Genomic DNA, 573,007 nt, shown 5'->3' on the forward strand with positions numbered 1-573,007 from the left:
TGATAAGGACCCAATAAATGTTAAGTGTTGTTATCATTATGATTCAACATTGAGTATATGTTTCATTTAGCCTTGGTAGATAAAACAACCAAACCATGAGGTTCGGACATAGATGAAAAGCTTAATTGAAAAAAAAAAAGCAAAATAAACTCACTCTTTTACAACGTATCATGTGTGGTCCAAATAATGAAAACCGCCTCACTCTCCATCACAGAACAATAAAGTTATATCAAACCACAGCGATGAAGAAAATTTGGCTAAATTGAGTTTTCCAGACTAGTAATTTTTAATAAAATTGCCCCAGACTTCCATGGTCAAATATCACCTTCAAAATTTTCCATAGCTATGAGCCAAAACCTTGTCAGGACATAATCTGCCTTTCTCACCACTAAGAAGTTAGCATCTTGACATTTTTCTACTCTTACGTTTTTATCAGTAGTTTCAATTAATGAAATCACAGTTCACTTCTTCCCTCCTGAGTTAAAAAAAAAACAACTCAACAAACTGAAGGATGATCTCAGTCTGAGAAGAACAGTTCATCTCTGCAATGATGCAATGTCTATAAATATTGTCCTATTAGACAAGGGCTCAGTGGCTTAAGTGGCCTAGTTAAACGATTAAAGCTAACCTGCTTGGTCCTTTGGGCTCACAAAACCAAGAACTTAGGGACTCAATACAATCCCAGGGGACTCAACTTTAAAGGCTCCTTATTTAACTTGCTTTTAAAAATAGTGCACTGTCTGTTGGTGTGTTTTACTTAGCAGACACACTGATGGCGGGTTTGGGGGGGGTTGGTCTGTCTGCCTGGTTTAACATCAACGCAACACCCTTCGTAAATGGATGTGGGACATAAGGGAGCTAAAACAAGGCATTGATGCATGTGCGAAAGCTTGTCACTTGTTCACAGAGTACTGAGACAATTCTAAGAGAAAGGAGAGGTCAAAAGCAGGCTTTCTGCTAAAGAGGGAAAAAGGACCATGTCTTCAGGGCTGAATTCACACCATATTTAGAACAAGTGTCAATGTTGGAACATATGACTCCTCTTTCTTTGGGAGCTGGATAGGAGCCCTGGCATGCTAGGACTTCAAGGACGCAGTGAAAGTTTTGTAGATTCACCTTTCACACAGCCAGCATGGTTATCTGTTCGCGATTGCTCGGGTCTTCAAGGTGAACTCCATTGAAGGGTAGGGATATTTATATGGGAGAACTGAAGAGCTCTCCCCGTCCTGCTGTGAGTGCAGGAGGACTGTGCTGGGTGCCTTGGTAAGTGGCAGACTGGAATTATCCGCTTTCTTGTCTTGTTATTGCCAAGGAAGAACGTGAAGAGAAAAAGAGAGACTTGGAATATTTTTTCAAATACCTTTTGGCATTTATATGTTGTTTTTGGAGAAATGTCTATCCAAGTCCTGGTCCCATTAAAAAAAAGTCAAGTTACTAGTTGTTCTTGCTACCTAACGACAGGAGCTTTTTAAAAAAATTTATTTTATTATTGTGGTTAGTTAGCCAGAATGTAGTACATCATTAGTTTTTGATGTAGTGTTCCAGTGATTCATTAGTTGCATATAACACCCAGTGCTCATCACATCACATTCCCTCCTTAATGCCCATCACCCAGTTACCACATCCCCCCACCACCTCCCTTCTGCAGCCCTCCATTTGTTTCCTAGAGTCAAGAGTCTCTTGTGGTTTGTCTCCCTCTCTGATTTCTTCCCAATTTTCCCTCCCTTCCCCTATGTTCCTCTGTGCTCTCTTATATTCCATATATGAGTGAAACCATATGATAATTGTCTTTCTCTGATTGACTTATTTCATTTTTCATAATCCCCTTCAGTTCCATCCATGCTGATGTAAATTGTAGGTATTCATCCTTTCTAATGGCTGAGTAATATTCCATTATATATATGAACCACGTCTTCTTTATCCATTTGTCTGTTGAAGGACATCTTGGCTCCTTCCATGGTTTGGCTATTTTAGACATTGCTGCTATGAACATTGGGGTACAGGTACCCCTTGTTTTCACTGCATCTGTATCTTTGGGGTAAATACCCAGTAGTGCAATTGTTGGGTTGTAGGGTAACTCTATTTTTAACTTCTTGAGGAACCTCCATACTATTTTCCAGAGTGGCTATACCAGCTTGCATTCCCACCAACAGTGTAAGAGGGTTCCCTTTTCTCCACATCCTCACTAATTGTAGGAGTTCTTTATATATTTTGGAAATTAACCCCTTATTGGATATGATTTTCAAATATTTTCTCTTGTTCTGTAGGTTACCTCTTCATGCTGCTGATTATTTCTTTTAGGAAAAAAATGCACATCACTAATCACCAGGGAAATCAAAACCACAACGAGATATCCCCTCACACGTGTCAGAATGGCTATTGTATTAGAAAAAGACAACAAGTGGTTGTCTTGGTGAGGATGTTGAGAAACTGGTCCCCTTGTGTCCTACTGGTGGGATTGTAAGACGGTGCAGCCGCTTTGGAAAACGGTATGCAAATTCCTCAAAGAATTAAACATAGAACCATTATATGATCCAGCAATACTGCTTCTGGATATTTATCCAAACAAATCAGAATCTCAGTGATATTAGCACTCCCAAGGCCATTGCCGCACTCTTCACAATAGCCAAGATGTGGAAAGAACCTGAAAGTGCAGTGACAGATGAATGGTTAAAGAAAATGTGTTACCTATGTATCTATGCATACACACATGCATTCAGTGAAATACCATCCAGCCTTAAAAAAGCAGGAAATTCTGCGCTATGTAACAACATGGACAAAACTTGAGGATGGCGTGCCAAGTGAAATAAACTAGTCACAGAAAGACAACTGCTGCATGATTCCACTTCCATGACGCATCTAAAATAGTCAGATTCATTCTGTCATAGAATCAAAGAGTGGAGTGGGGTTGCCAGGGTTTGGGGAGGGGGATATAAGGAGTTATTTATCAGTGATCGTAAAGTTTCAGTTAAGCAAGTCGAATCAGCCCTAGAGACCTACTACACAACATTGTGCTATAGTCAGCAGTTCTGATCGTGCACGTAAAAACTTGTTAGGAGGGTAGATCTCATGTTAAATGTTCCTAACATACTACATTAAAATGAAAGGAAAGAAAATTGAGGAGACAGCCAAGCAAAGAACCTCAGAGAATAACAGAAGTTTATAAATGTGCAAACTGAATCTTTCGATGGTCTGGCATTCCTAATTTTGATGTCTTTGCCCAGACTCCTACCTTATGTTTGGATTCCCTTCCACCATCTGGGTCTGAACTCTTCCAATGCCTCAAATGGAAGTAATCCCTCTCAATGTGATGTCTGCTCCTCTTCATTGGCATCGATCACTCTCTCCTTCATGTCATAGCGATTTGTACAGACGGGTATGTACATTTCAGGATCTGTGTGTTCTGGGGACCGAGAATCTCAGCCTCCTGATCTCCTGGTCCAGATCCTCGCTGAACTTCTTAAAGATGATAATGATGTTGATGCCGCTGCTGATGATCGTGAGGAGGAAGATGGAGAAGATCATCACAGCACACTAGAGTGGAACGAATATAAGTTTGCAAGCCGACTGTCCTTGGTTTGAACTTAACCCTGCCATTTGCTAATTGGGTAGCACTTGGCAAGTTCCTCAACATAGCCCAGCAAAGTTATTTTGAGATTAAATAAATTAACCTACATTTATATGTGCTCTATTCTAGAGCACACAACAGATGCTCCAGAAATAGTAAATTCTTTTTTCTTCTCTGTCTGCCCCCTACCCAGTGCACGACAGTTCCTAGTTTATAAAGAGCTTCCTTCTTCAGGGCACTACTCGAGATCTTTTCAGTACCAAGTGGCAGAAACCCAGTGTAAGTAAATGTCAGAAATGAACATTTGCTCATGTGACTGCAAAGGCAAAGCAAGGCTTGATCTGGGGCTCAAGTGATATGATGGGAACCCAGGTTGTCTCCCTTCACTTCTTAGCATGCCTCCTTCTGTGATTGCTTACTTCTTAGGCAGGCTCTGTACCTCAAGGCAGATGGCCACCAAAGCTCCCGTTTCTGTCCTCAGCAACATCAGAGGAAGGAAAGCACCTTTTCCCTACCTGTCCAGCCCAAGTCTGAAAGTTTCATCCAAGTGGTTTTTATCGGCCTGGCCATCTCTGAGCCAACACTGTAGTTGGGGGATGTGGTGCCCTGAGGGACAGCGTTGGGTCTCACATGTCCTCACAGCTGAGGGAGAGAATAGCCCTCCCTCATCCACAAGCACCAAGAGAAGGGAAGAGTTGTCTGCTCAAGGAGAATCAGGGGACCATGACCAGAAGAAGGTGACTAAGTGACAGGCAAGCAAATGTCTACATGACTTCCATGAGATTAAACATACCTAGGGAAAACACTTCTCTTGTTTGGTGGAATTTCTAAAAACTCTGTCTGGGCATATAGACTCCTCTATACTTCTGTGGCTTGGGGATTTCCTTATTCCTTCCCCAGTGTGATGGAACGTGTGTGTGCACATGCGCGCATGTGTGTGTGTGAATTTCTAGTGTGCTAAGTGACATCCTGGGAATATGGTGGTTTTCTCGGTGTGTTGGAAGGAAGGGACATACTCAAAGGGCTTGAACATAAAGGACTATTTAGATAGATATGGGCAGGATTAGCCCGCAGCAGGTAGTGAAGCTTGCAGGGTCTAGCCTGGAGTAGCAAAAAGAAGGAAGGGGATTCCCAGAATCCAGTGGGAGCTGGAGTTGCAGAAGAAGGTGACCACAGAGGAGCCATGGCCTAGGATCAGCACAGCTACTCTCAGAGCCATGGCAAACCGGGAGGGAGCAGAGAATTCAGTACCCCAGCCCCCTTTCACCTCCATTTTCACACCACTGCCTCCTGTTGGCCAAATCCAAGCAGAGGCCGGAGAGCAAGGGAGCCCAGGTGAGAGTGCATAGAACAGGGCAGAGAAGGTGAAAGAATAGAGAATAGCCAGCAAGGTCCTACTGTTCTGCAAGGGCTGTTCTCTGGGAGGAAAGCACAGTTGTGTTAGCCACTTGGCCCGTGATCAGGGCAATTGGGGGAAGGGGGTGTTTAGTCAGCGTCTGGCTAAATTCTGATTTATTCTCTTTGCTTTTGGAAATGTAATAATCTCTCCATCAAAGCTCCATCTATCTGCCAAAATAATGCATGTCCTTTTGTACAAATGAAAGAATTACTGCTATTATGCAAACACAGAAAGGGGAGCACATTTGCATGCAAAGGGGAAGAAAGAAAAATCCTATTTGCAATAAAATTAATTATACCAGTGTGGCAAAGAGACACATGAGTATCCATTTAACACTTGGATGGGAGCAGAACCAACTTTCCTTGCCAACCCTGATGAAATAATGGAAGCCAAAAAGAAAAGGCCTCAATAGAATAAAATAGGAATCGGGAATTTCTGGCCATTTTAAGACTCCCCCTCAACAGAAACAAAAGATTGAAATGAAGGTTTTTTTTTTTTTTTACAAATATTAACCATGAATATTAATGTTCTATGGCTGATGCCTGAACCAAGTTCTTCATTAGAACAGCTTTTTGGTAGAGGAGTGTTAGCACGTAGGGCCTGGGACTGGTGTCCGGTCCCATGAAGAGTGTGCTTTGCTTCTGAAACCAGCAGGACGGTAGATGCCTTGGGTTTGGAACTTGCCAGGTGTTTCTTATATGGCAGTATTTGATCATTAGGAAGTAGGAACTTAAAAAAAAAAAAAAAGCAAAGGAATCACTTTTTTTCCTGGAGAAGAGAAGGTTGAACTGTCACCAAGGGACATTCAGTTTTATAAAATGCTCCCTGGCATCCCAGGTCCTTCATGTTAATATAGATACTGGGGGTTTGCTTGTTGGTCGGCCCCAAGCTGATTGAGAGCTCCTAGGGGGCTGGAACTGTCTACCTAAGTCTTATTCACCCTGGATCTCCAGTGCCTGGCACAGAGTAGGCATTTAATAAATGTCAAATTGAGAAATATCTTAGTGAATGAACCACAGAATTAAAAAAAAAGATTTTATTTATTTATTTGACAGAGTGAGAGAGCACAAGTAGGGGAGAGCAGCAGACAGAGGGAGAAGAAGGCTCTCCGCTGAGCAGAGAGCCCCGTGTTGGACTCCATCCCAGGACCCTGGGATCATGACCTGAGCCGAAGGCAAATGCTTACCTGACTGAGCCACCCAGGCACCCTGAACCACAGGTTAATTTGAACTCAAAGGATTCCTAGAAATCACCAGTTCAATGGCTCTGAAAGACTACGTGCTCTTGGGATGAGGGGTCGTGCAGTGGCGGGTGGGAGGTGAGATTAAGGAAGATGAATATATATGGGAGTGACTTTTTTGAAGCATGCGTCTGCCCAGATCCACCTGCCACTCCCGCCTCCACATGGATATCAAGATCCAGTGGACATGAGCTTTGTTTTGAAAAGCTCCATTAGGTGACCCCTCACCCAACCAGACTGAGAACCACCGACCAACACCTACTCACCCAACCACCCCAGCCCTCCCTGTTTCCAGGACTCAGCTCTGTGCTTCCCAGAGAACAGATGTCGCCAGTAGTTTCTGAGCAAATGATTATCATGGGGGGGACTACTCAGGGGCACTAATAATTTGCCCAAGGCCACATATAGTCAAGTCTTAGCGGTCCAGGCGCTCAACACAAGGCATCATCACAGAAGAAATGTTGACTGTATTTTTTCAACATCTTCCCCACTGCCCCCCAAATTTGGCCTGAAGTTGAAAGAGGACTGAAAGAGAACGTATGTCAGGACTTTCTGGAGAAATGGGAGGCCCTTAAACAGTGGGGCCAGCCCTCATGGGAAGACGGGGATTCCCTTTCTAGATCCTCCTTTGAAGTGTTAAAATGTGATAGGCCCTCACCTTTCTAGATTGAGAAAGATTAAAGGCAGCCTTTGTGGAGGCAAAGACTAGAGGCTATTTAATAGCACGAATCACACCACAGCTCCACCATCTTCGCTGGGAAGTTCCATTGCTACTGTGTGACTTGAGTGAAAAGGGGGGAGATATGAGGGCTCCATTAAATACTGGCTCTGGCACCTTCTAGCTGTGTGACCTTAGGTAAGTTACCCAACCTCTCTGTTGCTTCTGCTTTGTCATCTGTCAAAGGGGATAATAATAGCACTTACTTCATGGGGTTATTTGTTGGGATTAAATGAGCTGATACATGTAAAACTCTTAGAACAGTGTCTGGAATGCAGTAAGTGTTATCCAAGTGTGAGCTTTCATTAGTATTATTGCAGATGGCATCCCCACGGGGAGATGAGGCTGATATTAACTTTTGTTGTTTGTCTACAAGGCTGTGCATTATTTAATAGATGGAGTAAAAACTGACAATCGAAGTTGTCTTAGTTGTATCACAGTGAATCCGATGGAGCCTCATTGTGAGGGAGAATAGTTTGTTTTCCTAAGCACAGTGCTAATATAAATGATTTCCTTTGCATTTCCCGAATCCCAGAATCTTAAGTAGTGGGAAAGGGCTCACAGTTCATCTCATCTTGAATAGAGAGGAAACTGACTTGCCCAAGGTTGCACAACCAGCGTGGCCTGTCTTCTAATTGCTAGGCGAGCGCTCTTTCTGCCCATCACCATAGTTACAATAACCCTGTCCATGGAAATGCAGTTTATTTTCACATCTGTAATTTTTAAAGTGAAACACACACACACGAATCAAGGGTTTTGCAAGGAGCCATCAGTTGAATTGGAATGCGCCATGCTCTCTGTTTTGAAGGGAGGGGAGAAGGCTGCAGCAATGTACCAGGGTCCCTAGTTATAAGTAACAGAAATAAGCTCTGGCTAACTTGGACACTCAAGGAATTTATTGGAAGGATATCAGGTAGCTTGCGAATTGAAGGGAGGCGGGCAAATCAGGCTTAGAAGATAACCAGAACTGGAGGCCAGGCAGTGGCTACCCCAGCCAAGGTCACCCCTCGGAGTCAATGTGGTGAAGATGCTACCAGGTGTAGTGGCTCCTGGACCCCAAGGTCAAGGCCCCACACTCCACCCTCTGCTGCCGCCAGTGGACACTCCTCCTCGGGCTCGACTGGCATAAGCAGTCTCTCCCTTCCTCTGTCTTTGCCTCTCACTGTCTGTGATTCGAAGTCCCAGAAGGAGTACCCTCCTAGCTGAGCCAGATGTTGGAGATCTGGCGTGGTTGCCGGGTGGAGGTGGGGAGCCAGAGGGGGAGTCTCTAGCCTTCTCACTGTGGGCACTGGGAAGAATGGTCCCTCTCCATAACCAACATTTACAAAGGAGGACACCTTCCTCTTTGGAGTTCTCCCTAATAAGAAGGTGATAGAAGGCTGAATAATCACAAAGAAATGAACAAAACAATAGAAAATACATGACATCAAAAAAAAAAAAAAAAGATCCAGGAAATAAAGGTGTATGGTCCAGACGCTTGCCCTTCTCCCTTTCCGGAGCCAGCATCCTTCACTTAGCCTGTTCTCCGCCTGCTCTTCCTCATCCCCATCACTTTCCCATGCTGAACGAGACAGATGCTCCAAGAAGGAGTTCAAGGTCAAACGATTCTCCTACAGCTCCGTTTATTTCAGTCACTGCCAGATTCATGTTGGAAAACTTGAGCATCTTCAGCCTCCCATTAACATAAAATCCAACTGCCTGACTAATTTTTTTATTGTAATAAAATTCTCATAACATAAAAGTCACCATTTTAGCCACTTTTGAACTACACAATGCAGTCGCATTGGGTACATTCCCAGTGTGTGCAACAATTGCCACTGTCTAGTTCCAGGACATTTTCATCACCCCAAAAGGAAGCCCCATACTCATCAAGCAGTCATTCCTCATCCTGCTTCCCCTGAGCCCCTGGAAACCATGAATCTGTGTTCTGTCTTTACAGACTGGCTTATTCTGGAAATGTCATATAAATGGAACCCTATGCTAGGTAACCACTTTCCTATTAATCCTTCACCCCTCCTGCTACTGGTTCTCTAAGACTTGTCTCCTCCCGACCTCTGAAACCACATCCCAGCGCAGGACAGGGAACCAGCACCAGCCACTCAACCCTTTCCTGACAAAGCCACAGACAGGAGAGGGACATCGATGCATCTGAGGAACCATTACAAAGACGATGAGAACCCCTTGGGGAAACAGACCATAGTTGGGGGTCTCCATATGATGAGCAAGGACACAGAACAGACCGCGGCTGGGTAAGAGGTGGGTGGGGTTTGGCCAGGTGAAAGCCGCTTAGTTGAGTCGAATTCTCTCTCTTTCCCTAGGCGGGTTACTGCCCATTCCTTCATCTCCTCAAGGCAGAGAAACAGCAGGGCCACATTAGCGCTGGCTGGGATGGTGACTTATGGCAGGGCGGCAATGCACCCCATGGGGCAAGCAGCCCTACCAGACTCCGAGTGTTCCTTCTTTCCCCACGCTCCGCTCCACCGCTGAGGGCGAACCTCTGAGCAAGAGCTGAAAGACAGGGTGGGTTTCGGAGGCACAGCGCTGTCCGGTGGGGAATGTGCAGTCCATAGGTATCTTTGAGCCCAAGTTATAGGGCTGAGGCTCTCCTCTCTCCATTCTCCACCCGACTCCCCTCGCAGTAACCGAGCCTGAAAGAGCACCACCTATGGTCTACAAGCAGCAATTGCAGCCTTAGGGTAATGTTACAATCCTGTTAGAATCGTGTAACAGAGACCCTGGGAGGGAATGGCTTAAAGAAGCCACATGTGCATTTCTCTCCTATATGACAATTCTGAAACCCTCTGGCACCTCTGCTCTGTGTTGTCATCCAGGGCTAAAGACTGACAACGTCTCTGTCATCTTCAACAAGGGGCTTCTGAGATGTCTACTAGGGGGGTTCTGTAGGCCAGCGGGGTTACACCACCACACAAGGCTTGAGCACACATGGGTAGGAACCACTCAGGAGCGGTCCTTGTAATTATTGCAATTAATACTCTGCTTCCTGCAGTTTTGTTTCCATCTCTGGGATCTTGGGCTTGACAGACTTGGGGTGTTGATTCCCGAGGGAAGAATGTTCCCACCAGGAAACACAGTGATGGTGCTGAGGAACGGGAAGCCGAGCCTGTCCCTGGCCATTTGGGGACTTCTCATGCCACTGGCTCCCAGGAAGAGAAGGGGTGGGGGTCACTGTCCTGGGTGTCGGAGAGAAATGGGGTTATTGCGATGCAATAGAGCCGAGAAGACTGTGTTCAGAACCAGGGGATTCATGGAACCATTTAGAACCTCCATTCCAATCATAAAGTTCAGTGGACGCTGCAACCCAACCCAGAGAGGATGAGGAAAGACTCAGTTATTTTTAGATGGAGATTTGGGGCTCCCCACCTGCTGAGATGTTGTAGAGGGTAAGGTAAACATGAAAGGGATCATGAAAGAAGGAAGCTGTGGTTATCAGCTCTGGCCTCATGGCAGGCTACGGAAGGGGAAGATAGCAGCTGTACTTATTCTTTTTCCCCCCAATTCATTCCCCTCTCCCACCCTGCCCCCTTTTCCTACTACTTTGTGTGAAGAATACTGGGGTAGCTAACCTCCCACCAGGGAGGGCACTTGCAATGACATCACCAGGAATACTACAGTGCCTGATGACAACTTGTTTCCTCCTGTGTTTGAGATGAGACTTTCGTCACTCAAATGAAGAGCAAACCTAGGGGCCGGATGGCCAGTGGGGTGGACTGATTCTGCTTTGTTAATGCTGTCAGCTCTATTCTCCACCCTTCTCTGCTTTATTCTTTCCCTGGGAGGCTGAGCCCTATGGACTACATCATCCGGACTCCCTTGCCTGGCGGGTTTTCTGTTCAGGTCAGCCGATGATAGGCACTTGCAGATTAGAGAATGGGAGGAAGGCAAGAGTTCAAGGTGCCTTTTCCCTTCTGGCTCTGCTTTGAAGCCATTCCTCTGGCAGGATCTCTCCCTGACTATAGCTCCTGCTAGATATCCTCTCCTCCACATCCCCCCCCTCCTGTTTCCTATGCTGCTTCTTCATTCTCAGGGGGTGGTAATGGTTTCCTGCTGTTGTTGGAATGTGGGTGCCTTTTCCCACCCCACAAATGGTCCTTTCATTGAAGTCTTCGCTTGAGCCATATGGGGCGAGTTCTGTTTCCTGCTGCGACCTGACTGATCTAGTGTCCGTTTCCTCCCCCAGCTCCTGAGCCCTTGAAGAATAGAACATTGTCTTAGTCATCTCTGTATGCAAAGGTTATCTGGTCATAAAATGTTAAATGAATCAATCAAAGCTGTGCTGGAGATCTGTCTTTTCCCATGAATTTTGCAAAGCCAGAACAAAGAACAAACTTAATCAGCAGCGGGTTCTTAATTTCTATTTCCAGGAAAGCAACCCCTGTTCTTTCCACATCACCTCTTCCTGATGTTCCCGGTGCCCGCGCGGGTGTCTCAGTGCAGTACTGGGCAGGGACCCAGGCAATGGCTTTCCAAATCAGGATGTTGATTACAATTGTACGTCCAGATACATTATTCTAAATAGGCCACGTATCCCTGTGTGAAGCTTTTGCACGTAATTGCTAGTGCAGTGTATCAGTTTTTTCGACCCTTCAGGCTTCTGAAGGTGCTTAATCTCTTTTATTAAGTGACTCTCCTCCACTAAATAACCATCCTGGTCTCCTTCCTCTAGGCCTTGTTGCTACAGATAAACCAATCTGTGCTCTGGAGTTGTTGGCTAATACATCATCTCTTTCAACTGATTGAAGGTGGTCAGTGCTGAGAATGCAGACATTGAGGGCGGCGGGGGTGGGGGGATGCTGGTAAGTTAAATGTAGGATTCAGAGATCGTATCTGAGGAGATAGAGAAGGCACAGGGGCATGCTCAGGTCAAAGAGTTCAGGTGGAAGAGGTCAGTACCCGAACAAATCATCTTAAGTGTGGGTACCATCATAAGAATCCAGCCTCCTCCTCCTCCTTCTTCTTTAAAGATTTTATTTATTTATTTATTAGAGAGAGAGAGAGAGAGCATGAGAGGGGAATAGTCAGAGGGAGAAGCAGACTCCCCACTGAGCAGGGAGCCCGATGCGGGACTTGATCTTGGGACTCTAGGATCATGACCTAAGCTGAAGTCACTTAACCAACTGAGCCACCCAGGCACCCAAGAATCCAGTTTTCTAAAGCAGGCCTACTATATATGCTTCCTCCCCAGACCACCCCTCCCTACCTATTTTCATAGTGTAGAAACAAGTGGCTGATGTATGGGGGGACGGTAGAGATCTGGGTAACTCCAGGTATAGGCAAAGGTTAAGGATTTCTGTTTATATTTCTAGTTTCAGTTATCTATTGTTGGGATATATTGGAGAGTCTTATTTTCCTTAGTACTTACTAGTAAATGATACTGCACATACATTTTTAAAAAAAAAAGATTTTATTTATTTGATACAGAGAGAGAGACAGTGAGAGAGGGAACACAAGCAGGGGGAGTGGGAAGGGAGAAACAGGCCTCCCACGGAGCAGGGAGCCCAATGTGGGGCTTGATCCCAGGACCCTAGGATCATGACCTGAGCTGAAGGCAGACGCTTAATGACTGAGCCCCCCAGGCACCCCATTGCACTTACATTTTTATGAGTCTATTTACCCTTCAGAGAGTTATAGGATGTGAAAGCTGGCAGAATTCTTTTTTTTTTTAATATTTTATTTATTTATTAGAGAGAGAGAGCAAGCACAGGCAGAGGCAGAGGGCAAAGCAGGCTCCCTGCCAAACAAGGAGCCCGATGTGGGACTCGATCCCAGGATGCTGGGATCATGACCTGAGCCGAAGGCAGCCGCTCAACCAACTGAGCCACCCAGGCGTCCCGAAGCTGGCAGAATTCTTAAAGATTATTCATATTATCTTTATTTCATTTATGAGAAAATAGAAGCCTAGAGAGATTGTTAAGAGCTGTTACTAGAATTACATGAGTAGTCCTAATATAACTGGAAAATATGGAATAACCGTTTCAGGTGTGGCTTGATGTGGCTGCTCACTGCTCAACAATGTAACTGAGGTTCTTTCTTTTTTTTTTTTTTTTGTCCTTCCCATTCAGCCTTCTTCAGGATTCACGTACTCTCTGGCAATCTAGTCTCTATCCCTGTGATCACATGTGGTTGTATTAATTCTAGACCTTATATCATTGACAGGAGCTACAGCAGGGACAGCAATCTTTTTTTTGTCAGAAGTCCTAGAAAATGTCTTTTCAAGTCTCATTGTCTTGACTGGGCTTCATGTCTTCCATGGAACTGATTTCCGTAACCAAAGAGATGGGATAGAATGATTGCTTTAAGCCAACTAGGCTTAACTCCTGGAGTTTGGAGTCAGGTTAAGCAGGACTATTTGGGTTAGAGTGCAGAAAAACTGCGTTTCCAAAGAAATGTGGTGCTGATGGTGGTATAATAAAGGAGTGGGTACTGGGGAGGCTGACTGCAAGTATCCAAGGGCAGGGACTCCCCCAAGGTCAAACACTTGGTCAAGCCCAAAGTGGGACTAGAACCCAGCTCTCCTCCTCAGCATTTGCACATGGATGGCTATGTAATCCCACTCGAGTTAGTACATTTTACACAACAGACATCTAAATGAAACTATGGGTTTGCTTGTTATATTCAGTTTATTCTTTAAATATGATTTAGTTAGTCACAGTAATGAGTACAATTGTCTGAGTTACTTAATTTTGCATCTCATTAAGCCATGAAGGTTTCCAGGAGAAATTGAGTAGATTTCAGAGATGAGAGCCGTATCATTTAAAAAGTGTCTTTTAGTCTTACTCAGGCTCTAACCATCTTCTGGAACATGTTTTTGGTATTGGAATACAGTTTTTGGACAACCTGTATGAGATGGCTTAGGCCTGAATTTTTGCTTCTCCTCCTTCTGGGAAAAAAATGCTTGTTAATGTCCCGCAATGAGATCTCTTTCTCTTATTCAGGGATTATATAAGCAAAGAAGAAGAAGGGAAGAGTTCTGAGCACCCACCATGGGCCAGGCACTGTGTTAAGTTCTAATGACACAGAAAGGAAGACTACAGACCCCAAGGAACTCCAAGTTTAGTGGGAGAGGCAGATAATTAAATGGGTAAGTAAGATACCACAGCAGGAAGTGCAATAATCGGTGGAAGAATAAGGTGCTTTAAGAACACAGGGGAGGACAGAATGTTGGGAGTAGGGAGAGCCAGGAAAAGTTTTCTGGAGGAGAACTCCTTAAGGAATGGTTGAAGTTAGCTGGGGAGAACAGGGAAGGTATTCTACACAGAGGGGACTCATGAACACGGAGGCATGAAATCTTACAGGGTATTGCCATGAATGTCCCAGGAATTCAGAAGGGCAGAAGTACAAGGGCAAGGTAGAGAGTGGGGAGAAAATGTGCATGAGGGCAGGCAGGTAGGAGGTGGGACACAGACCTTGGAGGCTCTCCAGTGTGTGTGTGATGGGATGATTCTAAACAGCTGTAGGTAGGTAAAGACAAGGTCTGTGTCTTAGACATATTTCTGTATTGATTAGATTCTACGGTTGCAGGCAACTATGGTTAATTTCCAAAGAAGGAATACTCTGGAAAGAGATAGGATCATTCAGAAAACTGAAGAAAAAGCTGCAACACCCAGGTTCTGAATGGAGCTCTGAGGGCAGAGATAGAAGGAATTACCTGGGAGTCTCCTTAGTTGGGAACGATCAGGTCCAACCACTTTCAGTTTTTATGTGGCTCTGCCTGGGATTCAAATTCCAGATGAAGACAGCCATGTTGCCTCAGCTTGAGGGCACACCTAGCCTGGGTCAGATTAGGTCAGCATCTTGATTGACAGTCTCATCAAGTCTGTATTTAATTGGGGGACAGTGGGTTCCTAAAGTAAGATCAGGTGTTGCTAACACGAGAAAGGGGAATGCCGGCTGTATCAGCTAAAGCCAAGGGTGTCCACATCCACAGCTATTTGGAAGTTAGATTTGAAGGGAACAAAAGATGAAGGGAATCAGAAGGCAAAAGATGATCGGGGTGTGAATTAGGGCTGTGGTAGTACTAATGGAGAAGGACTGTGGGATTTAAGAACAGTTACGGGATAAAAATTGGTGGTTGACTCTAGAAGAAGGAGAAAGAAGGAAGAATCAAAGATAGCTCCCAGGTCCTAGCAGGCAGCAGTAGATGTCACTACTGGAGAGAAGGTAGAGAGCAGGGGGATGGAAGATGACAAATTGCTTAGGATGCACTGAGTGTGAGAAACCTGTGGGGGCATCAGGTGAATGTTAGAATCTGAACCAGTAACTGAACTCATAGACATGGACAATAGAACCTAGGAAGGAATTTGGGAGAAGTCACAGAAAACACCAATATTTAAAAATAGGCTTGCCAAGGGAAAGGTCAAAAGACAGAAAGATTGGAGAAGAAGAGGAGAACCAGGAAAGTTCAGGGTCATAGAAAGCTTCAGGATTCAAGGAGAGAGGAGATTTCAGCTCTAGTACCAGCAGAAGTCACATTCTAAGGAACTAATATATAAATGGGAGATGAGGAAGGAAGGGTAAAAACATGTAGGCCGCCACTTCAAAAAGCTTGGATGAGAAAGGGTAGCAAAATGCAAAGTAGCTGGAAAGGGTACAGCCTCAAAGGAGTTAGCTGATTTTTGTTTTCATTTGTTTGTAGGTTGATTTTTTAAAAAATGAGATGGAATTCACATACCACACAATTTACTCTTTTGAACTATATTATTCAGTGGTTTTTAGTGTGTTCATAAAAGTTGTACAGTCATTACTTCCATCTAGTTTCAGAACATTTTCATCACACCCCAAGAAACCCCATGCCCATTAGCAGTCACTCCCTATTTTCTCTCACTCCCAGTCCCTGGTGGCCATTAATCTACTTTCTGTAGATTTGCCTATTCTAGACATTTCATAAAAATGGATTCATATGCTGTGTGGTTATTCATGTCTGGCTTTCTTAGTTTTCAATGTTCATCCATATTACTTCATTCCCTTTTATGGTCTGGTCATGTTCCATTGTATGGATAAATCACAATTCACCCTTTCATCGAATGATGGGCCTTCTAACTGTTCCAAGTTTTGGCCATTATGAATAGGCTGTGAACATCTGTGTACAAGTTTTTGCATAGGTATGCTTTCAATTTCCCTGAGTACATACTTAGGAGTGAAATTGCTGGGTCTCAGTTTATCCATGCTGGGAGAGACTGGATCTTTGTTTACAGGCTGAGAGTACTGGCACCAGCGCAGAAGGAAAGGTGGGAGATACAGAGAGGGGGTGTGGAGAGGTAAAGTGCTGGAGGAGAAGGGCCACTTAGTTCAGCATCCCTCATTTTCTCTGTTGGAACAATCCTAACGCCCTAACCTCGCTTCTCAACTACTAGACACTCTGCACACACATCACTCTTCCTGACCAGGGAGCGAATCCAGCGCGTGGATAAAGCACCCTGGGATCCGTCGCAGATGCATCCGGGTTGGTGGCTCGTTTTCTGTTGCAGATCACAATTTTGGGGTCTCCTCTGATTACACAGAGCCTGGCCCATTCTGGTTTGGTTTTCTCCCATAGATGTGTCCACGGCTGAATAAGGACAATCCACCATGTAGTCTGAGTCTGATTCCTGGTTCCTCAGGCCATAGAGGGCTCCCAGCCATCCCGGATTAGGAAGGACGCGAGGTACGCACCCCTGGGGACCTAGAACGGCAGCGCTCAGACTTGTGCATTGCCCGTCGCCGCCATCGCGCATGCACCGCTCCCTGCCAAGGAGGAGGTGGGGAGTGGGCGGGGCGGGCATCTCTCAGGCCAATCGGAAGCGAGCGCCCCCGCCCTCCCGGCTGGTGGACCGAGCTTGACCCCGGCGGTGGGCGGAGGAGGCGGGGCCAGCCGCGAGGCCGCGGAGGGGGCGGGGCCCGGGACCTGGAGGCGGGGCCTGGGGCTGTCAGTCCCGCGGCCGCCGCCGCCGCCGCAGCCGCCGCCGCGGTTCCTTACATGCTTTGGCCGGGTGGCTGTCAGCGCTGCTGCTCGCCGCCCGCAGTCCCGGCATCCCGAGCCGCCTCCCGCCGTGCCGGCCCGGTGCGCAGGTAAGGCCCGCCACGCTGCCGAGCTCTCGCGCCCCCTCCTCGGCTTCGGTCCGCCGCGCGGGCGCCCCCTCCGGGCTGTATCAGCGCCGCTGCTCCCCTGGCCGCCCGGGGGCGGTCCCGGGGGGCGGGACGACAGATCTCCCCAACCCCCCACAGCCCCGGGCGCCGCGCCTGCAGCGGGGTCCCCGGGCCGCGCCTCCGCGGCCAGGCGTGGGGCGGGAGCCGAGCACCCCCTCCCGGGCCGATTACACAATCGCAGGGGCTGGGGGCGGGGGTCCCCTCCCGAGGCCCGGCTCCACACCTGTGCTCGCGACGCGCTCCCGGGCCGAGGGCAGAGACCCAGCGCGACAGCGGGGGCCCGGAAAGTTTCACTTTGTGGTCGGCGTTTGTTGACATCCCGGAGATGCGGGGAGATGGAGGCTGAGCCGCGAGGATGCGCCTGGCGCGCCGCGTTCCCTTTGCCCCGGGGTGGCTCCAGTCCAGGTTTCCCTTCCAGAAGTCCTGCCGAGAGCCCTGCCCCGGGGCCAGAGCCTGCTGCAGGGCACACGGGTCCGTCAGCCTTGCGTTAGCGAGCCCTGGCCCCAGGATTGCAGCAACTGGGGACAGCTCAGCCCCCCGCTCAGCTCTTCTCCCTTTCCTAATTTAGTATTGACATTTTAGACCAGGTAGGCGAATTTACCTAGCGTTTCCCTGACAGTTTATATTTGTGAGGTGCTTTGCCATCCTTGATTAGTTAATTAACAAGGTGGGAAAGCAAAATAGATCTGAAACGCATGGCTAATGTCTTTAGTCTAGCAACTCTTTAAGAGCCACTGAGAGCTTTAGGCTGTTTGCGGTGAGATGCTTTGGGCCAAGGTGCTGCCGGGAGAGCTAGCTAGCTTGTGTCTTCTGGTTGCCTGGGAAGGTTTTGGTGAGAATGGCAAGGCTTTCTCTGCCTCTCCTTGCTTATGCTGTTTATTGAGGGTCGCCCACCTGTGGTGAGTTATTTGATCTTCTCAAGCAAAGGAGGTTTTGGTATTACTGAGGAGGTAGCTAAGGAACACCAACCAACCAACCTGAGATCCAGATTAAGTTTGGATACTTGTCTGCTATACCAGGTCACCCGCCCGGTGCAGAAAACCTTGGCTCTTCCTGTGCTTTCCCCATCTTCCTGGTAGGACTGTGTGCAGCTGGGTTGGTAATACGGCTCCTCCTTTAGTACGCAGACCTCTTGCTACCTGTGGTTTGCAGACCTGCCTAGGGACATCCTTTACGAGTGGGCTTAATTAGCACTTTTTCTGCCCATTAAGCACTACAGCCTGAGATCTCTTGTAATCAGGCACTGTTGTAGTGTTGAATCTTTAATAATATCTAATTCATGTTAATAGTGTTCCTATAATAATCTTTCTATTAGTATGCCAGTTCTGCAACACCAGTACGTTTAGTATAGAAGCAGCAATTTACTAGAAATATTATCATGGCAAAAACAATTCTCCAATAGATTTGCAGCCCACTTTACTTAGGTAATGACTGCCAGAGGCTGTTAAGGTTTTTTAGTCTTGGATGCAGTAGGTGTTACTGATCTATGAGGTCATTCCTCCCTGGAATAATGGTTTCAGTCACTGGGTCACTTAGCTATTTTTTCCCGTTATATCCTCTGAGTTTCTCCCCCATGCTGATTTTTTGGGGGACAAGGTGTGGAGCTAACAAGATGGGGTTGTGATTTGCCAGCCTCTTTTTTTTTTAAGATTTTATTTATTTATTTGACAGAGAGAGATCACAAGTAGGCAGAGAGGCAGGCAGAGAGAGAGAGAGAGGGGGAAGCAGGCTTCCCGCTGAGCAGGGAGCCCGATGTGGGACTCCATTCCAGGACCCTGGGATCATGACCTGAGCTGAAGGCAGAGGCTTTAACCCACTGAGCCACCCAGGCACCCCGCCAGCCTCCATTTTAAGAAGAATTTAAGAATATTTATTGTGTTCGGGGGCTTCTATTAGAGATGCGATGGTGATTTTATTAGCACACGTACTGGATACTGGTTTGGATGTTTTATAGATACTAAGTTATCTCATTCTCACAATGACCTTGTAAGGGAGGTACGGTCATCCCCCCCGTGTTTCAGACGAGGAAATCAAGGCCCAGGTGGCTGACTCAGGCCGTACGGTTAGGTTAGCCAGATTCTAACCCAGGGAACCAGAGTTCAGAGTTCAAGTACTTAACCAGTTACTGTGCTGTCCTGCTTCCACAGGTTATTCTTTCAACAGGTAATTATTTCTGCCTTCTCTCTGTACAGCATTGCATTCTGTAGTGTGGGTGAAGAGTACTTTACAGTGGAATAACAAACACTGGGGTTGGGGTCCTTGTTGTGGTTTTCACTCTGCCGCCTGCTAACGTGTGATGTTTGGGCAAGACAGGCCCTCTCCCTGCCTGGCGTTCCCTCCTTGGGGGAGCAGCAGCAGCTGAAGCAGATGAACTAACTCCACTTCACCTGGTGGGGTGCTGGAGAGATGGCAGGTTGAGAGGCTGCCTCTTAAATACCTTGATATTGTTTTATGCTGTTGTCACCAGCGTCGTCCCTTTTGTAATTAAAAAAATGAAAGAGGACCAGGAGAGAAGTCATCCTGTAGGATATGTGAGGGATATTGGTGGGAGGACAGTTTGGCGTGACTCTGCAGGAGGCTTGGGGTCGGATGATGGCAGGCTCAGAGTGCAGACCCCGGAGTTCTCAGAATCACAAGAAGTCAGGGTTGAAAGGAAGCTCTGTCATGGAGTTTAACACCCTCCTGCCCTTTCTCCCTCCATCTCTCCAGGGGATAAGCCTTCACGTGTGTGCCCCTTCCTACTCACTGTTCGTCCCGCTTCTTGTGGGATGCCTCTTGGGTCAAACGTTGGGTGAGCTTCACAATTGCACCAAAGAAGCTGGGGCGGTGTCCAGTGATAGGGAGTGGGAAACCGCAGAAGGATTCTGGGCCCTTCTGGCTTGTGCTCTTGAAAGACCATCATTGGCATAAAACCTGGACGAGAGGGGGAATGTGAAACCTGGAGGACAGTTAGGAGGCCTTGGCCAGAATCTAAGATTGGGGTGATCCAGACTGAGACAGGCAGTGGCATGGGGTAACAGAGGGAGGAATGGACCCCCAGAGTCACACCCCACTCCCCTATGCTTGCCAGTCCACAAGCATCAGAGGGGAAGAACAAGTCAGTTTCTCCCTGGGGTGAGGGGGTCATTGGAGAACCCCCGCATGGAGCTGGGAAGTCTGATGGGGTGGGGATGAGAGACAGCTGTGTATGTCTGTCCTAAAGCTTGATGATAGACTGTGGCCAATACAAGTCCCCTGCAGACTGAGAACAGATTTTCTTTCTTCTCAAGAAGGGAGTGTCCCATTTAAATACAGCGGGAAACTCCCTGTGCTTACTGAGACTTGTAATGCTATTTATTTCCCTGTGGGGGTTGCAAGTTCTTACTCCGGGTCCTTTAGCTCCTTGTGGTGCTTCCTGGTCACGTTGGGAATCTGGTGTCATCTGAAGTTGTATCAGACACGTTGGCCCTGCTTTTCTGTGCTTTCGTCAGGAAGTCTTCTTTTGGGGGATGCTGTTTTCCAGGGACACCTGTTAGATAAGTGCTGGAAAGCCAGCACACCTTGGGGAGTGCTCACAATCATTGCGAGTTTTTCCTTCAATGAATCTTGGAACACTGCATCAGAAACTAATGATGTATTTCACAGTGATTAACGTAACACAATAAAAAAAATAAATAAAATTAAAAAAAAAAAGAGCTTTTCCTTCTAATGCAGATTATGGGGCACTTCAAAGAAGGCCAGGGTGAGAAGATTGCCACATTGACAGGCAAACAAGATCCTCTGGAAGAACCAAGTAAGAGTTACACAGGAAACCGCAAAGACAGGAAAAATAGTTGGGAGTATTATAAGTTTATTTTTCTCTTGTTAATTTATGTGTTTCTGGCTGCGGATGCAGCATGTCTTGAATATTCATACTCACAAATTTATATGCTGAAATATGTCGTCTAATAGTGGATGTGGAAATAAACTGTATAATCTCAATAATTTTTTTTTGACCAGGAGAATATTGGTCTAGGTTTTTCAATATCTTTTAGACCAACGATTCTTAAGTTTTTGCCTCCTAGGGAGTGTGTGGCAACGTCTGGGACATTTGGCGTTGTCACGAATGGTGTATGTTCCCTGTCATTTAGTGGGTGGAGACTGGGGAGGCTGCTGGACATCCTACAATGCACAGGACAGTCCCCACAACCAGGAATTGTTCAGCCCCAAATGTCAACAGTGTTGAGATTGATGAAATCCACTTTAGATTAAAAAAAAAAAAAAAAGACCAAAGCATTTTTTATTTCTTATGAGGACCAAGTTGAAGCTAAGGGGAAGAGGAAGAAGAAGGTCATATAAGGGGTTCCTTGACTCCCTGAAAGTGATCATCGTCTCCTCGCTTTGGACCCCCAGGAGGGAGAACCAGCTGCACAAGCCGCTGGAGTACAGGCATCCGTCTGCCACCCAGGAGCTATTTCAATAGCCGGATTGCTCAACACGCTCATTTGGAACAGGAAGTAGAGGCCCTTGTAGTGGGATGAGGCTGGAGGGGTGATTTCTGGAGGCAGAAGCTTTGCAGGCCAAGAAGGGAAGCTGGGTCATGCCACAATAATTTTGAAAAGTTCTAGGGAGTTTTTCAAAGGTGATTTTGTTGAGGACAGCGAGTGTGGGGCTGTAGAAGATGCTGTCTCTTCTCTAGGAGTGCATGACCCCCTGGGTTGTGGATCTGAGAATCTGAGGACTTCCCAGATGTTGCTGGGTTCAAACACAGGGCGGAGAGGGAAGGACTCTTGGTTGTGTGTTCAGGTTGTAACTGTGTCCTCTCCCCACACCCCTTTAAAAGCTTTCTTTCTTTCTTTCTTTATTTATTTATTTTTTAAAATTTATTATGGTACATTTTAAGTAGACGCACATGGAGAAAAGTGTATGACAGACCCCTGTTCACTGGATGCCAGGCTTCAAGGATTGTCAGCTCCTGGCCAATCTTGAATTTTACTCCACCCCTTGTAGACTCCCTCCCCCCTCTTTTTTCTTCTTCTTTTTTTTTAATCTAGAAAACAGCTTACATAATTCCTGATCACCTGCCTCCTAGGAGAGGCTTGGGAGGGAAGGAGGGAAGTGATTTTTCGGTGCTTGGTTCTCCCCGGAGGAAAGCTGGTAATGGACATGGATGATTCGGAGAGCCCCGAGAGCCCAGGAGATAGGACTAGGGCCCAGGCACATCTGGGCTGGGGGCGCTGCGCTCTTCTTTCGGGGAGGAGAAAGTGCAACCGATGGGACAAGTTTTGTTCCTTTGAAGTCTCCTGGTGGACAAGTGCACCTTGAGTCTCTGCTGGTAGAAATGTGTTCCTGGGTTCTGCAGCTGAGGGTCCTCTTGGTTCCTGGAGGGAGCATCATCTGCCTGTTTCCTTGTAGGAAGACCCCCTTCCTGTTGCATGACTCATGAGATGTACACTGTATGGTATGAAGCCAAGCGTTCTGTGTGGTCCTCTGGCCCTGGCTTGAGGGGTCTTCACTGCCTGACGCCTCCCTGGAGAGCACAGGGCAGGCTAGGGGTGGGCGAGGGAGGCATTATTTCCAGGGGTTTTATTTTTTAATTTAATTTAAATTAATTAATTAATTAATTTATTTTTAAAGATTTTATTTTTTTATTTGACAGAGATCACAAGTAGGCAGAGAGGCAGGCGGGAGCCGGGCGGGGGGGGGGGGGTGTGTGAGCAGGCTCCCTGCTGAGCAGAAAGTTTGACACAGGGCTGGACTCCAGGACCCTGAGATCATGACCTGAACTGAAGGCAGAGGCTCAACCCACTGAGCCACCCAGGCGCCCCTCCAGGGGTTTTATTTATTTATTTATTTTTCCTCCAGGAGTTTTAGATCCTTGTTTGCAGCTGTGGCTCCCCTGTATTTGTTGGTGGACGTAGGGCTGTCCTGTTGTTGCCACTGGCAGTGCACGCCAGACGGGAACGCCATCAAGGTTTGCACTTGGCAAATAGGCCTTTCTTTTTAAAGTCATGTCTCTGAGAGCTACAAGATTAATTTTTTTTTTTTTTTTTTTTTTGGTAAGCCATTGGAGAATTAGCGTGCATTGACTTGACTTCGGTGTTGTGTTGAAATATGCATACAAAAAATGACTTTAGAAGTTGAGAGAGTTCTTGAATAATCAGATAATTGATGTCTGCGAATTTTAATTAGTGCTGGTTTCTGTACATGTAGACGTTCTAGACTCAGTTCACAAGCAGCTCCTTTAGTGTGCAGTTCTGGAGCCCTGAAGGGCTGGATTTCCCATCCTTATTTTACTTACTAAATATGTATTTTAGCCTTTCTTTATTCCGCATCAAGGCTTAGGTGGCATCAGCCGATTCTGAACATCCTGTACGTTCCATTGTGGGTTTTCAGGTGTCACACCTTCCTACAGGGACAGCAGCTCCTAATCGGTGAACCGTAGTTATTTTCTCTCGGCCTCTATTGGGGGCCAGGTACTTTGCTCACATTTCCTCTATTCCTGAGGATCCTTCTAGGTAGGATTTAGTATTCCCATTTTGCAGATAAAGAAACTGAGGCTTAGAGAGGTTAAGGAATGCTAGGAGGTAACCCTGGGTTTATAACCCAGGTTTGTTTGATTCTAAAGCCTGAATGCTTTCCACCTTGTCTCTTGTGGTGAAAACTCGGCAGGAGTCTGTAGGAGGGTTGGTAGAGAGGATGGGGCAGGTGCTGTGAACGGGGCTGAGAGGCCTGGTTACTCCAGCTAATGAAATCCTCACCCGGAACCCCCTGGGACACATTGCTTTTGAGCGTGATAAATTACTTGTGTCCTATTTTTGAGCTGACTGTGTAAAACAGAACCAAGCCCTGGTAGCCCTGAGCCAAATTTGGTCACCAGATATGTTTTATTTGGTTTGCACGGTGTTTTATTTTTTAAAAATTGGATTAGTTGTCAGCATTTAAACAGTGGGAGATTTCACCCTGAAATTTCCAATTTCTTGGCTCCTCTTGAGCCCTCAGAAGATCTGGCAACACCAGGCCCGCGTTCCTCCTTGGCAGTAGTTAGTAAGAGCGGCTGCTTCTAGTTTGCCGTCTTGCCACGCTGCCCTCTTCATTTGTTTGTATTACTCGCCGGGACTCGGAAGGCGCTTGAGTTAGAGGCACCCTTATGGAAGTTAGGCACATTCTCTCTGCCAGCGGCAGGGATGCATTGCGGGCTTGTGCTGAATTTAAATGAACGGTCCCCAGCAGTTTTTCTCATTGCAGAGCACATAGGGAGGGTGACTGTACTGAGCATATGAACAGATACAGCCACACCCTCCTTCTGCACCCCCAGCAATGGCTAATTGGACTCTGGATGGGTTCTTGGACGAAGGTGGACCAGTTAGATATTTGGGATTCGGACACTGAAATGGTTGAGCTGGGGAGCCTCAGGCAGGAAGGACTTCTGGATTCAGGCTGACAGTAGTGACATTAGAAAGGTAGATGAGTGAGCAAAAAACCTGGATGGTAGGGAGATGGCAGGGAGGTGAGAGAGTGCTTGGTGGTGGAGAGGGTGGAGCTGTCTGGTCTCTGCTTTCACTGGACTTCTGCAGTGGGGTTACTCTGTAGCCATTGCCTTCACTCTGTGGTATTTATTGTACCGTCCTAGATTCTTGTGATAGATCAGGGAATAAAAACAGACAAAGTTCTTATTCTCGTAGAGCTTATATTTGGGTTGGGGAGGCGAACAAACAACTCTGAACACAAAAGCAAATAAACATAAAATGTGTAAGGTGGTGATAAGGGCAAGGAAGAAATAGAAACTAAGTAAGGAAACAGGATGCTGGGGGTTATGCTATTATGTTAGAGAGGTTGTTCAAAGAAGGCCTCTTGATATAGTGCTATTTGAGCAGAGATGTGAGTGAAGTGAGGAGTGAGCCATGAGGAAACCTAGGGGTGCTGCATTCTCTGCAGAGGGTTCAGCAAGTGCAAAGGCCCTGAGGTAGGAGTATGCTTGACTTATTTGAAGAATAGCAAGGAGGGTATTGTGGCTGGAATGCAATGAATAAGGGGAGAGGGGAAGTTGAAGGGAACATAGGGCTTCATATCTATATTAAAGACTGATTTTATTCTACTGAGATAGGAAGCCATTGGAAGATTTTGAGCACAGGTTGCATGATCTGGCTTCTGTCTTGAAAAATGTAAATGCTGTATGGAGAATAAATAGTAATGCAGCTAAGGTGAATCCAGGACGAGTAATTAGGAGGCACTGTGATAGTCCAGATAAAATACAATGGTGGCTTAGATTAGGGTGGAGGCAGAGGTGGTGAGAAGTAGACAAGTTCTGAATATATTTTGAAGGTAGAATTGACAGGACTTGAGGACATATTTGGTATTAAATGTGAGAGAAAGAGGAATCGAGACAATTCCAACCTTTGAATAAAAACATTGTTGTGTTTGTTGGCATTTCCCCCTTCTTTTCCTGAAAAACATTCAAAAGCAACAAGGGAGGTGAAAAAATAATAATGAAAACCTTGCAAACTTCTATTTTTTCACAGAATTAGGAGAGAAATGTAATCTATAAGCTTCAAAATGTGTGTGAAGAGAGATAGTCCTGAATAGATGAGATCAGGTAGAAGGCTTGTGGGAGGAAATGAAGAGAAGCAACATGGAGATGGTGAGAGAGCCCAGGAGCTACAGATCTTAGGACGTTCTAGAAAATCATGCTCTTTGAGGTAAAAAGTGCAACCTGGTGTGAAAAAGCTCTGTCCCTTGCTTGTAGTAAGTGTTATAGGAACTGGGTGTGTGGCTCCTGGATGTAGGTAGGTTGGCTCAAAGAAGCAAAAGAAGTGGGGTTACCTGAAAAGCCACACCGGCAAGCTGCCATGTTTATGGGAGGTGTTCTGTCGCTGTGGGAGCAGGGAGAAGAGGGCCTTTGGATTGCGAAAAAATAGCTCATCTGAAAGAGTATCATGGCTGTCCTCCCCTCTCCTGGCCAGAGGAACCTCATGCAAATACTGTAACTGCCAAGGAAAACTAACTTATCCAATGGCAATGAAGAAGGAAATGGTAGCCTTCTGTTTCTGATAATGGTAGGCAACATTAAGTTCCTACTGAAAAATATTTAAATGTTTAGTATATTTTTTTAAGTTAAAAAAATTAAATTTCCTTAAAAGCACTAAAGAACTGAGAAGAGAGACAAAGGCACTGGAAGGTGGAAAACTAAGGTCTAGTGGGAATCTAGAGGGATGGGTCGATCACTGGAAGGGTTAAGTTGCTTCTGCCCTGAGAACATTTGTTGATTCTAGTAAAACAGGGCTTTGGTTTTGGCACCCTCGCAGGACAAGGAGGTTAGAAGTCAAAGTCTGTAGCTTGCCCAAGGTAGGGAGTCTCATAGGAGACTCTTTCCACATAAACTGGCACTACTCAGGGTAAAGGTGAACCAGAAGTAAAACCATCTCTCCGTCCCCCAATAGAGACAGCAGAGAAGGTTGCCCAGGTACTGAGAGGAGCAAGATGAAAAGGAAAACATAGTGTAATCACTGGCCAGCCTTTTCACAGATTTTGAGGATTGTCTTATATCACCTTGATTTTATGGAACTGCTGCCATGAATTTGGTTTGACTATAAGCTTCTTATGGTCACGAGTGCTGTCCCCCTCCTTTTTGTGGGACCCCAGCCTTATCCTTATTACATGAAACCAGCACTGAAGCCACCATGTTGGAAAGCACAGGAGAGAAACTGCATCCAAGTGACGTTGTTAGACAGGCAGGGATACTCTCCACAATGCTAATGAGGACGGCAAGTGACATTGTTAGAGCCATACCTGGTTTTTCTCTCATTGCTTAAGCTTATTTGAGTCAGATTGTTTCTTATTTGGAGTTGAAGGAATCCAAACTGACCCAAGAATTGATAGAAAGATCAGGAAAGAAGAGAATTGAATTCAGAAACACACATGTATGGGAATTTCACCGCATTGGATTAGATACTCCTCAGTCATCTTTGTTACGGATTCTCTCTTCCCAATTTTTAAGTTGGAGATGGAAGGGCTCAGGTCTTGGACCTCTTCTCCATTCCTAGATGATTTTTTCCTGTTTGATGGTATTAAATATCTATTTGTACATGACCCCTAAGTTTATATCTCCAGTTTTCATCGTTCTTCTGACCCCTATATTCATTTGCTCACTTTCATTCTATGCTGTACTGTCTAATAAGATCTGAAACTTAACATGTCTTATACCAAACTTAGGATTTTCAACTTCCCCACCCTAAACCTGCTCCTTTCCCTTTATTCTCAGGCTCATAAAAGAGTACTACCATCTATCCTGTTGTTCAGACCAAAATCTGAGAAATTATCCTTGAGTCTTCTCTTTTTAGTAACTCCCACATTTAGGTCAACAAGTTGTTGACTTTAGGTCAACAAGTTGTCCTGTTGACTCTGCCTTCACAACATACACTGGATCTGAGCACTTACCCTGGCCTCCACTGTTCCCACCATCATCCAAGCCATAACCATCCTTTGCTTGGATTATTGCAATAGCCTCCCCCAGTCTATTCTATACACATAGAGGAGTCCCCCGCTCTTTTTTTTTTTTGAGAGGGAGAGGGGGAAGAGGGGCAGAGGGAGAGGGAGAGAGAGAGAATCTTAAGCAAGCTCCAGCCCAGCACCAGAGGCCAATGTGGGGCTCCATCTCACAACTCTGAGATCATGACCTGAGCTGAAATTTAAGAGTTGAGCACTTAACCAACTATGCCGCCCAGGCTCCCCTAGAGGATCTTTTAAAACATAAATGATATCATGTTACTTGCCTGGTCCAAACAAGTGTTTTTCCATTTAGAATATCCCCAATCATTATCACATTCTATAGGACTGTGTACAATCTGGCTCCCCGCTAGGTTTCTAAATTTATCTTCTGTTTCTTTCTCTCTTACTTACTATGCTACAGTTGCACTGGCCTCTTTGCTCTTTCTAGACTGCCCCAAGTACTATTACTACCTCAGGGCCTTTGCAGTTCTTCTTTCTGATCTTGTTATGGCTTATTCTGTCACATCATTCCAGTCTGTGATCAGATATAACCTCTTCAAAGTGATCTTCTCTGATTCTTACATGTAAAATAGCCCTTGCCTTCCCCCTCTTCACACCCTTACCCTGCTACATCCCTCAGAATACTTGTCACAATTTCGTTTATTGTCTGTATTCTTCACTAAGTTTAAGCTTTGAAAAGAGGAATGTTGCCTAATTTAATGCTTATTCCTAGCACTGGAATGATGTCTGGGTCATGGTTTGAGCCAACACATATTTTTGAATGGCTTATTAAATGAAATTAGAATGATAGAGATAGCATATCACAGTTTCTAAGAGACATATTATTTAACAAGTGGTTCTGAGAAAGTGGTTAGGCATTTAAGTATAAAACAGATTGCTATTATTATTTTTTTAAGTAGGCTCTATGCCCAGCATGGGGTTGGAACTCACGACCTCAAGATCGAGAGTGGCATGCTCTACCAACTGAGTCAGGCAGATACCCCTAAAATAGATTTTTTTTTTAAAGATTTTATTTATTTATTTGACAGAGAGAGAGATCACAAGTAGGCAGAGAGGCAGGCAGAGAGAGAGGAGGAAGCAGGCTCCCTGCAGAGCAGAGAGCCCGATGTGGGGCTCCATCCCAGAACCCTGAGATCATGACCTGAGCCGAAGGCAGCGGCTTAATCCACTGAGCCACCCAGGCACCCCTAAAATAGATTATTAATAAGCGGGTGTTATGAACAATTTTATTTCAACATATTTGACAATTTAGACAAAATAAACAAATTTCTTTAAAGCCTGACATAGTAAAACTAACACAAGAAGAAATAAAAAAATCTGAATGGATTAAAGAATTAAAGAATTGAATTCATTATTAAAGACCTTCCTACCAGACAGATAAACAAACAAACAAACAAAGAGGCTCTGTAGGCCATACAGTCTTTCTGATAAACTCTTCTCAATGTTTAAAATGAAGTAATAACATCAATCTTACACATTTTCCCAGAGAACAGAAAAAGATGTAACAGTCCTTGCTCATTCTTAAGAAAAACCTTTATACCAAAACCTGATGAGGACATCATAAGAAAAAAAAAATAAAGACTGAACCCTCTCATGGACATTGATACAGAAATCCTAAACAAAATATAGTCAAAGTGAATTCAATAATGTATTAAAAGGTTAATATGCTGTAACCAATGGAACAGGTTTCAGGAATTCACAGGTAGCTTAACATTTGAAAATAAGTCAAAGTGATCCCCCAAAATAACAGAATAAAGAGAAAATATATACAATCATTTCAATAGATGTAGAAAAAAGATTTGATAAAATTCAACATTGATTCATCATAAAAAAGAATAAGTCTTAGCAAAAGAAATTTCTTAATCTGATAGTAAGTACCTACAAATAAAGCAAACATCATACTTGATAGTGGAGTTGAAAGCCCTCTGTCTGGGATGGCTGCTCTCACAACTTCTATTTAATATTGCATTAGAACTTCTAGCCATTGCAGAAAGGGCAGAGAAAGTAATAAAACCGTCACTCTTAGAAGGCAAAATGGTTGTGTATTCAGAAAATCCAAAAGAGTCTTTAGATAAGCTCTTGGAATTAATAGGAAAATTCAGCAGGCTGTTGGATACAAGGTAAATACATAAAAATCAACGGTACTTCTGTATATTAGTAACAAAGAATAGAAAATGAAATCTAAAAAATGATAGCATTTACAATAGCCTCAAAAACACTAAATTCATAGGAATAAATAGAGATGTATAAGAGCTCTACATTGAAAGCAAGAATATGTATTGAGAGAAATTAAAAAAGACTTCAGTAGATGGAGAGATACACTATGTTCATAGACTGGATGACTGAATGTTGTAAAGATGTTAATTACCCCAAATTTATCTGTAAATTATGCAAACCATTCAGAATTTCAACAGGTTTTTTAAATGGACATTAACTGACTATGAAATTGGTATGGGAAGGAAAAGGGCCAAAATTAGCTTAGACAATTATGAAGAATAAGAACAAATCTGAGAGAACTTCCACTACCAGACATATAGACTTATTATAAAGCTATAGTAATTGACATTGTGGTATTTGTGCCAGAATATACAAAGGGTCCAATGGAAAAATTTTTTTAGGAAATTTATGAGGAGACCTTTTTAAGTTCACCTGATTTACAATGAAGGTGACCCTGAAATGTAGAAGAGAAAGGATGTCTTTTCAATAAACAGTGCTGGTTCAATTTAATGTCCATGTAGAAAAAATGAATCTCGACCTCTTCCTCAAATCATTTCACAAAAATTAACTCCAGGAGCATTGTAGATCTATGAGAGCTAAGACAATAGAGGTGTTAGGAGGAAACATAAGAGAATATCTGTGTAATCCTGGGATAGCAAACATCTCTTAAAGAAGACACAAAAGCACTTAACTATAGAGGAAAATATTGATAAAGTAGATTAAATTGAAATCAAGAACTTCAGATCATCAAAAGACACCATAAAGTTCAAGCTAGGGGCACCTGGGTGGCTCAGTGGGTTAAGCCTCTGCCTTGGGCTCAGGTCATGATCTCAGGGTCCTGGGATGGAGCCCCACATCGGGCTCTCTGCTCAGAGGGGAACCTGCTTCCCCCCCTCTCTCTGTCTGCTTCTCTGTCTACTTGTGATCTATCTCTCTGTCAAATAAACAAAATCTTAAAAAAAAAAAAGAAAGGTCAAACCATAGAGTAGAAAATATTGTAAAGAACTAAAAACCAGTAAGAGAAAAGCAAGTAGACCAGTAGGAAAAGAGACAAAAAAGGACAAAAACAAAAGTAAATAGTACACACAGAGGATGTTTGAATCGTCAATAAATATACTAAAAAGTCCTCAACTTCATTTGTTCTTAGGTAAATGCAAATTAAAGCTACAGTTAGTGTCTCTATATATTCACTAGAATGGACAAAATTAAAAAGTCAGATAATAGCAGGTGTTGGCAAGAACATGAACAATTGGATTCTTCTATATTATTGGTGGGAGTGTACAACTATGTTGGAAAACTGATAGTCTATTAAAGCTGAACACACTTACTCCATACTCCAAATTCCACACCTAGGTAGATACCCAGCTGATGTGTATGTATGGTTATAAACAGTTATGTTAGAATGTTCATGGGACTCATATTATTAAGAGCCTCAAACCAGAAGTCACCCAAATGTCCAAAGGCAGTAGAATGGATAAATAAATCATAGTATATTCATACAATGGAATGTATACAGGAGTAAGAATAAGTAATATATGACTAACATACAGAGACATGGGTGAGTTTCACAAGCACGATGCAGAGGAAAAGAAGCCAGATACCAAAATAGGTAGAACTAATCTTCGGTGATGTAAATCAGGAGAGTGGTTGCCTAGGGAAGGTAACGACTGGAAGGGGAAATTAAGGAGGCTCCTTGGGTGTGGGTCGTGTTCTGTTTTCTGCACCAGAAGGTATGGCTCATGATGTGGCAAATGGGGGTGTGGCATGTGGGGTGCATGAAATTTACTTCGTGAAAATTCATTAACCTGTGCACTTACGCTTTGTGTACTTCTCTGTACGTAATTTATGCTTCATTAAATTTTTTATTTAAAAAAAACCCTGGATCTTCACTTTGGTTCTTAAGCCAAAGCTACAGCTAGATTCAATATTTAAATATCAGATGAAAATTCCACTATTAAATATGGGTCCACATTTTGAAAATCTTGGTACCATAAATTGGACTCCATAAAATTAAACATTTCTTCAAAAAGCACAATTAAAATTGTAACTAAATATAAGGTAAATGTCAAGCTAAGGAAAATATTTGTAAAATAGTAATAATAGAGTATGTGTTGCCATTCATGTCATCAAATATTAAAAGATCGATAATACCAAGTGTTGCTAAGGTTTTTCAGAAGAGTACTGTCATACACTGTTGTTGGAACTGTTTCTACAGCATTTGTATTTTTTGGCGTTTTTTTTTTGTATTTTTTATTTTTATTCTAATTTTTAATTTTTTTAAAAGATTTTATTTATTTATTTGAGAGGGTGAGAAGGAGAGAGAGAGTGAAGGGTGGAAAGGAAGAGGGAGAAGCAGGCTGCCTGTCCCAATGTGGGACTCGATCCCAGGACCCTGAGGTCATGACCTGAGCTGAAGGCAGACACTTAATTGACTGAGCTACCCAGGTGCCTCTTTACAGCATTTTTAGAGGTGTTTGGCAACATGCTTTAAAATTGAAAATGTGCACCCTACTTGACCTAACAATCAATTTCCAGGAATTTTATCTAGAAAATGTTTGTGTAAGTGTGTGAAATTATACATATCAGGATCAAATATTCAATACAGCATTTTTTGGCTATAGTTAAATTGGAAATATTTTTTTTTAATTATTTATTTATTTATTTATTTGACAGGAGAGAGAGAGATCACAAGTAGACAGAGAGGCAGGCAGAGAGAGAGAGAGGGAAGCAGGCTCCCTGCTGAGCAGAGAGCCCGATGCGGGACTCGATCCCAGGACCCTGAGATCATGACCTGAGCCGAAGGCAGCGGCTTAACCCACTGAGCCACCCAGGTGCCCCTAAATTGGAAATATTTAAGTGTTATTTATTTAATATTTATTTATTTATTTATTATTTATTTAATATTTAAGTATTAATATAGCACTGGGTAAACAAGGTAAACTTTGTATAATAAAATATACTATGTCTGGTAGAAAGAATGATATTGTTCTGTATCAACTGAAAAAATCAGATGGCCAGGAGAGACTGATGGCTGATGAGAAGAGTAAGTTCATGAACATTCATTATCTCATTTAAAGAAATATGTGTTTTATTGGAAAATACTGGGAAAATATTACCAAGCTATTATTCATGGAGATTATGAGAAATATCCCTTCATAAGTTGTCTGAATTTTTTTTACAATAATGAACATATTACTTTTGTAGGTAGAAAAACAGTGACAAAAGTTATAAAAAAGCAAAATGAAGTTTCTTACAGAGAATGATCCCACATAAGTAAAAATATTCATGAGACCTGTATTAAGATTGGTAGAAAGTAGACCAAAGTGTCAACACTGACTATCTTTTGGGGGTAGGATTACTGATGATTTTCATTTTTATTTTATTTCATTTTATTTCTTTGCATTTTCCAAATTTCCTACATGTTTGTGTTGCTTTACCAATTGAAAGATAGTAATCAGGATGATTAAATTCTATCTGTATTTTACCAGCTTCATGACAAGGATGGAACTCCTAACAGAGACATTCTTTCTCCATCCTTCTTGCCTATCTACCTATCTTTATCTGCTGCTTCTGTTCCACGGGGCATCCTACCTTCCATTTTTCTACAGAACACAGATATGTTCTCCTTGGAAAGAATTCAAATGATACACAGCCTATAGGGAAAAATGTGGAAGTCCCCTTCCCAATTTCACTGCTCTCCCATGATTCTTTTCTGTACATTCGCTCATGTATGTACATCCAGAAATGAAGTCTTTTTTAAAACATTAACTGGGATACTTGCCCTCTACTTCTTAATCACATGCTGCTCATGAATGTGGACTTTCATGCTGTTTCACCCCGATGTGACTTGCCAAAAGCCCCCTTTGCCCTTTCCTCCCATCCCTGCATAACCAGCAATTACAGCATGTAATTATTTGATGTTTTTGCTAAGGACTTTGGAAGGGGGGAGCTCAAAAGGGACAAGGCATGACAGGGAGGCAGACACTGCCATAGCCATGCAGGCAGCTGAAGGACGAGGGGGCAGTGCGGCAACACACCAGTTGTCATTACTCACTGAGGTTTCTGTCCCTGTGGTTCCTCGTACTTACAGCACATCCTCCTGCCTGGGCAGCTAGGACATTCCATGTTCATTGCCCTGGGGTGGGGTGGTGTGGGGGGCAAGTGACAGAGCGGAATCCCGAAATCAATGCTTGGTTTTTGATTTTGCAAAGCCTGGTCCTCATGGGAGCACCAAAGGACTCAGCGCATAGATGGTAGATTTAGAAGGGTGCCTGATGGACAAGAGAAGGCTTTGCTAGCACCCCTCCTCCTCCTCCCACCCATTCCTACTGTGGTAATGGTGCCCTTGGTGAGGGGAGGGGGAAGTTAGAGGGGAAGGAGGAGAGGCCTATGTGTGTGTCCCCCAGGAGACTGGCTGCCTGTCTAGGCTGATTCCTGAAGGGCAGCGACTACATGAGTCCCCCGCAAGTCTGTGGATCCAGGTGTGGGAGAAAGCCTGTGCTCCTGTATTTAGTAAAGCCCAGGACAGTGGTGTGACTCTGATTCCCAATGCCTGGAGTGTCCAAGCAGCAGAGGTGGCTTCTTGTCCTCTAGAGGCAGAGAAGTCCTGCCCAAGAATTCCCCAGAGTCCTTGCACAGCACAGGGCAAGGAAAGTGCTTTGGAGAGGGGCAGAGGGGCTCAGAGGTTGGCTTAGAGAAGGCTGAAGAGGTCTGTGCTTGGGAGGTCTCTGTGGGACTCTGACCAGTGATCCAAGGCTGAAGGGGAGAGAGGAGGTGTGGGCAGAAGCTGGGGGATGGGGTCATCTCGGAGGACCAGGAGACTCTTTGCCTCTGGCACCGTGGCACTCCCTGAGTAAGGCCCGGGAACTTAGATGTAACTCCATGGAGGTGAGGCTGGGGAAGAGACTTTGAATTTTGTGCAATTACCAGATGGAGGACTTAAATATAAATTAGATGATTAGAGAACAGTAAAGTTGCATTCCTTGCACACCTGAGTTTGAAAACTGAGAGTTGTGTCTATTATAATCAGAAGAGAAGAGCTTCGCTTTGATTTCTTTGCCTGATTGTGGTGCCATTGGGCTTTGGTATGACTGGCCAGGAGCCCAGGGATTTCCTGAAGAATGATCTGTAGGAACCGTCTCACTTTCTCCCTTGCTTGGCTGCTCCTGGGGGGGTGGGGGGGGAGTGGGGGGGTGGGATGGGCCTTTGGAGAGCAACGCGGGTCTGGCAGCCACAGGTGTGGGAGTCCCTGCACCTGTATGGGAGCGGAGTGGGGAAGGATGAAACCCGCAGAGTGGGACCTTTGTGGACGAGCCTATCCATGTACCCATAACATACTCAGAGTTGATACCGAACAATCCAAGAGATATAACTGAAAACCAACAAGGAAATGTGGGTTGTTTTTTTTTTTTCTTCCTAAAGTAATCTCCATGTCCATCGTGGGGCTCGAACGCATAACCTGGAGATCAAGAGCTGTCTGCTCTACTGACTCAGCTAGCCAGGCGCCCCCAGGATTTGTTTTTCAGCTCATTAAATTTGGGAGAAGTTGCTTGTCACTGACTTGCATTAATTCAAGGGTTGATTAAGTGATTTTCAGGCCTATGTTTATCTGTGGTTCATAGAATTTAGAGTTAATTCTGGAAACCACCTGGCAACGTTAGTTTTGTGGATGCCCAGAAACTTCACTTCTGTGGACATCACAACACAACACAATGGGCTAACGGCGATGAGAGGACAGAGCGGCGGCACTGAGCTATTTGAGAGGAAGTTTCTTTGGAGCACTAGGGACTCTAGGAAGCTGGGGATGTAGGTCCTTTTGCTGGCCCAGGTTTATCTGTGCTCTGCTGTCCCCCCATTATTTCAGACTTTGCTGATTTGCACAAACCCTGTTGCAGTCCTCTCCTCTGACCCCTTTCTCTTCCCGCCTTCCTGCTGGTGCTTTGCAACCTCTGCTCACCTCTTTGCATTGGTTTTTCTTCTTCTCCCCAAACTGACCCCACTTGCCCCTGGCCTCTTTCTTTCCTTGTGATGGCTGCACCGTTGCTCGCCTACAGCTCCGTTCACTCTGTGGCAGGCCTTTTTCTTTTCACCTCACGGACTCTCCACCAGCTGGAAAGGAACATGTATCTGCTCTTCAGGAAATGCTGTCCTTTGGGTGGAAAAGGACTGGTTTCCTGGCAGTGCCAGAATGAAGATCCTTCTCTGCTGGAAACAGACAAAACCCCTTTATCTGGGGAACTTCCTGTTTCCTCCAGTGAAAGCCGTGCTTCTCAAACATGGGGCGTCATGCCAGGGGCACATGAAATCATAGGATAAACTGGGCACCTCTTCCTGGATGTTACTTGGAACTTTGGGGGAAAATCATTTTGAATTTTTCTTCCTCATTAAAAATACTGCCACATGGTTGAAGAATAAAATTCACATGGCATTTAAAGATTAAACAGATATAAAAATTTCATGCTTCCACTAAGCTGCTTTGGGTTATGTCTCAGAATTCCTGGGGTGTCTTTCTACTGCTGTGCTGTCAGGAAGTACTTCAGGGGAGAATTTTGAGAAGCACATAAAGCATTCTGTGGCAGAGGCAGTCGCTACAGGGTTGACCCAGTGAATTCAGCACCGTGGGCTGATTTAATGAAGTTGGAAAAAAACTTTGAAATGTTCATAGAGATTTCTTTCCTCTCCATCCCTGAAAGTTAGCTGACACCCCTCCTTGTTCTGTTATTAATTCATTGCCTAGGGAGCATTTGGATTGTTATAGCAGAAACGTAAAGATAATGAAATAGGTTTTCTATCGATATTTTATATTCTACCAAGATTGTGTAGGTATAATATATATATTGAGATTATATACATATAATCGAAAGTCTTGGTGTTTCTAGCAGAAAAGGCAAAAGCAAGCCTTTTGATTTGGGAAAGTTGGATAATGAACATCAAAAGTGAATTTCTTTGAAGGAATCAAGGTGTCTGCATTGAAGTGTGTTTCCCACACACGTACAATTTATATGTTGAAACACTAACTCCCATAATTTATATGTTGAAACATTAACTCCCAGTACCTGAGAATGTGACCTCATTTGGAGATAGGGGGTTACAGAGGTAATCGACTTAAAATGAGGTCTTTAGGAAGGGCTCCAGTCCAGCATGACTGGTGTCCTTATAAAAGAGGAGAAGAAATCTGGACACAGAGATATGCATAAAGGGAAGATTGTGTGAAGATACATAGGGAGAAGATGGTCATCTATAAACCAAGGAGAGAGGCCTGGAACAGACCCTTCACTAAGCCCTTGGAAGGAACTAATATCTTGTCAACACTTTGATCTTGAATTTCAGCCTCTGGAGCTATAGACTGTAAATTTCTGGTTTTTTGTTTTTTTTTTAAAGCTCTGCAGTTTATGGCAGTCCTAGTAAACTAATACACAAGGGATAAAGTTGTGCCATAATTGATTGGGAATGTCATGTTTCTTTAAATCTAAGATGTTATGAGTTGTAAGATATACCCTAATTTAAGAGATGTCTATGTGTAAAGAAACGTACATCTTAGAATCAATAAATATGGCAGTGTAGACAAGGAACAAAAGTACCTTGTTCTATAAACTAATTAAACGTGGCCTAAAATAGGTTGGGGAAGAGCCAGAGGAGATGTGCTTCCGCTTATATTGCCGTGGGTTCATGGAAAGAGATCCAGTGTCCTATCTTTATGTGATGGGCTGATTCCTGAAGGGGGGAGGGAGGTGAATCCAAGGGAAGGGACATCGTTACCTCAGTGTCATTCCTGCTGTTTCCCGGGATGAAGCCTTACAGAGAAGTTCTTTGTCAGCATGGTACTGCACCAACAAAAGTGCAGAAGGGCAGGGTGACATGTCTAAGATTGAGATTAGAGAGTAGCACAGAATAGTGTCCAAAACTTCTGGTCTTTAAGATAGTTTTGAGGTAGCAAAGAGAAAAGTGGGGGAAGACATTGAGAGTGAGTGAGCCAGTGAACCCAAAGGAGCATGTGCTTGAGATGAAAAGGATGCAAATGACATTTCCAGATTTGATGTTTGAAGGTCAACATGAGAACAAAGGACATCAGTGAAGGATTTGGTGGGGATGGAGACCAATGACTAAAGATTGGGTGGGAGGAAGGCAGTGCAATAGAAGCCAGGGTAGGCACCAGGTGCCCAGATGCCTGAGCCATGTTTGATAGAACCTTGGCAAGAAGGATGATAGTGGTGTGATATTTTCAATTCACCAAGTTTTACCTTGAAATGATTGCTGTTACCCAGAAGTGAATGGGTTTACCTGGGAATAACCTAGATTGAATTTCTGACTTTGGAGGGAATGGGGGGTCAGGACAGAAATTAATTATGGTTAAAATTTGACAAAATGTATATGACTTTATACACTTGTTTAGATTTAAATCTTTAAAACTCGGTACACCAATCTTTACTTCTAAGCCGTTGTCCACTACCCTCCTCCCAGATGATATGGATTTCACTTGAAATGAATGAAGAACATTCAATTGTTTGTCTTATCCATTTCCCCTTAGTTTCCTAACCTGCTTTGGGTTACAGACCACTTGAGCATGTGATGAAAACTATGACTGTTTCTGTAGAAATATGCATGGGTATGCACATACATATTGAATTTGGCATGCAATTTCAGGAAATTCCCAGACATTCCAAAACCCCTCACACTGTAAAAAAAAAAAAAAAAAAGGGAAATAAACCATTGATTTGTGTTAATAGAAATGTATGAGGAATCCTGGTTCAAGATAATAGCCTTGGGTAAATTCATTCGCCTCCCCTGCCTTCCTAGAAACCGTGAAATGACAGTTAAATATGTAGAAAGAAATGAATCCATGACAGCTCTGAAAAGAGGAAGGAGTGTTATGGGTAGACAAGAGATTTCACCAAGTTTCTGGAAGATGGAAGAAACTAGATGAGCTTGCATCTTCTTATTTCTAAGGTTCAATATATAATAGGAAACCATGGTCTAGAAAATTTAAGGGGGAGACTTTCTTCAGAGAGGCTCTAAGCTTGCGATTGGTACATATAGAAAGTCAAAGTGAACTCTGAGGTAGCAAGATGTCCTCAGGACATTTTGGCTTAAGTAACTCCTTCCTTTCTTAGATGTGTATAGAGTGGTTTGAATTCTAAGAATTGTTTTTATGAACTTCTGAAAGGCTTGCTAAAGGAAAGCTCAAGGTATGAGTTTGGAGCAAGGGAGCAAGGCAGAATAATATTTGAAGCAGACTTGGGGGGTAAAATGGAAATACTGGGAGTTGAGCCAGAGGGTAAAAAGGAAAGTCATCTCAGCTAGGAGGAAAACACTTTTAAGTGCCTACTTTTGCTTGACAGTGGTGAAAGTTCCAAATCCACCCGCCTGCTCTCCACCAGGTAATTCAAAGAGAAGGATCTCTCCACACAAAACCTATAGCCTGCCTTCATATTCAGAGCAAACAGACCTTCATAAACACAAGGGAAACTTGCAATGAATCCTATCTATAAAGTGTTTCACCAATAAATATAAATGGTCCATTAAGGACAACCTGAATTCTGAGGGAAATCAATACCATAAAAAACAAAGACCAAGGTAAACAAGCAAGAAGTTACCTGAGAGGTTAGGGAAATAGTAGAAGGAATTCAAAGATATTTATACATACAAAATAATAACACATTGCTATGAAAGAGATGTAATTAGAAGAAAAGAATTTTCAGAAATTAAAAATATGATGGTTGACATTTAAAAATGTAAAATATCTGAAGATCAGAGAGGACACTGATAAATTACAAATGAGTAAATGGGAAGATGGGTGAAAAAAAATTTTCTGGACTGAGTACAAAAAAATAGCAAGTATATAAGATAAGAGATATGTAAAAAGACAATAAATATGGTTTGAGAAGGTCCAATATCTGTATAATAGATATAAAGGAAATCATCAAAGAAATAGTGGAATAAACTTTGAGCTAAAGAATCACATTCTTGGATTAAAAGGAGCCCACTGAGTGCTAAGCAGAATAAATGAGAAAAGACCCAAAGTAAGACACACTCTGATGGAATTTCAGTGCTCTGGAAATGCAGACAAATGCTATGAAACCTCTCAGCAAGAGGAAAAATCAGATTACCCACAAGACATTGGGGCATAGATTCACGTATCACTTCAGTAGTCAACATTAGATGCTGGTAGACAATGGAATAATGCTTTTAATTTTTGAAAGGGAAGTAAACTAAGAATTCTACACCCCACTGTATTAATTAGGGTGCTTTTGACTATAAGGAACAGAAAGCCAACCTCAAATGGCTTAATAAGAAGGAAGTGTATTATCTTACACTATGTGAATCAGAGGTAGGACATCAGAAAGCCTGGTAAATCCATCAGCTTAATAATGATAAATGACAAAAGCTTTCCTGATTCTTCTGCCATTCTGCTGTGTCATCCTCAACTTTTTGGGTTTGTTCTCAGGCTGGTTCTTCTCTAGTGGCAAGATGTCCCCAGTAGTTCCAGGCACCACACCCAGAAACCACAGACTCCAGAAGAAGACAAGAATGTCTCTTATTCAGATGCTCTGATGTGCTTTTCTTCATGTTTTGCTCACTAAAATTTGATCACATGCTTATTCCTCAGCCAGGCATCGGAAGATAATAGGATAACCGTATTGACCTGCACAGGTCAGGAATTAGCCTGCATGGACACATGAAGAGGAGAATACCTGTACCAAAGTAGATCCTGTAATGAGAAGCACAAAGGGGGGGCCAGACGACCGTTGTGACACATAGTAGTGTCTGCTCTACCAGCTACATGAATAATTAAACGTGGGAGTAAAAGAAACATTTTCAGACATGTAAGGACTCAGGAAATTTGCTTTCCACTTAGCCTTTCCAAAAGAGAACAATCCCTGGAGTGTATTTTCTAGCCAAACATTAAGTGATCAAGAAATGATGACAATATTGACCCCCAGAAACCATGGTAATAACTCAGTAGGGCAATAGGAATAAATCCCAGTATAACAACCAGAAGCAGATCTAGAAAGTAACTGGTAACTGGTAATGATCGAAGTCAAGAATGTCTTCAAGAAGAAAGTGGATTCCATTGCATACACTGTAGTTAAGAACCTCTAATGGCTCATGCTAACATGTGGTTTTCCCTTTCTTCTTAGAAACTTTGGGCTGCAATGGAGGCTGGAATGGGAAAAATACTTTTCTGCTTTGCATTTTTTACACTTCTGTGCTACCTTTTTTTTAGGTGCATGTATTACTTTTACAATAAAAGTTTTAGTACAGTACAGATGTTGGCATAACATGGAGTAGACTGCTTTCCAGTAGGCATCATCAGTAGAAAAGCTGAGAACCCTGAAATGTCTGGAAGTGCTGTGTTGTGTCCGGTAAGCAATGCCCACTGGCTGCCGCATCACCCCTTGCTCTCCTGGCACCTCCTGGACCTCTGCTGTCAGAGGATGCATCTTGGTCACTACGATGTGGCTTCCTAAGCCAGACGCTTCTCTGTAAGGAGACTTGCCACTAGGTGAGCGTGAAGTTTCAGTGATGGTGGAAGGTCAGTATTACCTAGAAAGTCTTCAAATTGCCCATCAAATATTGTGTTTACCTGCAGTGTTGGACACTGTGCTTTCTCTCAATAAACTCAGTGACGCTGGTTTTTCTCCACTCGGCTGCTGTTCTTTGACTAAGCACTCAGTGACACTCTTGGATTGTATTTACAAGCCACACTCTACCACACCACACCTTAAGCCACTCATCATACCATATCACACCACACATTATACCACACCACACCACAAATTACACTATACCACACACCATACGTCACACATATCACACCATACCACATCTTACCACACACAATATCACATACACATGACACCATACCACACCACACCACACCGCACACCAACTCTTCTCCCACACCACACCATACCACACATCACATCATACCTCACCATACACTATACCACACTACACTCCATGCCGTGCCATACCATACCACACACATACCACACCACACACCACCTTTCCATGCACAATACCACATCACACCACACCACACATCACATTTCCCTACATATCATACCATATACACCTCACCCCACCCCAACCCTACACCATACCACACACCACACCTTACCACACTATATACCATACCATGCATCACACCACACTGTATACCACACCACATACCGCCTCTCCACATGACACCTCACCACACACAACACCGTGTACGACCTCTCCACACACAATGCCACACCATACCACACATCACATCACACTTCACACACTATACCACACCACACTACATGCCATACCATACTATACCACACACCATGCACCACATTACACACCACCTCTCCATGCACAGTACCACACCACACCACATATCACATCATACCCTGCAACATACCATACCTCACCACACCACACTGACTACACCACACCACACATTACACCATACCACAGTATACATCACACCATGCCTCACACCACACACCACACCGTACACCACACCACATACCACCTCTCCACATATGACACCTTCCCCACACACCATACCACACCACACCACACCACACACCACACCACACCTCACCACACTCTGTACCATCTATACCACGCTACACCAAAGCAAAGTCTCTTAATCTCCAGAATCCCATTCATTGTGACAAAATACTTATACTTGGAGAGAACGGCACTACCTAAACTGGGAGAAGGAATAGGGATTCATAGTCCTACCTCATGATCCCTTGAGGGCATGCGTTTTTGGAATGAAATGAAGAATGCCTTGGCTCAGGCTCTAAAAATCTGTCGTCTTGGGGGCACCAGGGTGGCTCAGTTGTTAAACGTCTGCCTTCGGCTCTAAAAATCTGTCTTCTCTCTGTGCTGTGGTAGGGGTGGTGAGGGGCAGGGTGCCTGAACTTATGTCCATGTAAGTTGGATACTTGATTGACTCAACTCCACTCTATTTTATAACCGTGCTTCTTACTCAGAAAAACTCAGATTAGGCAGAAACTACTGTGCCCATGATCTTTTCTAGTGATGAGGTTTCACACACGTTGTGGTGACCTTAAAGCTCTCTGTGTAGAACCATTTTATAGAAAAAAAATATTTAGAACTGGAAATTCCCAGGATTATCATAAAACAAACCTAGTTATGACGACTGGACATCTTACTCCCAAATCACTCATGTTGAACCAGCCAGGGAGAGATCATAGGCATTTGGCACAGTTTTACATTTCCCACTAAGCTAGAAGCAGAAGTCTTGAATTTGAGTTGACTCAGATGGTTGTGCAATTTAATTACTAGTCTTAACTTTTAAACACTGGGGAAGGCTTTATTTGAGAGAAAGTATTGTCAGATGAGTGGTGGATTCATTTGGTGGCTAAGATTTCTAAACCCAACGCTTTCACTACTGGTTCATAGCGTGGTTCTAGCAACTTTCTCTTTCCTTAGTGTTGGCTCCAAAACAAGATTATCAGCCATTCAGGTATCTTCAGAAGCATGTGCTGTGGGCCCCAGCACTGGGCCTTGAGGTGAGGTGCTTGAACACCAGTTCTCTAGCCTTCCATGGGAGAAGGAAGCTTCTTGAGTTCATAAAGATAGGCCCTCACTGGAGTCTTTACAAAGTAAAGGAAGGCTGTTCGCTCCACTCCCAAACATTTGTGCTGATTCCTTTATCCATTCACCAAATATATATGAGTCCTTACTCTGTGCTGGGCACTATTCCAGGCTCACTGAACAGTTAAAACAGATTACTGTCCTCCAACTTCCTTCCTACTGGCGGGAGACACACAGAGAACCCTATATATTAATAAGGAAATTGTATGTTCTTTAGAAGGAGATAGAACTTTAGGAAAAATAGAGCAGGGTATGAGGAATCATGGGTGAAGGGTAGGCCCCCTTCAGAAGGTGACATGGAGCTAAGTCCTAAATGGGATGGGAATGGAAGGGGCAGTGTTCCAGACAGAGGAATGGCCAGGGCACAGAGCCTAAAGTGGGAGTGTCCAGGACAGCAAGGAGACCTGTCTCTGTGTGTGGAGTTTTCCCTTTGTCTCTGATACAGATACTGACTTTGTCTCTGATACGGACACTGACCATTTGAAGTCAAGGCTCTAGAACCACGTGACAGACATGCCTGCAGAGACATCTAATATTTGGAATGAATACATTAGGAGTTCTTTTGTTTATGAAATGAGTCACTGTAGCAGCGCATCAAGAAACCCACATCGCTGGTGCCCACCCCCAGAGTTTCTGAGTCACTCGATCTGGGTTGGGGCTTGAGAATTTTGCCTTTTTAACAAGTTCCCAGGTGATGTTGTTGCCGCTTCTTTGATTCCGTTTTTCGGAGAACCGCGGCTCTGTAGACAATGGGATTTCTCTAATGGGAAGTCAGGGGTATGTTTTAGGTATAACTTAGTGGCAACATGTTTAGGACTCTATCTTTTACATAAATAACTTCTGTTTCTCAGAAGTTTATATAGTCATGTTGTGAGGCTCCAGTGGCCATTGGGCAAATCCTTAGCCTTTTGGGCAATAATTTTTACCATTTTAGCTCCCTTTTTACTAATAAGGAATGGACACCCAAAGCAGTTGTGGCATGCCCAAGTCACATACGTAAGTTTTCGAAAAGATGCTGGTATGCAAAAGTAAGGAAATCAAAGCTTCCCCTTCCTTGTTTCCAAACCACTGGTTGTGCAAATGTACTTAAAATTTTGCTTTTTAATCGGAGAGGGTTACATTTTGGTTTTAAAGGAGAATCAGAACTCCCAAGACTTTGCTATATCTTTGCCACATTTTTTTTTCCATTTTATTTATTTTTTCAGCGTAACAGTATTCATTCTTTTTGCACAACACCCAGTGCTCCATGCAAAACGTGCCCTCCCCATTACCCACCACCTGTTCCCCCAACCTCCCACCCTTGACCCTTCAAAACCCTCAGGTTGTTTTTCAGAGTCCATAGTCTCTTATGGTTCGCCTCCCCTTCCAAATTTTTTTTTTTTTAATAAACATATAATGTATTTTTATCCCCAGGGGTACAGGTCTGTGAATCGCCAGGTTTACACACTCACAGCACTCACGATAGCACTTACCCTCCCCAATGTCCATAGCCCCCTCCCCCTCTCCCAATCCCACCTCCCCCCAGCAACCCCCAGTTTGTATTGTGAGATTAAGAGTCATTTATGGTTTGTCTCCCTCCCAATCCCATCTTGTTTCATTTATTCTTCTCCTATCCCCCTAACCCCCCATGTTGCTTCTCCATGTCCTCATATCAGGGAGATCATATGATAGTTGTCTTTCTCCGATTGACTTATTTCACTAAGCATGATACGCTCTAGTTCCATCCACGTCGTCGCAAATGGCATGATTTCATTTCTTTTGATGGCTGCATAGTATTCCATTGTGTATATATACCACATCTTCTTTATCCATTCATCTGTTGATGGACATCTAGGTTCTTTCCATAGTTTGGCTATTGTAGACATTGCTGCTATAAACATTCGGGTACATGTGCCCCTTCGGATCACTATGTTTGTATCTTTAGGGTAAATACCCAGTAGTGCAATTGCTGGGTCATAGGGTAGTTCTATTTTCAACATTTTGAGGAACCTCCATGCTGTTTTCCAGAGTGGTTGCACCAGCTTGCATTCCCACCAACAGTGGAGGAGGGTTCCCCTTTCTCCACATCCTCTCCAGCATCTGTCATTTCCTGACTTGTTAATTTTAGCCATTCTGACTGGTGTGAGGTGATATCTCATTGTGGTTTTGATTTGTATTTCCCTGATGCCGAGTGACGTGGAGCACTTTTTCATGTGTCTGTTGGCCATCTGGATGTCTTCTTTGCAGAAATGTCTGTTCATGTCCTCTGCCCATTTCTTGATTGGATTGTTTGTTCTTTGGGTGTTGAGTTTGCTAAGTTCCTTATAGATTTTGGATACTAGCCCTTTATCTGATATGTCGTTTGCAAATATCTTCTCCCATTCTGTCAGCTGTCTTTTGGTTTTGTTAACTGTTTCCTTTGCTGTGCAAAAGCTTTTGATCTTGATGAAATCCCAATAGTTCATTTTTGCCCTTGCTTCCCTTGCCTTTGCCGTTGTTCCTAGGAAGATGTTGCTGCGGCTGAGGTCGAAGAGGTTGCTGCCTGCATTCTCCTCGAGGATTTTGATGGATTCCTTTCTCACATTGAGGTCCTTCATCCATTTGGAGTCTATTTTCGTGTGTGGTGTAAGGAAGTGGTCCAATTTCATTTTTCTGCATGTGGCTGTCCAATTTTCCCAGCACCATTTATTGAAGATCTTTGCCACATTTTTAGGCCTGGAATGCACGTGGGGCTCTGCCTGTTTTGAACTAGCGTCCTTCTGATTTCTTCCTCACACCTCTGATGCGTTTTCTTTCCTCCCCTCCTTCCTTCTGGGTTATGCCAGATCCTGCCCCTCACCCGGTGGCCCTCTTCTCTGTGAGGGTGAGGGTAGCTTGTAGGATGTTGGGGGGGGGCAAGGCAGTGTGCAGGGACCTCCAACACTAGATGTCTCATCATTCCACCCGGGGTTAGTACCCAGCCTGGGACATTTGTATTGACTTGATCCCTTTTTTGGTGGCAAGATGTGTGAGATGAAAAGAGCCACACATTTAACAGCAGGCAGCTTAATTTCACTGAAATCTCAAGTTTATGTCTCCCCAAAGGCAGGTCTGAGGTTTTTTTCTTTACTGTACCCTTGAGATGATGAAAGTGACATTTTTGCCCTAAAAAGACATTTGCCCATTGAATTGGTCCCTTCACCTCCCTGAACCTTAGTTTCCTTGTCAGCAAAGCAGGAAATGTGATCCTTCTTTAGAAAGGGGGCCTTTAGAGGTTCTGGGGCTTGAAGGCTTGGTTCCCTGCCAGTCTGCGCAGCCACCTGGGAGGTACAAGATTTCAGGATCTTTGCCAGGAAGGAGTGCCTGAAGGACTTGCTTCCTAAAGCAATTTGTCTTTGGTCATCCCTGCCCTCCCTATGGCTCCACTGACATTACAAAGCATGGACAAGGAGCCCTTTGCTGAATTAAGGACAGGGTACTTTGCAGAGGGGCCCAGAAGTCAACAAGGGTTCATTTTTATTATGTTTTTTTTCTTTTGTGTATTATCTTTGAAAAGCCAGCTTTGACATCTTCATTTCTAGATAGGTCACAAATATTTTTTAAAAAATTAGTTAGCAGTGAGAAAATACCCCAGAAATCCCTGGAAAGCAATAATGAATGATACTAGTACAATTTGTAACCTCATAGTAGGATTTGAATAAATGTCCTAAATGTCTTTCTTGCTCTCACTGTACAGCCACCATGTGTGGGCAAAAGGCTAGCACAGTTTACCGTTTAGACCTTGCCCCAGGTCTAGCACCAGCAAGGCACCACTCAGGGCTCAGTCTGCTGAAAGAGCACACAGCAGGGTGGGTGGGGGAGCCCGGAGACAGAATGACATCCGGACATTGTCCTTCTGGGCTGCAGACTAGACACAGGAAGTTGGAACCCTCCAGTCGGACTGGTCTGTGGAGGCCACTCCGCCATGTGGGCTCCCCCAGATCAGTGGTCAGTGCTGGCGGCGCCTGGCTAGGGCCCGGCCTCTGTATCGAAAAGCACCCCTGGGTGATTCTAAGGGGTCGAGAACACAGAACACAGGTTCACAGGGAACCCGGCTGCTTCTGAGCCTGGGTCTGAGTCAGTCGCAGTCTTTCCTGGCACCTGGGCAGGTCGAGGAATTACCCACTGAGCGAGGCTGTCCCGTGCATGGGCGGGTTAAACTCTGCTGCGCGTTCTTCCCCACTCCTTCCTGAGTGACACCGCCAGCGGGTGTCTGGGCCTACAGCAGGTCCCTCTGGTTCCCGTGGCTGCTGGGCCATCTGGGTCTGTCTCACTGAGACCTTGGTTCTGAAGGTGTCTGTGGATAGGCACTGCAGTGGGTGGTGGGGGAGGAGAAGGTAATTTGGTCCCGTCTTGGCAAGATGTCCTCTGCGTCAACGGTTAGTGCTCAGACAGTGGCTGATTGTCACATTGGGTGTCTGATGCTTTCCCTTTTTTTATAAAATAAAGACCCGCTGTTTCTAAAGAGAACTGGCAATCATCCAGAAAAGTGTGAGTTTAAAGCTGGTTTAGAGAGGGAAGACACCTTCTGTAATTTGGCTACTTTTAGAGCGTAAGAACAAGGGCGCAGGCACCCACTGATCAGAACAGACGTAGGCCATGTGTGGGAGTGGAGTCCTGGAAACCCCTACTGGGCCCAGGGTTATCCCTTCAGTTGATGGATGTGGGGATGTTCCAGGGGTCCTGGGAGAGGGGGTAGAGCAAGGAGGGGCGTGGTGGGTCAGTCAAGAGACTGAGGCAGGGGCTATTTACCAAACACGTTTTCTCAACCAGTACGCCTGTAGGACTGCATACTGTCTAGACATCAGACCTGCTGGTAAAAGCTGCTAAAAATTCAGATTGGCTTCAGCTAGAGTATGGGAGAAGCCAGGGCTAGGTGGAAAATACCATGAGAGCATAGTTGTGTCTGTCTGGTCATTGCTGTGTATGTCCTCAGGGCCAAGCCCAGGACTGAGCACATAGAAGGTGCTCAATAAATGCTCGATCACTGAACCTAGTCTTTCAACCCTTGTGACTCTCCTAAGAACAGGGAGCCAAAGTTGCCTGAAAATTGAAGAAACACCTTTGAGCAGGGCAACGTGCTGACGCTGCGTGAGGTCCTAGCTAGAAGGGTCATCCTCAGACACAGGCCGCCTGTGGGCGCAGCATCTACAGGAGAGAGAGAAGGTTTCACTACTCCTAGCATGGGAGGAGCCCTTCACTGGGATTAGTGAAACCAGATCACCCACAGCTTCATCAGCCAGTGTGCTCTGGTGTCCCATCAGGTGCTGGGGCCGCACTGACAGGTGCATGCTTCTGAGCTGATAAATTATGGCATCACATCTGCTTTTTTGGTTGTTCTGTTGTCGATTACTTTGTTTCAGTGTGGTGTTCATCATTGTCACTTTTTTTTTCTGTTTATTTGTTCTCCATTTTTACTATGATCTATCTTGAGTGGAGGCTCTGAGACTGACTTTAGAGCTTGGAGCATGGCTCTGGAGCTGGAACACCTGGGTTCAGGTCCAGCTGGGTGCGATGTGACCCCTTTATGCTTTGGCTTTCTCATCCATAAAAGAAATAATAATAGGTCTTGCCGCATGGGTCGTTTCAAGTAGTACTGTATGTAACACACTTAGAACAGTCTCTGGCGAACCCTACCTGCTGTGTGAATGCTTGCTCTATATATGATTTGATTGAAATGATCAGATTTCAAATATGCTAACATAAGATCCAAGAGCTGAACGGGGTGGCTTTTATACTGTGGGTGGGGTGGGGTTGGGGAGTGATCGGATTTTCTGGTTCTTTTTTTTTGGAATTCAAAATAGAATTTGGTGAAAATCAAGGGAGTCTTTTAGGTGCTGACTTAAATGTGTTGTTAGGATACTTCTCATCAGTGCGTATTGTAGGAGAATTGTAATCTGCTTGCAGTCCTTCCCAGGTGACTGGAGGTGATGATGTATTCCCATTGTTAGGATGGAAGAAATGCCCCCAAATATCTGAAGAGTACTCAGTGATGGTTAAAACTGTTAGGTGCCAAGTATATTCTTTCATCCCCCTCTTCTTCCTCCAGGAAGCTGTTTCCTACCTCATGTGGTCCTGGTGGTGCTGTCCATCTAATATGGTGACTTGTACCACCTTGTGTCCTCATGGGAGCATGTGACCAGTGCTAGGCCAATCCTAGTGCTACATCCTTCCAGTCACATTGATTGGTTTGAAGATGGGCATTTGCCCCATCTACACCGCAAAATGCCCTCCTGAGGGTTTTCTATTAGATCTCGTGGGGACGACTGCATTCTTCATTTTTGTTGGCAAGCTGTAAGGATGTTGACCTGGGACTGCCAGAAGATGTCTTCTTGTGATATGAAAAGAATCTGTCTACAGTAGGAAAGAATGAAGTTAACATTTGAGAAGAAGTAGATACAAGCAGACTGGAGAAAGAGAAGCAGACAGAAACAAGCACATCATTCTAGCACCCAGATCCAGCTTTACCTGAATTGGTCTATAGACACTAAGCTTCTCAGTTATGTGAGTTCATAAATTCTCATGCTTTGCTAGTTTTTGTTGAGTTTTTATCAACTGCAGTTAAAACAGTCCTGACTGGTAGAGTCTGGAAATGCTTTATGATACTCAGTTTTCTAGAATTCCCTGATATGGCCTCATAAGAAAAAGCTGAGGAAAAAAAAATGGATCAGTTTGACTCTTGATTTAAGAGTGGGTCATGAAGATGCTTCTTCATCACTATCCTTGTTGGACTTCCCAACTAACTCTTTGCTTTCCTTTGTGTTCTTTCTCTTTGGAATGTGGATCCCTTGACTTGGTAGCTTCTTTTTTTAAAAAATTTTTTATTATTTTTATTTATGTATTTATTTTAGCTTTTATTTATTTTTTAAAATTTTTAATTTATTTTTTAAATTTCTTTTCAGTGTTCCAGAATTCAGACTTGGTAGCTTCTTGATAGCTTATTCATCATTCCAACTTCCACTCAAACATTTCTCTTCTGAGGCCATCTCTGATCCTGCTGGCCAGAGCCTGTCTCTTCCTTCTTTGCATTCCCTCAGCACTTCCTTTTTTCTCTATTTATCTCAACCTGCATTACATTATAATTAATGGTCCACATGACCCATCTGTCCTTTGGGGTCATCCTGGCTTGGAGTTTCTAATGGTGCTCGCATGAGTGCCCGCTGATGTAGGTGCAAACCTGGCCTTCTCCTGATTACATCTTGATAGTGGAATTGTGGGGAGGTGCTTATAAAAAATTCACCTGTATTTCCCCCAACACTTGTATGTGTTAATTTTTATTTTTACCTCTTTGTACCGATTTGAATTTCTTTTGATTTAAGGAGTGAGAATGGGACCCAGTTCAGGTGGTTTAAAGTAAATTGGTATGGAGGACTTTGATTTTTTTATTCAGTTGGTCCATATTTTGTAAATTTTCCACAATGAGCTTGTGTTCTTTTTGTAATTAGAAGAAAAAGTATTAAAAACAACAAAATGATTCCCAAGTGTGTGGGTGGGGTCAAAATGGGAGTGGCAAGACAACAGGAGGGAAGTGATAAGGCCATCTAGTTTTATCTCCCAGCACTCTTCTACTATCCAAGACACAAACCATTTGGTAATTAATGCTTGACCATTTCGCATGGTTCCAGATGGTAAGTTTGGAACGCTCAGACCTCAACTAAGCTTTCATGATCAGATTTTCACCAATTTACTTGGGCACCCACCACTGTCTAATATACATGTTTAATTTTACATTTGACAGGACTAAGCCATACCCAAACTATTTATTCTGAGGATATTTAAATATATGCTGGATGGTATACAAACATTCATTTAAGAGAGAAGGCAGAGGCCTGTCTGAAATGCTCTGTATTCTCCAAGAATATGTAAAATTGAGCAAAAATCATGAAATCATGAGGGTATACTTTTGTTTAAGCCCCCCACCGCTCTTCCCCACTTACTAATGTATTCCAGATACCCAGGATCTAAGGTGGATGGAAACAAATAGTGAGAGTTATTTTGACTGGGCAAAATTCAATGTCCAGTTGCCTGAATGCACAATAGTAAGACAAAAACTGTTGGATGTAAATCTTAGTTCAGAGCAAATCAAGACGAAATACAAACCTTTTTTTTTTTTTAAGATTTTCTTTATTTATTTGAGAGAGAGAGAGACAGAGAGAGCATGAGAGGGGAGAAGGTCAGAGGGAGAAGCAGACTCCCCATGAAGCTGGGAGCCCAAGGAGGGACTCGATCCTGGGACTCCGAGATCATGACCTGAGCCGAAGGCAGTCATCCAACCAACTGAGCCACCCAGGCGCCCCTACAAACTTTTACTAAGTATATTGTGTTCATTTTTACAATAGTTGGCTTTACTTTTCAATATTCATCTTATATTTACCCCGTTGCTAATCCTTATTTTTAACAGGCTTTTAATGCTCCAGGGCTGTTCTGTTCATTGACGTGAAGCCAGAGGACCTCAGGATATTTTACAAACACATTCACTGAAATTGCTGACTTCTCCAGTTTTGACAACTTACTAAACTGATCTAACAGGTAGTTCAATTACCCGCCGTATGGAGACCGATTGTTTAGCACAGTTTGATATTTAACACTGCAGCTTAACCATAAAAAATACAATTTATGCTAATATGTTCCATTCAGGCCTGTTTCCAACAAAGCCTACAATTTAGCCACTTCGAGGTCTTACAACTGCTGTTTACTAATAATGCTTGATTTCAACAGAAGAAACATTCCTTCAATGCCAACAGCATGGGAAACTCGTATTTTGAAGGAAGTTAATCATCTGGTGACTCTTTCATCCTTATGTTAAAAGTTGGATGTGATTTTCCCATCTCCCCTGCTCTCTTTGCTCATGTTGTAATATGTCGGGTCCTTAGTGAGTTCAAACAAGTACACGGTGGTCGCGGGTTAGGCAAGGGCCGCGTTCCCGAAATACTCACATGGTTCAAAACTTAGACAATTCACAGCTCATTTTCACTGAGGAATAAATGTGAGATAGGATTGGCCTTACTCAGCTGTGCATTTGGGAGGATGTATTAATTGTTTGATATGACTTTATTTATTTATTGTAGAGAGTCGGGGAGGGGTGAGGGAGAGGGAGACTGTTAAACAGACTCCATGCTAAGTGGGGAGCCCAAGGCAGGGCTCCATCTCATGACCTTGAGATCATGACCTGAGCTAACATCAAGAGTCAGATGCTTAACTGACTGAGCCCCCGGGGCACCCTATATGATGTTATTTAAAATCGGCAGGAAATGGGACTGCGCTGTTTATCTTTTGCCTTCAGTCATGCTCATGGCATCATTAGGCTGTCTCTTTGTGTGTTCGTGCTGCTGAGTCAAGAGTGGGAGTGGAGCCCCTTCCTGAGTGGTAGGCATGGCGCAGCCGCAGCCACAATGGTGGTGGGACGGTTTTCACAACATGGCCGTGGATTCGTGGGCACTCCTTCCATGGAGAGGTTAGTCTGTGCCCCTTCCTCTGGACACAGGGCTGGCTGTCATGGTTTTGACCAACGGTGTGCAGGGGAAGTGAGGTATGACTTTCATAGTGTAGCAGGGCGGATAACGTCCTCCCCCTGCCCGTCTGTGCTCACATCCTCAGCTCCAGAACCTGGAAATATGTGACCTTCCTGGGCAAAATGGACTTTGCTGCTGTGATAAAGTCAAAGATCTTATGGTGGAAAGATTTATCCTGTGGGCCCCATGTAACCACAAGAGTCCCCATAGGAGGTGGACAAGAACGTTAGAGGCCAGGAGAGATTTGGAGATGCTGTGTGGCTGGCTTTGAGGATGGAGGAAGGGGCCGTAGGCCAAGAAATGTGAGTGGCTTCTAGAAATTGGACGAGGTAAAGGAACAATTTCTCTCCCCGAGTCTCCAGAAGAAATGTGACCCTGCCAATACCTCGTTTTAACCTAGAGAAACCCATCTGGGGCTCTGACCTCCAAACTGTGAAATAATAAGTTTGTATGGCTTGAAAGCACTACGTTGGTGGTAACTTGTTACAGCAGCAAGGGGAATCTAATCCACAAGGCTAGGAGGGCCTGGTTCTCCTGGCACGTCCCCTGCCCTGCTGCTCCCCCAGGACCTGGCAGTCTGGGCAACCGAAGGCACACGGAGAAGTGTGTGCTCTGGTCAGTAGCTGAGAGGGGCCGCTCCTCGGGTCATCGCAGCCTGGGTGTCCGATTTTAAGTGAAGATATCTCCGTGTGGTCCTCGTCTCCAGCCATTCGGGCTCCCCCCAGTGGTTTGAGTCTTTCCAGCTGTCTCTGCTGCCCTCTGTCCAAGTTCCTGAGCCAGAGAATCCACGAGTTTAGTAAAACAGCTGTCACTGATACCAGGAAGTTTGGGGTGACTTGTTGGGGGTGAAGGAGGAGGTCCAGGCATGGGGACCAAGGTGAAATATCTCCGTTATCACGCGGACGCCTGCCTGGGTTGTCCTGTGCTCAGAGGTGACTGTTACGTGCTGGCTGGCCCCAAGGCTGCGATGGGGCCAGAGGGAAAAGAGACGGATCCAAGAAGTCTGAATTGTTGCGTGGTTTGATGTGGACCTTGTGTCCTGGAGAACCAAACGGATGCAAGCCCCATTTGTTGAGACCTTCAGGAGTGGGACAGTCACACATCGGTTAGGATGAGCCTGGCAGCAAGCAGCACACACCCTGGACAGCAGTGGATGAAAATGGGTTTTACCATTCATGCACAAGAAGCCAAGAGGGAGAGGAAGCCAAGGTGGGGAGGGGGGTTGTTCTGTGACTTAACAAGATTCTTCTACTCTGTCCTCCTCAGCTTGTTGGTTTGTCCCCAGGCTTGTCTCTGTGTGGCCATAAGCCCCAAAGGACAAGGCTAGAGAAAAACATGCAGTCACTTTAAATGTATGACCGACCACGCAGCCCAGGTGGACCCTTGCACTGCCTGAGGCTTCTGCGCTGTGTACTTGCCATTCACTCATTCACGGGACAGGTGGTGACGGTGCTCCCGTCAGGTGCTCACTTCTCGCGTTCTCTCTCTCCAGACGCTTCCAGCAGAACCCTTCTGCCGTCATTCTTGATGATGACCTTGGTTCCTATTTTTCTGAGAGCACTCAGGCAATCAGAAGAGAAACTCCTCCCCTTAAGAAACGTCTTACAGCACCTGCTCCTGTAGCGCCCAGCCACACCTTCCTGCCCGACTGCAGACAGCTCCTGGCCGGGATTTTGTTCACGGGCAGCCCCTTTGCTCATGCACCAGATCCTAGCCCTGCTCGCCCGCTCAGAACACCAGGTCCTTTCCTCTTGTGTCTCCCATTGTGCCTCTTCTGCTGGGTTATTCTTCTGGGCTGGCAAACATGCCCTACTCTCTCCCACTCTAGCCTCTCTCCATCTTTCTTTAAGCCTACGTCCGGTCTTCCTTTTGCTCAGGATGGTGCCTTAATGAGAATGAAAATATTGTGTATGCATATATAATATATATATTATATATTTGTGTATATATCGGATATCTGTATCAACTTTCTTTTGGTATTTGCTTTACGTACAATTATGTATCATTTCCATCTTCCTATAGTTTTATACTTTACATGGGTCTTTTGCAAATGGCATGCATACAGCTGGACCATGTTTTCTATTCAGCCTGACGGTCAGACTTTTAGCTGGAATATTTACTTCATGGTTCATGAAGCTATTTGGGTTTACATCTCCTGTTAGGGCTTGCTATTGGTTCTGATTATGTCTATGTTTTTTTTTTCTTCCTTTTTTGCCTTGTTTCAGTTATATCATTTCATCATTTCTCCTTTCCTGGTTCTGAATGTGTGTACTCTTTTTATATTCTTTTAGTCGTTACTCTGGAAGTGACAACATGCATAGTTTACTTCTCAAAGTCTAAAATTAATATTTTTACCCTCCTTCTGAATGGCACAGTGACCTCAGAACACTTTCACTCTGTTTACTTCTCTCCTGATGATAAATTTTTGTTGTCCTGCATTTTATTGCTTCTTAAGGCATTTTTGCTGTTTTGTAGAAAGAGTGTTAATTTAGTTCTATCTGCCTCTTGGTTACTTTCTCTGCTTTTATTTCCTTCTTGTATCTCAGGTCTTTCATCTGGGATTACCTTTCTTCCACCTGAAGAACATTCTTTAGAATTTCTTTTTTTTTTTTAAGATTTTATTTATTTATATGACAGAGAGATCACAAATAGGCAGAGAGGCAGGCAGAGAGAGGGGGAGGCAGGCTTCCCACTGAGCAGAGAGCCCGATGTGGGGCTCCATCCCAGGACCTGGGGATCATGACGTGAGCTGAAAGCAGAGGCTTTAACCCACTGAGCCACCCAGGTGCCCCTTGAATTTCTTTTAATGAGTATCTCCTGATAGCAAATTCTCTGTTTTGGTTTGAAAGCGATTTTATTTTGCTTCCGTTTAAAAAAGATGTTTTCACAGAGACTATAATTCTAGATTGGCAATTGTTTTCTCTTAATGCAGTAAGGATACATTCCATTGTTTTTGGCCTCCACTGTTGTTATTGGGAAGACAGCTGCCAGTCTCTGAAGGTAATCCATATCCCACCCCCCCACCTCTCCCCCCCACCCCAATGCCCTGCCAAATCTCCCCCACTGGCTGCTTTTAAGATATTTTCTTTGTCTTAATTTTATGAAGTTTTACTGCACAATGTGTTGGGAGGTGGGTTTCTTTTCTCATGTGATTGGGTTTCATTGGGCTTTTTGAATCTGTGATTGGCATCTGGAAAGCTCTCAGTGATGGGGAGTAAGGGATGTACTTGTCGTGATGATCACCGGGTGATGTGTGGAATTGTTGAATCACTATATTGTACACCTGAAACTAAAGTAACACTGTGTTAATTACTGGAATTAGAATAAAAGCTTAAAAAATTATCACACACAGGGATACCTGGGTGGCTCAGTTGGTTAAGCCACTGCCTTCGGCTTGGGTCATGATCTTGGGGTCATGGGGTCAAGTCCCACATTGGTCTCCTTGCTCAGCCAGGAGTGTGCTTCTCTCTCTGCCTCTGCCTGCCACTCTGCCTCTCCCCCTGCTTATGCTCTCTCTCTCTCTGACAAATAAATAAAATATTTAAAAAAAATTATTCACAGACACACACACGTACACACAAAATATCACTTCCATCCCATTCTCTTTCTTCTTGTTCTGGGACTCTGAATAAATAAATATTTTATCCCCTCTGTATCTTAATTTCTCTTTCGTATTTTGTTTTTTTCCTGGTATTATCTCTTTGCCATATTTTGGGTAATGTCTTTGGACCTTTTCACTAATTCTCTCTTCAATGGTGTCTAATCTATTGTTAAACTTAGCCATTGATCTTTTGTGCTTTTTAAAAAAATTCTGGAGTTTTCCTTTGGTTATTTTTCAGAACTTTGATGTCATTTTCAGATTCTTGTTCCTGGCAAATGTTTATTTTATTTCTTTAAGCAAAATCAGCATGATTGTTTTATTATTTGCATTTTGTAATTTTAATGTTGCAAATCTTGTCTTATCTGCTTCTGCTCATGTTGTTTCCTAGGGCATGTGGGTATTTTTTTCTCATAATTTGTGGGAATTCTTTGAGGCCCAAGATAAACATGCTGTGCTCCAGAGAGGACTTTTTTTTCTTCTTCCAGGAGCATAGGATCTCTGTTACCCTGAACTCTGTGTCCTGTGGCTAGCTTGGACCTTCTCCCTACTATCTACCTATTAGCAAAACTGGGTCTTTCTGTTAGAAGTCAATGTGCTTGTTTGCATTAAATAAAGCTTCTCTGCGCTCAGTCCTCCATGATTTCTCTTTTTCCTTCTCCTTCTCCTCTGCCTTCTGATGATTTTTCCCCTCCTCTTGAGCCAGGGCTCCTCACCATAGTTTATGTTTTCTGGAATGTTAATTCTGCTTCGAGAAATTTCTCAGGTAGTTTCAAGTGTTGAGTCGGTGTTGCTTTTCTCCTCATTTCTTGCTTGGCTCTGCCGTATGGACTATAATCACACAGCTTTGATCTCTTTCTTTTCCATACAGGTGATATTCTTTTTAAGTTTCCTTAAGAGAACCGAACTGTTTGAATCTTCCCTGCTTTTTTTTTCCTTCTTGTTGTTGAAGAGTCCTTATTTGTTGTCTGTTTGCTTTCTTTCTTTCTTTCTTTTTTTTTTTTTAAGATTTTATTTATTTATTTGTCAGAGAGAGAGAGAGAGGGAGAGAGGGAGCACAGGCAGACAGAGTGGCAGGCAGAGTCAGAGGGAGAAGCAGGCTCCCTGCTGAGTAAGGAGCCCGATGTGGGACTCGATCCTAGGACGCTGGGATCATGACCTGAGCCGAAGGCAGCTGCTTAATCAACTGAGCCACCCAGGCGTCCCTCTTTCTTTCTTTTTTAACCAAGGACAGTTCTAATCCAGGACTATTATTTGGTAAAAAGAGCATTAGAAAATATTTCTTGATTCCTCTACTTCTTTATCTGGCTACCCTTGAATCCTCCCCTTTATGCATAAGAGTCTATTTTTTTTTCTTTTTGAGATTGTGTACTTTTGTTAAGTCCTTCTAGAAGGTGGGCCATGGGCTGAGACTTTCAGTAGAACAGCCATCAGCGGGAAAACTTTTTTTTTCTTTTGAATTAAAAATGCAGCCAAACAAAAAACAAAACCTGCAGGAGCCACTCAGCTGCTCAGAGGGAGTGGGGTCTGGGGTTCTAGTGAGTCCTTGTGGCTTTGGTGTCCTGTCCCTTCCTGCTTGGGGGCAAGCCAGTCACTTTCGAGTATAGAACTAGTGGTTCCAGGGGTTGGCTTAGGTGTGACTATCTTTTTCTCCACCCCGCTGTACCTTTGTTTGCTGTTGCTGTTTTCTGCTAAGACTGCTGCTGTTTGGTGGTCATTCTCTTATACTTTTCCTGCCTTCTCATTCACAACTTGGGTGTGTGTGGGGGGGATATTCACCAATAACCTCTCTCTCTCTCTGTACTTACGGAAAAGGATAATAAAGTGTGCACTATGCTTTGAACTATTGTGCATGTTCTCTATAATATTGGCTCTTATCAGATTGATGCGCATTCTTGATATGTTGATCTTGCTTTTTGGTGAGTTATGGTTACATTGTTATAAGGAATTTTAGTTTGGGTTTAAAATGCTTAATAGGTACAAGTGCAAACCTGCGAATGGATATCTTTTCCTTCTTCAGGGAATCACGTATGCTCGTCTTCTGTTTTGTTGTCATTTTTTGGTCTAGCCAACATTTTTTGAGCTCCTGTTTTGATCCAAGCAGAGCCCTGAGAATACCAAGTGGTTTCTCTCTGTCTTCCAGCTTGCCAAGACTTGTATGTATTTTAACCATTTTTTTTTTCTAAATTGGCAGTTTTAATGATACACTTCTAATTCTCTCACCTATTCTGTCAGCAAGTAATTAATGACAATGTTAAATAGTACTGGGCAAAAACTGACCCCTGTGGAACTACATTTATCGAACCTCCCAAACTGAAACTGACATTTACACTGACCTATTAATAAATGTTGCATTTACTGGATACAAAAATGATAGTTTCCCCAGGATCATGATGGGGAGGTCATGCGAGATAAAACCTGCAGTGTTAAATACATTGCTCTCCTTAAAGGAGGAGAATCATTTATTTATTTTCAAAACCATGTTGATTTTTACCCTGGCTGAAGCTATTTATTAAAATAAGCTAGGGGTGGCTTTCATGTTTTCTGGAGACTTTGAGTGCTACAGTGGGTGAAGGACTTCTTCCCATCAATGCCTTTAGCTGTTTTGTGTGTAAGGTAGAAGGAAAGCAAAGTGTAAGAAGAATGTTGTTATTTTGGAGTTCCTTTTTGTATTTACATTGCTGAAACTTTAGCAGTAGTTGTCATTCAAGTAGATCCTGATCTTTCCAGTCCCTTTGCCATGAATGACAGATAGGGCAGCGGTTTCAATGCTGTATGTTTGTGGTTAATGAAGAACAGGCAAACCAGGGAAGCCAACGAAATGCCACCATAAAGAAATCCTCTTTGACAGTAGCATGTCCTTCAACGTACGTATGGGGTGCTTCTAAGTGGGTCAGTATCCCCATCCCTTCATCCCTTCTTGCCCTCTCATTTTTAAGAAGAAAGTATTTCTTTATTTTTGATGACTCATGTCAGAAATCCCTGCAGGTCCCTTCTGTTTTAGGCAGCAGACCGTTTTCAGGGTCCTTCTGGGGCAGCCTCATAAGAGCCCACCCACACCTTGTGAATCCCCCACGCCTGTCTCTTGAGGGACAGTGGCCCCTGAGTGTGCTTTTCCCCAGGTGTCCCTCAGACTCACTCATCCACGCACCCCCTACCCTCGCCCTGGTGCATCCACGCCTCACCCTGGTGCGTCAAGTTCTCTGCCCCTGGCTGGGCCACCGTGGGCCTCCCTCTGCCTTGCATTCTTTGGGGAGTATTTGCTCAGCAGAAGAACTTCTCCAGAGGAATTGTCCCCCAGGGTTGTCTTTTAGGGCATTCATCCAGGAAGAAAATGATGCAGGCATTCGCTCTTCTCCCTGGGGCCCACCTGTGTGTTGGGGTCAGTAAGACTTCGTTGCACCAAATCAAGCTGCTCAGTCCTGCGCACCCAAGTGCTTTCCCTCGCAGCACCCCCATGCTGAAACACAGATTCACTGAAGTGTAATTGACATATCATACAAGTCACCAAGTTTAAATGTGCACCATAAGGACCTCAGAGCTGTGCAGCTATCCCTGCAACCAGTTGTAGAATCTTCCCATCCCCCAGAAAGATCTCTGGTGCTCCCAGCCCCAGGTAACCATGCATCTACTTTCTGTCTCTACAGAACTGGGTTTTCTTGGTGTTCATGTACACGCACTACCATGCATCGGGCTTCTTTTGCCCAGCATCATGTTTTCGAAATCCGTCCGTATCATGTAGCGGGTGATCGATCAGTGGTTGGTTCCTGTTCATTGCTGAATAGTGTTCCAGGGTGTGGAACATTCATATGTTTATCCATTGTTTTATCCATTCACACGTTGATGGACATTTGGGCTGTGTCTACCTTCGGGCGCTTACGGATAATGCTGCTGTGGACATTCATGTATAAGTCTTTGTGTGGACAAATGTTTTCATTCCTCTTGAGTAGATACTTAGGAGGGAGAATTGCAGGATAAGGTTGTATTTCGCTCTTTAATAAACCACCCAGTTGTTTTCCCCATTGACATTCATTTGTTTTCCTGGACCCTCTCGCCAGGTGGTGGCTTCATGTGACGTTACTGGAGTAACGTGGTGTATGAGGTTCCTGTTTCTTCATGTCCTCACCAGTACGTCCCCTTGTTTGTTAACGGTGGGCTTAGAGCAGGCGCTTTCCAGAAGCCCACCCCGCTGCCTGCTCCTCTCCCAGACATTGTGCCTTCGCTGGCCGAAAGCTCCGTTCATTCAGGTGTTTCTGCTTCCAGATGCAAGTCTAAAATGACTATAGAAAATATCATTTGACAACACTCGGACTCCTGCTTCCCTAACTAATAGTAGATTTTTTTTTAAGATTTTTTTTTTTCTTTCCAGTAGATACTTTCTCCCTATAAAGAAGGGAAGAATACCCCATTTCCCCCAGAGGTATATAGTGCATTTGGTGGTATACTGTGCCCTGGGGAGGAGGTAATTGTGTTACATTCTGAATGGGCATCCTGTAGGAACCAGTAAGTGTTACTGTCAAAATGCAGATATTGCTAAGCCGTGGAGAGGCGAGCTGAGCCCTGTTAGGCCAGGTGGGATCTGACTGTTGTGCATTGGAAAGGCCTTAAAAAAAAAAAAAAAAGGAAAGGAAAACAAAAAGAGAGTGAGGGTGACTGGAAGAGAGAACGAGATGCTGAGGGGCCTGAGGAAGAAGCATGCTGCTTGGCCTTCAGCGTCCGGATCCTGTGACTGGCCGCTGTGTGTCTCTGGGAAGGGAGGAGCTGCCTTGAATCTCAGTTTCCTCCTCAGGAACTTGGGGTTACTGTGTCGACCTGGTGGGTGCTGAGCGCCTGGAGCCAGTGGGTGGAGCGAGCGCCTGGCACAGCTCAGAAGCGGGGTGCGGGGAGGGTGATGGGGACAGACAGGGAGGAGGCCGTGCAAGCTGCTTCTGGGTCAGGGAGGATGCTGGATGGTAGCCTGGGGGTTGTCACACTTTCCTTGGCCTGAGACTCCCTTGCAGGCTCGGCTGTCTCCGCTCCAGAGCCCATGAGCCGGGAGGTCGGGGTGGGGCCTGAGAATGTGCATTTCTAAAAGTTCCCAGTGCCACTTCGAGAGCCGCAGTGTGGGAGGGAGGAAGTGCTGGAGAGCCAGGGCACAGAAAGCAGTGTCCCATGCTTCTCAAATTTTGTGAGGCCAACCCCGCCCCCCACCCCCTGCCCGTGGTTCTGTGGCTTTTGTTTACTGCTCTATCCTGGGTAAGCAGCAGAGTGCATAGAGGAGATGCTCAATAAATATTTGCTGATGGCCTGACCGAAAGCTGAGACTTTACCATCTATATTTGTTTGCTAGGGCTGCCACAGCACAGGGTTATGGACTAAGTGGCGTAAACAACAAATGTATTTTCTTACAGCTTTGGTGGCTGGAGGGCAAAATCGAGGCGCTAGGAAGTTCGGTTTCTCTTGAGGGCTCTCTCATTGGCTTGCAGACAGCCCCCTTCTACGCTGTGTCCTCACCCAGCCTTCCCTCTGCACATGTGTCTCCCTGGGATCTGTTCTTCTTCTTCTAGGGGCACTGCTCCTCTGGGATTGAGACCCCATTTCCTACAAGTTCATTTAATCTAAGTTCTCTCTTTCCAGGCCCTATCTTCAAATACAGTCACGTTACAGGTGAGGACGTCAGCATGTGAGTTTTGGAGGGGATACCCTTTAGTCTATAACACCACTGGGGTGAACTCCAGCTGCTGGCTGGGGGGTTCCTATTTCTCAGTTTGGGGCCCCATAAAGGTTGAGAACCCCATGAATCTAGTAGACTCCTTTGTGCCTTACTGCAAGGCTGAGTTAAGACATAGACTTGGGTCTTAATGGAAAAAAAGAGGGAATTAAAATATGGACAGACACGGTTTTGAGAAGGAGCTGTTTATCTCCTTTATACCAGAGCCATTCCTATGGATGATACGTGAGGTTTTCCCCGTGAGTCTATGGCATGAAACTGTGCAATTATTCCTCAGTCACATGTTGTTCATAACCCCAAATCTTCCCATGCTTCTAAAATTGACTTTAGAGCCTAAGCATCCACACGGGGTGTACTGCCCCAAACAGGGTCAGGGTCGGGGAAAGCCGGATTGCTGGAGGATCCGACAATGGGACCGACACAGCCGGGAATCTGCGATTGTGCTGCGGGCGGTGGGAGGATTGATGGAATCTGTCACTTATGCTTTGAGACTTACAGGCTCGTCTGTCGCCCCACGACGCGGTCTCTCCGCAGTGTAGGTTCTCAACAAATAACAACCCCAGAGACCCGTGTTTCATTTGCAAATGTTATGATTAATGGGCTTGATGTCACTCGTGTTTCCAGAATTGCCTGGTCTCCCTCCTGTGTTCCTGCTCAGGCAAGAGCATCAGTGAGCCTGGGAGCTGCAGGAGGGATGGGCTCACCTCCTTGCCTGCACCTGCTTCCTCCCCCTGCTGGCAGGCCGGGACCACCTGAGGCTGAGAGAGGAAGGAAGGATGGCAGCTGGGTGATGGGCGAATGCGGGGGTCACATCCCTCTCCTGGGGTGGCTGTGTTCCCTCACTTGGTGGTGACAGCAGGTGGAAACTTGCACAAAGGAAGACCCAGCTGTGGCCTCTGGGCTGTGGATCGCAGGAGCCATAGAAGGTCATTATTCTCATCCTGTCCCTGCCGGGTCCCGTTCCAAGCTCCCTGTCTGAGTTTTCGTGTTCTCTCCCTCTCTCTTCTCTCTCCCCGCTCAGCCTACTTTAACACACTCCATATGCCCAACTTCTTCTTCTTCTTCCCATTACTCAGCTCACCTCTTCCCTTGCCCCTGTAGTTGTAAACAGGTAGGCTGTGAGCGCTGTAAGGGTTTCGAAGCCATAGGCTTTGGGGTTATGCTGAGTACTATGGTCGTGTTGGTTTGCTAGGGCTGCTGTAACAAAGTGCCCCAAAATGGGTGGCTTCGCTTAGAACGATGAGACTTTCTTATCTCTCAGTTCTGGAGGTTGAAGTCCAAAACCGAGGTGTTGGTAGGGTCACACTCCCTCTAAAAGCACCAGGGAAGGATCAGTTCCAGGCCTCCTTCCTACTTCTGGCAGTTCCTTGGCCTGTGGCAACAAAGCCCCTGTCTTCACCTGGCATTCTCCCTGTGTGCACATCTGTGCTCAAATTTCCCCCTTTTGTAAGGAAGGACACCAGTCGTGTTGGATCCGGGGCCCACTCTAGGCCAGGATAATCTCATCTTAATTTCACTAATTACATCCTCAATAACCCTCTGTCCAGAACAGTAGTTTTGAATTACTATGAGAAATAACTTTAGATATAGCCTGAATTGGTGTTCCTAAGAAATGCTTGTAAATAAATACTGTACTGTGCATTTCGATAACTTGCCTACTTTCAAGAGAGCAAGAGGTGGAAATGACATCTTACTTATAGAGGAAGCAAAGAAAGGGGCCGTAACATGCCCAGGTATGGATTCTTGGAAACAGAATGAGAACAATCCAGAGCTTTAATGGGCCTTTAGCTGCCTGTTTTGGGGTTAGTGTAGCATCCCCGCGAGGCAGGCTAAGAGTTGGGATTTCCGAGTTGGGTTTCTGGCATTCAGTGGCTTCTCTGAAGCCAATGACTTGCCTTCTCTGGGCCTTAGGTCACTACATCTCTGGAGGGTGAACAATAGTGTCTTAGAGGAGCGTGGGGGTAGTGAGTGACTTACGTGTGTAGGAGATCCTCAGGTGAAACGTACCCTTTCTTTTTTTTTTTTAAGTAGGCCGAGAGGCGGGCAAAGAGAGAGAGAGAGAGAGAGAGAGGAGGAAGCAGGCTCCCAGCTAAGCAGAGAGCCCAACGCGGGGCTCGATCCCAGGACCCTAGGATCATGACCTGAGCTGAAGGCAGAGGCTTTAACCCGCTGAGCCACGCAGGCGCCCTGAAAAGTACCCTTTCAATCACTGCTTGGTCTTCCTTTTCCATTTATCTCTGTGAGTCAAAGCTTCAATCACCTGGGTAGAGGTGAGAGCCTTGTTGACACAGAGGTGAACATGGTTGACCTAGAAGGCAGATCAAAGAGAAAATCAACCAGGTGGCTGAATTCACTGGTCTTGACATGAAATTCTGAGTGAGGTACCTGGAGTTCACATTCCAGCAGGAGGAACGTTCACCCTTTTGTGAGAGCTTGCCAAGTGTGCCTCGGCGGGTCAACTGTCCTCTGTACCCTTTGCCACTTTGTAAGCCCGCAATAGGGCCCTTAATCTCTGAACACAGCCTTGTGGGCTCATCGGCTTCCAACGGATCAGCTCTTTCAGAAGCATGATTCTCACAGGACATCTGCCATCACAGAGGCTGTGTGTGCTTTCCAGCAAGATGCGTGGCACCGGGCTCCTTGTCGGCACGGTTACTGCTTGGAGAATCTCGGTCTAAAGACACATACTCTGAAAACAGACTCTGGCAATCTGCTTTCCTTTCTAGCAATAGCTAGCAGCGGAATTCACTTATGCTCTGCTTGGATGTGTTCTAACAGACCAGCTAAAGGAACTATGAAAATTCTTTAAATCAATTTTTCTGACTTCCAAAGAAATATAGTCATTTCGATCACTCAGCAAGTGTGGGGGTGAGGGTCACAGAAGAATTCAAGGAACAAATGACTACACTGATCCGTTCAACCAGTGTCTCCCTGTGGCCCATAGGTGCCACCGTTCTGAAGGTTGACCTAGAAATATTGTAGTGGGCATCCTTGTGTTGGGCAATGATTTGAGCAAAATTCATTTCTGTTTATCTACTTGTCTCAGGGAGATTTGTGGCAGGAGGCTTATTTTGGAATGTTCTCTGGATCAACAGCCATGGGGGGATGTGGGGGGCAGGATTGGGTTGAGGGGGAATCTGAGCTGTGATGTAGTCATAATGAAGGCTTCAGCTGATCCCAGGGGAGGCCTGGGAACTGGGATGGCCTCTTAGAATAGAGACAAGGGACCTGTCTTTATAACCCTGTATCCAGAAGTCACCGGGCATAAGGACTGCCCCATGGAAAGTGGTGGAGGCAGTCCATGCCATCCAGAACAGTGCCTAGAAGTGGAGTCAGCTGAGAGCCATCAGCAGGGGTGGCAATGTGGGCCTCAGTCCTGAAGGGCAGGTCAGTGCAGATAATGACAAATGGTCTAGAGAGTCCATTCTCCCTTCAGTAACGTAACGCTGAGTATTTAGTCCTGAGGCTGTGGTAAATAATATAGGCATGGCCTCTCCTCTCATAGAGCTTCTGGTCCCTTAGAACGCCAGTGAGTAAATAGGCAATCACAATACAGAGTTTGCTGTCCTCTGGGATTATATGGGCACCAGGAAGGCTTCCTTCCTGGAGGAAACTGCATCTTAGCTGACTGAAGAATAGGGGGCTGGTCATGTTTAGAGGGGTGTGAGAAGAGTATTCCAAGGAGAGAACACAACATGCCAGACACCCCAAGGGCCAGAGGGGAGCATCACATGTTGGAAGAACGAACAAGGTTCAGAATGGCCAGAAGATACAGTATGTGTGGAAGTGGGGTGGGGCAGGGTAGGGTTATGGCTGGAGGGATGAGCTGGGGTGGGGTGTGACAGCATCCTGAAACCTTCAAGTGGACAATCTGGCTGAGAGGGAGTTCAGACTAGGAAGGGAAAGGAAGGAAAGGGAAGGAAAAAGGAAAGGGAAGGGAAGAGAAGAGAAGAAGAGGGAAGGGGAGGAGAGAAGAGGGGAAGAGAAGAGGGGGGGGGAAGGAAGGGAAGGGAGGGGAAACGAGTGCTCATGGGTTGGATATCTAAGAGCAGGTGGCAGTAATTGAGGAGTCAAGAATAGGAGGAGATCCCGATGACTTCTCTCCTAGTTCGAAATCCCGTCATTATGTTTATGTTTGCCTGAGCCTGTGGGAAATCTCACACAACAGGCATTATGCTTTCTTTTCTCTTGCACTTGGGCTTTCTTCCAATTCCCTACATCCCCCGCTGTTCAGTTCTCTTCTTGCCCTCTGTCCCCTTCTCATTTACTCTAGGCCACTCTTGCCTTTTGCCCTTGAAGATACTCATTTTTGGTGTATCCCCATGCCTCACATGACCTCATTTCTACATAATCTAGTTTCTACCCCCTTCCATGGAAATACCTTCAGGTGGCATGGATAACCTTTTTCAGTGACTTTCTCTGTCGTTGTCTTCTAGACTGGCCACAGCATTTGGTTCTGGTGTTCCCATTTTCTCTTGGAGTGTTCTTTTTTCAGGATTTCCTGAAACTGGGACCTCTTGATTCTCTTCTTAATTTCCCCACTTTTGCCTCCTGTCCTTCCTACTCTGACTTCTCTAGAAGTGGCAGGTCCCATGATTTTGACCCTTGCCCTCTCTTCCTTCTCTCTTTTCTAGAAATTCTGTGCATTCCCATGGCTTCAAATGACTTCCCCATGTGGACATTCCCCGAATCCCCTGCCTCCCCAACTGCAGATTGGCATTTCCATGGGATGTTGATTTGTCTACCTGGTAGTTTCCTCAGTGTCACAACTTCCAAGTTCCACTATCCTTTGCCCTACATCCATACCGATGCTTCTTCCTGCCTCTTGATTTTTGTGAACAACATTCTTCATATTCATCCTTGTTGGAAAACTTGAAACTTTGACAATTCCTTCTTTTTCTTCCCCTTGTACACCTCCAACCCTGCTTGAGAGTTTCCAAGTATTATCAGACTCTTCCTTTGCATTCTGGCCTTCTTTTCAATATTGGTTGATAAGTTGTTTAACTTCTAACCCTTAATTTCCTTACCTATGAAATGGGGACAGTAGTTGACTTGATTATCTCATGAGGTTCTTGTATTTGTAATATATGATATATGATATATGTTAAAATTAGGTAGTGCTTTAGGCCTTCACTATGTAGAGTATTGGCCTCCTAATTGATTTCCCCAACTCCAGTCACACTCTGCCTCCAATCTATCCTACGCAGCATTGTATCATCTATGGAAGTGATCTTCCTGTGAAGAATCTCTGATCATGTCACTTCTATGTCCCCAAACTTTCACTGACATCCTACTACCTAGTATAATACGAATTCCCTTCACTGGCATTTAAGACTCTACATGGTATGGTGCAGTGTTAGACTTACTTATACAATGACCCCCGCCCCCCCCGCGACACACATTCAATGACCTTCATCTCCTCTTACTTCTTATGTGTGGGCTGGACCTAGTCACTTGCTTCCAATGAATAGAATGGGGCAAAAATGATGGGATATTCCTTCCATTATTACGTTACAGAATGACTGTAGCTTCTGTCTTGTCAGCAAATTCTCTCTCTCTCTCTCTCTTTCGTGGCCTTCAGTGAAGTCAGCCGCCATGCTGCGGAGGCCCACATGGCAAGAAACTGAGTATGGCCTCTGGCCAACAGCCAGCAGGGGACTGAGTCTTTCAGTCCAACAGGGGACTGAATTGCGTGAATGCCGACAACCGACAGGTGTTCTTGGAAGCAGGTCCTGCTTCATTTGAGCCTTGAGATGACTATGGCTCCTGCAGATATCTTGATCGCAGTCTGTGAGAGACCCTGAAATGAGTAAAGAAGACTCAGTTAAGTCTTGCCTAGTTTCCTGACCCACAGAAACTGTGCCATAATAGATGTGTGCTGTTGTAACCTCTCAGCTTTGGGGGTAATTTCTTATTCAGCAATTAATAACAAATACCCCAATCTCTTTATCCCTTACTAAGGCCTCATATTTCTTTTGAACTAAATTCCACACTCTTTCCAGACCACACTTGCCTCTATGATTTTCCTGTGGTCTCTGCTTTGCTTAAAACACTTTCTTCTGTCTCCTTCACCTGCAAAAGTCTTATTTGTCTTTTTGCCTTGAGTGCTTAGACACTTGCCTGTAATGATGTGTCAATAAATATTTGTACACTTGAATTATTGAAAGGGATTTCTAAGATAATAATAGTTATTTAGAGGAACTCATTTAGGCAAAAGTGGTTAGAAGGTACTCAAAAAATTGTTTTTAAGATTTTATTTATTTATTTGACAGAGAGAGAGAGAGAGATCACAAGTAGGCAGAGAGGCAGGCGGGGTGGGGGGCAAACAGGCTCCCAGAAATAGGGCAAGCAGGATCCCAGAACCCTGAGATCATGACCTGAACTGAAGGCAGAGGCTTAACCCACTGAATCATCCAGACTCCCCTCAAAAATTTTAAAAAATTTAATTCAGTAAATATTTACTTAAGATCTCCCTGGGTCCCATCCTATGGATGTGATGTCAAACCAGAGTGCTTGGTTTGGAACACAGAATGTTCCTTTCACACACATTTTCAACACTTCACCTTGTTGATTCCTATTTATCTTTCAGAGCTTATCTGTTACATGCCATCCCTTGAAGGCAGCTTTCCCTGACTCTCAAAATAGATCAGGTTCACTTGCTATATGCATTAATGCCTGTACTTTCCTTTGAGACGTGCCCCACCACTGTAATTAAATAATGAACTGGATGGTGGTTTCATGTCTGTCAATCCCACCAGCCAGTGAGCTCCAGGAGGCCAGACACTCTCTCTGTCCTTGCTCCCCCTTGAATCCTTACAACTGGTCCAATGCTTTGTCTCTAATAGGAGGCCAACCAACATCTGTTGAGTCAGTGTAGAGTTATTTTGTCCCCAGTAGTCTCTGGACCCCCTAGAAGATCACATTCTAGGTGGGGCTGATGTAATGGCAATCTAATATGACAACAAGGGCCATGACACGGGTCTTGGTACTGGCTGCATTGCGAGTATGGCAGAGGAGAGGTGGGGACAACGTGGCGGACAACATGGTAAGTGAGCTGGGCTTGGAAGGACACATAGCACCTTGGGAGGTGGAGGAGTGGTGAACTTGAGAAGGGCTTTCTCGTGTGAAAACAAAGGCAAGAAGGATCATGGTGAATTAGGGCAGAACTTCCCAATAGTGTGGGGTGCTGCAGTATTCTGGGGTGCCTTGAATAGGTGCAGGTTTGCCGATTTGTTGATCTTTGTCTCTTTAGCCTGACATGCCCTCAAACATGATCATTTCCTGTGTACGCCTGGATGAGAAAAAGTCTGGGAGGCATTGGATCAGCTCCACATGGAACAGGACAGGTGTGATAGGACTGAGCAAAGAGGAGTCTGGGAGAAGGACTGGGACCAGGTTGTAAAGGGCTTCCATGCTCTGCTTAAGGAGTTTGGATGTTGTCCCATAGGAAGTGATGAGCCCTTTGATATTGGACTACCTGGCATACATTTTTATTGATTCCAAACTAATGTGGTCCAAATGAGTAACTTTTATAAGTTCTACCTCTAATTTTTCGGAGGCACAATACAGACCACCTGTGCGGTGGCAGTTCTCACTGTTGTGTTATGACACACTGGTGCGATCAGTTGTGATTACATTGCAAGTAATTTACTACAGTCAGTAAAATGCGGATGCTTCAGATTACTAATTTTTTTAAAGAATTTTTTTTTAAGAACAGTTTTAAGTTTACATCAAAATTGAAAGGAAGGTACAGGATTTTCCCATATTTCCCTACCCCCCTTGTCAATATCCCTCACCGAAGTGGTACATTTGTTACCAAGGATGAACCTACATTCACACATTATAATCGCCTGAATTACAGTAGTTACCTTAGCGTTCGCTCCTGGGGTTGTACATTCTGTGGGTTTGCACAAATGTACAATGACATGTATCCATCGTTATAATACCAAAGAGTATTTTCACTGCCCTGAAAATCCAGTGGGCTCTGCCTATTCACCTTCCCTCCCTCCACTCCAGGTGACCACTGATATTCCCACTGTGTCCATAGTTTTGCCTTTCCCAGAATGTTGGAATCATCCAGTATACGGCCTTTATAGATTGGCTTCTTTTCCTTAGTAATATGCATTTCATATTCTTCCATGTCTTTTTGTAACATTTCTTTTTTATTTCATTTCTTTTTAATATTGCATAGGATTCTGTGGTCTGGATGTCCCATAGTTTATCCATTTACTTACTGAAGGACATGTCAATTATTTCTAGGTTTTGGCCGTTATGAATAAAGCTGCTATAAACCTCTGTATGCAGGTTTTGATATGGAACTCACTAGTTTGGTGGGTTTTTTGTTGTTGTTTGTTTTTCTGAGAGAGAGTGTGAGTGGGGAAGTGGGAGGAGAGGCAGAAGGAGGGGAGAGGGAGAATCTTAAGCAGGTGCAGGTGCCTATGCAGGGCTCCATCTCACGACCCTGAGATCATGACCTGAGCCAAAACCAAGAGTTAGACGCTTAACTGACTGAGCCACACAGGCAGCTCGGAACTCACTGGTTGTAAATAAAGAATAAATTTAATAATTTTTCCTAGATCAAATCTATACTAGTTTCCTAGAGCTGCTGTAGTAAAGTACCACAGATCAGGTGACCTAGAGCAGAAATTTATTGTCTCATAGTTCTGGAGGCTAAGAGCCCCAAATCAAAGGGTCCAGAGGGCTGCGGTCCCTCTAAAGTCTGTAGAAGAGGACACTTCCTTGCCTTTTCCAGCTTCTGGTAGCTCCGGATGTTACTTGCCTGGTGGCAACATTGTCCTACTCTTCACACAGCCCTCCCTCTGTGCATGTCTGTGTCTGTGTTCAAGTGTTTCTTTCTTTTTTTTTTTTTTTTTAAAAGAGAGAGCAAGTGAGTGGGGGAGGGAGGAGCTCTGTGCCCAGTGTGGAGCCTGACATAGGGCTCTATTTCAGGACTCTGAGACCGTGACCTAAACTGAAATCAAGAGTCAGACACTTACCTGACTGAGTCACCCAGGTGCCCCCAAATGTTTCCTTTTTATAAAGATGTCAGCCATATTGGATTGGGCTCTATCCTGATGACCTTATCTTAACTTGACTACACTCCCAAAGACTTTATTTCCAAATAAGGTCGCATTATGAGGTAACAGAGGTCAGGCCTTCACCATGTCTTTCTTTTTTTGGAGTGGGGGGGACCACCATTCAGTCCATAACAATAATCCATCATTTTCACTCACATGCACTTTAATATTCTTTCTTGGGTCAGAATACTCTGGGTGGAGTTTTGCATTTAACCTATAGTCCTATTATGTCAGAATTCGAATATGTCCATGGCAGTGCTGTGCCTGTGAACTTGAACCTATCAGGTAGAAAGAGAAAGTCTGAGAACCACTGATGTAATATAACCTTGTCATATTGGCTTTTGTTTCTCAAAGAGTTTGTTTTGTTTGCTTCTCTTTCATCCTTTAGGATCCGGCCCTTTAAGACTAGACCACATGAATGCGTTGGTTGTCAACTGAGAGTGACTTTGCCCCCAGGGATCTTGGCAATGTCTTTGGAGATGTTTTTGGTTGTGACGGAGGTGGTAGTGGCAGGGTGCTCCTGGCATCTCGATGGCACCAGCCAGGGATGCTGCTACATAAATATCTTTCAGTGCTGGGGACAGGTCCCTACGATGGAGAGTTGTCTGGTTCAGCATGTCAGCTGTGTTGTTGTTGAGAAACCCCGCAACACTGGGTTTTGTGTGCTTCAGTGCCTGGAGTGGTAGTAATAAAATGCCTGGTTTGAGTTAGGCCAGACTCAAGTGCATCTTTATCATAGAAGATTTTTTTTTTTTTATTTGACAGACAGAAATCACAAGTAGGGAGAGAGGCAGGCATAGAGAGAGAGCGAGGAGGAAGAATGCTCCCTGCCAAGCAGAGAGCCCAATGTGGGGCTCGATCCCAGGACCCTAGGATCATGACCTGAGTGAAAGGCAGAGGCTTTAACCCACTGAGCCACCCAGGTGCCCCTATCATAGAAGATTTTTGAGGCTGTCTCTCTTAAGAGGCTTTGATATTCTTAATACCTTTGCCACTCTGGTTAGCATGATGAAATAAGTTTGAATATGGACTCATCAGTCTCCCTAACGCCATTCGAGGACAAGTAAGAATTCCAGGATCCCATTTAGTCCTACTTATGGCCCTGTGAAAGATGTATAACTTTCATATACTCGGTATCTAGTGAAGCCCAGGGGGTACTTAGTAAATACAGTTTTCATAAAGCAACAAATGTTTTGTGAGATTAACATTAAAATCAAAATATGATTTATTGAGTAATTTGGCATGAAATTTCCTTTCCCCAATCAATTTAAAAAAGGCAGGAGGTAATAATTATTCCTTGTATACTATCAATTATTTTCAAACATGCATTTGGATCTCTGGACCCAGGGAAGCCCAGCCTTCTCAGCCAAGACCAACCCTGAATAAGGCCTGGCTTGAGGTTTGGTTGGATCTGGAGAACTGGGCCCTGGCTCCTTCTGTCTTTTTCATGACTTCTTGCTGTGGTCATAGTCTGTGGGTAAATACCTATTGTCTTTATTCTTTTTGATTGAAGTTTATTTTCTATATTCCTGGTTTAAATGAATCTCTTGATGCCTTTTTTACTTTTAACCTTAATACACTGCTTGGATGGATTACTACCCATTTCCTTTTTGATGTGATTCTTCGTCTCTTATCTCAAGCGACTTATAAACTAATTCTTGGCTTCTGGTGCTTCTCATTCTAGCTGATGGTTGCTGGGAAGATTTTCTATCTATTCATTGTCTTTTTTTTTTTTTTTTTTTTAATCATGCAAAGCACGTGACAACATTTCATTCTGTAGAGGCTGATTAATTAAAGCCCATGAGGTCATTTGTCATATGTCTTTAGGGCCTCAGAAAAAGGAACAGTATCACTAATTGGGCTTAAGAAAGAAAGGAGAAGAATATTAAAATTTCAGGATAAAGATGTTATTGGATAATGCGGCTGTTTCATTATTTTTATTGATAATAATCATAAAGCCTCCTTAATTACAAATTATGAAGTATTCTATCCTTGGGAACAGGGAATGCTTTCATCTTTCCTCTTGGGTCAGTTATTGCCATAATGCTACATAACAACGACAACAGAAATCCTACAAAATCTCGGTGGCATGCAGCTATAAGGATTTATTTCTCATTCATGTATCTTGCTAGTCAGCTTGGTGAAGGTTTGCTGATATGGCCTGGTTGCAGGTTTTCTTACTAAACACTTTTCCTGCATGAGTGGCATGCTCGTACCCAAGACATGCTCTTCTTGTGGTGGTGGCAAAGGTACAAGATACAAATTCCATTGGGAGAGCTCAGCATCACAGTAGACGTCCTGGTTACCCCTGGTATGGAAAAAAGTTTCCCTGAAACTTCGTGGCTTAAAACAGTAATAGTTATTCTATTGTCGCTCATGGTGTCTCTGGGTCAGGTGTTCAGGAAGGGCTCAGATGGGCAGGCTTGCCTCAGAGTCTCTTGTGAAGTTGCGGTCGGGTGATGACTGGAGTTGGTGTAGCAGGAGGTTGACCGGTGTTTCCAGGGGCTTCTCTGCTCTTCTCTCACTTCTCCAGTGGTCGCTCCGTGTGGGTTGGTTTGGGCTTTCGCTCAGCACGCTGGCTGTAGGGTTGTCAGACTGCATACAAGGTGGTTTAGAACTCTAGCATAGTCCTTTCAGAGAACCCAGTGTCTTTTAGGATCAGCTTTGGAAATCACATGGCGTCACTTCTGCCATTCTTTTGGTTGAAACAAATGCAAAAGCCACTTCCAAGGGAAGGAGACGCAGATCCCAACATTCTATAAGAGGGGTGTTCAGGTCACATTGTGAGAAGTGCCGGAGGGATCGGAGATGGTGTGGCGACCATCTTTGAAAAATGCAATCCATGGCCCAGGGGCATGGGAGGATTTTCTGCCCACAGTGGAAAGGGAGGAGAGCGGTATTTGCTAGACAAAACTCAAGCTCTCATGCCTTGATCATGCTGTGTGGGGTTGTCAACACAGTAGATGCATAAAAATGTATTCTGGATAAGTGGATTAAGTTGGGTACTTAGAAATGTGGCCCAGATGGGAGAAGGTGCAAAATATTCATTGATCGAGGCATTGCTTTTATGGAAAACCCCAATGGAGTAAGAGGAACAGTACAAGCTTGGGAGAAACTAGGTAAAGATGTGGTCTTAGAAGCCTGGCTTCAGCCAGTGTTATGCACTGAATGTCTGTGTCCCCCTTAAAATCCATATGTTGAAATTCTCACCCTTCCTGTGATTCTATTAGGAGGTGGGGCCTTTGGGAGGTAATTAAATCATCAGGGCGGGGCCCTCATGAATGAGAATGGGCTTATAAAAGAGGCCCAGGAGAGATCCCGCAAGGATCCAAGAAGAAGGCAGCAGTCTGTGACTCTGAAGAGGCCTCTCATCAGACCTCAACTGTGTGGGCACCCTCATCTCAGACTTCCAGAACCGGGAGAAACACACTTCTGTTATTTATAGGCTACGCAGTCTAGGAGGTGTTGTTACAGCAGCCCGAGCAAATGAAGACCACTTAATCCCATAAGGATCTCAAGAGTGTGAGTTGTACCACCAAGGTTTTCCTGCCTTGACGCGGTGGGGGGGAGTGAACTTTTATTCCCCTGCATCAGCAGGTTACAGGTATCCCTGGGGTGGGGCGGGGGAGAGGCATCCCTAGATAAGGCAGCTCCCATAAGCCAAGAGAAAGCCTCCAGAGAGGAGAGCAGGTGTGAACCACAGCAGCCAACACCCACAGCAGCAGCAGGAGGGAGGAGGATGGGGACACCTGCCTGGTAGGAAAATGGGGATCTGATTGGGATGCCAGTAGCATCTGCTACAGCACCCCCCCACCGGCACTGTGCCACTCACATCCACTGATTTCTCCTTACACTTACTTCATCCTCCTACAACTTCTCTAGGATTCTTCTTGGTCAGAATGTTGGGGTTAAAGGGACAAACTACAGTGCCATTGTTGCAACTGCTCCTGAGGCCATAACTGATACTCATCCTCTCCCTTGTCGGCTGCTCTTTCTAGAATCTCCTTCCTTGGCTCGCACCTCTGCTCATCCAGATGGCTCGTCTGTTGGAGTGAACCAGACTTGCGTGCATGAGGGGTCTAGGTCCTCTGGTTCCCATGTCCTTATCAGGCTGTGGTTGCTGCATTTGCCAATTTATGGTTAAAACTGGCCGTTGAAATACCAAGACACACCCCAGAGGATCACTTGTCATGTCCATCACATGTCATCCATATTCTTCCCTGCCCCACTATATGGCAGTAACCCTACTTCCTCATGATGATCATGGTCAAACCCACTCACCAGTAAGACAGCTCTACTTTTCCGCCTGCTATGGGGGTGCGGAGCTTATGGTAACTAGGCAAGCAGTAGCTCTAGCTTTAATTTTAGAAAAAAATTGTGTCCTACGATGGAAGCATGTCTAGCTCTGCAGAGCCTAAAGTATCAGGTGTAGGAAACACAAATTTCTCCAGTGACACTGGGAGAAATAGGGAGTGAGGCCACTCCCAGGCCCCCAGTCCACTTTGGTCCCAGACCTATGTATTCTATTTATTGGGAGTGAGCCTCGAATAAAGGCTCTTGATTTTATATCAGGGCATATGCCACTTCCCAGAGGACAGCAGGGTATTCTGTCTATATTCACACCTTAGCTGTGCTTTCAAGAGATCCTTCCAGTGTTCTGTCAGGCCAGCGGCGTCTGAGTGGTATGCCAAGTCGTAGGGCCAGTGGCTTGCAAGATCATGTGCCCATGGGCTCCTTCTTTGCTGCAAAATGGATTTCTTTGTCCAAAGTGAATTAATGCAGAATTAGAATTTCAGCAGGTACAGTCAAGTGAAGACTTTGTGAGTCCCTGGGGGCTGAGGCCCATGGGCAAGAAAGATCCTTCCACATCCCAAATATTTGTCACTCCTAATCAGGATGAAATATTGCTCTTTATAGGGTAGAAGGGGGTCAGCTCAACGCCAGCTAGCCCACTGCTCTCCTCTACGGCTTTACCATATTGGGGGCTCTGTAGTGGCCTTTGCGGCTGGCAGCTGGACTGGCCAGCACCATAGAAACTGGAGAAGCCATGGAGTGTGAGAGCCTGCGGGGTTGGGCCCGGGTGTGGCTCTGTCCCGCCCTTTTGACTGCTCCATTTATGAATCAGCAGCAGTCCATTCTTGCTCTGGGCCCCCCTCAAAACTGGCAGTTGTCTCTGCCACCCATTCTACAGATGAGAAACGGTAAGTTCAGAGGGGTTAACATATTTTTCAAGGACTCAGACTAATTCATGGTGGTTCTGGAGTTTCTGCGTGCCATTCCTGCGACACCACGGTACCTCTTCTGTGTTTTCAGACCTATTTCTAGAATATCTATGAATAGAATAAGAACTCACCTGTGGTCAGTTGCATGTGGGTGACTTGGCTTGTCCTTGAAATGCCAGATGTGGATCCGTTTTAGCTTTTCAGAATAGGCTCTGACTCAGGTAACCGTACTGTTCGAGGGCAGGAACCGGTGCCCTGTCCTGTCCTGACTCAGGGAGTGATTCACACTGAGCTGGCAAAAACCTGGGAGCCTTTTGCATTGCATTATAACCTTTTAGGTATTCATCTTATTCCTTAGTTAAGAATAGATCTGGACCATGAACAAACCCTTCCGAAATCCTTCTCCTCCGCTGGAGTTCTGAGTTTTCTTTCTGTGTCCAATCTGGACAATAGGGATCATTGTATTTTGAACTTTTTCTCTCTTCTGCCCAGTGTGTCCTTGGATGATGGAGTTCTCCCAGGTGCCCTTGCATGGAGTGGAACATTAAGGACATCATTAGCTCAGAGAAGTTAATTCAATTGCCTAAGCTATACCTGGGGGAGCCAGGACCTGACCCTAAGTGGCTTGGCTTCAGAGCCCTCAGTCTGTTCGACTGTCTCAGCCTAAGGCTGGGCTGAATTTCTTTATATTTATTGACAACGGTTGATGAGTCATACCTACATGTTTAGCAGTGTCTTAGGGAATCAAAAGCTGTTTGGGGATTGGAGCAGGATTAATATAATAATTTCAGATTGATTGCACTTTATTTGACAAAATGTGTTTCTACTTATTTGCATAAAAATTAATTTGGCAAAAGTTTAAGTTTTCTTAGGACGCAGGGCAGTTAACTTTTGTTTATAGTGGCTTACAGATTAATGGGAGGTAGATTTTTAGAAAGTGTGGTCAGAACATCAACAATTCTTTTTTTATTGAGCAAAGATGAAAAATAAGTCACTGAATCCCTTTTATGCTACTAGAATTAATTTCACATATTAATTTTCCTTTTAAATTTTGCCTGTATGTATTTCTGTTATAAAATATACCATTTTGGGGGTGCCTGGGTGGCTCAGTGGGTTAAAGCCTCTGCCTTTGGCTCAGGTCATGATCCCAGGGTCCTGGGATCGAGCCCCTGCTTCCCTTCCTCTCTCTCTGCCTGCCTCTCTGCCTGCTTGTGATCTCTGTCAAATAAATAAATAAAATCTTAAAAAAATGTGCATATATATATATATCATTTTGACTAAAAGAAAATTTTAGGGCCCTTCTCCACTACTTGTAAAGCTTTTTAGACCACCCAGGTGATTCACTCCTCATCAGCCTGGAGTGCAGAGAAAGGAGTTTGGAGAATTTATGTATATGAATAAGACCCAAAGCAGAAGCACCTTCCAGTTCCCTCTCCTTCATGGTTCATAGTGTTGCTTCCATAATTTATTTCTAGGGCTGTTCAAAACCTGCAAATGCTTATATTCAACAAAAATTAAAAATGAGTTTCAAACTCCATCCGTAGCATTTGGGCCCATCCCTCTTTCTGTTTCCATTAGCAGAAATACCCTGGAGTTGTTCATGTCCCTCCATGTTGCCAAAGCAATTGCCTCTGTATGCTAGGGGGAGAGATACGATAGCCTTGGCCCTCTTCGAGCAGGAAACACACTTGTATGGAAACAAGACAGTGGATATTTGGCATGAATTTGTACTGCTGGTCCATTAGCACGGCTGACCTGGAGTGGCTATGGTTATGGAAACTCCCAGAATGGATTTCCTGGCAGAGTGTCTTTTCTTTGGCTGTTGTTTTACAGAGATCCTGACCCAGGGAATGTTGTATTTCTTGATTAGGATCAGCCTGCATTTCTCCTAAGAACTCACAGCCGCCCGAACTGTTTCATTTCTAATTCTGACCATACACAAATGGGTAATCGGCTGCAGGTTGGCGTGTGGACTTCTCTGAACCCTGACAGCCCAGCCTCCCTCCCCTGAAGGCAGTACACGCTTGTCCTCCTCACTCTCTCTCGCCCACCAAGCAGAATATTTCTGGGTTTGGGCTAAAGAGTGAAAATCCAATGTGAAGCTGCCTTTGCTTTTGCATTAGCAAAATTTCCTGCGGGAAACTTATCTACACCAGGGAAGTCATTGACATTAAAGCCTGGTGGTGTTAGCACCAAAAGGGTAATGAGTCCCTTGATGAATTCAGCCATAGCTGTCATTCAGCTTCTGCTGGAAGTGAGTGCTGGCTTCCAGTCTAGGTCATTCAGGGGAGGGAGAAGAGGCAGCCTATCACTTCTGACTGCGGAAGGGTTCCAGAATTTTCCTTCAATTTCCAGATCATCTCCAGAAATAATTTAAGTCCCAGAGGTCCTTTTCTAAGCACCTAACCCCCAAGTCATCCCCGTGTGCTCCCATCTCCTGCAATGATGGTATTCCTCTGTCCATTCACAGTTTTAATTATGTGTTTACTCAATGGGCTTCCCTTCTGGTTAACTTTCCTGGTAACTCATTCAACCTCTGAGTCACACGTTCATTATTAAAGAGAGGGGGAAAGAAGGGAGAGAACAGAAAAGGAGCTGCGCCCCGGGAGGAACCTGGGGGTGGATCATTGCGGTTAAGTGTAGTGGGATCTCTGGAGGCCTCCGTGAGCTCCTCTCCCGGACTAGGCACCTACCCTGCGGTGCAGACCGTCACACTTACTACAGTGAGGTCATTCGCTGGGGCGGGTTTTAATAGGAGTCTCTGCTCTTGGAGGAGACGGGCTTGCAATTCTGGTGAATACGCTTCCCGCCTCCTTAACTGTGCCCTGTGAACTTCGGTGGTCTCCTGACAACAGTGGAGCTGCTAATTAAAAAGGAATTCCAACCGTAAATGTTGTCTGGGAAAGAACATTAAAGGGAACCAATGCATAACCCACAGAGACCCCTACTATTTCCTTTTCTTTCTTACGCCATTCTTCCAAAACCACCTCCTCCCCGCCCCAGCCCCAGCCCCGTGCTCCCCTGCTCCCCAGCCCGCCAAGCTATTTCATTCCTTCCTCACCCCCTCCCCAAGGCAAATTATTTTATGTCTTTGGGCCTTGTACACCCCTCTCTAAAATGAGGTTCCCGGGAGCACAAGGCCCATATGTTTTAAGGATTAACCGGATAAAATACGCAAATACCACCTATACCATGCCTGGAACACTGTAAATGCTCCTAAAGGTTAGCTTTTGGTATCATTCTCAGTTCAGCATCCCCAGCCCCCGCTTTGACTTTCTGTCTCAGCGGAAATGCTACGGAACAAAATCTGGAAGCTGAGAAAGTGATCCCTAAATGACGGTAATAATAGCTATCATATACTGAGCATGACTTGTGTACCAAGTACTATCCTGATTCCTTTTTGGGCATTATCTGCATATTTTCTTTTTTTCCCCCCTTTTTGCATATTTAATCCTCAACACAGCCTGGAGCGGGTAGATGCTATTATTATCCCCATTTCACAGAGAAGGAAAGTCAGAGTTAGGGGGTGGTGCAACTTGCCCTAGGCCACGCACGCACGTAGCTAGGAAGTGTGGCAGCTGGAATTCAGACTCAGGTCTGACTGATTTCCAAGTTCGCGGTTTAATCGCCTTGCAAAAATCTGGGAGCCCATGGTGCTGCCAGCCACTAGGAAGGCATGTGTTCTCTGTGTGGGATTTGACTCATGAGGGCCACGACCCCCCACTCAGAGACTTGGGGCCTCTGCTGATGAGTGAACTGCCCTTGGAAACAGCTGTGGGGGTGGAGCCGGCCCCACGGCTGGGGTGAAACTGCCAGGCCTGTCCCGAGGTGAAGGCCCCAAAGGCCTCCTTGGTATTCAGAGACAGAGAAAAATGTGTTTTTCTCTGAAGGTTGGCATTTATTTCTTAATAATCAGTTAAAAATGTATGTAGCTCCCCTAATCAGCAAAACAAAGGCTTTCTGTACTTTTTATGTGTGCTAGAAACCACTAATGATTTCTTGGGGATTTATCACTGACTCTAGAATAGACGTAGAAGCCAATGTATCTGGAGTCGGTAGAAATAAGTTTTGCCAAGAGGCATGGGCTACAAGGGAGACTTTAAATATTCTACACACCCAGTGCTAAATCTGTTCTGAGGAACTACCTCGGACAACCCTGAAACGTCCTGGGTAGGCCTGTACAGTCCTTGTCTCCTAGGGTCATCTGCAGGGGCCAACCTGAGGGTCCTTTCTCAGGTCGGGGACTGTCTCTGGGCAGTGACTCTGTCACACAACTCATTTATCCCAGGGGCCAGAATGTAATGTTGAGCTTTGCATCAAGTGTAAGGACCAACATTTTCCTGGACTCCAAAGAGTTAGCAGCAGGAGAGGTCATTGCAGTCTGGGGTACTGTGACTGATGCCTGTTTTCTGGGCACACGAGTGTCAGATGCTGTTATCAATAATGGCAATTCATTACTCTTCTCTTCTTCCCCCTCCTCTGCTTCCCCTGCCTTCCTTCTCCTTCTCTCATAGCTATCTCTTTTATTCTTTTATTCTTCCTCTCTTTCCCCATCTTCCTTCTCCTTGTTTTGATTTCTCACTATGAAGGTGTGTATAGCAAGAGACCATGTCAAGACTTGGCAGATCATTCATTCATCCCTCAAACATTTATAAAACTGAACATGGGACTCCTGGGTGGTTCAGTTGGTCAAGCGTCTGCCTTCCACTCAGGTCGTGATCCTGGGGTCCTGGGATCAAGTTCTGCATCGGCCTCCCCACTCAGTGGGGAGTCTGCTTCTCTCTCTCTCTCTCCCTCTATTGCGTGCATGCTCTCTCTTTGTCAAATAAATAAATAAATAAATAAAATCTTAAAAAACAAAACAAACCAGTGAGCATGGGATAAGGGGTACAGAAATAAAGAAGAAATCTGTCCTGGGGATAGGCAAAGTCCAGGGGAAGGAGATAGACATCTGACAAGTATAATAAGCAACATTTCCCAGAACTTACTACATGCCTAGCATTGTGCTAAGTTACCATTTGACAGGGTCATCTTATTTAATCCTTACAGAAATACTACATGGAGCATTCTAGCATTTTTTCCTATTATGGAGCATTCTAGCATTTTTTCCTATTATGAGACGGAGGCAAAGACAGTTTACATCAGTGGCCCACGTCACACCGCTAGGAAGTCACAGATCTGACTCGAACCCAGGCAGTTGACTTCCAGGATCAGCATGATTGAGAGTTCCTCTGCCTTCCCTGCAATCACAGCACCTTGTGACAGGTGTCACAGCAGGTCTAGCAGAAGTGAAGTTTGAAGCTGGCTGTGGCAGGTGAGTGAGAGTTTTTAAGGCTGGAGAGGTGAGGGAAGAGCACTGTAGGCACAGGGCGTGGTATAAGCAGAGACAGGGTGGTACAGAACACCTGGTGTCCACAGCCCTGACCACTGTCCCACAGGCAGTAGACTAATTCGATCCCTTCTAGGAAGAAAGGGCAGTGATCAGACTTGTATACTAAAAAGACAGCCATCATTTAAAAATGACAAGATAGTCATGTTATGAAAAATCTTTTGAGTGTTAAGAATATGAGTGAAAGGGGGCGCCTGGGTGGCTCAGTGGGTTAAAGCTTCTGCCTTCAGCACAGGTCATAATCCCAGGGTCCTGGGATCGAGCCCCACATCGGGCTCTCTGCTCCACGGGGAACCTGCTTTCTCCTCTCTCTCTGCCTGCTTGTGATCTCTGTCTGTCAAATAAATAAAAAAAAATCTTTAAAAAAAAAGAATATGAGTGAGAGGATCTTTTTCCTTTTTATTGTTTTACATATTTTCCAAAATTTCCTTTAATGAGCTTGATTTGCTTACTTAAATAAAATGTAAAGGGCCTGTGTGTAGGAGAAGAGAGTTGTGAGGTGGTGGCAGGGCAGAGTGGGGAGCAAAGTGGGGAAGGAAACTTCTTGTTGGTGAGACTGTGTAGAAAGTCTCATCTGTGTAGGAAGCACTTGAGGTGAAAGTCAAAAGCTTTGGTTGTCAGAGGCCATCTCTGACTTGCCTCCACAATCCTCAGCTCCTCTTATAGCAACTAGCAGGCACGACACACTGCACAAATACACGGTACGTCAATGCAAGAATGAATGAATGAATAAATAAAAGAGGACAAATAAAAGCAACATGGGTGGAGAAGAGGGCATGGATTTCAGGAAGAGTTCTGAGAGGGAACCTCCAGAAATTAATTACACGGTGGTGACATGGGGGTGAGGTCTCTACCTTCTGCAGCAGGAAGTCAAGTAAAACAAATTTAACCACTTGCTATAAAATCCAAATTGGTTATGGCAGATAGATGGGCTAGAGAGAGAGAGAGTGGGAAGATAGCCTTGAAGGAGAGCTGCTGCTCTCTGAAAGGGCCTGTGGATCACAGGCGAAAGCTGTCTTCAGAGCCTTCCAGTTTAAGTTCCCTCTGCCTCCATTGTTAGGGAACGTTTAGTTGCCTAAATAATTTATTTCTAACTACATGTTTTGGTTACTTTTTATTTTAGTGTATCACATATGCACCAAAGTGCACAAATCTTGAATATATAGTTTGTAGAATTTTCACAAGACGAACACACTTTTCTAATCTCCACTCAGAATTAGAACTCTGGAAGTCTGATTTGTGCCTCTCAGTCATTATATGCTCCCATTAAATATAACTACTATTCTGGCTTATATCACCATAGGTTAATTTTATTTGGTTTTAATATTTACATAAGCAGAACTGTGCAGCACGCTCCCATTTTTCTTCCTTTTTTTTTCAATGTTATGATTATGAACTTTATCATCATGGATCACACGGATGAAGTTTGTTTCTTTTTCATTGTCTCATATTACTGGATGAATATGCTACTTTGGAATATACCACTGTTGATGGACATTTGGGCTTCTTGTAATTTGGACTATTATAAATAAGACTTCTATGAATATTTCTGGTTACTATCTTATGGCTGATATAAATGCTCGTTTTGTAATGTATATGCCCTGGAGTGGAACTATGGAGTCATAAGGTATATGTATGTTTGGTTTTTTTAATTTATGCAAAATGATTTTCCACACCAACTTACATTTATACCAGCAATTTATACAGTACAGATTGTTTCATGTCTTCACCAACATTTAGTATTTTTATTTTTTTAACCATTCTGGAATATTTATAGTATTATCTTATTGTGGCTTTCATTTGTATTCCTGATGATTAGTGACTTTTAGTTTCTTTTCAGATATTTATTGGCCAGTTAGTTATTCTTCTTTTCTTGTGAGGTGTTAGTTTAAATATTTTGTCAGTAGTTGAGTTGAAAGTCCTTGTCTGTTAATTCCAGATCATCTGTGGATCTTTGTCTACTGTCTGTTTTTGTTCTTGGTTTTCTACCATTTGGTTCTGTTTTCTGGAATGTTTGGTATTTTTCATTGAATGCTGAAAATTATGTATGAAAAATTGTAGAGCCTCTGGATGATATATCTTTTCAGAACATTTAATTTTTCCGGATAGAGCAAGGGGAGATCACTTTGATCTGGTGTCATAAGCCCTTTCTCCTCAGTGGTCCATGAATCTCAGTTTTTGTATCTCTAACCCACTGAGCCTGCTGATTACTATTTGGCCCTACATTGTATATAAATAAATGTCCCCAGGGGAAAATGTGGTTGTGTCAGAGGGCTCTCTTCAGGAGACACGTATGCTCTTTGGGATCTTAGTTCCCCAAGTGTTGGCTGTTTGGTTGTTCTTCAATGTCTCCAAGCAATGAGCTCTCTCTCTCTCTCTGTGTGTGTGTGTGTGTGTGTGTGTGTGTTATTTTGGTCAGCTTTCATAGGTGTTTTTAGCAGGAGAATTAGTCTGATATCAGCTACTTCATCATAGCTGGAAGTATAAGCTTATTATTTCCATTTTAAATAATGTTTAAAAGGGCATTTTGACAAATCTCCTCTTTCTTCCAGTGTTTTTTTTTTTTTTTTTCTTCCAGTGTTTAATTGCCTTTATGGTCAAGGACCTCAGTGTATCTATCCGTATCCTCTAAGTGGCACAAGAGAAGCACAGCCATGTGTTAGTAATTTGGGGTTTCCAATGAAGTCAGGAGCAGAAACTAGGCAATTATAATTTGTGGCTTATATCTAATGATGTTGCGTTTTTTCCTCCCCCAGTATTCAAGTATGGTTAGAATGGTGACTGGCTAGCAAAATATCCTTCAATTTCTAGCCAGATTTATTGCATGTTTAAGTAAGACTGTATTTTCTCATTAAGAAAGCATCATTTATACTTATCATTTATACTTATACTTATCATTTATACTTATAATAAATCAATACAAATGGTAGAGTGATTGCTCTACCAACAACTCAAAGAATTTAAGCTGCAGAATTTTATTTTTTTAATTGGTAGACTTTATATATTTATTTATCTTTAGCAGTTTTAGGTTTACAACAGATCAATTGGGAGTACAGAGAATTCCTATATTCTCCCTTTCCTCTCCTTCCTGCATAGGTTTCCCTATTATTTATATCTTGTATTAATGTTGTACAAGAGGCAGAGTTTTACCTTGGGATGGCCAATTTTTCCCAGGTGTTTTCTCAACCCAGGAGTAGCTCACAGTGCAGCAATTTTTCCTGTGGGAATGGAGGGGAAGGATAGAGCTTTCCACTCAGGAGCATTTTGGTCAGAGGAGTAAAAGGAGATATTATGGGTCAATGCCAAACCTGATTAGGAACAACCATCAGAATCTTGGAAAAATCTTTTAAATTAATCTGCTCTGTGTAACTCCTGGTTATGCAAACCCCAGGGGACAAAGTAGTCTCAGGGTAGACTCTTCCTGTTGGATACTCTTTTGGGGAGAGTGTGGTACCATATTTTAAGCAAAAAGTCAAATCTCTCTTTCTTAAGTGATCCCTAATGGCTCTAGAGAGGATAGCCTTGATTAAAACTGAGTTCATATTAATAAAAGGTATTAAAAGGTCCAGTATTAAAAGATAATCCCAGGGTGCCTGGGTGGCTCAGTGGTTAAGCCTCTGCCTTCGGCTCAGGTCATGATCTCAGGGTCCTGGGATCCTCAGGGTCCCCGCATCGGGCTCTCTGCTCTGTGGAGCCTGCTTCCTCCTCTCTCTCTCTCTCTCTGCCTGCCTTTCTGCCTACTTGTGATCTCTGTCTGTCAAATAAATAAATAAAATATTTAAAAAATAATTAAAAAAATAAAATAAAAGATAATCCCATGGCTGATTTTTTTTGCTTTAATTTATTTTTAAAAAATTGTAGTAAAATAGACATAAAATTTTACCATTTTAACCATTTTTAAAAGATTTCTTTGAGAGAGAAGGAGGGAGGGAGGGAGGTGGGGGAGGACCAGAGAGAGAGAATCTTCAAGCAGACTCTGCTGAGTGTACAGCCCAATATGGGGCTCGATCCTATAACCCATGAGATCATGACCTGAGCTGAAACCAAGAGTTGGATGCTTAATTGACTGAGCCACCCAGGTGCCCCACTTTAACTACTTTTAAGACTACTTTTCAGTGACATTAAGTTCATTCACATTGTTATACAACCATCATTACCATTCCTCTCCAGACTTTTTTCATCTTGGAAAACTGTAACCCTGTACCTATTAAACAATAAATCCCTACTCCTCCCTACCCTTGACCACTGGCAACTACCATTTTGGGAACCTGATTTAAGTAGAATCATATGGTATTTTTCCTTTTTAGACTGACGTATTTCATCTAATGTCTTCCAGTTTATATCTATGTTTTAGCATGTGTTAGAATTTCCTTCCTCTTTAAGATTGAATAATATTCCATTCTATGTCTATGCCACATTGTTTATCTATTTTTCCTTGGATGGACACTTAGGTTGCTTCCTTTATTGTCTTTGTTTTGTAACTGGAATGTTATTCTTTAGCCAGATATTTTATAGGTGATCAAGAGCTCAGCCTTTGAATTCTTCAGAATAAATGGAAAATTTCCAGCCAATAACTTTCAGGTGCCAGAATTGTTACCAGTATAGGTTATGGTAACTAGAGATTGAGCATTGTATGTCTCCAAAATGGATCCAAGGTGGGTTTCATTTTTGAGTTGTGTGGTCTAGCTGGTAAAATTAACTGGGAACTTAAAGAATGTTAATAGTTTGTATGTGAATACAGTCGGTGTTGGGGGGAGGACATTGGAGAGTAAGATGGGAATGTCTAGCTAGGGCAGGCTTAAGAAAGCATTAATGCCAGACTGAGGAGTTTGGACTCAGTGGCTAGTAATGGGAAGTCACTGAAGATTTCATATTGTTTTTGATTCTTTTTTTGTGTGTGTCCTTTCTATTTAGTTTAATTTTCTAATTATTTACAATATTTATGTGCTTTCAAAGTTAAAACCATAAAGGATGGTACCTGCAGGGAGTTCTAGCTCTTATTCCCATCCCATCCCCACTGTTCTTTCCTTTATCTTACAGGTAACAGATTTTTGTTAGGTTTTGATTTGTTTTTCCTTTTCTTCTTTTTGAAAACATAAGCAAATATGTATATATATTAATCTTTTTCCTTTTTATTAAAAAAGTAGAATATTGTATACACTCTTCTGAATCTGGCATTTTCACTTAAATTCCTTTATATCAGTACGTAGAGATTTTTATCACTCCTTTTTATGTCTGCATAATATTCCATTTTTTGAATGTATCATAATTTATTCAACCAGTCTCCTCTTGATGGGTATTTGGTAGCTGTTTTCAGTCATTTGCTATTATAAATTGTGCTTCAGTGAATAGGTATGGACAGATATCATTTTATATGTTGCCAGTGTGTCTTTGTGATAGATTCTTAGGTCAAAAGGTCAAGGCATGGATAATTTGCTATATATTGCAAAAGCCAAAACAGAACGAACATCACTCCAGAGGGGCTATACCATCTTGCATTTTCACTAGCAATGTATGTGAATCTCTGTTTCTTTACAGTCATGCCAGCAGAGTATGTTGTCAACCTTTTGAATTCTGGTGTCTGGTATCTTGGTTTAGTTCTAATTTGCATTCATGGGAGTTACTAATATTTTAGGGATAAATCAATTAACCTTAATGGCTTATCAAATGTGGAGATCAGTCAGAAAGTAAAAGGAGTCAAAGGATTGGAAGACCAAGGAGAAGCAAATATAGGAGGTAATTTATTTTTGGATTTGTTCATGGGACATCCATTTGGATGTGTCCATCAGGCCATTGGAGCCACGATAGGGGTCATGATATCTACATAAAGACGGTGATTGAAGCTCTGAGATTGTATGGGGTTGCTAAGGCAAGATATGTAGATGAGAAGAGGGGCAAAAAAAAATGTATTTCCAATACAGCCACAATTGGATAAACCACATCATCTGCCTTCTCCATGCTCCCCTACTTCTTAAATTATTATTGAGGTTTTGATTTTTATTACTAATATTATTACTACTTTTAGACTTAGAGATGATAGATCCATTATCTCACCTTGAAAAGAGAATGTATAGCCCCTTGTCACTCAAAGTGTGGCCTAGCAATCCCATAGCATGGGCATCACCTGTGAGCTGGGTAGAGACACAGAAGCTAAGGCTCCACCCCAGATCTTTTTTTTTTTTTAAGATTTATTTATTTATTTATTTGAGAGAGAGCGAACATATACAGAGGGAGAGGAAGACGCAGGAGCAGACTCCCCACTGAGCTGGGAGCCTGATACAGAGCTCGATCCGAGGACCCTGAGATCATGAGCTGAGCTGAAGGGAAACGCTTAACCCACTGAGTCACCCAGGCACCCCCACCCCAGATCTTTGACCCTGAATCTGAAGATGTACAGGTGATTCATGGTTTCTCCGTAGCCCCTTGAGCTGCTGATCTTGCTAGGAAAATAATAAAAACAGAGTTGACTTTTTATGCTTTAAATTTATGATCCCAAATTATAATAGAATACTACCACACTTCTTACAATGTTTCTCTAGTAGGGTTGTTTTCATACTCCCGAAGGGTTTGTTTTATACCTTCTTTCTTCTCTGCAAATCTCTCACCCTCCCTGCTTATTCTCAGGTGATGTCCTCCCCTATACTATATGTAGAAAATAGAAGCCGGCTGATGAGAATTCCCTCATACTTTCATCACCAAATTTATCACCATGCTGGTATCTACATCCTTTTCCTTCTTCTCTGTAGTGTGATAGAAGTGTCCCTCTTTCATTCAGAGAATACTCTTCTTGTGTGTGCCTGGATTCCATTCCCCTTCTCTAGTATTTGGCTCCTTTGGCCATCTTCCTTTAACACCATCAGTGTTTCTGTCTTTCCTGCATCATTCCCCTTAGTAGGCAAATCTGATCTGATATCAATGGTATTTCCCCCCCCCCAACTTTTAAGTTGGAGATAAAATATACATGATATATACATAACATGAAATTTATCATCTTAACTACTTTTAAGTAGACAGCTCAGTGGTATTGAAAACATTTGTAATCTTGTACAACCATCACCACTGTCCATCTCCATAAGTCTTTTCATTTGGTAAAACTGAAACTCCATACCCATTAAACAATAACTCACATTCCCCCCTCCCTCCAGTCCCTGGCAACCACCATTCTACTTTATATCTCTATGTGTTAATACTTTAAGTATCTCATGTAAATGGAATCATACAGTATTTGTATTTTGTCACTGTCTTATTTCACTTACCACAAAGTGTTCAAGGTTCATCCGTGTTATGGCAGATGTCAGTATCTTTCCTTCTTTTTTAAGGATGAATGGTATTTTATTGTATGTCTACACCACATTTTGTTTATTCATTCATCAGTGGGCACTTGAGTTGTTTCTATGTTTTCACTATTGTGAATAATGCTGCAATGAATGTGAATGTACAGATAGCTCTTTGAGACCCTGCTTTCAATTTTTTGGGTATATCCCCAGAAGTATACTTGCTAGATCAGATGATAATTATATTTTTAATTTTTTGAGCAATGACCATACTGTTTTCTACAATTGCTACACCATTTTATATTCCCACTAACAGTGCACAGGAGTTTCAGTTTGTCCACATATTTGCCAAAACTTGCTTTTCTGTTTTTTTTGTTTTTTTTTTTTTTAGTGGCTATCCTCCAGGTGATATCTCAATGTAGTTTTGATTTGAATTTCCCTTACTAATAGTGATGTGGAACATCTTTTTATGTGCTTATTGGCATTTGTTGACAATCAACTGTCTTTTAAAAAAACCACCTCTTCCATGAGTGCTTGTCCCACTCTAACCTCTGCCCAATTTCTATGTTTCCTTCCGAGTAAAACTTATTGAAAGAGTTGTCTTCACGCAATGTCTCTTTCTCTGTCTTCCATCTATTTTTCGATATACTCCAACCCAGCCTCCAACTCCCAACACTGCTGAAACTGCTCTTGTCAAGGGTACCAGTGACATCAATTTTGACAAATTCAATAGATAGTTTCAGCACAATTTGACACCATTGACCATATTTTCTGTCTTGAAACATTTACTCCCTGTGGGTTTCGGGACACATGCTCTCCAGGGTTTTCTCTTATCACCTGGTCTCTATCGATCTACATCCTCTACCTGACCTCTCAGTTTGAAGTTCTGGAGTTCCTCAAGGTTCAGTCCTGGTATTTTCCCCTTCTCTTCCCTACCTTCCTCTTCCTCTTCTTCCTCTTCCCTCCCTTTGTACTCTCCCCATCCTCATCTTTCTCCTTCACTCCCCCTCCCACCGTTCTCCCTCTTTCTCCTCCTCTCTCATTTTCCTCTCTCTCCAGCCTTCTCTTTTACCTTCATTTCTCTTTCCCCTCTCTTTCTTTTTCATCCCCGCTTATTCCCTTTCTCTCTACTCTGTCTTTATCCCTTCTCTCTTCCCTGTCTTCATGTTCTCCTCCCTTGTGTTCTTTCTTTCTTACTTTTTTCTTCCCCCTTTTCTCACATCCTTTAACTTCTCATTCTCCATTATTTTCCTTAAACAAAGAATAAAATTCTTTTAGAGGGACCATTTGTTTTATAGCTCTGCATTCCCTGTTGCTTTACACTTACCTTGTCTTATGCATGATATCATCTGCTTGGATTCTGTGGGCATTTGAGTTTGTGTTCATTCTCTTAGGTCATATATTGTAGTTGTTTATACAAACATTTTCCTCTGTTTCTTCATTGCGTATTCTGTAAGAGTTGGTTCTGCATCTGCTTTATTCCCAAAAGTGCCTAGTGAAGTGCCTTGAGAATAATAGAAATATAATCAATTGAATAAAATAAACAAATAAATACAAAGTATTTCTTGAAAATCTAAAATTGAAAACATTTTGTCTTGAATAAGACACATTTCTGGAACAGTACGGGTCACCTAATGGGCATTCAGGGTTTTTGGTTAACCAGCTGCATAGTAGCAACCTGGGGGTTCCTGATATGACAGAGAACTTAGTGCTTATCATTTCCACCGTTTATAAGTATGCTGAAGGGGTGCCTGGGTGGCTTAATCAGTTAAGCGTCTGCTTTCCACTGGCATCATGATCCTAGGGTCCTGGGATCAAGCTGCATATTGGGGCTCCCTGCTCAGCAGGGAGACTGTTTCTCCCTCTGCCTGCTGCTCCCCTTACTTGTACTCTCTGTCAAACAAATAAATGAAATCTTAAAAAAATATAAAAGTATGCTTAAGTATTTATATTTTTAAAGATTCTGTTCAATTATATTTATTAGAAGTAGAAATAAGAGGCAAAGAATGTCAGGATATCAGGAATCTGAATATTTAATGACTTGATTAAAAGCAAAAATTCTGTTATGAATAAAATTGTGTTTTGCGTTGAGATGAATATATAGTCTCTTTTTACATGTGGCTCAAAAATCAGTTTTGTTAATATTGCTAAATAAAAATACTAATTAATACTGTAGGTCAGGCCAGGTGCCTCAGACTAAAGTAAAATATGATCACTAATGTGATTTAATTATCAAAGTGAAAATCTATCAATAATGAGAATTGAATAATTAGAAACAAAAATAATGATGTGGAGACTGAAGACATGTATTTAGGTGAATGACCTTGGGTAAGTCCTATGCCTTGGTTTTCTCAGCTCTAAGACAAGAAGATTAGATTTACTTATCTCTGAGGAACTTTCCAGCTATCATATTTCTGTATTTCTATAATACATCAGTGATTGCCAGTTCTATGGTCCCAATGTTTGCTTTTCGAGTGCATGCCCAATTCTGTTAAGGAAAAATACGTGGTAAGCCCTAATAGAAACCATCTGTTAGAAAAGGAAGGAGACAGCATTGCAGGGTTCTGTACCTGCTTCCTCTATATATTCCTCTATATATAATATTCTCTAGTCCGTCTAAGAGAAAGAGAGGAAGTTTGTGTGTGTGTGTGTGTCCCCAAAGAGGGGGAAAAAAAAAGAAAAAGAAAGAGCCAAGCACTGAGAGAGGGGCCTTCCTACCTTTCTGAAGGCTTGTCAGCACCTGCCCGGTGGACAGCACCACATTTCCTCTAAGCCCAGGTTGCTGGAATTCAATAATCCGGTGGTTTGCATTCTTTAAAAACAAACCGTGAAACCAGAGAGGGCCACACAGAGGGTTTCCAGGATAATATTCTAGATCTTAAATTGAATGCTTAGTTTAAGGATGTCATCTTTTTTTAAAAAAAAATATTTCATTTATTGGACAGCGAGAAATCACAACTAGGCAAAGAGGCAGGCAGAGAGAGAGAGAGAGAGGAGGAAGCAGGCTCCCTGCGGAGCAGAGAGCCCGATGCGGGGCTCAATCCCAGGACTCTGGGATCATGACCTGACCTGAAGGCAGAGGCTTTAACCCACTGAGCCACCCAGGCGCCCCTAAGGATGTCATCTTAATTTTGTTCTTTATATCATAACAAACATGAATTCTTTTATATCAACTTTTCCATGACACAATTGAGTTAAAAATGTGTACCACATTTATTTTTTTTTTAAGATTTTATTTATTTGAGAGAGAGAGTGAGCGAGAGAGTACAAGCATGGGGAACAGCAGAGGGAGAGGGACAAGCAGACTCCCCTGCTGAACAGGCAGCCTGACATGGGGCTCCATCCCAGGACCCTGGGACGTGACCTGAGCTAAAGTCAGACACAGCCAGCTGAACCACCCAGGTGTCCCATACATGTCACATTTAAACAAAACAAAGAGACATTCTCATTTAAAGTGAGGCTTTATGTCCAGAGGAATAATTAAGAAACTATTATATATCAATCCTAAAGAGTTTCAGTCATAAAATTTCCATCTTTCTCAAGGTATAATATAAAATGAGTAAAGCCAGCAAGGTAGATCCCATATGAGAACAATATAAACAAGAAAATAGCAAATATTCTTCACTTTTGAGGAGTCTGGAAATGCTGGTTGGGATATGACCAGGGCAGCATTCCAGCCAGGTTCATAAGAAGTTCTACAAAGCTGAGGTCAAGAGTGTGATCTTCTCTTAGAGCAGTCAGGTAAGAATTCTGAGTAGAGCCCAGATCCTCCCATACTTTTTATTAAGGTTACAAGAATGATTCTAAGAATCATGTTGTTACTAACAGAAAACAAAGCCTTAGGCAGAATTTTTATTGTGTGAAGTTCAGGAATGCTTGGACTGCAGACTTCACCATTCGTGTCTCTGATTATTTTTGTACCTGGGGGAAAGACCAGGGAGCCACTGATGTTCAAGTCCTTTCAGACCTCCTGTTCATTTGTCAGTTCTCAGCCTTAGTTTCTTTACAGTTCTGATAAACAGCATTAACCAACCCCTTTCTGTGGCTTGGTTACATTGGGTTATCTGGGTTTCCCTCCCACACTACACTTTCCCTTGGTCTTCCTCTTTCTCCTGTTTCTCCTATAACATTCATTCCTGGCTTACAGCAGATGTTTATTGAGCACTTACTATGTGTTGGATACTATGCCACGTGCTGGGAATGAAAGGCTGAACCACATATCCATGATTTACACTAATGTTGTTTATGGTATAGTGGGGAGGAGTAAGACAGACATTAAACAGACACCTAAGAAATTGAGATACTGTTGACCCTTGAAAAACATGGATTTGAACTGTATAGGTATACTTACATATGGATTTTTTTTGTGTGCATGTGGATTTTTTTTGGATAAATACAGCATAGTACTGTGAATTTATTTTCTGTTTCTTATGATTTTCTTTTCTTTAGCTTACTTTATTATAAGAATGCAGTATGTAAAACATACATGAAATATGTGCAAATCAACTATTTATGTTATTGGTAAGGCTTCCAGGCAACAGTGGGCTATTAGTAGTTAAGTTTCTGGGGAGTCAAAAGTTATACATGGATTTTCAGCTGCTCAGAGGGTTGGTGCCCATAGCCTCATGTTGTTTGAGGAGCAATGGTACATTTTGGTTTACACATATAGCAAAGATGAGGTGCTCTGAGAGGCAATAACAGCTTCGAAGACCTACTGTAAATTGAGTAGTAAAGGAATTCAGCTTTGAGGATGTGGCATTTAAGTTGTGACCTGATGGAGCAGACAAGTGCAAAGAGAGGACAAAAAAGAATTCCATTGCTGTGCAGAAGCTTTTGATCTTGATGAAGTCCCAAAAGTTCATTTTCGCTTTTGTTTCCTTTGCCTTTGGAGACATCTTGAAAGAAGTTGCTGTGACTGATATCAAAGAGGTTACTGCCTATGTTCTCCTCTAGGATTCTGATGGATTCCTGTCTCACGTTGAGGTCTTTTATCCATTTCGAGTTTATCTTTGTGTATGATGTAAGAGAACGGTAGAGTTTCATTCTTCTACATATCACTGTCTAATTTTCCCAGCACCATTTATTGAAGAGACTGTCTTTTTTCCCACTGTATATTTTTTCCGGCTTTGTCGAAGATTATTTGACCATAGAGTTGAGGGTCCATATCTGGGCTCTCTACTCTGTTCCATTGGTCTATGTGTCTGTTTTTATGCCAGTACCATACCAGTACAAGTACCATCACAGCTTTGTAGTAAAGCTTGAAATCAAGTAACATGATGCTGCCAGTTTTATTTTTGTTTTTCAACATTTCCTTAGCAATTCGGGGTCTCTTCTGAGTCCATACAAATTTTAGGATTATTTGCTCCAGCTCTTTGAAAAATACTGGTGGAATTTTGATCGGAATGGCATTAAAAGTATAGATTGCTCTAGGCAGTATAGATATTTTAACAATGTTTATTCTTCCTATCCAAGAGCATGGAATAGTCTTCCATCTTTTTGTGTCTTCTTCAATTTCCTTCATGAGTGTTCTGTAGTTCCTCGAGTACAGATCCTTTACCTCTTTGGTTAGGTTTCTTCCCAGGTATCTTATGGTTCTTGGTGCTACAGTAAATGGAATCGATTCTCTAATTTTCCTTTCTGTATTTTCACTGTTAGTGTATAAGAAAGCCACTGATTTCTGTACATTGACTTTGTATCCTGCCACGTTACTGAATTGCTGTATGAGTTCTAGTAGTTTGGGGGTGAAGTCTTTTGGGTTTTCCATATAAAGAATCATGTCATCTGCGAAGAGAGAGAGTTTGACTTCTTCCTTGCCAATTTGGATACCTTTTATTTCTCTTCGTTTTCTGATTGCTGTTGCTAGGACTTCTAATACTATGTTGAACAAGAGTGGTGAGAGTGGGCATCCTTGTCGTGTTCCTGAACTCAGTGGAAAGGCTGTGAGCTTTTTCCCACTGAAGATGATATTTGCTATGGGTCTTTCATAGATAGATTTTATGAAGTTCAGGAATGTTCCCTCTATCCATATACTTTGAAGCATTTTAATCAGCAATGGATGCTGGATTTTGTCAAATGCTTTTTCTGCATCAATTGAGAGGACCATGTGGTTCTTCTCTCTTCTCTTATTGATTTGTTTTATCACATTGATTGATGTGCGAATGTTGAACCATCCTTGTAACCCAGGGATGAATCCCACCTGATCCTGGTGGATAATCTTTTTAATGTGTTGTTGGATCCTGTTTACTAGGATCTTGTTGAGAATCTTAGCATCCATATGGAAATAGTCAACAAAACAAAGAGGCAACCCACGGAATGGGAGAAGATATTTGCAAATGACAGTACAGACAAAAGGTTGATATCCAGGATCTATAAAGAACTTCTCAAACTCAACACACACAAAACAGATAATCACATCAAAAAATGGGCAGAAGATATGAACAGACACTTCTCCAATGAAGACATACAAATGGCTATCAGACATATGAAAAAATGTTCATCATCACTAGCCATCAGGGAGATTCAAAGTAAAACCACATTGAGATACCACCTTACACCAGTTAGAATGGCCAAAATTATCAAGACAGGAAACAACATGTGTTGGAGAGGATGTGGAAAAAGGAGAATCCTCTTACACTGTTGGTGGGAATGCAAGTTGGAGCAGCCACTTTGGAAGACAATGTGGAGATTCTTCAAGAAATTAAAAATAAAGCTTCCCTATGACCCTGCAATTGCACTACTGGGTATTTACCCCAAAGATACAGATGTAGTGAAAAGAAGGGCCATCTGTACCCCAATGTTTATAGCAGCAATGGCCATGGTCACCAAACTGTGGAAACAACCAAGATGCCCTTCAACGGACAAATGGATAAGGACGATGTTGTCCATATACACAATGGAGTATTATGCCTCCATCAGAAAGGATGAATACCCAACTTTCGTAGCAACATAGACAGGACTGGAAGAGATTATGCTAAGTGAAATCAGTCAAGCAGAGAGAGTCAAGTATCATATGGTTTCACTTATTTGTGGAGCATAACAAATAACATGGAGGACATAGGGAGATGGAGAGGAGATGGGAGTTGAGGGAAATTGGAAGGGGAGGTGAACCATGAGAGACTATGGACTCTGAAAAACGATCTGAGGGTTTTGAAAGGGCGGGGGGTGGGGAGGTTGGGGGAGCCAGGTGGTGGGTATTAAGGAGGGCACGTATTGCATGGAGCACTGGGTGTGGTGCAAAAACAATGAATTCTGTTATGCTGAAAAGAAATAAAAAAAAAAAGAATTCCATATGTGGACAAATCACCTATTTCTTTTTTTCTTTATACTACTGTGTTCAGTATACGGCACGAGCTTTTTTTCAGGTCCTCTGGTGTCAACACTATTTTTGTCTCAGGCCTTTATGTACACTTGGTTTCTGCTGGAATTTTGTCCTCTCTTTGCACCTGTCTGCTCCCTCAGGTCACAACTTAAATGGCACATCCTCAAAGCTGAGTTCCCTTACTACTCAGTTTATAGTAGGTCTTCCTGTTATTGCCTCTCATAGAAGCTCATCTTCGCTATATTAGTTCATGTATCTGAAAAGTCCATGGGTAGGGCTACTATCAGGTCTGGCTTTATCAAGGGTCCAAATGTTCTAGACCAGTACTGTCTAACAGAGATAGAATATGTGTCCCATGCATCATCGCTCCAACATGAAATCAACACAAAAATCATGAGTGAGATATTTTACTTTTTCTTTTTCTTATTTTTTCTTACTAAGTTTTGGAATCCAGTGTGTCTTTTACTTTACATTATGTCTCAATTTGTACTAGTCACATTTCTTTTTTTTTTTTTTTAAGACTCTATGTATTTGACAGAGAGTGTGAGAGAGAGATCATGAGTAGGCAGAGCAGCAGGCAGAGGGAAAGGGAGAAACAAACTCCCTACTGAGCAGGGAGCCCAATGTGGGGCTTGATCCCAGAACTCTGGGATCATGACCTGAGCTAAAGGCAGCTGCTTAACCAACTGAGCCACCCAGGTCCCCCTCAATTTGTACTAGTCACATTTCAAATACTCAATAGCTATGTGTGGTTAGTGGCTCCCATCTGGGACAATGCAGTTCAAGGCCTTTGGCCCTCTCAATTTCAGTACATGTGAGAATGAACTAATTTGTCTTCTGGAATACTGAGAAAAGCTTCTTTGCATCTCATTGGTGCTAAAAAAAAAAAAAAAGTCATGTGATGATGTTGAACTAACACTGTGACCAGAAAGAATGTGATTGACCCTATGATTTAGGCCCAAATCGTATGCTCTACCTAAGGAGTGCAGAAAAGGGGTAGACCCCACCTGACATCCATGTATGGGATAGGCATTTGTTATTTTGTTCACTTGGTATTCAGTTATCTGGCTTTGGGTAGTAGTGTTTGGGAAGTCTGTCCTCCCCATGTGGAGGACTGGAAAGCAGACTGTTAATGGAGATTATCTCTAGGAATGAGGTTCCTGCGGTTGTAAATAGTACCACTTTTTTGTTTGTTTTATATATTTCATGTTTTAGTTTCTTGATATTAGCATGTACTGTTTTATTTTTATTTTTGTCTTTAAAGAATAGGATAGGTAAACAAGGTTTCCTTGTTCTAAAATGGTCAGGGCTAGGGTACCTGAGTTGCTCAGTTGGTTAAGCATCTGCCTTTGGCTCAGGTCATGATCTTGGGACCCTGGGATCAAGCCCTGTTTCTGGCACCCTGCTCAACATGGAGTCTGCTCCCACTGCCTCTCCTCCCCTCCCCACTTGTGCTTTCTCTCTCAAATAAATAAACAAAAATCTTTTAAAAAGTGGTTAGGACCAAATGGGAGAATAGTATAATACTAGGGTGACCAAATATTTTGGTTTGGACTAGGACTAGTCCTGGACTTAAAGAATAATGGGTCTTGATAACTTTAATTCAGAGTTTAAAACAGTTTCTCGAGATGATTTGATAGAAATAACATGAAGCCCAATAAATTGCAGAGCATTCACATTTTGTATTTCTGTATCCTTAGGAAGCAAGGCATTCCAAGAGTTAATTTTTCTAATAACTGAAGCTTGTCCTTTAAGCATCAAGTATTTTAACCTTAATCACTTCTGATGAAAATATTGCTCTGATGTATTACATATTTTCCCAACTTCTTAAGTAGAGTAAATCAAACATAATTGAACTACTTTTTGACACAAGTTACTGCAGAGTTTTCCACTTGGTGGGCAGCCACTCACTGGTGTGTTATGAATGAATTTCAGGCGTGTGGAAATCTGATCTACTCTTATGGAAGCCAGGTGGGGCTTGGGGGGATGGAGGCCCCTAGAACAGTTGCCTCTGGCTCTCTTCTCCAGCATGTCATCTGAATGGATTAATTTTCTGTGTGCATCTTGACTTGGAAAAGGTAGTGAAGCACTAGTTACTGCTTTGTGTTAAATTCAAAGATCCTGGCAGGCCCACCTCATGTGGTCTTCCATCTTGGGGTGATAGAGGGTGTTTTACATAAAAAAAAAAAATACATTTACCCTTGAACTGAATCGCTCCAGAGGATTATTGCCCTTTGCTCTTTGTAGCACTCTTCCTCTTTACTTGCTAGCAATTGCCATTGCTTCATCTTGACTGGGCTATCTTATCTTACACAGCTTGATTAGGTAAGGTGAACTATGCTTGAGTGTAGCTTGTCTCTCCCATGGGTAGATTTAGTAGGGTCTATGCACCCTGTAGTTAAGATAAGCTTAGAAAGGTCCTGTTATGTCTCTTTATTAGTGATAGTAGGTGTGTTATAGAGCTCTTTATTCTTTATTTTTATTTTTTAAGTAATTCTAATTTGAAAAAAATTTTACATCTTTTATTTGTATTTGAATTTGAGCTCCCTATTCTTAAGAGTTAGTGTGGTTTATGGATATATTATATATATTATACCATATATATAATTTCAAGGAGACTACAAATCAATTACTGGATGATAGCATCATAGTGTAGTGTTATAAGGAAGAAAAGAATAGTTGGTATACATGCACATATGTATACAGAGAAAGAAGGAGAAATTCAGAAAATATGGAGGACAGTTATAGCCTTTTTTCAAACTAACCTCATAAAGGTCAGTTGTCATGCTCTCTCAACAAATGGTCTCTTGTTACCACTCTGAAACCAAATGTCCTTCTGGTCAGACAACTGGTGTTAGCCAGTAAGGCATTTCTGATGCTTTTGTGTTCTTATGCAAGAGTGGACCTCTTCCAGCATTGTAAATGACAGAGGGAAATAGTGAATGGGCCACATAAAATCTTAATTAACATTATTCTGGGGCAGTCTAGGTCAGAAGTTAAAAGCAAGATCTTAGGAGTCTAACCTGGGATTGAATTCTGGTTCTAGCACATACTAGCTCTGTGTATTGGACAAGTTTCATAATCCCTCTGAATCCCAGTTTTCTCACTGACTTTTTATGTGATGAAATGAGAAAATATTTGTATTGTCTCTGGCTTGTAGTAGGTGATCACTAAATGGTATCGTTGCATTGTCATTATTGATAAATAATAATAATATATGGAGTAGTTAATGGTTAATGACAAGACTTACCTTTGGGCAAATTATCATAAATATTAAAACATAAGTATGATATTTTTGTCGTTGGACTAATTTTGAGTAATCAGTCACCTGTCATATTTCTCACTAAATAGTGACATGTATGACAATTCTGAAATTGACTTAAATGAAATGAAATGAAATGAAATTCTCTAGAATTAATTTATTCTTAGCTAACCATACTGTTTGCTCTGTAGCATCATATTCTTTGCCAGGCAATTGCAGACTGGTAGGTGCTTTCAGCCAGACAATTGTCCTGGATTACAGCTGACTGATATCCAATTTATATAGGTTCCACCTTCCACTTTGTGAAAATTGGTGTACATCATGTATATTTTACTTAAACTCCTATGGGATGTTCCTGCATATCTTATATTTCTCAAAAATACAACAGATAGAGGTGTTTCTGGGACATCTGTCATTGCTAAGTCCCCTTAGGGAAGTTTCCAAGAAGGCAATGATTATTCTGACCACCTGCCATACCTTCTCCTGATTGCTATGGCAAAAGATGCTTAAGTGCTACATTAAAAGAAGTAGGGTTCTGGTTTCTACTCACAGATGTAGAGAGATCAAAAGGGAATTACTCCCAAACTTACAGTGAAAAAAGTCTTGACAAGCAGAAAATTCACAGCTTTTCTTGAGTGTACTGGAGTACTGAGCTTTCTGGGAAACCAGCAGTGTCAGAATTTAGGAAGAGACAGGATCTGCAGGGAGAAATGAGACATAAACACTTAATTACCTGGGCAGGAGGCAGCCACACTCTTGTAAGAATTCATCGAGGGTGATTGATAAATAGGTGGAGTCTGGCTGAATGCACACTAGCAAAAGAGGGTGAAGGTAGGGGCCATGAATAAAGGAGATCCATGCCCTTTGGCAGGCATTTCTGCATAAACCCACCATGAACTCACAGAAATGGTTGGGAGAGGCTGCAGAAAGTCTCCTTTGTAGTACATTGCTGGAGAAGAGGAATAGAAGTTGCTGTGGGAGGGATAAGAAACTCCACCAGGATTTTTTTTCTTTTCTTTTCTTTCTTTTTTTTTTTTTTAGGAATAAAAGCCTTAATTTGTGTGGTATGTGTGTAAGGATGAGCACTATCATCCTTAGGGTACTGGTGAAATCCTACTATATCTGGTTAAAGGGAATAGGAAAAAACTCTTAACTCCTGGGGAAAATGAAGGTACACATACTAGATTCAGAAGTAACCCAGAGGAGGGTAAGATCACTGAGAAGGCTACATCTCCAAGACTCAATGATACAGTGTTTATCTAAGACTGAAATGTAATCAGAACAACAGAGAACACTTCCTTCTTCTCTCCATTCCCAAATCAGGTTAACGACAACAAAAAGGTAGAAAAATAAAATTAAAAAAGAAAAAAACATGGAACAAATAAAAAAGCAGCAAGCAGGGGCGCCTGGGTGGCTCAGTGCGTTAAAGCCTCTGCCTTCGGCTCAGGTCATGATCCCAGGGTCCTGGGATCGAGCCCCGCATCGGGCTCTCTGCTCAGCAGGGAGACTGCTTCCTCCTCTCTCTCTGCCTGCCTCTCTGCCTAGTTGTGATTTCTCTCTGTCAAATAAATAAAATATTTTTTTAAAAAGCAGCTAGTAAAATAGTAGATTTTAATTCAGTCATCTCAATAATCACATTAAATGTGAATGGTCTAAATATACCAGTTAAAAGATAGAGATTGTCAGATTGGATTAAAAAAAGCAAGACCAAATTATACAAAACCCATTTCAAATATAAAGACAGGTGGGTTAAAAGTAAAAGGATAAAAAAAGATATACCATGCAAACACTAACCAAAATAAAGCTGGAGTCTTTATATTAATATCAGACAAAATTGATTTTAGAGCAAAGTGTGTTCTCAAGTCAAGGATAAAGAGTGATTAAATAAGTATAAAAGGCTCAATTCCCCAAGAAGTAACAATCCTAAGTAGGTATGTACTTAACAACAAAGTTCTGGAATACATAATGCAAAAGCTGATAGAATTGAAAAATGAAATAGACAACTTCATAATTAGAACTGAAAACATCGATGTTCTTTTCTCTGTAAATGATAGAAGTTGGAGGAATGTTAGGAATATAATGACCTGGAACACTGTTGTCAACCAACTTTATCTAATTGATATTTACAGAATACTCCTCTTTACAACACATCCTTCTGTAGTGCACAGGGAACATCACAACAAGATACGATATTTTGGGCCATAAAACAAACCTTAACAACTTTAAAAGAATGAAATTATATAAAGTATGTTTATGATCTATAATGGAAGTAAACCAGAAGTCAGTAACAGAAATATACCCAGAAAACTCCAAAATACATGGAAAATATACCACATACATCTAAATAACCGATATATCAAAGAGGAAGAATTTGAAAATATTTTTAACTGAATAAAAAGGAAACACACATGTCAAATTTGTGAGGTGCAGGCACAGCAGTGCTTAGGGGGGAAATTATAGGCTAAATGATTTATATTAGGAAAGAAGAAAGGTTTCCAGCCACTAATAGAAGGATCCATCTTAAAAACAGAGAAAGAAGAGCAAATTAAAACTAAAGCAAACAGAAGGACAGTAATAATAAAGATAAGAGCAAATGAATTAGAAATAGAAAAACAATTCAGAAGTATCAATCAAACCAAAAGTTGGTTCTTTGAAAAGATCAATGAAATTAATAAACCTCCAGATAACCAGACTGACAAACCACTGAGATGGCCTAGAAACTGCATCTCTGTAGTAATGAGCACACTCAGTGCCCCGATATGAGTTTCTAAATGCCAATTATGAGCACTCCTTGGAAAAGTAGACTTTGAGACTGAGGAAGGAAAATATAAGATGATCCTGGAGCATCTGTGGTACCATGAAATAAAGAAGTGCTAATCAGCAGCAACAACAAAACAGCAGGGTTTTGCTGAAATTGTGAAATACAAGAGCTATCATGTTGGATGTCTCAATGGCCCAAGCTGGAACAATTTCAGACCTCCCCCAAAGGATATAATAGGTCATAACCAAAAATAAATAAATAAATAAATATCCATGAGTTCATATTGATAAAAAGAAAAGTAGAATAATATGGTTATTTAATGGGGAGAAAGGACAACTCTTCTTGAGAAGAATTCCAATTAATATATATAGAGGAATTGTGGGAGATATAAAATCACCATTGGAACACCACAGTCGTAATTGCTGACAGTTGCATGAGGAATCCTAAAATTAGTGAGTGAAAGTCTAAAGAGAAACAGACATTTGCATGGGTTTAAAGTACCCTCCCCAAATATTTGTCAACTACCAAGGGAAAAATGGTAACTTTTTAGTGGAGAAACCTGGATGCCACTTCCTTAACCAAGGGATCAAGGTTAACATTACCAGATACCAGACATACTGACATTGTGACCCTTCCCTGATTTGATGTACTGAAAAGGCACATCACTTCGGTGGTATTCTTGCTGAAAACCGTAACTCCAATCTCATCATGAGAAAACATCAGATAAACTCAAATTGAGGGACAGTCTACAAAATACCTGACCAGTGCTCTGTAAAAGTGTCAAGGGCAGAAAAGTCAAGAAAAGCCTGTGGAATAGCCACAGATCATAGGAGACCCAGGAGAAAGAACCAAATGCAACGTGCAATCCTGGATTGAAACCTGGAACAGAAAAAGAACATTAGTGGAAAAACTGGCAGAATTAGAGGAAAATGTGTAGTTAACAGCATGGTACCAATATCAGTTATCTGGTTTTGATCATTGTACTGTGGTTACGTGAGATGTTAATTAACATCAGGGAAAGCTGGGTGAAGGGTATGTGGGAATTCTTTGTACAGTCTTTACTATTCTTCTATAAGTCTGAAAGTATTTCAAAATAAGAAGAAAAAAATTTGGGAGAGCTTTTGATGAAATATCTCCAAGGAAAGAAACAGAAGCTCTTTTGTACTATTAGGGAGTAGCATGGACACCTTTAGCCTGTAAATGAGACTTGTTTAGAAAAATGTCTTGCATTCTCCCTCGCCCCCCATGTGATTCACTGCACTCTTGGGACTCCAACCTGAGAATTACTGACGGGACCATCCATCTGACCAACTTATTTGAAGACATTCTGTTTTTTAGAGACATTCTTTAACTCTTTCTAGATCTTACTCTGGTTTTGTATCCTGTCTCAACTAGGTCTTGGAAGTGATGATGACTTTAAAATTCTTTTTTATTTTATTTTTTTAAAAGATTTTATTTATTTATTTGACAGACAGAGATAACAAGTAGGCAGAGAGGCAGGCAGAGAGAGAGAGGAGGAAGCAGCCTCCTGCCGAGCAGAGAGCCAGATACGGGGATCAATCCCAGGACTCTGGGATCATGACCTGAGCTGAAGACAGAGGCTTAACCCACTGAGCCACCCAAGGCGCCCCTAAAATTCTTTTTAAAAAAACAACCAATTATCTTTATCTTTCTAAGAACGGATAAATTTTTTTTTCCTCTTCTCTTCTTTTACTGACTGTGATCACTGGGGCCAAGGGGTACAAATTGGCAGTTCCTCTTCTAATTCAAACACTTTCTAGCCAACACAGCTTTTGTCTGGTTGTTTGTTTATTAGATTTGCAGGGAAGCATGATTGCTATAGCTCTCCTTTGCTTACACTACACTGTTTTAGACTCTTATGTTATTTGTATGGCCCCCAAAGGCATGTGAGTTTTGGATCCCAGGTGAATGTAATAAGTTATATGTAATTTGTGGTAGTTGTTCATGATCTTTTCTAGTCAGAGCTCTTTTCCCATCTGACTGCAATTTCTAATCCTGTTCCTATGGATTATTTAGATTCCTCTTTGCAGTTGTGGCCTCATATCTGCATTTTATGATTTCCCTATGTTTGTTCTTGCAGCATTTTTGGGTGGGCTGTGGGCTGCCAGAAAAGGAACTTCCCCCTTCCTGTACCTCATACACACATAGATAGACTTTATTTAGCCAAGATATGCAAATTGCTCAGAAGCCATGTGGTCACATGGAAAAGGGAGTCAGGTGGCCTGTCTCAGTGCAGGACTGGTAGGTACCTGGAGTATCCATCTGGGGCACATGACTGCCATGTCACTGGCTGCCCCATGTAGAATTTTACGAGGTCTGAGGAGCTTGTTTTTTGCTATATCATATTCTTTTTGCACTAGAAGCTTCCAACATTGGAGCGACTTCTCTAATAACTTGGCTTGATGCTTCCTTAGAAGACAATTCTTACCAACATTGGGCTTTCCCAGCTCTTGAACTCAAACTCAGTCTGGTAAGGCCATATCATCATCTGGGAGAAAAAGTAGAGTCAGACAGACTCCAGGAATTGGTTAGCTGAGCAGTCTCTACCTCCAACTTTCTGGCATATTAGAAAGCCCCTGTTCCTGTACCTTCCAATTCCATTTCTTGTTCTGACTTTAGCCAATCGTATTTATGTTATACTGTTAATAGACTGAATCTATGGACGTAATTTTTAGACTCCTTCATCTGTTAGAATATCTCTATATCACATTTGTTCTGTTGGTATCTGGACCTGGCAAAATTTGATGAGACCACAGTTTTCTCCAGCTGAAACCAGCAGTAATTTTTCACTAGGATTTTCAGAAGTACCTATGGAAATTTAAAGAGGTACATATACCAAGGTCCTCCTGTGGAAACTTGGGAGAACCTATATTTTTCTAAAACTCTGTAGGAATTTTGATATGCAATCTTAAACAGGATCCTCAGGCTGCCAAGGACTTTAACTCATATATTTTCCTAATTTATCTTAATATACCTTTTTTTCTTGTTCGTAAGTTGATGACTATTCCATTAGGGCATTGACTCTAAACAGGGTCAGAGATTTTTTCCTGTTGTAGAAACACTTCTCCTGGAGAGTCTGTGAACTTCCTGGTGACATTCAGCATCTGCCATAGATCCATGAAGTCCCTGATGGGTCTCCTCACATCTTGAGGCTTACATACTCTAAGGTTTTGTTGTTGTGTGTGTGCGTGCATGCATGAATGCACACTTGTGTGTAATGTACATATGTGTGTGGATGTGTGACTTTAGATCCCAAATTATTTACTTTTAGGTAAGCAGAAGCAAGAAGGGGGACACACCTTGGCCTTGGCTGGGTTTTTTTCTCTTTTGGAAACCATCCCATGAAGGCCCCCAGACAAGCTGAATGATTTAAAAAGAAGAAGGACTTGAGCCATCCTAGGATATTGTTCAACTCTAACCAGTGACATCTTCTTTAAGGGATTTGGAAGAAAACCACCATTAACTTCATTTCATTGTTTTCTTAGGCATCACAAAAAGCCATATGACCATACCTCTGGTGGGCAGTTCACCCTTTTTGGCGTGATTTGGTAACTTATTTTCTGCCTTTATCATATCTTCCTTCTTTATTTTTGGAAGAGGAAAAACCATGAGATGGGAATCAAATGAACCTAGAGTTTAATCCTCATCTGATGATTATTTCATCTGCCTTTGGACAAAGAACAGAAGCCTCACCTTCATTATCTGCAAGCTAGGGCAGAAATCTGACTTTGATGGTTGTAGTAAGGATCCAAAGTTTACAAATGAGGCAATCAAGGCAAGAAAGGATTAAGCAATTAACTCAAGGTCTACAGAGTTTGAACCCAGATGGTCTGACCCCACTCAGAACCTATCTGCTCAGTCCTCTGCCATGCAGCTCTACAGAGAGCCAATATGAACTTCTTATCTGTCTCAAGATGACCCAGTGTAGAGGTTTATAAAAATACTGTCTAGCGTCCTACATTGGAACAATTCTTGAGTTAGGTGCTTGGGATATTTTCACTTTGGGACATGCACATGGACATAGGCAAAGAGGGATTTGGATGGGCTGTGGTTTTCTGGCCCAATAGGAGGTGTTTATAGTTACTGCTTCAAAAAATTAAAATTACTACTTTAAAAATGAATGAATGAATGAATGAATGAATGAAATATTTACTAAATGCCATAACAGTGGGGGAATTCCTGGAACATAGTAAACTCTTCATAATTGCTCATCTCCATCCTCTCCTCCTCCTCCTCTATTTGAATTTAGCTTAATCTGTTATTTCCTTCCCCATAAACTGAGGTCACTGTCCTTTCCATTACATTGTTCTTAATCTCGATCAGGTATTGGTGAATACTGGTTTTAGGGTGCTATGACTAAAGTGCCTTTTGAAGAGTGATGTGAGACTAGAAAGGATGGAAGATACTTTGGATGGCAGAATTGGGTCCCAGATGTCAGGGTAAAATGATGGACTGATTCTCACACTATGAAATATAATGGAGCTAAATGTAAGGTCTTGTGATGGGGCCCAAAAAATTAATTGCATGAGGTCAGAATGGGGGAGATGTGTGGCTTAGCAGCCACAAGCGTGAAAGATGCTTGGGAGATGAAATTGATATTTGTATTGGTTAGGGCACAGATTCAGTTTCTGTCCTAGACCTAAAATTATAATGGTGTAAGTAATTGAAAAGTGTCTGTCTCTTTCACAAACTGCAAATAAGCAGTACAGGGTGTAACAACAGCACCAGAAACCCAGGATCCTTCTATCTTGTTGCTCTACTACCCTTCATACACAAGGCTGTCAGGTTCCCATTTCCAGTCACTGAGAAAGGCAAGAGGGAAGGGAGGGCATGATCCTTCCCTTTAAGAGCAGGAGTAGGAAATGCTACAATTCTCATCTGCTTATATGCCATTGGCTAGAACCTAGCCGCCTGGCCACACCTTCCTACAAGGCAGGCTGGGAAATGTAGTCTTTAACTGGTAGCCTTGTTCCTAGCCTTAAAAAAATACTGTTAGATAAGGAGAGGAGAATGGATACTGATTGAATCAGCCAGAGTCTTACAATTAAGTCAATATTTTATATATATATCTCCACAATATTATATATATATTTTTACAATATTGTGGATATATATATATATGTGTGTGTGTGTGTGTGTGTGTATATATATATATATATATATATATATATATATATGATAGCACAATTTGTTTGCAAAAAAAAAAAGGTTTTGGGCAATATTATATTGTGTTGATAAAAGTGTAGTATCTTGTAGAAATGGGGTTAGCAAACTTTTTCTGAAAAGAGCCAAATAGTAAATATTTTAGAATTTGCAGACCATGTATGGTTGCAAATTATTTTCTGCTTTTTTTTTTTTTAAGATTTTATTTATTTGAGAGAGAGAGAGAGAAAGCAAGCATGAGTAGGGGGAGGGTCAGAGGGAAAAGGAGAAGCAGACTCCCCACTGAGCAGGGAGCCCATTCCCCAGTGATGCCAGGACCTTGGGATCATGACCTGAGCTGAAGGCTGACACTTAACTGACTGAGCCAACCAGACACCCTGCTTTTGTTTTTTACAATCCATTAAACATGCAAAAACCATTCTTAGCTCATGGATTATTTAAAACAAAAATAGCCTGCACCAAAGGAGTTTGCCAACTTCTATTCCAAAGCAATGATGGTGATAAGTCTGGGACCAAACCCTAAGCTGTGTAAGAATGTGTTCAGAGTTAGTGTGAGGTTGGAAAAGGACTCTGGATGAATTTGTAAGAGCAATTATTGAAGGTGTTGGTTATTTTTATTTTGGAGAAGCCAAGATTCCTGATGGCATTGAACTTTGGAGAATAGTATGTATCCAAAGGGTGGAACTAGAATCACCAAGAGGACCCACGAGAGACTAACTGCAGCCCAGCATAAAGAAGGACTTTCTCATTTATGGAGCCCTTATCACTGGGCACTGTTCTAAGCACTTTACATAGATGGTCTTGCTTTGTTCTTAATAATCCCATCAGATAGGTGCCCTTATTACCTCTACTTTCCAGGTGAGGTAAAGCATTAGAAGTTTATCTAACATGCCCAGGCATACATACTACTAAGTACTAGAGTTATACTAATCACAACTCTCTACTTCCTACTCCCATGCAAATTAAATGAAAGTAGATATGAATGTAGTTTAGCAGCACCAGGCACAGAGCAAGTGTTGTTGCAGGCGATAATCATTATTATACCCTCTAGGAAGTACTCTCTCTCATCATGGTGCCTGTATTGGTTTCTAATGGCTACTGTAGCAGATGACCACAAACTTGGTGGCTTAAAACCAGGTATTTGATTGCTTAGAGTTCTGGAGGCCAGAAATCTGAAATCAGTTTCACTGGGCTGAAATCAAGGGGTCATCAGGGCTGTGCTCCTTCCAGAGCCTCTAGGGAATGATTCTGGCCCTTGTCTCTTCCAAGGTTATGGTGGCTTCCCAGTTTGTGGCCATATCACTCCAGTCTCAGCATCTATGGTCACACTGCCTCCTCCTCCCTCTTAAAAGGATACTTTGATTACATTTAGGGCCCTCCCAGATAATTCAGGATAATCTCCCCATCTTAAGATCCTTCAATTAGTCATACTTTTTGCCATATAAGGTAATAGTCAGTGTTTCCAGAGACTAGGAAGTGGATATCTCTGGGGGCTTAGCACAATGGAGTTTAAGCAGAGATGGGGTAACCACATTATCTTCTTAACACTATTAGGGGAAAAAAATTACAACTTTATAACATTCTGTGATTTACTAATCAAAATCATAACATCTACTTTTTCTTGTGTTTTTTTGGTCCATGAAGATAGAATATATTTTGTATAAGATATGATTTAGAAGTAATATTTTTAAAAAATAGTCTCAGTCTGACATTATACATTCTTTGCCCTATTGACTGAAAATTCAGTTTTCAGCAAATGCTGCACTTGAATCTGTTTGACTTTATTTCCATTAATCCATTTTGTAGGTTTCTATATCTATGCTATATACTGTTTTATTTATGATAGTATTAAAGTATATAGTTGATAAATTCAGTACCCCCCAACCTTCTTTTTCAATTTTCTTGGCTAATGGCTCTTCTACTGTTTTCTTTGTCATTCTGTATTTCAACTTTAAAAACTTCCTTATTATCATTTTAATGTGGCTGTGGGAAGAGAGGAGATAGATGGAATTCTAATTGTCTGCCTTCCATAATGATCCTCTCATCCAATTTTTTATTCTAGTGATTTTACTTACTCATTCTATTGAGATTTTCATTTTTCTGTTGTTGAAATCATAAGAAACTTTAATTCCTGATATCTCTGTCTAATATTTCAAAACTTCTCACAATTAAGCTTTACAACCACATTATCAATTGTTTTTATACTTAGCCATACATTTTATTGGCTTTATTCCACGTTATATTTTCTTATATAGTATATCTTCTCCTTTCTTGAGTTCATTATCCTGGCTTATTTTTTTTAAAAAATTCAAGTAATTTTTAAAAAAAATGTAATAAAGGGGTGTTGGGGTGATACAGTTTCTGTCTTTGAACATGACTTTCTTTTGTCATCACATATGAGAGAAATTATAGTTTGGCAGCTGGTAGAATTCTTGAGTTACAATAATATTCTCTTCGAATTCTGTAAAAATTGTGCCACTGCCTATGCAGAGCATTGAAGATGAGAAGTATGATATCCAGTCTGATTTTCTTTTCTTTTAAGCAGCCTGATTTTTCTCCCCTATCAGGAAGCTTGTAGTTATTTTTCTTTGTTCTTAGAGTACCAGCTACATCTAGAATTGTAAATTCTTTCAGTCACACTGCTGCCTAGCACTTAGACTTTCATGATCTAGGCCTAAAGTCTTTCTTCAACTCAAGGAAATGATCTTTTTTTTCTTCTTTGATTATTGCATTCATGAACTATGTTGTCTCTTTCTGGAACTCCTGTCAGGCTAATTTTGGATATTCTGGATCTCTCTGTTATATCTTGTGTCTCCTCTGATTTTAAACAATCTTTTCCTCTTCCATCTCCTCCTCCTTCTCCTCATTCCCAAATGAGCTGGAGGCTTGCCCCAATTCAGCCTTTGACTTCTACCCATATTAGGGACAAATTTTCCACTTTCCATAGGTGCTGTGGAATGACTTTCATTCCATATAGAGACAACCAGCTTGTTTCTGATGTCCTTTAATTTGCTTCTGAACTGATGCCCATGACCTTTTGTTCACTCTCTGATCCTCTGAGCTTGGGATTTTCCAGGACCCTTTTCTGGAAACCTATGCACTTTCTTCTTAGGAAGTCTGTGCAGGACCATGACTTTTTCAGCACGTCCTCACCCACATCCCATCTACTTCTCATCTTCTTCATATTTTCAAAATGTTGGCTTTATTGATGGCATCTTTCTCTGGTTTCCAGGACTGCCACTCGGATTTTGGTTGTATAAATTTTTCCTTTGGAGAAGTGGAAGTAAATGTATGTGTCCTATGTATGTGACCTAACCATCCCAGAGACCCAAAGCTCCAAAGTGGAAATAGAGGACAATGAAGCATCCTATGGATTCTGGACCAAATGACCTTTCAGCCTCCTCTGGCTCTGGGAGGCTTTTCTCCCATGTCTAAAGAATAAAGCAGCATAATTAAAGGTTTGAGAATCAGCTTTCACAAAAATGTTCCCAGAGATAGGGTTTAATTTGGTCAGGGGAACAGAATGAGGTGAGACAAACGGCAGGTCACATTAAACATGATGAAGAGAGGGCAAAAGGGGCGAAACTTAAATCAGAACCACGGTGGCTCTGGTTGGTCACTGCAAAGACCACCCAACTCTTAAAAAGTTGTGTGATATCATGAGGCATTGCAATGCCAAGTGAAGAAGCTTCCTTCCTGCTCTGGTAGTTTTCTGGTGGGTCAGGGCTGCTCTGTTTAAGGGAAGAGGATGGACTGAGCCACCTTCTGGGTTCCCTGACAGCCTTGGGATATTATGATTATGACACCTCGGTTCAGGGGACGTTGAATGGGCAGTAAAGAATGGCAGCGGATAAACTTCCAAGGGTGAAAAAATCTCGTCTTCACCCAGCCTTACTGACAATTTTATTTTTTTAACGTGAGAGACTGTTTTTGTCAGGAACACTTTCTCCAAATCTTTAAAACCCAACGGAAATATCTTTAGTTTCTTTCCCAACATGCTGGGAAGAAGAGGAATTTCAGCAGCTCCCTCTCTCCCTGCTGCTGGAGGCAGCTCTGGCTCCCAGCCTGGCTAGAGACTCTGTCCACATCCCTTGGCAGTCCCCTCCCCCAGGGCTGGGTACAGAGAGAAGCTGGGAGAGGGCATGGGGCCAGACCAGGAAAAGGAGTGCAGGGCTCCCTGTGGTAGGTCTGAGCCTTGTCACTTTGCCTCCTGGGCTCAGGTCCCTGGTGGCCTCCGGCACGGGAGAGCCAGTTCCAACCTGTGTGGCTGGTGACATTTCCGGCTGCCGGTGTCTAGCCAATCGGGGCCGGCCCAGCTAGCTTGGGCGATGACACATGAAATATGATAATTTTCTGCTAAAGAGCCCTGGAAGAGAGGAGAGAAGAGAGTGTGTGTGTGGCTGGGAGGGCTCAGCACAGGCAGTGCTGAGGGGGACAGCGCATTGGTTTTAGTGGCTTGCCAAGGGAAGGAATGGGCTCTGATGCTAGGGGGACATGCTAGAGGGACATGCCCTAGGGAGTGGCTGTAGGAACACGAGGGTTGCTCTTCAGGTAAGCTGCTGCTGCTGCTGCTGGGTGGGACCAGAGGAGAAGCAGCCAGTGCCATTCTGGAACTCAGGGGCTCCTGGGTGAAAAATAAACTATAAAGGGCATTTTCTCTCCTTTCAGACTTAAGTGAGGTTAGGAGTTTTGGTTCCTTCTTGGTGCTACCTCTTTAAAAACCAAAACAAAATTGGAATAAATACCATCTGGGTGGCTGAAATACCTAATGAATAATTTAAAAAAAAATGGGCGTTGGGGATTATCTTCCCCTTCCCCCACTGCATGTTTCTACCTCTGTGCTCAACCTAGCCCTGGGGAAACAAAGTGTTGTTAACAAAATCTCAAAGAAAGGCCCAAGTCTGAATCTTAGAGACTCTAAAGGTTGGGGCAGTAGTTTTGATTCTAGATTCTGGTTGGAGAAAAAAAAAAGTCTTGGAATAAGATCTGGTCCTAGATTACATTATACTTTAAAAATTGTGCCAGAATGATTCTTCAGTTTGAGGACAGGGCATCTGAAGCCATAGGGCAAGATAGGACGAGAGAACCCTGTGGTTAACTCTTGAGGGGGCACAGGTCCCCGCTTCCTTCAGCCTCTTTGGCAAGCTCCCTGATCCTCCGACAGCAGTTAGGGGCTTGCGAGTGGTGACAGGCTTCCCCCGCATTGTCTCACCCCATCAATGTGTGTTCAGAAGTGAAGGATCATGGTGTTTACATAACACGCTGATCAGTCACTGAGAAGCTCATCACTGCAATAAATGTGTCTCCAGTTTTATACCTTGCATTTGTCTTCTCCCTCTCTCTTTCTCTGTATTTTGTTAAAAAGGCACAGATAAATGAAATCATCATCACTTCGTGCAAGCCTGCCCTGTGGCTGTAGGCATGGGACTAGTCGCCTGTACTTGGAGGAAGAGCTATTCAGAAGTGGTAATTGGTGTACTGTATCTTTAAAAGGTTAAAACCCCTTTCAAAAAAAAAAAAAAAAGGTCTGGACTCATAGTGGAAAAGACAAGCAAAGCATGGGTTGGCTCTGGATTCAGCAAACAGCTGCTGATTAGATTCTGTGTCTGCGGGCTGAATTTATTCCGTGTTTTTCAGCAGCAGGAATTCAAGAGGGATGCTACTGTTTGGGTTTCTCATCGTGATTTATATTTATTCCGAGGAATAACAGAGGGTGGATCTGTTCCCGGCGCGAGCATGCTCACAACCAGCCGACTCTCCCATTATCCAACTGCCTAGTTTGGTGCTTCAATGTACATGTACATGCCGTGTGCACATGTGTGTATACAAACACGCGTGCATGCCTGGATGGACATATGCATGCACACGTTATTTTTTAAGGACAATTCTTCCAATAAGGTCTTTACCCCTTACTTGAAACAGGTGTTCATGAAAAAAATGCACAAAATCCCGACTGACCGGAATAATTCATGAAGAAGGGTACTGGATCCGTGGGTCAGAGAACACAGGACCAGTTTGCCATCCCAAGGCCGAAGGTAGGGGACTCTGGATTTTTATTCGGCGGATGGATTCCTTGCGCTGGATTTTATTTATTGTGCTTTTGCCTGCGGCCGCCACGGGGAACTGTAATAGCGGGCTGCGATTCCGTCTTGTCGTTGCCTTTCTTGGGCAAGGTGGCCAGTGGGCGGCCCGGGCGGCATGCGGTGCCCTCGGTGGGCTGAGCGGCTGCTCGGCCTGGTGCCGGGGGAGCGGTGCGAGCCTCAGGTGACCCCCGCGCGTCAATCCGGGCGGCCGCGGCTGTAACCCTGTGCGCGCCGCGCGCTTCCTGCTCGCCCGCCGCCGCCCCGCACCCGCACCCGGCCACCGGCTCGCTCGGGAGCCTCCGCGGCCCGGCGATCGCCTCGCCGCCGCCGCGGCACCTGCGCTGCTTGCTGCTGCCCTGGCTGCCGCTCCGGGAGGGTGCAGGGCGACCCAAGTGGTATCTGCTGCCTAAAAGGAGATTGGTGGTGTGGGGTGGGGGATGCTGGGTGCCAAGGCAGTGGAAGAGCTTCCCCTTAACCCCCCTCCCCACCATGTTCCTAAAGCAGAATCACCAGCTGCCTCCCCTGCCAAACAGAAACCAAACTCCTGCTCTGTTGGGGATTCTTGCCATACCACTAGCAAAGCGGGTGCCCCCCTCTCCAAGCTGTGCCCCACATTTTACCATCTTTCAAAATTAGAAACACGGGTGGTGCTGAATGGCCCCGGCTGAGATTGCAGGGGCTGCCTAGGGACTGCTGAACGTGGCAGACAGCCTGAACCCGCATAGGCTGGGACCCAAGTGGTGTAGAGGAGCTGGGAGGCCGGTCGTTGGTTTCCGTGAACGCGGCTGCATCGGTTTACGTTGCAAGTCAGGACAACTTCTGTGGCTCTGCTCTCCCTTGAACTTTGGGGACAGTGGTTTGCAGGCAGGAGGGAATGTTTCTGGCAGCCCTTGGCATTTTCACAGCAGTAGCCAGGTGCCCCCGCCCCCCAAACCCCCAAGCCACATCGTGTGCTTCGGTTGTGTTAAAACTGGTTTGCTTTCTGGGCTCTGGGTGTGGGTGGTGGTAGAGAATGGGGTGTGCGCTGAACTGAGCTCCACAGAACCTTCTCCAGCCCTTGTCTGTATGATTATGTAACCCCAACTAATGATCAGACCTTGCGCCCAAGCAGCTCCCTATCGTTTCCCGGTCCTCCCCCGGACTGAAGGATTTGGGTCCCACGTTTAAGATGTTTTTATATAACTATGTGTACGCCGGTGGTGGGGGGGGGCGGTGAGGAGCAGGGAGAATGTGGGGAAAGGTGGAACGGTTTGAGCAACTTCTGTGAAACACACAGGGGCAAACACCACGTGTTTATTGGGGACAGGGTGGCATTGGCTTGGGGTTGGTATTGATCTGAAGACCCTCCCACAACCCTTTCAGCTAGTTATTGCTTGTCTGAATTTTCCTTTGGTCATCCCCTCCGGCCCCACTGCCGGGTTGGAATCGCCCCTGCAAGGCCCCTAGCTTCCTCACTGAACGAACACAATCCTGAATCCAGGGCAACTGGCCCAGGCTTCTTGCTTTAGGTCCCAGCTCTTCTTTATGCCTCCCAGAAGGCAAGAGTTTCAGTTTTGCTCTGGGGTTGGGCCACCCTGTGGGGCTCGAGAAAACCCCAGGCCTGCTGAGCTGCTTGGCCTTTGCTCTTTAAAACTGAGATGACTTTGGCAGAGGCCAGAGACCCTTTGTATTCTTGCACTAAAATGTTGCGGGGTTTTGGGGGGAGATAGGAGAACAGGTGTCCACCGAGATATGGCGATCTGCAGGCAGGAGGGGAAGGTGTGTATGACACTTTGCTCTCTGTTCTCTCCCATTCTATTTAGTGAAGGCACCCAGAAGACACAGGATTGTCACATGGGGCTCCTTTATCACACCCCTTAGCACCTCAGCCTAGGGCTGTTGGGTAGACTTGTTAATTTGATGGGAAATTCTGGCCTCTTCAGGTTAACCTTGTTTATTTCCCCCCAGCACCCCGGAGTGTCTGCTGTAAGAGGCAGCTACTAATGTGTACACATGGCAGCCGATCAAGCTGTGTTTAGCTGGCACTGTGCTTGGCTTGTCTCCGCCCATTGTGTTGCTGAGGCTGCCACCCTCCTTGTAGTGGAGAAGGGTGTGCTGCCTTCGGGGGCCCCGGCCAAGTGAGCTTTTGAGGCGTTGAGTGTGTGAGAGGTCCCAGCAAGAAGAAGAAGATGCATTTAGTCTGAAATCCTGGCCGATTCCAGGCCTCAGCTTGATGGGAGATAGCCTGGAGAAAGCCATGCAACAGCTGAATAGCTTCAAACTTGTCTCCCACTTCCTGCTCTGTGAGTTCCTGGTGACTTTCGGGTTCTTTTCTGTCTCCGTACTGTCCACCAGGGAGGCCCTGACATGCTGTCCTTCCTCCCATTTCTGGGGGAATCGGACTGTGCTTGCAAATCCTCAGAAGCCCAGAAAAGGTGGGGCAGGGAACACTGGTTTCATGAACAGGGAGGGCTGGTGTTTCTGGTCAGGCTCCGCTGCATGTTACTGTGTTTCATCTGTAACGAGGGTATCCTCATCATAGCCTTACCAAGCCCACTGAGGTATCTCTAGCAGAAAATGACATGGGTTAAAAAGTAACATGTGGTCTGAGGCTAGCCAGGGTCAGGATAATACTGCAGCAATCTGAAATTCACATTTACACAATTTCACTTACCCAGTTGGGATCCTCGCGGTAAACCAAAAGAGATGTCATAAGGTCCATGAGCTGCAGTTCATAGATTTTGACCACTGCAGATCGTTTCATACTTTCTTTCCAGAGTCTTCGTTTGTGTAAAGTTCTGAGGGGCTTGGTTTTAATTTGCCAAGTACCCCTAACAAATTGAAAGAGATTGACACAGGATGGTACATGGGTTGTTAATGTTCTTTTGGATAAATGCCAGTAAGAAGTACTAGTGATGTAAGAAAAAGAAAAAATTTTTAAAAAAGGAAATAAAATTTAAAAATCACAGGAATTAAAAACAGAATTTTAGGGCTATCTAATCTAAGTATTTCATGTAAGCAATACAGTGAAATTTTATGTATTTTGATAGGTCTTCCAGACGCTGAGTTGTAGCCCAGTAACTAATGCTCATCATGACCTTTAGGCATCAAGAACAGTGTGAATGTGTGTCCAGTTGAAGGAGGCATGAGATTTTATAGTATACCCCAAATGCTTTTTTTTCTTCCCAATAATGCTTAAAGGAAAAAGTGCATTTATTTGAAGGATAATAGAACCCTTGAGGTTTCTGGATAGCCATGGGCTTTCTAATCAAAATTATAACTATGCAGCACTCCTGTTGAAATTAATTGAGAACTTTATGACCTTTTGGTGAAATTTAGGAGGGAACCATTATGCTGGTATTAGCAGCACTTACATTGTAACATTTGATCTACAGAAAATACTGAGAGGGAAACATGGGAGCCCCAATGCGTCTTCTTGTGACTGCAGACACGCTTAGAGCCTTCCCACTTGGGGACTTTAGTGTTGAAATTGATTGGAAGAGACCCGATGATAGAAAAGACAGAGCAGGAGAGATCACCCCTAGTGGCATGTGTCTCTTACAGCAGGGTAGGCACTGTGCACTCCCCACTACTAGTGTGCTGTTGAAAAACTAGACAGAAAAGTGAGTTCAGGATGTCACAGCAACTCTCTCATGCTATACTGCGGTGTTTATGCCATTCAGACACTGTGCTCAAAATCGGAAGGATATCTGAGTTACACCAGCAGGGCTAAGCTTTGCCTGACCCAATGCCCATTTCTCCAAAAACAAATTCAGGAGGAAAAACAAAGGCAGAGGACAGTGAATTGAAGGCTTTTTAAGAATATTTCTGAATCTGATGCATATGTTAAAAATGTGAAGACACTAAAAGTAGCAGAAGAGTAGCGGTTCAGTTTCTAGGTGCATATAAATTCATCATTTTGGGAAATCATTTGAAGACATTTTGAACTTGCCAAAAAAAACCCAAAACAAACAAACAAAACCCCACAAAACCCATTGACCACAGGCCATTGAATAGATCAGAAATGCTCAGAACTATCCAGAAGTTCCATCTATCTAAGCAAAGGGTTACTGATGTACTAAGGTAGAGAAAAGGGTCTTCTCCAATATCAGGGGGTTTGGAAGACAGAGGAGGTCATGGTAGGAGGTGACTGAATCCCATTCCCCAGAGGGCTGCCCATTTGGGAGCTCCCACTTGGGAATATGTGCTTGGGCCGTGGATCCAGCTTGTTGATGAAAATCATACACACCGATGTGATTCTTCCCCTCATTACTAAGTGTTACAAAGTACCAGGCGTGGCCGGAGAAAAAGGACAAGAGTAGGGCTTTCCATCTACAAAGATGTGCAGTGGAGGTGAACTGAGAACGCCCTTTATTTTTTATTTCTTTAATGATTTTATTTATTTACTTGACAGACAGAGATCACAATTAGGCAGAAAAGCAGGCAGAAAGAGAGGAGGAAGTAGGCTTCCCTCTGAGCAGAGAGCCCGATGCGGGGTTCGATCCCAGGATCCTGGGATCATGACCTGAGCCAAAGGCAGAGGTTTAACCCACTGAGCCACCCAGGTGCCCCGAGAATGCCCTTTAGATTAGGACAGTGATGCCAGGCAGAAGCACAGGGAAGTTAGTCTCAGGAATCTTGGAAACTCTCCGAACACACATGGGTCCTTGAATTGGGGCTCAGGACCAACTTTTTGAAAAAAAACGAGTAACGCGTGCATGACCAATAAGAAAATAATAGCGATGAAGAAAAATAAAAGTAGTGTTATAAGTAAGGTCATGCTTTGCTGACCCTGTCACCAAGGTGAATCTCTTCATTCATTCACGGGACTCCCAGGCTTGGCGGTGAGAGGCTGAAGCTATCTTAAGATTGGAGGAGCCCTGATAAAGAGAAACTGAATTTTGAAAGGAGAAGAATTCTGAAAACCTCCTCAATCAAGAGTCAATACAGCAGATCCTTGACGTTTCGGATGGCTCCATCTCAACCTTTCCGCAGATCCCCAAGTTTGCAAACAGCAGAATATTTGCATAGGCCCTCAGCTTCCTTCTGAATCACCTTTCTGGCCGGAGAGGAGAGAGTCCCAGGATTCTTCCCAGGTCGCCGGATTCCTTGCCTTTTCTTTTCTTTCTTTCTTTGTTTTTTTTTTTTTTTAAGATTTTATTTATTTATTTGTCAGAGAGAGAAAGAGAGAACAAGCAGGGGGAGTGTCGGGCAGAGGGAGAAGCAGGCTCCCCACCAAGCAAGGAGCCTGATGTGGGACTCGATCCCAGGACCCTGGGATCATGACCTGAGCTGAAGGCAGAGGCTTAACGGACTGAGCCACCTGGGTGTCCCTTCCTTGCCTTTTTAACATGTACTCAAGGAGATAAAGTTTCTCTCACTTTCAGAGAGTTTCTGTTTTCCTGGTGGGAGCTTTGACGGGGCTCCCTCTCTAACTGAGAGGCACGCTCTCGCCCTGTGGCTTTGCGAAGCAGCCTTAACGCTTTGGCTTCAAAAGGATGATTGCTCTGAGGGGTTGTTCACAAGTCGCTGAAAAATTGGACATTGAAGCTACAAACTCCAGCCATGGCGGAAGTTGCTAAAAAAAAACCCCCACATGGGCGACCTCCCAAACTCCTTGCGTTCCCTGGCCCTCAAGGTGTATTTAATATACTCTTAGCAACTTCCCCTGACTGTCAGCAAATCTTGAAGCAAAGAATTGGGGCACCACACAGCTGAGGCATGTGGTAAAGGACTTAAAATGAGAGCATCACCCCTGAAATCTAGGCAAGAGAGACAGGACGGAGCCCTTTGCTCCATGTCCTCATTTGAAAGATTTCAGAATTTGAGAAGACTCCAGGAGATTGAAAACAAAACCCAAAACCCAGCATTGTGATTATGATTACGTTAAATAGAAGAGTCAGAGCTAATGTTCTCTGGAGGCTGGGCCTCGCTGCACCTTCCTGGAGAGTTCCTGCGAGGATCTTTCTGGAGTGATTTGGGTGGAAGCTCTTAGAATTTGAAGTGAGTTTAAGAGCTCCATGAGTTATCACTGAGGAGAACATCTTCGCCAAGCAACTAGGAAAGATGGGGCGGGAACCACAGCCGTTTGTTACAGGAGTGTCTTACTCAATTTTTCTCTATGAACTTCTTTTTAAAAAGTGCTGATCAAAGAGCTACTAGATTCAAAAGAACACTTACAAACTATATAAAGGTGGAAAGGGACTTACCAGTCAACTTAGAAGAAATGTTACTGTCCTACCACTCCTTGAAGAGTGGTACCCCCATCCACCCTGTCCCATCTCTTTCCTTTTGGGATAACCATTTTCTGGAAATTTCTGTTTCTTTTCCCCATGCTTTTTCTTTATTGTCTTACCCTCTTCTGTTTTGTGTCTCTAAACAGTATCTCCAGTGGTGTGTGTCTGTGAATTTTATATAAATGGAATTATGCTGTTGGTATCCCTGTGTTCTTATGTTCACAGCCTGTACAGACCACCTCTGCTACACTGGTTGGGACACAAGTGAAATATTTCTGTATCTGTTGGTGGTAAATTGCTGATTACCTGACTACCCGTTTGCAACCTGCCCTCCATCCCAAGTGCCCTCGTGAGACCTCAAGTCCCTTCCCCTTCCTGAAGGAAATCACACCTGGCCCAGCAGGGGGTCTTGGGACCCCAGCTCCCACACTGCTTCTGGGATCCCCTCTGACTGACTGGTGACCAGTGGCTAAAGGTTTCATTCCTGGATTTGTTCATGTTGTTGAGTGTAGCGGGATTTTTTTTCGCTTTGCTAAACTGTAATAGTCCACTGGATGAATATATTGTGGTTCACATATCCTATTATGAATAAACGCTGAAGTTACCTCCACTTTTTTTTTATTTTAAATAAAGCTGCTGTGAATATTCTTGTTCAAGCCCCTCCCCCCCCCCAGGAGAACGTGTATGTGAGTTTACTTGGGGAAGATACAGAGGAGTGACCTGAGCCGAAGGCAGAGGCTTTAACCCGCTGGGCCACCCAGGCGTCAGAAATTTTTGCCAGTCTTGTGCTTGTATAATAGTATCATATCTGCTTTTAATTGTATACATTTGATTACTCAAGGATTTCAGCATTTCTTCATATGCTTGTTGATCTTTTTGGTTGTGTGTGGTGTGTGTGTGTGTGTGTGTGTGTGAGAGAGAGAGAGAGAGAGAGAGAGAAGTGCCTTTTCAAGTCTCTTGTCCATTTATTTAAAAATTCGGTAGTTCATCTTTTTCTCATTTATTTGTGGAAGTTATTTATGTATGTTGGAAACTATTAGTGTTGGAAATACCTTCTCCTCATTTGTGGGCTATTTCTGGATCTTTTTTTTTTTTAGTATTTTTAAATATTTTTATTTTTAGTATTTACTATTTTAGTATTTTTAGAGTGGCAGAAATTCTGATTTTTAATGCAATAAAATTTTATCTTTCTTTTATCACTGAACTTTTTGTGTCTTTTAAATGATATCTTCCTCAATGGCAAAGTCACAAAATAGTCTCTTGTATTGTCTTTTAAAACTTTTAGTTTTGTCTTTCATGGTTACTATTTTCCCTTGAGAATGATGTTCTCTATGGATTTGATATCCTTTATCAGGATAAGGAACTACCATTCTTCAGTAGTTTGCAAAGTGTTTTTTTTTAAATCATAAATAGATCTTTATAAGATACTTTCCCTGTATGTTTGGGGAGAATTTATTTAATTTTATTTTTCCTTTAATTTGTTAATATCTGGTCAACTATTTTTCATTGTAAAATTAATCTTGTTTTATTAGAATAAACCTGACTTGGTCATGGTGGATTCATTTTGTTATATGTTGCTAGATTTGTTTTACTGTTATTTTGTTGAGAAGCTGTGTATCTGTGTTCATTCATGAGTGGGTTGGACTGTGATTTTCATTTCTCGTATTATCCTTGTCAAGCTTTTTTATCCAGTTATGCTAGACTTGTGAAGTGAGCTGTAGAATGTTTTCTCTTGATCTCTTCTCTAAAAGAGTTATGTAGGGCTGGGATACTTTCTTCCTTGGAGATTTTTAATCTCTGATTCAGTTTCTTCAATAGTTATTGATTTATTTTCAGGTTTTAACTTTTTTTTTCTGGAATTGAGTTTTTTTTTTTTTTTTAGGAGTGTATCCATTTGTCTGAGTTTTCAAAATTTTTTCCATAAAGTCATTTATAATATGCTTTTTATCCTTTTAAGCTCTGTAGCGTCAATGGTGGTATATCCCCTTTTCATTTATATTACTGTTGGGCCATCTGTATTTTTCGGTTGAATACCTTTTTCAGAATTTTGTCTATCTTATTAATCTTTTAAATAATCAGTTTTTGACTCTGCGATCCTTTCTATCATTTATTTTGTTTTCTAGTTCATTAATTTCTACACTTTTATTAATTTCTCCATTCTAACTTCTTTAGGTTGGATCTGTTGTTCTTTCTGAACTTAAGTTGAATGTTTGACTTTTTTCCTGTTATGAACATTATAGGTTATGTATTTCCATTTATTTATTTGAGAGAGAGAGAGAGAGCACGAGTGTAGTGTGAGGGTCAGAGGGAGAAGCAGACTTCCTGCTGAGCAGGGAGCCTGATATGGGCCTTCATCCTGGGACCCTGGGATCATGACCTGAGGTGAAGGCAGACGCCTAACTGACTGAGCCACCCAGGCGCCCTGCTTTTACTCTTTTGATACTGATTTCTAACTTAATTGTTTCATGGTTGGTAAATGTTGTTTGTAAATTTTATTCCACCTTTTGTATTTACATTCGTTGAATCTTATTGTGTGAGACTTAGTACGTGGTCAGTTTTCATACTGTTGCGTGGATTCTGTCATTATTAGGTATAGTGTTCTGTATAACTGTATTGGATAAAACATCTTAATTATGTTGTTCAAATCTTTTCTGTCAATATCTAGTTTTCTTCTGCCTGATCAATTAGTCACTGAGAGAAGTGCATTACAATCTCCCACTATGATTGTGGATCTTTCTTTCTCCTTACGGTTCTGCCAGTTTTTTGTTTTACATATTTTATGCCTTTGTTAATATGTACCTACATATTTGGAATTGTTTTATCTGTCTGGTGAATTGGATCTTTAATAATGGAGTAGTGTCTGTTTCTCTAGTGATTCCTTAAGACTTTAAAGTCTATTCTAACTGATATTAATAAAGTACTATTAATTTTGCTTTGTTTACTATTATCTGAGGAAGTCTGAAGTACATTTTTTAGAATTTTCTTATTTCAGTGTCTGCTGGTGACAAGTTCTCTGTTTTTCTTCGCTTGAAAATATAGTAACTTTTCCCTTGTTTTTGAGAGCTAGCTTCTTGGGGTAGAATTCTAGGTTGACAGTTATTTTCTCTCCAATACAATGAAATTATTACTCAAAAATCTTCTGGGGCGCCTGGGTGGCTCAGTGGGTTAAGCCGCTGCCTTCGGCTCAGGTCATGATCTCAGGGTCCTGGGATCGAGTCCCGCATCGGACTCTCTGCTTGGCGGGGAGCCTGCTTCCCTCTCTCTCTCTCTCTGCCTGCCTCTCTATCTACTTGTGATTTCTCTCTGTCAAATAAATAAATAAAATCTTAAAAAAAAACCTTCTGTTTTCCACCCAAATCTTTGAAATCTACTGTCAGTATTATGTTTCCTTGGAGAATAATCTTTCTTTTTTCTCTGACTACCTTTGAATGTTTGTTTTTTTGTCTTTGGTGTTCTACATCTTCTCAAAGATGCACCTGAGTGCATATTTCTTTTAATTTCTTAAACCTGGTACTCATTAGACTTCCAGGATCCATGGGAGAGAATCATTTATTAGTTATGGGAAATTCTCAGCCTATCTCCTCAGACCACAAAAGATGAACGTCAAGGTTACTTTGTTTGGCAGAGATCCTCAAACTGGCTTCAGGGCTTGGCTTCTGTTCTGGGTTTCGGCTTTTACTTACTCTTCATTTGCTGAATACATTTTACAAACTTTGTAGCTCATTAGTCATTCAAAAAGGTATTTCTCTATACTCTCCAGTTTTCTTTGTTGTTTTCAGTAGAGTTGTGTACATATCTGGTCCACAGGGTTTATAAGTCAAAGTCTACAGTTTTCTTTAACACCATAATAAACCTTAACACTTGTTAAACATGAAAGACCATGCTGAGTCTATTAACAGGATGTATGTATTTATATGTATTTATTTCAATGGTTAATTTATTCTATGATTCATTCATTGGATATGCTGGTTTGTTCTTGTAATGTACCTTGCACAGGTTCCTTCTGGGCTAAGACAGACGACTTACCGGTGCTAATGGATGGAGTATGGATGTTTTAAACCTGTCAAGAAGAGTCTTACTGGAATGGAAATGAGTGACACTGAATAGTTAACAGTTTAGCCTTTAAATGGAGGCGTTCATCCACAGCTAGGGGATTAGTTCTTCTTTCTTGGTAACTTGGGAGAACTGATGGATTTTTAGCTGATTTTCGGTTCCACACATGAACTGTCCTGTTTTCACAGGGCATTTCTTCTGGATGCAGCTTCTCTTCCAAGCCTGGAATAAGTTAATTGGGCTTAGAGAGGATCTCCTTGCTTTCCAAGGGCTAAATGCTCAGAACTGCTACCTTTTCTCTTCTGGATCACTGGGGGTTTGTTGTTGATGTTGTTGATTTTTCCCCAAGTTGAGCCGAAGTCCCACCTTCATGCTACCCTTACCTCCTCATTCTTAGTTTGTTACTGAATGATAGGCCTTCCCACCTCAGGACCAACTCTTTTTTGGGGGAAAAAAAGTGCAAGCCTCCAGTTCTGTAAGAGTGGTTTTCTCAACTTCCAGCAAGCAGGATTTGGAGACAGCTGGCATCCCTAGACCCTCCCACTGCCCATGTGGCTGGGTTGCGCTTGGCTGAACTGAACTTGCATTCTTTTTGGCTGAGGGACTTTATAACTCTCTGTTGCTAGGAGGAGTTTGTCCAGGAGAGCGCTGACTGGTTACTCCCATGCGGTTTACTCCTGGGCAGGTGGGCCCAGCTGCTCACTTCCTGGTGTATTTCTGAGCGAGGGGCTGTTGGATTGTCATTGTCCCCTTCCCTTCCTACGAGCCTACTAATAGTGGGGCATAGCAGATGGACGTTCCGGCTGCCACGGGCCCCCTGCAGGCCCACTGGAGGGAACCATGCCAGTCTCTTCTTCTGTCCCCATTCCTGCTGCCTGCCTTGCCCTGTTAACTTCTATGTTCACCTCTCGTCCCGCTGAGGTCAGGCCGCCCCTGACATTAGGGAGCCCAGCTCCCTAATGAAACTAGCTGGGTGAAGGCTTTCTTCTCTCCCTCCATCCTTTCCAGGGTTTAAGATGGTAGGGGCTCCTCTTGCCGCTTCCCCAGAGCAGTGGTAGCATTTGCTTTCCCTGTTCTCTCTACCTCCTTTTCTCCCCTGCTGCAGCCCCTCACCCCAACCCCATTGCCAAAGGTTTTGGAGAGAACAATTCAAGGGTGAATGATATTTTTCTTGGACAGAGACACATGACCACCCTTCCTCCCAAGGCCAAGTAATTCTTGGAAAGGTGTTTCCTCTTTTTCATCTAATATATGCATACTTTCTATCTGGGAGGCACAAGCCACAGAAGAGCCCAATGAGAGAGCGTTGTGGGCTTGCCAGCCTTCTCTGTGGGGCACTGGCCAGTTTTGCTGAACAGCTGCCCCTCTGAAGTAGGCTGAGAATCAGTCTCCCTGGATGTCTGATCATTTCCACTAATTTGTAATGGCAGTGCTGGAAATGCTTGGGGCTCAGGGGCCTGCCACTAGCTTGGCATGGACAGGGAGAGAGTAGGCTTTCAGGAGAGAGAGAGGAAAGGAGGGAGGGAGAAAGGAAAGTAGGAGGGACGGAAGAAGGGAGGGAGGGAGGGAGGAAGGAAAGGAGAAGACAAGCAAAGAAGGAGGGAAAGAGGAGAGGGAAGAAGAAAGGGAGGAAAGAAAGAGAGAGAAAGAAAAGAAAAAAAAAAAGAAATAAGCAAAAGAAGCAGAACATGTATAACTCTCGTTCTGGAACCCACAACATCTCAGGTGGGACTGGATGACATCAAGTCTCTTTTTGAAATTGAGCATAATATACATATAACAAAAGCCACCCTTTCGCGTATACAATTCAAAGAGTTTTGACAAACATCTCCAGCCATGCAGCCACACCACAGATGATGATTCCATCATCCCCTACAAGTTCCCTGGTGCCTATTTCCTGTCCGTTCTTTCTTCCCACCCCCTTCCTTTTGCAACCACCACTTGGGGTTCTGAAACTAGAGTTCTGCCTTTTCTAGAACTCGGTATAGATGGAATCTCACAACAGGTGCTTTTATGGCTCCTGACTTCTTTCACTCGGGACAATGTTTCTGAGACTCGTGCCTGTCGTGCACACCATCAGCTCGATCTCACACAGCCCTGTGATACTCCCGCACAGGGAGGTCCCCATTTCTCCACTCACTCGCCCGCTGATAGACATTTGGGCTGTTTTCTGCTTTGAGGAGCCTGTAAATAAAACTCCGTAATATTCACAGACAGGCTTCAGTGTGTACATATCTTTTCATTTCTCTTGGGTAAATACTTATTCAAGTTTCTTACTTGTCTCTCCAGCAATTGGAATGACTGTTCTATCCATCCATGGGCCTATCAGCCTGTCACCAGGTGGCCACTTCTATTTCCCTTTTAATGAACGAGCAGGAAATAAAAAAGAGATGTGGACACCACCCCCGGTGCCAGCCCCTCGTGTATCCCTCAGACATTGTGTTCTGATTGTCTACCTGTCTGATACCCTTACTAGATTAGAAACAATATGGCACAGGATGGAGAGCACAAGCCTTGGAGCCAGACTGCCAGAGTTCACATTCTAACTCCATCACATTCTATCTGTGGGACTATGGACCAGCTCCTTAACTCAGTTTTTATCTGCAAAATGGGTATATTAAGAATACCTCCTGGGCTGCCTGGGTCTTTCAGTGGGTTAAGCCTCTGCCTTCAACTCAGGTCCTGATCTCAGGGTTCTGGGATTGAGCCCCACATCAAGCTCTCTGCTCAGCAGGGAGCCTACTTACCCCTCTCTCTCTGGCTTCCTCTCTGCCTACTTGTGGTCTCTCTCTCTGTCAAAAAAAAAAAAAAAAAAAAAGAATACCTCCTGAATGACATGTGAAATATAGATAGATAGAGAAAGAGATATGCATGAGCCATAATAAATACTATACTATTGAATAACTCGACAGATATGAATATCAGGGTCTGGAACACACATGGTGGGATCTTGTCTTAGCAGCTCATGATGGGACTGGAGCAGTTCCATCAGCCGCTCTGTTGCCTGGCATCCCAGCATCTGAGTTCCCACTGGATGACAAGCACTGCCTTCACACTGGGTGGACAGCACTCTTTTCCCCCTTGTTATCTATCAGCTCTTCTTCAAGCTGGGGCTCTAGCTGCTTCCTTTCAATTCTTGAATTAAAGTTCTGTTTTGGTTCTCTTGAGTGTTTATTATTCTTTGAGAATCGTAACTGCAAGTTGCAAGGGAATCCCACTTGTTTGCTTTGTCCCCGCTACCGCCCTCAGTTCTGGGTCTGTGCCCATCAACCACCTGGGAAGCAAGGCCTGGAAAGGCCCTTCCCACACTCCGAGAACCTCATACCCTGCCTTGCGTGAATCCTCATGTATCAAAGGCCTGAAGGCTTTATATTGATTAGAGATACGGCAAGGGGGGAACAGGCCCAGATATATTTTCCTACAGTTCTATCAAGGATGTAACTGTTAGGACCTTGATAATAGCCCAGGTTATAGGTCACCCTCCTTGACCCTGTCACCTCTACAAACCAGGAACCGAAGCTGTCTTTGAGTGGTGACTCTCTCCTTGGGCTGAGGGCTATGAAGCCCACTGAGTACATGATTGGAAATGAGGACTCAGCCTAACAGCCCTGCTTTCCAGGAAATACTTCGTAGGTCTGTCCTTTTTCTCTCAAAGAATAAGATAAGTATGGGCCAGGGTGATCATCAGAACTAGAGAAATCAGAATGTGGGATTGATTTTTGATATTTTCCAAGGTGAGAATAATGCTTCCAAAGCACAGTCTTCTGTGGGTCTGTGGGGAGTGTGTCTGGAGTCTGGGAGCTTTGAGCAATGCATTGTGGTAAGCACCTTTTACGGGGTGCTCAGGGTCAAGCATGGTGTGAATCTCAGTCAGCGCTGTTGAGTTGGAAGATGGCAGCCATCTGCTCTTGGAGCAGTGGTTCCCATCTTGGGTTATTCTGATTTTATTGGTCTGGGGTGAGTCCTGGTCTTTTGAACACTCCCCCAGTGGTCTTAATGGATAGCCAAGGCTAGGAATTGTTTTAGAGATAAGGGCATTGACCTTCGGAGGTCAAAGTCACTGGCTCAGGGTCATACATCTGTGAGGGGAGGTGCAGGATAGGAGCGCGAGCCTGTGTGACTGCATTGCTTGGGACTGGGAGCCCCGTTCTGTGCGTTGATCAGAAAGGTGTCAGCACCTGCTCCTGGTGGCAGGCAGGAAATAGTCAGTAGGGACACAAAGATGCTGATGGCTTTCTTAAAGTATTTCAGTGCTGACCCAACACTCTTTAGAGACTCAGCACATGTGTGCTCTGAGGCTGAAAGGCTTCCAGGACAGAAAGTCGCTGGCCTTGGCTCCTGGCCCACCCGGAAGAGGAGTATGCCATCCGCCCGCTACTCTTGGTCCGTGCCTAGGTTGGTCACATCTGGGTCCAAGAAAACAAGGTGGATTTTCTTGATCTTCTTTTCTAGTGTGACCCCATGGCCAGGCATAGGGTTCTTGGTCCTTCCTGAGCCCAGCAGGGTGGGAGACAAGTCAAGTAAGTAGTGATCTTTCTCATCTCTTGCCTCCAATAACTGTGGCAATGGGACTCCCAGGAACTGAGAGCTTTATGCATGAGGCCCTGCTCTAAGGGCCTGACGCAAGTGATCTTCTTTCATCCTCACAGGACTCCTGGGCAGTATGTGCTACAGTTACTCCATTTGCCAGACAGGGAAAGTGAAGCCCAGAGAGTCCAGTGGCAGAAATAGGCGCCATCCCATGTGGTCGGAGTCTGGGGCTCACTCCTCACCCATCAAACCAAACTGCCTCCCAGGGACCCTGTTTGGCCTTGGGTTTTAATTATTTCAGGACTGTCGTCTGGTGATAGATTCACTTCGAGCGCACAGGCATCTCTCCATCTCACCGTTTCTGGCCCAGAGCTGGATTCGTAGCAGGTCTTCAATAAGTATGAGCAGGTTGATGGATTCTATTTTATTTCCATGGATTTTATTTCTCGGGAGTCTGCCGTATCACAAGGCTGTGATCATCGTAAGTGTGTTCCAGGAACGTGACTGTTCCTGCAAGCTGGAAAGGCCCCTCCCACACTCTGAGAACCTCCTACCCTGCTTTGCATGAATCCTCATGTATCAAAACTGTAAGCTCTTGGGCGCCTGGGTGGCTCAGTGGTTAAGCCGCTGCCTTCGGCTCAGGTCATGATCTCAGGGTCCTGGGATCGAGCCCCGCATCGGGCTCTCTGCTCAGCAGGGAGCCTGCTTCCTTCCCCTCTCTCTGCCTGCCTCTCTGCCTACTTGTGATCTCTCTCTCTGTCAAATAAATAAATAAATCAATCTTTAAAAAAAAAAAACAAAACTGTAAGCTCTTACAGGTTACTCCATTTTCTACTTCTTGACTTGAAGTATTTCTGAATATGCTCAAAGCCCTTTTCCAGAGCTGCACGTCACACTTGGCATTGGCAGCTGCACAAAATTGGCACCCGCGCCCAGACTTTTCCAGGAGGAGCGCTTCTTCTCTGCACTTCAGAGCCGATCTGCCTTTGAAGGATTCTTTTCCAGAACCAAAAGGATTCTAAATGGTGACCATCCCTATACCATCCTGGCCTGGGAATGGAGCTGTTTGTATGGTGGTTTCCTCCAGGGTAATCCACACAAAACTCTGTCCCAACTGAGTGGCACACGTTGTCGGAGCTCTGCCCAGACACCCTTGGCTGGCTGTGACAGGTTCTGCACATCTTGCCGTCCCCTGTGGCTTCTGTGGCTTTTGCCCCTGTCCCCTGCTTCACAGTATTGTCCTCTTGCCGAGTGAGCCGGAGTATCGGTGGCCGCTATTCACGAACTGGTGCAGGAAGACGAAAGCTCGGCTGGTTTGCCGTGGGGTTGGGGAGATGCCCAAAGGGATTACAGCTGAGACTCCAGATGTCTCCTGGGGTCAGGCTGAGGCTGGCACATCCCCTGAGGTGAGACCCCAGCCTGGCTCCTCCCCTTCTCTGGGGGCTCTCCCCGCTCCCTTACCCACTTCCTGGGGACATTTCTTTGATGAAGGGTGACAAGGGAACCTTGCCTCAGGCCTTGCTTTGGGGGCGCATGCCCTAAGTCCTGGATGGGTTGGATGTCACTGAAACCAGAAAATACCCCCCAAGCTCTCTCTTAAGCTTTCATGTCAGTGTCCCGCACCTGCCCTACTCTCCGCCTTCTCGGGGCCCCACGCGCCTCTGTTCCTCTCACCACTGTGACATCTCTGTCAATGGCTTCTGCTGGCTGCCCACCCACTTTCCAGCCCCTCTCCCCCTGCTTATTAACCAAACTAGCGTCTATGCTCTGATTCTGTTTCATCTGTTCAGTATCCAACACGTATTTCTTGAGTCTCTACTCTGTGCCAAGCATTCTGCTAAGTATGGGCTGTACAGTGCGCCGGCTCTGGCAGACCTTACCTTTCCAGGGAGGGAAGAAGACAGGAAATAAGTAAACAAAGGAATAAGCAGGGTGATCCCACTTGAGCTGCAGGCAGTGCAGGAGACATGCTAGGTGACAGGACAGAGGATGGGCTTGGGGACAGCCGGTGGGCTCTAAGGGCATGCCCTGCCTCCTGCTCGCTCTCCAGGCCTCGTATGCTGGTCCCCAACTGCACCTGCTCCTAGCGAGAACCCCTGTGACCTGTGTATCTGTCATCGACGACGTCGTTCCGACTGCTTTTTTCTTGCCCTCCGAGCAGCGTTTTATTAAGTTTAATTAAAACTCTAGATCCCCTTTTCTTCCGTGGCCTCAGAGGTACCACCCTCTGCTGACCTTCTTCTTCTTCGGCTCTCCTGCCTGGCCACCTTTGCCGCTTCCCCCACCCCCCTGCTTGGCTGGTGAGAGTAGGAGTGCCCCAGAACTCTCTTCCTCCTGTGGCGGCTCTCCCCCAGGGAACACTTCACCTACTCGCTTTCTGTTTCCACGCCTCCTGTCTGGCCCACCCTTCGGAACACCTGACTTTCCGTAAAGTCATCTTCTCAGCATCTCCACTGGGGTGACTCAGCAAGCACACAGCTTGCCTCAGTATCTGCTCACCCGCACCCATCACCCAGCCTCTGGCCTTTTGCCTTTGAGTCTCTACCTCTTCAGGCATCCCCTGTCTTAGTAAGGGGTACGTCTGTCCCTCCAGACAGGGAGGGAATAAGCCAGGAAATAGTCTTTACCCTCTCTCCTTCCCACCACCTGTCTCACCTAAGCTGTCAACCAAGGGCCGTCAATTCCTCTTCTGAAGCCAATGGTTTGGGCGCTCCCACTTGTCCATTCTGATTTCCACTCCTCTGGTCCAGGTGCTGCTCCCTTACACCTGCTTTGACCCTTCCAGGCTGTTCTTTGCACGGGCCCCAATCATGTTGGAGGCTTCTTGCTGAATGAAGATCCTGTCGGAGACTTCTTGCTGAATGAACTGAAGCTTCTTAACAGGGCCAGCTCACTTCCCCACCTTCTTCTCTGCCCTCCCTCCCCAGGCCTACACCCGCCCCGTCCAGCCTTCCCCAACAGCTCAGACTTTCCAAACTGTTATGAGCTTTGCACTTGCGTCTCCTTTGCCCCGGAAAGCACTTCAGCGAGGCCCTCTATGGATAGGCCCACCTTGTTTGTGAAGCAGCTGTTTTCTTTTTCCTTGAAGTGTTGTGATTGCCTTGGGACAGGGATGGGGGTGGGGTGGCCTGGTGTGAGAGACCCCTGCTGTGTCTCTATTTCCCCCTCTTTTGAGAAATTTGGAAGAGATCTAGGCTGTGGCATGCAGGGGGTGGGGAAGGGACACAGAGTGCGGAGGAGGGAGTGGGTGATGTCTAACACGGGTGCAGGCAAGGAGGCGTCCATCGTCTGTAGTTAATCTAAAAACAGTAATAAAACCAATGAAGTCTGTCTGCTTTTTATTCTCATCATGCATGAGAAATTTAAAAAAATACTGATGATGAGATACTTTTTCCCACAGGAGCGGACTGTTCCCTTCCTCTTCCCTGGGCCTAGTACTCCTGGAGTCCACCGAGAAGTAGTAGCAGGACTGTGGCTTACAGACCCCCATGGGCCAGGTGCTTGCTAGATTTGCTAGGATTCTTAGCATGTGAATTCCTCATAGCAGCCCTGAAGGACAGGCATTATTGTACCCATTTTAAAGGTTAGGAAATTTAGAGGAGACTGGAGGAGGGAAGTCGGCCCAGGCACATCTCGTGCTGCTGGGGGGGAAGCCTTGCACACGGACGGCTGGTCCAGAAGCAGGTGGCTGGCTTGGGCCTGGTGCAAAGCAGGCTTCCTGATCTGATTCTGTTTTTCCTCGTGGCCCTCACGAGGCCTGTGTGTCCAAAAAATTTGCTTTAGGAAAGGGCTCTGGAATTCATACCAAACCCCCAAATGTTCCTAACAAGAATGGCAAGGCCCTGCTGATAGGGGAGAAGACCGGGGCCTGCAAACATTCAGTACAGGGACAAGGACAGAGATTTGGAGAAAAATGGGGCTGGATTTGAATCCTAGACCCACCGCTGATGTGACCTTGGGAAGCTTATTGTCAGAGCCGTCCCCTCATTGTAAAAATGGGATGATAGTAGAAACAGACTTGAGAATGCCTTCGGGAGCGCTCACTGATTCCAGGGCTGCGACGCTGTCATCTCCAATCTCCTTTGCATTGGCATCAGACTCTACAGTGTGTGTGGAGCTCGTGGCAGAGGAAATGATGTGTAATAGGCATGTGACAAACGTTTCCTTCCACAGGAAGGTCCTTGGGAGTGGTGTCACCATTGATTCTTTTAGGGGAACACCCCCACTCTTCACTGGGGTCCACGAAACAGACAAGAGGGAGCTAAATACTCCTGACCCATATGGAAACCACATCAGATGGGAAACCAGCTTTCTGGTGGAAGCAGTTTCCTGGTGGAGAGAGGGCCGGTTTTTTGTGGTTTTTTTGAACAATCAGTAAATGGTTATTTTCCCTGGACATAACGCCTTGTTAAAAAAGGACCGTATTGATATAATTGGAGACATCACAGCAGATGTCTGATTTTTAACGGTTTTCGTAGCAGTGCCTCTTTGAAGGGAACACCCACGGTGGCGGCAGCCGTGTGTTGGCCTCCAGCACCGGGTCGGAGCCTCCGTGGCAAGGACGCCAGCCCCTGGGAACGCGTGCACCGAGCTCGCTCTTTGCAAAGAGCTGGTGGAGTGGTTGGTGTATTAATTAAGCAGTGGGTTTTTAATGCCTGCGGAATGAATAGATCTGCTCTGTCTTCTAGCCTGGGAACCAGCGCTCTTAGATTTTATGTTATTTCCCCCCAAACAATCGATTCTTACAACACTCCAGTGAGAAAATCAAGCCTCTGTTTGCTCCAGCTGGAAGAAAGCTGCGTTTGTCTCTCTTCCTACCTGTAGAGACGTCGTGGCTGTCAAAGTCCCACCTGGCTGTGGCTCTGGGCTCCCCTGCCATCATGAGCTCTTAGAGAGGAAGCCTTTCTGTCTCCCGTGTCTCTCCAGCTTGCAGGGGTGTGTGTGCATGTATTTGCACACATGTGCTTGTGTGGCCTTATCACCTGCGGGCAGGCTGACCTGAAGACACAGCTCAACCCTGAGACTGGACGGGGATGGAGGGGAGAACAGCAGAAACCCTGCAGATGGGACTTCTGAGCCTTTCTTCCAGGGCTGTGGGAAAGTGCGAAGTCAAGACAACTATCTCACAGTGCTTTTTCACTCTGTGGGCACTTCTTCTGGGGTTAGACTCCAGATGACTCCCTTCCTCTCCCTCACCCCACCCCACCTCAGAGAAAGAATGTCTGGGAAAGGGGTGCCTGGGTGGCTCAATCATTAAGCATCTGCCTTTGGCTCAGGTCATGATCCCAGGGTCCCTGGATCGAGTCCCGCATCGGGCTCCCTGCTCAGCGGGAAGCCTGCTTTTCCCTCTTCCGCTCCCCCTGCTTGTGTTTCTTCTTTCACTGTATGTCTCTCCCTGTCAAATAAATGAATAAAATCTTAAAAATAAAAGAAAAAAAGTGTCTGGGAAGGAAAGGCCTTTCCTTCTGTCTTGGTGGCTTTGTGCCCATCAATAGTTATTTACTGGAAGTGAAGTTTTTCTTTCTTAGGTGGATAGAAAGAGCCTAAGTTTTCTATTGATAAGGTGAGAACATTGATCCCAAGTTTTAAGCCCATACGTTGAGAAACAAATAAACAGAACAGATGGAACCCATGTTTCCTGCCCCCTAGGAATGACTACATGGCCGCTTTATCACATGGAGGGGCCAGGGCTCTGAGACAAAGATGTCATTGGTGATGGTAAGCACTTTGGCTTCTGTCCTTCTCCCTGTACCTCCCTCCCCCTCTCTCTGCCCCGTTTGAGCCCCCGTGTCCTCCCCTGGCACAGAAGTAGGTCATTCAGGGGTCACCTCTCCTGAAGAGTTTGGGCCTCACCCACAAACGTGCTGTCCTAGAGTTTGGGCCTGACAAAGAGTCTCTCTAAGACCAAACTCCAGTGAGGCTCTTCCAAGCTCTTTTTCTATGAGGCCTCAAATTTTAAGCCTCTGTGTTCTTTTCTGCTCTGTCCAGTTTTGGCAAGAACCCTGCTAAGTTGGTTTAGCCCGAATCCCCTGTGCTCTGTGTCTCTGTAACCCTTGATATCTTGTTGGGTTCCTCACCTTCCACCTTTCCCAGGGGAGGGCTGCTCACCCTGGCCTGCCTTCAGCAAGAGGACTGCTAGCTCTGGTTAGCCTGAATCTTCCCCTGCCCCCGAGGTTTCCTCCCAGTAATCTCCCATCCACTGACCCACACCTGGCTCCTAGTCCCCCTCTTCCTTGTTGTCTTCAGCATTGGGCCCAATCTCTCTCCCCCACTGCAGACCCCAAACGTCATGGTCCCTATGTCTATCATGTGGTCTTCCTGAGTAAAGGTATGGAGTTTTCTAATTTTCTGAAGTTTGGCTTGGTAATTACTTACGGTGCTTCCAGACCTGACCTCGCTAAAGTCTGTTGTGGGTTTTCCTTTTTGTACTGAGTTGCTGGTGCTGTGTTGGTTTCTGGAAATTCTGCAATTCTGGAAATTCTGGAAATTCTGGAAATTTCTGCAAAATGGCCAGCCAGGATGCTTTTACAGTGTGCTTTCTGAGAGCATTTTTCAGATGGCTTAGGAAGGTCTGCTGATCTATTAAATATAGGCAACATTTACCACTTATTCCAAACAGACACACCTCAGACCTTCCAGAGGACCAGGGGGGTGGGGGCGGGGGGCTGGAGTGGAGCTACGACAAAGACCAATGTCAGATCTAGGAGGTTGCTCTCAGTGACCCTGTGGTGGCCATCCTCGCTGAGCCATGACATTGAGGAGCACTGTGTTGGTGTGGATTAATGCCAGCCTCTCCAGGGCTCATATTAGATTTCTGAACATTTTGGCACTGTTGTGTGTTTTGAGAATGGATGTGTTTGATTGTTTGCCATTTCCTGTGTGTCAGAAGAGAAAGAGAAAAATCAAGTGACCTGATCCTTCTCCTCGATGTTCAAGGTTAATGCAAACGACAAAGGGTTAATACCAAAGGAAGGATGAGAAGCCACATTTGCTGCACACCTTTATATCAGGAACTAAGGTATTTAATAAACGCACATTTTAACTTACAAGGCAACCCTAGGAATGGGGTAATGTCAGAGGGCTGGTGTGTCTCCAGCTCACTGGGTATGAATCCTGGTTCTTCTGCTTACTAGCCGGGTGATCTTGGGCAATTTACTTAGCTTTTCCGCACCTCAGTCTCCTCATCTATAAAATGGGGATGGGGAAAGTACTAGGGCAGAGCGTGGTTAGGAAGATTAAGTGAGTTCATAGGTGCACAGTGCTTTGAATAGTGCCTGGCACTTAGAAGCTGCTGTGTGAGTTTTGTGGCTCTGAGAAGCGAAATCACTTGTATGAGGCCCCTGAGCTAGTAGGTAGTGGGCTAGGATTTGAACCGTGTTCCACGGAGCAAGGTTTCTCAGCCTCGGCGCTCTTAACATTTTGGGTCAGATAATTCTTTGTTGTGGGGGCTGTCCTGTGCTTTGTAGGGTGTGTGGCAGTGTCTCAGGCCTGTGCCCACTAGGTGCCGGTAACAACAGCCCAGCTCCGGGGTGACAACCCAAAGTTCTCTAGATATTACCACATGTCCCCCAGAGGCAGAGCTGCTCCTGGGCCACAAGGGCTACTATTTATTTGGAGGGTGTGACAACAGGTTCATTTCTCAGTTCTAATGTGAAAAACCAGTTTCTAGATATCACCTTTTTTCTTACAGACCAGTGGTCATAGAAAGCTGGGCCCCCGGTGGCCGGTGTCTCCGCACATAGCAGCCGAGAAGCCTCTGCATCTGGGCCCAGGCCAGCGGCCTCTCAGCCGCCGCTGTGAGATGTTTTCCTTTCTTCCTATGGCGAGGCAGGATTTCAGCAGTGCGGAACGGAGCCCAGAAGAGAGGCCCAGCCTGGGGCTGGTTTGAGTTCTGTCCGTGGCCGCCAGCGCTGGTGTCTGTCCCTTGGAAGCACGGCTGGTGGGTTTCACTGGAGACAGAATGTGAAGGGTCCCAGAGCAGAAGCGTCAGCTGACGTGAGGGGGACTAACACCCACAGCGGCTGCGTCATGATGCCACCCCACTAAGCACCTACCTTCATTTGACTATTTCCTGGTCTTGTGTTCACTTTGTGGCCCTTTCCATGCTTTCAGTTGCACAGAGTCTAGCTTGTGGCAGTGATGGGCTGTGGTTCGGTGTCAGGCCGGACGTGGGATGTGAGCAGATCACCCAGTGGAGCTAAGCTAAGCTCCCTTTGCAAGATATATGCGCGCTGGCCACTTGGTGTCTGACCAGGTTATCGGAAAACTGAGTTAGCAGCACCTGTTGCCCTGGGTGGGGTTTGGGGAGAAGTAGGGGGTAAGGTGGGAGGGGGGGCAGGGACAGTTTTGTTTTGTTTTGTTTAGGTAAAGCTCTAGTGTTTGGTCCAATGTAAAGAGTTATGTTCGGTCCTATTCAAATGATCGTTTTTGTAGATTAACGGTTTTATATCAGTACTCATAGGTTGGGTGTCCCAAATATTTGGTTCTGGTCCAGATCTCGCTCTTCCTTTGTTTTGGCGCAACCTCTTTTCCCAACATGCTCTATTCCTGCCGAGCGGAAAGTTGATATTTGCCCTTGTGTCGAGTCGAGGCTGGGAAGCAGGCAAGTCTCCAGCGCTGACAGGTCAGGATGTACCATTCATGTCACAGTCCCGCACAGACACTTCTCTTTGGTGAGTTCAACTCTCCCCCTTTCCACTGGAAAGCGTGGCTTTTTACAAGCCATAAAATCGGGACTCGGGAAGACAGGTTGATAGGGTATGTTGTGGAACACGGGTCCTCAGTAAACACAGTTAACCCCTGATCTTCTCTGGAGGGCGGCCTCCTAGCTGAACTTCTGCTCTAAAACAGCCCAAATGGATGCTGAGAACAGAGAGAAGACGGGGATTGCCAAGGACTTCTGGAGAGTGCAGTGAGCGGGAGTCTCCCCCACAACCCCAACAGGGGTGTGCCTCATTTGTTCAGCTAATACGTGTGGATCCAGGCACCGTGCCGGGGACTCAGCAACAGCGGCCTCCAGGAGCTCCTGGTCCAGGCGACCCAAGTAGAATTGTTACCCAGAACTGGAGAGGGCAACCCCTCTGTGAGCTTGGCCTTCAGCGCAATAATGCACGCCATCATCCCTCCCGTTCCCCCGATGCTACCGCTTTCTGGTTGGGAAGCACAGTGAGGGGAAATGAGTGTGTGTTTTGGCAAAGTTAGATTAAATCTCTGAATCCCTCCATGCGGATACAAACTGTCTTTTGAGAGTAAAAATAAATGTGAAACCCAAGGTTGGGAGATATGTTTGGGGCTTTGAGTCTGCAGTTTGCCTGCTGTTTCCTTGGCTTTCTCTGTGGTCCTGCACCTTTGCTGGAATGATTGTCCCTGTCAGCCCCGGGCTGAAGTTAAGGAAAACCAGTGAGTTTGGACACACAGATCAGACAGCAGACGATTCTCTGGCAAAGGACCGGGTTGTGTTGAAAGCCGAGGTGGTCCTTCCAGCTGAGGGCTACAGTGTAATCAGATGGCAGTGGTAGTCTGGAGACCCTGGAACCCCTGGGTCAAGGAAGTGTACAGGTCAGTCCATGTCTCTGGCTGGCCTGCTCATTCCAGGGCTGCCCGGTGGGGAGAGTGGGACCGTGGGGAAACAGTAGGCCTCCCAGACAGGCTAATGATTCAGACCTCTTCTTTGTAGATTATCTGATAATTATATAGTGAGGAATGTGATGGCGCCTGAGCCACGTATTTATTTCCAGATGAGGGCACTATCTTCTCAGGCCCAGCCCTGTTGATGTTTTGTAGGCTATGGAAAGAACCATGTACAGAGACCAGAGTTAACTACTCCACAATTCTCATGAGCCCGAGCTGCCCTAGAGCCTCATAGGGGATTATCCCCCCTAGTTGCCTGGCCATCCCATACCTTCCTCAGAGTTGGAGTCAGAATTCTGGAATCAGGCACATGAGGGCCTGAATCCTGGTTGTCACTTACAGTCAGGTGATGGGTATGGGGTGGGGGGCGTTCCTTCAATTCTCTGAGCCTCAAGCTCCCCGTTTGTGAAATCACCAAGGACTAAATGAGAAATTCTAGTAAAAAGGCCCATAATGGGGCACCTGGTTGGCTTAGTTAAGCATTTGACTCTTGATTTCGCCTCAGGTCATGATCTCAGGGTCATGATCTCAGGGTCATGAGATCGAGTCCTGTGTCGGGCTCTGCGCTTAGCAGGGAGTCTGCTGGAGATTCTTTCCCTCTGCCCCTCCATCTGCTCTCTCTCTCTCTCTCTAAATATAAATACATCTTAAAACAACAACAACAACAACCCACCAAAAAATGGGGCAGGGCCCAGAATAGTGCCTGTCCTGTGGTTCTTCAAAACTTAAGAAAGTTGTCCCTTTGTCCCAGAGGGAGGCCATTTCTGGCTTTGGGGTCCCTCCTGTGTACCCCAGACACCCTCTCTACCCTACAACTTGTTTACTTGTCTCTTCTCCCATTAGCTGGAGGGTTCTTGAGGGCAGGGACTGTATTTAGCTTTCCTTATGGACCTGGTGCCTGGAACAAGGCAGCTAACATGGAATGCTTGCCACATGCCCCCCCTCATTTCTGAGTACTTCACGCGTATAAATTTACTTAATGCACACGGGGACCCGTGGGTCGGTGTACTAGGATTATCCCCATTTTACAGACAAGGAGACTGAAGCAGCCCACAGCTAGTAATGGACAGAGCCAGGATTCAGAGCCAGGAAGGCTGCCCTAGAATCTGGGCTCTTACCCGCCTTATAGGCTGTCTCCTAGGCGTTGTTCGAGGGGTGGTAAATGGATAGGGCAATGTTATTATTAGCATTTAACTCTGGGCAAGTCACTTATCTCTTCTGGGATGGTTACTTCGTTAGTGAGTGCAGGTCAGGGTTCTTAGGAGGGTGACATGGGGGTGACGAGCATGGTGGGAGCTGCTGGGTCAGGGTCCCCATAGTCACAAGTCCTTTCTTCCTCCTGGGAGCTCCATGCTGGAGCTGCTGCAAGCTGGGTACTTTGTTGCCCTCCTTTCTCTAGGGCTTCCCCCCCTTCCCACTCCCAGGTACCAGGATGTAGGAGAAATGTGGGTCCCTCATTCTGCCAGGCCTTCTTGCTCTAGAATTCACCGAATTGGCGCTCTTGGCAGTCCCTGGAAGGAGCTAGAGGTGTCCCCTCTGCCCTTGAGTATCAGAACACGGGAGGCTGGGTGCATGAGTTATTCCCGAAGTTAGGCCTAGCAGAGGTGGTGAAGCAGGTTGTCCCTTCAGCCCCAGGAGACGGGGGTGCTGCCCTTGGCATCTCTGCAGGGTTTGGACTTGGCAATGGCACTTTGGGGAGTGGGGTGGCAGTGGAGGGAGAGGCAGGATGCAGCCAGGGACTCTGTACCTGGTGTCTGGAGATATTCCTGCTGGGCACAGCTGGGACTGAGGCTCCCCAGCAAAGTGCTCTTCAGTGTGTGTGTGCGTGTGTGTGTGTGCGTGTGCGTGCACATGTGTGTGTTTGAGTGTATGTGTATAAAGAGACAATCGTGGTTCTGGAGCTAATATTTCTACTCCTTATTCTTTCTCAGATGTGATTTTAAAAAAAGATTTATTTGTTTATTTGAGGGGGGCCAGAGGGAGGGAGAACCTTCAAGCAGACTCCAGGCTGAGTGCAGAGCCTGATGTGGGGCTCGATTCCGGGACCCTGAGATCATGACCTGAGCTGAAATCAAGAGTTGGACACCTAACCACCTGAGACACCCAGGCGCCCCATGCGGGTGTGATTTGAATCATTTCCTTGGCTCATGTGTCTTACAACGCCCTTTTCCCCTGTAAGGCTCCCCACGCCAGCCAGCCTAGGTTGTCCTTCCTCTCTGGCGTTCCCTCGGCCCTTCTCTGTAACCAGGATGCTCCACTTTGCTTTTCTTTCCGGACAGGCCTTCCTTTCTGATGGTTCTCCCCTCTCATATGTCTGTCATACTCACTTGAAAATGCCCTCTGCTTGAGAAGAAGAGCTTAGAGATGTCTTAATGGTGAATATTTAAACCAGTGGAATTGAACAACGAAACTAATGGAATGAATGATGGAAACATTCTAGATTTGGCCGTCCAGTATCATAACCATCAGCCACACGAGGCTGTTGCATACTTGAAATGTCGCTAGTGCAAATAAGGAAACGCATTTTTAATTCTCTTTCATTTAAATTAAATACAAATAGTCACGTGGGGTGAGCACCTGCCATTTTAGACAGGGCAAGTCTAGGGAATGTGGTACCTGGAAGGATCAAATCAGGCTCAGTTATGTTGTGTGCCAATGTGGGAATATCTGTCCTTAATCTGGGCACTTTGTTGTCACAGAGTCAAGGTCTTCAGAATGCCTCCTACCTGCCAACCCCGGTGAGATAGAAGTCAAACGCTTTGGCTGTCGTGATAGAACCTGGGGTTGATTTACCGTCCTTCACCCTTCTCCACTCCAACCTGGAGTGCCCAGTGTCCAGGTGCACAATGGACTGAGTTGCAGAGAATCCCAGACTCAGGGTACCAAGTTCTCCAGGCTGGGGTCTGCTACTTCCAGGCTGGACAGTTATTTCACCTTCAGGGACAGAGGGTGATTTTTGTAGGGCTTGAAGCTTATGCAGATTTTGGGCACCTCTTTAAGAGAAAAAATATATATAAAATCACAAATACGAAATGAAGTCCAATTGTGAAAATTTACTTAGAATGAGAAAAGAAATTCCATCCAACCTACGTTTGAAAAGCCTGACATGTATCACAAACTTTATAAAATCCAAAAAAAACACCCAAATGTTTTTAAGAATGATTTGTCTACCAAACCCCTGTACTTCTTTCCCTTAACATCTTTTGGCTGAATACTCTTTGATCACCTCTTCATATGATAATGACTTTGTAATTTTTGTAAAGGGAGACTGAAAAGATCATTTCGTTTTGCTCTTAGCGTGGTTGACGGAATTTGTTTTTTATTATTGATGGTCCCGATGCATAAAACATGACTTCAGAAACAGTCATCCACTTTTTGCTGTATGGCCACAGGTTTGGGTCCTGCCGTGCAGGAATGTTGTAAAAACCTATTTTGCATAATTCCCATCACAAAGGGGAAAAGTGTTTGTGTGACTATGTTCAATGTTTCATCAGATGTATTTCCGACAGGAGAAAACTTCCCTTTTTCAGTAGGTGAACTAAATGCTCTTCCTGCATTCCACATCTCATGACTGGAAGAAATGTTCATAGACTAGCTTCTGGCTCTGGGTATTTCTTTTTCTCTTTCTTTCTTTCTTTTTTTAAAAGATTTTATTGATTTATTTGAGAGTGAGCAAAAGCAAGAGGGAGAGAGAGAGTGTGTGCACTAGTAGGGGGAGGGGCAGAAAGATATGGAGAAGCAGGATCCCTACTGAGCAAGGAGCCTGACACAGGACCAGGGTTGGATCCTAGGACCCCGGAATCATGACCTGAGCTGAAGGCAAATGCTTAACTGACTGAGCCACCCAGGTGCCCCATGGCTCTGGGTATTTTAGTCCTTGTTTTTCCTCCCCTGCCCACATATCTGAGGGTCCAGGTGTTACACTTTTGAGTCTCAATGACAGTGAGTTGGCCCAGTGAGTGATCGGCGTGTTCCTGGAAGCCGTGGGGATAGCTGGGGGTGGGGTGGGGTGCAGCCAGCAATATGTCTGGTGAGTGTGAGCCCCATGCAGAGATGCCATTACACCTAAACTAAATTTATCTGCAAGTCAGCTTCCTCTTAGCTGGCTCCCAAAATGCCTGTAGCCACTGTAAGTCCATTCAACCTGAAGGCAGATACAACAAGAGGAGATGTCAGAGTGGAAGGAGACGGCGCTCCTAACCCATTGCAACTAAAATAGCTTGATTTTGTACTTTTCAAAAAAAAAAAGTTATATGATTCTGTAAATACATTGCTAGGGCCTTGAAAGGGACTGATGGAAAAGGCTTGAAACGTTCTTCATTCCTTTCATGGTCAGTGTGCATCCGTTCATCACTCTGAACATCCGGATCTTCATCTTTAAAAATGGGAATAATAAGGGACGCCTGAGTGGCTCAGTCGGTTAAGCGTCTGACTCGGTTTCAGCTCAGGTCATGATCCCAGAGTCCTGGGATCGAGCTCGAGTCGGGGTCCACACTTAGCATGGAGTTTGGTGGAGATTCTCTCTCCTCTCCCTTTGCCCCTCCCCCTGCTTTCTCTCTCTCTAAGATAAATAAATCTTCTTCTTCTTTTTTTTAAGAACAGATGAATGAATGAACAAATCAGTGTCACAGAATTCCTGTTTGCTAGCCATCTGCTCAAATCCAGTGACCCACTTTGAACTTGCAGTGTGTCCCAGACTGCTGAGGAGCCCCAGGGGAGGTCCCCTCCCCAGGCCAGAAAGGGGAGGTGAGAGCCAGGAACTGAAACCCAGCTCACAGGAGTGGGAACATGCCAGGGAATTTTGAAGGGGGCAGAATTCATAAGCTTTCTTCAGCCAAGGTGCTGCTCACGACTTTCCGCCAAGCTATGATTCAGGGAAGGCTGTGTCTGAACGATGTGAAGGCCAGAGTAGATTCTTGAGTGGTATGAGACTGGAATAAGGTTCTCAGCTGCTTCAAAGCCTCCCCCATAAAAGGGACTGCTTTGTGGCGAGTTTAGGGGGGGTGATGCCTTTATAACTGGATGGCTGGGACCAGGACACTCCCCAGCAAAATCCCACAGCCAGACTGAAACACCCTGGATCTGAAAACTGTTTGTTGTGCTGGGAGCTGGGGTGATGATGATAGTGAGAGATCCCTGGAATTTGGAGTTTGTGTCCTGAGCCCCCGGACCCCTCCTGGGCTTGCCCGATGTGGCTGCTGCCTTCTGTCGAACATGGCACATCGCTTGGGGACTGGCTGGTGAGCAGAGTCTGGGCACAGACCGCAAACACGGAGGGCCCTGGGCCTGGCGTGGAAATACCACGAGACTCCAGCAGAGGCTAAATCTGTCTCCACGCTGGTTTCCTCATTTACAAGTAAGGACATTGGTCCTGATGGCTTTTACAGTTTCTTCCGTTCCTAACCTTTTAGGATTTAAAAAAATTTGACCAGGTTGGAATTGACCACCTCTAGGGAGTAAACTTTGGAGAATGTGGAGATGGGTAGTATCAGCAGAGACACCAGATTTCCAATGCTTGGTGTCCTGATTTCAGTTTCCCACCCTTCCACATCAGCACCCCTTGCCCGTGGTCGTGCAGCGGTCCGTATGGCTGTGGAGAGCGGGCCGTCGATGGTGCTGCAGGCACACCCGTGCGTCCTTCCAGATGGCAGGGTGGCATGTGCTCATGCTCAGCGGAGCGAGAGAAGCAGGCCTCTGAACAGTCTGGTATAATGCCATTTTTTAAAACCAAAAATCATGTCTATGTTCCCAGAAAAACACCAGAAGGAATGAAGCCAAACTGTGAACATTGTTTCTCTCTACTTGGTAAAATCATAGGTCACTTAATTTTTTTCTTAATTCTTTAAAGGACCCCGCCTTCCAAATTTTCTATCTTTAGTATGGACTATTGCAATTTTGGAGCTGGGGGAGGGATGACAGGTGTTCATGGGGAGGGCTTTGGGAGCCCCTGTCTCCCTGGGAGATCCCACACTAGCTGCCAATAATGATCACGGAGGGGACTTGTTTCAACTGCAGGCTTCTGGGCCCCACTCCAGAGATTCTGACCTTGTGGAGCTGAGGAGGGGCCCAGAATGTGCCAGTGGCACAGACCTCTCAGGGACTACCCTCTGGGCAACACCAGTCTGGGGACCCTTAGTTTGGAGCTCAGCTAACAGAAGTGTCAGGCGAGATCTAGCAGGCAGGAAAGATGAACATCCGGCAGGGCAAGGTGAGACTCTGACATGGAGGGTGCTCCGGGACAGAGGTTGGGGACAGGCAGGGTGAAGCCAGCAGGTGGTGAGTGTGGGAAATAACCCGCAAAGCTCTCAGAAGGTCGAGCTGTGCCAATGGCAATTTGCTGTCAGACTCTCTGCCCCACCAGGCTGCCTCGGACAGGCCCAGGAGGGCAGGCTGGGTCATGTGGGCTGGAGTTCTGGGTCTTCTGGCCCCAGTACAAGTTCTGGTTCTACTTCTTCCCAGTTGTGTGATTGTAGGTGAGTTCCAGCTGCAGTTTTTTTTTTTTTTTTTTTAAGATTTTTATTTATTTATTTGACAGAGGGAGAGAGGTGAGCACAAGCACAGGGAGCGTCAGGCAAAGGGAGACGGAGAAGCAGGCTCCTCACTGAGCAGGGAGCCCGATGCAGGACTTGATCCCAGGACTCCAGGATCATGACCTGAGCTGAAGGCAGACGCTTAACTGACTGAGCCACCCAGGTGCCCCTCAGTTGAGGTTTTGTGTCACCAACCTCGTACACGTTTTGTGGCAGAATGAAGTGGTCCATAGCAGGAGGTCGTGAACACTCGTTGCCCGTTTTTTATCACTCTTTGGCCACTGGGGAGAAAGGTGGCATGAGAGACCCCTTAGCTGGTTGCGGGGGGAGGGCAGTCTGGCTCCCAGCGCTGTGGTCTGATTGCTGCCTCAGTCACTTTCACAAGAGCTCCTTCTCTGCAAGGCACATTTTCCCTGGAGGATATTTACTGCCCAGACCTCCAAGGACCTGGCCCCGCCTGACCCACTGCTTCCATCCAGCCCCACTGTAGCCAGTCTATGTCTGTGCGCCCTCAGATCTCCAGTGACCCCTTAGATGGTATCCCTCAGACTCTGTCCATTAGGACTTTGCTTTAACCTTTATGCTTCCTAAGCAGCCAGCTGGCTCTCTTCTCCTAGATGGTCCCTCATTTTAATCTGGAACGTCCAGTAGGCAATTTCAGTCTTGCTCCTCTCTGATATTTTTAAAATATTTGCCTTTTTAACCCGGCTTACAACACAACAAACCAAAGCTGTACCATACTGAGTGGGTCCTATCCCAGCCACCGAACTCCAGTGCCAAGCATTTAGCAAGAGACTTGCTAAGTGAAAGTCATATTCTTTCATTCCTTCACTACGCTATTCATTCAACAGATATTTCTTGAGCACACACCGTAGCAACAATAACGCTCCCATGTTGGGTGCTCATTATGTGTCCAGGCTGGCTAGTCCTTGACTTCAGGGGCTCCTGGTCCCCTGGGGATACAGACAGGCAGGCTGCTATTTATTGTGCGAGGAGTGGTGTGAGAGGGAAGGCATGGGCCCCCTTGGGAACCAGTAAAGATGGACACCCCACCCCCCACTCCCTAGCCAGCTGTTGCATAATACAGCCAGTTGCATAATGATCTCTTTTTCATGTGAAATCTGCTTCTCCTGCAGCTCTCGGTTCAGCCATCCTTTCCCATGCCTACCCAGAAGACAGAAGACTGGCCGAGGCCTCTGTCCAGAGCTGGGGTTTCAAAATCTCCAGCCCACGTAAGGGCCTAGGGTTGGCCAGGCTGCAGAGTAGTGTCTGTATAGGTGTGGGCTGCCATCTTCCTTTTCAAATGAACCAGAAAAACAGAGGTGCCAGCCAAGCAGAGGGACAGTCCTTGGGTTCCTTTTTCCTCTTTAATGCAGCAGGCAGCTGTTTATCTGAGAGAAACAGGTTTGCCCAGTGGGACGTTTATTTGGTTTCTTTGGCTGATCGTGGGAACACACCTGCCACTTTGCCACTTCCTGCAAGTCAAGCGGTTTCTTAGAAAAGGGACATATTCCTTAAAATATATTGTGTGGTTTGGGGGGGAAATATGGTTTCTTGGATTTTATGATTTAATGTGTCTGCAAAAACATTGAGCCACAAGGTAAAAATATATTGACTGCCTCTTATGGGAAATTGGACTTTCCTTAGGGTTAGGGTGCTAGTCATTTTAGTGTCTGTGCTCAGTTTTATTGCTTTTTAAGTTTCCATTTGCCCTTCTTCCTGTTTCTTAGCACATCTCTTATACATCTCTGTACATACATCGTGGGCGGGCCATCTCTGGTATAGTGTGCCTATAGTAAAATGTTTATCTGTCAACCAAAATAATTTAACTGAAGCTCTGGAAGGAAAAGACAGATAATAAATTTTCTTAGCTCTTTTTTTTTAAAGAATTTATTTATTTATTTGACAGAGATTACAAGTAGGCAGAGAGAGAGAGAGAGAGAGAGAGAGAGGAGGAAGCTGGCTCCCCACTGAGCAGAGAGCCCTAGGCGGAACTCGATCCCAGGACCCTGAGATTGTGACCTGAGCCGAAGGCAGAGGCTTAACACACTGAGCACCCAGGTGCCCAAATTTTCTTAGCTCTTATTTTTAGATACCCCACTTATTTTTAAATACCCCTAACAAGGATGGGTTCTGAAAGTAGGGTATTAAAAAATAAAATATGTTACAAAAAATAAATGTAAAAGATATAAATATAATATAAATTCTAAATTATAAAAATATGTAAAATATGTAAATTGTAATATCAATTATGAAAGGACATGTATTATGTATCTTATATATGTTATATATAATATATTACATATATCTTATGTATGATATGTATTCAGACACACACACAGTGGGCACGTATATTAATATGGTCATCTTCAATTCCTGTACGTATACCTGAAATACTGTACAATCAGATCTCATGGTCATGGGAAATAGCTAGGAGATAGTTCTGAATGTATTAAAAAAAACTGAATTCGATTTAGATTTAGCTTACTGTACTTACTAGGATGGGAAAGAGGATTGTGAACATTTTGGAAAATTTTCAAGTGAGGATTTGGAAATGACTGCTTATGTATTTACCAGAAAAATTCTGAGTAATCAGCACACCCTGTTTCCAGAACTTTCTGTGAGATTTGTAGGAAGGGACTGTCAAGCACTGGATAAGAATGTGAAATCGTGGAATCAGACTGGCCAGGTTCATATCGGTGATCCCAACCAAGATGCCTCGGCCAGGGTACTTGGCTTCTCTCACCGGATTCCTCTTCACTGAAGTGGGTGTTGAGATGGCCGCCACCTCTCACTGCAGTTGTGGGGTTCAATAAGAGGAGTGTGCTGAGCACTCCACTTGGGCCCTGACCTGTAGTAGACGTTGCACGAGCTGCCATTGCCCTCTCCATCAGCTCAGGCATCGCCACCGTAGGGACCAGCCTCTCCCTGTCAGGGGGGCCCCTTCCTGCAAAGGGGCTTGAGTTTGAGGAACTGAAATCGTGGGGCGTGGTGATTCGGTGTTTCCAGGAAGTTAGGCTAGGATAACAAAGTGAGTTCTTGTGTTTTAGGTTAGAACTTCTGGAAATAATGACCCTTTATGCTTGAGTTTGGTTGTCAATAAAACAAGATTAATGGCACTGTATTAGGACTAGAGAATGTGGCATCTGCTCTCACATCCCGCTAAAGCCTGTTGGCGCTGCTACCTGATCCAAGATGGGGAAGATTTGGGCTCCTGTTGGCTCTCGAGCCTGAGAGCAGCAGCGCCAGGAGAGTGGGAAGGCCGCGCAGAGGTCAGACTCCTGTCATGCCTCCCCATTCAGATGACTTCCTCATGTCTGGAGACCTTGAAAGCTGATCTTGAAATCCAGGGCTTGGTCTCTTCCTTGTTTTCTTTTTTTTTAGAAATTAAAATAGAATCTCTCAAGGGCAGAAGTCTCCTCTCTCCCTCCTTCTCCTCGTCCCTGCAAGCCTTGCTCTTCCTGAAGGTGACAGGTAAATGTGGGCTCAGTCAGTGTGTATACACACGTGGGCTATTGGCAGGGCCTGCCAGGGGTCCACAGAGTGATGCGTGGACAGGGGCGCGGAAGAGCCTCTCTGGTCATGCTTAGAGCGTTCCCTTCCTAGGGAGCAGCTCCACTGAGTCTGAGCACTGAGGTCCTACCCCAGCCCTACCACTTAGTCATGAAATCACCCCGGGCAAGTTTAACCAGGCTCTCTGGGCCTCACTATTCTTATCCATAAAATGGGCGTAATAATCATACCTACTTCGTAGAGCTTTGGTGGGGTTTGATGTAAAGCATTTGAAACCCTACCTGGCGCAAAATCAGGGCCACGTGACAGTTTACCACTGGAGTTTGCTTTGCCTTTTACCTTGACCGAGTAACTGCTTGTTTGGGCCACGAAGGTCCCGAATTTTTCTGGAAAATGAATAAAAAGTTCAGATGTTCTTAAAATATAAGCTGTAGAAAAAGAAATAGAAGCAGAGGGGGGCACCTGGGTGGCTCAGTGGGTTAAGCCTCTGCCTTCAGCTCAGGTCATGATCTCAGGGTCCTGGGATCGAGCCCCGTATCGGGCTCTCTGCTCAGCGGGGAGGCTGCTTCCCCCTCTCTCTCTGCCTGCCTCTCTGCCAACTTGTGATCTCTCTCTCTGTCAGATAAATAGATAAAATCTTTAAGAAAGAAAGAAAAAGAAGCCCATGGTATTTTCAGGAAGAGGGGAGGAGAAAGTAGTGTGAAGCCAGCAGCCCAGGGTGACCCACACAGTGGGAAGTTGGCATCTGTGTGTGAGATGCACGGAGGGGAAACCAAGCCTTGAAGGACTTGAGTATCTTCCTTGAGATCTTCCCCAGTGATCCAAAGGGATGCCCAGGATTCCTGTGGCCAGTCGCACATCCTGTCCTCTTAGGAGAGACAGCCCTTCACATAGGGGTAACTGTGCTAGAAGGGAGACCTCCTGCAGATGACTCCAGACACGTGGCACAAGTCGCCAGGGCCAGCTCCATTTCCACACGAGTCCGGGAACGCCTTCTCTCCCACTGGACTGCCCTTTCCTTGAGGACTTGAGGGCAGAGAGAGAGGCTGGGCCTTTTGCATCTCTGGATTTCCTGGACTGACTCAAATAATGCTTAGGTGCCTGTGTTATGCATGGATTACAGATCTGGGGCCACCTAGGAAGTAAAATTTTAAAATTGGGCAGGTGCTGATAGAGACGTTCCCAAGCTTAGGAGGGCCATGTCCTTGCTTTCTCTCACAAAGTACCCCTTGGTCTTTGAGGCAAGGTGAGTGTGAGGTGTTCCTGCTGGCACTTGGCTTTGTTGATGGAATAGGAAAGGTAGGGCAAGGAGGAAGGAGGGAAGGATGGAGGTAGAAGGAAAGGAGGAAGGAAAAGAGGGAGGAAGGGAGGAAGGACGGGAGGGAGGGAGTCTTTCTGCATCCAGCTTAGCCCAGTTTTGCTTTTACCTCTGCTTGGTGAATTTGGATCCTGTGGTGGGTGTGTGTGTTGGGGGGGCGGTGGTGTTCGCCTTTCCTACCCTCTCCCCAACATCAATTTAAATTTTATCACTTGCGAAAGTGGTTGTAAACTAAAATAAAATGACCAAAGATCACACATCCAGAATTATGCTAATGAAGCGATTGTTCAGAGATAATCTCTCCTCTTTTTTCCGGTGAAATTATTTCTTTCTGAGCCTTAGGGGTTTGGTTCCATTGAAACACAGCAGGACCCTGACATACTTTTGGAGAGATTGAAGATGAACCCCTGCAGAATAGAATGTCCTTAAAATCGGTAGGTGGGGTCATCGTCTTCATGTGTCTTAGAGGAAGTTTTACAAATTGTCTGCGGTGTGGGTGCAGAGACCCAAGTCCTGCACAGTACCGGCCGACTCATGGTGCATAGTTCATAGCTGTGGGTTGTTAGATGTGCCATTAATTAAAAACACTCTTAGCTGGATGGTTCCACAGAAACTTGCTAGGATTCCCTGGTGCATTTTACAAATGAAATTAGGCTTTGTGGGAATTGTAAAATCATATATGTATACATATTTCTTTAAATCCCAAATGCAAGAGTATTTCTGAATCCAATTTTGTTTCCTGTCTTTAATTTATGCCTCCTCTATAGCAGGGACTATTTATTTGTAAATATACTCCAGGACTAGTTCAGGCATCAGATAATTTTCTTGACTCTGGTCAGAAAATGCATTGATTGGGTTTCTAGGTTCTAGAGAATGAACAACATCAGAAAGATAAAAGGAATTTCTTCGAACGTGTCGCCATCTTTTATTCTTAGCCTTATTAACATCTACTTAATACTGTTATTTAATATGCATCCCCTTTCACGTGGGCCATGTGCTGTAGGACCCCTATCCTTGGGTGCTTCTGGGGTGAGGGTGTATGATATTGCTGGTGTGGGGGAGAATGGGTCTAGCCTCAGAATGGCCACACACGCTTGGGATAGAGCACAGAACTGGTGGAATCGGCTTTGCAAATAAAACGCTAGAATTTGGGGCACCTGGGTGGCTCAGTGGGTTAAAGCCTCTGCCTTCAGCTCAGGTCATGATCCCAGGGTTCTGGGATAGAGCCCCACATCTGGATCTCTGCTCGGCAGGGAGCCTGCTTCCTCCTCTCTCTCTGCCTGCCTCTCTGCCTACTTGTGATCTGTCTGTCAAATAAATAAAATCTTTAAAAACAAAATACAAAACAAAACCGCTAGAATTTGTTCACAAATACAACTTCTCATCTTCAGACAACCTTCTGTTGAAGGAAAAGGGTTCAGTTAAAATGGCTTGAAGCAGGGTGTGAACTGCTGTGAGGATGAATGGTGTCTTTGTCCAAGGCCCCACAGAAATATCCCAACTTCAAAAGCCCATCCTGCTTCAGGAGCAGCCCGAGGGGTGACCTGCCCTTGGGTCCCCTGACTGCCCTCAGGAAGGCGTTCCCTCCCACAGAGTCCCTGAGGCGTTAACCCCCACCCTCTTCAGGTCAGGGACTTGGGTGTTTGGCAGGCTTGGGGAAGGGGGAATTCTGCATGGAAACCTAAGTGAGACTCCTGAGTGAATTATAATATTATTAACCAGGAAAGAAAGGAAAGCTTCAGGGCTAGTTCTGCACTAGGCTCATTAGGACCATATCAACCCCTTTGTGCATCAGACCATCCCATTTTGCAGATGAGGAAAACAAAGGTGAGGTTGGGGTGTTAAGTGCCTCAGGCGGCAGAGCCTTAGATCTGCAGAATTTTGCGGGTTCTGCAGCACCGCCTGACAATGACCCCGCTGTCATCAGAGCTGGTTAAGAAGTAGGAAAGAACATATTTTCAAAACATTTTTATTGAGAATGTGTCCATTTTAGCAGGGGTGGTGCCTCATTATGACAAAATGGGGCTGGCTGGAGGAGGATGGTTTTCAGAAAGTTGAATTTCAGCCTGATGTGCAGGGTAACATGGAGATGATGTTGGGAGATCCCATTTTGTTTTTTATTTATTTATTTATTTATTTTAAAAAGATTTTTCTTATTTATTTGACAGAGAGAGACACAGCGAGGGAGGGAACACAAGCAGGGGGAGTTGGAGAGGGGGTAGCAGACTCCCCGCTGAGCAGGGAGCCGATGCAATGCTGGGCTTGATCCCAGGACCCTGGGGTCAGGACCTGAGTCAAAGGCAGATGCCCAGCCACTGAGCCACACAGGTGCCCTGGGAGATCCCTAATTTTAAAGAGGAAAGGGTCCTAGGTGGGGATTTAGGAGACCTGGGTTTGGGTAGGACTAGCAGTAGTAAGAACACTAACATTTGCTTAGCGTTAGACACATGCCAGACACTGTTCTAAGAACTTCACAAGGCTTGATCCATTTAGTTCTCCCCCAAATCCCCTGAGGTAGAATCTCTGATTATCCTTATTTTATAGACAAGGAAATGGAGGCACAAGGGTTGAGTCACTTGCTCAGAGTTTTCCAGCTACCAAGCCACAGAACTAGGACTTGAACTTGGTCCGGCCAGAGCCCGCCCCTGCTCTGTTACTCAGTTCCCTCTTCCCGGCTCCACACTGGGACTCCTGAAACATTGCTTCATCAAGGGATAGCTGTCATGGACTCAACATTTCAGCAATATTTTGGAGAGCTACCGAAGGTAGCCATTCAAAAATTTTGACAACTACCATTTGCTCTTAGCACAGTCTCATAAAAGAAAGGAGGACATGAATATCCCCTCCAACAAAGGAAGGAGGACACAATTTCAGGTTGAAGGACAGTCCTTCCTGAGAAAGGAAGTTGTCTGCTTGGTCTGAACAAACACCTAGTCACTCATTCGGCAGGTGTGCCTTGAGTCCCTACGGTGGTTAGGGACGGGTTTACAAAGTAGACAGAGTTGCTACTTATGTGGAAGCAGCATTCCAGCAGGGGAGACAGTGATTTCAAAAAGTAAACAAAAAAATTGTCTAATTACAAATTTGTTAAGTGTTCCCGAAGGATATGAGCTCACCTCAGGGATAGAGACTAAAAATGGGAGGGAGCAGGTGTGCTGCTGAGGCAGGCCTCTCCCAGGGGCTGAGGAGACAGCAGTGTGCAGGGGGGATCAAAGGGACCAGCACGTGTGAGGTCAGTACAGAACTGGGAAGGAGGGGAGGGGGGCACAGGAGGACGGCAGAGGGGACCATGGGGCTGCCATCGCTAGCTCAGGGCCCGAGAGGAGGTTACAAACAGCAGCCTGGGTCTGGAGCCCTCTCAAGAGCCAAGTTAGGAGCTTATTTTTTTTTTTTTAAGTTTTTATTTAAATTCCAGTTAGTTTATATACAGTGTAATATCAGTTTCAGGTGTATAATGTAGTGATTCAACACTTGGGAAAACTAGACAGCAACGTGCAAAACAATGAAATTGGACCCCTCTCTTACCCCACTCATAGATATAAATTCAAAATGGATTAAAGACCTAAATGTGAGACCCGAAACCCTAAAAATCCTAGAAGAGGACACAGACGGTCATTTCTTGACACTGGCTGTAGCAACTTCTTTCTAGATCTGTCTTCTGCGGTAAGGGGAGCAAAAGCAAAAATAAACTATTGGGATTTCATCAAAATTAAAAGCTTCTGCACTGCGAAAGCAACAATCAGCAAAACTAAAAGGTAGCCTAGGGAATGGGAGAAGATACTTGCAGATGACATGGCTGATAAAGGGTGAGTTTCCAAAATATATAAAGAACTTAAAAAAATCAACACCCTTCAACATCTTAAAAAACCTCAATGTTCCGATGAGGAACCAGGGCCTGGTCAGGATGCTTTTGCCCCTGTCCGGGCCAGAGAGGCTGTGGGTAGGATGTGGGGACACAGAGATGTGGAGTCGCGGTGGTGGCTCGAGTCAGTGCTTACCCCATCAGGGGCAGAACAGGAAAGAGCCGTGGCATGTTAGGAGAACTCGGGAGGGACCCTTTACACAGGTGGGGGTGGGGCTGTTGCTGGAGGCCTGAAGGGCTGAGGTGAGGGGGATGTTGCTGAAACCCTTGAAGGGAGCAGGAACTTTCAGTGAGGGTCAAGCCAGGCTGGTATTTGGTCTCTCTCTCTCCTCTGCAGGCAGGGAGCTGGGGCATGAATTCACTAACCTCTCCACCTCTCTCCTCGCTCTTGTGATCTCGTGCCTGCTGCCCTGTTGGCTGGGAACCAGCACACAGGGTGCCCATTGTTGGGGTCCTTCTGGGTCAGCCCGTGCACAGAGAGCAGAGCAGAGAAGGTGGGGGGCAGATGTGGCGGGACACAGGGCACAGTCGGCCGCACCAAGACGATCCACTGATCTGGGTGTGAGTGGCCCGGTGGAGGTGGAAAAGCCGGGAGAGGAAAAGATGGCTGGGAGGGAAGTCAGGAGTCTCCTGTCCCTGCGGACCCACATTTGGGAACCACTGACTGAATCCCTTGGGGCTTGGAGTTTTCATCTGTGAAATCAGCAGTGCTACTGAATGGCCTCTGCAATTCCTTGCAGCTGTTTTCCTGGAGGATCCTCTGGAGGGCTGTCTCTGAGTCTTCTAGAATCCTGTCCTCCTCACTGCTGCCCGCACGCTGAGGCAGAAAGGCCATGGTGGGCGGCGATGGGGAGTCTCGGCTGGCCCTCGGAAGGAGCGAGAGTGTGTGTGTATTGCTGTGTGTGTGGTCATGGCCCCGGGAGACAGAGGCCCCAGCTGGCAGGTCCACCCGGGGAGGGAGAGGAACATTCCTCTCTTTACAGATGGGTGTTCTAGCCGGCCAAGCCCCAAACCGGCAGAATCCTCTAAGTGAAAGGGAATCAGTGGGCAATTTTCAGGCTTTTATTCTGCCTTTCAGATGAATATCCCAAGTAAAATCCCAGCAAGTAAATGTGTTCCGTCTTCCCTCTCTTGGCTCCCCTTAAAAAACCCAGTGAGTAAGAATAAAAAATGCAAATGGGCTTCTGTGATCTGCTCATATCTGTGATAAGGGAAATTTAAGGCATATTAACTATATTCTTGATCACTTCTTAAGGAAAGAAAGGTTTCAGTGAAGCCAAGGAAAGTCTGCCATACCCCAAGTCATCATAAGCTCAGGCCGGCGACGCTGGGGTCCTATCATGACAGCTGTCTGGGGCAGAGTCAGGGGCAGGAGTAGAGGGGGCAGAGAGGAGGGGAAGGATGTTCCTGACTCCAGAGTGAGACCTATCAGAGGCTTGGGGCCAGAAGGTCTGGGGAGCTTCCCCATGTTCCAAGGATTCCTTGTTTCCCGTGGATCTTATTGTTTGATCTCTCGTCGCTCAGTTTCCGACTCCCAAACTTCCGTTAAGGCTTCAAAGTCCTGAGATTCCCTGCTTTTGAGAAATCACAATCCCCCTTCTTCCCTTCATCCTCTCCTCCTCCCTTTTTCCTTTCTGAGGGTGATGGGGAGTTCTGGAAGGATTTTAAGAGGAGCTTATTACCTTTCAGAAAAGGAGATAAGGCCCATGTGAAAAATATGTCTGTGAGAACGCAGAAACCCCAAATTTATAAAATTTCAGTTTGGTGTCTTGGGAAGTTGCCTTGAATAAAAGAATGAACAGCCCTGAAATAATGTAGGTATGGGGTTGTCAACATACCGGTTTTTGTCCTTCTATTAATATTTCTGTAACACGACATCTCATGAGATGTTTCCTGGCCTGGCTGAGGACAGGATGTGAAGATACCTGTGTTCTGAAGAGAGGTGCTGGGTTCTGGGCAGGGCTGGCTAACACATGGCCCGCCCTTGTTCCTGACAGGCAGAGGGGTGTGCTGGAGTTCCCACGATGAGCTTGGCCTGGAACCTCTAAAGGGGGAAAGATCTAGATGCCCCCTCCTTAGGCCTTATACCAAGCAAGGGGCTCTGTGGCCTCATGCTCCCACAGCACTGGAGCCTGGTAACCAGAGTTCCTAGGCAGCTGGGAACATGTCCCCTGGATCTGACAACCCCTCCAAGTCCAGACTCTCCTGGGGAAGTCTGCTGGTGATGGGCCTGTCAGGACTGCCCCTGAAGACAGAGGGAGCAGAGGGCCACTGATGGGGGGGGGGGGGGGCACATGGCCTCTGAGGAGGGACAAAGGTGACTTTTCCTGGGGCGAAGTGAGCACAGGGGAGGTGGCTGGCGGGAGCTGTCCTGACAGAACCCTGGGCCAGGGAGCACCTGCGGGCTCCTTCAGCAAAGCAGCCCCGACAGGTTTCCGGATGCCCTTGCCGCTCTCCCAACTCTGGTTTCCTCTCTTATTTTAAAAATCTCTCTACTAAGCACTTCAAGAGTGAGTCTATTGGTGGTTTCTAGTAGGATGAGTTTGGCATTTTCTTACAAAGTTAAACAGATATGCACACGTCCCAGCAGATTTACTCCTCAATATTTACCAAGAGAAATGAACATTTACATTGGTAAAAGACTGGTATGTGGATATTCCTAACAGCTTAATTCGAAACAGTCACAAACTGGAATTAATGCAAACCCAAACACCCTTTGACTGGGGAATGGGTCAACAACTTGCAGTCCACTTGTACTCTGGAGCGCAACTCAGTAATAAAAAGGAACACACTGTTGATACCTGCCGTGGTGGGTGTGAATGTTCTAGGTGTTACGTTGAAACCAGTTATAAAAGAGTATATATTGTATGCTTATAAAAAACCCTAGAGTAGTCAGAACTCCTTCACTGTCCTGTGATGGGGTTGAGGGAGGCGGGACCAGGGGCTCACCAGGAAGGAGTTTCAGGGCGTGTTCTGATGTTATGGAAATTTCTATGTCTTGCTTCAAGGGTAATGATTACATGGGTATATACATCGATCTGAAATGTGTGCATGTTAGTATATAGACGTGATACCCTAGGAAAGCTGGTTTTTATGAAAGAACCTAATAAATGTAATATAAAAGTTTTCTTTAAAAAGTTACTGTTGAGGGAGTTGCTTGTCGACAGTCTGATCTCCTGGAGTTTCCAGAGTTTTCCCCTTTCTAGCAGTGGAGGATTCTGAGCTTCTCAAAGCAGTCGCCTTGTCTGTGACGGGGCGTTCTACTCGTGGACTCCCTGAAGGCTCTCTGTGAAATTGTTGCTAAGACCGTGATTTTATTGATTTCACTGTCAAATGCAGCCCAGATTCTGGAACAATGTTTCACAGAGATAGTGAGATCATCCCGCCCTCTGAGTATTTCAGCAGATCAGCCTGACCCTGGCCTCCGTGGAAGCGTGTTCATCCTCTGATTCATTATCGGGAGGATTCTGCGTCCACTTTTTCATTGTCCACTTAATGTGAGAAGGTCTCGGAGATAATCGTTACAGTTAATTTCAGTGTCAGCAGGCGGCCCGTCCTCACTTTTGCAATCTGTTCTCCTGGGGCTCGGGACGTAGACTAGACAGTAAGATGTATGGACTTTGGAATGTACACCGTTAGCTCAGCCTTAAATAGTATCTGTTAGAGAGGCATCCAGTGAGCATTTTCTAAGCGTTCAGTGCGTGCTTGTCACTGCGCTGGGCACTGTGGGATGTGTGAAATCAGATCTTAGACTCCGGTCCTGGGGAAGCCTCGCGGGGTTCTCTGGTCCGGCTCTTCATTTCAAATGGGCAAGGTGACTGTCCCCCCTCCATGGGTAGACATCCCTGTCCCCGCTCCACTCCCAGTGTGTATGTCGGTGCCCTCCTCCAGCGCAGCTGAATGTAGAGACGGGGCCTTGAAAGATGTATGTGGCAGCCGATGAGGTCACGGAGGTGGAACCCTCGTCCCAGAGGGCTGGTGTCCTTGTGAGAAAGGGAAGTGACAAGAGGGATGCCTGCTCAGGAGAAGGGCTGCGTGAGGACAGACATGGTAAGAGGTGGCTATCTGCAAGCCAAGGAGAGAGGTCTTAGGAGAAAGCACAGGCGCCTGCACCTCGATTCCAGGCTGCCCGCTTCCAGGACCAGGGGAAAGTCAGTGTGTGTTGTTCAAGCCCCCCGGTCTGTGGTATTTGGTTACGGCGGCGCTGGCACGCACGCACGGCACCCAAGGCTGGATGGTTGATGTGGGCGAATCATCTACCCGCCTTTGAGTTATAGGAAACCTTGAAGATTCGGTCTGGGTGGTTTGTGAACTTAGTGAAAGCACATCCAGCTCCTTGGTTTGGGCCTAGCTGTGTTCTCCTTCTTCCAGAAAATAAAAGTCGTATTTGGTGAGCCCTTAGCAGGTGCAAGGCACTGTTCTGAGTAGTTCATATGTACTAACTCATTTAATTATTAATGCGATCATCTGAAGTTAATATTCTTTTTTCTTTAAGTTTTTATTTCAATTCCACTTGGTTAACATGCAGTGTAATATTAGTTTCAGGTGTACAAGATAGCGATTCAACACTTCCATGCGACACCCAGTGCTCATTACAAGTGCACTCCTTAATTCCCATCACTATTTCCCCTATCCCCCCACCTCCCCTAGTTAATATTCTTATCATTCCCAGTTTGCAGATTTGAGAACTGGAGGACAGAGAGTTTAAGTATGTCACCCAGAGTCGCACAGCGAGTCCTGACTCTTGGTGCGATCAGGACCCTGAGCCGGGCAGCCTGTCTTCATCTACCTTGCTCTTAACTAGTTCTCTCCACCACCTCTGGCGACCCCAGGATAACACCCACAGGCCTGTCCTCTGATCTATACCATAGATTTCCACCTCTGGGGAAAGGAACTGTGGGCCTTTTGCTGGACGTCTTATTGTTTTCCATTATTAATAAATTTATAAATGAATTAATCTGTCTCTTTTGTTAAATTTAGAAGTCCTGTTGATTGTGTCATCAATTATAGCCATGTGGGGTAGACTGCAGAGTACATTTTGGAATCTGGGAATATGAGTGGAGCTTTTGAATGCTTTGGCTGACGCATTGTTCAGCAGATACTTACAGAATACCTACTGTGTTCCGGGGACGGTGTCAGGTGCTGGCGATGAAATAACGCATGAATCAGATGTGATCTCTGTGTTTATGGAACTCAGGAGGGAGATGGAAAGTAACTCAGAGTATTGCACATGTAAATATTTAGTTATAAAGTGAAAATAGACAGTAATGAGGAGACTTTGACCCATTGTGGGAGCTCACTAATCATTGTTGAGTGAATGAGTCAAGGAAGGGAGGGAGGGAGAGAGGAAGGAGGGAAGGAGGGAAGGAAGGAAGGAAGGAAGGAGGGAAGGAAGGAAGGAAGGAAGGGAGGAAGGAAGGAAGGAGGAAGTCAGTCCCGCCAGTCATTCTTTGAAGAAGGGACATTTCAGCTGAGGTCTGAGGTGAAAGTAGGGTCACCCAGGTGAGGGTGGCGGGATGGCCAGTGACCGTCAGGACTGCAGCACCTCCTTCTCAGGGTAACAGGGGCCCTGACTTTGCACCATCAGCGACCTCACGTCCTTGACTCCGGACTCACATCCTGAGAAAAGCTTTCTTGTCTTGTAGCCACACACATTTGCGTTGTTTCTTTTCCAGTCTGCTTAGACATTGGGCTGTCTCCTCATTGTTTGTCCTCCAAATGTGTCACCTAAAAGGTTTGCTCCTTAAAAATTTACATTTTTATGATGTCTGAAGTCTATTTTTTTTTCTCCAGGAGGAACACATTTTCAACGTCATGGTAAAAGCTAATGGAGAAAGCACTTCGATTGTACAAAAAAGTTACTTTATAGATAGGATTACTGAATACATGGGCTCCGTAAAGAAAATTACTTGTGCCTGGAAAGACTGATCTCTTCTGTGGAAGCTTTCTGGTTGACTGTGGCTTTTGTGCTTTGGCATTGGATCTCGGGAGTGGCTAGGTCAGGGTCTGCTGTCTGCCTGGGGAGTGCTGGTGTGGGGGGTCCCTAGTGCACCCTGCTTATTATACTGAGTGTGGTGTCTGTCCATCTGTTGGTGAAAGGGAAGCCGTCCTCTTCCATGTACATATCCTAGGGACAGTTAGCAACTGGGCAGCTGAATTCTTTTAGCTTTTTGAACCCTTACTTGTGACCGTCAGATTTCTCAATGTTAAGACGTGACCCCTGCCATGTGGTGTCAGGTAGTGAAGCCGGAAGGCTCTGTTCCACAGTCTTCCACAAACAGGGTGATGGAGAGCCAACTCTTGCTTTTGTCCTACTGACACAAGCAGCATGGAGCGTGTGGAACGTAAACAGATGGGAGGCTGGATGCTAGGAAAGATGGACACGGTTGGCTTGAGCCCCAGCCTTGCTGCAGAACAAGCTCTCTGACCTCAGGCAAGTCATCCGACATTCTGAATTTTAGTTTCCTCACTTACAAAAGGGGAGATATTGGTGTTTATTGAGTCATTGTGCTGAGAGCTGTCTGATTTTTTTTAATTATTTATATCAGCCTTTCATCAGTCTTATAAGATAAGTATTAGAATGTCCATTTAGCTGATGAGGAAGGCAAGTCGTAGAGCACTTGGTACCGTGCCCAGAGTCAGTCTGCTTGTCAAGGTAGCACTAGGATTTGAAACCCAGACCTGCTGCCGAAGACCATGCTCTCCCTTTCCTCCTCCCTTTCCTCCTTCTGCTGCTTCCGGTGGTGTGGTGAGCACCAAAGGGCCGTGAGCAGGAATGCTCCAAGCCTTAGAGCAATCGCTTGTTGTTTTTTTCCCTGTAGATAATTGGTTAGTTTGGCTGAAATCTGAGGTTGCTTTAGGATTGAATATAAACAACTGGAGACTGTTGGCTCCAGGGCTGTATCTGTTTTCAGTGTTTGTTTGTCCCTCTGGCCGCCCAAGGGGGCTTAGGAGCAAGACGTTTATTTGCATAAAGGTATCACAGTGCAAATGGATACCCTATCCCCACCATGCTGCCATCTCTCACCCGTCGGCAGGGGACCCTGTCCCTGTGCATTCTAGATATCCGTGCATTTGCCAGACACTTACTCGCTGCTGAACATTGAAGAGATCGAACCTCTATCTGATACAGCTCATATTCTAGTGAGAAAAACAAAAACCAAGACCAAAAAAACCCCAAAAAACAAAAAACACCTGTAAAAAATTACATAAACTATTGGTGATTGGGGCTAAGAAGACAAAGAGATCTGGGTAAGGAAGGAGGGAAGGAGGACACTGTGGCTGGGGTTAGCATCAGCAGGACAGAGAAGTGGGAGGTGAGGCCTGGTATGTGGCCTGTGCAGACCGAGGGGGCTTTTTTAGTGGGCCACTGGAGGATCTTGATGCTGGATTTGTTTTACTGTTTAGAGACATTGGCTTTTACTTGGCATGGGCTGGGAAGCCTCTGGGGCCTTTGAGTACTGGAGAGGGAGATGGGAGGCAGGGCGCCTTGAGGAGAGGCTGTGACAGTCATCCACAGAGAAGCATGGCCTGCAGGACAGCAGTGGAGGGGTGGGAAGTGCCTGGGTCCTGGCTGTGCTTCGAGATGGAACTGATGGGGTTTGCCATGCCCTTGGTCTGCCTGCCCTGTACTGCAAGGTAACCGAATAAGAAGAACCCAAGTCAGGCCTTTCAGCAATTGGTACCTCCGTGGCAGGGAGATGGTTGGGTTTGGCTCATGAGTGCGGTCCGATGAGACCTAACTGTGAAGGGTGGGGCCATCTGGACCTTGGGCATCCCAGGTTGAGCACAAGGAAGACAGAAAGGCTCCCCATGTGCCCAATGTGCTGAATGAAGTGAAATGCATGGTATAGACAGACCATCCTTGGGCCTGAGCAGGGGTCTGCCTTGGGCCAAGTGCGGCTAGAACATGTCAGGGGCAGTCCGTGGGCCAGCTGGAGTCAGGGCAGGGAAGGAGGGTGGCAAGGGGCTGCTTGGTGGGGGCCACTAAGAAATGTTGCAGTTTCTTTCTTTATGCCAGGGGTCTGAAACTGTGACCTGTGTGGGAGCCAGATCTGCCTGCCACCTGCTTTTATCGAGGCCCTCAAGTTAAGAATGGTTCTTACGTTTCCAAATATGTTTGTTAAAAAAAAAAAAAGTCAAAGAAAAATAGAATATACAACTGAGGCATATGTGACCCTCCAAAGCCTAAACTATTTCTTATCTGGCCCTTCACAGAGAAAGCTCGCCGTAGGCAGAGAGTGGCTTAGAGAAACTGGGACTGAGACAAGGCCGCCCCAACCACCCCACTTTGCGCCACCCCCTGGAAGATGGTGCTCAGGTGGACCCCTGGTCCTAGAACGCAGACCAGCACACTCCCCGCAGTCCCTGCCAAGTACTCCTTTCTAGGAGGGAAGGTCCTCCTCAGCCAGTTAAAGTCTGAATGATCAGAAGGGCCTGCCCTGGCTCCCCATCGTGGTGGCGGTGAGGATCCTGGGGGACGACAGAGTCTTAGATTTTATGAACTTTAAAGATGACAGTTTTGCCTGATGGGTCTGATATACTCCGAGCGTTGCCCTTTCCGCTACGGGTACCTTGGCATCGAGCACCCCTGAGACAGAGTCTGGGTTTAAGGCAGGATGTGTATGGTGAGTTGGGACATTGAGAGTCTTGTCTGGCTCTTCGGGTGCCCTGTGAATTGCTGTGAGCCCCGCAGGGACTGTGCTCTGACACTGCCGATCGGACGGGGTGGTGTGCATTGGGGGAACCGACCAGCCTCATTCTTCTGAGCACCTGATGGGCCAGCTGTGCTCCTTGGAAAAACACCCAGTATGCCAGAGATCAGCCAAGGTCAGGGAGAAACTGATCCAAGACAAGACCGATTTGGAGAAGGGCAGGTAGCCAGGGAGGAGGGAGAAAAGAGGTAGCGGGTAGGAGTCACCTTGTCAAACATAGTTGACCTTCTGTGCCTGGCAGGCCAGGCCGGTTCTGGGTCCAGACCCAGTAAATCCCACAGGGAGCAGCCAAGTTCACTGTGGATCCTTGGCAAGTAGCCTGCCATGGACAGCAAGCGGCGCTACCGACAGAGGCCAGGAGGCAGGCCGGGCAGTGGCCAGCCTGGGGTTGCCTCTGAGCTGCAGGTCGGCCTGACCTCTCTGGCTTCCAGCTCTGGCTAAGGGAGAAAGGGCCTAGGTGCCTAGTTGTGCTGATGCGACGGCACGGCTGTTTTTCACCATCGCTGGGGCTAAGTGAAGACCCTGGCTCTGGGAGCAGTGGCCTGGGCAGGGGGGTTGGGGCCCGGCCCACACCCTGCAGACATGTCCTTCCCCATGCTTTCAGCCCACAGGCCCCATCTGCTCCCCATACTTCGAGAACTGGCTGTGTCAAGGGGGACTGATGGGTCCTAGAAATGTTGGCCTGGATCAGTCTCCAGCAGTGAACTTCACCTTCGGCTGGGGGGTTAGCCATCTCTATTCCCAGGCAGCAGGGCTGGGACACCAGTAGGGGAGGGAAGACACACAGGGGCTCAGATTTTGGCATTCTTTTCCGTCCTAAAACCCTTGTCAGTTGACTTGTCAACTCCTTTGGGCCTGTTTGTGAACTCAAAGCTCTGTGTTATGTTTTTCCATTTTTAGCTTGTTTTTCATTTTGTCTTTTGTTTTTTGTTTTTTGTTTTTCTCCAATCCTGAACTACCTGTAAGAGACAAACGGTGTTAACTTGGGTGCTAGTCATGGTTGACATTGCTGCCCCTGCTCATCCTCCTTCTTCCTCCCACAGCTGTAAATTTCAGTTTTTGTCACTTTTTCTTACAGCAAATGTAAGGGTCCCACAAACTAATTAAACCCAATTTTACTCATAACACATAATTTATAAACTGAATTCAAATCAAAGTTCCCTGGTCGCGTCTTATTTTGCTTGAAGGCAATTCCCATCTCTCCAGAGTATCATGCAGACAATTTCCCCAGGTCATTTCTTTTTTTTTTTTTAAGATTTTATTTATTTATTTGACAGAGATCACAAGTAGGCAGAGAGGGAGGCAGAGAGAGAGAGAGGAGGGGAAGAAGGCTCCCTGCTGAGCAGAAAGCCCGATGCGGGGCTCGATCCCAGGACCCCGGGATCATGACCTGAGCTGAAGGCAGAGGCTTCAACCCACTGAGCCACCCAGACGCCCCTCCCCAGCTCATTTCTAATAGGAGACACAGCCCGCGAAGCTGCCCTTCTTTAACGACAGTTGGAAGAGATGACAAGGCGGACACCAGAGCTCGTCCCTGCCTTTAGGGATGTGACAACTCTTGGAGCAACTTCTGAGGGCATGGGCCAGACTGCGAGTTGTGCCTCTGGGAGCCTCAGGATTTGGGGTCCCAGCCCTAGCTCCCCCTCCCACCACCACCACCTAAGGGCTTATAGGCAGATGGCATGTAGCCAGAGGGCTACACACGAGGCCAGCTTGCTGGTGGTGCCCCTCGGTAGCTGCAGGTCTCCTGCCTGTGCCTGTCACTCCTCCCCACCCCTGCCGCCCCCGCCCCTAATCTCTGTTTAGCCCCAGATGCTGTTCAGGCTCTGACTAAAACCTGGCATCAAGGAGGATATAAGCAAGGGCTTTAAATTTCCTGGATACCAAGGAGAAAGTGGATTTATAAAAAAATAGATCCAAGTATCAAAATTGAAAAGATGCCTGAGTTAACCCCTAGTGGGGTCAAGTCCAATGATGGGGATGTTTGTACACCTTATGACAAGTCCCTTCATGTTTTGCACTTGAAACGCCCCAGCCTCTGAAACTGGCAGGAAACACTCATTCATCGCTGGGAGACTTCTCTGGAAACCCAGATTAAGTAGCTCTGGGAAGGGAATCTGCTTATCAAAATACTGATGAATAGGCTGGGTCAAGGGTGAGAGTCCGGGGCAGCCAGGGCTGGGGCATAAACCCCTTGGATTAGAGCGAGTGGTTCCATCTTTCTGCCTGTGTTAGCTGCTAAAGCAATTCACAATCTGGATCTGATGCTCTTTTGATGGTCTTCCTTACCCGCAGTTTTCCCCCTGGGCATGCCACCCCTCTGCTGTGTCACTGGGTAGCTGCCGTCAAGACGTCTTCTGTGAATTCCTTTTTATCCTAGGAGCTGTAGTCACTCTTTTCTTTTTTTCATTTATTTATTTATTTACTTGACAGACAGAGATCACAAGTAGGCACAGAGAGGCAGGCAGAGAGAGAGGAAGGGAAGCAGGTTCCCTGCTGAGCAGAGAGCCTGATGCGGGGCTCGATCCCAGGACCCTGGGATCATGACCTGAGCCGAAGGCAGAGGCTTTAGCCCACTGAGCCACCCAGGCGCTCCTGCAGTCGCTCTATTCTGCGTATCCAGAGGTCCTCCCATGTCCCAGAGCCCCTCTGGGAGGAATGGCAGGTGAGACAGACCATTATACGCTTCCATGCCTGTTTAGGGTAGTGCCTGTCCCAAAGTCACCCACCAGAGACCTGTTTGGGGAACAAACAGGCACGCTTCCATGTGAGAGGACCAGCCTAAAGATAACCACGGGCCACTTCGTTGTTCTTTAGGGGGCTGGGAGGGGCCTTAAGGAATGGTGAGAATTTCCGCCGCTTTTCTGGATCTTTACTTTCCTATCTGTAAGAGATGGACTGGGGGTGATGCCTGGCTGACTCACATAGCCTCGGAGTCTTTGCGGCCATCCAGCTCTCTCTGCAAATGGCCTGCCCTCTGTGTGAACCCTTTCTTCCTGTACCCTCCCTTCCATGAAGGGTCCTGCTCCTGCTACCTGACCACGGTGCCAAAGATGCAAAGGGAGTTTGGAAAGAAGGGAAGAAGTCTGCATGCCCCGATCTTGAGGCCACTGGGGGATCTCCAGCAGAAGAGCTTGGAGGCCCTGCAGGGCCGGAAGTACACAAAGCAAACAGCCAATGGCCACTTTGATGTAGAGAAAGGCATCTTCACTTCTCTTCCCAGTTTTTGTTTTTTGTTTTTTTTTCCCCCCGGATGGATGATTTGGGGAGAATTTTTTGCAGACAGCTAATCCCATTCAGAAATTCTTTGCTTTGATTATGGCCCTTCTTCACCTGCACGTACGGCCCATTTCCAGCCCCAGCCAGCTCTTATGATTGTAAATTTTAGTTTCAACTTGGCAGGCAGGGGACCCTGGACCGCAGAATGTCTGGTGATGCGTCCAAGATCCCACAATCAGTGGCTTGGGAGAGCCAGAATTACTGGGGTCTAATTTATATACAGGGAAATGCCCAGATCAGTTCTGACGAATTCATGCACCTGTAGAGCCCACATCCCCATCTAGTGAACCAGAATTAGAGTCATTCTTTTGGCCACAAATGCAAGATTATGGAACGTGTAAAACCTGATGGGATTTCAGGTCCCACGAAGAAGACTTTCGTGTCCTCTGCTGTCCCCATTCCCTGAACTGGCACACAGCCTTGACTGCTTGCCTTTCCTCTTTTGTCCCATTCCCAGGGCCTGTGCCGTTCTTTGAGATGGACTTCAGATTTCTACCTGGTGTAGACAGGGTTGTCTAGGAAACCAGAAATAACTGCCGCTTAATCCTGACCTTCTAGGCTTTTCCACCACACCCTCCTGCCCTCCCTGGAAGCATCCCTGCAGGGCCCAGTTTGCTCTCAGCTCCCCAGCAGAAGCAGATCTGGCCTTCCAGCTTCACTTACAAGGAGGCGGTGGCTGGTAGCTGCAGATGCTGGGTGACACGGGGACAGATGATTCTGTGTCTGGGAATGTGTGTGTCAAGCGGAGGAGGAACGCCTCTGAAATGAAGCTTGTTTGACTCATCTTTGTCTTCCAGGAACTGGAGGAGGTGTGCATTTCACACTGCTCACGTCCATTCCACCTTAAGCATTTGCCTTTTTTTTGCACTCATTGTTTCCTTCCCTCCCACTGTCATTCAGAGTAACTGCAGCTGCCAGCATGCACTTGGGGTTACCTCTCTGAAAGGGAACTGCTTATCGGCCATCTGCATCTATGCAGTGAGAACACTTGTGTCTATGTCAGCAAAGCTGGGGAAATCATGAGACCCCTTGTCTCTAAGGATCTCTATCTGATTCCCTTGCCTGACTCTGAAAATCCAAGACTCCTGACCTGCCTTCAATGCTCCTTTCACAACTAGCTGCCTGTCTTTGTTGACATCTGTGGTCCTCTGTCCCCGTGCATCTGTGGCTCACCTCCCGGACTCCCAGCGTTTCTAAAGAGGTAGGAGGCAGGCTTGGAGGGAAGAGGAAATGTGGAGAGTCACGCAGTAATGTGATGGAGAAAACGCGTGCCAGGCTGTTGGCAGAGGTTGGGGGGTGGGGGGTGGAGGAGCTGATAGGAGGGGACGAGGGACGAGGGAGGGGAAGGGGAAAGAAATGACTCAATACTTAGGCGCTGAGCTGTGAGCATGTGCTTCAGTGGGAGAATCACTGAGTCCGACTGTGCTTGCAGAAGCAGGGATTACAAATCTGGGCTTCTCAGTGTCCCTCTTCCTGTTCTCTGTGGCTGATCTCATTCTGGGGTCTGACAAACTGGGAGGGGAGAATCAAGAGCGGAAGAGGCGGTAGGGGTGTGGGGAACCCGTACTAACTGGCTGTTCGGACAGACAGCTGTCTCCGTGGCGCTGGCTAGAACTTCAGCTGCGTTTTCATTCCCTTTAGCGGAATTACAAAGCATCAGCGGCAGCCTCCTGTTTCTAGTGGCTGCCTGCCTTCGGGATGTTTGGGCCTTTTCAAGTTCTCTCAGAACTGCCCTTCCTGTCCCAGTCTGAACCCGTCACATCTTGCCTCCTCAGCTCCAGCCTGTTTCTTTACCGTTGATGATGTCTCCCCGACCTCATGGCCCAAGCTGTGGATTGCCGGACTCATCCCTAAGCCCCCTTACCGAATCCTTCCCCAAGCCCCTTAGATGTTTGCTTCACGGTATCTCCCGGATGTCTTTCTTCCCCTCCCGTGGCCAACACCATGGTCCAGCCCTGGCAGCCTGGGCCGTTGTCAAAGCTGTCTGACATTTCTCATCACCCCTAGCTTACTCCAGTGTCCCCACAGAAAGCCCAGGTCTTTAAGATTCTCCTTTAATTATGCTAATCTGCTGTTCACACGTCTCCAAGGGCTCCCTACCGCTTACTGGATAAAGCCCAGACTTCTCTGTGTGGGACTCAGACCTCTCTGAAATCCGGCCTCCCTCCTCCCTGTCACATTCTCTTCGTCTCTGCCTCCCTTACGCAGACCCCACTCTGGGGCCAAGAGTGCAGGCCACGTGGGCCACCCGCAGGGCCTCCCAGGCTCTCCTCATGGTCTCTCCTCTCCCCTAGATGCCCCCTCCTCATCCACCTGCCCAAACTTCCCCCACCCTCCAGCATGGAACACAACCCCTTCTCCCATCAGGCCGGCTGGCCTGCCCCTGACTATGCTGGCTGCCCTCTGGGGCCTCTAGTAGGGGCCTGTAGGGGCCTCTTTTTGGCTCCAGATGGACCCTGCTGCCAGCTGCGCCCGGGACCCTCCGTTCCTCGGCCAAACCCCAAGCCCTCGCGGAGAGCCCCAAGGTTTGGCATTTATCTGCCCCAGCTCTTGGCCCAGTGCAGCACGCTCACGGACCTGCACAAATCCTTTTGGAGGGATTGACTTGGTACGCTCAGCTGTCACATGACCCCCAGACGGGGGATGGAGTAAGAGTTTTATTGGGGGTCATTAGCCAACCTGCCTGTGACCAGGGGCGGCATGCCGAGCTCAGCTCTCCCCTCACTCACCACCCATCTGAGGGGCGTGCTAAGGGGCTGGCAGTACAGACGCCCTTCTCTCTTAGTGTGGAGTTTCACTCATGTTGCCAAGAACCAGAGTCCTGGCTTTGCCTCCGTCTGATTCCACCTCCCTGCTGGAGGCTGCTCTCCTTTTCGCTGGATTCCGGCTGCCAGTTTTACTGTGCTGCTGCTTCAGGTCTGTGTGCTGAAGGTGTGCCCGCGGGAAGACCTGCCGGGTTCTCACCCTGCCCGTGACTTCCTCCTCAGAGTAGTCCCTGAAGAGATGGGAGAGTTCGGTTTTCAACAGCCGTGATGCCTGTGGGGCCAAACCCAGCCAGAAATTTCAACTGCGACAGCCAAGATGGGGGAGATTTTAGGGAGGGGGAAAAACCCCTTAGTGAAAATGTAGAAGGTCCTCTGAAAACGCTGTAAGATTCCGGCTAAAGGATTCCAATACATTCAGACCCACTTCTAGTCCAAGCATAGCTCGGCAAGGGTGGACAACTAGTAAATCTGAGTCTGGGTGTGCACTTACTACAAATACAATGGCATTTTCCAAGTCTGCACAGGCTTTTGGCTCAGGAGAAAACTGCAGTGTAAACACTTGTTGGGGAGTGGAGTAAGGAGGGTGTTCTAAGACCAACGATAGTACCTAAGCCAAATGCCAAGCAAGAAAGAGGATTCTACAGATACGGCTGAGGTCAACAGGTTGCTGGCCACGCCTTGGAAGCCTTCATGCTACATTGACCTTGAGTGTGAAGGTGACCATAACAGAATTTGCTCTGTGCGCCATCCCCCCCCCTCCGCCCCTCCCCCCCCCTCCGCCCCTCCCCCCCTGAGGTTTTTCATCTTGTCAAGGGGGAAACTTAAAGAATTCTCTGCTCTCATGCACTAGAATGATCTACTAGAGGCCTAGCCATGTCAGTTTGACTTCTCTTTCTACTGGAACTCAGGTGCCTTCATGCAGAGGCTCATGGGGAATATTGAGAGAATCAATTTCATCTTGGGAAAACATAGGGCACCGATATTGGTGGGTCCCCAGAGTCCAGCTGTTGATTTTCAGGCTTTCTTTTCTTTTCTTTTCTTTTTTTTTTTTTTTTAAGATTTATTTGTTTGTTGGAGAGAGAGAGTACAAGCAGGGGGAGTGGCAGGCAAAGGGAGAAGTAGACTCCCCATTAAGCAGGGAGCCCGACGTGGGACTCGGTCCCAGGACCCTGGGATCATGACCTGAGCCAAAGGCAGATGCTTAACTGACTGAGCCACCAAGGCGTCCCTAAATAATCCCAGTGTTAGAAAGGACTTCAGAACTCAGGTAGTTCAGCTTTCCACAAGGTAAAGAGATGCCCGGTTCCATAACGTGTGACTGTCTAGCCCTGTTTGGCCCCCCCGCAGCAGTGGGGGTTTCATTTCGAGCTGCCTATTCTGCTGCCTCTAATTATTAAAACGGACTTCCTTTTTTAAACATGAACGGGCAGTTCACAAGAGAGGCAATACAAATGAAAAACGGTTCAATATCCCTGGTAATTAAAGAAAGGCAAATTAAAACAATGAGAAGTTCTTTCCCCTAACAGATTGGTGAAGATTTTCTCCAAGGTTTGTACTCAGTGGAGATGAAGATTTGAGGAAATGGGCCAACACTCGTAATGTGCTAAAAACCCTTAAAATCCATATATCCTGCAATTTGGCAATGCTGTTTCTGGTGCTTTCTCTTAAGGAAATGATCCCGTTTATGTGGCGGGGGTTAAGTGTAAGGATACTCCTAGCAGTGATGCTTCTAATAAAACCTGAGAAGTAGCCAAGTCTAAAACTGGAGCTTGGTTATGTCGGAAGCGCCACATCCTCAGCTTTTCTTAGACATTTTGTGTTCATTGGCTCACTTAAGCGTCACAATACTACTCCGAAGTAGGCCTGGTGTTTTGGCAATTTTGAAGATCAAATAACCGAGTCCTGAAGAAGACAGGTAACTCTAGCGAGATGGTCTAGATGGCTAGTAGTGGAGGTGGGATGTCCACCTGCCTGGTGGATCTCTCCAGAGGCCACACATTCTTTTTTTTTTTTTTTAAAGATTTTATTTATTTATTTGACAGAGAGAGATCACAAGTAGGCAGAGAGGCAGGCAGAGAGAGTGAGAGGGAAGCAGGCTTCCTGCTGAGCAGAGAGCCCAATGTGGGACTCGATCCCAGGACCCTGGGATCATGACCTCAGCCGAAGGCAGATGCTTAACCGACTGAGCCACCCAGGTGCCCTAAGTGGGTAACTTGGAACCTGTTTATAGCCATTCTTTTTTTTTTTTTTTTAAGATTTTATTTATTTATTTGACAGACATAGAGATCACAAGTAGGCAGAGAGGCAGGCAGAGAGAGTGAGAGGGAAGCAGGCTTCCTGCTGAGCAGAGAGCCCAATGTGGGACTCGATCCCAGGACCCTGAGATCATGACCTGAGCCGAAGGCAGCAGCTTAAACCACTGAGCCACCCAGGCGCCCCGAGCCCACACATTCTTAACCTATACGCTCCTCTGCCTCTCGTAACAGACGTGTGCAGTTGAAAATATGTATTAAGGGGAATGTGGAATGCTGATTTCTGTTTAAAATATCAAAGACTTCCTGAATGTACATGACATGACTTCTATAACTGGAAAACGTTTACTTTAAAAAAAATCCGTATTTTTTATATTCAGCCGAACTCTGATTTTCTATAGCTTTTACCGATTTTAAAACTCATTCATTTGCCAAATTTCCATTGAGCTCTTCCAATAAGTCAGGCATGGTGACAGCTATTCTAGATCCGCGGGGTTGAAAACTGGCCAGGCCTAGGTGGTATAGAACTTCTGTGTCCCGTGGGGGGAGTCCAGTGAGAAACAAGTTAACAGATGTCAAGGGCTGCCATTTATTGACACCAGCTGTGTGCACGTGGCATCCATCCTCCAGGTCACCCAGTCAGTAGGCAGTGGGGCTAGGATTCCTCTCTGGCAGGGGCTCCCCAGCCTAAGCTTCTTACTTCTCCAGCTTCTCCTACTAACTATAGTCCAGCCACATTGGTCTTTCTTGCCTCAGGACCTTTGCATTTGACATCCTATCTGCCCAGAACACGCACTCTCCCCTTAGATCTTTGCATGGTGCCCTCCTCATCATGCAGCTCACAGAGGCCTTCACTAAGTCCCAGTCTAGAGTGACCTGTCCCGTCACGTCCACAGTCATTCTTCATCACTTCTGTCACATCACCTTGTTTGATTTCCTTTGTGGCCATGAGCACCATCTGACTTTATCCGACCTTGTTTCACCTGCTGGATTGTAAGCTCCGTGGAAAATGTATACCTTGACCTTTCATTCATTCGGTTATCCCCAATACCTAACACGGTCCCCAGGACATAATGGGTGCTGCTGCAGATGGGGGGAAATGAGTCAATGAAGGTCTGATGAGCACATCGCCTAGAACAGTGGTATCCAAAGTGAAACACGCATGTGGGAGGCCGTGGAAGGTGAGAGGATGCATGGAGGGTGGAGGGGCGAAAGTAAGACAGATGGACATGTAGATACACAGGTGGGCACACATGCCTATTTCATCCTTTCTGTTTTTATGAATAACAGAGTAAAAATACAATTTATAGAGAAATATACCCATATGCAGGTGTACTCAAATGTTTGATGCTAGGGCACATTACCAAAAAACCTTGGGGAATCACTGGCCTAGAAGGAGAGACAGCTGAGAAAACAGGCCATTCCAGTGTGGTGTCACAAATGCTCTTGACAGAGTGAGCCCAGAAGGCCATCAAAGCGTGTAGTGGGTCACCTAACCTGCTTTGGGGGTTGAATAATTGTGAAAACTTACATTTGTTTCTTACTGTGTTGTTAATATGAGTAATTATTGTTTTTTAAACCATCCAAAAATACACAAGCTTTTATTTTTAGATCATTAAAGCAACGTAAGTGACCATAGCCCTTATGGTAATTTTCCTAATAAATGGTGAAAAAGAGGACACTTTAGATTTCACAGTTGAGTAGTTAGAGAGGTTAATTTCTGAAGAGTTCAAATATGGCTGTTAATGACCTGTGGTTAAATATCCAACTTGTCCTTGCTTTCTGAGCTGCAAAATTAATCTGAGAAATAGAAAAATAAACATGTCTTTAACCTTGGTCTTCCAGCTAGGGAGGCCCTGGGGTGTAGCAGTGGAAGAACTTGGGCTTGGGAGTCTGGTGAACTTAGACTTGAAGCTCACTCTTGCGTCTTTCTTTCTGCCGGAATTTGAGCAAGCCCCTTTCCTTGGATCTGTCCTCTACAAAATGGACAAAGGAACACCTGCCTCGGGGCCATCATGTTGGAAAGATGAAACAGAACAGGGAGCATGAAAGGCCCAGCTCTCAGTGCCTGGTGGGTCTTGCCGAACATCAGTCCCTCCCGAGGTCCTCTGTTTAGAGAGAAAACCCCATGTGGTTAGAAAGCACGTAAGCATCCATCCTTCAGAATACCATCAAGAACACGCTGCTTCTTTTTTGTACTTGATTAAACGGAGTCATGCTCGAACAGATCCTTCTTTAAGTCGTTTCCATTGATTTCCCGTAGACCGCAGCCATCCTTTCTGGGGCTGTATTGATGCTTGACATTTTGCTGGCGATACTCTCAGGCTCGAACCCTCCTTTCCTTTCTGGGCTCAGGCTCGAACGATGCTGCAGCTGGATTTCTGGAGTCCGAGTAACTCTTGGCTTGGGAGCACCGAGGCTCGCAGTTGGGTAGAAGCACAGCAAACAGAGAGAAGCCAGGACCTTGGCCTGGGAACCTCTTGCGTCCCAGGAGTGAGGCCTCTTGCAGAGTCGGGGAGGAGGGGCGGGTGGCCTGTCTGGGGGAAGGGAGGGGGGAGGAATTGGACGGGGAAGGCGGAACGCAGCAGACTCCTTGGCATGCTCTGCAGAAGGATTCCCTGAAGGGCTGCACAGAAAAGAAATGTGCTGTGTGCTTGGCAGGCCAGAAACCGCAGAGAACCTGGCAATGCTTTTGGAGGATTTGGGAGCAGAAAAGCAGACTCCCTAGGTGGTTATTTATAGAGCCGGCAGCAGTAATGATCAGTTAGGAAAAATAAATTATAATTCAGTTGAACCTGAAATAACTTTTCTTTTGCAACCCCAGGCATTCCACACGGGTTGCTCGCACACCACTCCCGCCTCATAGTGTTCCTGGAGGCCGAGGGTCCACTCCAGGCTTGCCTGTGCCCTCCCCGAAGATTCAGAGCACTCCACAAGGCAGCAGGGAGAGAGAGAGTGAGTGAGTTAGTTTCTGGCTGGAAACAAAGAATTCAGGCTGGAAGACTCCTTTCTCCCCCCCCCCCCCCGCACCCCCTCACTGCAAAAGCATCCCTTCTTTCCTCCCTGTCTGTAACATGCAGCAGAAGGTGGGCCTTGCCGGGACTGTGGACTCGGAGGCACGCGGAGCCTCCACTCCGGCATGCCGTGGTCACGTGAGTGTATACACACCAGCTTGTGTTCGGCGTCTGTGTTTTGGCTGCAGCCAGAGCTTCTTAGTGTGGTGCCTTCCGAGGAGCTGGTTGGCGACTCCGAGTTCACAAGGCCCCCGGAGTTTCATCCCCCCTCAGGCGGCAAGCAAGACCACCATGCTGTTCGCGCTGACAGCTTGGCAGCGGGGTCACTGTGAGCTGCCCGACCCGCCACTTGGCATCTTGACGCGTGGGCATCCATCCTGGTTTCCCCTCTCCCGCCCATCTGTTCCTTCTTCTCTCTTCATTCATTCGTTCTTTTGGTTGCTTTTCAACCAGCAAGCGTTTACCGAGTATCGACGAGGCAGAAATAAACCCAGAGACTGGGATCGGGTGGTACTTGGGCCAGTCTGGCCTGCAGACGCATTTTATTTGGCTTACGGCGTGGTGTCTTAAATTTGAATTTGCTGCTGACACATAAAGATGGGGCGATTTCACAAGAGAATGCTGATACCAGGCTTCTCCCCCAGAATCTGAAGTCCTGGCAGAGTAGGCTCAGGTCTCCATGTGGTAGTATTTTCCGTAAGGGCAGCTGCCTCTTTTAGGTCAGATCAGTCCCTCTGATTCAGGTCCTGAGACTCCCAAGTGTCTAGTCGCCACCAACAGAGCCACCATCGAGGGCCCAGACACGAGCTGTTTCACTCACTACGTGACGTGCATGGGCCTGTGTGCATTTGAATCTATGACCCCCGGTGCAGACCCTAATCTGAAGATCTTATGGTCCAGTGGAAGAGACAGACGGGTGATTTTTGTCCATGAAGAGTGCCATGAGAGCATGGCAAGGAAGAGACTGATATTGACGAAAGGAGTCAGATCTTTCTTCAGGGAGAAGGTGAATTTGGAAGCAGGTGTTGGAAAGGCAGCCAGAACAGGCCAAGATGAAGCTGTGAAGGGCAGCCTGGATGAAGAGCTCAGTCTGTATAGACGCTCAGAGCAGGGAGCAAGCAGGGAAATCCAGTGTGACGGGGTGAGCGACCCTGAGCAGAGGTGGGAGAGAGGCTGTTCTCTCTTTGGTGGGATGCCCAGTGCTCGGCTCTGCCCCCCCCCCCCAAACCAGAGACCCTGGGGCCCTTCACACCCACATCCAGCTAGCGGAGCCCCCCTCTGGTACCAGACAGCAGGGTGGGCCCGTGAGCAAGTCCCAGACCCAGCTTGTACCTTGACTAGCAGAGTCCTGCTGTCCTCCCCACCCTAGCTCAGAGCCCAGAGAACACAGGAGGACAGAGGAGAGGGAGAAGATAAAGCAGTTGTGTCTTCACCCTCAGAGGGCAATGGGTGACTCTGAGCACCAGCCCAATGAGTGAACAGGCTGAGTAAGTCTCCACGGTCTCCTCCCTCCCTAGCATCTTCCTCTCTGCATCCCTTGAAAGCCAGCAGTCCTCAACACGTGAATTCCCCTGGTCCTCTCCCTGGCACGCTCACCCTTTCATTACCATTTATAGGCTGGTATCTCCCCAGCTGGCATCGTCAACCAACCTAGAGCTGGGGAGGGGGAGCAGGGGAGACCTGTAGCTTCTGGACAAATCCCCTTGGAGAGGCCTAAGTCCCTCAAACACCTTTCATCCTTTTCATACCAGAACCCCCTTTCCTGCCCTTCCTCCACATTGAAATCCTTCCATTCATTAATCTCCTTGATAGGTGATGATGTGTCCCTGAAGCTTTTCAGATTCAAACAACGACCAGCACCCATCATCTCACACCATTGCCAGAAATGAAAGAACTTGCCCGTGATCCAGACGTCCTGATCAGGGCAGCATTTATGAGCCGGAAGAGAAATTAGCTACTGAAGATGACCTAATGCAGCCCCTCACCTTGGTCCCCATGTGCCCCAGCCTGTGTCCCGCTTTTTCTGGCAGTGAACAGAGCCATTCATGGCGGCTGTGATGAATTCTGTGTCCCCAGACAGAGTGGATACTGCTCAAGGGCAGGGACTGTCTTGCTGGGCTTGTCTTCCCCCAAATGTGGGGCGCTGCTGTGTAAACTCTGTGCCTAGTGTGTGTGTGGTTAGTAGCCAGTCACCCGGCTGAATCGAACTCTCAGTAGAAGGGATGAGAAGTGACTCTTTGCAGACCCGTCATAAGGGTATCACTTAACCAAGAGTGGAGACAGGGTGCAGTGGAGCCCCGAGTGACTGGTCAGAGGAGGGGACATCTGTAATGTCAAGACAGCTTTGGGTCAAGAGCCTCTTTGCCTGGAGCGTTAAACATTTGAATGGGAACCTGGTGAATGCAGGGTTGGTCAGGAGACCTGCTGGGGAAAGGAAGGAGTGTAGCCCCACACCCACCTCCTGTGGGGACGTTCAGAAGCCAGAGCCTGGTGACAAGACAGAACTGTGGCTTCTCTGAAGTCCCCATCTCTGGGACTCTGGGTTACCCAGAGAATTTTGGCGAAGTGGAGGCACTTGGGCCAGTTTTCTACCACTTGCCCTGGTTGAATTCCACTGACGGTTTTCCCCATGCTCTTCTGTGGCTTCCCACAGTGGTCTTCTCCTGGTCTTCCTTCTGCCCACACCATCTGTGGCTGTTGCTCTGGCCGTGACACTGGGGGTGGCCCTGGGGCTGCTGTCACTGGCCTGGGGGCTTCCACACAGTAGTCTGGGAGCTGGGTAGAGTGGGTAGGACTGAGGGGCAGCAGAGCAGGACTGGGAGGAGACACACTTCCTAGAAAATTTCACCGATCTGGAAACAACATGGTCTTATTACCATTAATCCAGTAACAAGTTATAGTCTTTTACTCTTTTTAGAGAGTTTTCATAGTGCTGACTTCCTTGATCCTCACAAATACCCTAAGCCTTGAGTATTTCACCATACCCATTTTACAGATAAAAAAACTGAGGCAGAGATTTAAATGACTTGTCTAGGGTTTGAAACCAATCTCTTGACTCTAAAACATCTCATCATTCCACTGTAGAATTTACTTCCTGCATCCTATAACCAGGTGGACATGACCCACCAGCACCCTCTCTGTGTGAAAGGGCACAGAGCTGGGGAGACATTCAGCACCATCCCCAATCCCTGGAACTTCCTGTCTGCTCTCTTCTGTCATTGAGATTGCCAACCTAAGGGTTCATTTTCTCTTTGCGTATCGCTTTGAAGCACAAGGAATCCAACTCCTACTGTTGAAAGGGTGAGAAATTGGAAGGAAAGTCTCGAATTCCAACTTTGGAAGCCATCTTCGAAGAAGATACTTGATTTCATCCCTTGGTGCATTCATTTATTTACCCACCAGATGTGTGTAGAGAGTCTGCTACATGCCAGATATTGTTCTAGATGCTGGAGTTATAGTGGTGAACAAGACAGGCTAAGTCCTGTCCTCTTGGAGCTCACGTCCTGATGCCAGGTGGTTATAAGCAAGTAAATGATGAACAAAATATTTCTGGTAGTACTAAGGGCTGTACAGAAAATGCAGAAGGGTGATGGGATGGGCAGTAACTGGCAGACAGAGGGAGTGAGATATGTTTGGGTTGGTGCTCACAAGAGACTCTTGAGGGGGGCGCACACGATAAGGTATGGGTGACAGAAGGAGCCTGACATGAGAAAACCGGGGGCAACAGCTTTCCAGGAAGAGTGACCAGGAAGGGCAAAGGGGCAAAGATTTTAAGAACATATTCATGATGGTGTTTGATGATGTACACTGTCCTCACTGTAGTTCAGCAACCCTGTGCTTGGTGGGAGGACTTATCCTGGAAAACTACATGCGTGTAATGGGATTTCTGGGAGAAAACCAGTTCCGAGTTCTAGGCAGTGGATTCACAGTTGAACTTGGAGAATCAGGAACTACTTCCATCACGGGCTTACCAAGAACTAACGGGCCTCAAGTGAGTGTTTTGGCATGATGGATGGGCAAGAAGAAAAAGCCTACATTCGCAGATTGCAGAAACTCTTGAGCCTTGAGACTGTTGTAATGGCAAACATCAGGAGGTTTTCTGAGATTCCATGGGCATGATTTTAAATACCGCTGTTGGGATTCCTAGTCTGGGTTCTTCTATTTGTTATCTGTCTTTCATTTTTTTCTTGGAACAAGTCACCTAACCTCCCTCAGCTTGCTACTGTTGCACTAAGTGTATGAGTTAGAGCAAATGGATTCTAAGGAACTTTCTTATTCTTTTGCTGTTCATGCCTTCAAATGCCTGCATCCATCAACAGTGAGTTTTCTTTGTGTTGTAGTCTTTCCTGTGCCTCTGCTTTGGGTGAGGTTTGAGTGCTAAGTGAAAGTGAGGCATTTGGCATGGTAGCGGCTCCTTAACGTGGTAGGCGCTACTAAGAACCTCTCTTGGCATAGACCAGTGTTCCCGAAGTATAGTCTCCAGACTGACACCAACAGCAGCCCCTGGGAACTTGCTAGAAATGCAAATTCTCAGCCTCTCCCCCAGAAACCTTGGGAATGTCACCAAAAAATCCACATTTCGGCAAGGCCTCCAGGAGACTCTTGGCACACTGAAGTTTGCAAACCACTTGGGTCGAGGATGTGCTTTAAGATCTGGGGACTACCAGTGATGGCTTCTTGTATTTCAGTCATGCTTGTCATAAGAAATGGTTGTATTTGTAAGATGTTTATCCTACATGGCTTGGTGAGCAGTCCCGTGGCCGTAGAGCACAAGGAAATCTCCTGGGCCATGCCGGGACCGGGTCCCAGCTCATCATGTCCCTGTTCACTACCCCAGGGGAGCAGCTCGGAGGAGAGCATTAGCGCATTAGCAAGGGGGAGCGTTCATCCTAGAGGAAGCCTCAAGGGAGGGCACCCTGGGTGTGCTTCTGTGGAGACTGGTTTATGTAGAGCAGGTTCTTCATTGTGGTTAGCGTTCACATTTTTTTTTTTTTAAAGTATGGAATTGTCCTGGCTTTGTACATGTTTGGCAGAAAGATCTGCTTGCACACTGTGTTGTGAAGATCGATGGTGTCGGAAGGTCTTGGGTCCCAAGTAAAAAGTAAATCTGGTGACCGAGCTGTACAGCGAATTTGGACTTCTGACCCTGTTTGGTCTCTTGCCTAAATGTCCCCTTATAAATCTGGAATGAGGTGACCAGATGGTCCAAATCACCCAGGACTGTCCCGTGTTTCCCCTTCCTGTCCCTCTCAGTCTGGTGTCTCGGATTTGGCCCTGCGTTGCCCACTCCTGCTGGATCTTGTCCAGGCGAGGGACAAAAACGTCTTGGTACCTTCCTGAAGAATGGGAAGAAAGGAGATTCTGGAAGCACAGACTGAACCGCCGTGACAGAGGCCGAGGAAGCGGACGCCGGAAGGGAGTGCTCCCACACCCACAGGAGCCCCGAGGACAGCTGGCGCCGAAGGCGTGCGGGCCCAAGAAGGGGAGAAGTAAGTCCGTTTCTCTGGTAGGGCTTAGAGGAGGGTTAGTGCTAAGTAGGGGTCGGGAGGCGGGGCTGGGATGGCCCCTCCTGGGCCAGAAGGCAAAGGCTGGGAGGCAGAAGGGCCACGCAGGAGATGACAAGGGCACGGGCGAGGAACATGAGTGCTTCAGCCCAAGCTGGCCTGGCCTCTCTGCTCATGCCTTCTGCCCCCTTTCTGAATTCTTTCATCTCTGTGCATCCCTGGCTCTTCCTGTCCTTCTCTTGGCCCCGCCTCCCTGGTTAGCCCCTAGAGTGTCTTTCCACTCTAGGCTCCTGCTGTGTCCTGCCCACTGTCTGCTCCAGTCTGCTCACTTGCCTTGTTCCTGTCCATTGCTGACATGATGATGACAGGAGAATGGTAGAGTCCAATCGTGATAAGTGCTCTCCCTGTTCACAGATGCCAGCAATGACCTCGAGCCACCCACAGCCATCCCCGAGCCGTCTGCCCAGGACCACGGAACGGACGCACAGCAGATCTCACTGGCTTGGCAACTGCAAAAGCAGGAACAAAGGCCACAGAGGCTGAAGAAGCGGCAGGGGTCCGGAAGCTTTCAGAATAACCCTGAGAAAATCGCCTACTGAATTACAACCAGTTTTGCCAACAGATGTTGTGAGAAGAGGCCCCTGCTGGCTCCCATCACACCTGGATGCCATTCCTCGTGGACTTTGAAGATCTCACCTCTGCCTTTCTGAGCAGGTCGTTCCCGTTTTGGCTCTGGTAGTTCTGCTTAACCTTCTCGATGAGAAAATGTTAACTTTTTTCATCTCTGAGTCCTGGATGAAACTGTCTTACCTGAAACTGGGTCATTTTAGGCTAGAAGCACTTCAAAACGTTGTTGTTTCTCAGGAGTTGGCAAGTTCATGGCCCACTTGTTTCCTGTGTGAACGGGGGTCCACTTCTGACAGCTGCTACCTGGCCTGGTCAGTGTGGCTCCTGGTAGGCTCCTCGGTGCTTTCCTTCCCCTCCCCACCCCCATTGCCCTGCCCCAGGTGAGACTCATGCAATGGTGAGGACCCTGGCTTATGTAGAGCAGGTTCTTGGTTAGCACCCTCCTGGTGAGGACCATAGTGGATGCGCTGTGGCTGGGCGTGTGAGAGAAAGTCTGGTCTGGTGGAACCAGGGTCTTTGTAAGATGGGGGGTGATGGAAACATGGCTGCATCCCAGGTAGCTTTCTCGGAAGCCCGCCCCCACGTCAGCCATTCCCCTGGTTCCCCTGTCACCCCTCTTCCTCTCACCTGCTCCAGGATAGTGTTCTTTTCTTGATTCAGTTAAAAGTAACATTGGTTGTTTTTTTCCTTGTTGAAAAGTGGCACGTGCTTATTATAAAAACATTAGACATACAGACCAAAAAAAAAAAAAAAAGAAAGAGAAGAAAAAGAAAAAAACCAGCCCCAAATCCTACTTACCACAAAGACAACCATTGATTTTCTGTTAAAGAGACTTTCGTATATATGTGATGCTATACATACCAACCGGCTTGCACACATATATATACACACATACGTACAATCATAAGTATAAATGTATCCACAGTGTCACAGTACCATTACATTCTTTGATAACACACCTTATCATTTAATGCCTTATCATGAGCATTAGCTTTCTATATCAGCTTTTTTTAATGATTAAGTAATGCCTTTAATTACAGAAGAGACAACCGAGACCAGAAATATAAAGCAATTTTCAAAAAATGAGGGCACTAAGTGATTTAGTATGAGGGAACAAAGCCAAGTGACTACAACTCAAAGAATACACATCCTCCCCTCCTTTTTTTTTTTTTTTTTTTTTTTTGCCATGAGTTTCATGGGTCTATAGCAATTGTAGTGTAAGAGTACTCAATTATGGAGCTCGACCATCCTTTATTTACCTAATTTCATGTGCCTTGATGTTTAGGTTGTTTCCAATTTTTCTCTGTTTTAGGCAGCATTGGTAATAATGAACATGGTTCTAGTTAATCTTCATATGATTATTTCCTTAAGGTAAATCTCCAGAAGGAGATCAAAGGACAATTAGTGAAGGTTGCAAAGACCTTGGAGTTTGGAGCCTGTACTAATTGCTTGGCACCCAAGTGCATTAGAGCCTGGGCCACTGGGAAAGCTGCATGTGCCCTTTCTTTGATGACTTTATATATCCACACTTGGGGAGCTCTGGCCTCCTTTCCCTTGCCCAGAACAGAGCATACCCATGAATGACAGCTAAGTAAAGCAGATGGCGAAGGAGCAAGTGGTGTCTCTCTGGGTTTGGTACTGGGGTCTTTCTCGTGGTTCCTCATTGGATGCTGTGAAATAGTCATTCATTCATTACCCATTTATGGAGCAGTCCCTGTTGCAAGGCAATGAGCTGGAGGCTGAAAAGGCATGGATGAATTAAACAGGGGCTTGAGCATCCTTGGGAAGATCCACAGCCTAGAGAAGGCCAGTGACTGATAACACACACACACACACACACACACACACACACACACACATATGCCATAGCACAGCAAGAAGAAAGGTGTAAGGTTTGCTTGTACACCACACAGGAGACAATTTGGAACAATCCAAAAGTCTCAAAGGAAAAACAGGAAACCATGCATAATCCACTGGCCCGTTCATGACACCTGTCATTTTTGAGTGTGCTCTTTAGGCTGGGACACGTGCTTGTGGTCACCCTCACTGGATAGCACCTCCTCAAAGGCATTGTCTCTGTGCCTCCAAAGACCCTGGCACCAGCTTGTCCAATGTATTCTGAAATCTGTTAAGTCTGAAATCCAAATGGGAGGAAACAAAATGAAAGGTAAAGGGATTCATGACTTAAACAAAGTCTCCATGTTTTATGTATGTAGGGAAACTTGCATTAATTCATGTCCTTCTGCTTGATGGAAACGTTTTCAAATATTTCATTATGAAAGTAACGATCTCATTTAAGAAAATATGGGAACTAGAGGAAAGGAAACCTGTCCTCCTTTTTTCAGCATCCTACCCCAGGGCTGGTAGCATTTTTGGTCTTCGCCCAGAAAAATTTGTATTAAGATGGTGTTGAGGACAAGAACAGAGGCATATGGGAGTTTTGTGAGTTTTTTTTCCAATTTTTATTTTTAATTAAACATGTTTAATCATTGATTATATTCACTTTGTTCAAAATATAAATAGTACAAAAACAGAGAGACCGAAAGTCTTTATGGTTCAGCCATCTAGATTCCTGGATATACCCAGTGCTATCAGTTTCTTGTGACTCCTCCTAGAGTTTTTCATGCATATAAAACAATGTATGTATATAAAATATGAGTTTTTAATGGAGGGCTTGGCAATATTAGTACTGAATGTTCTAGGTTTAGCCTAAACTATCCTTGATGTTAGTGGCAGGCCTGGGACACAGGTGGAGAAGAAGAAAGAAAAGGGCAAAAGGGTGTGTGTGTGTGTGAGAGAGAGAGAGAGAGAGAGAGAGAGAGCGAGAGCACACATGCGTGAATGAGAGTAGGTGGTTGTTGCTAAGGGAGATAGTGTGCAGGGAGGATGAGAAGCAAAGGGAAAGAGCAACCATCGGGTTACTCATTTATCCAACCAGTATTTATTGAGCAGCTGTTATGTGCCAGAATACTATTCTAGACCCTGGAGAATCAGGAGGGAACCAAGTATTCCTTGTCCCTGTAGATATTGTTTGAAAATGGATGGTAGTAGATCATAAACATAATAACTAAGTAAATTATAGTCTGTTAGAATAGGGTAAGTATATAGAAAAAAATAAGTAGGATGTAGGAGATAGGGAGTTTCAGAAAATAATTTTGAAGTGAGTGGTCAGGGTAGGCTTCATTGAGGAGGAGGCATATGAGTGAAGACTTGAAGGAGGTAAGAGAGTGAGCCCTGTGGATATTTGGGGAAGGAGCACCCACAGCAAAGTAGGCAGTGCAAAGGCCCTGTGGCAGAAGTGTGAGGCTTGGAGGCAGTCAGCAGCCACGCTTCTGCCCCTCACCCCTGCCAAGTCTATTCTTGGTGGCCTCTTCACTAAGGCTGGCTTTCCTCAGGTCCTGAAGAAGCCAGGGTCAGGCTGGTGTGGTCTATCTACAGAGCTGAGATTACACTAACATTAGTTTTTCCTTCCTCTGAATTTTGATCCAAATGTTTTATTTTACTCTTTCTAAAGATAATTCTGTGGTCTGGACATTAATTTAGTCCAACTAAGGAAAAGTTGGGAGTGCGGAGAAGTTGTATTGTTGTAATAGGAAAAGCAAGATTGAGATGCTCAGGGGTCCTCCTCCTGAAACTGATCCTGCCCCTTGTTTTCTAGCCTTTTGTATTGGGCACATTATCCATCCTCTCTGGTCCTCGGTTTCCTTGTTTGAAGTTGAAGGGGGTGTACTTTAGGGCTGTTCTCAGACTGTGTCAGCCACTGAGATAAGAAGTGGTGTCGGATGGTGTCTAGCAGCTCTGCAAAGGGAGGCAGGGACGATGCTGCCCGCAGAGGACTCTGTGCGCATGCTAATACGTGCCGCCACCCGATTTCCCTCTTGGGCTAGCCGAGCTCAGCTTCGCCCTTAAAATAGAATATTCCATCTGAGTCAGTCCCCAATCCCTGATGGTAACAGAGGAGACAGGGCCACACTGCTAATTGCATTCGTCTCCCTGTCTCCTTTAAGCCTGGAAAGGGTTGATTTCCTCCATGCTCCGGAGCCACGCTGATACTCTGCTGGCGTGGACAGGGCCGTGGTGGGATCTGGGGCTCCTCCTTTTGTTCTCTTTTGGCTTCAGAGCTTCCCTCCCCTCTTTGCTATCTTCAGTTCAAGTGGCTGGAGGCTTTCAGCTGCCCTGGTGAGTTAAGCAACGGGGAGGAGAGGGAGTGTGCCATTGGCATCGCCGTTGCTCCATGTGGAGCAAGACTGCTGTGAATTTAAAAATCGGGATGCACATGAGAGGCTGTGGGGGCAGAGCTGGAGTCGTTAGCGAGTTCCTGTAGGAGGACAACGCTAAACACAATAAAAGACTTTTCTCTTTCACTCTTAAAGTGTGAGGCACCTTGGTTGTAGTTACTCGCTCGCCCCTTTCTCTGTTGCCCCTGGTTTTCCTTCCACTGCCCGTCTTCTGCGTCCTTGGCTCCTGTCCAACAGGGCAACTGAAGAGCTGCTTCTTCCCTTCCTGGAGTTCTCTTGTTTTGTTCTTCTGATGGGGGCATCATGTTCCCTCAGCACGGTGGGGGGCGGGGGGGTAGGGTGGGAGAGGACATGCATGCTCGCGCACCTGCAGCTGAAAATGGATTCTGAGAGGCTTAATTTACTGAAATCCACCTCCGAGTTACGTGATTTTCCCAATCCCTTTTAAAATACGTACCGTATACAAAAATCCCTCTATTACTTTTTACATTTCATGTGATGCCCTTTGTCTCCATCAACTGTTGTGGAGAGAAATTTTATTTGGAATATTCATAACAAGTCTATCGCTAATTATCACTTTAACAATGTGTTATGGAGTGTATCCATGCAGTCATCTGGAAAGGCACATATGCCACGAAATTTGGGATTTGCTGTGTACTGTGTGTGCCCACTCTTAGTGTTTCACCAGATCTTTGCTCCGGGAGGAAGTGGAGGTACTCTGTAAGGGAGAATGGAGGACTGACCTTGTAGCCGAACGCAGGCATCCCTCAGTCCTGTCCTTGTAGCAACAATTTCCAGGCTCAACCGCTTTTGAGTGTAAGAAAACCCTTCATGTGAAACAAAATCGGTCCGCACAGCGAAGCCCCATTCTGGAAAGCTACAGAGATGGGATCTGAGGTCACCCCCAGCCTGTGCCAGGTGGAAAGATTCCAGACAGAGATCTAATCACAGGCGAAGAAGAGGCCACTGGCCTTAGTGCCTTCCTGATGCATGCAAGAAGGGTGCGGCTCAAGTTGCCCTGGGATTGGCAGCCCTGAGAAGCAAATGCAAAAGATCTTCAGCGTCTCCTGTCTCCCGAGGGGACAAGAAAGAATGCCCATTTCTTTTTTCCAGCTCTCTTTTCTCCTGGGAAGGAGAATGAACTCATGATGAGTTCCCTCTTCGGGATGCTCAGTGGGTCTGAGCCTGGGGAGTGTGGGATTACATCATCACAGCCTCCCTGGGAATTCTTCCGCCTGGGGCTTCTGGATGGAAGTGGGCGGAGCCTAGAGGCCGCCAACCAATGAGGGCAAGAGAAATGGAGCAGTGATGGAGCCCAGCTCCTGGTCCAACAGCTTAGTACTGGTGCAGTAATAAACCACGTGGCCTGTAGGCGGGGCTAGCAACGGCTCAGCTGGGAAGGACCTGCCAACCCTGGCTCTATGGAACCTTGTGGATGTCTGTGGGTCCTACCATTAATGCTGGCGGGGGATTTGGGCTCAGTCTTTTCTGAGTATCCTTGGAGTGTTCTGAGGGAGGTACTTTGGGCTGCTGCAGAGTTGACTGTGTTATAATGAGCTTTTTATAAGGAGTTCTTACTGCATCTGGAGCCTGGTTGACTGGATGTCCTTCTAGAATGATAACAGTAATTATTATTTATTGAGTACTTACTATATGTTAGGTGCCTCATTCATCAACAGGTTACATTAACAAGGAGCATTAATGGGGAGTTTACGATGCATCAAAGTCTCAAGCACTTTAGAGACTCACGCCACAGGTGGAGGAGGAAGCTCCCACTGGAGTCCTCATTTACGTGGAAAGAAACTGAGGCTCAGAGTGTTAGCTAAGCTGTTGTAAGTGGCCCTGCTGGGAAGCCGCATGAGGGAAGGCAGCAGTTTTAGGCCTGTCTTTCCACAGTGGTGTTCCTCTTTCCCACTGTAAAGCAGCAGGAGAAACAGTACCCCAAGGAACAAGTGGGGTGAATGTCAAAAAGATAGGGTGTTTCCTGGCTCTGTGGGGTCGGAGGATGATGCTGGCTCTGGTCCAGGCTCATCCATGCTGTGCATCGATCAGCTCTGGGGCTTTGCCCCTGTTTAGGGTCCATTGTGAAAAGTCGGTGCCGGCTGCTTCCTTAAAGACTTGATTTAATAAACCTTGGCTTTCTGACTGGTTTGGTTTCTTTGTTTTTGTCTGAGCTTTTGGCGGGATCCTGGAGTTGAGTGGGAATGTATGGAGAGGGATCATTCTGGGTGTATGTAAAAAGCAAGCCGCCACTAACAGATTCTGATGCTGTCCTCATCCACAGGCAGTGGCCATGGGCAGGGGCACTGTGTGGAGCAGGATGGGCGGAAGAGGTGGTAGGGTTTGTAGGTGAAGATGCCGGCTGGCTTTGTTGTGGTCCAGCCTGGTCCTGTATAACCATCAACTGCACCAACGCCACACTAATAGGTGGGTGATTCAGCTCCTTCCTGCATTTTATTACCGGACAGAGACTGTAACAGCCCTTTGATTTAGCTAGTTAATAAAGTAAGCTATCAGGCCACTGTTTAACTACTGACTGGATCGCCTGGGGCTTGTTGCTTTCTGGGAAGCTTCTGATATTGTTTTAGAATTGAAAAGGGAAAGTGTGATTTGCAAGCTCTCTGTAGGCCTTCCACTCCTTCCTGGGCAGTCCCCCTGCCCCCGCTCCCTGCAAGCACCCCTCCCCTGCCAGGCCTCCTCACCGCTACCTCGTCCGCTGACTGGCTGGCTGGCATGGCTGGGGATCTGATTGGCTCTTCGGTATCATGTCTAGAGGTTACTATCTGAGATGTGTCGGAGGGAGGGAGGGCATTGTATGAAAATGGGGGGAGCGGATTTCCAGGTAGGACCCTATATTTGTCTCTGAAGATGGCTGGAACAAATTGCCACAAACTGGGTGGTTTAATATGACAAATTTATTCTGCCCCAATTTTGGAGGCCAAAAGCCCAAGGTTTCAGGGTGTCAGTCGGGCCATCCTACCACCAAAGGCACTAGGGAAGAACCCAGCCTTGCCTCTTCCTAGCTTCTGGTGGTTGCTGGTACTGCCTAGTATTCCCATAGGTGTGTCACTCCAGTCTCTGGCTCTGTCATTATATGGCCTTCTCCTTAAGTGAGTATTTATGTCTTATCTTTCAAGAATACCAGTCATGTGGGATTTGGGGCCCAACCTAATCCAGGATGACCCCATCTTAACTAATTACATGTGCAATGACCCTGTTTCCAAATAAGGTCATCGTCTGAGGTCTGGATGGACACAGACTTGGCGGGGGTCATGATTCACCCCAGTCCGGGCCCTTTAGGAACAAGTGAAGAAGGTATGGGGAGCATGGTGAACTGATTGTCAGAAGGAGGCGTGGAGAGGGCTGGGCTCAGGTGTTCCAGACAGTTCTAGTTGGCACGGTCCAGTGAACTTCCTGTGATGCTAGAAATGTCCTATAGCTATGCTGCTTAAAGTGTGGCTCTAATAGCCACTTGAAATGCAGCTAGTCCAACTGTGGAACTAGATTTGAAGTTGGATCGCATTTAAATTAATTTGAATAGTCACGCATGACAAGTGACTGCCATATTGGCCAATGAAGTTCTAGACTCTCCGGAGACTGAGTTAGGAGAAGGAAAGTGTGAGTGTTTTCAAAGTTTGGGCCCTTTCATTTGCATCCAGGTGGTTACCAGGTGTTTGCAGAGCTGAGCAAGGTCGACCGTGGCTCATTGCCCTCCTTGACCAGGAGAAGGATGTCACATGACGCCCTTTGCTGTGACTGCATGTCACAGAGTAAGCCAAGCTGCAACTCACTTGGGGTCCTCGCACCCTGAGGTGGTGCCCATTAGTTTGGGCTGAGTCGGCACTCTCACTCACAGTATCTGCACAAACAGAACATCCTCACTGCCCACGGTCGGGGACAGGGTGCTGGTGCTCACACTCTGGGCCCTGTGAGTCTTTGGTGTCATCCACTAGAATGTTCCTCTGGGCAAGTTAGGAAGGGGGTGCCAAGCAGATGCCCACAGGTGGCCCTACCTTCATCTCCAGGGTCGGAGAAGGCTTCCTGGAGGAGGCATTGATGAAACCAAGATCTGTTTCTGCTGCAGAGAGCCCCGTGAGTCAGGAGGGCTTGCAGAGTCAGAGGAATCTCAGCAATTATCAGCACAGTGGCCTCAAAAGTTCTTAAACCGGGCGCCTGGGTGGCTCAGTGGGTTAAGCCGCTGCCTTCGGCTCAGGTCATGATCCCGGGGTGCTGGGATCGAGTCCCGCATCAGGCTCTCTGCTCAGCAGGGAACCTGCTTCCCTCTCTCTCTCTCTCTGTCTGCCTCTCTGCCTACTTGTGATCTCTCTCTCTGTCAAATAAATAAATAAAATCTTTAAAAAAAAAAAAAAAAAAAAGTTCTTAAACCACCAGAGCCTCATCAAGGGAAAAACCATTTGGACTCTAACAGGGGGCTGCTTTGGATTGGCGGGGGAGGGGTAGAAGGCCAGAGACCTTGTAGGGCTCTACCTTGTCTTCCCTGTGGACCCTGAAGCCCAGAAGGAGGAAACCACAGGTCGAGGCTGTCTCCCTACTGACAGACCAAGAAGTAGAGGTCCAGAAAAGTAGAGAAATTTGACGAGGGCACACAGGAAGTTGTGTGATGAATGTTATTGATTGACAGATTTCTGATGGTATGTTCTTGAGCCCTCCCAAAATCCTTGACCCCTTTTTTGACAGACAAAAACTTAGTTCAATTATCAGCTCTTATGAGCAAGTGGTGGGAGATCTGTTCCAGGATCAGATGCCCTTTCTGACTTTAATCCCATTAGGAAATGGTGTTTTCTTTCATTGCTATTTTTATTTTGCAGACTGGCTGAGATTTATAGGTGGCCCTAAGTTATGCATGGTTACCCCTCCTCGCTGCCGTGAATACCCCCAACATGCCAGGTAACAGGCAAAGTCACCTCCCTGTGTCACTTAATCTCCTCGACTTGGCTAAGTATTACTGACCCATTGTATAAATGAGAAAACTGAGGCTCAGAAAAGTGGAGACAGGATTCCAAGCCTGTGCTCTTTGCATTGGAAGATTCCACCCCCTTAGGAAGTAGGGGATCAATGTTAATACCCTGCCTGAATTAGAAGGTCCTAAAAGCATCACAGTGTCACTTTTTTTTTTTTAAGATTTTGACAGACAGAAATCACCAGTAGGCAGAGAGGCAGGTGCAGAAAGAGGGGGAGGCAGGCTCCCTGGCGAGCAGAGTGCCCGATGCAGGGCTTGATCCCAGGACTCTGAGATCATGACCTAAGCCTAAGGCAGAGGCTTTAACCCACTGAGCCACCCAGGCAGCCCCAAGAGTGTCACTTCTGGGCGAAGATCAGATGATGCAATATCCCGCAGGGAAGGGGAGGCCAGAACTGAGGCTGAGCACAAGCAGATGGGAAGGAACCCAGCACCCAACAACCATGTTGTGCTGTCTGAAAGTGTGGGAAGAAAGCAAGGAGCAAGCCGACAGAATTTGGAAAAGGAGAAGAGCTTATGGTGGTTAGTGTTAGGGATGGCAGGGGTGGCCAATCAAGGACAGCGTGAGGGATCCTTAAACTGATGGAAGTGTTCTGCATCCTTCCTGTATCGATGCCAATGTCTGGGTTTGACACTGTGGCATTATAATATAGTTTCATGGCATGTTATCACTGGGGAAGACAGAGTGAAAGGCATATGGAATCTTATATATAATTTCTTATAACTCCATGTCAATCTATAATGATCTCAACACAATTAATTAAAAATATATATAGGGTCATGATCCCAGGGTCCTGAGATTGAGCCGCATCAGGCTCTCTGCTCAGTGGGGAGCCTGCTTCCCCCTCTCCTTCTGGTTGCCTCTCTGCCTACTTGTGATCTCTCTTTCTCTGTCAAATAAATAAATAAAAATCTCTCTCCCTCTCTCTCTCTCTCTCTCTCTTTCTCTCTCTCTCTCTCTATATATATATATAAACCATGGGGAGAAAAAGAAGAAAGGAGGAGTTTGGGATCATTTGAGTCAATGGGACAGAATTTGATTCCTTTCACACCCTGAAAGCAGTGCTCAAACATCCTTCTGCAACTCAGGTGTACCACGTGTCTGCTTCAAGGGCATCTAGGCAGAGGCAACAAGGCTACGCCCTCCTGGGAGCCACTGTGGTGTAAGGCAGTAGGAGAGAGAGGGACAGAGGCCAGTCAGAATCCCCAGAGGGACAGATGCTGGTCAGGCAGGCCATAATCTCTGAATACTAGCTGGGTACCAGGCATTCTCCTAGGGCTGGGGACTCAGGGGTCAGAATCCAGCATGCCTGCTATAATTCTTGTGTTGTAGAGGGTGGGCCAGACAATACACATGGAACAAGAAAGGGAAGACAGAGTGTCAGAGGCTGATAGGAGCTATGGAGAAGACAGAAGCACAAACCATGACAGAGAGACCGAGGCGGGGCTGCTTTTGCTAGAGTGGTCAGGGAGGGCTTCTCTGAGGAGGTGACATTTGAGGAAGCCCTGAATGACGAGAAGGAGACAGCTGTCTAGGAGGAGCAGATACAAAGTCCTGGAGACAGAATATGCTTCTTGTGTTTGAGGTGAAATGAAAGCCATTGTGTGTGAGGGGTGGGGTGGATGGGAGGAGGGGAGACGGGAGAGACAGACAAGGGCCAGATCCTATAGACTCTTGGAGGCTTTGCTAAGGAGCTGGTATTGAGAAGCCCCTGGAAAATTCTAAGTAGGGGAGGGACAGAATCTTCTGTGTGGGGAATGGATTTTAGAGGGACAAGGGTGGAAAAGTAGAGGGACATGCCGTGCTATTGCAGCAGTCCAGGCAACGTGGTGGCATGGCTAGGGTTTGGCGGTGGAAACGGAAATGGTGCGCTTGGGGAGACTCTGGAGGTAGAGCCAGTGCTAGTTAGAACACAGGTTGGTGGGAAGAAGAAAAGCCAGGACGACCCTTACGTATGTCAGTCACATCTTACCGCAGCTAAGTCCAAGGGACAGGTCATATTGTTTTGGGCCCTTGTGCATTTCCTTCGGGGCTAGCTCTAGCAATACATGAGGACTGGCTACGACCTAGTGTCTGGGGCGGTGTGGGAATCTCTCCTGCCAGATTTGCTGATCTGGGTTCTGACGCTCCTTCTGGCTTTGGGAAACAGAGGACATACTGACATTGTCCTGTTGGTATCAGCATATCAGGATGGGGTGGAAGTTCCAGAAACCATCCTGGCAGCTGCCTCTTATGCCCCCAGGAGAACTGCCGTGTGTCTCTCACTGTCTGGGGCCATTGGCTACCCCCGAGGCCAGGGCATCTCTGGACACCGGTGACTTGTCCGTTGGCCTGACCCAGCTCTCTTTGTTCACCTGGAGCCACACTGGCCTCGAGTTTCACTCTGTGGATCTCCCACGCCCAGCTCCCAGCAAGGACACTTGGCTCAGACTGGCTGGTTCCCCACAGGGCGTGTCTGCAGGGCCAAGCGCGCAGGCCAGGACCAGGATCAGGCAGTGGAAGTCCTTGACATCTGTCCCGAAGGTCATTGTCTTTGGCTTGTGCATATATTCTTGACCTTGTCAGGGCTAGAAGATTGTGGAAACTGAGGTACCAAGGGCTGGCTGTGGCCCCCGTGGACATGGCAGGTACCAGCGTTTGTGGACTCGCTGGTTTTAGGGTCTGTCCTGCATATAAAAGTCATGTCCTCCAGAAAGACAAGTGTCAGATGGACAGGAAGCTGTCTCCTCAGAGCAGGGCAGTGGGGGTGTCAGCGAAGGGGTCCTTGTCTCTGCAGAGAACGGATCAGGGAGAAATTGGCTCTGGGCGGAATGAGAGGTTCTGATAGTATCTAAAAGTCTGATGGGGGTGCCTGCATAGCCACCACCCAGCCTGTTCCCAGTGGCTTTGTGCTTCTCCAGTCTGTCTGTGAGGAGGGTTCGAGGGTGTGTGACACAGGGTCCAGCCATAGGTCCAGAGGGAGCAGCTGGTGTCAGGAGGCCCTTCTAGCATCTTGGCTGTTCTTGTTCTTGTTCTTGTTCTTGTTCTGTGATGGTTCCAGGGCTTCCTGGCTATGCTCTGACAGACAGGAAAGCGGACCCTGGGAGGGGGCTCCTTCCTGGGGCCACAGCACCGCTCCCTTCTCCTGTTGGGGCTTCTTCACCAGGAACCGTAGTCTGGCTGGTCCACAAGCTGGAGGCTCCCAGACTGGGTGGGCTGGGCAGTGTCCTCTCGGGAGAAGCTTCCTCTGAGGGTCTATCAGGCTTGGATTTCCCTGCATGGCCGGCTTGTGTTCAGTCAGTGTCTGGATGAGCTGGGCGCCCCCAGCTGAAGGGCTTGCGAAGGGGAAGTCCCCTTTCCCTGTGGCCTCCGGTGAGGTGCTGTGTCCGCCCGGATATCAGGCGAGGCTCTGGGGCACTGCTGTGCTTTTTCCTGGGCCGCGGAGTCCTGGCGCTCTGGCCATTCCTGGTGATTACCAATCACCAGGGGGCAGAGAGAGGTGCACAGACTTTGGAGTCAGGTGGCCCCAAGTTCCCGCCTCACCTCTGCCATTCGCACCTTAGTGCCCCTCTGGGCTGCGTCTCCAGGTCTCAGCTACATGCTCTCCATTCAGTCTCTGTCCTTCCTCTTCTTTTCTTGAACCCACTGGACCTCAAACAGAGTTGGTCTGTGGACAAAAGGCTCCCACGCCAGCCTCCCCATGAGGGACAGCCTCGTGTGGGAAGCCAGCCGCTGGAGCTGTAGAGCAGGGTCAAGAACAAGACATCAGGGTCCGCAGGGCCCTCTGGAAATCCCGATGGACCCCACCTGGAGAACCGTCGTTCTGTTTTAATGTCTTTCTTCCCCTTCTTTTTGGAGAAAATCGACTAACTTTATTTATTTATTTATTTAAAAAAGATTTCATTTATTTGACAGAGAGATAGAGCACAAGTAGACAGAGCAGCAGGCAGAGGGAGAGGAAGAAGCAGGCTCTCCGCTGAGCAGGGAGCCCAATGTGGGGCTCGATCCCAGGACCCTGGGATCATGACCCGAGCTGAAGGCAGCTGCTTAACTGACTGAGCCACCCAGTTGCCCCAAACTTTATTTATTTTTTATGTATTATTTTTTTTCATTTTAATTCCAGTGTAGTTAAATATAGTGTTCTGTTACTTTCAAGTGTTCTAAGCATCGGCTCCTCCTAACACAGTCTAGACATGGATTTTGGGGGCCCTGAAAGTAGGACACCCTTGACTTTGGCTCTCATTGCAGAATACTGGAAGAGTTTATTTGAACTGGGTTATTGTTCCTGCGCTTTCTCCTGCCCTTGAGATGACAAGCCTCAACTTGCACTCATAGGATCCATCCTTAGACTGGAGCCCACAGTTCAGGGCCCCCCTTTATTCAAAGGAGGGGTTGGACTCCCAGTATCCATGTGACAGGTGCAGAAGCAAAGTCTGGGCCCAGGCCTCTCAGCTGGAGAAATACCAGGAATAAAGGGTACAAACCAGACAGATCATGGTTTGAATCCAGGCCCCAGACTTTATGGCTTGGGGGGTTTGGGGTGTGGTAGGTAATGCCTCAGTTTCCTTACCTGTAAAATGGGAAGCACAGATTGTTTTGAAGATGAAAGTAAATAGTATTTGAAATGCATGGCACTTGGAGTGAACACTTAACTAATTCCCTACTATGGGCTAGACAATGCACAAGAGAACCCTTGGAGAACCTGACCGCTATCCTCAAAGACCACAGAGCAGTGGACAGGCAAATTCCTGCCCCCTCCCTATGAGTTTTCTGGTTTAGGACGGGCTTCCACACATACCCTGTGATTTCATCACAATAACCATCCTAGGCGGTAGGTATAAAGGTGGGGTCATCTCCACATTATGAACAAAGACACCAAGTCCTGGAGAAGGGAGAAGGAACTTGTCATTGGTTTCATCACCAGAGTTTGCCAGGGCTGGACCAGAGGCTGGTCTCTGACTTTTAGGAGGAGGTCCTTCCTCTGTACCTTTGCCTCCCAAAGCCTGATCCACAGACCAGCAACATCAGCGCACTTGAACCCATTAGAAATGCAGATCTCAGGCCTGACCCTGGATCTTCTGAATCAGAATTGCATTTTAAGAAGACTGCTCAGGTGTGCACACAAGCAATTTCGAGAAACTTGGTTGTAAACCAGGCATATCACTTCTAGCTGAGGGTCAAAGGATGACTTGTCGGCAAGCTGGGATTACTATCTTTAAACAAAAGACTGTAACTCGGTTGGGTGGCAGCATAGTGTGGGTAGCTACATGGCGCAGCTTTGGACTTGGACTTTCAAATTCTGGCTCTACCACTTCTCAGGTCTTTGTCTCCACGGTGCATTATGTGATCTCTCCAAGCTCCGTCTCTACCGCCCCAAGGTGCATCATAAGAGTACCTACCTCAAGATGACTTTTGTTTGCTTTGGAAGTAGTAGCTGGTAAGAGGCAACATTCCTTGAGGGCTTGCTTGGGTCAGGCACTGCGGTCAATGCTTCATAGGAGCAGAGTCCTACTGGCCACTTGGGCAGCCTCAACCAGTGTTTGCTTTCATCATGACCTCCTAGGACTGGAGAGTGGGACTTAACACATTTCATAGTATTTATGGAAAGAGGAGAATGGTTATCTCATAGTGCCCTAAGGCTGTGATGATGTCCCACATTAAACATATCCCTAGATACATAGTGTTTCTAGCACTCACATAGTCATAACTTGGCCTCTGAATGCTCAGACTCATCAGATATTGCAAAATGCTCTGAGAAGCTCCTTTCCAGCTCAAAAATTCTGTGATATCCATGTGCTTGATGGGTAATTCTGAGCTGCCTAACCATTTAAAATGATAAGCATCCCAGAGATGTCAGAACCCTATTGGTCACCACACTTGGCCACCTCATTCTGCAATTGTGAAAATTGAGACTCAGAAAGGTCCAGGGGCTTGCCTGAGGTCACACAGATGGTTAATAGCAGAAACAGAGCAAGAGGAGAGCTCCCCACCCGTAGTCCTGGGCTTTTGCCTTAAGAATATTTCTTAAGGGCTATAGGGTGATGCTTAGAAGCTGGGCATATAGGAAGTGAGCAATATAGCACGTATCTATTCCCTGGAGCTTACATCCTGGTGGGAGAGGGAAGAAAGAGCAAGGAAGCAAAGAATGAGACCATTTCAGATGTTGATATCTGCATAGAAGGTCCAATGGCATAACATGCTAGCAATTGATTTGGACAGGGAGGCACTAGGACTGTCAGAGAAGTCCTCTCTGAGATGCATTTGAGATGAGCTATGAATAAAGTGAGTGAGTTGTGCAGGAGTGGGGATAAGAAACTTCCAGGAAGAGCCAACCTGTTCCCACTTGGTGGTTCTTAATCCTGATATGAACAGTCATAGGTCAGGTTCCTCTAGGTGACCCCTGGAGTGGAGGCCTGTATGCAAGGGGTTTACTGGGAGTGAGAGGATTGGGTTGGGCAGAGGGGAAGTTGGACTGTGGTGCATTTGCAACAAGGCTCAATTCTGTAGGGTTTTGGGGCTGAGATGGTTCTTCAGAGTTGTCCCACATGGAGTCAAATGGGCCAGGCCTTTGTCCCCATGGGGACATTGGTACAGGCTGCTTTTAGGGAGCATGTGTGGCTCCTTTTGGTGATACAGTTTGGGTAACGCTGTGCCCTTTGTTGAAAGCAGTGCTAGGGGGGATTCAACTGTGAGCCAGCAACGTTCCCAGCAGCTGGGACAATGACGGCCTCATTCTGGGCAGCACGTTAGCATCGTGTCACTAGGACACGAAAGAATTTTTGCTGTTAAGACTGTACCACTGAAGGAAATAGGACAACTTTTTCTTGATTTAGTTTTGCATTGTCTGAATATTTGTTTATTTCTCACATTAATTGTTGATGTTTTACTGCCTTCCAACTATTGGGCCAATGGGGCAGTAATGAGCTGGGTACATTTCTCATCCTGGACTTTACAGGCCTCTCGGTAGAGAGAGAAAAGTCAACAAGGGAGACAGTTAAATATCGCCATGTAGCTCTTCTAATCAGTGGATTGAACAAAAATATTTCTTCTGTAATAGACACTGCAGTCAGTTAAACATTCATATCCATCAGTGAAAGCTTTACGTGATGTATCACATCTGAACAAATTCATCCTTATTTAATGGGCAGAGGTCATGGGGATCTCATAAACCCATTTGGTTAGCTTCTTTTGGGAAGAGGAAGGAAGGAAGGGAGAGATAAATTGCCCTGTACAACTGAATAATAATAAATAGAGCAAATATTTGCTAAGTCCCTTACACTGTGTCTGGTGTTGTTCCGAGCCCTACGTAATGAATTGGCTCTTTTGGTCCTCCCAACTTCTCTGTAAGACAAATTATTGTCATTTCATTTTACAAATGAGGAAATCGCAAGGAATTTAAGAATTCTTTTTTTTAAAGATTTTATTTATTTATTTGACAGACAGAGATCACAAGTGGCAGAGAGGCAGGCAGAGAGAGAGAGAGGAGGAAGCAGGCTCCCTGCGGAGCAGAGAGCCCAATGCAGGGCTCAATCCCAGGACCCTGAGACCATGACCTGAGCTGAAGGCAGAGGCTGAACCCACCAAGCCAGCCAGGTGCCCTGAAATTTAAGAATTCTTGAGTCATTTTTACAAAACGGTATATAAAGGCAGCATTTTAAAAAAGAAGCTAATTAATAAATCTGAAATTATGTGGGCCCCCAGATTTCATTCTGACCTTTGTTGAATGTGTATGAATATATTTCATAGTTTCTATCAATCCAAATGTGTGAGATTGCATTGTCCCTTTGTAGATTTATGACATGTCGGGATCATATTTTTCCCTTTAAAGCTCATCTATGAGGATCATTTTGGAAAGCAATAGGCAAAAATGGCTTCCTGTGCTCAAAGGTTTCTGTTTGGATTGGCCTGTGGCCACTAATCTGGACTTCAATCCAGGCCATTTTCAGGACCTGGGACAAGCATCAGGGTCAGAGTAGGAACAGAGAAGAAAGCCTTTGGATGAATGTCCATGAAAACATTTGAGAATGAGAAAACACTATCAATGCGATATTTTTGCTCCATCATTATCATTTGGATTTCTGTAATTATGTATCAGGTCTGACTCCAATTTCTTTAGATAAAAGCCAAGACTGGTATTTCCAGTAAGCATGATCTGTTTGAGTGGATGATGTTCTCGTTTAATAAAGCTTCATCTTTATTCACGGTGTAATGCGGAGATCACAAAAATGGACAGGATGTGGTCAGGCAGGTGAAATGAACAGCCCATGCAAGATTGGGAAGGGGTGGCCCATGGAGAGCCTGGGGGTCCAAGGGCGGGCATGGGCCACGCCAACTCCAGGGGAGCCCTGCCCATGGGAGTGTTGTACAGTGTTAGTGAGAAATACACGTCTTTCATGTAAAATCTTCTGATGCTTAGCCAACTAATTCAGAATTTTACCAAAGACCGTGTGTTGTGTATGCCCCCGAAAACATGTCCGCAGACCAGATTGAGGCGCTACACTAGAAGCGGGATCTGAGACAGTGGGAGAGATTCTGGGTGGGTAATTAGGAGCCCGGCTAGGCCACAGGATGCTTGATAAATCTCACTGAAGGAACTTGAGTTGGTGCTTTGAGCTCTAAGATTTTGGGCAAGCCATATATTCTTTTTTTTTTTTTTTTTAAAGATTTGATCTATTTATTTGTCAGAGAGAGTGAGAGAGAGAACACAAGCAGGGAGTGTGGCAGGCAGAGAAGAAGGTTCCCCACTGAGCAGGGAGCCTGATGCGGGACTGGATTCCAGAATCCTGGGATCATGACCTGAGCCAAAGGCAGACGCTTAACCGGCTGAACCACTCCAGGGTCCCAAGCCATGTGTTCTTGATCAGCTTCAAGTTCTCCAACTATACAATGAAGTTTTGCAAATTTACAAAATTCACCATGTTCATGTAGGCACCTACCACTGCCAGAGTAGGGGGCCTACTCCATGCAATGTTGGCCCCGGTGACTCCCCCAATGTTTAGCAGGGGTTCTCCATGTTGGTGGTACATTCAGGTCCCCCGGGAAGCAGAAATATCCCCACCAGGCTGCATATCAGACTTCTCACACCAGAGGCTCTGAGAGTGAGATCTGAGCCTGTATTTTGTTTTCAGTCTTCCCAGTTGGTTCCAGTGCTGGCCAAGGTGGAGAGACATGGCCTTAACGTATCCCTCAGAAATGCCTTCAGAGAGACATTTCGTCCATTCCTGGAGTACCCCAGGGAAGGTCATTCTTCATCATTTAAGGAGGGGGTCACACTTTGGAAACAGTTGAAAAACAAAAGTCCATCAGATCAAATCAACAATGCCTTTTGGACTATTTCAAAAAATGAGTTAGGGTCTCTTCTAAATAAGGAGATTAAATCCATGGTATGGTAAGGAGTTGGCTTGGACAAAGGCAACTCCTTTCGAAGGCTGTCATGAGCATGGGTGACAGTGCATTAGGCAGGGGCATCAGGGAGTCTCGAGGTCCCATGGAGGCTGCCGATGACCACCCAGTGTCATGACCTTCAGTGGACGCTCTGAGCTCCAAAACATGCCAGCTGCCTTTACCAGAGTCCAGAGTGCATTTGAAAGAATTAAAATCATTATTTCCTATAATGCACAGCTGGCTGTGAGGTCTGCATATGGATAAATTCTGTGATGTGGAAAGAACTTTATCACTAGTCCTTGCTCAATGGTGGTATCAGTAGAAATGTGAAAAAGATTTCCATTCCCTGGTTAGCTTTCTGTAAAAGACCAACCCTAAAGGCCCTCCTTGGCAACCCTGTTATGACCCCTCTCTTGAGAGTTTTTTCTAGATCTTCACTTAATAAGCTTCTATTGCTTTACTCTCTCACTTTCTCTCTCTCTCTCTCTCTCTCTCTCTCACACACACACACACACACACACACAGAACTTTATGAAAAGGGGATCTGTGATCTCAAGAAGTACATTGTGTGGACAGCATGAGTTTTGGGTAGGTGTTGCCCCCTCTGCATTCACCCACCCCCTTCACCAGCTTTATAGCCCTGGACTTTTGTCTCTCCACGCCTGAGCGGTCTGGCCAGGTGCTTGGGATATGCCAGACCCACCTGTTGGTAAGGGCTGCCCATCTTTCCCTTCTCCTCCAGTTAGCACAACTGCCATGAGGGCACAAAGAGCCCAATAGTGCTTCCGAGACACAGGGATGGGCCAGGTGATGGTGGTTGAGGAAATTGTGAGTCTGGAAAATGCTACTCATGAGGGTGACTTCTTATTTTATTTTATTTTGTTTTAATTTAGTAAGAACATGACATGAGATTGGCCCTTTTAAAAAAAATTACTTATTTTAGAGAGAGAGAGAGAGAGAGAGAGCATGAGCAGGGGGGGCAGAGGGAGAGAGAATGTCAAGCAGACTCCACACTTAGCACAGAGCTGTATGGAGCTCTGTCTCACAACCCTGAGATCACAACCTGAGCCGAAACCAGGAGTTGGATGCTGAACAAAGGCACCCTGAGATCTATCCTTTTAATAAAATTTTCAGTAATCAACATGTATCGTTAACTATAGGCAGGATGTATAGTACATCTCTGGGCTTATTCGTCTTCCTGAACGGAAGATTTATGCCCATTGAACAGCAGCTCCCCATCTCCCCTCCTCCCACTCAGCACCTGGAAACCACCATTCTTTGATGGTGAATCTCTGACTCTGCGACTTTGACTACTTTTGACTACTTTGACTACTACTTTCATGTGGTGGGATCCTGCAATAATTGCCCTTCTGTGACTATTTATTTCCCTTAGCAGAATCTTCTCAAGTGTTCATCCATGTTGTCACGTTTGGCAAGATTTCCCTTTTTTACAGTCGAATAATCGTCCATTGTCTGTATATTCCGGATTGTTTTTATCCGTTCATCTAGTGATAGATGCTTAATTGGTTTCTACCTCTTGGCTACTGGGAATGATACTGTAGTAAGCACAGAGTGCTAATGTCTCTTCAAAGTCCTTTTTCTTTTCAATTCTTTTAGGCATATATCCAGAGGTGGGATTACTGGATCAGACGGTAGTTGTATTTTTAATTTTGGAGGGACTTGCCTGCACGGAGGTTGTACCAATTTACAACCCTACCAACGGTGTGCAAGGGTTCCAGTTTCATGTGGGTCAATTTTAAGTGTTCTGCTGATGTCCTCCTCAGTCTTCTGATGACAGTCTCTGTGTGGGGAGACCCAGAGACCCTGGCTAGAAGTCTCTGTCCTTTGTGAATGCAGCCGCTTGGGTCAGGGAGTTCATTCATGCCACCATGTTTATGGAAAAATTACCAGGTGCCCGTCCTTGTCCCATGACTTCTTGTGTTGCGGGAGCTTACTTTCTTGGGAGCGAAGACAGACAATAAAGAAACAAGTTAATGTATGATTTTTCAGATGGTGGTGAGTCCTGTGGAGATGAAGGTGAGGAGGGAGAATGGTGGGTTTCCTCAACCGCCCTTGGAGGGGTGGTATCATACCCATTTCATGTGATGGAACTGAGGCTCTTGGGGAAGTTAAGTACCTTTCCAAGGTCCTGAAACTCTTAAGTGTTGGAGTCCAGGCTCAAACTCAGGGCTGCCTGACTCCGTGCGCAGGACCTGCAGCCAGGACGGGGACTGGAGTGTAGAGGTGACAAGGTGGTCTCATGTCCTCAGGTTGCGTTCAGCCTGGCACGGGAAAGGACAAGTGGAGAGGCTTCCAGCTAACTCAGGACTGTTTCCTCGGGGAGCTGGGCATCATCCCTGGAACCCCTGAATGGCCTGGGGCTCCCAGAGGGGTTCCCAATGACCTTGGGGGAGTTTCCTGGTTGAGCAAGTGCAGGGAGGGTTTTTAAAGCTGAGGAAAGAGCCCTTGCAAAGGCGAGGAGACCAGAGTCATGGCTTGTTGGGAAACTGGAAATGAAATCACAGATGCTTCTCAAAGGTGTTCTTTGATGCCAGTGTTTGAAGAAGCCAAAGAGCTGTCATAGTGGTCCCGGGCCTGCGCCTCCCCTGCCCACCTTCTCCCTTCCTTTCCTCTCCTCTTTCACACCTGTCCCTCCCCCTCTAGCACTTCTGTCTCCCTAGCTGTCCCCCTCCACTCTCTCCCAATAAGCCTTAAGAAAAGGCAGGCCCTGCTGAAATGGCCCAGTGAATTAGCATCAATAGGGTACATGCGTAGCCTTGAAAAGAGCCATCCTCCTGTTCGGCACTGTGACTCAGGTCTACAGGACTAATGTAATTACTAGAGTGTCTTGCGTATTTATTAATGATCCAGATCTGGGGCCTCCAATCGCTCAGGTCTCTTCTTGAAACAGAGCCCAGAGTTAACCCAAAGATAGAAAGAGCTACTCTGGTTGGAATGAGCGAGGGGCCGGTGGGGAGCAGGCCTGGCTGGCCTGTGGCTCACTGTCCCCAGCCTGCCTATCACTGGCACTGCCTTGGGTGTCTTTCCTGCAGCCGCTGTGGTACCCCGAAATGATGTAAAAATCAGCTTATCTAGAAGGAGGCATAAGAGGGGTGGTAGTTGGCAGGTGACGGTGACTGGGCAAAGCTGGCAAGTGGCAGCGGGGAGGGGGTGGGGTGGGTCACGAAGTCAGCCAGTAGGGCGAGGGGTGGAAACTGATGCAGGAACAAAAAATGAGGTGTTTTGAGGTATTAGGGGTTGCCAGTGGGGACATTGAGCAGCACACTCCTGGTGGCCAGTGGAAGAAGCCAACGCAGTATGGGTTTGTGGCGCGACCAGCAGGTACCTCTCCCTCCGTCCGGGTTCAGGTCCCTTGACTATTTTGGAATAATGCCCTGATCTTTATGTCAGTGGTACCTGGAGCTTGGGAGGAAGTCTGATCACTGCCTTCTCTGGGCAGCTGTTTCTCCGGGCCAGGGCATTGCTTTGGGGAGAGGAAAGGGCGGGGACCGTGGAGACAGACAGATGTGGATTCGGGAGACCTGGGGAAGAAACCACACCTCTCTGAGCTTCACTTTCTCCAGCTGGGGTACAGAGGTCCCAGGTTCTCCACCGAAGAAGAAACAGGGTGATGTGGCCTGCTGGTGCTAAGGGCATGGAGGCCCAGGGTCACCGGTAGTCAAGACTACCACCCGAGCAGATTTCAAAGTCATTGCCGCTTCTTCCCATTACAGTAATATGCGTTTGTTGTAGAATATTTGCAAAAGACACATACGTATCTAGAGGAAAAGGAAATCACCCATTATCCCACCACCTGGTGACTTTAATGCTTTCATGTATCTAAGGTAACATATATTAAATTAACATCCTGGTAATGTTTTGATGTATTTCCTTTGTCTTTTTTCTATGTGTTTATACACATATTCTTAGAAATGACTTTTACTTATATGTAATTTTGTATTTTTTTTAACTTTTCTCTTAGCCTCTCACAAACATTTTCCTATTGAATAATTGACAATTATTTTGAAAACTGGCTTATCAGTGCCTGCATGATATTCTATCATTTGGATCCACCATAACTTACATATTCTGCCCCTGTCCCCAGTGATCATTTAAGATGTTCCTAGTGTTTGCTAGTCTTAATTATAGCGAGTAATATCGATTAGCAGTGTTGCAGTGAATATCCCTCTCCATATTCTTTGGGATCATCCCTGATTATTTGATTGAATTAAATTCCTGGGAATGTGTTACTGGATCCAAGGGAATATGAGGCTCTTTATTGCTAAACGGTAAGGCTGTATCAGTTTACACCCCTGCACTGGGTTTGGAAGGGGGGTTGCTGACTGAGGTTACAGTTCCTCTCCTGTAAAATGTAGATAGTAGTTTGAACTTGACAGTTTTCTTAGTGCTGAATGGGGTTGTGCAGGGAAAGAGTAAAGCCCCTGACCTCGGTGTCTGGTGCCCTTCTTCCTTTATTTTCTCTCTTGTTCAGCCTAGTTGTTTTAGGAGATAAACCACATCGTCACTGCCTTGGGCACCTCACACCCGTACGCTTGTATTGAAAACCCTGAGTTAACTGCCACTGCCAGTCCCAGCCCACGCACCCTGTTTAGAATCTCCAGGCTCTCCTAGAATGCCTCCATCCTTCACACAGCCTCTCCCAGCGGCAGGACAGTGCTCAGCCCCTTGCCTCTGTGACAGTGACCTGGGGAAGCCATGTGGAAAAGAGGAATAAACCTTTTTACAAAATGTGGATTAATGAGTGATAAAATATGCAGAGAGCTCACAGATTCTGGAAAAGAAAGGGGCGGCCCCACTTGTGAGAGAGAAGACTTCAAGTAAGTCCCATACTGGCAAAATAAGGTAATGTTGGCACAGCCCAGCAGGGTAGCCATGTCTGACTGTACAAGTCACACACTGCACAATTTTGGGTGCCTCGTTCACAGGATGGCTCGTCACTCAGGGTTGCAGGAAGGTGGAGCTGCTTATGGGGCCAAGGGTCTCTGGAGGTTAAGGTCAAAAGTAATGAGGAGTCAATGAGTTACTGCATATAAAGAACATTTAGAGCCCGGCTTGGAATCGGGCTCTGATCATGATCACGGATAAATGTTAACTCTCGTTCTTATTCATGTGAGTTAATGCTCCTAGTGTTCGTGGGAAGGACTAGCTTGTCACAAACAACATAGGCCAGACACCAAAAATATCTTTCTAGTTGCTTAGGCCTGACATGAAGATAAAGCTACGTTGTATAAACGTGCTCTGAACACTGAAAAGCCCTGTGCAGATTAAATCTGTTACTTGAGTCCACAAACCAGCTTCTTTGCTTCTGTTGCCTCCTTTGAAATAAATAGCAAGTAACCAGACTTTTCTGTGCCAAGAGAGAGCTAGTGGCAGGAGTTTGCTTGTGTCCTAGCGCCCTCGTTTAATGACCAAGGCCTAGAGACAGAGCTGTGTGTACTCCCAGGACACCAGAAGACAGACAAAAGGCGCTCTCTCCCCACCCACCTACACACTGGGTGTTAATTGCGTTTCTTTGTTGCCCTCCCCAAAGGCTGGGAAGGAATGTGCAGCTGAGGCAGAATTCCTCTTCTGTCCGTACCCCCCCCCCCCCCCCCGCAAGGTCACCGCTCTGGGGTGGCTGGTGCCTAAGGAGAGTGTAGAATGAGGTCGAGGGCAGAGCCAGGAGCAACGAGCCACCAGCTGGGAGGAAGTCCGGGCTGCTGCATCCTCTCTGGAACTGCAAGTCAAAAGGGAAAGTACCAGAGGCCTCCCAGCATGAAACACAGAGCGCGGGCCTTGCAGCCAGGCTGACTGAGTTCCAATCTGTCACTCATTCTGTGACCTTGGTCAAGTAACTCAGACCAAGACCAGTTAGGGTTTCAACAGATGAATTTTAGGAGACACAATTCAGTCTTTAGGATTGGGGAGAGTGGGACTGTACCAAATCATCAAAAGGAAGTGAAAATAGCAAAGCATAGGACATGAATGCTTAAGCTAGGGATAGGTCTCAGCCACATCCTACAAACATTAACAGGTTTCTTCCAGATTCAGAGCAACGTAAACCCAGGAAGATGTTTGGGATGGATGGAGAGCTCCCTTTTCTGGTTAAAGATGCATTATGTGAGGAAAAGAGAGTGTAGTACATTTTGAGAAACCACACTGATACCCCCCCACCCCCAGTCTGGAGACTTTAGGGGTATGGTTGGACTGGGAAAAACACAGAACAGCCTTCTTGGAACTCCTCTCCTCTCTCTCCTGGTAAGTACTAGTGTCCAAAGATGGAGGCCAGACGAACTCCTAACCACTCAGCGATTCTTTCTTTGTCCCTCGAAAAGGATGGGGCATAGTCTCTCCGAAATTAACATAGAATATGAGCAGGACAAAGAAGGATGGTGCTAGTTCTTCTAGGAGGCTGTCAACAATTCCTCCCATCCCTCTATACATCCACTGGTCTGCCCACCCGGGAGCGGGTCCCTTGAATCTGACTGGTCTTGGGACTTGTGACTTGCTTTGCTCAAAAAGAGGTGGTGAAAGTGACACCCATCAACTCTACCCCTAGACCTTTGGAGACCGGGCAGCTTCCACTTTTATTCCCTCAGAACCCAACTGCAATGTAAAGAAATCTAGACAATCTTTCCGGAGAGAGAAGCCATGGAGGACAAAAGACCTCATGAGGAGAGAGAGAGGCCACATGGAGGAGAGCCTAGGTGCCCAACCAACAGACTGAGTGAGGCCATCTCAGGCCCTTCATCCCCAGTCGAGCTGCCCAGTCACTGATCCCTGCACAGAACCCTGACCAACAGAACTGGGAGCAGTAATTCTGGGTATTTGAAGGCACTGCATTTTGGAGTCACTTATTAGGTAGCAATAGGTAGAGGAAGGTGGACTTTTCCATCAAAATGGCGTGTGTACTTGTAGCCTCCTCTTCACAGAGGCCAGATGTATACCAGACCCAAGGAAATGCCCTGGTCTGGAACTGAGAAAAAGTTAGAGTGAGTGAGTACCCGGACAGTGTGTGGCCTGAGACTGCCCAAAGCCCAGCCTCACCCTCCTCTCTGTCTTGTTCAGGCAACGAAAGGACTGAGCAAATCATGGACACTCATCTCTCCAGTTCTAAGGAGAGTAATCAAACTGTGCCCAGGACGTTGGGAACTGGAGCCTAATGAAAATCTACCCATATCATTTGGGGACTATCAGGACCCCCAATAGAACTGAGATGAACCAAAGATAAGGAACAAGGGGGAAAAAACGAGACCTAGGCAAAAATTTTGCTTCCTCTTCTTTGCCTTCTCTAAAAAGAAGAAATGGAACATGGCAGGGAAGAAAAAAAAAAGATGAAGGAAGAGCTCATTTTGGAGGAACATTTACTCCAAGATACAGAAAGTGATTGTCTAACCCAATTGTTTTTGTAGTATGAAGGAAATCACGAGAAAATGGACTTTATGAAACAAGAGGAAAAATAAGAGACAGTAAACAGTGACATGAATAAGGAACTGGCCCAATTAAGGCAGGAAATTGATGATAATAGTACATTGCAGAACTCGGAGTGCTTTGGAAATAGCAGGGAGGTAGAACCATCACGGCAAAAAATTAGTGACATGGCATGGCGGAATTACATAAAATACAGAGGAAAGAGCAAAGGGCAAAATGTGTGAACAAAAGTAATAGTTATAGAGAAGAGACAAAACACGAAGCACTGTAGTTTATGATTTCCATGTAGACAATGGAACAAATGAAAGACAAAAATTACTAAAACACGTTATAGGAAAATGTATCTGAAATGAAAGAATCATCACTTTGCAGAAAGGGCTCACCAACAGGGAATGAGAAGTTCAAATGCATTCAACAGACTTGAATTGAGCCCTAATCTCATTTTCAGGCCCTGTGCTGGGGGATTAGGGATACCAAGAGGAACAATTTGGAAATAGAGCCTGTCTTCATGAAGTTCACAATTCCTGGAGAAGGCTGATAGTAAGCACATAATTATCATAACCACTGACTGTTACTATGAGGGATGAAAAGTGTGCTCTGGGAACCTGTTGTAGGGAGGGATCTGGGGGCCACTAGCCACATCTCCATGGCAGGGGACATTTCATCTCCATACCTTCGTAACAACCCCCTTGTCCCTTTGCAGTTTATCTCTGTTCTTGCCCGGAGCCCCAGGCAACCACTAATCTACTTTCAGCCTCCATAAACTTACCTTTTCTGGATATTTTATTTTAAAGATTTTATTTATTTATTTGAAAGACGGAGATCACAAGTAGGCAGAGAGGCAGACAGAGAGAGAGGAGGAAGCAGGCTCCCTGCTGAGCAGAGAGCCCGATGAGGGGCTCAATCCCAGGATCCTGGGATCATGACCTGAACCGAAGGCAGAGGCTTTAACCCACTGAGCCACCCAGGCGCCCCTGGATATTTTATTTAAATGCGCCCATACAATATGTGGTTTCATGTCTGAATTCTTCTACTAAGCACAATGTTTTTGGGTCATCTTCATTCTTGATGAATATTTTCACTCAATATAGAGTTCTGGATTTATTTATGTATTTGTTTCTTTCAGCACTTTAAGGATGTTGTTCCCCTGTCCTCTGGCTGCCATTACATTTTTTCTAATGAGCAGTTACTTGAAATCTGATGCTCTGTATGGGATGTGTCATTGTCCTTGGGCTATTTTCAAGATTTTCTCTCTATCTTTGGTTTCCTGCAGTTGTTCTGTGAGGGATCTAGGCATAGTTTTCCACATATCTTACCTGCCTGAAGTTCACTGAGATTCCTGAATCTATAATTTATGTTTTTTGGTTTTTGTTTTTTTACAAAATTTGGGGAAATTTCAGCCATGATTTCTTCAAATCTTTTTTCTACCCCCCATTTTCTCTCTCCTCTCCTTCTTGGACTCCAACTGTGTATGCTAAATCTTTTTGTATTGTCCTTCAATTCTTGAGTCTCTGTTCATTCTTAAAAATATTTTTCACTAGGACACCTGGGGTAGCTCAGTCGATTGAGAATCTGGCTCTTTTCGGTTGAATGTTTCAGCTAAGGTCATGATCTCAGGGTCCTAGAATCGAGCCCCTTGTTGGACTCCCTGGTCAGTGCATTGTCTGCTTGAGATTTTCTCTCTCTCCCTTTGCCCCCCCCTTTGCCCCTCTTTTTTCTCTCTGATCTTGAGACTGGATAATTTCTGTTGCTCTGCCTTGAGTTCTCTGTCTCTTACTTCTGTCATCTCCATTATGCTTTCAAACTTGTTTAGTGAATTTTTATTACCAACATTGTATTTTATAATTTTAGAATTTCCTCTTGGTTTTTCTTTTATAATTCATGTTTCTCTGGTGATGTTTCCTATCTTTACATTCACTGTAAGTGAATCGTTAAGTGTAGTTATGATAGCTGCTTTAAAATTCTTGTCTGCTAAGTTTAGTATCTGGGTTATCTTGATGTTGATCTCTGTTGATTATCTTTTTTCTTGAAAATAGATCATGTTTACCTTTCTTCATGTATCAAGCAATTCTGGACAACAATGTGAACAATCCTAGACATGGCTAATGTTTTGTTGTGAAGGCTCTGGATTCTTATATATTCTTCCAAAGAGCCTGTTGATTTTGTTTGTTTGTCTGTTCAATTATTTTGGCAGGCAATTAACTTGGTTGGATCCAAGCTGAAAACTCACTCTCTTGGGCAACAATTTAAAAGTCAATCTATTTGTTTGCCCTTACCAATGCTTCTCAGAGTCTAATATGCACATGCATGGCTAGTGGATCCAGAGGTTTGGTCAGAAATTTTAATTTGAGAGCACATTTCTGGATCTCTCTTTCCTGGGATTCCCCACTCACTTCCTATTATTGCCAGTGTAGGAGTTTAAGCCACCCCCAAGGCCGTATGGACTGCCATTAGTCTAAAAGCTGCAAAAGTGTGAACCTTACCCCATGCCAGTGTTGACTTCCCTCCAGACCCTCCTTGTTTTTTGGGTTTTCACTCTCCAACACCTTTGGGTCATTGCTTATTGTTGTTTTGAATATATAATTGCTATTTGAAGGAGGGTCGGTCCAATAGGGTCTTACTCAGCTATACCAGAATCTCAGTGAGTGCTTTTACATCTGGATATAGTTGATTTTAAAAATCAGTAGATGGGTTAGACATCTGGTAGGACACAAAAGAAGAATGTATTAGGAAACTAGAAGGTAGAAACCAGGAAATGACAACATTATCAAATGGTAAGAGGGAGAGATGAAAGTATAAAAAAATAGGAAAGAGAGAAGAAAGTTCTATGTAGGTCTAAGAAGAACTCCAAATGGAGAGATGAGCGAGAATGGAGAAGAAGCAATAAACGAATGAATGATGTCGAGAGCTTTTAGTAATTGAAGACGCAAGTCTGTAGCTAAAGGAAGCACAAGGATCTCCAAGCAGGATAAATGAAACTAACACTATGCTTTGCAATTGTAGGGGAACTGCAGAATACCAGTGACATAAAGAGATTGCAAAATAACTGGAGAAGAACACATCATCTACAAAAGAGAAGTGATTTGATGTAGATACCACAACAATGGGAGCCCCTTGCCACCACTGCCATGGAATTACACTTCAATTTCTGAGAGAAAAGAACGAGTGTAGAGTATTATACCTTGCTAATCTATCATTTGAGAATAGGCTGAAATAAGACCCACTACAGAATAAACTTTGGGGAGATAGAAGTTGAACTCGGGTGGGAGGAAGAGAGAATAATGTCGGGCACAGAAACAGGAAACATGAATACATAGAAATGAGCATTCACTTTTTAAAACAACAATAATCACAAATTTGAGGGTGTAAAAGCCAGCTAGAACTAAAATACTGAACAATAATAATTTTAAGGTGAAAAGCTTTTTGAGGACATTTAAATATCCTAAAGTTCTGTGAGATTCAGCAGAAGAATAGAGCTAACTTGAGACTTTGTGTGCCTTTAAAAATTTTAAGTGTAAACTATAAAGGGAAGCATTAGGATGTACAACTAAAACAGAATGTTAAATGGAAGTTTTGACGGGGCACCAAGAGGTAATTATATGCTGCTTTCAAAATGAGGTGGGAGATCAAAATGCAGAATTTCCAAAGGAAATATTTGACCATGACTCTGTTTTCTTCCATAGTTCTGGGACCCGTCAGCAATATACAGTATGTTAGAAGGGATCCGTGTGAGGACTTTAAAGAAAGGTTTTTGTGGGGAGGACTTTGGAAGAGTCGTTGAAGTCTGGTTTCGTCGGAATGGAGACACGAGGGTGCCTAACCTCTCAATTCATTCTAAGCATGAACAGTGCTGGGGCGTGTGAGGGAAACTCTAAAGCTGAACTGTTCGGAGAGCCTGGTTTTGTCTCCAGCATCTGCCCTGATGTTTGACCTACAATCGAGATGCTAAAGTGGCCTGTAGCCGGGAAGAGAGAGGACAGGATTGCATTTGGGAAATGCCCAACTTCCCCCTGCAGCAGGGCAAAGAATGCATGACTGTTTTCTGTGGACAAGATGCGGCTCATGCAGGCAGAGTCACATGGGAGCCTTAATATTTTAGACTTGCCTGGGGAGGCGGGGTGATTCTCTGTTATATGGACCTCTGGAGGACTGGTGCTAAAGAGTGGGGCAGCTAGGATAGGATGCTGTCTTCACCTTAGGGGACTTGCAGCCAGAGGAGTCCGCTAGGGAACTCTCTGAGGCTAGAATCAACTGTAACATCTGCTTAGCCCGGAGAATGCAAAGCTGGTAAGGATTAGCCAGTAGCCTAGTAAGAACTTTACTGCCCTTGCTTCTCCTCCCCTCTGCACTCCAACCTCTCAGAAGAGCCTGAAGCCCTGCCAAATAAACTAGGGACAAAAGGGTGGAAAGGAAAAAGCAGCTCACCATACCTCCCTTCCCTCACCCCAATTTCCACCTGCTACAGGCTCTAGCTAAGGAGGGGAGACACCACCAGCAGCCAGCCTCTTTAGGAACAGAAGATGTCTTACCTTGAAATGAAGAGTCCAATGTTCATTCATGTAATAAAGATGTATTGAGTACATGTTTTATGTTAGGCAATTTGCCACACTGGGGACTTAGCAGTGAACAAAATGCCTAAGACTATCTTCCTTTGTAGAGCTAACATTTTAATGGATTAATCTCTAGAACTAGATGTTTTTAAATTGATATCTTATGGTATGTTGTAAGTGACCACAGGACTGTCTGTTACTCAAAAAAGAGTAGAAAATTGAGGGGATACATAAATATAAAATAAATACTTAAAACACTTGAATTTTAATAGATGGCTATTTGCCAGGCAAATACTAACAAAAGAAAGTTGACATAACTATATTATCATCAGGGAACAGCCTGTTAACAAGGAACATTAAGTATTTTAAAAAGGATTTATGAAGCTGTAACACTTTGGAACTAGTTTTTACCTAATAACATAACTCCAAAATACATAAAGCAAAAACTGGCAAAATGACAAGGAGAAATGGACAGACCTAGTATCATAAAGGGCGAAACAAAACTCTCTCAACAACTGGTAAACAAAAAAGTATTAAAGATACAGAATATTTATACAGAATATTTTAAAAGCACATTTAACAAGCTTAATTATGAATCTGAAGCATAAATTGGCATATTATGAGCCATAGGCTATTTCTAGCCTGCAGCCTCTTCCTGTAAATAAAGTTTTGTTGGAACACAGACATATTAATTCATTTAGTAGAGTCTATGGCTGCGTTTGTGCTACAAAGACAGCATTAAATAGCTGTGAGAGACAGTATCTGTGAAGGTGCAAAAATTTATCATCTGGCCTTAATACACCCTTTGTTGGCCGTTGATCTAAAGCATTTATGCAAAGCCCTGCCTCTAACAATCACATGAACATTTGTAAAAATTGATAATGCAGGAAATCTCAAGTAATAAAAGTAACTAATATCATATCTCTAACCACAGAAAGAAAAACAATATCTTGTATATTTCTGACCACAAAGCAACTAAATCAGAAATCAGTAATTGAAAGATAACCTACCAATCCAGCCATAAGACAGATATAAGAAAAAAAATCTGCCTAATTACTGACTCAAAGAAATCTTAATGACTAGAACAACTCCGAGAAGAAAATATAGAGCTGCAAATACTTATACTGGAAAAGAAGAATGCAGGTCAGAAGTAAGAAGAAGAACTAAAATGTAAACTCAAAGAAAGTAGAAGAAAGGAAATGCTAACGACTGACTTACTTAATGTAATAGGAAATAAACAACCAATAGAAAAGACCAACTAATCTGGAAAACAGAAGATACAGAGAATCATTTGGCAAGACAGATCAAGGAAAAGAAAAAAAGACAAAGGGAACAAGTAAACATTATTGACAATGGAACTGCTTTGTGGTTAAATGGCAAAGGGCTGCATAGAGCTGGGTGATGGGCACAATGTATTCTTTTTATTAGTCTGTGTACATATCTGTATGTTTGAAAGATTGCGTCATACACATACACGTGCACATGCAATAAAATGTGCAAACAAACAAAAACGGAAGAGCGTGGGCTCTGGATTCAAACTGCCTGAGCTTTAAAACCAGTTTAATAATTGATTAGTGAGTGCCTCGGGACAAGTGACTTAGATTGTCTCTGTGATTGTGGTCCCTGTCGGTAAAATAGAAATAATAAGAGCATCCGGCTGGTTGGCTCCACACTCACTCCTTCACTAGACACTGGGATTTCAGGCCAAGGTTTCATTTACACTGATATTTAAAACTTTTTCTCTAGGGGCGCCTGGGTGGCTCAGCGGGTTAAGCCTCTGCCTTTGGCTCAGGTCATGATCTCAGGGACCTGGGATCGAGCCCCACATTGGGCTCTCTGCTCAGCGGAGAGCCTGCTTCCTCCTCTCTCTCTGCCTACTTGTGATCTCTGTCTGTCAAATAAAAAAAAAGCAAAAAACAAAAAAACTTTCTCCAGACTTAAGCTTGCCCCAGAACCATGTAACACATCTCCATCACCTTTAGACAGGAATATTTAAACTACCCTGGAGACCTTGGGAAACACGTTGGGTGCTCTAAATGCCACCGTGGGTTAGTTAGGGAAAGGTAGGGGGTGGGGGGTTGGAAATGTACAAGAAAAATAACCAATTTGTTTCTTAGCTTCCCATAGTACACCACCTAGTGCCCTAGATGTGAACACCTATTTCCTCCTAGGAAAGGTAATAAGCATGTTATCTACCACAGACTGTTTTCATTCAGTGTTACTTCAAGATATCTCCATGCTGTGGGTATATCTTGTTCGTGACCTATGGTATTCGGTGGTGTACCAAATCTGGCCATAACTTGCCCTCAGTCTCAGGCACTAACATTGGCTTCAATCCCTTGTCACAAGAAATAAAACTCAAGAATTTATTCATAAGTTATACCTTACAGGACCCGGTGAACATCTCTGTGAAGATTTATAGCTGGGAATAAACTTTCTGGGTCACAAGGAAGATAAACATTTGTTTAAACTAAGTCCTGCCAGGTTGTTTTCCTGCATGGCTGCACCTGTTTGCACTCCTTCCAATAAGGCATGAAGATGCCCATTTCCCTATACACTTACCAACACAGGTATTATCAATATTTACAACAGAAGAGTTCAATAGCCTCTCACTGCATTTCTTTTGACATTTTTCTTATTAATAAGCTTGGAGGTCTCTTAAAACACTGTTATCCATTTGGATTTCCGTCTCCATGCATTTCCCTTTGGGTCTTGTATGCTTGGCCATTTTTCTGTTCTATTTCCTGTCCTTTTTCTAGCTGGTTCTCAGGAGTTCCTGTATATTCTAGGAATTTACCTTGTGTAGAGTTAGACCTCATAGGTATTGTTTCCTGGGCTCCACGTGTGTAACTTTGCCATGGAACTCTTCCTTGGACCGTAGAGCTAGCCTACAGCCTTTCAGCTGGAGAGGGCAGAGTCAGGTTTGGAACCCAGGTCAGTCTCCCTCCAGAGCTCATGCTTTCCGGAGCCCTCTCCCCTGCACTGCTTTCTTCAAAGAGGGCAGTTCTACACTTGGCCACCAAAGCAGCATTTGGATATTTAGAAAAGAAGGTGTTAGTGCATCCCAGAAAGCCACAGCAACCCTGTTGATGTTTAAAAGATGAGGTTGCATGGTTTTAAAAATGTCCTTCAGCAGTTGCTGGGAGTTCTTCATTTTCTTTGCCTGCCTTGGCATAACCATCACCTTCCTGGTTGTAATTATCAAGTACTAAGCATATGTCTAAATGTAGCCTCAGACCACAGGTCCTCTCAGTGATCTGGGATCGCACTGACAAGCCAAGCTGAATGTGCAAAGCTTTCCCTGACTCCTCGTGTCCCCTGCTCAGCCTCACATCCCAGCAGGCCGTGCACATCCCAGCAGGCCGTGCACACCCCAGCAGGCCGTGTCCTCCTTTCCCCAGCATCCCACATGTGGAACCTTCGGTAATTCACCTCTGACTCGCTTCCGCCCTGTTTTCTTCAAATCCTGCCCATCCTTGCCTCCCCGTGGTGCCGAGCTTCTTTACTCCTCTGACCCAGCCTCCTCTCCCCAGCATCCCTTCCTCTGTGGTCCCTTTCATGTCTCCATCGCCTCTGTCCTGACCTCCTAGTACATGGGTATTCCTCATGGCTCTAATGCGGTTTGCGACCTGAACGTGAGTCTCAGCTTTGCCATTCATCAGCACTGGCAAGAAATCCTTTCCCAGCCAGCCGCGGGTTCATCAACAAGCATTCAACAAATGTCTGCTCTGTGTTTAGGGCTGTGATGGGCACCAGCCGTTTGACAGCAGATGACATAATCCTTGGCCTCGGTTTGCTCACAGTTTGGAGGGGGTGGACATATAAGCCATCGGATACATATGGTGTGATGAGTGTGATGATTAATTTGGCCTGAAAGGAGCTGGAGACGATCAGGGCAGACCTGTTGGAGGAGCTGGCATGTGAGCCAAAGCCTGGGATGAACATTCCAGGTGGGCAGGGCTGGAGGAGGGCAAAAGCACCTCAAAGTGAGGCAAACTGGCATTTTGAGGAATTCAACTTTTGGGCACCTGGGGGGCTCAGTCGGTGGTGTGTCTGCCTTCTGGTCAGGTCATGATCCCAGGGTCCTGGGATCAGGTCCCTCATCTGACTCATTGCTCAGCAGGGAGTCTGCTTCTCTGGCTCCTTCTGCCCCTCCCCTCTGCTCATGTTGTCTCTCTCTCTTATAAATAAAGAAATGAAATCGTTTAAAAAGGAATTCAGCTTTCTATCCCATCTTTCTCATGGGGCCGTGAGAATGCCATGTGAAAGCCCATGGAGAATTGCCAACAGGTGCTACATAGATGGGTGCTTGGAGTGGATTAAAAGTTGCCTTCTGGAATTGTCCTGAAATGAGAGAAATGCCGGACTTCCTGTCTCACTAGGTTTGAGCTGTCTACTCCTGGGACTGCCTTCCATGTACCCATTCCATTGGCACATGAGGAAAGGGCTGCATCAGACTATGCTTTTTGTTAAATGTTGGGATTTATCTTTCCTCCTTGTTATCTTTACCCGAGCTTTATGTGGGAGCTCCTGGGAGGCTGGGGTGGAGAAAGACTCAGGATTGTAGAATCAGGCTGACCTTGGTTCAAATGCTGACTCTGCCACTTTCTACTCACGAATTCTGGCGCTGCCTCCAAGACCACCTTGGTTAGTCTGGCGTGCTTCATGGCTCTTGAGTACCCCCCTCCAGGAACCGATAGGTGCTGAGTTGTATCAACAGAGTATGGGTTTTAGTGCCTTAATTCTGGAGGCAGTTTGAGTCCTAAGTCCTGGGGGCACATTCTCCATGTAACTTGAATAAAACCCAAATCTCTCTTCTTGGCTTCGGAGGTCTTGTGTGAATCAGCCTATCTCAGCTTCCGCTGTTTTCATGGAGCTCTCAAAGTCTCGTTAACACTGGCCAAGATCATTGCCACCTCAGGGCCTTTGCATCTGCTGTTTTTTTGGTCTCATTCTCACATGGCTGGCTTTTTTCTCACTGATCAGGTGTCAATTCACATGTTGTCTCTTGGTGCTCCCAAAAGGTAGTCACCTATTCTATTTTCTTTATAACGCTTATCATCTGAAATTATCTTATTTATTTACTTGTTTGCCATCTGTCTCCTCTGCTAAAATGTAAGTTCTGTCTTAGCAGGGGCCTGATCTGTTGTGATCACTGTTGTATCTCCAGACCCCACAACAGTGCTGTGTAACAATATACACTCAATAAATGTGTTAGGTGGTGAGCCATTGAATAAATGGATTTACTGAAAGAAGAAGCAATTGTCCATTTAAAGGAGGAAACTAACTTTTTGGGTTCCTATAAATCCCTGTGGAATTGAAACATAAATATTTGTGGGACTAAAACATATTAATGCATAATAAAGCTTTTGGTTGAGAGCACCATGGAGAGTGATCACAAGTGACTAATAATTACAAGATTAGCATGCTGTGGGAGGCACCGGGGATTGAGCCTAGCGTATTTTAGGCCAACTCTTGCTTCTGAAATAGAGTTTGAAAAAGTCCCTACCCAGGTTATATAAGCTCCATGGCTTTAATACAGAGTGGAAGGGAGGCATAGGCCTTGGAGGAGCAAGGCCTGCGTTCAAGTTCTGGTTCTGCATCTTCTCGGCTGTATGACTTTGGGCATCTCTCTTGACTTTTTTGGGCCTATGTTTCTTCATCTGTGAAATAGAAGAGTGCCAACTGCCCTCATAGCTAGGAGAACTAACTGAGGTGTTGGCTGTGGTACACATGAAGCAAACACTGGCTTGACCCCCAGGATGGGGGGGGAACGGGAATGGCCATCCCGTGACCCCGCTGCTCTCTAGGCGGCTCCAGCCCTGACAGTGCGAGCTCAGAGGTCATGCCAGATAAATGTCTGCTGAGTGCTGGCTGAGAGACGCACACTCTTCTCCAACCTCTGTGGTCAGAAGCCAGCTTTCCACAAGCCTCACAGATATGACGTACTGGGGCTTGAATTTCATCCATGGCCAAAAAAAGGCCTCATCTTCTTGGCTCTTACTATCCAGTGTCTTCTGGTGATTTCCTTCAGACAGCAGAGCTAACAGCGCCCAAGGTCAAGAATGTCAAGCTTCTTTCTTAGAGGATGGGCTGTGCAGGGGTCAGCCGGGAGCTGCTGTGGGGAGCTGCAGGAAGGCATCCCTGAAGTGGGGAGGCCCAGGCCACCATGCTGAATGGTTGGGGAAGAATGGACGGCCTCTGTTACAAAGTGTGCTGAGCCTGTGAGACACAGACTGTAAATGGTCTTTCCATATGTGCTTTTTGTGGGAGGGATTGTCTAGGAAGGGCCCAGCACTCAGGCCCCCGCTGCTCTGACCTGGAATTAAAGGAAAGGTGTTATGTGCCTGACGTGGAGTTCCTCAGCTCTCCTATTTTAACAATCCCTTGTGTGTTAGAATTACTTATTGACAAATTCAACATCATACACAGCGTCAGAGGGCACGTCATGACTTCTGGTAGCCCTTCCTATTTGCTGGCTCTGTGACTCCAAGACTTCTCCTTTTAGGCTAAAATATATATTCCCTATGGCCAGTGACAGAGAAATTTCCACAGTCATTTCTACTCACTGTGGTCCCGGGGAGCGAAAGAGCTAGGAAGAGACAACCGGAAGACAACACGTGGTCTCACAGTCTCTCAGGCTCCCTTATGTCGCTGGGTCTTACCCAGTGTGTCTGGGAGGAAGAACAGCTGGTGATAATTGCTTGGCAGACGTGTGTGTGTCACTGTTTGTGGGCTGTCAGGCCTGTGCTGCCTCTGGGTCACCAAAAAGACATGACGTGTTTGACAGTAGTGGTGCCGTCTGCTGGCGGAAGTCGCAGGACAAACAGAAAGAGGGCTAGATGGGGGTCTGGAGGACGGGTGAGCTCCCCTTCTATTACAGCCACGGGAAATGAGAGTGCAGCATCCTCATGTCTGCAACAAAGGCATCGCACCAGGACCTGGAGACCGACTCTTGCTTGCTCTACGCACCTCTGAGGCCCAACGAGCACAGGCTCATGGGACATGGCTGGGTTTACCGAGGCCCAAAAGACTGCTGTGCTCTGAGCAAGGTGTCATCCTAAGAGGCAGTGTCTGTAGAGCAGAGAACCTGCGCTGCTCTGTCCCATCTGTCCTCTAGAGGGGACGCTTCTCATTGTACAGATGGAGAAACTGAGTCGTGGGGTTCTCAGCCTGGGGGTCTGCCTTCTCTGGGCCCTGGAGCCTCAGGTCCTCCCAGAAGTCCTAGTATTTGCTTGGTGTCCCTTCCCTGGACAAACTTGTTGCTGTCTCTTGTAAAATGGTGTCTGCTTTGGGGAGCACAATACAGATGGGACCCAGCTTATTGCAGAGGGGGGGTGCTTGAAAGCTGCTGAGCAGTCTCCAGAATTCAGACATTTCCCCAGCTGGCCTTATCCTCCATTTATTCCAAATCTATGGCATCCTGTTAGACATCTGTGCATTTCAAGCCGAGATAGAGTTGTACGCGCGTGTCTTATGTCTGTGCCTGTGAAGATAGCCACGGACTGACTCTGGCTCCCCCTTGAGGACGGCTCGTTGCAATCAGGCAGGTGGCTGGGTGCCACTGCGTCTGTCTCCAGGCAGCAGATAGTTTAATGACCGGGATTGTTTCATTTATTGAAATATCATCTTGGGGGTTCTTTATACCCTTGTAAAAAGAGATTTGACCGAGTACCTATCTGTCTTTTTAAGCAGATGCCTCTGGGCTCCTTCCTCATAACTTGGGCACTTGGGGGCCTCTCTGGGCCTCTGCTGTCTCATCCTTTAAAATAAGTCCATTTTTCTAGCTCTAATGATACGACTCTTAGGGAGGCAGGACCTGTCTTTACAACAACAGGTGGAATAGCTGCTATGTTTGTGATATTGCCCCTCTTTGTTGAATCTTTTGTGACCCTAAATGAAAGAACTCACCCTTTTCCTAGTTTTATGCCTCACCTTCCTGTTTCTTACCTTTTCCTGATTTTGTGCTGTTCTTCACCCCTTGAAGACACTGTGAATTCAGTGGGAAGCAGTGACATCTAACAGTTAAGGGCAGTGTCTCTGGAGGGTCCCAGCCTGGATGTGTGGTCTGGGGTTATCGCTGATGACCCCAGACAGGTGACCTTGAGTGAGTCACATAACCGCTTCTTGTCTGCTCCATTGTCTGTCAAAAGGGGAGAATGCCAGCCCCTGTGTTACAGACAAATGCACGTAAAGTGCTTAGAATAGTGCAAACTGGTGTCTGAAAGAACCATTCATTGTCACTGTTGCATTTTGACAGGGTGAGGTGGCAGATGCAACCCAGAGTCACCAGCAGACTCTTTTCCACTAGGAAATGCAGCAAACAAGTGAGCAAATGAGCAGGAGACATGGATCCTGACATTACAGGACATCAGAACAGTGACGTCTGTTCTGAGACCAGTATAGGCCACCAGTCCCTGCCTCCCACCCCAAGATCAGAAGGAAACCCCAGCTTGCTGGCCAGCAGAATGAGCCACAGAGAGCAGGTCAGGCTAAGGGTTTAAGAGATGGGATTACCTCCAGGAGGTTATTCAATATGCAGTAAACACTAAGGACCGTGAGGGCCAGACACTGCAGCAGGTACGAAAAGGATCCAGTCTTTAGAAGACACAGCTAAGTGGGAGAGATAGACAGGTCAATAAACAGTCATAGTTCCCTATAGAAACTGAAGGGGAGCATCCTAGGGGTCTGGAGCTGCTGAGGAGGGGTTGGGAAGTACCCAAGGTCAAGATACAGCACAGGCGAGATCCAAGCAAGTGAGAGCCTGGTGAAATCAAGTTTCAGGGCTGTTGTAGGCAAACCCATTGCCCAGGTGCCACCTGGGTCTCCTGACTTCTCAAAAGCATCCACATTATAGATGGGGGGGGGGTGGTAAAAAATTAGAAAGCGACTTCTTTAAGGGATAACAATATACATATAGATACATTTCTATGAGATACAAATAGTACAACAATGAAGATACATTCATTCTGACTTGATCCCTTTTTTAAGGAATGTAATCATATATATAAACTCTGAATAACCACAGTTCACCACAACATTGTTTTTAGGGGCCCAGCCTGGAATGAGGGTCAGTACCTTGGAGAGCTCCAAGGGGGTTCCAAGTAGCTGAGGCAGGCAACTTTGCTCAGGGTGGGACAGAAGCCTCCTGCCGGACCAGCAAGGGGCCAGCCCCCATCTACTGCTGGCCTCCTTGCTAGGGCTGGTGCAGCTTTGAGCTGGAGGCCCCAGGGAGGGGGTGATGGCACATGGGGAGCCAGAGCCAGGGATGGAAATGGGGAGTCTGCCCTCTACCTGGACGCAGTCTCCCCAGTGCTCAGGAAAGGTCACTGTGCTGTTCCTGGATCAGCTAGGCCCCGCAATTAGGGAGTTGCGGAGTTTTGTTGTCTTTTTTTTTTCCCCATTTTATTTATTTTTTTCAGCATAACAGTATTCATTGTTTTTGCACAACACCCAGTGCTCCATGCAAAACGTGCCCTCCCCATTACCCACCACCTGTTCCCCCAACCTCCCACCCCTGACCCTTCAAAACCCTCAGGTTGTTTTTCAGAGTCCATAGTCTCTTATGGTTCACCTCCCCTCCCCAATGTCCATAGCCCCCTCCCCCTCTCCCAATCCCACCTCCCCCCAGCAACCCCCAGTTTGTTTTGTGAGATTAAGAGTCATTTATGGTTTGTCTCCCTCCCAATCCCATCTTGTTTCATTTACTCTTCTCCTATCCCCCTAATCCCCCATGTTGCTTCTCCATGTCCTCATATCAGGGAGATCATATGATAGTTGTCTTTCTCCGATTGACTTATTTCACTAAGCATGATACGCTCTAGTTCCATCCACATCGTCGCAAATGGCAAGATATCATTTCTTTTGATGGCTGCATAGTATTCCATTGTGTATATATACTACATCTTCTTTATCCATTCATCTGTTGATGGACATCTAGGTTCTTTCCATAGTTTGGCTATTGTAGACATTGCTGCTATAAACATTCGGGTACACGTGCCCCTTCGGATCACTACGTCTGTATCTTTAGGGTAAATACCCAGTAGTGCAATTGCTGGGTCATAGGGTAGTTCTATTTTCAACATTTTGAGGAACATCCATGCTGTTTTCCAGAGTGGTTGCACCAGCTTGCATTCCCACCAACAGTGGAGGAGGGTTCCCCTTTCTCCGCATCCTCGCCAGCATCTGTCATTTCCTGACTTGTTGATTTTAGCCATTCTGACTGGTGTGAGGTGATATCTCATTGTGGTTTTGATTTGTATTTCCCTGATGCCGAGTGACGTGGAGCACTTTTTCATGTGTCTGTTGGCCATCTGGATGTCTTCTTTGCAGAAATGTCTGTTCATGTCCTCTGCCCATTTCTTGATTGGATTGTTTGTTCTTTGGGTGTTGAGTTTGCTAAGTTCCTTATAGATTTTGGATACTAGCCCTTTATCTGATATGTCGTTTGCAAATATCTTCTCCCATTCTGTCAGTTGTCTTTTGGTTTTGTTAACTGTTTCCTTTGCTGTGCAAAAGCTTTTGATCTTGATGAAATCCCAATAGTTCATTTTTGCCCTTGCTTCCCTTGCCTTTGCCGTTGTTCCTAGGAAGATGTTGCTACGGCTGAGGTCAAAGAGGTTGCTGCCTGCATTCTCCTCGAGGATTTTGATGGATTCCTTTCTCACATTGAGGTCCTTCATCCATTTGGAGTCTATTTTCGTGTGTGGTGTAAGGAAGTGGTCCAATTTCATTTTTCTGCATGTGGCTGTCCAATTTTCCCAGCACCATTTATTGAAGAGGCTGTCTTTTTTCCATTGGACATTCTTTCCTGCTTTGTCGAAGATTAGTTGACCATAGAGTTGAGGGTCCATTTCTGGGCTCTCTATTCTGTTCCACTGATCTATGTGTCTGTTTTTGTGCCAGTACCATGTTGTCTTGATAATGACAGCTTTGTAATAGAGCTTGAAGTCCGGAATTGTGATGCCACCAACTTTGGCTTTCTTTTTCAATATTCCTTTGGCTATTCGAGGTTTTTTCTGGTTCCATATAAATTTGAGGATTATTTGTTCCATTTCTTTGAAAAAAATGGATGTTTTTTTTTTAATTTTTTTTCCATTTTATTTATTTTTTCAGCGTAACAGTATTCATTCTTTTTGCACAACACCCAATGCTCCATGCAAAACGTGCCCTCCCCATTACCCACCACCTGTTCCCCCAACCTCCCACCCCTGACCCTTCAAAACCCTCAGGTTGAAAAAATGGATGGTATTTTGATAGGGATTGCATTAAATGTGTAGATTGCTTTAGGTAGCATGGACATTTTCACAATATTTATTCTTCCAATCCAGGAGCATGGAACATTTTTCCATTTCTTTGTGTCTTCCTCAATTTCTTTCATGAGTACTTTATAATTTTCTGTGTATAGATTCTTAGCCTCTTTGGTTAGGTTTATTCCTAGGTATCTTATAGTTTTGGGTGCAATTGTAAATGGGATTGACTCCTTAATTTCTCTTTCTTCTGTCTTGTTGTTGGTGTACAGAAATGCAACTGATTTCTGTGCATTGATTTTATATCCTGACACTTTACTGAATTCCTGTACAAGTTCTAGCAGTTTTGGAGTGGAGTCTTTTGGGTTTTCCACATATAGTATCATATCATCTGCGAAGAGTGATAGTTTGACTTCTTCTTTACCAATTTGGATGCCTTTAATTTCTTTTTGTTGTCTGATTGCTGAGGCTAGGACTTCTAGTACTATGTTGAATAGCAGTGGTGATAATGGACATCCCTGCCGTGTTCCTGACCTTAACGGAAAAGCTTTCAGTTTTTCTCCATTGAGAATGATATTTGCGGTGGGTTTTTCATAGATGGCTTTGATAATATTGAGGTATGTGCCCTCTATCCCTACACTTTGAAGAGTTTTGATCAGGAAGGGATGCTGTACTTTGTCAAATGCTTTTTCAGCATCTATTGAGAGTATCATATGGTTCTTGTTCTTTCTTTTATTAATGTGTTCTATCACATTGATTGATTTGCAGATGTTGAACCAACCCTGCAGCCCTGGAATAAATCCCACTTGATCGTGGTGAATAATCCTTTTAATGTACTGTTGAATCCTATTGGCTAGTATTTTGGCGAGAATTTTTGCGTCTGTGTTCATCAAGGATATTGGTCTGTAGTTCTCTTTTTTGGTGGGATCCTTGTCTGGTTTTGGGATCAAGGTGATGCTGGCCTCATAGAATGAGTTTGGAAGTTTTCCTTCCATTTCTATTTTTTGGAACAGTTTCAGGAGAATAGGAATGAGTTCTTCTTTAAATGTTTGGTAGAATTCCCCTGGGAAGCCGTCTGGCCCTGGGCTTTTGTTTGTTTGGAGATTTTTGATGACTCTTTCAATCTCCTTACTGGTTATGGGCCTGTTCAGGTTTTCTATTTCTTCCTGGTTCAGTTGTGGTAGTTTATATGTCTCTAGGAATGCATCCATTTCTTCCAGATTGTCAAATTTGTTGGTGTAGAGTTGCTCATAGTATGTTCTTATAATTGTCTGTATTTCTTTGGTGTTAGTTGTGATCTCTCCTCTTTCATTCATGATTTTATTTATTTGGGTCCTTTCTCTTTTCTTTTTGATGAGTCTGGCCAGGGGTTTATCAATCTTACTGATTCTTTCAAAGAACCAGCTCCTAGTTTCATTGATTTTTTCTATTGTTTTTTTGGTTTCTATTTCATTGATTTCTGCTCTGATCTTTATGATTTCTCTTCTCCTGCTGGGTTTAGGGTTTCTTTCTTGTTCTTTCTCCAGCTCCTTTACGTGTAGGGTTAGGTTGTGTACTTGAGACCTTTCTTGTTTCTTGAGAAAGGCTTGTACCGCTATATATTTTCCTCTCAGGACTGCCTTTGCAGTTTTGTTGTCTTTAAGGTAATTGGTACCATTTCTCTTCTAGCAGAGGTGACTTAGTGACTTGAGACAAGAAACTGAAAGTGTTGTTGCTGCGCGAAGGCAGAACCTAAGAACTGGGACAAGCTCAGTGGTAGTCGTGCTGTTTGGGCCCCATGAATGTGTGGATTTCTCCAGTTACCCAACCTGTCCTGTGCTTGTGGGATGCCAGGGGACTGTCTAGGAGACATAGGGTGAGACCAGGCTTTAAAATGGTTGCGGTAGGCTTTTGGCCCTGAAAAGCAGAGCCTGATTAAGTTTGGTATAAAACCTGACTGACTGCAGTTCGGGGAAATGCACCCATATGCATCTGGTGTGTGCACGGACACTGTTCTTTCCCATCCCATGGGCATATGGTTTGGCTATTTCTCTTCTGGGAAAAGGCATTTAAAAAAAATAATAATTGATAGGTTTGGGAAAGTCCCCAGCCAGGTATGGACTCTGGTGTGATTTGATTTGCAGGTAGGAAATATTGATTTGCATGTAGGAAATATACTGTATGTCAAAGACTGAGAGAGGAAATAATTTCCAACTCCTGGGCCAGTTCAATCCATTGAGGGAATCAGCTGTGTTGAGGAGCGTGAGGCTGTGCTGGGTTCCAGAGGAGAGAAGGTCCTAGTTGATTAGTTATGCCTGCCATGAGCATCATATGGCCAGTGGTGGCATGTGGTATTCCTTTGGCACCAGCCATTGCTGTTCCTGCTGTCCTCAAGCTGTTCCATGTCTCACCTGTCAATATAAAAATCTGCTTCAGTCATCAAAGATTATTACTCTATCGTGGTGATCATCCCAGAGACCAGCAGAGACTCATGCCTCTACTAGGCCTTCAGGGACAGGCCAGGAAAAAGGAATATTTGGGACTTTTCAGCACTCCTTTCACAGTACCTACAAGCCCTGTTCTAAATATCAAACTAGGTGTCTTAGCTTGAGACCACCTAGTTAGATGCAAGAAACCAGGGTTCAGAGGCAGACGGAGGGGGCAATAAATCCTGAATGCTCTAGGTACACTGTGTGACCCTGGGAAGATTACTTAACTACTCTGGTTCTCAGTTTCTTCTTTTCTAAAATGGAAATAACAATACCTATTTCTCACATTTATTATTGTAAGGATCAAATTGTATAACACGTTGAAAGCGCCCATATTGCTGCCTGGCACATAGGTAGGTGTTTCATAAACGGGGACCCTTCTAACAACTTCTAAGGACTGAGGATGGTGGTGTTTGCTTTGAATTGGCTATTTGAACAAACCTAAACCCATTTTAAATGGTGGATGTCACTTGTACTTCGGGCAATAGTCCACCCCACTTCTACTCCCAAATCCGAAAAATAAATAAAGGAAGTGACCTTTACTAAGTGATTTGGAATTTCAGTGGAAGGTTCTGTAATTGCTGGTTAACAGGCCCGGGAAACCAGCTCTTGGGCAGTAATTGGAGGCGTGCAGGTGAGGACATTTAATTATAGCCTGGCCGCCTGGAATAGAAACCTCACCGCCATGACAACACCTTTCTGCACTGGCCTGATTAAGTCAACAAATTGTTGGTTCCCAGCCCAAATTGGGTAGCGCCGCGGACTTTTCCCCTTCAGGTCTTCATGCATCAGTCAGGTTCTTTTCCTTGGTGAGGCGTGGCAGGGGACACCCAGGGGGAGGACAAGGCACAGCGCCTGCTTAGAGGTGTGTGGCAGTCTGGTTGGGGGAGACCAGCCGAAGTGGGAGTGTTTAGGGGGAGGAAGGCAGGTTGGCAGAGATGGCAGAGCGGAGTGGTGGGTGGATCCTGTCTGCCAGGTGCGGATCCAGCCCCTGCCCTTACACTGGTGTGGGCCTTGGACAAGTTACTTAGCCTCTTTGGGCCAGTTTCCTTATATATAAAATGGGGATAATCAAAGTACTGACCTCCTAGAGTTGCTGTTAGGATTCAACAGGTTAATGTTTATTGAAAGCTTAGGACAGTCTGTAGGTGTTTGATGTTACTTTGGGGTTTATGACTCTAATTTTCTGGAAACACAATGACTTCTAAGGTCTAAGTTATCGGGAAAGACAGCGGGAACCATTAGGTGCCTCCCCCACAATTCTAGTCTTGGATGGAGCCTCCTGACTCTTCACCTCTGTGCCCCCTACTAGTAGACACCTCTGAGCCTTTCCTCCTGCTCTTTGCCCTCGACCTCCTCACCTAGTCCCACACACTTAGCATCAGAGATACAGGCCAAACGTCACGACTGTCATGAAATCCTTCCTGGTCCTCAGCTCCCCAAGGTTAGCCTGTCTCTTGACCTCCCAGACCATCTTTGTCCTGGCACTACTGGCCCTTTTCACACTGTGCCCCATTGACTTGGTTTCTTGTGTGTGTCCTCAAATGCTGTGATGGAAACAGGCAGATCCGAATGTGCGTTCTGGCTCCCAGCTCTCTAGAGGGGAAACACGGGGGTAATCACTTCTCCTTACTTCTTGATCTCACAAAGGGTCACAACCCTCTGGCAGGGTTGTGTAGAGACTGTATATCTGGAGCCCTCATTGGGTCCCCAAGCAGGTCACCCTGTTCCCTTCCTCCCTCTCTTCTCTCCTCCATCTCCCTGGCCTGGCATGAGACCTGGCACTCCAGAGAGGCCACCCATGCTAGGTTCTGAGTGCCCTTCCTCTCCTGTCCTTTGGGGTCTTTGGATCGACCACAAGGGCTGAGGCATGATGGGAGTCAATGTCTGTTTGCATCTCCCTTCCTCCAATCGCCCCTCCTCATTCCAGTCTCTGTGCTCCAGCACGGTGCTGACTAATCATGGGGAGGGGCCCTTCTCATGAGGGTGCGGAGTGGGAGTGAACTGGGCTTGAAGCCGCATGGGAGAAGTTTCTGAGGCTGGGCCCAGGGTCCGCTGCTTGGCTCAGCCTTGTTCTACCACAGGAGAAACTAAATGCGCTCTACTTTTCATTTGGAAACATATCAATGGCACTCTCCCTCCCACATCAGAGCACAGGAAAGGGGCAGGGGTAAAGAGTGGGAGGGGAGCTGGGGATGGGATATGTCTAGAGGAAGAGAGGAAATTAGCCCCCCCCCCCCCCCGCCCTGGCAGTCCCCGCTGCTGGCTCAGTGACTGAATGACCTGGGGATGAGTCACTCCACCCTCTGGAGGGCTGCAGGGTGTGTGTGGGCATGTGGGGGTGGTGTGCACGTCACATCTGGGTCCTACTGGGTTGACCTTTCTTTGGAAAAGCGGGAAGGCATTGAGCTGGGAGTCCCCCAGCCCACTGAAGTCCTCCCGAGATGCCCTCTCCATGCCTGGGGGTCTCAGTGAGTCTCTTCCCCTACCAAGCCACCACCTCCACTCAAGTGTTCCAGAACAAGGGCCCAAAGGTGGCCCTTCCAGCTTAGCACTTGATCATATGGTGCTGTGGCAGAAGCCACTCTCGCTGGCCCCTGGCTCTGGGCAGGTGCGGGATGGACACTTCACCTTCTCACCGTGACCCTCATGGGCACGCACTGCTCTTACCCCATTTCACATACAAGGAACGAGGTTCACAGAGGTGGGCTTATTTGCCCATGGTCTGAAAGAATGTGAGTGGCAGAGGAGGGACTCCCTCCCAGGTGTGTGTGGGGGGGTGTCCTCTAAAACAGTCAGTCACCATGACATTCTCCCGGGGAGTGACGGGGGATGTGAGGAACAGAGCAAAAGAAAATGGCAGGATCTTTGGATCATCTGTCCCCTCTGCATGGTCCCCTTGGTCACCTTGGCTGGGTTTCCTGAGGTTATGGAACCCAACACTGTCAACATGGAGAGGGGAGACGTGAAGGGGCCACTCGGAGGGATGGCAGCTGGTCTAGGCTGAGATGAGCCCTGGTGGGACAGTAAAGGTATTGGCCCAGAGAGCAGAGGCCCTAGAACCTTCAGGAATAGAGGCAGAGGGCAGTTTCCAGAGGCCTTATCAGGCAGGAAGGACAGAGAGGACTGGTGTCTTAGGAATATCTCACGTATGCCAAGCCTTATGCTAGGAACTAGGGGACCCAGATGAGAGTAAGTCAGAACGTCTGCCTGGAAGAAGCCCAGGGCAGTGGGGGAGGCAGGAGAAAGGATCCGCATTGGCCATATAATGCAGTCTTGCTCCTGGAGGTAGATGTGCGTGCGATGCTCTGGTGGACCCCGGGTGGCTATGGATTCACGAGGACATGGGGCTGGTTAGGAGAAGGATGCCCATTTGAGCTGTATCTTGAGTGGGGAGCAGTTGTTCACCAGGCAGCTGGAGGAAGGCGGTGTGGAGAAACAAGCCAGGGAGGGAGGTCAGCTCCAGGCGCAAAAGCCTGGAGCTGGAGGACAGATGGGCGGGGCTCTGAAGGAGCAGCTGGAGGGGTAGGCAGGGTCCAGGAGAGAAACTCTATGGGGTTTACTCCGGCTCCTGGGGCACTGGGAGGAGTATTCAGAGAAGTGACTCTTGCAGCCAGCGTGGAAAATGGACAAGGTAGGGAGGGGGTGAGGCCGATAGGGAAGCTGGGAGCTTGAGTCAGCAGGGAGAGAGATGGAGAATCCTGTTAATGGCTGTACCTGAAGCCCAGCTGCCACATCAATTCTGGGGATCTAGAACACAGCAGGTGGCCCCAGCCACCCCGGATTCTCCCTCCCTGGGTGGTGACCAGAGGAAAGGTGAAGCAACATGGCCCAGGGTCCTGCCCAGGGACCATGAGACACAGGGGAGACTGAACTCCTCGAGTGACAGATTTGTGACAGACACTCGGCGGGGTGCTGTGCCTTCCAGGCACGTGTCTTATGCTCAGAATTTAAGGTGGGAAAATGGGAGCTCAGAGACCATAAGCAAGGGACCTGGGTCACGTGGCTGGGGCACGGCTGAGCTGGTATTCCACCATGGGTCTCCCCACGGCCGGGGGTGGTGTGGTGTGGCAGAGTCTTTGGGCTCCCACCGGCTCGCTGTTTTCACCAGCTCTGGGATAGCTGCTGCCTCTGCTGTCCTTGATTCACTCAACAAACACTAATCTCCACCACACATCCCAGACCCTGGGAGAACTCTGGGGTAAATTAGGCATAGGGCTGGGGTGCAGGGAACTCACAGCCCTCCAGGGAAAGAGCACACACATGCAGAACACAGCCAGGGAGAAGCAAACCAGATGATCTCTGTTGGAACACTGGAGATGCTCTATGGAAAAGATGGCTCAGAAACCCTTTTCCTTAGCTTCTACTTAGATCTTACGCCCTGTTTCCTTATCTTCCCAGCTCTTGCTCTCATTTTAAAGAGAGGGAACACAAGGTCTGGAAAGGGGATCCTGGCTCTTGCTTGCATACCCTCTTGTTTGGAATGCAGTGATTTAATGGGCGTTCTCCCTGGACCAGCTTATCCTCATTACAATCCTATAGTCATCCCCCAGTTACACAAGGTGTAAACTGAGGCTTAGCAGGAGGGCCCAGACTTGCCCAAGATCATTTGGGTCCAAGAAGCCCTCTGTCCTTCTGCCTCCCTCATTGAATAGAGGGTATTTTAATTTAAAGGCATCAGACCAATTAGGTTCCCAATTGGAACATTATATATTTAAAATCCTTTCATGTAGTTTAATTGTCTGGACACTATAGGGCTTGGGAACGAATGGCCTCATGGTTCATGTGCACTTGCTCACCAGGAAATTGGAAAGTTGGGCTCACTTTGTTCTGGAAGTTTCTCACAGAATGAGCTCTCGTCTTCTGTAGCATTTTATGCTGTAACCACTTCCTGGGATTTAAAAATGTGTGTGTATGGAGGGGGGGAGGTAAGAATGGGATTGATCTCAAACAGTCAAGTGATTAAATTCTCCAAGGGGAGGGTAAGCATGAGAGAACCACAGTTAAATGCATGTAAACTTTTTTAGACCAAAGTAGAGAATGGATTTTTACAAATCAAACCATATTTTAAGTGCTTCAAGTGGTGTGGATGAGTTTGACGTCCATGGTAAATTACTTAATAATCTAAGGAAATCTAATTTTCTTTCCTTTTTCTCCTTTTCTCCCTGTCTCTGTTTCTTTCCCATAAAGGCTCCTTTTCCTATGTTGGGTCATCTTAAAGAAATGAGCCCGAGACTAGGGTAGGACCCCAGAGTTTGGCTACTTAATGGTACGTGACCTTGTATCAGCATCTACTGTTGCTGATCCTTGGTTTCTTCAGCTGTAAAATGGGTAGAGTTGTCCTTATCTGGCAGGCTTGTCTGTCTTGAGGGTCAAACAAGCTGATGTGTGTGGAGCGTTGGATACAAATCTTGGCTTAGGTTTTGCCTGGAAGCCTTCTCATCTGATGGGGGAGAGAGTCATGGAAACACAGGAAGTCCCGCTTACTGTGGGTTAGTGCTCATCCAGGAGGTACGCACCCGGGCTGTGGGAACACCAGCGAGGGGAACCTCACCTTCGTGGAGGCATAGGGAGAGATGAGCGTGGGATGTTGAGAGTGGCAATCCTTTGCTCTACTATTTACGCATCCCCTACTTTATTCCAAATCAAGATTTGAAACAGTTTACAAATTCTGCAAGTAAAATAAAGTAAATGAAGAAATCCAGCATAAGGAGAGTAAGGGGAAGAAACTGAAATAAAGCCACAGGACAGGTTAGGGCGTACAACTGATGGAGGCGATTAACGTGTTTGCCGTGAAGCTTCTTAGCAATGAAAACAGAAAGGGAAAACATGATCAGGTTGGCTGTTCTTACTCATCGTGCTCATAGGATAAAAACAAACCTGGTGCCCAAGATAGGTACAACTTTCCCCGGTGATAAGAACTGAGACACATTCTCTCCATGACCCCTCAAACAAGGGGGGCTCTGTGTGACGTAGTCCCTAGTGACCTCACTGAAATAACCCTGTCATTCCAGTGTGAATGCCTCTGAGAGGGAGTGTGTCAGACAGGGAACAGTGTTCTTGGCAGAGGGAACAGCATGAGGCCAGCTCCCAGTCTTTATCAGGGGTTCAGTACAGGAAATGTCTACAGCGAGGTTCTTGGATTAGGATGACCCTGGGAGGTTTCTGGGTGTCTGTGGAAGCAGTCGGGGCAGGGGGCCGGGATGGTGCTGCCTGAGGTGGGGATCATAAGAAGGGCAATGCTGGCGGGGGGGTGGGAGACCTTTTTAGAGTTGAGGCGAGACAGAGGTCAGGGCTTCTGGGGCGCTTGTGGTTGGAGCATTTGCAGCTGGGTTGGAGACTGAGAAGGCAGGTCGGCAGGAGTGCCAGAAGCTTCATTGGCCATGCTGCCTCCCGGCCCTGGCCCCCAGAGGCCAATCACCTAGGTAAACACATGGCAAGACGTTTTCTCGGATGAACTTGAGAAAAAACAAAAACAAACCCCCCCACCCCCACCCCCACTCCGCAGGCTGTCAGGAAGCAATGTGAAGAAACCCGAGCTGCCCCACTGGCAGAGCCTCGTATTTTGGGGTTTTTGTCTGTTCTATTTTTGAGGCTGGTAAACTGGTTTCCTGTTTGTTGCAAAATGGGTGGTTGTCGCTGTCTGTGCCTGGCCCGAAGGGAGGTGGCCTCCCCAGCGGAGGCCTGTCATTCTGCTTCAGGCCGGTTCTCTTGTGTGCAGGGGCCAAAGAGGAACCCAGCAGTGCCGGGCAAGGCACGGGGCCCCCTGCCAGCCGCCTCCCAGGGTGCCCTGCGCGTTCGAGGTCGCCACACTCAGTTCTGCCGCGGCGGGAAGTCCAGCTCGCTGTCACCGAGAGGGGACACTTCATACCCAAGGGTCAAATTAGAGGCTCAGGGAAGAAGGCGGGGCTTGGAAGGAAAGAGCCACCTGTCATTGCAAGGGTGAGAAGGGAGAAAAGCTGAGGGTAATTGGTACTTGCTACATGGTGGCCTTTCCACAAGTCTCCCCTCATTTGTTACATGGTGCTCCCATTTCACAGAGGGGGAGCCTGAGGCTCAGAAAAGTTCAGTTGACTACAGTCGCTGACCCGGGACCTTGGTGCTTAGATGACGCCTCCCAGAGCAAGTTGGCAAGGTCACCATCACTCTCCTCTCCCCCCATCTGGCACCTTCCTCCCCACCCCCCAGCCACTAGCTCTCTGTTGAAGCTTCTAGAGGCAAAACAGCTGGCAGAAACACAACTAGTTAGTAGCTGAACCAGAAAGGTAGTTCGTGGTTTCTAGTCTCCTGGTTTCCCTGCCTTGAGTGCTTTCTAAACGGGCAGGAACTGACATCTGTGCAGGACAGAGGTGGAGCCCCTGGACGGACAAAGCCAGCCCAGTCTGCCGTGGGGGTCAGCACTGACGAACACTGCCGCTCTCAGACAGCTGCCCAGTAATGACCTCCCACTCACAGCATTCTGCCTCTCTCAACCCCTTCCCCGCACCCCTCCCCGACACTCCTTCGCATACCAATCTAGGCCTTGCAACTCCCCACATCCACCATCTCCCGATGTCTTTCAGGGTCAAGAGAGTGAAGGCGTGCAGGTCTGGTTTATTGGGGGGGTTATTCCCTTCCAACCTGCTCCAGGACACCTGGGGGCGTTATTGTAAGGAGGACGGAAATCTATTTCTCACACGTGTATTTTCTCAGTCAACAGATATGAAAAGTTTTTGCTGTCTTACAGGAGTCCGTCAATTCCCAAGGCCAGAACCACGACCTGGGGGCACCCTCGGGTCTTAGTAGTAGGTCTTCTCAAATGATTAATTTTTCGGATTAACCCGACCCAGGGCTGGGCATAGGGTGGGGAGAGGGATACGAAAACCCATGAGCCTAGACGGCATGACTTGAGGGACCTCGAGAGGAGAGAAAGGGTGGCGGGTTGGAGGGAGGGGAAGGATGACCTGAGTGGGAGGGAAGAGGGTGTGGGATTTTGTTCTCTGAGGGTCTTGAACTCTGCTGCCTCCTTCCCATTTCTTCTCCCCACCTCTTCCTGCTAAGGCCTCCCTCCCTTAGGCCAGATGGCCCTCTGCCAAGACCTTTCTCCTCCCTCCAATCTCGACTAAGCCTTTGCTCATACTGCTTCTCTTCTGACCTGCCTTCATCTTACCACTTGTGACTTTATTTTACTCGACTTGGCCCTTGTAGCTCCTTGTGTGTGAAGATAGCAATCCTTCCAGTCCGTTCCCCCCACTTCTGGGACCAGGGCTTGAAGGAAGTTTAGGTAGGTGGCTGATGCCTTCCTTTGTCTCCAAATGGGTCCTGGCTAGAAGATGGCAGGAGGGACAGGGAAGGCTTGTCCCCGCTCAGGCCCACCCGTTCTCACCCCTGGGCCCGTCAGCTCTCTGGATAGGAGGCTTCTTGTCCCTTGGGTTCCTGATTCCTCAATACTTTTGCAGATTTTGTGAAGGGAGCTCCTGCCCTGCTTTTGCATCTTCTCCCCCATCACTGGCCATGTTTGAGCTCCCTCTTATTTTTGCTACCTATTGCTACATAATAAACTAACCCAAAAGTTAGTAGCTTAAATCAATGATTTTTTTCTTGAAAAAATTTTTAAACAATTTATTTATTTATTTGAGAGGGAAAGCAGAAGTAGGGTAGCAGAGGGGCACAGGAAGAGGGAGACGCAGACTCCCTGCTCTAGCCCGATGTGGGACTCGATCCCAGAACCCTGGGATCATAACCTGAGCCAAAGGCTGATACTTAACAGACAGAGCTATCCAGGCACTGCTATTTCTCACAATTCTGTATGGGCAGTTCTCTGCTGGGTGTGGCTGGGCTCACTCCCATAGCTATTTCAGCTCTGCCTGCACTGAGCCAAGGGGTCCAGCAGAGCCTCAGGGCCTCAGGTCTTGGTTGGTTCTCCTCCACGTGGCCTTTCCAACCTCCAGCAGGGCAGGACCCAGCTTCTTCGCAACATAGTGTTCTCTGGGTTCTAAGAGTGTGAAAGTGAAGCTGCTAGGTCTCTTAAAGCCTGGGCCACAATGGGCCCAGCCTCACTTTTGCTGCATTCTTTGGGCTAAAGCACAAATCAGAGCCAGCCAGGTTCTAGGGGAGGGGAGATAGACCCCACTGCTTGATAAAAGGAACGACAAAGTCATACTTGCCAAGGCCTTAGGACTATTTAGAAGTGACCCACTACACCCTTCTTTATTGGCTTTGAAAGATAAAATACTCCTTTTGGAGGCCTTGGTGAAGCGGTTTCTAAGGAAGCATTCTGAACTTGGTTCACATGGTAAACATGAACATAGGAATTGATGCTCCGGTCCTTACCAGGTCCAGAGCTCTGGAAGAGGCCATTTGTGGAGCGGGGCTGGTGATGGCAGCTTCCAAGGCATGGGGACACCCACCTTCTGGATTCACATGAATAACATCTTATGGGCACACTGTCCCTGAATGTCACAGAGGTCTTTCTTAGCAACCAAGTCACGATGTGCGTGCAGTGTCTTGGACACCACTCAGATCTTGCTGAATTTTTTTCCTGGAGTTTCCTGAGCATTCATCCTAGCTCTGTGAAAACAGAGCTGAATTTCTTCTTCATTTTGAGCCTGTGTTTCTTGAATTAAAAATGTTTTAAAACTCCTCTTCATGGGTATAGAAATTAGGATTTTTTTGATCATAAGCCATAGCAATTAATCCTTGTGCTTTTTTTTTTTTTTAAGAAATGTATTAAAGGGGAAATAAAACAGTTTTGTTTAGGAGCCTGCAGGAAGTTCAAATGTGAGTGGCAGGAGAAGAAAGGAAGGAAGCAGAAAGTGAGCCTAGAAAGGGAGCTGTATACCAGACGAAGGAAGGCCTTGAGTGCATTTGAGGAACTGGAATAGTAGTTTATAGATCTGTGTTTTCCAAATTGGGTTCCTGGAATCTTGTGCCCTGGGAGACGTTAATAGATGTCTCTTGAATAAAGAATCCCATGACTCACAAGTTTGGGAAATATATATATATATATATATACATACATACATATATATATATATATATACACACACACATATATATTTATTTCCCATTATATATAAGATATATACACATATAATTATTAACATACATGTTTATATGTAAGATATACACACATATATGTACATATAACACACATATATGCACATACATATATACACATATGTGTACATGTATACATATTTATTTCCCATTATATATACACATATAATTATTAACATACATATTTATATGTAAGATGTATATATACACATACATATATGTACATATATATATAATTATTATATATTTCTCTCTTGGAAGATTATCAAGATATTGAAGGTTCTGAGAAGTCCCGCAGTAGAGAAAACAAGGGAGTAGACCAGTTAGGAAGTTGAAGTGATGCTCTAGATGAGAGATTCCCAGTGCTCTCTGTCCATGGGCTAGAAAGGGAGGACTTTTCTCCATACCAACCCCAGAGCAGACCTAACCCAGCCAGCCCTACAAGATATTACTAGAGTAAAGCACTTTAATACTTTTGAAAAGGGCATACTCAGAAGAGGGGCTTGGTTGTAAACCCACTAGAAAGGAATTCAGTTCATGTAGAAAGTAAACTCTCTGACAAAATACTAATTTTTAAAAAATAAACTCAGGATTTCTAGAGCCCTTAGTTCCCGTTGGTTTTTGCTGAAAATAATCAGTTTTCCCAGACTGCGACTTTTACTGCCATGGTTGAACATCTCTGCGTTCTTGGTTCTAGAAGTGCAAAATATTTCCCCTCCTCCTAACTGGCTCTCTTTAATTCTTTAAAGTGAAATGAGGTATTTAAATAAAAACTTCTCTTTCTTTCTGCCTCCGAGAAGAAGGGAAGGGGGACGTCTCCCAGAGGAATTCATCTTGGGTAGAAACACAGAATTAAAGCTAGGACTGCCGAGATGGAGACTTGGGACTAGAGAGTGGGTGCGTGGCTTCGGTGGCCAAGCTGTGAAGCCCGTCATCTGTGGGTTTCCAGTGCCAGTCACAAAAGTTCCGGGAGTGATTGCAGCTAGGCCCTGATTAGAAATGAGCAGAGGAGGCTGGAGCCTCAGCTGGGGCCTCCTGCTGACAGGGAGACCCTTCCCCAGATATGGGCTTTGGTAGTGGATGCTCCGTGTTTCTCAAGAATGTTCCAGCAAAGACACTTTCACTATGGGAGGAGCCTGTGGAAGGAGGACTCTGGGTGACAAAGAAAGGGCTCATTTGATGATGACTTTTTTTTTTTTTTTTTGCCATGGCCATCCTGGTTCACACTGGGGGAGAAAGGAAGTACAAGACCTTTTTTCTCATCAGTTCCGTAACATAGCTTCTGGAAGGATCAGAGAGAGAGAGACAAGAAGGAGGATGGAAGTCAACACCTATTAAGTACTGACTTTATGCTAGGAACTTGCAGCTTGCATGGGTTTTGATCCACACTGGGCCTTAGTGCAAGCTTAGGAAGTCCTTATTCATTTTAGGCAAAAGTGTCTATAGTATATACTGTTGTTGTTTCAAAAACCCATTGTTTTATTTTGTTAATTATAAAATAACATGTTGATTTTAGAAAATTTAGAAGATATAGAAAAGTATTAAGGGGGAAAATTTAAAGACCTGGTAAGGGCCCAAGCTAGTAGGTTTTGGTGTGTCTATTTGAGCTGGAGAGGGGCCCCAGCATGGGCTGCCCCTCACCCTCAGCCGCACTCGTTCCCTCGCCCAGTGCTGAGGGAGACCTTTCTGCACATCATAGAACACGGCAGCTGATCTGATTTTCCAGGAAAAGAATCTGTCAGAGGCAAGGTTGGTGGCCGGACCGGGATGGATTTCTGGTGTACGTGTAGACAGGCAAGGTTGGTGGCCGGACCGGGATGGATTTCCGGTGTACGTGTAGACAGGTGCGGAAGTAGCTATAGCTGTGTGTTTACACGTGGGTTGGGATACACACACGTGCATTTCCTAGCTGTATCCACTAGCAATGACGCTCCAGTAGAAATGAGCACACCCAGGGCCAGATCTTCATTTTCAAACACCATTTTCCCGTAAAAGAAACCAGAACTCCTTGGAGAAATGGCTGGTTCTGGGGCTGGGCAATATGCAAAACATACCAAATGAGCCTGACACACCTCGTGGTTCCAGAAAGCAAGCAAGTGCTGAAGAACAGAAACAAAACAAAAACAAAAGATAAAGCGTTGCCTAAAGGACTCCAGACCGCAGGGCCGAATCATTGGCTAAAGCTTGGAACCATGAAAGAAAAAAAATAAATAATGATTGCTTTGAATTATAATCCAGAGAATCCATGAGGACATTTATGATGAGTACATAATTGAATGAATGAATGAATATGGAAGAAGGCACACATCTCCTTCCTTTACAGGATACCATCTCATACGTGCTCCTCCCAGCAGATGGAGCTTAATTCCCCTTCCCTTGAGGGGAAGGCTGGACTCAGTGAATCATTTCAAATTTTTTTTTTTAAAGATTTTATTTATTTATTTATTTATTTGACAGCTGGAGATCACAAGTAGGTGGAGAGGCAGACAGAGAGAGAGGGGGAAGCAGGCTCCCTGCTGAGCAGAGAGCCCGATGCGGGCTCTGAGACCCTGAGATCATGACCCGAGCTGAAGGCAGAGGCTTTAACCCACTGAGCCACCCAGGCGCCCCTCAGTGACTCATTTCAAAAGAAGAGAGGATGGCAGGGAGAATAGAAAGCTCATAGTTGATCAACTTGGCAGAAATCACCTTAACGAAGTGATCCGGGTTAACACCACCAGTTCTGACTCCTGGTGCTTGCAGGTTATCCCAAAAATAGTGCAAGGAGAGGAGCACTTCACCCCTGTGGTGTTCTTGCCAAAAACCTATCACCCAAGGGGCACCTGGGTGGCTCAGTGGTTTAAGCCTCTGCCTTCGGCTCAGGTCATGATATCAGGGTCCTGGGATCGAGCCCCACATCGGGCTCTCTGCTCAGTGGGGAGCCTGTTTCTCCCTCTCTCTCTGCCTACTTGTGACCTCTCTCTCTGTCAAATAAATTAAAACAAAAACAAAAACAAAAACAAAACCTATCACCCAAGACTAATCATGAGAAAACAGCCGACAAACCCAAATGCAGAGACACCTTACAACAGATGGGACCCGTACTCTCCAAAGATATCATGGGCATGAGAAACAAGGGGTGCCTGGGAACTGTCCCACATGAGACATTAGTAGGGAGACGTGACAACCCCGTGCAACGTAGGATCCTGGATTGGATCCTGGAACAGGAAAAGGACTTAAGTGGAAAAACCAGTGAGAGCCAAATGAAGCCTAGAGGTTAGTGAAGAGTATCGTATTCGTGTTGATTGTTTTCATTTTGACAAACACACCGTGGTTAGGGGAGATGTTAACCTGAGAAGAAGCTAGGTGAGGGGTCTATGGGAACTCTCTGGGCTCTCTTTGCAATTTTCCTGTGAATGTACAATTATTCCCAAGTAAGAGTTTGTAAAGAGATAATGCACCAAAGAAATACAAATGCCCAATGAACACGGAAAAAGTTCAGCTTGCCTAATTTAAAAAAAAAGGGGTGGGGGGCAAGTTACAACAATGAGTTACCATTTTTACCCAAGACCTTGGCAAGCTTTGGGTTATAAATCCTAACACTCATAGTGTTGTGCAGGGTATGGGGTCCCGAACATACTATAAACAAGCACTTATAACAGTAAAAATTGCTACAAATATCCTGGAGGCAGTGTGGTGGTTTATAGATCATGATTGTGCATTTTTACCTGTTAGGCTCCCCTCTCAGGAAGGCATACTAAAAAAATAATCACTGATCTGGATAGAAGTGCCTAGCCATATGCCTTTCACACCATGGTTTGAAATAGTGGAACAATCCAAACATAAAATAATGTGGGAATTGGTCCCCTGAGTTCTGGTGCATACACACAGCGACCTGCCAAGGTAGCAAATAAAAATGGTATCCTAGAACACTGTTTAACAAATAGAAAGATAGTTACAATGTCCTAAGTGAGAAAGAAGGCATACACAGAATGATAGAAATTTAGGGGAGAAGTATGTTACATGTATGCACAAATATTTAAAGGACAAATACCAATTTCTGAGTGTTGGGACTGCCAGTGGTTTCTATTTTCTCCTTTGTGATTTTCCATATTTTCAGTTTCCTGCACTCTTGTTTTTTGCTCACGGGGCCTAGAGGCTGAGCCCCCTCTGGGGGGGCGTCACAGTGCCTGTTAACACAGGAAGGGTTCAGAGTCCTGCAGGACAGGAATCTTTCTACTTGTCAACTCAATCTTCCGTGGATTTATTGGATTACATTAATTTTCCCATGTCTTTATTTCCAGAATTGTGCCTAGCAGCTAAATGGTGTTCATTATGAATGACTGACTACATGGTTATCGCTGGTGGGAGATGTGCAGTCCCGGTGCTCCCCCGGCAGCTCGATGTGCTCCCGCCTGTAACTATGGCCTCTCCAGGGGGCAGCTTCTCTGTCTCTCTGTGCCTGACCCACAGAGACCAGACATGGGACACCGAAACCACGCAGTGGGCAGAGAAGTGAAAGGTCAGGGGAGTGATCAGGTTAAGAAAAGGACCTTTAGAAAAGTCAGAGCACCAGGCTCAAGCCATTAGTGAGGTTACTGTGCAAATAGGGAGCCTCCCAGATAAGGCAGAGGGATCTAGAAAACTGACCAAGGTGTCAGGAGAGATTAGCATCGCTGGGAAGAGACTGTACGGATGTCCTAAGAAGTCCTGGAGGGTAACAGGTCCCAAGTTCCCAGAACCCGGGCTCCCCTTGGTGGCCCGTGATTCTGGATATGCCTGCTGGCTTCGTGGCACACAGGGGCCGCCCACTCCTGTGTGGGCCAGTACTAACGCTTAGGAAGTTCTTCCTTCTGTGGAACCAAAATTCTCCTCCCTCTAATTCCCGTTGATCATCAGCCTTCCAGGGAGGTAGTCCAACCATCCTGCCATATACGGGGGCCCTCCACATCTGCAAGAACAGAATGCAGTTTCCCTGGACCTTCTCCTCTCCTGCTTGGTCATCTCCCTGTCCTTCAAGGATGTGCTTCTGTCTCTGCCAGGTGCTGGGTGTGACAATAAATGCATCCAAACACAGCTACTCTCAGCTGCTCCACGTTTCCTGCTATGGCTCTGTGAGTCCCCGCCCCCCTTGCCCTTCTCTGCTTTCTGTCCAACTGTCTTCAGCACATGGACAGAGCTTGAGTTGAACTGTCGTGGTGTAGAGTTGAATCGCATGGCAGTTGTCCCTTTCTCTACATCAGAGTTACGGTAGGGAAGACTCAGCTGGGATGGTTTCAGCCAGCCTGCCCACCTCCCCTTGCTCCGTGATCTCCTGGTGATAGCTGTTTCTGGGCTTGCGGCCCTTGGTGGCCATCAGGAGGACAGGTCTCAGGACCTCGGTGGCTGCTTGTGTTCCCCATCACTTCATGAGCTTCCTGCCCTGGAACAGGAGCACCTGCTACTTGAACTGGGAAGGGAACTGGGGAGGGGCAGGTGGCCACAGGCAGGGCCATGGTGGGTGGAAGTCAGAGCCCCAGAGGAGGTTTCCGAGAGCACTAGGGAAGCTGCAAGGGAGGTTAAATTGCAAATTCATTCATGCTCTCAGCAGACATTCCTTGGGGCCTTTAGGGGATAGCGTGCCCAAGAGCAGGCCCTGTGGCTCTGTGAGAGCCCCCATCCTCTCCCAAGGACCTGGGAAAGGAAGCTGTCTCAGGGGAGGTTCCCTGAACAACTTCTTTATGCCTGGATGCCAGAGACAGAGGTGAATGACGTGGCCCTTCCTCAAGCAACACAGGACCTGGGAGGTACAGGTGGACAAGAGAAAGACGACATGATTGAAGTGTCACAGTAGGCAGTTGGGAGCACATAGGACAGAAGAGTGGTCGCTGCCTCCTGGTGAGGGCATGGGGAGTGTGTCTGGGAGGGCTTCATAGAGGAGGATCTGGAAAACTGAGAGGAATTCCCAGACAGTCTGAGGAGTTGAGGAAGGGGAAAAGGCTGTGATGCCTGAGAAAAGCATGATGCTTGAGGAAATTAAAAATAAATAAGTAGATTTGGAAGTAGGGTTTGGGAGTGGGGAAGGGACGTGTGTGTGGAGAAATGAGCAGGAGGCAAATCAGGAAATGGCTTGTATGTGTGCTGTATTGGACGGGATTAGATTTTCTGCATGTAACAACAAACTAAAATAACAGTGGCTTAAAAATAAATAAAATAAAATAACAGTGCCTTAGACAAATAAGGATTTATTTTCTTTCCTCATAGACAACCAAAGTTAGCCAGCCTAGACTTGGTATATGGTGATTCCCACCATATAAGCAATATCCCAAACTCCTCTCTTTCAGTGCCTCCATCCACAGAGCATGGCTTCTATCCTCGAAGTCACCTCATGTTCCAAGGTGGCTGCTAGGGTGCCAGCCATCGCATCCATTTTACATAAAGGAACAAGAGAAAGATGGAAGGGCATGCGGCCATCTGTGCTCCTTTCAAACGCCTTCTTGGCAGTTCCACCCAGTGATATGTACCTGCATCTTATTGGTCAAGGCATAGTCAGCTAGCTGCAAGAAATGAGGAGAGGTGAGAGTTCACAACACAAAATGCTTCATTTCACCAAGATGTTATAAGGTCAGAAGGAATTATCCTATCACAGAAAGGGAATAGGGTGTTCCAGGGAAAAGCAGCAGGTGCAAAGGTGAGCAGGTACAAAGGACTATGGGCTACTGGAAGAATAGTGAGTGGATCTGATGGCTCAAGTGTAGACTCTGTGTGTGTGTGCTTGTGTGTGTGTATGTGTGTGCACATATGGGGACTGGATTAAGATGAGCTCTGAGAGGGAGAATAGGGCTAGACTCCGAGGGACTGTGAACACAAGGAGTTTGGACTTGATTCTACAAGGAAGAGTGGGTCATGCAGACTTTCAGGGAGTAAGTGAATCAGGTATGGGTTTTGGAAGCCGAGTCTGAATGCTGATGTTGGAGAGAGAATGTGGGATGGGAGCACTGGTGTCGGAATGGGTGCATCTTGTTCATGGGGTTGTATGGGAGCACCAGACACTCTGGGAGGGGTGTCGGGATCAGGAAAATGAAGCTGGCTTGTTGGGAAGGGGCCACATGGTTGGGGTCTGGAGATCACTGTGTAAGAAACAGGGAATTAGAAAGGTTTTGTAGAAGGGTTTCCTAAGTATGGCTTCCTCCATTGCCTGTGGGTGCCTGTCTTTGGCAAGGGTACTTGGTCTTGTTTGTTGAGGAGGAAGAAAAAGGAAATTCGCTTTTACCAAGGACTTCCATGTACTGCATTAGTGCCTCTTATCTCCTTTTGCAGATCTGAAAACAGAAGCACAGAGAGGTTAAGCAACAAGTCTATAGTCACACAGCTAGGAAATGGCAGAACCAGAGAAGCCAGTTCCACCAGTCACCTCTGACACAGGAGTCTGAAAAACAACACCTGACCCTGTTGCACAGACTGGTGGTTTTTATTCCAAAGGATTATTGTGTTTTACATTACGTGGGATTAGACCTGGGTGTCATGTGTCAAAGTGACAAGCCAAGTATTCCTAAGAGCTTTAAAATGCACTTATTCAAATGAGCCTCTTGTGAGGCTTCAGGACTGGAGGAGAGAATGTGAGCCGGAGGCTGGAGGAGAAGCTGGTGGCCCAGGTCCCAGCCCTTCACTTCCTGTTTAAGGTTTCCTCCTCAGTGAGCCAGAGGGTTCAGGCTGATGTGTTTCCAAATAGCCTTCACAGAGCCGGCCTCACAAGCCTATTTACATTCCTTTTTAAATATATTCATATGGATTTTTTTTTTTTTTAACTCAGCTTCGACAGAAACAATAATGTCTCAAGCTTTCATTCCACCTTCCCAGTAACTCGGTGCCGTAGGTATGTTATTGCCCCCATTTTGCAGTTGACGAAACCGAAGCAGAGAGGTTCGGTCACGGGCCCCACATCACACAGCTCGATCCTCCGGAAGTAATCTTACCATCCGCCAGCTTTGAGAAGCACAGGGCGAGTCCCCGCTCCATCAGCGGTGCTGCAGGTCCATGACTGGTTTCCCAGCTGCAGGTGTGACAGCCTGGGCCGTGAAAGTGGGCTGGCCCGCCACCACCTCAGGGCCAGGGAAGTCAGGGGTGCCCTGGGAAAGGGCGCTCACAGGGACCAGCTGGAGCAGGCGAGGCCTGGGGCTGACCCACTGGTCCCACTCCGGGGATGGCGAGCAAGGACTTGGGGGTTGGGAGGAGATGTGGGGTTCTGCTTTGGTGGGAAAAAGGCTGGGTTCGGCTGGGCTCAGCCGCTGGCTGGTGTGCCCTCCTTTCCACAGGCAAGTTTAGAGACAGTGATGGGGAGTTTTCCTTACTCCATTAGGTGTTCATTTCTAGCGGGATGATTGACACTATTCCTGGCTTTCTGCTAATTTCACTCCTGTAGACAGATACGATATCGAGAAACACTTGTGCCCGGGGCGCTAAGGACCTGGAGCGCATCCCAGGACGCCGGTTCTAGTAGGATGCCAGCTGACTCACCTTTGCTTCCCTGTAACAGATGTACTTGGCAGGGCCTGGAGCACATCAGGACAGCAGGATCCACTGTGCTGTGTTCCTCTCTCTCCTCCTCCCCCGTAGGGCCCAGGCTCCCGACCTTCTGTTAGGACCTACTGGCTAGGCCACCTCAGCTCGGGGCCACTTTGCCCATCTGGGTCCCTGTCCGGGTCTGGGCTCATCTGGTTGCAGCCCAAACTGTCTCCTAGTGATTTTGAAGAGTCCTCCAAGAAGTCCCTCATAGACCTGCACCCCCATACACCAGCCATGGTCACCTTCCTCCCTTCCTGCTGTGGCTCTGCTCACACACCTCTGCTGTCCTACAAGCTGCTTGGAGAAGCTTTGTTCCTGCCTCCCGCACTCAGGTGGTGGCCACACCTGTCCCGGGGACTGAATCTGGATGGTCCCAGGCCTCTCCAGGGCTCACATACAGCACAGTCCGGACTCGGAACAGAGATAGGTGGCCCTTTGTTGCTGGGGCCCCAGATCAGCTTTGCTTGGGCCCAAAAGTCACAGGGAACCCTTTTTGAGTAGTCCCCTCAGCTTCTGTGTCTGATCTCTCTCTTCGCAGGGGCTCAGAACCAGTCAGTGCTCCTAAGAACATCTACCCCCCACTCTCTTTCCTTATTTCTTTCACGATCTCTGCCCTACTCCTCACCAAAACTTCTCTCCCAGCTTGAAAATCACCTTGCATGTCACAGGAGCCGCGTACAAAGCACTGTGCTCTGTGTGTGGGGAAGGGAGTAGTACAGGCAGGGAGGGGGAGATGGCCCAGGTCTGCACGGGCCAACACGGAGGTCACTTGAGATGTAACCAGTGCCGTTGAGAAACTGGATTTGTAATTTTCATTTATTTATTTATTTTTAAAGATTTTATTTACTTATTTGACAGACAGAGATCACAATTAGGCAGAGAGGCAGGCAGAGAGAGAGGAAGGGAAGCAGGCTCCCTGCTGAGCAGAGAGCCCTACTCGGGACTTGATCCCAGGACCCCTAGATCACGACCTGAACCGAAGGCAGAGGCTTAACCCACTGAGCCACCAAGGCGCCCCTGTAATTTTCATTTAAATGTGAATTTAAAAATGAAAGCACTGTAGAACCTTGTCCCCTTTCCCCATAAACTTCCCATTTTATTGTTTAGGAAATATTGCAGTTCACGTTCACCTCTGTGCCCTGAAGAAACCCCTGTATCATCAGAGCACATGTGACAGTCGCCAGCACTGTGTCTATTTTTTTAATATTTGCGACTCAGTGAAATGGTATTTTGGATATATTGAGTTGAATGAGATACTTTACGAAAATTAACTTCACTGTGTTTTCCTTTTTTTTTTTTTGTAACGGGGCGACTAGAAAATTACAAATAACACTCATATGCTGCTTTATGGGACCATGTTGGTCTAGGGCAGAAGTCAGAGACCCTTTCCTGTAAGAGGCCAGATAGTAGATATTTTAAGGCTGTGGGGCTCAGACGGATCTCCGTCCCAGCTACTCAGCCCTGAAATGCTGAAGCAGCCACAAATGGCGCAGAAATGGAGTGGCTCCGGGGTCCAATAAAACTTTATTTATAAAAGCAGGTGGCATCTGAGATTTGACCTGTGCGCTCTGGTGCAGACTCCTGGTCTAGAAGGGCAGCAGGCAACCGGAAGTGTGATGCAGGGACAGATGAGGGTGAAGTGAGCATCCCCGAGGCTAGGGCAGGCCCTCAGAAGATGAGGGAGTGAGAAAGGTTCTCCAGAAAGGTAGCTGGGAGAGAGGAGATTCCCATTTCCTGAGCGCCTTGGTTGTGCCGGGCATTCTCCACATATTGACTTGTACTGACTCCTTGAACCCTCTCAGAAGCTTGTAGAACAGAGACAAGTGCCGTTATTCACCCTGGTTTCTAGATGAGGAGCCAGGATTCACACCCAGGCAGGGTGCCCCAGAGCCTGCACGCTCTGCTGCTTCTCCCTGCTGCCTGCTTTTCTCACAGCCTCTCCCCCGCTCGAATGAGGTAGGTGTTAGTAACCTAATTTCCCAGAGGGACACCTGGGGCTTAGCAGGGACAGGAGCTTGCCTGAGCCCACATCCTCTGCCCGAGCCTGCCCTTCAGCCCAGGTCACCTGCCTCCCAGGCAAGCTCTCTTTTCTACCAGTGGACTTACTTGGTCAAAGGACGTGAAATTCTGGGTGTGGACCCTTGGTCCCCCCCCCCCCCCGCCCCATTCCAGTCAGTTTTAGGGCCTCTTGGGCTGATCAGATGGGCAGGTAGACAGGAGAACTGAAGGCAGAGAGAGAAGCTGAACCGGTCTAATCAGAAGGTTCTGGAAGGCTGGCAGGAAGGGAAAGCTGCCAGAGGGAGATGGGCGGAGGAAATCATAGCCCAGGTGGCGAGGGGTGTGAAGAAGGAGGGCAGGGAGGTTTGAGGAAGGGGAAAGGAGAGATGGGAACAGCTGCTAGGAGTGACACTTGTAGGAGAGAGAGTCATGGCCAGGGTGACGAAGGAAGCTTACCTGACGTGTGTCAGATAATTCCCTTTGCTACCTTCTTGGGAGACCTCAATCAAGAATTCATAGCGTTTCTCAAAACTCAGGGGAAACTCAATTTGTGTTTCTTTTGGCTGTAACACAGCACTGGGAAAGGTATTAATGTCCAGTTTTGTTTGGGCTACAGGATTTTGATAAAGATTATTAAATTACCTGCTAGAAAAAGAAATTGTAAAAAAAACTTTCACTCTAACCAGGACCCTGTTTTGTGGCTCCCTCACTAAAATAGCTAGTAGTTTCAAAAGAGTGTTTTCTCTATAAACTGGGATGTGATGCTGGGAAGATTAGTCTTGAATTTATGAGGCTTGATCTCAAGCCAAGATCTTGTTCATTTGCTTGAGCAAGTCATGGAAACACTCCGGTCTCTGTCCCATTGCTTGTGTAACCAGCTGCCCCTCCCCCGCCCTATCCTTGCTCGGTTTGGGGTGTGTTGCTGCCATATCTCGGAACATCCTGGAGTGCAGAGTGGAAGCCTCCCTCCAGCCCCCAGAGACGTGAGGACTCATAAGTCAGGAGCAAAGGCTTTCCCTGTTCTGAGTCCAGGGGCTCCCCCCCGCAGCGTTGCCTCTGATAGAAATATAATACGAACCACAAATGTGAATCACATGTATCTTCTAAATTTTCTGGGAGTCACATTTGAAAAAGGTAAGAGACAGATGAGATGAATAGTAATGATACGTCTTCTTTAATACAACATATCCAAAATGTTATATTTTCAACATGTAATCAATATAAAAAAATTAATAACGGATGTGACCTTTTTTTTTTTTTTTTCATGTTATGTCTTCAAAATCCAGGGTGAATTTTACCCTTACAGCACGTCTCAAGGGGCTCAAGGTGGACTAGCCACATTTCAATGGCCGCAGGTGGCTGGTGCCTTCCATCTCCGGGGGCACAGCCCAGGAGCCCCCCTGCCCGCATAGCCTCCCCAGGGGTGGGAGGGCAGGGGAAGCAGGGCCGGGGCTTCCCCAGGGAAAGACGCTCTCCGCAAGCACAGCGGCCTCTAGAGGCGGCAGTTTGCCTGCAGTAACTCAGCAGGATTTGGTCACTTGTCTCTGCCCCTCTGCGGACCCAGGATCCCCCTCCTCCTTCCGCATTGTCCCTGCAGAGCCAGGCAGCTTTCCTTTGAAGCCTTGGAAGCCCAAAGGATCAGGTTCTATATCCTTCCCCAGATCCTGGGCAACTTGCCCAGCCCCATACCTCTTCCGGGAAGGACTTGCTTTCATGATTCTGGCCATGGTCCCTTGCCTGGACTTAGCATTGTGAGGATAGTGACTTTCATCAATTCTGGGTGGCCTTATCTTTTCCCTTTCTGAGGGACTCTGCCCTCTGTGGGCTCTGGGTGATTTTCTGGCCCCTTTATTCTGAAAACGATGCATGTCATTTCCCCCAAGGCAGCCTACTACTCCTATCAAAGCAGGGTTGGGGGTGAACCCGGTGGATGACCTTGAAGCCCTTCTGCATCTCTCACTGTCCTCATGCTGTTATTCTCATGACTCAGCGCTTTCGGGAGGTGGGAGGGGGGAATGATTTGTTTTTCTTTTTTTTTGCATTGAGGAAGAGAGTACCCCAGTGACAGGAGAGTGTCAGCGTCCCGTCACAAATGGCTCTTCGAGCCCCTCCGGCCTGTATCACCCAGCTTCCCTCCTTCCCACTCTCCTATTGTTAAGTGGCACACGGAGATATTATTTATTGTAGCATTCTGACAAATAAAAACCATTCCAATGATTTACAACCCTGCAACCTCCTCTCTTGGAGTCAGTGTGTGATTCATCTCTTTAATGTGATGCTTCCGAAGTGTGGTTCACTCAGGGAATGGGCATGGAATGTGAGTCCTTTCTGCCAGCCTGTTCCCCTGCCCCCCCCACCCCGCCCAGTGCCCCCTCCCCTGGCTGCTCTTCGCTCTTCCTGACCCCAACATCCACGCCTGATGGAAGCCTGGCCCACGGCAGCCTCCTTGGCCAGAGGGCTTCACTTTTATCCCCAGAAGGCTTCACCTTTATCCCTGTGATTCTGTCCAGGGCCTGATTCTTCACCTGGTTCCCAGGGAAACAGGACAGGACGCCTGAGGGCAAACACTGGTTCAGAGCCAGCTGCAGCCCCAAAGATTCAGTATGGAGTGGAAGGTCTAGGCGTGAAAACTGTGGCGCAGCAAGAGTCCACCATACAGGTTGCCGCGGACCAGAGCTGGTGCTTCGCTCTACCCTGAGATGCTAGAGCAGGAAGGCAGGAAACAGCCGGAAGCGAAAACAGACCTGAGACGTGAGGGATGACAAGTGACAGAAGGACGTTGCAGCAAAAGGAACAGAACGTGCAATACTCAGAGGCAAGAAGCCTTGGTTCCCTCCAGACCTGCCAGGGGTGGGGCTTGGCTTCAGGCGAGGAGGCATGTTGGGGGACAGTGGAGATGAGGAGGGAATGGAAACGGGGGTCCATCATTAGGGCCCACATGCCTTTCTCTGTCTCACTGACCCTGAGAAACCATGGAAGGGTTTTAAAGAGCCCTTGCAAGGTGGAAGAACTCACCCCGGGGCTGTGTGGGGGATGGTCTCAGGGTGAGAAGGACACCAGCAAGCTGGAGGCAAGACAGTGGAAACTGTCACCGTGGTCCTAGTGGACACAGGGTTGAATGGAGGCAATTATGTGGAAAAGAGGCAGCAGCTTCCAGAGCTCTTTAGGAGGGTAGAGTAGACGGAACAAGGAACCATTTGGATTTGGCTGGTTTCTTTCATTTTAATGACCATTTATTGAGCTAGGTAAGGAGATTATGAAGAAATGGCATTTATTTTTAAAAAAAAAAGGGGGGGGGAGGGGTGTCTGGGCCAGACAGTTAAGTGGCTGACTCTTGATTTCACTCTTGATTTCGGCTCACGTTGTGATTTTGGGGTCCTGGGATTGAGCCCTGGGCTCTGTGTTCTGTGGGGAGTCAGGCAAAGGTCCCTCTCCCTCTGCCCTCCCCCGACCACCACTCCTGTGTGTGTGTGTGTGTGTGTGTGTGTGTGTGTGTGTGTGTGTGTGTGTACGCTCTCTTTAAAGTAAACAAATAAGTCTTTTAAAAAAGGACATTTAAGGTTTCTTGTGGTGAGCAGGAGGAAGGACTTAGAAGTGACCTTGAGGTTTCCAACTTGGACAGCATCACACAGTAACTTCCCTGACAATAATTTTTTTTTTAAGATTTATTTATTTGACAGATAGAGATTACAAGTAGGCAAGTAGGCAGAGAGGCAGGCTGAGAGGCAGGCAGAGAGAGAGAGAGGAGGAAGCAGGCTCCCAGCCAAGCAGAGAGCCCGATGCAGGGCTCGATCCCAGGACCCTGAGATCATGACCTGAGCCGAAGGCAGAGGCTTTAACCCGCTGAGCCACCCAGGCGCCCCCCTGACAATAATTTTTCCCTACCCAATGGTGTAGACTCATCAGATATCAGGGCCCTTACATGGTTTGTTCCAAGCTCTGATTTTAACAGAAAAGGGAAGAGAAGCTCAGAGAGGTGCCTGATCTCCCCAAAGGCACACAGCCGGCTCCTGCCCTCCCTTAGATTGGCTGTAAAGCCAAAGGAAATTTCTCTACCCACTACATAACCTTGCATTTTAGGAGATTTTTATTCTCAGTCACCACTGGGAGATCCAGAGACAATAACAAAACTACGAACAATGGGGAAGCAAGAACTTGTAATTAAAATTCTCAGTTTTTGTTCTTCTCGCCCTTCATTCAGGTGTTGGTGGAGCCACGCCAGCCAGCAGACTTTCCTTTCTCAGACACTTGTCTTGGGCGTCTCTGGGGAGAGCGCGGCTGCTTCTGCCTCATGAATCTGCCCTTTTTTTTTTTTTTTTAAGATTTTATTTATTTATTTGACAGCGAGAGAGAGAGATCACACATAGGCAGAGAGGCAGGCAGAGAGAGAGAGAGGGAAGCAGGCTCCCCGCCGAGCAGAGAGCCGGATGTGGGACTCGATCCCAGGACCCTGAGATCATGACCCGAGCCGAAGGCAGCGGCCCAACCCACTGAGCCACCCAGGCGCCCATGAATCTGCCCTTTGCTGCCTTCCTTGCCTGGCTCCCTGCAGAGCTCCTTCCCGCTCACGAGAGAGCCCTCCAGGCGTGTTTCTGGAACTGACCTGGTTGCTGATCTGGGCTGCTCAGACTCTCAGGCCCCAGACACAATCAGGTCAAGCTCCCTGGGGTCAGGCGGAACCTCCGGTCCCTTTCTGTGCCTGCTTGGCCTCTCTGCTCTGGTTTTTACCTGGCTCAGGTCCAGCTTTGTCGGGATTCCGCCATAGGTGCCCTGACTCTCCTTCCTGGCATTTTCAGTGGCCAGCCCTTCCCTCTTGGTGCTGGCACCTGGTGCCCTCTTTGTCACATGCCCCTACTTAGCAGCTGGTGACCTGGCCAGGCCCCATCCACCCTAGTGCCTCTTCTGGTCCTGGGACAGCCCCAGCTCTCTCTGTGGTGTGGTGGGTCTCTCCCCACAGGGCAGGCTGCCTGCCACCCACAGGCCCCTTGTCCAACACTCCAGGTCTTTTTTCTCTCCAGTGTGCTCCTTTGGTCCTGGTCCCCCACCTCAAACCCCCTCCCTGGCTCCATGGAAGGGCTGGCTGCTCCCACCCATCAGGGCAGCTGCTGATCCCGCGCCCATTCTGGGCCCCATTAGGTCATTTCCCCGACTCTTTCCCCTACCCTGTGAGAGACAGACACCATCCCCATATTCAAGTGAGGAGAATGAGGTTTAGAAAGGTTAAGTCATTTGTGCGAGAGCATGTGGCTGAGGCTCAATTCCACATCTGTCTGACCCCGAAGCCTGTGCCTCTTTTCTTCCTCCCCATGGGGCACGCACCCCTCACTGACCACCTGTGCCTGGTGAGAAGGATAAGAGAACGGACTTCTGTTGCCTTCATATGTCCCCACTAATATTTGCTGAGCGCGGCTCCCAAGGCACGTCATATGCGTCATGTCACGCCTCTGCTCTTACCACAGCCCCTGAATTTCCATTTTCCTGTTGAAGATACTGAGTCACAAAGGGCAGTCTGCCCAGGGTCCCCAAGTAGAGAATGGCAGGCTGAGATTGAAATCCAGGCCATCAGACCCCGCTATGCAGCCACCCCCTTCTGTTGGTGCTAGGAGAGCACGGGGACGTGCACAACACAGAGATGTCCCTGGGCAGCCTGAGCCCTTCAGGCAGGTGGCCATCGTCTGGGGCTGGAGCGTCTGAAGCAGGGGGCAGAGGCCCAGGCAGCACAAATGCCTGATAGTGATGTCCTCCTCACTATCCCTCGTACACTGTCCAGCATACTCCTGCTGCATGGCTGTATGCCTGTGCTGTTCCCTCTCCCTGTGATGCTCTTCCCCCAGATGTACGCCTGGCTTGCTCTCTCTCACCCTTCCCACGTCTGCTCAGGTGTCTCCTTCTCCGAGAGCGCTTCCTTACCACCCTATTTGTCATGTCGCATGTTCCCCTTGCCCTGTTTTACTTCTCTTCTGACCACTTACCACCAGCTGACATGTGTAGTAATAGGTCTCCTCTGCTAGAATATAAGCTCTGTAAGATCAGGGACTCGGCCTGTTTTACTCTCCGGGGTGAAACGGTGCCAGGACAGTGCCTGCCTCATAGTCCTGTCCGATCAACCTTGCTGTACAAGTGAATGAATGAATGAATGAATGACGGAAGAGTCCATTCCCTAGAGTAGGGATCCAGTGTCAGAACAGGCCCAGCATCACACTGCCCTGCCCCACACCACCAATGTGATTAGATCCCTGCCCGAGGCAAGGCCAGGCCTCTAGCTGGGAACCACAGGGTCCCAATGCACTTGTCATTTCACTGTCCCTCATCAGGGACCCCCATAGCCACAGGATGGTGCTGTGCCAGCTCAGGGTGGTCTGATGGGGTGGGGTGGCAGATGACTGGGACTCCGTGTCTGGGGCCTGTTGGTCCCCTGCCCCACACTGAGTACGGGGAGGGGCAGGACAGAGCAGACCCAGGCCACACTTGAACCCCAGGGAATGACAAGCACCTCCCTTGGCGTGTCTCCTCCACTTGCCCTAGTTACTGACTAGGGGAAAGTCAACTTTGTTTCAGTGCAGGACTGAAAGCATGATCTGCTCTCTTTTCACCTTTGCGGAATGTGCTAGAATGTAAGCTCCGGGCAGACAGAATTTTGTCAGCTGTGCACAGTGACTGGCACATGTGGCAGCTCCAGAGTCACTCATGGGATGACGGGCTTGTTGAAGGTGTGTGCCCACTGCTGTCGTGGGGCACATTATATCCTTCCCGGTGATCCCACGCCCGTCATCCCCCGGGGTCTTCACAGAGGGCAGGGGCTGGCCCCATGGGGGTCTGTTGTGAGGATGACACCAGCCTTGTGTGCCTGACCCAGAGCAGCCCACAGCAGATGTTAGCTCTTCCAATGTCTTGCTCCTGGTCCTCTTTGGCACATGACGATACCGAGCCATGGCGAGGTCTAGCAAAGGACCTACCTTGCCCTTTAGCCTGCAGTCGTTTCCTCCACACACCTAGTAAGCGCCTGCATTTGAACTGTAATCTGTCGCTCGAACTCATTTAATCCGATTGAGGAAGGCAGCGACCGTCCCCAGCGGGGTGTTGGGCCACATCATGGTTAAATATCGGGGACCATGGATTTGGCTTCCCTGGTTGATGGGTTAGGAGATCTGCAGGAGGCCCTATGGCTCTGTGGGCCCTCCCCACTGGGCCTGGAGCCCTCGGCACACAGCCGCGATTCTGAAAGCTGACAGATGCCCAGTGTTCCCGCAGACAGGCCAGGGAGATGGGGCCACGCGGCCAGAACAGCTGGGTGGAGGCTGGTGGCAGGAGGTAGCATGAGGCCCTGCTTTGTTCCTGGATGGTCATGGGGTCAGTCAGAAACACAGAGAAGCCCCTTTCCTTTCCCTTTGGGCCACAGCCCAGGATTCAGAGCTTCCTGCTTGCTGGCTAAGGAGAGCCACGGGGAGAGCCCTGGATGGGGCTAGGCACTGACGCTGGCAGGCCACCAGCATCCAGAGCTGCCGGCCCGCGCTGGGGCCTCTCCGCTCCCGCAGCCCTCCTGCCCACTCCAGAAGTGCCCTGGGTTAACCGAACCCGAACCAGGAGCCCGAGCCCCTGGCTGGACCCCATGCTGCTGCTCAATGGCCGTGTGGCCTTGGGCATGTCACCTACCTCCTGCCCTCTCTGTCCCCTCACAAAACTGCCACGGAGCTCAGAGGAAGAACTTAGTTCTCTGTCTGCCACCTAGTGTATTTGTCACATATGGTGAAGACGGTGCCAGAAAGGTGGGGGGTGGGAAGCAGCAGGTATCCCCTACCTTTTTTCCTGGAAGCATATGGTAGCCACAACCCCATGACCCAACCCTGAAGACTGTCAGGAAACAATGAGGTGTGGGTAATGGGAAGGGCATACCTGAAAGCCAAGCACCCCTCGAAGGGCATCACAGACTCATCTGTGAGCTCGTCTTCACGGGCTTAAGAACAGGGCTCCCTTTTATCAGCAGACAGGCCGACTGAGCCACAAACAGTCCCAGGTTCTCCAGGGCCAGCAGTGGAAGGAGGCTCCCTCAGGTGCCAGGTCCGCCTGACTCTGTCCCCCAGAGCGCGCTCACACTCCCACACCTGCATGCCACTGATCTAAACACTGGCTCAGGGGCAGACGTGACCCAGTGGCCTCTGGTACAAAAATCATGCTCAGGAGATGTCTTTGTTGCTGAGCTCACCACCTCCTTCAAGAAAAGCCTCTCTCAGTTTTCTCCATAGATATGTAGCAGGTGTTTAAGTTCTGGGCCCCCAGCCTCAATGACAAGAACAGGTTTCTTGCCTTTGTAAAACTCTGGAGTCCATTAGATTTTCTTTTGTGGACTACGTGGGCAGGGCCCGATTAGGCAGCCTCTTTCCTTGTGTCCACAATCTGACTGAGGGCTTTGTTTAAATGCCAAGGAGCTCATTCTTTGATCATTATTGTTATTTCAGTGGCAGGAAGCCCAAACATTTGTAGATTTCCCCTTGCGCTAGATCTTCTGTGATCTATTCATCACTGACAGTGAAGACATAGAAATTGGGTACAGGGGCATATGACTGTGTCCACATTTAACTTCTGGAACAGTTCCAGGAACTGTCCATAGCTGAGCAAGCAGAACCGTGGGGCATCAGATGATCCACAGAGTAACCTGCTGATCCTTCTGGTGGTTTGATGTCAGGAGCAATATGGCTTATTTTGCCACACTGTGAATCCATAAAAATCATGAAATCTCCATGTTGGAAGCTCAAGTATTTAAAACCACTCTTGCCACCCTCCTAGAGCCTTGAGGTGATCTGAAAGAATACCATACTTGTTTGAATAACTTGAGGCTTTCATTTTAGATTATGAAGACAACAACTACCAGAAACAGTATAAGGTCTGAAGCTTCTCTTAAAGGAATCTATTTTGATTCAAAATTTGTATGCTCCACAGAAATTTCCTCTCCCATAATGACTACTAAAAGGGAGGCCTTTGATGTTTGTCTTATATCAAGAACATGAAGGATGGATGGATGGCTGGATGGATGGATATTTGGTTGGATGAGTGGATGGATGGATAGATGGATGGATGTTTAGTTGGATGAATGGTGGATGGATGGATGGATGGATGGATGGATGGATGGTTGGTTGGATAGGTAGATGGATGGATGGATGGATAGATGGATGGATGGAGGGTTGGTTGGATGAGTAGATGGATGGATGGATAGATGAGTGGTTGGCTCGGTAGATGGTTGGAAGGGTGGATGGATAGAAAGAGGGAAACGGAATGAGTGAATGAATGAGTTTGTTTCAAATATTTCATGCTTCAACCCCCAAACAGATTTTAATTTAGATATTTTATTACCAAAAATAGTAGTTGTGAAACTTAAGTGAAAACCCACGCATGGGCTAAGTTGAATATGATGATGCTCCTAAGAGTCCATGCTCTAAATGTATTATTTAATCATCTTCTGAGTCAGTTCCTTGTATTGGGCAAGATGTGATTTTTTTCTGTTTCTGAATAATCTATCTAGAAACCCTGGGAGTTCCATAATACATACCATCCATTGTTTGTTGATTATAAGCCCTTTTGAAAAGGTCGTGTAAAATTATTTTTGGAAAATCCAAATACCTACTAAGCACATGCTCATTAGCTACCTGGGTTCTGTCACAAAAAAGATAACTTATTTAGAAGGAGCAGACTTTTAAAATCTAACGCTCAATTCATTTTCATTCTTAAAATTTTCAAAGCATCCTTTGCTCCCAGTCTCTCAGTCCACTTATGCTGCAGGGCCAAACAACCCAATATATTAATGACTTACGAGAATAAACATTTATTTCATGCTCACTTTACATGAGAATGGTGGCATCCCTGGGCCTTGAAGGCTTTCATGTTTCTTCTATTCTGGAACCCAAGCTGAAGGAGCAGTGCAACCGGAGACACGCTGTTTTCTTCCTGAGGGGGCTAGGCTCAAGAGAGGCCAAGGTGAACTTGACAATCAACTAAAGAGCTTCTGCTCAGACCTGGCAAACATGATCCCCAAGCATCTCATTGAGAAAGCATGTCACAGGACCAAGCCTAAAGCCAGCGGGGCAGAAACCTATGATCCCAGGACACTCAGGCAGGTGACATACCAGGGAGTAGGGATGTCGAACCCAACCGCAAAGAGGGAGTAAATAGCAAACAATATTAATTCAATCCACCACACGTTTAATACATTCTTGGTGTTTTGGTTAAATCTCAGGCCTACTGAATCTTTGTGAATAGCACTGAATTTGTTTCTATCTAGCAGTCGTCTTTCATAAAGACTCATCCCTGCTCTGCAGTATTCTCAAATTTGATCTGTTTCAAAGCTCTTCGTGCTACATAGTATAACATTTTCTATTTGAGTGATGAAAGGCATATAAAGCAAAAAGAACATGACTGTAAGTCCGAGGACTTAGGCTCAGGCTTGGCCCAGATCTTAACTAGCCATGCAGTCTTCTCAGGGCCTCAGTGTTCTCATCTATGTGCGTCAGAGGTAATGGGCACACGATTATTTAGGAAAGAGGAGGCACCAAAGACATATATGTTGGTTAGAGACTGCGTGGCAAGTGTTGAACAATTGACCAAGGCTGATGGAGGTTGTGGCTCCAGAGCCGCATCCTGGAGGCCCGGGTCGCTCTTTAGATGCTGGCTTGCTGCAGGTGTCTGGACAGGATGAGGCCAAGTGGCATTTGAGGGTGCTTTGGGCCGTGGCTGGGTACCGACTGGTACGGGGTTGGGAGTCAGCGGTTTACTGACCTATGCAACATTTCAGTGTTCTCAGCTACGCCTTGGCCCTGTGTGTTGTTGGTTTTTTATTTTTTGTCTTTTTTTTTTTTTTTAATTCCTGCAGATGAAAAAAGGCAGAGTTGCCAAGCAGGAAGATTATTTAGCTAGAAATCCCAAGAAATGAGTTCTAGGCTCAGTGCTACTGGTCACTTGGCTAGTCACTTCACCCTTCTGTGCCCCATTTTTCTCCCCATGGGAGGCAGGAAGCCACCTCTGCCTTACAGAGCTGGCATCGGGAGAAAACGGGGTGATGGGAGGAAAGCCCCCTGCACAGCGTCTGGCTCGCCAGTAGCTATTTCCTGAATCTGCGTCTGAACCTGATTGTATCTTGGCCTGAATTCGGGTCCTCTATTCTATCACATTCTAATTCCATGAACATGTTTCCTAGAAACATCGTAAGATGGGTTGCTCTCCGGGACAAGTACGTGATGCGTATGAGGTGGTCAGAGTGGTGCCCGTATGTGGTGAGGACACAGGGACAATTTCTCTGGACCCTTTGTTGCCACTCATCTCTGCACTGCTTTGCTGAGACCAGCCCACTGATGCCTCTGCCCTCCTTCTCTGTCACTTCCGACGGCCGTCATCTTCTTGGCTCTTCTTTTTTTTCCCTTCGTTTTCTGTTCTTCATTTGCTTCCTTCCCTTCAACCTCTCCTGTACTTCAGGGGATCGGCTTGGAGAGCCAGGACAAGCCAGGATGCATTTGACTGCAAGTAGCAGAGGACCCCCCCACCCCCACCACTGAGCCACCTTAGCCACTGGCCCAGACACAAGGACCGCCACCCAGAAGGAGGCGGGGAGCAGTTCCATCCCCCCACCCCTCCTGTTGGCACGGTTGCCCTTGTAATTAGAAGTGAGAGGATGCCCTTTAGTCACTGGGGCTAAATGTTTTCTTGCTCATGCCGAGGCATGGATAGATACTGGCAGAGAGAGAAAGCACACTCCCGAGTCGGTTTTAATAGCTTCCCCCAAGAGCGCAGTCTGGAGGCGCAGGCCCTGACGACAGTGAGGTCACACTTGGCCTGCCTTGAGATGGCATCACTCATTCAGGGGGGCATCAGGAAGGGTCCCTAGTGACTGGTGGGAGTCTCTGAAGAACCCACACTGGCCCAAGACAGGAAGAGTCAGCTTGAAGAGCTTCCAAACCCAGAGAAAGACACCGTCCGATCCCAAGAGCATCAGACAGACACCACCTTTCCTGCCCATTCCCTCATCCAGTCACCCCCACCAGAACCATGAAGGAGCCAGGGGCAGCCCCGAAGGACAGGTAGACACACGGCCAGCGCGGAGACAAGATGACAGCCACCCTGCTCTCCCAGGGCCTGGGCCAGCCCGAGTGGCCAAGGAGAGAAGCTCTAATTTGGTTAAAGTTTCACTTTTTTTCCCCCCTATTATTATTATTCCAGGTTGGCCTTATTCATGACGTCAGTGGAACTATTTTATGAGAAGTGGCAGGAGCATTTTATTTATTTATTTGCGTACTCTTACCTTCACAGAAGAGCCACACAGGGCTGCTCTCCCTCTAGAGCCGCAGGTCTCGACCTCCTTTCTCCTTATTGCCCCATCCCCACCTCAGGAGCCTTTTCAATGCTCATTTCTATAACTGATCCTCTGTGAAATTTTGATACCACAGATATGCCTTATATGTAATTATGTCCTGTGGCTGTGAACCATTGTCATAACTAAGATTTTTTTTTTCCACCCAACTACCAACATTTGCCCCTTGGGGGTAAGTTAACACCTCGTCGACAGTGCATGCTCTAGAGAGTTGTGGAACACCCTGGCCCAGCCTCCCCTGACAGTAGCATCTCACGTGACTGTGGCATGTTTGTCAAACCGGAGACATGAACATCGGCATGAAACCACGAGCTAAACTACAGACCATGTGTTCTGACGTCTCCAGTTTTCCCACCAGTGTCCTTTTCTGGTGCCAGGGTCCCACCAGTGTCCCCCATGGCATTTACTTGTCACACCTTCTTAGGTGCCTTCTTTCTGTGACAGTTTCTCAGGCTTTTCTTGTCCTTCATGACCCTGATGCTTTTGAAGAATGCCAGTCTGGTCTGTTGTAGAATGTTTCTCATTTGGGGGTTGTCCAAAGCCTTCTTGTGACTAGACTGAGAATCTGAATTTTAGTAGAAAATACCATAGAGGTGCTGTTCCCTTCTGATTATGTCATCTCAATTACTGCTTTGATCCCTTGGTCAGGTGGTATCTACCAGCTGTCCCCATGGTGCAGTTATGCTGTTCCCCTTTCCATATTCTTGTGAGTTAGAAGCCAGTCACATCCGGCCCATGCACAAGGTAGGGGACACTAAACCCCACCTCTGGGAGAGAGAAATAGCAAGGAATTTGTGGACTCCTGTTAAAGTCACTACAGTAGGGGCACCTGGGTGGCTCAGTTGGTTGAGCATCTGCCTTCAGCTCAGGTCATGATCCCAGGGTCTTGGGATCAAGTCCCACACTGGGCTCCCTGCTCCACAGAGAGCCTGCTTCTCCCTCTGCCCCTGCTCCTGTGCTCCTTCTCTCTCTTTCTCACTCTCTCTCTCAAATAGATAATAAATACACTCTTTAAAAAAAAAAAAACACCTCATCACAGTAATTACAAAGAATTTGGGGAGAGATACTTTGAGGCTATGCAAATATACTGTTTCTCCTTTAAGTTTTACCCCCTCCCCCAAATTCAGCATGCATCCGTGGATATTGCTTATAGCCATTGTAACTGTGGTGTCTCATAGTAATTTTGTATTTTCAGTTGCCTAGGTACTATTTGGAATTCTTCTGTAAAAAAGAGTTATCCCCACTCTCCATTTATTTCTTTATTCAGTAAGCTATTTATATTAATATAGACTTGTGGATATTTATTTTATTCTTTGCATTATAATACTACTGTTATTTGTTTTGTTCCCCAAATTGTTCCACATTTGGTCATGGGAAGCTTTTTCTGGTTGGCTCCTGTGTCCTTCTGACATGCCTCCATTTTGTTCTTCCTTCCTCCCTCCCTCGCTCCCTCCCTCCCTTCTTTTTTAAACACTTTCTTACTTTCTGACACCACAAGATGCTCCAAGCTCAACTTGTAATTCTCTGTGCCTCAGTGTTAGAATCAGCCATTTCTCCAAGGTTCTTAGAAACTTTTAATTACCCAAGAGTGACCAGGAAAGTCATGGGATGTGCACTAGACTTCTTCCAAAGGGCAGAGGAGAACCAACTCTTCAGCACGGGCTTACTGGGCCAGGGGCAGGCAAAAATGAAGTTGCTTTTTAATTGTCTGTGGTGTGGCTCCTTGTTCAACTTGATGGTAGCTTCAAGTCCCTGCCCCCTCAGAGGGTTGGCCAGATGGGCTGAGGCACGTGAAAGGCTTTAGAAAGTGGACATGCTTTCATGCAAGGGCTGATCCCTGTGACCCGCTTTGGATACTCTGTTGTTTCAGGGCCTGAGGTCCCTGAAAGTTAAAAAGTGGAAGAAATCGTTCTTGCTGCAAAAAAGAACCATTTAGTAGGTTATTTTCAGCCTCCTGGGGGCTGTGATGGTGAGAGACTGGTCAGAAAGGACTTGCATTGCGACACCTTGGCCAAGTGCTTCTGCAGCAGAATGGACGTGAGGTCAAAGGGACTTCCTACCATCACAAGGCTGTTCTTTCCTGTAACGGCTGCAATGGGGAGTCTGTGGGGAGACCAGCTGGATGCCTGAGCACAACGCTGGCCCAGGGCCCTGAGGCAAACCCCTGAGTTCAGAGATCAGATTTCACTGGAACCTTTCTAGTTGGCCTCAGAAAAGCCAACAGGGTAGGTTTCAGACTTCTAGTGAACTATTGAAATTACATTTGGAATAGCCTAGGTCAAATCCCCTCAGTTTCCCCTCTGCCAACTCCCAGAAGCAGCAGCTCTCAGTGTAGATGAGACAAAGACAATTCATTTTTCTGGGCTGGTGGGTTTCCTCCTGGCTCACAAAAGGAGTTCCTCTCATCCCCAAGAAGGCAGCTTTTGCTTTGCAAGAAGGAAGCTGATTAGCATGGGTCTGTACATCCAAGGAGCTGGCTGCCTTGCCTGTTAAGATCAATTCCAGGACCAGTGTTTTCTAATTCTGCAAATTTGCAGATTGATAGAAGTGCCCGACTGGTTTCCATGGGAAGTTTACATGAGAGTTTACAAGTTCACCTGAGGGAACGGAGAGCAGCATGGCTCAGAGCCAGGCCTCGGAGGCAAGTATTTTAGTCTTTCAACTTCAGTTTCTCCATCTGTAAAGTGACAGTGGATGATGTTTACTATTTTCTTCTCCAAATACCTTCATGAGATGAAAGGATAAACAGAGCTAAGAAGAATAAGGTAATCATGAATCCTGAGCAAACTCAGCCTGAAGCTTCCTGTTCATCTCCTGACTAATGTAATCTAATGGAAGGAGATGCCACCAAGGATGGAAAAGTTGAGGCCAGATGACCAAAAGTGCTTCCAGCTCTGAGAGTCCATACTCCTGGTTATTTTTGGGTTCCTAAAACACACCAGACCAAGCCCAGTGAGAGGTGAGGGCAGGAGCAAACTGTCACCAGTCCAGGAGGAGTATCTCAGCCAGCATGGGTCTGGGCAGGCTCAGAGGGACACTTGGGAAGAAAGAAGGAGCAGGCATTGTCTAGGCAAGGGCGCTTCCCCAAAGGAGATGCCAGTGCCTGAAGTCCTTACAGCCAAATAGGGGTACAAAAGCAAAGGGATGGGAAGGTGGAAGGGGATTGGCATTATTGAATACCCACTGGGTGCCAGGCTTTGTACCAGGCACTTTACAAGCCCCATGATGGTCGTTCATTTAGTCAGTCACCAGTAAATGCTCTGTGAATGTCTGTAATGCGTGAAGAACTGTCCAAGGTTCTGAGAATATAGCAGGGAACAAAACAGAAGAATCCCTGCCCTTGTGGAGCTTACATTCTAGGAGTATAGACTGACGGTACGTGGGAGACAATGAAATTGATGTATAGCTTGTCATACATGGTAAGTGCCATGGGGATGTTGGAAAAGGGGACTGGGAAGGTGTGGGATCATGATTGTACACAGGGTGTCCAGCAAGAGCTTTGCTTAGTTAGGTCTAGAGCTAAAAGTCTAATTTCAGTTTGCTTCTTGCCTTAATTTTACCAACACATTATTTGTGACATAGATTATAAAATGAATCAACTATAAAGGTTAACTTGTAAACAATATGGTGGCAAACCATATTGGTCTTAAGGGTACAAGGCTCAGAGATCTTCCCAAAAATACCCAGCTAGTGGATGTAGGAGCCAAGTGCTGACTGACATCTGGTTGACTGGAAAGCGTGTGCCATTTTCACTGAACTCAGTTTCCGAATATGTCATGGTTAAGCAATAGGAGATGAGTCTGGGGCTGGATGGTGGGGACCTCCCTCCCTGGGGAGACCTTACAAAGAAGAACTCAAAGAGTGAGAAAGGAACAGGGTTGTAGACTGAGGGAAGAGGGTTTATAAATAGTTGGGGGGATGAGAAAGATGGAAAAAGGAACAAGGCTGATGGGAACAGGGAGGGGGAAAATCAATTAAAATAAGTCAGACTGCTCAGTTAGGCTTTTCCAGCTCTCAGAAGGCTGGATCCCTTCTCTCCACAAATTTCTAGGAGTGCCCCAAATCCTTCTGGGGTAACTGTCCTCATGGAAGGACATGCAAGAAGCCTGAGAGACAAGAGTGGGAGCGGTTGCCACAATCTGAGGTTGGCTTGCTTGGCAGAGGGTGACAGAGTTGGTGCCCTGGTTTTCCTGAAAATGTGAGGCCACAGACACCCAGCACCCATGCCAGTTTGGTCACTGTTCCATGCCACCCACACTGTGATGATGGCCTAAGAGCTGATTATTACCATGACCTTGAGTCATGAAGAAAGGCTGGCTTTGCCCTCGGGACACAGCTCTGTTGACTGAGCCAGGGATAAGTGTAAATTGTCACCTCTGTGAAGCCCTTTCTGGACTCTGGACTGTTGGAGCCATTAGCTGGCATTGTCAGAATCTTGTCCATGGGGCCATCTCTCTATTAGATGTGGGACCCGTGAGGACAGAGGCAGAATTTCTGCTCCCTCCCTAGGTCTCCAGGGTCTGGTGTGATGTTTTTTCCATTGAATGGATGCAAAAATATTTGTAGGATGAAGATGGAGACCTATTTTCATCAAAAAGGTTCTGACCAAAAGCTTTAGCCCTTGGAAAATTCATCTTTTTTTTTTTTTAAAATACAAACCACCAACCCAGCAACCCAGACCCTCTAACCTTCAGATTGTTGTTCTAGACAACAGTATTCCCTTTCCCAGACCCCACTTGCTACTGTCCTTCAGGTGGCTGGGCATTGAAGGGTGATCCTGCCTTGCCCCTCCTGTCCTCAGCTTACTCCTGCCTATCCAGAAGTTATATTGTTCTCTGGTGTTCCCCACACCTGCCTCCTCCTTTCCTTTTTCCCTCCTTCTGTTCAAAGTTCGGGGCCTCTGTGCTGGGTGTGATCATCACCTTCCATCTTCCAGCTGGCCATGTCATCCCCTCAGCCAGTCCTATACTTCCCTCCCACATTCAGATTCCCAAACCCAGCTGGGCTGAATCTTCTCCCCACTCAGAGCTGTCAAGCCCTTGTTTTCCCTTTCTCCTGTGCATTCCCTGAACACCCTTTGCATATTCAGAGCTCCTTCTGAAATTCTGCATATTCATCTGCTCCCGACTTGCCCTTCCTATCCCATCCCTTCCTGCTTTTCCTGCAGGCACGTAAGCCTGACACTGAGGACCCCAGGCCTGGTGCCCGCCCTGTGCTTCCCATTCCCAGCCCCGGCGCCTTTGCTTCTGTAGGATCTTCCGCCGGGGGGCAAGCCCTTCCCTCCCATGGACACAGGCCACATCCTGTCCTTCAGCGCCCCTAAGCCACCCCTTCTGGGAAGGCGTCTCTGATTCTCCTCCCACCTTCTGTTGGTGACAGTCACATGCTTTCTGGACTCACGCCTCACTGAACCTTCACCCTTATCCTGGCGTTTGTCACCAGACGATTTGTAGTTATCACTAAATGTGTCTTACCTCCCCTAGAATGGTCTACAAACTTTATTGATTGCATACTCCTCCAGAAAAGTATTTTTGAGACCACACACCAGCATTTTATTTATAAAATGAACTACTGCGCTAATACATTTTATCCCTACTGAAACATGTAAAAACTAGGAATTGCAGAAGGATGTGATGAAAACAATGGGAACGGCAGCCTTGGCGTTTTCTTCCTGTGCCCACTTGGAGACCATGGGTCTAATGAGTGAAGGATGCTCAGGCTGAAGGGCCCACAGAGCTGGGGCTGCTTGTGGGGGGTGGGGCATCCAGATGGAAATGGAAGCAGGTAGCAGGGCCAAGCAGGTGTGGGAGAGGAGGAGTGCTCCCTGGGAGGGGCCCAGCAAGGTGGACTGAGTGTGGCGGTTAGAGGAAAGATTCCCAGGACCCCCAAACAGAAGGGGAGCCGCAGCTGGGCAGGACGGCTGCCTCAGGGTTCCAGGCCATGTCCTTGGGGAACAGAGGCATCGCTATGGGTCAGGCTGTCAGCAGTGTGTCTCCTGAGCGTGCGTCTCAGCAGACAGTGGCAACTCAGAGCAGAGATGAGAAAGCAGTGTGAAAGAGGAGGCCCCTGACTCCCAGGAGGCTGACAGACAGGAAACTAAAGCCCAAGGGAAGGTGCCCGTGGTGATTGCGGCACTGTTGATGTGTGAGCTGTCCTTGAACTTGACCTCCAGTTAGTGTGTTTGAGTTTAGTTCTCCGGCATACTGTCACCACTGGCGGGCGTGTAGCCCCCACTGCCCAGACTCGGATGTTCTGTAAGACTGAGCTGGCTGGGCTCTGGGAAGGAGAGGGAGCTTCCACTAAGCACACACACACACACACACACACACACACACACACACACGTGCACATACACATACACCTCTCTCTGTTAGGATGCCTTTACCAGCAATGTTTTCTCCAAGTGTCCCCGTCACCTGCCCGGCCAGAATAGCCAACTCAGTGCCTCCATGTCTGGCCACACATACTTTCTCCCGGAGAATCTTTGATTTTCAACAAAGAGCATGGCCTGCCCTTGAGATGAGTGAGATGAGTGGGGAACAGATGGGTTAGGGTTGAAGGCCAGGGCAGGAGGGTCTGTGTCTGCTCTTTACCACCTTTTGGAACACAAGAGAGTGGAGGAAGGTTGGAGGTACGAGCTCGCTGGGCCTTGTCACAGTTCTGCTCTGCTGTCTCCTGGATCCTGGCATGACCTCTGACTGTACTTCTTACTAGATGGCTGGACTGCAGAGAGGCATTGTGGGAGGATTCCAGCACTTTCTTGCTCCAGTGATGGGAGAGAACCCCAAAGGCCCAGGTCCCTATGCCATGACCAGCTCCAGGCCTAATGCCCCAGTGGAAAAGAAATTCCTTCTCTCATTGACTCGGTCAATGAGCATTTATTGAGTACCTACTGTATAAATAGGCCCTGAAGAAGATGCACACAAGAAAGAACAAGCTAGAGTCTACCCTCAAGTCGAAGGTAATAAAGTTTGTACAAGGCGGCATGGAGCACAGAGGGAGGAGTAACCCAGAGGTCAGTCATGTATCAACCTGTCCACATGAGAGAGAAGGGTCCTATCAGAGAAGCCTAGAGAGAGAAGCAGAGAAAGTGAGGTGGGGTGGCATGAATAGGGTGGAAACTGAGAAAGTAAGCATGTGCCCCTTGCCACCAGGACTGCTAATAGGTGGCGACATTTCAGAGCAGTAGCTAAGTTGGGATGGCTTATAGCTACTGTTTTATATGCATTGACTAATGCAATATGGTGCTCCCAGGTGTCAGGCCCTCTTATTCACCCCATTGCATAGATGATAAGATTGAGGCTACAAGGGGCTTTGCAACTGCCCAGGGATTGTGATCACTGAGTGATGGGGCCAGGCAGAACCCTTGCCCCTCTATTCTGCTGTTCTCATCCTTAATCTCGGTTGATGTCTAGCTCAAGAGTCAGGACATCCCATGAGATCCTTATAGGGAAACCAAGGCACAAAGCTGTGAATGGCCAGCACATGGCTTCACAGCTTGTAGGAATCATGGTCACAGCTGTAACCTGGTCTCTTGACCCCCCAGATCATCTCCCAAGATGCCAGCGCACAGGCTGGGATGCTGGGTGCCTTGTAAGAGTAAGAGAGGGTGGCAAACAGTTTGGAGGTTCCTGAGTAAGTTAAACCTACCATGTGACCTGGCAAGTTGCTTCCTGGGTATGTACCCCAAAGATTGGAAAACAGGTGTTCACGACAAAACGTGTGCATTGATGTTCATAGCAGAGCTATTTACAGTAGCTGAAAGGTGGGAAAACCCCAAATATCCATCAACAGATGAGCAGATAAACAAAATATGGTGTATTCATGCAAGGGAAGAGTATTCAGCCATAAAAGGGGTGAGATTCTTCACAAGCTACCACACAGATGAACCTTGAAGACACGCGAAGCGGAAGAAGCCAGACACGAGATCCCATGTTGTATGACTCCCGTTACCCAGAATACCCAGGATGGGCCAATCCTTAGAGACAGAAGGCAGACTGGTGGTTGCCAGGGGCAGGGGGAAGAGGGAAGGTAGAGAGTTACTGTTAACGATTACAACATTTCCATTTGGGGCGATGAAGAAGTTCTGGAACCACGTCATAGGGATGGTTGCATGACTCTGTGCGTGTACGTAATAGCACTGAGTCTTCCCCTTAAATGGTTAAAACTTGTATGTCATGTGTATTGTACCACAGTAGACACAGAGGGAGTGAGGGGTCCTTGGGTAAGTGACTTCTTTTGGGGAAAGCAGAGGGTCACAGTACTCTAATGGGAAGCACTGGGGGACCGTACCCCTGGTTCTTTTAAGGGGGAGGTATCTAAGAGTCCAGGAATGTCCTTAAAATGCCATGAACTCTTCGGAGAAGAGGCTTCCTACAAAACAATAATCATCAGGTCTATGTCACTTCGGCAAAAGCAGCAAAGCAACAACTAGTCTTTCCGTCTAGAATGATACTGTTTTGGATTTCTGCCTCCAGCCTGGAGTCTCCCCACTCTTCCGTACGTCACAGCTCCTCAGGAAGTTTTGTAAAATGACACATTCCTGGGCCTCGTTGCCAGAGACTCGGGTTCAGCGGGCTGAGGTTGCAAAGTTTCCTGGAAGTTGTGATGTGGCCTCTCTTCAGATGAGTCTTTGGGAACCACAGCCTGGCCCACTGCAGTGTTGAAGGCCATGCATGAGACTCTGGTGGACAGACGCATTTGCAGGTTTCCATCCTGTACCTGACCTCAGCTTGTGCCTAGAGCAGATCTGCCCCATGGCTGACACTTTACCACCCATTCCCATGGACCGCACACCCAGCACTGCTCCTGCTCTAAATGTCAACCCGTCAACTCTCTGGCTCTTGGAGGTTCCTCACTGTTGTCCAAATCTCTTACAAGACTTCTCACTTCCAACATGTTGTCTTTCCAACCAAAGTCCTAGAAACCAAGTCCTTGTGGATGGGCTGGGGGGCCCCACAAAACCTGTTCATTCTGGGGTAGGTAGATTTGGTCAAGTGTGGCCCAACCATATGGACCCCAGATTTGTCCAGTTCAGACTGGAGGGTGTCACAGAACATTCTACACTTTGTGATCGTTGGCTTTTAAAAAATACATTCTATGGGGCACCTGGGTGGCTCAGTGGGTTAAAGCCTCTGCCTTCCGCTCAGGTTATGATCTCAGGGTCTGGGGATCGAGCCCCACATCAGGCTCTTAGCTCAGCAGGGAGCCTGCTTCCCCCTCTCTCTCTGCCTGCCTCTCTGCCTACTTGTGATCTTGGTCTGTCAAATAAGTAAAATCTTTAAAAAAAATATATATATATATATTCTATGTATAATATCATACTTATCATCACTAAAGAGTGGAAAATAGGAATCAGCTGGAGGGAATGTAACTAATTAACCCAAGTCCCTCTCCTCTGAGGTAACTGTTACTAACAACATGTTGTAGAACTTTCTAGACTTTTTCCTGTGCAAATATGTGTGTCTTATGTGTTTATTTGACAAGTATTTATTGAGTGCCTACTCTGTGTCATGCGCTTTCCTGGGAGTTAGGAATCCTGGAGTTAATAGTGCAGGCAAAAGCCCCTGCCCTTATGGGATTGCAACTGATGTATTTGCATAAACTTTGGGAAAAGAAACCCTTAAAAACTGTGTACTTTTTTCAAGCAGTCTTTTCCCCTTAATAGTATATTGTGAATGTCTCTCCATATCAATGAATGTAGATCTACATCATCATTTTAAAAGCTGTGTACTTTTCCACTGGATATGTTTAAGTAATCTGTTTAGCCAACTCTGGCATAAAGTGATTTAGTGTAATTTTTCACTGTTATAAACAAGGTTGACATGATCAGCTTTATCCACTGGTCTTTGATGCCTTTTTGGTATTGGCTTAGGATAAATCCATAGAAGTGGAGTTTGAGGTCAAAAGGCATATGCTTCCTTTCCTGTTTTGGGGATAGTTCCTGTTTCTTTTTTTCAAGAACCCTTTTTTTTTTGAAATGTAAATATGGATTCACAAGAAGTTGCAAAGATGGGACCCAGAGGTCCCACATACCTTGCATCCAGTTTTCCCCCATAGTTGCAACTTGTATGATTATAGTACAATAGCGAAACCAGGAATTGACATTATTGTAATGTGTGTCTATGGCTCTGCATCATTTTATCACACATTTATCACACATGCAGATTCATGGAATTGCCGCCCAAATCAAGATACAGAACTATTCCACCACCCCAAAGTTCTCCCCCGTGCTAACTCTTCCTAGTCATAGCCACCCTTCTCCCTCCAATCATTTCCAGCTGCTGGCAACCACTAATCTGTTCTCCATCTCTACAATTCAGTCATTTTGAGAATGTTATGTAAACTGAATCATACATTATCTGACCTTTGTGAGTCTTTTTTTTTTTTTTAACTCAGCATATTGTCCTTGAGATTTATCTGGATGGTTGCATATACCAATAGTCTATTCCTTTTTTTAAAATTGCTGAATAGTATTTTATGTAACCACAGTTTAACTATTCACCTTCGAAGTGCAGAGTTGGCTTTTTTTTTTTTTTTTAATTTTTAACTTTGAACATTTATGGCTGGGTCCATTTCTGATAAAAAGCCAGGGCTGGCTTTTTATCAGTTAGGCTGCTGTGAATACTTGTGTACAGGTTGTGTGGGTAAAAGTTTGTATCTATTGTTGGATCGTATGCTAAGTGTACATTCAGTTTTTTAAGAGAATACCAAACTCTCTTTCAGAGTGGGTGACCCATTTCACATTCCCACCAGCAATGTATGAAAGACCAGTTTCTCTACATCCTTGCCAGCATTTGGTATTGTCACTACTTTTAACCTTAACTGTTTTAATGCCGGTGTCATGATTTTTGTGTGTGTGGTTTTCCTTTGCATTTGGCTAATGACTAACGATGTTGCATATTTGTTCATGTGCTCATTTGTCTTCTGCATATCCTCTTTGGGGAAGTGTTTGTTCATGTCTTTTGCCCATTTTCTAATTGGATTATTATTTTCTCCATTGGGTTTTGAGAGTTCTTTATATGTTCTTTCTACTAGTTGTTTGTCAGATAATGTAGTTTGCAAATATTTCCTCCCCGTCTGTAGCTAGTCTTTTCATCCCCTTCCTAGGGTCTTTTGCAGATCAAAAGGGTTTTTGTTGTGATGAGGTCCACTTTACTGTTGTTGTTTTTTTTTTTCTTTTCTAGGTGACACTTTTGATGTCATGTCTGGAACTTTTCACTGAGCTCTGGGTCTGGAATATTTTCTTCTGTTATGTCTAAATTTTGTAGTTTTGCATTTTATGTTTCAATCTCTGACCCATTTTGAGTTAAATCCTGTATGAAGGACTATATATGATATGGGTTGAGCCTCGCTGGTTTTGCCTGTGGCTAATCAAGTTGTTCCAGCACCGCTTGTTGAAAAGACTGGCTTTCCTTCTCCTTTGTCAAATCTGTTCTTGTGCAGTCACTTCTGGATTGGCTGTTCAGTCTACTGTATGGGTACATCGTTCAGCCAATACTCCGAGCCTTGATTAATTATACAATCAGCCTCCAAATCAGGTAGCGTGACTCCTCTCACTTTATTTTCCTTTTTCAAAATCATCTTGGCCATTCTAGTTCCTTTGGCATGAACTTTTGAGAGACCTTTGATGCTATGGTACCCATGTATCCCCCAAGGGAGGCACTAATGTCAGCTTCCGCTAGCAGGGAAGGGGGGGTGCTGTTTCCACACACCCACACCAGCCCCAGCTCTTATCATTCTTGTTCTATCTTTGCCTATCTGATAACTGAAGAATTATATCATATCCTGATTGTAAATTGCATTTCTTTGGCTGCCTTTAAAAATCTAAGCAGGCAGCCAGGGCTCTCAGATGTTGGTATAAAAGTTTGGTAGCCTCATGGCCTGAAGCTTTGCATCTCAGGTTTCAGAAATGCCCAGCAGAGACAGCAGACAGGCTTGTGTGTATCCAGTGATGACTCCTGTTCATCGCTTGTTCTCGTTCTTGGCTCCTGGAGATGAAATCATCTGTTCAGCCCACCACACGTCATCTCCAGGCAACAGACATCCCTCCACAGAAAAGCCCAGATGGACCTTCAAAACATATTCAGAAGTTGACCACGTGTCACCATTATCACTAACGCTCATTGGGGATACTGTCTCCTGTGTGGATTATCTCAATAGCCTTCTAACAGTGTCCCAGCTTCTCTGCTGGTTCCCTGGGATCTGTTCTCAAGCCAGAAGCCACAGTGTTGTCTGATGCACAAGTCAGAGTCTCTTTTATGCTCCAAATCCTCCCTTCTCACCCAGAGTCAAAGCCACAGTTCCTGAGTGGCTTGCATGGTCCTCATCATACCCACATCCCCATAGTGTCTGCTCAGTCTCTGCCTTAGCCCTGAGGCATCCCTGCCCTTCCTCAAACACACCCAGAAAGCACCATGACCTTGGTCTCTTTTGCTGTTTTCATCTGTTTGAAAGACAATTCCCTCTGCCTGCCGTGGGTCCCCAGACATCCACCCAGCTCGTTCCCTCACCTCCACATGTTCCAAATTGGAACACCCACCCCAGCATTGCCTTCACCGCCCTGTTTCCTCGTGGTACCCATAGCCAGAGACACGGTGTGTGTTGTACTTGCTTTTTTGTTAATTGTTAACTTCCCTCCTAGAAGAAATTAACAAAGAAGAAGAAATTAACAAGGTTCATTTGTTAACTTCCCTCCTAGAAGAACAAAGATTTTGTTCCTTTACTTACCTACTGCTCTATCACTAGGATTAATACACTGCCTGGCGTATAATGAGTGCTCAGCAAATATCTGATGAGTGAATAAGTGAATGAGTGAATGAATGAATGAATGAATGGCCACCTCACAATCAACTCTTTATTTTAAACATTTAGGTTATTTCCAGTTTTCATAACAAACAATACTAACATGAATATCCTTGAAGCGAAACGCTTAAGCACAGGTATGATTGTCTCCGTAGGATTAATTTCTACAATTGAGTGGCTGGGTCAGGGGGACGTACATCTTTCAAAGTTTCTGGCAGTTAGCCCTCCAGAAAGGCAGTATCAATTTCCATGCTTACCAGAAGCATGTGCGTGTGTCTTTTCCCCACACACTCACCAACAGCAGGTGTTGCCATTTTTAGAAAGTCTTTGCCAAATTGTTACTTGCCACTATCTTCTCACTGTGAGTTTTATGTAAGGAGCTTGATGTAACTATATCAAAACCAACCCTTCTATAGCAGTCCAGACATGGCCTTCCTATGCGTGTTTCTTGTCACCAACCTCGATCAGAGCCCAGGGCAGAGGCCAGATATGTAAGCACCAGTGAGGAGGCTAGATGTTCAGACACAGAGCTTTCCAGAAGTCTAATACAGCCCCCCCCCCCCATAAAGGGGGCATTTAGGTTGTCTAGTGGAGAGAAGGGAGGATGTATGTTTTAGATCACTTCCCGGAACTGATACTTTTCCAAGCCAAGCTCTGAATAGGACCTAGAGAGCCAACAGTTCAAGCTTTTGTTATCTTCCAAACCCCCTTGTGCCCCCCAGACCGATGGCTCTCAAACTCAGAGAGTCTCCCGAGCACCCGCAGGGCCTGTTAACATGTATACACCTGCGCACCAGTAGGTCTGGGATGGTGGGGACCCCAGGTGTGCATTTTTAACAAGTTCTCAGATGATGCTGAGGAGGGAACCACACTTTGAGAACTGCTGGCTTAGACAATGGGTGTTTATTTTGTCTTCTTCCCATTGGTTCTTTTCCCCAACCCCTTTAGGCTGGGTTAGGCCCCAGCCTCCGTGCCCCGCGTGGGCTCCATGATGGCACCGGCCCACACTGTGACACTGAGATCTTTTCCTGCGGCTTCCACCCCGATTTGGAGGTGGACTCCAGTGTGGGGACTGCATTTCATCTCAGTCCCTTTAGGGTGTGTTGGACTGCTCGGCATAGAGGACTTCCATGAAAGTTCCCCAGAAGGAAGAGGAGAGGTGAGTGGCCTCCCCCAGGTCCTGTGTCAGACTCATGTGTACTGACTAGCACATAGCAAAGGGCAGAGGTCACCCCATGGCTTGAAAGTCAGAGGCTTATCCCAGGACTAACCGTCACTTCCTCTGACCATCAGAGTCTGAGGTCATTAAGAAGACATTCAGTAATGAGACAGGCCAGGAGGTTTGTTTTACAGTCAAGGAATTGAGACCCCAAGAAGAGGAGTGACTAACTCGAGATCACTCCCCTGACCGATGATGAGGGTGAGACTTGAACCCTGGACCCCGACAGCCTCCTGTACGGGAGACAGAGGGACAAGATGGGTGTCATGTGGACTCAAGACAGGCACCTGGCAAGTAGCCTGGGTGCTCCACTCTCTCAGGCTTCCAGCACCTCCCTTTGCCCATAGCCTGTGTATGAAGTCGTGGAGCCATGCTGCAGTGTGAGTGGAACTAGGTCCCCCATGGGAATGGGCCTAGCACCGTGCCTGGTGCGTGAAGGGCGTCTGACATCCCCTGCCTTTTGTGACTCCTGCTGGGCTTCCGAGCGGTCCCCTGACCCCCTACTCAGTGCTGTTGTTCCAAAGGGCAGGGTGGTCTCTGGCCACCCTTTGGCTGGATGAGTCTTACACTCCCAGAGGGAGGAAGGCGGAGAAGCTGAAGAACCTCTCTGGTTCTTCCAGGAAGGACACACACCTGAAGGTGCAGATGGTACTTCACGTGATGTCAGCCCCTGATCACATTTTGTGAACTTCCTTTCCCTCCTCACCACATCCTCCTGGGGTTTTCAGAGTCAGAGCTCAAGTGGAAGGTGCAGGCTGAAGTTAAATATAGAAAGGCACCTACTCATGGTGAAATGCGTGGGCTGAGCCTTGGGTGAGGGGGCGTAAGCACCTGCTAAATTTAGCGACCTTACTTCCTCTCCTGGCCCCTTATGGACCATTATGCAAACAACAGTGCTTGTCAGTTTCCCTCTGAGAAAGACTTGGGAGGGGGAGAGGAGAACTTGGATTTGAAGCCCCCCAGTTCATCACAGTCCCTCACCCCGGCAAGGTCCCATTGGTTGTCACTTTTTATCCCTGCAGCTGTTCTGAGAGCTGGCATGGAGGGTGTTGCTGAACTCACTTTACAAATGAAGGCGCTGAGCCCCAGAGAGGGACTTGCCCAGCATCATCTTGGGCTAGAGCCCAGACATAAGGTCAGGGTTTCACACTGACTCCCGTATCAGTTCCTGAGAACCCAGCACAACAGTGCTCAGGGCTTGGTAGCCCCGTGGCCAATAAATAGCAGTCAGACTACCCAGAGTCCTGAGCAGATCCTGAACCGAAGATAGAAATCCTGCACCCAAAAGACTGACCCATGAGGAACCCAAAGCTTGCAACTCAAAGGGTGGCCGCAGCCTAGTAGCCCCTGGCCTCATCTGGGAACCTAGGAATGAGGAGACCCAGCATCGTCTGAGACCCACTGAATCAGATTCCGTATTTTAATAAGGTTCCCTGGTGACTCGTGTGCAAATTTAAGCTTGCAAAGCACTGGACTAATATGGAGAGCGGTGCTCACTTAGTCAATTCATGGAATTTTGGACTCCAGACATTTGTTCTTTTACTCCCTCATTTACTCAATTGGCATTTATGGATTGACTTCCACCATTGAGGCCTTGTGCTCAAATCTGAGACGGAAAATGGCTCTCACATTGATAAGCACTTGTGTGTCTAGCAAGATGGCTGAGATTTCTTGGTTTGTTATTAATTGAGATACAAGTGGCCTATAGCATTATATTAGTTACAGGTGTACAACATCATGATTCAATACTGGTGTGTATTGTGAAACGATCGCACAGTAAGTCTAGTTAGCTTTCATCACCGCATATGGCTACCACGTTTTTTTCTTGTGATGAGATCTGTTGAGATCTATGTGATCTTAAGATCTATCCTCTTAGCAACTTTCTTTTTTTTTCTCTTTTTTAAAGATTTTATTTATTTCCAACATGCAGAGATCACAAGTAGGCAGAGAGGAAGGCAGAGAGAGAGAGGGAAGCAGGCTCCCTACTGAGCAGAGAGCCCAGTTCGGGGCTCGATCCCAGGACTCTGAGATCATGACCTGAGCAGAAGGCAGAGGCTTTAACCCACTGAGCCACCCAGGTACCACGCCCCCCCCCCCCCCCTTAGCAACTTTCAAATACGTAACACAGTATTATTAACTATTTTCACTATGCTGTACATTACATACCTAGGACTTATTTGTATTATAACTAGTACCTTTTGACCACCTTCACCCAGTTTGTCCAACCCCTGCCTCTGGTAACCCCCGGTCTGTTCTCTGTTATCCATGACTTCAGTGTTTGTGTTTTATTTTGTGTAGATTCCACATATAAGTGAGATTGTACGGTATTTGTCTTTCTCTCTCTGACTTATTTCACTTCCCACAATGCCCTCAAGGTCCAACCGTATCATTGAATAGCAACATTTCCTTCTTTTAAAATGGCTAAATAATATTTCACCATATAAACATAGCCCACATCTTTATCCATTCATCCACCGAGGGACGGCGGCTCCCATGTCTTGGTTATTGTAAATAAGACTGCACCAAGCATCAGGGTGCATAGATCTTTTTGAGTTGCTGTTTTCACTTTTTGCAGATAAATACCCAAGAGTAGAATCGCTAGATCATAAGATAGTTTCATTTTTAATTTTTTGAGGGACCGCCATACTATTTTCCATAGTGGTTGCTCCAGCTTACATTCCCACCAACAGTGCAGGAGGGTTCCCTTTTTTCTACATCCTCACCAGCACTTGTTATGTCTTGTGTTAGTTGGTCTAATGATTGCAGTGGTCTCATGGGGTAGGTGTGTGTAGTTTATAGATGGGGGAGCAGGAGGCTTTAGGCAACGTACTTAAGGTTATGGTGCTTTGTAAGTGGCAGAGCCAGTATCCGCCTAGACACTGGTTCTCAACCAGAAGGCTCGGCCGCCTCCAAGGATTAAAGACAAACCAGAGCACCTTGGTGAGGGCCAGAGCCTAGACTCTACACTAGAAAGGACTTGAACAATCAGCTGTGCCAGGGCTTTGCTTTAATTTTGGCACTAAGCTGCAGAGACATTGACTCAAAGAAGACCTCTTGTAGGTTCTACGAGAGCTAGAGCTGCTCTGGTTGGATGGAAATGTCACTCTCGCCCCATCCCCAGTCACCACACTTCTCTGTGCCCTCTGGAGCCCCATAGGCACAGGCTGAAAGCCACTCACAACTTCTTCATTTTGTAGCTGGGGAACAGGAGCCAGAGAGATGAGATGCCTTGTCCAAGATCATGTAGCTAATGAAGACAAAGTGGGTTAGGGCTGTGTAGGCCAAAGGTGAGCTCTGTTCCCTTCCTGGGGCCATTCCATCCCTGAGAGCATGTGACTAACTTCTATCTATCAATTTTTTTTCAAGATTTAAAAAAAATTTATTTATCTGAGAGAGAGAGAGAGAAAAATCACGAGCAGGGCAGAGGGATAGAGGTAGAAGCAGGCTTCCCACTGAGCAGGCAGCCCAATGTGTGACTTGATCCCAGGGCCCTGGGATCATGACCCGAGCTGAAGGCAGATGCCTAACTGACTGAACCACCCAGGCGCCCTGCTACTGACTTCTGTAATGACATTCCATGGGGAAATCATTGCATCATTGCTTTGCATTGACAGCTACAGGCATTCTCTCCAAAATCATTCTTATTTGTCTCTGTCTCTGTGTCTCTGTCTCTCTCTCACACACACACAGACACACACGCTGTGTCACATGGTTGCATAGTGTTCAAAAAGGCACCGGAGCCCAGAAGAAACCTGAAACCTTTGGGTCAGGATCCTGCTGCAACATGCCAGGTGGAGGAGGGAAGGGCTCAGATAGGGGTTGGGTCCATGGCTATCTGCGGATGACGGAGGTGACCCAGCATGCCTGGTAGGGCCAAATGGGAAGTCACACATTTCAACAAACCTCATTTTACCCCCACATTTTCCAGTGGGTGATATTCACTGTCTAGAACTTGATGGGAGGTAAGAAGGAGTCCATGCTGTAGCTGAAAAGAGAGACTCCTCCTTCTGCCTGTGGCCTCAGTAGGGAAGAGAAGGGCACATCACCTTGTAAACAGCATCAGCCCTTGTGGATTTCTCCTGTCTTGGGTTCTCTGCGAAGGGAAGAACTGCCATGCTCTGAGCTGGGCTGGGGGCTGGAGGCTGGGCGGCAGGCTCTCGGATGCCCCTGTGTGCGTCAGGCTCCAGAGGGTCCTTGGCTGGCAGGATCCTCATTTTACAGATATGGAAATGCAAGTCTCAGAGAAGCTAAACCAGCAGCCCAAAGGACCCAGCAGGTAGTGGAGGAGGTCACGTGGCATTTGGATTAGGAGCCCCAGCTCCATAGGAAGCTACTGGACCCCAACAATGTAGCAGGCCAGCCATGGGACCAGCTGCATGACCACCTCTCTGCTTCGTGTCTCTGTCATACGGTGGTGATGATGACAGCATCCATGCCACAGAGCTAGTATGAAGATTAACGTAACCGACGCACTTAGGATAGGACCTGGCAGGTAACAAATGCTCGGTAAATGTTAACTATCTTTATCACGGTTGCTGTGGGGCAGCTGCTCCTGCTGGTGTTAAAGTCTATATTCAAATGTTACCTTCCTGATTGTTTTTTTTTTTTTTTGCCAGAAGGGGCGGGGCGGAGGATGGTTTCCCATTCAACAGCTGCAGGAAGTGAGGCAGAGAGGGAGGAATGGTCATGATCAGGGACAAAACAGAGATGCATTCAGTTTTGGCGTGTTGTTTTTCCATAAAGCCAGGACTTCTGGTCTCCTCCCTAGCCCCCGGTTTCTTCATTTGCTCTCCCTGAAACTGAGAACCCCTTGGCATCCCCAGGGGAATGTAAGGCCAGTATGCTGAGGTCTTAGCTTCCAGCCAGCTTTTGCAAAGATTCTGACTTCTAACTCGATTCCCACCTTGCATTTGAGACCACTCTCTCCCTTCCTTCTGCATTTAGCCAACCCATGCCAGGCTCTTGGGACAAAAAGATAAATAATACATGCATAGAGGCCACACTCCTGCCCCGGCCCCAACCTCAACAATATATGGTGGCCCCAACCGCCACCATATGACAATGGAACATCCTTCCATCATTGCCTTAGTCTGTGTTGATAACATACCTGGTCTTCGGGGTCCTCCACCTCCTCTGTGTCCTCCTCACCAGTGACCTTCTTTCATCTGATTACTTCCTTAGGATGAGCAAATGCTTCTGGGTGGAATCACTGGAACAGAGGAAATGGTACCTTGTTAAGACTTTTGGTCCATGTTCTTAGTTGGCCCTTAGAAAGATACCATCTTGGGGGCACCTGGGTGGCTCAGTTAGTGAAGTCGCTGGCCCTTGATTTCAGCTCAGGTCATGATCTCAGGGTCCTGGGATCGAGCCCCACATCAGGCTCCACATTTGGTGGCGAGTCTGCTTGGAGGATCCTCTCTCTCTCTCCGCCCCCGTCCACACTCACATTCTTGATCTCTGAAATAAATAAATCAATCTTAAGAAAAAAAGGTACCATCTTAAAGATGTTGTCTCCAGCATTGTTTCCTGTTTCCCCAACTGGTCTATCAGTAAGGATGGTTTATACAAAATGTGGTCAGTTGACACCATGCAGTGCAATGGGGCTATGAAACGTGGTGACACATGTGGACATTCGATGACTCGAAAAGGCACTGATAATATATGGGTAAATGAAACATGTTGCACATCGAATAGACATGTAATATAAAACCAAATTGCATACGTGCATAGAAAAGGGTCTGTTAGGGAGGACAACACGTGTGAGCAATGGAAATTTTCTTTCTTTTTATGCTTTCTGAAATATTCACAATAGGTACTATCTTTATAATCAGAAAAAAACATCCATGCCTTCCTCATTCCCCTGCCAGAAATGTAGGTGGGTTGCCACTAGCCTTGGAACTGGGCAGCTGTCAGACCGCATCCTGGGCACCCGGAGGCAACCTGGCGCACGGTGAAGGCTGGCGGTGACCCCCAGGTCCGGGGGTGGGGGTGTCCTGCCTCAGTGCCTCTTGGCTCTGATTGGCCCAGCGCATGCTCCGGATCAGAAGTCTTGCTGGCCTGGTCCCCCTGCGCCTTCTTTGGCTCTGGTTCTCATGAGCAGAGCTGGCCACTCAGGAGTGGGAGAAGAGCTTCCTCATCCTTCCTCTCCTCCCATCTCCTCTTTCTAACCTGCAGTCTGCAAACCAGTCTAGCTCTTTCTGCATTCCCTTCCCTTCTCTTCCTCAAGCATTGGGCCTTTAAATCAGACAGACCTGAGCTCCCATCCTATTGCTGCCGCTGACAGGCTGCAGTCCTCAGTTTCGCCTTCTGTCAAATGGGGGTCATAGTGCCCATTTTGTAGAGTCGAGGCATAATTTAGTGTTTAGCTTGCTCCTTGACCCCTGGCTCCCTTGGCTTGTGTATGCTGGCCCTGCCTGACTTTCTCATTCCCTGGTCTGAGGGTCTGTGTATAAACGTCCTGCGTCCATCAGCTGTTAGTGGGGACTGGCCCCTGGATGGGGACACATCCAACCCTCTCTGTACTCAGACCATGAGTGCCAGGTTTTGAGACGCGGTGCTGGCTCTGGGGGTCGAGCTGGCCTATTACGACAAGGGGATGGATGGCTGGGCAGGGCACAGACAGGATCTGCTGCCCAGCTGGCTGGGTTGCCTTAGCTAAGTACCATCACCCCCATGGGAGGTGGCTCCTCACCACAGACCATTCATGAGTCACACCAACCTAGGGACAGATACCCTGAGTCAGGAGCCCCTGCAGACCAGGTGGGACCTACCACCATGTACACGGACATAACACTTAAGTCCTTCTGACTCTTTTTATTGGGAGGAGGGCGACAGGGAGGTCGGGATGGGAAGGGAAATGAGTCCCATTGCCCTCACCTCCCACAGCCTAGCAGAGAACAGACTGAAGACTTAAAAGCCACTGTCCCGGGGCCATTTCCTCAGCAAATATGTCACCATGCAAAGTCCCTGGTTTCTAATCTGAGTACAGGGTTGATGGAAAGTTGGCGTGAGAAGTAAATGGATAATGGATGCGAGGTGATTAGCAGAGGCCTAGGCATTTGGTACTCATTATTACTGTTGTTTTTATGGGAGATAATTTTTGTCTAAATGCAATTAGTGGTTTATAATCTATGGCTCTTTTTACTGCTCTCGCCACAGAGAGAAACCATGGAGCCAGCAGTCACTGCAGCAAGTTATTTCTTTAGACTGGGAACAGAATGGGTGGCGTAGTCACCTCAAATATGCGATTGAGGGCCAGAAAGGGCCTTACAATCATCTAGGTGGGGGGCATTCACTAGTTCTCGGTCACTTCTCCAACCACTTCATCACCGTTCATTCTTTTATGCATCCAACAGATAGTGATGGAAAATAATTATGTGCCACGCACTTTGCCAGGCACCCAAGACCCTAGAAGCTACTGGCACTTGTTAAAGCCCTGGCTAGGAAGCCTGTGACACAGCCGCCACATCCTCGTTCTTGGGGAGTTTGTGGCATTCCTTCCAGTGAAGAGGGGAGAGTCTCTGGCCAGAATATTCTTCCCATATCCCCGGACCTGCACACTCAGTCCAATTCAGGCTTTGGGCTACCCGCATTGTCCTGCCCTTTACTGGGGTCTCCCGAGACCTGGGCTGTCCAGCACGGTGGGACCAAGAGTCACAGTGGCCTCTCCCTGTGTTTGAGGAAAGACACCTAGCGTGTCCACAACTAGCTATGGTTGGAACCCCAAGCCAGGGGTTTCTTCTGCTCTCTGCTTCTTGAATGTGTGTCCATGTCCGTGCAGAGTGCCAGAAGCCTTGGGGCCCCACAGCGTAGGTCTGACTCGTCTTCCAACTGAAGAAGTGAAAATGGGTGTATTTTATCCTGTGGATAGATGCATGTATAGACAGCAGAATGGAATTTTATGTGGGCATGGGTTTTCAAGATAAAACAGGAGACTAAGGCATTTGGGCTTGTGGGGACTGCTTTGGGTGATGTCCCTGGGCCTCCCTGAGGGAAACCTTTCAAAGTCCTCCCCCCTTGTGGTTGCTTTAGTGAAAAAGTTCGAGAACTTCACCACGGTGATATCCAGAAGACGACATCCCTGTGCTTCACTTCCTCGGTTGAGGGAAGTATGGAGATAGGCTGAATTGTCTTGTGGTGGACTTGAGTCAGACTCATGGAAGAGTTTTTTAACCCATGACGTTATGAGAGGATCAAAGGAAACCTGTGTCTCTGGGTCATTTGGGCTGGAAGTCCATGGAGAGGAGAAACTAATGAAAAGAGAGCATCTTTCTCCTTTGGTGGTGCTGGGGCCCCAGCTTTTGTCCAGTACTCACCACCTTCCAGAGCCATGATTCATGAGATTCTAGCTGATGTTGAAGCTCTTCTGAGACCCACATTGCTGGCTCCTTTGCTTCCCTCATGGCACCTGATCAGAGAGACCCAGCCCACCTGCACCCCGCCTTTCATCCCATCGTCCTCCAAATCTTGGCTTGCTTCAGCACTTGGCTGCCCCTGACGGGTTAGCTATGTATGTGTTAGAATGTAAACTCCACTTCTCTTCACTCCTTGAAGGAGCACACTCTAGGAAACCAGGTTTAACCAGAATCTTACTGACCGTCTATTAAACAGAATTTGCAGGCAAACAAACAAACAGAAAACCAAACAAACAGGAAAACCCAGCTAAATTCAAGAACATAAGCTCCTTTGGGGTATTTAACCCTCAAAACATAGCTTCTAAAGAGTGCCAGGAACTCAGCTACATTTGACATGGTCTCCTGAAGATTCTGCATCCTGCCTTCTGGTCAGCATACCAAGATCATGGTCTTACTTGGTACATGGTTATCTCCCCAAAGACTGGAGCCCCCAGTATCAGGGACCGGGTCTGATTCATTCTGATTCATTCTTCCCCTGCATGCAGTAGGCACTTAGCAAATGTTCAGTGACCTAATTTCAAAAGTCCAGAAGGATTCTATGTGTTACCAAGGAGGAGAGGAGACCAAGGGTAGGAAAATGTTTGACAAGAGTCGGAATGGAGTTTTCTGGTTAATCCATTCTTGCTTGGAACATTCAGGAAGTCCCTCCCTTCACCTCTTTCCCTTTCATTTCCCAAACTCTCAGCTTGATCAGCTATGTCCCCATTCACATGAAGGTGCCTGATTGCATACATGCAAAGAAGAGTGGGGGAATGCCACCCTTCAGGTATCTGCCAAGCCCTGCTGAGGGCCAGAGCCCCCTGTTTCCAGGAACACAGAGAGCCTGACATTCTGGAAGGGGAGAAGAGAAAAACCTTTATAAGTAGATAGTATTTACCAGTTAAGGACAGCTATGAGCCCCTAGAGGTGATCTCCAGTAGGCTCAGGAAGGATGGAACTGGACATGCAGGGAGGGGTCCCTGTTCCCACAGCCTCTTCCCTTATCCTGTGGTATGGAGCTGCTCAGAAAACACTGGTTATAATAGAAATTGGTGTGTTTCACCAAACGCCTACTCACCAATCATGGATTCAACACATACCATTGATTCATTCATTGGTCCATTCAGCCAGTGCCTGCCATGTGTTGGGCCCTGTCCTAGGTGCTGGATATTTGGCAGCACTGAACAAGACAGGCAAGGTCCTTCCCTGCTCTTATGGAGCTCACATGGCCAGGGACAGTAAACAAGTCACAGCTCATTTATGGGGGACACCACCATGTGCCAGGCCCTGATGAGGCCCTTCTCATACAGAGTTCTTGTGTAGGGATACATTCTGAGAGTCAGGATGTATAGCATGTTGCAAGACTTACTATCTCTGGTTTCTGTACCCTACTATCAGTGGGACCCATCCCCGTGGCCTTTCCCAGTCACTGGCACACCCCCAAATATCCGCTCACAGTTAAAAATGCCCCATCAGGATGTGGTACTATCTTCCCCATTAGAAACCTGCCATGATGTCATTTAATCCTCACAACAGCTCATGAAATTGGTTCTGCTACAAATCCCCATTTTACAATAGTGAAGTTGAGCCACAGAGATGTTCGGCAACTTCTTCAAGGTCACACAGTTGGAGTGATGGATTTGAACCCCAGGAGCTTGGCTTCAGGGACTCTGATGAGCCTGACTCTTCACTCTTCTACCCTGTAGTCTCTCAAGCAAGTACAGTAACTAGGAACTCTAGGCAGCTAGAGATTCTGGGCTGAAAATAAATCAAGATGATATGATAGAGAGAGGAAATGTTTCCTCTGTGTAAAACATCCTACTGACCCAACAAAGAGAACAGAGAGCATAACAAGAATCAACTGCACGGCCCTCACCCCTACCCCAGTGCTTTGCACAGAAGCAGTCTGGACACACCATTAAAACGGGGAGGGCAGTGTGTGTGCGCACACATAAGTGATACAGCCTTTAGTGAAACCCTTTGCCATGATGTCATGAAAACCACTCTTTCATGGAGGGCAGAGCTCTTTCTCTCTGCATATCCAACCAGTGGAAAAGCAACTGTTGGTTGCCTGTGGTATAGGTCCAAGCTGACAGCAGTGGGTATGTGGACCTTTGACATTGACGTTTAGAGACTTCTTGTTTGGTCTATAGTAGGTATTCAAACAGATGGATGGATGGATGGATGGATGGATGGATGGATGGATGGATGGGAGGATGGATGGGTGGATGGATGGATGGATGGATGGGAGGATGGATGGGTGGATGGATGGATGGATGGATGGATGGATGGATGGATGGCTAGGTGGATGGATGGATGGAGGGAGGGAGGGATGGATGGATGGATGGATGGTTGGATGGCTGGCTGGCTGACTGGACAGATGAAGTTTGGTGCCCCATATGGAACTTCTGATTGCAGAGGCCAGATATAGTCAGGGACCAAATTAAGAATGTATAGAATTAAGGGCTAAATTACCAGTCAAGATCAATTCTTTTTTTGTTTGTTTTTTGTTTATCTTTACTCAAATCAAGTCGAGAATAAGGATAGGATTTTCTTTCATTTTTTTGGCTCACTACCGTAAACAAATGCCTGGATCCTCAGTCCTCACGGTATATTTTAGCTAGTAGAGCACCTTTGATGTGTCCGGCATATCAACAGACATTATGGCTTTTAGTTTTCATTTGACAAGTCAGGAAGGCAGAACAATGGAGTTAGTGACTGAGCTGGAAATCAAAACCAGGGCTGTCATTTCAACAACCCCATCTCCTCCCCCAGCACACACAGGAAAGTAGTTCTGAGGGGCTGTAGTCTCAGTGTGACTCACTTATGTTGTGGGTTCTCTCAAGGTGCGATGAAGGGCTTGACAAGAGACCCCAGGTCAAGGAGATAGGAGTGAAGATTACAGAGGAAGGAGCCCGGGTTTGTTTCTGCTGGAGAGCCCAGGGAGGGTGGCTTGGTCAGCAGCGGGGCCAGTTAGTCACTGAGGTAAGGGTGGGTAGGAACGTGAGGGGGGGTGGGTTGAGGGTGTGGAATGAGCAACCTCCCACTGTAGAAAGATAGCCCAGGACCCAGAATGTGCTGGAGAATGCAGGGGTGGGGAAACAGGTGGGTTCCCCTTCTCCTGCCTCTGGTTGTTCCATTCTCCTCCATGTCTGTCTACCACATCTTAGCTGTGGGGAGGAGGGGGAGGATTATTAGGGGGACAAGGAAGAGGGAAAGAGAAGAGATGGCTTGCTCTCTTTCATTACAGGCTTTGTCCCTACTGCAGCTCCTCCCTGTCCCAGCTGTGTGATCTGGGGCAGATCACTTTGCCTCTCCAAGCCTCAGTTTTTGTCTCACAGGGTTACTTAGAAATTAGACAAGAAACTGTATGTGATACTCTTGGCCAAGGCTGGCACGGGGTAGGTGCCCAGGAATTGGCTCCTGTCTTCCCTTCCCTCCCCTCCCTGGTTGAGTGAGTCTGATGAGAGCAAAGCAAAGAGCCAGCCTCCAGCCAGGCAGGTGCAGGGGAACTGAGCCTTCGCCAGCTGCTCCCACTCCCTTCTGCTTTCCTGTGGACCTGGCTGCCTCAGCAAGGGTACTTCTTGGAGTCACACCACAGTCGTGACAAGTGGCCTCTGAAAGTGGACCCACCAGAAGCCTCAGAGATGCAGAGACTAGGACCTCATGAGGCCATAAAGTTTACCTGGTCACACAACTGGGAACAAATGGACTAGCCAGGGCTGATGCCCAGGACTGTGGACTCCTCGTGCAGTGCTCAGGTCCCGGTTCCTTCTGCCCGTCTGCTTGCTCAGCATCTGCGTGGCATTGGGCACAGAGTGTGGGCTTCCCAAGTGTTGGGTGTAGGAACCAATGAAGGAGGAAACGCAAGTGCTCCTGGCCCAGACCTGTGTGACGAGGGCGTGTTTATTAATCTTTGTAGAATCAAAAAACGAATAAAAAGAACGCTTCCCTCAGAACCAGGCTCTCTGTACATGTTTGTTTTCCCCCTCTTCTCCACCACAGTGTGCACCCAAACATGCTGTCATGGGCTCATCCTGCCAGGACTGGAGAGAGAAGTAGGCAGTGTCATTCCAGAACTTTGCTGAGCTCCCCAAGTTCTGCCCCACTGAGTACGCCCCTCAGCTCCCTGGCTGCCCACCCCTAGAGCTCTTGCAGTCACTGCTTTCTGGATGGTCTTGGAGGCAGAAGCTGAGGGCCATGGGGCTGCACTATTCGGGGGCCCCTGTCTTCATCCTTTCTACTGGCTGGCTGTGTGAGTCGATAGACAGAGCCCAGGGGAAGCGGAGGACCTAGTTTTGAGTTATGGACCTGCCACTTCTTAGCTGTATGACCTTAGGTGAGTTATGTTAACTCCCTGGTCCCCTTTTGTCACCTCTAGAATGAGGATGGGCTTACCCTGCGGTTTGGGGTGGGAGGAAGGACTGTCAACAACTGGAGGCTGGGGTGGCTGTGAAGAACACTCTGGAAGCATGTGAGCTGCGGTGGTATGGGAATCCATTGTTGCTGCCCCATGTCATTGCCAGTGCTCCCTTGCCTGAAGCAACCTGGGGAGGTGGACTTGAGAACCTGGACTTGACCTTGGCATTAAGCATGTACTGTGGTCTCTGAGAACCTCCTCAGTTTTTCTCATCTGGAGAGTGGGCATGATTGGCCTGTCTGCCTCTCCAGGGTCATCTGTGAGCATATGAGGTAATATTGCAAGTCTGTGGTTGAGAAGTGCTTTGTAACTCTCGAGCGGATTTGGGTACAGTTGTGGGGAGAGGTATAAAGAAGCTCAGACTTCCTTCCAAGAGGAGGCAGATGGGGGTGGGGGGAACCCCAACTCTCTTGTGAGCTGGGTGACTACTGAGGGCACTTTACTCACCCTCCTGGGCCTTGGTGTTCTCATCTGAAGAGTTCCTGTGCCCAGCGCTCTGTGGGTGGTCACTAGGATCACACTGTCACATGCTTGCTTCCAAATGGCCCACGGGGACCAGGCTTCCTTCTCTGGGCCACTACCACCCTAGGACAACAGAGCTCTCTGACCTCACTTGGCTCCTGCCAAAGTGCTCCCCCGACTCCAAGGGCTTCTCTGAAACTGCCTGGCTTCCTGGAGCTCCCAGTTGCCGCTGGCTGCTCTGTGCATGTGATCTCCAGCTCCAGATGTCGCAATCCCTCTCCAGGCTGCCCGGAAAGCCCCGGCTGGCTGTGGCTGGGCAGGGGCAGGGGCAGGGAGGGCTCCTCGGGTATTGCCCCATGGGGCCGCTATTTGGGTTCTGTTTGCAGACATCCCCGTTCCCTCTATAAGGAGCAGTGGGCGGCTGAGGGAATTTGGGCTTCCGGTGGCAAGGAGATCATTCCAAGCACAATATCACCATACGGACAGTGTATTTGGGGAACCGTGTGAAATGTTGTGGTTGAATGGCACCGAGGTCTGCTGCAAACAGAGAAATGATGTTGGAATCCACCCTCTTGGGAGCGTGAGTGCTGATGTGGGAGTTTTCTGCTCACGGGTGTCTTGACTCTGTGCCTAGGGACAGAGGGGGCAGGGCGATGTGCCCATGAACGCTTCCAGCACCGGCTCACATTCTGCCAAGATGGTTGGCCCACTTTATTGGTCAGGAAACCGAGGCACAGGGAAGTGAGTGGACCATCCCCGGCCGGGCAGTGTGTGGGTAGCAGACCTTCACTGGAACCCAGGATCCTCTGACCACAAAGCCGCTGATTTCAGCCTGGGCTTTTTGGTGCTACTCATCGAGGTCCTCACCCAAGTGTCGGGAGCTGCCCGGCTGTGTGACCTTGAGCCAGTCACCTGATGTCTCAGGCTCCAGTTTCTGTCTCGTGTGAATATTAGACTAGCTCAGTGTTTCTCAAGCCTTTCCACGGAGAGGGCTACATGAATTTCTCGGGAGTTTTGTGTTTCTCCTTAAACATTCTCATGACAGTTTATATTCTTTTTCTTTTTTAAGATTTTATTTATTTATTTGACAGGCAGAGATCACAGGTAGGCAGAGAGACAGGCAGACAGAGAGGAAGCAGGCTCCCTGCTGAGCAGAGAGCCCGATGCAAGGCTCAATCCCAGGACCCTGAGATGATGATCCGAGCTGAAGGCAGAGGCTTTAACCCACTGAGCCACCCAGGCGCCCCGACAGTTTATATTCTTCCCCATGATTTTATCAGGGTTCATTTTAAAATTGTGCTAATTATTTTTTTTTCCCTAAATCTCCCAGTAAACTTGATGCTCTGAGATGTGCCTTGTACCCCCGGTGCAATGCCAAGGTCCCCACCTGGGCTGAGAACCTGGGCATGAGTGATTCCTGAGGGCTATGATTTCCATGTACCTGATGCTTGGCCGAGGTCTGCGAGGCCACGCAGTGCATTTGTAGGTCTCTGGGGACACCATAACAGTGTTGCAAGGCCCTTCTCCTGTCCTGCACCTGTCTGCAGTGCGTACCCTTCCTGGTCCCTCCTTCCTGGTCCAAAGGCCTGGGGCAGGCCTGCTCCAAATTGGTCATCCTTCCATTGGGAGCAGGTGACCCAGGCCAGGACCAGAGCAGGACGGAAGAGGACCCTCTCTCTATGCTAAATTTGAGTCTCTGTATTATCAGCTGTGGCCGTGGGTAAATCACATGCCTGAGATTCCCAGTCCTTTGCAGACATGGGTGCAGACCTGGATCCTTCCTCATGGGGTCACAGTGACACAGAAAAAAGCAGGGGTGGGAGAGATCCCAGCACGGGACCTGACATGAGGGACATGCCAGGACAGGTGAAAGACCCGTGCTATATCTTAGGACCACAGAACTTCAAAAATCTGTAAGCCACTTCCCCTTAAAAAGCTCCTTTTCCAAAAATATTTCCTTCCCCAGTACTGTTTGCAGCCTGAGAGTCTCCTGGTCACTGAGGCTTTGGGTTAAGGCATGGCCAGCCCTTTATTAAAATGCATTTGTTCCACAGAAAGGCTGGGCTGAGCTCACACCCCACCTTCTGTTTAATTGGCCATGTGACCTTGGCAAGTCATTTATCTCCTCAGAGCCTCTCTTTCTTCGTCTGTAAACCAGAGATGCCAAAGCAAGTGAGCTGCTGTAAACAAGATATTTTTAAGGTACTTGGAGGCTAGTGAGACAACAGATGACTCAGTGGGCCTGCTGTAGCCTGGGACACGAAGTCCAACACGGACTATGTCACCAGCTATCTGGGGACATTGAGGTGCCAGGCTTAGAGAGTCAAGGACCCTTCATGGCAGGGACTGGGGGCTCATCTGAGGTATGAAAGACACTAGGATCACCCAAGGAAAATGGGACTACAGGGTGCCTTGCAGGCAGTGGAAATGGCTGGAGTGTAGGCCAAGGCGCCATCCTAGGCCTCTGACGCTGTGTACAGACGGTATCTCTGTTCTCCAGAGAACCCCGCCCGTAGTTGCTGCTCACCCCACTTTGCAGGTGAGGAAAGCGGACAGAACCAATTAAGCAGCTTGTGTGAGGCTACCTGGCTTGTAAGTGGCTCAACCAGGCTTCAAACCCAGGCCAGTCAGAGCCCAGAGTCTGTGTTCCTAAGTGGCCTCTCTCCTTCCCGACTGGTGAGTGAGAACCAGGGGCCGTTTTTCCCACTGGATAAAGGAAAGGATAGAAAAGGCCTCCCTTCGTGGCCGGAGCCTGGGGGCGTCAGCCCTGGGAATAGAGGGCCTCAGCCTCCACACCAGCCTCTCCGCAGAGCATAGTGTTGAAAGAGCCAGAATTCCTCTGGTCCTTCAGCACTTCCTTCCTGGCTTCCGGAGACCCATATGACACCCCAATCCTGCGTCTTACCCTCTGGGCACCCAGCACAGGGTCTCAAAGTCAAGGAATGTTTGCTGGGAGGAAGCTAAAAATCCATGCCCCCATTCCTAATACAGCCTCTGCCCATAGGAAACGCTCACAGCGTGTCTGGGGCCTGGAAGGGTGGGATGCAGTTCAGCTTGCTTCTTTCAGAGTTGAGAGAGCCGGGGTCCAGAGAGACGGGGTCCCCTGTGGTAGCCCTGTTTCTCTGGCGGAGAAGGAGTTGGGTGAGCCGTGGGCCCACCTCCCTCCTCCTGAAGCCAGGGAGCCTTGCCATCCCCAGGACCCCACCCTCGCTTGGCCCATCGCACCCCTTCCGGGGGTTCCAAGCCTTGGCTGTTTGCCAACAGAGCTTGGCTCATCATCTCATCTGCAGGAGATGTACCCTTTGAGGTTGTACAGGAGGGAGGGGCTCTGGGGACACCACAATGGCAGGGGGTGGGGACCCAGTGGGGGATGGAGAGCAGATCTTGTCCGTTTCCACGAAACGGCTGCTGTGGAGACCTGAAGCCGGGGCACCGCTTGCTTCTAAGCCTGGTGGCATCAGAGCTTTGGAACGCCCAGATTGCCCCCTAAGTGGGAGCCGCGAGGGCTGTTGTGAAAACTGGGACCTCCCAGACACGCTGGGCGGGCGCTGGCTGCTGCTGCTGCCTCATTGAACAGGAAAGGTGGCTCTTCAGAGGCAGCTGTCTCCCCCGCATAGCCGACAAATCATTGTTTTAATGAGTTGTCACTTGGACAATGGGGCTAAGTCTTGGCCCTGATTCAGGGCTGTTGCCTTCTACCCACCTCCCCCCCCCTTCTATGGTTTTTTTTTTTTTTTTTTTCCCCTCTCCTGCTTGCTTGCTTCTCTCTCTAGCCTCCACTTACTGGAAATGAAATCTCTCAGCGTTTGAATGGCAGGGAGGGAGGGAGGCGCCCAGACAAAGAGAAGGCTTTGTCTGGCGGTGAATTTGGATGGCAGGTGGGTGGCAGGGAGCACACAGACTTCCTCCATCCGCCTGTCATGGAGCTCTCCTAGCGTTGGAGGAGGAGTGATGGGTTCAGTCCTCTGGCCATGTCTGGATCCTAAATTACGGGGTTAGAAAGAGAGCCCCAGCCCACTAGCCCCTGGCGGAGAAGGAGTTGGGTGAGCCGTGGGCCCACCTCCCTCCTCCTGAAGCTAGAAGGGCAGAGTGGTGGCAGGTTGCTCTCTGGGGGAAGGGGCGTGAGTCGGGCTGGGAGGTCCTACTTTCCAGTGGCCCACGAGCCAGAGGAGGCCGGCCGGGGGACCTGGGCTCAGCATCTCACGAGGCCATCAGCTCCCTCCTCGCCGCCGCTCAGCTTCCTCAGTGAGGGGACTCCCACCCCCTCCTCCCCACGTGGCCAGATGGATCCCACATATTTGAGACCCAAATCCTCAGCCGCATCCCCGTCGGCTCTGTCTTCCCCGCCGTCTTCAGCATCGGCATCCTGGCCGCCGTCACAGCATTTACACATCACACACTCAGTGCCTGAAAATAGGAGAGCATGTCCCATGCAGTAGCTGTTCGATAGAAATGATGGGAGGCTAACTCAGTTTCCGCTTTGTCGATAACTTCTGGGGCAAGATGGTGTCACCCTCTGGGCCTCAGGTTTCCTATCTGTCACGTGGAGATAACAGTAGCACTTTCTGCAAAGGGCTCGCGGAGGTTTAAGTGTGTCGGGCACCTAGGCCGTTTGGAAGAGGTCCTGGTGCTGGCCAGTGATTTCCGAGGGCTGTTGGAGCAGGGTGGTGGATGTCTTTGGCACCACAGACATCATCCCCATAATAACTTGCCCCTAATGCCCTATAAACACCCTCTTAACACTCCAAAAACCAGTTGCATCATTTCATCATTGTTACAGGCCACAGCCCTCCAGTGGCTTTTCCTCTCTGTCTCAGCCAGTGACATCAGCAGGCACCTGGTCAGTGGATATTATCCTCTATTCTTCTCCCCACTCTCCATCCCTCTCCCAGTCCAGGGGGACCAGACGCCATGGCTTCTGTTCCTAAGTGTCTCTCGTTAGGCTCCCTCCTGTTCACCCCACCCCCTGCCCACCACCCTCTGGCCTGCTCTCTTCTCCTGCCTCCTCCTGGCCCCTTGCTTTCTGCCTCCTCCTTCTCAGGCTGCCCTCCCCGTGCTTGCCCACGGAGGCTTTCTGAGTCCCAGACACGGCCCATAATCCCTCCTGAGCACCTGTTAGTGGCAAGAGGTGGTCAGCGGTCAGAGTGGTCAGGGCCACTGGCTGTGTCCCACACCAGCCCTGGCCCCGAGCGCAGGAGGGGATGGCTTGCAGCATCTGCCAACAGCCCACTCTGCACATTCGTGGAACGAATGTTTATCCTTCGCCTTCTCTGAGCCAAAGGCTGTTCCCTGCATGTGCCAGCCAGCTCATTAATCCCACCTATGAGGAAGGTGTCATCGCTCCATTTTGCAACAAAAAACTAAAGCCCAGACGATACTGAAGAAGAAAAGATTCGAGTGGACATCGTGGAGAACCAAGTAATGGATTTCCGCATGCAGCTGATCCGGCTGTGCTACAGCCCTGACCTTGAAAAAATGAAGCCTCAGTACTTGGAACAGCTACCTGGACAATTGAAACAGTTCTCCTTGTTCCTGGGGAAATTCTCATGGTTTGCAGGAGAAAAGCTCACCTTTGTGGATTTCCTCACCTATGATGTCTTGGATCAGAACCGTATGTTTGAGCCCAAGTGCCTGGATGAATTTCCAAATCTGAAGGCTTTCATGTGCCGTTTTGAGACTTTGGAGAAGATAGCTAACTACATGCAGTCTGACCGCTTCCTGAAGATGCCCATCAATAACAAGATGGCCCAGTGGGGCAACAAGAGAATATGCTGAGCTGGAGATGGATTTGCACTGCTTGTTTTATTCCATCCTGTCCCTAGGGAGCATGTACCCTCGCTTCTCCGCTCTTTTCAATAAATAGCATTTAGGCTAAAACAAACAAACAAACAAACAAACAAACAAAAAAAACTAAAGCCCAGAGAAGTTCACTGGCTGGCCAAGGCCACGTGGCTGATAAGCCTCAGTTCTGATACCACAGTCTCTGTGGCCGAAGGTGCTGTCCACATCCCCCACGGGCCGCACATGGGCCTGGCGGGCACAGCCTTTCTCCTTATCTGCAAAGGAAATGAGCGAGGGGTGGCGTGGTAGCTGTGGCAGGACTGGGACACGAAGAAGGGAGCTCAGAGCAGGTGGCAGGAGCAAAACTCCATCTCGGCCAGCTGCGAGGCCCGGAGGCACGAGGGCCAGGGGTGGAGTGTGAGCTGGGGGTGGTGTGGGGTGAGCCCGGCAGCTGTGGAGAGCCATGTGCCCTACTACAGTGAGGGAGAGGGGTTGGGGTCCAGATGCAAAGGGGCACCCAGAGGAGATCAGGAGCGGGGTGAGCCTGGGGAACTAGAGAGACCTACGGAGGGCACTACCCGGTGGCTGGTGTGGCACATTGAGAGGACAATAGAGGGACAAAGTGAGGAGCTAGGGAGCCCTGCCTCCATCCTCTGCCACCCCTGTCGTCCGTGAAGCACCCCCTGCCCCCCTGCCATGGTTGGTGGCACTCCGCTGCTCCTTGCGCAGACAGTGCAGGCTTGCCCCTCAGGCAGCCTTCCCAGCCCCTCTCCGCAGGCACTGTCCCGGGGCACCCGGCCTCTCTGGGCACCGGCCTATCCCCAGAGCAGGGGCTGAGGCCAAGTCATCCTGCATCCCCAGGTCCTGGCCTGATGATCCCTGTTTGCCTAGAGATGAGGAGCAGAGGGGAGCTCAGGTTTCTGATACTCATGGTACACCAAGTCTCCTTGACCTCTGGGAGCCTCTGCCCTCTCTGGGCCTCAGTTTCCTTGTGGGTATGGGGAAGGCTGGATGGCCGCTGAGGGCCCTGTCCACAAACTCCAAGGCCTGTGCTGTGACTGAGACAGAGGGGGACACAGAGGAAGACCAGAGGCAGAATCCCCGCTCTGACTGTCAAGCTCTTTGCTTTTTATAGTAATTACCATTTAGTCCTCAGGCGTCGGGCCGTTGTCAACACTGGGGTTTCAGAATCGAAGGACATCCCAGTCCTTGGCTCTCCTTCAGCTTGTGTTCTCATCCTTGCCCCCCACCCCTGTCGCTTCGTCTCAGCACCACTCTGTGTGGCCCATTACCCAGGGAGGCCAGGAAAACACTCAGTCCCTGTGGGCGATGGCAGAAAAGCCTTGGAGTACCCGGGACCAACATGAAGAATCATTGCCCCGTTTCCTCCGTGTGACTTCCCAGAATGCTCCCAACTGCTTTGTGTTTGCAGGATGGAGCTTTGCCCTGCCAGTTCATTTCTTCTGGGGCCGTGTTATCGGACCCCTGCTCTGTCCCAGGCCCAGGGCTGTGTGGCCATGACCCTGGGGGCTCGGCAGGCCAGGGGTGCTCTGGCCTTCTGTGGAGGCTGGAGGCCTGGAAGCCCTGTGCCCCACTGGCCACCCTGGGCCCCATCTCATCCCAGCCCAGGCTCTCTGGACAAGAGCGGTCTCTGGAACGTGTAACTTGCCGGGCTTGGGAGTTGAGTGGAGGGGCAGTGAGGCCCCAGCCGGAGGCCTCATCCTGGAGGACGGTGCTGCCTGCTCCAGGTGCTGAGGGCTGGTGAGTGGGCAGAGCTGCCCGGGGTCTCGTGCAGCCAGACAAGGACCACAGCAGGAGCAAACTGCGGGCACCTTATGGGGAGGTAGGGCTCAGGCAGGGGTGAGGGTGAGCTTGGGGACCAAGCCAAGCAGTCCTCAGTTGCTGGTGTGGCCTTTCCATACCTACCGCGCCCGAGGCAGCTTTGCCCTGCTCTTCTATGCCCCCGGGCCCAGGCCTCACTTCTGCTTCTCCCATGCCTGCTGTCCCAGTGGGGGCTGTTGGCCAGGACCCCAGTTCCTCCTGGCGTGGGTATCTGCTCAGGCTGCCCGAGTGTCCTTGGGGTGTGACAGTTGGGTCCCCTGGGAGAGAAGGGTCTAAGAGAGAGGAAGGGGGAAACCTGTGTCTTTCTCTTCCTGAGGCTTGGAAGGCACGCCACCATTGCACGACATCGAATCCGGTACACGGGACAGCAGGAGGACCAGCCAGGGTGTGGACACCTGCAGACCAGAACCCTGGAGAAGCGTGTGGAGTCTGGCTGCCATCAGCAGTGACAATCTTTGTCCTGATAGCTGAGGGCAGAGCTGTAACATTCACTCACAGGGGCTCCCCGGGCCCCGGGGGGCTCAGGGCTTCTGGTGGGGGTTTGGTCCCTGTGGTAGATTGGAAAGCTGGCCAGGTGGGTGGCCTGGAGCTGCTCAAGGACAAAGAGGACCCTCGTCAGGGGAACTCAAGACCCTTGTCCCCCACATCGGCTCCTTCCTCCGGCTTCCTCACCCAGCACTCAGCGGCGCTTCCTCTCTGCTTTGTACAACTGCGTCTGTTTTCCCCAGTCACACCTTTTTAAAGATGGACTCTGGGTCATTCTGAGAGGTAGTGAGTGCCCCGGTCCCCGATGTGTGTGGGCACCCTGGACAGAACTGTCATGGAGGCGAGATTCTGAGAGGCCTCCCCTCTGCCCCGCGTTCTAAGACTCTCCACTTTCTTTGTAACTTGTCTGTAGGGGCCGGGCCCTTGCTCCTTGTCACAGACCCACCAGCCCCCAGCAGGAGGCCTCTGCTGAACCCATAAGATCCCCTGAATGGGGCTCTGGTCTGAGGAAACTGTCCTCTTACAACCCCCTCCTCCCACCCCCCGCAACCTCCCACCTGTGGGGTCTAAGTGCCCGGAATCCTGGCTTCCCGCCCATGCTGCCCACAGACCACTTGGGAGCCTTCCCCGGATCATCAGGACCATTAGAGGCCTCCTAATGCCATCTGACCTCAGGCCTGTGATGGGTCCTGCGCCGGCTGCCCATGCATTATTAACACACGGAGAGCGGGAGAGAAGCACTGGGATGTGTTCCGCCCTGGGGTCCCCCATGCATTCGTTTGCAGCATTGGGAGTATCCCTCTGTGGCTCAGTGATGCCCCCCTCCCGGATCTGTGCGGGGAGTTAGTGCTGACAGGGGGCGGGGTGGGGGCTGGCTCGCCAGGTCCTGGGCACCCACAACGGCGGGCAGCTGGCAGCCCTGACACCAGGGACACCGGACTGGGGCAGGCCTGGCACATTCAGCCCGGGGAGGGGAGAGGGTTGAAGGGTCGGCTCATTTATGTGTCACCTCTGCTGAGAAGGGGGCCAAGGCTTGAGGAGGGAAGCAGCCTGTTCAAGGTCACAGCGAGGTGGGGCACAGGCTTGGGCTCCTATACTCCCCACCCTGCTCCCCACTGAGTCTCCCTAAGGCCTCTTCTGAAGCTTTAGACAGGCTCCCCACCCGCAAGTGGACAGAGGGGAATTCTGGGCAGAAGAGGGCCTTCCTAGTCTCCTAAGGGGCCCCGTGAGAAAGTAAGATGAAAGCCCCTGACGCTGTAGTTGCATGGTCTAATGTTAAAAATGCTTAGCTCTGATTGGCTGTAGGACCTTGGCCCAGTCACTTTTCCTCTCTTGGCCTTAGTGTCCTCATCTGGAAAACAGGTGCACAAATCTCTGCCTGTCTGCTTCACTGCCTCCCTCCCCAGGCTAGTGAGGTTCAAGAGAGGTAGTGGATGAGAGAGGGAGACCGAAAGTTGATGGAACATAAAATTACATGTGAAATGCAAGAACACATCTTCTCTTTCTTCATCTCTAGAATGTTGCACCTTTCAATGCAGAATCAAATATTGGGCTGGCTGATGTCGATTAGATTTGAAATCATGAAAGGAATGGGACAGTAGGTGTAATACCCCAATGACCATATCATTCAGGAGACCCTGGTGTCAAGCCCAGCTCTGCTACTTATGAGCTAATGGCCTCGGTTAGGACCCTTCTCCCCTCTCTTCTTCTCACTTTCTCCTTCTGTAATATGGGTAAGGAGTTTGGAGAGAAGTGATTAGAACTCCTTGGAGAATATTCCAGCTCCAAAGTCAATGGCAGCTCATTCAGACTAAAGGGTAAATGATTGATTTCAAGTCCTTTTCTAACAGCAAGTTTGGGCAGAGGATTAAGAGTCCTGGGAAGCACTTGATACATGGAGATAGAAAAGGGCCGATGAGGGTAATAAGAATGAGTTTTGTCAGCTGCCTTTTCTTCCCAAAGGGCCAGTGCTCACTCGGTTTCTTCCCCATTTTACAGATGAGTAAGCTGATGTACAGAGAATGGAGTGAGTTGTCTCAGGTCACAGAGCCAGAATCCTGGTGGATTTTCTGCCAAGTGCATCCCCTCTGGGATCTCATTTCATTCCCACAGCCTCCTGAGAGGTGGCTATGGGTTAGGGTCTCCATTTTACAGAGGGAAACACTGAGGCTTGGGCAAGTGAGCAGGAGCCCCGAGGGTGATGGGACGAGTGGCCTGGTTTCTGCTTGCCCCCGGATGGCTGAGTGGGGGCCATGTGGCTGAGGCCACCTGGGTAACCCCGGTCAGCGTGGAGGGCTGGGACGGACTGGCTCTGCAGCCACATGGAGACAGGTGAGGTACAGGAACGGCAGCTGCCCTCTATGCAAACGAGGCTCAGCTCCGAGCAAACCCATGGTTGTGAAACCCCCTCCTTCCCTTCCCTGTGCCCCCAGCCTGTGCTTGGGGACACCTTCCCCACTGCAGCTGCCCTCACTCCAGCTGTGGGTCCCAGGCTAGACCAGTTCACGAGAGCCATGCCCATGCCCTGGGGGAGTTTCCCCGAGTCCATCTGGAGGCAGCCACCGCCCAAGCAAAGGTCAGCTGAAAGCACCAGCCCTGCAGTCAGAGGCTGACAGAGCATCCCCAGTGTCAGGCCTACTGTCACTTCAGGGCCCATCTGACTAGTGTCGGTGGCACCTTGGGTCAGAGGGCTCCTCGCCCTATGACGAGGACAAGTATGGCCTCCTCCATCCCCAGTGCCTGAACACTTCCCCCTCGGCCCTGCCTCTGTGCCTTTGCACCTGCTGTTCCTTTTGGACTACCCTTCAAACCTGGTCCTCTCCACCTGTTTGGACACCTTGGCAGAGCCAGTCCCACATCCCTGCCCTGTACCAAGTGCCCCGGCTCCTGGTGCTTCCTGCCAGTCCTGTGCTGCTCAGACCCCTGCAGAGTGTCTGGCTCTCTGGCGGGCTGGGTACTGCCCAGGCTGAGTCTGATGGGTGTGTGCCTGGCCCTGGATTTGGGTGTTTTATGCACACACTCTCACTGAAACCTCACAACCTAGAGGGCAGGCATGATTCTCGTTGCTGCCTTACAGATGAAGAAGGGTGTTCAGAGAGGTCAAGTCATTTGACTGAGGTAACACAGCCAGCCAAGGGGGAGAGGTGGATAAGGAGCTGGGAATCTGTCTGCAAAGCCTGTAATTATACCTAAGATTGCCCCTTCTTCAGCCTTTTATTCCCAGGGCCAACAGAGCACAGTGACTGAGGACCAGTAAGAGTCCGATTAATGTTTGGGTAATGAGACTGGATGCTCCCCCGGGTGTGTGCCACCAGGAATGTCCAATGTGTGTCCTGCAGCTCTGGGCCCTACCTGGCTTCACTTCCTGCATGCTCCCCCAGGCACAGGAGAGGGCCTCCCAGGAAGTTCCCCCCTGGCAGTATTATGGGCTTGGGATGGTTTTAATCATCTTATAGAGAGGCCACTGGAAACTGAGGCCCAGGGAGGTCTCATCAGTGTCCCGGTGGAGCCAGCCTTCAGCCCAGGGCTCTGGGCTCTGTGTCATGCTCCTTCCCTGGGCTGGCAGGAGGAAGCCTTCCTTACCAAAGCCAACAGGCTGCCTCTGGCCCGAGGTGACGAGTGGCGCAGATGGTCAGCTGGTCCCCCACCCCCAGTCTCTGAGAAGAGAGGAAATACCAGACTGTGGGGGATTCCTCCAGCGGCGCCGCGCCCCTGGGCCACTTCCTCTGGACACTCTCGTTTTCTTTGTCACTTGTTTTAGTTTCTGCTTTTCTTCCCTCGTTCCTTTTTTTCAAGGTCACTTTCATTTCCGCCTCTCAGTGTCTCCCCCACACCACCCCCACCCATCTTTTCCATGCCCCCATTTCCCTCCTACAACCTTGGGATCCCCAGCGACCTGGCCTGCCTAAGCCTCAGGCTCCCAGCTGGGGTGGGGGTCGGGGATGGGGAGAGGCCACCCCCCCCACCCCACTCCCTGCCCCTTCCCCCACAGCGGGAGAGGGAAGGTGCTTCTCACATCCCCCTGAGGAGGCCAGGCAGAGGTTACCCATCCCCAGGCTCTCAGCGTAGTGTCTCTGGGCCTTGGGCTCCTCATCTGTGAAATGAGAGTAAGAATACTGACCTCAGAGGATGTGAGGGGAAAATGAGATGACACATGTAAGGCTCAAATAACTAGTATTTAGGAAAATTCAATAAATACCAGTTCAGTGTCGCCAGGAAATGCCTCTGAGTACAGTCTCCTCCATCTGTGGTCATCCTCACCCCCCCGCCCCAGTCCGTCTTCACTGGGACCCATGTCTGGCCAGAGGCATCCCGGCCTGCGCGGGAGAGGTCTGAGAGAGGAAGAAAGCGTGACCGCTCGCACCCTCTAAGTTGGTATGGCTCTCCAGCCAGAGCGGGAATCCCCACCCCCAGGCCCAGCAACCCGGCCTCCCTCCCGCCCTGCAGACAGCCAGCGGCGAGAAGCTCGGGACTTCCCAGGGCAGCCCCTCCGCTGTCTGAACATTCTGCTTGCTGGCAGCTTCTTCCTTCTGGCTGGCTAAGACCTGCCTGCCTGCCACCCTCCTCCTTTGGCCATCTGCGGAGAGACCACGCTCTTCTCCCCTCCTTGTTCCAGATGTTGCCACCGGCCCCCAGGTCCCTACAGATTTGCCTGCCTCCCTCACCCCTGTCTGAGACGCAGTACACCACAGTGGTTCAGACCTTGGACTCTAGAGCCCAGTTCCCCTGCTTTACCTCCAAATGTCTCACTGTGCCCTCTGTACCCCGAAGAGGAAACTGTGGGACTCCGACAGGCAGGTGCATAATGGGCCAGTGATGAACGCTATTCCTGTTCAGGACCAAAGAGCCACGAGTCTTTTTAATTAAAATTTTAAATCTAAATGAATCATGATTAAAATAAATCGTTATTATGGATTTGAAATTTTATTTAAAAATAAATTAAAATGTTAATTAAAACAATTTTTATAAGCGACATATAACCTTGTATGAGTTTCAGGTGTACAACGTCATGATTCAGTGTTTCTATATATAGTGAAATGATCACGGCGGTAAGTCTAGTTAACATCTGTCACTGCCCATAGTTCAAAAAGATTTTTGTGTGCGTGATGAGAACTTTTAAGATCTCATCTCTCAGTGGCTTTCAAATATACAATATGGTGTTATTAACTATAGTCACCGGGCTGTACATTTATAACCCCAGGACGGACTTATTTATTCATGTGTTTATTTTAGGACTTCTTTATTTTTTCACTGGAAGTTTGTACCTTTTGACTCCTTTCAGCCACTCTGCCCACTGCCCACCCCACCGCCATTCTTAGCAGCCACTCAAAGGATGTCATTTCTAGCCCCCTTCCAAGCCCCGTAGTCTGCTGGCCTCCTCTTAGCTGTCTCCCTACTCTAACTTAGAGGAGGAGCCTGGACCCTTGGGGGCAGCCCCAGGTCAAGAAAGAGCCTGGTTTTGAAATAACACTTGTGCTCCCATCCCAGCTTCCCCCACCCCCCTCCCTGGGACCTGATTTCCCCAGATAACATCGCGGGGCCTACAAAAATGTTGGAGACGTGAAAAAAAAAAAAAAGTTTGCGGTCCAAAACATGATAACGGCTGATCAGAATGAATGTTTAGTTAATATATTCAAACATGATTAATTGTTTGCTTTCGTACTTATAAAAACGGCCCTCTCTTTGGAGGGCTGCGGTGCCGCGCCTTGCCAAGGTTTCTGATTAGAGACGATGATTTTGCTGAGAAGGCAGAGCTGATCGTTAATCTTATGAGTTACTCACTGCAAATAATTTCAAAAGCAAAATTATTTTAAAAATTCAGGGTTTGTTTGTTTTTTTTAGCCAAAGAAAACATTCAGAGCAACATGTGTTTTATATAATATGGGCGAGGCCTCCACAAGCAACAGCACCTGCATCTTAAAATGGCCCTGGGACAGGTTTGCTGTGTCTCTCAGTCCCTCACTCCTCACGGGCAACATGGGGACAATAGGCCTGTTTCTGGGGGTTGCTGATCTCTGCTAGTGTCTTTTGAGGACTGGTGACCCTGGCTTCTTATGCAGTTTCCATACAGACGCTGGCTTATTAGCTTTATTTATGGGTCCTATGGTTCTTTGGTCAAGGCCACTACCCATCCTGTTTGGAAGGAAACAGTACCATCAGCAACAGATAATAGTTTGGGCTCTGGGGGCTTCTGGAAGATTCTCAGTGACCCCTATTGCTGCTGGGTCAGACAGCCCCACAAGAACCCTGCAAGGTCAGCAACCCTCCCCAGCTGTAGCAGAATTCATCAGGAAGCCATGTCTCTGCTCTCTTGCCTCTCAATAGCTTTTCCTTGTAAGGAACCATCATCCCTTTGTTCTGTAACTGGGAGAGGTTGGTGGCAGAGGCGGGGAGATATGGACTGGATAGGTGGGGCCAGTTTTGAGGCCCAGCTGCATTTCTGCCCCTCTTGAAGCGTTCTTCGTCCAGGGATGTTATTCATAGCCTGGAGATGCCTTTATATGGGCCCATCCTGCCTAGGGCTGGCTATTTCCTACAAAGGGTGGAAAACACTGAGTCCTGGGTTTTGTTTCTGTCTCTGTCATCCACTTGCTGTGGGACTTTGGACAAGTCATTTGATCGCTCTGAACCTCAGTTTCTTCCTCTGTGAATTAAGGGCAACAAGTAGCTGGCCCACCCTTTCCGTGGGTTGATGTGGGATTGTCAGTGGGAAAGGCCTGGAGACTGTCATTTTGAGGCTACAGGCGGGAGATGACCATCCTCTTCTTTGTCCCAGCCTGAGGGTCCCCCTGGAGTTCTTCACTAGCTTCTGCTGGCTTCAGCCCGACTCCTGCCCCAGCCCTGCCCAGGCCTGGGGGCCACACTGTCCTAACTGAGATGGGGCGGGTACCCTCAGACAAGACCCAACGGGTGACCTCAGTGCAGACCAATGACTCACCAATCCAGCACCACCCCCTTGTCCCTGCAGCAGCTGTGTCTTTAGAAGTAGAATAAAACAAAATCAAGGGGCACCTGGGTGGCTCAGTGGGTTAAAGCCTCTGCCTTCGGCTCAGGTCATGATCCCAGAGTCCTGGGATCGAGCCCCGCATTGGGCTCTCTGCTCCGCGGGGAGCCTGCTTCCTCCTCTCTCTCTCTGCCTGCCTCTCTGCCTAGTGGTGATTTCTCTCTGTCAAATAAATAAAATATTTTTTAAAAAATAAATAAATAAATAAAACAAAATCAAATAATCACCAGGGATTATATATATATATATATATATATATGTATCTCAGATCCGATAAAAATAGTCATTTCTGCTTTTCCCTTGTCACCCATTGGTCATACCCATAATCAAAGACAGGGATTTGTTAAACTGGAGAAGGACTTTGGAGTGATCCCTTGTCACCCAGCCTTTGTGGCCAGTGTCGATTTGCTGACTGAAACCAGAGATGTTGAGTGACTTGCCTGGGATTGCTGGGGCCGGAGTTCTGACCTCCAGTTCTTTACAGGGCACCAGACGCACCTTAGCTGCACAACTCACTGCCTAGACTCCGCCCCCCTTCACAATTACCGGCTCTCAGACCCTGCTGTCAGCTCAGCGCTGGATGCCTCTGGTCTTCATTATCTGTCTCAAAGGATCAAGTAGCGCAGGTGTGGCCAGACGTTTTTCAAGAAGCTCCCGGGTGTGTGATCTGAGCCAAGTCTTTTTGCTGGTCCTCAGTTTTCCCATCTGTGGAATGGAGTTCTTTCATAAACATTTCTACTCACTCATTTCTACTCACAAAGTCCATCCAACCCTGGCATAGTGGTAGGCGTTACATGTGACAGCGGTCTCCTCTCGAGGGTACCTGGCTTCACCAGCTGCTCTCGGAGGCGGTTCATGGGCGTCACTGTGGCGGGAATGAGCACACAGACTTATCTTAAAGCTGCATTTGCAGAGTATGCACACTTTTTACCTAAATTTTATGCTTGGGTTAGAGACTGACTGTCCCCCCAGATGTGTACATTGGAACTTAACAAATGTGATGGTGTTGGGAGGTAGGGCCTTTGGGAGACAATGAGGTGGTGAGGGTAAAGTCCTCGGGAATGAGATCGGCGCCCCTGGAAAAGACCCAGAGAGGTCCCTGTCCCTCCCACCATGTGAGAATGGAGCAAGAAGATGGCCGTCTCTGAACGAGGAAGCAGGTCGTCACCAGACACTGAAACCATGGATGCCTTGACCTTGGGCTTTCTAGCCTCCAGAACTGTGATAAATAACTTTTGGTGGTTTATAAGCCCCCTTGTCTATGGATTTCTGTTAGAGCCGTCTGAATGGTTTGCTTCTTTGGAAGGTGACATGAATGGCGATAGAAGGGAACACACCTGGATGCCACCCACCCCTGCCAACTTATGGAAGTTGGCATGTCGAGGCAGCCCCAAGGCTGCTGTGATCCCCGGAGACACCAAAGGCTGCGTTCTCTGGGTGCATAGGCAGATGCTGGTGTTCGAAGGCGGTGGGGAAAGCTGCTTGCTCTCTGTTTCTAGAGCCAAGCCCCTCGTAGCTCTGGGAGGGGTCGGGGTCCTCTGTGGTCATTCACTCTCGTGCGTGTGTGACTTAATCAGATTGCTGTCCAGCCTTGGCCAGGAGAAACCTTGAGGAGCACTTTTCCCCTTGTCCGAAAGTTGTGCTGTTTTGGTTTCCATGGCTGAACTAAATTGATACCTCTCTCTTCCCAATTTGTAGTAAAGAACAAAATTATTACTTAGGATTGATCTCATTTTCACGCTTTTCTCCCATTGGCTTTTCTTCAGCTCCTGGCACCTGGCACGGGTTGACTGCTGCTGAGGGCTCACAGACAATAAAGTGAGATGTGCGAGCATCTTTTTGGGGGGGGGTGGATATACCTGGGTGTGGGTGATGATTTTTATGGTGTGGGCACACTGTCTGCTGGTAAGATTGCTCCCAGTTCACAGGATGGAGCTGGAAGTGTTTGATGGAGTCAACTCCCTCCCCCAAGTTCCCTGGCTTCCAGCTGGGCCAGTGGGATGAGGATGGAGACGATGGTGGAGAGAAGAGGGGCCTGGGAAGGGCTGGGATCCCCCAGACTCGAGATTCATCTCTGACAGGTCCCCCACCCCACCCAAGGCAATGGAGTCCTGTTGACTCGAGATCTGTCAGGTGTGTCCCCTTCCTCTGCTAACCACTGCTTACCACTCTCTCTTACCTGGATCCTGTAGCTGCTTCTAACTGCCACCCCCGCCCCCCTCCAGGCTCCTCCCCATAGCGTACCAGGGGGTCTTTTAAAAACACAAATCAGGTCACATCAGCCTTTGCATAAAATCCTTTATTAGCTGCCTGTGGTCTCCAATGTTAATTGCCACATTCCTTTAGAGTTACTTGCAGGGATCCTCAGGATCTCGTTCTGCTCTTTCTCCTCTCCCTTTGCCCTCTGTGCTAGAACCTTCTGGACTGTGGCGCAATCCTGTGCCTCTGGGCCTTTGCAAACGTGCTTCCCTCTTCCTAGAAAGCTCTGGGGTTAACCTCCCTCCCCATAAGTGGCAAACATATGTATGCATGTGTGTACAAACACACACACACACACACACACACACACACACACACACAGACTAATTCCTACTCAATACATGGGTTGCAGTTTAGATGCCACTTCTGGGAGGCCTTCCTTGACTGCCCCCTCCACACCCAAGGCCATCTGTCCAATGTGTTTCTGCACCTGTGGACTCACCCCCCCAACCAGGACTTGTCACTCTGCCGTTGTCTTTTTGCTGGTCTCTCTCCCCTACTGCACTGTGAGTACTGCGGAATAGTGGCCATCCTGTTGTATCCCAGCAACTATATACAATGCGTTTGCAATAATAACTGTTGAAAGTGAAAGGAAGGGGGAAGGAAAAAGGAGAGAAGGGAGGGAGGGGAAAAGAGCAGGCCAAATTTATTTTGCCAGTCTCCTGATTCTGTGAGGGCTAGCCCCAGCATCTAAGGGAAATCCATGTCAATTCCACAAATATTCCACAAGCGCCAGCTACCTCCCAGGCCAGTCAGAAGCACGTGGTGCGACAAGGGCTCTGCTCTGGAGGGAGGTGAGACAAGTCTGGAGCTGGGGCAAAGCGGACTGTGTCCCCACTACAAAGGAGATGCTCACGGAGATCCCTGGGAGCTTGCAGCAGCGAGGACTAGACCCAGCTGCACCAGAGCGGGGCGGGAGAGGGGGATGGGGATGGTAGGGGTTGCTGGGGCTGTGTTCACTGCTGGCTTCAGAGGTGATGGCATTTCTTCATTGATGGGAGTGCAGTTCAAGTGTCTCTCCCTTTGGAAAACTTCCACACCCCCTCCTCCTGGTGGAGTCAATCACACCCCCACACCATACTGCCCAGTGCGTCACCTGTTAGGAATATACATGTGTGCACCACGACACAGCACAGTGTGAGGCTAGAACACAGACTTGCAGCCACTGCCTGGGTTCCAGTCCCAGCTCTGCGCCTGGGAGCAGTGTGATTGCAGTCCTGGGCGAGTTACGCAAGCTCTCTGTGCCTCGGTTTCCTCTTCCGCCTAGTGGAGATGATTGTAGAACATCCTTCATAGTGTCGCTGCCAGTGTTAAATGAATCGATATAGATAAAACCTCAGACCTGTGTCTGGCACAGGATATGAGTTATGTAAACATTTGCTATTAGCACTATTAATGAATTTAATATTCATTAATATTTATATTTCTATCTATATTTCTATATATTTCTTCTAGCTTCTGAGCTTTTTAAATTATAATAACATGAAGCATGAAAGCCACTTTTTAAAAATTTTATTTATTTATTTGCAAGAAAGAGAGCGCAAGAGCTGGGGAGAGGGCAGGGAGAGGGAGAAGCAGGCTCCCCACTGAACAGGGAGCCCGACAACACGGGGCTCGATCCCAGGACCCTGAGATCATGACCTGAGCCAAAGGCAGATGCTTAACCAATGGAGCCCCTGCCAGGTGCCCCTGAAATCCACTCTTAACGAAGTTGTACGCGGACCATGTGATATCTGTTAACTACAGGTGTGATGGGCAGCAGAGCTCTAGAACTTTGCCATCTCATGTAACTGAAACTTTATACCCGTTGAACAGCACCCCTCCCCCATTCTCGTTTCCCCCAGCCCCTGGCAACCAGATCCTACTCTCTGATTCTGTGACCTTGACTCTTTTCCTATCTTATGTAAGTGGAATCAAACAAGATTTGTCCTTCTGTGACGGGCTTCTTTCCCTTGGCATATTGTCTTCCGGGTTCATCCACCTTGCTGCGTATTACAGGATTTCTTCTTTTTAAGGCTGCATTATATCCCCTTGTGTGTATCCGGCACATTTTCTTTTTCCATGTGTCCGTTAGTGGACTCCTAGGTTGTAGGCCCATCTTGGCGATTGTAAATAATGCTGCAGGAATATGGGAAGGCAGCTAGCTCTTCAGGATTCTAATTTCTTTCTTTCTTTCTTTTTTATTTTGAGAAATACCCTGTTGTGAAATTGTTGGATCATGTGGTAATTCTATCTTTAATTTTCTGATGAACAGCCATACACTTTTCCGTGTTGGTTGCACTATTTTCCGTTCCCACCAACAGTGATCCAGGATTCTGAGTTCTCCACTTAGGAGCTTTTTGATAATCAGAGCCTGGCTCTGGTTCTGCCCGTTCCACCTGTAGCTCCCTCAAGCCCTTACATAGGAATGGTACATACTAGGCTTTGAAGAGGTGGAATCGTGGTGCGGGCTCCTTAGTGCTCGAGGTGGGCAAGCGAGGATCCGATAAGCATGTCTCTCTGGATGGACCCAAAGTGATTCCAAGCGTGTCTGAATGGAATCAACCTGTGAATGAACTGTTCCATGTGTGGGGTGTGCCAGTGGAGAAAACGGCGGTATTTTTCTCCCTTAGTCTCTTCAAGAGTTTTGCACGTGGGGCCTAGGAGCAGCCCCGGGGGCCTGCACGGAGGTGGTGTTGTGGGTACCTCTGGGTCAGTGTACTGAGCATGGGATTCCCTGGCTGCCCTGAGGATGTTTCAATATTTGTGACCCAGATGGAGGCCTGGGTGGATGTTGGAGGGTGGGCAGGGGAAGCGTAGGAAAGGCCAAGGGGGTTTGGGAGGGGCTCTTGGCTGAAACCAAAGCTGGGATCTGCTATCTCAGAAAGGCTGGGCCTCTGGAATGGCAGGTGTGGCCAGGCCCCAGCAACGCTCTAGTATGAGCCCTTGTGAGACCATCTTGGCTTCCATTCTTGGCCTGTGCAAACTTAAGGGCAAGAGACAGCCTACCCTGATGGAAGGGACTTGGGGCCTGGGAGCTCCATGCTCCTGGTTTCAGACCACAGCTCTGTTGCTTAACCAGGTGCAGGACTTAGGCCAGACACCGCGCCCCTTTGAGGGTCAGTTCCCCGGTGTGGACATGAACCGTCATCCCACCTGGTGTGCCACATGGTGGAGGGGAGGCTGAGGAAGGGCTCTGGCTGTCCCAGGACACCCAAGGCTTTCAGATGTGCCTGGGACTTCTTGATGGGCACAAAAACATTGGCCCCAAGTCTGTTGAGTGGGGGCAGGGCAGCCAATGACCACCTGTCGGTCAGGAATATCTGTTCTGGGGCTGTCTCCCTCCCACGTCATGGACACACACATTTGGAAGATGGAACAATTCAGGTGCAGGAAGGAAAGACAGTCGCCCAGGCTGCCTTTGCTTTTTTTAGAAGGGTGAGTTATTCACGTGAATGAAAGAATTACTGTTTGCTCACTTCTTACTTCCCACTTAGAAAAAGCCCAAATCCTTGCTGAATCTCACTGTTGTTCTGTACCCCAAAAGTTCCAACCTCTCTGCTTCTATACTTTGTTATTTTTCTGCCTTTAATGCTGGCCCCATACTGAGCAATGGAATGTGTTTGGCCAGATCCTCTCCATCCTTGGAAGCTCGAATGACATCCTCCTCCCCCACCCTCTCTTCCAGGATGTCCTCTGGGGTGTCTTTTGCACAGCTACGGTCCATGGCTGCTGCTCACGCCCTGAGCCCTCCACTCTGGCTCTTGGGCCCAGTCTCTTGTCTCAGTGGTGTGTTTCTCATCAACCCCTCCTGGCCATGGGCTCTTGCCCTCCTGACCTCTGGACAGGCCCTATGCCCATCAAGCTTCCTTTTAGCCTAGCCAAGGGTGAAGGTTAAAACACGTACCTCCACTCTAAGCTAGAATCTTCTGGAAACTTCTCTTCTTCCCTTTGCTCCCACTGCCTGGGGTTGCTTAAAGTCTGATGGCCTTCACTGCAGCATATGCCTCTGTGTGTGTGAGAGAGAGAGACAGAGACAGAGACGCAGGAGGGAGTGGAAAGAAGGGGAGGGACAAAGGGAGAGGACTCAGGCCAGGCCACACACACGGTGTTTCTGTTTCGAGGTGGGAGTGAAACAACCCTTACCCTCCATCAGCTAACATGCTGGGGCAAACCCTTTGCGGGATACTAAGCTGGCTAGCTGGGGCAGGCCAGCTGTTCAGAACACAGCAGAGTCCAATCTCTGTCACCTTCAAGAAGAGACACCAGTGTCCTTGAAGTTTCACAAACGATTACAACAACAACAGCAAGCATGTGGGGCATTGACCGCGCTAAGCCCTTTACATATGTTACTGTCATTTTCACAAGGACTGAGACAGATGCCATATTCGTCCCATCTTTCAGATGGGGAAGCCGAAGTTCACAAGGACTCTGTGCCTTAGCCAGCATAAGGGACAGACATACAGCCAGTCTGTCTGGCTCCCAAGCCCATGCTCCTCTCTGTTACCCACACACAGCCCACTGTGCCGGGAACCTGGACTCGGGGACGTAAGGTCCCAGCTTTCCCCCCAGCTGCCATGTGTGGGACATTCTGGGCTCCAGGCCTCAGTCCCTCCCTCTTGAAAATGGACCAAGTGCTGCCAAAGGGCCCTTCTAATTGTCCTGTGTGAAAAGCCTGTGGTTGAAGTCATGCAGAATTCTCTGAGGCTAAGATGCAGTCATGTTCATTCTGAGATTCCCAGATTCTGGGGAATTCTGCAGCCTGCGTTGGAACATGGGCTCCATGATGGCAAGTGCTTCTGTCCATGTGTGTTGTGCTCTGGGTCAGGGCCCTACACAGCCAGCACTCGGCATGTGGTAGGTACTCAGTTAATACCTGTTGACCGAATGACTGTCTTGCCCCAGAACCCTCTCCTCCACCCCCAGTCAGCAGCCGTACTCTAGCCAGAGCCCATGCCCTGAAATGTGGCCAGTCGCCTATTCAGTGGCAGACGAACCCTGGACAGACAGGCAGCACACTGTCCTCTCACCCTGCTTGGCTTCTAATCAACACGATGACTCTCGGCAAGACACCTGCTGTCTCTGCACCTCTTTTTTCCCCAAGAGCCCTAGATGAGGGAGCAGAGAAACACACCAAACTCGTCCCTGCTTCAAGTCCTTTGCATGTACCATTCCTTCTGCCTGAAATACTCTTCCCCCAAAATACTCTTTCCGCTGCCCCCTCGCTTTGTTCAGGCCTCCGCTGAAATGTCAGCCCCTTAGCATCTCACCTCCTTCAGGAAGCCTTCCCTCACCGCCTTCACTCAAACCTCTTCTCCCTTTCCCTCCCCCGAGTTGTTGATTTCTTTCCTTGTCTTCGTTACCATCGAGGATATTTATCTGTTGACGGTTGACTATCTCCCTAATAGAATTTAAGCCCCAAGAAGGCAGGGATTTTGTTTGATGCAGTGCCTAGAACAGTGCCTGACACATAAGAGATGCCAGTAGATATTTGTTGAAAGGGGAGAAAAGGCAAGGGCCAGGCTTCCTGGGGCTGGCCTGACCCAGAAACTTCTACCCAGGTTCTGGTCTCCCAGATGCTGAGCCACTTGGAACTGGTCTCTGCCTCTGTGCCGACCCAGCCTGAACTCCCTGAGGCCCAGACACTGTCCCAGACACACTCAGGACACCTCCCTCATGGAGAAGGAAGCCTAGAAGTAGGTGTCTTGCCCTTGTAAGGGGAGACAGGAAGGCCAAGATGTGGTGGGGGGCTAGTGTCTTATGTTGAAATAAGAGTCATTGTGGAGTAAACATACCCATTCTCCATGATGTGCTTCTCAAGGTCTGGTGTCTCTTGCTAATGCTCAGACAACGGGAGAAAGAGGGTCCTGTGTCTGAGAGGCGGGGAGAGGAGCTAGGCTATCGGATGTCTGACCCAGCTTGGCTTCCTAAAACTGCTTTGTTCGTGTCTCCCACTCCCTTGACACCTCCTGGTTCCACATAGGTCTTCACTGCCCCCAGGAGCTACAGCCCCTCAGCCTGAAGCTCGTGGCTCTCCATGACCCAGCCCTTCCTCTCTTCCAGGAGGCCCTCCTTGACCACAGCCACCCATGAGACGTCTCTCTCACTGAGAGCCCCTCAGCTCTCCGGGACTTGCCCACTTCAGGAGGGTGAGAAATGGATAGGTAGCAACTCTATACCTGGTAGGTACCTCCTGCCTATGGGAGGCCCTGACAAAGAATGGGAGAGCGCTAGGGTCGGGCAGTACCATCTGTCCATCCTGGCTCAATCGCATGAGGTCATGGATGTGGATATATCTTATAAACTATAAAAGCTTATTCTGCGTTAGCCCAGGTTCCTTTATCAGGTCTGGACTCTTACACCAGCATCCCCATGGGCCTTCCTCAGCTCGGCTAGCTTCCCCTACAGAGGTCTTCCTGAAATACAGATCTGGTCATTTCTCTTCCCCAGAAAGCCTTCCTTGCAGGTTCTGGCCCAGCGACCCTGTCCGCTGCCTCAGACCCTCCTTGTGCTCTCCCTCCTCCCGGCCAGTGCTCTAATCATTCCTTCTGCCTGGAACGTCCCCAGCCATGTGTGATTCCTCACTTACTTGTTCAGAAATGTCATCCTCTTAGAATTTCACCTCCTTAGAGAAGCCTTCCCAGACTACCTCCACCTAAACACCTCCTCTGGTCACTTTCCCTCCTCCCACCCAAGTTCCCCAGGTGCTTCTGTGGCCTTCGGGGTTGGCTCAACACAGAGAAACACGAAGGCAAAGATTTCTCCTGATGGATGGTGCTACCTATGGAGGACATTCTGTGGGCCAAGCCTGGCACCCTGTACCCGTCAGTTCATCAAAGCCAAGCCACATGCCTTAAAAAAATTCATTGTCTTTTCTACTTGTGATCAGACCAAGGCCCAGAGAGGCTAAGGGCCTCGTTCGAGCTCACACAGCAATTTGTGGCCAAGCTGGGATAGGGTCCCCTGTTGGGCTGATTTCACAGCTTTCCTCCACATGGCTTGACTGTGGCAAATGTAAAGACAAAAAATCTCTTCCCAAAACTCGACTGCTGGTGAACTGTCTTAGGGTTTCTCTTCGTTTGTTTTGCCATCCAGTTCTGTGTCTCCCAGGAGCACCTCCGTCCCAGCCCCGACAAGCAGCTGGCTGGTGTGCAAGGGGCCGTGGTCCCCGTCTGCCTTCTCGTTGTCCCTCATCAGGCCTGCTGTCCGGGACCCCGGCTCCGGACCAAAGTCAGACCTGATGCTTCACTCTAGGACCCCTCAGAGAGCCGGGGCCGCCCTGTGCCTGTGTCTGCCCCAAGCCACCTCTCAGCCCTGACATCCAGGCTGGAGATCGATGAATCTGCCTCCTGTTCTTCTCCCCCCACCATCTGTGCTCCTTGGTGGTCCCTGGGGAGTCTGCCAGGCTGGCTGCGAGCTCCCAGGTCGGGGAAAAGAAGTTATTTTGGGGCCATCTGTTTGAGAGGTGCCTCTGGCTGGGGTTCCATAGCGGGGTGGGGGGAAGTGGCTCAGGCAGTGGGGGGCTCTCCAGAGCAGATAGCAATCAGGGAAAGGGAGCCACCTTTATCTTTAGGCTCGGGGCCAGGATGTGCCAGCCCTCCCTCTACTTGGGCAGACCGGTGAGATCCCAGGCCTGGCTACATCTTGGATATGTCCCTGGGGCAGATGGTGCCAGGGGGAGTGGGGAAGACAGTCTGAACCTCACCCCCCCACACTTCTTTTAAAACACATACACACACCCTTAAAATTGGGTTGCCAATGACAACCTGGGATAGCATCTTTTTATATTATTCTTAGCCCCTCTGTTGCCTTAGCAACGGAACAATGCTTTTAAATATAGCAGTTAATTTTTTCAGCTCCAGCAACAAAGTTCTGGTGCTGTCCAGAAGGCCAATGGCTGGTTTCTCTCCTGGGGCACAGCCCTGCAAACTCATCCGGCCACGTGTCAGCCCCAGCATGGGAGCTGGGCTGGGCGTCCTAACACTGGCAGGGACCCTCTCTGTTCCCCGACCTGGCTACCCTCCAGAGTCAAGTTGTAGCAGAAAGAACCTGGGTTCTGGGATCCGTGGACCTGGGTCTCTTCCCCTAACCTCCACCTTTGCTGAAAGCCTTGCTTTTCCTCTCTGAGACGCTGTTTCTGAACCGGGTGATGGGGTGGCAGCTAAGTGGGTGTGTTTGTGTGTGTTGAGCCTTCACAGACTGCGGTGGGGCTTGAAGGAGCTGAAGCAGGCAGAAGGGACACATGGGGGAACATTGCACAAATGCATCTGTGCCTCTGCCCCTCCCCCTCCTTCCCGACCTCTCTCCCTTCTTCCTTACCTCCCTCTCTCTTTTGCATTTTTCTCAACCCCTCCTCCCCACTGCCTTGAATTATTGATGTTAAATTCCCAGCCAGTAACATCAGAGGGTTAAAATCCATAACCAGCCTTCCTCTGGCCTCCCCTCGGATCACCCTCCCTCCCTGGGCTGGTGAGCTCATCAGAGTCATTAATCATACATCAGGGCTTGAGAACCCAGGCCCCTGTGGTCCCACCACTGAGCAGCCCCGGGGAAGGAGGCTGCCCAGGCAGGATGTCTTCTGGAACGGCTGGGCCAGAGTAGAGCAGAACCCTTGAGTGGGAGCTTATCTGGAAAGGGCTGCTGACAGCCTGAGAGGGGCTCCACTGGGAGTGCTCCCTGGCGCTCCTCTCAGCTCCCGCACCCTCCTTCTGCCCTCCTGCACCTCTCCCTAGACCCTCCCCTGGCTGGCTCACCACCCACACTCCGCATTCCCGAGCTCAGCATGGCGGGTCTTCAAGCACAGACAGAAAGTTTCTAACGGCTCAGAAGCAGTCCAAACATGGTATGGCTGCTCAGCAGGTAGTGAGTTCCCAGTCATTGGTGAGTTCAGCGAGAGGAGAACACCGAGGGCAGGACACTGTGCAAATGGTTTTAAACCAGGTGACAGATTGACTATTCTGGTCTCAACCTATGATTCTTTCACAGAAACAATCATATTAAAATCACCATATAATTTTGGAGAACCTTAGGCACTAGTTATTATCCTCATTTACCAAAAAAAAAAAAAAAAAAAAAAGGTTAACTTGTCCAGGTTCATTAGTCTCTTAAAGAAGCTGACTCCACACCCACAGTTTTGCCTGCCCCCTTTTTCTTCAGGCTCTGCTTTCCCGGCTGGCTGTAGTAAGGGGGCCATTAATGGGGCGGGGGCCAGGCGGGTGGCTGCTGGGAGGTACAAGGAGCCCAGGCGGCTCCCTGGGGGCAGGCCATCTGTTGAGGGCCCAGTGGCAGACACGGCAAGAGGACACGGGTGTCCTCAGAGCCGTGGGAGCCCAGAGCAGGGAGTGAGGATCTGGGCTGCCCGCCAAGCATGGCAGGGGGAAGGCGCAAGGAGAGAGGGTACCCACCGTGGGCCACAGACACATGTGGCCATCCCACACATCACTTTGTCTAATCTTCCTCGCCCGGCTCTGGGAAAGCAGTGCCAGCCCCAGCCCTGACAGGTGCTCCACTGAACGTGTCCGGGTCACACAGCTCAGAAGTGGCGGGACCACATGTGTCTGACACGAGAGCACCACTGATTTCCACAGGAGGTGGCAGAGGGGAGGCACCCGCCTGCTGTGTCTGCCTGGCCAGGGCTCTGGAGAGCAGTGTCCATCACCCAAGGCTGGTGTGGACCACTGGTGAGTTGCAAGGCCTGGCGTGGGCCCCCAGCCAGCAGAGAGGCCTGGTGCCTTCCCCCTGGGGAAGAAGCGGGGAAGGTGGTAGCAGGGGGGGTGGTGTGTGGGGCAGAGGGGCTGTCACGCTGGGCAGGCAATCACCTTCAGCCTGTGAGACAAGAGACCTGGGGCAGTTCCTGACTCTGTTGCTGGTGCTCCGTGACCCCCAAGGCAGGTCACCTTTGGGTGACACCTGGGGCCTTGGTTCCCCTCTTTACTCAAGGCTAGAATATTCGTCGTCCTGCCAACCGCATGTGCTAATGTTCATTTGCCATCGTTAGCATCAACCTGACCATCTACATAAAGCGTCACTGAAGGGCAGGTGCCCGCTCTCCCCTTCTGCTGCTGTATTTGTCTTCACAGCAGTAGATGCCCTACTAGATGTCCCCCAGCCCTTCTTTTATCTGCGACCACCCCTCTCCACCATGACACTGGAAACGCTGGGAAGGCTGGAACTGGAATTTCCTGGGGGCTCTGTCTACAGCACCTGAACGGCGCCTGGAACATACAAGCACAGAGCGCATGAATGAACGAATGCGTGGACTCAAGACCCATGTGATTAGTGTGGTGGGCCTTCGTGCTCCCCCAGCCCCGTCCCTGCCTGCTGGCAGTTGTCTCCAGGCACTGTGATTGCATGTGTGCCCTCTGTGTCCCCACACACTGCGAGATCCCTGAGGCCGAGCATATGGAGAAGGTGCTTGAAGAGCATTTGTCACAACCACAAATCAAAGTGCTTGCCACCCGGAGCCTCAGTTTCCCCCCTTACACACTGTGAGTGTGGTCCCCCTTGAGGCTTTTTAAGCATCCTCCCCGTGTGCGGCTCTGGGATCTGTCACCTGGTGGCTGGCCTTTCTGCCCCTGTCCCTTGGTGGGTTTGCTGCCCCAGTGCTTGTCCTGACTCTCCAGGGTTGGTCACTGCCCAGAGCCTGCCTTCCCTTGGATGAGCAATTAGACCCTCAGAATAGTCCATTGTTTAGAATCAGGTGCCTGGACTCTGTATTTATCTCCAGCATGCTGAGTGTGCTCGAGTCCCTGCCAGCCACGTGGTGGGCATCGTTGGGACGGCTCAGGCTTCTCGGCCCCGAGAGGCCATCTCTTTGGACATGGTGCAGGAGGCAACCCGCTACCACGGGAGTGGGAGCCAGTGAGGGAAAGGCATGCAAGGGAACCAGTCTTCACTGCGCCCCAGGCACAGGACATGGGTGTTGTCCTTGTGAGTCCACACAAGATTAGTGTCATTAGCCCCATGTCACAGCCTGGGAGTTGGAGACCAAAGAGGCCCCCTTTCACCTGGAATTGCCTCAGGTTTGTAGAATTTATAAGGGAGAGAGCTGGGATCTGAACACAGGACTGTCAAATTTTCTCAGCTTCCCCTGGATGGTGGGTGTGATGGCCGGCTGCCATCAGCCCCTGAAGCTGTGTGTCACCCAGTGAGTCCCACTGAGCGAGTGGGAGAGGGAGCCAGCCTCGTGGATGCCGTTACAGGCTCTACGTTTGCAAATAACCAAGCTTAATTTCCGGCTTCTTCTCATCCTCCCTCCCCACCCCGACCTGTTCTTCCGGGGCCGTTCAATCTCACATCCTCCTTGAACGTGGGAGAAGCTCGGAGAGCTCCAGAGTAGGGGCCGAGGGGTGGAGGGGGAGTTGAATGGACCATGCCCCCAGAGCAGAGTAGGCCCACCAGACCAGGCCAGAGGATGGCTGTGGGAGGAATCCAGTCCAGGTCAGACAAACAGCTGACGCAGGATTTTAAGGGGACGTTCTGGCGCTGCCACTTATTAGCCTGGTGACCTTTGGTGAGCTGGCCTTGAACTCCTTTATCTGTAAAATGGGAGCAATGATAGTCACTGCGCTACGTAGCCCTCTTTCAGGATTTGATCAAGGAATTCATGCAAAATTCTCACCCAGCAGGAAGCACTTGCCTCATTGGCCACCGTCATATCCCCACCGTGGGGCTCAGTCACAGCGCTGGGGGCTGGGGCGTGGGGTGTGGAGTTAAAGCTGGGCACGGAACCAGGACTGAGCAATAAGGCAGGTCCCGGGCCTTGGGAACGGGATAGTGACACAGTTTCCAGAAACAGGACAATATTAGAGAAGGCCAGTCTGAGCAAGGAGTTCTGTAGATGATTATGATGATTATAAGGAAAGAAGGGTTGGTTCGAGAACACATGGTAGGACTGAGCTTGCAGGGGACCCAGCTGTTGGAACAGGAGATACAAGCAAAGGGAGAGCCCGACCCTCACTGGGGGCTTAAGATTAGCACCATTTCATGTGACTCAGAAACATTCATTTACAATTTTGCATGTTCATCCTGTTGAAGCTGAACCCGGGAATGTCAGAGCTGGTGTGATCTTAGAGATGGGGATGACTGCCCCAGGCCAGAGCTGGGTAAGAACATGCCCCTGCTCTTCTCCATGCCTCTGTTCCCCTTTTGATCCCATGAGAGTGGTAACTTAGATGACCTTTTAGGATCTTTCCGCTCTGAAAGTGACCCCTAGGGATTATTTCTGGGGCATGTTCAGTGTCAGGAAAAGGGATATGGGCACGCTGAACAGACAGTTTGGAGGTGTGAATGTAGCAGGAGGAAACTGATCCCCTTGGCTGATGCACAAGGATGGGATGGAGAGAAGGGGCGTTGGTCTAGCTGCTGTCAGTCTCAACCAGGGCTGTCTCTCTGAGACACTGGGGTCACTTGCACACCATGGGACTGAAATCTGCTGGAAATCTTGCTGTGGCTCTTCCAACTCCTGATGGAGATTGCTTCCTGACCTAGGCCTGCTAACCGCTGACTGCCTCGCTCAGCTCTGGACACCATCCCTTCAATACACCAGCCCACCATCTGAGCCACTGTGGTCAGAAGCTCATCTGGGCCTGGGCCTGGGCCCTGGAATTGGCCTGGTTGCCTGGAATTGTACATCTGGCATTCCCATGGCTGGTGCCCATCGATGGGGGCGGTGGGGGAGGGGCTGCCTGCCGAGCGACATCTTCCCTGAAGCCCTGCTGTGTTGGTGACTCTGCAGTACTGAGTTTTCCTCTTTCTGACTGTTTCCCTGCCTTCGACTCCGAATCTCTACAAGGGTCAGAGCTGCGCGTGAACTCCAGACCCTGAAACCCTGACTGGCTATTACCATTTCACCCAGACATCACTTTGGGCTAAATTCTGTTTCCCAGGACCCTCAAGCTGCTGGCTGGGTTCTTGCCTTAAACAAATCCCTCTGCCATTCTTCGAGCTGTAGAGATTGCCTCTGCGAGGAGCTGCCTGTGTCCCACCCGTGAAGGGCCCTGCTTGGCCCCATGGGGTGAGTGCCCCACCCTCTGGATGCTCCCGTCTCCGGGTTTCTTCCTGCCACTGGTCCCTGATGCTGCGGTCCCAGCGTGCTATTGGGGCACACGTTCCCAGGTCTGCAACTCTGGCTGGGTATTAGGATGCTTTGGGCAGGTAACATAAAAATAACAGGTGGGCTAAACAACAAGGATTTATTAACTCAGGAAGCTTGCAGATAGAGGCAGTTCCAAGCTGAATAACCTGGCAGTCCAGTAAGGTCAAGGGTATACATATTTTCCCACTTCTGCCTGTCTGCATCCTCACCACTGAGTCTGCACCATCTCACCCTGGGTCATAGGATTATTCCAGGGGCCATTTGCAGACATGGGGGTAGATGTGCAGAAGAGGAATATCTTTCCCCAGATCTCTCTCTCTCTCTCTCTTTTTCTTTTCTTTTCTTTTTTTTTTTTTAGCAAGGAACCCCTTTCCCAGAAACGCTGAGTAAGACTTGCCTTAGCTGTAAAATGGGAGTCATATGTCCCACTAGCGAGAATTCAGTCACGTGCCCATGCCCGAACCAGTCACTTGAAAGTGGAATCCAGGGGCACCTGGGTGGCTCAGTCATTAAGTGTCTGCCTTCGACTCAGGTCATGATCCCAGGGTCCTGGGATTGAGCCCTGCATCGGGCTCCGTGCTCAGCGGGAAGCCTGCGTCCCCCTCTCTCACTCCCCCTGCTTGTGTTCCCTCTCTTGATGCATCTCTCTCTGTCAAATAAATAAATAAAATCTTAAAAAAAAAAGTGGAATCCAACCACTGCATTGGACTAATCATGGTTCCCCACCCAGGTCTGGGGAATAGCTGGCCCCAATAAAAACAGGCCTCCAGCAACAGAGAAGAAATGAGGGCAATAGCTATTGGGTAGCTCCCAGTACTTAACTCGAACTTTTCCTATTTGCATTTGGTGCCATTTTGACTTCTTCCCCTTTGTACCCATTAGGGTTCTTTGGTGTAAGCAATGCAAGCTGACTTTTAAAACAATATAAGCAAAAGGATTGAAGTCAGAAGGATGAGAAACTCCAAGAACTGATGGGAAGGCTGGGGGACCAGGCTCAGAAAGGAGCCAGAGCTCCTCTGGGGAGCAAAAAAACCATAAACTAATTGGTGGCAATCTTGCCATGGCCACAGAGAATAGAAGATTCCAGGACCTGAAAGAGAGCATTCAAGTACCTAGCTTAGTCTCATGCCCTCCCCTGGGCTGCAAGGGAGCTTTGATTTACTGTCTCCCAAGACCAGGACCCCCGGATGAAATCAGGGTGCTATTACAGAAGCAGGGAGAAAGGATGCAGAGTGGCCAATCCCCAGCAAGTGCCTACCCCAGGACTCAAGATGCCTGGCCCAAAGACACGACAGAGATGGTGTGACACATGTCCCTCCTGTGGATAGGGACAGCTGCTTGGAGGAGGAGACCCTTGACTACAGGTCCTCACAGAGGTGGTCTCCCTGTGGTATCACCCTGACAGGCAGACAATCCTGTCAAATCCTTCTAGAGGCTTCCCGAGCCACTCACCTGGGCCATGGCCCCTCCTGGCTTCTCCCAGCTCTTCTAGAAATTCTATCAGTGCGTCTTCTATTCACCAATGACAGGAAACTGTCAGGACAGGAAACTGGTGACAGCCCCAGAACATTCCTGAGGCTTTCTTTAAGACTGCATGAATAGAAGATCAAGTCGTAGGCTTACCATCCCCTTGGCATGGTGGGTTTCAAGCTTGCCAGGTCTATCGCTGCAAATAGCAAAACCGTGACCGAGCTCCTGCTGTGGGATAGATCGGGCACTAAGCACTTGGCATGCACTATCTCGTTTAACCCACAGATGGCTGTCATTTTCCTTTTCTACAGATGGAGGAAACTGAGGCTTGGAAAGAATCAACGACTTTCCCTTGGGCACAGCCAGTCAGTAACATGGCAGGATTCAGATCTGATCCAGAACCCCCATTTCAGTCACTTCCCTGTACTGCTCCATACCCCATGGCTAGCGGGTCTCTTTTCTTCCTGCTTGGACTAGGAATGGAATGGGACCTTACTTTACACATTCGTCCCCGCCAGAGGTCCTCTTCACCTTGGGCTTCAGCCTGCCACCTGTCAGAGGCTTTGGACTACGCTGGAACTGCTATTGGAGAGGTCAAACCGTTCCTTACCTCACTCAGGGCCGTGGAAGGTCACGGAAGCACAATCATGAGTTCTACTTTTTAACCTTCACGATGAAACCTTGTCTTTGCCCTCATAGTTTTCTCTAGAGGACATGGCTCTGCCTTCTGTGGGAGCACAGCATCCTTTCTGCAGCTCTTTTCAGTGCCCTCAACCTGGCAAAAGACCAGGGACTGTATGGGTCCCCGGGGGAGGGGGTGGGTCCGAAGGAGCAGTTTGCCAGCTGGGCTCCAAAAAGCCCCAGAGGGTCAGCAGAACCCCATTCAGGGACAGCACCACTCAGCTCCTCCCAGAGCACCCCATCTTTCTCTGTTTCTCATCCTGGTCCTCAATGTAAGTTTTATTCTTTAAGACTCTCTGCCAAGAACGCATGAGTCCATTGGAGGCATGGATGCTTTTCTTCCAGAAGAAGTTTTCACTTCCATGAGGTTTTCCTTGGATGAAAACTCCTATCACTGTGGCCCCCAGGACAGTTGCCTCTATAGAACCATAGCTTAGTCTTCTCTCTTGGGCATCATTTGGGGGCCAACAACCAGGAATAGCCATGGAGGCAGGAAACAGTTAAGCATATTTATGAAAAACAGAGAAAGTTGTCCATGGTTTTGCTTGATTCTCTTGAAACAAAAGATCCGGGTCACCAAGCCCTCTCAGATATCTAGTCCAGGAGAGACTGACCTTCCTTGTTCCTTGGCACCTTCCTACGACCGACAATAGTATCCCCCTTATTTTACTCTTTGCTTGGCTACTAGGATGCCCAGAGCTAAGATGGTCAACCGGGCAGCTCTCTTTTTAAAACATGTGTATTTTTCCATTATATAATACTTGCATATTTCTTAAGAATCAGAAAACAAAAACAAGTACAAATGCAAAAAAAAAGTACTCATATTTCTACTTAAAAAAACCATTAATATTTTCATCTATTTTCTTTTTTTATGCTTTCTGTTCTGTTTATGTGCAGTTTTGTGTGATTTTGTTTGCAAGGTTTTTTTCTTTTTACATAAGTGGAATCATCCAGTCTATGAAGCTGTATAGCTTGCTTTTCTCCACCTCACCTCACATTCTTAAAGGATGTGTAATATTCCACCAAGGACATCAGAGGTCAGCAAGCTTGTCTGTAAAGGGCCAGAGAGTGAATATTTTAGGGTTTTGAGCCATACTATTTTTGTCCCCACTGTTGCATTCTGCCGCTGTAGCACAAAGGCAGCCATAGATGTAGTGTACATGAGTGGGTGTGGTCGTGTTCCAATAAAACTTTATTTATAAAACAGGTTGTCAGTGGATTTGCCTGCGAGCTGTAGTGTGCAACCCTCCCGTAATATAGATGTACTCTTGTTTTCATAGACCTGTTAGCCATTTTCACATGTTAGCACTTAGATTTGCTTCCAGTATCATAAATGAGGCTACGTGGAGTTCGCATAGAATTTTTTTCCTTAGACTATATTCCTGGATCCGGGGATGACTCTGCCCCAAAGTATGGATGCCTGTGAAGCAGAGCTCCTGGCGAAAGCTGTAAAATTACTTTCCAGAACACTCTGCCAACTTCCACTACCAGCAGTGATGTGAAAGCACCCATTTTCCTAAAGCCCGTGTGCGCCGGGCATTGTCCCTTGAGACACTTCCTTCTACCCTGCCCTATCCCTTCACATGCGGACTCTGCTTTCATCTGATGTTTGAGCCTTAGTCGACACTTTGATTCTTGAATCTTCCGCGTGTTCTCTTTTTGGAAGTGGGCAGGATGTAAGCAACCGGGGTGGGGGGGGCACCCAGGGAGCTCCAGAGTCCTGAAGGTCCAGGGTGGGGGGCGCTGGCTGCTGGGGCTGACAGCTGCCCTTCTGTCCCAGGTGAGGGACTTCCAGAGCCTGTGAGCCAGGTGGGAGTTGGGAGAGAGAGGAGCAACATGGTGGGAAGGGAAGAGAGTGGCTTTGTGGGTCCGACAAATCGGGCTCCCATCAGGCTCCATGTCGTGAGTGTGGGCAGGTTCTGTGCCTCTCTGAATGGCTCATGTTGTCCTCTGTAAAGAGGACCAAACAGCCAAGTGCCCAGAAGGCTCCTGCGGACTGCACCTGATCCTTAATAGCAGAACCTCACACAGGGCCTGGCACAGAGGAAGGACTGCATGTGTCTTGGTTAAGTGGAATTGACTTGAATGTTAGGGTTTTCAGCCAAACAGCTCCAGCTTTGTCCCTTGTTAGTTGCACAGTCCTGGGCAATGCACCTCCCTCCCGGGGCTTCTGCTTGCTTGGCTGCAGGATGGGTTTCATGAATGAGGATATTGATGCCGTGCATCGCCGTGCATCACCGTGGGGTGGCTCATCTGCTCAGGGTCGCACAGCGGCCGCACGGAGAGACCAGGGCACCCTCCCACAGGCTGCCGGGAGGGTGAACGAGACGAGGAACGGAAAGTCTCTGACTCAGTGAATGTTTGTTCCTTTCCAGAAGCAGGACGTACTGCCAGCCTCGGGTCTTGGCCGTGGAAACCAAGCACCGGGGTGTGCAGCCCCCGTGGGAACGGGGACTGCCTTGGAGGCAGCTGCACGCCGGCTGCGAGTTGCTGGCACTGGTGTTTAGGAGGGACTCTCAGGGGGGCGGGGGTTCTCTGGAGACCACCCTCCCCAGGGGCCTGCTTCCCAAGCAGCTGTCTCGCCTCCATGGGGCCCATCTGTGCTGGGGCCAAGTAGAGAATGTGCCTTTTCGCAGCAGCTTTTTGGCCTCGAGAGTGGAGCCCAGGCTGCTCTGACAAGCCCTGTCCCTGGCAGAGGCATCCAAAGCCCACATGAGGGAGAGTGTTCTGGAAGAAACACCTGGTATGCGTCCGTCCGGAAGATGAGCTCCGTCCCAGTCAGCTGCGGTTGACCTTGTCAGGCTCATTATCGCTGTCACTAGGGACTGGAGCCAGGTACAGGAGGCTTTACCTCCTCCAGATAACATTTCATCCGCCCAGCATCCCTTGAGGATAGGTGTGAGTATGCCCATTTTTCAGATAAGGAAACTGGGGCAGGTACAGGGAGATAAGCTCGGAACTGGTGAGTGACAGAGTGACAAGTGGGGACTTGAATTATCTGACTCGAGAGCCCATGTTCTTAATCACCACTCATTTACTGCCTTTCACTGGGCATAAAACCTCTTGGAGAAGTAGAAGGGCCTTTGAGTCCTAGAATAACCGATCTCTTTCCCCCTGGATTTGGCTGTGACCCAGGAACTGGGGGACCCTAGATTCCTTGGGACAAGAGCTCTGGCTTCTCTTTGGACATGCTTATCCACACTTGACCTCTTTCTAGGGAGTATTTCATCTATTTGGTGATCCAAAAAACATTTTTTTGGATTTTCCATGTGCCGGGCCTTGCTCTAGGTGCAGGGATACATTGTGCATAATAATTAGAACTAACCCTTACTATGTACAAGTACACTCTACACACCGTACCTGAATTAGCTCATTTAATACTCACAATAACCCCATAGATATCTCTTGTCCTTTCTTCATAGATGAAGAAATTGAAGCACAGAGAGGTTAAGTAATTTGTCTAAGATCCCACAGCTAATGAGCATCAGAGCCAAGATTTGAACCAAGGCAGTCTGGGGTCAGCCTCAAAACATGTAACTGCCCCATACTTGACTCTTGTACTCCCTGCCTTGAAAAAAATCAGAGGCGTTCTTTTCTAACTGGAGTGTTCAAGTAGCACTAAAATAATTTCATTCAGTTTTGTTTGTTGAGAAGTGAACTGGACAGTGAGAAAAAATGATCCTGGATGTGTAAAGTGTTTGACATCCCAGGGCCAGTGAAGAGAAGTCAAGGTCATGAAAGAGGCCTTGTCCCACTCCTCACCATGGCCTTGACTGCTATGTGCCCTTTGGCAAGTCTTATCACCTCTCTGAGCTTCCATTTCTTTATTGTTAGTACCTATCCTACCTGCCTCCAAGCACTTTTGTGAAGACTAGATGACATGGCAGATGGAAACAAGATTTCACAACATTGGGCAAGAATTTGTTATTGGACCAGAGTGAAAATTTGGTCAGTTTGATGAATGAATGAATGAATGAACGAATGGATGGATGGATGAATGAATGAGTGTTTCGAGCAGGCCTACAGATTGGCTTGGGTAACCAATGGCTCTCTTCAGGAGATATTTTGAAGTTTTTCAGGATCCCTTCAGGCCTCTGTCCTTGGCTATGTCCCAGGCTCCTGTCCCTTGAGTTCTTTTGCATCTGATTTTTTGGTGAGCCTCTGAGACTGTTTTAGCAAACATTTTTTAATATCTGTTGGGAGATAACCCTTGTGCTAGAGTCTCTGGGGAGACCAAGATGAATCTAGAAGGGTCTCTGTCCTTAGGCACTCACAGGCTAGGAAGAGAAATGATAAAGTGATTAACTGCCACTACTAATAACTGCCACAAACAATGATGACCAACAATTGTCAAGCATTTATCACTTGCTAGATATTGTGTTGAGTATTTATATACGTTATTTCATTTAATCATTACAACAGTTCCATGAATTTACTAAAACTACTGTCCCATTTTACAGATAAAGAAACTGAGTCAGTAACTTACTCAAGTTCACACAAATCTGAAGTTATAGAGCTGGACATGAACCTGAGAAAGATGTGAATAGTAGTAATTCTATTATAAGATAGAAACTACTGTGTATCCTATTAGAGGGGAAAGGACAAGTCTCTTAGGGCTCCGAAAGAGAAGGAAGAAGGGTGATGGTGTTGGTGGTGATGGTGATCATGGTGACGGTGCTGCTGCTTTGGATGGTAACAATGACATTTATGATGATGATGAAGGTGACGGTGATGGTGCCGGTGTTTTTGATGGTAATGGTGATGATAGTTATGATGATGGTGGTGATGTTGGTGATGGTGCTGTTAATGGTCACGGTGATATTTATGATGATGGAGGTGGTGGCGATGAGGATGGTGATGATGATGATGCTATTGATGGTAATGATGATATTTGTGTTGGTGGTGGGGACAATGATGGTGATGGTACTGTTAATGGTAATGGTGATGATATTTAGGAGGATGGTGGTGGTGTTGGTGGTGATGGTGCTGTTGATGGTCGTGATGGTATTTATGATAATGGTGGCAGCGGTGGTGATGGTGAGGGTGCCCCTGCTGCTGTTGATGATAGTGGTGGTGATATTTATGATGATGGTGGTGGTGGTGGTGATGGGAATTGTGGGGATGAGAATGATGGTGATGATGATGATAATCCTCTGGTACCCAGTTGTTGAACTTCTGCTTTGTGCCAGGCCTTGACCTGATTACTTTTTACTATTTCATTTCGTCCTCATAACAACTTCCCAACATCACGACCATCATCTCTGTTTTTCTCACGAGGACCCCGAGCTGGAAAAAGGCTCAGTGAGCTGCCCAAGGGCAGACATCCAGTCTGAACTGTCCTGGAGCTTGGGCACGCCTCGCTGCAGAGCCACCAGGGTCCCTAACCCGTGGGCCATGGACCCAGCCATCTCAGAGATGATCTGTAAATATCTATTGAACGAATATTGACTGAATGGATTCCTAAGGGATCAACACCTTTAGCCCAGAAGGCATAAATATCATGTCTCAAATGAGTATGCGTAACCACTATTTAAATATACGTGGTAGTGCTGTGATTACTAAAATATGAGTTAATTGTAAAGCATGATGTTCAATGTGGTTTTTGTGTTATTCTTCATTTGCCCAGTGAAAAGATGCTAAGTGCATAGTTAGGAGGAGTTTTGAAAAATGTTTGCATAGAAAAAGGAGTCCTGGTGCTGAAAATGGTGGGAAGCATCATGTCATCCCGCATGGCACACGGAAAATGCTTTGCGGGGCGTCTGACACAGAGATCACTCAGAGGAGGGAGGGAAGCCACCGGGGTGGGGATTGGGAGCCTGTGGCGTTTGTCCTGCGTGTGTAAGACCTGAGCTGTCACTTTCAGTGGCTCTCTCTCTCTCTGTAAGAGCTGAAACCAGCATCTATTAGCTTTCTCAAATGGATCTCAAATGCTCCCATGAATGAATGAATAACGAAAGCAAGAATGAGTGAGTTACGACGAACGGTGCTCAGGGAGCCCATGAGGGGATGTTCTCCCCGAGGAGTGCTTAAGAGGGAGAGTTTCTCAGCCTGACAGCAGAACCGGCTTGCAGGGCTGGTGGCTGGACTTACAGCTCTGCGAGTGGGGTTACGAGGCTGGGGTTGTATCCCTGGGGGGGTCTGATCTTGCCCCGGGGATGACCATGCTGGAGGAGTGCGGGTGACTGGAGCTTGGCTATGAGGCCATTCTCAGCAGGGCTGCGCTCACCATTTTTGGATGCATTTTTCCAACTCAAGTGTAAGCTGACAGATGGTGCTGGAATAATATTCTCACTTTCTCTACTTCCCACAGGCCTCCCTCCAACACCATCCTCCAAGCTCTTAGAAATCTCTGACACATCCCAACCATGAGACCACGGCTGGCTTTTGGCAGGTAAGCTCCCCGTATCTCTCTCCATGCACCCCAGGACGCAGAACAATTTCAGGGCAGCCCAAAGGCCACTGGGCTGTGCTTGCAGCCAGGAAGTAGGTGGGAGTGACTGCAGCCTTGGCAGGAGAATGGAGCCCCCTCTCTGAGGAGACTTAAGGAAAAAGCTACCAAATGTCCAGAGTCCTGCAGCTGGAATTTTTGCAAATGGCGGCATATGGTGGTGGAAACGTATCCTGGGATGAAAGCCAGAGAACTGGTTCTGACCCCAGGTCTGCCTTTACTGCTCAGATAGCAAGAACCTCCCTTTCTGAGTCTCTGTTTCCCTGTCTGAAAATGAGAGAATGAGACACGGTGAACTGGGCAGCCCATGAGCGGGTCGTTCCAGGCTCCAGCCAAGGCCATGGAATGGCGGAGAAGGGCAAAGATGCTATGGCAGCTCCCTGCCTCTTCCCTGTCCATTTGCTCTCCAGACCTCACAGCCACAGAGAGCCTGGGCCAGGCTGTGTGGGTACTGTGTGTGCGCATGGGTGTGTTTGGGGGCAGGACCTACGTCCCTTCTAGCAAACTCAGCTTGAACTCAAACTCAGACCTGGATGGTCACTAACTCCCTGCCTGCCCTCTCATGGCTGGGTAGAACACCATGGTCACTAGAAGGTGCAAGGCCCAGATGGGCAGGGAAGAGGCTATCCACATGCTGAGAGCATGGGCAGGCCCATAGCAGGATGTGGGTGTGAAGATCAAGCTGGGTGAGGGGCAACAGAAGGTGGGAGGCACTCAGCAGAATGGAGTGAGTACAGGGCCCAAGCTCATGGGCAGAGCTGCAGGGCAGGCTGGGATAGCTGCCTGGGAAACGGGGCCAGTGTGGTACTGAGAGCCAGAGATGAATAAGTCCTGTCGCCAGCCTCAGAAGGTGTCCCATCCAAAGGAGGAGAGGCCATGCAAAGCGCTACAGTATGGGAACCTGGGAAAGCAGGAGGGCTCCATTCTGTCTGGGTTTGGTGGTAGGGGTGGTTTACGGAACACCAGGTGACCTGACTTGACTTGAACCAGGCTTTGAAGGATGAATAGAAGTTCACCAGGTTAATAAAAAAAAAAAAAATGGAAGAAGAGCATTCTAGGCTGAGGAGACAGCAAGTGCAAAGGACCAGTGGCTGAGGTGTGGGCACGGGGCAGGAGGGGATAGAAGTGAGACCTGGAGAAGTGGGCAGGCTCTCAGACGCTATGTTGAGGGGTTCAGCCTGGGCCCTGTATGATTAAGGAAGGGCAATAGTCAGCTCCGTGGTCCCAGGAGAGGCCTCTGGCCTCCAGGGAGAGGCTGTGAGCTAAGAAGGAGTGCTCCGTCAGAACTCACTAAACCTGAACAATAATCCTGTCCAGGGCAGGACAACCCTTGTGGAAGCATCTGTGGTCCCTCTGGGGCCCTTCAGGTCTCCCCATGCAGAGCATCCGCAGGCACTCTGGGCTGCCTGTCCTGTGGTGGAGGCCTCTCCAGGAGAGGACCATGGGGCTTGCCATCAGAACCCCCTTGTACCCCCGGCTCTCCCTGTCCCTCCATCCCTGAAGACCAGGCCACTGCCCACGACAAGCACCGCTTTAACGACCCAGTGCTGTTAGTAAGGCCCTTTCCAGTCCTCTCCTGTCCACAAACAACAAGGTGGCCCTTGTCCTAGAGTCATTTTCTATGTAGTGGGTAATGCTGCACAATTTCGTTCTTTTACAGTTTCCTCTCTTGGCAGAGCTCAAAATGCTCTCACATCCGTCATCTCATGGGAGAGAAGGAAGAGTGGGCTCTGGGGCCCAGCGGTGCTGGATTCCAGCCCTGCCTTGTCACTCCCTTGAGGAGCAGAGTAACCAGTCTGAGCCTCAGGGTCTTCGTCTTTAAAAACACCTACCTCCTCAGGTGGTTCCAGAACCTACTGCCCAAGCAGGGGAAAGTCTGGCTCCCTGTCCACAGGACCGGTGGCAATTACAGCCCATGCTTCTCCACCAGTTCCCATCCCTGTGATGGGGCAGGTCTACAGACAGGCGGGGGAACAGAGAAAGTCCTGGGAGTTTTGGCCTCAAAAGGTGGCCTGAGCAGTGAGCACCTCAGCCTTAACAGGCAAGCAGGCCAGTGGCCTTGGTGCTCCTTTTAAAAGTTCACACAGCAGAACTTTCCTGATGCCCTCTTCCGTTCCAGGCACTAGTGGACACCAGGAATCCGAACGGGGATTCCGGAGAAAGGACATGTAAACAAGTAAATTGTAATGCACTGTAAGAAAGGAAAAGCGTGTGGAGGAGGGGTGTGTGAGTCTGCCGTGGAGGGACCAGGAGGAGTCTATCGGTTCAGGAGGAAATGGGAAGGCAGGGAGGGCTTCCAGGCTGAGGGTCTGGCATGTGCCATGCAGAGCTCTTAGGAGACATCTTAGTGTGCTGGGGCATCCGTATTGGTGTTTATGATGACCGGCCCTGTAGAGCTCCCCGTCGTGAGGAAGCATTCGGTGAAGCCGAGCACCCACTGGTCAGCTCGGGAGGGTCGCCTCCAGGGCCAGTCTTCACAGTTTAAGAAGAAGAGCATTAATGAGCTCCATGAAGGACAGAGAGGCCACCTCTAGTGCCGGGCGGCAAGGAGCTTCAAGGCTCTCCTTGGTTGGTGTTGAGGGCGTACGTGACCCACAGCTCTGGAATGGCCCTGGGGACACTGCTGTGTCCATGCTGGGAGCAGGGATAGAGATGAGGGACACTGGGTCCGTGCCCCAAGTGAAGAGAGAGGGAGGTAGACAGGCTGCCCCTTACGCACATGGCATAGCTCCCGACGCTCCCATGGGGGACATTCAAAGAGCTATGCGGCTAGAGGAAGGGGAGCGGAGGGCAGGAGCTGGTGACATCCTCAGGAGGGAATCTCAGCCAGATGGTAGTAATAAAAATTGTTCTTATAACTAATGATTACTTGGCACTTACTACCTGCCGGGCACTGTTCTAAGAGCTTTAGGTGGATTTGGACTTGACTTGCACAAGCCTGCAAGACCCTCCTCTTGTGCAAATGAGGATAACTGATGCACAGAGAGGCTGAGTCATTGTCCCAAGCACGCACAGCTGAGAAGTAGCCTCGCCAGGCCCAACCCAGGCGATCTGGCCTCAGAGTCCATGCTTGAATGGCCTAGAGTACCCTGACCGCTAAGCCCTCTCTGCGAACTCCAGGCACCACCAGGGTTGGGATTAAATTAAGCTTTGCTCTAGCACATAGTAAGGTACGCCATAAAAACGTGTTCGCTACAGAGAACACACAGATGCATGGATGACATGGCCCTGGAAGAGGTGGGGCTGAAAATGAGGATGGGGACAGGCCGTGCAGACAGAGGCTGCAGCTCGAGCAAAGGGTTGGGCTCCAGCTGGGGTTGCCTCCAGGCACTGCCAGGTCCAGAGCACAGGACCAGATAGAAGAAAGTTTAACCGGTGGCCTCCCTGCCAACCCTCCCTGCCCCAAAGACCTGGCACCTTCCCCTGCAGCCCTCCCCATCCACCCCATCCCACATGGGGAAAGGGCAGGCACAATGCTATTCATGTCCCTGCACGCTCTCTGTCACCCGTTACCACCAGGGCTCCGGGGACTAACATGGCTACAAGACCCCAAGCCCCCCATCTGCCTCCAGAGGCAGGGAAGGCATGCACCGCCTAAGAGGGGCCCAGGAAAGACAGTTCAAAACTTGTTCCTGTAAGAATTTGCTTTCTGACTGAGACTTCAAGGAGCAGGTGATTTTCAAAGTCTTTCTTCAAGCTCTGTGGGCTATCAGTGGAAAACCAGGCTTGAGACCTGGCTCTGTGGATTTCTAGCTGGGCACCCTTGAGTGATGAATTCGCTTCTCTGTACCCCAGTTTCCAGCTCCATAAAGCGGAAAGGACAGCAGCTGCAAGATTAAAGGGGGTAAGGTGTGGGAGAAACTCCTATATAGGACCGGACTCTGGGAACTGGGGTTTCTCGACTTCCTGCTTTGTTTCCAGGGCCTCGGTGTCTTCCATAAAATAAAGGTTGGAAGACATCAGTCTGGACACCAGCTAGCTTTGACATCCTGGGATTCAAAATTGCCAACATCAATCGACTAGATACATAAACATATTTACACACACAAACACACTATATGCCTTTGGGGTATGTGATGTCATTATTTTTATAAATTTAAAATGTATATTAAGTGATCTTTAGCCTAAATATACAACTTACAGCGGTCTTTTCTTGTGTTTTCTTCTGGTTACAGAAGCAATACATCATTTATTGAGAACATTTTGGAAGGCCCAAGAAGAGAAAAAAAAAAAGCTCTCCCACTATTTCACATTGGAGGCTGACATACAGCCCCTTAGGGATCTAGTGAATTCTCCCCTTACCCCACATTTTTTCTATGTACAGATTCCTTAAAAATCTCTTTGGGATTCTACTCCGCATTCTCTTTTTTAACCTGAGCTGAGCTGCTGGAGCAGGCGCCTGGGCCGGGCCACTATGCCTGGGCCGGGCCGCCGCCCCAGGGCCAAGAGGAGAGGCGAGGAAGGGGACAGCTGCCACAGCTGTCCCATGCCGGCCCCGGGCCCCCCACTTGGCCCCCGGGTGGTTGGCTAGAGGCATCTGACCCTCGGATGTTCTGTGTCTCCGGCAGGGGCACATTCTGCACTAATTTTAGCTTAGCCTCTTGGGCCTGCTGGCCTTGGGGCCCTCACATAATGGACGCCTTATGTAGACAGCTGCCGACAGTGCGAGAAGAAGTGTCCCACCTTAAAACATGCCCCGTCACCGGCCAGTCCTCTGCTCAGGGAGAACAAGCCGGCTCCCTGTTCCTTCTCCCACCAGGAAGGGGCCGTTGTTGACGTTCATGGCCCGGCAGGCTGGACCTGGCGGGCAGGTGGCCCACCAAACACACGGGGGATTGCTTCTGTGGACAGGGCCGTGTTTTTACAGGATGGGCTTTGATTTGAGCTGGAACAGCTGAGAGACTTCCCGAGAAATTGCCAGGTGGTGTGTTTGCAGCAGGGCCGCAGGGTGTCTGAAACGTCCCCGGGTGTGTACATAGAGCCTTCTGGAGCCTCATCTTGATGCTTTACCCTTGTCCGGTACGTACAGATGTACAGTGTCCTCTGACATTCCATTTTATCCCAAAGACGTGTGTCTTGGGTGACAGTACTCCCTGTGACAGGCAAGGGACCTGAGGTGGAGAGCGGGAAGTAATTTGCTCAAGGTCACCCTGCAAGGCTGTGGCAGAGACTTGAGCATGAGCATGGGTCCCTCCCGTGCCAAGCCCGGGACTCTTCCCTTCTATCCACACCGCCTAAGAGAACCGTTCTGCTCTCTCTGTGTGTGTGCCTGTTTTTGGTCTTGTTTTTCCCAGATGAGGTCCTTTCCTTTTCACCTTAAAAGTCATACCTGTTTATTGAAAATCCATATTCCTTCCTGGTCTCTTTCTACAGCACGGATCCTATCATGGAAGACTCTTGCTTCAAAATGCAAGAAGTCCCCCTTTGGCCACAGCGAGAAGCCCACCTGCCTTGGCCTGCCCTCCAGCCTCCCCCGCATGCTCCCTGCTGGACCCCCCAAGTCTGGGCTCCTGCAGCACCTAGATCCCTCGCATGTGGCACCTAGGTCAAGTTGGGAAATTTCCCTTATGATCTGTTTCCTAACCAGAATGGAGCTCCCCAAGTGGGAGACCCACGAGCTGCTCCTCTGAATGTCCCTGGAGTCTGCCGTGGGCCCAAGTGTCAAGCCCAGTAAATGTCTTGGCCCCCAACCTACAGTCTTTCATGAGAAACCGGATCTTTAGTCCAGGCTTAGAAATGAGCTGAGGCCTGCCCAGCAGCTGCCAGCCCAGCAAGGAAGTGGCTGCTTGGCTGGGCTCCCAGGAGGGGCCTGCAGGGCCAAGTGGAGAACCCCCGACCCTGTGCAGGCCGGGTAGACGAAAACGGAAGGGCGTCCCCAGATGCGTGCTCGAGCCCAACCCCTGCCCCCATGGCAAACCTTCCCCCTCCCCCATTCCTCCATCCACTCCCCCATCCCCTGGCGACAATACAGCCTGTGTCATAGGTTCCCCAGCATGGACAGTGGCTCTTTGACCAAGTCTGATGCTCTTCAGGAACAATCCATGGGCATCACACACTGCTCTGGGGGAAGAGGAGTACACTAGGGATTGTGCTGATTTCGTCAGGGCAGGACCCTTGTGCTCGGACTCCAGATGGGACTCCTCTCTGGGCCATGACCCCTCAGCCTCCCAGATTTGGGTGTTCTAGATGTTGTTACGGGAGAGGCAGGGCCTTGAGAGTCCCACGGCCTCGGCTCCAGCCAGTCCTGCACTCAGGGGCTGCGGGCCCCATCTTGCAAGACGTCAGTATCTTCTTTGCAAAGTGGGACTCGTGCTAGCAGCCTCTCAGGGCTGTTGTGTCTTACAGGAAAGTGCTTTTCAGAAAGCGAAGCAGGGCAGCGGACGCAGCACGAAGGCCTGAGTCCCTCCTTCTGGAGGGCTGTCGAGAGCTCGAGAGCCTCCCTGAAAAGTGCCCAGGCTGCTCAGTGAGGGTGGTGGCCTCAGGGAGAGGAGCTGAGAGAGGTGGCAGGTGGCACATCGGAGCTAGCTATGACCATTTCTTTGATCCTGACATGGTCTCGGGGGTTTAGCCAAAGGCAAGACGGAGGAAGAGAAAAACTCCTCTTGTTTTCTGATGGAAGTCCGTGGAAAAGCGAGTGTCTGTAATAGAATCCTTTCATTTTCCTTTTAGCTTTCTAGAAAGATGTCTGTCACTGATTTGTCCATTCATTTATTCATTCATCCTACAAATCTCTCCATGGCCTTGACCACCTGCCAGATGTGGTCTAGGGCCCCGCGTGCAGCAGTCATTGTAATCTGGGGTGAAAAGTGACACAGGAAAGGCACAGTGTTGGGTGAGGGAGTGGTCGTTTCCTGCAGGGCTGGTTGGAAACGTTTCCATGAAGATTATGGCACCAAAACAGCCAGTTAGAAAGCATAGAGGTAGGAGACCCCAGTCTCCAAAGGAATAGAAGCATAAAATCCAAGAATAAACTTAAGGAGGGATTGTGAATTGGTCTGTCATTTAAATAAAATCCCATCAATTTTCTTTCATAAAATTATTAGAAGGTACCTCTGCTAAAATAAACATGGGTGAATAGCTTAGAAAAAAGTCCGTGTTGGTAAAGGAATAAGGTTCAAAGGACAGAACAGAGCACCCAGAAGTAGCCGTAAGTGAGCGCAGCACTCAGAATCAGAGACAAAAAGCCAGAAGATTCCTAACATGCTCTCAAGACAACTGGCTAGCTATTTGCAGACGGAAAACAAAACAAAACAAAACTGGGTCCGTCCCTCAGTCCTGGTGCCAAAATAAATTTCTGGGTGATTAAAAAAAAAAAAGAAGAAGAAAGAAAAACAAGAAGCCATTAAGCTATTAGAAGGAAAACAATGAGGGAATGTTTCTATCGTATTGAGATGGAGAACATGTCCTTCAGTGTAAAACAAATCCAGAAGTCATGGAAGAAAGTAAGTAAAGACCCCGTGGACCAAAACCACAATAATCAAGGTCAAAGCGTGATGACAAATGAAGGAAAGTGTCTCAACATGTGTATGACGGGTAGAAGGTTACTAGCACCAGTAGAGAAAGAGCTCACAAATGAAGTGAAGACAGATCGTCAATAGAGAAACAGGCAGGCAGCTTATGAACAGGCAATATGCACGAGACAAAAAGGGCGGTTGTCATAAGCGTAAGGAAAGTGTGGTCTCCAGGAGTCAAAGGAAGCACATTAAAGAATCAAGATGTACTTCTGGGGCCTGTTTCAAAAAATGAGAATACTTTGGAGAAATGGGGGAATGGGACCCCAAGGATACTTGAGCACTCTTCATGGGTTGGGAATTGATACTCATTTTCTAGGGTGGGTGGTGGATTTAATTTGTAAATGTACATACCTTCCACTCGGTGGTCCACTTCTGAACAGGAGTGCTAAGGAAACAAACAAACGAAGATGCCTGGGACAGTGTATGGAAGAAGACAGCCAGAGCACGTTGGTTAAGAGTGAGGTATCAAAAAAAAAAAAAAAAAAAAAAAAAGAGTGAGGTATCAGAGGTCTAAGAGACCTGGCTTTCAGCTGTGTGACCCTGGAGAAGTTTCTTAACCCCTCTGACCCTCAGAACCCTCATCTGGAAAGTGGACATATCACCATCATAGGCTTGTTGTGCACCTCATCCAAGATAATACTTAGAAAACTCTTCATTGAAGGCCGTGTCCCTAGTATGTACTGAATAAATGTTCACTATTTTATTTTTTTTTAAAGATTTTGTTTATTTATTTGACAGAGAGATATCACAAGTAGGCAGAGAGGCAGGCAGAGAGAGAGAGGAGAAAGCAGACTCCCTGCCGAGCAGGGAGCCCGATACGGGGCTCGATCCCAGGACCCTGGGATCATGACCTGAGCCGAAGGCAGAAGCTTAACCCACTGAGCCACCCAGGCGCCCCTCACTATTTTATTATTGCCAATGAGGGTGTTCATCACCGTATTGTTTATAATAGTGAATGATAGGAAACGACCAAATTGGCCATCAGTGGGAACTGATCGTTAATAATTGAAGAAATGCTCAAAGAGAGGCAGCCATCTGGGGACCTGTATTTAGGGACATGGAAGCGTCCCTTTGACATGTTCACGCATGATGTTTGTTTTAAAAAATGGTATCAAAAGCATATGGAAAGGATGTTCCCAAAGACATCAAAGTATACATCTGTGTGTCTAGAAAAGGGTCTAGAAAAGGCTCTCTGAATAATGAGGTTCGACTGTACCTACAAGTGTTGCTGTTATCTGAGGGTCAGTGTTTTCCCCTTCTTCCTTGTCTTAGACAAGCATGAGTATCAATCAAAGCAGTAAGTTTTCTTTTTTCTTTTTTTTTTTAAATTTTGGGAACAAAAACCTGTCATCAGCGGTATTCCATTGTCAAGATAAAAGCCAAACTTGTTAGGATAATGAAAACAGCTATGACTTTTATCTATTGCTTATGATGGGGCACACACACGTCTAAGCCCTTTACATATATTAACTCGTGTACTTTTCACCCAAAGGGATAGGTGCTATTAATAGCTTCACTTTACGGGTGTGAAAATGGAGGCAAAGAGAGGTCAGGTAACTGGTCCAAGATCCCGGTTAAAAAAGGCAGAATCTAGATTGGAACCCAGGCGGTCTGGCTCCAGAAGTCATATTTTCAACTGGAATTCTGGTTGCCCAGAATTCAGATGCCCAGGAGCGTCTGACAAGGACTTCCGGTCCAGATTGCAGGCAGTGAGAGGGGCACACCAGGCATTGTGGTTCATGCCACAGCCTAGCCTGAGGGCTTAGAGAGGGTGACATTAGCCAGCACTCCACAATCTGGCTCCCATTCCTTTCTCAGTTCCTTTCAGGCACTCCCGCCCTCCCATTAGAGCATTCCACCAGCAGCCACACCCAGCTGTCCCCATCTTTGAACCTATCGTGCCTTCTTACACTTATGGGCCTTCTGCCCATCCCCCAGGGCTCAGCTCAAAAGCCATCTTCTTTCTCAGGCCATCAGCAAGAAGTGAGGGCTCCTTCTCCTGGTTGCCCGTCTATTTCTGAACTATATCGCTATGACCTCTACTCACCCAACCACCGACCAGCCTCTCATGAACTTGACTCGGAGGTCCTTGGATTCCCAGCACCCAGTATGTCCCTCGCTCATTTGATCTATCAGTACAAGTGTGTCGGATGGACAGGTAAACAAACAGATGGAAATACCTAAGATTCTGAGACCCCCAAAGATCTAGGCAAGCTGGCTTGTAACATGGTTGTTGTTGAAGGCCGTCAAAGCCTTGGAGCATTCTGGAAGGCTGAGCTGTCTGGCCAGGAGCCTCTGTGACCACAGAATAAGGAGGCAGAGCTGCCAGGACTGCAAGGCCCACATTAGCCACGGTGTTGTTTCTGTGGCTTCTGAAAAACCCCCACCCCAGTGGGAAAGACTAAGAAAGGTCCCATTCAGCTTCTCTTGGCATTTCCGAGGGAAAGGATGGGGTTCGGATTGGCTGGGCCAGGGACATCTTTTCTAAAATAGCTTCATGCATATTCAACTTCTCCCTGAAATAGTCGAGTGGCTATTTTAAGCAGGTTCTACTCAGATGCCCACACATAATGGCATCTACCTTGAGCATGTAAACCAGCAAGGAGAAAAGAAAAGGGTACGGGAGGACAGTGTTAGGAGGCTTTTGATGGATTCCTACCCCTCCTCCCCCAGCCCTTACTGTGTTTTCTCAGGGACTCTCTTGCATGAAATTGGAAGAGTCATGGTTACTATGACAACTCCCTAGAGGAGTTTTCCCATCCAGTGACCTCACCCGCCCAGATCCCAGAAGGCACAATTGCACGGGGGGCAGCGGTAATTTGGGGCACACAATAGGAGAGGTCCGAAAGAGAAGCCAGTTCATGGACTCCGTAGAGAGCTCCTTACTGCCCATTTCCTCCTGTTTTACGCACAATTCTAACAGACTGGGGTGGACTGGAAGTGGAGGCCAGGGAGGACAGGGAGAGGTGGGACCCGACTGCGGGGGAATGAGATTATAACACCTAATCCGGGCGTAGGGGTGAAGAGAGAACAATCCCACAAAGACAATATTTATTAGCAAATATGTGCCAGGACATCAGTGTACCCTGTACTGTTTGCTGGGGAAAGAAAGATAAACAAGACACGGGCATGAAATGGACATGTAAATGAATGATGGTAAGTGTCTTTATCTGAGCTTTAACTTTGTTTCCCACTGCCCCCCCCCCCGCCAAGATTCAAAAGAGAAGTTGGAAATATAATGTTGTAAGTGCCATGGTTGAAGTTGAGGACATGGGGATTCGCAAAGGATGGAAGCCGGTCTGAGAAGCAGGGAGGTGAGGCGTGGGCAGAGCCCGTGAGCTTCGTGGTGAGACAAGGAGATGGTGGCTTCTGTCCCTGGTGGCAGGCTCAGCACACGTAGAGGAACAGAGCTGGGAAAGAGCAGGTCGGCTCGAGGAGGGAGGGGGCAGCCCAGGAGATGCCAAGGAGGAGGCAATAGGTGAGAAAAGGAGGGAGAGGCCAAGCGGCCACGTCCCTGGGGCTGTGGAGGCTCCCTCCAACAGAAAAGCTCTCTGGAGCCACACCCCATGTGGTCAGAGACCCCCTCCACCGAGTCGCCTCTGTAGGTCTCCCTGTGTCATGACATTGAACGATGATTAGAAGAAAAGGAGATTGTGTAAAAAGCTTCCTAGTGAGAGGTGTGACTCTGAGATGAGCGAGACGTTCACTCCAGCATCGCAGGTGCCTCAGGACAAGGATATGGCTGGGGAGGCTGGAAGTCTGGGTCCCGGCAGGAAGGCTGTGATGGGGAGGATCCAACAGGGGAGCAGCCTGCTCAGCTCTGTGTCAAGTGGAAGAGACAACTTGCTTTTACAAGTCTGGATGGACAGCCACACCGTTGACCCATAGTCACCCAGGAACGGCTCTGTTTTATTTTGTTCAGGGCACCCCAAGACAGCAAAGTGTGCGCACAGGACACCTGGTGGACGTTACTTCTCCCATGAAGGCTTCAGGAGCCAATCAACAGGCAGCCTGGTGTCCAGAGGTGGCTGCGTCCATCTGTCCTGTCCATCCTTTGTCGTTCCTTCATCCGCATGCAGCTTTTTTATTCTCCATCCGTTCCTTCGTTCGTTCGCTCCTTCATTCCGTTAGTTGGAACTACAGGCGGGGCTGTCATTGGCAGAGAATGGTTTCTTCGTTGAATTTTCAGGGATCTGTGCTACCCCTGAAATTCTAAGAAAACGAGTGCATAGCCTGTGTTCATCTTCTGAAGAGAGAATACATAGCTTCCAGCAGATTCTCAAAGGAGCAGGGGACCCGACGAAGGTTAAGAACCACTGAGAGAGATAGGAATTGTTATATTTTAAAACGAATGGTTTCACCTTTTGGTAGACGAGCAAGGTGAAGGAGCGCTGAGGGAAATCCCTAATTCCGTGCTGGGCTGTTTTAGATGATGAAGTGTCACTGGGGACTCTCCCAGGGTCCCCAGCTTTGCTGCACACCTAGCGTGTGGGCACACTGCAGCTGAGCTGGGTGCAGAGGCCCTCTGAGCATTGAGGGAGGGCGGGATCCTCTCCCTAAGACTCCATTTCTCTCTCTTCCCGACCACAGTCTCTCTGCAAGGCCCCTTTCCAGCCTGCGCTTGGCAGAAATTGAGGAGGCCCTTCTGGTTTGGATAGATTTAGAAAGCTGGAAGAAATCTGAGAAACGAAAAAACATATGAGCTGGAGTTGCTGAGGTCTGGGTATGGAATAAGACTTTGAAGGGAAGGTGACGCTAAGGCTTATTGAACAGTTATAAAGGTCAGGTTGTGTCAGACCTTGTCTGGAAAGCCTCCAGTGGCTCTCTGCTTTGGAGTAAAAGCCAGAGATCTTATAAATGCCTTCACAGTCCCAGTGATGTGACCACCAGTGACTTCTTACATATTCTATGTCCTTTGGCCTCCATACTGTCCCTCAGACTGTGGCCTCAGGGCCTTTGCACATGCTGTTTCCTTTACTAGGAAAAATACACACATGGCTGACTCTCTCACTTCCCTTAGGTCTTTACTTAAATGTCCCCTTCTTCTCTGTGAAGCCCTATCTAGCCCCTAATTAAAATGGCAAAACCTCCTATTGCCACTACCCCATCTCCTGCAATGCTCTCTCTTTTTTCTTTTTTTTTAAAGATTTAATTTGTCTATTTGACAGACAGAGACCACAAGTAGGCAGAGAGGCAGGCAGAAAGAGAGGGGGGAAGCAGGCTCCCTGCCGAGCAGAAAGCCCGATGTGGGGCTCGATCCCAGGACCCTGGGATCATGACCCGAGCCGAAGGCAGAGGCTTTAACCCACTGAGCCACCTAGGCGCCCCGCAATGCTCTCTTGATTACCATCTAACATGACATTGTGTATTGCTATTCCCAGTGCCTGAGACCATGCTTGGCCCATAGTTGATGCTAAATTAATATTTGTGGAATCAATGGATCGACTCTCTTTTTTCATGCTCTGAGCTAGCTGTTTGAACATACTATAATCTGCCTATCCCTGTAATAATTCTGCAGGGTGAGTTTTATTCTCCTTCTCAGATGAGAACCAGAGACTCAGCAGCTAGAATCACTTCCTGGGTTCTGGGGTCTCAGACAGTCCTGCTGTCTTTTTGTTTCCACACCCCTGTCCTGCAAGACTTTGATACTGTCTTCACCAAGGCTCCTTGAGTTAGGCAACAGGCTGGGTTTGCACGTGATCCGGCCATGTCCGGGTCAGATGGTGTTTGATATGTGCTGGAGGCGCGAGCCACATACACTCTTCAGAAGCAAAGTAGCACAAAGTAGACAATCTTAGGGGGCTTTTGATGGATTCCTACTCCTCATTGCCACCCCATAATGTATTTTAAGTAGCAGCTCATTTTTTCTGGAAGTGATTCCTGCAGTGAGGACTTTGCTCTTTGAAAATAAAGGCTGAAACCCAAAAGGAAGCCCAGAAGGCCTCAGAGAGCCACAGTGGACACAAGCCAGTTCATTTGCTGGTAGTAGAATCCATCGGGTGGTCCCCTGCCCGTGTCCTTCACTGTTACACACAATTCTAACCCACGCCCAGCCTGTGGGAATAGGGGTGGTGGGAAGGTGGTGAGACAGAACACAGGCTACATGGATGGGGAGAGAAACCATACCACAACCTCCTTCCCACCACCAACAGGTGTTCTAGGTACTGAGAATCACGAAGATGAGTACACATAGAATGTAGCTTTAGGGAGCTTACATCCAGCAAACGAAACAGATGGAAAACAATTAAATTTAAACGTATTCATTTATCCAAACCCTCACTCTTGTCCAACAAGGATTCAAGAGAGATCTGGGCAATGTGGTTAGTACTAGCCTACAGTTGAGGGGAGGGGGACACAGGATCCCTAAGGGGGAAGGGTCTCTTCTTCCTGGGTGGTCAGGGGTCTCCAAGGGGATGGTGCTAGAGCTGGGAGTAGGGGAGGCAGCTGGCCCACTTGGTGACCCCTGACCGTTTCAGCAGGAGGCCCTGTGGCTGGAGTCGGGGGCACGAAACCATCCATACGTACTAGGTGCTGTGAGCCGGTCCTGTTTCTTGAGGAATTTCTAGTCCAGTGACGCAGAGACTCGTACCTACAGCCCCTCCTTCCTCACTCTCAGAAGCCTGTTCTCAGCATATGGAAAGCCCCAGGCTAACGGGGCCTGTGACATTTCCTGTGGTGGCTGAGGCAGACACTGCTCTAGGCTTGGTCCTCCTGGACCCCAAATTCAGGCTGCACGGATCACGGTCCCTTGTTGTTCCGGTCACAGGAGTGATACTTGGCTGGTCCTGGCATTCAAACAGCACGGTACTGTTTGCAGAGCTCCACTGCACCCCTCACCCCCTTTGCACCCCACCCCCCCACCCCAAGAACGCTGGCGAGGGCCAATTTTCTAGTGTGTGCATGGGACCAGAGGGCCTTGGAGATGCCAAGTCTCACTCCCAGGAGTGGCAGAGACAGTTCTGGAACCCAGGTGGAAGCGACAGAGGCCCTACCCACATCCATGCATGCAGCTGGTAGGGCAAACATGGGCAGAGGACCACCCACCAGCCAGAGAAAGGTGGTGTAGCTGGTGGGCAGAGGCTGGGACTCTGCCATCAGATTGGACCAGGTTCAAATCCTGCCTCTACCAGCCACAAGCTGTGTGCCCTCACCTCCCTGAGCTTAGGGCTTCTTGCCAGTTAAATGAGAATAGTTGTATCTCCTTTGCAGGTTTGTCATAAGAACCAAATGAGGTGCTGTGTGCATATCTATGCGGTGAAGTTAGCCCTGGCTAGCGCTACGTACGGCTCAGTTTGTGGTGGGCTTTTCGCTAATTATTTCATCCTCTTCTCCATGCCACGTAGAGTGGGTCCCATCACCTCCTTTTACAGACTTACAGAGAAACTGAGTTCACCAAAGCTCCCCTGGCAGCCGATGAGGAAAGCTGAATACTGGCTCTAGGGCCCCAGCCATTAAACATGACGCTGCCATTACGTGCCTCGTCTCGTTTCTCTCGTGAACCTTTGGCCCGCACGGGCTTGGCCACTCACCAAGCTTGTGGGGGTGACCCCCTGACCTAGCAGGAGGGAAGCGCCAGAGGACTGTGTGGCAGGGAGTCCCTGGAGACACTAGACAGGCCAAGGGAGCTTGACCTTGGAGGAAACGGTCAGCAGCTGGGGCCTTGGGAAGGAAGGGCTGAAAGGTTACAGGCATGAGGCCGAGCCTCATGGCCAAGGTGGTTGGTGGCTTTGGATGAGCAAAGTGGTGACCTGGAATCCAGCGGGCTGGGCTTCCCTTTCCCACTTCCTTCCTGTGCCGACTGTCTCGCTGAGTCACCTCCAGGAAGTCGGGGTGGTGAGGAGGGGAGTGAGGAGCCCTGGGTCCTCCCTCGCCTCACCCTCGCCTCACCGCGTGACCCTCTGTCAACCACTTCCCCTTGCTGGGGCTCAGTTTCCACATCTGTCACACCAGAGGCCTGACTAGATCTCCGAGGTCAGGCAGAAGGCCTTTTTGGAGGGATGCACCTCTTGGAACATAGTCGAAGACAAAGGACCACTCAGCTGGTCACCAGTTTAGGATTTACCTTGCATTCCCACAACTTGATGGGCTTCTCCACAAGCCCCGAGTGTCACCCTCAGGGGACGGGACTGGAAGGGTAGAATGGGGCAGGGCCTCCAGGCGCTGGAATGGTGATGGTCACAGAGAGCCTGCCTCCAGGCCCTATGGCTTTTCCAACTTGGCCCTGCCCTCTGCCAGCCTCCTGTGATTCCTGTTTCTGACTTGGTACCAACTCCTGGGCCCTGGCAAAGGGTCTGAGCAGATGCTCCGCAATTCTGAGTGCATGTACAGTCTTGTGGGAAAACCCACAGCCAGGGTGGGCCTCTCTCAGCTCCCCACAGGGCCCACTTGGAGCCCTGGACCACCCATTAGCCCTTTCGTTCACCAGACCCAGGAGAAGCTGCTTTGGCCATCCAAAGTTCCAGAACTGTTTACAAGATGTCTCCCTCGGGACAGCGGGTTCTGACGTCAACACGATCTCCCTTCTGCAAGTGTCAGTTCCTAACATATCACAGCCCAGCTCTACAATGTAAGGACATCTGTGGCTAGAAGGACATCCGGGGAGCTGAGAAGAGCTTGTTCCCAGGCCCAGGGGTTGCCTGGGTAAATGAGAGAGATGGATGGCACCTGTCTGTGCTTCGTGCCACTCCGGGGATGGTGACAGTCCAAAGGAAGGGGCAGGATAGGGCACATGGACTCCAAATATGAGGTTCTTTGCCCACGAGCTGGAGTCCCATTGGATCAGCATGGTTTTTAAGCTGGTCCTGATATGGCCTTGACCTCCCCCCACGACCCCCTCCCCACCCACCCCCCACCCCACCATGCCAGCCTCAAAGTTCAGGTCCCTCTTGTCCTTTGGGCTTCAGCCTCACTGCCTGGCTTGTGCAGTTCCCCGTCCTGCTGGATCGTTTCATGTCTCTGTGTCTTTAACGGGACTACCCCCTCCTCTCCTCTCCCCTCCCATCTCCAACTTAGTCCTTACCAGCTCTCCGCGGAGACCCCATTCGATGTCACTTCCCCCAAGACGCCTCCCTTGTCCTCTCCTGTCTCCCCAGGTGTCCCATCTCTTACACATTTCTGTTATTTCATGGCACCTCATTTTACAGCTCTTTGGGTACATTGTCTGCACAGCTCCCTGAGCACCAGGACTGTGTCTTGGTGGCACCTGTCTCAGGCTGGGCACAAGGCTCGGTGGTGGTGGATTTGTTTCTGAGGAGAAGAATACCCCCAGAGCCTGTTACCAAGGTTCAGAGGCCGCGGGGGAGTGGAGAGAGGCCTGGGCCAGCTCGGCAGGGTCGCTGGCTCTGCCACAAACAGGTCATGCCTTCTTCGGTGCTGCCTCTCTCCAGCTGGGCTTCGGTTTCCCCTCTGAACAATGGACTCATGTCTCGGGTCTTTTAAAAGCAGACGTTTTGTGGTGTTTGTGGGAAATCCATACGGGAGGCTGCTTGTGCAGAACTCCCCAGGTCACCGACCCCAGGCTTTCATTAGGATTCATCAGCCCCCCCCACTCCACAGTGTCCGCTCAGGACCAGACCAGTTTGGGTCCTGATAGCGCAGGGAGCAATCAGACTCGGCCCCTTCACTAGAGAGGCCCTAGGCCAGTTAAGAAGACATATTCACAGCAGGATGCTGAACATGCAGTACAAAGGCAGCCTGGAGGAGGTGTCAGAAGGGACCACCTGAGGGACCCAGGGGCAGCATAATTCAGTGAGCACAAAGCGTGTAAGCTACGGGATGTGGCCGACAGCAGGAACAGAAGATGTGGCCTCGGCTGCCCCACTGTGCTGGGGTGTGTAAATATGTGTGCCTGGACGTGTCCATACGGGGGAGGGAGAGAGATCACAGAGGGGCTGTGAGGTAAGAGGGCCTAGAGGACAGACCTCTATCCCCAAGACCCTTGTGAGAGAGCTCTCTAGTTAAAGTCCTGGCTGGTGGGGGCTGGGCTTCCTTGATTATGTAATAGCCAGGAAATGTCATCTGGGAGAGCCTTAGAGGGAGGACAGATGTGTCTGAGCCACGCTCCATTCCCAGAGGTGAGCTGGGAGCAGGTTTGTAAGTGAACCAATTTGCAGATAGTCAGAAGGAACACCCAAGCCAGAGTCCCGGTCCACATCGGGAGGAGCTGGCCATGGCCATGGGATCGGCACACTGTGGGACCCAAGGTCTCCTGGCTCTTCCCTCCCTCGGGTCCCCCCAGCCATTAGGGTGGGCTCTGGGGAGGGGTGGACAGGGATGGGCCAGCTTCAGCATGACGCTGGCAAAGAGGATGTGTGCGGGGCGAGCTCTGTCCGGAAAGAGGGTGGCACGGGGTGCTTTGTCTCCCATGGCTCCTAAACCAAGGCCAGGGTCAGACGGGCGGGGACCCCAGGCACTCTGGGGAGACTGCGTATCACATTTTAGTTCCACTGTGAGATGCCCCGGGGCCCCCAAGAAACAGCCCCTGAAGCCCATTGATCACACATCTGCTCTCAGCTGCTGGGGAATGAGAAGGGCTTCTGAGTACCACGGACACTGCGCCTCATTGTCCTCATCTGGGAAACGGGGGTAATTAGTGGTACCACTCCTCAGACCTTGTTGTGAGGATGACGTACACCTGAAATGTGTAGCCTGGAGCTGGGCACATAGTAAATGCTTGCTAACTGGTAGCTGTGATGATTTCCATAAAGGGTAAACTTCCACAAGGACTTGTCCTTGTTGGTATAAACTCTATGTATTGTTTTAAAAGGTTTGGGGTGCCCTGCCAGGGATAAGTAGCCAACGTGAGGATGGGGTGGGGGCACAAAGCCATTTCTGGGCAGATTTGCGGCTTCAGCACCAACTGAAGGGGTGAAGAGACAACCCTTGCCCCGGGTTGGGACAGAGACGGGCTGGGAGTTAGCCCAAGGAGAAGCAGGTGGAATATGACCTTGGCTCTGTCCGTGGAGCCAGGCCAAGCCAGGCTCTGTGACTAGGTTGAGAATCTGGAAATCGCATGCCTGGATGTCGCTGAGTGCCACCAGCCCTTCCCACTGTTCTTGAACAGCAAGGGACACCCCGCTGGGGACGGAGTTTGGTGGAAGGGAATTTGAGTAGGAGGCCAAGGCCAGAGTGACCCTTTTGTCACTGTAGACATGTCCCATGCTGAGGCAAACTGGGGGTCTCAGCAGCTTGGTCTGAGAGGAGTGGCCTAGCCTTCAGTCTGTCCCCCAAACTGACCTGCAGAGAAATGACGGTGTCCATCTGAACCTCTGCATGTGACAGTCTGAGTCTCTTAGAAGGGGGCTCAGTGGTCCCGGCCCAACTTCCTCTATGGCACAGTCCAGGCATGGTTGCCACAGGTATGAGGCATAGGGCACAGGCCAGACCCTCAGAGGAGTGAGATGGGCCTGAAGTTCTGATGGGGACAGCAAGACCGGCCTCAGGTCACACCCCCAAAGAGATGCCCTGCCCTCCGAGGGCACTACAGTAAGACCTGGGTGGTTGAGCCTAGGCAAGCCCAGGGCACCCCTAGTACCTGTGGTAAGAAAATCGATTCCAGCCCTAGATGGGTTTCCCACATCCTCCCAGGCCTGGGCAGGCTGAGCTCAGTGATGAGCAAGGCTGAACATTCAGGTGTTGAGCCCCAGCCCGGAGCTGCGTGGAGCTGGGGTGGGGGTGGCTCCCCTGGTCTGCCTAGTATCGGTGAAGCCCTAGCTGCCCATCATTGCCTGTGGGCTACTCAGCTCCCTTCCCTTGCAGGGATGCAAACTGTCCTCCCAGCCCCTTCCCAATTGCATGCAGCTCGTCTCTAGACCACTAGGGTGCAGGGAGGGGGGTGGCGGGGGGAGACAGGCTGCTTCCACTGCGGGTATAGGGCCAAAGAGCCCCTGGGCACCCAGCTTGGGAAACAGGCTCTGAACTTCCTGTGTTCGGCAGCCACCGTGGCGCTGTGGAATGAGTGTGGGACTGGGGTCCTGACAGATGAGTCCAAATCAGGCTCTGCCTCACCCTGCTCTGCGATGCTGGGCATGGACCTTAGCCTCTGGAAGCTTCCACTCCTGGATCCACAAAATGGGGTGGGTCCCAGAAGGCTCTCATCCTGGTAACGCTAGGACCCGCCAGAATGGGAAGCATGTCAAGGGAGTGGCTTTGGGGAGGTGACAAAACAGAAGAAAGAACAATATTCACACAGCCTCGAGGCTGCTTCATGAAGAGGGTCTTTAACATTCCAAATGCCCAGTTGGGATGTGAGCGCTCCCTAACCGGGATCCTGGCAGTCCACCCCTGGCCGAGCACCTTCTCCCTGGGCCCTGGATCCCACACTGCAAAAACACCAAACCCCATGCCTGGAAATACCCCTCCCCCTCATTGTTGTCATTTCTCTCTCTTGATCCCCCGACCCCAGTCTCATGAATCCATCTCTCCCTGGAAATCTGGCCAGGGTGGTAGGGAGCGGGGAGCGGGGAGCAGACTCTGGGATGAGCTGTCTTGGAAGCCCCATTTTCCCACCTTTACCTACCTCGTCTCTGAGATTAGTGTTGGGCTCTTGGCTGGAGGGCTGTCACAATCCGAGCACGCCCAAAGCCTGGGCATCCAGAGCCCGGACAGCCCTCAGAACCTGGCCTCAAGGGGTTGGGGCTGTAGTCACAGCCACCGTATCCAAGAGACATGCCGTGCTCAGGCCCCTGGGGCTAGGGTTTCTCTCTAGAGGGTGCTCAGGTGGGTGGGGGATGGGTGGGAGACAGTGATCTGGCTCCGATGGCACAGGGCCTGTTGTGCGGTTGTGGCTCCAAGGAAGAGGTGAGTGGGTGGAGAGAGGAGCAGGAGCAGGGGGCCACCCTGGGAAGAGGAAATGGACAAGGCCACATCTCTAGGCCCACAGGAATGCCAAGCTCCTGGCCTAGAGCAGCTCAGCTAATTACAGTTTCCCCTAGTTGGTGGGAATGAGGTTCCTAAGAGAGTGCCAGGCTTGGCTGGGCCTGGCGAGGGAGGGCGAGGTTGAGCTGCGGAGTGAGGGCTCTGGTGGCCAGCTGCCTGATGCGGCGTCACAATGAGGCCCCCGCGAAGGGCCGCCGGCCCCCGGCCTCTCCGGAGCAGAGCATCCGGGTCCCAGCGGCCCCGGAGTGCAGCAGACGCCGATGCCTGCCAGGAACAGGCTGTGGGGATCGTAGGGAGTAAACAGCAGAGGAGAATCGCCTTGCAAACCACACTCGATGGAAATCTCCCCCACAGCCACATCGCAAAATGCAACCAAAATATTTATTCTGAGTAGCAGTTTTCAGAATTGCTCTTTGGAAGGCAACACAGTCTGTCCGACTTCCCAGGCAGCCCAACGCAGAGGGGCACACCCTGCCCTCACCCCACTAGAGCCAAGAACCCATCAGACAGGGACTCGGGTCAAGTTCAGCCTAGGCCGCGTCCTGGCCCATCCTTTCAACGTGGTCCAGGGGAGAGTGGAATCGTCCTAGGTCCATCTGGAAGCCATCAGCTGGCTCCTTGCCTCGGTGACCTGTCACCACTCGGCTGGAGCTGACATCCCTGTGGACACACCTGGGTGCCCAACACATGGGGAAGCAAACCCATCAGTCAACTTCGTGTCACCGCAGAACTGGCAGCCGGCAGCCAATGTCGTGTGTCACCCGGATACTGAACCCTGGCAGGGAGGCTCACACACATTCCTCTCCTTTTGGACCCGTGGCCAACTCGCATTCTTAGAAATGAGACCTTGAATTTATCTTTCTAGAAAGGACTTCTAGGTTTCACAGGGTCAGTGCATGTTTATCAGGGGTTTCCTAGCCAGGAACAGCAGTCTAGGCTCTTTTGCTTGTTTTGTCTCGTGATTCCTCATGGCAGCCTTTAAGGTAGACATCACCTCCCCATTTCCTGGAGGAGGAAAAGCAAGCCCAGAGAAGCTAGGAAACCAGCTCAGTGTCACAGAGCGAGTGTGTGGCAGAGCCTGGATCAGAGCTCAGGTCTTTAACACCCTTCTCTAGTGTTCCTTATCTTTCATCACTCCATTGTTTTTCCTCATCATTGGCTATTCTTGGCATGAGGATTACACAGAATGGCCCTGTGAGGCATGTTCGGGTAAAGCAGGGATTCCTATGCATGCTTATTTTGGTTACTACTATCCTTCCAAGAGACTGTTTATTTAGTACAGTGGGATGCCTTTGGACCTGGTTGTGGTAGGCAGCATTCTTTCAAATGCGAGGGACAGAAACTGGATTCTGTCTGGCTTGAGAAAAGAGAGAGTAAAGGAGGGGAGGAAAGAGGTTGAACTTTGCCTTAGGGCCTCATTTTACTGGGATGGATGAATGGCTGGACTTCAGGCATGGCTAAATCCAGGAAGTGATATGATGTCATCAAGTCATCAGACTCTTATTTTCCCTACATGTTTTATTTTTAACACTTTTTGTGTTGACCTGGGTCTCATCTGCTGCCTTTGGCCTTCTTTGGCCCTACAACATGACACAGTAGCTGTAGGGACTGGAGAAGGACTTTGGGCCCTTGATGGCTTCTGGTCTTCACAATCCAGCTAGTAACCTTAGATAGAAAAGCAATGTTTCCTCCCAGCTGTTAAAGTGAAAAGAATCCCAGGGAGGTGCTGTGATGAACCCATGGACTATGGTGTTTAGCCAAACAGGTGGCCATAGGCAGGATGATGGGGTCTGATGATGGAAAACCCAGCCAGAATCATGATTGGAGTTGGGGAAAACAGTTCCCCCAGAACACTTAACAGAAGAAAGGGAGGAGAGGATACTGGACAGAGAGAAAGCAATACTGCCCATTGCTCTAGGATTAGAAGAAAGAGCTGAGTGGATAATAAATCAAAATGTAAGTCATTCTGTATTGGCACGGCCTTTCAGTCTTACAGGTTCAGAAACTGAGGCTCAGAAGCATGATGTGACCTTGTCATGCACTCACAGTGAATTCCTGAGACACCCAAGGCTGGAGTCTGAGGCCCCTGTTCTTCCACCCCACCCTGCTGGGGGAGAAGGTTGAGGCTATAGTGACCCTCCTAGCCACCTTCTGCCTCACTCCAAGTCTTTCAGGGAGTGCTGGGAAAAGCCTGGGGCCCAGCAGCTACAGTGGCAGGATCTGGGGAATCAATAGTGAGGAAAACATATGGATCACCCTAATTGTGGAGTTTATATTTCAGTGAGGAAGCTAGTCATCAGACCAAAAAAAGCACACAAATAGAAAGAAGTTACAAAAAAAAAAAAACACACACACACACACACACACACAAAAAAAAAAAAAAAGAAAGAAGTTACAAATGTTGATAAAGGTTTAGTCAGGGGCTAGGGAGAGCTTTCTTGAGGAGGTGACGCACAAAGTGAAATTGAAAGTTTGAAAAGTTAACTAGGTAAGGAGGGCTTGTACAGGAAAAGCATTCCCAGCAAGCACACAGCACATACAAATGCACTGAGGCATAGGAGGCTGAAAGAATACCTCTGCGCGGGGCGCCTGGGTGGCTCAGTGGGTTAAAGCCTCTGCCTTCGGCTCAGGTCATGATCCCAGGATCCTGGGATGGAGCCCCACATCGGGCTCTCTGCTCCGCGGGGAGCCTGCTTCCTCCTCTCTCTCTGCCTGCCTCTCTGCCTAGTTGTGATTTCTCTCTGTCAAATAAATAAAATATTAAAAAAAAAAAAAAAGAATACCCCTGTGCCTCAGGTGGAGTGATGGGGAGATGAGACAGGTGGAACCACTGAAGGAGGCCATGGGGACCACTCAAAGAAATTTGGTCTTTGTCTCAAGAGCAGAAGAAAGTCATTGAGAAGATTTAAGTGGGATAACCTAGGGGCTGTGGGCACCTGGATCAAAGTCTAGAGTAGAGATCGTTTGGGGTGCTCATGAGGGACCAGGGATGCCCATGGGAGGATGGGTTCTGTCGATGAGAAGCCAACAGAATTCTCAAAGGGGTCTTGTAGGCTACTCATGCCCAGAACTGCAAGAATTCTGTGCGCTTGACAACTGGGAGCAGAGGCTAGGACCAGTGCTGGGATGGGGGAGCTGGGGTTCCTGTTCTGTTCCAGTAGTGTGTGTTAAAGATGAACTGTTTTTTTTTTTTTTTTAAGATTTTATTTATTTATTTTACAAAGAGAGAGAGATCACAAGTAGGCAGAGAGGCAGGGAGGTAGGTAGAGAGAGAAGGGGAAGCAGGCTCCCTGCTGAGCAGAGAGCCCAATGCAGGGCTTGATCCCAGGACTCTGAGATCATGACCTAAGCCAAAGGCAGAGGCTTAACCCACTGAGCCACCCAGGTGCTCCAAGATGAACTGCTTTATTTACCAGCCCCTTAGGGCTTTTCATCTGTGGGCGTCTTCTGGGAATCTCCAGGAGGTCTAATTATCAGTGCTTTCCCAACATATTTGACCCTGAGAAAGGCCATGGGCAAAGGCCCTCCTCAGGGGTGCTTGCAAGGTAACTGGATCTGATCCCAGCAGAAAGCCTCTCTCCTGGTGCCTGTAGCCAGGTCGGCTCAGGGTGAGACTGTGCAGAAGAGGCTGCTGCAAGAAACCCGTCAAGATGGGATCTACTGCAGACTTTTTGGAGCAGTTATGGGTACAGGACAGGGAGGAAGCTCCCGCCCTCTCTGTCCCCGGTCTGATACCTTTTTCCCTTTTCTCTTTGGTTCCTGCCCTGAGCATTCCATGCCCTCAGGATACCCCAGCCTCAAACTCAGCATCCTGAGAGCCCTCACAGGCTATAAGCACGCGTCTCATCAGACAGGAGAGCGTCACCAGGATAGGTCCCATCAGTGTGGAGGCCTTCCCTTGTGTCCAGGATACAATGTCCTGGGGAGGAATGGAGTGAAGCAAAGGGGAGCAAATGCCTCCTTTCTCTACCCATTGATTTGTCTGATGATGATTTAACAAACATCAGGCTCTGGACTGGACGCAGGGGACAGACTCGGTGCCAGCCCTCTTGACGCTGAGCTAGGCTTATGTCTGGGTGGCCTTCAGTCCTCCTGATGGACCACTTTTGGGGAGGGTCAGAGGGGCCCGATGTCTGAGGGACCTGGTTCAGAATGCAGCCGTGTGTACCTGAGAATGTCGCATGGGCTCCTCTCCTCCCCACTCAGGCACGTCCTGAGAGTACAACTTTTCCCGAACCCAGCTTTTCTTTTTTTTGATGCTCAGTTCAACTGGGCATAGGCTCAGGGTTCTGGTTGTGCTCCGAGCAGTAAGGGATAGTGTGAGCAGCCCCGGGTGAGTGTGTGACAGAGCCCAGGCTATGGTCTAGGGCCTGGCTATCCAGAGCCCCCAGCCCTCCCGAGCCTCAGTTTCCCCGCCTGTGAAGTGGGGGTGATAACTCTCTCCTCCCACGATTGCCGGAAGGGTTGAGAGAGGTACAGAAACAATTAGGAACAGGAAGCAATTATACCTGGAATATCTGCCTCCCCCAAAAAGTGAATTGGCGTCTTCTCTTAGAGTACATTCAGGCCTCTGGGGAAGCTGGCATTCCCACCGTCTCCTTCCACCTGCGACCACCCATCTGGCCTCGGGGAGACCCTGGCCATGCCTGTCCCAGCTGTTTGGCTCCAGTGGTCCTGTGGTGAGACCATCAGGCCTGCTGTTCTGGGAAGTCTCTTTCTCAGGCTGGGTCCCTGGGGAGGGAGCTGAGCCCTTTTGGTGTGGGGAGAAGATAGAGGCTGGGGTGGGGAGGGTTGGGGAGGGCCAGTCTCGATGTTGGGTGAATACTGTGTCGTGTTTTTCAAATAATTCCATGTCCACAAAGCTAGAAATGCGGTTTGGCCTTACATATTTTATATGTGTATGTATTCCCAGTACATTTCCTTCTAATTTTTAAAACCATACGTAACGTCAGGGACATTTAATCCATATGGTTCTGATTCCTTAACACTTAAATCATCCAAATGTTGTTTTGTAGGATCTATTTGCAAATCTCTTTACATAAGCTTTTAACTCCTTCTTTCTTGAGGGCATCGATGTAGGGATCCTGGGTGAGGGCTCCCTCCCCCTCCAGGTCTCCCCTCCCCACCCAGAGTGGCCAGAGGTCTTGACTGCCTCTGCTCTGGACAGAAGCTGCTCAGGCCCCGCCCTCAGCGCTGGGGGGAGCCTCCTGAGAGAGACAGACAGACAGACTGGGGTCCATCCCCGGCCTCCACCACTTCCTGGCTGTGCGACCAGCCTCCAGGGAACCTCAGCAAACTCTTGATTCCTCACCTGTAGAAAGGGACAGATGATGAACATCTCAGAGGGGTGTCGGAGGAATTAAGCAAGGGGATGTAGAAAGCCCGCAGAGAGGACTTGCCTTCCGCAAACAGAACCTCCCTGGTCACCACCTGGCAGTGCCGAGGTAGGTGGAGGCCGAGGTGGAGAAGGTGGAGCCCTGAGAGGTGTAAAGGGCTCCTGCCCATGGGACTGGGAACAGAGGCAAGGATGGAGCAGTGACCTTTGTGGCCAAGAGGGTGGTGTCAGGAGATGCATGGCCCAGCGCTCAGGTGGGGGTCTGCGAGGGGGTGGCACGCGCCCTACTGCCTGTGTTTGCTACCTGCCCCACAGGACCAGACGGGACATGGAGGGAAGGGAACAAGGAAAGTAGCTCTCCCAGATTTGAGGGACCTGGATTTGGCACCTGGAAGCCATCCGTACTTATCCATCAAAACACGTGCTCCAAAGCCGCTCACAGGTTTTCCCACCTGCCAGCCTAAGCCCAACTCTTTAGCCCAGAGTTAGGGCCCAACAACCCTGATGCACACAGGGAAGGCCCCCTTTCTCCTCTCTCCCTCCTCCCCTCCCTCCCTTCGGGCCATTCCCAAACATTCAGCGCTCTTTCAGGCTTTGTTTCTTCATGTTTCCTGGGCCTCGGTGGCCGGTGGCCGTTTCCACTAATAAACACCCACCCAATCGTCAAAGTCCAGCTCAGCCTGCACCTGCCCTGAGAAGACGTTCATGGAAGACTGGCAACAGCGGACCCTTCCTGTGTGCTTTGCTAGGCCCTGTCTTCCCGGACTGTACTTCTCTGGGATGCCCCTTTAGGACCTATGCTGAGAGCTGGGGGTGTGGGGATGGCTGAGAGGCATTCCCAGCCAAGAGGCCCTCATGTTCTGGTGGAGGAGACCCACATGCGATCCAACAGCTTTGTGGGAAGGCGGAATGGAAACCTGGCACCCCCAGGAACCCATGGCTATTGGAGGTGAGACAGGAGACCAGTAAGAGGACATGGATGTCCTGGGATAGCCCAGCTCCTGGGGGTCTCCCCGGGCAAGGATCCACGGCCAGCTCTATTCTAGATAGCACCAGGGTCTGTACCCCCAGAAAAGGATTTGTTTCTCTGGCAAATGCAGACGGAGTGAATCCCAGACAGCGCGGAGTCTCTGGGACGGAAGAGCAGATGCCCAGGCTAAAATTAGGCAGCTGACTGCAGCTTCCTCCAGGCTGCGGGAACTGATCTGCTTCTTACACCTGCCGTCGTGTAGCGGAGGCAGAGTGGGGCCCCTGCCTCCTGCACAGGCCTAGGGGTGGTGTGACAGCCAGCCAGGGTGAAGCCCCAGCACTGCACCACCTTTCCTGCCCTTTCTCCGGTTCACACCTATAAACTCCCTGCGAGCCCCCAGCCCCACCTCCACCCAGCCCTCAAGAGCTGGGTCTGGAGCCCAAATCCAAACTCAGGCAGCAAGACGGCGGACCCCCAAGACTGTTACAGATGGGAGTGAGGGGGCGCATGGCGGGAGCTGAGGAGGAGACTAACCCAGGAGCATCTCTTCCTGCCTCTTCTCTGTCTGCTGTTCCCTCCTCCACCCGGCGGTACCCCGAATCTCTCATTGCTGGTTCAAGATCGGTCCTGCCCTCTGAGAAGAGGGTATGCATCGGAGGCCTGATGGGGGGGAGGGGGCAGGCCCATGGCCGTCACCTTCATTTATTTCTCTGAGCTATACTTCTCCCAATGGCCTACAAGGCCCCAAGTAACATGCCTGACTCCTCTTCACCGCAGGGCCTTTGCTCTGGCTGTTGTCTTTGCCTGCGAAGGTCCTCCCCCAATATCTGCATGGCTCAATTCTTTACCTGTTTCAAGCCCTTGCTCAGATGCTGCCTCCTCAACAAAGCTCACTCTAACTACCCCATTTCAATTTGTGACCCGCCTCCCATCCCCGTGCTCTGGTCCCCTTACTCCGCCTTTCCTGTACTTTCTGCAGCCTATGCTGCCGGCTAGCGTGTTATAGAATTCTCTTATTTGTTCTGTGTTGTGTTTATTGTGTGTCTCTTCCTTCTAGAATGGTCCATGGGAACAGGGATTTCTGTCCATTTTGTTCACTAATGCACTTACTCTAAGTCCGCAGAATAGGACGTGGTCTGTAGTAGGTGCTCACTGAACATTTGTTAGAGAATGTGAGTACTGGGGCAAGGGCGAGGCCCCTGCACTCAGGGCAGCATCCTTTCTCAACCCTTCCAGAGGTGGGTCCCTGCTGCCAGGACTGGCTCTAGGTCCTCTTTGGGCCTTCATTTGCTCATCTGGTACTGGGACCGATGGTCCCTATCCTACCTGTCCCAGAGCCTTGGAAATGACAGGGTGAGGGTGAGATTGTGCCCCATATTCTAAAGGGCTACCCAGTTGGGTGTGTGTTATTTATTTGTTCAGTCAGCATTACTGAGTACCTCTGGGGTGCTGGGGGGTGTGCAGAGGGGTGACAGCCAGTGTCTATCTGCAGTGGGGCTTTCAAGGTGAGTGTGGCCAACTCTAGAAGCCAGGAGATGGGAAATGCCCATTCATTCTGGAGAGTCGTTGCGCAAATGGGAGCTCTGAGCAAGGAATGTGGGCCCCTCCTGAGGTGCAGGGAATTCGTGTGTTAGCTGTCTGTAGGAGGCAGGGTTCTCTGGAGAGACAGAACCAATGGGAAAAATGGCAGAGAACCAGTAGGGCCCAATAGTACAAGTGCCAGACTGGAAACCATCAGGCTTGCGACTCAAAAGTAGTTGGTGTTTCAGTCCGAGACCAAAGGCTGGGAAAAAACCAAGGTCCCCAGCATAGTCACTTGGGCTCTTACTTTGCCTTTTTGTTCTTTTCGGGTCTTCAGTGGATTGGATGAGGGGCCTGCACCCCCCCCCCCCCCCCACGGCTTGACTTAGTCTACAGATCTGAATGTTAATCTCATCCAGAAATACTCTCATAGACACACCCAGAAAAAATTGTGCCAAAGAGCTGAGCCTCCTGTGCCCCAGTCATTGTGACAAATAAAATTAAGCATCACACCCTCCTCTCCACCCCTAAACAGCTGTCGATCCTTCCCCTCCGAGCTCAGACCCTACTACCGAACCCATGTTCCTCCAACCCTTTCCTTCTCCAGTTCCCTGGCTCTTTCAGCCCACCATTCTTGGGGACATCACCTCATCTCCCCAGCTCCCCTTACCCAGCCCTCTCTCTCAGTGGGGTCTACCAGGTCCCCAGGACCTAGCTGGGATGCTAAGGGTTTGAGAGGAGGGCATTGCAGGAAATCAGCAGGAAGCCTGGGGAAGATGACCCTCAGAAGGCGGGTTTCCGTGATGGAGGGAGCATGACTGTGTTAAGTGCCTGGAGCTCCTAGGGGATCAGTGGGGACTTCATCTGCAATCCCAGCAGAGTGACAGGTGCTGCTATACTGCCCAGCAGTGGGAAGCATGGGAGAAGGCCTGCCAGGCTCTCTGGACGTTGAGCAAACAGTAGGTAGCAGGCACAGAGCCTCTGCGCTCTCCCACCCTCGAGGGGGCACTGGACACAGATACCTGACTATGATATGCTAAATGTTCTGGTGACTTATGCCATGCAAGCCACAGGAACATTGAGAAGGGGACTTTCAGTTCTACCGAGGGGGGGGGGGTTGGTTGGGAAGAAGTAAGAAGAACAAGACATTTGAAGGAGTCTGAACAGGACAAAGTCACGAACTAGGCAAGGAGAATTAATAGGGGAGCTGAAGGGGGAAGGGTGTGGGAGAGAGGAGACGGAAGGGCGTAGGAGAAGGTAGAAGGCACAGCATGAGTAAAGGCACGGAACATGAAAATTCATACTGTGCTCAGGAAAGCTAGGAGTGATCCACTCAGGCCAGGCCCGCCCTGCAGGAGGGCTTCGAGGTTGAAGGGTGGAGGTTGGAGGTCTCACCACCAGCCCTGAGAGGTGAGAAAGGCTGCAAGGGGAGTGAGCCTGAACAGGGCTGGAGCAAGACTGGTTCCAGATTTCCTTGTTGTTGTTAGATGGAGGCTTTAAAAGGTCTTCCACCCATCCCACATTCATGTCTCCTTCTGGCATGTTCTGGGTTGTTTGTTGTGCTGTTCACTGTTGTAATTATTTTCTAAGGGTGCGGATCGTCTTTGGAACCAGACTATGAGATGCACAGTCTCCCATTGCTTTTAGACCTCTTCCGGACTAACCCCTCCTCCACCCCTGGCCCCAGGCCAGCCACAAGGGCGGCAGCAATCACTGTTGGGTACAAGTCATGAAAGGCGAGAGGGCTTTCAGCCATCCCTGAATTCCCCTCTCCCCCTTGCTGCTCCTGAAACACCTTCTCTTGTCTTTTACCTGTTACTCTTTGCCTTATCTTCGTGTTTATGGGGCATGATGAAATTGTCTCGCCCCACTTTATGAGCTATTGTCAAAGACTAACTCTTATGCATCAGAGTATCCCCCAAAGAGCCTGAGTGGGTGGGTGGGGGGGCTTCCTTTACTGAGCATTTACTACATGCCAGCTTCTGCTCTTAAGGCTTAAAATGCATTTCCTCCTCTCATTTCATCAGTTCTCATTTAATCTCTGCAGTCCTTCCCTGAGATATGTTTTCCTCCCATTTCATAGCTGTGAAAACTGAGGCTCGGCAAAGTTCAGTGATTGTTAGTGTCAGAGTCGGGAACTGCACCCAGACTGCCTTAACCCAAGCCTTAGAAGTCGATGCATTCCTGCTGCACCTCCCATTGGCAAGTGCAAAGCCAAATGCAGGGTACATATTTAGTGTCACCAAGGACCTTGCAAGTCGGTCCTTTGGCTTGGGAAAAACCTGTTCTCAGCAGCCAGGAGAGTGTGTGGCTTGACTAATGTTCTGATTTCTTGGAACCCAAGGTCCCGCCCTCCCCATCTGGGCCCCGCGGGAGTCCCCCCCCAAATGCTCATGAAAAGCCAGAATGAGGCAGACACAGGACTCAGTCTAGACCAGTCTGAAGTGTGGGAAAAGAGGATGCTTTTGTCATTTGGGGAAAACTAGCTGGGTCGTTCATTGGATAGAATGGCCCCAGTCTGTCCTTAGCATGCTGTGGACACCTGCGACATTCCTGGCACCGAGTAAGACATGGTTGTGCACCGAGCTGCGGACTGTAAAAGGGGCGACAGCTAGAGAAATAAGATGACAGCATTTCATGGGGCACATGCTACACAGTCCGTGGCAAGTGCTGGAGGGTCACTGAGAAGGAAACAGCCGATGCCACCCAGGGGAACAGGGAGGCCTTTGTAAGGGAAGTGGCCTCTGAGCCGACCTGGAAGGCTGAATGGGAGCTGGCCAAGTGGATTCAAGTGAGGGGACCAGTACAGGGAACTCCATGTGCAAGATGAACTTGGCAGGTTCAGAAGCAATGAGTGATTCTATATGGTGGGAGCAAAGGGCGGATAGGGAGGGCGCAGAGGGAGGGAGGCTTGGACAGGTAAAGTGAGGTATGCTTATAAGTGCCATTAAAACACAGGGTAGTTTAGCTGGGCAGGGACTCACCTGACTTTGTTCTAGAGAGTTCCACCTGTGTAAAGAATAGATTGGTGGGAGAGGTGGCCAGGGCACCAGGGAGAAGGCTGCCTTAACTGGGAGATGGTGGTGACCTGGCCCGGACAGTAGGCGTGGAGAAGGGACTCTGGCTTCAGTCTTGGGAAGGTAGGGAAGGTAAACAGTATGGAAGGAACAGGATTCTAAGTCACAAGGTGGGAACAATGTAACTATTGCTGTGGTTTATTGAGCACCTACTAGGGGCTGAATACTCCATCAAGGGCTCTCCTGCAGTAGCTTTGCCGCTGCCCTTTGAGATGAAGTCAAGATCAGTGACATCACTTACTAGGCCTGAGGTCATACAGGAAACGTAGGATCAAGATCTGAACCCAGGTCTGTGTGGCTTGGAGGCCCCTCTGTTACCCATAGCATCAGGTCAGGGGTGAAGTGAGTGCCCCACTGAGTCAGGAAGCTGGAAACACAGCCCCCTGGGGCTGGGGAGAGAGAGATGGAGCTGAGTATTCGGGGACCCCAGGAGACGATCTTCGTAACGTGTAAGAGACCCTAGGTCTCTGTGTACAGAGGTGGCTGGCTCTGCGAGAAGTGAGGACTGAAGTTTCAGGTGTAGAGCTGATCTGCGGAGAGATTACCCACCACACATGCACACGCACGCACATACACCTTGCACGCACAAATAGTAAAATGACACAAAGCATCCGAGGCCTGAAAATCACAGCCACGGCGGCCAAGGTGGTGGCGGGGGGACGGCTGGTAAATAAGTACAAGGCTTAAGCATAAATAACCTGGAGGGCCCCCAGGGTAGGTTGCTCAATCCCACCAGGAAAGCATTCCCCCAAACACTGTGGCAAGTTCCTGCTCCTTAGGAATGACAGTGCGTTCTCAAACTGTGTCTGTAATTTGGTTGTTAGGAGCTGGAAAGAAAATTTCACAGAGAGACAGCCTCCTAGATGACAGAGCAGATGCCAGCCCTGCCCTCTGCTATAATCTCTTCTAGCCTGTGAAGTCTCTACAGTGTGATGCAGAACCAAGCCCAGTGTTTGTGTGTGTGTGTGTGTGTGTGTGTGTGTGTGTGTGTGTGTGTGTCTAGCATTTCCATGGAAACAAGCCGTCAGCCATCTAACCTGGGACACCTGGGCTACATCCTCCCTGAATTGTAGCCCCAGCCGTAGATTGAGGCTTATCTCCCACCTCCTGTGTTCCCCCCACCCCTGCCCTGCCCCCCGGCCCCCCCCACACCGGCTTGGTAAATAGCCCTGTAGCATTGAGCAAGTGGCACAGGGATGACATGTCAGTCTCCATCCTCGGATGGAGCGCCTAGAATACAGGTCAATGAGTTGTATGTTCCCATAACAGAGAACGGGCCTGATTCATGTGTGAAGAATGAAGGCATGTGGGAAGGCCCCCAGGGCCAAGCTCTGGGAATTTCTTAAGACCTGGCCCAGTTATTTGCCGGGGATGGGCTGATAGGAAGGAATTGGCACCTGGCACCCCCTGTCTTCTAACCTGAGATCCAGCCAGCTGCGGGCTGGGAAGGGGGCCCCAGGCCCCAGGGCAGGTGTGGTGGCTCACAGAGAGGAGCTGAGCTCTGTTGCTAGCCTTAAAGCAGGGCTGCCTGCCCCCAACCTGTGTCCTGAGCCCTGCAGCTGGAGTCCTGAAGCCCTTCCAGACTCTGGTGAGAATTTGCACCAGAACTGGGGTGGCAGCTGGGTCTCCAGGTGGGCACAGGTAGCTTTGGTTGTGGGAGAAGCTGGATGACGACTTTCAGGCTGGCATTGCCTGGCCTGGAGGGTGGACACAGAGGCACGCGGCCCGTGGGGCTTGTGGGGTAAAGAGCAAGGCCTTGGGTGATTTGGGGGAGTCCAGTGGGACTGTGAAAGTGCTTCTCACACCACACCTTCCTCCCTCCCTTCTCTTCCAGCTAAGGCCGGCTCAGGATGGTGTGTGTGGCGTGGCGGGGGGGGGGGGGGGCGGACTGGGATGGGGACATCCCAGGCTGCCTGGATGGGGCTACATGGAATGACTCTGGAGCGGGAAGACAAATCCCAAGCCACAGAGAGTTGGAACGAAGGAGTAGTTCCAGGACAGCGCTCCAGCAGAGGGGCCAGCCCAGCGATGGCAACACAGGCCCAGGTTTCCTAGCGGCCAGCTGATCCAGTCTAGCTAAGAACCCCCTCTTTTCCCCCAGCCCCCTGTCCGGACCCCTGGAGCGTCAGCCACCACTCTTTGTCGGATCATTCTGCCCCTCCTTGTATTTTTGTCTCTCAGTTTGCCCCCAAGATCATTCATTCACTTAACAAACATTTGTAACCTTGTCAGTCACGATGGGAGAGAAGAACTACAATGGAAGTTCCTCATAGCTCCCAAGCTGGAGAGAAGGGAGATGACCTCCAGCTGGCTGCAGTGTGCGGGGAGGGAGGGGCACGTCTCTAGAGGCAGGAAGCCTTGAGCTCTCTGTGGCAGCCTAGGAAGGTGACTGAATCCACCAGGAGGGACCAGTAGGGCAGGGCCACTCCTTAGAGCTGGGGGAGGAACTCATCCTGACGCAGGAGCAAGGCTGTCATCTGAGCCTTTGCATAAATGACAAAAATTCCCTCCTCAGGGCATAGGAATTATGACAAGACATCCGCTTTCTGCCACCTGGAGTTGTTCCCACCAGAAATGGTAAGCAGGGCAGTGGGGACAGGACAGGAGTGGAGTGAAGGGACAGGGACCCGACCCCGGGGGCACCCTATTTCTGTTGCCCTAATCAAGGGAAGGACCTGTGTCCAGGGCAGGCTTGATTCAGGGTGTGAAGGACTGCAGAAGGAGTAGAGACCGTATTTCAGACAGAAGAAGAGTCAGTGCACAGACCCCTAGGAGTGAAAACTGCAAAGCGTTGGGGAGCAGGGGGCACTGGGCAAAAGTCACAGAGGGCTGGGCTGCAGGGCCTTACATGTGGGCATGACCCAATTACAGCTGAGATCAGGCTCTGGGTGCTGATGGAAGATGGGGACCCTGGGGTGGTGACAAATAGCAGAACAGCTGGGAGGCCTGGCGACTGGCCAGCAGGTGTGTAATTGTGCCTGTGAGTGTGCGGGCCCCGTGTCCATCTGCCCATCCCACTGCCCTTCACTCCCTGCAGCCTGGGAGCTATGGCTTCCTCCCTGCCCCCCAAGTCCCCCACCCCCGCTGGCACCTAGGAGTGTGGGTCTCCTTTGGAAGTTGGGGCTACCTCCATTCAAGCTGGTGATCTGGAAAGGGATTGCTTGCTCTGAGCTGACTTGGAGGGGGAGGAACTGGAACCTCTGCTGGAAGGCACAGAAATCCCCAGGGCCTCTATGTCCCCTGGCCCCGGGTGGCCTCGGGTCAGAGGGAACCCACGCCCTTTGATAGACAGGGCCTTGAATTTGAGGGCATGGCTTTGGAGCCAGAGGAAACCTGGGGCCTTCTTGGAAGCCATCCCTGGTCAGAATAATGGTCAGTCACCTTGTGAGTCAGTCACTCAATGTCCTTGAGCCACAAGGATGGCTCCCTCAGTTGGCACCCTGGGCACTGAGGTGGCTCCGCTGTAGTCCTGACTTTAGCCCTGGCTCCTGTAACCTCCTAAGGCCGTTCCGGGCCAGGAGAAGCTAGGCTAGAGTCAGCCAAACCCCAGGTCAGTGCTGGTGGCTCAGAGTCGAAACCGGGCAAATCACCTGACTTGTCCGAGCCCCAGGGTGTGAGAATCGGTAAAATCCGATGCTGGTGAGGTCTCCAGGCACCCTGCCATTCTGCTCCCTTGGGAAGCAGGCCGGGGGCGGGGATGCTGAGTGGGGCCTGGCCCAAGCTTGCTGCGGACTGGCCAAAGCCTGGATCAGTGTGATTCAGGTCCCGAGTCCGGCAGCTTCTGGTAAAGTCAGGCCATTGGGAAGCCCCGGGGTGTCCCCCCACCCCCACCCCAGGCTGGAGCCCAGGGAGGCCCCCAGCCAGGCCCGCCGCGCCCAGCGCTCTGCACGGTGCCTTCCCGCCTTGGGAGGCGCGGACTTCCCGGAGCGGGGCTGGCACCCGGGGAGCGAGGCGAGGAGCGCGCACCTTGGGGACGACGATGGACACCCGCGGGGCCCCGTGCGGCCGAGGCGGGGCGCCAAGCGGCAGGGCCCGGGCGGCGGCGACTGGGGCTTCCCTGACTGCCCTCCCCGGAGGGCCCTGGAGGAAATGACAGCGCGGGAGCCGGGGCGGGCGCTGAGGGAGGGGCGGCGCCCGGAGTGACACGGCCTGTCACCGAGGCGGCCGCCACGCAGACCCTCCCGCGGCCGCCTCGAGCCGGGGATTCCCCAGGCGCAGACCCTCCGCGGCCGCCGCCGGCCCGCCGCTCCCCGGCCCAGCGTGACCTGGGCCTCGGGGCGGGGCGGGGGGGGGGGGGCGGATACCAAAGCGGCGGGCAGCGGGGCAGGGCGCGCAGAGGCCGAGCGGGCCAGAGAGGCGCCCGGGGCTGGCGCCGGGGTCTCCCGGGCTGGGCGACAGGAAACTCTGGGGAGTGAATGGAAAGAAGTGGGTGGTCCGGCCCCTGCGACTTCCCCTGACATCACTGCCCAAATAAGGAGCTTCCAAGCGGCCGTGGGGCGGCCCAGAGCCGCGCCCGCCGCCGGCGCCCGCCCGCCAGCCCGCCCCGCGCCCACCCCGCGCCGCGTGGGCCGCCTGCGAGCGCCCGGGGCACCGCCGGGCGGAGCCGAGCCGGGCGGAGCCGAGCGAGCGGGCGCTGTCGAGCCGCGCGGAGGCCGGGCGCGCAGCCCAGCGCAGCCCAGTGCAGCCCGGCGCAGCCCAGCCCGGAGCAGCGGAGCCGCGGCCGCCCGGCAGGTAAGCAGCGAGCGCTCCGCGCGCCGCGCCCCGCGCCCCACCGCGGCCTGGCAGCTCCGGGGCCCCGCACCGCCGCCGAGCGGCGAGCAGCCCGAGGTCGGCGGGCAACGGACGGAGTGGCGGGCGCCGCGCGGGTGGGAGCGGGCTGGGCGCGGGCGCGTGTGCAGGAGCGCGCCGGTGCCAACTCCCGGGACCTCTGGGACTCCTCCGTAGCCTGGGGTTGCCTGGTGCACGCGTTCGCTGCCTGTGTTTCCCAGACGCTACTTCTGTCACCGCCCTGGGGTGACACAGGCGTTCCCGCGTTCACACTTCTCTCGCACACTCGCGCCTGGCACAGCCCCGCTCGCCGCTGGCAGGCGCAGCCCCCGGGGCCCTGGGCAGACCCTCACCCTGGCACGCCTCTCTGGCCTGGTGCTCCCTACCCGGTGGGACCCCGCACACCGGTGGGGACTGCTGAAGCGCTTGGGCAGCCCTGGCCGCCCTTCCCCCTGGAGGCGGTGGCAGTTTCAGACTGTCACCTCCGACCAGCCTGGTGCTCCTCCGGCTTACTGAGAGTGAGTGAAACAACAAAGCTCTGGCTCTTCCCGCCCTCCTTGCAGAATGGCACCTGGCGCGGGGGTACAGCCTCGGAGGGGGTGGGGGGAGGCTGTCCCTGGCATAATCCGGAGGGTGTGGTGCCTGGCAGGGAGCTACTCCCCGTCTCGCCGCCTGGGTGTTTCCAGAGCAGCTTCTACTCCATGGGCATTTCTTGGAGCACCCTCCTCTGCCCTCTCCTCAACCAATGCAGGGGCCAGGAGTGGGGGCCGCTGCTCACCGCTGCTGAGCAGGTGCAGGTGGTGTCAGCCACTGCGTCTTGCAGGGGCCTCTGCTCGGTGGCTGCAATTGCTTATCTATAGAATAGATCATGTATTCATTGATGGTTTGGTCAAGGACCCAATGCAAACTGATAAAGTCAAGTTAGGAGCCTGTCACTCAGTGGCTCTGGGCAGAGTCTTCAATTTCGTTCAGCCGCATTTTATTATCTGCAAAATGGGGCTGAGGGTCCGCAGATGAATGTTGTCAGGAAGAATTGAGATCATTCAAGTGAAAACGTTGTGTAAGTAGAAAGCCCTGTGCACGTGCCGCTTACTGTGGTTTGGACGGTTCTGGGCTGGTATTTGCCATGGCTCTGCTCTGTGATTTAGGGAGATGGAGTGCCATTCCTGTTCAGTCAGCTGCAAGAAAGGGGACACTAATAAGTGTCCTGTGTGCCCGCTAGCAGAGGCCCCAAAGCGTGTTCTGGGAAATATTTGTTCCGAAAGCCATGCCATGAGTAAAGGTTTCCCTGTTCTAGTAAGTCTGGCAGATCCTGCCAGCTCTTTATCATCCTGCTGGCCAGTTTCAATCCATATTGGCAAATTAAAGGTCCTGAGAAGTACTGCAATAAAAGAACCTGTTTAATGTTGTCAAGCCCAGCATTTTCCCAGGGGACCCTATAGCCCTTTTCAAGTTCCACGTGCTTGCTCTCCTAGGAAACAGTGCTTCCGAGGCTACCAGCAGTGATGGTGTGGTGGTATGGATTTGCAACCAAACTTTGGGAGCGAAGTTCTTGTTACCTTCTTGAATGAAGAGCAGGCAGAAGCTCAGAGTTGTTCACTGGCTGCTCTGAGGCCACACAACTAAACAGCAGCCCAAAATAGCGGTAAGACAGGGACCAGAACCCGGACTCCTCACCCAGTGCTCTCACCCCGTTCAATTATATCCAGAGGTTTGTCATTCTCTTCTTGAACCAGTTTTGTTGCTTTTGGGGACACTCTGCAGAATATATTTAACAAGCCCGAAGATCAAAATGATTTATTGGTGAATGAATCAAATGATGATTAGGTAGCTCCTGTGTGTCATTTGTTTTCAGGACTTTAGCATGGTAAGGGTTAGGACCTCTGATGAAGAGTAGGGGAAGCAGTGTCCTCACACACACACACATGCACACGCACTCCTACACACTCACACATCAATTTCTAAGCACAAATCCCTCTCTCTCTGAGTGCACACATGCTTGCACACTCGATCCTGTGTACTCATTCACACTTAGATCCCACACCTACCCAAACCCTCCTACCTCCCAGTCACCTGCTTCTACACACACACACACACACACACACACACACACACTCCTAGACATAGGGTCACTCATGTGTTTCCATCCTGTTGTGCTCCAGGCTTCAGCCAGGAAGCACCCATAGCAATGGGCATGTGCCCTTGTCCCCACCTCCCCAGAGCTGGTGGGGGTGCCTGGAACCGTCTCCCCCAGTTAAGGACTGAGCCCTTAGGAAGCCCTTGCAGGGTTTATCTGATGTTTGCATTTCCCCACAGTTGTGCCATTTATCGTATCTTCTGCCATACTGATCCCCCCACCTTTTGGGGGGGCCAGCTATCATGTGGTCACACATGATGTGACTGACAGCTCTGGCTTCTGTGTTGTTTGTTTTAATCAACCGTCACAGCTCTGCTAGGGTAAGGACTCTGTGTCATTTGTTTGATTGGAATCCCCAGCTCCTAGCAGTATGCCTGGCACTGAGGAAGGGTTCAGTAAGCATTTATTGATTGAGTGAGTGAGTGAGTGAATGGGCAAGAGACGGCGGGCTGCTAGGGGGGGCTACGACCCAAGCCAACATCCCGGGGACCCGCTGAACATGTTTGCTAAGTGCCTGCTGTGTCCCAGGCATCTTTCTAGGGATGATAGCAAAGTCATTTAATTCTCTGTTTGTGGAGCCTGCGTTCCAGTGGGGGGAGAGAGAATGACTAGTAATGGACTAGATAAGGCTAAATAGTGATACAACAGAAGGATGACTGTTAGGAAGGAACAGGCGAAACTAAAGATGGGGCCCAGGAAGTTTTCTCGTGAGGCATTGACATTTATCCCCAAATCTGACTGCTGAAACAGCGACAGCCACGCTGACTTTTGGGGAAGGAGTACTCTGAGCAGAACAGCAGGTACAAAGGCCCTGTGACATCAAGGAGCTGGGCTCAGGGCCCGTGGAGAGGCCACACTGGCTGCTCCCTGCTGCATCCCCTTGGAGGGGCCATTGGCTGGTGCCTGATCTCCATGGTTCAGTCGATAAAGCCCAACTTGGTGTGACCTGGGCTTTGGGGGCAGGGAAGCCCCTGCGGTCTCAGAGGGCTGCCCTCCCCTCTTGTCCACCCAAACCCCCATGAATGAGCCAAAGCCTGGACTCCTAAGGCCCCTTCCAGTGCCACTGTGATAAAATCTGATGCTATCTGCAGGAGGTTCACAACATTTCAGGTGGTCCATCTGGAGGGATCGTGAATTAGTTGCACCACTTCCATTATTAATAACCATGATGTCATACATCTGTGCAGTTCCTGATCGGCTGCAGAGCACTCTCTCCTATTATCCCGCTCACTCTGTGGGCTCATCTGCCAAGGGGGGAGGGCCCACGAAGGGGGCGATGTTGAAGGGGGAGAGAGCTCAGTCCCTTCCACGCGGCCACTGCGGGTTCGTGCAAGCCGCTGATGCAGCCCCTGGATCCCTGTGTCCTCAGCTGCAAAGCATGATACAGGAGGAACCTGCCTCCTGAGGTCCTTGGGGGTGTGAAGAGAGAGCCAGCACGTCCAGGGCCTGACACACTGTCATAGGCACTTGGTATCTGTTGGCTCCCACTTGGTAGATGAGGAATGCTGAGTTAAGAGAGACTGTGGCTTTTGTGGGCCACTTCTCCATCTTCCCTCTTCCCAGTCCCGGGGCTGATGCATGCATAGCGAGCTTTGAGGAACTATTTTGTTGAATGCAGTTGCTTAAGGTTGCATGGCTAGTAAAAGGCAGACCTAGGACCCCAACTCAGGACTCTGGGCTCCGAAGTCCTTTTCATAAACACCACACTGTTTGGGAAGTGTCATCATGGTGAATAAAGACACACCTTTACCCCCATTTGTGGCAGTCAGAATTAGTTTTGCTCTCTTGAGAATCCTAGGATCATTAGGCCTCAGCTTCCGAGGTATTCTTTGTAAACTGAAATTCTTTGGATTTCATAAGAAACAGTTTAGAACCCTCTGGACGAAGGTATGGATGTGAGAAAATCCCTCCTGACGGCTGAGAACCTGGTACTTGCCCAAGGGCATCCCTTGCTGTCACCTGAGGGTTTGTTGTTTTTTTTTTTTTTTAAGATTTTATTTATTTATTTGACGACAGAGATCACAAGTAGGCAGAGATGCAGGCAGAGAAAGAGGAGGGGAAGCAGGCTCCCTGCCGAGCAGAGAGCCCGATGCGGGGCTCGATCCCAGGACCCTGAGATCATGACCTGAGCAGAAGGCAGAGGCTTAACCCGCTCAGCCACCCAGGCTCCCCTCACCTGAGGGTTTTTAATTGAAGAGTTCCAAATTCCACCACAAAAGGTTCAAAGCCTGTCAGGACGGCATGGGGGCATGTGATGCTAGAAGGTCAACCTGGGGATGAGAAGCCCAGCCATCTGGCTGCCCGAGAAGGCTGGCCAGCTGTGCCTCTAGTCTCCATACATCCTTAGCTATGGCTCTCACCCCCATGTCCCAGGCCCACACCAGCTTCACGGTGGGAGCATGAGCTGTGGAGACCCGCAGGCCCAAGTCTGCATCTCCTCCTTTATGGCATGTTCCTGGGCCAAATCCCTTTACCTCTCCTAAGCCCCAGCTTCCTTGTCTGTAATAAGAAAACACGAACACTGACCTACGAGGCGGTCGCATGGGGTGTAGGAAACCATGTGTGTCAGGCATCTTATGAGATGTGTGTGCCTGGCATGTCGTAGGTGAACAGCCAAAAGTTGTTTCAGTTGTTGATATAAAACATGCATGATAATAAAAGCAATGGCTGTATTTGTGAATTGGGTCCTAAAGGGTTCAATAAAAATGGACCACTTGGCTCCAAACAGCAGACGTTTGAAAAGAGGGTACATTCCAGGCCATTAGCATCAGTCCTTGGGTTGAAGAGTGAGCCCTGCCATCTTCCCACTCCTCTTCATCGCATAGCTCCAGCTCTGGTGGAGAGCTGAGGGCCGAGTGGGGACCAGGGCCTGTGTCGCTTTCCAGGCCTCCGACAGATCCACTGGCCGGGAGGGGGCGGTCTGAAGTTTGGAGGTCCATGTTGATGTACAGGTTCGGGCTCCCCCACATCAGCCTGCTTCCCCTCCCCGAGGGCAGCTGGAGGGAAAGCCGTGGCTTATGGGAGATGCAGGAGCTGTGTTTTCACCTTCTCTGTCATTGATTCGTTGTTTCACCAGCTATGGATTGCATCCTTCCATGGGCTCGGCTCGGGGCTAAGCACTAGGAGAGAGGCTGCCTCCTGGAGAAGCTCAGGGTCTGGCCAATCCAGCCACCTGCTAGCCATGTGGCCCCAGACAAGTGGCATTTCCTCTCCAGATATCAGTTTCCTTATCTCTAGAACGGGATTATTCTGGCTCCTTTTCCAGAGGAACGTTCTGTTGTTTTCAGGATCTGTCTCTAAAGTGCTCAGTGCTGGGGTCTCCACAAGCATGGTAGGGCGGAGCACAAGGGCTTCGGAACCAGAAAGAACTCCACGCTGCTGCTGGCTCCGCCACATACTGGCTGTGTGATTTGCTGCATTTTTAAACTTCTCTGTTTCCTTTTCCTCGGTGTGTAATGTGGTTATGACGCCTCTGTTGCAGGGTACTATGAGCGTTAGGTGAGCTGGTAAGAAGGTATCTGGCTCTCACCAAATGTGACCCCCATTTCCTTTCTCTTTGGCTCTGGGCTCTACTGTCCCATGTGTGGGTACTTTTGGAGAGTCCCCCCACCAGTGCTGCCCACACTCATTAGGTCCCCAGGAATAGGCATGGGTAGGGAGAGAGCCAGATTGGAACTCAAGGAAACAAGCACATGGCCCTTGGGGAGAGTGGGCATGAGAGGGTAGGTCTGGCCCAAGAGGAGTCATGACCAGGGTGCAGAGCCGGGAGTCCTGGATCCTGTCCGGGACCTACCGCTAGGTCACTGTGTGTCATTTGCCAGTTCCCTCCCCTCTCTGGACCTCAGTGTCCTCCCCAAGGCCAGTCTGCAAGATCTCCTGGCTTTCTTCCTGTTCTGAGAGGCCTACAGACTTTTGATGTACAAGAGCTGAGTGACCACAATAATGAAGCAGGTCAGCTGGGCGAGGGGGTTTCACCCACTTCTTCCAGCCTGGGCTCTGCTGGAATTGATCATGCTGAGAGGCCAGCAGACAGACCCTGGACAAGGAGGAGACTGTGGTTTCTAACTGACAGAGCTGCTCGTGGGAGAGGAGGCAGGTGAAGGGACATTAATGGCATGCAATTAAATTAAAAGAAAGGCATTACTCTTTTTTTTTTCCTTCAAGAAGGCCTAGAAGCCTCAAAGCCATCTGCTTCCCAAGTAGCTTTTCTCTTATTTGAATTAAACAGTATGTTTGGATGGGAAGGGTTGGTTTTCAGGTTATCAGGATGGATGCGAGAGATGGCGGAGCGAAAGTGAGCATTCAGTTAGTTCTTCATGTACCAAAGATCTGTTGAACCTGTACCAAGCATCAGGCACTGTTCTAGGCTCAGAGGTGCAGCAGTGCCCGAAACAGACAGCAGTGGTGCTCTCCTGGAGCTTATGAAGCAGCAGAGGGAGGCATACAGTGAACAAAGGAACACAGAAATGTATAACATGCCAAATGGGCTGAGTGCTGTGGGAGAAAATCAAGTAGGGGAAGAAGCTAGGGAAAGCCAGAGGGAGGGACTCGGGGGGCTTCTGTCTGTAGGATGGTCAGGGAAGTTATCCTCGATAAGGTGACACTTGAGCAAAGCCATGCAGGAAATGTAGAACTGAACAGCTGAATTTAAGAACGACTTTCTTTCTCCATGGTGTACATGGGGGTCTATGGAAAGATCCGATGTGAAGCTAAAATGGTCAGCTCAGCCAGGCAGCTCGGACTCTGAGCTATTCTGCTTTAGATACAGGATCCTGCATCTAATTCCTGATTGCTGTTACAGCTAACAGCGAGCTGGATAGGGCTCTAAGTGAATTGGGCTTTAGGCCTTCAAAATGCCTGTCCGCATAGACTGTCCCGTCCTAACAAGATAGAAGCCGTCACTTCCATCTTGCAGATGTGGCCTCTGACAACTCCGTATGTGGAGTGACAAGCCCAGGACCGCATTCCAGGGGATGGGTGGAGTGGACAGCCAAAGCCAGACTCGACTGCCCATCAGACGCCTTGGGTCTCCTCATAGGGCAGCTTGGCACCCAGCACACCACCTTGCATGCAGGAGGGGATGTTCTTTCTTGAAGACAAAATCAATCCAGAGACCAAGAAGCTCTGACGGCTAAGTGCGAGGCGGGATCCTGGATTGGATCCTGGAACAGGAAATGGACCTGAGTGGAAAAGCTCGTGACATCTGGATGAAGCTTGGAGTTTAAGTTAATAGTGACATGCCAACCTCAGTTTCTGAGCTTTGCATGATGGACCTCGGTTATGTAAGATGATAACATCAAAGAAAACGGGGTGAAGGGTTTATGGGAACTGTCCTCCATCTTTGCCACTTTTCAGTCAATATGAGATTATTCCACAGCGAATAGTTGATTTAAAAATAAATGACTAAGTCCACATATGCTCCGACTAGCTGGCCTCCTCAACATTATGGAGGAAAAGTCATAAAAGGTCATGAAGTCATTGAGTCCCTGCTCTTATTAATACTGCACGCTGCTACCTGGAGTTGTGTGGGTGAAAAGGAGCAAAAGGATAAACTGAAGATGGCATCATGTTGGAGGAGGAACGTTCTCCCCCGGAGACTGCCCCTAAGTGAGTTTCTAGTATATTGTATGACCTATATTTTAGGCTAGAGCAAGTATGCCCTTTCCATGTGATGAAAGTTCACCAACGCGTTTTTGCTGGATGCTGCAGCAGACAGATGGAAACCTAGTTTTATCTGTAGAGCTGTATCACGTGACTGTAGGAATCGTAGTGAGTAATGGCTGGGAAGGAGGGGTGCCAGGTAGTGAGAACTGAGTCCAGGAGCTGGAAGGGCCTATTAATGCGAATCTGGTTTTCTTTTAGGGTAGAAAACATTTACAGCCAGGGAAGGCTGTCTCTTAGATTGAAGGAAAAGAGCCTGGGGTCAAGGTATTCTCAGATTGGGTCCCTTCTTGCTGGGATTCCCCATTCACACAGCAAGTGAGCTGGTTTAGGTGAGTCTCTGGGGGCCCTCCAGCTGCCAGCCTCTAAGCCCAGAGCAGATGATTGGCCCACACAACTGCAGAGCAACATAACTTCACCTGCCTTGGTCTCCTAGGGGTTTCTAGGAGGCTCATGTCACTCCACACATTGCTTTGGCCTATGGGCATTTGGTGTTGCCCTAAAATACAGGAGGAGTCAAAGATGACCAGATAGACAGGAAACCATCATCATGAGTCTATTAGAAAGCATTTAATTTTTATAGGAGTAGGATGGACCTCCAAGATGGGCTGTTTATTTCACTAGGCTCCAATCTTGTGAAATAAAGAAGTCCAGCACTTTCCAAGGTGTGGAGAACACAGGTGCAGAGGGATGGGAAGATGTGTTACAGGGAGGAAATAAAAGTGCTACAGCCACGTACCTTAAGGGCTGTATCCTGCAGGACACCTGGGTCTTTAATAGGAAAGATGGGCATTGGAAATCTCCAAAAAAGCGTGTGTGGGGAAATGTGTAGAGGTAGGTATTATGTGCAGTTTTCCAAGCTTGATTGATCAGAGAACTCCTATGCATCTCCAACAGATGTACGTGTAAGACATAGGATATACACATATGAATATATGCATCAGGAATGTGTGTATGTATCAAAGGAGTGACTGGACTAGAATTCCATATGAAAACATATGGGGAAACACTAAAGTTATCTGAGGTCAAAGCTGAAAAAAACAACGCGAATGCTAAACTGTGCCTCTAAAACTTGGTTCTGCATATTAGTTTCAGCATGTCAGTTTCACACATTTTTCCGATTTTGTTAATTTCTTTTTTCTCAGAAGCAAAGGGGTAAATGGCATGCAAATGATCCATCGTCCTCCCCTATGTGCTGTGTTCATGGGAGTCAGAAGTAATGTCATTGAGATGAGGGTAACCAAGCCTGTGTGACAGCTCAGCGGTGGGTCTCTAACCCAGAAACCCACTTGTGACATTGGTGTTTGGGGAGCTAAAAAAGAACCACATTTAAAAAATGCCACTAAAGGCCAAAATCTGATCTTTGTCAAGTATGGCTTTTTGCGTGTTTGATCTGTACTTCCATATACGCAGGTGTGTTTCTTGCACCGAAAGGAGAGCATGTTCCTGGTCCACATGCCCATGGGTGGGCGTGCCCGGGATGGTGAGAACACCCTTTGATTCGATGATGACTTTGAGCGAGACTGAGTCTCACAGCACTCCTGGGTCCCAGCCTTAACCCATTCCCATGTTGTCCCCAAGCTTGACAATGCTTGTCAATCCTTTACAGCTGGGCCCCTGCCTATGCCTCCTTGTTCCCTGACCTCTAGTCCCACACAGAAATCCTGCCCCCAGCCAAACCCTGCTTCTCCCCCTCCAGGCTCCTCCTCGAGCATGGCTGCATCCCGTCGAATGTGCAGGGTCCAGGTCTGTTTTGTGATCGCCTCTGTCAGAAATTGAACTTCAGTTTCCTAACCTGGTATTCCGAACACAGCATGCTCTGAAAGCCTCCCCAGATAAAGTAAAGGAGAAATAACAGAAAGAGGGAAAATATCAGGGGGAAGGGGTTCTTTCTCTGTGACTTAGCTGGAGGGAGGGAGGAAGCTTTGCAAACGTCTCACTCAAGGATGACTTGGTTGGTTCAGCTCACCCTTCAGACACTGGCTTGTCCCCCATCTGAAACGTGTGACCTTAGACATCACATGGAGTCTTTAAGCCTCTCTGTCTTTGGCTGAAAACATGGGCTGATGCTACCACCTCCCTCTTAGGGTTTTAGTTCCAAACTGTGAGCTTGTGAGGCGCCTAGAACTGTTCTCAACCCACAGAAAGCTACCTGTTCATTGTCATCATTACTTATGATGACATCAACTGAAAAAATGGGCATTTTTTAAGTGTGCAAAAGATGTAAACAGGTAGTTCACAGTGATGGTCCAAAAACCTAGGACTAATGCTCTAGCTACCAACACCCCAAAGATTGTAAGTTAGAATGCTTACAGATGGCAACAATGTGAAAACAAATGAGATTCAGTGCTGGCAAGGGTCAAAGGGAACTTGTGAGTCTTAACTGCTGTCAATGAAAATGATACTTGCCCATGCCTGCTTCCATCCAGCAATTCCCCAGCCCCAGGGAAATACACACGCACAGAGAGGTGTTGGTTCAAGGGTGTGCCTTTCAGCATTGCTTGCAGCAGGAAGAAGCTGCAAATGACCTCAGCTTCCAACAGTGGCCATACTTACAAAGGTGATGGTGCCTTTGTTCCATGGACTACTTTGTGGCCATTTAAAAAGAAAGAAGTGAATCAAGAAGCCCCAACCCATAAATAAATTTAAATAAATTAAAAAAAAAAAAAAAGCCCCAACCCGGGGAGACATTTCCAGCATATTCTTAACTGGAGAAAGGTTTCTGTGTGCTATGTTTAATACAATCCCATTTTTATACAGGGAAAGTTAAACAACTCTGTACGTGTCTGCACATTGAAATCTGTTTTTGTGCTCATGGAAACAGAGTGGGAACATACCAGGGAACTGTGAGTGGTGGTTTCATGTGGGGAGTAGAATGTTGAGGGGAGGGGGGTGCTTGAGCACATTGTACATGAAATACTTAGGTGTTTTTTAAAAGAAAAATTGTTAAACAAAGAAAACAAAAAAAGGAAGCCTGAAAAAAAATCCAAAGAGCTAATGTCTGAGAGGTGATCCTTGACAAACGTGTCACGCAGTACCTGAGCTTAGTAAGTGTCCTTCTCCCCGCCTAGACTCTGTGCCCCACCCTATCCCCCCACCCCCCGCTGTGCATCCCTGTGTTTTCCCTAGACCACAAGCTCATACACAAATAGGGATTCCAAACCTGTCCATACACCGAGTGCCTGCCCTCAAGGAGACCCCAGTTTGGGGAGACCCCCATCTTATTTTCTAGCAACTCTCTGGGGCCTCTCTTCTTGGTCTCCCCATCTCCTGTCCCCCAGAAGGTGCCTCTCCTCGCCTTGCAGTGTGGGGCTGTCTTTGTCACCAGCACATTCCGAGGGGTGAATCCTATCATTTGGGTCAGGTCCGCTCACTGGCTTGGTTCTCTTCTGTTTCTGTTCAGGGCTGGGCTTTCCCACCCCTAGGGCATGTGGGCTTTCCTGGGTCCCTTCCCCCACTGGCTTCCACCTGGCCCTAATGAATTCCATCACGTCTGCTTAAAATCACTTTACTTCCAATTTGCTAATTTAATTCTAGTCTTACAGAATTTTGGCAACCCTGCCAAATTGGGTGCCAGATGCAGATTTAATGAGCATATTTTCAGTTTTTTCTTTCCTGTCTGCATGAAGATGCTGAAGAGAACAGGGTTTGGAACTGGTCCCCAGGGGTCTCCCTGGGATATCCGTCCATGGGTTGGACACCACGCCACTGGGCACTGACCCTCCCACCAGGTGTCTCCCCGTCAGACAGGAAGAGCTCATGTTCCTCTCCTCGGGGAAGGGAGTTCTTGCATCATCCTCCCCGTCCTAGAAGCCCCAACCCAATTCCCATCATTTGGACTTCACAGGAAATGTATTTGGAGAAAATTGCTTATTTCCTCCAGCCCATGTCTTCCAGCAGCCATGTGCAGCTCAACAGATGTTCAAGGATTCATCTATCCTGTTGAACAAACACACATTGAGTGCTTTCTAGAATGATTTCTCAGTGTGGTCTGTTGCCTACCTGCAACAGAATCACGGCGTGGCACGAGGGGCTCGGGAAAATGCAAGATCCCTGGGCCCTGCCCCTCACTGACGGAATCAGACAGGGTAAGGGCGGAGGCTGGGATTCTGTCACCCAAAGGCCACTCATGCCTCCAGCATTTCCCTGCATTACTTCATTTCAGATTCATACCGTCCCTGACAGAGACATTTTTATCTCCAAGAGTAAGGCTCAAAGGAGTCCAGTGGGTGGCTCAAGGCACGTGGTGGTGAATAGCAAAGCTGAGATGATGCTAGAGGCTTTGGATTCTAAGCATAGGGCTCTTTCCCTCTCCCCATCACAGTAGCTCAGGACCCATGGTCACGATGCACCACTCAGGACCGACTCGCAGCCTGTCTGTGCCTGCTCTCGTCCCCCGCACAGGCCCTACTTTCCAGGCAAGGAAATGGGGACTCGGCTGTTTTCCCTGCCAAGCCGCCAGGCATGCAGTGGCTGTAAAAGCAGGAGCCAGGACCCACACCACATCTGATTCTAAATTCTGTGCCAAGCAGTGCAGAGGGCTGAATGGAGAATAAGCGAATGTTCCTTCAAGGAGCAGGAGAAACGAGCAAAGCTCCCTGGCTTCGGTGGCAAAGGCTGTGCCTTTGAGCGAGTCACGTCTGTTCCTGAGTGTTGGGCTTGTTCTCAGTGCAAGGATGGGGTTGGTGATGTCCAGACTTTTAAAATACTGGCACCTCTCCCCCTCTCCTCATTTCTTTTTAGCCCAAATAACATCTTACATGGAACCACAGTATATACAAAGAGAAAAAAAATGAATACATTTGCACGGCTCTGGGCTCTCTAGGAGGCAATCTGGAAGCATCCCATTTAGCATTTAACATGGGTCACCTAAAGGCCTCCGCCCCCAACCCCCATCCCCACCCACATATGGTGGCTATAGTCTCAGCTTTGGAGTCTGGCACATGGGACATGGCGGTCCAGTCTGGGCTCTACCACTGTCTCGCTGTGCAACCTTGAGGAAGTTGTTTGCTTTCTCTGAGTCTCAGCTTCTCTGTAAAATGGGGATGATCGTAGCTGAGTCCAGGTGAGGAATAAATGAACTTAAGGGCATGCAAAACACTCAGCAAAGGGCCTAGCATGTAGAAGTTGTGTTAACTCTTGTTTGCCTTTGAGAGAGAAAACATGAGAAATTCAAGTCGTGGCCATATTTCCCAGGGTCTTAAGGATACCCTGTCATTGGAGTAGCGTGGACAGTTGGTCTCTATACTTCAGACCATTTGTTGGTCTCTATACTTCAGCACATCGTTTAGCCCCTACAGGGGATGAGATCTTATTCTTAGAGGAAACCTCCCAGGGAGCTGAGGGGAGCTCTGGGAGGAGGCAGGGTTTGGGCCCAGCTTCACACAGGGGATGCCCAGGGCACACATGCAGAAGGCTGGGAGGGCTCGCCCCCAGTCAAGGCAGGGCAGGGGACCCCCTGGGCTCACACTTCCCTGTTTGGGGCCCTGTTCTAGGCAGGGCCGAGCACATCCCGGAAGCCTGAGGAGGGGCAAGGGCAGAGCAGCACGTGTGACAGGACCGAAGGCTTGTCCCAGGGATCCCAGTGTTTGGTGGCAAGAGGTCAGAGAAGGAAAGGCTGGGGTTCTGGAGGGCGCTGCAGCTCAGGGGTGGTGAGGCCAGGAAAAAGGGGGGACAGCTTTCTACAAGGCTGAAGAGGCAAGGGTACCAGCCCAGCCCTGCAGTCAGATCCCTGGGTGGTGGTGGGGGGAGGGAGTCTACACCCGCCTTCCCTCAACCCCAGCGATCACCAATCCCTGGAAGGTCCCCTCGTGCCTGCAGGGCCTGTCGACAGGGGAGCGTGGAGGGTGTGAGAGCCAGTGGAGCACCAAGGAAGAGACGGTCTCCACCTCAGCGAGGTTATTTCTGGCTCAGCTCCTGCTCCGGCAGTCTCTGTGGAAACTGCACGTGCCTGGCTCAGTGTGGAGACATGACGAGTTTTCTCAGGGCAATGTGCGCCGAGCAGGCACCCGGGGAGCTGCCATGGTGGCTGCCAGTAGGACGTGAGTGTGTGTCTGCTGCACGGCTCCCCCCGAGACCGCCAGCCTCGCCTCCTCTCTCCCTCCTTCCTTCCCTCCCTCCCTCCCTCTGCCTGCACTGCCTGTCTCCTGAAAGCTGTATTTGGGGGAGATGTGTTCCATGCAGCGTGATAGGCTGAATAACGACCTCCAAAACGTGTCCAAGTCCTGATTCCCAGAACCTGTCACTCAGTGACTTTATATGACAAAGCGGAATTAAGGCAGCAGCTAAGCAGCTGACTTTACAATAGGGAGATTATCCTGGATGATCCACTTGAGTCTAGTGCTATCTCAAGGCCCTTTAAATATGGGAGAGGAAGCAGGAGAAGCCATGTCAGACGTGAGGAAGACTCCGCCCGCCTTTGCTGGCCTTGAAGATGGAAGGGGCCATGAACCAAGGAACTCAGGCAGCTTCCAGAAGCCGGAAAAGGCAACAAAAAAAGGATTCTCCCTAGATCCTCCAGAAGGAATGGGGCCCTGTGAGCCACTTGATTGTAGCCCAGGGGAACTCATGGATTTCTGACCTCCAGAACGCTGAGGTAATAAGTGTGTGTTGCTTGAAGCCACTGAGTTTGATGGTAATTTGTTACCAAGACAGCAGGTAGTGAGCCAGGGAGGCTGGTCTGCAATGGCGGGAGTTCCTCAGAGGGGAGAGTTGCAGATGGGTTCTTCTGTTTTCCCAGGGTCTGATCGCAGGTGCCCACTGGCCAGCCTCCTGTCCACGTGGGAAAGTGGCTTCCCCTCAGGGACCATCCCTCTCTTTAGATCCCAGTGCAGGGTCTCCTGTGGGCACACTGCAAATGTTGTCTCCTCAGCCTGAACACCACCCCAGGCCCCCCATCAGCCCTTGGATTCCTCAAGGCCCCTTGTTCCTTCTCCTTTAAGTAACTTCTCATGACACCTGGTGCCACCCCTGGGGGACCTGTCACTCTGGTGACTTGTGTTGTCTCTGTTTTAACCACCGATATGCTGCTGCCCCTCCCCCAGAACCTAGAAGGCTAAGTGGATTCTGCTGGTGGGAACCAGTCATGCCCAGGCTCCTAGGAGCCACATAGGCTGTGCAGCTGTGGGGTGATGACCGGGGGGCCGGTTCCACCTCTCCCACATCCTGGCTAGAGGGCCCCGGCCCTCCATGGGCTGCTCCCCTCCCTCAGCCTCACTTTATGTAAAATGAAAAGTAAGAAAGACCAATCTCACCCAATTATGAAAGAAAAAAAAAAAACACAGCAGCTATCACCCGGGGGTTTGGAAATCCTTGGCTTATAAAGACGTAGAAGTTGCCACCAAATGTGTTCAAGGGTCTAGACTTGCCCACAGGACATCCAGGGTCAGTCCTGGCTGCTCACTCTGACCTCGGGCAGATCACTGCCCTCCTTCCTGGTGCCCAGGCTGGAGGTGAGCAAGACTGATGGGAGAGGCCTTGAGTGTGCTGTGGTCATGGGATGGCTCTCTGTCTGTGTCACTTTCCTCTTCTCAACATGTGGCCCGAGAGTGACAACAACTCTCCCAACTGGGGCTTATGCCACCCCCTGCCTCGATCCCTTCTCCCCTTTCTTTCCTGGGCCCCTCCCATATACCTGAACCTGGGCAAAACCTAGAGAAAACATGGGAAATGGGTGAGGCCGGTGAGGTGCCCGGGACCCCGAGTCTGAGGCGGTACACCCCTCAGTGTCACACGAATGTGACACGGAAGGTCTAACCCCACACTCCATTTTCTAGATGAGGGAAGAGGACTAGAGTGTGGAAATGCTTTGCTCAAGGGCCCAGGGGGAGCTCATTGCAGAGCTGGAACCAGAACACCCTGTCTGTCACCTTCAGCTCTGGCAAGTCCCCTCTTCCTCCAATTCAATGCATGAATGAGAGTCTGAGTGAGTTTATTACTCCAACACGTATTTCTTGAGTGCCTTGCCTGTGTTAGTACTCTGCTAGGGGCTGGGCTACAGCTTGGGAACAAGACAAATGGCCTGGCTCTTCCCTGAGAACTTATACTCTTGAAGGAGAGAGTGAATAATTGTGCATTAGCTCCTTAATTACAGTGGTGATGACTGTGATGCCGGGGATGGTCAGAAGTCATGGGCTGTGTGCGGTTGTGCATGTTGTGCGATGAGTAAGTCCATGCAGAGTGAGCCTCTGTTTAAGAGTTTATAGTAGAATTTGGAAGACAGGACCTGTATACCCTCAAAGGTATAGCACAAGACCATGGGTAATAAGCAGGGGAGCTAGGCCAGAGGAAGGTCCCAGAATCACAGTCCTAGCTCCTTACCTTCTCTCTCTCACATGCAGTCAGGGTTCACCGGGGGTCCTAGAGGAGGACCCCCGTAACCAGAAGGGCATGGGAGACCAGCAGGAGGAATAGGGCATTGCCCTCCCTGTCTTGGGGGTGCAGAGTTTCTATTGTCCTGGATTAGATGCCTGTGATGGCAGAAGGCTCTGGAATTGAGGCTTCTCTGCCTAGACAAAATCCGGCTCACAGCATTGCCTATTGTCTGGAATGTTGGGCCTGGAAGGAGCCTGGCTTCTAGGAATTAGGCGTCTCCCTCCAACCAGCTCACTGTGGGTCTTTGTGCCCTCACCTCTCTGGGTGTTTCTGTTTGCGAGAAGAAAGCTCACAGAACAGCACAGAGACAGGCGTGTGCTGTTGTTCTGCTGCAGCGCCCTGTCTGTTGGGTGAGGCCCCAGGCAGGTGTGGGGTGATGACCTGGGGGCTGGTTCTACCTCTCCCTCACCCTGGCTAGAGGGCCCCAGCCCTCTTTGAGCTGCTCCCCTCCCTCAGCCTCACTTTATGTAAAATGAAAAGTGAGAAAGACCAATCTCACCCAATTATGAAAATTAGAGGAAAAAAAAAAAGAACAGATACCGCCAGGGGGGTTTGAAATCCTTGGCTCATAAGGACATAGTAGTTGCCACCAAATGAGAGCACTCCTTCAAGGATCAGTAGGACACCTCACTTCTTTGCATAGTTGGAGACCCATCTGGGCTTTCCGGAGGAGCAGAGAAAGAGGCCTGGTTCTCTCTGTTTGTTTTTCTTTAACGGGGAAGAATTATTCCGGCTGGTAAAGAATATCAACTCCTCAGCAGGGAGTGAGAACAGAAGGGCTTCTTTAGAGATGGATTTGTCTGGTTCTTTGGTTGGGCAGACGGGGCCATAGAGTCCCTGAGGGACACAAGGGCCAGCAGCAGGCTCTTCCCGGGCCTGAGGCCACAGTGCAGAGAGAGATGGCAGGTTCCCTGGGAGAACCATTTGGTTTAGGCGGACTGTGGACCTACCAGTTTGGCAAAAATCAGCTGTTGCTTGTCCTGGAAAGTGAGCTTCTGGACATAGTGACGTCAGAGGTGCTTACTGCACACGCCAAGCGCTGAGCCGAGCTCCGGAGGACAGGCAGTCCACGTTGTCCCTGCCCTCAAGGCGCTGGCTGTCGGGGAAGACAGACCAGCGGGAAGGACAAGGAGCACAGGGTGGCATGGTTGGTGTGACAACAAAGGTCTGGACGGAAGGTCAGGAGCAGGAGAGAGGGGAGTCTTAGCCAGCTCTTTGGACAGTGGTGGGTCTGGGGCAGAAGGAAGTTTTGCCAGAGCTGAACTTTCCAAAGTTGGGTGGGAGTTGGCCTGGTAGATAAGGGGAGGAGGCCCCTCCTGAGGACGAGGACAGCGTCCACAAGGGTTTGAAGCATGGCAAGAAGATGATGTGCTCAGGTATTATCAGGTAGTTGAAAGGCAAGAGGTGAGGGAAAGTGTCAGGAGAAGGGGATGGTGACTGGATAGTCATGGTGGCCCTGTGGGGAAGAGGCTCCTTCCGGTGGAATCTAGATTCCTGACAGCAGTCGGTGGGCATCAGAAGCGGTCACGGAGCACTGTGCCGTGAACCTCTTCCGTGATGCGGAGATGCCACTCTGTCCCGTGTGGAGAGTGGACCCAGTGACTGGGGTGGGGGGCTAACAGGCTGCAGACACTTGAGCCAATTCCCTAAGAACCTGGCAGCACAGGGGACATGGAGGGAGAAGGAGAGGTCAGCAGTGGCCCCTGGACTTCTTAGGATGCCTGGGTGACTTTCAGGACCCATGCGCTGAGATTCAGAATCTGACCCTGGGCTTTGGGCTGCTTGCCTGGGCCTCAGTAGTAGAGACCAGGCTGTGGGGGGGAGGGCTGTGAGCCCCTCGCGGTCCCCAGTCCCTGGCTGGCACCCCCATCTGCTGGTTCCCTCAGGAGGAACCGGGAAGAGTGTGTGGATGCTGTCGGGATGTTGACTCATCCACCCCACCTACAGATATTTTCCCCTGTTACCCAGGGGTAGTAAACTGAGAGAACTCAGTGTTTATTCCCTCATTTATTGTCACCAATTATGTTCAAGGCTTTGTGAGTGATACAGAGATGAATCAGACGCATCCCAGTCCTGTCCTCAAAGCTCGTGTGGTTTTTCTGTGATGCCAACAAGAATTTGTATATGTTTTATTAGACACCCAGAGGAGAGGAGGTAAATGCCACAATAAAGAGACCAAATGCTGTAAATAAGAGATCGTCTCTGGCCAGGGAGGGTAGGTCATGGAGGGCTTCGTGGAGGAGGCGGCATGTGAGCAGGACTCACACGGACAGGTGTGGTTGGATTAGGCCACAGTGGAATGGAGAAAAGAGTTCCAGATGGAGATTTGCATGGAAGGGAACATGAACCCTCTGAGCAGGCATTTGGCCAGGAGCAGGGGTTTTGTATGGGGACGTTGAAGTCAGGGGGCCTCCTGGCGTATTTGTGAAGGCAATTCCACGTGTAGACCATACTCTCCAGGAGGAACCACCGAAAGCTTGGGGACAGGAAAGGGCAAGGAGAGGGCTGGGTATCAGGGTAGTGTAGCTGGCCTTACAGAGAGGGCGAGCTCAGGAGGACAGTTCAGACCCTGCTACGTATGGGCCCAGATGAGGAGACAGGCACTGGATCTTAGCGAGACTGACAGAAAAAAGAACTTCATCCACATTTACTGACATTTACTGAGGCTTTAGGCTGGGCACCATTCTAAGCATTTTATGTGCATTAACTGATTGAGTCTCCCCAGCATCGAGTCCAGTGGGTTCCAATTTTATTCCCAATTTACAGACTAGCTCACGGAGGCCCAGAAATGTTGGGTAAATAACCTGACCCTGGTCACACAGCTGGGAAGCGGAGGAGGAAGGATTCAAACCTAGGAGGTGGTGCCCTTAAATCCCACTGTGGAAATGTCTTCCTAACGGGTCGGAGCAGACGACAGGCAGCCCTGCAGGGGGTTGAGGCCATTCCTCCCACCCACTGGTCTCCCCGGAATAGCGGCTGACCCAGGCCCTCCACATCCCCGATAAACTGAGAAGGGCCCCACAGACCTGATCCGGTTCACCGGCTCTAACAGCGTATGTCTAGCTGGTGACAGTGTAAATAACGGATGGAGTGGAAACTCTCTATGGAAAAAGGTACCCACTCAAACAGCCACAGAGTCCAAAAAAAGGAAGAAGAGCAGAGCAGACCCAGAGGGCTCTGTAGCAAACAATTTCCTTTGGCACAGTGCCTTCTGCCTGACTGAGCCCTTGAACTAGGGGGTGGGGGAGGGGCGGCACTGGGCAGGTGTGGGGGCAGGTTGGGACCAGAACCTTGGCTGGGTCACTGGCGGGTCCTGTGTCACCAGGCTTCCCCCGTTTGCTAAGGAGGCAGTCACAGTGGGAACACAAGTCAATTGTCCCTCTAGACACATACATCCGGCTTGCTTCTTCCCAGTGACCCTTCATCACTAACCTCCCTCCCAAAGGTGGGCCAGCGGTTGAGGTCTCCCGGGATCTCAATCTGCTCTTCTTCTTTGTCCTCTTGTTATGGGGTCTGGAAATTTCTTCTTTTAGAAGACAAAATCCTTGTGAGTATCAGTAAAGCAAGATGATCAAAAGAGTAACCAAAAGAGGAACAGCAAAAAGGTGATGCTTTGGAAAGAGGACTCTGTATGAAATTCTTACATGGCCCATTTTAGAGATGGGGAAACTAAGACCCAAAGTACTAAGTGGCACCCAAGACTACACGGCAGCAGAGACTAGGGGTGCCCAGTTTTGTCTGCGACCTTAGCCTGGGGCTGACCTGCTCCGCAAGGCTGCCCACCCGTATCTCTCTGGTTTCTGGACCTCCGCTCCCATGGCTGTCATGTGGTGGGGGGGTGGGGGAGCCTCTCCGTAGCATCAGTGCTGCAGAGAGACGATACAGGGACAGTTTGAGCATATGGTAGGCTCTCCGCAAATGTTGGTTTCCTTCCCTACCCCTCCCTTCTTTCTCTGCAAACTGGGGAAGGTGTTATGGGCCTTTTGGGGGAGGAAGCAGCTCAAGCTTGGGGTTCCTTGGGAGAAAGGGTCTAAGCCCGGACTTTCTGGCCCATCTTCCCTACTAGATCCGTGACACCCGAGGCAGGGACCAGGTATCTTCACCTTGGCTCCCTGCGGTCTAGTCCAGGGACAGGGACCTTGTGGAAGGTCACTCAGCTGGATGCGGCAGTACCCCACGTGTGGGTGAGTCCAGTGAGCTTTCTACTGTACAGTGAGAGGACTCTTCCGGTGCAAGAGGGCCCCCACAAGGCGTGGCCCGGTATGCCAGGAAACACTCCTCTACCCCTGCTCTGGGCCCTGGCTGCTCAGAACCTCAGCCTCCCGTGCTGCCCCAGGGCTTCATCTGTACCTCCTCTTCCTGCCACTGTCTAGTCTCTGGGACTCCTGGGCTGGGTGCCCTCCATGTGCCTCAGTGTCTCCCTTCCCTGCGGTGCCTGAAAACTGAGTATCTCTTCTGCCTAGTGCCAATTGAGTTTATGGGCCCGGATATTCCTCCTGATCACGAAACAGAATCCATTATCCTACACTTGGCATTCCTCTTTTTCTGTCGTCAGTACAAATGGAAATGTATTGCCATCCTCTATTTTAAAAAACCCTCCTTTTTTGGGAAAACATTCTGGATATCCTCAAAGCACATCTTGTCCATATCAAAGGCGCCGAGCTCTGCCGCTTTTCTCCCTGCTCGCTTTCCATGTCTGGGACACCTCACTGCTCCACGGGAGGGAGAAGCCTCTGGTCTGGAGAATGCAGCCAGGAACCAGGAAGGATCCAGAAGAGACCTCTGAACTTGCCAGTGTATTGGCAGCATTCTCAGGAAGAAGGGCAGGCATTTGAAGCAAAGGTGAGCACCCCAGGAAAGTGAGAGCCCCAAGCTTGGCCACAGGGAAGAGGGCAGAAAACTTCGCAGGGCCAGTCCCCGAAACAGGATCTATAGGCAGAGAGATGGATAGAAGAAGGGCAGTGTGGATGTTTTCCCTGCCGTAACTGGAGAAGGGCACGGGCATTTGTCAAATGTCTCGAGCACGCTGAGTCTGTGCCACATCTCACACAGCATTGTCTCACCTGATCTATACCACAAACCCAGGCAAAGGGGATGTTTTCACTTTTTACTCATGAAGAAAGTAAAGCTCAGACATGTTAAGTAATTCAGCCTAGGTCACACAGCTATTAAAGGGTAAAACCAGGGTCTGAACCCGAGTCCTGCTGGTGTCTGGGCCAGTGCTCTGCACTATCCATGCTGTGTGACCATGGGTCAATGAGGCCTGCTGGCAGTTCTCCCTATGTCCCCTCCCAATTGCCCAGGAGCCCAGCATGACCCACCAAGATTATTCCATGTGATTCTGTCTTAGATGTGCATGTTTTCTTATCGACCCACATGATAGACCATGATAGCAGAAATGAAAATACAAGTGTAAAGACTTGTCCTCAATTCCCTGTCCCAAGCAGATCAAACTCAGCTGGACCACATGCCAGCCCCATCTACCGATGTCCCGTTCATAGTGGAGGTACAGGCTGTATGTCAGGAGGGCAGCCAGGGCTTTCTTGGGACTAGGGTGTGAGGTCCAGGGCTGGAGCCCCAGCCCCCTGGCTGCCTCAACAGCCCTGGGATGAGGCTGGCCCCTGCAGGTATCTGGGGGGTTTTCTGTAACTCCTTCCCTGCTGAACTTCCCCTACGGGGATGCCAACCCCAGTGCCCACACCGGATGTGGGGCGCCTTCCACCTGCCAGCAGAGGCCGTGCCGCACTGCTTTGGTTCCACAGGGAGGATGGGGAGTGGAGAGGACAGCCCTTCCCCCCACTCGCCTCCCTGAGGTTTTGGGTGGGGCCTGTAGAGAAGTTGCTGAAGAGTCCTTCCTGCCCTGGTGGGCACCACCTTGCAGGTGGGCCCCTCTAGCCCTAATAGGGCTTCCCTGTTCATTTAAAATGATATCATTTTAAAATAATAATCCTTCATTTATAAAAGTGATAAACATGCTGATTGTTTAAAAAAAAAAGAGAAAAGAAAAAAAAAAAGAACAGTCTAGAAATGTATAAAGAAGAACATGCACGCTCCAAACCCTGTCCCTTCACAGTCCCACCTGTCAGAGGAGCTGACAGCTTGGAGTTTTATCCTCTATGTCCACAGACCCACAGCTACGTGGACAGGTGTGGGTCTGTGAGGCTGCCTTTCCTGGTTTCTCACACCATTCCATTGACAGGAAGTGTGCGTAGTAGCTAAGAGTGAGGGTTCCTGGGTCAGACACCCCAAAGTTCACCACTTGTCAGGTCTCTTAGCCTTGGCTAAGCCTCTTGTGTAAAATGGGGTCCCAGTCCTGCCTTCCATCCTGCAGGCTGTGGGGGGAGGGAGGGAGATTGCTGGGGAGAAGCGCTGAACCCCATGGTCAACGCATACATGAAGCCACGAAGAATCTCTATTATTGGGAGGAGTGCATAATTATTTTTAATTAAGAAAAGTTATTGTCCTATTACTATTCCATTGGGTGGATTTGTCATTACTTACTTATCAAACTGCTTCCCTGCTGATGGATGTTAAGATTGTGTCCATGTTCAGTGTTAGAACTGTTACTGCAGTGATCACATGTGTGCCTGCGTCTGTGTCTATGTATGTGAAGATGATGTATATTTGTGTGTGCACTTGGGAAGCTGCTGCATTGACATAAATTTTGGCCTCTTCTCTGCAGCACGGATGGTGGCAGTCGATTTCCTCTTTGCCAGTCAAATGGGGGAGGGTTGATATTGACTTTAACTTATATCCCTTTAATTATTAGTGAGGCCAAGCATCTTTGCATATCTTTATTAGACATTTTCATTTCTTTTTTTTTTTTTCCAAAGAGGGAAGGGGAGGGGGAGGGGGAGAAGGGGAGGGAGAGAGAGAATCTTAGGCAGGCTTCATGCCCAGTGCTTTAGTATTTTTTTTTATTAGCTTCTACTATTGTTTTATGGGTACTTATCATAGATCATGGACATTGAACCTTTTTTTATATGTTGCAAATAATTTATATGTAGCCTTCCATTTGTCTTGCAACTGTTGCTGAGGCCTTTTTTTATATGTAGTGCTTAATATTCTTGTGCAGTTGCACTCAACTTATCTCTTCCTTTAAGGATACTGAGGCTTGGGGCACCTGGGTGGCTCAGTGGGTTAAAGCCTCTGCCTTCAGCTCAGGTCATGATCTCAGGGTCCTGGGATCGAGCCCCGCATCGGGCTCTCTGCTTGTCAGGGAGCCTGCTTCCTCCTCCTCTCTCTCTGCCTGCCTCTCTGCCTATTTGTGATCTTTGTCTGTCAAATAAATAAATAAAATCTTTAAAAAAATAAAAAGAATACTGAGGCTTGGGGCACCTGGGTGGCTCAGTGGTTTAAGCCTTTGCCTTCCACTCAGGTCATGATCTCAGGGTCCTGGGATCAAGCCCCACATCAGGCTCTCTGCTCTGCAGGGAGCCTGCTTCCACTTCTCCCTCTGCCTGCCTCTCTGCCTACTTGTGATCTCTATCTCTCTGCCAAATAAATAAATAAAATCTTTAAAAAAAAAAAAAAGAACACTCATAAAAGTATTCAGTTCACTGAACTGAACTGAAAAGAGGCTCAGTTCAGGTTTGAAAGTTATTTTCCAACACTAACTTACACCAATATTGTAATAGTTCCAGTATTTGGTAGATTTGCTTCTGAGGTTTGTTCATTTCTTTAATGCAAATTAATTTATGTATGTATGGTGCACGGACCCTTTTTAAAAATAGATTTCTCCAGCTTCCCTCACTCTGTATCCCATTTTGTTGCAAACCATTTATTTTACCTGTTGTAAGTTAACGGCTCATCCTCCCTTGCTAGAATCACAAATCCAGAAAGGCAAGAATGTTGTTTTCTCTTTTATTCACGGCTGAAGCTCTAGCACCCAGAACAGTGCCTGAAACACTGTAGGAACGTAATAAATGCTCGTTGAAGGGATAGACAGCTGGTTGTCACAGCTCTCTTACTTAAAGAATCCATTCTTCCTCCACTATCATTCCATCTTCAACAGCCTCTTCTGTCTCTTCTAACATCCCTGCTAGATCGGGTTTACTCCCTCTTCTTCACTTTTACCATTTATAATCTTCTAGAAAATGATCTCTTTTCAAATTCATTGACATCAAGTGATGTGTTAATTTCTCCCAATTTTTAAAATTGTGCACATACATGTTTACATCGCCCTTCTTAACAGTTGTTTGCGATTTGACTCTTGGCTGCCACTCAGATTAGCTTGAGGTTTGTCCCGTTGCTGGTCTCAGCGAACCCGCCTGCAGCTGTCCATGTCTTTTGAGGTGGTTGCTGTGTTTTTTTCATTCTCTTTCTGATAGACTATTTCGTTTATTCTCCCCTTTTCTCAGCCTCTTGGGTTAGATGCTTAATTGGTTTGGTTAACGTCTTTCTTCTTTTATCATGAAAGCGTTTAAGGCCTGAATCTCCCTCCAAATGCAATTTGGCTACATTCCCCAGGTTTTTTGAAAGCAGGGTTCTCAATGTCACACACTGATAAATATCTTACCATCATAGCGTTGTACCTCTTTGACACTACTTGTTTAGAAAAGCATTTATAAATTGTTGTGTGTGCCATTTACTTTTTCATCTTTTGCTGCTTATTAATTTCTAGTTCTGTTGCATTGGGAATGGAGACTACGGTGTACATGTTGGAATTTGAGATTTTCTTATAGTCTGCTACAAGGACATTCAAGAAAAAGATGTTTCCTCTGCTTCTTGCATCTAGATGAAGTTAAGCATAAGAACTGTGTCTTCAAATCCTCCTTACTTTTCTTTGGCAGTTACTTGTACCATCAGACTTACAGTACTGCATTCAAGACCTACGCTGTTCTGTGTGCCCCCTCCTGTGGGCCTAAAACTATGTTACCTCATATCTTTTACAGTTCCGTGATTCAAGGTGAAGGTAAGGTTCATGATTTTTGTGTCTTTTTGGAAAAACAGAACCATTAGCAATCTAAAATGCCCCCATTTTATTCTATTTAACATTTTGGCATTTTATCGGCTGTTAATATTAACTTTTCTACATTGTTTTCATTACTATTTTGCTTGTTATGTCTCCTTGCCGTTTCTTGAGTTCAACCTTTGTCCATTTGTTTTAAGTGTATCACTTCCAAACCGCATATGGCTGGATTTTTTTTCCACTCAATCTAATCTCTTTTCTTAAAATAGAGTAATTTAATTTAGTCACATTCTTATATTTATTGATATGTTTGGGCTTATTTTATGTCTTTTGGTTAAAATACTTTTTCCTTTCCTATCTAGCTGTCCCTTTCCCAATGTTTCATTGAATTAATTAATTGAATTCTTTTGTTTCCCCCCCTTCCCCTTCACACATAGTGGTTAAAAGGTCTGTATCTTATTATGTTTTCTAGAAATGGTTACCCTTAAATTAAGAAAACCCTTGCTTCTGGATTAATGTCAAGAATTAAATGGTTTCTAATTCCCAAAGAGATGAGACCATTATTATCAACATTGGCTTAGATCTGACTGTACATTTTTCTCATTTATTGTTCATCACTGTTTCCTGTGTATCCTGTCTTGCCCTCCCCCGAATCACTTATTCTGATACAGCTTTTGTTTTATTGTAGTAATTCCTTGAGTAACTGTTTTAAGAGAAGATAAGTAGGTGGCATACTATTTTCAGTACTTCTCTCTTTGGCTTTAAGAAGGGGCGGAGTAACGGATCTTTTAACCCTTTTTCCTCAGAGCTCTGGAGTCTTCGTTGCCTTCTGGCAGTTAATGAAGGGGATGTCAAGTCCCATGTCAATTTGATTCTCAAAATTTCGGGACAGAGCTGCTCATCTGGGTAAGGGGTAAAACATCACCTCCTTGGAGCTCTGGCATCTCCAGAGAAGGCAGGCAAGGCCGGGATTTGCTGAGGGTTGAAAGCCTCCTTTAAAATGAATATGTCAGTGTGGGGCTTCCTCAGGATCGTGCTAGGAATACAATCCAACAGACTAGGACTGAGGGAAACAGTGAGGGGGAATTTTGAGTCAAGGCAAGGGACTCAAAGAATCTTAGGTTACAAACTGTTGACTGACAAGCTGATGGATCCTTCCAGAAGTTTCTGTCATGAGCAATCAAACCATCTGTCAGGGCTAGAGTCTCCTGGAAGAAGAGTGCTGCTAATGAAGACAGTAAGGTGTGGGGTAGGTGGTTTCTGTCCTCCTCTCCTTCCTACTTTCCTCTCTTTGGAAACCCAAAAGATTCACTCATTATCCTTGGATTTCAGTAATTCCAGCCAGCTGGCCTGCCCCAGCTCCCACTGCCGCTGAGCAGGATTCCCTGGGGATTTGGCAGGTGGGCCTTTGCCTGCCCCTGGTGGGTGAAGCTGGCTTAGCTTTGATTTGATTTTCTGTCATTTCTCTTCATCTGCTTTTTCTCAGACTTGCTGGCCAGCTGGTGCTACCCTAGAGCTGTTCTTTCTTGAACACGTCTCTTTTTATTTCACTGCTGTTGAGGGGAGAAGAGGTAAACACATGGGCTCCATTTGCCTGGAGAGGCTCAGGTGTGTGTAATGTTTCCTGATGACCAGGAGGTAGGTGTGTCCACCCGGCTCTCTTAGCTGCTGCTGCTGGAGGCCAGGAGTGGTACTCCAGTGGTGCTGACCCCACTGGTTGGGGGCAGGGCAGGGGAGAGCAGTGGCTTGCTTCCTGCACCCGATCTGGCCCTCCCCTCCAGCCACACCTCTGGTCCCGACCGCATTACCTCACTGATTACAAGGAAGCAGTGACCTCACTCCACTGCAAGATCAAGTCCAGACTGTTCCATGCATCAAGTTCTCCCCACCCGCCAGCCCTTGCCTCCTGAGCTCTCACTGCCCCTCATCGCCAACCATAAGGACACCATGCAACTTGTCGAACATTCGACCAGTTTGGGGTCTCCTGTCTGCATACCCTTCTTACTGTTTGAAATACTCTCTCTTTCTCATGCATTCAGACACTGTCAGAATTGACCACTCTTTTCCTTATGGCTTCAAGATGCAGTTAAGGTTTGCACAGGTAACCCTGTGTGTTCCTTCATTCCTGGCCCCTCCCCCCACCATTGTCATCCCCTTGAAGGCAGGGGCTGAATCTTAACTCTTTCATGCTCAGCACTTACCATTGAACTTGACCCAAAATAGGTGCTGCGTGTGTATCTGTTCAGTGAATGAGTCACCCAGGCAGGTTCTAAAGAGAATTGCTCTACACCGACTGTGTGTGAGACCCTGTCCCGGTCTCTAGGGGTGGGGAGGGGGTTGCACTGACATGCCGAGGTGTGTGCAGTCACAAGGCCTGCAGGACTCCCAGAATCTCTGTGCACATCAGGCCCTGCTGTTCATCTTAAGAGGCGCCACAAATGCACTCTGGGTATTCTGGGGAGTCAGGACTTACATCCGGTTTTCGAGGGGCTGGCGGAGCCTTTTGAGGAAAGATGGGCAGGATTTGGCCAGGTAGGCATGGTTGTGAGGGGGAGGTCAGTAGCATATGAGTCAAGGCCCAAAGGTGGGGAATCGTGGACTGGGTTCAGAGGATAGCATGTTCTAAGAAATCAGCATTTCCACACTGGGAGGGATGGTGCACAATGTTTGTATTAATAATGGAGATCAGAGAGGGCAGGGTGAGAGCAGAGGCTGATGAGCACCAAGGAGTGGTGAAAAGTTAGGATGCTGTGGAAGACAGAATTGGGAGATGATAGACGGAGGTCCCTGTGTAGCGGTGTGATACTGCCCTGGGATCGGGGACAGGGCTGGATGGATTCTAGAGCAGCAGGTGCAGTGACAAGGGGACAGCCTGGTGGCTTTGGCTACCTGCATGCCCTGGAGGAACCCACAGTGGGATATAGTTGCCGGAACACTAATTCTTCCAAGGCTTTGCCAGTAAAATACACGGTGTCCCAGAGAAGAAAGGGGGCAGTGCCCCAGGCCCGTGTACAGGTTACTCCAGACCTAGATCGCTGGGCATGTTGTGGGACAAGCAACGCCGGATCATGAGAGACCTGGGAGGTACCTGCCATTCTTAGCAAACTGATTAGTAAAAGCTGGTGCTCACTCACTCATCCCCTAACCGGTAATCATGTTTGTTTGTTTGTTTTTAAGATTTTATTTATTTATTTATTTGACAGAGAGAGACATAGTGAGAGAGGGAACACAGGGAGGGAGAGTGGGAGAGGGAGAAGCAGGATTCCCGCGGAGCAGGGAGCCCCATGCAGGGCTCGATCCCAGGACTCCTGGATCATGACCAGAGCCGAAGGCAGATGCTTAATGGCTGAGCCACCCAGGCACCCCACCAGTAATCATGGTTGAGGCCCTGCCCGGAGCCAGACCTCCTTTGGCCTTGAATGCTCTGTTCTGTTTAGTGATTTGGGGAGTCCAGTGTGCTCTTGGGTCTACCTGTTGGATTTAATTTTCGACCAGTCCTGAATATTAATCATTTGTGCCAGTGATAGTTGTTTTCCCTCGCTGTGTAACAAAGTGTCTCAAACCGAGTGGCACTTGTTTCTTAGCTCACAATTCTCTAGATGGGAAGCCTGGTGCAGAGAGGCTGGATTCTTTGCTCAGGGATGAAATCAAGGTGCCTCTGGGCTGAGCTCTCATCCTGAGGCTCTGGGGAAAGTTCTGCTTTTCCAGGCTCATTCACTTGTTGTGGGAATCCAGGTACAATCCACTGGTTGTAGGACTCAGATCCTATTTTCTTGCTGGTTATCAGTGGGGTGCTGCTCTCAACCCCTAAAGGTGGACCCCAGTCCCTTCCACATGACCCTCTGTCTTCAAGGTAGCAAACTTGCAAGTCAAATCCTCCTGATTCTAATCTCCATGATTTTCTCTTGGACCACCAACCAGAGAAAATTCTGCTATTAAAGGCCTTTCTTGGTTAGGTCAAGCCCATGGAACCATCTATTTTGAGATCAACCTTGCCGTGTAACATAACCTGATCACGAGAGTGAAGGGCACCATATTCACCGTCCTGGGGATTACGCAGCCTGTGTGCAGTGGGAGACCCTGGTGGCCATCTTGGAATTCTGCCTCCTTTTCGGTGGAGAAATAGGGGCTCTGAGAAGTTAGGTGGTATGTGCGAGCTACAAGAGGGTGCCAGGGCTGCCTCTCATCCTTGTCTCGCCAGGGGACATGGGGATCTAGCCCAAGACAAGCAGCATGGGAAGCACTGTGGGGGCCTGGGCCTCCCGGAACCAGCCAGAAATTGTTCAGTATCTGAAGAAGTTGACCAAGCAAACTCCTTGACCATACTTTTCGACCATCCCCTGCAGGATTTGAGGCACAACCTGGCAGCCTCTAAATATTTCATGGCGGAGCCTCAAGAGATACTGGCCAGGCCAACTCTCCCTTCCAGAGGGCAGAGCAGAGCATGAGAGGAAGGCCACGCAGAGGAAGTGGACATGAACGCTGGTTTCCAAAGAGAACAGTGTTTTAGTTTTGGTCATCGAAAGTGGTGCCTTCAGCACAGGTAAGAAACGGGCTGTCATTGAGTTTGCTTGCTGGGGACACCATTTTGGTCTTTCTTGCATGAGCTTGCTAATGTTCTACCTCTTTCGAGTGTATTTCTCTTTCCAATTATTATTATTATTACAGTTATTATTATTATTATTATTTATTACTGTTGCCTTCCTTGAGTCTCTGTGGAAATCGGAAGTCCTTAGGACTTCCTTGGTGAGGAGCAGAGACCTTGAGGACCAGCACTCTTTCCCTGCCCTCACCTCATCTCTCCAGTTGTATTCCTAGTTCCTCAGTTTCCCTTCTGTCCCTGGCAACACCTCTTCTCAAGGTATCATAGCCTCCCCACATGTGAGCCCCCACACCAGATCTCCACTGTCTTCTCTGCTCCCCTCTCCACCTGCCCCTATGATGGCTCTGGCCTGAGGAGCCTCTGGCCAGTCCCTCCCTCCTCAGAGGAGCACAGTGGGTGTTGAACCTGTGCCGCATCTCTTCAGGCCCCTCCCTGTGGTGAGGAATTGAAACAATGTCGGGTTCTCAGCCCTGGCTACATGTTAGAATATTCCAGAAAGTTTTTAAAAATTCCAGTAGTGGGGCCCCACCTTCAGAGATGCTGACTGAATTCACCTGGGGCGGGGCCCTTGTGACTATGTGGTTAGCTCTTCAGTTCTGTGTTGTGGTCCCAAGTTAGGTTCAGGTGGTGATTCAGGTTAGGTGTGTAGGGTTCGAGGTCTTTGGGCTGGGACTATGTCTTTGGATGTTTCCTCTGACTTTGGGGTATATTGGAATCACTTAAGTAGGTTGCAGGGGTGCCTGGCTTTAAAAAAAAAAAAAAAAAGGTAGATTCCCTGGCCTACCCGTGTTCTCTGAATCAGACTCTTGGGATTGGGGCTACAAAATCTGGATTTTGTAGATTCAGATTCAGATACAGCCAATGTTTAGGGGCTCTGGGGCCTCCTTCTTGGAACTCTGGTGATGCTCACCCTGTATTTGAGTCTTTGGGCTGAGCCAAAAGTCCCAGGGGGGCTTGGCAGGCTGGGTGCAGTGAGCATTGCGTCATCTCCTTCCTCCAAGTGCTCTCTCGCTTGCAGAGAGAAGGACAGGGCCTCAGCCAGCCCTCAAAAATAGCATCACTGTAACTCAACCAACCTGTGGGCCCAGGGCTCTGCCCACAGCTCAGATGCACCACGTGGGTCCCCTAGACCCAGACTGCGACCAGGGCTTTTCAGTGGAGATGGAGGAATCACCCCCCTGGTTTCTGAGGAAGAAGGACGGAGCATCTGCACCACCCTCTGAGAGGAGAGGTTTGATGTGGTACCCGATAGTGGAGGCTCTGCATCTTCCTGAGTTCAAATCCCAGCTCTGGCACTTACTGGTTTTGTGAGGATTTACTATTTAGAAGGCAAGTTGCTTGGTCACCTGGCCTCAACTTTCATGCTCGTAAAATGAGAAAGTGATGGCCGTTACCCACCACGTTGTGGTGCAGATAGAGGGCAGGCCATAGAATGCAGCTGGACACATAGCGAGGGCTCCCCAGATGGGAAGCAGCCCTTCTGACTCAGGCAGGCGGGTCGGCCACCTCTCTACCCTCGTGGCGGCTGCTCTGTGACAGATCCGCCAAGCTCTGCCATCTGGTCCTCAAGAGTCAGAGCAAAGAACAGCCACCAGCACTGCCTATGAGGTCCGGCACTTTATAGACGAGCCTGAGCACCGCTCAGACCCAAGTGAATCTTGGTTCTGTCACCCTTTTCGTAGAGATAATGAAACTGAGCACAGAGAGGTTCAGTAGTTTAAAGATAGTCACACCTGGAGAAGGATCAGAGCCTCAGGCTACAGAAGACCCAGCACTGTCTTCACCAAGACGCTTCCTGAAGAGAAGCAGTAGCAGCTTCAAGAATGACCCTTCCCCAGATATAGCTACATTTTAATAGGAACCAGTAGCACCATAAGGAATGGGTCCCCTTCCTTGGGACGTCTCATGCCTCAGGTTAGCAGTTGTTTCTTTCTGCATGTGTCACAGCCTTTGTGGGTCTCCTCCACCAGGGGTCTCAGGACACTGGGTTTATTTAGCTAGGTGTGCAGGAAACACTTGAACCTGGCTGGAAGCTGAAACCTCTGAGAGATGCAAAAAGAGATATGGGAAGACCATCTAGGGGAGTACAGGGGAAGGGGAAGGTGCGGGGGGTGATCCTCCCCAAACCTGGTATTTGCTCTCCCCTACTTTACTGCTAAATTCTCTTTTTGTCCATACGGGCTGTGCCAGTTCTGTAGAAGAATGACTAGAAGATGGGACTGGTCTAGAGGGAAACAAGCTGTCAGTTCCAGCAAGAAATCTGGGCCCCACCCCTTCCTGTGCTCTCCCTGTGGAATAAAAGCCTCCGGGATTAATGGAGTGCTGACTGGGGGCTTCCAAAGCGTCCAGGTCCTCATGGCCCCATGGCTGGCCCAGCCTCCCCCAGCCACCACGGAGGGCATTGGAACAGCTGCCATCTGAGGCAGGTGGAGGGTTCAGGCCTGGGCCGGTAGGAGCCTCCGGGGGCATTACAGACCGCGCTGTGCACAAAGGCCCATTCACACATATGAGCTTGGGAATGGCTATGCTTGAGATTATCGGAGGGCAGGGAGATGTGGAGGGAGCTGGCCAGTGGCTCTCTCCAGACTACACCTGATTTCTGAATCGGTCAACATGAACCTGATCTGAAAACAGGCAGTAAAGCATTTTCTCAGCAGCTAAGCTCTCTGCTAGTAGTTCACCAACCCCTGTGGTCTTAGAAGCCATTGTTCAAAGTCAAATCCTCCACGGAATGCCAATAATAAAACAGAGGCAGGTAGTTGTTTATTAATATACATGTATCATTTAAATTCAAAATTTTGGCATCTATTTATAATGATAACGGTCAGTAAACGCACTGACAGCTCAAGGTCTAGAGCAGGAATTGGAAAACTCCTGCCCGTGGGCTTAATCCTAGCTGTTGCCTGAGTTTTGTAAATAAAATTTTATTGGGACACAGTCATGCCATTTATTTCCACATTATTTATGGCTGCTCTTCTGCTCTAATGGCAGAGCTAAGTAATTGCAACAGACTCCCTCTCCCACGAAGTCAAAGATATTTGCTATTTGGTCTTCTATAGAATTTTTCTGGCCTCTGTTCTAGATAATCATTTAATCTCTTACCAACTATAACATCTAACATTGCTTTTTTACTTTTTACTTTTTTACTGTTGTTTTGTTTGGCTTGGTTGCACAGCATTAAGAAAATTCTCAATCCTATCTATATGGTGATATAAATGGTTCCAGACTTCTAACAACTTAGCTGAAGCTCGAGATGATCATCAGTTCAATGCCATGTGGACATTGGGGAAGGAGCAAGAGGGAATTCTGGTTTGCATCACTGACAATATCAAGCAAACTGCTTGAATCCCTCCTTATTACAACACTCAGACAGGAAGCCCACAATCAGTGATGACGTTTCTGTGATCATCCACATACCGTAATCTCATATCATGGAAAGTTTTAGAGTGTACTTGTTTGTGTGGTTTTATGTAAGTGTGTTTAGTCCCAAATTTAAGAAGCAGCAACATAAAGATGCCCAGGAAAGAGCTCCAGTCTTTTTAGTTGACATGTTTTAATACTTAATACTATTAAGTATTAAACTATTGTATTAAGTATTGAACTATTAATACTTAATAGTTCGAGACCTACCCAGGCTTTTGTCTGAGTTCTGCACAAACCAAGTTCAGCCGGCCACTCCTGTTTGTGCTTGGCATGTTACTGCGATGGGCTATAGAACACGTCTGACTGCGCAGGTCCATTTTCCATGACAGTTTTAGGTAGGAGGAGTTATGCTGTAGTTCTGGAATAAAATTCTCGAGGGACATTTGAAGAACTTCTGAAACGGCTCGTGGAACACGATTTGAAAGGCACCCCTTCGGCAAATACTGGTGGTTCTCATTTCTGTGCTCTCTGGAGCCAAGGGTGCTGGGGCTGAGAGAGAGAGGGGGAAGGAGTGGAAGGTGGGGGTGGGGTCATGCTGTGGATGGCGGGAGAGGATCACGGGGCAGGTGAGGGGGTGCAGCTCAGTGCTGGAAGAAGTTCTTGGGGAACAGTGAAGCCTCCTGGGCTCCTGCTGAAACGGGGGTGTCTTCTAAAGATTGTTGATGACCTAAACCCAAGCCCAAGGCTGCCCTCATGACTTCCAGCCTTTGGCTCGGGAGACGAGGTCTGGAGGAAGGTGGGGAGAGTAGATTATGTGCAGAGAAAGCCGAGGCGTAGGGCTAGGAGATATGGAGGGAGGACACGAATGGCTTCTAAGGAGCAGGCAGAGACCCCGGCAGCCACTTGGCAGATCCAGGTGTGGGCCAGGGGAGAGGGAGTGGGACGGCAGAGCTGGCAGCAGGCTCAGCATGCCAAGCAGGTTTGTGTGGGAGGAGGGTCTCCGTGCATGACCTGGATGGGGACCAGTGTCCCAGGGAGGTGGCGGCTCCAGTTGGGCTATAGCTTTGGGCATTTGAGGCAAAGCCTGCAGAGTTAGGAATATAACCCAGGAGTCCCTGCTCCCAGGCCGCCTGCCTTCCCTGGTGGGTGCCGGGAAGGGAGGGGCCGGCCTGGTGTCTTTGGGAGACTGTGGGCTGGAGAAGGCCTTTCAGGGATAAAAAAACACCAGTTCTTTCTGAGGTTTTGCTGCTCACCCCATCGAAAAAGAACATTTTTAGATTTTAAAAGGATGACCTCATTTTTTTTCTTATTTACATAGCCCTGTTTGTTTATATAGTCCTTTAAAAATAGCGAACGTGTGCTAAGCTTAGGGCTCTCTCCCACCGCCAGAGGCAGAGCCACCGTGTGGGGAGAAACACCTTTTTATCTGAGAGAGGGGCAGCCTTGTTTCCGAGGACAGATGGGAGCAAAACGGGACAGGTAGGAAGTTTCGTGGTTTTTCGTGTCGCTTTTCCAAAATAGCCACACTCCTGCCTCCCACTTCCTGCCTGACTCGACTCAGGGAAGATTTTCTCCCATAGACGGCTTGTGTTCTGTGAATTCTCAGGGAAGCTCGAAGGGATCTGTCAACCAGCAAACATGCTTGACCCTGAAGACCTTGAGCTTGGCACTGACAGCCCCCTTGAGCTTGGCACTGGGTTTGCCTTCTGGCTCTGCTGCCTACCAGCTGTGTGACCTTGGGCAAGTTGCTTCACTTCTCTGTGCCTTACCTGTGAGGCAAGAACAGCACTATCTGCAGTTGCTATGCAGAGCCGAGGAAGGAATATGTATAAAGGGCTTAACCCAGTGCAGATACATGTGACTCTTAATAAATCTCTTGATAAACAACAGCAGTGATGTCATAGCTGCTCCCCACCTGGAGAGTTACACTAACCTCTCAACCGCCTTCCCTTCCTGCCAGCTTGTCTACTCTAGCCCATCCTTACATTGTCCCAGAGGGATAGGAAGATAAAAATCTGACCATGCCGTCCCCTGCTTAAAATCCAGCGGTCCCTTCCCACACGCGTGGCAGGGAGCAGTAACACTCTTTTTTGAAATGGCCAGATAGTAACTATTTTAAGCTCTGCGAACCGCGCGATCTCTCTTGCACCTGCTTCTCTCTACTGCGCTGCGTGCAAGCAGCCATGGACAGTGTGTAGAGGGATGGGCGTGGCCGTGAAACTTGATGTTCAGGAACTTGCAGCAGGCTGGATCCGCCTACCCCTGCCTGACCTACAGGATGAACCAGGCTCTGCTCCTCTCCTCGGGGCTCCCGGGCTCCCAACCCATTCCCGTCCTCCATCTCTCTCCCTCCTCCTCCCCCACGGCAGTCAGAAGGGACTCCTCACACTTTAATCCTTTACCCCGAGTTCCTTCCTTCTGGATTCTCCTTCTCTTCCCCCCTCGTCATCTCCCCTGTGACATTAGGAACCTTTGCTCAGGGACCCTGTAGGACCCTGTGGGACCCTCTCTATATCTACTCTGGGCAAGTATGCAAGTACCCTCTATCTTTGCTTTACAGGGGGCACCCCTCATGCAGGAATGCATCCCTCCTCCTTTGTGTGCCCCTGGGGTGTGTTTATGGGTTCAGAGATGCTCTGGAAGCATTGCTGTTGAACCCAAAGATCTGTAAGATGGACAGCTGCCCTCAGGAAGCCTACAGCCTGGACAGAAAGCTCAGATGGGAGCTGGTGAGAAGTCTCCCAGCAACCCGGGAGGGAAATGACAGAGAATGTGCCCACTGGGGTACTCACAATAAGGTGTTTCTGACCTTAATGAAGGAAGGAGAAGTCATTTAAGTTGGGCCTCACAGGGTGGGAAAGGGACTTTCAGAGAGAGAGAGCTCAAGAAGGCTTTCCATGCTGGGGAAGTGCAAGAGAAAAGTTCTGGGTTCAGGCTGGTGAGCAGACGACTCAGCCTGGTGACCACGGAGGGCCCTCCTGTGAGAGACTTGGACCGGTGCCTGGAAAGCAGGGTGGGGTCTGCTCAGGGACTGGGGTGATGGAGAGGGAATTTGAACTTTATCTCTGAGCCAGAATTTCTCCAAGTGGGGTTCACAAACCATCCCCCTACAATGGTATCACCAGGGTGTTTCTCTAAAATATAAAATCTATGGTCCAATCTCAGGAAGCTGGGAGGTTGAAAGGGGTCAAAGCCATAGTCTGTAGGAGGAGGAAGGCTGCAGTATGCTTGAAGACAATGATCAGAAGCATTCTTTAGATGGACATCCCCTGTGGGTGTCCCTGCCAGGCCGAGGACAGGAGAAGCAGGAAAGAATCATCTTTCCCAAGAGTAGGGAAGGACACGAAGGCTCAGACATGGCAAGTGACTTTCCCAAGATCACTCTGTGACTTACTTGCAGACATGGGACTGACCAACTCAGACTAGGCTTCTTCTCACGATTTCAGGGCCTGGAGTGGTCCTGGAGGGTCCACAGTGGGAGGAGGGACAGGCACGGTGAATGTCCCCAGACCCCAGCACAGCCTTCAGGGCGCTTGGTTAGTGAGTGTTGAACCAGTGAGGGAATGAGTAGGCCAGATGGATGAATCAGCAGGGGGGAGGAGCGGGGGCAGGAGAGTGGGGTTGTGGGGTGCTTCTGAGCCTGCAAACCTGAAAGTGGAGGAGAATGGCTCTCCCAGAGGGAGAGGCCAGCGGGTTGTCCAAGCCAAGCCGTCACCACTGGAGACGCAGGCCTGGGGCACTCCAGGGCAGGCCAGGTGATGTGTGCAGCTGGGGAAGCTGCTAATCAGCCAGGGTGAGAAATGCAAGAGAGACACACAGGGGATTAAGGACCAGAGCCGGAGGGAGGCACACACACCTCTTCCAATGAGAGAGCCCGACAGGTGTGCAGAGAGCGGAGTCAGGATGGGCGGGAGGGCCCCCTGAGCAGAGAGGTGTCCCCAGCCAGTCCCCTGGGAACATGGTCTGGGCCCCTCTTTAGAATAAAACCAACTAACCTCGAAGAAATGGTGCCGTGGGTAAAATGTCAACCAAAATAAAGCCGAAATCACGAGTTTCTGTTTGCCAGAGAGTTGTGCTTCAGACCAGCATAGCTGCAGGTGTGGGAGAGCAAGTGGGAACTGGAACCGCCTGTCCCACCTGTCAGGACAAGCCATTCTGTCTCTGCTGGGGTTCTGGCTGGCAGGCTTCCTTGGGATTGTTCTGTGGCTCCAAGCCTTGGTCTCCTCTCCTGGGTCTGTCTTAGCTCCTCCCCCTTCCCTTCCGTCTTTCTCTTTATCCACTCAGCGGCTCTTCCCTCCCCCCCACCCACCCCCCGCGCCGCCCTGGGGAATAGAACTCTGTGCAGAGGGGCTCAGCAGAGACCCCCAAACCCAGTGGGGACTAGGAGTTTCCCACTGGAGGGCTTTTAAAGTGACAGAGAGGTTTGGGGCTTGGAGATTCAAGGTACCTGAGAGTGGGGTGGGGCAGCCATGCCTAGGGGGCATCTCTCTGTGGATGCCTCTGGGAATCAGCTGGACAGGGCTGAGGAAGCACTGATGCCCGGGTCTGGCATCACCCCGTCAGGTCTTAAACATAGAGCTTCTCCGCTGGCCTCCCTGGAGCCTTCAGAGCCTCTCCTTCCAGTGATCCTGCCTGTGCCACCAAGCTCGTCTCCTCCCCCGACTCTGAACCCACATGGGCTCTGGTGCAGTGACACGAGGACTGCCATCACCGTCACCCATCTTCAGAGATGGAGCCTCCTTAAAATCAGCCAAGCCTGAACAGAAGTTGCCACATACCGTTCTAGGCACCAAGATGCAGATTCCTACTTCTTGGAGGTCCATGGTAGTTGGGGAAATAGACGGCCATTTTGTCCCTTGTCACATACTCTATATTTCATATTATCTGTAAAATAAATAGACAGATGTTATCTTGTACTTACGTAAAGTACCTAATGTGTGGCGAGGCGAGCCAGGAAAGAAAAGGAACCAGGTGGTCAGAGTGGGCCTCGGAGGGTGGCATTGGAGCAAAGACCTCAGGGGTATGGGAGTCAGTGCTGTGCTGAGTGTTGAGGCTGTGGTGAGATCATGTTGGGGGGGACCCCCAGGGGGCCCGTAAGGCTGGAGGGGTCAGGGTGGAGGCTTAGGAGGAGAGGAGGCTAGAACTGGGATGGAGGGGGTTTAGGCAGGTAATTGAGAATTCCCTGGAGGTCTGTTGAATATTCTGAAAGGCCCACCCTGGCTGTGTGTGGAAGTCCCGCTGCAGGAGGCCGGGCAGGACTGGAGGCAGACTGGCTGGGAGGCTGATGTCGTCACCAGGAGGTGATGGTGTCGCCGACCAGGCTGGCAGCTGTGGAGGCGGTGGGAAGTGGTCGGGTTCTGGGAAGTGTCTGGGATGTGAGGTGTGAGAGAGTCCAGGGGACGAGAGCCCTGCTGACGGTCACACGGACTCAGCCTGCTCTCAGGCTAGTTAAGCACCACCCACTCCCCAGCCTCAGTTTGCTCATCTGGAAAATGGAGCAGTTGTTGTGGTAACATCCAAGATATCTTTAGTTTGGAAAACTCGCTCCTTGAGCTCCAGGACTGAGGGCTGGGGTGCTTGGGGGAGGGTTTGAACTTGGGGTGGCACTTGTGCTTAACTAAGAGGGGTGCTTGACCAGCACCACTGACAGAGGCGGGGGAGGGGCAAGAAAAGCACACCAGGTCTGAGAATGGCAGGAGCACTGACTCCTGGGAAGCAGGACTAAGAGGCCCATGCGTGATGCCTGGGCCCTGGTGGGCAGTCACTGTGGCTGTGGCCCAGGGCCTTGGTAGAAAGGTGCTGGATGGACTCACTACACCCTTTGGAATAAACCAGCCATTTCAGGGCCTGAGCAATTTTTTTTTGGCCAAGACAGAGACCCTGAATTTTGAGCATTTTTAGATGGACACGCTCCGGCAGGAAGGAGCAAGCCTTGGCTCCTGTCTGGGGAGAGTTAACCTTCTGGCCCTACATTGCATAACCACAGAGTCTGCTGAGTGCAAGGGAACTCTTCTGTGTGGCAGCCAGAGTGGCAAGCCTGGTGGCTCCGGGCTCTGGCACCGTCCCGAAGCGGAACAAACAGCCCTCCCTTCCTAGATAATGGCCCTCATTGAGCATTGTGTCCATGGCCAGCGCCCAGCACAGGGCCGCTCAGCCTGGGTAAGTTTCCTCTCTTGGCTCCTTAGCAAAATATTTACACTGTGCCTTTCTAGTAAAACAGTTCCGAGGGACCAGCAGGCAAAGGGAGCTAGAGCCAAGCACCCCCCGGTGACCCGGCTCCTGGCTCCCGCGCCCCATGCATGAACCTGGGCTGGTCATTGTCCTCCATGGCTCATTTGTAAAATAAGGCATTGAGCTTGAAGACACTTGAAGGTCTGTCCAGCTCCAAAGTCATTGGCGTTTTCCCTAATTGAAGAATGAGCTCCATTTTCTTATGTGGGAATAGAATTTGGTTGGTGGGTCTTTTTCTCAGGAAGGCCTGTGAGTGGTTTGGGGGGAGCCGAAGAGGAGGACTGAGAATGCTACCTGCTTGGATCCCTCCTACTGTGCCATTGACATCAGAAAAGATTCGGTCCCTCTCCCTGTGTCTTTCAGTGGGGAAGAGCTCACCCCAGAGGGATCAGCCCCAGGGGCATGTAACCCCATTATCAGAGGAACATTTGAGGAAACTAGAGAAGAAAAGATTGTCCTCAACCATCCAAGGGATTGTCCTGGAGACGGAGGGTCAGAGGTGGTGTGTCTTCAGGACAGAATTAAAACCAGTGAGTGAAAATCACACGGCTTATTTCTTAGGAAGATGCGGCAAACAATAGGCCCCCTAGATGTTCCCATGCAAAACACACATACCCTTTGACCCATGGTCCTGTTTCTGGGAACTTGGCCTACAGAACAATAGCATCGGTCTATAAAGATATGTGTACGGAGGATGTTTATTACAAAATTCCAGTGGCAAAGAAAAATTAGAAAAACACAGGGTCTAGAGACAGATTGCCAGGGTTCAAATATGGATCCTACTACTTACAAACTGGCATGAGACCTCTCTGACCATCAGTCTCCTCTTTGGTAAAATAGGGATTATAACGGTGCTTGCCCTATAGGCTTGATGCATGTGAGGTGCTTATAACTGTGCCTGCTATATACTAACTGCTCAAAAATGTTGGCCTTTGACCTAGAAAGATCGCCCATGAGAAAAGCTAGGTGCGGAGAAATGTGTACCATGACCAGGTTTGAGATGTACCCTTTGCCTTGGTTGACCTCAGTCATGCTCAGATTCACCCCCAAGTGCCCCAGGCTTTGGAAGTGGAGGGAGAGATGACAAACCAAGGAGATCCCCAGCTGGGGTGTCATTTCTTCCTCTTCAGTTCAAGTCGTACTTGTTAAAGTGATATTAGCACCATGAGCATGGGGTGTTATACACAAACAATGAATCCTGGAACACGACATCAAAACCTAATGAAGTACTTTATGGTGACTAACATAATTTTAAAAAAGATATATTCCTATATTTAACAAATATATTTAAATTTTAAAAAAGTATTTCAACCAAATAGCAACAACAAAATAGGCAATAATATAACCAACAGCAAAAAATCTAGCAGCCCGCTTGAAAAAGACAACAACAAATACAGATGGAAGCCACTGCACCATCCCAGGGCCCTCCCTCCCTCCAAGAAGCAGTCGTCACCCTGAACCTGGCAGTAACAGCTCCCTCATGTTTTCTGAGCACCTGCTATGTGCCAGGCAGAGGGCCACGTGTGGGAGTTACCCTACTGAAAAAAAGAGACATGGTTCCTGCCCTCATGGGGCTTGCTGTGGAGTTGGCTGAGACCCCATCCGTCCAACAGCCAGCCTCGTTTGGTGAGTGCCAGTCTTCAGTTATATAAATGTTCACCTATCCACGTGGAGCAGTGGCGACAGTGAGATTGGGAGGCTCTTGACATGGACATTGTCACTGGCCTTATGATTGGGACAAGTCCCTTCTGCTCCCTGAGCCCCAGCATCTTTGTCTATCACCTGCAGGGTGTAGGCTTTAATTTGGATGCCATTCAAGGGCCCTTCCCTTGGTGGAGTTTGATGAGAGCCCCTAACCCAGGGCTGGTGCATAGACGGTCCCCATCGCTCCATCACGTGGAGGGCGGGAGGGGGAGCTTTGCTGTCCATAAAGTGTGCCCCAAAGCATCGAGGGTTAGGGGTGGGGGCTTATTTCTCAAGTGCAGGACACAAACCACTGGTAGGACATGAGGTGATTTTAGGGGAGCATGGGTAAAATTCCCTATGTTAATAGTCATTTCTTTAATTCAGTAAAATCCTAGAGTTATACCTCTGATCCCTAGTGCTCAGTGGAGCCTATATTTTAACAAGTTAAATTCATCAGTGTAAATGAAAATATCACATAAATAATCAAACAGATGGTATGTGTTTCGGGCAAAACTTGAAATGCTGGTCACCAAATGGCACGGTGTTTTCCAAACAAAAGCTAATGATGGAAAGGGTGGGGTCCCCTGGCATCTTAGATGCCAGCAGACCCAGCCTAGTCCTGGCCCATGGGAGCCCAAGTCATAGTAGAGGAATGACTCCATGGAGGGCTCCCTGTTGAAAACAGCATGAGACAAATTCCCTTCTGATCTTAACGCCAAGAAGAGCTATGCTTTTTCAGAGTAACTGGTGTGTTTATCATCAGGACACTGAGAATATGCAGCTGTGTTGTCCTTTCCTCTTACTGCCAGGAAGCTACACCCCAAACCTGGGGCCCAGACACAGCCACTGTGTGGGACCTTCTCTACTTATCCATGTTCTTCTATTCCACTGGTCTAGACCTTGTGTCTTCCCTTTCCCCTGGGTTGATTTGTGATTTTTAATTTGTGCTCCTATTTTGTTTTTGTAAACTTCATCAGATGCTCTTTGGAATCAAGCAGGTTAAAACTGTAAACAAACACACAGAAAGGGAATTAACTATTAGTTAATTAATCAATTCATGGACAAACTACGTAAGACCAAAGCATTCTTGGCTCCACTCTACCTGTTGGGATTTCCTGCCAGGAATTGTCTTCCTGGCTAAAAGGATGCCTGGGTTAGAGAGTGTGATAATGCAGTTAGGAGGACGACTGTCCATTCTGCACCCCAAAATTGGAACCAGCAAGTGCTGAGGACCCACATCTTCTGTTGAGCTTGAAGGCCATCTTAGAAATGGGGCTCCCCCTTCAAACTTGGAACAGCAGGCCCGGGACTGGTGGCTTGACACAGTTCTTTCCCCACTGGAGAATGAGGTTTGCAGGAAGCTGTTCCCTTGGGCCCTCCAGGGGTCCTACCTCAACTCCTGCAAGGAACATTCTGAGTATGGTCCCCATATCCGACTGGTTCCTAACCACTTGTTCTTTGCCTGCCCCAGACTTCCCCTGCTGTGACTACCATCTGATTCCCACACCTCCTGGTCCCATTCATCTGTTGCCAGGCCCCATGCTGTCCTGATGGCTCATGCCCATCGGCTTCTACCTGCATGTCCCCCAGGCATTATGGCCTTAGAACCCCCCAGGGCCCAGGATGCTATGAGAAACACCATGAAATACTGGTATTTTTAAAGCAAATGACTAACAACTTTATGCTAAGTGAAAGAAGCCAGACACAGAAGACCAAAGATTGTATGATTCCATTTCTATAAAATGTCCAGAATAGGCAAATTCATAGAGACAGAAAGATAAATTAATGGTTGCCAGAGACTGTGTAGTGGTGGGAAGGAGGTGGGGGAAGGGAATGTGGAGTGACTGCTAGTGGGTACGGGGTTTCTTTTTGGAGTGATGAAAATGTTCTGGAATCAGATAGTGATGACAGTTGCACAATCTTCTGAATACACTAAAAACCACTTTATTGTACATTTAAAAGGGTGACATTTATGGTGTGTGAATTCTATTAGACACCGTCTAATAGAGCAGGTTGCAGAAGCTATGTTTACGAGAGTGACACTCAACTTTTAGAAAATCCGATTCATTAACAGATTGATGAAAATACCCCCTCTTCCCCAGAAAGGAATTAAGATAACTTGTGTAAACTACTCCTTAACCAAGGTTTCCCACAATTATAACTTCACTCACTTGCTCATTCATTCATTTGTTCATTCACAAACACCCACGAGTGCCCGTGGGGTGGGCACGGCGAACATACAGGTGATGAAAACAGAGCCTGTGCTTCCAAAATCTGTAGCTAAAGACATGGCATGTGAAACCATTAGCTCGGTGAGGGCACACAGTATAAACTGGCTCAAGCCCAGCCCCAGGCAGGTGGTAAGCAATCGAGAATGGGCCACTGTTGTTGCCACAGGAGAGAGGGGTTGTGTATGCCCTGGAGGGGGAGAGCAGAGGTGTGATCCTGTTTGGGAAAGAGATATCACTCATCTGGGCCAAACTTATTGGGAAACCTGTTTGAAGAGGATTGCCCTATGTCAGAGGGGCTGGGAGTTCTTGGAAGGGAGCACGCTGTCCCTGCAGGTGAGTGAGCAGGGCTGGGGCTCAGGGAACATGATTCAGCACCCAGCATTCCTGGCTGCCTTCCACCACTCCTTTCCCAGGCCACCCCGGCTTCCCCTTCTAGATACCCCAGAACTTCCAGGCTGCATGAACTCTGCCAGATGGGTGCTGGCCAGCAACTGGCAGAGGCTGCTCCATTTCTGCAGGATAAACAAGAAACGCTATTGGGTCTTCTGAGGTTCTGGGCCAAGGAAAAGACACCAGGGTCCCACGGTCTCTGCCCATCTTCTCAGATGCAAAGGTGAAGGGCGGGGGCAGGGGCTGGCATCATCAGGTTCTGGCAGGAGGTACCTAGGTGGGTGATTCTAGGCCCTGGTGAATTCATTTTTCACATCCCTAAACCCCACCTGGTTCTGGAGCTCAGTAATGTCAGCCCCGCCCCCCTCCTTGTAATTATCCAGAATTGATTCTCAGTTTGTCCTCTTGTGACAAGATATGATTCCTCTTTCTCACAGTGCCAGTCCCTTTGTCAGTCTATAGCTTATCTTTTCTTGTGGCTCTCTTCCTTTTTCCTGAATTAAAGGCACTTGGTCCTAGTTCGTTCTGCAAGGAGGAACCTGTGTGTTATAACCCTTTCTATTTAACACTGGTCTGTTCGCTCCCTTACTTGTTCACAGTGCCCTGGGCAACCAGAGACCAGTGCTTGGAGCTCTGGGAAGCACAGAGCAGTGGTTCTCAAAGGTCCACCTCCTGCCCCGTGCCCCCAGGTCATGCCTTCTGCCAGGGTAGAATTTTCAAAAATCACCTGTTCTGGTTTCAGTTTGGATGAGGAAAAGGATGTGTGAATTGCAATCAGCTTTTTTTTTAAAATTCAGCCTCAGAAAAATTAGGCTTGGCAACATCTTCTTGCTTGATGAAGACTAGAGAGATTTGGGGAACAGGAAAAAAGTCAGAAAACGCAGAGATCTTCTCCCGTGGAGGTCACAAACAGCGCGTTCCCCAAGTGTTTCTGGCGCTTGGGTGTCATCAAAAAAGGAAGACCCAAAGTGAGAATTCCTGACAAGAAACTGTGGTCAGGATTCAGGAGATACTGGATTAAACCAGGCTCCTGGGCTGGGGCTGGTTATAGGCTGACCCTTGGGGTCCTCTCCTAGACTGATCGGCCCTTTGCTGACCTATATTTCTTTTTTTTTTTTTTTTTAAGATTTTATTTATTTATTTGACAGAGAGAGAGATCACAAGTAGGCAGAGAGGCAGGCAGAGAGAGAGGAGGAAGTAGGCTCCCTGCAGAGCAGAGAGCCCGATGCGGGGCTCGATCCCAGAACCCTGAGATCATGACCTGAGCCGAAGGCAGCGGCCCAATCCACTGAGCCACCCAGGCGCCCCGCTGACCTATATTTCTGATGGGCTCTATGAGCCTGGTTTTCAGGAGCTAGTTACCTTGTCCTCTGGTCCATCTTGCAAGGTCCCTTTCAAGAATTTGACCTGATTCCCTCTACCCAGTGGGATTCCCCTAGGCCACCTGCTTTAGTCCTCTCTTGTTCTCAGTCATTCACCTACCTGTGGACAAGCATTAGTTATTAAACACCACTTATTAGTGTGTCTGCCACTTTGCTGGGTGCTCAGGCTTTAATGGTGAATGAGAGAGGCTCTTGGTCTAAAATAATCCTGTGTCTTTGGGGGAGAAACGTCTGGAAACAAACTACAATACAGTGTGAGAAGCACAGGGTATTTGACTGAATGTGAGAGGGACACCCAAAGCTTGATGTCTGGGGTGGTGTACAGTCAGGGCTCTCCAGAGAAGCAGAATCAACAGGATGTCAGTACATATATTTAGAGAGACCGAAAGAGATTTATTTTAAGGAATTGACTCGCCCAATTATGGAAGCTTGGGAAATCCAAAATTTGCAGGGTGGGCTAGCAGGCTGCAGACCCAGGGGAGTCACAGTTCGAGTCCAAAGGCTGTCCATCTGCTGGCAAAATTCCTTCCTGCTCGGGCAAGGTCAGTCTTCATGCTAATCAGACCTTCCACTTACTGGATAAGTTTCACCTATATTCTGGAGAGTGTCTGTTTTACTCAAAGTCTACTGTTTTTAATGTTATTAATCTCATCTATAAAACACCTACACAGAAACATCTAGAATAATGTCTAGGTAGCACGGCCCAGCCAAGCTGGTACCCAGTATTGACTAGCACAAGTGGTTCTGAAGGACACTGAGGAGTGTGCTATGTATCTAGGAGGGATGGGGCACTTGGGGCATTCTGAGAGGTCTACAGGTCCCAGTGGTGAGAACCACAGACTGGAACGAAAAGGGGAGAGAGACAAATCCTTTTTGTCTCTGAGCCCCTGAAGCAGCCTTCGGAACCAGGCCATGGAACCCGCACTGTGTGGAAACCTAAGGGGTCTTAGGAAGGGGAGCTGTTATGGACTAGAGATAGCCTCTGGGCAGCCTCCAGGGGATAGGAAGCTACATGACTCTTGGGCCTGTGAGAGTCAAGAGGGTTGGGTGACCAGCTACCTCCAAAGGCTCTATCCAGAAGCTGAAAGAGGACAGAAATAGCATGTCATGTGACCATACAGTGGCTTGCAGACCTCTTGGACAGTCCAGTCACTGACTATTGCCCAGAGGCTGCCCAGACAAGCAGGACAAGCTGTTCCTGCCCTTCATGGAACTGGGTGGGCTTGCTGCCTCAGTGTTGGGACAGTCAAGAACATTCTCCATGGAGGTGGACTCCGTGGGGTTCTAAGCTAATGGCCCTCAGCTGGAAGGACTCGTCTTCCTTCTGATGCGTCAGGATCCTGGAAAGGGCATCGGCCTCTCTGCCAGTGAACCACAATGCATGATTTCCTAACCACGGCACACAAATATCCAGCTCCATATCCTAGAATTGTCAGAAGTTAAAACCTTTTTTGAAAAGATGACATCGTAGTATTAGAAAACAAGACAGAATGCCATCCGTGGACCAAATGTTGATAGGTCTTAGGAAGATAGGAAATCCATAAGATTGCATAGGCAGAGAAATCAGAGCAGAAGACACTACAAACAGGCCCCCAGAGGCCTCAGAGATTCTTTACTCCAGAAAACCCAAGCATTGCTCAAGCCAAAAGCCAACAAAACAAAGAATAGGAATGGCTGCCTTGGTTGCAATGTTCCTTAAAGAAGAGTAGGTACAACCCAACCCCTCTCACATTCTACATATGGAGGCAGGTGGCCAGGGCCAGGCCAAGCCTAAAAAATATTCCCTAAGAAAAGTGATGGGCTCAAGGTCTGAGAACCAGCTGAGAGAATCCAGACTCCCTGCCAACCCAGTGTGAGGGGCAGGGATCATGCAGGGCACTTGGGCAGTCTGCCTCCAGTGATGTCTACCACCATGCCCACTGCAGGTTAAAGCCCTTCTTTCAGTGACTGCTGGAGCTCCCTGGCTGGCTTCCTCCTCACAGTCCTTACAGGGAGACTTGCCATCATAATCCTCCACCCTCTTATATAGAACCCTTTCCCCCAATAGCAGAAAGAGAAGGCCTAAAATGAGGGAAAAAGAGAAAAGAAGAGCCTACTTCTTTAGGAAAAGGATAGTTCAATTATAAGAGAACTCTAAAGGCAATAATGATTAGTATCTTTGGCAATAATTGAGATTATTTAATTTACTAGATGAAATCTAGTTGCTATAAAGATGGAGTAATCAGAGAAAAGGAAATAATTACTGAAAATTTAAAATATAACTCCTGAAAAAAATTCAGTGGGTGAAATGAATGATGTAATTGGTATGGATGAAGACCAAGTTGGTGATCTAGAAGTTAAAACCGATATCCAAGAAGGTAGAGCAAACCATTGAGGAGAAAAATTTCAGATCCACAGAGTCCAGATCTGGGAGGTTCAGAATCCACCAAGTAGGAGATCTAGAAGCAGAGACCATAGACAATGGCAGAGGGAGGGGTAAAATAGTCAAAGAAGTAACAAGAGAAATTTCCTGAGTTGAAGAAACAGAGATTTTAAAATTCAAACAGCATACTGAATTCAGGATAGGAATTAGTGAAAAAGAACATTTAGACCCATCTTGCTGAAATGTCAGAATATCAACGGTGAAAAACAAAAAGCTTCCAGAGAGAATAAAATCTTACATCAGCATTTCTCATCAGTAAAACAAAATGCCTAAGGACAGTGGAGCAGTGCTCTCAAAACTGTGGAGGACGTTGATTTTGAATTAAAATTCTATCCTTTCAAACTTTGAAATCAAAATACAGATTTTTTTTATGTGTAAAAGCTCAGAGAGTTTATTACTCAATCATCTATATTTTGCTGGGGAAAAAAACCCAGAACAATAATGAAAATCTCCCAGAGTTATTTCTCTCAATCAGAAATGGAATCCCAAAAGGTGACAACATGGGATTCAAGAAGTGAAGGAAGCCATAAATTCTTTAGAGGAAGAAGTGTTGGTTCTTTACTTGTGGTAGACTTCTCTTGTGCTGAGGTTTCAGTTATGTGGAATTACATTTTTTTTTCCTCAAGTCCTTTCATACTAAGTGGTCCCCCAGGGAGTGAGATCTTTACAATCATATTGTTGATTAACTTCAATTTTTTAAAACTGACCTAAGTCTATAGACCAGACTTAATTATAATATAGAAGAAATTTAAGTGTTACACAACTTGGAAATGTAAGAGTATATAACTACCAAAAATTCGAGGTGGTTGGAGAAAAGGAGATGGAAAGAAGAGTGTGTACACACATTTCTTCATTGTTCATAACAGAAAGTGGATAGATACTGTCTAAAGTTGACAAACAAGGAAACAGCAATTTAAGTCTATTATTTGAAGATGTTAAAGGCAACTGCTGGGACAACCAATATGTTAATATAAAAAATGGTGAGATGGTTGGAGGAAGTTGGGGAGAGGATACATATAGAAAGTTACTCAGGTTTCATAGCAGAGACTCTGTCCCATAACTGAGTGAGGATGGTTTTGAATTCTGGGGCCTGGGAGACATCATACTTTGGGGAAATTAATAATTTTAAAAGAAATGGACTCCACGACCACACCAGCACTGCATCTCATCCGTACTTGCTGCCATGCAAACACACCTGTTCTGCGACTCAGATGTGTAATGACTGTGGAAAGGTTCATTCATTCATTTAACAAACATTGGTGGGGAACTCGTTGATATAAACATATCAGAAGTCTGATTTGATTCATGTTCTTGGCTGCTTCTCCCACCACTGTGTACTGCACACCTGGTCCTCTAATGCTGGACTGCCCACCACCTCACACATGCTGGGTTTACCTAGCATCATCCTGCCTTCGCTCACACTAGTCTCCTTTTGTGCATGTTGAAATCCCTTTGTCCTTCAGAGCCCAGTGTACTTTCTCTATAGCCTACTCTCATGATCCCTCTCTTTCCCACCAGCCTGTACTCAGAACCTGTTACCGTCAGGGCATCTACCACACCTTATCACGTGGTTTTGTTTGTGTCTCTTAAAAGGCTTTGTATCTTTCAACGCAAAGTCCATGTCTTTTTTTAAGTGGAGGCATGACACACAAACAGTTATGTACATATATCATAAGTATACAACACAAAGAGTTTTTGTATATATACATCTCTGTAACATATTTGTAAGCAGGTCAATATAGAGAGCATTTCTATCACCCCAGAAATCTCCTGCATTTCCCTTCCTAGTTATTATCCACCTGCCCCACCAGAGCTAACCACTATTCTAGTTTCTAATGCCATAAAATTAGACTTGCCTATTCTTAAACTTCAGTTAAGTGGGATTATATAGTGTATCATCTATTGTGTCTGAATGCCTTGCTTATTATTACATCTGTGAGATCCATTCATATTTTTCCTATAGCAGTATTTTGTTCTTATTTATTATATGTAATAATTCTTGCATGAATATACTGTAGCTTATCTGTTCTATTCATTGTTGGCATTTAGGCTTCTTTCCGTTTTTGCTATTAATGGGTAAATCTACTGTGAAAATTCTTGTTTGTGTTTTATGGCAGACAGATGTATGCACTTATATGAAATATCTTCTTAGGATTGGAATTTTGGGGTCATTGGGTGGGTGTGTGTTTGGCTTAGAAGATTTTGCCAGTCAGTTGTCCAGATGGTTGTGTCTATTTACCTTCCCACTAGCAATGTACAAGAAGAGTTCCAGTTGCTCCACATCCCTGCCAACATTTGGCATCATTTCATTTGTTTCATGGTAGTTATTCTGGTGAGTGAGTGGTAGATTTAATTTATATTTCCCTAATGGGTAATGGTGCTGACACCTTTTCATATGCTTATTGACCATTTAGACAACCTGATTTTTAAAATACCTGTTCAAGGGGCGCCTGGGTGGCTCAGCGGGTTAAAGCCTCTGCCTTCAGCTCAGGTCATGATCCCAGGGTCCTGGGATCGAGCCCCGCATCAGGCTCTCTGCTTGGCTGGGAGCCTGCTTCCTCCTCTCTCTCTCTCTGCCTACTTGTAATCTCTATCTGTCAAATAAATAAATCTTAAAAAAAAAAACTGTTCAAATCTTCTGCCATTTTTTAAAATTGTGGTAAAATAAGAATAACATAAAATTTACCATCTTAACTGTTCTGAAGTTCACAATTTTCACACTGTTGTGCAATGTGAATAAATCTCCAGAATTCTTTTCATCTTGTAAAACTGAAACTCTATATTCATTAAGTAACAGTCTTCCAACCCTCCCAACCCATCAGCCCCTATCAACCACCATTCTTTCTGTCTTTATGAACTTGACTATTGTAGGTATCTCATAGAAGTGGAATCATACAGTATTTGGGGTATTTTTGTGACTGGCTTATTTCACTTAGTACAATATCCTCAGGTTCATCTGTGTTGTAGAATGTGTCAGAACTTCCTTCCATTTTAAGGCAGACAGGATAATAATCCATTGCATGTATATACCACATTTTCTTTATCCATTCATCCGTAGATGAACACTTGGGTTCTTCCAGCTTTTGACTCTTGTGAATAATGCTGCTATGAACATGAGTGGACAGACATCTCTCTGAGACTCTGATTTCAAGTTTTTGGAGTTTATACCCAGAGTAGAATTTCTAGATCATATTGTAATTCAATTTTTAATTTTTTTGAGGAAGCACCATACTGTTTTAGAGAAGCTATACCATTTTGCATTCCCATCAGTGGTGCACAGCGGTTCCAGTTTTTCCACATCTTCACCGACACTCATTCTTTTCTTTTCTTTTCTTTTTTTTTAATAATGGCAATCCCAATGTGTGTGAGGTGATATCTCATGGTTTGATTTGCCTTTCCCTAATGATTAGTGATACTGAGCATCTTTTCATGCGCTTGTTGGCCATTGCTGTGTCTTCTTTGGAGATATATCTGTTCAAGTCGTTTGCTTATTTTTTTAATCTGGTTGTTTTGTTTTTGTTTCTGAGTTGAAGGAGTTTTTCAGATATTCTGGATATTAACCCTTTCTCACATATATGATTTGCAAATATTTTCTCCCATTCTGTAGGCTGCCTTTTTATTCTGCTGATTATGTTCTGTGGTGCACAAAAGTTTTCAATTTTGATTAAGTCCAGTTTATCTATTTTTACTTTGATTGCCTATGCTTTTCGTGGCATATCCAAGAAATCATTGCTAAATCCAATATCATGAAGCTTTCCCTCTATGTTTCCTTCTAAGAGTTTTATAGTTTTAACTCTTATGTTTAGGACTTTGATCCATTTTGAGTTAATTTTGGCCATTTTTAATTGGATTTTCTGCCTTTTTACATTCATTTTTAGGACTTTTCTATATTCTGGGTGAGTACTTTTTGAATATGTATTGCAAATATCTTCTCCCAGTCTGTGGATTGTATTTTTATTCTATTATTGGTATCTTCTGATGAACAGAAGTTGTGTGTTTGGCTTTGAAGACTTTGCCAATCTTTAGAAAGTTTTCTTCAGAAGTTTTTCATTTTAATGAAGCCAAATTTATCAGTCCTCTCCTTTATGGTGATATGATTATGCATTTTGTAAACTATAAGAAATCTTTGCTGGCCCCAAGTTCATGAAAATATGTTCTTGTGTTTTCTTCTCTAAGCTTTATTATTTAATCTTCTGTATCCAAGCTAATCATCCTTTTCACCTTAATTTATGTATGTGGTAGGGATAGAGCCCAAGGTTCATTTTTTCCCCCACATGGATATTCAATTGCTTCAGCACCATTTATTGAAAAGACTATCATTTCCCTCACCAAATACAGTAGCACCTTAGTTACAAATCAGGTAATTGTATATGAGAGGGTCTGTTTCATCACTCTGTTCTTTCAGTTAATGGTTTTGTTGTGCTGTGTTGTGCTTTGTCTCTCCAGTGTTGATACCACACTGCCTTGATTACTGTAGCTTTATAGTAAGGTCTATGATTTACGTCTGTTTTCGTATTACTGGCCTGGCATTGAGAAGGCCCCTGTAATGCTTGCAGACTGAGTGAACAAATGAACAAATGAGTTGTCAAGTAATCATTATAAGTGCTGTATCATTATTTGTACACTTACATTCATCCTGCCACATGGGCAAGAATGGTAGAGACCACAGGTCTCTATTTTTGTCATTGTCTAACTTTGGAATACACTATATATGTCACCTAGTATTCCTGGTCATTTTTCTTTAAGTGGTTTATTCTATAATGTGTGTGTGTGTGTGTGTGTGTGTGTGTGTGTGTGTGTGTGATAGTATATTCTATATATTCTTCACAGTAGACCAAAGAACCTTAACTCCCAGAAGGTTTGTAAATAGATGTGCCTTTTATACCACGGTCATTTGTGTAGAAACAAAAGGCCATCGAAGGGACAGCTAGAGACCTGCTGGAAAAATGAGGCCATGGCAACAAATGTGAAGTGTGGGTCTTTCTTGGACAGTTATGATGAGAGACTGGAAGAATGAAAATGGCTGACAAGTCTGCCCAACCTGGCCCAGCTCTCACTTTAGGCTTTGTTCTTCCCTAAACCTTTTGAGTTAAATTCAGAAGCTCACCAGATCCCATGGGCAACCAGAAGCCTCTTTTAATCAAAACCAAACAAGTCAGATATGCATAAATGATGAGATTAGGTAGGTGGATAGATAACTAAAGATATAACAACAGAGGACTTAGTAGATCAATTAGCTACAAGCATCTGGGTTTCACTGGGCCCTTGCTGAGACCAGACTACAGTCCCTGACCATGGCTCATTTTCAATCTGGACGGGAGCAAGACTTAAACATTGCACTTTTCTAGGTGGAAGGGGGAAACAAAACTCTTAACAAGGCCAGCCTACCTGCTAGGAACAGGGTTTAGTTACGCAAATATTAGGACGGTGACTCCAGAGTTCTATCTGCCAGGATTCTACTGCCTTTTCTTCTTCTTCTTCTTCTTCTTCTTATTATTATTATTATTAATTATTATTTTAAGATTATTTTTTGATTTATTTGAGACAGAGAAAGAGAGCACAAGTGAGGAAAAGGACCTGAGGGAGAAGGAGAAACAGACTCCCTCTTCAACAGGGAGCCCAATGTGGGGCTCTGTCTCAGGATTCTGGGATCATGACCTAAGCCAAAGGCAGATACTTAACCGACCCAACCCCCCAGGCACCCCAGGATTCTACTGCCTTTAGGGTCTCTACCGCAGAGGTCACTTGATGGCCCAGGTTCCATTTCTGTCTGTGTTATTACCAGCTTCGTCATTCTGTGCCCCAGCATCCTCCTCTGTAACATGAGGATTATAATAGCGCCAGCCTGATAGAGCTGTTGTATAGAATACTAGGAATAACCCCAACATATGTTAAGAGCTCAATTGTCCCTCTAGACATGGAACATAGGTCAGGACTTTCCTTCCCTGAGTTGTCACAACTACATATACCCAGGACTAAGTCTGGGCTTCCACGGGTCTGACAGAGTGAAGTTCTGTCCACATTATTTCTTGGTCTTGACTGTGAAGAATGTTCCTGCTTTCCTCGGGGATGTTGCTAGAGACCTTGTCCGCCCTGTAATGTCAATTCCACCTTGGTCCCTGGGCTTTCTAACAGGAGAACAAACACAAGCCTGGTGTAACTCACCCAGGGTTGCCTAGGTTCCTCTTTGTTATGAAGAGACTTTACTTTTTGACCAGTGTGCAGAAATTTCAAGTCCTGTCTGGGTCTTGGGGTTAGGGAGGAGGAGAAGGAAAACTAGAAATGCAGAGACCACAGTCATCCAAGGGAAATGATTTGGGAAACTTTCAGACAGTGAATAATCGACTACTCACTGTGGTTAGGAAGCATTTATCAAGAAACTTAGCCCTGAGTTTAGCGGAGTCATGAAGAGTGATTTTACACATGGGGAGGAGAATTTGATAAAAATGGGGGTGGCTATAATTAATCAAGAAGACTTCCTGGAGGATCTGGGGTACTGAAAAGGAAGAGGAGATCTATCTGAGCCTTTGTGATCAAGGTCAGCATTCTTGAGGGTTTTGCTAGGTGGCAGCCTACTCTTGGGGTTCAGTCCTACCTCTGCCTTTTCTTGTGTCATCTGAAGCAATTGGCGTCACTTCACTGAGTCTTGGTCCTCTCATCTGCCGAAAGAGGACCTGGGTGGGGATCGATATGTTAATCTTTAGTATGGTTTGGGGACATGGTGGATGCTCCTTTAAGTATTTTGAAAATATGTTCAATTTTTTGAAATTTTGAAAATATGTTCAATATTTTCCTCAATACTGGATCCAGTGCCAGGCACTGGAAATATGAAGATAAATAAAGCCAGTCCCTGTCCAGTCCCGGGAGACACAGGTTTGCTGGAAAGATGCTAATGAACTGGTTAAGCCACAGGCCCAACATCTTAGGCTTCTTAAGGAAGCACCCTTATTGGACCTGTTACCGGATTAGTGGAAAACTTCATCCCAACATAGGTAACCCATCAGAGCCTGGGGGTGCCTATTTTCCGTGAGTGAGTCTAGGCCAGAGCCTGTGTGGGTCTGGTTGCCCTGAAAACTTTATCCAGCCAGCAATCTGCCTCTGGCCACCCCATGGGACAGACTGTGCCTTCCACCTGCTTTCCAATGGCCAGTGCTAACCCCAGCTCCGTTAGATGTGTAGCACAACTGGGCCTTCACAGTTTGGGGCATTTGTTTTGTTTTGTTATTCTAGGGCCTAGGAGGGAATGTGTGGAAGCTCCTGTCTATGCCCTGAACTCACCCCAGCACAGTGTAGGATCCTTGCCCAGACTCTGGGCTCAGGAGCCCCAAAGCCTTGGCTAGGGTAGAGGCCACAAACTCAACATTCCCAGTAGCCACATTCCAGCCTCCTGTGCTCTGCATGTGTTGTACCTCCCACCTAGACTAGAATCCCTTCTTTCCAAATCTAACCATTAGCATTTTCCCCATCTCTCAGGGCCCGGCTCAAACACAGCTTCTGCCTGCATTCCCTAACTCCTCTGTGGGATTAGTGTTCAGATTCCTTTCTCTGCTTGTTCCCTTGGCAACAGCAGTGTGTAAACACAGAGAGGTCAAGAGCATGCCAGTTAGGGGGTATGCACAGGGAAAGTGTAGGGTGGAGAGAGGAGGCTGGGAAGGCTAGGTGGGGCCTGTTATGGGAGCTGAAATGCCATTGGCTGCATCTCCCTGCAGTGGGGAGCTATTGGACATTCTTGGCAGAGGGAGAAGCTGGGTGAGGTTGACGATTGAAGAGATTATTCTTTGCACAGTGAATGGTGGGGTGGAGTGGAGAAGGTTGGGAACCTGGAGGAAGGTGATTCCTTACAGGAGGCACTTAGAGGAGTTTCATCAGTTTTTCCCAAATACCAGGCTGTAGAACAGAAATGTAAATATTAGATTTATGTGGAGAAATTTGTAAAAAATATGGATTCTGGGGTCCTTTCCCAAGAGGTTCTTTTTTGGTGGATCTGAAATGGGGCTAGAACCTGTGCTTTCAGAAAATGTCCCGGGGCATTTTGGAAGCATGGGGTGGACTCTTCAATAATGATGCCAGGAACACTAGATATCCGTATGGGGAAAAATTAAGCTTTATCCCTACTTCATTCCTTACCCAAAAATAAATGTCAAATGGAGACGAGACTCAATGGAAAGGAAAGAAGTAAGAGAGGGAAGGATGGAGGGAGGGAAGAATGGCAGAATAAAGAGGTCGAAGAGCAGAGGGAGGAGGAAAAATATTAATTCATAAGGGAACTAAAAGAAATTGGGTGACATTCTAGAAAATCATCTTGGACATGAAATCTCAAAGTCCAAAAAGGAAAGATCGATGATACATTTGACCACGCAAAAACAAAATTTTCTTATTCAGAAAAATTAAAGACTCCTGGGTATATTAAGGAGGGTACATATTGCATGGAGCCCTGAGTGTTATATGTAAGCAATGAATCTTGGAATACTGCATCAAAAACTAATGAAGTGTTGTACGGTGACTAACATAATAAAAAATAATAATTAAAAAAAAGACTACTGATAAATAAAAATGTTTGCAGTTCATACAAAAATGATTAATATGCCCAATATCAAAAGAGTTTATGTAAAACAATAAGAAAAACATAAATTATTAGAAACACAAAGGATAGGAAAAATAACTCGCTGGATGAAATAATGGGTTAATAAGTTTGTGCAGAGTTCTAAGCCTCACTGGAGATTAAGAAACAGTGATTCAAGACAAACAAGATATTACTGTGGTAGGCAGAATAATGATTGCCCAAGAAGTCATGCATCTTAATCCCTGGAGCCTGTGAATATGTTGCCTTTCGTGGCAAAATGAATTCTGCATATGTCATTAAGAATCTGCAGGTAGGAGATGATCCTGGGTTATCCAGCTGGGCCCAGTGTCATTACAACAGTTCTTACAAGTGGAAAGGGGGGCAGGGCAGTCAGGGTTCATGATCCAACATGAGAAGGATATGGCTGGCCGTTACTGGCTGGTTTTAAAGATGAAAGGCGCCACGTGCTAAGGAAGAAGGCAGCCTCCAGAAGTGAGAAGAGACAAGAAAATAGATTGCTCCCTTGAGTCTCCAGAAAGAAGGAGGTTGGGAACCTAGCCCTACCTTGATTTTAGCTCTCATGAGACCCATTTTGGACTTCTGACCTCTAGAACTGTCCCATGAGAAGTTGTGTTATTTGAAGCCACTGTCTGTGACAGTTTGTGGCAGTAGTAGGAGGAAATGAATACAGCCATTTTATATCTTCTGTTAGTAAATATTGAAGAGACTGGTTTTATTCTCGATAGGAAGGAGTATGGAGAAACAGTCCTCGAATGCAACTGGTGGGTGCGTGAACTTGTGCTTTTTGGAAAGCGATTTGTCAGGGCCCATCAAAAGTTTCCAGGTACATTCCCTTTAGCCAAGTAGTTCCCCTTCTAGGAACTGATCCTGTGGTTATGCTCACATGAGTATGCTTTGTGAGTCTCCAGCCTCAGCACCCTAACCTCTTCCCTGCTGGGCTGTCCTGACAGCTAGACCTACAAAGTTTCTAGAAGTAGAAGCCAGGTGGTCTGATACGTTATCCAACTGGCTCTTGAAGCTCAGGTTCTCCTTGTGGTTCTAAGCTGGTTTCAAAGCCAGAGCTCTCTGAGGGCTGTGGTCTGGGTGCCAGACAACATGGGTCCCAGGGACATTCTGCCACCATCAGCAGACAATGTCCATCCTCCCTCTGTCCATCCCTGTTGGCCCAGCTCCCAGGCTCTGTCAGGAAAGCCTCTACCTCTGACCTCATGTCACTGGTGACTTTTACAGGTGCCCTTACCAATTCTCTGGAGAAGCAGCTTTTTCCTCTGTTACATCAAGTTTATAGTAACATTTTACACATACCCTCAGAAGCACAGACAGTAGGAAAAAAATCCATTTTCTTGGTGTCACTTGGTCACGGTGATTAGAAATCATCCTTCTAAAGGAGCTAAAAAGTTAGAAAGCATTAATGCCGGTCTGAATTGCAATCCACTCCAAGGCTGAGAGGCCTTTTGAGTTCTCATAGGTTTTCCCTGTGCCTGCACCCTCAGTTCCACCTGCCTCTTGTATTAAGAACCTCAGACCCATCATGAGGTATAGACAGCGTAGTGGAGAGCCCTGTCCCAGGAGTCTGAGGAGGAGTGTGGTCCTGGGCTGGTCATGGCTCACCATCGCTCAGGAGCCTTCCCTGTAGAAAAAAGGAGCAGACCTTCTGGTTCACAGGCCTCGTTGACTCCACAGTGTGGATGTGTCCTGGTTGCTCCTCCTTCAGGGGGTCGAGCCAGGACGGCCCCGCTTGTAGGTGGAGGCCTGAAGCTGACCTTTGGCACATGGTGCTACCCAGCGAGTCATGTGATGACCCAACAGTTACCTGACTGTCTTCCTCACTACCCCACCCCTCCTACCTGGCCTCTGGAGAGCCCATGGCTGGGTGAAGAGACAACCGCAGGACTCAACAATGTAGGGTCCTCCTTGGCCAACAGAGCCCCACTCAGATCCGTCATGCTGCAGGGTACCATCCATCCATAAGAAGAAGCAAAGCTTACCACTAGCTAGTATTCTGAGGGTGCTTTGAGACCCTTGCTTCAAAGGGTCAGTGGAAATAGTAAGTATAGTAAAATGTTTACTATCCATACACAGCACCCAAGGGCCCTACCAGGCGTTCCAGACCACCCCAGAGAATAGTTCTGTCCCTGCACTGCCTCTGCTTTGTCCTACCTTAGCTTAGATAAGCTAGGCCTGGGGTAATGCCATCATCATGACCTCCTCAACGCTAGCTGTGCCCCCCACTTCTCCTGTCCAGTAGCTGCAACGAGTGTAGAATATAGCTTGAAAGGCCTCTTTGGCTGTTAACCTTCTAGACACCTTCAGGAGCTCTAGCCACAGCCATGCCCCTTGGGGCCAAGCCAGTGTTCTCATAATGCATGGAGACATAGACGGATGCCCACTAAGTTCTCTAGAAGTCATAGAGGACATTTATTCATTGAGGCAGGGGACGGGCCCTGGCCGGGTATCAGGAGGCACAGGGGGTTCTGATCCCACCACCATCGCTGTGCAAGTTTTAGGGAAAATCACATCATCCCTCTAGCCTCAGCCTCCTCATCTGTCGAGTGAGGGGGTTAGACTAGACACCCAATCTCTACAATTCCATTAGGAGGCCCTGGTGTAATTTCAGTCCCCAGAGCAGAGATAAAAATTTGTACCAGACACCCAGAGATAGCACTTGGGCCTGCCTGAGGTCACAGGGTAACTATGGATTGTAAAGAGACCATTCATTCCAGCTTGCCTGGGACAACACTGATTTTGTCCTGTTGTTCCTCCATAATTACTAGTCGTGCCTCTTTCACTCTCAAAAGTGCCCCACTTTGGATGATGCCATTTTATGTGACCATCCTACTGAGAGTAATATGAGAAATGAGATTCCTCGGCCTTCCGTACACTCAGCCTGCTTCGTGAGGATGCCTTCTCTGCCCGAGTTAGAGGAGGCCTTTGAATTGCTCAATGAAGAGGCTTTGCTGAGTTATGACCTTCTGTTGACAAAAGTCAGTCACTGCCTTTGCTGGAGGGCTGTCATTTGAAGGTGTAGGTGACCTCGTGCGCCCGTCACTGCCCCTGTCTAAAGTAGCACAGGAAAAAGTTCTTTGCGAGCAAAACTTAGCTTCATGCAAAGAACTCAGCTATGTCTCCCTTTCTGGCTGCCAGAGCCTGGTGATGGACCCCATGCCCCCTCTCCCCTTTGGTTGGTAGGAAAAGTTGGAGGAACCTGCCAGAATGACCCTCCCAGCTGTTGTTTGGCAAAGTAGCCATGGCTGTTTTAGACTGTGGGTTTGCATGGGCTGAGGCAGTGGGTTTTAGCTTTTCCATGAAACACGGGCTTGGGTTAGCAAGGGCAATAAAATCAGGAATGGTGCTCCTTGTGGATACCTTCAGAGCCCAGGGCCAGAGAAGGAATAATACTAACCTGAGAATAATCCGTTCTCAGATTCGGGGATTATATGGGAAAGCTCATCCCTGAATCACCCCAGCACCTCCTCCTCTACCAGCTGTAGGATCAGCCCGTATTTGCCCAGTGGCATCCATATCCGTTATCATGTTGGACTCCATTGCAGCCCCGAGATGCAACTGAGGCAGGACTTGATGTTATCCCATTGTATAGATTGGGCAACAGAGGCTTTGGGAGCTGAACCTGCTTCAGAGAAGAGCCTAGGCCTCCCATCCCTGACTTCCCTGCCATTCCCAGAGCTTGTGCTCCCCCACCTCCCGCTCCTACCACCCCACATAGCCACAGTCCTCAGAACTGCCGGTGGCATTCAGGTCACCCAACGCCTCTGTGAATGCAGGTGAGGGAGGTTTGGGCCATGCTCAGATGCAGAGGCGAGGGCTATGACTTCTGGTCGAGTCTCTCCGGTTAATCTTCTAGGGATATCACTGTGTCTCACAGAGTCCATGCTGCACGGGTTGTGGACACGTTGCAGTAACTCTCCCTTCTCTTGTGTGTATGTGTATTTCTGTATGTGTGCTTTCATCACTAGAAGAGCGTGACTTCCCCTCTGTGGCTGCGGATCTCCAACACGGGACCCCAGGGGAGAAGGGGCTGGACCGAGCTGCCCGAGGCAGCCAACGTGGCTTCTCCAGTGCCGGGACGAGGGATGAGTGAGACGTGCCTGCAGATGTCTCTAGCCTCCGACCAGTCGCATAGCACACAGGGGACTTGTGGGTGGCCACTTGCCACTGCCAACTGAAACAGTATGATGGCAACATTGACATCCTTCATGACGTTTCCACAACAGACATTCAAGCAGAAAGTGCTGGCGCATTTTCTGTCTTCAAAGTAGAGGGCCATGCCTCACCCATGTGAATAGTTTGGGCCCCGATGACCTGCTCCGAGTCCACTCGCAGCCAGTGACACTTGCAAAAAACTCCCAAAGCCCATCTTGGGTTTGGCTTCCGCAGCTCTTGACCAATGTGGCCAAAGCCAGACGCCTCCTTGGGACACTTGGATTATTCATAAATGCAGCCTATCCCAGCCCTCCCTGAATAGCATCTGAAGTCTCTGGGGAGGTCATGGATCCTGAACAAAGTGTCAAGGGCACCAAGAAGGCTGAGGGAAGTCCCCGGAAGCGGCTGACCAAAGGAGAGGCCGTGCAGGCCAGTGTTTCGTCCGGCACCCCATACCCAGGCAGCAGCACGGCTGTCCCCCAAGAGGGCCCCCTCCAGGAGCTCCTAGCCCCACAGCCCTTCTCGGGCCCCCCGTCAGTTCTTAGGGAAGGCTCTCAGGAGAAAACAGGCCAGCAGCAGAAGCCCCCCAAGAGGTCCTCCATTGACACCTCCATCCCCATCTCGCAGCTTCCGCAGCACCCTCTGACACCAGCATTCATGTCGCCTGGCAAACCGGAGCATCTCCTAGAGGGGTCCACGTGGCAGCTGGTCGACCCCATGAGACCTGGACCTTCAAGCTCTTTTGTGACCCCTGGGCTTCATCCACCAGGCCAGCTCCTCCCTTCCCACGCTTCCATCATCCCTCCTGAGGACCTGCCTGGGCTCCCCAAAGTCTTTGTGCCCCGTCCCTCCCAGGTGTCCTTGAAGCCCCCAGAAGAGGCACACAAGAAGGAGAGGAAACCCCAGAAGCCAGGCAAGTACATATGTCAGTACTGCAGCCGGCCCTGCGCCAAGCCCAGTGTGCTCCAGAAACATATCCGCTCGCACACCGGCGAGAGACCCTACCCCTGCGGCCCCTGCGGCTTCTCGTTCAAGACCAAGAGTAACCTGTACAAGCACAGGAAGTCCCATGCCCACCGCATCAAAGCTGGCCTGGCCTCAGGAGTGGGTGGCGAGATGTACCCCCCAGGGCTGGAGATGGAGAGGGTCCCTGGGGAGGAGTTCGAGGAGCCCACTGAGGGGGAAAGCACAGATTCAGAGGAGGAAACAGGCAGCGCATCCGCCCACCCTGCAGAGCTCTCCCCCAGGCCTAAGCACCCCCTTCTGTCCAGTGGTCTGTATAGCTCTGGGAGCCAGGGCTCCAGCCACGAGCGCTGTTCCCTGTCCCAGTCCAGCTCAGCCCCGTCGCTTGAGGACCCTGCTCCATTCACGGAGCCCTCATCGGAACACCCCCTGAGCCAGAAATCTGAAGACACCCACACCATAAAGCAGAAGCTGGCCCTCCGCTTGAGTGAGAGGAAGAAGGTGATGGATGAGCAGGCGTTTCTGAGCCCAGGCAGCAAAGGGAGTACAGAATCTGGGTATTTTTCCCGCTCCGAGAGTGCTGAGCAGCAGGTCAGCCCCCCAAACACCAACGCCAGGTCCTACGCCGAGATCATCTTGGGCAAGTGCGGGCGGATCGGGCAGCGGACCGCCATGCTGACGGCCACCTCCACCCAGCCCCTCCTGCCCCTGGCCACTGAAGACAAGCCCAGCCTGGTGCCTTTGTCTGTGCCCCGGACGCAGGTCATCGAGCACATCACCAAGCTCATCACCATCAACGAGGCCGTGGTGGACACCAGCGAGATCGACAGCGTGAAGCCGAGGAGGAGCTCGCTGTCCAGGCGCAGCAGCATGGAGTCACCCAAATCCAGCCTCTACCGGGAGCCCCTGTCGTCCCACGGCGAGAAAGCCACCAAGCCGGAACAGTCACTGCTGAGCCTCCAGCACCCGCCCAGCACCACCCCCCCTGTGCCTCTGCTGAGAAGCCATTCAATGCCTTCTACCACCTGCACCCTCAGCACTCCCCATCACACCTTCCGAGGTAGCTACTCCTTCGACGACCACGTCGCCGACTCCGAAGCCCTGAGCCGCAGCAGTCACGTGTTTACCTCCCACCCCCGGATGCTCAAGCGCCAGCCGGCCATCGAACTACCTTTGGGAGGAGAGTACAGTTCAGAGGAGGCGGGGCCCAGTAGCAAAGACACGGCCTCCAAGCCCACAGACGAGCCAGAAGCCAAGGAAAGCGAACTCACCAAAAAGACAAAGAAGGGTTTGAAAACAAAAGGGGTGACCTATGAATGTAACATATGTGGTGCTCGGTACAAGAAGAGGGACAACTACGAAGCCCATCGGAAGTACTACTGCTCAGAGCTTCAGATCTCAAAGCCTGTCTCTGCAGGTGGTGCTCACGCATCCCCGGAGGTGGAAAAGAGCCAGGCCGAGCACGAGCCCTGGTCCCAGATGATGCATTACAAACTGGGGACTACCTTGGAACTCACTCCACTGAGGAAGAGGAGGAAAGAGAAGAGCCTTGGGGATGAGGAAGAGCCACCTGCCTTTGAGTCGACGAAAAGTCAGTTCGGCGGCTCCGGCCCATTGGATGCTTCTCGGAACATTCCCCTGGAGTCCACCAAGTCACCAGCAGAGCCGAGTAAGTCAGTGCCCTCCCTGGAGGGACCCACGGGCTTCCAGCCAAGGACTCCCAAGCCAGGGTCTGGTCTAGAGTCAGGGAAGGAGAGGAGAACAACATCCAAAGAAATCTCTGTCATCCAGCACACCAGCTCCTTCGAGAAGTCCGACTCTCTGGAGCAGCCCAGCGGCTTGGAAGGGGAAGACAAGCCCCTGGTCCCGTTCTCCTCCCCTCCCCCTGCCCCGCACGGACGCTCAGCCCACTCCCTGCAGCCCAGGCTGGTCCGCCAGCCCAACATTCTGGTCCCCGAGATCCTGGTGACTGAGGAGCCCGACCGGCCAGACACGGAGCCTGAGCCTCCCCCTAAGGAACCCGAGAAGACAGAGGAATTCCAGTGGCCCCAGCGCAGCCAGACGCTTGCCCAGCTCCCAGCTGAGAAGCTGCCACCCAAGAAAAAGAGGCTACGCCTGGCAGAGATGGCCCAGTCATCGGGGGAGTCCAGCTTTGAGTCGTCCGCACCCCTGTCTCGCAGTCCCAGCCAGGAGAGCAGTGTCTCCCTGAGCGGGTCAAGTCGCTCCGCCTCCTTCGAGAGGGATGACCACGGAAAAGCTGAGGCCCCTGGGCTCTTATCCGACCCACGCCCCAAACCCTTGGGCACCCACATGCTGACTGTCCCCAGCCACCACCCACACGCCCGAGAGATGCGGAGGTCAGCCTCAGAGCAGAGCCCCAACATCTCCCATTCTGCTCATATGACTGAGACACGCAGCAAATCATTCGACTATGGCAGCTTGTCCTTAACAGGACCCTCTGTGCTTGCCCCCGCAGCCCCCACAGCCCCTGTGGTCCCGCCGGCCCCGCCAGAGAGAAGGAAATGCTTTTTGGTGAGACAGGCCTCTCTGAGCAGGCCTCCAGACACCGAGCTAGAGGCCACCCCCAAGGGGAGACAGGAGAGTGAGGAACCAAAGCCCTCATGCAGTAAACCTTCCACCAAAAGCTCATTGCTCCAGAGTTCCTCAGCAGCCACCTCACACAGCGGGCACCCAGGAGGCAAGAGCCAGGTGCAGGACAGACCCCCGCTGGGGTCCACTCCACCCTACACAGAAGCCCTGCAGGTGTTCCACCACCCCATTGCCCAGCTGCCCCTGCATGAGAAGCCGTACCTGCCCCCGCCCGTCTCCCTTTTCTCCTTCCAGCACCTCTTACAGCATGAGCCGGGACAGTCTTCAGAGTTCTTCTCCACCCAGGCCATGTCCAGCCTCCTCTCCACACCATACTCTATGCCCCCTCTTCCTCCCTCCTTATTTCAAGCCCCGCCACTTCCTCTCCAGCCTACCGTTCTGCACCCAGGCCAGCTCCCCCTCCCCCAGCTCCTGCCTCACCCAGCCAGCATCCCCTTCCGGCAGCCCCCTTCGTTTCTCCCCATGCCCTATCCAACCTCATCAGCTCTCTCTTCTGGATTCTTCCTGCCTCTGCAATCCCAGTTCTCGCTTCCACTCCCTGGGGATGTGGAAAGCCATCTGCCCCAGATCAAAACCAGCCCGGCCCCTCTGGCAACAGGAAGCACGGGTCTTTCCCCCAGCACAGAGTATGGCAATGATGTCCAGCTGCCCCCCAGGGATCCCCCAGCCAGCTGCTCAGCACCCACATCAGCCCCTCCGCCTACCCTGCCGGCCTGTCCCGACACCACAGTGTCCCTGGTTGTGCCCGTCCGCATTCAGACCAACATGCCGTCCTATGGGAGTGTCATGTACACCACCCTCTCCCAGCTCCTGGTCACCCAGTCCCAAGGCAGCTCAACAACTGCGACTCTTCCCAAGTGTGAGGAACCCCCATGCAAAGGGACGACGGTGTGTGGGACAGAGGTGTACGAGGTCAGGCCTGGCTCGGCTGGGGGAAGTGAAGAGCAGAGCAGAGGCTTCCCGACTCCATACTTGAGAGTGCCTGTGACGTTACCAGAAAGAAAAGGCACTTCCCTGTCATCAGAGACTGTCGTGACCTTGGAGGGGAGTTCTTCCACAGTCGGGGGGAGCAAACGCGTCCTTTCACCGGCTGGCAGCCTGGAACTTACCATGGAAACCCAGCAGCAAAAAAGGGTGAAGGAAGAGGAGGCTTCCAAGGCGGATGAAACACTTGAACTGGTAAAACCATGCAGCGTGGTGCTGACCAGCACGGAGGACAGCAAGAGGCCAGAGAAATCCCACCTGGGCAGCCAGGGCCAGGGCAGGAGGGAGCTAGAAACAGCATCCAGTCTATCCTCAGATCCTTTTGACCCAAAGGAAATGACTTCCCTTCCACACTCCTCATTGCCCCATGCAACGGCCCCAGGCTCAGAGGCATTGAAGGAATACACCCAACCATCCAGTAAGCCTCACCGAAGAGGGCTGTCCCCACTGAGTGTGAAGAAAGAAGATTCCAAGGAACAACCTGACCTCCCTCCACTGGCACCTTCCAGCTCGCTGCCTCTGTCAGAAACGTCCCCCAGGCCAGCCAAGTCACAAGAAGGTACGGACTCAAAGAAGGTACTGCAGTCCCCCAGCCTCCACACGACCACTAATGTCAGTTGGTGCTATTTAAACTACATTAAGCCAAATCACATCCAGCATGCAGATAGGAGGTCCTCTGTTTACGCTGGTTGGTGCATAAGTTTGTACAACCCCAACCTTCCGGGGGTTTCCACTAAAGCTGCTTTGTCCCTCCTGAGGTCTAAGCAGAAGGTGAGCAAAGAAACATACACCATGGCCACAGCTCCGCATCCTGAGACAGGAAGGCTTGTGCCATCCAGCTCCCGCAAGCCCCGCATGACAGAGGTAAGTCAGCTTTAGAGGCTCTACTGAGCTTTTAAAGGCACGTTCCCCTCAAATTCTATTTGCGTAACTAGAGCTGGGTGAGTGGGCGAGTTTGCCCCCTGTCAGCTGTGGCTGGGCACCTTATAAGGAAACATATTTATTGGGTTTGTTTGTCAGTGTGTCTCTCCCATCGCCAGACTAGATACATTCCAATGAAATGAGTTTTAAAGTCGTCCTGTTTTCCCATTGCCACTATTGTCAAATCAAAGACGCAGTTGGAGCCAGGGTGAAAAAGTTCTCCAAGAGACCGAGTTGGAAAACTTGGCTGGTGGGAAAGCCTGCTACATTTTCAAAACTTTACACTACTCCACGTGTTCCTCCGTGGTCCTGTTAGCCTTCTGATTTTCTTATTCTCCACACATATTTCCATTCTCTGGTAGCACTCAAAATCTTCCCACTCCCCGAGTTTCTAGAATATGACAACAGCAGCTCCTGAAATACCCCTGCTTTCTCTCCTGTGAACAGGATAGCCAACAGAGCTTGGCTGCAGTGTTCCTCGTTGCTACTAGGGGGCAAGATCGCTCACACCCTGACCCATCTATGCTGTGTGGCAGCACCCAGCCCTGAGCAAGGTCGCAGGTTCTCCTCCATTGCCTCTGACCCGAGCCTGCTTCAGGAGCCATACAGAGAACTGACCCCTGCCAGTCCTGGGAGTTTGACATTTGATAATTCCCACTTTGCCTCAGATACATGACACCCACATATCCCAGTAGGGCCAGCCTGAGCACCAAGGCCATGCGAAGCTACACCAACTTGGTGCGTGTGGAATAAGAGTTGGTCTTGTTGATTGAGTCACCTTGGTGTGGCAGGCGCTGTGCCGAACCCAGTCAGTGCTGTCTCTACCCAAGAGGCAGTCAGACCACCTCCCAGCTCAGCTATGGATGAGGGACCCAAGGGTCAGAGGGTGAGAGATGTCAAGGTCACATGGCAGGTCTTTGGCACACTCAGAATTTGAACTTAGACCTCTCTGACTCCAGAGAATCAATTTATTTTCTTTCTATTATTGGAGGAAACAAAACCATAAAAGTGACTGCAGATTTTAAAATGTTCATCAAAGTGTCTTCAGATCAGACGCTTTGATCAAATCAGGCCTAAATCCACTAAACTAAATTTGTATCACAGACACACGAACAAAACTGTTCATGTGTCTGTGTTTGGGAGCTCCTTCTATATTCGTACCCTCCTCTTTGATCACCCAGTGAATTTTGTGCACCAAATCCGTCCTTAATTCAGCTGGATAGTCTTCACAGGATTGTTTCCCAGATCTAGTCTCTGAATATCCTTGTCAGTTTACAGATGTCCCTAGATGAAATCTCCATGTTTGCCATAAACATTGTGACTGATTTCTCTCCAGCATGTCTTACTGGCCACAGATACCCCCAAGATGCTGTTGTAATTATATTCATACTTAAAACTTCTCATGACCCTGCTGTGGGCCACATTGTGTAGAACTTTGCTTTCATCCTCACAACCACCTTGAAAGTTAGGGTACTGTATCACCATTTTATAGATGAAATGGCCAGTTCAGAGAAGTTAGGTAACCTGAAGAGAGCTACACAGTAAATATCAGCACTGCGATTCAAAACCAGACCTCACTCCAAAGCCCTTTCCAACGATCTGGACTTCCTCTGTTTGAATGACTATATACTGAAAGTCCATGTAAGAGAAAGGAAGAGTTAACTTAATTGAGTTTGGCCATCTTTGGTTTAAAAGGCAGCTTTCATCAAATGAGCTGAAACCTGCAAAATTTTTCTTTAAATAAAATCCTAGATTCACTGGCGTGTTTCCTACCAGAAGTGCACCCGTATGGTGTATTCATAAAGCTGCACGGCCCACCGCTTCCTGCCTTCCTACAATTACACACCTCTCTCTCTCTGGCCTCTGTTTGCATAGCTCCAGTGATGGGGAGCTCATCACCTCTTGGTACAACCCAACCAGTCTTTGGACAGTACTTTAAGAGAGTTCTTTCCTGAGCTGTCATTTGTCTTATAGTTTCCATTCTCTATTAGTAGCTCTGAAAAGCCCTTTGGGCTATTTTAGCATTGTAAAGATCTTCCAAACTATCCTCATGTAGGTCTAGGCCACACTATCAAATTTCAGTTGGGTCACAGGTATTTTTTTCCCCCATATCTAAGCCCTGGAGAAACCCCAACTTAGTCACTTTGCAGCCATGTCCCATTTCCCAGTTTCTCCTGTTTTTTTTTTCCCCTTTGGGGGTCACTTTGACAACCACAGATTGAAAACAAGGACCCAGTGCCACATTTTCCACTACCTCACATACTAGCTGTGTGACCTTGGGCCAGTTACCTCTTCTGTCTGTGCCTTGGTTTCCTCATCTATAAACTAGAGATGCAAAAAATACTCAGCTTGTAGGGCTGTGGTGGTAAGTGAGTTAAAATATACAAAGTGTGTTCAGAACAGTGCTTGGCACACCAGCATTCAACAATCATTTTTTTTTAAAGATTTTATTTATTTATTTGACAGAGAGAGATCACAAGTAGGCAGAGAGGCAAGCAGAGAGAGTGAGAGGGAAGCAGGCTCCCTGCCGAGCAGAGAGCCCGATGCGGGACTTGATCCCAGGACCCTGAGATCATGACCTGAGCCGAAGGCAGTGGCCTAAACCACTTTACGATGTAAAGACAATCATATTATTGTCTTTAAAAGCCAATGCAGACTCCTGGTCCCCCTCTCAGTTCCAACAGTGTTTCCTGATAGAATGGCACATTGCCACCAAACCAGCCTCCTCCAGCTCTGCCCAGACATCACAGCTGGTTGCGAGGGAGAAGTCCTCCGACAGCCTGTGGAAGTCCCCCTTGGTCATTCCATGGATGGCGCAGATGGCAGGCCGAGATAGGAGTGAAAAGAGCGTGTTCTGGAACTCCACGGGCACGGCGCAGTATCTGCTGCCTTCTGCCAGAGCAGCAGTCTGTAGCCTCCCTCGGTTTCCACTCCTCATCTCCAGTGCTGATGAGACAGTTTGGGGGGGGGGGGTCGCTGAGTCATAGACATCGGCCCTGGGATGGATCTTCAAGATGATCTAAATCCCCTTGGAGGTGAACTAAGCCCAGAAAGAGGAGGGCTTAGAGCTACCCAAGCGTGGCTCAGCATGCAATGGAGCCTGTGTGGGATTAACACCCATGTCCCCTGACTCCCAACCAGCTCCCTTTCTGCTCAGCCCAAGCCCCCAATATAAGGGCAAACAGCACGGCTGGCCCGGGAGCCTGTGGTTTAGACTGTCCTGGCACCAAAAGACATGGGTGCTTCTCCCACGGGCTGTAACCATGAGCTTAACTGACAGTGGCGTGAAGTAGGAAGAGAGTCTCACTCCGGGCACGGCTGGCCCCAGCCCCCAGCCCAGCACTGCTGCTCCCTATGCAGGGGTGTGCCCACTGCTGCTGCCCTCAGAGGGTCTAGAGGACCTGTTTCCCTCCTGAGCCAGCTCCCACCACTGAGGCCCATAGCTCTGTGAAGAGAATGGGTTCGCTTAGACCACTGGCCAGAGCCTGCACACCCCCCTCCAGGTGCATGCCCATCAGTGTGCACACAAAGTCTTGGTCAGGGCCCTCAGAAGACCTGCACTCTGCTCCCCGTAACTTGCAGGGTGACCTTCATTTTCTGATCTGTATAAGAGAATTGGAGCAACTAAGCTCGGCGTGGAGCCTTCATTTACTTGCTCCTCCTCCCTCACACATCCTCTCTGAGGCAGGCCTTCTTTCGGGTGCAGGTGTGACCGAGGACACCAAGATAAGGGCCTGTCCCCAGAAGGTTCTAGACTAGTGTGAAAAGAAAAAGCAAACATGGCTCTCGTGGGAAGGCCTTGGTCTTCCTAGGACAAAGTCCTGATGAGAGTCCCAGTTTGGACACCAACTAACCAGGTCGCCTTGGGAGAAGGGACTTCAGCTCTCTGGGGAGCTCCTTCTTTCTGCCAACTGGAGCTTCTAGCACGTCTTCACAGGGTGGAGGGAAGAGGAGTGCGGCGCACGCAGGGAAGTGTAGGGACGCAGGGCTCCCGAAGGCCCCGTTCCACGACTCTCCACGCTCCACGCCGTGCTTGTGTCATTGACTTTGTGATTTTGTCATTCCTGTGGTGGGCCAGGTTCACCTCCCTTCGCTGGTTTCCCCGGAAGGCCAGAAAGATCTAGCTAGAGTGCAGAAGGAAGAAGAGAAGCGAGGGAAGCCGGAGGAGGACGCTCCCGCCTCCAAACGAGGGGAGCCAGCGAGGATCAAAATCTTCGAAGGAGGGTAAGAATCCTGTCTGGTTGGCAGTGTTTGGTTCTGCTTCCTGTGGAGGCAGAGGCGGTACCATCCGTGGTGAGAGGCGGTGAGTGTCTCCCCGGGCCGCGCTGCGCCCTTGGGCGCTTTCCAGCGGCTGCCACCTTCGTGGGACTCGCTGGCCGTCTCTGTTCCCCAATGCCGGGCTCTCTGGCGGGGGATGGGAGCCGTCTGTGTGCTGAGGACTGGAGCCGTCTCGGTCTTCCTCCAGTCCCTTCCTTCTCCAGATGTCAACTGTGTTTCTAGTCGCTGCACTGGGGCTGACAGCGCGCCGCCTGGGTCCCGTGTCCGACTACCGTCTACCTCGTGCATGTTCCCCCAGATCACTCTGTCCTGCGCAGACAACCACCTCGGCATGTGCACTGTCCCACAGGGGACTCGGGCTCTGCCCACACGCTGTTCGCCGGGCAGATCACAAAGGCACTGCTCACTCCAACTGTCTACACTGGTCTCCATTCTGACTGGTCGGGGCTCGGGACTCATGGGTTGGTAAATACTTGGAATATCGTCGCTGGTTTTTTTTTACCCTTGGTGCTTCTCTTTGGAAACCCAATGATCTAAGCATCTCACAACTCACACTGTGGGGCCCTCTGGGCTTCGGAAGGGTGCCTTGTTGTGGACTTGCTTTGTGGAAGTTTTGTGCCAGCTGTGTTCTGTGTGACCACGTGTTTGCTCCCGGGGATGTGGTGTCTGTCTCAGGGTCCTGTGTCTGTGTCCCCAGTGTGATCAATGCAGCCCTCGTCCCATCCAGTCCCAAGGGACGATAGCACTACCTGCCAAGGCGGAGAGTCCTCATGAGCATGAGCACCTGCAAACAGGGGGTGTCACTGGGGACCTGCCAATCTCCAGCACCTGCGGGTGCCTAATTCACCAAATCAAAGTGGGAGGTGCCGGATTCCTCTGTTGGTTGGGGAGAGCAGAGATGGCCAAGCTCCCCAAGGCCACCGGAGGGCATCTTCTGGTGGCAATGAGGAACAGGGGCTGTCGGGAGAGGGGGTGTTTGGAAACAAAATTGGAGGAGTTGGGTTGTCGCAACTGGGGGTCAATGGAGGGGGTCAAGGATTGCAAAAAAAAAAAAAAAAATTGCAGTGGTAGAGGTTTCTCTCGAGGGAGAGAAACATCCTGTCCAGAGTTCTAGTAGCGGCTTCATGAGAAATAGTAGCCCAAAGGTGTGTTTTTTTTTGTTTGTCTTGGTTTTGGGGGGGGTGCAAAATGGTGATCTTAATTAAATCACAGGGACAGGACCTGTGGGCAGAAAGAGCAGCTGCCCCAGGTTTGTGAGGTGTGGCTGATTACATACTTGGAAGTTGGGGGAGGTAAAGAAGAAGGAGGTTTCAAAAGGATTTTTATATATTTTTTAAATTTAATTTAACTTTTTCAGTGTTCCAAGATTCGTTGTTCATGCAACACACCCAGTGCTCCATGCAATACGTGCCCTCCTTAATACCCACCACCAGGCTCACCCAACCTCCCACCCCTGCTCCCCTCCAAAATCCTCAGTTTCTTTCTCAGAGTCCACAGTCTCTCACGGTTTGTCTCAAATCCAAAGGCTTTTCAAAATACTAAGCTTCTTTCCAACTGAGGGCATACCAGTTTTGTCCTTGCTATTTGAATAGAGCGCCCTCTTGTGTCTCTGTATCTCATATCACTGGGTACGGAAGAGGCCCCCTAAGACTTCCTTCATCCAAGGACTGACGGGTCTGGTCACAATGACTTGCCTTCTCCCCTCTGGCTTCAAGAACCGCCTGTGCGATGCTGAGGGGCTGCTGAGGGATAGCCGGTGTGCACCAAGAGGTTTGCTTCTTCCCTGAGAAGCAGCAGCCTCCAGACTGGAGATGGGGGTCCCCAAGGTGGCTCCCTGCTGCCCTCGTTTCCCTGGGAAGCCCGAGCTCAGGAAGGGCAGCTGGCAGGAACCTCTCCCCCTTCTAGTCACTTCACCTGGAGTCTCTGCCTTCAGCTGAAACGTGAGAGGTTACCCCTGAGTCCCCTTCTCTTCCTACAACCTGGGCCTTGGGACCCCTCTCCCCCCACTGTCCCATCCAGGTTGCCACTTAGTCCCACCTGCTCTGTTCCAGGATCTCCCTCCCTTTCCAGGCTCACCTTCCCTACCTCTCCCACTTAGCTCTCTCCTGTTCAGACTAGCCGTCGAGTCTCCGGCTCTGTTTCTTCATCCGTAAGAGGGGGAAAGACATGCTTTATGGGTTGAGCAGGAGATCCTGTGTTCCCCCACGTAAGGGTCGTGGTTCAGGCTGCTGACAAATGGGCATCAGAGCATGTTGTCACTGCTGGAGTCACCTCGTGTGTCCCCCTCCCTCCGGGATGACCTGGCTCGGTTCTGCTGACTGTGAGATGTGGCTTCCTCATGCTCAGCTCACCATGTCCAGCTGGGGCAGTTTGGGGTCACCTGGTGTCACCCATCAGATTCTTTTCTCCTGCCGCCTAGCTGTCCCATCGAGGCCCCCGCGGTGCCTCCCAACCCTGGCTTCTGGCGATGCCCCTCCATTCATGGTTCTCTGAGGGCTGCTCTCCGCCCCTCAGCAATGTTTGGAAATTTGGGGGGCATGTTCTAGATTGCCGTGTAATGGGGGGCACTCCAGCATTTCATGGATGGGGCCAAGGATGTGACCATCCATTCAACCAGCCACAAGACCCCTTGTCCCCTTCAAACTGCCGAGGGTGTCCCCTCCACCCAGAAACTGACTGTATCCTTCCAAGCACCCCCATCTGAGGCCACCACAGTTTTGTCTTCGACTGGTTTCTCCCTTTTTTCTTTCTTTTTCTACTTCTTTCCTTTCCTTTTTTTTTTTTTTTTGTTTGTTTGTTTAACACAGCAAGCATTGCTATCCCTCAAGGACCTGTTTGATAAGGGTCTGTGGTGGGCTTCTGTCCTTAGGGGTCACTCAGAGAACTAGGGTGATGGAGACTGAGAGAGGAAGGTGAGAAATAGTCAGCTGTGCACTGGCCTTACAGCTTCCACCCAGAAGCTTCCATTCCCGTGATTGGCCAGGGCAAGCCCCCTGCGGCCTCACCTGCTTCGGGGAGAATGGTGGAGAGCACTCCCGTGCACGTGGGGGACCCCAGAGATATTCAGTCGGCAGTGCTAATGACTTCAGTGCGTCTCACATTGGTCTGCACCTTGTTTTTCTTCAACAGCATTGTTGAAATGTATCCTTGTTGATTGATGTAGATTGAATTCGTAGCCAAAAGTTGAGAAGCCAGACACAAAGAGGAGATGTCGTGAGTCCCATGCTCATGAGTCTTTTTATCACTAGTCAAACTACTCGATGGTCTCCCTACCCTTTGTCTTGACCTCCAACCCAGCAATCGATCGATTCATCAGTCCATCCAGGAGGACCGATTTATTCAATGCCTTCTGGGTGCCTGTGCCTGAAGATACCAAGAGCCAAGGGGGTAAACCATGGTTCTGTGCTCCAGGTGCTGGGAGGCTAGTTCGGGTGGCAACGAGGGCTGGGTGCTGAAGTATGGACTGCTAATGTTGAGATGCTCCCAGCAGGCGGGGACCTCTGGGGCTGGACAGCCAGAAGGGGCTTCCTGGACAGGGTGGAGCTAGGCCTGGGAAGGTGGAGGAGACGGGGACGGGCGGAGAGGGACGGTAGCTGGGTCAGCAGTCTGGGTGTAATGGTGACTCGTGTACCTCGTCAGTCGGACTGATTTCTTTGGACCTTGGGTGTTCTCCCTTGTAAGCATCATCTCTCTCTTCTTCTAACCTTGTCACTGCATGAGCAACACCAAATCTGGGTCTCCAGATAGAGCCTCACTCCTGAACTGTATACCCTTGCTTCTGATGCCTCCTGGGCCCCTCACCTTCAGCATGTGCTAACCAAACCACCAAGAGAATCTTCTTCTGCATCCAGATCTCAGATGATGTACCCATACCTCGACACTCAAAACCTTAGTATCATCTTGGGCACCTTTTCTCCTGATACCCCCCACCACTTCTAGTTAGTCCCCAAATTCCGGTGTCCACACGAAGTGGTTCATAACCCAGCTGTGGTCTCTGGCCCCCATCTCTCCAGACTCCCATGTTGGTGCCATTGAGTGTCTGATCAGAGTTCTGCCTATGTTACACTTGGCCCCGGGGCCTTCTATGGCTGCCTTATCTACAGAATGGACCCCCAGTCTGACCTGCCCCTGTTGTAGTTCCCCCTCTGGGCCTGCTGAGCTCTGCCCACTGCCAAGTCCTATCCAACCTCCAGAGTACTCAACCCTCTCTTTTAACTAACCTCCCAGGTCCCACCATGGAGAAAACTCCATGGTTCTTTGTGTTACTTCTAGAATAACCATGGCACTGAAATTCATTCCAGGACCCCTCTTGACTTGGGTCCTAGAGCCTTGCTTTGTACACACTATGCATCGGTTCCTATTTGTTGCCTTGATTTCCTGGCACACAGCCCCCTCCCTTTGCTCTGCCTCACTTCCACACCCGAACAAAGCTTGCATTTTCCAGACGGCTTCTGGGAGTGCCCATCAGGAATGTGCTGGCTCTCTCACCCAGCACCTATGCATTTGCTGGGTTGTTTTAGAAGGCCTCCTTTGTTAGGGAATGTTGTTTTCACTCATACAAAGTTATATTGTTCATTGAGGGTAATGCTTATATTGTCCTAACTCAAGTTCACTCGTTGCAAGGAAAGCTGGGAGCTTAGCCCCAAGGGCTGGTGTGAAAGAAGGAGAGACTGGGATCAGTAAGGACTGCCCAGCTGCTGAAGGTGGTCATCCGAGCTTTGAGGGGTGGGGAGCTTGGCCCTTCGGTCCGAAGGGAATGATGAATCAGACATAAGAGCCAGAAAGGCCAGGCCCAGCAAGGGTGGGGATGTTCAGAAAGGTGACCACAGCCAGGAAGTAAGGGATTGAGGAGGGACTGGTGTTTAGAGGGGCAGCCCAGCCTCAACTGGGATCCAGGGCAGGGAACAGAAGCCCGGCTGCGGGTGGACCAGGGAGGGTGGGTAAGGTGACTCAGGGACAAGGGGTTGCCCCTGAGCCCTTTAGGCCTTTAGCAGGACTCCATCCCACACCCTGCCGACCGCATCACCTAGCAGCCCAGCTGAAAGAAGAGCACCTGGGTCCCCCATCAGAGGGTGCTGTGTCCCATCTCTTCCCGCCGTCCCCGATATTCCCCAATACGTCACTGCAGCCATTGCCTCTCTCCTGGCCCATTCGGTTCAGTGTATCCAGACTTGAAGTTTCCCACCTTAAAAGCACTCCTTTGATTGAACGGCCTATATCACCAGATTTTTCTGATGCCCAGAAGGAGTGAACCATACTTGCTCCCCTCCGTGTCTTTCCTCCCGTTCTCTCTCAGCCCATTCCAGATGCGCCCTTGGGCTCATCGCCCCTGGAACTACTCTCATGAAGGTCAACAGCACCCTCTACCCTGTAGAATTCTGTGGTCCGTTCTCACTTCTGTTCTCCCCCAACTTGCCGGCAGCATTTGGCACCATTGATCCCTCCTTCTTCCCCCTTCCTTGAAACCCTTCGTCCATTGGTTTCCACGGCGCCATCTTTCTTCATCCTCTTCCTTTGCCAGTGGCACTTTCTCATCATCTTTGGTGATTTCCCATCATCTCCTGATTTCTAAATATTAGGGTTCCTCGGGCTCAGTCTCCGGTATCCTCCTTTTCCACTGTCTAAAAATCCCAAGGTGACTCGCTATGCTGTCTGCAGGCTGATGACTCCCAGACACGTACGTCCAGTCGGACTTCTCCCCAGGGCTTCGTGTCGGGTCTCCAGCCATGTGTAACGGCCACTGGGGTGTTCGGAGGACACATCCTCAGAGCAACACACACAAATGCTAAGAACCACAGTGACTCATCAGGTTCTTGGGACAGTCGTTAACGAATTTATTTTAAAAGTTGACTTAATTCAATATTGTTCCATTGGAGGGAGATAGATTTTTAAGAGACGTGCTGTTCTAGCTCGTGTCTTTTCATTTCTCCTAGGTGAATTTATTTTAGTCAAGCCTAAGAGCTCATGCAGTATTATGATGTACTTATATTTCCATATTTTTAAAGTGTATGTGTGTGTGTGTGTGTGTTTATACAATAGTCGCTTGAAGAGAGTAGTTTTCATTTTTTTTAATTTAAAGGTTATTCTCTTTCTCAGTAATTTTTCAGAAACTCATTTCTTCTTGGACTTTGAGGCTTACTCGTGTATCATTATTTTTCATCCTGAATTTCCAAATTTCTGCTTTGCTAGCCCCTCCTCCCTGGGAACTCCTGATGAAGGATGATGTTGGATTTTGTCTTTAGTAATATTTGTTTTCTTTGTAATATGTTTTGAGGAGCACATTGATAAAATTATGAATCACGTAGTGGTTAGTTGGAGCTCTGGGGATAGATGTAAGTGATAAACTCATCAGGTCCGCCGCTCTGAAAAGCCAAACCAGAACAAAAAAGAAAAAGCCCCCGCTCAGGAGCTGGTAACGTACAGGGCGCGCAGTGTCACATGGGCGGAGAAACGGGGTGCCTCACCGCGCACTCGCTCAATGTCCTTTTGAACGTCTTGTAAGTGGCCAGAGGGGAAAGAAGCATCTTTTGCAAGAGAGAAACAAAGCTGCTTGTTCACACTCTGCACAGGCAACTTTATTTTTCCAGGTGTTCAGGCCCCAGACTACTGTGTCTCATGTCCATTAGCAGATTTTGTCAGCTCAACCCTTGAAACCATGCCCAGAAACTGCCTATTTGTTTCTCACCTCCTGGGGCAAGCCACTGCCATCTCTCACAGTGTCTTCCTATAACCTCCTGCATGCCCCGCCCCCTTCCCACCACAGTGTATTCTCAACCTGGCCACCACGGGGATCCTGTTTCATATCAGCAGACCATGTCACTGCTGTCCTGCACCCTCCACAGCCCTCAAGAGACCTTTGTGTGTGGACTTCAGCTCCTCCCCAGCCACTGGCTGCCACTCTACCCGTGCCCCCTGTGCTCCAGCCAGTGGCCTCTGTTCTTTGTCAGACAAGCTTCTGCCTCAGGGCCTTTGCACTTGCTATGTCCTATGCCTGGAGCACTTTCTCCAGGAGTCCCATGGTTCTCTCACTTCTTTTAGTTATCCTTCAGTAAAGTCTTCTCAGACTACCTACTTTCCTGTGCCCTTTTCTGACATTTCTTATTCCCCTTCCCTGTTTTATTTTTTTTTTCCATGTATCTACTAGTTTGCTTCTATTTCCTCCACCAGAATGTAAGTTCTGCATGGAGGAATTGGCTTTTGGTCATTGTGGTATCCCTGATGCTGAGCAAAGTGTCTGGCACATAGGCAGTGCTAAAGAGTGTTTATTAAATGACCATCCCTCCAGCATGGTCAGGAGACTGTAGGTGAGGGACAAGTCCCTGGACTCAGCAGCTCTTAGAACCTGTGAGCAGGATCAAGGCTCTGGGTCTCACAAAGGAGCAAGGACAAGAGCCAAGACTGAACCAGGCTGGGCACTTAGAGTCAGGCTTGATCTGGGGAGGGTAAAGTCAGATGGTCTCAGTGATAGGGCCGGCATCTGGGGTTGGCAGCCAAGGTCATTTGCGTGCTGACCTGTCCTGCAAGTGTTCATGGTCAAAATGAAACATGTGATGCTGAAAAGAACTGGCTTGTGGGCTGCCAGCTCCCAGACTGAACCAACCCCTTATATCTTAGGGGCCAGAGAGAAGTGGTCCCAGGCAACGTGCTCTGTATGTAGAGCCCCAAAGAGACCAGGCTGCCAGGGCCCTGTCTTCTTCCTGAGAGGACCCCAGTGCCCTGCTCTCTCCTTAAATCTCAGACCTCTCCCTGGAAGTGTGGACGTGCAGCTCTGAGTGTGGTCCCAGTGGGCTAGGGAATGAATTGTTCAGCCCCATCACACGTGCCCACACTGAGATTTGTTCTCTTTCTCCTCCTTCCCAAATCCTGTTGCTCCATCTTTCCTAAGGAAGATGACCTGGACTTTGGGAGGGCATAGGGATGGGGCATGGAAGGGCAGGATGCAGTGGAGTCCCCATGCAGTATCCGGTGGCTGAGATGGGGATGTAACTATCAGACATCTGGTGAACCGAGTGTAGAGGGTGAGAAAGGGAAGCTTGAAATCAAGAGTGACCACCCCATTTCAGGCTCAGGTGACAGTGGGTGGGTGGTGGTGTCATTTACTGAGCTGCACAGGGAGGGGGGAAGAGAGCGAGAAGGAGGTTTGGGGAAGGGGAAATCCCAACTTGGTGGACATGTTGATTTTGAGATGCTGGGTCATGACAGGTCACAGGTGAGCCTGGCATTCAGAGGTCAGGTCCGAGCTGGAAATACACACTGAGATAGGTGTTTGTCTATGCGTCTTAGGGGATGGGTCTGGAAAGGGTCACCTGGGGAGACAGAATGAGAGAAAAGAAGAGGATATCAGGACCCAGCCCGGGATCCACCAGCAGTTAGAGGCTGGTAGAGACAAAGCTACAAAGAGTTTGAGAAGGAAAAGCCAGAGGAGTAGGAGGGCACCCAGCAGAGTGAGAAGTCCTAGAAGCCAAGGGCAGAGGGTGTTCAGGAAGGGAGTGGTCATCTGTGCTGAGTGCTGCTCAGAGGCCCGGGAAGGCAGGGACAGGCAATGTCCATGAGATGTGGCCACGAGGGGGTCACTGGTGGCCTGAATGGGAGCTGTCTGGGTCAAGGCAGAATCCCAGTGGCATGCGCTGAGATGAGGAGTGGAGGCATCAGGGGAAGATAAACCTCCATCCCAGAGGCTGGCTGAGGAGGGAAGCAGAGAAATGAAGGGAGCGGGGACTGGAGAGAGTGGACAGTGGAGCACGTGGGTGTTTAAACTGAGGGATCCTGGGGCTGCTAGGCATGACTTCTAGCAAGGCACAGAGTGCAGGAGCAGGACTCTGGAGAAGGTTCAAGGGGCTGGGGCCAAAGCAGAGTTAAGAAAAGAGCACTTCTTCTGGAGTGGCAGGAGGAAAGATGCTGGCTGCCAGGCAAGCAGGCTGATGGTTTGGACAGGGAAGCCAGGAGGGTTCTCTCAGACCCAATCCAGGTTCTGGGTCTTGGCCAACGATAGATTTGCAAAAGCCTATTTTGAAAACTAGGGCAGGACATTTCTGTTCCCAGGAAACCACTTAGGTTCTTGGGAAGGTTATCCCTTTGGAAAGGTTATCCCCTCAAATAAGAATACAGGCATACCTCGTTTTACCGGATTTCGCTCTACTGGGCTTTGCAGATCAGTGCCTTTTGATCAAAGAGAGGTTCGAGACTTTAGCGGAGGAAGTAGCCACAGATGTGGTGGGAAGAGCAGGGGAACCAGACTTCCAGGTGGAGCCTGGATCGTTGCCATCTCATGATCAAACCAGAACGGATGAGGAACCCGCTGCGTTGGTTGAACGGAGAAAGGGGCTTCTTGAGATGGAAATCTCCTGCCAGTGAAGATGTTGTGCCAATTGCGGAAATGACAACAACAGATTTAGGACACTCCATACACTGCCAGGATAAAGCAGCGGCAGAGTCTGAGGGGATCGATCGATTCCAGTTTGGAAAGAAACTCTCTGGTGGGCAAAATGCTATCCAATGGCGTCACACATGCTGCAGGGAGATCATTCGTGAAAGGCAGAGTCAACCGATGCAGCAGACTTCATTCTTGTCTTATTTTAAGAAGGCGCCTCAGCCACCCCAGGACCCACCGTCCTGATGAGTCAGCAGCCACCAGCACTGTGGCCAGACCCTCCACCGGCCAAAAGATGAAAGATCAGATGAGGGTTAGCATTTCTTTAGCAATAAAATGTTTTTAAATTAAGGCATGTGCACCGTTTAGACATAATGCTGTTATACACTGATTAACCTCCGTACAGCATCAGATGAACACAATTCTTGTATTCACTGGGAAACAAACAAACAAAAAAAATCCATCCATCTTGCTTTATTTCGAGGTCTAGAAGTGAACCCATGGTATATCCAAGGTGGGCCTGGATCAGATATCAGTCTAGTAAGGTCGGCTCTCAGTCCTGGCCGGACATCCTTCTCCCGAGAACTGGAAGGGCTTCCCAGGGAACACTCAACTCCAGGCACGGGAGAGAGCGGATTATGTCACTACGAAACCCAAGTCCCGGACAGTTAAAAAAAAAAAAAAAGACAGCGTGAAAGCAAAATGGAAATGAGAAAAGACATATTGATCATGGGGCAGACTGAGTGTCTGCGTGGGCTGGGACCAGAGTCCCCGGAGCCCTGAGCACGGTTGGAGAAGACCTAAATGCATCCTATTAAAATTTAAAGGAGAATCCATTTCTCAGGCAGACGCTGCCCCCCGGGTTCCAGTAGGGGATCTAAGGAGGCATGGGGGGAGAGTGCAGGAAGTGGCGTGCTTACCCCAACCCACTGTGGCCCTTGAGCACTAAGGACTTGATCCGCCTGGGTCTGGACGGTGTGTGTCTGAGTTCTGGACCCTTGCATCCCAGGGAATCCGGCCCAGCGCCTAGAAGGAGGCCGGCTTCTCCCTGTCTCTCCTGCAGGAGCGGTGGCCTCTCAGGGATACAGTGACCTGTGTACACTCTCTTTCGTTTTTTCTGGTTTTAATTTTATCGAAGTTGCACAGGCATAGAGTTTAAAGAACAAATTATTTCCATAAATAGCGTTATGGAAAAGAGCAGTACCCTTCCTCTTTGTTCACCCTTCTATCTCTAACAAATGGGCCCAAGTTGCTACCACAGTGGCCTTTGGGCATTAACTAGAGAGCCGAGAGCCTCTCCACATGCCCCCCGTGCCCCCCGTTTCCCCAGCCTCTCATGAGAGTGCCACACACATAATTCACAGCCAAGTCACGTACTGACCCGTGGCTCCTTTTTCCTTCCTGCACAACTTTTCTATTTTCTCTTTGGATAAAAGTGGGTGCGTGTGTTCACTTATTTTTCCATAGATTTATTACTAATTCAGCCCTCAAATTCTCACCTCTGAAACCCCTTCCAGACATTTGGCTGCTTGGGCTACTGTGAAAACTCCACGGTACCCATGCGGGCCCCTCCCGTGTCACCCAGCGGCTCCCTCTGCCCGGTACCAGCTGCCACCCCGGGGTCTCCCTTAGCCCCCCACGCCCGGAGAGTCTCTTCCTCCTGTATCAGATCTCCTCTCTCCGCAAACTTACCTTTTCCTCCTCTGCTTCCTCATTTTCACAGAGGCCATCCTTCAGCAAGGTCTTCTAGAGAAAAGGGTCTCTGATGAGTGGGGTTTTTTTGGCACTTGACGTGACTCGAGGTGTTGGAAAGTCTTTATTCTATTTCTCGGTTGCTCGAAGGGTAGAATTTCAGGTTGGAAATAACGTTCCTTCCGAGTTCTAAAGGCGTCGCTGCCCTGTCCTGGTGGCAAGAGTTCCATATCCATTCTGGTTCCTTGTGCCTTCCCTTCTCTGTGCCTGTCTCTGGATCTTCCCTTCACGCTCAGAGCTGGGAAGCGTGGCCGGTGTGGCTCCCAGCGTGGGGCCATCCCTCTGAGGCGGCGACTCTTCAGTCTGACAACTCAGAGCTTTGGGCTTCACAAAATAGTCCTGTGCTGTTTCCTTGATGACTCCTCCCTTCTCTCTGGGTGGGCTGGGATCCAGGGCTGGGACCTCCTGGCTTGTTTCTCCCATTTTCATACTTCTCTGTCAGATTCCCCATCTTTTCGTATTTTCGCGCTACTTTCTGGGTACTTCTCTCCATTTTGTCTTCCAGCCATTTTGTCCTTTTCTGTCGTTGCCTCTTTAATTATCAGAAGTTCCTTTTATTCCCTGGAGGTTTCTTTTTAATAGTATCCTTATAGATCCCCATATCTTCTCCTATCTCTCAGAGGCTGTTAATGTTCGTCGTTTTGGGTTTTGGTTTTCTTTTCTCCCTGGTTTCTGCCCCCTTCAGGTTCCCTTTGGTCCATGTGTTTGTCCCTTTTCTCAGGCGTCCGGTGACCTCTGGCGTCTTTGCTTGTGTAAGAAGGAGGCTCACAGGTGGGTGGCAGCTCGGGGTCTGAGGGGGCTCATCGACGGCGCGCATCCTGGTCGCTGCCCATCCAGGCCCTGCCGCTGCAGTGACAGCGCCTTTAGGGCTTTCTGCTTGGACAGAACCGCCATGAAGATTCCAATTTCCTGAATGAAGGTGTAGAGTTTCTATTTTGTGGACCACAGAATGGAAAAAGGTGGGAGGTAGAGGGGAGAGGAGCCCTTCATCCCCTCATTTGTTCATGGTGCCCTTGCCTGTCCTCAGCTCACCTGATGTCCTCCTCAAAGGCCTCCCATTTCATCCTTTGTAGAGAAACTTCCAAACTTTCTCTGGGATGGAGGAGAGGTGGTCTCCTGGCTGCTGAAGTTGAGGAAGGGATAGGGGTCTAAAAGCAGTCATCCTGAGGGGAACTTGGCTGGCTCACATGGTAGAACTTGTGACTCTCGACCTCAGGATGTTAAGTTCCAGCCCCACACTGGGTGTAGAGATTACCTTAAAAATTTTAAAAATAAGGGTGCTTGGGTGGCTCAGTCAGTTAAGAATCTGGCCTCGGCTCAGATCATGTTCTTGGGCTCGCTGCTCGGTGGAGAGTCTGCTTCTCCCTCTCCCTCTGCCTCTCACCCCTGCTTGTGCATTCACTCTCTCTCTCTCTTTCAAATAAATAAAATCTTTTTAAAAATAAAAAAATAAATAAAAATAAAAGCAGTTACCCTGGGGTGCCTAGCTCTTGCTTTCAGGTTTGTGAGTGTGAGTCCTATGTTTGGGGTAGAGTTTACTTAAGAATCAGTCAGTCAGTCATCAGCTTCTGTCACCCTTCGTCCTTGTCCCTGCTCTAAAAAATAAAATAAGGAAATAAGGAAATAAAATCAGCCTCCTTCTCTTGGTTCCCCCACTCTCGTCTCCAGAGTCCTTGAGAGTCTGCGGTGTAAGTTGGGATGGTTCCCATATTTCCCTACTGTCGATGCAGGATTCCATTTTCTTGAGTCTGCAAAAAGTCTTTTCCACCCATTCATTTCTTCCCAGCTTCTGTGAGCTTATTGCCAGTGTCCTGCCTTTCTCTTCTCTGTAGGTTTATGATTCCAAAGGAAAAGAATAAAAGAGAAAGGGGGAAAAAGAGAGAGGGGGTAGAGCAAGGGTGGAGAGAGGTAGGGAGGCAGAAAAACAGAAAAAAGGACTGCTTTCCCTGTCATCTTTAATAACAGACTACTAGTAGGGTTGATTTTAAATCTGTTTTAGCCATGAAAGTCATTCTTCTGAAGAACCCCAGGGAAAGCCACCCTGCCAGGCTCCCCCATAGGCCCTGGGAGCCCCATGGTGCCTCCCTAAACTTCTAGGAGTCAGAGGAGCACAGGGCAAAGTGCCAGTTCCAGAAAGTCTAGAAAGTCTTTGGGCTCTGGACTGAGATGGAATCAGATTCCAGCCCCACCTCCAGCAATTACTGGCCAGTCCCTAAAAATAGGGTCAGAAGTATCTACTTCCCAGGCTGCTTGTGAGAAATGAATGGCGAGATAGTGCGGGCCCCATACTGCTGGCCTGGCATACAGGAAGTGCCCACAAAGGCGCCACTTCCTTCCTCGCTTCCTTCCTTCTTCATTGTTCTTTCCTTCCTCCCATCTTCTGCTCTTTCTTCCCACCTTCCCTACCCCGGCGCAACTGTGTTCTTCTCTGGGCTAAGGTGTTCTTTCTGCCTGGTCAGGGAAGCCACTGAGGGCTCTAAGTCAGGGTGTCTCTGTGGGCCCGGCCGCATGAGGACCCCCCGTGACAAGGGGGAGAGTTGGAGGTCAGCTCCAGATCCGTGACTGGTAGATCCTGGGATAGTGAAAACAATACCTGGGCTGAGGGGGAGAGGAAGTGTATGACACCCGCGTGGAGCAGGCTGGATTTTATCAGCTGCAAATCACAGGACACACTGGCCCTTTCCACCTTGGGTGTTGTTGGAAACGAGGCCCCAACAGGGAAGGAGGTAACACGGTGGGAACCCAGCCATGGCAAGTTTGAGTAAGTGTGTCCCCTCTCTGGATCTCAGCTCCCTCCTTGGTAATTGGAGGATGTGGGAGAGGGCTCGAGTCTTGGAGTCGGGGCTGGGGTCTGAGTGCTGACAGCTGCCACTGGCTCTGAGATCCCAGACGGTGTCTGTGCTCTCTATGAACCCCGGTTCGTATCCGTAGAACGAGTGCTTGCCGCTCGGCCTGGTTGAAGGATCTCTGGCGATCATGATGTGACACGCAGGAACTTTCCAGCTCTTGTCAGAGGATGAGCTCATTCAGCTCCGTACTCAATCCTGGGAAGAGCTGTTGCTCAGATACAGTCTTCAGGGAAAAGCCTGGGCGGGGGAGCTCTACAGGCTATTGTAAGATCTTGTCCCTCCCTCAGGAGAAGCTGGCCTTTTCTAGCTGTCAGAGAATCGAAGCCAAGCTCATCCGCAGGGTGCCCCTTCTTGGGCAGGAGCCTCTGGCCGAATGCCCCAGCCTGAGATGAGACATCTGTCGGGAGAATTTCTTTCAGAACCCAGAGCCAGGCGCTGGGGATCGCTTGCCTGAGCACATGTAGGTAAAGGGACAAGGAGGGCAATTGGGAGTCTCAGTCTCTAGGGCTCTCTGGCCCCACAGCTTAGAAAAATGAGAAGGGAGCTGCTCTTTCTTCATGGTGTGGGGTCTCTTGAAGGCAGAGTCCCAGGTACATGTCTCCCTCTCCTTGCTGTCCCCAGGGTGGATGTCCAGCCCCAGGAGACACCGATGCCTCCCACCATACCTTGCTGCCGTGCGTCTGCCCGCCTCACTCTCTGGGACTCCTAGGGTGTCTTTCTCCACTCTGGAGGTGGAGAGCCCTCTCGGAGCTGTCAGGAGCGTCGGATAGAATCAGACACATGAAACCCTCCACGCTAGCCCATTGCCAAGCAGAGGGAGTGAGGGGCATCCTTCACTCCTTGCATGCCGTTCTGAGCACCTGTCTCGGTCTGGCAGTAGACCACAGTGACAAGAGCATGACTTTGGCACCAGCCAGACCTGGGTTCAAATCCTGGCTCTGCCACTGATTAGAAAGGCTTCACCTCTCCCATGGCTCAGCCCTCTCAGCTGGAAAGTGAGAATCCTAATGGTCCCGATTTATCAAAGTTGTTGAGAATCAAAGGAAACAATGCTTGTAAGTACTGGCACAGTGCCTGGCAGGCAGAAAGCTGACCTCCTATTCTGTCATGAATTATCAATATTTACGTACATGATCGCCTCTTCAAGTCAAGGGTCAATTCCTGGTGTCTCCTGCCTTTTACAAGCACTTTGCGGTAAAGAGGACAGAAGCCAAATGGCCCGCTTGGGAATCCTGGATCTATCAAGGTGCCCTTCTGATGTGAAGCAAGCTAGCTCATGCCTCTGTGCCTCAATTTCCCCATCTGTAAGATGGAAATGGTAACAGTAATTCCATCTCAAAGGATTTACGTGGATTAACTAAGACACTCCATGTAAAGAAGGTCCAGTGCTCAGTGCATAATAAATACTCGGTGAAAGTCTATTATTACTAGTATTACAAAAGGGTCCCCAGAAATAATTTCACCCAGATTCCTCACTTTGCCAATGAGGAAGCTATGGCCCAGGGCATGTTAATGACAGAAACCCTTTTGCTGACCCCCTTCTTACATCCTAACAGGAGGAAAGAAGGAAGGATGGTGTGGTACATGTGTAGGAGTGCAGGAGGGACAGGTGTCATCTTGGTGACAGCAGGGAGACAGCTCTGGTGTGCTACTGAGTTGGAAAACTTCTCAATGCCCTCAGCTTCCATGAAAAGATATGGTCAACCCCAGAGGGTGACTTGGGTTCTAGAGATAACACGGGGCGGCTGGTGGGGAGGGCCGTGACCCCACAGGTGGAGGAGGACACTTCCCTCCAGGGACTGGGCCATGGCTGGAGAGGCAGAGCCTGACCTGGCAGGGGAGGCCTGGCATGGCCTTGGATGGAGGAAATATGAATGAAAGAATTCAGGGAGGATAGGATATGGCAACTTGCCCTCCACTGCTTCAGGGAGAAAGGGGTTTTGTTTTTTTTTGTTTTTGTTTTTTCGTTTTACTTTTAACTTTTTTGTATGTTTGTCATAGTTTCAAAATAAAAATGTAAAATGAAAAAAGAGAACCAGTTGGCTCAGAAGAAAGGAGACTGAGGAAGCCGGGAATCAAGGAAAGAGTTGAAAGGGGATGTAGGCTTTCAGGGGCTGTCCGGCAGATTCCCGGACAAGCCAAGGGCATCAGACCAAAGCACATGGGGGACCTGAACTCCAGGCAGAAGTTTGGGCCCATGCTATGGACAGGTGTCTTCTGTCTCCATGGGTGGCCTACAGACCAAAGAGGGACAGCCCAGCTGGCAGGAGGGCGGAGGGCGGTGTGTCCTGGGGCACAGCAGCCAGCGGAAGACAGATCGGGCCAGAGTGGGGCAGCTGGGGGTGGGTATGCCAGGCAGGCAAGCTCCCAGGAACATGGTGGCAACAGACAGGGTAGGACACAGGAGCCAAAACGAGCCTGAGGCAGCCAGGGAGAAGCCAGGCTGTGAGCGAGGCCTTATAACCCATTGGCAAGTACGACTGGCAGACTGGGGCCAGGCAGGGCTTCCGGGGACAGGAGCCAGGAACAGGGAGGGCATCTCCCCAGGGACAGTGGCAAAGAGTGGAGGCAGCTGGCAGGGTCCAGAGGACTGGGGCGGGGAGGTGGGGGGAGGGTTGTCCACAGGCTGTGCTGTTCAGGATGCCAAGGGGTCAGGTAGGAAAGTATGTTTGTGTGGTCGGGGCCAGGTTGGACGCAGTCTGATTCAGGGGAAAGGAGAGCTATCCCCCTGCAAAGAGGAGGAGGCCGGTTCCTGTAGACTTTCAAAACGTCAGCAGATCCAGCAGCTGGGCCACCTCAGATCCGTCTCTCGGAAGTTTCTGGGACTGCTTAGCTTGCGAGCTCAGGAGCAGATTCTGGGAACCGTGATTTTCCTGAAGGTTGTAACCCACCGGCGGTGGCACCCTGTGGACTCTGGGTTTCCACCACCGCAGTGAGTGGGTAGCCCTTGCAATGAGGAAGGCAGCTGGGGCCTCACCTCCCTCCTCTATAATCAGCCGTGAGGAGGGAGGAGCCTCTTGGGGCAAGCAGGAGATGCTGGCTGGAATGGGTCTGGAAACCAGGGAACCTGGTGTCCCCTAGGGAGCCAGCTGCAGGAGGGGCGGCGACCCAGGAGCTCCCCCCTGACCCTGGGGGATGGAAGGAGACAGCCTAGGTGGAACTCAGGCCCAGCTACAGCCCCTGCCCAGCAGATATCGTGGGGTCTGGCTGTAGCAGGACACCCCACGGGTGTCCCCACATTGCTCTAGACTCTCTCCCTCCCCCTTTTTAGGGGCCTTCATCAGCCCCCCTACTCTTCTAAAGGGCTTCTGAAGGTTGGCCCTCACCTGGGGCTGAGAGAAGCTGCTGTGACTGTAGGAAGGCTCTCTCTGGGGTCCAGCAGGACAAGGCATGAAGGCTGCTCAAGTCTTCATCAAAGGGGGTGCCCTTGCTCTCAGGCAGGACAGCACACTGAAAGCAGCCAGGCTCCCCCAGGCTCCCTGGCACCCCTGGCCCTGGCAGGGGGCAGAGGCTTTCTCTCTAGGACAGGGATGAGATGGGAGTCAAGTGCTGATCTCTACAGGGAGGCCCAAGGAGGCCGTTGGGGTCCCCATAGGCTCTGTAGACAGGCCCAGCTGTCCACTGTGGGGACCCAGGCTGCTCTCCACACCCCAGCTACTGGCCGGACCTAGAGGACACTGTCGCTGTCCTCCTGAAGAATCATGGTGCGGGCGCACCACGCTTCTGTTCTTCCAGGAATTCCTCCCGGGCCACATCCCCTCCCTGGACTCCCAGCACTTGGCTCCTGCCAGCATTGGCCTGCCTCATAGCTAGTTCTTCGTGTTCACAGCTCTCTGGGTGAGAGCCTCCCTCGGGCTGTGATGCAAACCATCATGGGGATTTTCGGCCACATCGGGACACATGCTCCTTATTTCATCGGCCACGTTTTATTTTAATGTGTGTTAGAGAGACGACCCGCCGTTCCATGACTGTGAGTCCGTAGGGTGAAGATGTGGCCGGATGGGCCCTGCAGGCAGTACCCGGGAGGCGTCTCTGCTCAGAGGCGGGAGAGCCTCAGCTATGGGGCCTTGGGACCAACCCCCAGGAGCATCAAGGTGGGCGTTTACCACACTCACCGTCAAGGTCAGTTCCACCGCATCAGGGCATGGCAGTAAATCCAAAGGAGGCAGCAAGGGATGGGAGGGTGAGCCCTCTGCTCTGGGTCCTCTTCTGCGAGTGCCAGGGAAAATCACTGTGTCGGGAGGGGCCGTGTGATCTGGGGCAAGCTGTGAGCCCATCTGCGCCTCGCGATCTGGAGGGTGACAGGCTGTGTCCTGGGCTGAGGTGATCTGGAGGGTGACAGGCTGTGTCCTGGGCTGAGGTGAGGATTAAATACACAGACAATGAGATTAAATAAGGAAACACCCCCGCCCCTCCCCCAAGCTTGGAAGCAGCCTGTTGCCTGGTAGAACAGAGCCTGCTGGTGGAAGGGGGCAGGGCAGGACAAAGGCAGGATTGGGGGGTCTGGGAGCTCAGCCTGGAGCCGGACCAGCTGGGTTTGAGTCCCCGCTCCGTCCCCTGCTGGCGTGTAACCTCTCTGTGCCTCCCTTTGTCCCTGGCAAAGTGGGGAGATTCCTAGTGGCGCACTGAGCTTGCAGGTCCCTGTCGCCACACCCCGGCACCTCCAGGATGGCTGGGCACAGGCGGCCATTGAACAGGAGGATGGGGCTGCGCTCTGGAAGCACCTCTGAGGGCTGGCTGCAGTTGACAAAAGCATGGGGGGAGGTGGGAGAGGGAGAACTGTTCCAGATGAAGCAACCGAGGCCTGAGGCTGCAGGAACAGGGGACAGTTTTAAGTTAAGGCCGCAGGGAGGCCAGAGGGAGGCGGCAGTGAGGGGTGCTGGTGACTAGAGAGGACAGGATGGGTGGGGAGGGGCCTGGGATCCTGTCACAGGTGTCAGCCGTGGGTGGGTAAGATCCTCATCCACCTCACCTTTTCATTCATCGCATTTTTGCAGGGGAGAGTGGGGATGAGCAAACGGGAATTACTGTAAGTTGTAAACACATCACCCGTTCGGAGTATTTTTAAATCCCTGAGGCTTGGTAGTTCTGTGCCTCTACCACACAGTTGGCCCTAAAGCGTGGCTCAGAGTCTTTGCTGGTGCCCCAGTTCCCTCCCAAGCACCACGTCCTCAGTCCCTTCTCCTGGGCCCAGCCACTGTGCTGCCCATGCTTCTCTGCCTCTGTGCCTTTGCTCATGCTGTTCCCTCTGCTTGGAGGGCCCTCTCCCCCTCTTCATCTCCAAATCCTCACAGCTGAGCTGTCCTTCAAGCCCAGGTCAAATACCCCATTCCAGCTGCCCCCCTGACCTTCCCCAACCCTGCCACTCCTTCCAAACCCCAAGATGTGTTCTCTTACTTTAGCTTGACATTTTTGTCTTCGGTTTGCTTTGGGCAGACAGATGTTGCCCCTGGTGGACAGCCTTGAAGCCCACAGGCAGGGACAATCCATTCCATAAAACCCATGTGTGGTTTAAACATGGTAAGTTGAAAAATGTAGGCAGTAAACACAATAAGAATGATCTTTGAGGGGACCCGGTGCCACTTAGGAGCTGTGTGGCTGAGAGCACATCCCTGTGCCTCTCTGAGCTCAGTCTCTCCATCTCTGAGACAGGGACAGCTACCTGGACTTTCACAGGCCTTTGGGAAACCCGGAGGGTGCTTCAGCCTCTCCCAGCACTCCCAGCGAGTACCCCGTGGGCCGGCAGGAGATGTTAGCGGGGTCTGTTCTCTCTCAGCCGTTTCGAGCTGACTCTACATCCCCTCTGGGCTTAGTTCAGGCCACAGGGTCACTCGGAAAGGCCCTGCGGGCTGTAAATAGCAGTCGTAAGTGTCACTTGGTCCAGGCCGGGCCAGGGCTGCTGGACAGGTGCCCGGGGCTTTCTGGAGACACTGTGTATTGACTCAGTTCTCTACTGGGCACCGGGCCTAGTGCAGGGAAGTGTGTGGGGAGCACCGGGTGGCCTGTAATGAGGACACACCCGGTCACATCAGCCCTGCCCTGGGTCCTGGCTCTGCTGTCGATGTCTGTGCGAGCAACCTTGGGGAAGCCACAGGCCCTCATACACCTGGGGTCAACTTAACTTAAAACCTTTCTGAGGGGTCTGTTCTCAGAGTGTAGCTAGACCCTCTTGAGGGCTCCTCTTCTGCCTCTAGAACTCTTCTCAGGCGGCTCTCGGCCTGCTGAGAACATTCCTTGCTCTTCTGCACCCGTGACTGAGCATTCTCCAGCCCCGTGGGGAGACTCGTTCTCCCACAGCTGGGTGGCACTTCAGCCCCATGCGCCTTCTTCCCAGCAGCCCTCCCTGTGCACGCTCTCGGGGGGACCCCAGGTGGCTGACTTCAGCTCTAGGGAACACCTGCTGAGGTGCGGCACATGGTCCCCTGGGCTGAGCCCCGTCTCAACCGCAGTCACCCGCCCGGGACCCTCGCTTCACCATCACCACTTGCAGTAACGACACCCAAGCCTGCCGTGCCGCAGTACAGAACGGAGCACTAAGCTCTCCAAAACTGTAATTCCTGACCCTCATCACCACCTGCTAAGTCACAGTTACCTATGTAGACACATACACACACGCGTCCGACCTGCAGATGAGAGGCTCAGAGGAGCAAAGGGACTTCTCCCCAGCTCAGGTCCTGACAAGCAGAGCTGGGATTCAAAGCCAGCCCTACTGCCTCCAAATCTGTGTTCTTTCCTCCGCGGCCCCACACACTAGGGGGCCTGACTTTTGGCCACCTGCGGGGCAAGCTCCTGGGGAAACCCTATGGCTGCCCCCGCATATGCCCAGGGCCAGGCCCTGAGTGGACCCCCCCCCCCAAAGCTTGTGCATGGAGATGCTGCCCATGGTGGTGCTTCCCCCGGGGCCCATGGTGAGGGCTGGACATCTCTCCCCTTTCCCTCTCTCCTTCCATGCTCTGGAGAACAGAAACCCCATCAGCAGCAGCATCTCCAGCCCTGAGAGCTAGAAGGGGGTGGGGGTCAGAGAGGAGCGTTGGGATTGGGTGCCCTTCCTCTGCTGCCCACTGGCTGTGTGACCTTGGGCAAGTTACATCACCTCTCTGATCCTCCACGACCTTATCTGAAAAGAGGCACGACATTACGCACCTCGCTGATTTCCAGTAAGGGATAGACAGGCCCAGTAATGAGTAAGGCGGCTCCATCGTGCTAAAGGATCACAGTCGTTCAGTCATTACTATTGTTGCTGCCATTGTCCCTCCAGAGCAGGAAATGGCTCAGTAGTTGTGTTGAGTCCAGTAGCCACAGGCAAAGCTGTCCTCAGCAGCCCCATCAGACTGGAGACTTTCCACTTCACCTTGACCGTAAAGGTGATCTAAGGCTCCCATCGGCAAAGATGCTGCTTCCTACCCCACCGGAAGATAAGGAAGCGTCTTCTGAAGCTGTGATATTTTGAGGGTGAGACTGGGGGTCCCACACACAGGGTACCTGGCTCCCGGAGAGGAAGGCTGTGAGGCATCTAAGGGCAAGGGAGCAAGGCAACTGCCTTGTCTGAGGGACGGTGCACGGCTAGTGAGGAACTTTTCCAGGGAGTTAAGAAACTTCTCCATTCCCTTCATTTGCATTCGAGGATTTCAAAAGAGCCGGGTCCCTAGGAGCCTACCCCTTGTTTCGTGTGCCCTGGGTCTGCTCTCTCCCGTCCAGCCCCTGGCCACAGTCAGCTTCACTGTGCTGGGGACACACGAAGTATTCTCTGCCCACTGCCTGTGCACGTTGCCACCTCTGACAAGGTTTCGTAGAAATGGCATTTCCAGAGGCCGGCTGAGCTGGGGCAGCAGTGCTCAGCGGGATCTTCACAGATGAGCTTGGATCGCCATGGTTCCCACCCTGCCTACCTCTCTGCAGAGTGTCTGTTCCATCTGTCATGCCAAGAACTGTCCAGAGCGTTGAACTTTTTAACTGAAGGCCAGATGCCATGTGGTCATCAGGCAGGAGGTCAGACTGTCTGTGATCGGGCCATGGTTGCTTGCAGCTGCGCTGTGACCCCTCCTCCCCACACTCCCCTGGCCAAGGCACTAACTGGGCCACCATGATGGCCTTGGGGTGAAGAGGATGGGCTGGAGAAAGACTCTGTCCCCCCCCCCCCCCCCCAAAGCCAGCAAGGTCTCTCCAGATGGTGGAGTTCTGGTTTGCGGCTTTCAAATGCAAATCACCAAATCTCTTTACTCTTAAACTTAGAATTCCCTTGAAAGCTGTTGCCCCCTTTGCACCTGTATTATCCTGATCGGGTTTCTAAGGCTTTGGTTGACTTCACTGAGGCTTCTTCGTCCTCTGCATTTTCTTTCTCTGCACCTTGATCCTCCCGCGCTCCCGATTCCCATTTCACAAGTTGTCTCACGTGGGTGGACAGCCGGAGTCTAAGACTGGTGGAGTGCCCTGTGGCATGGATCATGTTCATCATAGGGGAAACTGAAGCTGCTTTGGCCGAGTGATCACCATCAAAGTTTGGATGCTGGACCATTTGGTTTTCCTCACATTGTTGAAGAATAAATTTAACTGTCATGAGGGCTATCACGGCCAAGTGCTAGAGGGAGAGGGCAAGTACTGACAGAGCCCTCTGTATGTGCTGGGTGCTGTTCTATGCGTGTGACTTGGATTAACGAAGTTAACCTCGCAAGGACCCTATGAGTGTGTACTATTACTTTCCAGTGATTTTGAAAAGGAAATGTATCATATGTATAAAAAGCAATCCAAGTCCTAAGTAAATAGTCCATGAGCTATTTCGCAGTGAATGCCCACCTCACCATGCTCTGTTAGTCCCAGCTCAAGAAATAGAACATCATCGCCACTTTACAGATGAAGAAACTGAGGCACAGAGAGGTTATGTAACCTGCCCAAGGTCACACAGCTAATGAGAGGCAGAGCCTGGCTTCAGCCTTGGCAGTTCTCTCTCCTAGGCCTGATTCTCTTTACTGCTGCTGTTCTCTGCCCCTGGGAAAGCTGTTACGAGGGGGAGAGGACCAGGCTGAGAACTTGCATTGAGGGCAGGATTGAAATATACACCGCAGCCTTTTCTCACCTTATTTGCATCTCACTGCATATATATGTCTGCTCTGGAAACACTGACGCTTCACAGATCACGAGCAAGGTGGCACAGTGGTCTTAGCCATTGGCTCACAAGCATTAATCAGGCACTTATTGTATACACGCAGTTCAGCAGCAGCTGCTAGAAGACGGCCTTAGTCAGCGACCCTTCTAGCCATGGCCCCAGTGTGTGCTTCCAGAACACAGCCCTCACTGAACAGCCCTCCCCAGCCCCCGCCGCCTGCGAGACACAGGCCCAGCCTTTGTGCTGGCATCTGAGACTTTTCAAGCCAGACTCAACACGACCCTCCTGCCTCAGTTCCTGCCACGGGTCCTACAGAACTGTGCCATGGCTTCCACAGTAGAATTCCTGGAAAAAGTGCCTATCACGGAGCGAGCACTCAACAGACAACAGCCCTCTCCTGTGATAAAAGCTGACCACTTGAACCCTGGCTGACTTTCTCGTCGCTGCTTTTTCATCAAGAGTAAGGCAGGCATGCAGTCTCCAGGATCTGGTCCTGTCCCCATTCTGGGCAGGCTTCCTGTCTGGGGAACAAGGAAGGGAGGTGGGAAGAACTGAGACCAGAGTCCTGCTTCAGCTGGGCTGGTACAGCCCCACCCAAGGGCCCTGGGGGTGGGGGTAGTGGCCTTTTCCTCTTACCAAGGACAGCCCAGAGGGGCCTGGGGCAGTCTGCGGAGGCCTCCGGCATCCAGCCTGAGTGGTATAGCCTGGGGCTATGGAAATGACAGGCCTGCAGGAGAGCAGTCTTGGGTGAACTGGCCCCCTTCAGAGATTGCCACGTGGAAGAAGAGGGGCACTAGCCGGCTGCAGGTGGGAGCCAGGCTGACCTCTTTAGCTTTAGTAGGAGAAGAGCTGCCCAGAAACCGTGAGACCCCCAGGTGCCCAGGCGTATGCAGCCCTGGGAGAGGGCAGAATGGGATCCTCCTGACCATGACCGCATCAGAGGCTGCACAAGGCCCCTCCGCCACCCTGAAGTCAGAGGTTTGAAGGTCCTTCCAAGCATGGATGTTCTTTACCAGTAATTTTCAATGTTTTTAAACCCACAGAGCTTTTTGCTACAAGGTTCAGTTTGCCTAGATGCCATCTCTGAACAACAGCTCAATGTGGAGGAGGAGGCCCCCGGGAGTCCTGAGCACGGTATGAAAGTCATTGTTCTAGAACCCTGCAGGCCAGGGCCTGCCGAAAGCTGGAGCAGCTCCGTATCTGCGCACATCTAGGGAGTGAGTGCCTCTTTGGCAGTTTCACTTCTCCGAACATGAGAGGCCCAGCTTCTGGCTTCCTGCCACTCTCTCCCTAATCTCCCTGTCTGGTCGGAAACAGGGCCTTTGGCCGCATTCTTTTGACCCCAGCTGGCACGGGCCCAGGCGCGGTGCCTGCTTGGTGGCTCTGGGTGTCTGCCTTTGGCTGTTCACTCCACAACATCTCCACGAATCGTACTGATGTCTTTAGAATCAAAGACGCCTCCAGGTCTTAGCTCCAGGCCTGGCCAGTCCCCACAACTGCTGCTCTCTCCCAGAAAGCTGATGCTGTCTGCTGATGTGCCCCCAAGAATGGAAACTCATTACGGTCAAACCAAGGGAATGGCCCAGAGGCACAAATGCAAGCCTGCGAAATGGACAAGGACTTGCTCCAGTGGCAGAAGTCCTTCTGCAAGATAGAGACGAAGGCTCTTTGACCCGCTTCTCTCCTGCTTCTGTTATGCCAACCGACCTCCAGCCTGCGTCCTCTGTCCTCCCGCCTCTGCCCTGGCTCGGGCTCCCCGCCGTTACCAGAGGAAAAGCATCTCTTCTGAGAAAACCACCTAAGACACACCCTGATCATCCAAAACACTTTGTGCATGATCGGAGTTACTGTTCCTCTTTGTTTCGTGATCTTGAAGTATCTGTTCTTCGCACTGGAGACCAAGGTCCAAGTTTTATTTAGCTTTGTATTCCTGGCCCTGGTCCAGCTTCAGGCTCAGACCGGGCCTCAGTCACTACCGTTGAGTAAATACACAGAACACTGGCTTAAAATAGACAGCCCGCAGGTGGGCTCCGAGCATGCGCTCCGGTTACAGACCAGCTGTGGAATTCCTGGCCCAGCAGGCCTGTCCCTGGACCGTGCCTTTAGGGCCGCCCCAGGCCCAGATGTTGTGACGGAATGTCATCTCTGCAGAACCCCGCAGAAGGAGAATCCAGGATGCACCGAGAACCCGGTGGGCACGTCCCCCCATGGCCCAGAGCTTGGCCTCCCTGGTTTACTTCTAGCGGAGGGATGTGTTCCCTACCTCTTAGCAGCTGAGTATTTGTAACAGATATGCAGCTCTGTGGGCTGGACCACCTGCCCCTTGTTCCTCTTCCCACATCCCTTCCTTTGGGGATGCACCACGAGAGCAGCGTGTTTCTGCAGACACGCCAACAGGCCCGCTGTGGCTGGACCTTCGGGGACACAGTGACCTCGGGGAACCGACTCTAACCTCACTTCGGGGGACACAGGCTCCCTGCAAAAGTGGGACTCAGAGCGGCGACTTACACACCTCGCATCGCCTCTTCCTCTTGCTTGGCATGATTATATGCAAATTCGGAGGATTGATGAGGGTTTAATGATAATCTATGGAAAAGTCAGTCACATAGCTGTAGACCAGCCTCAGAGAGCTGGTAACTTGAAGCCACAGAGTTCACACCCTCATTTAGAAGAAAAATGCAGCTTGGTGGAGAGAAAAGTTGTGGACGTGAAGGTCGGACGGACCCCCACTAGCTTCATGACCTTGGGGAAATTACTGAGAGCCAGAAGTTTAGCTCTGGGCTGGATCTGCCTCTTCTTCTATTTTATGTGCCTTGAATTAATTGTCTTTTGAAACAGGTGGTTTCAAGTGTTAGTCAGCATTGCATAGCAGTTAAGCACCTGAACTTTGTAACGTGTGACCTGGGATCAGATTCTCACTCTGTTAACTTACTGGCTGTGTGGCCTTGGGTAGGTTACTTAACCTCTCTGTGACTCTAGTTTCTCATGTGTAAATGAGGATGACTAGAGCCCCTGTCTTAATGGGCTGCTATGGGGTGTAAATGAAGTAATGCTTAGGAAGCATCTAGAATCATGTTGGGTACCCAGGAAAAGCTGTATAAGAGTAGGCCCATATTATTAAAAATCTGTATTTGTGGTTTTCTTGAAAACCTGGAAGGTCTGACAGCGTCCTGCAACCCTTGGCTGGAAAGGTGTAACCCTGTCCCTTTAGAGAGGGACTGTGTCCTGCCTTCCAGCCCACCTCAGCCCTCCCCCCATGCCTCCTCTGACCACTCAGTCATGTTGCCAGCCCCCCACCTAGTGCCCTGAGCCTCCCTTTGGTCAGGAATAAATATATTCATGTTTATGGAATAAATATGAAATACCTAATGGATAACTATGTCCATCTTATAGCGCCATCATAGGAGTAAGCAGGCTTCACGGTGCTGGACGCCGTGTGGGTATGCAGTAACCTTGAACTTCGACCTGCTCCAGGCTCCCTCTGGCCTCTGGGTGAACAGTGCTAGTGACAGGGAGCTCACTCCCGCACGGAGCAGCTTCCTTGCTGAGTCTTCATCATCAGCAGAGCCAAGCACGGCTCCCCTGTCACCGTGACTGAGATGACATTTATTTTCCACCCCCTCCGTCTCCGGGGTCTGGAGCAGAGGGTGTGCCGTGTACACTGAGCTCAGGGGAGCTCGGCGCAAGCCGCGGGCTTCAGAAATGCCGCTGAAAAGTCTAGAGCCACAAGCGTTTCCGGTCAGATGGCTTAGCATCCCTGGCAGCAGGATTGGAAGAGAAGGCAGGTGGTGCTGTGTCCTCTGTCCTCTGGGGTCAGACCTGGGGTCCAGGCTCTGCCTCACCACTCTGTAGTTGCCTCGTAGCTGTGGCGACACGCCTGACCTGTCTGGTTCTGTTTCCTTCTCTATCAGAGGACGATAATAAGACCCCCTGGATCGGAGGTTGCTTGAGATTCTTGCCCTTTCCTTTGAGTCCATGAATCTGACTGCTGCAGCGTAAGAACAAAACCAGACCTGGCAGAGTCTGGCAGCTCCACGCCCCTCCTGGTAGTCTTGCTCTTTGCTCGACCTAAGGCAGCAGAACCAAAAATCTGCATCCAGGAGGCAGGGGTCTGGGAACTCCCCCCCACCCCCCGGTGCTATGGCCACCGTCCAACCAGCCCTGCTCTGCACAGCTCCTTTGCTGCGTGGCCAGCCTGACTCTGGGCCTTTGGTCTCGAGGTCCCTCTAACCAAAGCATTCTGGAATCCACAGAAATAGCTATCCGTCTAGGACAAAACTTAACATTTCCGACACTGGCTAACACCTCTGGCTTGTCAGGGGAGCAGAAGACAGGCAGGTGGTAGGGCTCGGAGAAATGACTCCCTATCCCAGGAGCCATGAGTCTGCTGCAACCACGCTTGTCGTCCGGGACTGTCTGAGCCTCCGAATTGGCGGAGAGGTGGCGGGGGGAGGGTGTCACTTCTCCCCCTGAGTCAAGGGCAGCCTTGGGGCGATGGGGAGGAGCCAGCAGACCTGGGAGGCAGAGCTGTTCCCCTCAGGGCCCCACCATGGTTTTCTGGTTTCCTGCCCTGGCTTTCTGCAAGGCATTTTTCTGTAGCTGTCAACACCTGTGGGTCCCACCCAGAGCTGGCGGCCCTTTCAGGAAGGGCTGGGCAGGGAATGATGCTGTGCTTCTTTGTCTGCCGGGTCGCGGGCCCCTGGGAATCCTGGAGAAGGAAAGTGCTAAGGAAACATCAACATCATCGAAAAGTATTTGTGCAGCACATCTGTGCGGGCCTGGGGAGCTGGGGGAGAGATCGTTGACTGGCTGACTCGGCCACATCACTGAAACTCCTGGGGCCTTGGTTCCCTTTTCCGTAAAATGCGGACAATGGTAAAAGGCTGATGCGAGGACCGGTTGAGGTCAGGGGTGTGACAGGGCTTGGTGTATCTTATAGCAATGAAGATTGACTGTGTGTCCAAGGAATGGGACTGATTGACGCAAGGTCACCCGACAAGTTCGAACAGCAGCTGGAACTCGGACCCAGGTCTCGTGCTGACCCGTGAGCAGAGTAGTTCCTACCAGGGACTGGAGGGTGTTCGGCCTGTCCATCGTGGCTAGGAGGGATTGGCTAGATGCCATGCCTGTGGAGAGGCCACTGCATTGTGTTGAGCCTGTGTTCTAGCCTCATAGAGAGGGGATGTCACGGCTAAGTCTGATTAGAGCAGACCCGGAAAGAAGGCCTTGGTCCGGCTTTCTTGTGGGCAGCCGAGGAGTGCTGAGCCTTTGCTGGGGGTCGGGTGCTGTGCTCAGTCCTGGGGATGTACCAACAGCTGGGATAATGGGGGCTACACACGTTGAGAAGGCTGTCCCAGTGCACGCAGCTTGACCGTGCTGTGAAGGAGGAGCGGGGGAGACCCCCAGGCTCAGAGGTGTAAGAGAGGGCTCCGGAGGAAGGGACCTTTTGGCAAAGCCCTGAAGGAGCTGAGGAGCCAGGCAGGTGTAGGGGGGGTAGTGCAGGGGAGGGCAGAAGGCTGGAGGAAAGGGCCTTTGTGGCCCCCAGTGAGGTTTGGCATGGTTGGTGGCAAGGTGCAGGGGTCGGGGCTCTGGAGAGGTAGCCGGCCTGGTGGCTAAGACAGGGCCAGGGACAAGGCCTTATCCTGACAGAGGTGGGGGAGCATCTCCCCAGGCTGGGAGGAGCATGACGGAGCCTGTCAGGGCCTACTCCCTCCACTGCTCTCGTGTGGGAGAGAGGAAGGCCCAGCCGTCAGCTTCACTAGCCATACATGTGTGTTCTGCTTGTGGAGACGGGTGCCCAGGAGGAGAGGGTGCTGGAAAGGGGACGTGGAAACATGCTTCTGGGCGTGCAGGGTGGGAGGGGCCTGACACCACCAGGCGAGAGACTGAGGGGACATCTGGATGCACAGGAGGGACATCAGACCTGGCGAGCACAGGGAATCCATCGGCATCCAGGTGGAAAGTCAGGCATGCGCAGAGGGCGTAACCTGGGAAGGGTGAGGGGAAAAGCATGTGGGTTGGAGCCTGGGGAGTGGCAGCAAGGGAAAGGGGTAAGGAAGGAGCCTGCAGAGAAGCATCGCCAAGCCAGGCAGGAGCCTCTAGAAAGCGGACAAAAGGGCAGATAGGAAAAGGCAGCTGTCCTTTGGATTTAGCAACGTGTGACCTTGGCAAGGACAGCTGGCCAGGGAAGCGGAATTATGGCGGCTCAGGAGTGGGCATGGGGAGGAGGCAGGGAGAGCAGACCTGGGCTGCCCTTCCCTGGCTTGGGCTGAGAAAGGGAGCAGAGGGAGCAGTAGCTGGAGTGGGCTGGGGTCCATCAAGGCTTTGAGGTTGGTTGGTGGGTTGGTGGGTTGGTTGGTTGACTGGTGAGCGTGTGGTCCATGACGGCAGAATGTGCCAGAAGGCAGAGGCTGTGGAGCTGCTGGGGGAGAAGAGGCTGGTCCTGAGCTGGTGGGGAGGATCCGGCCCACACTGGACAGCGGCCCCATGCCCGTCCTTGGACTGGGCCCTTTGGGAATCACAGAGTGTTGAGCTCTACGAATCCCGGTCTCAGCCTTCAAGGAGTAGAGAAGTCATAGGCTCTGGGCCACTCAGCCAGGACCATGCTCTTCAAGTCCTGGCGCCCTTCCTCCTCTTCCTGGGGCCCTTCCTCCTAGGAAACCATCCTTCTCCAGGACATTGGAGTAGATGGCTGCTACCGCTTCAGTCCCGTTCTCTTGGCTTCCAAACCTCCTGAGTTCCCAGGAAGTTGCTGCTTGGTTGAGGGGAGGTGTTGGGGCTATGTTTCTGCCCCCCAACATTGGGGAGCTTCCTAGACCCTCACACTACCCTCTTCTCATTTTCAATCCTCTCCTGAGCCATCCTCTTCCTCCCTACAAATCCGCACATCCCGTCGTGAGTCCCGAGGATTTCCAGCCATGGCCTGGGCATCTCTTCACATCTTCCTCATGGGCATCTCACTCTCAGCAAAGGCCTGGGGTCCTGCATCGCTCCCCTCCACGCCCACGGGTGGTATCACTTGAGCCAGCCACGTTGAAAACTTTGATCTTGGTTTCTGCCTCATTGTGACCCTTCCCCCATCCGATGGCCCCCTGTCCTAAAACACCCGCTTCTTGTGGGGACTTGAAGTCTCTTCCCCCTCCAGACCATTCCTCTTGGTGCCAGGGAAGCATCTTTTCTCTGAGCCTTTATCTTTGATCAAGTCTAAACTTCTTAGCGTGGCATTCAGGGCTGATGGGGATGGGGATCCCGTCCGTTCTGCCCATCCCACCTCATCTGCTCTCCCCCCCCAGGTCCATCAGGCCTTTTAACCCCTCTTGCCTTTGTTTCTGGTCCCTGCCTGGAGTTCCGCCTTCCTGCCTCCATCTCTCACCATGCTCTCTGGCCCCTCCAACCCCCTTGTGCTCCCCAGCAGGTTACACACACCTTCCATGGCCAAGGCACACAAGTCAAGGCACAACCCTCGAAAGTTCAGAGTTTTTTCTATGTGTATGTGTGTGCACACGTGTGCCTTTCTGCACACAAGCAAGCGTGAGCCGGGGAAGACCACTTGTGGTCTAAGCTTGCTGTGGGGGAAGAACTGGGGGGGTCTGAGAGCAGCCACAGGTCACAGACTCTAGTGCTGACACGGAGTTGGTTCGAGCATAGGGCAGGGACCAGATTCAGGAGAGTCAGAGTGGCGGTGGGTCCAGCTCACAGTGCCCAGCACAGCAGTTGGGGGGAGGGCCGGGGAGCACCGAAGGACATCTTTGTCATTGGATGTTGGAGGGGAGGGGGTGTCATGGACCCGCCGGGCAGGGCCGAGTGGAGGTTAGGATCCAGTTGGCAGGGCGTCCAGTGCCAAGAAGAAACCAAGCCATTCTCACTTCTTTCTTCTCCGGCTGGGAAAAGGGCGCCTGCTCCGTCTTAGACTGGGTTCCGGGGGGCCATAGAGGGACTCAGAACTTAAAATCGGGGTGTGGTTTGGGTCCCTGGTGGCCCTGAGGCATCCTGCTACGTGAGGGTGAACCGTTGTCTCTCGGAGACGGGTCTCCCGGGCTTGCGCATAGGGGGTTCTTCATAAGAGTGATAAGAATCATCTCTCCCCGCCACCCCCACAGCCCTCCCTTCCTCCCCTTGAACACAAGATGTCACTCCACCCTGAATCAGGTGAAAGTTGGCCCCTCCCTGGAGAACAGGGTCCCACCACCAGCCGGTCAGGGCCTCTAAGGAGGGAAGGTGGTTTCAGACAACAGGAGAGGCACTGGTTGGCCAAAGGGAGCTGACAAATACCAGGGCCCTCAGGGACTCATGGAGAGCAGTGCGTGTGTGAGAGTGTGTGTTTGAGTGTGAGTGTGCATGTGCGTGTGTGTGTGTGATCACTCCGTCGCCGCCTGCTGGCTCCCTCTCATAGAGTCCCCTCTTTCAGGTCATCCTGTGACATCCTCTCAGCCAGAAGCTGATGGTCCCTCCAGAGCAGGACTGAGTCCCAGCTGCTGTCCCCACTGCCTCGCCTTCTCCCAGCCACCTCCCTGCCCCCTGTGCCTGCCCCGATTTTGAGAGCCAAGACCACTGGGCCAGGACCTGTGGTATAGCCTGAGTGTGGGGCACAGGCAGGCCCTCTGCTGGGTGCTGGGGGCATGCTCAGTGGGCCAAGAGGCCGCACCTCCCCTAAGGCACCCATGCCATCAGACCCCCTGTCCCCTCGGCCTCATGCATCAGAAGGCTCTTGTCCTGGAATCCCACCAGGAACCAGCCTCCCGGTCCCAGCAGAGCCTTTCCCGCCTCTGTGGGGAGATGGGTGCGGCTGTAGCATCAGGGACAACGAGGCATTCTGATGAGGATCGTAGTGTGTGAGCCTCATGGGCTTCCTTTTTGGTGGAAATAAGAGCATTCTGGTTCAGGTCCAAGAGCTCTGGTGGCTCTGAGGCCTGGCAGGCAGGCTGGCTGCCCCAGGAGCTGCCCTAGGAAAGCTTTGGGCCCTGATGCCATGACCCCGGAGGGTCCCTGGGAGCAAGGTGATTGGAATCTGGGTCCTGAGAGCTTTACAGCTCATCAGGAGATGTGGTCGGGGAGAGCGCGCAGGACTCTTGATTTCTGACTCTCCAAACGGGGACGTGACAGTGGTCTCGCATACCTCCTGTCACCCCGGTGTCCAGGCGGCTTCCGGACGGGCTGTTTTAGCACTTGTTGCCCCTCCCGGGAGATGGGCAGGCTTTGGAGCAGGCAGGTTCAGATCCTAGGTCCGTACCTTTCTGGCTGCGGGATTTGGAGCCTTAGGCTCTTAAGAGCTCGTGCTCACGGTTGTGATTTAATTTGTGTAAAGTGTGGGCCCGGAGGAAGCCCTCGGCAAATGGTAGCCGCTGGAGCCGCTGGAGCGTGGTTGTCACCTTCCCTCACTGGCATTGTGACTGCTGGCCCAGAGGGGCCGTCCTTTGCAGGCAGAGCCTGGGGCCAAGGCTGGCTTGGGGACAGAGTCACTCCCCTTCCTGGCGGGAAGCACGGGGCCTGCTGCCTCTGGAGGGAAGAGAGGGGGCAGCGGTATATGGCCAAGGGCACGGCAGGTGCAAGGGGTCCGCGGCGGATCCCCAGGGCGACTCCCTGCCCCCTGCCCCCACGCATTTCTCTCTGGTCCACGTCCTCCTCGCCCAGTATCCGTGAAGGGCTGGAGGTATAACTAGGAAGCGTGTGCGTCTTCTGAGGTGGGAACCAGCCTCTTCTCCTCCTTTTTTTTTCTCCTTTACCATGACACCTGTTGCTCATAGGTACAAATCAAACGAAGAGTATGTATATGTGCGAGGCCGCGGCCGAGGGAAATATGTTTGTGAGGAGTGTGGAATTCGCTGCAAGAAGCCCAGCATGCTGAAGAAACACATCCGCACCCACACTGACGTCCGGCCCTATGTGTGCAAGCACTGTCACTTTGCTTTTAAAACCAAAGGTAAGAGACAGTCAGCTGGAGCACTGCCCCGGCCCACTGTAGGGAGCTCCCTTCTGGGAGCCCTAGCTCAGAGCTCAGAGGACCAACCCGCTCTGCCTGGGGCCTGGGCCCCTCCCTGTCCCCCCATTGCCTGTGCTCCCCAGCGGCCGGCTGGCCGTGCAGCCTGCCCGTGCAGCCCGCTCCAGATGGGGCCGTGGCACCGCCCACCAACCCCGCGCCCCACCAGCTGCCCCAGCCTGTCCTCTTGGATCCCACACAGCCCCTCCGCCTGGCTTCCCCGGCCGCCAGGTGGCGCTCTTGCACACGGTTCCCAGTTTTGATTTTCTCTCCTCACCCCGGTCCTGCTGCATGTCTCCTTCGCCCTCAATCCACCGAGCCCGCGAGCTCCAGCATCCACACTTGTCACCAACACTCTTGCGTTTGGAACTCCATTCCACTCCGAGCCACGTAGAACACTCGCATGGTCACTTCTCATGGCAGAGCACGCCCCTGCCTCCACCCGTCTCACCCCTCAGACCATGTTCACGCCCACCCACCCGGCCCCTCTGCAGCTCTCAGCCCAGGCCCGCTCGCCTCCCGCCTGCCCCCGGCTGGTGGCCCCGACCTGCGGCCCCAGCCACACCCCGAGGCAGGCTCAGCACAGGCTCTGGCTGTCGCCTGAGAAAGGAAGAAGGGTCCCGCTGCAGCTGCAGGGACCCTCGGGTGAACAGGAGGGTCCAAGTCCCTGGGACTTGGACCAGGCTCCTAGCCACACAGTTCCCGCAGGCCAGGCAGGGAAGACGCAGTGGCTTACGCATCGCTTCCTGGTAGCTGCGTGGAGGGACAGAGGTGAAGCTGAGGAAGGGCTGGGGCTCGTGACCCCCCTGATGGCTTCAGCCTCTTGTGCTTTGCAGACTCTTGGGTCAGGATTTGGGCATGAGGGTTCTGCCTCCTCCTTTGAGCAAGTGGGAAAGGGGGGCCCCATGCTGGCCCCCACTGGAGCCCTGTGGCATTTCTGCAGACAGAACCCGAGAGCAGATTCAGCTGTACCTGGTTGATCTTTCTTCTGCTGGTCAAGCTGTTCCCATCCAGAGAGGCCAGACCAAGCCCTGAGGAGTTCACCAGCCTTTCTCCCTTCCTCTTCCTCTTGCTGGCCACCTCGGCTCTCTCTGAACTGGGTCCGGGGGCAGCTTACCACAGCCCCTGGCTTCCGGCCCCTCTCTGCCCAGGCTCCATCTCTGCTCGCCTAACCCCATTCACAGACCCCTGCCCTCCTCTGTCCTCTGGCCGTCCTTCTCAGGGGGCCTCAAACTTTCCCACCTACATTTTGGGTGGCATGGAGGTGCCCTCCCTCCTACTTTCTTTCTCCAATCTTCTCCCTTGGCATCTCATAAACAATGTTCCAAAGGATCCCCAGAGAGGACAGGTAGACCTGGTACTTGGCCCCCCACATCATGGATGCGTCTAGCCCCAGAGTCCTGCTATGTCCAAGGTAGCACAACCCAGCGTGCCTTGGCCCTGGATGTAGGCTCTGTCCCTGCTGTGTCCCCTACAGCCCCACTCCCTCCGGCCTTAGGCAGCCAGTGGAACTTTATGGAGGAAGAGAGATAGAAATAGTTGACTGATAATTTAGTAACAGAATAAAAAGCCACTTGTCCAAAACACCCTTGAAGGTGAAGAAAGCCGGTCCCCGCAAACTAAGTGTCTGTTAACACTAGAGCTGTAATGCGAACCCAGGACCCCCACCTCAGGGGGGTCACCCATCATCTTCCTCTCAGTGAGCAGATCCTCCTTCTCTGGAAGGAATGGCAAACTCGGGCGGCCTATTGGGTGGCCTCCAGGCCGGGTCGTCGTGGCTGCGCCTGTTTCCAGGCTGTTCAGGGACCAGCCCATTCTGCTCTCAGGGTGAGGACCCCAGTCCTAAAAGTACATCCCAGCGCAGGGTTACCCAGAGCTCACCTGGGCCCAGCACCCAGAGGACCATCTTGGGGAGCCTTCCCCCCTGCCACGTGAGACTAGAAAAACCCATCTAGGTTCCCACCCAGAGCACTGTCTCCAAAGACGGTCCCTTCCAGCTCCCCCTGCCTTTTTGGAGAGAAAAGCCCTGGTCCCTGGCACGAACAACTCTTTTCCAGAGCTCTTTTCACTGGAGGCCATGCCAAGCCTGTCCGCAGTCCCTTCCTGGGTCCCTCTGGACTGGCATGGAGCCCCGGAGGGCATAACCTGAGCAGAGGCGCAGCAGACACTCGGCACGCCCCGGGCCATGGAGTCCTAGGTTTGCAGGCTTGCCCACACTGCCTGCAGGCCAGGCCCAGGAGGGTCGGTTCCCAGCCAGTGATCAGGGAGCATTCTGAGCTCTCTTCAAATGCTCATAGAGGCTTCTGGAAGACCACACCTTCAGAGCCAAAGCAGGAAGTGGATCTGAAATGGCGGCATCTCTAACTGTGACTGCAGAGAGGGGCCGGTCGGGGGTGGGTGGCGCGCAGCTGCAGCAGAGGACAGCTTGCTCTTAGCTGTCTCTGCGCGAGGGGACTGAGGGAAGCAGCAGGACACTGAGGCTCCTGTTCTTCCAGGGCCTCGTGTCTTCCCGGAGGGGTGGGCCTTCAGCCATCACTCAGGAACCTCCGGCACCTCCTCTAAAGCTCTTGGCTTCCTTCAGGCTGCCGTACCCTCCCTCCCCTCTCACCCTTGGGCTCCGGCTGGGGCCAGTGGTCCTCGGGACGCCCCCCACCACCACCTGGCTGCGCCCAGGCCCGGGGCGCCCTTCCTGTCTGTCTCTGTCTGCCTGTCTGTGTCTCTGTCTCCGTGTCAGACATTGCGGCGGCAGCTTGGACTCCTGGGCGGGAGCAGAGGCGTCTCAGGGGGTTGTGTGGGAAAGGCTGCCACGATGTCCCTGTGGAGGTGTGGGGGTCCCCTTTCCTCTTCTCAGATGGTTCCCAGACGCCAGCGGGGTGGCTGTGCCACATACAGGCCCTTGCGCCGGTCGCCGCAGGGGACAGTGATGACTGGGCAGCTGTCAGTCTGTCAGGCCCCCGGGGGCCGAAGGAGGGCGAGGGGTCAAAGCTGAATGAGGCAAAGCCGTTGGCAGGTGCCCTCGGCGGGGGTCCCATCTCTCTTCCAGACATGCATCATTTTCCATCCGCTTGCCTTTCCTCCTTCATTCCAGGACTGGGGGTCTCTGGGTGGGGGCTGGGACGACTGTGAGAAGCTGTGGACTTGGCCTGGCAAGCTGAGGCTCTGCCCTCGACAGAGAAGGGGTGTCTGAGACGAGAAAAGATGCCTGCCGCCATGGGGTACACCTCCCTGCATTCACAGAAGAGCCCCAGGGAGGGGAGGTCAAGGAGGGCACCAGGTGACACTCAGGGCTGCTCAGCCAGCCTCGACTCCTGTCACCCACACCACACGGCCTATCCCGGCAGAGTCCCCTCAGGCTCCCTGACTCCTCCCTGCAGCCTCCAGGGGCCACCGGCACCGGCACCGGCACCGAGCCCAGACCCGAGGGTGAAGCCATTCGCCTCCTGTCCCCCATGACCAGCATGGCACGTGGCAGAATCCCTGGCACCCAGTCTGGAGGGGTGGTCACGCGGGCGGGGGTGGGTTCCTGGCTCGGGAGGGAAGGGGGTCCCACGAGGTGAGCATCAGCTCCTCCCAGCACCCCCGAGAGGTAGGTGTGACTTCAGAGTTGCTGCAATGGGGAGCTCAGAAGGTTAGAAAGCCTGCCCGAGCGCACGCAGCTAGCAAGCGATGGGGCCCGAACTCAAACCCGAGGCTGGCAAGCTCCTGGGCCAGCCTGGGTCGATGCTGCCAGTGTGCGGCGAGCGAGACCCCTGGAGCCTCGGAACCTGCTTCTAGTCGGGGTTAGCTGTACTAACCCACCTGCTGGGGGGTCACGGTGCTGGTCCGTGGGAGCCCTCCCGTAGCGTCCCAGCAGCTGAGACAGTCGGTAATCATGTCCAACAGCGTCATGGCCCCAAGTTAGAGCAGAAACAAGAAGCCAGCCTCCCCTACCCGTCGCCGGTGGCGCTTGGGTTACAAGGTCTGGGAGGTTCCTTCCAACCCCTTCGCTTCTGTGGTGAGGAGGGCATTGCCCCCGTGTGGTGACTGTGCACCCGTTGTGTGCTTGGGACCCACCTTGGTTGAAAAGAGACCTAAACCTTCCCGATGGAACATGCATGATGAATAGTGTCCTAGCCAGGATGGCAGTGTGCACAGTCCTCTGTGGTCTGGGGATAGTGGGCCAGTCCCAGAACCTCAGGAGACCACGGATATCTCGGGCCCCTGGAAGACCCCAGCTGCCTTCACTAGCCCTCGACATCCTACTCAGGGCTTACTTGCTCATGACAGGGCAGGCAGAGGCCCCCAGTGTTAGATAGGGACCTCTGGGGACCCTCTGGCCCCAATATGCATCTTGAAGTTATGACTCTGCTTTCCCTTTGGCCAGGAGTAAAAGATCCAGGTTTCTGTCTGGTTATAGGAGGAGACTCTGAGTGGGGAAGGGTACAGTAACAGACTAGGAGTAAGGGAAGAAAGAGGAAAGAAGTCCCCTTCCATCCCCACTGTCCTTGACCTGCGTACCCTAGGGAATCCCGGGTTAAGGTTCCCATTGCCTTCTCAGCAAAACCCTACAGATTCCTTAAAATTCTCAGAATAATTAAGAATCACCCTTTGGCTCACCCATGGACTCTCTTCTATTTCGCTTACCCACCCATCCATCCATCTGTCCTCCTGTCTATCCATTTCTGCCATCTCCCAGTTTGTCTTCCTAACCATATAGCTTTCCATTTATTCTCTCATTCTGTCTGTTCCTCCCTTTCTCACATCTGTCATCCCACCAATCCATCCTTCCATCCACCTGCCCAGTCTATTTTCCTCCTGTCTGCCCCTCCTGCACATAGCCCCTCACCCTTGCAAGTCAACCAGCCACTCTCCCACTCACCCCTGCCTCTCTCTCCTCTCCAGTTCTCCAGCCTCCCACCTGCTTATTAGCCCATTTTCCAACTATCCTTCCATTTATTTTTTTTATCTAACCATCTACTCCCCATCTGTCTCTCCATCTGCTCATCTCATCATCCAGTGTCCTGTCCGTCTGTCCACATTCTTCCTCTTCTTCGTTCACCCCATTTTTCCTCTTACCCACTAACCCGTCTATCTGTCCATCCATCCGTCCACTCACCAGTCTCTCTGCATCTGTTCAAATGTCCATTCTGTTCTCTTCCAACCATCTATTCAAACTTGCCAATTAATAAGCTCAGCGATTCAGAGCTCCTGACTCGGGGCACTGACAATTGTTATATGAACGATCATGGGCGAATGTAGCAATCTGCCGGCTACAGTGAGACCATCACCATTTAGAGGTGGCTGCTGAGCTCAGAGGAGCATCCTGAGGCTTCTGGCCTGCATCCTTCTGGGGCAGACTGGGGTGCTCTGCCTCTCCTTCCCTGGTGCTCCTGCCCACAGAGGTTTATGGTCTGTGACGTGCTGTGCATGCCTGGGGGAGAACAGAGGTATCACTACCTTTTCCCCGATCCCACAGAACTGCTGCCCCTGCCCACAGCTGTGGGGCTGGATGGACCGCTTAGGGCAGAGGCAGGGATGGAGTGGGCAGAAGCTTTGCCCAGCCCTCCCTGCCTTTGTCTGCACGGCACAGCGACCTGGGAGAAAGAGAGGCCCAGACCATGACTTCTCTGAGGAAGGCTTTGTGGCTCAAGGTCCCTGTCCAGCAGACTTCCCTATACCTTCTGCTCTTTCTCCATTTCTAACAGTAACTTTGTCCTCGTTCTTCTCCCATACCCTGTGGGCTGCCCCACTCATGGCCTCAGTCAGAAGGGCATCCTCAGTACCCACCCAGCACATCAGTGAACAGGGCCCCTCCGGGCATGCCAGCATCTGAGAAGGCCAGAAATCCTGCTCCATGAGGGTCACTGGCTCCTAGGCCCAGAGTTAAACCCAAAGCAGGAAAAACCTATTCCACATGAGTTGTATTTTTAATTTCTGTTTGTTTGTTAACCAGCATCTCACTTCCTCATTACACCCTCCGCCGTCTCCCAACCCCCTCCACTCCCTCCCCCAGCTCCTGAACACGGTCCTGAACTATAGTTGTGGGACACATCCCAGCCTGAGCACCCGGGCGCAGGGCTGTCCCGGCTCCCCTGCCCAGCCCCTGCAGCCGGCGGGGCCCTGATGGGTCTTCGAAGCCACAACCTGCCCACCGGGCACTGCATCAGCGAGCCCCCGGCCTTCGCTGTCCCCCTGCCCTGCGGCCAAGAGCCTGAGTCCATTCTCATTTCTTTCCAGGGAATCTGACTAAGCACATGAAGTCGAAGGCCCACAGCAAAAAGTGCCAAGAGACAGGGGTGCTTGAGGAGCTGGAAGCCGAAGAAGGTACCGGACTGCCAACTCCCTCCTCCCCCCCCCCCCCCCCGCCCTCCTCACCGTCTCCCCACCTTCCTCTGCCTGCTCCTCCCCCTGTCCCCCTCGCCCTCCCCTTCCTTCTGTCCTCTCCCTGCTGTCTCCTCTCCTTTTGGGCCCTCCCCGCCAGCCAGGGTTCCCACCTACCAGGAGATAAAGGTCAAATTCAGAGGGACCGCCCTCTTCTCTCCATACACTTCGAGTCCACACGCTGTCACACTGTGCATTGTGGTCTAGCAAGGAGGCAGCGTGCCTGACCCTTGCAGGTGCTCAGCCAACGTGTGGTACATACTCTAGCACATGAGTGATTGTAGTTAACATTGACTGAGCACCTACTATGTGTCCTGCGGGTTGTAAACCCGCGCTGGGGATTATCTCATAAATCCTCATGGTGATGCAAGGCGTGGGGGTACCTACGCTCCCCATCTGCCCCCCACCTCCACACTCGGGGCCTGAGCCTGACACCTGGGCCTTTTAGAACTTGGGAAGCTATCGAGAGAGCCAAAGCCAGACCTGACAGCCCCTTGTCACCTCCCCATCAAATCCCACAGCCCCAGACCCGCACCCTGGCCAAAGTCCTCTGTCAGCAAGAGGCACATTAGAACCTACTTCTGAAAAAAATCCAACAGAGGAGGGTGTGGGGGTCCAAGGCCCTGGCCAGCCATGGAGTCCAGGGAGGAGGCCAGAAGGACTTTGGCAGGTGGACAGCAGTGTCTCCCCCTTGCCACCCCAGCAAAGGGAGTCAGGGAGGCCAGGGGCATTCCCCTGTACACAGCAACCCTTTGATCAGATTCCCTAAAATCAGTATCAGGATTTAGAGTGTGACAAAGAGGGTGTGTGTGTATGTGTGTGTGTGTGCGTGCGTGTGCACATGCACACGTGTCTTTGTTTTTCCGATTTCAAGATGTATTTACAGTCTTTCAGAAGAGGTAAAGCACGTTTCCTTTTAGGCGTACTACATCACCTTTACTGCACTAAACACCGTGAACTTGGGGCTGTTCCCACCAAAATGAGAATGGGGGGCCACCATGCTTATCTAGAATGTAAATTAAGCCGTTTACACCGGTTGTCTCACTGAGTCCTCATAGTGAGTGGTAGGAACTTGTGTGACCCCGTTTTCAGTTGAGGAAATTAAAGCTCAGATAGGTAGAGGCGGCTGCTCAAGGTCACACAAAAATGCTGGCTGTACACCACCCCAGTGCCTGCTGGGCTGGACCTGGGGGAGCCAGAGCCTGAGCGCAGAGCCCGCCCAGGGAGAGTCAAGAGGTTGCCACAGGCAGGCACCGAGGGTCCACTGAGGGACCCAGGGCTGGTCCCTGCCCTTCTCCCAATCTCAGTTTCCCAACGAGGCAAAAAAGGATAACCATACCCACCACGTTTGAGGATAAAATCAGTGCATTTATTCTAGAAGTAATTACTGAACACCCGCTCTATCCCAGGCCCTATTCAAGCTGCTGACGATCCCACAGTGAATAAAACTATATGTTTTTTTTTAATATTTGTTTATTTGACAGAGATCACAAGTAGGCAGACAGGCAGGCAGAGAGAGAGGGGGAAACAGGCTCTCTGCTGAGCAGAGCGCCCGATGCAGGGCTCGATCCCAGGACCCTGAGATCATGACCTGAGCTGAAGGCAGAGGCTTTAACTCACTGAGCCACCCAGGCGCCCAAAAACTATATGTTTTATTCTGAAAGCTTACATTCTCGAAGGGAGCAGGGCAGCGAACAAATGCGGAATAGGACAGGGTCGATGAGTAGGAAGCAAAGATGTACGTGGGGGCTGGGAGATGTGGGGATGGTTCGCTCTGGCAGGAGTGAGCAGAGAACGTGAGGGGAGCGGTCAGGAAGTCAGCAGGACCGGGGTGGGGGTCTGGGGAAGGGCTCTCCCCCAAAGGGAACAGAAGGTACAGAGCTCCTGAGGACCCAAGGCGGGCACGGGGGATGAACTCAGAGAACAGGGCCATGAAGGTCAAGGGCGGTGTGCGGTGCGGTGGAGTAATGTCCCCCACCTCTCAGTAACTCTGTGTGCAGAGGACGGTCAAGACGGGTGCGGCTGGAGGCAGCTGTCAGGCCGAGCACACATTGGCTTGGACTGGGTAGAGGTGGGGAGAAGTGGTAGGGTTCTGGAAACATGCCGCAGGTGGAGCCGGGTTTTGCTACCACGAGGAGGAATGGTGGTGGCATGAGAGAAAAGGAGCCAAGAATGAGCCTGAGCTTTATGGCTTAAGAAACTGGAAGGACGGAGTCTCCCCTTCCCGTGATGATGAGGAAGGTTCTGGGAGGAGTCTGTCAGCTAGATGCCAAGGCGCGCTTGGGAACACTGCTTCCCTGTGGCCAGGTTCCCCCCAACAAAGCCCAGCCCCTGACAGAGAGGAGGTTGGACACCAGCGCCACCGTGTGGCCGGACTCCCTTGGCACCCTCGCAGGCTTCATTCTGCGTCTCCTCCTCCGTCCCTGGCCTGAAGCGGGCTGGGCTTTGTGGATGGAGGCTTGCTGGTGATGCCAGCAGTGGACTGGCAGCTCCCTGAGGGGCACTTGGGATGGGCCCCCCAGGCAAGGGCATCTTACACAGTCCTTCAGGAGCCCAGATGCAGGGGGTCTGGAGAACCCCGTTCTAGACAGGGGACCCTTGGCTTCCATCATTCCTGCCCTAGGTGCCTAGAGCAGGCCACTCTGGGCCTCCACTTCCTCATTCATAAAGATATCCCTGCTGGATATCAGGGGACACTGGTCTTGACTCTCCCTCACAAGTAGAACTACCCTTCTGACCATCAACCGTGAGATGTTTGCAAGGCTGACCATCTGCTTGGCATTTTGGGGTACTTGAGGTATTTGCTAAGTTGTATTGGGTACTTACTATGTGTCAGACCCTCACGATCCTCCTACCAGCTTCATCAGGTGACTTTTACAGCTCCTACCCCCATTTTACAGATGAGGAAACTGAACACGGAGAAAGTCTATTGCACACCACACAGCTAGGAAGGGTAAAGCTGGGATCCAAACCCAGACCATTTCCTGCTTCTCGGTGCATAAATATTATTTTATACTGGCAGAGTAATAATGCAAGGGTTGTAAACCTTAGTCCTGACTCAGCCAGTGCTCCCTGGCTGATCTTGGGGAGGAAGCCCTTGTCCCCTCTGGGCCTGGATTTCCCCATATGTAAATGAGGGGTGAGGTGAGGTGAACTGCTGGGTCTGAAATCAGGTCTGAGGCAGGGCCTGGGGCACTGCAACTCTGTGTTTTGCATACCCCACCACCACCACCACATCCCTCCTGCCTTCCCCTTTGCTCCTGGTGGCCAGGAGACCCTGCCCTTGGTCCCTTGACCCGCCCTTCATCTGCCAACCCCAGTTCCACCCCATGGTTTTTGACCCACCAGCATCCACTTCGGGCCTCTTACCGCTGCATACTGAGCTGTTCAGAAGCAGGAACACCAGTCTTTCCAGGCCCAGGGCCGCTGGGGCATGCTGGAGTTTGGAAGCCCGGCAACGGTCAAGTCAGCTTGTGTGTCCAGCTCTCTTGGTTGGTAGTGGAATGGGTGCTAACAATGAGCCCGGAGAGGGGCCGGTATGACCCCTCAGGAGCCTGACAGGTGGGCCAGATGTCAGCAGAGCTCTCCCCAGAGTCCTGACTGGTGCCCATCTCAGGGGTGCCCACACTTGACTGGTGTCATGTTAGAAGTGACCGGGCTGGTTGGGGCTGCCCCACCAGCAGCCAGACCTGAAAGTATTCCAGAAGTCCGTTCCCTCCTCACTGGGAGCAGCCGGAGTTCTGCAAGGGCAGCACGTCCCCTGGACAAAAGCGGCTGGGAGGGGACCCTGCTGTGCAGTCTGAGGCCAGCTTAGCCACCCCTCCCCCTCCCAGAAGCCAGGACCTGCCACCTGCCCAATGCTATTGGGCCAACCAGCAGCAGCCTGGCCGGGGTGGCAGGTGTGTGTTTAGACTGACCATGGCCGGTGCTGCTGGACCGGCCAGCCTGGCTGCTGGGTCCCAGAATACTAGATTTCTTCATGAACGTATTGAGTGGCCATAATTATTTGAGCCACTTCTCTGTGCCCCGTGTGGTTATTCCTCCGGGCCAAGCCTGGGAAGGAGGTGAGAGGGTCCCATTCGTTTGACAAAAGGGGAGATGACAGTACAGCAAGGCGACTGCACGGGCTCAGAGGGGATCCTGTCCTGAAATCCTAGTGAAGAGACAAACCAGCAGAAAGGCTTGTCTCATTTGCTACGGTTCAGTCCCAGCCCTGGGACTTACCTTATTTGAGCAAGCTACTTAATCTTACTTACCTTGGTTCCCTCATCTGTAACATGAAGATAAGAACAGTGGGACCTCTCGGAGCATTTGAGAATTAGATGAATTAACACACGTGAAGGTCTTAGAAGGAACCTGGCCCAGGGTAGTTACAAGGTAACTGTTGTTCGCTGGGATTCTTTACATAGTGTTCCCAGAGGTGTCGTGGCCCCCATTCTCTCCACAAGCTTGGACCATGGCCACAGCTATCAGGCCCGGTTTGCAAACAAGGACAGGGGCATAGAGGGCAGCGGCACGTGGGGCCGGCTGTGACCCCGGGGCCTCCTGTGTCCACCCCTCAGGAACCAGTGATGACCCGTTCCAGGACTCAGAAGGGCGAGAGGGCTCAGAGGCCGTGGCGGAGCACCAGTTTTCAGACCTGGAGGACTCGGACTCGGACTCAGACCTGGACGAAGACGAGGATGAGGATGAAGAGGAGAGCCAGGACGAGCCATCGGGACCGGCCTCGGAGGCACCCCCGCCTGGCCCGCTGGCCCCGCTGCCGGCAGACTCCTCCCCCGATCCAGGCCCTCAGCCCCCCGATGCCACCTCGGGCAGCCAGGCCATGCGGGGCAGCTCGGGGTTGGAAGCAGAGCTCTTGGCAGCTGGCAGTATCTCCACGTCCTGCCTCAGCGCCCCGTGCCTCCCCCGGCTGGGACCGGCCCCTCCAGGCCCAGTGGAGAAGGACACAGGCTCAGCCCTGAGCTCCAAGGCTGTGTCCCCAAGAAGGCCGTGGTCCCCAAGCAAAGACGCAGGCAGCCGCCCATCACTGACCCACAAACACTCACTAACCAAAAGCGAATCGTCTCCCCAGCGACACTCACCGGCCCGAGAGCCACAGGCCTCCACCCCAAGCCCGCCTGGCCCCCAGACGGGCCCTCTCCCTTGTGGGTCTCCAAGACTCGAGCAATCTCCTCTCACCCCCCGCCCCCTGGGAAGGGAACTGCCCTCTCGAGCGCATCCGCCCCCTGAACGCAAGGGGGCCCCGGACCCCGGCCCCCCCCGACACTCACCCACCAGGAGACGGTCCCCGGGCCAGGCCGAGTCACCGCCACGGTCAGCGCTGCCAGGGAAGTGGGCCTTGGCTGGGCCGGGCAGCCCCTCAGGAGGCGAACGCAGCCCAGGCTCAGGGCTGGCCCCGCGGGCTCTCTACCCACCCGTGCCTCTACCTCACAAGCTTCTTGGTAGAAGCTCCGAGACCTACGCCTCCACGTGGGTGAGTTCCTGCCCCCGAGTAGCTGGACTGCTCATCCCTGATGGGTAGGGGGAATGGGGCGGCAGGGGGGCACAGTGCATTCCTCCTTGAGGCATCAGACCCGCAGCTACACAGCCCGGCCAGCTGGGTGATTGCTAACAGAGCAGAAATTTGTGGGGTGCCTCCTATAACAGGCACCCCACGGGGGCCCCCAGAGCTAGCCAGTGTAGCCTTGGAAGCAGCACGGCGTGGACAACGGGGCTGGTCTTGAATGCAGGCAGAAAGGTTTGTGCCATTCCCCCCCCCCCCAGCCCCCCAGTCCCACCACAACCAACGCCATCCTTGCCAAACCATCACTGTCCATCAGCACCCTCCCTGTCCCCGCCATCAGCGCCATCTCCACCACTACTAGGCTAACAAGCGCTGGCCACCGGCGGGTCAGCTCCATCCGCATTCCCACGTCGGCAGCCCCGCACCCTCCCGTCACCGCCAACTCCATCCCTGTCAGCTCACCTTTACCTCCCAGTGCCTCTTCTGCTGCCCTGTTGTCATAACCCAAAGCCACCGTCCCCTACCAGCAGCATCGACACCATTGCTCAGAGGCTTAGGCTCCTGGAGGAGCACGGGCTGGGAATCTCCCCTTTTGGTGTCACGTTATCATTCCTGGTGGTGGGAGAGTGTAAAGAACCTGGAGTGGGAGCCCATTTCCAAGGGTAGAGTTGGGTCATGACCATGCCAGGAATAGGAGAGGCAGCAGGATCGAGCCAGAGGGTCAGGTGTGCTGGCCCGAGGCATGAAGGCCGTGGGGAGGACTCATGTGCTCACGGTCACCGCAGGACTGGGGACAGGGCGGCACCATGGGCCGAGGGTCGGAGCTCAGCTCCTGCCCTAGTTCAGCCAAGACTCCTCTGTCATCTCGGGTGAGCCCCCCCCACACCCCTCATCTTTAGGCGGCGGGGGTCTCCATGTGCCAGCAGCTAGCCCTTGCCTTACCCTGTCTTCTTTTCTGACCCCAGCAGAAGACCGCATCCCGGAGTCCCTCCTGCTCACCAGGCCCTGCTCATCCTCCGTCTTCCCGACCCTTCTCAGCCCCCCATGACTTCCATGGCCACACCCCAGCCCGGACAGAGGAGAACATCTTCAGCCATCTCCCTCTGCACTCCCAGCACTTGACCCGTGCCCCGTGCCCCCTGATTCCCATCGGCGGGATCCAGATGGTGCAGGCCCGGCCGGCGGCCCATCCCACCCTGCTGCCGGGGCCCACCGCCGCCTGGGTCAGTGGCTTCTCAGGAGGTGGCAGTGACCTGACAGGGGCCCGGGAGGCCCAGGAGCGAGGCCGCTGGAGTCCCACCGAGAGCTCGTCAGCCTCCGTGTCCCCTGTGGCTAAGGTATCCAAATTCACACTCTCGTCGGAGCTGGAGGGCAGGGACTACCCCAAGGAGAGGGAGAGGACGAGTGGGGGCCTGGGCAGACCTCCTGACTGGGAGCCCCGAGTGGCTGAGGTGCCCGCAGAGTCCGTGCCCACCCACAGCCCCCACACCCCGCCCGAGGCCTCGCCCCGGCTACCCCAAGGCCACAGGCCAGAGTCCTGGAGCCCCCGCTTGGAGTCACCACGCACGTTGGCCAACCCCGTGGCCTCCGCCGCCTCGCCCCTGGACCGCAGCAGCTCCGTGGGCTGCCTGGCAGAGGCCTCCACTCGCTTCCCAGCCCGGAGGAGGAACCTCTCTGGGGAACCCAGGACCAGTCAGGGCTCCCCCGAGCCCTCAGGAAGTGGGGGGCCTGAGGCACTTCCACACCAGCCCAAGGACAGGGGCCCCCCGAGCACTTAGCCTCTCACCGACTGCTTCAGCATCTGGCTTCCGGTGTTCAGCAACAGACATTTCCAGCCAACTTCCTCGAATCATCTTGCTCTCACGGGCTCCTTCTCCCATCTGTCCGTCTGTCCAAACAGCTTCTGCTCAGCACCCAACTGTTCTATCTTCCCACGTATGCAGTTTCCTGTGCCTTTTTCTGTACCTTTTGTTGCTTGAAAAGAAACAAACAAAACACACGCACACATCAAAAAAACAAAAACAACCCACGAGGAGTTTGAGGCTGTGAATATTCTGTGCTTTTTTTGAGCAAGGGTGTAGGTGTGGCCTCAGCCTGGGCCACTGTGGTCTGCAGCCACCCCCCAGGGCTGTCAAGGGGTGGCCACGTGCTGAGGGAGAGGGGGATGCACTGAAGGAGAAAGGAAAAAAAGAACAAAAAACCTTTAAAAAATATATAATTAAATGTAAAAGCAAGCACTTCTATGTACAGATGTTCATGGTTCCTATTTATTCCCACTTCATTCTACCCCAGCTAGTGGCCACCCTCACTGCCAGCAGAAGGGCCAGTGGCCCAAGGCAGAGGGACACAGGCAGGGGGACCCCACTCAGCCTCTCAGAAAACTCCAGTTTTCTTTTTCCCGAGGAAAAGAAAATGTTACCTTTCTTAGGATTTCAACACAGATGAGAGGAGCAGACAGAAGGTAGGAGCTTGCTGGTTCCGCCAAGGCTCCCTGATACCCAGGTGGCCTGAATTGTGGACCCATCCTGGCATCCTGACAAATTCCCCCAACCCCCTACCCTCAAACCCTTCCCTCTATCCCCACCCCTAGCCCCTACGCTGCGAAAGGAGCCCCGACTGTTCATGTTCTGGTTCCTGAGGACCCAAATGGGGCCTTGCTTCGGGCCCCCAGCTACAGACTGCCTCCCTTGTTCTAGAAACTACCCACAAGCCCAAAGTGACAGGGCGCAGACCCTAGGCGTCAAGATCCAAGTAACGCCTTGCATTACCGAGGCCAGGGCTTGGGTTTCATTGCATGTTTGGTCCCTAGGGCTCAAAGGGCCCTATTTCTTCCATGGCTGAGCTTTTCTAGTGCTCAGAACTGGAAGTGTATAGGGACCCGTTTCTGGACCTCTTTTCAAAAGCAGGACTGGGTTCCTCCCCTCATCCCCACCGCACACACTGTCAAGCCTCCACTACCCCCCAGGAAGCACCCAAAACCATGACTGCTGGGAACTGCCCAGGCCTGTTTGTTGGCTTAAATCTCTTTGAAAAATTACACACACACACACACACACACACACACACACACACAGGATGGTATTTGGTACTTCTCCCAGCCGCCTCAGATTCTCTTGACCTAGAAGAATTGTCCTAAATCAACTGAATTCTTCTCCAAAGCAATCAGTACTAGGCAGCGTCTCCTCCCCCAGCCTTGTCTCCTCCCTCAAGAAACTGCCTTGTATTTCTTGGGGGCAAAAACCTGCTTTGTAAGAGAAATAATGTGACCAGAAATGAAAATCCCAAGTTGAAATAGAGAACTCATGTTTACCCTGCCCTGGGAGAGGCGGTTTCTCTCCCAACCTTCCAGAATTTCTTTCCTTTCATTTCTACAGAGGGGGAGAAACCACACGGATGATGGCCCTGGCCCACCTGGGCTAGGTGCTGAAGCCGCCTTACAGAGCAGCCAAGTCCCTGGCCAGTCCCCAGGCCTCAGCCAGGCCGTGCGAACCCTGTGCCTGGGGCCTCCCGAGTGGCTGAAGTTGTACAGACAGGATACGGGTTGAAGCTGTAATTCCCTTCTCTGCCAGTTCAGGGCCTTTCCCTGCCTGGCCACCGCTGAGTAGACAGGCCAGCCCCAAGTTCCGTTAAAACACAAACCGGACAATGGGGAAGGGCCTCCCTGGGGGTCTGCTGGGCTCTGGGGTGCGGGGGGTGAGGTTAGCTGGCAGTGTTCAGCTGCCTGCCCCAGAGTCCGGGGCTCCTGCCACCCTGGGAGAAGACCAGAAAGCCTGGCCTTGACTCTACTGGCCGTGTTTTGGCCTCACAGGAAATGGGAAGGTGCCCGGCCCTGGTTACAGCCCAGGCTTCCCTCACCTTCCCTCAGCCTCACCTCTCAGCCCTACCAGTGGACACTTCTAGCCTCGGGGCCCGGGAGCTGGATAAAGGGCATCACTTCAGCCCAGGTTTGAAACCTTCCTGGGCAAGATCTTCCAGCCCAGACCTACAAAGTAGCAGACAGGGGTTTTTGCTAGCTGAGCCGAGCCCCTGACCTTGGGGGTGGCCAGGCTTCTCCCCCCAGGCACACACCCCTGCTCTCCTGGGTGTCATTCCTCTGTTCTGGGACAGCCTGCCGACTGAGATTTCCTCCCTGGGAGACCCAGTCATGGTCAATGTGGCCAAGTGGGGAGAGTCCTCGCAGCCACTCGGGCCCACAGGCATAAGCAGAGGGGACAGGGACCGGGAGTCACCAGAGATCCATTTCTCAATGACAGGGACACAATGCACAAACAGAATCTGGCTGAAGGGCTGTTGCCCCACACCGATCTCCAGAGGGACAGAATCAGTGCCACCAGCCTGGGACAGATGTCGCTGGGCAAGGGCTAACCCCTCCTGCCATCCTCTGCCCCGGCTCCTCCAAGCACAGAGGTCCCAGCACACACACACACACACACACACACACATCTCCATAGTTCGGAAAAGGACGCTCACTCCATGCCCTCCCCGAGGGTACCCTGTCCCACTCCCAACCCCTCCCACATCTGCAGTTTGAGTGTCATGCTCCTGTTCCTGTTAAGTGGGGGCAGCACCAAGAGTAGTGCTGATTGGCTGCCACAGACACCTGTTGGTGCTCTGTGGAAACGTGTCGGCTGGCCACGCCTCGCGTCAGGCTCACTCTGGTCCTTGACTCTTGGCCGTGTGGCTGAAATCAAGCTGCCAAGGTCTCCGAGCCAGCCCTCGCCCTCTGTTAGGAATTCCAAGACACTCAGCCCCCAGGCCTACCCTCCAGGATGCCCCCCCACCCTCAGCAAGCTCAGGGCCATTCTGGGTACTAACCCCGTTCTTCTCCTAGGCTCCGCGCCCAGGCGCACCCCCGGCCTCCCTGCCCATGGCTTACACTCTGGCCCAGCCGCAGAGCCCCTGCAGGACGCTGACAGCAGCAAACTGCCTACTCTCCCTTCTCCATCACCTCCAGCTTCCAGGCCCAGAAGTCCCTCTGCCTCCCTCTTGGGGGGAAAAAGTCTGAAAAAATTAGCTTCCAGATCCCTGGTGCCCCGTTCCATTCTCCACCCTGCCATTCTGCATAGGAACCAGCAATATATCTGAGCTGAACTGCTCTCCAGTCCTTTCTCCAGGAAAAAAAATCCTCCTTAGAGCAAAAGCCCTGCCTCAGAGACAGATCTGCAGCCCTGAGCAGGGGGAGAAAGTTCCCGAAGGCCAGTCCCGCAAACTCTGCTTCCGTGGTGTGGCTCCCGTCTGCTTTCCATCAGAAAACCGCTTCGGCACTTATGATCACTTTACTAAACCTAGCGTTTAAAAAGAAGAAGAAGAAGAGGAGGAGGAAAAGAAACCGAAAAAAGAAACATGTAGGCAAATGTAAGATACATGTGCTCTGTAAGATAAATATTTGCCTTTTTTTTTCTAAAAGGTGTATGTATTCTGTATGTGAAATTGTCCGTAGAGAGTTTCTATGTTCTTAAATGGCAATACATTCCAAAAATTGTCCTGTAGATATGTACAGCAGCCACACGGGGATGGGGTAGTTTTGCCTGTAATTTTATTTAAACTCCAGTTTCTACACCTGCAACTTGCAATGTTGGTATGGTATCTATCAGTGCAAAAGAGAAAAAAAAAAAAAAAACTCAACAAAAAAACCCCCATGCAGGTCTAAAGCACAGAGTCCAATGTACAAAAGGAAAAAAATGCTCAGTATTGATGTGTGTGACCTTTGTTGTAAATTACATCTGTACTGTGAATGAGAGGTTTTTACAAGTATAATAATTGCCTTTATTACAGCTCTGGCTGCGTGTTCAGCCTGAGGATATTTTTTAAAAAAAATCACACAGCACGTTGGAATAAATTTGAAAATCCCAACATAGCCCTGCTCGTCTGGCTCCTGGTTTCTCGTGAGGGTTGAAGAAGGTCAGAGTTGGAGGGACGCTTGCTGTCTTGAGCGCTGCTTTACAGGACAGTGATCAGGCCCAGAGGAGGAGGTGAGCAGGCCCCAGACACACAGCCTGGGCCTTGTGGGGGCCCTGGCTTCCAGGCCTGGCGAGCACTGGATATATCACCATTGTGATCTGGGGGTCTGTGTTTCCTCAGGTTGCCACGTCTAAAAACAATAGGAATCTATTCCCTCAGAGTTTTGGGGACCAGAAGTCTGAAGTCTGGCTGTTGGCAGTGTGGGCTCCTTCTGGAGGCTCTGAGGGAGGGTCCAATCCACACCTCTCCTGGCTTCTGTGGCCTTGCGCTGAGACTTGGTGGGCCCTGGTTTGTAGCCCTGCTTTCCTCCTGTCTTCTCTGTAGGTTCCCTCCCCCTCACCTTCTCTTCTAAAGACACTGGTCATGGGATTTGGGGCCTACCCTAAACCAAAATGATCTCCAGATCCTTAACTGAATATATCTGCAAAAACCGTTTTTCCAAATTAAGGTCACACTCGCAGGTTCTGGGGACCGGAGCACGGGCTCCTCTCTGGAAGGTCATCATCCAACTCCCTGCAGAGTAAGCCAGGGAGTCAGGCCGTGACCCAGGCCCTTACTGCCTGTGTGATCTTGTGTAAATCACACAACCTCTCCAGGCCTCCTTTGCCCAGCTGTAACGTGGAGGGTGGTGGTGTGGAGTCAGTGAGATGGTGTATACAGGGAGGTGAATGCAAGCTTGGACAGAGAAAGCCTCCAAAAATCTTCTCTGAGCTGCTCTGACATGGGGGCCTGGGGATGCCAGGGAGAAAAGGCCGGCATAGACCCCCACCTTTTGAATTCTGTAATGATTTATTGAGTACCAGTGAGGGGCCGATGGCTGGATACAAAACTGAGCAAAACAGTCCCACCCTCGAAGAGCTTACATTCTAACACGTCATTGCATGTATATTTCCTCCCGATGACGTCATTAATGACCCAATCACAGTGGCCGCAATTGCTGTGGCGGGAGAGAACAAAAGCTGTAGTCCAGACTGGGTCTGAGTCGTCCTAAAGCCCTTTCTTGGGAAACACCTAAGGGGCAGAGAAGGAAGGGGAAGCCGTGAGAAGGAGCAGCTGGGAAGTTCAGCCCTGAGAACCTAAGAAGTTCTGTTTCAGCTATGAGGGGATCGCCGCTGACTTCAGGAAAGTCGGGCCTAGCATGGTGCCTGGTGCAGAGCGGGCCTTTCCCAGGTACTGCTGGGTGTCAAATAGAGGGTGGGAAGCGGGGACAACAGATCCAGACGCCTTACCAGGGGAGAGCGGGGCAGCCGTTGGAAGGGGCATGCAGCCCAGGAAAGAAAGACTTGCTGTGCTGTTGGCAGGGGGCATTTGGATGAGAACAGAAGTGACGTGAGCTGTCTTCGCTCGTTATTTCAGAGGCAAGCCAGGTGTGGCGGAGGATGGCTGGCCTCCAGCGAGGCTGCTGGGGTGCAGGGAGAGAGGAGGCCGCCACTGAGGGACAGGCCGGAGGAATGAGTGGCCACAGCATGGAGATCACCTCTGGTGACTGCAGGGCCTGGGGTGAGTACTGGGGTTTTGAGTGAAGGAGTAAGTAGCAGTCAGGAGAAAGGCTGCCTCCCGCAGAGCCAAGCACCCCCAAAACTCCGGGGCTGACTCAGCAGAAGCCTATTTTTCCCCTTGGCCACACTTTCAATGTGGGTCAGCAGGACAGCCCCACGGATCCCAGACACTTAGGGACCCAGACTGATGGAGGCTGCATCTCCGTGCTCCCGTAGCCTCAGAAGCAGATGTAAAGAGCGATGTGCTCCCTTGGCCTGACAGATAAATGCTTCCAGCTGGAAATAAACCTCCCTCGGCTCACATTTCAGGGGCCAACGCAAATCACATAGCCAGGCCTCAGGGAAGAGACCCAGAGTCCCTCCAAGCAGCCTTTAGATAATCACGCAATGCTAGGACTTCCCGAAATCAGAAGTGCCCGGGAGAGGGGCAGAGGTCCACGGTGGCAGGGGGCAGGGCAGGCCTGATGACATCAGCCTCAGAGGTGTTGGATTTTTCCAGGTGATGAAGGAAACAAAGGTCTGGAAGGGGCCCAGAGAGGGAAGATGGCCTCTGGCATTAGAATCGTGGGGTGCGCAAGGGTGATGAGACACCAAGGGAGTGGCTTCCTCGCCACCCCTGGGTCTCAGTCCAGGCCAGCGGGAAAAGTCCCCAGTAGCCCCTCAGAAAAAAGAGATTTCCTAGATGCCACGCCCCGTGCCTAGCCTTTTACAAATCTGATTTGCAGTCCTTACGACAACCCAGGAAGGTGAGAGCTACGGCCCCCATCTTTAGAGAAAGGACCGCCACCAGTCGCACGTGTGTAGCTAGTCGGGGGCAGCATGAAGACGGACCTGACGCCACGGCAGCTCCTCATGGAAGCCCGCGTTCCTTCCTTCTCTCCGACCAGAACTCTGGCCCCGGGGGGAAGCCCTGGGTCTCGGGCAGCTCCCCTCCTCTGCCCTGGGAAGCAATGGGACGAGGCAGGCCGGGACTGGGGCTTCTCCCAGCAGCAGCCTGCTTTCCCTGCCATGCCATCTGGTAGTCACGGAGGCCGCAGGCCCAAGGATCAACCGGCAGGTGCCAAGGTTTAGCTTCCAGGACTCCAGAGTGTGAAGACTGCACGTGAACTCTGCGGGACTCACCACCTGCCCTCGACCACCTGCCTCCGGGCCCAAGGCCTCCCAGTCATTTACACCGCTGATAGGCCTCCCAGGGCTGCTCCCTAGAGGTCATGAGCACTTTCCCTTTTTATGTAAGGCAGGATGGGGCCCATGCCCCCATTTTTCACAGTAACGGTCAAGCTCCCAATCACACGTTGGCCAATGGCAGGGCCAGTGACATAGTAAGGCCCGACCCAGAGCCTCGGCAGGGCTTAGGCTGCTGTCCGTGGCCACGGAGGCCTGAGCCAGGCTTTGCCTGGCTCCTCATCCAGGGCTGGGGTGACCCTGCCCTCACTCACCCCAAGGCCTGGACGCTCTCTGGGCTCGGGACCTGGAGACACCTGGCACCAGGCTGCTGCAGGCTGGCCAGCCTGAGATGGGTGTGAGTGGAGGAAAGTAGGAAGAAGAAAGGGTCGGGGGAGGACAGGGCAGCTGAGAAAGAGTGGCCTGGGGCTGACTGCAGGGACCCATCACAGGGCAGGGGGCTTGCAGCCCTCTGCTGTTTATAGAGGAGGCAGACTGGGGCTCAGACAGATACTGCTGCCTCCCAAGGTCATCGTGCTAAGTGGCAATGCTGGGATTTCAAACCAGGCCCTTATATTTGGGATGTGGTTGGCTTCCTATGGAAAGAGAATCCTCCTCTTTGCTACTGAGCAGCCCCAGAATCTGGTTTGGGTTTGGGCGACCCCAGCATACCTTTTCCCTGGTCCCATCAAAGCCTCAGCCACTTTAGGGAGACTGAGCTGCCAAGTGCCCCCTGTTATGGATGAGAAAATGGAGGTCCAGAGCCAAGAAGGGCTTGGCCCAAGGCCAGGGCTAGGATTCCTGAACCCTCAGCACACTTCCCCTGCACACTTGCCCACCCCTCCTCTACCCACCCCAAGCCCAAGTTCACCTGCCTGACTATCCTGCCCAGCTCTGCCTTTTTAGGAAAGGAAAAGAGCAGCCCCAGTGGCAGGCAGGCTAGTGGGCAGGCGGCCATGCTAATCCACCAGCTCCCGGCAGCTCTGGTTACCGTGGTTTGAGGCCCCGGCGGCCCCGGCTGGGAGTGCCAGCCCAGCCAATGGGTGCTGCCGGCTGAGCTACCCTGCCAGAGCCATACAAGGCCTTGCTGCGGCCCAGTCTCAAGCCAGCACAGGGCAGCCCCAGCACCGGCACCCGCCCCGCCTGGGAGCCTGCCGGCCCAGCACGTCCTCGGACTCTGCCTAATCCAGGCCGGGAGTGGGCAGGGCCGTGGTGCACGTGCACCAGGCCCAGGGCTCCCCAGGGTCAGGAGGGTGGCACCACGAGGGCAGAGGCCAGAACTGGGGCAGGGGCCTAGCTAGCCATGGGGATCCCAGCCAGATAGAGCCCCGGCTGGTCCAGGCTGAGCTGTACAAGATGCCCTTCTGTTCCCATCACCCCTTTGGCCTCACTGGCCACCTGTCCTGCCCTCTCTGGGAAGGGTCTCAGCAGAGTTAGTATCTGGTTCTTTCTGGGGTCTTCCCAGGGTCCAATCCCTAACTTAGCTAATCCATCCTGAGTGGTGTCTGTGAGTGTGTGCATGTTGTGAGAGTCATAGACATATATGTCCCCTGATGGGATTCGTGGGGCTCCTGCTCACTGCTGAGGGCCTGGGCCTGGGAGGGTGGGAGCGAGCAGGGACAGGCAGCCCCTTCCCAGCAAGCTCCTCCCACCTGTCAGCTCACAGCGCCTTCAAACTAATGCTCCCAAGATCCCTGGGAGATAGGAAGGTTTGGCCCCATTTGACAAGCAAGGAAACTGAGTCACAGATGATTTGCTCAAGGTCAGGGTGCCAAGATTCAAACCCAGAGCAGTCTGACTCTGGACCACCATGCATGCAGATGGGGAAACTGAGTCCGGGGGGACGGAGAATTCCTCCTCTAGGAATTTCAGATCTTGGAGGGACGGGGGCTGCCACTGGGACCTAAGTGCAAATGCAGGAAGTTTTCCTTTCTGCTGCCCGAGGTGAGAGGACCTTTGCTCCTGTGTGGGATGAGCTTTCCCAGACCCCTGACTGCCGTTGCCCAGGCCACGGCCATGGCTGCCCGCATGTTCCGAAGCCTGCAGGGAGCTTCCCCGACAATCAGATTCATCATGGAAGCCACCGGCTTTGAGTATCATTATGGGTTCTACGTGGACCGAGCTGAGCTTGGAGCCAAGATTGCGGTATTCTCCGGGCCACCTGGAGGTGAGGGAAACGTGCCGGCATGGGGGGTGGTGGGCCAGGCTGCCACCGGGCCCTGCTGGCTCACCCAAGAAAGGAGGAGATAAATATAGACCCAGGATTACTCAGACACAGCCTGGGAAAACCGGCTCCACACCTCGACTTCAGCCCTGGACCAGTCTCACCTTTACCTGCCTGCCCACTCTGTGCCCGCTGCCAGGCCCGCCCCGCCTCCTCCCAGGACTCCCCACCTGGCAACTCTGGGACAGCCCTTCCTACCTGCTCTCTGGGGGCGGGACAGAAACCAAGGCCCAAGAGGGAGCAGGGCGCTTGCCTCAAGTCCTCCAGCAGGTCAGGTGCGGACAAAGCCAGGGCTGCACCTGGCCTTAGAGGTCACCTTCTCAGGCCCAGGCACTCCATCCGTCCGGACTCAGTTTCCCCATCTGGGAGACGGGGGCCTGGCACACCTAGCCCTCCACTGCCTTGGGCCTGCTGCAGGTACCATGGAGCTGGAGACCTCCCAGCAGAAAGGGGATGAGGCTGGGACCTCGTGCACGAGGAGATGCTGGCCCGAGCCGGATGTGTAGAGCTCCGCTCTGGCACTCGGACTCTGGCACCAGATCGCATGGGCTCAAATCCCGGCTGTCCCTTTGTCAGCTGTGGGACTTCAGGCAGGTTACTGGATATATTTGTGCCTCAGTTTCCTCGTCTCTAAAATGAGAATAACAATGGTAGTTCTTATTACATGTTATGATATAATATAAAGGTTACATGTAATATATATTGTGTACATACACTAATAAGAGCCCATAAAGGCACCAGCCTCCAAGAGTGCCAGGGAGGTTTAGATGAGTTACTACATGCATTGACACCCGGGCTTGGCATGGAGCAATGGCTCGTGCATGTTTATTGCGATCACCTAGCCCAGCAGATGGGGGCTCTGAGGCCGGGGCCTGGGAGGGTGGCTCTGAGGCTCTCGCCCGCCAAGGGAACAGCCTGGCCCTGGGCCGCACCACGTTCAGGTCCCTGCTGTGCTGTGGCCTCTGCAGCAGCCCCCCTGCACCCCTCGTGCTCGTGAATGTCCACACGGATGTCTGTGCCCCCCCCCATGAGTACCTGCACACACACACGTCCATGAAGAAACGGGCACCCAGGGCACAGCCGTGCACACAAATGTACAGCCATGTATGGGCACAGAGAGGCGGGTGCCTGCAGGTGTGTCCCCATACACCCTCACCAGCACGCACGCTCTCACACTCAGGGGTGTCCCAGCCGGGCCCGGCCCTGAGGTGACCGTCTTCACAGCAGAGGAATGCAGACAGCTGGGGACACTCTGCCAGCAGACGTGAGGGAGAGGCCCCGGGGAAACCACACAGGCAGGCGTCCAGGCAGGCATGCCAGGCTGAGGCGGGGCCCTCGGGTGCCAGAAATTGTGCTGGGAGGGGGGGGCGTGTGCAGATACTTTCGTCCTCCCGTCTCTCCCATCACCCAGTGTCCTCGGAGCCTCTGGGACTTCAAGGCCAAAGGGTCTCACAGACCATCATCCTCCCCCAGAGGTAGCGAGCAGGTTCTGACTGCCCAGCCCTGCTGTGTGGCAGGGCCTGGTCTCTCTCTGGGCTGCAGTGGCTGGTCTGAGCTGTGAGGGGCCACACCAGCTGTTCTTCCTCATGGGGGAACCAAGAGAACCTAGGACCACAGAGTTCTACAGGAGGAGGACTGCAGTCATTGACTCAGCTCAAGGGACGGACATGATGTGGAAGTCTCTAGAACTCCTTGGGTAGGGCTCATGCTGACCCAACAGCCACTGTGTGCTAAGGCGCTTGCATTTACCAGCTCCCCAGATGTTCACAAAACAGGTCCTACTCTCATTTACAGACGCGGAGTCCAAGTCTGTGACCTTCCCGGGTCCCAGAGCTGGCGGACTCCCGAGCCCAGCCTCCACCCAGGGTGCGTGTGTGCGGCCTCTGCCACTGGGCGCGTTGCATACAGCAGGTGAAGGGGTCTGCAGGTGAGGCCGATGCACGGCAGGCAGCATGAAAAGCACGGTCCCAGAGGCAAGGATCCCTGGCCCCAGGTGGCACCTTGCCACATCTACCCTCTGCAGGTCACAGCTGTGCTACCCATGGGTGGGACCACATGGGGGTGGGGGGAGCAGGGTGGGGGCAGTCTGAGAGCCACCTGGGGGCATCAGTCTCTTCTGCCAGCACCCAGCACGAGGGACCAGGGGAGGCTGCATGGGGGCCATGTTGGTGTACCAAGAGAGAGCAGGCCCTGAGATGGGAACAAGTCCTCTGTATCATCAGCCCCAGGGTCGGGGAGGCCATCCCCTTTCTCCCCCATAAAGAACATATGGCTTCAGAGGAACAGGAGCCGATGAGTTCCAGAATAGACTGAGCAGGGGGAGGGGCTGGTGAGGACCCCAGTGAGGACATGCCTGATGGCAGAGTCCCTGAGACCAGACCCGATGCCCACAGACCCCTGTGAAAGGTCCCCAAGTCAACTGGGTCCCCCATGTTCCAGCCCCATGGGACAAGGGGCATTATGCCGTGGTATCTAGGACCCTGTGGAGAAGGAAGGGGGAAGGAGGGAGTGAATAACCAAAATCCCATCCAGAGAACCCGAGCTGGATGGGTACCCCTGCATGCCCCTGGCAGGCTCCCCCCACAGGCTGGGCCGCCTTGTTCCTGGGAAAGCTAAAATGGGAAGGTGACAGAGTCAAGGGAGGACCCAGCAGGCCAGTGACATGCCAAAGCCATCCAGGGTAGGAAGGATTGTAGCTCCAGTCGCCACGGCTCCTTGAGGAGGGCCTGAAGTGGAGTCTTGGGGCTGGTCAGGTTAGCAGCGCTCAGCAGCCTGGGGTCCCCAGCCTGCCCATCCAGCCCTTTTCAAAAAGAGCAGGGGCGTGGGGGGCGTAATCTCACTGCCCCAGTCTCCCACCTGCTCTGCCAGCACCAGGAGTGGTGGAGACGGGTGACTCCGCCTCTCTGGGTCCCAGTGTCCCTGAGCAGCAGCAATGCCCACCACTCAGGGTTGTTCTGACCCTTAGCTGCCGTCCCATTCCGAAAGAGCCAGGCACAGCCGCCTATGCAAAAGCTCTCACGGTGGCCATCTGCAGTTTCCAGACTCCTCAAGGCCCCTGCACTCCTTTCCAAAGCACTCCTAGGCTAGAGACACTACCCAGCACAGGGCTCTGGAGCAGAGCAAGCAGACAGTGCCACCCCACTTCTCAGCTTCCCAGACCCAGGCCCAGAGAGGGGGAGTGATTCGGGGAAACAAACAGGCAGGGCCTGCAGGACTCATGGCCAGCTTCCTTTCCCATGGCAGCCTCAAAGAGGAGAAGAGACCACAGGCTCCCGGCAGTGTCCTCGGGGCAGCCTTGGGGTCTTGCTGTGGCTTCTCGAGTTCTCCGTGCCACCCTCTGGCCCTTCCAGGGCACAGGCCTTCCTCCTTCTGGGCAACCCTTCTCTCCAGGTTCCCCCAGTTGCTGTTTCCCTGTGCCCCACGCAGGCACCACACAGAGCCAGAGTCCCAGAGGCGGGAGGAAGGGGCGGCCTCCCCGGGGTGTCCTAGAGTCCCGCAGGGGGAGCCGCGGTTGGCTTGCGAGGGGGAGGTGACACGTGGAGGCTCTGCACCGCGGTGATGTCACACCCCGCCGCGCCCCGGTCCCAGCACGTTCGGCCGCCAAAGGGGGAACAAAGCGTCCTGCGCATTCCTGCGCGCTGACTCACCGCCCGCACGTAGCGCGCCGCCGCCACCGCCGCTTTGCCCAAAATTGGTCGCGAGCGAGGGCGGGCCGAGCGCTGCGCGGAGGCTGGGAGCGCTGGGCGGGGAGCGAGCGGTGCGCGGGCCGCCACCCCCCACCCCGCCCGCCCCGCCGAGGATTTCCCAAAACAGGCAAGAGAGGGAGCGGTGGCGGGGACGCCCGCGGGTCCCCGCGATGGCGCGGGAGGGTCAGGCAGGGGGCCACCGCGGGGTGGGAGAGTAGGCAAGACTCCGGCGGAGGGCCAGAAGCACTACCTGTCTTGGAGCCTCGGTTTCCACATCTGCCAAATGGGGATGCGCAGGGCACGGTCGTAAGCCCTTGGTATGAACCGTCTCAACTAGTTCTTACACCAGCCCCATGAGAAACGTGTATTATTATCACCGTTTTACAAAGAGGGAAGCGGAGGCCAGGGCACTGATTAGCTTGAGTGAGCGGCAGAGCTAGGGTTCGAACCCAGGTTGTAAGCTTCCGGAACCTGCATGTATCCCCCAGAGGCTGCAGTATGCAGGGAAGCATCTGGCGCAGCGCGAGCAGTGTCGTCCCTGGCCGCTGTCCCTCTTGGTGTTGCGGCCAGGCCCCTCACATCAATAAATCTCCATTCCCTCACCTATTAAGTGGGAAGGGCGCCCTCCAGGGGCGGTCTGGGGAATGACAAGTGAGGATCCAATGAGATTGGTGAAAGGAAGACAAGGTGGGTTTGACTCTACCCGTGGAACACCGCGGGGCCAGGCGGTGGGCTGGGCAAACAGCAGAGTACAGAGCGAAGCCAAGCTAAGTCTGGGGACACCTGCCAGGCACGGACACACTGGAGTGGGCCTCCAAAGGGCAGCCAGGAGGCTAGAGAGCACTGAGTTGCCTGTGTCCCTTGGGAGAATATTTGAGATGGTAGGAGGGTCCTCGTCCTGGTCCTTCTTCCAGCCTGGCCGCTTTCCCCATTGCAGCCTGGTTTCGGAGAAGGTGGAGCTCTGTGCAGCCCTGGGGTGTCTGGTCTGGAGGCCTGCCCTGAGTTGACAGGAGTGAGATGGCCAGCAGGTGGCCTTGCTCTCCCTAGGCTGTGGTGTCACCCACCTGGGGTTCATCTGAGAGTCAGGGAAGGCCCTGGAAGGAAATTCCAAGCAACCCCGGCCAGCACAGCTTAGACTCGACTTTGAGTTCAGGGGAAGGTCCACTCCCAGCCAGACACACAAGGCCTCTGGGCTGGCCTCCAAGCTCCTCTCCCATCACTGAGTCTCTCCCACTGTTCACTGAAGCTCCTAGGACAAGCCACGCCTTTTCAGGCCCACCAGCCAACACCCATGCCCCTTCCTCTACTACCGGGAATGCTTTCTCCGCCTTCATAGCCTTGCTCGAATGTCTCTTCTGCCGGGAAGCCTTCCTGACCCTGCAGATAGAGGCAGGCACTCACTCCTTGGTGTTCCTGGGGCTCCATGTCTCTCCCTCCCTTTCGACCAGCCCAGAGCGTGGCACAGAGCACAGTGGTCCTTGGGCCCAGAGCCTTGATCCCAGGTCCTTCACGCTCCTAGGACCCTATCCCAGGCAGGTACTGGGTCTCTTTCCCTGGATCTCAGGTGGGCCAGCTACCCAAAGACCCAGCCCGCATCTGATGCAGAACTGGCTCAGCACGCTCGCTGCGTGACAGTAGAAGGCACAGCCCTGGGGCCTAGGGGACCCCTGTCCTCTGGCCCTGGCTGTGGGACCTTGGGCCGCTGAGGTAGGCTCTGCCCGGCCTGCTTCCTAGGCCTGTTTGCAAGATCGTTTGAAGGAAAGCAGAGAGAATCCTTGCCACGTGGGCACAGCACCTCACACAGCTGTCATTATCACTAGGTCATTATGACGGACCTGCCTTGTGCCGGAGGCTTGGGTGCTGAGGCTGGGCGGCAGGCAGCTGATGAACTCAGCAGCAGCCCCAGCCCCTGGCTGACTCAGGCTGAGAAGGCCCCGGGAGAAGCGGCTGCTTGCTGGTCAGCCTGAGCGAACCCAGCCCTGGCCCTCTACTCCCCACCCCAGGATTCACCCAAATCCGAGGCCATTCTGGTCCTCTTATCTGGGGAGATAAATGTCCCTCCCCCTGAAGGATAGATCTATTCAGATGGCTTCCGTGTGACCTTGGCACCCCTCACCATCTCCGGAGCAGCCCGGGGGAGTCCTGGCGGGGGGCAGGCAATGGCTTCACAAAGCTCGTGGCCATGCCTTCTAGGCAGGCAGGGTTGGGGCAAGAAGGGCTCCTTCAAGGCTTCTGGGCCCCTGAGGAAGATGTCCTGCTCTCTTGCTCCTCGGTGTCTGGCCCAAGGTGGTGGTAGGAGTTTCTAGCAACCCCATGACATCATCCTTCTGAGAGCCTGGGGTGTTTATTTTTACATGCCACTTAGGGAAACTGAGGTGCAGAGATCGGAAAGCCTTTACCCCAAGCCATGCAGCCAACAGCTGGGCCGGTGGCGTTGTGGGTCTGTCAGCCGAGTCAGAGCCCATATGCTATAGCCCTCCATTTTCTGTGGGCTTCTGGCTGGTGCTGGCTGCCTCCTTCCCTCTCCACCTGCCAGGACACCAGCTGTGTGCCAGGGCTTGGACAAGAATCTACTTATGAGTCCTCACATGAACCCCTAGGACAGAAGAGGTCATCAGAGCTCAGAGAGCTGGAATTGCTTGGCCCAGGTCACACAGCAGAAGAGGCAGAGATTCGGTCCCCTTTATCCCTGCCCTATACCCACTACTTCCCCAGCTGTCAGGGCTTCAGGGCTCTGCCAATACCAGGCCTCGGGGAGCCTGCAGGGGAACCCTGTGGTTTCACAGACACCCCGTGGCTATGGGTGGCCAAAGAGGGCGTGTGCCCATCCTGCCAGGGTGGGCCCACCAGGCCTGCCTGGGCCCGAGGCTCCTTGCCAGGCTCACATGAAAGCGTGAGGTCATTGGCCATTCCAGCTCCCTGTCCCATCTCGCTGCTGTGACTCAGCCCTGCCATACCCAGACCTCCTCCTTCAGGGGACCCCAGCAATGGCATAGCCTGGCCTGGGCTGCCCCCACTCCCTGCCTGCCCACTCAGGGCCTCCCACCCTGAGTCACCGCTCACCTCACCACCTAGCACGTGGCTCACAGCAGAAACAGCCTACTCCTCCAAGCTCCCAGAGTTCCCACTGCTAAAGGCCCACCAGCCAGGCTGAGGGATGGGGGGGGTTCCTACTGCCCTTAGACTCGGGACCCAAGGCTGACCCCCAGGACCCACTTCTGGGGCCTCTCTGGCCCTGACAGCAAAATCTGGAATGGAGGTAAAGAGCTTAGATCAAGGCCTCAGACTGACCTGGATTCAAATCTCAGCTCCTCTGCCATCAGAATAGGTGACCTTGGACAAGACACCTCAGTTTCCCCATCTGGAAAGTGGTTGAACAGTGCCTAGGGTTCATTCTTCAAGTGCCAGCTACTTAATAAGCCCAGGAGGGTTTCAGTGGCTGGTGGGGAGACAGTACACGGTCCCTGATGCCACTCCAGGGAAAGACTCCCTGGACACTGAAGCTTCCAGACTGCCCATTGCAGGCTGGGAACCATACTTCCCTAGGTGGTTCCAGGAGGCTCTGTGAAGAGGCCACAGGTGACCCCACACTCTGCAGCTTCTAGGGTAATCACAGAACACCTCATTTCCTGGAGGATGCTTAGACCGAAGGAGGGGCCTGTCTGCAGCCACCCAGCTGAAAGTTGAACCCGAGCCTGCCACTCCATGTCCCTCTTTCCAGCCACCTCCTGGGACCCAGGACGCCCTCCCCTGCCAGTGCCAGAGACAGCATTCTGGGGAGGACCGCAGAGCTCATCTGCCCACGGGAAGCTCTCAGGAACCCTGCTTGGAACCCAGTTTCCCAAACTCCTTTGGCAATGGAGTCCCACCCGCTGCCGGTGTTTCCCTTGGAACGTGCTACAGGAAACCCTGGGCTGGGCTGCATGAGCCCATGAGGCTTTTGTCTTTATCGGGTCCCATGGTGCTCAGAAGGCCATTCCCCAAGCTGTGGACCCCCAAGTGGGGACCCAGCGAGCCTGGGCCAAAGCCAGTGGAGGAAGAGTGGACCCAAGAGAGAACATTCCCGACTTCCCCATTTCCAATTCAACAAGTCCTTATGGAGCATCTGGTTGGGACAAGGGGACAGAGGCTGGAGAGTTCGCATAGGAGGAGAAGGGCAGAGAGGGAAGAGAAACATCACGGACACTGGGGTCCGACAGACCTGAACTGAACCTCTGACCATTAAGGTCAAACTCTCCAAGCTCTCGGAGTCTGAAGCCTCGTCCGAAGCGGAGGCACTGGCACAGCTCAGAGGCTTATGTTGTCAGAATTAAGTGAGAATGAGACCGTGACTCTGCTCTGTAATTAGGTGTTCAACAATGGCTACCACGGACAGAGCCCTTTCTCGCTTAACCCTTCCCAGGGCCACGTACTGTGATGACGCCTATTTGTAGATGACGAGACCGAGGAGGCTGGGGCTCGAAGAAAGAGGGAAGAGCACAGGTCACGAGAGGTGAGCCTCTGCTACAAACCTGGCTCGGCCTGACACGGGAGGCAGAGCCCGTAGCCACAGCCTGCCCTCGGAGACCCCGAGTAAGGCCTAGCTAGAGACTTAGAGCCTAGCAAGGCTGTTAATGAGAACCACATGGGTGTTCAGAGGATGGTTTGATCTCCTATCTTAGATGGAATCGGGAAGACTTTCTGGAGGAGGTAACATTTGGGTGGGCTTTAAAGATGGCCAGAATAAATCAGGTAAGACTGGAAGGAGGCTAGGAGGCCCGGGCTTGCACCAAGGCAAAGAGGCAAGAAAAATCTGTGGTCTCTCCAGGGAATGACAAGCCCTGCAGTGTGGTGGGCTAAAGTTTTGCACACCCAGGTCACCATTGGTGGGGTGAAGAAGGAAGGATAGCTCAGCGTTGGACCCCTAGCAGGTCAGACGCCAGGGTGGGCATCTGGGCATGGCGAGTCACTTCATCCTGATGCCGGGCTGGCTGCAGGCTTCCTGCTGAAGCCTGGTTTTCATAGAGAGGCTGTGTTTCCCAAATCTGCACATGCTTCTTGTCTACTGTGGCATTATATGGCATGCCAAAGCCAATGAGGGTGGATGGAGCAAGCCGGGGGTAGGGGGCAGGTGTTCTGGGGGGGTCTATGTGACCCAGAGTGGTAGAGGGGCCTCGTGGGGGATCTGGCCTGTGGCATGCACAATTTCTAGTAGATCTGGCCAGGCAAGAGACCAAATCTGCCATTGGCTCTACCTGAAACCCTCCCGGTAGCTGTGAGGTGGGATTTTTCTTCTCGGATCCCTTTGACAGTTGTGGCCTCTGACCCTCGGGAAGGTTAAACTGTGGTGTGGCCTGGGTCACATGGCCAGTGAGCACGAAAACCAGCTTCAGACTGTCCAGCCCCTGCCCCACACTACCTATATCCTGGTCCGGGGCTGAACACTCAGCCATAGGGGATTGGGGGTGGACTGGGGGGCAGGACAGGGGTTCAAGCCTGAGTCACAGGGCTTTGAAGCTGACAGCTGGATCTGCCAAGCCACAGAGGCTCCAGGGGTGGGCTGGCCCCTGACTCACCCCCACACCCCGAACCAGCCCCAGGCAGAGGCTTCAGCTCCTGACCACCCTTTTGCCTGCGCCTCTCCTGGGTCATTCACGGCTCAGGATTCCCAGGTGCTGGGCAGGAAGGCCAAGGCCTTTAGGCAAGGAGGTACCCCAGGCACACCTCTGCTCAGGAATTTCAGCTGGGAATCACAGTAGGAACCTGAGCTTTGTCTGCCTGCTGGGCAGGCACCCATCAAGCAAACCTTGATGATCTAGGCACCAGGCACTTATTTTTAGCTGACATTTAATTCTAGAACCCAAGTACTATACTTTCGGTGGACCGACCTCCTGGTGGCTCACCCCTTCCCAGAGGGGAAATACATCCTCCTGGTGGGGCACTGGGTGTGCCTTGGAAAACCTGGCTTCTAGGCAACAGAGTGGGTGTGACTCTGAAAACCCGCCAGTCACAAGTCCTGGCCAGTGGTGGCGGTGGGATGGGGGAGAAGGCTGGGGCTCCAGACAGGGGCCTGGGTCTCAGAGAGAAAAGAGTCCCGGCATTCTGGGTTTCCAGATCCAGGCCTGGCAGGATGACCTCTGGCAGGTTGTTCCTCTCCCTGGACCTCGGCTTCCTCATCTAGTTATAGTCCAATGACCCTTCAATCTTGGGGATAATTGTCTGATATTTTTTTCTTAAATATTATCTCAAGTCTTCATCATTAGAACATTTTAAAGATGGTAATGGGCAGGAAAAGGGTCTAGATCTCTCTCATCAGAAAAATGTTTATGCAAAAACAGGCTTTGTCTGGTAGGACGAAGCTATCTGTTCCATCTCGCTGCAGTGCTAGGCATAAAGCAGCAGTGCCCAGGCCTGTGGTAAGCCCCAGGTAGGGATTTCAGAGCAGACTGGGCCTCAGTGAGCTCATTGGCTCAGTGAGGAGACACACCACTCCCCAGGAAATAACCAGATATTTCCAGGACAAGTGTAATGTGCTATTCAAAGCTTTTGAAGTTTGACCTTTCTAATTTCTCTAACCACATCTGTTACAAAAGAGGTGCATGAATGTTGTGTCGATGTATGGCTAGAAGGACAAATGAAAGGTTAGTGGATGGATGGATGGATGGATGGATGGATGGATGAGGGCATGGATGGATGGATGGTTGGATGGGTGGATGGATGGTGAATGGATGGATGGATGGCTGGATGGGTGGATGGATGGATAGGTGGATGGATGGTGAATGGATGGATGAAAAGAACATTGGATACACATGATATAGGGTCATTGAGGGAAAATTCCAACCTTGCTTCTTAATCATTGTGTGACCCTAAATAAATTACTTCTTATCTGTAAAATGAGAATCTTATCTGGAAAGACCTCATCTGCAAAGTGTGAATTATGAGCCGAGCCTGCCTCCCAGGTCTATTGTGGGTATCCTGTGCGATAAGAATGGACTGTCCGTATCTACCTAACAGCTGTGACAAGGCCTCAGAGAATGACCTTGTAGGCATGGGCTCTGTGGTGTGTTTTTACTACGGGGTGAGGGCCTCCATGGACACAGTGGGAGGCTGCTTCCACTTTGGGGGTCCCCACTCTCCCAGTCAGCCTAGGGTTCTCTGCCTTACAAGGGAGAACAAGCCCTGGAGGAAAGTTGCTGCAGACGAGCCCCCCGTGGTCTGCAGAGCCAGGAAAGCACATTGAGGGCACACTGAGTTCAGGGTTAGGGCTTTGACCTTAAGCTGATCCGCTTCCTAACCTTGGCCCTGCCACCTGCTGGCTGTCTGACATTGGACAAGTTGTGAGCCTCCGTTTCCTCATTTACAAAGTACAGTCTAATGATAGTACCTACCTCCTAGGTGTATGATGTCCACCAATGGAGATAAGGTGTGTGAATTAGCCAGCAGAATGCTTGGAATATGGTAAACACTCCGTAGGTGTGTGTTCACAACACAGCACTGAAAGGCTGTATGGGGAATTGGGCCCTTAGCACTTTGGAGGGAACTCGAAAATTCAGAACGCAGAGATTTTCATCCTGGATGCCGAGTCCCTGAGTTGGCTTCCTTATTTTGGAAAGTCCAGCAGGAGCCACATGGCCTCTTGACGAGGGTGCGTTGACTGAACAATATCTACTTTCGGCTGAAATGCCAGCAGTTCCATGGGCCTCGCTGACCCTGACCTGATCACCCCTAGATTAATAACAAACAGGGCCCATGAATTATTCCTTTACAAGTACAGTTTATATGGGAGATATAAATCTCTCCAAATGGGTGGAGGCAGAGGGAGGGGAGAATTGGCAAGGGTTGTCCTCCAGGGAAGCCGTGGACACCAGGGGAGCTGGTCCCACAGGGCCGAGACGGCCTTTGTGGAGACCCAGCGTGGGGACGGTGGTGGGGGTGGTGGCAGGCCCTGCTGGCTCAGGGTGAGCTCTGGCTGATGGCAGGAGGCCCAGACCACCCACCAGCAAGAGGCCCTGAGGCTGAGTGGCTCCAGGCCTGAATGGGGGCAGCCCCCGACCTGCAGCCTTGGGGACAAATGATGATGGGAATGTCTGAACCTCCTCAGTCCCTAAATGCCCAAGCCAGGCGGGCTCCGGGGTCAAACCCTCCCCAAGCCCTCGTCCCCTGCAGACTCCAGACATCACCCCCCGGCCAGCCCCATCTTCCCAGCTACTCGCTCTGCTAAGCCGCCTACACGGTATGTACTTACAACCAAGACGCTGTGTCCCTTCTGCTGGGGCTGCAAACAGAACTTCCTGAAACCTAGTGGGACCAGGGTGGTGGCTACAGGGATGCCACTGGTTTTCCAGAAGGGAGAGCGCAGAGGGTCCCAAGCAGCGAGCAAGAGCTTTCGGGGCTGTCTGGCAAGCTCTGAACTCGGGTCAGGATAGTTCTGAGTGCCATAGGCTTTCCGAGATAAGAGCACTCCCCTCGGTCAATGGGAAAAAAGAAACACTTCAGGGAAGCCAGGGAAGGGGCAGGACTTGTCCAAGGCCACACAGAATGACTCGCAGAACTGGGACAATGCTTGCTGGTTCTACCACCGAACCAGGCACCTGCTCTAGTCGCCATCACCAGACATTTCATCCTCCTTCCTGGGTGTCCTCAATCCCACCCCGTGGCTTCAGCTGCTGGACAGCCCAAGAGACTTACTCTCAGTGCAGAGGGGAGAGAGAGAGCTTTGGGGGTCAAGGGAAGATGACCTAGCCCCGTCCCAGGTGTCCCAGATGTCCCTAGCCCCAGATGTCCCAGATGTCCCAGATGTCCCTAGCCCCAGATGACCTAGCCCTGTTTCCTCCAGGGAGTGTTCTCCCTTGTCCCCTCTCCTTGTTCTGCCCTGGCCTTCCTGCCCGTGGGTCCTTCCTGGCAGCCCTTCCCAAACAGACCCTGGGGCTGTCCTTGGACCCCCGACAGCTTTGCGGGTGTACTGGAAAGAGTGGGGTTGGATCAGTAGCCAAGAGAACATGTCTGGGCCCCATCACTGTCTTGAGCAAGTTGCCTCTCCTCTTGGGCCTCCGTTATCCCATCCAGCAAGTGGGAGTGGAGACTGGAGAGAATTTCAAGAGGGCAGTTTCGGGCACCGTGCGTCACCCAGAAATATGCCTTGAGTTCTCTCTTTTGCCTACCTGCCCTCCTCACAAATCTCTCCTCAGATTGGGCCGGGGCCAAGCCTAAGCGGGGCAAATTATTTTGTGTGTGGAATGACGCCTTCCAGATCCCGCCAGGGAACCCTTGGCTGAATCCCCGTCCCTTGACCTGCAGCCTTTAGCAGCCCAGGATGAGGCAGAGCAGCGGGCAGACGGCCGGTGGGGGACCAAGCTGCGGGGCTGGGGGCCATGCAGCCAGGCCCGCCGGGAGGAACACAGGGTGACCGTCAGGGCCAGGCCGGAGAGCTATGGGGCTGGGGCTGACTATTTTTAACTCAGCTTAATTTTCCCTACCTGGAAACCAGCTCTTGCCGGTGGGGTGACTCTGTTCCGGGAAGGCTTTCACCCCCTCGGACCTGGGTTCGCTCAGGTTCCGGGGAGCCAGGCCTCTCCATTTCATGGGAGCCCTCTTGGCTGTGCTCGGGGAAAGGAGGGGAACTGGAGCCGGGCGCAGCTCCCCTCACCGACCCTGCCAGGCCCGGGCAGCGGCCCCTGCCCTGTCGTCATCCTCTTTTCACAGCACAGAGGGATCCTGTCTCCTGGTCTGTTTAATTCTCCTATTATGTTTCCCAGACTCGGAGCCTCTGGTTCCCTATTGTCCTGAGCAGCGCTGTGCATTTGTGTAAAGATTAGACGCGGTAGAACCCTCGCTCTCCTTCCAAATGGTCTTTCTCTTTTACTTTCTCAAATCCGAGTTCTTTCTCTCACCCTAGGCTCTGCTTCCTTGTCCACCCTCTCTCCCCGCCTGTCTTTATCTGCCTCCCTGTTTGTTTTCCTCCCCACCCGGACCCCCTCCGGCTCCCCGCTGACCTGCTTGTTGTTCTTTCTTCTCTTCATGGTTCGGTGGTTTGAATTCTCTATCCGCCCCCTCCCCCACCCTGACCCTGCTTAATTCCGTATTTATATTCTCCAGGAGACTAATAGAAATGACTAGGAGTATTGCTCACTTCATTCCAGAAATAACTCCTCTAAATTCTTAGAGAGACACCTTGGTGGGGGAGGGCAGTGAGCACTGCATGGGGAGTCTCTGATTTTTGCTGCAGGGACTCAGATCCCAGTCCCAGTGCTGGTTCTGCAGATCCACCAGCTGTATGACCTTGGCCAAGCCAGGCCCCTCTCTGGGTCTCCTGGGCCCTAGTGGAGCTGATCCCCAGATCCTAACAGCTGCCTCCCGGGGCCAGGACGGAGAGGAGCTGAAAAATGCTCTGAGCGCACAGTAGGTACTCAGAAAGGTTCCTGCTTCCCCTGCAGCCTGACCCAGACTGAGGGAAGGAAGATCACGCTGACGATTCTCTCTCTCTGTACCCCTCTGAGGTTCGCACAAGGTATGTTCACGCCCTAGGAGGAAGCAAGCTCGCCGGTTTCCTGTGGTCATCCGTTGTCCCCTTCCTAAGCGTCTGATGACAGAATTGCTGCCAAACACAGGAACTGCAGATTGAGCAGCCTGGGTTCCCAGGGACCTGGTTTCCACAGTTCGAGGCCAGACGTGTTTTTCTGCCTTCCCTCCTCCCTCAGACAGCACTCTCTCAAGGCTCCCACTGTGTGCACGGCTGGTTCTGGGCCTTGCCTTCTCCAGAGCTCTGGACCTCAAGATTGCTGGAGAGATAAGCCCGGAGTCATGAGTCAGGCAGGCAGGAGAGCGAGGCTCTGGGAGTTCCGAGAAATGAGAGGGCTTTTCCTATTATACTTGGAGACAGGGTCCCTGAAAGACGTCGCAGCACCTGGACTCTGAGCCAGGCCTGGGCAGGGACAGAGGGCGAGTGCTGGTCCCACAAGCTGCTTAGCTCAGCACCAGGGCATCCACACTCTGTGGCCAGCCAGGCCCAGGTTCTAGTCTAGCGGAGAGGCAGGAGTGGAATGCTAGCCCCAGGGGTGCGCCCCCCCCCACCCCTGCCTTGCCTTTTTGGAAGAGAGTAGCCACGGAGGTGAGCCAACCGCCCTGTCGTGTCCAAGGCTGGAAGTCTTTCACTGGGTGCTTTGTGTGTATGCCCATAGGAGCAATAGGGTCTGGAAGGGACCAGAACACCTGTCCCCAGGCCCTGGGAGGAGGGATGGGGAAGGAAGGGAGGGGGCACTTCCTGGGTGAAGTAGGCATGAGGCAGCTCCCGGCAGGGCAGAGGTCAGGGGTGAGCTGCGTCCTTCACTGAGGGAAGCCAGCCCAGAGAGGGCTCTGATTTGCCCAAGGCCACCCAGCCTTGAACACCCCCTTTCCCCTCCCACACAGGGGCGTCCTCAGCCTGGGTGGCAGTGGGCAGGCAGGATGGCAGGGTCTCCCCCAAGGAGAAGCAGGGTTTTGCTCATGGATCTCCCCCTTCCCACTCCTGACTCAGCAAGAGCCCTGGAGCAGCCACACAGAGAGCCAAGAAGGGGGTCAGGCACAATGGGGGTGACTTGAGGCAGTCCAGCAGAACCGGGAGGGGTCCCTAGGGACTGCAGGAGAGCTGCCGTACTCCAGGAGGTGCTCCAGGCACAGAAGGAGGAGAGCGGGGCCTTCCCTCCCGCCTCCACCCTCCCCTGCCCGCCTCCCCCACCCCACACCAGGGAGGCCAGCCAAGGCGTGCACCCTGGGGTGGAGGCGGTGTCATCGCTTTCCTGTACAATGGGGCAGGGCTGGATGGGCAGGGGCGGGGCTGTGCAGGGTGTTATAAGAAGCCGCCAGGGCACTGAGGCAATGAGCTCTCAGCTCGGCTTGGCAGCAGGACGCTGGCGACAGGCACATTCCCTCCTCTCGTCCAGCCCGTGCGCTCCACCACTGCTATGGTCGCCGTGCCCACTGCCTGGTGCTCCGTCGCTCTGGCCCTGCTCCTGGCTCTGCAGGAAGGTGAGCCGCCCCAGCCTCACCTGCTACAGCAGCCGCCCCACCCCCTCCGGGGCTGCTTGCAGGTGCCTCCCTCCCCAGTTCCCAGTACTCGCTGGTCAGCTGGGGGCCCTCAGGGGTGGGAGTCCTGCAGCCGCGGCAGCTCCGGGGAGCTCGGCAAGGACAGAGCTGCTGCAAGGCACCGGACAGCACCGGCCCTTCTCACCCGGCATTGTTGGGGCTTCCCCCAGGCTGGCCTGGAGCTCCTGAGCAATGAGAAAGCCAACTTCCTCGATTATGCAAGAGGAGGAGCCCGGCAGGTCCCCTATCCCAGCTGTGCCAGGCGCCCTGACCCACCTCTCTCCCTCTCCCTCTCTCTCTCTCTCTCCTTGGACACACAGGCAAGGGCCAGGTGGCCGCTGCTCTGGATCACCCCACACCCTCGCCCCGGGCCCGAGGCTCCCACCTGCGGCCTCGACGTTGCTCCTGCAGCTCCTGGCTGGACAAGGAATGCGTTTACTTCTGCCACCTGGACATCATCTGGGTGAACACCCCCGGGTGAGCGCGGGGATCCAGGCGGGGCTGCCGGCAGCAGGGCAGGGGATGGGGAATGTCCCGCAGAGTCCAGCTCCCCCTGGACCTCCAGACAGGGTCACTGCACTACTAGGGAGAATTACTGGTTATTTTTCCAACTTCCACGTGGGGGCTGCCCTGTCACGCAGGGCTACCTCAGGAGAGTTCTTGCAACAGCCTGGTATTGGCCCCGTTCTCCAGATCAGGGCACTGAGGCTCAGAGAGGTCGGGTGCCTGCTCCAAGAGTGCACAGGAAGGAGTAAGCAGTAGGCGGAGACTCCCTCCTAGGCCTAGGCGCAGCTGCGGAGGCTCACGCCCACTCTGCCATGCGGCCTCGGCATGATCTTCCAAGAATAAGACGCTGAATGACAGCACCCATGCCTTGACGGTGCCAGGCTGTGTGCCAAGCACGGCTTGTCTGTTACCAGTCCGCGAACCCCTCGTCCTCCCCACGATGCAGGCGCTGCTGCCGTCTGCAGTGACAAGATGAGAAGCCTGGGCTGTGTCACCTGGCAGAGCTGGGGTGGGAGCCCAGGGCTGTCTGCTCTGTCTGCACCCGCACAGCCTCCGGGCCACTGCATACTTCGAGCTGAAGTTTCTCTGGGTGTTTGTGTTTTTTTTTTCCTTCCCCAAATTGCAAAAGGCAAGAGAAGCTCCGCACGTAAGCGTGTGGAGATAATCCGCATCCAAACACTCGCTCAGGGCGGGAACGCTGCCAGTCCCTGCGTGCTGGGTCTACCTGGGAGTCATTACAACTTCAACCACATTGTCTAAAATTAGCTCTGGCACCCGAAGGTGCTGGTCCAACCGGCCACAGGGCCCCTGCCCTGCCCACAGCCTGCCTTGGCCAGACTTTGAATCTGAAATCAATCCCGCCTGATCTCACACACACACACACATACACACACACGCGCGCACACACACACAAGCGCTTGCACACACACTGTTTCTAATTCAGAGCTCTAGGCCACGTTTATCGCCCTCCAGGCAAGGGATGACCAGGTGAGGGCAGCTTAGCTGAGAGCCTGTATGTTTACTTCTGTGAGATGGCATTTCCTCCCCTCCTCCACGGGGGACCAGCCTGGCCCTCTCCATCAGCTCAAGTTCCTGTCTGGGAGGGGCTGGGAGGACTCCCCATTTCCCGACTTAGGGAGGGAGCACCGTTCCGGCCCCTCCTCTCCATGCTGGGAGGCTTACTGAGTGGGGCCGGGAATGTGGGAGCAAGCAGAGGCCCAGAAAGGGGGAGGGACCTTGTCCCGGACCACCTGGCAGCCAGGGAGGGGCCTGCACTGGGCCTTCTTAAGGTCAGGGGCTGGTGACATTTTTACTTCCATCCCAGGGGCATGGGTGGCCATCCCTGTGTGCGCTGCGGACACTCTCTGCTTGCCAGTGGTCGGAGTTTATCTAATCCTCTCCCTCTCTCCCCCTCCCCTCTGCTCTCTCCTCCCTACTCCACTACCTTGCTGGCTGCCTGCCCACAGACAGACAGCTCCTTATGGCCTGGGAAACCCGCCAAGACGCCGGCGCCGCTCCCTGCCGAAGCGCTGTGAGTGCTCCAGCGGTGGGGACCCCGCCTGTGCCACCTTCTGCCGTCGAAAGTCCTGGTAAGCTGGCACCCCGCCTGCGGGGGCCGGGGGAGCAGGGCGTCTGGAAGACTGGCAGAGAAGCTGAGTGGCTACTGGTGGGGGAGCAGGGTCCCGGGAGCCCATAGGCTGCCCCCCTTTCTGCGGGGAGCCAGTCATCCCAAATCCCTCCCACTGCCCAGCACTGGGGGCTTCTGAGAGCACCCCACCCTCACTCCTGGGCAGGAGGGACGCTCCCCAAGTGACAACAGAAGTTGCTCGGGCACAGAGGGGATAGGACTTGTCCTGTCAAAGGAGAGCGGGGCCTGCAGCCTCGGTCTGTCTGCCCAGGGGCGCCGGGCTTTGGCTTCTGAGCTGCAGCGTGGAGTGCTCTGGAGCTTTCTTGGTGGAGAAGTAGCAACGGGACTTGGGAGACCGTGGCACGACCCCAGGGTTGTCACAGAGTTGCTGGGTTGGAGGGTGGTGGGTGGGGCGCTTGGCCAATTCTCTGAACCCTCTGGGCCTCAGTTTTCCCATGTGTAAAAGGAGCGGGAGACGGCGTTCCTTTGCTCGTGCACCTGGAGGATCTGGGGAAAGCAGAGACTGGCTTCCCAGTCCCAAACCTGCCCTTCCTATGATGATTTATGAGAAACTCCTCCTCTGAGACTCAGGCTGTGGCCCCACCCCTGCCTCAGTTTCCCCTCGCAAAGAACTGTGCTCAGCTGCAGGTGGCTGGATTCTGGGAAGGCCAGGCCCCCAGCTGCCTTTCTGAGGCTAAGAACATATTCCCGGCAGCTCGGTTTTCCTCGGCCCCCACCCCGCCTGGGAAAGGAAGGATGCCAGGTGCACAGGGGTGGAAACGGATCTGCTTGGGGTGAGGTTGGGGGGGCACTGGGCCCACAGCCAGGTGTTCTCAGGGCCCTGGACAGCCCCTCACTTGGGTCCTAATGCTGTTCATTCAGGGCTGAAGCTGTGGTAGGCCCAGGCAGCAGGTCCCCTGCCGACGTGTTCCAGGCCGGCCAGAGATGGACGTCCGCAGGAGAGCTCCTCCAGCAGCTGAGGTAAGTGGTGCCTGCACGGGCAGAGCACCTCCTGTATGCCTTGCACGTTCTCCAAGAAGGCGGGACTGGGTCCTTACTGGGCAGCCAAGGGAACTGAGGCTCAGAGAAGTGAAGGCACTTGCCCCACATCCCAGCGGTCCATGACAGGCATCTGGCCGGCTCCAGAGCCAGGGGTCTTAGCTGCTCTGCTCTCTGTCCCCACCAGGCCTGGAGGTTGACTTTCTTAGCAGGGGCGGAGGGACTGTGATGGTGGAAGGTAGGCCTTGGGTGTTCATTCAGGTGGTGAGTGTCTCCTATGTGCTGGGTCCAGAATGCTCGGTGATCTAGACTGTCCCCTCCTCCCTGTCCCAAACCAGATCCCCTTCCTGGCAGCCTCGGCATGGCTCAGCGCGAGGCCTGGCCCACGGGATGTGCGCTCAAAGGTCTGTCTGACCACATTGACTTGAGAATAGAGCCCCCACATCTGGCCGTGCCGCCGAGGGGCTGAGGGGGCAGTTCTGAGCCAGGACTGGCCTATTTGAATCCCTGCTGTGCCACAAACAAGCCTTTGTGACCTTGGGCTTATTGCTTCACTTCTCTGTGCTTCAGGTCCCCAGGACCTGAAGCCCGGGAGATCAGGGCAAGCCGTCTGTAGGGGTCGTTGTGAGGGCAGATCCACTGACGTAGGTGGAAGGCACCCAGTGGGACCTCTGGAGACTCCTCGGAGCTGGCCAGCACTGGGGCCCAGCGTGGCCCCCGGGAGCTCCCATCTTTGTGGGGAGGCTGAAACCTAGGACCCATGCTGAAGACCCAGCATAGACTTGGGAACTGTCCGAGGACGCGCGGGATCAAGAATCAGACTTTGCAAGTGCACAGCCTCTCATAGTGGACGAAGAGCTTGCCTTGCCAACCCATTCTCATCCTCACAGCCTGGGTTTCTTTTACAGCCTAAGAAAGGGACTCGGGGAGGTTGCCACCCTTGCCTCAGTTCCCATGGCTGGGAGCTGCAGCCAGACTCCCAGCTCCAGGCTAGAACCCTTGGAGTCAGGACAAGAGCCCTTGGATGGGGGCACCTGGGTGGCTCAGTGGGTTAAAGTCTCTGCTTTCAGCTCAGGTCATGGTCCCAGGGTCCTGGGATCGAGCCCCAAATCGGACTCTCTTCTCAGCGGGGAGCCCGCTTCCTCCTCTCTCTCCACCTGCCTCTCTGCCTACTTGTGATCTCTGTCTGTCAAATAAATAAATAAATAAATCTTAAAAAAAAAAAAAAAGACCCCTTGGATGATGCTGGAGCCCCTGCCAGGGGCTCATCCCAGTTCAAAGGGCAGCTAAGACCCATATTTGTCTGGGTTGAGCCACCTTGGGTGGGACCTTGAAGAATGGGAATTTTAGTCCATGGAATTTGAGTGAGGGGAGGGAAAGAGCCTAGAAGGAACGGCAGGAGCGCCAATATGGAAGCGGGAAGGAAAGTCACGGGAGGTACGCTGTTCTTGGCCCTCTGGTGACATTGGACATCAGCTTCACCAAAGTCCCCATGGGCAGAGGAGATTCTAGCATCTGTCCTGTCCCTGATGTGCAGATTTTGTTTTCAGGGTGAGCTGTGGCTGTCCCCGACCCCAGGGCAGCTGTGACTAAGGGGGTCAGGTCCTGTTGCTGCTGCCTGTCCTGGGAAACCATCGTGGGCAGCCCATACCTCCCAAGATGCTAAATGGACCCTTCTCGATTCCAGGGAAATTTCTGCCACCAAGATCCGCTTTGCCAGACGACACCAGGAAGCAGAGAGGGAGCCGAGGCCCACATACCCCAGGCGGAGGAAAACATAGCACTGACCACCAGGTTGCCAAGAAACGCTGGGAAGGAGCCCGTGTGGGGCTGCGAGGAGAGGAGCAGCCCAGGGCCAGGGACACAACCTGCTAAGGCGTCACGAGCTCTGGTCTCCTTGCACGGGTGAAGGAGCTTCTCCCAAGGCAGCTCATGTCCTCACCCTGCCCAGGAAAGCCTTCAGCCCCCAGGCTGTAGGGCAGCCTCCCCCGCACCGGTCCCAGCCCTACCGCCCCGCTAGAAGGAACTACATGAGGAACGTGCTAACCCAGAGGCCACGTCCTGAGAGGTTTCCTGTCTATTGGCTACAAACTGGGATTGGCGAGCAGTGATGGACCCTCAGATGGAAGCCAGCACTGGAGGCTGGACAGGGCTGGTGTCCTAGGCAGGCCCCGTCCATCTCCTCCAGTTCTCCCTCCCCAGAGTCCTCCCACCCTCATGTCCCCAAGATGCTCCTGGTGAGAGCGGCCTCCTCGGCTTCATCTGTCTGTATATAACTTATTTCCTCTAAGAACGTGGAGGACTCTGTTATTTATTTTAATGTATTTTTTTAGACTCTATTATTTACCTGTGAACTTGTGTTTTTAATAAACGAAGAAGTGTTACTCTGATATTTTTGTCTTGGCTGAAGCAGAGGTGGGAGGCCCCTCTCAGGAAGGGGCTGCACAGAAGTGAAGGGGACACAGGAAGGAGAGAGAAAGGGTCTGGGGCAGTAGCCAGAGCCCACGGTTCTATTTCCCCGGGCCCTTGCTGGTCACCTGTAGCTGCTAACCCAGCCTCTCTAGGCCCTCGCCTATCACGTGCCTGAGCAGCCATTTGTAGCTTTGAAATCCAGGATTCTGGGACCTGTGTTCCCATCGGCCCAGTCACCGATGGCCAGGCCTTTCCCAGGAGCACGTTTGGAAGGAATCAAGACCCACTTCTGCTCTGGAAGCCCTCATCAGGAGCTGTCGTGAGGCCCAGAGTCTATCTGTGCGGCAAAGGCTGGAGCTAGATGGATGTCAAGACTGTGTGCAGCCCAAGGGGTCAGTGATGGATGCTATGATGGTGTATGGCCTGGCCCTCACTCGTCCCTTGTCTCGGCCCTCGCCAGTGAACAAGAAGTGAGCTTCGACCGAGGAAGCCCGGGGCTCCAGGCCTGGGTCCACCAGTCCTGCCAAGGCCGGAGAAGCAGCCCACCCGAGTTCCAGGGTCGACCAGCAGTCAGGATCACCCCTGCTGACAGCTGCTTGGACCCACAGCCTCCATGTCCGCCAAATCCTCCTGTGACAAGCTGTTCCCTTTTCTCCTGGCTGGCCTGGGCTGGGAGTGGCAGGTGGCCCAAACGGCTATAGCGAGATCATTATTTACACACTGTTCTGATCCTGCCTTGTCCATGAAGCCAGCCCTGACCCCCTCCTGGAAGGATGACATGCCACACGTATGGAAACCCTACTGTGTACTTGCACTTGACTGATATTAACTCCATCTTGGTAACCTGTGACAGAGGAATTTTTATTACTCTCTTTTAATGATGAGGAAATTGATGTACAGAGAAGGCAATTTACTTACCCAAGGTCACACTGTGAGTGGTGACGTCAGGATGAACCCAGAGTCTAGGGTACATATGGATGGATGGATGGATGGATGAATTTAAAAATATTTTTGGTTGAATTCACGGATCACCACTGCAGCATGACCTGGGATGAATCTCTTTCTGGGCCTCTTTTTTTTTTTTTTTTTTTTTTTAATCCACAGAATGGGAAACAATAGTCTCTAGGTTGTAGGACAGGTATGAACCTGAAACAGACTGCTGGGTTAAGCCCTCGGCCTGATAAGAGGAAGAGGCTGCTTGCTGGGCCATCAAAAGTGATTCTGTAATGAGCAGAACAGCCCTTTCACTGAAGGACCTGAGGTGGGCGGCTCGGGGAAAGAGGAGTGGTCAGAATAAGACTCCTGGACGAAGGGGCTGCTCCCACAGCCTCCAAAGATGAGTAAGACTCAAGTAGGAAGAGATTAGAAAGGGAATTCCAGACAGAGGGAACAGGGAGGGTGAAGGTATGGTAGCAGGACGGACAGAGGCGGTTCCCATGGAGAACCCGTATGGCTGGACCATGGTGAGGGAAGAGCGGCAGGAGATGATGCCAGAGAGACCTCGAGGCCAAAGCAAGGAGGCTAGACCCTCTCTTGTGGGCCACAAAAGGGCTATGAGACACAGGGGACCTGATCAGAGCTGGGCTTTAGAACTATACCACCAGAGGGCTGCACAGGGCAAGAGTGGACAGGGAAGCAAGTTCACCCCCAGTCCTCAGAGGTCCACAATGCATCCTGGGTGGTGAGGGTTGGAATAAGGGGGCCCGGAGTCAGGGCACACCTCTCAAATCTCAGCAGAGTCTCATGCCAGAGGAATCTCACGCCATGGCAGCCCAGCATCCTATGCCAAATGGCCCTGCACCTGGAAAATGCCAAATGAATAACCAGTGGCCAGGCTGGGCAGCTGAATAGGGCAATCCCAGGAGAGCAGGTGTGAGAGAGGCCTGGGAGAGGGAGGCTGAGATTGGTTGAGGGTGTGTCAGAAGCCCAGGGAAGGAGGCATCCACCGCCCTTGGCACAGGTCCCTGTAGCCCTGGCCAGAGTTCAGAGATCAGAGACCCAAATGATTCAGTCACAGAGATGATTAAAGGGAGGGGAGAAGACCCAGGAGGCAGGTATAGGAAGGTGACCGTGCAGTCTCTCGGATCCTTATTCCCGGGGGAATGGGGGTCTCCAGCTCAGGCCCTGCACTTTAGGGGGTCCTACTCTGGCCTTCTTTGGTCACCTCTGTCTCCACAGGACAAAAGGGGTCATGTGTGCCTTGAGTCTATGCCTGCTACGAGACCACACTGCAGCTAGCTGGGGCCCCAGAAACAGGGTGGAAGGTAGGACAGTGTACAGAAGGAACAGGGGGAAACATGGGGGGAGCAACTGCCAAGTCAAAGCAAACCCGGGGAAGCAAGACATCAGCCCTTCAGGAAGCTTGTCCAGAGTTCGGAGGACAAAATCTCCCCTTTTCTTGCTTTTTTCTGCCTTTGCCATAAATACTTAGCTGGTGTTGTCAAGGCTTTGTGAGTCAAATTGATGTTCCTTCGAGCTGGAACACCAGGCAGGGATAGGCCAGAAGGAGGCACAGAATGACCCGGATTGACTCGGGTTCATGTACAGATGGGAGCCGAGGCAGAGGGGAGCGTTGTCCTGAGTCCGGGACTCAGCCGCCCGACGCAGCGCCGGGCCGCAGGTGAGGCCTTTCAGTCCTGGGTGGCTGTCCCCACCCAGTTCAGAGAAGCCATCCGCTCATGAATGATCACTCTCCGGAGACTCTTACGAGCAGGACAGACACAGCTCCTGGCCTCACGGGGCAAGAGCAGAGCCCCTCAAAACAAAATAAAAAACCAAACACCCAAACCAAAAACCTGTTAACTATTAAGATAAAAACAGTAGCTAGTGTTTATTGAGCACACTCACGAAGCGCTTTATGCACACGAATTTCTTGGTTCTTTGCAGCAACTTACGCAGCAGGTTCTGTCATTTTAGTATGTGGCTGAGCCAGGATTTAAACCTCAAGCTCCAAACGTCTATGCCTTACCACCTCTCCAAGAGGACATCCACCTGGTGATGGGAGTCCCTGGGGTGGGAGAACCCAGGGAGGCTTCCCGAAGGAGGTGACATCAAGGCCGAGCACAAGGGAGCCAATTAAGTGAAGGAAGAGAGTAGAGAGGAGTGTCCCGGGCAGGTGGGGCAGCAGAGGCCAAGCCTGGTTGCGGAAGAGAGCCATTCTCAGCCCCTTTCAGGGAACAAAAGAAGAAGGGGGCCCAGGGGAAGGCTGGAGAGGAGGAGGCAGGAATGGGCTGCGCCCTCCGGAGCCCCAGATCAGGCCAGAGCCCCCAGCATGGGAGAAAGGGCTCCAAGCAGGGAGAGCTACAGCAGCAGTCACTCCCCATCACAGCCTCAGACAATGTCTCCCAGGAGAATACTGCCTCGCTTGAAATGCCCTCCACTGTGCTTCATGCCTTTGGATCAAAGCACACTTGCTCCACTCAAGGGTCTCACGGGTTGGCAGGGAAGAGAGACGAGGCAAAACGATGGGACAGGAGGAGGGATATGTTACGGACTGCCCTTCCAGCTGGTTTGGTAGTGGGGAGGCTTTGGAGAATGAGCAGGGTTTGCACACTCTGGAAGGAGGAAAGGGCATCGCTGCTAGAGGAAGGGAGTGAGGCGTGTCTGGCCAGAGCTTGGAAGGATCTGGAGCAAGGCAGCCAGCCTGATCAGCAGGGGCCAGGCTGGGAATGGCATCCAATGCCAGGAATTTGAGTTTGAGTGATGGGGACCAGTGATGGTGGCTAAGCAGGGGACAGCCAGGGCAGGAGCTGGCTTTGGGCGGCTGGCTTGTCATCGTCGCTTCCCCAGCCACTGCTTCCAGCTCATCAGAGCCCTTCCAGCCCCTCTCAGGGGAGAGCAGAGTGTGGGCCTCGCCTAGGCCTGCCAGGGACCTGAGCCAAGAGCCCTCAGCAGCTCGGAAGGGGGCCCTGTGCAGGCCCGCCCCAGGAGCCCTGGAAGAGGAATGTGGCCTAATTAATTCTCCGAAGCTCAGAGGGCCTCGCCTTGTGGGAGCAGCTGCCAGGACAGGCCTGCCAGGCCGCCACTAGCCCCGCCTGTCGATCAATCAGTGCCGGAGAGAGTGAGGGGGACAGCAGGCAGGGAGCCAGGAGATGGGGGTCCAGGGGGCCAGCCCCTGGCCTCCAGGCACACACGTGTCCTCTGACCCCTTCACTGCTGAAAATACGACGATAGTAGTAGCCAATAGGCCTCAAGGGCTCACAGGGCGACAGCCCCCGTACGAAGAAGGTGGTAGGCGCCCTCATCTAAGCCTCATGAGGACTGGTGAGGTAGGGGTTATCTTCCCCATCTTACTGATAGGCTCCCCGAGGCTCAGAGGGGTACCCTCTCCTGCCCGGGATCACGCGTTCAGAAAGCACAAGCAGGGCTCCTGGGATTTGAACTCAGGCAGTCTGTGTCTCAAGAGCAAGTTGTCATAACCACTGTGTGCTGGGCCAGCTCGGCAGAGGAAATGGAGGCTCCAGGGATCTAGGATTCCGTTCCCAAGGACAACCAACCAAAAAGGGGCCCCGGCTAGGAAAAGGGATGAGGACATGCAGAAGGAAAGGCCACGCTCCAGGCCGCTGCTTCAGTCGCCTCCTCCCACCTTTCCCTTGGGCTTCTCCCTCCCCCGCCTATGAGTAAGCCCCCGGGGGGGATGCCGGGGACCCCGGGGTCACTATTCCAGGCAGGTGGGGCGGAACGAAGGGATCTTGTCTCCCTAGAGTCTCTAGCCATGGGGTGCCATGTTCCAGAAGCCCAGTGACAGCACCGGCAGCTGGACCTTGTGCCCCGAGACTCTCCCCAGGGACCCTATTCCCCACACAGCGGGGACACAGAGGCCAAGGGCAGCTCAGGGGGTCAGGGAGGGGCTGGACCAGGGCCTTATGGCTAGAGAGCACAGAGCCAGGACGGGCACCCCTACTGGCCTGAAGCAGGCAAGATGGAGGGCCGTGTGGCCCCACCACGTCCCACCTCCGGGCTCTGCGTCCTCATCTGCCATGCAGGGGTGAGAGGGCGGGTTCATAGGCTTGTCCCGGGTTCCTCAGTAACAGCCCATGCTAGCAGCCCTCCGTGTATCAGGCACTGTCCCAAGTGCTTCACTCAGTTTTAAAATTTTATTCATAACTATATAATATATCATCCTAAGGCTGTCCCATAACCTGCGGGTCCCCTCATAGGTGTGTATTTAAGCTTGCTCGATTTCCCACCAGCAAAGCGATATTGTGTGCTACGTTTGTACATCAACTTTATATTCATTCCTAAGTCTTTCTTGCTACATATTTTTTTATTGAGACATAATTCACACATCATAAAATTCACTCTCTTGAAGAGTACACTTCAGTGGGCCTTAGTATATTCACGAAGTTATACAGCCCATCACCACCATCTAGGTCTAGAAATTTTTATCTCCCCCAAAAGAAATAGCCTTTGGCAGTCATTGCCCACAGCCCGGTCCTCCCCAGCTTCCGGAAATTACCGATCTACTTTCTGTCCCCATGGGTTTTCCTCCTCTGGACATTCTTATAAATGAGATCGAGCACTCCATGTGGCTTTTGTGTCCCCTTACACTTGGCACCAGGTTGTCAAGGCCCCCCGCATGGCACAGCGTGTGTCCGTATTCCATTCCTTTCCATGACAGGATGATAGCCCATGGTAGGGAGGGATTACGTTTGGTTTATCCATTCATCTTCTAAAGGACGTTTAAGTTGTTTCTAGTTGTGGGGCTAAGCACTTTTTAGCCCTCAACAACCCTATGGGAGGTGCCGGTCTGTCGTCATATAGACAAAGAGACTGAGTGTCCCTTCCCAGGTCACTTAGCTAGTTAGTGAGAGGAGTGGGGGGCTTTGGCTCGGGGGAACTTTGGTTCCACAGATTATGGCTTTGGCCATCCGGCAATACTGCCTCCGTGCTCAAATAAGATCGTGTGCATTGGGACTCACAGTAAACTGCACTGCACGTGGTACGCATTAGGCCTTGAGCAAAGGGTGCCATTTCTCAACAGCGTTTCTGAATGTGATAGAGCCAGGGTCTGCCAAGCAGGGCCCCAAGGTAGAACAGGGATGTCAGACCATCCAGTGATAAAAACTTGCTATCTTGGCACACAGGTGATTCGTTCAGGAATGGGGACATCTCTTCATACCTGGTGGGGGCCTGACCCCCCCCCCCCACAGCTGTGCATCACTGACCACAGCCCAAAGCTCATTTCTCTGCCCATCCCCACCTAGGAAGCCTTGGTTCCCCTCACGGCCCCAAGGCCCTGCCACTGGGCAGCAGAGGAAGGACTCTGGGTGGCATCAAGGTCAGAAGTACAGCCAAGGCCATAATTGACCTTGGGCGGGTCTCTCCCTCCTTGTGGCGTCCATCTATTAAATAATGGGACAAGAAATCTTAATGCTTTCTTTTTTTCTTTCTTTCATTTTTAAGATTTTGTTTATTTATTTGCCAGAGAGAGAGAGAGCATAGGCAAGGGGAGCAGCAGGCAGAGGGAGAAGCAGGCTCCCCGCTAAGCAAGGAGCCCGATGCACGATTCAATGATCTGAGCCGAAGGCAGAAATTAGCCGAATGAGTCACTCAGGCGTCCCAATGCTTTCTTTTTTTTTTTTAATTACAAAGTAAGACAATACATACACAAAACTTGTGGCTAAAATATATATATATATATAATTATATATAAATCTATTTATATAAATATATATAAATATATTATATATATTATATAGATTTATATATAATTATATATATATATAAAGAATTTTTCGTATAAGCATCTAGAATAAAAAGTAAGTCTTCTCCTTGCCTCTCATTCCAAGGTAACCACTCTGAGAATGAGGTACGTAGACTTTTCCTATGGATTCAGGTACAGGTTTTACAGCTAAGTTTTTAGAAGTGTTTAAGATAACAAATGGAGACCTAAGTCTCCCCGCCCTGCAGCCTGCCTTCCTCACTCCAAAGGCATCTTTCCAGACCAGCACACAGGGATCCACCCCAGTCTTAACTTTAGTGGCTCCACGGCTCCGCCACGATGGATGGGTGGATGGCCGGGGAACAGTGGGACAGACTGCTGTCTCTTTAACCATTCACCCGCCAAGTCCTTTCGGACGGCCACCATTTGTCGTTTTCATAAACACGCTGCCATGAACATCTTGTTTATGTGATTCGACCACGAAGAACAGATTTTTTGACATGAAATAGCTGGGTCAAAGGGCCTCTATTTTAAGTATTCTGCCAGGAATGGTGTTCTAGTTTGCATCCCTGCACTCACTGGGTATGAGCGCCCTTTACCCTACGTCCCTTCCAGCACTGGCGGCTCCGACACCGAAACCATTTCTTTGCAAGGAGTCTGATGTTCGAGAGACGTGCATCTCGCCACCTGGGCCGAGAAGGGAGAAGGACCTGGCAATGCTCTGACGTCCCATCCCTCCCAGCAGGTACAGAGGACCCTTCAGCATCTCCCAGTGCTGGATCGCATTTGGCTGCAAGCCCATCCCCCTGTGGCAGTGTTAGTCCCCAGCCCCTCAGTGGGTCCCCCAGGAAGCTTGGTGTTTGGAGCAGAGAGGCTGGCCAGTCTTCTCCCTCAGCTGACCCCATCGTTCCCTAATAAATGTGTCTTGGAGACCCATTCTGGGGGCAGCATCTTTATGGGAAAGCATGACTTCAAGCGCCTGAACCTGCAAGTTTGGGGAAAATGGGGAGCATGGGGCATTCTCTCAGACTGGGATCCAAACTGGTCTCTTTGAAAAGACCGGATCCCGCTCTTGCCTCTACTCAGACCTTGCTCTGTAGATCCAGGCAGGCCGCTGAGCTTTCTGGGCACTAGGTTCCCAGATGCCAGAATCCGCTCCCTCCAGAGGCTCTACACTGGCCCAGGGTGGGAGGAGACCTCCTCCTGGGAGGTGGCAGCCTGGGGACAAGCGAAGAGCAGGGAGGGCAGAGGAGGGGAGCGTGAGGGTTCCCTCTCCGGGACTCTGAAGCAGCATGTACTGTGGAGTCCCACCTGGCTGACAGGAGCCTGGGCTGGAGCACACGTGCACCATCGTCGAAAACACACTCTCGCTGTGCACAGCTGGTGCTATTTCTGCCTTTCTGCAGGGTTCGGGCTGGAGTCTCATGGCACAATTCACACGTGCGCACCTTCCTGTGCCTGCTGACACGGACAAGTACATGTGACGATGAGTGCTCCTGCGTGTGTCAGTCTGCCTGAGGGTGGCTCATAGAAGTGTGTGCACGTGTGCCTACACACGTGTGCCCGTGTGAGGATCTGCGTGCACCTGCAGGTATGCGTGCGAGTCCAGGAGGATAGGTCATGGGTGTGCAAGCGCCAGAGTGACATGGGCACCCACACAGGCACATGTGCTTATGTTTCAGTGTGCAAGAACAGCTGCACGAGGGGTCCGTAAGTGTAGGTGGCGTGGGTGCGTTAGTGTGCACACGTGGGCGGTGCATCTAGGGCATTTCAGTACATGTGTGGGCATAACTCGGTCTGAGAACCCTGACCTCTCCCCGGGGACCTACCCCCACCACCCCGGCCCCGTTGCCAGGATCTGCCTCCCCACAGGAGGACATCGTCACTGTATAAACTCCTAATGTCTTGTCTTATTTATAAGCAGATTCGTTTATTTATTTTTTTTTTAAGATTTTGTGTATTTATTTGTCAGAGAGAGAGAGTGAGTGCACAGGCAGACAGATCGGCAGAGTGAGAAGCAGGCTCCCCGCTGAGCAAGGAGCCCGATGTGGGACACGATCCCAGGATGCTGGGATCATGACCTGAGCCAAAGGCAGAGGCTTTAACGCACTGAGCCACCCAGGCATCCCAGCAGATTAGTTTAGTAACCAGTAAGTCGTGATAAGCTTTATTGATTTGAAGAACAGACATGGATATATTCATGCGGAATTTGAGCGAAAAGCGTGGAGGTGGAGGATTTCTCTCCCTCAGAGCCCCAGGGTGCCGTGAGTGGTCTGGATGAGCCAGAGTAGAGGCCCCTGCCTCATTGTTTCCCGAGGCTGTCCTCCCCTGAGCTCCCCACCCCCCACCAGGAAGCTGATGGCCCCGGGTGGGTGCACGGGCCTCCAGCTAGGCTCAGGTGAGGGCAGAGCCCCCTGGCCAGCCCCTGCACTGACAGCAACTGGGCGAGACACACCCCCTCTCCACCCCCCCGTGTCCGCACCTGTAACTCCTGACTCAGAATGCACGCTCCTCTATCTGCCTGCCTTTCTTTGCTCCTCTCCTGCCCCTAGAACAATTTCTATGCCTCCACCCCAGGTCTCCCGCCCCGCCCCGCCCCGTTCCTCCCTCTGCCTACACTACCTCCTTGCCTCGGGGCTGACCCACAAACTTCTACCTACTTCTTACCCTCCCCCACCTGCATCACCACATGGCCACATATTTGCATCTTCCCTGCTGGACTGTGATCTCCCAGGCCAAGGACAGGCTCAGGGCATTCCTGGGTCCCCAGGGCTTACCCCAAGCCTGCACAGTTTAGCTATCAGTCACTGTTTGACTTTAAAAATAGAAGATAAAGAGGGAAGGGGAGGGAGAGGACGGACTCTAGAAGCAGCTATGTTTAGTACACACAGCAATTCCTTGGGTACCCACATACTCTGAGTCACCCTGATCTTTGCCCTGGAGCAGGGAAGAAAAAAGCCCCATTTATCAATCTCCACCCGGGGCGGGCACTCCCGGCCACTTAGAAATCTTATCGCAATGGCTCCCCACCACACACCTGGGAGGTAAGCAGTATTTTCATTCCCATTTTGTAGATGCAACAACTAACCTCAGAGATGAGTCAGTAGCAGATCTGGGGCTCGGGACCTCCTGACCCTGGGACCTTCATCTGCAGCTTCCCTCCCCGCCCGCCCACGGTCCCATGGCACTTAACAAGTGTCTGTGGGTCCCCCAAAAGGTGGCCAAAGGTGCCCTCGGCTCATGCCCTCAGGAGCAGACTCAGCATGAAGAACAGGGCTGGTGGAGAGATGCCCTAGCGTGGTGCTGGGTAGGAAACTCTGAAACTGGTTCTTTACCTCCTCTTGGAAGTCCCAGCCCCCACCTGCAGCTCAGTAACTTGCCCTTATTGGCTTCCCTCCCTGTTCTCTCACTTCCCACAACCTTTAAGTCTTCCGCAAATCACCTTGCAAGTCAGCTCTATGCCCTCAAATCCCAGGTCAGTTCTGCTCCTGGGGTCCCCAGCCCAGAACAGAGGGACAGCACCTGTGTGTCTGTGAGTGGCTGGGTGGCCAGGAGAACCTTGCTCCAAAGGGGCCCCGTCTCAGAGGCCAGGAGCTCCCGGGAGGCCCTGGGCCATCCAAGGAGCCCCAGTAGGAGGGAGGCCAGCCCAGCTGCAGCCCAGGGCTGTGTGCAGTGTCAGGTTGGGGTGTGGGGCTCCGTGTGCGCTGGGGACAGAGGGTGTGGGTGTGAGCTCAGCTGACAGGAGGCTTATCTCAGGACCCAAGACTGCACCTAGGCCTTCCACCCTTCTGCAGAAGCACACCTCAGACACCCAGGCCCTGGCAGGTCTCGGGGCAGCCCCCAGGGAAAAGCCCCCTGGCCCTCTCCTGGGTGGCCCTCTCTGGCCTGCGTCCTTCCGGCAGAGAAGGGAGGCTGCGGGGCGGAGGGCCCCGGGTGTGAGTCCCAGCAACCCGGTGTCCTTCCCCGCAGGGCCTCAGCTTTCCAGTCATCAGGGGGGAGTGAGGACGTGAATGTGGGGATCTTAGCACCACTTCGGGGGGCCCTGCTGCCAATTCGGCCATACAGTCATTTGTCGCAAGACGTCAGGTGTGGCATAGCCCGCCCCTCATCCCTACAGGCTTTCAGGAGAGGGTATTGCTTTACCAGAGGAATGAAGCTCTAACAGTGGAAACTCAAGCATTGGAAGAGACATGGCCTGTCTTTGGGGGGTGGCCTTCCTTACACCCCTCAGATCACACCATGTCAGCCCCCAGGCAGGCAGCCACATCAGGTTGGAAAAGCACACTTGGGCTCAAGTCCTGTGTGACTCAGAGAAGCCCCTTAACCTCTCTGAGCTTCAGCTTCCTTGGCTGTAAAATGGGCTGACCATGCCCCAGTGGCCCCCAGGTGAGCATCTTCACTCTCTTTTAATCTTCAGCTGCTGAGGGAGCAAATCTGGGCTGATGTTGATGGAAAAGGAAATAGAGGCCCGGGGAAGAGCAGGCAGTTGCTAAGCAGGCCAACCCCTGCTCGGTGGGCACAGAGAAGTCTGGGACTTGCCTGTCCCCCTTGCCCAGCAGCTCCTAGGCCTGGGCTCTGTCCTTTCATCCCAGTGTCTCCTGCCTGACCTGGCCCTGACCTGACACTTAACCTGCGGCCCAGCTTCTGCACGGGCCTGGCCGGCAGAGCAGCTAGGGCGGGACCTGAACTCTCCGCCCTCCCTTGGGATACTTTGGCCTTGAGAATGCCAGGAGCTGGGCCAGTAGGTCCATCCAAGGGATCACAGCCTGATCTTACTCCCTCAAGAAGCTCTTAGAGCCTCACGGCACCTGGGGTAGGCACAGAGGGGAAACTGAGGCCCTCTGACTTCAGCCAGGAGGGGCAATCAGAGGCTTCTTTGGTTAGCCTAAGTGGGAACCAGAACAGCAGAAGAACTAAAATCACTCATCGGCATACACCCTTTAAAAATACTCCCCAAATTGCTCACGCGCTTGTCTGTATATGATTTGTGCGCTTTCCCATGCGAATGGTACGTTCCGGGGCTTCGTGTAAGTTAAATACTCTGGTAGGTGCTCTTCTGTGTTTGGCCTCTTCTGGAGCCCACGTTTTTGACATTCATCAGTGTTGTTACGGGCAACAAAACAGCTCCCTCTTCTGTGCTCTGTAGTATTCCATTGCGCGACTAGATCGCCCTCTGTTTTTCTGTTCTGCTGTGGATGGAAGGTGGATGGTTTCCAGTTTGGAAGCCAACACAAAGAGCGTGGCTTTGAACATTTTTACATCTCACTTTCGGTGAACATCTGTGTGTATTTCTGCTGGGGCAACAGAATTCCCAGGGTACCTCAAGGTGGGATTTCTGGGTCACGGGAGAGACCCGTCTTGAGCTTTATCGGACTCTGGCAAGCAGTGTTCCAACATGGTTTACCGTGTCACACTGCCATCTGCGGCATGGGACCGCGTCACATTCTCAATAGCGCTAGTAGGGCCAAATTTTCTCCTTTTAGCTATTCCCGCAAGCATGGAGCGGTATCAATGCAAGCTTATTTCGCATTTCCCCGGTGCCTCATGTAGTTGAGCACGCGTCTTACTTTGCATTCCCTCGGAGCAGAGCCTGGGACAGGGATGCTACAAGATGTTTAGTTGGCAAACATATTACTCTCTTAGTGTTCCCCCAACAGGACCCCACACACCATGTGGCCCAAGGAGCAGATGTTTATTTTCTCCCGGTTCTGGAAGCTGGAAGCCCAAGGTCAAGGTGCAGTCAAGTTTGTTTCTAGCAGGGCAATCTCTCTTCCTATCTGACAGCAGCCTCGTGCCGGGTCCTCACGTGGCCGCATCCCTGTGTGTGCATGGGAAGAGATTCTGGTGTTTCCTCCTCTTCCCAGAAGGATACTAATTCTATCCCACTGGGGCTTCACACTAATGGCCCCATTTAACCTTCGTAACCTCCCCAAAGGCCCCATCTCCGCATGCAGTCACGGTGGGGGCTAGGGGGCACCATTCAATCCATACCAGAGGGTGACCCTAGAAAACTCGTGTGAGGGGTGTGGAAGCCAGAGAGACAAGGAGGAGGGCCACTGAAGTGTGGGTCAACAAGCAAGCTGCCTCCTGGGCCCTCTGGACTTTACTCCCGCAGGGAGACTCTGGGAAACTATGTAAACCACACCTCGGAGTTATCCCGCTCTGGAAGCCAGGGAGCTGGGCCAGTAGGTCATCGGTGGCGGGCTGCGGCAGGTACGGGAGGATGCCTTGTGGAGCACGACCTCCCCGTGCTGCATGGAGTCCCCGTGCTCAGGGCTGGGAGCACCAGCTGCTGGAAGGAGCACACACGATAACACATCTTTGCACACTAGGAACGGCTGTAGGTCGAATTCCCTTCTGCATGTAGTGGCTCCTCAAGTGTGATGGGATTTTGAAGGAAGCAGGCTGATTGACAGGCAGGAGAGGGCATTCCAGCAAGGGGAATGGCATGGATGGAGGGAACAGTATTGTCCAGCCAGGGCTGTGAAGGAATGGGGGGGGGCAGGTGAGACTGACGTGGGGTCCAGCAAAGACCCTACCACGCAGGTCAGATGGAAAGGAGCCTCGGAGGCTCTGGGAAGGGCAGGTTCCCCATCTCTTTGCCTATCTGCCCGGAAAGCCAATCTGGGGGGGGGGGGGTGGCAGGGCCCCAGGCCACTGAGTGAGAATTAGGGGAGTCGAGGGTCAAGAAAGGATCTTGAGCTAGGGGATAGAGGGCGTCCTGAAATGCTGAGAGGGGCCACTCTGTATTTAATCTCACGCCCCCTGAACTCAGCCTGGGCCTGGAGATTCCCACTGGAGTCTTCTCACAGGTCAGAACCGTGTTTGTTTGCCCTGTCCGGGAGCCTGCACGAGAGTCCGGGGAAGGCTGGGTGCAGGGGTGCAGGCTGGGATGGCACCCCCTACCCTGTCACTATTTTAGCCTGAAGGGGGCTAGAGGGTAGGAGCCTCAGACAGGCCCGAGCAGGGTCCAACTTCTCTGCATGGCTATCAGTTTGGAATCCAGCCATAGCCAATTCTGTATTCAAATAACAAGCATCTTCTCTACAAACGGAGGTGTATTCCTGGTGAAGGCCAGGCCTTGGTGGCACCTGCCTGTCAGGCCAGACTTTCTTTGGCAGACCACGCCTCCCACCTTGATCCTGCTCTGGGGCTCTCTCCCCACATGCCCCGGCAGGACAACTCATGAACCAGGCCCTGCCAACCAGATCGTCCATACCCGGCCCCCCGCCGGGCATGGCATTTGGCTCAGGGATCAACACATGACCCAAGCCAGGCCAATAGGAGTCTTCCCCAAGACTTTTGCCAGAACTCTCCAGAAGCTCTCTCTTCCGAGACTGTGGGCTCTAAAGAGGAGGCTGTAGCAGCCAGTGGTCATCGTGCCTCCCAAAGAGAAAATCTGCCTGGAAAAAAAACCAAGGCAGGCAAGCCTAGCTGAGAGATGGAGAGATAGTCTTAATGGCATCAATTAAACACCTGGATACAGCATGTCTGAAGTTCCTCAGACTTGTCATTTGCATGAGACAACACATTTCCTGCTCTGCTTCCATTGCATCAGGATTTCTGTCACTTGGAGTCTAAAGGGTTCTGATTAAAACGCAGGTGAGAAAACAGCCAAGCCCTGTCTGCACCTTTATATGCCAGGGATACACAGAGATATGCAGGGAGTCTCTTTTTTTTTTTTTTTAAAGGGCCATCGCGATTAGAATGTTGCAATGAGGCAAAGATCCATGTCCCACTGCCCTTCTTTGAGAAGTGACAATTGACTAACTAGGGAGAGCAAATGCGGCCAGCAGGTTATTTTCAAGAGTTCCAAATGTTACTTCCCCTGGAAGGGATGTGCCTTGGCAAGCTGCCTTCCGCCTGTCTTCCCGGAGTGCTCTGGAAGGTGGTAGTGGCTGCGGTGCCTTTTCTGACCAACTGTCCCGGGGCTGGGTCCTTACTCCTTTGCCGGCTGAAATGCGAGGGTCAGAGCTATATAGATTTTAGGAGAAAGGGGAGAAAAATGTTGCATTTGTGCAACCCCGAAAAGAACGGTCTTTGTTGCACATGGCTCGGCTGATTCCCTTGTTAATTCCAGTACGTTCAACAAACCACCTGAGTGGCCACCCATACGGGGTCTGGTTAAATAAATAATAGTGTGGAGATTGAAAAAGAAGTAAGGTAGGTCTAAAATATCCTGTCATAGAAATATGACTATCATGTGTGAAGTGTTAAAAGCAGTTTGCACAACTGTACTTCAATATAGCGGTTTTAAAAAAAAAAAATTTGCAGAGTAAGATATGTAACATATACACATTTAAAAAACTGGCCATCCCATCATTTGCAGGAGGTGTATAATGTATACACTTAGATGTGGAGAAAAAGGAAAAAATAAACTATTTGCAAGGAAAGGTAACCCATTCTTTTGGGGGGATTCCGTCGACGCAAACTTCAGTTCCCTATCAGAGCTAACTCCCCATCGCAGAGAGTTTCCCTCCCAACGTGCAGTCTAAGGGCTGGAAGCTTCGGTGTACTCATGACATCAGGAAGGGGCCTCTCTTGGGCTCATGTCACCCTTTTTTGGGGTGTCTCGTTCTGATGGCTCTAAGCGTCGGTTTTTGTCCCATTACCCGCATAGCCATTGGAACCCAGCATCTATTCGGACTTGAGCAAGAACCGGGGGAGGCTCCAGAGAAGCTAGGCTGACCAAGATCCACAATAGTGGACGCCCTGGGGTCTGGCTAGGACTGGAGGGTCGTTGCATCCCTGTCCAGGGTCCTGACTGGCAAGTGACAGCCAGAGCTCTCAGGGGCTTTCTGTATCCTCCCTTTATTGGGGCGCTGGGAAATTGGGGCATCCTTTCCACACCACCCAGGAGATGAGCATGATGGGGGGCACTATCTGTCATCTTCTCTCTGTCTGAGCATCTTGTAGGGAGCTAAATGCTGGTCTCCAGAAAGACATGTCCACATCGTAACCCCCAAAACTTGCAAGTGCAATTTGACAAGACACACACATCAAAAAAAAAAAGTCTTTGAAGATGTAACTAGGGATCTCAAGATGAACTCGCCCTGGACTAGCCAGTTGGCCCTAAATCCAATGGCACGTGACTTTATAAGGCAAAGCTAGAGGGCAATTTGACACGGAAGAGAAGTCTCAGAAACAGAGGGGGGGAAAGCTATGGAAGGCAGAGGCAGGGACTGCAGTGACCCAGCCACAGGAATGCCGACAGCCACAGAAGCTGGAAGAGGGAAGGAACAGACTGTCCTCCAGGCACTGTAGCTACCATGATTTCAGACATTTGGCCTCCAGAAATCTCAAAGGATAAGTTTCTGTTGTTTTAAAACCACAAAGTTTATGGTCATTTGTCAAGGCAGCCCAAGAAACTAAGAGACGCCTCCTGCTGCCTTTCCTGTTCCATGGTGGGCAGGGACCAAACATCCTTCAGGACAGCCTCCAGCAGAGTCCTGGTGTTCTAGAAGTGGGCAGAAGCCCCCATCTGGGACTTCTATCTTTTCCACAACCCCTCGTCAGGCTGGGGCTCAGAGGGACACTGGGTCCCTGGGGCAGCTCTTCGTGGCCCTCTTGCCTCCTCTAGATCTGTTTTTCTAACTCTCTGGTGGTTCTTCTGAGAAGCAGAAACACTGCCCACCTCCTTTCCAGCTGGGCAGGAGTTTCCCTACATCTCTCTACCTGTGCCTTAGAGCAAAACTCCATGCTAGTCCTCCAAGACTGACTCTTGATGTCTGCAGAAAAGATGTTGGAACAGAGAAATCTGCTTCCTGTCTCATCTCCGCCCATCTTCTATTTCCCTGCTCCTCTTCTTGAAAACACCTGCGTCCATTCTGGAATCCACCTGGCCTTCATGTTACCCTCATGCTTCAAGAGAAGATAGCTCCAACTTTGGTTCCAACTTCGGACAGTTCTGAGAGGTGTCAAGGAGTCCCATCTTGCCAGGGTGATGGTCCAGCAACCCACACCTGAAGTACCAGCTCAAGGTGCACCACCAGCCATCGGTGCCAGTATGTGACTCCAGCCAAGATGCAAGGGGAGACTCCTCAGAGCTTCTGAGAAAGGTATTTCCTTGCTCTTAAGAAGGATCTAGCAGAAAAGGCACACTCTCCCTTTCTCTATGTATCGTCGTGATGAATTTGTAGTGTGACCCTTTGGCTTTTTGAGGGAAGTCAGCCCATGGATGAAGCCAGGAGATAGAGGAGAGCCCAGCCAAGAGACTGCAGAGAGATGGGCCAGAGCTGCTGGATTAAGCCAGACCTGAAACACACCCTATCTCTGGAGTCTGGCTACCTGAGCCAGTACATCTCATTGTTGAAGCCACTTGTGTTGGACTTATTGTCAGCTGCAGCCCAAAGCATCCTAATCAACATGTCATTCACCAAAGCCAGTTTTTAATACTATTGAGATCCTATTTGGGGAGTCAAAAGCTAACTAAGCCTTGTTCTTTATTCCTTTTTATATTACTATTCTATTTTAATCCTCTCTGAAGCAAATGGATGCCTATGACTGAATAGGAGAGTGTCACATAAGGAAGTATGAGAAAAAATACACATTATGCATTTCAAAAAAAATTATCCACATTACACTGACATTTGCACAAAACTCAGGGGGAGGAACCCCCCTAAACTGTTAACAGAGGTCACTTCCGGGGAAGGGAATTTCGGGGAAGCAGACCTCCCTTTCTAGGTTGGTGTTACTCTGTCACCTTGCCTCTCCCTCTTCCCAATGTTTGCATTTTAGAGGAGGTATAAATTACATTTGTAATTTAAAGTCCTGGTGATTTAAAGTAATCCGAGGCATCCAGAGTCCTCTTCCGTGCCTGTTGCAGTCGGCTGTCAATTATGCAGGAAGCGTCTGGACCAAGCAAAGCCTCACGAAGCCTGGTCTCGATGACCAGCTGGGCTGGGATGCTGAAGGGAAGCCAGTCCCTGACCTCGACAAGTGGCTGGAGTTCCCAGCAGGAACCTGTGGGGACACCCTCACCAGATGCAGCCTCATTCACCAGGGCTGCTTGCTCCAAGTCCTCCCCAAGGATCCCGCAGTCCAGGTTCTTGAAAGCACATATTGTTTTTCCATTGTCTGTCTCCCTGCACTGGAGGGTGAGTTCTCTGAGGGCAGGATGTCTGCGGGTCTGGCATCCCCAGCCCCCAGGGTGCTACCAGGCACACAGTGGGCACTGACTGTGTGTGGGTTCGGCGTACTGGACTGAAGGATGGAGGCTGAGCCCAGTTCTCGTCCTTCCGCCTCCCTCACCAGACACCTAGCCATACAGTTCCCAAGTCCTACAGAAAGTGACTCTTCCCTGCTCTGTCACCTTGCCTCTCCCTCTTCCCAAACTGTAAGCCCCACCCTGCCAGCCCTTCCTTGGCATTTTTTTTTAGAAGATTTTATTTATGGGGCACCTGGGTGGCTCAGTTGTTAAATGTCTGCCTTCAGCTCAGCTCATGATCCCAGAGTCCTGGGATCGAGCCCCACATCAGGCTCCCTGCTCCACAGGAAGCCTGCTTCTCTCTCTCTCACTCCCCCTGCTTGTATTTCCTCTCTTGCGGTGTCTCTTTCTGTCAAATACATAAATAAAATCTTTTTTTAAAAAAGATTTTATTTATTTATCTGAGAGAGAGAGAAAAGGAGAGAGCAGAGCAGGGGGGAAGTGGGGCAGAGAGAGAAACAGACTCCTTGCTGAGGGGGGAGCCTTTCTTGGGGCTCCATCCCTGGACCCTGAGATCATGACCTGAGCTGAAGTCGGACACTTAACTGACAGGGCCACCCAAGTGCCGCCCCCCTTCCTTGGCATTTCTTAATCTCCAAGGCCAGCTCCAAGGTCACCTCCTCTGTGAGGGGCTCAGCCCCCTCTGCTGTCACATGGACATTCCTTGCTCCCAGCCTCTCAGTCACTTGTTTGTTCACATGTCTGTGTTCCCCCAACCACTGTCCCCCAACCCCACCGTTGCTCCTCAATGGATGAACGTCTGCACTGGGCATGGGCCAGTTTCTCCCGGCGTGTCCGGGGCTCCTACAGAAAGCAGAAGCAGGGGTGACACAGAGCTCAGGAAAACTTGGTTCTTAAGGAGTGGGTGGAGAAATGAATGGAGGAGCTCCAGTTAGTGTTAGTGACCAGGTATGTGAGAGAGCAGGCGGATGCATGAATGAAGGAGAGAAGGCAAGAGAAAGAGAAGGCGTTACTGAGTGAATGAGTCAGTGACTGTGGGGAGGGGGGAGGAAAGGGTGAGTAGCCTGTGAAGGAGAGCGAGCCCAGGTTTCCAGGCTTTTCCAGCAGCCCTGGCATCGGAGAATCCCCACCACCCCTGGGCCTGTGTTCTGTGCCAACCAGACCTCACGATGTTTCCTCCCAGAGCCAGCTCATGTCAGTGCTGCTTAGCACACGCTCCCTGATGCTGGCCAGACCCTGGCTGGGCTGTGAACCAGACAGGGCCCTGCCCTGGGGCTCTAGGGACTGGGGGCAGACAGACAGCCTCATAAATAAACCCAATGCCATGCTGGGAAGACATGTGTTCCGGCAGAGTGGTGAGCTCAGGGTTGGCTCTGGAGCCTAGAGCAGGGCAGAGCCCGACAGAGGGATCTGGGAGAGCCTCAGGGGGAGGGACCTCAGAGCTGCATCTGAAAGGACAGGGAGGGTACCGAAAGGGCACTAGGGGCAGGAGGGGACAGAGCCAGCAAAGGCATAGGGGATGGAAGATGCCGGGGGGTAGGGGAACAGGAGGAGTGGGGATTGGGGGTGGCACGGGGTGGGGTGGGGCGGGACTTCTGTGAGTGCTGGGACCCCCAGCCAGGGATGGGAACATAGCAGGATGTCAGGCAGGGTTATATCCAGAAGGAGGATGATGGGGGTTCCAGGGAAACACTAGAGGGAACATACCAAGGAGTTTCCAGCGTCTGCTACAGGTTTTGCATAGTTTAGCTTATGGTTTCTTTCCATGAAGCAGTAGCCACCATCCTCCCAGGCCTAAGACTCCCTACCAGCAGCATGAGGCATGTAGGGATCCCAGACTAGGAAGGTTTTGGGGGGCGGATTAACATTTACAAGTAGGTGTTTATAAGTCAAGTCGTTTTGCAATGGTCCCAATGATGGGAGAGTTTCTGGGGTTTCTAAAGCAAATCAGAGAACTTCAGAGTTTGACAGGGAACTTCGACACGGGGTAGTGAAGGCCAGGGAAGCCATCGAACATTCTACAATGCACAGGATGGCCTTCCACAACAAAGAATGTTCCAGTCCCAAACGTCAAGAATGTCGAGGCTAAGCGAGCCCGCTTTGACAGCTGAGAGGGCTGAGGACGCTGGATCCAAAGAGGGTCCCCAGTAATGACAGGAGTTCTTCACGTGTGCAAGGAGCTGGCCCAGGTACCCACTGCCCCACATCCCCTTCTCTCCTATAACCTATTCTGCTTTGAGGACGCAGAAATTGAGTACCAAGGAGGTACGTGACTTTCCCAAGGGCACACAGCTGGTGGGTGCTGGAGGCAGGGCCCCTACCCAGCCAGCCTGACCCCAGAGGCCATGCTCCTGGTCATGATATCTCCTGGCCTTCCACATCCCCAGGACCCCACCCTCCAGGACAAACACGCCATCCACTCTGCTCTGTGTCCCCGCCCCACGCCAGGGTCCCCGGCTCTTCCGCTACAGAAGTGGAGCTTGGCAGCCAGGACCTCGGCTTGTCAGGGAAGCAGTGGGCGGGCAGGAGGCAGATCCCAACGACAGAGGGCCTTTGTCTGCCTGCAGATGGGCAGGCAGGCCTGGGCTGTGCAGCCCAGCCCAGGGGCCAGTCGGGTGCAAACTCATTAGCCCGCTGCGGAGACTGCCAAGGAGCCGGGAACAATTACAGGGCCGAGCTCCAGCGGGGAGCGGGGAGCCACACTGGGAGAGCCACTGAGTGTCCTGCCCTTCCCCGCGGGCCTGGCTTCCTGGGAGGCAGCTGCAACGTTTGCCTTGAGGATGGCTACAGTAGCTCCAAAGTCCGCTGACGCTGACGCTTTGGAACCCACCATGTGTGGGGCTGGGCGCATTTCGTGCCTCATCACCTTTCATCTCCAAACGCCCTTGGGGAATGATTAACTGGGTCCCATTCATGTATGCGTCCAGCCATTCATTCGACAAATATTTATTGAGTGCCTACTGTGTGTCAGCGCCCTGCTGGACCCTGGGGATACAGCAAGGAACCAAACAGGAAAAAATCCTCACTCCCATGGAGCGGGGAAACAACCAACAGAAAAGGGACAAACAAGGTCACTGTCCGCTGTGGTCAGCACTGTGGCAGAAATGAGGGCAGGTGGGAGGCAGGCTGGGGCAGGACCCTTGGGACAAAGTGGTCAGGGAAGGCCTCTCTGAGGAGGTGGCAGAGAAGGACCTGAGGCTCCTAGAGGAGAGGTGACTGGTCCAAGGTCACACAGTCAGTGGGTGGAGGCGCCCGTACTTGGCCCAGGCCCGCCTTCCTCCGCACCTGACCCCCAGCCTCCCAACCCCTGCATCGCCACCAGCAGTGGTCAGCGAGTGACCACTGAGTGACCATTCACAGACGCAGTGTCTCCCATCCCTCCCGCCACAGGCCTCCCGAAGGAGGTGGGCTCCCCAAGGTCCAGCGAGGCAGTGACCGAGAAAGAACTTAGAGTCTTTCGATCCCCAAAGCTGTGTTCTGTCTGCCACCCCATGTGCTTCCTGGCCAAGCCCTTAGCCTGGGCTGAGCACTTAGTAGGCTTGTAAGAAACAGAGTAATGGACACATTGTGGCTTTGGACAAAGTTCATCTCCCTCTGGGGCTTGCATTTTAAAAAATATGAAATTGGTCCAGACCAGCCCTGAAATGCCTACGTTCTTTCTATTCCATCATCATTCCGGGAGGAGCGTGGTGCCCCAGGGAGACAGAGAGGTAGGAGGCTCAGCCTCGTCATGGTCCCCTGGCAGAGAAGGCCATGCGACTCAAGGCAGTCTGGGGGAGCGCAGGGCAGAGCAGCGTGGAGGTGGATGGCGAAAGGGGCGGGGCTCAGCAGGCATCATTCAGGGCACGGAGAGACATCCAGGACTCCTATCGGATGGCCACCCTCCCTTCCTGCCGTGTCCACTGCCCGCTACCTGTGTAAGGTCTCTGGCTGCCACTGCTTCTGCCCCTTCTCCAGTCCAGCCCTGGCTTGGGAAGTGCGAGTCTCCTAGAGGAGGGGCTGAGACGGAACCCGACTACACGGACTGTGTGATCCTGGCCAGGCAGCCATGCGCCTTCCTTGGCTTTGGAGCAAGTCAGGGGCGTCGTGAAAGATCGTTTCTGAGTGCTTCCTTCAGGTCAGGTAGCAATCCCTTGAGACAGGTAGTATTACAGATTTACAGAGAAGAGATCTGAGGTAGAGGGAGGGGAGGTCACTTGCCCAAGGCTGCACGCCTGCAAATGGCCCCATGGGGATTCCCACGCAGGTCCATCTCATGACGAAAAGCTGCTCAACTGCGTGAGTCTATGCACTTTAACCCAAGTCAGTCCCCAGCCCCTGACTGGTCGGAAAGAATCCAAGAGAGCTGAAAGGTGTTCGCCGCAGCCATACTGACAAGCACAGAGCCCTGGTCGCTTTCCAAACCAGGGAGCTCCCAGGTACACTGCGGCTAACTGAGCAGCAGTTCCTTGCCTGTATGCACTATCATAATCCCCCCCCAACCCTGTGACAAGGGGGCTGCTTTCCCCATCCCTAAACAAGGCCTCGAAGTTCAGAGAGGTTGAAGGACTTGCTGAGGACACACAGCCAGTGAGAGGTGTCGGCACTGGGCGGCGCTCTGGGCCCCATCCCGGCCACCCCAGGGTAGGAAAGTGTAGCTCTGTCCTACATGAAGGGCAGCTAAGGCTCAGGGAAAGGAAGCCACCCTTCCCAGGCCCCAGCGCTGAGGAAAAGGGAACAGCGTCTGGGAGCACTGTCCCCCACACTGTCACCAACTGGCCCCGGGGAACCACAGAACAATCACCCAGCCTCGCCCTCGTGGCTTCCTCCTCCGCAGAACGGGGACAAGAGCGTCGGCTGCACCCCAGAAGCAGTGACAAACAAAATGGCAATAGCAATCATCGTAATCGTAATCACAATCATCATCATTACTGTAATCATGGTACTGAGCACAGAGTGTCACTCTGGGAAGGAAGTTTGCCCGGAAGTTAGAAGGGCTGGCTTCAACTCTCATTTTGGACACGCCCCTTATCTCTCTGGGCACCAGGTAGGTCACAAAGAAAATGGGGGAAGGGCCTCGGAGCCATTTCAGGCTCTGATGGTCTCTGGGGCTTACTCCAGAGAGCTGTTCTGGGGCCCTCCACACTCTCAGGCCTAGGTTGTCCCCTCTGTCTTTCCCTCCCTGTCCACCCTCAGAGGAGAACCTGAACCTCAGAGAAGAGGCCACAGAGGAAGGCAAAGGAAGAAAGGGTCGTGGGAGGCAGAGCGATTTGCATAACAAGGGCAAGAAGGGTCAGGAGTCAGGAGTCTGGCCAACCCCAGGTGGGGTGAAGGGAGAGGTTGTAGGTGACAAGTGAGATGGGGGCCTGCTGCCGACACAGGGCCCCTCACCAACCCTGGTGGCCTTTTGGATGCTGCCTGTTTGGGTCTGGGGACTGGACCCACGGACCCTAAGGACATCACCGTAGTGGTCCCAGCACAGGCTGGCCACACTGAAGGGCCGGGGGATGTCTGCCCCATGACAGATCTGCTCCAGCCTTGCCGAAGGCTCTCTGAAGTGGCAAGGAAGGTGAACAGCCCCTAGCCGACCCTCTCCTGCCCTGCCCGTCCCAGGGGGCACAGGGCTAGCTCTGGGTCACACTATGAACGAGGACAGGTGGAGCCAGAATTGGAACCCAGCTGTCCTGTGTCTCAGGCCTTTTTCCAGCTCGATGCTTCAGGCTCCCTCAGCCCTGGGCAGTGGCAGGAGAGGCTCTCGCCGTGGTCCCGGCTTTCCAACCAGCGACGAGACCTGGGTCAGGGCCCGCAGCTCAGCAGCTGGTCCCGCAAGGTTAGAGGAGCTGTTACGTAATAGATGTCCAGTGTTTGGAAAGAAAAGCAATATAAATGGGGGGGGGGGCTCAGTGATGCTTTGACTTCTGAGTGGGTGAGGGTGGTGGCAGGGGACACAGTGGTGTGGCCTGTGTGGGGGGAGGGCCGGGAGGCTGAGCCCAGGACAAGTCTCCACGGGGGTCTTCGCGGCCAGGGATCTGGGAATCTTCGCGGCCCTGTGCCCTGAAGGGTGGGTGGCAGGGATACAGGCAGGGTCCCTAAAGTTGAAGTTCAACGACAAATGGAGGGGAGGCCAGGGGACCCATCAAGGCACTCCAGGGCAGTGGGATGAGAGACCCAGTGAGGCCAAGCCAGCTGCGGGTTAGGGCTTTCGCAAACTCCCAGCTGCAGCCAAAGCCAGATCAGTTTGTAAACAGACAACAAAATCCTACAGAGACAAACACCCTCAGACATGTTCTAACCGACCTCGCTGATGGGCTCGGAGCTGGAACCATGTGCTCAGGTTCCCCTCCCTTCTCCGGGGGGGTGGGGGGTAGGCAGACTCTCCTCTGTCCAGTGCCTCGATGGGGCCAGCCCTTCTGCTCTTTTCCCATTCAAATTCCACAAATCCCCTCAGGGATTATCCCTCCTTCCCTGCTGGACTCCAGCTTCATCCCCATGTGTCTAGTGTGGATCCTGCCATCAGTTTTGCGGAAACTCCCTCCCAAACCTTCCATGGCTCCCCATGACTACAGGGTCCAGCTCAGACCCTTGACTTGGCCTTCAGCATCTCCATGATCTGGTCTCTGGCCTCAGGCCCCACTGCTCCTCCCTCTTCCCCTCGACGACCCTCAGTCTTGGGAGGCTAACTCCATGTGGCCTGCTCCTCCCAGTTCCAGATTTGGCCTATTAGTTGGGTCCTTGCACATGTGCAGCCCTGTAGTCAGAGCGGGCACGCTTTCCTCTGAAGGATAAGTGGCCTGTGTGCCTGCCCCTGGCAGAGGAGTCACGGCAGAGGGGAATCCCAAGCCTGCCACTTCGGGGCAGTGTGACCTGGGGCAAGGGAGCTTCGGTTTTCTCATCTACAAAATGGGAATGATGGTCTCTCCACAGGATCCAAAGTTATTGGCAGCACAGATCCCAGACAGGACATGAAATACACTTTAGCTATGATTCCCATGATCGGTGATGTTACTACTTCATGCAGTAACACAGGGTAAGCCCCAAGCCACCAGCAGGGAGCAAGATTATCACACCCCTTCCCATGAAAATATCGGAAGCATCCCCAGCCCAACTTACATATGGGAAACTGAGGCCCAGCGCCCCAAAGCCAGCTAACGGCAGAGCTGGACCAGCAGCCAGATCTCCCGTTTTCCAAGCTGGAGCCCGTCTGCTCCAAGCTACTGCTGCTAAGAGTCAAGTTCAAACACCCAACTTTAAATATGATCTCAAAGTACCCAGAGAGAAAGTCTCAGCCACATATAAGACTCTTTATTACTTGTTCTCACTTTTAACTTTCCCCAGTTGAATGCTCCTGTGTGCCTTTGGAGAATGCCCCTCCCCCGCTCCCAGGCAAATCTCACTTCTCCCGCTGCTTTTTCTCCCCCTCATTTCCTTCCTCTCTCCATCCCTGGGGAGGCCTTTCTCTGACCTTCCCTGGCAGAGCCATAGGGCAATTGCTGGCTTGCCTTTTTGCGACTCAGCTAAAAAGCTAATTCCATTTCTCCTAGGGCCATTCTGGATTTTGTTGTTGCTGTTCTTAGCCTCGGGGGTGGGGGGGGGGGTCTACTCTGTGAAAGAAACCAGAACCTTCCTCTCCCTGGCCCTTAACACTCCCAGCTCCCTCCCATCCTAGAAACCAACCACCAGGCAGACAAAGCCAACCGTCTTCTGCAAGCCTCTCCGTCAGCCCCAGTCGTTGTGGTGAGCTGTTACCTCCAGGTCTTCTCTCCTCCGCTCCACCTCTGCTCCCCACCCCATGGGGCTGCTTCCCCCCCCCCCCCACTCTCCACCCAGACGGCTTCTGCTCAAGTCACCAGTGACTCCGTTCCCGAAACCCAAAAGGCTCTGTGCGGTGCTCCGCCTGCCTGGCCGTCCTGCATCAGTCCCTCAGGTGACCACTCTCTGCTGGGGGCTGTCTGTCCCCTCGTCTTCCCTGACTGCTCTGCCAACAGCTTCTCAATCCCCTTCGCTGGCTCTTCTGCACCCAAGCATTGCTGCTCTGTCTTGAGCCCTCTCCTCTTTCCGACCTCTTTCCCTTGGCATGGGTTGAATTGCCGGCTCTGGCCAATGAGTCCTAGAGCTACGTCCCAGCCCAGACCTGTCCTCTGAGCTCTGGACCTGGATACCCATATGCCTCCACAGGGTGTCTCCAGGGCAACTCCCACCTCCCATGCCTAGAACCATCTCATGATTCCATCTCTCAAACCCGCTTCCCCTCCCAAGACCCCATGTCCGTGAACAGCCCCATCACCCACCCAGGACCCCCCACCTGTGCCCCCATGGGGGGTCTTAACAGATCTCCCTAGGCCACACTTACCCCACACTCCACTCTCCTTACAGCAGCCAGAGGGATCTTTCTAGAACATAATCTATCTATGTCATTTGCCTGCTTAGTGCTCATTGCCATCTTCTAATTGTTCTCCAGGGAAACCCCCACTGTGTGGCTCCTCGTGCTGTCTGCCCCCGGCTCTCTGAGCACCAGCTTCCCCCGCCCTTTAGCTTTCCTTTAGTTCACCATGCTTCTCCCTGCCTCCGAGGCTTTGTTCTTGCTGTTTTTCTCTGCCCAGGATTCTTCTCCCTCTCCCCTTGACCCATCCCCAAGAGATCAGGCCAAGGGCTGCTTCTTACAGTTCCCACCAGCCTGCAATTCCCCTGGGGGCCGCCAGGCTGTTTGGACTCACCCATGGGTGCCTGTGGTTGCTTGATTCATGTCTGTCTCGGCTCCTGCCCTGAAAATTCTGTGAAGGCCAGGGGCCATGTCTGTCTTGCTCATCCTACAGCCACACTGTACCTGGCTCATAGCGTCCCAGAGCCCCACCTGCCTGGGCCAGCCCCTGTCCACGCAGCCAGCGCTGATGGCCCCAAGGACAAACTTGAGTCTGGAATTCAAGGATTTGCCTTTCCAATGCTCCCTGTGCTTAACGCTCCACGCCTACCTTCCCCATCCGTGCTGGGGAGTCTCCTCCCTCCTCCCCTTGCTCCTGCTGTTCCCCCCGTGACCCACAATGGCCAGCTCAAGCTCACCATCCCGGGTGACACTTGTTCCCTGACCACGGGATTGGCTGGTGTCCCTCACTCCCTCCAGGATGAAACCACAAGGCACCTGGGGCTCTTCATGGTCCAGCCTTTCCCACGCTGTCTGCCCTCCACCATGCACACACCCTACAGCCTGCGGTCCAGCACGAGAGGACTTGGCCTTTAAAACCACGCTTCCTGCACTCGTGTCCTGCCTCCTCTTACAAGCTTCAGGACCCTGGACAAGTTGCAAACCTTGGCTAAGCCTTAGTTCCCTCACACGCAAAATGGGACCAGTTATAAGCCCTCACTCATCAAATTTGGAGGGACTTAACAAGAAAATCCACAAGAAGTCTTTAGCCCAAGTATTTAGCTTGGCACCTGAGGTGTCTGGGCTTCTTGCCTCTATTGTGGCCGTGACTGGTCAACGAGCTTATCCTCTCCACTGGTCCTGTGCTAAGAAGGGAGGCTGGGTCCCTTTCATCTCTGTATCCCTCTTGCTTAGCCCAGTGCCTGGACCCAAGAAGACTCAATAAATGCTTATTAATGAGTAGATAGACCACACACTTGGCACAAATCATCTTATTATTACTTCACTTTGGTGTGTATAAATCTTATCTCTCCTAACACAATTTGAGCTCCAGGGTATGGGGGAGGAGGGGGCAGGGGGAAGAAAAGCTGAGATGTCTTCATGTCAGAGCATTCAGACCTGGGAGGGAATCTCTGCGCTCCTGACATCCCTCTACCCTCCACGGTGCCCAGCCCAGAGAAGAGAGTCAAGGAGGCATTGTTGACAGATGGGCCCGCCATCTTCCCCCAAGAAGAAGGCATGCTTCCCCCTTCGAGATATCACCCTAATTACTCCCTGGTCCCTCCCCTCCATACACACACATCTGCTTTCTTAGGCAAGAGCCTGCTTGACTTACACGGAGTTCTTTTGGCTGGCGGTTCTGAGCCAGCTCGGCCAGTTTCTTCAGAAACTAAAGCAGGAACAGAAAAAGGTTTTCTTAAAGCCACAGAGCACAAAAGCAAGACAAGGGATGGTCCGATTCTCATCAGCAAAAGCCCAGCAATAAACTAGCACTGGCTGGACAATCTCAGCACTGTCCAAAAGGCAGACCCGGAGGCCGTAGTAGACGGCTTAAGTAGGTTGACCTCCACACTTGGAGAGTCTCCGGTTTGATTCCAGACTTTGCCCCTAACCTACGAGTGACCTTGGGCAATACACTTATTCTTTCTAAGTTCAGTTTCTTTGTCCATAAAGTGAGGATAATATTAGGACTAGCTCAGGAGGATTTAATCAGATGAGTGCTCAGAAGCTTAGCTGTTGTTTCTACCGTACATCGGAGATGTCATCTGATGTCAGATCTGGGAGGAAGCTCCAAGGTCATTTGGGAGAGGAGGGTGCTGCGGCCCACAGAGGCGGCCTCACTTGGCTAGGACAGACAGGAAACGTTCGTTTTCTCTCTACACCTGCTCACGATGTCTTCCAGAGATCCGAGAGAGTTTGCTCCCTTACCCCCCGGATTCGGAGAGAGTTACCCACCCTTGACTTACAGAGCTCAGATTTGGGGTCCTGGAAGGGGGATGTGCTGGGGTGTCCAAGCCAACATCGCACTTGCTATGGGGAGCCCGTGTGTTCACGAGTGGGCCGCCTCCAGCCGGGGGTCGCGCTGCGCACGGCTGATGCCATGACTGCAAGGTTCATCGGAGCCTTCACTTGCCATCCCTCCGAGAGGCAGGGGCTGCGGCTCAGTGCGCCCTGGATGCAGCCCGGACCCTGCAGGGATGAGGACCTTAATGCCAGGTAGGCGAGGCATTGCCTGCTCCCCTTTCCTCAGCTGGGCTTGGCAATCTGGCCTCTCCTTAGCTCGGCCCAGGGACTCTGCCTGCCCACCTGCCTGCCAGATGGAATGCCTGCTTCTAGCCAGCCCAGATGCACCTTCCCTGCTGCCCTTCCCCTCCCTGATGCTGCAGAAGACCTGGCCGGTCCATCTGGAAAGGTCCAGGTGAGCACTGGGCAAGGGGCAGGGGGCAGGGCCTCTTAACCACGGCCCAGGAAGGCATTAAAGGCCGCTCTCTTCTCATGCTGTGGAGAGGGCTGCTCTGAGTCCAGAAGGCATGTCCCAAGCAGCCTGTAAGGGAGGAGCCTCAGCTATGGTTTTTTTTTTTTTTTTTTTGCTTCATTTTTTTTTTTTAAGATTTTATTTATTTATTTGACAAAGAGAGAGAGAGATCACAAGTAGGCAGAGAGGCAGGCAGAGAGAGAGGAGGAAGCAGGCTCCCTGCTGAGCAGAGAGCCCGATGCTGGGCTCGATCCCAGGACCCTGGGACCATGACCTGAGCCGAAGGCAGAGGCTTTAATCCACTGAGCCACCCAGGCGCCCCCACCTCAGCTGTGTTTTAAGTGCTGATGGGAAACCCAGACTGGACTTGGAATCTAACAGCAACACCTGTCCTTCCTGAAGCAGCCACTCTTCTCAGCCCAAGCTATACACCATTCCCCTCCATCCCTCTGCACTGGCTGGTTTGTGAGGATGAAACGGGAGGCTGCCTCTGTGCCAGGGAACCTGGGAAGGGGAGGTTTCAGTTAGGGTTGGTGGTGAGAGAATCTGCTGGCTAGCTCTCTGTGAAAGGTACAAACACAGGTGCCCCTTGGAACAGGTAAGTGTCACTGGCCAGGGCAGAGGAAGCTCTCCTGGGGTCCGGATCCTGGAGAAAGGTGTGACAGGACTTACGGAGGCCCTGACAAAGGGATCACCCACTCCAGATCCCCTTGCAGACTGGTCTCAAGAGAGACCAAGAATCCTCCCCGCTCAGTGCTATGTCTTGAAGACAGGGCTGACCCATGGCCCAGGAAAGACACCAAGAACCTGTCCCACTCTCCAAGAGTAAGGGGAGGGTCTGAAATGATGACCTGGTCACCTCAGGGGCAGGGATATTGGTAGGAGGACTGGTTCTGGTTTCCCAGGAGGCCGAGGTTGGAAGCCCTGTTTGTCCTAGGAGGGCGGTTTGCTTTGGGGCCAATGGCAGGGTGTGTGGATGTGAGTCTCAGAAAGCTATAACCATGGCTTCAGTCCTGGGGATCACACAATCAGAGGCTCCATCGGAAGGAGGACCAGGGTCCATGAGGCTGGCAGAACTGGTCTTCAACAGCGCCCCCAGGTGGTAAAAACTGGAGTAGTAACACCAAGGGCCTCATGAGAACTAGTCTCTGTCTTTCTGACATTGGAGACGGGAGTCCCCTGTTTGGACAGAGAAAACTCATGGGTGCCTTTGGATGAGAGCAAGTAATGGCTTCAGGTGATGAAGTCAGGTGATACTGGATTCCCGCTAAGTTGTACAGGCAGGAATTTGAGCAATTAGCCAGAAAATTAAGAGACTTGTGACTGATCTTTCCAAACTGGAGAGGTGGGTGATTCTGGTCACAGCAGGGAATTTAGTATCTTGTAGGTTCCTTCTAGCAGCCTTTTGAGGAGGCATAAGGAGGCACACAAAATATGAGGAGGACACGGAGGCTCCAAGACGTCCAAAGCATGTACACATTCATGCAGCTGGTAAGCATCGGACCCAGGACTAGGATTTTCTCTTTTCAGTGCTGCAGAGAGGAGAGCAGTGTCCTGAGGCCACGTGAGGGTCAGCTCATCTCAGAGCAGCTCTTTTTCATTCTTCAGACCACAATTGAAATCCCCCCTTTCCCAAAGAGGTCTCTGAGCCACAGGACCTACGGCAGGGAGTCCCCACTCATCATTTTGTATACACTAGGACACTGTTTCTTTCTTAGAATATTATCATGGGGCTCAGTTGATTAAGTATCTGTCTTATGCTCAGGTCATGATCCCAGGATCTTGGGATCCAGCCCCACATCAGGCATCAGGCTCTCTGCTTGTCAGGGAGTCTGCTTCTCCCTCTCCCTCTGCCCCCCACTCCCCTTCAGACTCACTCTCTCAAACAAATAAATAAAATCTTTAAAAAAAAAGGATATTATCATAATGATCATCACATTGTTTTTATTTGTATTTTTAAAATTCCCTGTCTCTGTCAGGAGAACATATGCCCCGTGAGGAACAGGCTCTGTGCTGTGCTCACCACAGAGGCCCGGCGCTCACCACAGAGGCCTGGCGCTCACACTGTGCTGAGCACATGTTGGGGAACTTGAAAGCTTGTCCCCTTTGGAGGAAGTGAAAAGCCCATTCACAGGGAAACGGGACGATTCAGGGAAGACACAGGCCCTGTCTCAGGATTCCAGAGGGCTGTCCTAGAGCAACAGGGACAGGTGGAGTGGGAGTCACTTAAAAGCAGGACTCTCCATGGTCAGGGGAACTGGGAGCCTTGGGAGGTGGTGAGCTCCCCGTCTGCCAGAGGTACTCGTGGGCCCTGACCATCCTTTCCTAGCCCTCCCTTGGCAGATGCAGAGAGGACTCCAGCCATAGGTAGAAGAAGCCTGTGAGCCCAGAGTCACCACTGCTCAGAGACTCAAAGCAGGTAAGGGGGCTCCAAGGAGGAGGTGAGGTTTGCAGGGTTTCCCCAGGGGATTATCAGGAGCAATGATCTCTCCGCAGAGACATAGGTTTGTCTGCTGAGACTTGCTCCCAGCGGCTTCTGAGCTTCCTGGCCAGATAATTGCAAACAAAATAGACCAGGGCCTGGGCAGCAGCCTACAACCCCTTTCCACATAGGGGCCCAGGACGGGGCACGCAGGAGTAGGCCCTCAGGGCCCTGAGTCATAGGGAGACTCACCACACTCAGAAAAGCTCTGATTCGGGCCTTAGAACTTTCCTAGGTGATGGTGGACGAGGTTCTGCCTCTCTCTAGCAGCAGGCTTCCCATCCACAGACTGATAACCCACTGGGCCCCCGCATTGAACCTGGCCAGCACCGGGGAGAAGGAGCCCCAGACACTGCCTTCTGCCTACGCCATACCCCGAGCACTGACCGATACACTAGCTCAGACGGGCAGGGAGGGAGATCAGTGGGTCCTTCTGTGGAGAAGATGAGGGGATCTTTCTCTGCCTGGCCTGGGGCAACTCTGACCACCTGGAGGGGACAGGAAGGTGGTGAAAAGGGGCCTTAGCCCGAGGAGCTGCAGGACTGGCTGGGGACATCTGGGATTCTGATGCCTGCCTGAGTTTCCTGGAGGAAAATGTGTGAGTACATGTGTTCATGCTATGCTCTCGTGTCTCTGCGTGTACAAATACGTGTGGGTCACGTCTGTGTGCACACGTGAATCTCTGCAGTTGCTGGCCTGTGTGTTTTCCCACTCTGTCTAATGACACCTCATATAAGCCTGTGCACTTGTATATCCTTGTGCGTGTTTGGTGCTTCTAGATCCACATGGAATGCCAGGGATGCCCGAGTTACACTCATCTATTCACGTCACGGCTATTAACAGAGGGTCTACTTTGTGCCCCATGCTGTCCTCTGGGCTGTGAATACAGAGATGAGTAAGAAATTCAAGGTCTCTTTCTTCATGGGATTCACACCATGTAGGAGACAGATAGCAAATGAGCGCCTAAATAAATGAAAAAATAACCTCAGACAACAATCACTGCCGTGAAGTTGAAAAAAATAAAGCCCGATCATTACAAAGACAGTGATTTGGGAAGAATTGCTTTATATAAAGAGGTCAGGGAAGGCTGCTTAGCAATGCAGATTGTTAGGCCTCAACCCAGACCTCCTCGCGCAGAATCTGCATTTTCATGAGACTCTCCAGATGACAGCAGGTGCATTAGAGATTAAGAACGCCTAAATGGAAATACAGTAGCGCGTATAGGACAAAAAAAGGAAAAGGAAATAGAGGCAAATGCTACAGATTTCCTTCTGCTACTCTGCATCAGATCATCTCCTCCTTCCATGGGCAGGACCCAGGAAGGTCGCCCCAACAGTCATTCCTACAGAGCTAAGACCTTGGAAGGCCATCTAGTTAACTCTTAGCCCAAGACAGCTGCCGTCTCTATTACTCCCTGCTGATTTCCTTGTGATAGTCAGAATCAATAACCCCAATCAAATTGTAACCCCCTTTTCTGCTTGTTTGCCCGGGGATATAAGGAGTCTTCCCTGGCCAACTGGCAATCTCAGCCTCTACTTGAATGCAGACATTCTTACATCCTCTAGTGGAAGCCGTCCCCTTTTTGGGAATTATCACTTTTACACGTCAGATTTGGGGGAGAATGTCATCAGGAGGAATTATGAGTGGGGTCACCCCTGCTCTGTTCCTTGGTCCCCTGGCCATGCATTCTAGCTTTGAGAGAAATAGTTAAGAGTGTCCATGGCATCCTATAGCATGACCCCCTGACATCATCGTCTTTTTAATTCCATTTGGCTCTGGAACTAAATTTTTCGTTAGGTCATTCCGTCTGCTTCCGGACAATGGAGTACTGAGGGATCCAATTAGCTTCAGTCCACTGGCTTACTCCCCTCTTTAAAATGAAGTCCTCGGGGCATGTGGGTGGCTCAGTGGGTTAAGCCTCCACCTTTGGCTCAGGTTATGATCCCAGGATCCTGGGATCGAGCCCCACATCGGGCTCTCTGCTCAGCCGACAGCCTGCTTCCCCCCCTCCCTCTGCCTGCCTTTCTGCCTATTTGTGATCTCACTCTCTCTGTCAAATAAAAAAGTAAAATATTTTTTAAAAAATAAAATAAAATGAAGTCCTTGGTCTATAGCAATATTGCAGGGGGTACTGTACAGCAGATGAGGTATTCAGAGGGTCTGCAGGTGGTGTGCTGGGAGAATTACAACAGGTAGGGAAAGCAAATTCGAAATCCAGAATAAATGGCTATCCCAATGAGGAAAAATTGCTGTTCCTTCCCATAAAGGAAGAAATTCGCTGTTGTCTCTGTACCACCACCAGATGACATCCATAGATGTTTTGTCAGTGAACCTACTGAGTGAGAACTCGGGCGACCAGGCAAGGGATTAACTAGCACTACAAGGAGGTCATCTGGTCTACCTGTTTATTAAGGTCCTCCCTTCCAGGGTCTTCGGAAATTTCTGGTAAATGTTCTCAGAGGGTGTAAGTATGTTTATGGTGTTGGACCCATTCTGAGAGTCTGATCACCTACCTCTTCCCCAAACTCCCCTTCCCCTGAGCCTTCAACATTCTCTCCTCCAAGTCCCAGTCCATCTGGCAGAATCACTACCACTTACCATGAATTGTTGTATAATTTAGGCCTTCTGTTCTTCCAGTCCGAGAGATGGACCCAAGTGCTGCCTGGGAGGGTCTCCCTGTTCTGTCCTTGTGGGATACCTCTAACTGGGTATTAATAGCCCAGCATCCCACTCCTACGCACCTGGTGCCAGCAGACCCCGCGGAGCCATTCATTAGCAGACTCAGAATGTTTTCTCCTCGGTAAGCTGTTCGAGGGAATTCCTCTGCGAATAGAAGTTCAGGCTAAGACAGACAAGAGCACGCTGCAAGGCAGACCCCCTGGTGTATGCAATGTACCTGTGTTTTCAGGAGCTTCTTGGGTTCAGACCTGTTTATACCATTTCCCCTTGATGAAGGAGCATTGCTAGGTGCACTCAATTTAATGGCTAGGTGGACCAGACGACATGGCAGGTTTTTTGGACTAACGATTACGTCTGACTTTATGGTCAGACGTTTGCCCTTGGTGCCAAGGGCCAAGCCAAGAGCTGTTTCTCGAAAGGTAGAGAGTTATTTGCCAGAGAAGGCAGGGCCTTCCTCCCAAAGCAAAGGGTCTCGACAAACGGTGATTCTCCCATCCAGTCCAACCAAGGACTGCATACAGCATCGCCATCAGCCGCAGACACTTCAAGCACCGCTGAATTGAATGTCTCAGATGGACACGGCTTGAAGTCTTAACCATCTCGGACCCCATTTAAAGCCAGAAGCTTTTCTGATCACTCAGGACACGGCTTGAGGGAGTATATAAAAATGCAGTGCGCATCGCCTCTAAAATTCAAAGTAGCCCGCCAAGGGCTGTGCTCCTTTCTGAATGATCAGGGATGCAAAGTTTAGCAGCCTCATCTTCATTTTGAAGTGGATATTCTGAATTTCCCAGATCACTAGTTCTGTAGAAGCTTAGCTGGGTTCCCTTTACTTTGTCAGGCCATTCTGCCTCCTTCCCACCTCCCCCAAAACACAGTTGCAACCCAAGATAGGCGCCATTTTATGATCTCTCGGTCCTCTCCGCATGCTATCACCGGTGTCCTGGACTTGTGTGCTGCCCTGTGCTTATCTTATCCTGTGGGATAATGACACGATCCGGGCCCCCGGTAACTACCGTGTTGATTGGACATGAAGTCGGAGAGTTGACATCGCGCTACGGCAAAAGGGGAAGTGTACTACTGTCCCTGCTGTGACAATCAAAGCACTTCTCCTGTTCCCATAGTAAAGACGGAGGAGGGGAAATATCTGAGTATCAGATCGCATTCATTTGTCCAAGTCACAGGACCGCATTTGGAACACAGTGGATCTGTGGTCGGTGTCACCGCCGGATTCATTATAATAATCCATTTTCATTTTTGAAGACTCATCCCTCTTACGCACTCTCTAAACCGAAAAGTCAAATGGAATCACTGCTCCTGCACCTTTCAGGGACAGTAGCTTTAGTCTCTGTGATTCTACCAAAGAAGTATTACTGCTCTGACTTACTATTTTGTTGTGGTTTGGGAATTTGGGAACGGACGGTAACTTTCACTTGGCCTGTCCGGGCTCCGTGGTCAGGGAGCCAGAATAGGAAATCCGCCTCTGTTCTAACAGTACACTGAGAACACAGGTAAGGAGCCACCAGAGAGCTGCTGTCTGCCAGGGAGCAGTCTCAAATCAACATTCCATTTATCATCGGATCCCTGTAAACCCCCACTCTAATCAGCAAATCTCAGGGGGAATCTGGGTCTTTAGGAATTAACATTAGTTCGGGGCTAGTGTCCAATAATTCCCAAAAGATCTAGGATCTCCGCCAGTCCTCTGCTACCCTAAAATATGGCCACAGATCACTTTGGGGAAGGACAAGAGAAGCTGGAAGGAATTAAATTATTATTAAATTTATTATTATTGCTTTCTCAAGGGGGCCCACTCTGTCCAAAAGACAGTTATGCATATTGACTGGGTTAGGTTCTGAAAATTTTTTTGTTATAATGGCTCAAGTCATTTTCCATTCATACAGCTTTTTTTTATTATATGAATCATTATGGACCATAGTTGGCTCCCCATCTCTTTCAGCCTTAAATGTGTGATCAGTAACCATACTAAAAAAAAGAGGGGGGCCTGGGTGGCTCAGTGGGTTAAGCCTCTGCCTTCAGCTCAGGTTGTGATCTCGGGGTCCTGGGATCGAGCCCCACATCGGGCTCTCTGCTCGGCAGGGAGCCTGCTTCCCCCCTTTCTCTGCCTGCCTCTCTGCCTGCTTGTGATCTCTCTGTCAAATAAATAAGTGAGATCTTTAAAAATATATATATATATATCCTACTGTTCAGACCATTCTGGTTACCATGAGGCTCTGCTTCTTATAATGGTCACCACACCTACCCAACCTTTGACCTTTGAGTGCTACCCCACAGCCTCTATCACACCAGGATCCTCCCATTTCCACCTAAATCAAGGGCCCCGCTTTACTACGGCAACTTCTACCAGCATTCCTGGCCCACAGAGCAGCCACTGAAGGGTTTTTCGAAGAGGTTGGCACTTCCCTCATTGGTGATTCTTTCCCAAGGTCTTGGTGAAGGAGTCTCTTCCGTGCTCTCTTGGGAGTCAGAGTTTGAGAAGGGAGGACACTTCTTTCTTCTGAGTTTTTACATCAAGGAAATCCTTCCGGCTTCTCAAGCCAGAGCACGGATCCAGAGCTCAGACAGATTCATCAACATCGAGAGATTCCTCCAGATTTAAAATGATACTGCTTCTGAGAATTTATCCCCACCTGTATTCCCCAGAATTTTGCCAAGATAAATTAGTAAAGTCATGTAATTCTGTCAGTGAATAAACTTTCTCCTACACAGGGTGACTTTATAATTGGTCCCCAGGAACATGCTGGAATCTGATCTAGTCATAAGCCTGGAGGGACAAGGAGAAATGCTGGCTTCCCTTCACGAGCTAATACTCTTAAGGAGGGAGTCTTTAACGAGGGCTGGACAGCCCGTCTGCTGGGGGAACAGGACAGTTGGGCCAACATGGCCGACGCCACAGGGCTTGGGCGTCTGCCTCGTTGAGTCTGTCATCTGCATTCTGCTTCTCGGTTCTCACCCTGTCTGGATTCACTCCTTAAATTGTGTGTAAGAACCCTGCAAAGACTGAGAATTCAACAAATATGATAATTCAGCAATCCACCAGCACAGATCAGCCGTCTGGTTTGGGGTTGTTTCAGGGCTGCCTTGATGAGAGATGAAATTCTTTCTCCCCAGTCGGAGAGAGTTCCTGAATTTCAGTCCAAGCCTTGCACTAAGGCCCTAGGGATTTCTGTTCATTATTTTCTTTCTTTAAGCTATCCAGCGCCATTAAAAGCAGACATTCCAACCCACAGTCCTTGAATCCCTCCTGCCCTTCATGCTGCTCTATGGCAGGCCTCTAACATCTTGGCTTTCAGTGGGTACTTAATTTTCAATAACCCAAGGGACCCTTTAATTAGCTGTTCCAGCACTGGGCACCAGGAGCTTCCAGACCCCGCCCCTCACCACTAGCTGTTAGTTCCTTGCCTTCAGCCCTAACTAACGCAGTAACCAATCCCAGACTCCCCAAATTCCCTTGGGGTCGCTGCCCGCACCCCAATTATGGCACCGATATCTGTACTCATCAGGGTTCTGGTTTGCAAACAACAGAACTAAACTCTGGTTGACTCCTCCTGAAAATAAATGTCTCAGACAGGCATCCGGGGGCTCAGAGACCGTGTGTGGAAGCCTAACGACGAGGCAGGAACTGGGAAGACACAGAGGAGCCCCTGCCGCAGGAATGGCAGCCTCCGGAGCTGCTCCCGGGCCATGGCCACCAGCCTCCCTGTTCCACCACAGCAGTCCTCATGGACCCCGTGCCTTCGGTCACTCTGTTGTGGAGTCCCATCTGTGTGCGTGCATCTGTGCATGCAGATGGGAAGCAAGGGAAGTCGGGTGAGTTGCCTTTTCACAGGTTTTGCTCTAAATTAGAAGTTGACCAGGGCGTCTGGGTGGCTCAGATGGGTAAATGTCGGCCTTCAGCTCAGGTCATGATCCTGGAATCCTTGGATCGAGCCCCACATTGGGCTCCTGGCTCAGTGAGGAGCCTGCTTCTCCCCCTCTCTCTGGCTCTCCCCTTGCTCATTCTTTCCCTCCCTGTATCTCTCTCTCTTTCTCTCTCTCAAATGAATAAATAAAATCTTTTTAAAAAATTAGAAGTTGACCTTCCCCAGGCTGGAGTCTCAGCTGTACTACGCGCCTTCATCTAGCTGTGTGACCTTGAGCGAGTCACTCACTGACATTCTCTGGATGGGTCTCAGTCTCATCATCTGGAAAAGGAGCCCAAGGTCCCTTCTTCCGGCCTCCCTGAGGCGTTGTGCTCCCACAGCACCCTTCCGTTCATGTGTGCCAGGAGACACTGATTTGTGAATTACACGAATAATGTCCACTTCTCCCGCAGACCACCGGCTCTGTGATTCAGGACTTTAATCCACCTGCTCAGCGCTGTTTCTGCAATACCCAGAAAAACGCCCAAGATAGACCATGGCCCAACAAATATCTGTTGAATGGAAGAACGAATAAGCTGGGGGTGGTTAGGAAGGGCCTTGTGAACTGTCAAGGGCCATTCACATCCAAGTGCTGGCGCTTTGGAGCCAGAGAAACCTCAGTTCCATCCCACTGCCTTAGTGGACCAGTGTCTGGCTAAGGACCTCGGTGTGGGTCTTGGTTTCTGGGTGGGCCTTGGTGAAAGGGGTGCCATTGTCTCTGGCCGGGCTGGGGTGAGGCTTCAGGGAGAGAGTGGGTGAGAGGCCCACAGCACTGAGCCTGGTATGGCAGGCAGCCTGGAGACCAGGCTCTGGCCCCTGTTCCACCCCTCCTCTCTGGGCAGGGAGGGCATGGCCGGTGATCATGAGGTTCCTCCCAGGACAGACACTGGGGTCTCACAAATGCCTCTGCTAAGCGTCCTACAAAAGTGAGCTTCTTGTGTATGCACGTGCACAATGACAACAACAGCAGAGCCTGCCATCAGACCCTCAGCCTCCTGCCTGATGGCCACAAAGGAAGGTCTGGCCTGTGCGGGAGCTGGGCAGACAGGGGTGCCAACAGGCTTCAGACCCGGGTCCCCTTTCCCCTCTCTGGGCCTCAGTCTCCCCTCCTGTAAAAATAAGACTGAGACACAGAAAGCGTTGCGTGTATAGTGAACATCCAGTAAATAATAACGATGTCTGTTACTATTATTGTCATGTATACGTTCAGACACACTGAACTATTTTTTCATGCAATAAAAATGGCATTCTCCGCTCTCTCCGTCTGTCTCGGCTCTTTCTCCTTCTCTCCCCCAACACTTGGGTGTTTAATGCCTGCTTATCTTTCTGGATCCAACTCAGGGAAAGCCACCCAGTGTCACCTATGAGTGCCCCTCCCACCCCACCCCCACCCTGTTTCCTGCATATCAGTCTCAGCACTGGCCAACGGTGCACTAACCACCTAGGGGCATAGGGAGGAGGTATGCTTTCCTTCTTCCTGGAGAGAAGCTGGAGTTGAGTGGAGAAGTGAGACTGATAGTCGGGAAAGCATACGTCCGCTGACAGGGAGCTCACTCCCTGCTGGGCCAGCCACTACTGTTATCAACTTCCTGGTATCCACTCAGTTCCCCTTGCCTCTGATCCCCACACCCTTCTCCCCCTTTCCCCTGTCTCAGGGGGCTGTGACGCTGCAGACTTGGCAGTCAGGGGTCATCTTACAAAAGAAGGCCAGTCACAAAAGAGGAAAGAGCTTTCTAATGGCGACTCTGTAATGATGGGACAGCCTAGCAGGGTAGGTAAGAAACTCCTTGGAGGGGAATTACTCACAGACTTGGCAAGTGGTTTGTCGTCATAAGGCACCTGTACCATGTGGGAGGCCCCAGGTAAGCCTTCTTCCCTATACACTTGAGCTGGGCACTGAAGCCATCTTCTCAGGGAAAAGCTGAGGGAAGGGCATTCAAGGCAGAAGGAATGGGCTTATCCAAAGACACAGAGACAGGAGACACCCTACAGATTTGAAAAAAGACAAATTGCCTTGACTTTTAAGGCCAGGACATGGGGCCCCAATATTTATTGAGCACAGACTCTGTGCCCGACACCAGGCTGGAAGATACCGCAGACAAGACACAAACACAGTCTCTGCTCTCATAGAATTTGTAATCTGGGGGGGAGACAAATAAGAAACAGCTAAGTGAGGGCCATCATTTCCAACACTGACATGTGCTGTCACCGTGGGGAATGCCTGGGCTGGAGTGGTCACGGAAAGTCTCTCTGAGGAAACATATGAGCTGAAATCCGAAAGAAGCAAACACACCAGTCATTCAAAGAGCCAGGTGAATAGGCTTTCAGGTAGAGGAGACAGCAAGTGCAAAGGCCCTGGGTCAGGAATGAACTTGGATCAATGCAAAAACCAAAGGAGGCCGATGGGGTTGAAGTGCAGGAAGGAAGGGGTAGAGCACCCCATACTTAGCTGGTCTTACCTGCCTCCATGTCTCTCCGTCCTTTGGAAGCTGGGCCTCCTGGGCAGGCTGAGTGTTCAAGGTGAGACCCTCAGTCCCTACTCCCCAGATTCCACCACCTCAGGGATCTTGGTTCTTTTTGGCAGCAAGTTCCAGCTCATCTCAGTGTTAGCTCTGCAAATAGCCTGCTGCCTTCTGCACGTGCACCCTGGCTTCTCAGCCCATCCCCCCAGCCAAGATCCCAGCACTCACCTAAACCTCAGCTCAGGTGCCAGGATTCTAGCCCTGGCCTGCAGGGGCTCCAGTCACCAAACCCGACAGCCCTGTAGACCTGAAGCAACTGAGAAGCCAGCTCCAGGGGACAGTGTGTGGGGCCACGGGTGGCAGGGGGGAGGCATGGGCAGGAGATGGCAGAGCCAGACACAAGATCCCAGACTAGATAGGGCTGCTGGGAACGGGGAGGGGGTCTGGGCACGACGTTCCTGAGCGGTGATGCCATCGCCCCGGCGCTACAGGGCGGCAGGCGGGGGCCTCGGACTCCCCCAGAGGACTCGTCCTCACTGCTATCTGATGCGAGAGCTGTCAGTTTACAGGAAGGCAGGACTGTTCACAGGACAGCTCCGGGGGAACAGGAAATTAACCCACCGTGCCAGAGGCAGGAGGCGCTGGGTGGGGTGGATAATTAGGGGCCCTGCAATCAAGGCGCCTTCCAGCGGGGCCAGTGTTCTCAGGGAAGGGACCAAAGATCCTATTCAGTAGGGGCCCCAGATGACTTTGGGAGGCGGAATCAGTCCCTGCTCCCCCACCCTTGCTTCTATTGCCCCTGGGCCCCATCCCCCACCCTCTGTCCAGCCACACCTGGGATTCACAGACTCTGCTCACTCCCATCCTTGCCCATGCTGCTCTTCCCATCCGGAATGCCTTTCCTACTCAGCTTCACCTCACCCAGTCCTGCTCTTCCTGGGCCAGCCCTGTGGGAAGGTACTGCTCTGACCTCTGGGAACACAGCCTCTTTGTGTTTTGGTAAGGAAACAGAGAGGGCAACGATTTGCTCCGTGTTACACAGCAGAAGCGGGACTAGAATTGAGCTTCCCAATTCTCAGACTAAGTTTCTTTCCACCACACTGTGAACTCATTAACAATAGCCTGAGCGTTCCGATGTGCAAAACCCAGGACGCAGACCAAAGGCCACAGAGGGTTCAAGGGTCCACTATCATATCTCCCAGCATCTACTTTATTCTGGATTCTGTACTAGGGACCAGAGACACTGTGGCAAGTAGACTGAGACACAGTCCTGCCCTCAGGGAGCTTACGAGATAGTCTACTGGGGCAGAGGATCCTCCCCAGGATCACCAGGAGGTAGACTCAATGATAAGCCAAGAAAAGGGCTCAAAGGAGAGGCCCCAGGCTGGTGAGAGCTTGAAGCAGAGGCATTTATCCACCCCACCCCACCCCCCCACCCCCCCACCCCCACCCCCCGGGGCCTACGGCAGGCAACTCTGGAGATGCTGTGCCTGGGCTGTGATCGGGATGGCAGGAGGGCAGCAGCACAGTGACAATGGGCAGAGAAAAGCATTCCAAAATGGGGAATGGCATGGACAAAAGTCGGCAGAGCGAGCCCGGGATGGCTGGAGCTCAGAGGGAGTGAAAAGAGGCCTTAGATCCAGCGGAGAGGTCCAGGGAGGCCCAGACAATGCACAGCCTCCCGCTAAGACATTTGATCTTTATCCTAAAAGCACCAAGAAGCCACTGCAGGATTTTCAGCAAGGAAACTGTGTGCGTTGGTAAATGACAGAGGCTGCAGTGTAGGGAAGGCGTTGGAAGGGAGCCAGCAAATAGGGGACCTGCCGGGAGGCTCCCGCACCCGTCCACATGGTGGTGCCATGGACCAGCACAGTGTCATAGGCAGTCAAGGAAGGAGTGTCGAGAAAGAGGTGCAAGGATGGACTCTCCTGGGGCAGAGCCAGGGGCTGGGGTTGGGGGGCTGGGGAAGAAGGGTGAGGGAGAGGAAGGAACCAAGAAAGCCTCTGTCCAGGATTCTGGTTTGCACAGGGGTGGGGCGGGAAGCCACTGAGATGGGGATTCAGGGCGAGGAGGGGAATAGGCTGAGTTCGAGATGCTTATGAGAGCCTGCGGCTCAGAGGAGCTGGAGACCCAGAAGTGAGGCGGGTTCTCTGCAGCTCCTTTGAACGGCAGAGCGCTCCCTGCTCCCACTTTCCAGAAGAGGAAACCGAGGCCCCGTCTAGAAAACAGTCTGAAACCATAATCAGGGCATAATCAGGGCTGGAAGCAGATCTGCCCTCCCCGAGTTTTTCCCACTTCAGACGGTTCACGTGTGATGGGCGAACCCCCCAGACCCACCCCCCAGCGTCACCCTGCAGGAGATGAGGGCAAGGAAGACAGCCTGGGGTTGAGCAGGGGTCCCTGCCCCCGCAGTCTCCATCACTGACCCAGCCTCCCCATGCACTGCACAGAAGGGTACCGACACCAGCTTTGTGCGAGCCCTCCACCGGGCCCCCGACGCCCAAGAACAGGTGCTACTGCTCCCCGGTTTACAGCGGAGGAAAAGAGGCCCGGAGAGAAGACAGTCCCAAGGAGGCCAGCTGCAGAAAGGACCCAGGAATGTCTGACTCCAGCTCATGCTTTCCAGGACCTGGGGGGTTCACTGAGTGGCTGGTGGAGGCAGCCAAGGAGAGGTCCTGGGCTCAGAGGCCACCCGATCCCCTTCTATCCTCCCCATCTCCCCCTCAGTGGGCCTTGGCCAGGGACCCTGTGCCCAAGCGGTGGAAGGAAGGAGGCTCACAGAAACCTCCTACCCATCAGAGCTGTCTACTCGGTTCTTTGGAGCCTCTGTCCCTTTGTTCAGGAGAGACCTGGACCATGCAGGCGTGGCAGCCACGTCAGGTAAGAGGGAGCAGGGAATGCTGTGGTCCCAGCCCAGAGAAGCCATGCTCAGGAGGCCAGGAGGCTCAGGACTCAGCTGTCTCGTGAGTCCTGGGATATGCGGGCTGCAGTGGGAAGGTCCGGCTGTGCGGAAGCCAAGGCAGGACAGGGAGGCAGCAGAGCTTGGAGGGTGAAACTGGGGTGTTGGGCTTGGGTGCTAGGGGCAGAGACAAAGCTGAAGAGGTCCTGGCCAGCAGGGGGCGCTGGCACAGAAGAAATCAAGCCCTAGAGGGAGTCCGCCTGCCCAGAGTGGCCTCTGGAGGCTACGGAGGATAAAACAGACCCTGGAGCAGCCGGGGTGTGGGCAAGGTTTTTTCCTTTTGATCTTCAGATGATCAAAATGAGGATGCTCACAGCACTTCGCTCATGGGGTTGCCGGGATGCGTACAGGAGAGAAGGCAGGCGGGAGTGCACCTGGCATATAGTAAATGCTCAGCTAATGGACAAAGTCCTTCATAAGGAACAAAGAACGCATTCAAACATGAGGACCCACTTAGCAGGTGTCCACATGCCCTGCAGCCCCAGACCCAGAGTCCTCTACCTTTGCACACAGCTTAGGGCAGCCACGCAGCAGGGGCCAGCTCTGAGCCTTCTGAGCCGGAGTGGGGCTTCCAGCTCAGCAAGGGAAAGGCAGTGGGGGCAAGGAGCCAGAAAAAGCAGCAGGGACGGGACTGGGACCTCGGCCCCTCGCCAGCTTTGCTTCATTTGCTCAACAAATTTATCAAGCATTTATCAAGCACCTGCTGCATGTCGGGCTCTGCGTCAGGCACACACTTGTCCTGCCCTCCATCCTCCGGCAGGGGCCCCCTCCGGCTGATTGTGGCCGAGTGGGGCCAGGGGCTGTCTGTCCAGAAATCACACGGGTTGAGCCCTCCCGTGTCAGTTTCAGCATGGGACCTCACCAGGCCCCGTTATCGCCCCAGGTAAGGTAAACTATGACTCAGCAAGTGGGGAGGCTCTTAAAGGCTCGAGGTCAGGGCCTGGGCCAGGGGCCCCGCCAGGCCAGCCCGCAGTGTCACACTCTTTCCCTTGCAAAGGCCTCTGATCTCAGAGACTTTGGAGCTGATCACTTGGGTTCACATCTGGCATTTGCTACTCAGTGCCTAGCAATCCTGGGTCTCTCCTACCCTCCTTTATACAATGGACCCCCTAGGCCGGTTAGGAGGCTACAAGGAATGCTTTTAACAATTTATTATATGATTTCCCTTTCTTTTTCAGAAGGAAAGTTCCTCTGCTCCCAACCAGCTACAGTAAAGGAAAGACTCAGGTTAAGTGACTTGCCCAATATCAGACAGTAAAAATCTGACTCTGTGCTCTTTTTTAGGGCACATACTACCTCAGGACAGATGGATTGTTCCTACTCTACAATGGGCCCACATGAGACCAAAAGAGTCTAGAAGAACAGTTCATGGAGAGCTCCCGGTACTGGGGGGCCCTTCTAGGAGTCCTGATCCCCTCCATGGGAAGCCTAATATCTTGGGTAATAATCCTAGCTCTGTTGCAGACTGGATGGCCTTGGACAAGTCCCTTACACCAAGCCTCAGTCTCCCTCTCCTTAAAATGGGGGTAGGAGTTAACCGAGCATAGGAACAGGGAGTCCTATGCCCTTCATTGCTTCTCATCTCCACCTGTTCTATGCCAGAGACCCATCCCCAGGCTTCCCTCTACAAGGAACCCAAGGATTGGTCCACATAAATGGGGCAAGGAGCTGCCATGCTGCGGGCTGCTCCCACTTCTTGGAAGTGTGGTCCCATTGGGGTTTGGGGCTGCAGGAGCCCAGCTGAGATGTCCTCCTGATGCACTGGGTTTTCCTGCAGGACCCTGGAGCAAACACTCCGCCTGATGAGTCTACATCCAGGGGTACTAGAGACCCAGGGGCAGGGGCAGGGGAGGCAGAGGCCATGGGCTGGCAGCTGTCCTGGCTTGCTGTGCGCTCCTGCCTGGGTCTCTGACACTTCTGGCTTCTCTTGGCCACAGGGGATGGTGGAGACCCAACCTAACTGGGAAGGGGTCTCTGGACCAGGGATGCCCAAATTATAGATTCCGGGGTCAGGCTATCACATCAGCTGCATTGTCTACACACGAGCACAGCCAGCCACCGGCTAGGACGGCGCGCCCATGGCCCACCGCCGCCAGCCTGCAAGGAAGATCCCACAGGGAAAACGTGGTGCCCTGAAAAAGATTCTGCATGTTGGAGACAATGAGGAAGAGTCACATGTGGAGAGAACAGCCAAGATGCTTCCCAGCCACGCCCGAAGTAAGGAGGCGATGGGGAAAGGTTCCCGGCAAGACTGGCACCTCCCCTTCAACCCAGGCTCCCAGGGCTCCTCAGGGAAGAGCCGCCTTGGGGCAGAGACATCACAGCATCATGACAGGCCTGGCAGGGGGGACACCTGTGCCGTCCCTGGATCTGGGCGGCTGGCTCCCCATGGCGTCCAGAAGCAGTTTCAGTTGTACGAAATGAAGGTCTCTCTGTATGAATGTATTCCCCCTAAAATTAGTACTGGTTAAATATGTTTGGAAAAGACAACAACGAGAAGGCACAAAGAAGCAAAACCACAGGGCCCTGTCTCACCACAAGCATGTTTAGCATTATGGTGACTTCCTTGTGTCCGGGGCTTGCCATCGCCCGTGGCCCAGGTAAGACCTTCTGAGCGTGTCCCTTTGGCTCTGAGGCCCTCCTTTGCCGAGAAATGGCTCCTTGATTCTCAGTCTTCAGGTTTTTCTCAACAAGTTGTGCTGAATCTCTTTTCCCAGAGTCTGAAATAAGCTCCCCAGGGTGGGTATTCGGGAGCATGAGGCTGGCCAGAGAGCAGGAAAGTGTGGCAGGTTTGCATCCAGGGGTCTTTGCTGAAGACTGATTCTGTGTGCCTATGAGCTGGAGTCTGTGTGACTCCTGGGGACAGAGATGGACCCTCAAGAGGCAGCCCCAGGGATGGTTTCTGTCTTATCATTAAGCCAGATTTCTGGACAGGTAGAGCCATCGGAAAATGAAATGGATCCTTCATAAGGGAGTGAGCTTCCCAGGGATGGAGGCATGCAAGTGGGGAGAGCAGATTGCTTGAAAGAGCGCTTTGTGTTGCATTGGTCTGTGGGCATTCATTCAGTTGGTCTCTCTGTGGAAGTGGGCAGTGATGGATGCCTCAGTGACCAGCCCCTCTGCTGGGTGCTGGGGTGGCTGAGTCGGCCCTGGGCACTGACTGCTCTTGTGAAGGTCACATCCCATGGGGAAGACAAGATGTGTAAACAGAGTGGAGAGGGCTCTGGATCACCTGGCAGGACAGAGAAACTATGAGGTTAGCAGAGGAGGGAAGGAGGGAGTAAGGGGACATTTGTAGTTTGAGGGGAAGGAGGGTGGAAGGAGGGCTTCATGGTTGAAGCAACGTGGGGACTAGAGGAGGGATCTGGACATTAGGATAAACAAAGAACCATATCCAAGCAGAAAGAAGGGCATGAACCAAGAACTTGAGCCAATGCTGGAAAGTTCTAAATTGCCCTGTCTAGTACAGTAGCCAGAGACTCCTAAGGTTACTGGACGTTTGAAATGTGGCCAGTGTGACTGAGAAATGGAATTTTTTATTTTATTTCATTTTAATTCTGTTTAAATCACCATACATGGCTAATGGCTGCCATGTCGGGCAGCACAGCTCTAGAGACAGGAACGCAGGGTCCGTGTTCAGGCTTGGGAGTGCGGCGAGCAGAGGGGAGTGAAGAGTGAGGGAAAGCTGCCCCACTTAGCTCAGACCTCACCCTGAAGGCAGTAGGAGCCGCTGGGTAGTCTGCTTGGGCTCAAAACCCTCCTGGGGCAAGGAGAAGGGATGTTTGGAGGGACAGAAGCTAGAAACCAAGAGGTGTGTGTGGTACCTGGGGGAGCAAGCGAGGTGGACAGAGCCTGCAGGAGAGGGGTGTGAACAGGGGACGTGGCCTCGGGAGGGAGCCACAGCTGGATGTCAGGACACTACATGGGCCCCAGTCGCTGGAGAGGAAGGTGTGGGGGGTGATGGCGGGGCAGTCCAGTGGAAGCGAAGTCATGGGTCTGTGTGATTAAATGGCCCTGGGTGAGTCACTGAACCTCAGACTCGGTTGACCCATCTCTCAAACGGGGCATTAACCCACGGCAAATGAGAGGCTCTCTCCAGAGGTTTTGGAGAATTGTTTCCTGGGGTGTTTGGAGGAGGTATACACGTATGTAGGTGTGTGGAGGGAGGGGTACATAGGAGGCAGCTGGGACAAAGACAGGTGAAGGCTGGCGTCTGTCCACCCACCATCCCAGGAACTGCATCTTGTATACAGGAGGAGCTTCCTAAATGCCACTCAGAGCACGGCCAGGAGCACTGGACAGAGTCAGAAGTCCTGGGTCTGAGTCCCGGGTCTGGTCCCAAGGACAAATGGAAGAGAAAGGGTGTGTGTTGAGCACCTACTGTGTGCCTGTCCCTATGAGTGAGTGGCATCCTGTCTCCTCCTTGGGCTTGAGCTTCTCACTGTGGAGTGCACCCACATTCAGTAAGCACCTACTGTGTGCTTTTCCTGCAATCTCGTTTTTTACTTTTCCCAGGCGGGTATGATCATGGCTCGCATTTGACAAAGGAGAAAACGCTCAGAGAGAGTGGTCACTCGCCGAAGGTCACACAGCTGATAAAATTGCTCATTCCCGAGGGCCCTTCCCTAGGCCACCTCAGCGTGTCTGGAGTCAAGAAGCATATTCCAGGTATCCCACTCATTCTGCCCTGTGTGACCCATGAGGGTAAGAGGCAGTGCTGGCTGTGGGTGGACTTAGGGGTCCCTGGGGAGGGAGGAGCAGGCGGGCAACCCAGCTGCCTGCCCGTGTGCTGGTACCCAGCCTAGGGCGAAGGCAGAGCCTGAGGCAAGAGGTCCCGGGGGAGCACAGGATGGGGAGCCCCTCCTGCCTGCTCCCCTCACCCCGGGAATCCTGCACCACCGAGCCCTCTCCCAGTGGAGGGTGTGGTATGTGTCAGCGGGGAGCGTACAGGGCTGACCGGGCTGTGGGTACCCTGCACGGGTGTGTGAGTGGCCACAGGCATGTGCATGCAGATCTGTGCGCTGTACCCACGTGAGCGTTCGCGTGTGTGATTGCGAAGCCATCTGTGGTGGGCGTGTTTAGGGGCATGGGGGGGCTATGTGACAGGTGCAGGCAGTTGCGTCTGAGGAGCAGGGTGTGAAGGTAGGGGTTGGCTCGGGAGGAGGGTGCTGCCGGGGGGCGGGGGGTGCTGTTGTGCGAGCCTATGTGCTCCTGAGTCCACCACCCGGCATTCCCCTTGGTCCCGGCTGCGCAGCTCCTGTCGGGAATTAGAGACCGGTGCGGGGGTCGGGGGCATTGTTCTGCTGTCACTGCAGCCACCTGTCAGGGTCCCCTCCCAGGGAGCACACAGCATTGGCCTGTTCCTGCCCCACCCCCCCAATCTCATCAGAGTCCAGGCAAGGCCCTGGGAGCTCCCCCCCCCACCCCACCCTGCACAACCAGGGGCCACAGAGAGAGCCCGGGGAAGGTCCCAACAGGTGGGTGCACCAGAAGGGGTGGAACTCCAGGAACCAGTCTCCTAAGCGGTGCTCTTCCTGGGCAGTTCCCTCAGACCAGCAGCCATGACACTGAAACCCCACAGCAACCTTCCAAGGTGGGTATCATCACCACCCGCTCTGCAGAAGAGCCACCTGAGGCCCAGAGAAGGGACCAAAGGCATTCTTCCCCACCTGCATGGGCCATGGATCCGCGTGTGGGACCCAGGTCGTGGCACACAGAGGCCCAGCCACGGGGTCAGCTACAGGCCCGTGTGCAGGGATGGTGCCCCTACCCCTTCCCACTTGCCGTGCGGGTCTGGTGGCTCAGGCTTCACCCCGACACCGGGAACATGCTGGCCAGGCGCACATCCTTGTCTGAGTGGAGCTGGCCCCGGCCAGCAAGGGCTCGGCTCTTCCGTTACCGTTCCGGAGTCACAGGAGCGCAGGGAGACGAGCCCAGCGGCCCCCAGAGCGGAGAGCTGGGGCAGCCTAGGGCAGGCCTGGGGCAGGTCTGGGTCGCCCGCTGGGAAGTCTCAGCATTGACCCCTAAGTAGAGCCACCACTGGCCCCCTCCTGGCCAGGAGGGCTGTGGGCCAGGCTCCAGGGTGTGAGCCAGGACGACAGGCCCCCACCTGACACGGGCAGCCTGATGCCTGCAGCTCGGCACCAGGAGAGCGGCCCCAGATCACCGACATTTCCAGAGCGGCTGGGCGCCAGGGTGGGGGCTGGGGCTGGCACCCATCACGGCCCACAGCCAATTCCTCAGTAATCCACCCTCCACAGCCTCTCCAAAATAACTTAATTAGCCTGGAAGAGCTGCTGGCAGCCTGCCAGGGAGGGGCCCCAGAGGAGGGGCCCACAGAGCCTCCGAGGAGTGGCCCCCCACACGGCAGGGAGGGGCCCTTATAAGACAAGACAACCCCTCCACATGCACTTTGAGGAATGCGCCCTCTCCTCGTCCTAAAGACCTGCCCTTCCATGGCTCCGCAGGTCCCAGATCTCCAACCCCATAAGGACAGATGAGGAAACTGAGGCTCACAGGGGCATAGTCCGGCATCAGGTGGGATGGGCTCAGCAGTACGTATCAGGGACGGACACTTAGAAAGTGGACTGTTGCCAGCTGGGCCGGGAGGGAGCTCCGACTTCCGAAAAGCTGGCAAGGCTCTCACAGGGGGAGAGATTGAGGACCCAGCCAGAGGGACTCAGGTCAGCCTCAGGAGGGACTTTAGGCTGCTGGAAATGACCTGAGCTGAATGCTGCAAGGAGAGCAGGAGGGACGAGATCTAGAGGGAGGTGGGCACCCGTCCACCCCAGGAGGTTCGGACCACCGTGCCCAGGACCAGACACCCTTGCCCCTCAGGGACTTGGCCAGAGCCATCTTTGGTAGGATGGTGTCTAGAACCTCCCCTCTCCCCACAGCCCACAGCGACCCTGGGAGCCCAGGCCTGGAGGTGATGAGGGCTGGGGTGCCCAGGGTGTGGCTAAGGCTGACAGCCTTTCTGACTGCTCTCCATCAGTCCCGGGCTGGGTGCCCACCCTCAGCTCTGAGAGGGCCCCAGGGTACCCAGCGAGCAGGGGTTCTGCCCCAAGGGCGAGGTCCGAGGCTGAGCTCACCCTACCCAGTGTCTGCTCCTCTGTCCTACCTCAGAGAAAACCCCCATCACGGCCTAGTTCCCTAACCAGACTTTTGCTGCCCCTCCCGCTCGCCAGCCACATCCGGTCTCCCTGTCTGAACCCCTCCCTCATACTCAGAATCCATCTACCCCTCCTGCCTCCCATCCCGCCAAATCCTGGCCACTTCTGGATTGCTGCCAACTTCTTGTCACCTGCTTCCCTGCTCTGCACACCCCTGCCACTATCACCACACACACACACACGCACGTGCACACACACCCACAGGCACATGCACATACACACACACAAAAGCCCCCATCAGCTGCCAAAGGGCTCTTACCAGAACTCCAGTCTAACCAAGTCCCCCCACTTTCGCTGCTCCCATATCTTGGCCTTTGAGGCCACCAGGCCCTGCTCATTCCCCTCACTGAGGGCTGAGGAGCAGAGCAATTTAAAACACGAGTTCTAGAGCAGCTAGACGCGGGTCTGAATCCTGGGCCGGCCATTTGGTGGCTGTGTGATCTTGGACACTGTAAGCCATCGCTCTGAGATCTTTCCTCACTCCGGAAACGAGGTTGCTTACCGCCTTCTTCCTGAAGACTAATGAAGAATGGAGTGGGCCATAGCACGGAGCCCGGCTCCCAGCAGCCACACCGCTTGGCCCCGAGTGGCCTGGCTAACTCCCCCCAGCCTCTCAACACTCCCCTTGGAGGCCTCAAGCCTTCCTGCCCCTGCAACTGCTCCAACAACCCCAATAGCACCCTGCACCCCTCTACCTCTGTCTGTTCTCTGGTCTGTCTCTACATGTGAGCATCTCTGCCTGTGAGCAGGGATAGGGCCTGGGACAGATTCCAGTTTCTGATGAATGAATGAATGGATGGATGGATAGATGGATGGATGAATGGAAGAAAGAAATACGAATCCCTAAAGATGGACACGGTCCCATGGAGAAATGCACACACCTACGCAAGGCACCCTCCTTGCCATCCATGGCCCAGACCAGCTAAGGGTCAAAGGGAGCCCCTGGGCTGGGCCATCTTTACCTAAAGGTTCCATCCACACCCCCTGAGCACAGCCCAGCTCAGCGCGAGCCTAAGAAGGCCCGGCCCTGTGTTCTGAGGTTCCCAGAGAGGTTGCTTCCCTCCATGATCACAGAGAGCCTGGGTGTCAGACCCTGGGGCCTGCGGTGGGGTGGGTGGGGCAGTGGGTGGGGCAGCCCAGGCCCCGCCCCCAGGAGGAGCAGGGCGGGGTCCAAGTGGGGGGCGGAGTTACAGGCTGCCAGCTGGCGAGCGCCTGAGCCCTGGCAGTGCCGCCAAACGCCCACTTGCACCAGCCGTTACTTTCCAGGGCCTGCCCACGAGCTAGTGGGCATGCTGGGCCCGGGCTGCCCGGGAGTGTCCTGCCAGGAAGAGGCAGCCTCTGGGAGGGTGGCCTCGGGGGACGGGGAAGAGAGGGGCAGGGCCCATCCTCGGCCTCCTGTCTCCCCCACCCCACCCAAGGTGAGGACTCCAGGCTGGAGGCCAGGGCCACCCTCAACTCACAGTGTGGCCTGGGACAAGTTGCAGCGCTTTCAGGGCCTGGAGTGCCCCTTCTGCACGGTGGAGCGTGGCGAGGCGGAGGGGGGAGCTCCCCAGGGCTCCCTCCCCGCTGACCTCCCGGCACTGGGGATTCTGGTTCCCCGGAGAGGGGCGGTACGTGGAGGGCTGTGGCCACGAGAGGGCGCACTAGCTTCACCCCTGCAGGGAAAGAAGGCTCCGTGGCCTCCGGGCAGGGCTCTACCCTGGGAGGCGACCTCCCAGTTGGAGCTGCCTGGTTGGGGTGGGGGGCAGATACCTGTGTCCACCCCAGGGGAGGCCCTTATCCACGCTTTTCATCTGATGGCAACACTACCTGTTTCAGTGTTTGCTGAACGAGCGCATGAATAAAGTAATTGAACGAGGCATTAGGATTATTGTTAAGTATTTTATAGATGAGAAGAGTTAACTCAGAGTGGTTCAGTGATTTGCCTGGGTCACACACACAGAGAAGGTTATCTCCCCTAGGTCAGGCTGCTTGGCAGAGTTTGGGAGAAAATGCTAGAATCAACCCCTGAGGGGTGACCAGACTCAAGCCCTCAGAACAGGGACAAACTCTGGTCCTGGCGCCTTCTGGGGCCCCCTCTACCAAGGAGCCCCAGCTCTTCTCCGGGCAGTGTAAGTCTGATAATAACCCAGAAGAATGCCGTGTGCCCTCTACACACTTCTGAAGCATGACTGCCCTGACTTACAGATGAAGGAAGAAGGCGTGAGAGAGGTTCAGAACTCGCCAACCCCCGCCCCCCCTTCGTTCTGATGCTTTGGCCCCGGAATCCAGCTCGCCTCTCAGTGCTGTGTCTCTGGGCAGCTTCTGGCCGCCTCCCTCCCCTGTTCTCCCAACACCATTTCCTGCTTATGTGGTGGAGGCACAGGTATTCGCAGCAGGCCGGGGCCCGGGGATGCCCGGCACCTCACCGTGGGGACCAGACAGGCAAGGGTGCACTGTCATTGCAGGGGGGCGGCCTTGCTCAGTCAGGAGGGCCCCCTAGCCAGGCAGAGTGCCAACAGTGTTCTGAAGCGGGGTGACTCCCGAGCGGAATCTTGAAGGGAAAGGCAGAGGAGAAGCAAGGAGGAATGGGCCTGCCAGGCAGGGGAGCCCCTTGTGCAAAGGTGCTGGAGCAGAGCTGGGTGATAGGAGAGGCTCAGGGGGTCCAGCCAAGGTGATCCTGGTGTGTGTGTAGTGGGCTGGGCTGGAGGGGACAGCCAGACCCAGGGGCTCCAGGGGCCATGTCGGGAGGCTAGGCCTGGAGCCCAGCTAGGTGCCTGCAGCTCGTGCCTCAGGATACCCTGCGGACATGAGTGCCCCCACCCCTGAGAGCCTTTGCCCCTAACAGGGACAGTGAGAGGCCAGCCCCAGTGCCTCCCCCCCCCATGATCTTGGCCTCCCTCGGGCACTTCATGGGTTCCTAGAAACAGGACTCAAGCCAAGACAGCCACTGCCCTCCACCAGCAGCCCCCCGGGTGGGTTATGGAGGGGACCTGGGGGCCTTGGAGGAGGCAGGAATGGGTAGGTGATCCCAAGACCTTCAGACCCAAATTCTTCTTTACGGAGACTCACAGCAGCCCCCCAACCACAGTCTCTACCTACCCCCAGCCAGTGTCCTGCCTCCTACCTAGCTGTTCCCAGTTCCCCTGATGACCCGGCCAGGCTCCCAGTCTGCCTCTCGGTTCTGGAGTCCCTCATTATCAACAACCCTTCCATCCTCTACACTCTGTCTGTCATCCTCCCCACCCCAGGATGTGGTCCTCACCACCACCCCCCATATTTCCTCCCACCCAGTATTGACCTCTCTGTCCCCAACCCCACTCACGTAATCCATTTGACCCCGACACAAGCCCATTAGGTCGGTACTATTATTATCCTTGTTCTGCCAACGGGGGACTGAAGCACAGAGAGGTTAACCGAGTTGCACCGGGTGGGACAGCCAAGCTCTGCCTCTTCAATGTCCCACAAGAAGCTCACACTCGTCAAGACCAGAACAGGCTCATGGGCTCTGCCTGGATCTTCTCTCTTCTAAGCCAAGCCACCCTTCGCATCTGACAGTTGGTAGCGGCTGGACCTCGGGCAATTCTCCTTAAGGCACATGCAGCGCTTAGCACAGAGCTCCGTGCACAGTAAGTGGCCAAAAGAGACCAGCCGCTGTCATCACTGCAGCTCTCTCTGAATCTCAGCGGCCTCAGCTGTGAGATGGGGGTGCTGGGGGACGTCCAGGGCCTGACCACATCGGGGAGCTCGGGGGCCCCGGCCACTAAGCACGTTGGCCTTTTTGCCCTTAGTCAGAAAGGCATGGATTTCTAACCAGCAGGTTTGGCATAAATGCACAATTTTTCAAAAGCCAAAATAAAACTCCAAGAAGCTGTAAAAGCCCAGGAGTTTGAAAGATTCCCTGCAGGGTCAATTAGGGTGAATTAGAACCTACAGATGCGAATCTCCCCAGCCACATAATAGGCAACCTAGGTGCAGCAGTGCTTTGCAATGCTAAGGGAGGCAGCGGCAGGGGTGGGGGCGTGGGCCAGCCTTGCTGCCCTCTGGCCCCTCAAGGAAGGAAATCCACGTGGTCTGAGGAGGGCCAGGACCTCTGCCCCCTTCCCCGGGCTGTGTGGCTGTGGGATTCGGGGTGGGCCCGGCCCTCCTGCTCTGAGCTGCTGTTTCCTCCCCTGTGCGTGGGGTTACTATGCATGACCCAGGAGACTAAGCTCAGGGCCTTGCGGGGGGTGGGGCACTTGACATGATATGTGCAGCCATTTTCATCCCTTGGGCACAAATCTCTGGATTGGCAATAGTGGTTGCAGGAAACATTCACTAATCGAGGGTTAAATTCACCCATATTTGCTGTGTAACTCTCTCCACGATGTGGGGTCCTACTCAGCCTCAACCCAAGAGTCCTTCTTGCTTTGGGCAGGCGAGCATCCGGGAGGCTAGATTCAGTCCCGGGCTCTTTCCGTTTCACCCAGTCTGTTCCTACTCACCACCACGCAACCCTAGGGATAGTTGCCACTTTCCCCATTCTACAGATGAGGAAACTGAGGCCTACTCCCAAACCCAGGATGTTAACTTTTGTACAGCATAGGACCAGGTGCCAGCCCTGCCCACCCCCCTGCCTGGTGAGGTCACACCCCTGCCCATGGCCCTGCTCCATGCACCAGGGCCCAGCCCGGCAAAGAACCCAGATCTCAGAGCCCAAAGCCCAGCTCTGCCCTGACAGCTGCACAACCAGGAACAAGCCTCTCCCTGAACCTCCGCGTCCTAGCTGAGGACGTGGGGATGTTGAAGGTACAGTGCTCTGGCAGTTCCGCAAGAACGCTTGTGCAGTGCCCGCCACAGAGGAAGAACGCAGCCAACCTTTGATGGTCTAAAGAGCATCACCGTCCTCTTCCTGAGTGAGGAGCTTTCCAACTTCTCAGGTAAATAAACTGAGACTCAGAGAGGTTTATCACCTTGTCCAAGCTCATGGAGCTCAAGAGCTGTGGGGACAGGGGAAGGGTGTGAGGGGGGCGGGAGCTGGGGCTCAGACCAGGTCTGCTTATCTCTAAAGGGATACAGATGGGGGTGAAGGGCTGGGGAAGCTATGAGGAGGATAGAAAAGGGGAGAAGGAGAGAGGGAGAACCCCAGGGCAGACAATTGCCTAGGGCAGAGGCTCAGAGCCAGCAGAAGTCAATGAGGTTGGTGTCCAGGCTAGTGGTGGGTGCCCTCACCCCCCCACTCTGTTCTCCCATGACCGGTGACCTTGACGACTCAGCCTGTGCCATGGACATCCTCATGAGGCCCTGGGGACAGAGATTCCGGGATGGCGCATCCACGTGGCAGCTCAATGGTGCCTCCCATCACTAGGGCTGGAGACAGAGTTCGGCCCCCTCCCCTGGTGGCCCGGAATGCCCCCAGGGACTCTGTTCTGGGCCGCAGGGGCAGGAGGGGGGCATAAGCCTTGCGTAGCTGACAGCCCAAGACGGCTTCCCAATCTTGGAGACCTGGGACACCTGCAGGCTGGGCAGCCAGACAAAGTCAGGGTCACCTGGGAGCCTATGGACATGCAGATATGGGGGGTGTCCTGGGCATCTGGATTTCCCCAGTGTCCTCGATCCGTGCCCTCAGTGGGTTTCCTGCCCCCTCTGACTTCTGGGGAGGGGGCAGGGGAAGAGGAAGTTTATTCCAGAAACACAATGCCTGAGACTCCCCAAGTCCTTGAAGTTTTACCCCCCCACACCCACCGCCCAGAGCGGGGTTCCAGCATTCACTCCCCCACTGAATTCTCCATCCAGGCCCTTCCAGTCTTCCCTCCACCCAGGGCAGAATTCTATTTTTTCTTTTCTCCTTTTGAAATCTTCAAAGAGCTCACTTTCTAAGTGAACAGCCCGACAGGAGGCTCCCTGCGTGCTCTGTGACTAGTTAGCGCCAGGATTTCGCTCCCCACAGAGGGCTCCCAGGCAAGCTCCCACTGCCCCCCCAGGACCTCCACCACCACAGAGATGTCGGGGGCCCCTTCTGAGGCAGTCTTCTGTGCTCAGTGGGCTGGACAGCGAGGGCCGCTGGCAACACCTGGCCCAGCAGAGGGACCACAGGGACTCAGGAAAGCCCATGAGAGGGAGCCAACATGGCAGGAGGCGGCACCCCACCTCCCCCCGCCGCCAGCTGCTGCTATGATAAGGCCAGGCTCCTTGGCCTGCAGGACACCTGCCTGTCCCCACTGCACCCGGGTCCATGCTCAGACACCTCCTGCCAGGCTCCCACCCTGTCCCTGGATACGGGCTCCAGCTGGTGCCCCTGGGGAATTCTGGACTCGCCCACACAAGGGATTCCAGGGGCTGCCACTTTCTCTGCAGGGCCTCCAGTCTCTCCCACGGTGGCCTCACATGTCCCCAGAGTCTGCACTGTCTTCTCTCCCTGTCCCAGCACTGCCTCGGCGCACACGGTGGCTGAGCACTGAACGGAGCATGGAAGGGCAGCTCTCCCACAAACACATACACACTTGTGTGACCTAGGGACCATCACGCTCCCTCTCTCGGCCTCAGTCTTCCCATCTCTAAAATGGTGTCATCAGACTAGGTGGATTCTATGGGCCCCTCTGGCTCTGATGTCCATAGTAGGTATAAATAGATATCTGTTAGTCAACTAAGTGGCCCCCAAGATTGAGTCACCACAGATGGCGGAACTGGAGGCACCTGCTGCAGATCATTTAGAGGCACAATTCTAAGCATGGTGGTCAAGCCTGTCATCAGACTGCCTGGGTTTGAAACGCTCCTCTCAGCTTTCTCATCTGTAAGATGGAAAGAATATTAGGGTACGGAGAGGATAGTGAGAAAGTGCATAGGAGCATTTGGAAGAGGGCCAAGCCCACCCCAAGTGCTCAGCAGAGCTTAGCCCGTTGGTACCCCTAGTGCCCGCTGTCTCTCCGGAAGGACCTGGAGTCCATGCCAGGGACTGGCGGGCAGGGCCGGGTGGCCGCAGTGTGTACCTGCCGCCACCAGAGGGCACCAGGATGCAGTCAACGCTGCCCAGGTGCACCCAGGCCCCAGTGAGACGGCTCAGGCCTCCGGTGGGAGAGGCAGTGCCAGCCAGAGGCCTGCCAGTTGGAGTGCCATTCCTCTCTCCACAAATGCTGCACACCACCTCAGCCTGATATTCTGTCCATTTCTATCCCAGTCTGGGACCAACCACAACCCAGAGAGCATCTAGACCTTCCCACCAGGACCCTTAGACCCATTTAACAGAGGGGAAAGCTGAGGCCGGAGAGAGTGGGAAAGGCCAGATCCCGGTCATGAGGTGAAGTCTGGCCTCCCTGCTGAGATGGACCTCCCTGTAGAGCCCACTTAACATCCCACCCCTGTGCCCCCCTCTGACGCTCCCGGGCCAGAGAGATGGCAGAGGAGGAAGCACATCTGGAGGGGAGACCGCAGGAGAGGCACTGGCCGGAGAGCGCGCTGGCAGAGAGAGTCAGAGAGACAAGAAACAGGAGGGGCAACGAGGGACAGAGATGTGGGAGAGACATGTGGAAGAGACAGAGACATGGGATAAGGCACAGAGAAACTGCAGGGGATGGAAAGAGACGGAGAATCCTGAGAACTGTGAGAGAGGGGGAGGGAGGGAGGAGCAGAGAGAGAGAGGGGAAGAGAGAGAAGGAGGGAAGCGGTGGGGGAGAGAAATAAAGATGAGAGAGAGGGAAGGAGAAAGGGACAGAGAGAGAAAGAGGAAGAGAGAAAAGGAGGGAGGCAGAAGGGGAGAGAGAGAGAAAGATGAAGAGAAAGAGAGAAGGAGACAAAGGGTGAGAGAGAGGGGGAGAGAGAGAGAGGAAGGGAGAGAGGGAGAGAAAGAGGGAGATAGTCACAGAGGAGAAAGAGAGGAAGGAAGGGAGAGAGAGAGACACAGAAGGAGAGGGAGGGTGAGAGCCAGAGAGAGGGAGAGAATGTAGAGAGAGGGGGAGGGAGAAGGAGAAAAGAAGGTGGGGCACAGGGCACAGAGGCCTAAGGACAGTGATGGGGGGAGAAGGGAGGCGGCTTCCACAAGGCAGAGAGGTGCAGGAACTATGTGGACACCTGGAGGGAGACAGAGAGAGGGGGACAAACACACAAAGAAAAAGGCCATCCTCCTCCAAGGCCACCCCACAGCAACTTTGCCCTCCTGGGGGCTCAGCCAGAGTTTTGCCCAGCCACCCTGCCCCACCCCCTACCTCGGCAGGGCTCACCAGACAGCCAGCCCCTCCTGGGGGTGGGGGTTGAGCCTGGCTCCCTGGGGTGCCTGAAGCAGACAGGCAGGGGCCCTGGGGCCACGTTGCTAGGAGATCAGCCCAGGGCGGATTGGAGCCTCTCCCAGGCAGCACTTGGCACTCACCTGGGGACTCACCTGCGGCTGGGGGTCCCCCCAGCTCCCACCGGCCCCCTCACCCTGGCAGGTTTCTGTGCTGCATCCTACGGGCCCTGTGGAGTGAGAGGCAGTGAAGACAGGGGACTCTCCAGCTCCGGTCCCAGGGTGTGGGGACCCACAAACTTGCGAGAAACACGGAGCTCACAGTGGGGACAGTGGGGCTGGGAACCCACGTGAAGGTCTTCCAGTGACACTAAAACCAGAAACCACCTACACCCGCCCCAGGGAGGCCGAGGGCAGAGGGTCCGGGCCCCTCCCTGACGCCTTCACCCCAGCTCCAGGCCTGGCTTGGGCAGCAGGAGTGAGGAAGCCTTGAAGGCCATGGAGGAGTGCCAGCCTGAGGCCTGGCAGCAGCTTGGGTCTCCCAGCTTTGATTCATCTGTCCCCCCAGGCTGGATGCTCACCACTCCCCCCACCCCACCCCCCCCACACACAAATCTTGGCTGTGGGGCAGGCTGTGGAGGGGGCAGCTCCAGGGAGTTCCAGAGCCTGCCACCAGGCCATCCCTTCCCAGCCTGCCTCGGAGCCGCCTCCTGGGGGAGGAGCTAAGAATCAACCCCACCCCAAGCTAAGGCCCGGCATCACCTGGATACTCTGGGTCCCAGAACCAATGGCCGTGCTCAGGACAGCCAGCCCAAGGGTTCTTACCCCAGGCTGCTCATGCCTGCGTCAGCTCCTCATGGCCTTGGGCCTCAGCAGGGGTGGCCAGAAACCGTGTGTGGGTGGGCAGCTAACCCTCTCCCACCGAGGCCCCATGAACCCTCACAACCCCTTGACCTTTCACTTGAAAATGTGATGAGGTGAAAGAGGCCAGCATCCCACCGGGCACCCAGCAGCCGCCCCCTCCACCGATGCCCTTTCCATCCCCCTCTATCTGGCCTGTGGACATCAGGCACAGAGTCAGGCTGGTCGAAAACTTCTGGATAGTCTTCCAGGTGCACAGGGCCCCTGGCCAGAAGCGCCCTGCCTGGGGAGGAGAAGGAACGTCAGGCAGGATGGGAGAGAGGGGCTCCTGGGAGTGAATCTGGCCAGTTCCCTGGGGGCGAGCGGTTCCTCACGCATCCTCCCTGAGGGGGGGGGGGCGGCAGGCAGCGGCCCTTGAGGGTCCCTTGGCTCCACCTTCCATGACTTGGTCTCCCCGTCCCCTTATACATGGACACACACTAAAATGAGTTCGAATCTTAGCTCGGGCTCTGCGACCCTGCCAGTGACCGGACTATCTGTGTGACGGAGGCAGGTCGGGAGCAGCACCCGCGGATCTCAGACTGTGTGTGAGTGACGGACTGTGGGCAATTTCCGGAGAGCGTAACCAGGCAGGAGGCAGGGGAACATGAGTGTTCCTGCGTATGTATGTATGTGTGGGCACACCCGTGTGTGTGTGTGCACTCCCGCGTGTGCATGCACGTGCTGCGCACTTATATGTGTGTGTACATTGGCGTGCATATGCACGTGCGCATGCTTGTGTGTCTACCGCATGTGCTTTGTAGGCATGTGAGCGTGCACGGCTGTGCATGGGTACACATGTGTGTACCACGTACACTGTGTGGGGGTGGGGCTAAGGTAGGGGGTGCAGCAGGTGGGCCTTCCTGGCTCTTCTGAGACCCTCCCCCCACCCCGATTCCTTACCTCCTCCCTCCGTTCCCCCTCTTCAGCCTCTGGCACCGTCTGCTCCCCTTCCTGCGCAGACAGCCCGGGGCCGGGAGCTGGGTGCACGCCGCTGATCACTCTGTGCGGCTCACGAGGACCCTCTAATCCTCTTAGCTCCCACTTAACCCCAGCACCCCCGGCGGAAGCACCCCCTGCCCGTACTCAGCTGGCCTGGGGGCACCACAGCAGAGGCCTGATGGGCTCCCCAGCCTGCCCTTACCAGGCTCCTTCCTAACAGTGAACCCTGGATCCTCCCTGGCGGTGGAGAGGGACGTTTGTCCATCAACAAGACCCTTTCTTCTCTGTGATCATTTTGCTCCTGACCATCTCCTGTGAGGTGGGGATTTTCCTTGCAATTTGACAGTGAAGGGCACTGAGGCCTTAGAGAGCATGAGGGGCCTTCTTGAAGCCCACGGCAGGTGAAGGCAGAGTTCACTTCGCTCATAGTGCTCCCCGACCCGAGGCCACAGGGAAGCACTTTGGGGCTCTGACCTCCGGGGAGCCTTCTCCTACCAGAGCTCTGCTCAGCTCTTGCGGTCCCAAATCCTCACAGCTGGCTGCCCTCCTTGCTCTGGCCTCTGAGTCCCAGCCCAGCTTCCCAGCAGCAGCCTCCTGGCCTCTCTCCTTCACAGCTCACCCTGCCCATCCTTCAGGGCCACAGGTCCTGCTCAAGACCACCCTGGTGACAGTCCAGCCTTCAGGTGGGTGCCCTGTTTTTGCCTCTTCAGAGCCACACTGGCTCGTTGGTCACACAGCTGTCAGACCCCTGTTAGTCTGGTCTTGTGGCCGGGATCACAGGGAGAGGCTGGACCGCCAGCCTGTCTGCCCTGCCCTCTCTGTCCCTATCAGCGCCCTCTCCCTGCTCTTCACTGGTGGCACTCGGGTCACCCCAGAATTCTCCTCAGGCCCACAGTTTCCCCTCCTTGCAGACTTTGCACACTCTGCTCCCAATGCCTGGAATGCCCTCTCCCTAAACTCTTTGCCTGCCTGAACCCCTTGTTCTAGACCTAAATGTCACTGCCTCAGAGAATCTTACCTGACTACCTTATTTGATCGAAGTCTCCCTGCTAATCCCCTCCAAGGCACGTTTCACACTTTGTATGAGTAATTCCCTTTATGTCTTTATTTGCCTCACACCTGTCTCCCCCAACTTCACTCACAACGTCAAGGGAACCCATATGTCCATGTATGTCCAACATGGGTCATAGAGACGCCAGGCTCAGGGTAGGGTTTTGATAAATGTTTCTTGACTGAATAAACAAACAAACAAAAAGAAAGAAAAGTGGAGGGATGAACAAACACAATGTGCCTCCTGCTCTCCGGCACAAACAGAGTTGGGTGGTAGGAAGGTGGAGAGAGCCTGTCCAGGTCCGGCAGGAGCAACTCTGCTTTATGGCTCCCACTCTGGGGGAGGATGGGGAGGGAGGTTCCCCCCTGCAGCCAGCTCTCAGAGCCTGTCCTTCAGTCTCCCCTCCCCTCTACCTTCTGGTGCTGGGTGCCTGGTATCTGCCTTCTGAGGGCCTCTCCACCTCCCTGCAAAGCTCCCTAAGACACTGGAGACTTCAGGGGACACTGGGCCTCTGTAGGCTTGGCTTCCAGCCCAGGCCTTTGCCCAAACTTGCTGTGTGGTCCTGGGCAAGTCCCTGCCTATGTCAGCCCGGACTTCCTCACCCACAGAACAAGGGAGTGGGAAAGGACGACTGACTTCTCCCTCTCTGCTAGCCAGCCTCCAAGGAGCTCCCCAGCTGTCGTCTCCTGCCACTCACAACACTTTGCAGTTTTTTTTTAAGCCAACTCTACCCCAAATGCAGGACTTGAACTCACAAGTCGAGATCGAGAGTCATCTGCTCTACTGACTGAGCCAGCCGGGCGCCCCCCTTTGCAGTTACTGAAGAGGACTGACGTGTGTCAACAGTGGGAGGTCACGAAGGTGACAGACTGGCTCCTGAAGCCAGGTCACAGGCTGGTCACAGGGAGACAGAGAGACTTCTGCCTTGCCCATTCTTGAATCCGTGTCTCTGGGGAAGTCCGTGGCCATGTCGTGCAGACACCGAGACAGCCCGAGGGAGAGGCACGGAGGCTTCCTGCCAACAGCCAGCACCAGCTGGCCAGCTGTGTGAGCAAGTCACCAAGGAAGCAGACCCTTCAGCGGCGGGCCGGCCTGCACCCGACCCCAGCCCTGGCCACGTTCTTGGCTGCCCGAGAAAGCCTGGGTGGGCCGGAACCACCTAGCGACGCCTCCAGGCCCAGATTCCTGCACCACTGAAGCTCCGTGAGACACCAAATGTTTATCGCAGTAAGGCCCAAGCGTTAGGGTAATTCGTTACACAGATAAGTAGTGAGGGGCGCCTGGCTGGCTCAGTCAGTTAAGTGTCTCCCTTCAGCTCAGGTCATGAACCCAGGGTACCGGGGTCAAGCCCCATGTTGGGCTCCCTGCCCCATGGAGCAGGGAGTCTGCTTCTCCCTCTGCCTCTCTCTGTCATGAATAAATAAATAAAATCTTTTAAAAAAAAAAAAGTAGCAAACACACACACACATCCCATCTCCCGCCTCCCCCCTCAACCCCCACAGGCTACCCTGATGGTCGGTCTCACTGGCCTTTCAGAAGAGCCCTGGGCTGATGTCTCCAATGTCAAACTCAACCAGATTCGGTGGGGAGCTCATCATATTCGCCTGTGTCTCCATTTCCACCCTTAGCCATGGCCAATCCGCTTCCTCCAGAGCCAAAGACAAACAGGTGGGTGTGCCTTCGCCCCTTTCTCCTCCACACAAGCCAGTCACTGACAAAAATGGTCCATTTTCTCTCCTGCGCATCCCTGGAACTCTCCCCCTCTTGGCCATGCCCACGTGCCCTCTCCCAGCCCAGGCCCTGCTCTCTCTCCCCTGTCTAGCAGCACCCACCCCCCAGCTGCCTTCCCTGCCTCCATTCTTGGGGCTTCTGCCTCCCATCCACCTCCCACACTGGCCACTGGAAGGAGACACTTTCTAAAACAGATCTGACCACATTGCTCACCTGCTCTGTAAGCTTCTCTGGCTCCCCTGTTGCCTAGAGGATAAGGTCCAAACTGTAGGCTGCCATTTCAGGCTTTTATCCTTGCCCATCCCCAACCTGGCTATCTGTCCAGCTTCATCTCTGATGTTTCCTGGTCTCAAGTCTGATGCTCCAGAGATACCAAACCACCTGCAAGTCTTGGAACACAAGGGCTTCATGCCTCCAGATCACTCCTCTCTGGCTCTCTCCTCTCTGCCTGAATTGCCCGCCCTCCTTCTTTGCCTGGAAAACCCCTCTACCAATCTGTCAAGACTCTGCCATTGTGATCCTCCAGAAGAACGGGTCTCTCTCCCGGCCGCAGTGCGTCTCAGTGGAGTGCAGTGGTCACGTGACATGCCTTGCCCCACCGGAAAACAAACCCAGAACCAGAAGAGATCTTACAACTCCGTATTCCCAGCACCTTCCTCTGTGCCCAGCCCAGAGCCCATGAAAGTTCTTAAAACGGAAGACCTTTAGGTTGACCTTTAAGACCCACTTTGGAGGGAAATATCTCTCCAAGGTGTTACAGACTTCCCTGCCTTCTCAAAATGGCACATGGGGCACGACCAAACCTTGCCTGATTGAGTGTATGACTTGTGTCGACGCAGATGCAGAGTTTTCCAGGAAGAGCCTTGGAGATCACCAGCAGATGAGAACCTGCAGTTCTGGAGATATCATGCAACTTGCCCACGTCGAGCAGCTTGTGTGACAAACATGAATTCAACGTCTGGGATGTGGGCTGGCGACCTTCCTGCTTTATTGAATGACTTACAGCCTTGCCTCGCCCCTGCAATGAATGGTCCTGAAGTCTGGGTCCTTTGAGTTTTGTGTGTTTTCCTAATCTTCCCTTTCCTGCATGTTACTGGGCCAGTGTACCCGTTCCCTACCTTCTCCCTTTGAATTTGCTGCTCCAGATCCCCTGGAGGCAGGAAAATTGGGTAGCCAAGCTCAGTGGAGCCACGTGGAAAGGAAGAGCCACCATCCCTGACTGAGCCCCAGGAGACCCCTCGCCCAAGGGAGCTGTAATGCAAGGGCTTTGTGACGCCCTACTGTCTCTGCTGTGCTCTGGAAATGACAGTTACTGAGAATAGAGGCCGGAGGGGTTTGGGTGGCTCTAGCTGAGTGACGTGTCATTGTAACGGAGAGATTCGGCAGGTGATTCCACCCATGGCTGGGTAACTCCGCAGTGAGGGAGAAAGAAGCAGATCCTGGGGGTGCGTAGGTGGCTCAGTGGGTTAAGTCTCTGCCTTCGGCTCAGGTCATGATCTCAGAGTCCTGGGATCGGGTCCCGCATCGGGCTCTCTGCTAAGCTGGGGCCTGCTTCCCCCCCCCTCTCTCTGCCTGCCTGCTTGTGATCTCTCTCTCTCTCTCCCTCTCTCTCTCTGTGAAATAAATAAATAAAATCTTAAAAAAAAAAAAGAAACAGATCCTGGAACCGTGTGCTCCAGCTAAAGGAAAGTCCCCCGTCCCACAGAGGTAAAGTGCCTGGGACAGCTAAAAGGGAAGAATACCCTCGTGGGGGTCCGGGGTAGGTGTAGCTCTGGCTGCTTTATCCTAGGAGCAGATGGACAGGGGGCAGGATGGGGAGCAGTGAACAAGAGATGTGGCTTCTAGTCCCAGCTCCACTAGTAATGGGTTGCATGTCAAGAGACAACTCAACTAACCTCTCTGGGTGTCATTTCCAGAATCTGTAAAATGGGCATACTGCCTACATTGTGGTGCTGAAGTAAGATAAATGTGTGTGTGTGTGTGTGTGTGTGTGTGTGTGTGTGTGTGTGTTTGTAAGAGCTTAATGAATTCGAAAGCACTGAACAAAGGAATATGATGTTCCTCTACTTATCAGATACTTAGTGATCACCTACTATGTGCCAGGCAATGTTCTAGGAGCTGGGAATAAGGCCAGTGAACATGACACGAAACCCTTATTCCCATGATAGTGACACTCTGGAGACCCAGAAATGAGTAACAATATATCAAGTGAGATATCAGCCAGAATAGGCAGTCATGCTGCCACCAGTGGCTTAAAGCCACTAAGAACTATTTCTCTCCCACACTGCATGTTCTTGGAGATGCCCACAGGGGACTCTGCTCTGTGTCATCCTCATGGGGGACCCAGGCTGAAGGAGGCTCCTTCTCCAACTTCCACAACTAGGAGCATGACAAAGAGAGCAGTGAGTACAAAGACTCTAGCCCCAGCCCCGGGAATGACACATGGCACTTCTGTTCCATTTCACTTCTCACCAGCTTGTCACATGGCTGCATTCCTACCTCGTACCTGGAAGATGGAAGTGGGGAGTTCTTGGTGGAAAGCACTAATGCCCACCATGGATGGCTTCCTGGATAAGTACCAGGAAGAAAAAGACAATGTTGCAAGGAGATGGAGTGGGTAGGAGAGAAATGGAGAGACCCCGTAAAGAGGTGCCTCCAGAGCAGGTGGCAGTGAAGCCTGGGAGCAATCCTGTAGGAAGAGCACATGTTCAGGAGGGAGGAGCAAATGCCCTGGGGCAGCAAGGAGACCAGTGGGCTGGGGCGCTGAGCGAGGAGCAGAGCAGGGAGAAAAAGGGGACCATATGGACACTGTTGCCATGGCAGGGCTTGGCCTTTCTCGAGAGAGACAGGACATTATCACAGAGCGCCTGTGGGCAAGTGAACAAGCACACAGTCCCTAGAGCCTGAATGTCCGAGGTCAAGGTGCAACTCTATCCCCCTACTGGCATATGACCTTGGGCAAATCACTTGAAGTCTCAGAGCCTCAGCTAGCTACAGGTAGTAAGAGAGCCTACCTCCCAGAGTTACTTTGATGGCCAGGTGCCTAGAACAGCACCCTGCATTCCGTAAACACTCTGGAAGCATCGGCCATCATGCCATCACGCTCCACCTCTGCCCGGGGAGGTCCTTCCCCTCCACTCTTACCCTCTCTCTGATCATCACCAGCCCCCTCCTTAAGACATCACTTCTGGATCATCCCTCTGTAGAGCCCCAGAGCCCAAGAGACCCGAGTCCCTCCCCTCCTCTGGGCTTCTGCATCCGCTAAGTGGGACCAATCCTCCCCACCTGTCTAGACTGCGGGGTGCCTGAACTCACAGGTGAGCACAGCCTATCCCTGAGCCTGCCCCCTGCAGGTGGGTGCTGCCACTTAGCTGCCAGGTGGATTCCTAGCTGCCGATGCTCCCCTTTCCTCCTTCCCCCAGGGCTGGGGAGACTGTTGGTCCCTCCCCTACAGTCGCCTCCCACCCCAGCTCTGGCAGCCAAGCTCTCTCGCTGGCAGGAGCTGGCACCTCACCCAGGAGGGGAGAGCAGCTGCGGAG

The 573,007-nt window shown here is 50.0% G+C and overlaps 3 protein-coding genes across 3 annotated transcripts; all 3 read left to right on the plus strand.

The window, feature by feature from the left end:
• The first annotated feature begins 16,868 nt into the window (after positions 1-16,868).
• HIVEP3 (HIVEP zinc finger 3) lies at positions 16,869-479,779 on the plus strand. The gene is made up of 10 exons (XM_046010454.1): positions 16,869-16,990; positions 113,584-113,696; positions 322,948-323,028; positions 388,574-388,770; positions 419,094-424,701; positions 428,837-428,982; positions 461,854-462,029; positions 468,303-468,389; positions 473,009-473,922; positions 474,918-479,779. The coding sequence occupies exons 5-10, from the start codon at positions 419,626-419,628 to the stop codon at positions 475,728-475,730; spliced, it is 7,212 nt and encodes a 2,403-aa protein (XP_045866410.1). The 5' UTR covers positions 16,869-16,990; positions 113,584-113,696; positions 322,948-323,028; positions 388,574-388,770; positions 419,094-419,625; the 3' UTR covers positions 475,731-479,779.
• LOC123925730 (glutathione S-transferase Mu 3-like) lies at positions 173,480-289,917 on the plus strand. The gene is made up of 3 exons (XM_045979212.1): positions 173,480-173,557; positions 173,608-173,747; positions 289,407-289,917. The coding sequence occupies exons 1-3, from the start codon at positions 173,480-173,482 to the stop codon at positions 289,813-289,815; spliced, it is 627 nt and encodes a 208-aa protein (XP_045835168.1). The 3' UTR covers positions 289,816-289,917.
• A 20,560-nt stretch (positions 479,780-500,339) lies between the features above and the next one.
• On the plus strand, positions 500,340-506,024 carry EDN2 (endothelin 2). The gene is made up of 5 exons (XM_046017668.1): positions 500,340-500,468; positions 500,846-501,002; positions 502,499-502,621; positions 503,542-503,640; positions 505,346-506,024. The coding sequence occupies exons 1-5, from the start codon at positions 500,405-500,407 to the stop codon at positions 505,437-505,439; spliced, it is 537 nt and encodes a 178-aa protein (XP_045873624.1). The 5' UTR covers positions 500,340-500,404; the 3' UTR covers positions 505,440-506,024.
• The last annotated feature ends 66,983 nt before the right edge of the window (positions 506,025-573,007 follow it).

The sequence above is a fragment of the Meles meles genome, chromosome 1, assembly GCF_922984935.1.
Source record: "Meles meles chromosome 1, mMelMel3.1 paternal haplotype, whole genome shotgun sequence".
Classification (NCBI taxonomy): Eukaryota; Metazoa; Chordata; class Mammalia; order Carnivora; family Mustelidae; genus Meles; species Meles meles.

What these genes read in the sequence shown, in the direction of transcription:
- LOC123925730 (XM_045979212.1), top strand. Translation starts at nt 173,480, where the DNA reads ATGCAGCAGAAGGTGGGCCTTGCCGGGACTGTGGACTCGGAGGCACGC. An exon ending in CTCCGGCATGCCGTGGTCAC is followed by an intron (nt 173,558 to 173,607) that starts GTGAGTGTATAC and finishes TTTTGGCTGCAG; the next exon opens with CCAGAGCTTCTTAGTGTGGT. An exon ending in AGCTTGGCAGCGGGGTCACT is followed by an intron (nt 173,748 to 289,406) that starts GTGAGCTGCCCG and finishes AAAAAACTAAAG; the next exon opens with CCCAGACGATACTGAAGAAG.
- HIVEP3 (XM_046010454.1), top strand. Translation starts at nt 419,626, where the DNA reads ATGGATCCTGAACAAAGTGTCAAGGGCACCAAGAAGGCTGAGGGAAGT. An exon ending in GCAAGCCCCGCATGACAGAG is followed by an intron (nt 424,702 to 428,836) that starts GTAAGTCAGCTT and finishes GTGGTGGGCCAG; the next exon opens with GTTCACCTCCCTTCGCTGGT. An exon ending in CTTTGCTTTTAAAACCAAAG is followed by an intron (nt 462,030 to 468,302) that starts GTAAGAGACAGT and finishes ATTTCTTTCCAG; the next exon opens with GGAATCTGACTAAGCACATG.
- EDN2 (XM_046017668.1), top strand. Translation starts at nt 500,405, where the DNA reads ATGGTCGCCGTGCCCACTGCCTGGTGCTCCGTCGCTCTGGCCCTGCTC. An exon ending in GCTCCTGGCTCTGCAGGAAG is followed by an intron (nt 500,469 to 500,845) that starts GTGAGCCGCCCC and finishes TTGGACACACAG; the next exon opens with GCAAGGGCCAGGTGGCCGCT. An exon ending in TTCTGCCGTCGAAAGTCCTG is followed by an intron (nt 502,622 to 503,541) that starts GTAAGCTGGCAC and finishes CTGTTCATTCAG; the next exon opens with GGCTGAAGCTGTGGTAGGCC.